This window comes from Dendrobates tinctorius, unplaced genomic scaffold (assembly GCF_039654945.1).
Source record: "Dendrobates tinctorius isolate UK_male_01 unplaced genomic scaffold, ASM3965494v1 ptg000250l, whole genome shotgun sequence".
In the NCBI taxonomy this organism is placed as follows: domain Eukaryota; kingdom Metazoa; phylum Chordata; class Amphibia; order Anura; family Dendrobatidae; genus Dendrobates; species Dendrobates tinctorius.
Genome location: NW_027361917.1, coordinates 26571902 through 27042988, shown reverse-complemented (window position 1 = coordinate 27042988; position 471087 = coordinate 26571902). Strand labels below are relative to the sequence as shown.

At 44.9% G+C, this 471087-nt stretch overlaps 3 protein-coding genes and 1 long non-coding RNA gene across 9 annotated transcripts; 2 read left to right on the top strand and 2 right to left on the bottom strand.

Annotated features, from left to right (window-relative positions):
- Positions 1-16776: 16776 nt before the first annotated feature.
- Positions 16777-269922, bottom strand: LOC141063508 (interferon-induced, double-stranded RNA-activated protein kinase-like). 3 transcript variants are annotated; one of them, XM_073557588.1, is made up of 22 exons: positions 269788-269921; positions 245740-245817; positions 244160-244283; positions 243934-244054; positions 239084-239139; positions 234594-234642; positions 209823-209926; positions 177664-177796; positions 160548-160612; positions 152605-152680; positions 150034-150077; positions 115726-115798; positions 106963-107018; positions 106805-106870; positions 90455-90577; positions 64283-64396; positions 56287-56458; positions 54572-54715; positions 52530-52625; positions 43800-43862; positions 34376-34453; positions 16777-17195 (listed from the first exon to the last, which is right to left on the bottom strand). In XM_073557588.1, exons 3-22 carry the CDS (start codon positions 244261-244263, stop codon positions 17094-17096), a joined length of 1839 nt encoding a protein of 612 aa, XP_073413689.1. In that variant the 5' UTR covers positions 244264-244283; positions 245740-245817; positions 269788-269921; the 3' UTR covers positions 16777-17093. The 3 variants fall into 3 exon arrangements, with proteins under 3 accessions (XP_073413689.1, XP_073413690.1, XP_073413691.1); XM_073557589.1 differs by lacking the exon at positions 245740-245817 and having other exon boundaries at positions 269788-269922; XM_073557590.1 differs by lacking the exon at positions 16777-17195 and having other exon boundaries at positions 34164-34453.
- On the top strand, positions 78808-86625 carry LOC141063509 (acrosin-like). The gene is made up of 4 exons (XM_073557591.1): positions 78808-79223; positions 82881-83146; positions 84071-84216; positions 86185-86625. The coding sequence occupies exons 1-4, from the start codon at positions 79042-79044 to the stop codon at positions 86539-86541; spliced, it is 951 nt and encodes a 316-aa protein (XP_073413692.1). The 5' UTR covers positions 78808-79041; the 3' UTR covers positions 86542-86625.
- LOC141063510 (uncharacterized) lies at positions 269859-370826 on the top strand. Of its 2 annotated transcripts, XR_012224891.1 has the most exons (4): positions 269859-269969; positions 289368-289474; positions 369462-370103; positions 370528-370826. It is a non-coding gene; the product is annotated as an uncharacterized lncRNA (long non-coding RNA). The 2 variants fall into 2 exon arrangements; XR_012224892.1 differs by lacking the exons at positions 269859-269969; positions 289368-289474 and adding an exon at positions 358413-358650.
- On the bottom strand, positions 319517-444876 carry LOC141063506 (interferon-induced, double-stranded RNA-activated protein kinase-like). Of its 3 annotated transcripts, XR_012224890.1 has the most exons (22): positions 444747-444876; positions 441817-441947; positions 437844-437958; positions 435433-435536; positions 429149-429284; positions 421665-421723; positions 397004-397079; positions 395177-395259; positions 392542-392677; positions 389474-389529; positions 382719-382791; positions 381233-381276; positions 376699-376747; positions 359952-360007; positions 350998-351120; positions 350371-350493; positions 346587-346782; positions 344010-344153; positions 342463-342561; positions 324329-324391; positions 322319-324094; positions 319517-322287 (listed from the first exon to the last, which is right to left on the bottom strand). XR_012224890.1 is itself a non-coding variant. In XM_073557586.1 (21 exons), the coding sequence occupies exons 2-21, from the start codon at positions 441927-441929 to the stop codon at positions 323984-323986; spliced, it is 1959 nt and encodes a 652-aa protein (XP_073413687.1). In that variant the 5' UTR covers positions 441930-441947; positions 444747-444876; the 3' UTR covers positions 319517-323983. The 3 variants fall into 3 exon arrangements, 2 of the variants coding, with proteins under 2 accessions (XP_073413687.1, XP_073413688.1); XM_073557586.1 differs by having other exon boundaries at positions 319517-324094; XM_073557587.1 differs by lacking the exons at positions 376699-376747; positions 381233-381276; positions 382719-382791; positions 389474-389529 and having other exon boundaries at positions 319517-324094.
- Positions 444877-471087: the final 26211 nt, after the last annotated feature.

Sequence of the window (471087 nt, the reverse complement as noted above, 5' to 3'; positions counted from 1 at the left end):
CTCATCTTCTTGCGACGCCGTCCTCCTGCTTGCTTCATCGCTCACCGGCATCACGCTGCTGAGAAGGTGTACTTGTTGAGGGCAGATTAAAGTACTGCAGTATGCAGGCGTCAGGCCACTCTGACCTTTCACGGTGCCTGCGCACTGTAGTACTTTGATCTGCCCTCAACAGGGCAGAGAAGTACGCCTGCGCAGAAGCGCGATACTGGGGAGCCATGAAGCAAGCAGGAAGGCAATATCGCAAGATGGGAGGCGCCGGACCGGCAACATTGGACAAGACCGCCCCCCCGGGTGAGTATCATAAAACTTATTTTTCTTATCTTTCAGGTCGGATCTGGGGCTTTTCTACAACATTATAGAATGCTGTATAACAGCCCTGAAAGGCAGTGGTCACATCTTATATCAGCCAAAAGTGCTCACAGGCTCCCTTTAAAAAGTACAAATAAAAGGTGTTTTCTTTTATTTCTATACATCGAGTTTAGAACGTAAAAATGCAGATCCCTATCAATGGAAAGTCTCACTGCCAGCTCGTCCACATAGGATATCATTCATCGGATAAAGATCTAAACACATAGAGGCCAATTCCTCAAATTTGACATCGCGTAAACACTACACCAGTCTTGTAGGAGTACAAGGCACCAAATTCATTAAGAGGTGCATGCCACTTAATGAATTTGGCGCATCTTATAAGTGTCGTATGCCTCACCAGAAATGCTGGTCCAGTTCTGTGCCACCCCAGCTCTACTTATATCTCCAGAGCGGATTCAAACTGATGTGAAAAGGACAAAAGTCGAAATACTCAGAGTGGTGCAAACATTCTACTACTTTTCTGGCGTAAAGCCTTTGATCAATCAGCCCCACTGGCTTCAAATTGTCAGTAGATTATCACCAGACGACTAGTTGTCTTGTCCCATGTAGTCCTACGTAGCATCATCAATAGGCAGAAAGCTACTAATCCGTGTTATAGGCTGGGTTATATAGAGATCATCATTCTAAGAACTGGTTGCTCTGCAGCATGGAAAACTGTGATTTTTATAAAAACTATAGCAAACAGCTCAGTTAGTGATACACAGCTGAAGTCTGCCAGTACACAATGCTGCTCTAAGATAAAGTGGCAAAAAACTGGTGCTAGATTACTTTAACCCCTTCACGACATGACCCGTACATGTACGGCGCATGTCAGGTCTCTCCATTTGATGTGGGCTCCGGCGGTGAGCCCTCGCGTTTTTCTGCGCATATCAGCTGATTTTATCAGCTAACGTGTCACTAACAGCCACGGATGGAATTGCAATCCACCCACTGCTGTTAACATGTTAAATGCTGCTGTCAGTCTCTTAAAAAAGAATCTATACATGTTTAGAATCTGTGAACTCGTAATGACCGGAAAAATCATAATGACAGGTCAGTTTTAGCATTTGGTGAACAAGGTAAAAAAAATTGTAGAATTGCTCTTTTTTTGCAATTTCACTTCATTTGAAATTTTTTTTCCCATTTTCCAGTACATGGTATGGTAATATCAATGGTGTTGTTCAAAAGTGCAACTCGTCCCGCCAAAAAAAATGCAAACACGGCCATACTGATGGATATATAAAAAAGTTCTGGCTCTGGGAAAGGGAGCAAACAACAGAAACGGAAAATGGCCTTGGGGTGAAAGGGTTAAATCAATGAATTCAGGTTTCTCCCTAATCAGTGATATTATTGAAAAGTGGAGGCATTTTGGACCTACAGGAAGTATGCCACAAAATGAAGGACCACGTACAGTTACGGTTGAGATCTCCAAGTGCTGAGGTGCATAGTGAAGTAAAGTTGTCAATCGTCTGCTGACCAATAACATCAGCACATACTGTACACTGAGCTTTATGTGATGGGTTTTAATGGCCGAGCAGCTGGATATATTCTGAATGTATAATTCAGCATTGGATGGTGTGGTATAAATCAAGCACACACTGGACTCTAGAGTAGTGAAAATGTGTTTTGTGTGGTGACAAATTACGCTTTTCTGACAGTATGATGAACGAGTCTGAGTTCTGTAAATGCCAGATGAACGTCGCTTGACTAACTGCATTATGCCAACTGTAATGTTTTGTGTAGGAGAAGATTATGTTATGGGATTGATTTTCAGGGGGTTGGTCTAGGGCACCTTAACCTTTAAGGTTTTGGACAGTTGTATGCTCCCACCTTTATAGGAACAGTTTTTTGTGAAGGATTTTTTCTGTTCCAACACGAGAAGCAAGCTCTGCACACAACCCAACTAACACCTTTGGGTGAACTGGAACTGAGGTTCTCTTGTCCAGCATCAGTGTCTAACCTTACAAATGCTCCTCAGGATCAAAAAATTCCATGGACACCCTACAAAATCTTGTAGAAAGACTTTTCAGAATAGTGGCTGCTGTTACTGCTACAAAGGAGGGACCAAATCCACATTGGAGGGAATCCAGTCAGCAGGTTTTTGCTATTTAATCTGAAAGCACCATGATGTAGGGGAAGAGAGACAGTTTACAGCAAAGTGTGACTTACTGGACTGTATTGTAGTTTCTATACAATAAGTGTTTTATCAGAGGGGGTATGCCTCCCACAGAGGACAGCGATTCAGACTAAAGCGCCCACCAGATAGGCGCAGAAGTGAATGTTGGACGTGTGGAAGAATGAGACACCTGTCAAGAAGTTGCCCTACATGAAACAGCCGACGGCGAAGATTCGCTCACCCTTCTGAAGGTCCTGCCTACTGGAGAGAGCGCTGCCCCTGGAAGAAGTGGTACGGTGAAAGGAGTGGAATCTCAACCAGAGCAAGGCAGAGCCATCGCGGCAGACACCAAGAAGATAGGGAGATGCTGACTGTCTACAGTGAGATGTCTGCGCTACTCCGTCGCATGGAGGCAAATCAGGCGGAACACCAAATTGGAACCAATGTGTCCTGTCTGTGAGATTCAACCCGAAGGGGAAGAAGAGGGACGTCTACCCGAGTAGTCCACCGAAGTACATCGCGACCTTGCCTGTCACAAGATCCAGAAGGAGGCGAGAAAATGTCAAGTGTCCCTCAAACGCTCACTCCCACGGTTCCCGATTGTGATGAGGAAGAACCACTTGCCTCGTTCTCTGAAATGGATAATTCGCCATCCGCCAGTCTAAGGTAAGTACGTAGGCCTGAAACCCCAGAGATAGCTGCTCCATTGAACTCTGAAGTACTCCTGTCCTCTACGACCCAACCTGACTACCACGCAACCTGAAGTTCTGAGTACCACTAACAAGCAAATTCAAGAGGAGCCTCAAAGTACTCAGTGTGTCCACACTGTTGTTTTCACCCCTGCGGTATGCACAGAACAACTTCCTTTGGCAGAATGTAGTGCAAGAGAGGCAGAGATTGATGCGAAAATTGTGGACATCTGACCCACCTCCAAAGAAAATAAAGGAGCACGAAGAACTCTTGGCCATAGAATGGCGAGTTAAAGGAGAGGAAGAGCATAAGGGGAGGACCGCACCGCGGGTACCTGCTTTCCGGGGTCATAATGGTTGATGCTGGATTCCCTGTTGCCTGGAGGAAGCAATAGCAGGACCATCCTGCTGACCGAGGGGGCGGGGGGATATAAAGGAGAATGCGCGCTGCCCCGGATTGACGCCAAACTCTCCACTGCTGTGCGCTGTTGGGTGAGCGGCGTGCCCCGTTCCCCTCACAGTACCGGCGTCGCGACAGGCCGAATTGAGAGGGTCCCCTGCCGTTTGCAAAGGGACCGCTGCGCTGAGGGGAGCCATGCGCTCAGCAGCAACCAGAGAGAGGTGTGCACCGTCCTGTGAGCACGGTCATTGTGCTGGCCAGCACCCGTTGATTATCCCCTGCCAACAGCGGGGACCAGAGATACAGAGAGAGGTGCAATGTGCCAGAGACTACAGAGAGCAAGGTGCCAAACGCCTCGGGCCCGTGAGTACAGCGCACGTGTCACATTAGAGGGACCAGGTACGGGACAGAAACTTGCGCCCTGATTTTGCAATCCTTTTTTGAGCCACGTTGGGCTCGTAAAGTGCTGTGGCCAGCACCTCGTCAGCCACTGCAGCATATGGACTAGGGGCTCAGCAGAAGGTATTGGACACCAACCGCTGCCGCCAGAAGACGGACCATCGTTACTACAGGGCCCCACCGGAACAACCCCGCGCCAGCCGCTGTTGGCGTCCCCCCAGCTCCGTAATTGCCACCGCCTGGAAGACGATGGACAGGCTAAGTTGATCTAACACAAACTATTTTTTTCCCGTTTTCATTGACTCTGCACATCTTTTTTGCATCTGAACTGTTTATGTCCTCCCTTAAACAGCTTGCCTCCCTGCGTGGAGTATCCCGCTGTTAAGTAAGTAAAACTGTTAACCCTTGCTCTGCCACCTGTCCGTCACTGCAACCCGCAACCTGCTTACAGTGCCGTCACGGGTTACGAAAAAACATATTACATGTAAGTAATATACGTGTATTTGGGGGATTTCCTGAGATCACAGCAAAAACCCTAAGATTTGAGCACAACCTCAAAACAAAGACATCAGAAGACTTTCATAGGCAAACCACTGTTAGAATTCCTATACGCAAAAGTCTGCTTCTCACCCAAAACAACTTCCTCACAATGGTAAATAAATCAAGAATAGAGAAAAACACCACTTCTTTCTTTCAGTTGAATCATGTTCACTACTCATGGGTTACCAATCCCCGAATTATCTATTCGTGATGAGTGCAAGTGTTGGTTACTTGAGTTTGGCTAGGGTGCTTGGGTGACATGTTTGAGCCCCCGCATGTTTCGCAGGTGTTAGACAGCCACAAAACATGCGGGCATTGCCAGTGTTTGTCAGGCAATCCCTGCAGGTTTTGTATCTAACAGCCGCAAAACATGGGCCACGGGGACTCTGACAAGTCACTTGAGCACCCGTGATACTCTGTGCATACCCAAGCACCCTAGGCAAACTCAAGTAACTAGCACTATTGTCTGTGTAAAAGTGGTCTGTCTGTAAAAACTGGTGCGCTGGAGAACTTGTAGAGAAACAAACACATAAAATCTTGTTACACTCATGGATATTGTCATGGATTTACCGCTACATAGAGGAGCCAGAAGACTGCACTGTATTATTTCTCGTACTCCTGCAATGATTAGAAACGCCTACCCATCATATTAAACAGTGCAGGTTTCTGCTAGCAGTACAGCAATTAATCTGTTCTGCTTTAAGCTCCTGGAGGCTTTTCTGCTTTGATGGTCTCATCTGTTCATTGTTGGCCTCTCCCCTCTGCTTTACCAGAGAGAGTTCTTTACTGCCTGGTTTGGGAGCTGGAGGTGTTGCTTCTTTGAGGAGGTGTTTGAGTGTTTTTGAGAAGACTGTTGCATTGTGATTTCTCTGTGTACATGTCCTCATCTTGTCCTATTTGGTTTTTCCGCTCTTTATTTCCTAATGTTCCACTCTGTTGTTTGTGATTGAATATTTGTATTATTGGTATTTTCATTTATCCCTGTACGTCTTCCCTTGTTAGTCTGGTTTTGTGTATTCATATACACAACTACTCCTCACTTCCCTGGGTGGGGGAGGGGATAGATAAGGGCTGATTCAGGAGCTCAGTAAAGCACGTGGCCACGGCGTCTTCACCATCAATAGTAATCTGGGAGGTAGAGATAGGGAAGGAGCCCCTAGCCCCGGGATATCTTGCTACTGTGCCGTCACAGATGTTTTCAGTGGACACAAGTAGGGTTTTTATGTGTGTTTGGCTGTTACCGATTGCGAGTAGGAGTCTTAAGGCTCCGTTAAACGCATCAATGTCCCAGCGATCCCACCAACGATCCGACGTGGATGGGATTAGCTGGGACATAGTTAGCTGATCGCTGGTGAGCTGTCACATAGACAGACCCACCAGCGAGCAAGCTGGTATCCAAGGTAAACAGCGGGTATCTAAGAGCCGCGCAACATGTCACACACAGCGAGATCGCTGGCGAAATCGCTGTAGCGTCACAAAATCAGCGATTGCGCTGTGTGTGACGGGGCCCTTAGGCCAGATGCAGCATTTGTTTGTGCCTTCTCTCAGGTGGCTCAAGAGGTATGTGCCAGACGTTGGCCACAGTCCAGATAGATGCCTAGACATGTCTGTCATAGAGGTCCACTGTGAGCAAAAAAAAGTTAGCTCATATACAGTAAATCACGTACCATGGGGGAGAGGCAGGACGTAGGCACAGCTGTATGACCTCGGGATAATGAAGCTGCACACACACCAGGAATTACGGGTGCCACTTCCAAAGAAAAAGATCCTGTATGTCCATAGAGAAGAGGATAGGCACATACCCTCCCGTGCAATAAAAAATCCTTTATTTTGGCATCATCATACCAACAGCAGGCAGATAAAACAGTGGAGCAAATACAGACAACGATCGTTTCGCACTTACATTACGCTTCTACAGGAGAAGCGCAATGTAAGCTTGAAACGATCATATGCAGTAAAACAAATGGTATGGAGATGGAGGTCCAAAAAAACTCACTTTTCATGATTTGGAATAATTAAACATGCGTGCCCTTTGATATATGGGATTAATTATTATCAGAAGGTCGTAGACCAGTGGTCCCCAACCTTTTTTGCACCAGGGACTGGCTTCAAGCAAGACCATTCTTCCATGGCCTGGCAGGGCGGGGATAGAGGTGGGGCAGAGCTTTGTTCATATGGGGGTGGGGCTATGGACTGAGTTGTAGTATGTATAGCAAGATGGTCCCTCACATATAATCCCCCCATGTATAGTATGATGTTCCCACACATATAATCCCCGCATGTATAGGCCCAACAAAGTACTGATTGATGTATATATACACTGTATATACTCGAGTATAAGCCGACCCGAGTATAAGCCGAGGCACCTAATTTTGCCACGGAAAACTGGGTAAGCTTATTGACTCGAGTATAACAAAAGTGCAACGGCCCGGTGGTTGGGGACCCGTCGTAGACAACTACATTTTGCTTGCTTAAATATCATTATTTATATGGCCACTTTGGACACAAAACTAACTTTCCTTTACTTAATCATGATACATGGAACAAAACAAAAATTTAAAGCCCTAAACAGAGACCTGTACAATCAAGAAACAAGCATTGCTAATGGAAGCTACTTTGGAACATATGGGTTCAATTATTTTTCACTGGGGGCATGTACTTCTCTCTTGTATGTTGTTACCAAATCAAAAGCAGGCAGCAACAAACGGTAGAAAAAAAACATAGCCCCCACCATAGCTTTGAGTAGATATCTCAGTTTGTGAAATGTAATCACAATTCTTCAGTCTGCAGTGAGATCAGTCTGTTCTAGGCTATTTCTGTGAGAGATATAATGACAGCCTGCTCTACTCTCACTGTAGAGTGATTAAAAGTTGCCCTGAGCACAACAGATATAAAGGTGATAACTGACATCACCAGACAGTCAGTGTGGGGGGTAGGTGTAGTACAGCAGAGGTGACCATGCTAGGAGAGGAAACTTATTAAAGGGTTTGTAAGGCACACCTAAACTCAGTTGTGCTGCCTCTCCCCACACCAACACTTACCAGAGGTTAGACGAGATCAGGGCTGTCAATCATGCTTCTCACACACTGGGAAACGTGCTCTAAGTTATGGTGAGGGATTGTTCTTTTTCTGCTGTGTTGCTGCCTTCTTATGATTGGTCAGCATAATACAGGCAGAAGTGCCTACCTCCAGTGAAAGTAGAAAACACCGTGTGCACTACTGTAGTGGTGCCAAGTTAGGTTCCCAAACCATATATGATAAAATGAAAACCTGGCACTCAACTTAATGCTTGGTGAGGCAGTTTATTGTAGTTCCAGAAAACGTTTCGGTCAATATAGACCTTCATCAGTTACTACAGCGTGAAAAAAATAAATAACCAAAAATAAATAAAGTATGTACAAAAATGACAAAACGCAATTCGGTCGTGGATATAAACAATATTATACAAGAAATACTACAACAGAGACCAAAATTATATCTTGGGTGCTCAGATTGAAGGAGAAAAGGATAAGACATACCGTGCTTGTATGTTTGAAAGTAGCTTGAAGGAGGGCGCTTTTTATGTTATTCACTGATAACGCCTAAAAAGAAGTGATTGGTGCTGTTAAAGTGTATACATAAGGTCAATTAGGTGGTGTTACAGAATGGTACATACCAGTAATCAAATGGTCAGAATGCTGCTGTAACGCAGGATAATCTGTAAGGTGAACGTCATGTAGGATGACATAAGACAGCGGTAAAGTATGCTGTATATCAAAGTTGTGAGTGTCGCTATAAATGGCGAGGTAGTTACCTTAGTAGTTGAAAATATCAGCGCAGCCTGGTCCTCCTGGACGTGTGTAAACACCACTTGTCAGTGGAGACAGAGGCGAGCTGAGCTTAAGTGGAGGAAGGGCGGGTCTATGGCCTTGATGGACAGGAGGGTAGGGCCAATGGGAGAGAGCTGGGCGGTGACGTCAGCTGAACTAAGATGACTGCGTGCTCATAAGCAAAATAGGATGCATTGTAGTGTAATAAAGGGTTATAGAGTCAGGATGCACTGTTTTTCTGTGTGAAATTCATAGCGGTATAGGGGGGGAAACTATGAAGAATGTGTATACATCAGGATGTATTAATTATGTGACACTGTTTTTATCCATATGATGGGTGATTATGTATCACTATGTGGGGGAAGAAAATAAGAAAATATATGTACATGAACATGAGAGACATTATTGCATATGGAAACAAGTGGGAAAGAGGATGAATAAACAAATACACCAAACAAGGATACTGAGGATGGATCCAAGAATAGAGATGAAATTTTCCATGGAAAGCATATAGTATAAGATGGGTGCAGTCCAACAGAGCCATAGGTGCAGATCACATCAATATAAGTGACTCTATAAAAACAGATAAAAGTTAGTCATGTTTGAAACGTAATCATAATCAACATTCTTATGAAACAATGGTACAAAATTGTTATATAAAAGATAATAAATCATAATATCGGTTTAAACCTTTAGGTTCAAGTGTCTCAAGGGTGTGTATCCAAAAGGCCTCACGGCGTTTTAGAGTGGTGATCCTATTGCCACCTCGTCTGGGTTGAGGGACGTGTTCAGTGACCTGGAACTGTAACTGGGAGATATTTTGGCCAAAGGTGATGAAATGAGAAGGAATGGGAAGCAGAAGGTTCTTGCACCAAATGGTGGATTTATGTTTTGAGATCCTATCCCGAATGGCCTGGGTATTCTCGCCAACATATTCACACAGACACTTTATAAGGTACACGACAAATGAGGTGTCGCATGTCAAAAATCCATTTATAGGAAAGCTTTTTCCTGTTAGGGGATGATGGAATTTATTGCCTTTAAGTACGTTGCTGCACTGCATACAATGCAGACAGGGGAAATACCCGTCTTTGGTCTCTGTAGAAAACGTTGTGTTTTGTGAATGGAAGTGCCTATGTCAGCTTTGACTAGGCTGTCTCTGATGTTTGGTGCTCTCCGAAAACAGGGTAGAAAAGGATGCTGGAATTCTGGTATGTCAGGGTGGGTGGTAGAGAGAAGATGCCAATTTTTCCTGATAGACTTGTGGATGATATAGGAGAAAGGATGAAAGGAATGGACAAACGGGATCCGGTTGGTGGGTCTATTTTGGGAGGAGGTTCTTTCAGACCTTGCTTCATCTAGTACTGAAGGGGGATAACCCCTTTCTGAAAATCGTGCAGACATCTCATTAAGCCATACTGAACGGATAGTATTATCAGAGACAATCCTGGACACCCTATGAAATTGTGATCTTGGAATCGCATTCTTTATGGATGAAGGGTGTAGACTGATAATGTAACAAACTGTTACGGTCTGTAGATTTAGTATATAGGTCAGAGGACAGTATGCCGTTAGGATCCTTGATGATCATGGTGTCCAAAAAATTCATCTTGTGTGAATCGTGACTAATTGTAAAAGAAATACCTGGCCAGGAGGAATTGAGTATATTAAAGAAGGAGAGAAGGGGCTCCAACGTGCCCCCATATGCAAAAGACATCATCGATATAGCGTTTCCACAGAAGAGCGTTGGATTTGAATAAGTCATTTTTGTAGATGATGTTTTCTTCGAAATCTGCCATGTAACAATTTGCATACGGGGGTGCTATGTTCGAGCCCATCGTGGTGCCACGGATCTGTAAGTAAAAGGTGTCATGGAATAAAAAATTGTTAGTAGTTAGAACAAGTGTTAAAAGTTCTATACAGAGGTTCACTTGGTCTGGGTCCATGTCAGAATTGGATAGTAGACGGTGGATGGAGTTGATGCCTTCAATATGTGGAATAGAAGTATATAGGTCCTTCACATCTAGTGAAACCAAAATGGCATCTGTAGGGATGGTGCCCAATTCCTTTAAAGTATATAGGAAAGCTCCTGTATCTAGTATGAAAGATTTGGCTTTGCGGATTAATGGAGTCAGAATTTTTTCTAGAAAGATGGCAATAGGTGACAGGATAGTCGCTTAAAGCTACAATCGGTCTCCCGGGTGGATGTTGTAAATTTTGATGAACTTTTGGTAATGTATAGAAAACTGGTGTGACTGGGTTGATAATGGTGAGATAGTCACAAGTTTTAGTATCAAGGACACCTAGAAGTGAGTATTTATGGAGTATATCAGAAATCTTGTTTCTTATGGAACTAGTGGGGTCCCTGGTCAGTGACTGATGGATAGTATTGTCGTTAAGTTGGCATAGAATCTCAGAAAGGTAGTCGGATTTATCCATAACTACAATAGCACCACCTTTTTCTGCTGGTTTTATAATTATTCTTATCATCCTGAAGGGACTGTACGGCTTGGCGTTCAGTAGAAGACAGGTTCGGTGGATAATGTAATCTACCTTTATCAATGTCAGTCCTTAGTGTCTGGAAAGTCTTGCACAAAATCTATGAACGTCTCCACTGCTTGTGATGCATGAGGCTGTCGAAAGTGGCTTTTAGTGTGTAGGCCTAAACTCTTGAGATGACAACAATTTTAGACTGGTCACAAGTAGAGGGATTAGACACTATGGGGGGAGGAATCTTAGAGAAATGAACTTTCAATCTTAAGGAGCGAAAAAAACGTTGCAAATCCATTTCAAGATCAAAGGTGCGGCACCCGTATGTAGGACAAAAGGAGAGTCCTTTTTGAAGTACGTATTATTCAGAAATACCCAATGGTCTAGAAGAAATGTTGATCACCAATGGGTAGGTACCTGTGATCTCGTTACTCGTCCTGGATCTCGGTTCTTTTGTTGTTCGCCCCTGCCCCCATCTGGTCCTCTTCTTCGAGGGAAGCGACGTCTGTCCTAAAAAATTTATAGAACTGGAATGGAAAAGTCGTTGATCATGGTCGGACTCCGCAGTGGAGTAGTCTGTGGAGGTGCATGTGTTTGGGCGACCGGTGGTTCAGCCGGAGAAGGAATCTTGCCATTTGTAAACTCTGTTGGATTGGTAGTCCTCAGTGTCTCTGGTGAATTTGATGCGTTTTCTATTCTCTGTTTCTTTGCGATGTTGGTCCACGTGAGTTTTGATGTGGGCTTTCAGGGAACTCAGTTCGTCGGGAGTGCCAAGAGTAGATAGCTGTGATTCAATGTTCTTGATTTTTTTCTGTGCTGGTTTCAATGGCCTTCTGTAGATGTTCTATGGTGAGGGTCACAATCAAACGAACATTTATTACGAATTTGCTCATATCTGGTGCAATATTCAGGGGTGTCCCGAAATAGTGTTGGCTGGAGAGAAACTCGTAGGCCCCGTGGGATTCTTTGTACCCGAAGGTACTCAGAGAGAGTAGTGCAGTGCAGTTCTAAGTTGGTGTGGTGACTTAGCTCTCGCTCAAGGTCTCTACCCCGTGTTTCACGAGGTGGTACCTTAAGAAATTCACTAGAAAATTTGGATTGAGCCAAGATATTCGAGGTCTCGGCTCAATCCAAATTTTCTAGTGAATTTCTAGTGAATCGAAGATATTCGAGGTCTCATCAACGTTTTAAGAGAAGGTAGAGGAAGTGGTCATGACCAGGCAGTGTGCTAACACGTAAAGGAGATAAGTTTAGTAGAAACCACTCTGTGCACTACTGTAGTGGCGCCAAGATTGTTTGTTACATTATCAGAGTCTACACCCTTCATCCATAAAGAATGCGATTCCAAGATCACAATTTCATAGGGTGTCCAGGATTGTCTCTGATAATACTATCCGTTCAGTACAGCTTAATGAGATGTCTGCACGATTTTCAGAAAGGGGTTATCCCCCTTCAGTACTAGATGAAGCAAGGTCTGAAAGAACAACCTCAAAATAGACCCACCAACCGGATCCTGTTTGTCCATTCCTTTCATCCTTTCTCCTATATCATCCACAAGTCTATCAGGAAAAATTGGCATCTTCTCTCTACCGCCCACCCTGACATACCAGAATTCCAGCATCCTTTTCTACCCTGTTTTCGGAGAGCACCAAACATCAGAGACAGCCTAGTCAAAGCTGACATAGGCACTTCCATTCACAAAACACAACGTTTTCTACAGATACCAAAGACAGGTATTTCCCCTGTCTGCATTGTATGCAGTGCAGCAACGTACTTAAAGGCAATAAATTCCATCATCCCCTTACAGGAAAAAGCTTTACTATAAATGGATTTTTCACATGCGACACCTCATTTGTTGTGTACCTTATAAAGTGTCCGTGTGGACGACTATATGTTGGCAAGACTACCCAGGCCATTCGGGATAGGATCTCAAAACATAAATCCACCATTTGGTGCAAGAACCTTCTGCTTCCCATTCCTTCTCATTTCATCACCTTTTGCCATAATATCTCCCAGTTACAGTTCCAGGTCACTGAACACATCCCTCAACCCAGACGAGGTGGCAATAGGATTACCACTCTAAAATGCCGTGAGGCCTTTTGGATACACACCCTTGAGACACTTGAACCTAAAGATTTAAACCGAGATTATGATTTATCTTTTATATAACAATTTTGTACCATTGTCTCATAAGAATGTTGATAATGATTACGTTTCAAACATGACTAACTTTTATCTCTTTTTTATAGAGTCACTTATATTGATGTGATCTGCACCTATGGCTCTGTTGGACTGCACTCATCTTATACTATGTGCTTTCCAGGGCTGTGGAGTCGGTAAGCCAAACCTGCGACTCCGACTCCTCAATTTCCCTTACACCGACTCCAACTCCGACTCCACGACTCCGACTCCCACACATATTGCTTATATTTAAGTGATAAATTTATTGTAGTACAATGTGAACCTCAGACATTTAATCATTTTTATGATCCAATAATCAAGATATTTAGATAGAACAGAATATATATTGGTGTACTACCCGGTTTTCATTCTTTTTAGTACAGATACGATATGGATAGACAGATATGGATAAATGGATAGATAGAGCAGATTTCTAATCTGCTTTTGCTATTGAAAACATTATCTATGAGCTCAAAAACCTTTCAGGTGATGCGGTTTTTTCAAAAGATGATCAACTTTTGCAGCTGAAAAACGTATCCTCAAAAAACACAGGAAAAACGCTGTGTGGGAATGTAGCCTTAGATCAGGAATATAACAGCCATTTATAGGACATTTCATAACTTTCCCAAACTCCTATGAAAAAATATTCAGCACATCCTGCATTGAATTACTGTACCCAATTTATTATATATTTTAGGAGTCGGTCCATTTTATACCGACTCCGACTCCACCAAAATGAGCACCGACTCCGACTCCACGACTCCGACTCCACAGCCCTGATGCTTTCCATGGAAAATTTCATCTCTATTCTTGGATCCATCCTCAGTATCCTTGTTTGATTTATTTATTCATCCTCTTTCCCACTTGTTTCCATATGTAATAATGTCTCTCGTGTTCATGTACATATATTTTCTTCCCCCACATAGTGATACATAATCACCCATCATATGGATAAAAACAGTGTCACATAATTAATACATTCTGATGTATACACATTCCTCATAGTCCCCCCCCCCTTAACCGCTATGAATTTCACAGAAAAACAGTGCATCCTGACTCTATAACCCTTTATTACACTACAATGCATCCTATTTTGCTTCTGAGCGCGCAGCCATCTTAGTTCAGCTGACGTCACTACCCATCTCTCTCCCATTGGCCCTACCCTCCTGTCCGTCAAGGCCATAGACCCGCCCTTCCTCCACTTAAAGGGAAGGTGCCGTGTTTTTTCATAATTTAATGTAAAAAAGAAAATAGTATAAAAAGATAGTCCCCTAAGCTTGACTCAGTGGTGTGTATGGATTTTTTTTTATGTAGTAATGCAGCCACTGGGGGCTGCCATCTTACCTCTCTGGCTGCTGAACGACACTTTCCATGCTTATTTACGGCAGTCCCTGGGCATAAGAGACAATAGTCGGCTGCCGACCCTATCTCTTTCATTGCAGCTGCATCAGGAGTGAACTGGCCACGCCTCTGTGGGCAGCTCAATTCACAGCTGTAGGTGTGGCCAGGCGCCATCTTATTAGAGCCCAGTGCTTTTCTTTTAGCTTCATTTACAATCTATTGCAAGCCCTGGATGCTGTTCCTTTCCAGCATAACAGGGCTTGTATGTTCACTCTGCACATACCAGCTGCAGGAGAGGAACCAGGACGAGCTCCTGGACACCAAGCTGCTCTTTCCAAAACACACAGCCAGCTGCAGCCCCTGCTCTTGCAAAACATAGGAGGAGCTGCTCCCTGCTGTTTCAAAACACTTGGCAATCTGCTGGACATCTAATCCTCTCCTGTGTGATACTGACTGCTGAGCCCTGTATCTAATCCTCTCCTGTGTGATACTGTGTATCTAATCCTATCCTGTGTGATACTGCCTGCTGAGCCGTGTATCTAATCCTCTGCTGTGTGATACTGTGTGCTGAGCCATGCATTTAATCCTATCCTGTGTGATACTGACTGCTGAGCCGTGTATCTAATCCTATCCCGTGTGATACTGCTCTCCTGAAATACTCTGTGCTGCTGTCACCCTGCTCCTCCACCATATATCTCCCTCTGTGCCCCCATAGACCAGCACACTGCTCTCCTGAAATACTCTGTGCTGCTGTCACCCTGCTCCTCCACCATATATCTCCCTCTGTGCCCCCCATAGACCAGTACACTGCTCTCCTGAAATACTCTGTGCTGCTGTCACCCTGCTCCTCCGCCATGTATCTCCCTCTGTGACCTCCCCCATAGACCAGCACACAGCTCTCCTGAAATACTCTGCGCTGCTGTCACCCTACTCCCAGAATCCTTGCTGCCTGCCATCCTCGGTGACCGAAGACCCCATTCCTCTCCTCAGATCCCGTCCTGGCGATGTGTGAAAGCGAGGTGACAGGGGCCTGATATATGGTGGAAGGAGCAGGGCGACAGCAGCACAGAGTATTTCAGGAGAGCAGTGTGCTGGTCTATGGGGGGCGCCCTGTTCGGTGCCAGGGATTGTACATAGAGCGCTGTGTTTTATACACATGGATGGACCGTCTGCTTGTCTGCTCCACAGAAATCCAGGAAATATTTCTGCTGATTGATGACCTGTCCTGATCCAGACTTTGCATGCAAAGACAGTCAGTAACTTTGCAGGCCCCATCAAAATGGCTGCTCACTGTGTTCCTAGATGTCATCCTCTCTTTTCTCTTAGCAAAGACCCAGAAGGGGAGGAGAGGAGACATCACACCCATGTCAGCAGATTCCGCCCATAATTACTGCAGTGCAGTAATGTGAGCTAGTTGTACACTAGGTTTTTGTGCCAAATTTCAGTAGCTGCTCCCCCTAGTGTTAACAAGTGGAAATGACAAACTTTTTAAAATTATTTTTCATATTTTACAAAATTAAAAACATGATATTTTTTAAGAAAATGTTAACATTAATTCTTCACATTTTTTCCAATCGCTGAGAAAAATTTTTTTGGATGGCACCTTCCCTTTAAGCTCAGCTCGCCTCTGTCTCCACTGACAAGTGGTGTTTACCCACGTCCAAAAGGACCAGGCTGCGCTATTTTCAACTATTAAGGTAACTACCTCGCCATTTATAGCGACACTCACAACTTTGATATACAGCATACTTTACCGCTGTGTTATGTCATTCTACATAACGTTTACCTTACAGATTATCCTGCGTTAACAGCAGCATTCTGACCATTTGATTACTGGTATGTGCCATTCTGTAACACCACCTAATTGACCTTATGTATACACTTTAACAGCACCAATCACTTCTTTTTAGGCGTTATCAGTGAATAACATAAAAAGCGCCCTCCTTCAAGCTACTTTCAAACATACTAGCACGGTATGTCTTATCCTTTTCTCCTTCAATCTGAGCACCCAAGATATATTTTTTGGTCTCTGTTGTAGTATTTCTTGTATAATATTGTTTATATCCACGACCGAATTGCATTTTATGTGATTTTTGTACATACTTTATTTATTTTTGTTTATTTTTTTCACACTGTAGTAACTGATGAAGGTCTATATTGACTGAAACGTTTTCTGGTACTACAATAAACTGCCTCACCAAGCATTAAGTTGAGTGCCAGGTTTTCATTTTACCTCCAGTGAAAAACTATCTTTTATTAAATCCAAGTGGGTGTTATCTCTTTAGATGGCAAATACTTTGGATTGCTAATATCTCTGCAACAGAGAAACAAAATTAAAAAAAAAATGTTTTATTCAGCTCTTCTGCTCTTCTTACATCATGTGTCCATTTCAACATGAAAAATTTGGTGACCGCTCTTTTCAGCATCGCTTTACTTTTTATGTATGCTAAAATGACAGACACATTATATGGGATGCTTTTATTAACAATTTGTGATCACATCATGATTAGGCATTTATTACATCACACTTGTCATCAAATACTGCAATCATTCATGTTAATTTTATATTCTAAAATATATTGTTGGCATGATAAACCACAGTGAAACATACTGTAGACATTCTGCTGCTTTAGAAAAATATTTCTAGTCCTTAAAGTCAGAATAGTGGTTCCAAAGATTGAAGATGTATCTTGTGGATAGGTGATAATTTATTCCAACCACTTTTAAGCTTCATTCTCAGGAGCGAGAGCCTTTACTAGCTCAAACACTGACATATGCAATCATATAGGCTTACATTGCACATAGGGTTCCATTGTAAAAAAATAACAGTACACGTTTGAGGTGGTTTTTGTATAGACAAGTTCAGTATTCTGCACTTTCAGCTGGAAGAGAAAAATTATGGCAATGAATAATGTATTGAAAAGACCAAGAGGATAATCTTTTGGCCTCCATTTGGTACAAGGTGCCCTATTGATGAATGTAGGACTCAAAAGTGGATTTTCATAGGAAGATAAGTGACCACTATTTTACTTTCAACTTACAAACTAGAACTAAAGCAGCTCTCAATACTTTATCTAAACCTCAATAATCCTGAAACAAAACAAAGTGTATGATCACTGGGGTCCACACGGATCACAAGAACTGAAGTCTCAACCCTGTTTCTCTTCACCTCAGCTTGGATGGTGCCACACTGGTGGCTGCTGCGCTATATTCAGACTATAGGACTGACTGATGGCTGAGTACAGCTCTATCGCAATCCCACTGCCATGAATGTAAGGCTACTTTCACATTAGCGTTTTTTAGCACAGCGCTTCGTGCGCAATAGAAACGCATGCAAAAAAACGCATCATGCGTTTTGCATGCATTTGCTGTTTTTTAGGCGCATGCGTTTTAACCAGTTTCTAGCCATGTTAACTCTTAAAACGCCTGCGTTCCCATAGACTGTAATGCGTTATTTTGTCGCATTCCGTGCCCAAGTGTGCGCATGCGTTTTTTTTTACGCCGTTGGACGGACCCAAAAATGCAACAGGTTGCATCTGGCGTGCCTAGGCGCACACCTTAAAAAAAAAAACCGCATGCTGCGCGTGCAAACGCTAGACCATGTTAAACATAGGTGCGCATGACGCATACGATGCATTGCGCAAAAAACGCTAATGTGAAACCAGCCTAACAGTCATGCACATCTATACCACCACATTCAATTTCAATCGAAGTGAGAGAGAACAAGGTCAGGACCCCTGTTCTTGTGATCGGTGGGCATCCCTGCAATCACACGTTATGAGTGTCTGTAATGTGAAACCTTGTAAAGTGTAATTGTAGTTTAAACAGGGGAAGCTGCTCCAGTTAGTAATATAAAGCTGTATACGGCACTCTAAGGTAATGGGTAGGTCTACCTACCGTCACCTATGATAGATATAAGACGCATCACTGTCCATCAAAGCAGTTTAGTTTATATGTTATTCATGGCTTGACTAAAAATGATAGAAGCGCAACAAATGCATGTCAAGGAGAGGACCAAGATGACTGCAAGTGAACAAGATTATTGTTGTTCCCCTTATGAAACAATTGGGCACAACATTGAGGTGGGCATATTTTAATGCGTCCACAACGACCACTTCATGCGTTTTCGGAGTAGAATAGTAATCCTGCTCCGTATGCTAAGTGGACAGGATATAAAAAAAAAACGGATGATGCTTGGTTGGTTTATCGGATTCTCTTTGAGAAACACATGTAGTGTTGTCTCTATTGAGCAGATTACCTGTTTCAAGAGCTGATCACTCTCTTCATTAGGTCCTACCTTATCATCTGAGGCACAGAGTGGCATGCTCCCAAAAGGCGTAATCGATCCAATAGGGATAGCACTATATGTGGTTTTCTACAAGAATCCAATAGTCCACTTTATTTTGATTAACTGGGTTTCCAGGCGACATCCAATTTTTCTTGTACTAATCCACTCAAAACATGATTGAACATGAATAAAAGTGTGGTGCTGCCACCAGATCCTGGTACTCCTAAGGCTGAGTTCACACGTGGCGTTTTTTTTGCGTTTCCGCGGCGGTTTTAACCGCGCGATTTTGCCGCGAAAATGCGAAAAATAAGCATCCCATGCATTCCTATGGGATTCCGCAATGCTGTGCTAATGCTACGGTTTTTACCGCGGCGGAATCGCTTCGCGGTAAAAACCGCAGCATGCTCATTAATTTGCGGAATTGCTGCGATCCCGCACCCATAGGAATGCATTGTTCCGCTTACTTCCCGCATGTGGCTGTGCACACCATGCGGAAAGTAAGCAGAACATTTGCGGATGGTACCCACGGTCCGGAGGAGAGGAGACTGTCCTCCGGGCTTTGGGTACCATATCCCTGTAAAAAATAGAATTTAAAATAAAAAATATTGTTATTCTCACCCTCCGACATCCCGCGCAGTCTTCCCGCTTCTCTTCACGCTCTCGTTCCCAGTAAGCCTTTGCGAAAATGCCCGCGATGGCGTCCGTTCTCGCGGGATCGCGAAGTCTCGCGGTCATCGCGAATTCCCGCGAGACGTCGCGATCCCGCGAGAAAGGACATCATCGCGGGCATTTTCGCAAAGGATTACTGGGAACGGCTGCGCGGGATGTCGGAGGGTAAGAATAACACCATTTTTTATTTTTTTTTTACATTCTATCTTTTACTACTGATGCTGCATAGGCGGCCTCAGTAGTAAAAAGTTGGTCACACTCGTCAAACACTGTGTTTGACGAGTGTGACCATCCTGTCAATCAGTTCTCCAAGCGATGCTACAGATTGCTTGGAAAACGCTAGCATTTTGCAAGCTAATTACGCTTGCAAAATGCTAGTTTTTCCGCGGGAAAATCGCGGGAATTTAAAATGCAATTTTCCCGCTGACTGGAATTCCGGAATTCTCGCGGTAATTTACGCAAGAGTTCCGGTACGTGTAGTGTACGACAAGTGTGACCAACTTTTTACTACTGAGGCCGCCTATGCTGCATCAGTAGTAAAAGATAGAATAATAAAAAAAAAATTAAAAATACTGTTCTTACCTTCCGACGTCCCGCGCATCCGTTCCCAGTAATCCTTTGCGAAAATGCCCGCGATGACGTCCGTTCTCGCGGGATCGCGACGTCTCGCGGTAATTCGCGATGACGTCGCGCGAATGACCGCGAGACTTCGCGATCCCGCGAGATCGGACGCCATCGCAGGCATTTTCACAAAGGATTACTGGGAACGAGAGCATGGAGAGAGGCGGGAAGGCTGCGGGGGACGCCGGAGGGTGAGAATAACAATATTTTTTATTTTATAATTCTATTTTTTACAGGGATATGGTACCCAAAGCCCGGAGGACAGTCTCCTCTCCTCCGGACCGTGGGTACCATCCGCAATTGTTCTGCTTACTTTCCGCATGTTGTGCACAGCCACATGCGGGAAGGAAGCGGAACAATGCATTCCTATGGGTGCGGGATCGCCGCGATTCCGCAAAATAATGAGCATGCTGCGTTTTTTACCGCGAAGCGATTCCGCCGCGGTAAAAACCGCAGCATTAGCACAGCATTGCGGAATCCCATAGGAATGCATGGGATGCTTATTTTTCGTGTTTTTGCGGCAAAATCGCGCGGTTAAAACCGCCGCGGAAACGCGAAAAAAAACGCCACGTGTGAACTCAGCCTTAGAAATTAGGCGGTGAACGGCCAGCTGCACTGACATTGCTTTGTGCAAAAGTCTTATGAATTAGAATTATGCCAATGCCAAAGCAAAATTCTCAGTGGTCAGGACTACCATATAAGCACCCCAACTGTGCAACTTATAGTCAGGGCCGCCATCAGGGCATGACAGCCCTTACAGCTGTATGGGGCCCGATGAACATCAGTACAGAAGGGGGCCCGCAGATCAGGGGCCCCGCTCCTGTGCTGCCAGTCATCGGGCCCCAAGTGCTGTGCGTCATAGGGGCGCCGGGCAGGCCCCAAGTGCGCGCTGCGATCGGGCCTGCAGCGCACACATCAGCAGAGCCGCCACAGCGCCCGACATCCGAAAGATAGAGAAGAGCTGAAGGACCTGTGGTGACGTCATCATTATCACAGGCCTTCAGCATTGATCAGATCCGCCCCCTGATCACATGACGATGACTTCACCACAGGTCCTTTCAGCTCACACAGCAGCAGCTCCATCTTCAGCGCAGGAGCGAGGTCAGGTAAGAAGAAAGTTTTTATTTTTGAAAGGGGCAATATGTATCCCTGGCAGAATGGAGACACGGGGGCAGGATTGGAGACACACAGGGGCAAATATGGAGACGGGGCAGGATTGGAGTCACACAGGGGCAAATATGGAGACAGGGGGCAGGATTGGAGACACACAGGGGCAAATATGGAGACGGGGCAGGATTGGAGTCACACAGGGGCAAATATGGAGACAGGGGGCAGGATTGGAGACACACAGGGGCAAATGTGGAGACGGGGCAGGATTGGAGTCACACAGGGGCAAATATGGAGACAGGGGGCAGGATTGGAGTCACACAGGGGCAAATATGGAGACGGGGCAGGATTGGAGACACAGGGGTAAATATGGAGACGGGGCAGGATTGGAGACACGGGCAAATATGGAGACGGGGCAGGATTGGAGATAAACAGGGGCAAATATGGAGACAGCGGGCAGGATTGGAGTCACACAGGGGCAAATATGGAGACGGGGCAGGATTGGAGACATACAGGGGCAAATATGGAGACAGCGGGCAGGATTGTAGTCACACAGGGGCAAATATGGAGACAGGGGGCAGGATTGGAGACACAGGGGCAAATATGGAGACAGGTGGCAGGATTGGAGTCACACAGGGGCAAATATGGAGACAGCGGGCAGGATTGTAGTCACACAGGGGCAAATATGGAGACAGGGGGCAGGATTGGAGTCACACAGGGGCAAATGTGGAGACGGGGCAGGATTGAAGTCACACAGGGGCAAATGTGGAGACAGGGGGCAGGATTGGAGACACACAGGGGCAAATATGGAGACAGCGGGCAGGATTGTAGTCACACAGGGGCAAATATGGAGACAGGGGGCAGGATTGGAGACACAGGGGCAAATATGGAGACAGGGGGCAGGATTGGAGTCACACAGGGGCAAATATGGAGACGGGGCAGGATTGGAGACACAGGGGTAAATATGGAGACGGGGCAGGATTGGAGACACGGGCAAATATGGAGACGGGGCAGGATTGGAGACATACAGGGGCAGGAGCAAGGTCAGGTAAGAAGAAAGTTTTTATTTTTGAAAGGGGCAATATGTATCCCTGGCAGAATGGAGACACGGGGGCAGGATTGGAGACACACAGGGGCAAATATGGAGACGGGGCAGGATTGGAGTCACACAGGGGCAAATATGGAGACAGGAGGCAGGATTGGAGTCACACAGGGGCAAATATGGAGACGGGGCAGGATTGGAGACACACGGGCAAATATGGAGACATCGGGCAGTATTGTAGTCACACAGGGGCAAATGTGGAGACGGGGCAGGATTGGAGTCACACAGGGGCAAATGTGGAGATGGGGCAGGATTGAAGTCACACAGGGGCAAATGTGGAGATGGGGCAGGATTGAAGTCACACAGGGGCAAATGTGGAGACAGGGGGCAGGATTGGAGTCACACAGGGGCAAATGTGGAGACAGGGGGCAGGATTGAAGTCACACAGGGGCAAATGTGGAGACAGGGGGCAGGATTGGAGTCACACAGGGGCAAATGTGGAGACAGGGGGCAGGATTGGAGTCACACAGGGGCAAATATGAAGACGGGGCAGGATTGGAGTCACACAGGGGCAAATATGGAGACAGGGGGCAGGATTGGATACACACAGGGGCAAATGTGGAGACGGGGCAGGATTGGAGTCACACAGGGGCAAATGTGGAGACGGGGCAGGATTGGAGACACACAGGGGCAAATATGGAGACAGGGCGCAGGATTGGAGACACACAGGGGCAAATATGGAGACAGGGGGCAGGATTAGAGACACACAGGGCCAAATATGTAGACACGGGGCAAAATGCAAGACATGGGGGTAGAATGCAAGACATGGGGGTAGAATGCAAGACATGGAGGCAAAATGCAAGACATGGGGGCAGAATGCAGACATGGGGACAGAATGCAAGACATGGGGGCAGAATGCAGACATGGGGCAGAATGCAGACATGGGGACAGAATGCAAGACATGGCAGAATGCAGACATGGGTGCAGAATGCACACATGATGGCAGAATGCAGACATGGGGGCAGAATGCAAGACATTGGGGCAGGCAGAATATGACAGTGAGACACAGGAGGGGGCTGAATGTGACAGTGAGACATGGGGCAGAAAGGACATGGGGCAGAATGTGAGACATGAGGGCAGAATGTGAGACATGAGGGCAGAATGCAGAACGTGAGGGCAGAATGCAAGATATGGGGGCAGAATGCAGACATGGGGCAGAATATGACAGTAAGACACAGGGGGGGCAGAATGGGACATTGAGACACAGGAGGGGGCAGAATGTGAGACATGGGGGCAGAATGTGACAGTGAGACACAGGAGGGGGCAGAATGTGACAGTGAGACACGGGAGGGGGCAGAATGTGAGACATGGGGCAGAATGTTACAGTGAGACACAGGAGGGGACAGAATGTGACAGTGAGACACAGAAGGGGGCAGAATGCCCATGGGGGCAGAATGTGAGACACGGGGTCAGAATGGACATGGGGGCATAATGTGACAGTAAGACACAAGAGGGGGCAGAATGTGACAGTGAGACACAGGAGTGGACAGAATGTGAGGCACGGGGGCAGAATGTGACAGAGAGACACGGGAGGGGGCAGAATGTGACAGTGAGACACAGGAGGGGGCAGAATATGAGACACGGTACAGGATGGGAGACACATGGTGCAGGATCATGGGGCAGGATGGATACGATGTAGACAGATGGGGCAGGATCTGGAGATCATGTGGGGGCAGAATGGATACTCATGAGGGCAGGATGAGAGAAAATATGGCTGGAGCCAGGATGGGGGATATTATTACTATAGGGGCTAATTAAGGGATATTATTACTGCAGTGATGTATTTATTTTATTTTTTTGAGGATACTGTTTTAAATGGGGGGAGGTTCTGTTACTGTGCAGAGCGACACTATGTCGCCTTTTTTTCTTCTTCATCTGGTGTAGTGTAGAAGTTGGGAAAAAAATTAGGTAATGTGTTCTGCAAGTGGAGCTCTAGATAACTGTGTTATTTCCTCCAGAGACAAGCCCTGGCTGGAAGACGTGACGGCGATCTGTGCTGGATGAAAGATGAAAAGCAAAGATGAAGGACTTCACCTAGAGACATCACTGGTGAGTTTGTGTTACCTGTACAATGACACTATACACTATATACAGAGTGCCTTTGTACAATGTCACCAGTGATCACTGTATTACCTGTACACTGACACTATATACAGAGGTCCTGGGCATAATGTCACCAGTGATCACTGTATTACCTGTACACTGACACTATATACAGAGTTGCTGTGTATAATGTCACTGGTGATCACTGTATTACCTGTACACACACTACATACTAAGTACAGATCTCCTGTGTATAATGGCACTTATGGTGATAGTAATGTTTTTTTATTAATGATCAGTATTGTAGTATTCAGTCACCATGTGCTGGTAATATGTGGTCTGGTCATGGTGCAGTGGTATTTGTCCCTTGTATGTGCTATTATTCTGTCACTGGTGGTAATATGTGGCCTGGACATGGTATGGCTGTATTTGTTCCCTGTATGTGGTATTATTGGTCACCATGTGGTGGTAATATGGTGTCTGGGCATGGTGTGGTGGTATTTGTCCCTTTGGATGTGATATTATTGGTCATTTTAAAAATTGAAAAATAAATAAAAAAATATACCTAAATTGTATTGGATATTTTAGCAAATGTTTAATAGGTTAGAGTAGAATAGGGCTCAGCCAAAAGAGTCTACCTAGTGGTGGCAGATTTAAAAAATATTTTGGTCATAACAAGAGCTGCTGGCTATGTGTGTGATCAGGAGATGGGAACTGTTAATGTGTGATTGGTGAGAAGTGGAATTTTTCTAAGAGAGAGCGGTGGGGCTGTGGACAGTTTGAGGGGTGGAGGGCGGGGCTGGGGTGGAGCCGGGGTGGAGTCTCAAGGGGGCCCAAAAAATTTTGCCAGTATGGGGCCCCAAAATTGCTAGTGGCAGCCCTGCTTATAGTACCCATGTGCACACACATATACATACAGCATGTCACCAAGAAGAGGAACCTAATATCCTAATTTCATGAGGGTATTTCTCCTGTGGTCTGAAGCCCATCTGGTAAAGGGAAATGGCTGGTATTTAGTGTTACATCTTCTTTTAAGAAGTTCTCCCAGCTTCATATTACTGAACTACACAATCATACAGGTGTATGCCACACATATGCAAAAAAAAAAGCACCCCCTGTACATAGCAGACACTAAAACACACAAAATCCTTAAACTACAAATGGAGGATTTATTGTAGGGCTCATACACAAGCAGCTCAGTGTAGATGCAATGTGGATAGAACCAAGGATACTATCAAGTCCACAAAGATCAAGAATGATTTTCTTGAAGACTTCTTTGGAAAACGCATCCTGGTTTCATAAGAAAGGATACAGTCACATCCTTTAATATATACTTTCTACACACTGAACAATGAGATACTTATGTACATGTGTCCTAATATGGTGGCCATAAACCTATGAATGCTGTTCTGCAGATGACTGGCCCACAACTTTCCTCCCCAAACAACCAAATACACGTGCACTCTCACCCCAGCCCAGTCTGTATGTGCTCTCCATAGGGAGAGGGAAATAAGCCACCAGCAGACACCTCTGGCCTGGCAGCAACTTTTCTCCCATGAGAACAAAAATACATTTATTTAATATACATTCTTCAACATTGAAATTGCAACACCAAGAAGGAAAAGTCGTGAAGCTATAGAAATCACAAGCTCATATAGTTACTTAAGTTGAAAAAAAACCCAAAACATACATCCACCAAGTCCAAACTTTCTCCACAAGTTAGACATGCTGTATTGCAGGATTATTTATAAGCCTCAGTGCCATTTGTTATGAGAAACGAAGCTCGTTATTTTATTTTAACGCTAATATAGTATCCGCCATTACTACCATTAATAGACAAGTTAATGATACGCAAATGATGAAAAAGTTAAAACTAACATTTCAAAAACATCTCAATTTATTCAGTATCTAGTATGAGCACCATATGCAGAAAGATACACACTTGCACGCATTGGTACTCTATCAATGAGATTATTAATAGTTAATAGGGATGAGCGAGTATACTCGTTGCTCGGGTTTTCCCGATCATGCTCGGTGTACTCCGAGTATTTTGGCGTGATCTGGGATTTCGTTTTCGTCCTCTAAGCTTCATGATTTGCGACTGCTAGACAGCTTGAATACATGTGTGGAATGCCTGTTTGTTAGGGAATTCCCACATGTACTCAGCCTGTCTGTAAGTCACAAATGATACAGGAAATATTCCGCCAACGCACACACTTATTGCATTTCATAGTGATCTAAACATGACACAAACAGTGTACTGGATCATAGTACAGGACACACCAAGAACTATATAGAGGTCAAAAAGGAGATGTACTAGTCCAAAAATATCTTGCAAATAATATAGAAAATTTTATTATTAAAAATTTCTTTTACACAATATACTCAAAATTTTATTATTAAAAATGTAATTTACACAATATACTCAGAAAAACACAGGGAAGTACATGAGGGAATGATGGAAAATAGTGCACAATATGTAGCTGTAAAAAAGGCACTACACACATGCGCTAATGATAGTTAGCTGGCAAAAAATAAATAATTGTATCCAAATGGGCGCCCACCCCAACGCGCGTTTTGGCCTTTGCCTTCGCCTCCTGACGAAGGCAAAGGCCAAAACGTGCATTGGGGTGGGCGCGCGCACACACCTTGGAGCACCACTGCAAGCTGAGCCTCTCTCTGCATATAGGTAACACAGCCCATTTGGGTACAATTATTTATTTTTTGCCAGCTAACCATCATTAGCGCATGTGTTATGGACACTTGTCTTTTATATTTCTAGTTAGAACACCTGCCTCTTCTATATTAAGATTATTGAATAATCTATAGCATTTTTGTAACTTCATGTGGTTTTTCATTGGGGTGTAGCGCCTTTTTTACAGCTACATATTGTGCACTGTTTTCCATCATTCCCACATGTACTTCCCTGTGTTTTTCTGAGTATATTGTGTGAATTACATTTTTAATAACATTTTCTATATTATTTGCAAATATTTTTGGACTAGTACATCTCCTTTTTGCCCTCTATGAGCCGCAAATCATGCAGATGAGACGGTGAATACTAAATCTCCGAGCACGCCAAAATACTCGGAGGACACCTAAGCAGGCTTGAGAAAACCTGAGCAACAAGTATACTCGCTCATCACTAATGGTTAACTGACAAATGGTCTGCCAAGCTAAATGCACTTGGACAAGAAAATCATTAAGATCCCGTTGCCGACAGCTCCGTTAGCAATTGCAGATCAATGACGTCCCAGATGTGTTCAATGGGAGACAAGTCCTAGGACACTGCAGGCCATGGTAGCAGAGTTAAGCCACATCGGCTGCTCATGGCAGTACCAGCAACATGTGGGCCTGGTGATGTGGAGTTGAAAAATGACTCCTGGGACATTTTCAAATTCCCTCTTATAGGCTTCTTCATAGTGCTGCACATGCAGTCTCCAAGTCTATCTCTGGTTACCCCTGCATCCAAGACAAAAGTGGGATGCCTCACTGAAGAGAACAGACCTCTATTGCCATCTTGCTCCGCACCATGAGTAGCATTAGGTAAATGGAACATCTGTAGCTGATGTCTGGCTCGTAGTTCAGTGTCATGAAAATCTCTTCTAATGGTTTGTGAAGACACTGTTATAAATCACATGCCAAGTATCAAATTTCAGTTGCGGACAGAATGGAACACTACATGCCATTCTTTGAAACCACGTGATCAACGCTATGAAGGGGCCTTCATGAGGGAACGTAACACCAGTCCTATTCCTGGAATTATGGTGTGGGGTTGCATAAATGTAGGATAGCTAAACTTCCCTCAACTTCATTTCAGGTACGCTAACAGCTCAGAAATACCTTGATTTGGTAATGGAATCAGTGGTACGGCCTTTTATCCAAAGTGTCCCAATTGCCGGTTTTCAACACGACAATCTTAGATGTGCTACCACAGCATGTAGCGTCTTTGATCTTGTCTACCACTGAGCACATCTGAGATATCATTGGTCAGCAATTTCAAAGGGAGCTACCTCCAGCAGATCTTGATGATTTTCCTGACAAAGTGCATTCAGTGTGGCAGAACTGTCTTGTGACAACCATCAATAACCTCACTGATAGCAGCCACGGTGTGTAAGTGTGGGGATTTCTACTCAATAGTGAATAAATCAAGATGGTTTCAAAATTTAGTTTCTTTTTTTTTTTTCATAATTTAAATATTAATATGTATCCATTCCATGATTTTCATAATTTCAAGGCTTTTCCTTCTTGGTGTTGCAATTTCAATGCTTAGGAGTGTATATAGCCATCTTTGCCCTTAAAGGGCTATTACCAGTTTCGCAAGTTATTCCTTATCCACAGAATGAATGATAATTTTCTGAATGTTAGGGGTGAAACTGATAAAACTCCATGCCAAAGAATGGGCATCTGAAATTCACCATTAAAATGGAGCGGTGGCCATGCATGCTTGCTACCACTTCATACATTGCCTGCAGGTTAGCTGGGATAGTAATGTACATGGCTATCTCTGGCAGTGCCATAGAACATTATTCAAGCGATGGTGGCCATACACAGCCACCAGTCCATTCTAACAGAGAATTTCAGAGCCATGTTCTTGGGAATGGTTGGATCACAGCAGTCATATCCCCTGTGATCAGTAACTTACCATTAGTGATGAGCGAACGTGCTCGGGTACTAACAGAGTGTCCTTGGAGTGCTTGAATAACATGTTCGAACGCCCGCAGCTGCATGTCTCGTGGCTGTTCGACAGCTGCAACACATGCAGGGATTGCCTGTGTGTTAGGTAATCCCCGCATGTGTTGCAGCTGTCGAACAGCCATGAGACATGCAACCGCAGGGACTTAAACATTTTATTCGAGCATGACGAAAACACTGTTAGCACCTGAGCATAGATATCATCCCCTTATCCGAGCACATTCGCTCATCACTAGTTACCACCTACTCTGTGAATAGGTCTGTGGCAGCTGCCTATTCCCCTGGCTTCCTAAGGGCTCATACTCACTTGTGAGAGTCGCACGATTCTTGTGCGAGTCTCTCGCATGAAAACCCTGGCACTGGGACCGGAGCGTGCGGCTACATAGAAATGCAAGTAGCCGCACGCTCCGGTCCGAGTGCCTGTGGCAGTGCCAGGTGTCTCTTGCAAGTGAGTATGAGCCCTAATAATACATGCATGCTTGGCTGAGAGTGCATGTGAATAGGGAGGGTTGGTAGAAATAGCTGTAGCTCAAAAGAGTGCTCAACAGCTGTGTAGGTCGTAAGGCCACGTTTACTGGTCTAGCTTGCCGATATGTGATGACTCCACACACCTTAAGCAGTATTTCCTCCATATTTAGCAAAGATTTGCTCTGTCTTCACACTTTACCCCTCATTGTCTCTATACACAGTTGGGCTTAATATGGACCATCTAAAGAATGGTCGTCTCCACTGCATGCAGTTATTCCCGCAAGTCACTTCTTAGGCGCTAATATCTCAGGCTTAAGAATATTAAGCTTGATATTTTAAGTACATACAATTTGTAAGCAAAGAAATGAGAATGCGGAAAGCAAAGATAATAAAAGGAACTATCCTTTAAAGCTTCTTTCCTGCATCAGTGCTGGTTCTCACCTCTTCTTGGAGTACAGTGCTGTATCGTGACAACTGAATTTCTTATAACTCAGAATGATCATCAGCGATTTCCAGAATGGAAAAGTTATGTGGAGCACGGTTTCATCATTTTACAGAAAAGCCTGGGTTCACATCATGTGTGAGATGTATGTTTAGCAAGTAGAGAAGGAATGCTCCTCATATACCCACTAAACGTGTCCACAGGGCTGTATTAGCCATACAGAAGAGTATCCTTTTAGCCTTGGTCTTGTCAAAATAAAGTACCACAAAAAAAGCATGGAACGGGGTGTGGACTACAATATGCTATACAATAGTATCCAGTAATTTAAAAAAAGAATGTTACATATATGGATTTTTTTTACATGGAACCTTGAGTGACAGGTATTTGGCAAACCCTGAAGCATAACCATAAACCCTATACACATAACATTATTCAACGTAATAAGAAAAGCAACTTATGCCAGGGTTTCTTCTACTGATCTCGAGTTGCAGCCTCTACTATAAGCCTGGTATATTCCCAATTATACAGTCTCCAAAGCCAAAATATTCCGCTATTCCTTGTTTGCTCATGGTCTGCACAGATAATGTACAGTAGTACGCAGTGGTGACAACTCTCGTTCTGCATTGCAAAGACTCGGACAGTCGGGCTTCTGTCCGTCCACAATCTCATTATTGACAGCAGAACTGTGAATCAGGCTGTAATTAAGCTTCTGTAAAAGATAGCACTTTATAGAAATCCATCCTAATTACATTCAGTTCTACTGATAAACTGGATACAGAACAAATAATAGCATTATATTTACTTTCATGTAAATGGTGAAGGAAAAGCCAAAGGAATAAAACCAGTACATAAGTAAAAAATTTCCATGCTGAAACCTAGGCCTTCCAAGCATTTACCTGTCTAGGATTGTTGGGAACAGCTTCTAATGGACTAAAGCCTCTCTGCTACTATAAGTATCATACAGCTGTTTAATGGAACCTGTCACCTCGTTTTGCCGCTATAAGATGCGGCCTTGCCTTTTACGGCTTATCTACAGCATTCTATAATGCTGTAGATAAACCCCCGGTGTGACCTGAAAGAGAAGAAAAACACGTTTTATTATATTCACCTGAGGGCGGTCTGATCCGATGGGTGTCGAAGGTCCTGGGTGCGGCGCCTCCCATCTTCATGTGATGTTGTTATCCCGCTTGCTTCATGCCGCGCTCCTGCGCAGGCGTACTTATCAGCCCTGTTGAGCGCTGAGCAAAGTACTGCAGTGTGCAGGCACCGGGAAAGGTCAGAAGCCCAGCGCCTGCGCACTGCAGTACTCTGCCCTCAACAAGGCAGATCAGTACACCTGCGCAGGAACGCGGCACGAAGCAAGCAGGATGACGACATCGCATGAAGATGGGAGGCGCTGAACCCGGGACCTGCGACACCCATCGGAACGGACCGCCCCAGGGTGAGTATAATAAAACTTGTTTTTTTTCTCTTTCAGGTCGGATCCGGGGCTTATCTACAGCATTACAAAATGCTGTAGATAAGCCCTAAAAGGCATGGCCGCATCTTATAGTGGCAAAACGAGGTGACAGGTTCCCTTTAAGTAAAAATCAGGAAAATTGCAGCATAAAAATCATTTCACTGAAACAAGAAGTTCTTTACTAAACCTGTAACTCTGCTCTAAAGTTTGAAATGGAAACCTATTGTTACTTGATAAGGACTACTTATACAAAACTTTGCATATATCACATTTTTTCATGTTTCAACAAGCTCTATGGATTAATTCAAGCACAAACAAACTTTTTTCACTCCAAAGCAATGTTAGTGGTGTCACAAGGCTGGTTTCACATATTTTTCTAAAAAAAAAACCCAAAAAACGCCATATTGTGTTTTTTGGGGGATAAAAACACTGCAGTCAGATTTTACACTAAAGTCTGTAGTGTAATATAAAGCATATTATCTATATAAAAAAACTCTCTAAAGGTCTTGGAAAAAATGCATGCTGCAAATACAAAAAAAACACACAACCTCAATTCCAAAAAAGATGGGGAACCAAATAAAATGTAAAAACAAGAAAGCAAGGATTTTGAAATCTCAGTCATATTTTATTCGCAACAGAACATAGATCAGAGTTCGAAAGTCAGTCATTTTACTATTTCATTTGAAAAAATTAACTGAGTTAGGGTGGAACGGTGGCTCAGTGGTTAGCACTGTCCAGGTTCAAATCCCACCAAGGACATCTGCAAGGAGTTTGTATGTTCTCCCCGTGTTTGTGTGGGTTTCCTCCGGAGTCCCACATTCTAAAGACATACTGATAGGGAAATTTAGATTGTGAGCCCCATCGGGGACAGTGCCAATAATGTCTGTAAAATGCTGTGGAATTAATGGCGCTTTATAAATTAGTTAAATAAATAAATAAATTTAGAAGTTGATAGCTGCAACAAATCTCAAAAAGGATGGTATACAGTTATCAAAAGTTGGAAAAATAAGTGGTTCTAATGAAAAACAGACTGTCAATTTTCATGTAAATATTGTGGAAATAATTTAGAAAAATGTTCCTCAACATAAAATTGAAAAGACTTTGAATATGCCACTGTCTACCATGCACACCAAGAGATTCTGGATAAATCCATGTGCACAAGGGACAAAGCTGATCAGTATTGGATGCTTGTGATCTACAGGCTCTAACTGCAATAAAACTAGGCATGATTCAGTCATGCAAATCCCTGTATGGGCTCAGGAATACTTCAAGAAATCATTGTTTGTGAAGTTTTCCGTACAATCCACAAATGCAAGTTAAAACTTTATCATGCGAAGAATAAGCCTTATATCAACACAATCCAGAAACGCTGCAGTCTTCTCTGGGTCAAAGCTCATTTAAAATGACTGAAGCAAAATGGAAAACTGTTCTGTGGTCAGATGAATCAAAATGTGAAATTCTTTATGAAAATGACAGACACCATGTATTGCGAACTCAAGAGGAGAGTGAACACCCAGCTTGTGCACAGTTCTGCATCTCTGATGGTATGAGGTTGCATTAGTGCCTTTGACATGGGCAGCACATCTAGAAAGGCACTATTAATGGTATATAATGCAGTGTTTATCAACTCCAGGCCTCAAGACCCACCAACAGGTCATGTTTTCAGGATTTCCGTAGTATTGCACAGGTGATGGGATTAATGCTTGAGCAAGTGAGGAAATTATCACCCGTGCAACACTAAGGAAATCCTGAAAATTCAACCTGTTGGTGGGTCTTGAGGACTGGAGTTGAGAAACACTGCTATAGAGGATTTAGAATAACATATGCTCCCATCCAGACATGTGTATTTCAAGGAAAAGCTTGCAAGACAATGTTATATTGCATACTGAATCACAAAAGCATGGGCTTGAAGAAGAGATCGAGTAATAAACTGGCCTACACTCTAGACCTTTCACCAACAGAAAACATTTGGAGCATTTTGAAACTAAAAATGCAGTAAAAAGAACCAGGACTGTTGAGCAGCTAGAATCCTATATCAGACAAGAATGAAACAACATTCCTGCCCCAAAACTCCAGCAATCGGTCTCATCACTTCTCAGACGAATACTGACTGTTGTAAACAGAAGAGGAGATGCTACACAATGGAAGACATGGCCCTGTCCCAATTTTTTTGAGATGCGTTGCTACCATCAATTTCTAAATCAGTACATTTTTTATAATGAAATGGAAAAATAGTCTAATGTTCAACTTCTGATTTGTTGTCTATATTCTGTTGTGAAGATAATATGGTTATAAGAGATTGGAAAATCATTGCATTCTTGTTTTCTTTAAATTTTACACAGCAGCACTACTTTTTTGGTACCCGGATTGTAAAACGTCAATGAAAACGCTATTAAAAAAGCTTTGAGAAATGCTTGAAACTTACAGTGTTCTAAAAAAAAGTTTGAAAGTTAAAAAAAAATAAAAAAATTAAAAGTGTGTGTGTGGGTGAAAGATTTACATTATTGGCCTATACTTTTAAAGAGGCTACCAGAAGTAGTGATGTCATTGTTCAACAATTAAAATAATACCTATATCGTCCCAATTCACTGCAGATATATCCTTATTTTTATCCATTTACACCCTCCTGCAATTGTAGCTGTGCCACTGATACTGGGAATGTTTTTTTATTTCTTCTGTGCCCTATGTTCCAAACTGGATAAATAACACAAACGTTCTCTGTGGGCATTTGCTTTTTTTCTGACTCTGGCCAATCAAAACACAGCCGAGCCCACAGAGAACTTCTATGATATATGCCCATTGTTAAAAGGGAAAATTTGCATAACTTTGGATCACAAAGGCAAAGAAAAAAAAGAAAAACTGTTCTAGAATCAATGCAGCAGCAGCAATTGAACTGGTTTGTCTATAATTGCAGTTCATGGTCAAGATTTTCTATTAATCAATGTGTATATAAAAATTACGCATATTCTTTTTTATTTTGGAGTATAGAACATGCTGGGATAAGAAAGAACTCAGGAAAAGGCTTCAGTAGAGAAAGATATGCTGCACATTAGGCACAATGAAGATTTCAGATATTGACTCCTCAGTGCAACCTTTTGCTTTCCTATAATTGGTCGTGTCACTAATTGAGGTCTATTATCGAGTTTTAGAATAGGAGATTGACTTTACTTCAAAATAATCCTTCAGATAAGAGGCTTTTGGTCTTTTCTTGGGGTCTTTTGACAGCATCAACTTGATCATTGATTCCTTGAAATAGGAGAAAAAAAAATAGGAAAAAACATGATAGTCTGATGAGAAATTATATATATTAAAACAAAAGGCTCCACTTCACACATGGTCACACTAGAGGTCAGTTATAAATGTGAGTGTACATTAAAAATGTGAGAATTTTATTTGCATCTTGGATATACTGTACCTAGATATGATTGCAAAAGGCCCAGAAGCGTGAGTCCACACTGAGACAATAGGATTTTTGGTTGCTTACCGTAAAATCTGTTTCTCGCAGCCTTCATTAGAGGACACAAGAACCATGGGTGTATGCTGCTGCCACTAGGAGGCTGACACTATGCACAAAAAAGTTAGCTCCTCCTCTGCAGTATACACCCCACCGACTGGCAGTAGGTTAATCAGTTAGTGAGAAAGCAGTAGGAGAATCAACAATACAAAGAGAAAAAAACAAAACAGACAACTCAACTGTAACAATAGAATACAGAAAGAATGAAGGTTTCGAGAAACAGGTTTTACGGTAAGCAACCAAAAATCCTGTTTTCTCTATCGCTTCATTGGGGGATACAGGAACCATGGGACGTCCCAAAGCAGAACAGAAAACTCCGTTCAGGTCGGAGAACTCACCACTGACGCCTGCAAGATCGTTCTGCCTAAGCTGGCGTCCGCCGAAGCGTAGGTATGGACCCTATAAAATTTTGCAAACGTGTGGACGGAAGACCAAGTTGCTGCCTTGCAAAGTTGGTGCACCACCCAGGAGATGCCCACTGCCAGGGTAGATTGAGCCTTAATCCCAGGGGGAGGCACTCTGTTTTTGACCTGGTAAGCCTTCAAAATTGCCATTCTGATCCAGCGAGCAATCGTAGCTTTTGAGACTGGCAGTACTCTTCGTGCACCATCTGGAATGGCAAAAAGAGAGTCCGTCTTCCTAAAGGGGGCGGTGAGGGTCTATCTGTCTAGGAACGCCCACTTTAGGAAGAGGAGTTCTAGCTTGCTCAACGAACGCTCCAGAGAGTGAGTCGGAGCAGGAAAAAAGGAAGGCAGGACAATGTCCTCATTTAGAAGAAAAGCGGACACCACTTTGGGAAGGAAGGAAGATGGGGGCCGCAAAACCACCTTATCCTGGTGAAGAACCAAGAAAGGGGGCGACAAGAAAGAGCCGCCAATTCTGAGAGGCGCCTGAAGGAGGTGAAGGCCACCTTCCAGGACAGTAAGGACAGAGAAACCTCTTGGAGAGGTTCAAAAGGAGAACTCAGGGCCTCCAGGACTAGATTGAGGTCCCAGGAATCCACGGAACTCCGCTACGGAGGCGCCGCATGCGCTACCCCTTGAAGAAAGGTTCTGACCTGAGAGCAGGAGGATAAACTCCTCTGTAAAAGAATGGAAAGCGCTGACACCTGACCCTTTAGCGAACTAAGGGCCAGACCAGCGTCCAGTCCCGCCTGGAGAAACGCCAAAATAGGAGGGAGAGAAAAGGACATAGGCGGAATGTGATTGAAATCACATCAGCTGAAATAGGTTTTCCAGGTTCGATAATAGACCCTGGAAGACAATGGTTTTCTAGCCTGGATCATGGTGTGAATCACCCGATCTGAAAAACCGGCCGTTAAATTGAGCTACCGAGAATTCCAGTAGCAGATCGGTCCTTGGGACAGCAGATCTGGTCTGTCTGGAAGCCTCCAGGGGGCGCCCGCGAGAAGATTGACGATCTCTGCGAACCAAGACCTTCTGGGCCAATCCGGAGCGATCAGTATGACCGGCACCCCTTCCGCCTTGATCTTCTTCAATAGCCTGGGAAGAAAGGGAAGGGGAGGAAACAGATCGGGAAGCATGAACTGCGACTAGGAAATGGCTAGAGTGTTGGCGCCCTCTATGAGAGGATCGCGGGACCTGGAGACGAACCATGGAACCTTCCTGTTCAGCTGGGACTTCATGAGGTCCACATCTGGAGTTCCACATCGAAGGCAAATCTGATGGTAGACCTCCTGATGCAGAGACCACTCTCCTGCCGCGAGGCCCTCGCAGATGAAAAAAACCGCCGCCCAGTTGTCCATTCTGGGGATATGCACTGCGGATATCGCTGGAACAGACGCCTCTGCCCAGAGAAGAATCTTGGCTACCTCGGCCATTGCCAAGGAACTCCGAATCCCTCCCTGGTGATTGACGTATGCCACCGCCGTGGCATTGTCCATCTGAACCTGGATTGACAGGCCCCTGAGAAGCTTTTCCCAGTGAAGGAGGGACAGAAGAAATGCCCTTATCTCAACAATGTTGATCGGCAAAGAGGATTCCTGAGCTGACCAACATCCTTGGACAGTCAGGTGACAAAATACCGCCCCCCAGCCTAGAAGACTGGCGTCCATCTTCACTACCTGCCAGTGAACAGGAAGGAAGGACCGGCCCTGGAAGATGAGGTGGGATGACAGCCACCAATTGAGAGACCGTCTGACTTGGAAAGAGAGCCAAATCGGACAATCCAGAGAGAGAACAGACCTGTCCCACTGTAAAAGGATGGCCTGAAGTGGTCTTGAGTGGAATTGGGCGAAAGGGATCGCCTACGACGCTGCCATCATATTCTCTAGGACCTTCATGGCTAAGTGGAAGGAAGGAAGCCGAGGGCCCTGTAGTGAGCGAACTCCCTGCTGGAGGATTGCTCTCTTCTCTTTGGGAAGAAAAACCCTTGTCTGACGGGTGTTGAACAGCATGCCTAGAAAAATCAGGTGCTGAGTCGGAACAAGGCAGGACTTTTTCCTGTTGACAAACCACCCGAAACGAGACAGAGTGTCAAGAACAATGGCCAGGCTTTCCTGGGCCTGAGAAAAAGATGGAGCCTTGATGATGATATCATTGAGGTACTGCATGAGCACTAGACCTCTGATCCTCAAAATGGCCATCAACGCTGCCATGATTTTTGTGAAAATCCTGGGAGCGGTTGAGAGTCCGAACGGCAGTGCGACAAACTGGAAATGGTCATTTTGTACTGCAAAACGCAAATATCGCTGATGCACTGGGAAAATAGGGACATGGAGATAGGTGTCTTGAATGTCTATGGAGCACAGGAATTCCTGCGCCTCAATGGAAGCAATTACTGAATGAAGGGATTCCATTCTGAAATGCCACAGGCGGACCCTTTTGTTCAGTAATTTGAGATCCAGGATGGGCCTAACCGATCCGTCTTTTTTCAGCACCACAAAAAGGTTTGAATAGAAACCTGTGAATGTTCCCAGTCTGGGACGGGAACAATTACCCCCGAACTGAGAAGGGAGGCGATGGATGCAAAGAAACCCAGAACCATAGAAGGATCTCTTGGGAGACGGGATTCGAAGAATCGATCTCGGGGTCGCGAAGCGAACTCTATTTTGTATCCTGAGGATACACCCTCCCTGACCCTTGCGTGCTCCACTGAGGCGAGCCAAACGTCTCTAGAAAAAAAGGAGACTGCCCAGCATGGGAGATACGCTGGGGTCTCGATACGAGTCATGCTGAGGAAGATCTGCCATGTCCAGGCCTGGCGGATCTACCTTGAGTGTCCTCGGAAAGCCAGGAAGGGGTGGGTTTAAAGGAAACCTTCTTCCTAACCTGGCAAGCCTGCGGCCTCTGCTAGTGGGAAACATCCTCTGTCGCCACGAAACGGAGAAAGGGATGAAAGGACCGAAATTACCGCTTCAGGGGAGGCTGACAAGGTTTGGACTGGGGGAAAATGGAACTCGTGCCCTTGGTGGCGTCCTTAATAATTTGATCCAACATGGAGCCGAACAGACGTGACCCCTGGGAAGGCAGGCTGGTAAGGGACTTTTTTGATGACAAGTCCACCTGCCAAGCCTTAAGCCAAAGAGTCCGTCAGATAGCCACAATATTGCTGGACGCCTGAGCTGCGCAAGACGCGCCATCCAGGGAGGCAGATGCCAAGTACTTCCCTGCATGAGAAATCTGGTCGGCGAGATCCGCCAGATCTTCCGTTCGAGCTCCAGCAAGAAAGCCCTGAAGGAGTTGTTTGGCCCATCTGGCTATGGATTTCAAGACCCAAGTAGAGGCAAAAGCCGGACATATAGAAGCGGCCGCTTCGAAGGCTGACATTGCAAAGGATTCTATAATTCTGTCATTGGAATCCTTGAGGAATGCTCCATTAGTAAGCGGGAGGACCGTGTTGGTGGACAGTCTGGAAACTGGTGTGTCCACGGCCGGAGAAGCTGTCCAGTTGGTGGTGAGCTTGGTAGAAAGGGATATAGGACGCCGAGGCCCTTCCCTCTTTGATAGCGTCAGGTCGGGTTCTCCCTTTCCTTGGCAAGTACCTCCTCAAATTCTGTATGAGGAGCGAAGACCTTGGAAGGTGGTTTAGACAGTCTAAACTAAACCACCTGATCTGCGGGTTCCGTAGAGGTGTCCTTGATACTAAAGGTCTGGTTGACCGCAACAAAGAGGCTATGGACCATATCCCTCATGGTACACGTTTGGTCCAAATCATCCTCTGATGGTGTATCCGAAAACGCCTCGCCTGACTTGGGAGAGGAGGTTCGGGAAGAGGCAGACTGCCGGGAAAGACCGGGGGGCGAGATGGAGCGGGAGGAGTACCTAAAACGGTGCTCCTGTCTGGATCTCTTGTGGCCTATGTTGGAAGGCCTAGACAGTGATTCCTGTGACCCACTAGCAACTACGGAAATCAGAAGGGGCAACCTGTCAAGTATGGACACCATGGTCTGGGACACCTGGCTGAGATCCGCCACGGACTATGACAGAGAGGAAGCCCACCCTGGAATAGGGGCCTCGCTCTCACCTGGGGCAGAAGGAGACTCCTGGGCGGTGGGCACAGTGGGGATGCTGCAGTCCTGACAGAGGGGAGAGGACTGACCTGAAGGAAGCTTGCATTTACACGAAGGGCACACAAAGTGTCTGACAAGAGTAGAGGAGGAAGAAGAATAAGAGGTGGGAGGACGAGAACGCTCTAGTTTAGAATTAAGTATGATGAGCAGACCCACTAACTAATGCCAGAAGGTTCGGGGACAGAGATATGCAGAGGAGAGTGTCAATCTGCAGAGCAGCTACTCACAGTAAGTGCAGTTGTCCTGTATTCAGCTGCCAGGCTGTAGGGCTGCTGTGCTAGGAAGAGGAGACTTCGCAGGAAGAAGGCAGTATCCAGATAAACAATCTAGAAAAATAGCGGCCGCAAGAGGATGCCCAGTTCCAGGAGGGAAAAAGCGCACGCTTCAGGGACACACACTGAAAAGCCCGCTCTAAAACTGGAAGAGGGAGGAGGAGCCAAGCACCAGGTTCAGGAGCAGCAAGATGGCACCAGCTCCAGACAGAGAGATGAAGCCGACGGATGCGGAGCTAAGCACAGGCAGGAAGGAGCTGACTAGGAGATGGGTGGGAGAAAAGCCCGCCCGAAGAGCAGGAAGGAGGGGGCGGAGCCAACGCTGCAGCTAGGCCCGAGTGAAGTCGGGACCTATATTACAGTTGGTGACCGCTGGAGCATGGGGGAGTGGCATGGAGGGCCCTAAAACTCTGTAAAGGAATGTCTGGTGCCCCCAATACCCTCGGAATTAAAGGGGAAAGAACCCTAATGCCGAATTCTGCAACTAGGCCCGAGTGAAGCCGGGAACTAGACTACAGCTGGTGACCACCGGAGCATGGGGGAACGGCGTGGAGGGCCCTAAAACGCTGCAAAGGTATGCCTGAAATAAAGGGGAAAGACCCCTAATGCCCACCATTAAAATAAAGGAATTTTTTTTCTTCCTTCTTCTTTGATCTTCTTATCTTCTTTCTGTACTCCTTCGCCGGCACCTGGGGGAGAGAGAGAGAGAGAGAGAGAGAAAAGTACCTCCCCATCCAGGAAAGATCGCACGTCCAATAATCCTGTGTTGTGGGACATCCACATCTCCTCAAGCCGACAGGCTCTGGTGGGCGAGTGGATGGGAGACAGAGGCAGGACCGATGATCGGATCACCTAAAAACGCTTCTGTGTTAGGGGCTGGGGTCCTGTCGAGTAGACATATGAGGAGACGGGGTGACGGTACACGCCGTACTCATAGTCTCTTCATGGGAATACAGCATTGACTGTTCACGTTGTATCCCTTCGGGTACCTGATAAGAAACGGTGCACACTGAGGTAGATATAGGTCTAATGAAAGACCCATGTCCACCTCCTACTGACACTAAGCTAAAATTAACCTAGTGCCAGTCGGTGGGGTGTATACTGCAGAGAAGGAGCTAATTATTTTTGTGCATAGCGTCAGCAGCATACACCCATGGTTCCTGTGTCCCCTAATGAAGCGATAGAGAAATTCTGATTTTCTTTTCTCTGTTGGATGAAGATTTTTCACTAAAACCTTGTGTGAATGTAAAAGGAACCTGTGACGATTCATGCTGCCAAAACCCCGGAGAGAAAGAGTCAGGGATAGGTTCCTGCATTACAAACATTCAATTTATACACTGAGACACTGTGGTGTTTCAGTGTAAGCATAGTTGAAGGTAAGGCCAGGAATGAGATGACTAATCCAAGAGGTGTGTCCCCACCAATTTCTCCATACCCTATCAGCTAGACTGTCAGATCTTTCCTTATACACAAACATGTCAGTCTGGTTGAGCTGATGGGAAGATGCCTATTGGACTAGTCACCTCTTCCCCAGTCACACTCTCAACTAGGTTTTTTCGCTGAAACAGAGCATCATTTCAAAGTAAAACATTCATGTTTGTAATGAATGGAGCAGATCTCTGATTCTGTCTGTGGTTCAAGCAGCAGGAATCACGAGGCAGATTCCCTTTAAGTCATCTTGGACATCTTAACAGAGTACTGTCATAAATGTATGCAAGATTGAAAAGGCACATGTAGCTTTGTGCCCTTGAGACTTGCAAAGTTTCCTTAATAGCAATGCACCTGACAGAAAAATGAAATTAAATTTTACAGTATTGTACTTCATGTAAATAGTTCTTTGTAACCATTTTCATACAATTTAGGGGGGTACAAAAACTATATATTGTGGTGTAGTGACCACTGTTTCCACTAGGGGGCGCTGTGTGGGTGTCCCAGGACAGGCGGCATAAGCATTTCCAGTGTCCTGATAGGAGTAGGATGCTGAATGATCGTAATGTATCTCAAGGTGGGTGGCCTTCGGATGAAGGCTTGATTATGTGCTGATCAGCAGAGCTGGTCTTTCGTGCCAATGTGTTAGGGAAAGCTACCTACAAATCCACCCAGGGGTGTGTCTGAAAACGCTGGTAGTAAAAGACTATCTGAGTGTGAAGGACCTGTGATGAGGTCATAGGCATGTGACCCGGTGGGCGTGGCTACGGACCATATAAGGTGGCCAGGGTAGGTCACATGGGAGAATGCTTGGACCCGGTTGGTCCGTTGTGGAAAGTCCCGCTGGGAGATGGGGCTTCCTGCCTGACAGCACGTGAAGTGGCTGTGTGTAATGGCTGCCAGTACCTGAGAGTTCCCAGGGGAGGGAATGAACGTCTGGAGTCTGAAGCAACCATGAGGTAACCCTGACGGGGTGAGATAACTGTAAGGCTGAAGAGCCTGAGTACTGGACATTGCGTAACCTGTGTGACCACAGGGATAACAGAGGGAAGCTCTGTCATGAACGTTATGCTATGGACTTTATGTTGCTGCTGTGGGTTTATGATGCCTGAATAAACCACATGAACTGTTATGGTTTTATGGAAAATCCGTGCCGGATCTGATTATTTGGCTGCCAAGCGAGTGTGCCCAACCTTGAATGACAACGCTACCTTACAATATATATATAACTCCAAGTAAATCAAACTTCTGTGAAATCAAAATGTCCACTTTTGCTACTTTCACACATCAGTTTTTTGCCGTCAGGCATGATCCGGCTTTTTTTAGAAAAAACGGATCCGGCATAAATTTTGGAGAACTGTAGAAACGGATCCGTTTTTTTGCTGGATCCGTCTCTGTTCCTGGAGGCTGGCCAATTGGATCTGAGCATGCGCAGACTTAAAAAAACCGGATCCGGTTGCTGGATCCGTCTTTTTCTGGATCCGGCGCATTCCGGCGCCCATAGACTTTCATTGTAGCAAAAAGCTGGAAGCGCCGGATCCGGCGCTTCCGGCTTTTTCGCCGGAGACAAAAAACGTTACAGTAGACGTTTTTTCAAGACGCCGGAATGAGACAAGTTGCCGGATCCGGCAAAAAACGGATGAAACGCAATGCCATCCGGCACGATCCGGCGCTAATGCAAGTCAATGGGGAAAAAACGGATCCGCCATTGCATTTTGCCGGATCCGTTTTTTCCAAAAAAAGCCGGATCGCGCCTGAAGGCAAAAAACTGATGTGTGAAAGAGGCCTTAGGAAGCAACACTGATTGACAACCAATTTCATATGCTGTTGTGCAAATGGAATAGACAACAGATGGAAATTATTGCCAATTATCAAGCCACACTTAATAAAGGAGTGGTTCTGCAGTTGGGAATCACAGACCACATCTCAGTACCAATGCTTTCTGGCCAATGTTTTGGTCACTTTTGAATGTTGGTTGTGCTTTCACACTCGTGGTAGCATGAGACAGACTCTACAACCCACACAAGTGGCTCAGGTAGTGCAGCTCATCCATGCCATTGATGGCACATCAATGGGGCCTGTGGAAAGAAGGTTTGCTGTGTCTGTCAGCGAAGTGTCCAGAGGCGCTACCAGGAGACAGGTCAGTACACCAGGAGACGTGGAGGGGGCCGTAGGAAGGCAACAACCCAGCAGGAGGACCGCTACCTCTGCCTTTGTGCAAGGAGGAACAGGAGGAGCACTGCCAGAGCCTTGCAAAATGACCTCCAGCAGGCCACAAATGTGCATGTGTCTACACAAACGGTTAGAAACCGACTCCATGAGGATGGTCTGAGTGCCCGACGTCCACAGATGGGGGTTGTGCTCACAGCCCAACACCGTGCAGGACGCTTGGCATTTGCCACAGAACACCAGGATTGGCAAATTCGCCATTGGCACCCTGTGCTCTTCACAGGCGAAAGCAGGTTCACAGCTCTGCTGTACTGTGTCAGCTCTGATGTCACTGCAGAGCTGTGTGATTATGACAACAAAGTGTCTGTCATTACTTGCATCACACTGTTAACTATCATTTTCATTTATCATAATCTCTGGAGGCAGATTCTCATGCAGATCATTGTACGGCCCACAGATCTTACCAGCTCACTTAGATCTAAAAACATGGTATTCTCTGGAATAATGCATTGGATCGCAGATTCCAAGATATCGTATTGTTCAGCTTTTTGTGACCTATATTGTCCATATAGATGGCTTAGGACGGTTAAGCCTGAAGACCAGTTCCTCTACAATTCCCAGGTGGCATTTCTCACAATTCTATTAAAAATTGACATTAAGACAACCATCATACTATACCTCAGAGGGATACTGTTGTACAAATTTTGGGGGCAACTCAGCATTTCTCAATTTGGCCCATTCCTAAAACATAAACATATGTTTTATTAATACCAGAAACTTCACTACCTGCAATACACAAGAAACCACTAATGTTTAATTCATGACAACGATTGTTTCTAGATCTCTACAGTCGCTCAGCAAAATCCGTTATGAATTTACTTAGCAATTTAAAGGCGTTGTCTCATGAAGAAAATCTCTCTCCCTATGGACATGTTAGGGTATGGTCACAGGTTACTTACTTGGTGCAGAAATTTCTCCATTTCTGCATCTTTTGGCAGGAAAAACTGGAAAAAACACGTGTTTTTTGCTGCATTTTTTATGTGCATTTTTGGTTCAGATTTTTCCTCATTCATTAGTAGGAGTGAAATCTGCAGCAAAAATGCTGAAAGTATTGATATGCATATCTGCAGGTCATAAATAAGTATCATGTGCATGAGACTTCAGGATTCTCATTCACTCTGTTGACATCAGGAAACCCCTTCAGGTTTTGTGACAAATCTGCACTGAAAAAATGCAGCAAAAACGCAGCGTGTGAACACAGCCGCAGTGGAGAACTATCTGCTCTTTAGCTTAACACAGAAAGAAAGGGCATATTCCTAGTATACAGTATGTCACAAAAGTGAGTACACCGCTCATATTTTTGTAAATATTTTATAACTAGCTGCAGAGCCTGGCATTGCCCGGGCATAGTAACTAACTACCAGGACTGTGGAGTCGGTAAGCCAAACCTGCGACTCCGACTCCTCAATTTGCCTTACACCGACTCTGACCCCAACTCCGACTCCCACACATATTGCTTATATTTAAGTGAAAAATTTATTGTATTACAATGTGAACATCAGATATTTAATCATTTTTATGATCCAATAATCAATATATTTAGGTAGAACAGAATATATATTTATTGGAGTACAACTTTGGAACACTAAAAACTGTAATAAATTGTAAATATGTAATACACTATGTAATATCGATTACATATGTACAGTACAGACCAAAAGTTTGGACACACCTTCTCATTCAAAGAGTTTTCTTTTATTTCATGACTATGAAAATTGTAGATTCATTCTGAAGGCATCAAAACTATGAATGAACACATGTGGAATTATATAATTAACAAAAAAGTGTGAAACAACTGAAAATATGTCTTATATTCTAGGTTCTTCAAAGAAGCCACCTTTTGCTTTGATTACTGCTTTGCACACTCTTGGCATTCTCTTGATGAGCTTCAGGAGGTAATCACCGGAAATGGTCTTCCAACAGTCTTGAAGGAGATCCCAGAGATGCTTAGCACTTGTTGGCCCTTTTGCCTTCACTCTGCGGTCCAGCTCACCCCAAACCATCTCGATAGGGTTCAGGTCTGGTGACTGTGGAGGCCAGGTCATCAGGCGTAGCACCCCATCACTCTCCTTCTTGGTCAAATAGCCCTTACACAGCCTGGAGGTGTGTTTGGGGTCATTGTCCTGTTGAAAATTAAATGATGGTCCAACTAAACGCAAACCGGATGGAGTAGCATGCCGCTGCAAGATGCTGTGGTAGCCATGCTGGTTCAGTATGCCTTCAATTTTGAATAAATCCCCAACAGTGTCACCAGCAAAGCACCCCCACACCATCACACCTCCTCCAACATGCTTCACGGTGGGAACCAAGCATGTAGAGTCCATCCGTTCACCTTTTCTGCGTCGCACAAAGACACGGTGGTTGGAACCAAAGATCTCAAATTTGGACTCATCAGACCAAAGCACAGATTTCCACTGGTCTAATGTCCATTCCTTGTGTTCTTTAGCCCAAACAAGTCTCTTCTGCTTGTTGCCTGTCCTTAGCAGTGGTTTAATAGCAGCTATTATACCATGAAGGCCTGCTGCACAAAGTCTCCTCTTAACAATTGTTGTAGAGATGTGTCTGCTGCTAGAACTCTGTGTGGCATTGACCTAGTCTCTAATCTGAGCTGCTGTTAACCTGTGATTTCTGAGGCTGGTGACTCGGATGAACTTATCCTCCACAGCAGAAGTGACTCTTGGTCCTTTCCTGGGGCGGTCCTCATGTGAGCCAGTTTCTTTGTAGCGCTTGATGTTTTTTGCCACTGCACTTCGGGACACTTTCAAAGTTTTCCCAATTTTTCGGACTGACCTTCATTTCTTAAAGTAATGATGGCCACTCATTTTTCTTTACTTAGCTGCTTTTTTCTTGCCATAATACAAATTCTAACAGTCTATTCAGTAGGACTATCAGCTGTATATCCACTAGACTTCTGCACAACCCAACTGATGGTCCCAACCCCATTTATAAGGCAAGAAATCCCACTTATTAAACCTGACAGGGTACACCTGTGAAGTGAAAACCATTTCCGGTGACTACCTCTTGAAGCTCATCAAGAGAATGCCAAGAGTGTGCAAAGCAGTAATCAAGCAAAAGGTGGCTACTTTGAAGAACCTAGAATATAAGACATACAGTATTTTCAGTTGTTTCACACTTTTTTGTTAATTTTATAATTCCACATGTTAATTCATAGTTTTGATGACTTCAGAGTGAACCTACAATTTTCATAGTAATGAAAATAAAGAAAACTCTTTGAATGAGGTGTGTCCAAACTTTTGGTCTGTACTGTGTATATACAGTGGGGAAAAAAAGTATTTAGTCAGTCAGCAATAGAGCAAGTTCCACCACTTAAAAAGATGAGAGGCGTCTGTAATTTACATCATAGGTAGACCTCAACTATGGGAGACAAACTGAGAAAAAAAAATCCAGAAAATCACATTGTCTGGTTTTTTTTTTCATTTTATTTGCATATTATGGTGGAAAATAAGTATTTGGTCAGAAACAAAATTTCATCTCAATACTTTGTGATATATCCTTTGTTGGCAATGACAGAGGTCAAACGTTTTCTGTAAGTCTTCACAAGGTTGCCACACACTGTTGTTGGTATGTTGGCCCATTCCTCCATGCAGATCTCCTCTAGAGCAGTGATGTTTTTGGCTTTTCGCTTGGCAACACGGACTTTCAACTCCCTCCAAAGGTTTTCTATAGGGTTGAGATCTGGAGACTGGCTAGGCCACTCCAGGACCTTGAAATGCTTCTTACGAAGCCACTCCTTCGTTGCCCTGGCAGTGTGCTTTGGATCATTGTCATGTTGAAAGACCCAGCCACGTTTCATCTTCAATGCCCTTGCTGATGGAAGGAGGTTTGCACTCAAAATCTCACGATACATGGCCCCATTCATTCTTTCATGTACCCGGATCAGTCGTCCTGGCCCCTTTGCAGAGAAACAGCCCCAAAGCATGATGTTTCCACCACCATGCTTTACAGTAGGTATGGTGTTTGATGGATGCAACTCAGTATTCTTTTTCCTCCAAACACGACAAGTTGTGTTTCTACCAAACAGTTCCAGTTTGGTTTCATCAGACCATAGGACATTCTCCCAAAACTCCTCTGGATCATCCAAATGCTCTCTAGCAAACTTCAGACGGGCCCGGACATGTACAGGCTTAAGCAGTGGGACACGTCTGGCACTGCAGGATCTGAGTCCATGGTGGCGTAGTGTGTTACTTATGGTAGGCCTTGTTACATTGGTCCCAGCTCTCTGCAGTTCATTCACTAGGTCCCCCCGCGTGGTTCTGGGATTTTTGCTCACCGTTCTTGTGATCATTCTGACTCCACGGGGTGGGATTTTGCGTGGAGCACCAGATCGAGGGAGATTATCAGTGGTCTTGTATGTCTTCCATTTTCTAATTATTGCTCCCACAGTTGATTTCTTCACTCCAAGCTGGTTGGCTATTGCAGATTCAGTCTTCCCAGCCTGGTGCAGGGCTACAATTTTGTTTCTGGTGTCCTTTGACAGCTCTTTGGTCTTCACCATAGTGGAGTTTGGAGTCAGACTGTTTGAGGGTGTGCACAGGTGTCTTTTTATACTGATAACAAGTTTAAACAGGTGCCATTACTACAGGTAATGAGTGGAGGAAAGAGGAGACTCTTAAAGAAGAAGTTACAGGTCTGTGAGAGCCAGAAATCTTGATTGCTTGTATCTGACCAAATACTTATTTTCCACCATAATATGCAAATAAAATGAAAAAAAAACAGACAATGTGATTTTCTGGATTTTTTTTTCTCAGTTTGTCTCCCATAGTTGAGGTCTACCTATGATGTAAATTACAGACGCCTCTCATCTTTTTAAGTGGTGGAACTTGCACTATTGCTGACTGACTAAATACTTTTTTTCCCCCACTGTATATATATATATATATATATATATATATATATATATATATATTATACACTATGACTTATCTCAGCTAAGACAAAGCCTAGATCCTCAGGCTACATTCACACCATGGGCGTAGCCAGGATCAAACCTGGGGGGGGGCAGAACCTCATACTGTTCCGCAGAACCTCATACTGCACACCCCCTACACTTGAAAATAAAGCCTGCACCTTAAGAAGATGCGGTGGTGATGAATGCAGTCTATTTATTCCAACTATCAATTGATGTTGATGTGTTACTGAAGACGAGCAATGCCTGTCCTGGGCGTCCTTTTGAGCAGCTATGAGGTGTACCTGACTGGTGCTAAAAAAAAGGAGTGTTAGTCTGTGTACTACCCGGTTTTCATTCTTTTTGGTACAGATACGATATGGATAGACAGATATGGATAAATGGATAGATAGAGCAGATTTCTAATCTGCTTTTGCTATTGAAAACATTATCTATGAGCTCAAAAACCTTTCAGGTGATGCAGTTTTTTAAAAAGCTGATCGGCTTTTGCAGCTGAAAAACGTATCCTCAAAAAACGCAGGAAAAACACTGTGTGAATGTAGCCTTAGATCAGGAATATAACAGCCATTTATAGGACATTTCATAACCCGCTCCCTAAATAGTTTTATAAAGTGCCAAATACCTGAAATAATCACAGGGGGCAGGAGCCGGATCAAGGAGCGTCACCCCAAACTATTTGGGGTGCGGGTTGCTGTACTGCATACTGAGTTAAGCTCTGAGGTCGGGCACGGATAATAGATATGGTATTATCTGTTCACATGGTCCTTTGGCCTGATATTTAATGATTGTTATGTAGCTGGCATTTTATTCATCATGTGACTCTTTTTTACATTTATGATACAATACCCTATTTGAGACCACCTTATCTATTTGCCTCTACTTCTCTTCACATATAGTATGTATGTTTTGATCCATTGAGCGTCTTTTGCCAACTTGTGCCTTTTGGGGCAATTTCCCCCCTTCATGTATCTGTATATCCTAAATAAATATTGTTCCATTTTTGCATATTTGGATTTTGGTCGCGTATTTTTTCCTTAGTTTTTGATATATAAAGCTGAGTGTAGAGCCCCGCCCACTCCGCATAGCCACATTCACTATAATATCCCATATCATCCCGTCAGCCAGAGCTACCGGACTACTAATATCCCACATCATCCCGTCAAAGCCTCCGGACTACTACCCCTAATAGCCCACATCATCCCATAAGCCATAGCCACCGGACAACTACCACTATTATCCCACATCATCCCGTCACAGCCGCCGGACTACTACACCTAATATCTTACATCATCCCGTCAGCAAGAGCCACCGGACATCTACCACTAATATCCCACATCATCCCGTCACAGCCGCCGGACTACTACCCCTAATATCCCACATCATCTCATCAGCCAGAGCCACCGGACTACTACCACTAATATCCCACATCATCCCGTCAGCCAGAGCCACCGGATTACTACCCCTAATATCCCGCATCATCTCGTCAGCCAGAGTCACCGGACTACTACCCCTAATATCCCACATCATCCCGTCAGCCTGGGGTCAGAACCAGAGCGCAGAGTGGAACGGTCCTAACTTCCATACCGGGGATCCCATTAAGAGATGCCTGGCGTCAGAACCACAGCGCTGAGTGGATTTGCCCTGACTTCCGTACGAATGATCCCTTTAATAGAAGCCTGGGGTGAGAATAAGAGTGCTGAGGGATTTACCCTAACTTCCATACTGGAGATCCCTTTAAGAGAGGCCTGCGGTCAGTACCAAAGCGCAGAGTGGATTTGTCCTCACTTCCATACCAGGGATCCCTTTAAGAGGGGCCTTGGGTCAGAACCAGAGTGCTGAGTGGATTTGCCCTAACTTCCATACCGGGGATTCCTTTAAGAGAGGCCTGGGGTCAAAACCAGAGCGCTGAGTGGATTTGCCCTGACTTGCATACCTGTGATCCCTTTAATAGAACCCTGGGGTCAGAATCACAGCGCTGAGGGATTTGCCCTAACTTCCATACAGGAGATTCCTTTAAGAGAGCCTGGGGTCAGTACCAGAGCATTTGAAGGCAATTGCCCTGACTTCCATACCGGGGATCCCTTTAAAAGAGGCCTGGGGTCAAAACCAAAGCGCTGGATGGATTTGCCCTGATTTCCATACCAATGATCCCTTGAAGGCTAATTTCACATTAGCGTTTTTTTGAGCAGCGCATCGTGCGCAATAGAAACGCATGCAAAAACGCATCATGCATTTTTGAATGCATTTGCGTTTTGTATGTGCATGTGTTTTAACCAGTTTCTAGCCATATTTACTCTTAAAACGCACGCGTACGCAAATGCAGGCGAACGAATGTCCATGTGCATGCCTGCGTTCACATAGACTGTAATGCGGTTTTTTTTGCTGCATTCCGTGCGCAAGCGAACGCATGCGTTTTTTTTACGCCGTTGGACAGAACCAAAAATGCAACAGGTTGCGTCTGGCGCGTCTAGACGCACACCTGAAAAAACGCATGCGCACGATAACGCATCTGAACGCATGCAAACGCAAGACCATGTGCACACCATGTTAAACATAGGTGTGCATGACGGATGCGCACGATGCGCTGCGCAAAAAACCGCTAATGTGAAACCAGCCTAAGAGGGAAGATGTGCCTATGGGATGGAGGATGTGTGATGGGTATATAGGCACGGGAGGGGGGGATTAATTTCTGTCGTGCTCTCTGCTCCTTTCTGGGGGGCAGACAATTGCTGGGAGCTTATGTTCCCAGGGATGCTAGATTTCTCCCATCATGCCAGTGTCTGCTGAGGTGTTGTCAAGTGGGAAAACTTGCTCATAGCAACCAATCTCAGCTCAGCTTCTTTTAACCAGCTCTGGTGAAATGAGAGATGCTTAGTGATTGGTTGCAAGGAAAACTGTTGCTCATAGCAACCAATCACAGCTCAGCTTCTTTTGAACAGCTCTGGTGAAATGAAAGATCCTTCGTGATTGGCTGGTGATACACACACACACATACACACACACACACACACACACACACACATTCAGTTTTATATATAGAGATTTTTCATGGGACAACACTGAAAATATGACACTTTGATACATTGTAAAGTAGTCAGTGTACAGTTTGTATAACAGTGTACATTTAGCATTCCCTCTAAATAACTCACACAGCCATTAATGTCTAAACTGTTGGCAAAAAAAGTGAGTACACCCCTAAGTGAAAATGGCCATATAGTGTCAAATTAGCTATTTTCCCTCCCCGGCATCATATGACTCGTTAGCGTTACAAGGTCTCAGGTGTGGATGGGGAGCGGTATATAAAATTTTGTTTGATGTTCTCACACTCTCTCATATAGATCACGGGAAATTAAACATGGCGCATCATGGCAAAGAACTCTGAGAAGCTGAAAAAAAATATTTGTTGCTCTACATAAAGATGGCCGAGGCTATAAGATGATTGCCAACACCCTGAATCTATGCTGCGATACGGTGGCCAAGGCCATACAGCGGTTTAACAAGACAGGTTCCACTAAGAACAGGCCTCGTCATGGTCGACCAAAGATGTTGAGTACACGTTCTCAGCGACATAGCCAAAGGCTGTCATGTCAAAATAGACATATGAGTGCTGCCAGCATTTCTGCAAAGGTTACAGGGATTGGGGGTCAGCCTGTCAGTGCTCAGGCCATATGCCATATCGTCAGTGTCATCCCATGAAAAGGTGTTATAAAATATTTACAAAAATGTGAGGGGTGTACTCACTTTTGTGATATACTTTATGGAATCAATATCAGGAAGGTGGGGCTCCAACATCCGGCACCACCACCGATCCGCTGTTGGAAGTGTAGTGGCAGATCTCCAGTATTGCAGCTCAGCTCCCATTCACTTCAATAGGACCAGAGCTGCAGTACCTGACAACGGCCACCACACAAAGCCCTGTGGTGTTCTAGCCTTGTACAATGTATAGTTCTGGTGGTCACAGGACCTACCAATAGCTGATTTAGGGGTGCCGAGTGTCAGATTCCCACCAAACCGATATGACGACCTATCCTTGGTACATGTCATAAATGTAGTAAAGGACTACCCATTAATAAAAAAAAAACTACAATTTGGATAGGAAATCCTACTGAGTGGGATACAAATAAGGAAAGGGGAACTATGTAGGAGACAGTCAGAATGGATAACCGTTCACATAGTGAGACTCTTTAGTGATCTGGGTAATAAAAGAATGGCCAGCATTATTCACTCAATTAATAAATTTGTACATCATTTAATCAGTCTTTACATTGCATATTAGAAGTGTAAAGTATAGTCATGTGAAGATCCCAGCTAAGCCCTTATATTATCCTACATGTTCAGAACATGTAATAAATATAAGACCACAAAATAAGGACGCAAAAAAAGCCGCAGCCGCATACTAATTATAAATATTCAGAACGTACGTCATATTTAGATTTCTTCTCGAACTTCCAGAAGAGTTCAATTAGTATCAGTCCTAGTGGGAAGATATCGACTTCATTTTCGTAAGTATTATTCTCCTGCAAAGTGAACAATATAGTTGCAGTTGTCAATACTAATACACATCGATCAGACACAATGTAGGGATGCAGATCATTAATGTCCTCTCTGCCGTGCAATGACAGCGTTCATGCCAACACAGCACGGGCCCCATTTTATATGTGCAGAACGTATGGTTTAGTGGTGTTGAATAGGTAACGTGTAATACAATTATTAGAGGATGTGTCTAAATGTGTCTTCACTTTTGAGCATTGAACGTTTGCATAAAAAAAAAAAAAAAGACTAAAAATAAAATATTTAAAAAAAAATACAATTTACAGCAATTCCTTCCCTAATGTCCTATCGTCATACTATCTTTTGTGTGTGCAATCAAAATTAAAAAAAAAAATAAAATTAATTCAGCTGTATGTGTCCCGAAAATCAGTGATTTGTTCTGTCCCCATTTCACAATCCTTGAGGCAACTGGCTGCAAATTAAGCCTCCCCAAACTACCCTGTCTGAAGCAGGAAACAATAATCATTATGTCCACCCTCTAATAAACTTCTACCCCCTCAACTGGCTGAAAGACATGCAAAATGGAAGAGATCATAAGAAAAAACATTTCAGAAAGAGTTTAGGTTCTGTATTCAGATGTCAGTGCCGGAACAGAAAGTACGGTGGCCAACCAATAAGGTGGGTGTAATTTGGGTAATTTTTTTTCATGTTAGGACAACCTCGGTAAAATTGCTAGACTTTTTGTCTGCAGATGCAGGATTTTGGCATGTCAATAAAATACCATGGTCAAGTCTATGCTTTATTCACTTTATCCTCACTTTCCGCAGCTAGTTTTGGCATCCTGATTAGAAATGGGCGGACACCTGGATGTTCGAGTTCAGCTGAACATACTGATAGGGAATTTAGATTGTGACAGCGATGATAATGTGTGCAAACTGTAAAGCGCTGCGGAAAATGTTGGCACTATGTAAATAAGGAGATGAATATTATTAAGGGTGTTGCTTCCTCCATGGGCTAATGAAAAACGTGCGTTGGAAGTTTTTCTTTCATGTGGTGACCTTGAAATATGCACTATTGCTATGGGTGGGAGCCTTTTTGTGCCATATACCTAGTCTATGTATTTGTCTGTCTGCATATATATTTATGACCACTGTGTTATATTACACTGAAAGACGTTTATGCATTCATACCTTTATATTGCTGCCCTTGTGCTCATTCTGCTGGTCCCTTAAAAGGGCTGACCACTACTAGGACAACCCCTACTTAAACGAAATGTTCGGCCCTGATAAAATAATAAAACCTATACTCGCCTCTTGTGCCAGTGCCGTTCCCGCAGTGTCCACACTCACTCTCCCCGAGGCTGTGATGCGGTGCTGTGACACCTGACCCCAGCATCCATTCAGGGCTGGCATCACTGTCTCCGCCTTCGGACAAACTGAACATCAGGCTTCAGTTCGTCCCGGACTTCCTCTTCATGTTCTGATTGTCCGAAGGTGGAGACAGTGACTGCAGCGCTGATTAGGTGCCGGGTATCACGTGTCATTCCACCGCATCACTGCCCCGGGACCGCGAATGCAGACATTGCTGGAACGGCGCTGGCACGGGAGGTGATTATAGGCTTTATTATTTTACCGGGGCCAAACATTTAGTTTAAGAAGGGGCTGTCCTAGTAGTGGACAACCCCTTTAAGGAGCAAGAACCCCAAAACAACCTAGAAATGTTCACTTGAATGAGCCGGACCTTCTCATAAAGGATTACCTTGGATGTGGTAACTATTTATACTGTAGATGGCGAAACAATTTCAAATTATTATGGCTTCTTGCTTAGGATCCAGTCCTTTGTAATGCCTATACATCATGCGATAGGATCTGAAATTCTCTTGGAAACAAACCCCATTGACATCAGCAATTAATATGTAACCTGCTACTTGGTCATTAGTATAAAATATTGGAGCCATTCATGTATAAGTCACCTGTTCTGGTGCCATGTAACACTCAGTTCCTTGCCCGGCAGTTCGCAAACGGGTTTCATTTTTGTGTTTTTCACTCATTGGTGTCACAAGACCAAAATCCGCAATTTTTACAGTCATATCTTCCGCAAACAATATATTTGCTGGCTGGAGGAAAGAAGAAGAAACCATAATTTTATTATATAGAATGTATAAAATTCTTGAATGCAACAAACAAGTTGATAAGATGCTTTGTTTGGGGTATTATGATACAATTCACAGGAGTGCTGGATATGAGAATTGAACTTTTTTGGGGGAAAATACACTGCGTCCAAAATGCTATTATTCCTGATCGTGGGCACGCAGCCTTATATGTATTACAAAATGGAGTTTAAAAACAATATCCTTAGAAAAAAATATCATAAAGCTATGCAGACTGGAGAGTGACGATACAAGTGTTAGACCAGATCTCCAGTCCTCACAGCCCCCAAGAGATCATGTTTTTAGGATTCCCTTAGTATTGCTATGGTGTTTAGTGTGAGTGTGTTATTATTCTCACCTACTGCCGTTGTCTCCAGGATCCGGCACCCCTCTGCTCCTCTTCTCAGTGATGTCACCGCTCTTCACACTCTCCAGGTCACTCCACACTATGAATGAGCTGAAAGTCTCTTTTACAATAAAAGTCTATAGAGCTTTGCCCTGACTCTCCATAGATTTACATTGTGAAAGCTTCTTCTTGGTCACGGAGAGTACAGTGTGACCCGGAGAGTCTGCAGAGCGGTGACATCACTGAGAAGAGGAGCAGAACAGCGCTGGAAGACCGCAGTAGGTGAAATTTTTAACACATACACTACACTACATATACAGACATTTCCTTAAAAGAAAGTAATAAGAGTGCTTCATTAGAGAAATACTGAAAACATGATATCTTGGGGGTCTTGAGGACTGGGGTTTGGGAAACACTGTTACCATATGCGAAACTGAAAAATAATGCGCTTGTGCTAAAACTCCTAATTTACCTAGTCCTAAACAGGTATTCCTATTTAGATCGTTTATGGCATATGTAATAAATATATGCTAGGTAGTGGTACCATCCCCTGGACCCTAACCTAACAGAAAAATAGGATCCTGTGGTTCTTGTTCACCGGCTCAAAGCAGAGGTTACTTCTATTACTGAAATGAATAAAGAAGTGGCGATGCTATGCAATCTACGAGTTACAGAAACGCCGTTCTCAACATTTATAGCATAATATGTGACTATGCCACTAATGCCAACAATGGGAATAAACCTCTAAGGCTATGTGCCCACGTAGCGATTCTCATGCAGAATAAACCTGAGCAGAATCGCACTCCCTGCTCCCGGGAAAACGCATGCGTTTTTTGACGCGCGTTTGTCAAGCGTTTTTCCATGCGTTTTCCTAAGCATTTTTGCCCATATAATTGATGGTATGCGGAATCGCGTGCGATTCAGCAAAATTAATGAACATGCTGCGTTTTTAAACGATAAGCGTTTCCGCAGCGGTTAAAAACGCACCATTAGCACGACATGTGCGTTTTTCATTGCAAATCCATTGGATGTTTTTCTTAAGCGTTTCTGCAGCAGAAATGCTTGTCTAAAAGGGCTGCAGAAACGCTTAAAAAACGCTACGTGGGCACACAGCCTAAAGGTGTACAGATGATAGGAATGCATGACTGATGATGAAATCAAGGTTGGGTAACTAAAGTGGTAAATAACTTACTTTCAAATCTCTGTGGATTAGGTTATTACTGTGAATATAATCCACTCCATCGATGATTTGCCGGAAAATATTAAGACTTTTACATTTTTCGACGGTGGTCATCACTTTGATCCAGCTTTCCAATGTGCCCTTTGCACACCATTCCATCTGAATGAACAGGTCAACTTTATCTCTAGGGGTTAATAAGAAACACTTACGAGTAATAACTATAGAATATAACACAATTATGTTTCCGTCTTCATGTTATGTAATAAAAATAGAAAGGCCGAACTCCTGACAGAAACAGCTTTGTTTTATGAGGGACACAAACCAGATGGTGTCCCATTAACTAGAATGGGGTCTGTTAGGTTTCCTTTCAGGTGGCTGTCAATTTATTTAAAAAAAAACAAACAAAAAAAAACACAGCATGCTGCACCTTTTTTCGGGTGAAATGGGAAAACTTGCAATGCAGCCTTTTAATAGAGGCTCCGATGTAAGTGTGAACAGAGCTCCAACTGCTGTAAAGATATATTAAGATATTTATGAGTGTAAAAGTATGCGCTTCTTTCAATCTAAAAACAAAATGGTATATAAGGGTTGACAATCACATGCCCAATGATGTGTGTGGAGGGGGCTGGCTAATTGCTCATTTGAATAGCTAGTCCATTCCCATTTTTGTCTCTGTATTAGCTATTAAAGGGAATCAGTCAGCAGATTTTTGCTATGGTTTCTGAGAGCATCATGATGGGGCAGGGAAGCTGCTTACAGTGATATGTCACTTACTGGTCTGTTTGGTGCAGTTTTGATAAAATCAGTTTTCTCTACTGTAGATGTAGCAGTGCTATTATTGCAGAGCCCTGTATAATCCCGCCCACACTCCTGATTGGCAGTTTCCTGCCTACACTGTGCATTGCTCTCAAGCTGCCAATCAGTGGTGAGGGTGGAATTATACAAATTAGCTGGACTGGTTTGCATGCGATAGCTAGTCCTTTAATGATAATCTCATGCTGATAAAACACTGATTGTATTGAAACTACAGTAAGCTGCTGAGCAAGCAACACAACGCTGAAATCGGGCTCTCTGACCCTACATGATGCCACTCTCAGATTAAAAAAAAACTGAATAGACATAGCACAAGTCATTTGTCCCAGTCAGGAACATAACTTATTTATACAATTCCCCCATCAATGTATGTCAAAATTGACTATTAAATGCTCTCATAACACTATAAATATCTACAAAGAACTAAGTGTAGTAACTAAGTCTACCGTCCGATTAAAACACTAATATAAATTTTATTGGAATATAATTAATAAGAAAATCAATAAAATGATGATAGGATAATAAAGAAGATAGCAAAACAAAGAGCAGGGAGATAAGTTCTAGCTGTGAGAATTTATCAGTTAAGGAACATATGCCTACAATTAATACAAAATGTGCATTTATGATAAATTACATAAATAAATAAATCATGCTTCAATCATGCACATATATTCAGCACCATGGGTCTGCTCCAGACGTAGAAGGCTCCATCAATTTAAAAATCCTATTTCAAAGTACTATTTCTAAGTACTGTTGAATTAGACTAGAATTGGACTGGAATTGACTGGAAGGTAACGGACTATAACACCACAACAATGTTTCGCCTTCTTTTTACTATCACCCCCATACTACTCTATTTCTCCCTAACTCCTGCAATCCCCCCTCCTAGTAAGGAACTATTCACCTCCCCCTCCATTCTCCCCAGCCACCTAGCCTTCTCCTCACAACTGTTACTCCCCATACAATCCTTTTTCTCCAGACATGCACAGCCACATCATGTCCTATCCTCCTCCCACCTACTAATGCTCTGTCTACTACTCCTCATTGCTGGCGACATATCCCCAAATCCTGGCCCCCCTCATCACATCCCTACACTCACTTCTACCACCCTGCCACGATCCTCTACACGTCTTCGCAACCATGATAACCTCATACCTATTCATCCAGCCCCCACTCCCCCAACCCCCTTACCTGGAGCCCTATGGAACGCACGCTCTGTCTGCAACAAGCTGTCACTTATCCATGACCTCTTTATCACCAACAAACTCTCCTTCCTCGCCATCACTGAAACCTGGCTCACTCCCTCTGACACAGCCTCTCCAGCTGCGCTCTCCTATGGCGGACTCCATCTCTCTCACACCCCTCGCCCCAGCAATAAACGTGGTGGAGGAGTTGGCTTGCTCCTGTCTGATACTTGCTCCTTTACCTCAATTCCTCTGCCACCCTCCGCTACTCTTCCCTCGTTCGAGATGCACTCCGTCCGCATCCATTCCCCCTCCAACTGGCTGTCATCTACCGCCCACCCAGAACTAGCCATCTCCACCTTTCTCGACCACTTCACCACCTGGCTACTCCATTTCCTTTCTGCTGACATCCCCACCATCATCATGGGCGACTTCAACATCCCTATTGACACTTCCACCCCGACTGCCTCTAAACTTCTATCGCTCACGGCTTTCCTCGGCCTCACTCAATGGTCCTCTGCGGCCACTCACAAAGATGGTCACACGCTGGACCTTATCTTCACCCGTCTCTGTTCCCTCACTAATCTCAATAACTCACCCTTCCCCCTGTCTGACCACAACCTACTGATATTCTCTTCCCTCTCCTCTCCTACTGCGCAACCCCCGCTCCATAATCTCGCTCACCCTCGCAGGAATCTCAAACACCTCAATTTACAATCACTCTCTGAATCCCTTCTCCCTCTTACAGACATAGCTTCCCTTCATGACACAGATGCTGCTGCCACTTTTTATAACACCACAATAACAGCAACACTTGATTCGGCCGCCCCCCTCATGCAGAGCAAAACTCGAACAATCAACAGGCAGCCCTGGCTGACCAGCCTCACCAAAGAACTGCGACGGGTTTCTAGGGCCGCTGAGCGGAGATGGAAGAGAACCCATTCTAATGAGCACTTCAATGCATACAAGCAGTCCCTTGCCAGCTTTAAGTCCACGCTCTCTGCCGCAAAACAAACTTACTTCGCATCTCTCATATCCTCCCTGTCTCATAACCCTAAACAGCTCTTCAACACTTTCAATTCTCTACTCCGTCCCACAGCACCTCCTCCCCCTCCTCTCATCTCTGCTGAAGACTTTGCCTCCTTCTTTAAGCAGAAGATCAACACGATCAGACAAAACTTTGGCCCGCAGCCCCCAATGCCCCTCTTAGCCGCTCAGCCATGTTCTGCAAAAGCCAGCTTCTCCACCATGACAGAAGATCAGCTCTCCACCCTTCTTTCAAGATCACACCTCACCACTTGTGCCCTCGACCCACTCCCATCCCACCTCATCCCTAACTTGGCCACAGTCCTCATCCCATCTCTAACACACCTTTTCAACCTTTCACTTACAAACGGTGTCTTTCCCTCATCCTTCAAACATGCCTCAATCACGCCCATCCTCAAAAAGCCCTCCCTTGACCCATCCTCTGTGCCTAACTATCGCCCAATATCTCTTCTCCCTTATGCCTCAAAACTACTGGAACAGCATGTATATCTTGAACTGTCCTCCCACCTCTCCTCCTGTTCCCTCTTTGACCGGTTACAATCTGGCTTCCGACCGCATCACTCAACTAAAACTGCCCCAACTAAAGTCACTAACGACTTACTAACCACCAAGAGCAAGCGACACTACTCTGTCCTCCTTCTCCTGGACCTGTCCTCTGCCTTAGACACTGTAGACCATTCCCTCCTGCTACAGATTCTCTCATCTCTTGGCATCACAGACTTGGCCCTATCCTGGATCTCATCATACCTAACGGACCGAACATTCACTGTCTCCCTCTCACACATCACCTCCTCACCTCGCCCCCTGTCTGTCGGTGTTCCCCAAGGCTCTGTCCTAGGACCCCTACTATTCTCCATCTATACCTTCGGCTTGGGACAGCTCATAGAATCCCACGGTTTGCAGTATCACCTCTACGCCGATGATACGCAGATCTACCTATCTGGACCCGACCTCGCCTCCTTACTGACTGAAATCCCACAATGTCTGTCTGCTATCTCAGCCTTCTTCTCTGCTCGCTTTCTCAAACTGAACATGGACAAAACAGAATTTAACATCTTTCCCCCATCTCACTCTACCTCTCCACGAGACCTATCCATCAATGTCAACGGCTGCTCTCTTTCCCCAGTCCCGCACGCTCGGTGCCTTGGGGTGATCCTCGACTCTGTGCTCTCTTTCAAACCACATATCCAAGCCCTCACCTCCTCCTGCCGCCTCAAACTCAAAAATATTTCCCGGATCCGCTCATTCCTCAACCACGAAACGACAAAAACACTAGTGCACGCTCTTATCATCTCCCGCCTCGACTACTGCAACCTCCTACTCTCTGGCCTCCCCTCTAGCACTCTGGCACTGCTCCAATCCAGCCTACACTCTGCTGCCCGACTAATCCACCTGTCTCCCCGCTACTCCCCAGCCTCCTCCCTATGCCAGGTCCTTCACTGGCTTCCTATCGCCCAGAGGATCCAATTCAAAACCCTAACCATGACATACAAAGCCATCCACAACCTGTCTCCTCCATACATCTGTGACATGGTCTCTAGGTACCTACCCGCACGCAAACTTCGATCATCTCAAGATCTCCTTCTCTACTCCCCCTTATCTCCTCTTCCCACAACCGCATACAAGACTTCTCCCGTGCTTCCCCATAGTCTGGAACTCCCTGCCGCAACACATCAGACTCTCACCATCAACGGAAACCTTCAAGGAGAACCTGAAGACCCACCTGTTCCGACAAGCCTACAGCCTGCAATGATCCTCGGTCTACTGAACCACCGCACGACCTGCTCTACCCCCTCCTACTGTATCCTCACCCATCCCTGTAGACTGTGAGCCCTCGCGGGCAGGGTCCCCTCTCCTTTTTACTTGTGTGTCCCTTGTCTTACACTTGTTTATTATTCTTGTATATATTACACTTGTCTATAATTCCCCTTTTGACATGTAAAGCGCCATGGAATAAATGGCGCTATATAAATGCATAATAATAATAATAATAATAATAATAATGTAAATGCAGTAAGAATTTTGATAAAAAAAGCATGATTGAAATAAAACCAAAGTTAATCCATATACAGTATGATCTTTTGTCCCAAATTAGTTATAATGTAAACGGGCCATAATAATTGTTAAAAAGAGGACCTGTCACCAAAAATCTAGTTTTAATAAAAAATTACTGCTTTAAAAGTCAGTATTTTTCAATGGACTCTTGTGGATAGCACAGCTTCTCACTGATCCTTCTGCTCCACGCACGCTTCTAATGCGCAGGCAGAGGGATCGGAAGTGGGCTGCTCCCGGAGACACAGTGCTGCTTTACTAGTAGATTATTCCCTGCCTGTCTGCAGCTTCACTACCTATCATTGTCATACTGCTCTGTGCTCTGATTAGAGATAATACCCTCCCCAGATCATAACAAAGATCAGTGTGATGGTGATAGATAAGGATGCCGCTCACAGGCAGGTACAAGTGTGAGGATACTCAGCACTGGTGGTGCGGCGGTGACCCGTCTACTCAGAAGGTGCAGAGATGTCCATTGTCCACAGGTATGAAAACACTTCCATGTGTCTCCTCACTACACAGTGAGATCTCCGGAGATAAGGAGCCCCCAGGGACACCTCTGCACTTGCTTAGAGTACCCATCACCACTGCTTCAACAGCAGTAAGTTTATTATCACATCTGTCCGCGCCCGTCAGAAGCTTCTTTAGCTATCACATTGGTCTTTACTCTGATTGGAATTAAAGTCACAATGGTAGGTAGTGAAGCTGTAGACAGACGGGACAGTCTTACAAGAAATCCTCCATTAATCATCTAATTACCGTACTGCATAAGGGCCCCAGTTCCACCACTACATCTCTGTATCTGCTTCCGGAATTCCCAGACGGCAATAACCCTCTAAACCAAATTAGAAAAATAACTGCAGCACAGGTCATCCATTTACAGTTTTTGGCAAAATAGACTCATGACTAGAAAACACCCTAACAAATTTGACACCTGCAGTCTGCGGCTATTATGGCATTTCATTCATAACTTACATATGTAGACAGTAACATGTATTTTCAATATTGTATATGGGAAAAAAGTAACCACACACATTTTCTATACTAAATTATACTACTTTATAAGATTACAAGCGCACAACCAACTCTTTATTTCAGAAGTAAAAGCACATATAATAAGTACCGTATATACTTGCGTATAAGCCGAGATTTTCAGACCATTCTTTTGGGCTGAAAGTCCCCCCCCCCCTCTCTCTCGGCTTATACGTGAGTCATATATGCCAGGGGTTCGGCAGGGGTGTCAGATCATACTTACCCCCTCCTGGCGCAGTCTCTGCAGCCCCCCTGTTTGTCCCACAGTCTCAGGCACCTTCCTTCAGCGGTCACGTGGTACCGCTCATTAAAATCATGAATATGCGCCTATTTATGACTTTAATGAGCGGTACCACGTGACTGCTGAAGGAAGGAAGGGAGACGGTGGGGAAGCGGGGCTGTACAGACGCGCCAGGAGGGGCTAAGGGGCTGTCAGCCGCGTCCTCTGTCAGTGACATCCAGGCAGCAGAAGGCGCAATCACGTTGCTAGTGAGGACTCGGCAGACAGCGGCGAGCAGCGATGGACCCGGGACAGGTGAATATCTCAGGTGCCGGGTCCTGAGCCACGAGTGACATCGGTACCTGTCCCCCAGCGACGGAGAGGTGAGTATGTCTTTTTTATTTGCAGCAGCGGCAGCATATGGGGCATAATCTATGGAGCAAGCAGCATATGGGGATATAATCTATGGAGCATCTTATGGGGGCAGCATATGGGGGCATAATCTATGGAGCATCTTATGGGGGAAGCATATGGGGCAAAATCTATCGAGCATCTTATGGAGGCAGCATATGGGTAATATTCTAGGAAGCATCTTATGGGGGCAGCATATGGGGGCATAATCTATGGAGCATCTTATGGGGGCAGCATATGGGGGCACAATCTATGGAGCATCTTATGGGCCAGCATATGGGGGCATAATCAATGGAGCAGCATATGGGGCAGCATATGGGGGCATAATCTAATGATTATCTTATGGAGGCAGCATATGGGTAATATTCTAGGAAGCATCTTATGGGGGCAGCATATGGGGGCATAATCTATGGAGCATCTTATGGGGGCAGCATATGGGGGCATAATCTATGGAGCATCTTATGGGGCCAGCGTATAGGGGCATATTCTATGGAGCATTTTATGGGGCAGCATATGGGGGCATAATATATGGAGCATCTCATGGGGGCATAATCTATGGAGCATCTTATGGGGCAGCATATGGGGGCATAATCTATGAAGCATCTTTTGGGGGCAGCATATGGAGGCATAATGTAAGGATCATCTTATGGGGCAGCATATGGGGGCATAATCTATGGAGCAGCATATGGGGCATCTTATGGGGCAGCATATGGGGGCATAATGTAAGGATCATCTTATGGGGGCAGCATATGTGGGCATAATCTATGGAGCATCTTATGGGGCCTATTCTATGGAGCATCTTATGGGGAAGCATATGGGTCCATCAACCTTTATGGAGCAGCATATGGGGCATATTATCCTATGGAGCATCTTATGGGGCCATTATTAACCTTTGTGCAGCATTATATGGGGCATATTTTGTATGGAGCATCTTATGGGGCCCATCATGAACTGTATGGATCATTATATGGGGTTCCTGATTCAGTATGGATATTCAAAAACATTTAACCTACTGATGTCTCAATTAATTTTGCTTTTATTGGTATCTATTTTTATTTTTGAAATTTACCAGTATCTGTTGCATTTTCCACCCTAGGCTTATATGCGAGTCAATAAGTTTTCCCAGTTTTTTGTGGCAAAATTAGGGGGGTAGGTTTATACTTGGGTTGGCTTATACATGAGTATATACGGTAAATGTAAACATAAATACACATCCCTAAGCCCAAAGATCGAGCAAGGACAATATTACCTGTTGCTGCTGCTCTGATCTGTACAGAAATCTTCTCCAGCCCAGGAGTGGTAGTACCGGACAATGTTCTTGTGTTCTAACCGGGCTAATGTTTGGATCTCATTCTCATCTTTTCTATTTAAAACACAACAGAATATAAGCTCACAAACAACAAACACATACAGTGTGTACGGAAAGTATTCAGACCCCTTTAAATTTTTCACTCTTTGTTTCATTGCAGCCTTTTGATAAATTCATTTTTTTCTCATTAGTGTACACTCTGCACCCCATCTTGACTGAAAAAAAAATGTAGAAATTTTTCCAAATTTATTAAAAAAGAAAAACTGAAATATCACATGGTCATAAGTATTCAGACCCTTTGCTCAGACACTCATATTTAAGTCCCATGCTGTCCATTTCCTTGTGATCCTCCTTGAGATGGTTCTACTCCTTCATTGGAGTCCAGCTGTGTTTAATTAAACTGATAGAACTTGATTTGTAAAGGCACACACCTGTCTATATAAGACCTCACAGTGCATGTCAGACCGAATGAGAATCATGAGGTCAAAGGAACTAAAAAGTTTGCAAAAAATTCTACATTACTGTTTTTTCCAGTCAAGATGGGGTGCAGAGTGTACATTAATGAGAAAAAAATGAATTTATCAAAAGGCTGCAATGAAACAAAGAGTGAAAAATTTAAAGCAGTCTGAATACTTTCCGTACCCACTGTACATACTTAGGGCAGTACACAGAAAGACTTTAGATACTACTGTAAAGGCAAATTGACCAGACTTCTACGTCACTGGATTAGTAACAGTATATAAAAGATGAGATCCGAAGAACCAACGTTCAGAAGTGTGATTGTCAACAGAACTACAAATATTAGAATCCTTACCAACTATCGGCCATGGCCAATGCCTTCAGAAATTGTTACTTGCTGTAATTTAAATTTGATAGATGTTTGTATAATAAATGAAAATAAAAATGTCTATGAGTAATAAATGCATCCACGATGTATTAATACAATGTAAATATGTGTCATATGGGGCTATGGCGAGTAGTTAAGCAAGAGAAAGAAGTATTCTTCTCATCCTTCCATATCCTGTATATGTTCTATAACAAATGTAGTGCACGCTGCCGATTCCTGAAGAAAATTTGAGAACCACTACAATCCACCACTTCTGAATGTACTTTGTTATGATTAAGAATAAAATCCTTTGAACCCTGTAAGGATTTTACACTACTGTACCAAGCAATTGTAGGCTGCTTGTCTTTGGACATGTTTTTAAATAAGCTCAACATATTCCACAATGATATATATCATGTGGAAAGAAAGTGAAGATAACAGGAAATGCTATATTTTTTTTTAAAATATTCTTTATTAAATATAGTTAAATGATGAAAAAATTTAAAAAGACAGGGCAAAAGGCCTCCAAAAGAAAGGGGGATAAGCTGCGGCAGAAGGGATAACCAGTAACAGGAAAAAAATCAATAAATAACCCTATAGGTTAGATGAGAATACAAAAAGGTTCTTACATGCAAATTAGTCCCTACAAGAGTAAACATGCCTTAGTAGATGACAATAATCAACCATTGTTTGTTACTACTAAGTTTTTGCAAAAGGAGCAATATAGCACGTCGCCCATATGACTATTAAAGACCTGGGTATAACATAAGGGTTAATAAATTAGAGTACACCTGGGAGCTGCACACAGTAACAAGTTGTAAATAAAGTGCTTATGTATAGAATGAAGGAATGATTTTTAGTACCTGATATTAAAGAGTGTACCAGAACAGGTGCCAAGTCCACCGGTGAAAGCAGGTTAAATGCCGCATGATGTGTCCCCCCGCCCGACGAGCGCCGTTTCGCTAAGTAGCTTCTTATCGTCTACTAAGGCATGTTTGACTCCTGTAGTGACTGATTTGCATGTAAGAACCTCTTTGTATTTACATCTAATCCATATACCCAGGTCTTTAACAGTCATATGGGCGACGTGCAATATTGCTCCTTTTGCAAAAACTTAGTAGTAACAAACAGTGGTTGATTATTGTCATCTACTAAGGCATGTTTACTCTTGTAGGGACTAATTTGCATGTAAAAGCCTTTTTGTATTCACATCTAACCTATAGGGTTATTTATTGATTTTTTCATGTTACCGGTTATCCCTTCTGCCGCAGCTTATCCCCGGGTTATTTATTTTTTCATGTTACCGGTTATCCCTTCTGCCGCAGCTTATCCCTGGGTTATTTATTGATTTTTTCATGTTACCGGTTATCCCTTCTGCCGCAGCTTATCCCTGGGTTATTTATTGATTTTTTCATGTTACCGGTTATCCCTTCTGCCGCAGCTTATCCCTGGGTTATTTATTGATTTTTTCATGTTACCGGTTGTCCCTTCTGCCGCAGCTTATCCCCGGGTTATTTATTGATTTTTTTCATGTTACCGGTTATCCCTTCTGCCGCAGCTTATCCCTGGGTTTATTGATTTTTTCATGTTACCGGTTATCCCTTCTGCCGCAGCTTATCCCTGGGTTATTTATTGATTTTTTCATGTTACCGGTTATCCCTTCTGCCGCAGCTTATCCCTGGGTTATTTATTGATTTTTTCATGTTACCGGTTGTCCCTTCTGCCGCAGCTTATCCCCGGGTTATTTATTGATTTTTTTCATGTTACCGGTTATCCCTTCTGCCGCAGCTTATCCCTGGGTTTATTGATTTTTTCATGTTACCGGTTATCCCTTCTGCTGCAGCTTATCCCCGGGTTATTTATTGATTTTTTCATGTTACCGGTTATCCCTTCTGCCGCAGCTTATCCCTGGGTTTATTGATTTTTTCATGTTACCGGTTATCCCTTCTGCCGCAGCTTATCCCTGGGTTTATTGATTTTTTCATGTTACCGGTTATCCCTTCTGCCGCAGCTTATCCCTGGGTTATTTATTGATTTTTTCATGTTACCGGTTATCCCTTCTGCCGCAGCTTATCCCTGGGTTATTTATTGATTTTTTCATGTTACCGGTTGTCCCTTCTGCCGCAGCTTATCCCCGGGTTATTTATTGATTTTTTTCATGTTACCGGTTATCCCTTCTGCCGCAGCTTATCCCTGGGTTTATTGATTTTTTCATGTTACCGGTTATCCCTTCTGCTGCAGCTTATCCCCGGGTTATTTATTGATTTTTTCATGTTACCGGTTATCCCTTCTGCCGCAGCTTATCCCTGGGTTATTTATTGATTTTTTCATGTTACCGGTTATCCCTTCTGCCGCAGCTTATCCCTGGGTTATTTATTGATTTTTTCATGTTACCGGTTGTCCCTTCTGCCGCAGCTTATCCCCGGGTTATTTATTGATTTTTTTCATGTTACCGGTTATCCCTTCTGCCGCAGCTTATCCCTGGGTTTATTGATTTTTTCATGTTACCGGTTATCCCTTCTGCCGCAGCTTATCCCCGGGTTATTTATTGATTTTTTCATGTTACCGGTTATCCCTTCTGCCGCAGCTTATCCCTGGGTTATTTATTGATTTTTTCATGTTACCGGTTATCCCTTCTGCCGCAGCTTATCCCCGGGTTATTTATTGATTTTTTCATGTTACCGGTTATCCCTTCTGCCGCAGCTTATCCCTGGGTTATTTATTGATTTTTTCATGTTACCGGTTATCCCTTCTGCCGCAGCTTATCCCCGGGTTATTTATTGATTTTTTCATGTTACCAGTTATCCCTTCTGCCGCAGCTTATCCCTGGGTTATTTATTGATTTTTTTCATGTTACCGGTTATCCCTTCTGCCGCAGCTTATCCCCCTTTTTTGGAGGCCTTTTGCCCTGTCTTTTTAAATTTTTTCAACTTTTAACTATATTTAATAAAGAATAATTTTGAAAAAAATAACATTTCCTGTTATCTTCACTTTCTTTCCACATGACATATATCATTGTGGAATATGTTGAGCTCAGTATTGAAGGGACCTTGCCTTAAAGAAAGGACTATGAGATTAATGTTTTTAAATAAGTTTGCAATAAAGAAGACTTTTACATCAGGTGCTAGACTGCGAGCTTAAAGGAGTTGTCCCACCAAGAAAGAACTTTTTAATAAATAAATCCTGAATAATAATAATTTGCAGAATTGGATGTGTTAAAAAAAAAATCTTCCCATGCTGAGATAATGTTATAGATGTGCCCCTGCTATGTACTGTGTAATGGCTGAGTCTGACCATGTAGAGCTGCTACAGTTCATGGTCGGCACATAACACAGCTCCAGGCCAAAGGAGATAGAATAAGTCACTTATGATAAATGAGTATAAGGATGAAACAGGTGCTCACAGCTGCTGCCTTCTGAGGTATCACATATCCCTGACTGAGGTAACTAGAGTTGAGCGAAACGGGTCGAAAAAATTCAAAAGTCGCCGACTTTTGGCAAAGTCGGGTTTCATGAAACGAAACCCGACCCTAGGATGAGGTCGGCCACGAGGTCGGCGACTTACGCGCCAAAGTCGCGTTTCAAAAGTTTGTTTTGCGCTCTTTTTCAGCCAATCAGGATCCACGGACACTGTGGGCAACGTGATGACATAGGCACGGGTCACCACCATCTTTCAGAAGGGCATGCAAGTGATTGGCTTGCTTTGGTGGGCGTCACAGGGGGTATAAAAGGGCGTGCACGCCGACCGCCATCTTACTTCTGCCGATCTTAGCATAGGGAGAGGTTGCTGCTGATTCTGTAGGGAGAGCGTTAGGCAGGGAAGAAAACAAAAAAACTGCTTCTGCTGCTAGCGATTTGACCTGCACAACACACCAGTCACTGTGTGTGCAGTGCAAGGGGAGGCTATATAGTGGTGTATCAGTGGTGTTGGTTGTTGGGCTGCCTTCTAAGGCTTCCTGACAGGCTGGCATTGCTGTTTACCCACTGCTCCGCAAACTGCTTTTTTAAAAGCAATCCAATCTCCCTTATCCTCTAGTCACTTTGGTCACAGCTGTGCCATCGAGCCTGTCACATAGCGCTCAGATATTCATTGGGCCTCAAACTGCTTTTTTAAAAGCAATCCCAATTTTTTTTTTTTGTCCTGCTGAGAAGAAAAAAAAAACTGCTTCTGCTGCTGATAGCAATTTGGCCTGCACAACACACCAGTCACTGTGTGTGCAGTGCAAGGGGAGGCTATATTGTGGTGTATCAGTAGTGTTGATTGTTGGGCTGCCTTTTAAGGCTTCCTGACAGGCTGGCATTGCTGTTTACCCACTGCTCCGCAAACTGCTTTTTTAAAAGCAATCCAATCTCCCTTATCCTCTAGTCACTTTGGTCACAGCTGTGCCATCGAGCCTGTCACATAGCGCTCAGATATTCATTGGGCCTCACACAATCCAAAAGTGTCCAGTGTCCAAAAGTGTGTGCAGAGATTCAAAATCTCCCTTATCCTCTAGTCACTTAGGTCACAGCTGTGCCATCGAGCCTGTCACATAGCGCTCAGATATTCATTGGGCCTCACACAATCCAAAAGTGTCCAGTGTCCAAAAGTGTGTGCAGAGATTCAAAATCTCACTTATCCTCTAGTCACTTAGGTCACAGCTGTGCCATCGAGCCTGTCACATAGCGCTCAGATATCAGTGGGCCTCACACAATCCAAAAGTGTCCAGTGTCCAAAAGTGTGTGCAGAGATTCAAAATCTCACTTATCCTCTAGTCACTTAGGTCACAGCTGTGCCATCAAGCCTGTCTCATAGTGCTCAGATATTCATTGGGCCTCACACAATCCAAAAGTGTCCAGTGTCCAAAAGTGTGTGCAGAGATTCAAAATCTCACTTATCCTCTAGTCACTTAGGTCACATCTGTGCCATCGAGCCTGTCACATAGCGCTCAGATATCAGTGGGCCTCACACAATCCAAAAGTGTCCAGTGTCCAAAAGTGTGTGCAGAAATTCAAAATCTCCCCTGTCCTATAGACACCTTGTACCTTGTTTTACATACTATATAGTTTGTTGGATTTTGTCTACATTTCTACCAAAAATGAGGAAGGCTGGTGGAAGAGGCCGTGGAATTGGGCGGGGGTTGGCAGCTGGTAATGATGGTGTTGGTGGTGGATCTGATGGTAGTGGCAAGAGCAAAATAGGACCGAATGCAGGAGGTGTTGAGCCTGCGTCATCGTCTGGCTACATAAGGCCTCGAACGCTTAGTTTTCTAGGAGTTGGCAAACCGCTTTTAAAGCCAGAGCATCAGGAAAAAGTTTTGTCTTACATTGCTGACTCAGCCTCCAGCTCTATCCCCTCCTCTTCTGAAGTTGTAAAAAGTAAAAGCACTGAGTCGTCATTGGAGCCTCATGTTCATGAACCACACCTTTCCTTGTGTCCTTCACCCCAACCAAGATTGAAGGATGACGCAGGCCATACTACTGATTATTCCATGGAGCTGTTTTCACATACCATGCCTGGATTATCAAGTGAAATGGTGAATTACCCAGGCCAAGATGAATCTGACATGGAGTGCACTGATGCACAGCCGCTGATGGATGATTCTGCTGGTACATTCACTCAGAGCACTACATTGTCCTCGCAGTGTACAGAGCCAGATTCTGACCCTGATGAGACTCAGGTGCCCCTTCCCGCACACTATACCACCATACACGGTGACACAGAGGAAGGTGCACATGACATAGAAGAGGAGGTGATGGATGACCCAGTTGTTGACCCAGATTGGCATCCATTGGGGGAAGAGGGTGCTGCTTCCAATAGCTCAGATGAGGAGCATCCACAGCAGACATCGACATCGCAACAGCTGTTATCTGGCAGGCCCGGAGCACTCCAAAGACAGGTTCCAAACATCAAAAGAGTTGCTGGACAGCTTGTCCAGAGGGTCAAAAGATCACAGCGTGCTAGGCCGCAAAATGTCTGCCAAAGTAGGAAGAGTGCAGTGTGGCACTTTTTTGAACAAAATCCTCATGATCAGGCCAAGGTTATCTGTAAGAAGTGCGCAAAGACCTTTAGCCGAGGGAAAAATCTGAAAAATTTGAATACCAGTTGCATGCTTAGACATTTAACCAGCATGCACTTGCAAGCGTGGACACAACACCAAACCTCAAGTGCCACATGTGCAACTGATCACAACGAAGGTAGTCAGCAACGCTACATTGTTTCCCCCACTGTAAGCCCACCAGTTAGCACAGCAGCAAATGTTGAGGTGTCGTTGCAAGGCCACAGCAGTCAGGGAATCCCACTGTTATATCAACGAAAGTCTGATTCTAGGCCATCAGAAAGAACACCAACTCCATCACCATCATCAACCCTCTCTCAGTCCGCCCTGTCCACCGCTACGTCCACCATATGCAGCTCTCAAGTCCAGCTCACCCTCCCAGACACTATGAGTAGGTCAAGAAAGTACTCAGTCTCTCATCCGCGTACACTGGGTTTGAACGCCCACATTGCCAAACTAATCTCGTTTGAGATGATGCCCTTTCGGTTGGTGGAAAGCACAGCTTTCCGCGAACTCATGGCCTATGCAGTACCATGCTATGACCTACCCAGTCACCACTTCTTCTCTCGCAAAGCCATCCCAGCCCTCCACCATCATGTGAAAGACCGCATTGTCCATGCACTCAAGCAGTCAGTGAGCGGAAAGGTGCACCTCACTACTGATGCATGGTCCAGTCGGCATGGCCAGGGCCGTTACGTGTCCATCACTGCGCACTGGGTTAATGTGGTGGATGCAGGGTCCACAGGGGACAGCGGTGGTGGCACAGTGCTGCCTAGTCCACGGTATAGGAAACAGTTGGCTGTAGGCGTTCCACCCTCCTCCTCCTCCTCCTCCTCCAGAAGCGAAAGCTCGTCCACAGAGCGCAGTCGTACGAGCACTCCATCTGCAGCTGCCACTGTTGCACACGATGTGTCCCCCTATCGAGCAGCTAGTGGAAAGCGTCAGCAGGCTGTGTTGCAGATGATGTGTTTGGGCGACAGACATACCGCCGAGGTGCTGGCCGAGTACTTGAAGCGACAAACTGAGTCATGGCTGGGCAGTGTACATCTTGAGGCAGGCAAGGTAGTTAGTGATAACGGCCGTAATTTTGTGGCAGCCATAGCCCTTTCAAAACTCAGCCACATACCTTGCTTGGCTCACACCTTGAACCTGGTGGTGCAGTGCTTCCTCAAAAATTATCCGGAGTTAACAGCCCTGCTCCAGAAGGTGCGAAGACTGTGCGCGCACATCCGCCGGTTGCCTGTACACTCCGTTCGTATGCAGAAGCTGCAGCGATTGCTCCACCTTCCCAACCACCGCCTCATTATCGACATTGCAACGAGGTGGAACTCCACCCTGCACATGGTGGAGCGGCTGTGCGAGCAGAGGCAGGCCATAATGCATTTGTGGGAGGATACACAGCCAGGCACTTTAAGAGCAGACATGGAGTTGACAGGTGTGCAGTGGTCGAAGCTGAAAGACCTCTGTAAAGTCCTTCAGTGTTTTGAGGAATGCACACGGCTGGTAAGCGCAGACGACGCCATCCTAAGCATGAGCATCCCACTTATGCGTCTGCTCATGCAAACTTTGACGCACCTTAAGGAGCAGGCGTCTGCAGCCAATGTTGATGAGGAGGAAGAGGAGGAGGGAATCCTTGATGACATTCAGCCATTGTCTGCTCAGGGACCTCTCCTGGACGAGGTGGAGGAGGAGGATGATGATGGGGATGATTACTTAGGGGAGGAGGATGCATCTCGTGGGGCAAGTGAAAATGTTGGCGTGGCAAGGTCTGGTACAGGGTTTGTGCGTGACTGGAGGGATGTGGATTTGCCAGAAAGTGCTCCACCAACCAGCACTCGCAGTGCATCATTGACACCGGGAACATTGGCCCACATGTCAGATTATGCCTTGCGGATCCTAAAAAGGGACCCCCGCATTGCCAAAATGATGAACGATGACGACTACTGGTTGGCCAGCATCCTGGATCCACGCTATAAAGGCAAATTACAAAACATCATGCCACAGGAGAACCTTGACCTAATATTGGCTAATAAACAAGCAACTCTGGTAAATCGGTTGCTTGAGGCATTCCCAGCACAAAGCAGCGGTGATGGTTCTCACACGAGCCGTACGGGCCGGGGGCAGCTTGGCAGAGGTGTTCGTGGTGCACACAGCAGAAGTGGCGTTGGAGACAGGGGTTTCATGACAATGTTGTGGACTGATTTTTCAAATACCGCTCACACAACTGGTAATACTGCATCGATGGAAAGTGACAGGAGACAGCAGTTGTCAACCATGGTTACAAACTACTTTTCCTCCCATATCGATGTTCTCCCACACAGGTCATTCCCCTTTGACTATTGGGCCGCTAAACTGGACACCTGGCCTGAATTGGCCCAATATGCCTTACAGGAGCTCGCTTGCCCAGCTGCAAGTGTGCTATCGGAAAGAGTCTTCAGTACAGCTGGATCAATCCTGACAGAAAAAAGGACCCGTCTGTCAACCCAAAATGTGGATGATCTAACCTTCATTAAAATGAACCATGCATGGGTTTCCAAGGATTTTGTCCCACCTTCCCCTGATGACACATAGGGTGACAGAAAAATGGCTTGCTTTGGTCCACCTCTTCCTGGGACTTGACCTATTTCGCCTTTTGCATCAGCTGAATGTCCAACATCAACATATGCCACTTTCTAAAACTCCCTAACTGTGCTGCCTCCCCCCCCATGGCCGGGGTCACCACCTAGCGCACGACACCGTGCGAGTGCCGTTGCCTTGGACAGGTGGGTAGGCCGACTCTTGGGCGCGGGCACTGGCACAGGGTCCCTCATAGTGCAATCAAGTGTCTCTGACGGTGGTGGTGCACACCCGCCGTCAGACACACCGCTGTACTATGAGGGGCCCAGTGCCAGTACCGACGCCCACGAGTGGGCCCCCCTTGCTTGGGCAGGGCCCCAGCATTTGCAATCTTTACCTCTCCCTGCTCCTCCGCTGTGTAATCTGGGCCGTCAAATCCATACTGTGCCTGACACCGTCTGAGCCTGCCTCCTGAGACATATATTTTGAATGTGTACGCTATCCATACATGTTATCCGGGGATACGGTACCCTTTCTAACCTTTGTGCAATCACGTGCAATCCATACTGGGCCTAACACCGTCTGAGCCTGCCTCCTGAGACATATATTTTGAATGTGTACGCTATCCATACATGTTATCCGGGGATACGGTACCCTTTCTAACCTTTGTGCAATCACGTGCAATCCATACTGGGCCTAACACCGTCTGAGCCTGCCTCCTGAGACATATATTTTGAATGTGTACGCTATCCATACATGTTATCCGGGGATACGGTACCCTTTCTAACCTTTGTGCAATCACGTGCAATCCATACTGGGCCTAACACCGTCTGAGCCTGCCTCCTGAGACATATATTTTGAATGTGTACGCTATCCATACATGTTATCTGGGGATACGGTACCCTTTCTAACCTTTGTGCAATCACGTGCAATTCATACTGGGCCTAACACCGTCTGAGCCTGCCTCCTGAGACATATATTTTGAATGTGTACGCTATCCATACATGTTATCTGGGGATACGGTACCCTTTCTAACCTTTGTGCAATCACGTGTAATCCATACTGGGCGTGAGAACGGCTGGCGAGCTGTTAAGCAAGCTACAGCACCTGTGGTTTGCACACGTAAGTTTTTCATTTTTCCAGGAATGACGTTTAGGCCTAATTCCGGAACTGCAGTTGACCTGCACTTACTGGGAAATCATTGTTCGCGGGTAATAATTGTAATCAGTGATCCCCATCACTAACGTTGTTCAGCGGGTTATCTGCACCTGTAAGCGACAAACGCTGGCCTTTTCAGTGTAGCGCACATGCAGCCACGGACATGTAAGGGCATGACACACCAGTTATTGGCCAATCTCATGTTCCAGAGCCTCACGTGTCCCTCTAGTAAGCCGGACTCGGACCGCGGGGCATGACGGAGTCTCGTTCGTTAACGGAATTAAGCTTGCAATGTGTGCATCTGTTCTGTAGCTGGCATGGTTGAGGTTTCCCAGGTGGAGTCGAATTTAACCGTAGGCTCCACTCCTGGTGGTGCCCTTCTGGACATTCCTTTAAGGTTCAGCTTTGCAACCATACTGCCCACGTAAAACAAACAATTTGCCTTCATGAACGCTGTTTGGAGGGTCATGACTCGTGGGAATAACGCCGCCCAATCAGTTAACCTGCTAGAGAGATCCTTCGTTGCTCCCAAGCATGACATCACATTCCCTAGGAGGAAGGTAATGTCACTGTGGCGACCGTACTCCTGGGGGCGACACAAGTGCACTGATGCCCAGCCACTGCTCGATGAATCTGCTGGTACATTGACCCAGACTACTACATTGCCCTCGCACGCTACACGGCCTGAATCTGACCCTGATGAAACTCAGGTTACCCTTCCCATATACAGTTCCATCTTACACGGTGACAAAGAGGAAGCTGCAGATGAAAGACACACCACCGTACTATCAGGGGCCCTGTGCCAGTGCCGTCGCCAACGAGTGGGCCCCCCCTGCTTGCTCAGGATCACAGCACTTGCAAGGTTGAAATACTGTGCAGTGAGATGGAAGATGGGGACGACGAGGAGTCCAGACTAGTACAGGGATTCCCTAGCGAGGAGACTTATTTGATTGTTTTCAATGTTGGGACAGCAATTTTTGGGGAGCACGTTACTCTGGAGAATGATAGATGGGGCCCACCATACACTGGAACATTCCAAAGGTGGACATCAGACACTGGAGCAGCATTTACAGGGCCCATTATACACTAGAGCATTACAAATGGGGCCCATTATGTTTGGAGCATTATTTGGGCCCATAAGACAGTGGAGCTTCATCCATGGGGACCAACATATACTGTAGCATTATGTGGAGCTCATCATATACTGTTTCAAACATTATATGGGACCAATGATTCTGTATGGAGAAATAGATGGGTCTCGTCATGAGATTTAAAAAGTGAAGTATTTTTCATTGTACTATACCGCTATTTCTCTGCCGTATCGGAGCATGATGAGTTTTGGTATGTGTTAAAGGGGCGCTCTTTCGCCCAGGGCACATGAAAACCTGGAGCCAGCCCCCCCCCCCACAACTTTAGCCAAATAACCCCCATTTTTCAGTGCGTAACTTGTATTATGAAGTTAATTAAGGTTGACAAGCTTAAGTAAGAAGAATTGATGCTTTTGGCATTCAAATGGGCACTGTAGGTGTGTTTCCTGTCCTCCTCTCACTGTCGACTTTTATTCCCCATTGACTTACATTGGGTTTCGTGTTTCGGGACGACCCCGACTTTTCCCTATAATCGGACGATCTTGCTCGACCCGACTTTTGGAAAAGTCGGGTTTCACGAAACGAAACGCGACCCTAAAAAAACAAAAGTCGCTCAACTCTAGAGGTAACACATTTCCTTGTTTTAGCACAGTAGTGAGTGTTTCTGACATGTCACCAGTCCTGTGGGCTCATGAAAAAGCAAGTCAATGACATGCAAACTCAGTTCCTACATCACTGACTTTACTTATGATGAGCACAGAGCCCTGGACACGTGGCAGAAACACTCACTTTTGTGCTACCTCAGGGAGAGAAATGTGTTACCTCAGAAAGAAGCAGCTGCGAGATCCTGTTGTCCTGTCTGTATACTCACTTATTATAAGTGACTTGCGACATTCTCCCCCTGGTCAGAAGCTGTGCTATGTGCCAACAATAACTAGAATGTATCTGCATAATAGGACACAGTCATTACACAGTTCACAGCAGGGGCACATTTAGAAGATTATCTCAGAACAGGAACATTATTTTTTAACACATCCCATTTTGAAACTTATTATTCCAAGATCTATTGATCAAAATGTACTTTGTTTGAGAGACAACCCCTTGAAATGGTGGAGTCCCTGGGCAATTGTCAGTTGCATCATGCAGTTGTACCTAACGGTTTTCTGCTCTATGATGTCACAAAGGTGTTCGAAACAGAAATAGAACTAACAGGGAGAACTTGGCAGAGGAAGAATACACTTGTTATGTCCAAGCAATGTAATATGGTCAGATCTTGCTGAAATGAATTAACAATGGCCTTGTATGCCTACTCCTCAGTCATCATATGCATTGTCACTGCGCTTATAACAGTTATCAATGGATACAATCGTGAAAGTAAGTCCACTTCTACAAATATTTAGCTAAACATATATGCAAAGGTGAAATCACGCAGGTGTAACAAGTAGCATGCCAAAACAAGAAATGTTTTATACAAGGCCAGAATGTTGAATAAACTGAGAACAAATGGTGAAAGCAGTTATCTGTTTATGACACATAGGTCAAACTCAGGCCTGCAGGGTGAGCATAGTTGGCCCATGAAGCCAGTCTGGTCCCCAGAGCATATTTGGCCCGTGACACAGGGAGGTTCCCCTGCCCGGCATCACACCTTCAACTTTATCGCCATCCTCACTGCCAATACAGTCAAAAGCAATGATTGAGGAAGGAGCATCAGTAGATGCTCCTTCTCCTATTATTCCCCCTCTTGTCTGACGGACGTCTCAGTGCAGTGGTATTATACTGTATGGCGCACTATGTGGGGCCATTATACTGTATGGAGCATTATGTTTATTTTTAATTTATTTTACTTACTTATATAGCGCTATTAATTCCACTGCGCTTTACAGAAATTATCGCCACTGTCCCCATTAGGGTTTACAATCTACATTCCCGGTTTGTCTTTGGAGTGTGGGAGGAAACCAAAGAAATTGTAGGAAACTCACACAAACACGGGAAAAACATACAAACTCCTTACAGATGTTGTCCTTGGTGGGATTTGAACCCAGGACCCCAGCGCTGCAAAGCTGCATTATACTGTAGGGAGAACTATGTGCTACTCTTTATACTGTATGGAGCACTATGTGAGGCCATTATACTGTATGGAGCACTATGTGGTGCTCTTTATACTGTATGGAGCACTAGGTGGGTCATTGTACTGTGTGGAAGATAATTCAAGGCCCCGCTATACTGTATGGAAGACTGTGGGGCACATTATACTGTATGGAGCACTTTTTGTGGCCATTTTACGGAATGGAGCATTATGTGGGGCAATTATACTGTATAGAAAGGAATGCAGGGCCCGGTTATACTGTATGGAGGACTATATAGGGCCCATTATAATGTATAGGGCACTTTTTGTGGCCATTATACTGTATGGCTGTGTGAAAATTACAGTTGGAGAATCAAACTGTGATGGGGTCACCATTCTTTGTCGCGGTAGTTGAGGGAGGGGGAGGTACAGGAGGGTCATCATACTGTGCATACGAAGGGTATTGTGGAGGCATTCACTGTGGGGGTATCATACTGTGCTTGAGGGCACATTTGTTTGCATCATACTTTATTATCTGTATTGTTCAAGGTTTTTTATCGCTTGTTATTACATATTCCAATTAGGCCATTGGGCCATATGCTTTTTACATAACATATTATTCAAATATTTTATTCTAAGTTCTATTCATTAAAATTTACTTTGTTTGTAGGACAACCTCTAAGTTCATCGTTATATTTGATGATCATGTAAAACTTTCTCAATTGTAGGCATTTTTATAAATAAATGTCAAGGTTTGCCTGCCACTTTGTCCAAGCTTTTAATTTTTTCACCCTCTGTATATTTGAGTTTGACATCCCTGGTGCATGGAAACACAGTGCCCTAGCTACCACTGACTTTTATTGACAAGCTTGAGAATATGTATGTGTATGTAAATCATGAAAAAATTGCATCTTTCACCACTTTCTAATATGAAAGTAATTCTTTCTTCAAGACTGTGGCGTACGACCCATGGTTGCAGCATATGGAGGCATGAGGATTGTGGGTGGAGTAGATGCTCAACCAGGAGCATGGCCATGGCTTGTGAGCATTCAGGTCCCAAGTCGAAGTGGTCATCCACACACTTGTGGAGGAACACTACTTAATCATTTGTGGGTGTTAACAGCAGCACATTGCTTCAAAGCAAACAAAAGGTAAGGAAGACTTTAAAGGAATTAAAATCTGAGGAACAGGGTCGCCACTGAAGGCGTGTACAGACTGTTTTTTTCATACAGTGGAATGTAAAAGTTTGGGCACCCCTGGTCAAAATTACTGTTATTGTGAACAATTAAGCAAGTTGAAGATGAAATGATCTCTAAAAGGCCTACAGTGAAGGATAACACATTTCCTTTGTATTTCAGGCAAAAAAAATTGTCATTTTTACATTTTAAAAATTACAAAATGGAAAAATGAGTGGATGGAAAAGTTTGGGCACCCTTGGAGATTTGAGTGCTCAGATTTCTTTGACAATAGGTTTCAGATGTTAATTAGTCTGTTGGGGCTATGGCTTGTTCACCATCATAGGAAAGGCTAGGTGATGCAAATCATGAAGCTGCTTAGACATAAACTTAATCTCCGACCACGCCAAAATACTCGGAGGACACCCGAGCATGCTCAGGAACACCCGAGCAACGAGTATACTCTCTCATCACTAATAATGATCCAAAACACGTCAAAAGCCACAATAAACTACCTCAAAAGGTGAAAGCTGAAGGTTTTACAATGGCCCTCATAGTCCCCTAATCTGAACCTGATTGAAAATCTGTGACCTCAAAATAGCAGTGCATGCAAGACGACTCAGAAATCTCACAGAACTGGAAGAATTTTCAAAAAAGAATGAAGGCAAATCCTTTAAACAAAAATTGAAAGACTCCTGTCTGGCTACAAAAAGCATTTACAAGCTGTAATACTTTCAAAACGGGGTGCTACTAGGTATTAGGTACATGCACGGTGCGGGAGGAAAATAGGAAAAAAAAACATTTTTAAATAAAATTGCTGTCCGCCTTATAATCTGCTTTTACGGTAGCTTACCTAGCTGGCGGCAGTAGTGGAGTGGGGTCCCAGGTGGCAGAGTCGCTGCTACAGGAGGTTGGCAGCGGCATGAGTAGGATGATGCTGTGGGCCTCGTCCTCTCAGAAGGGTTGCTGATTCAGGAGGTGGTCAATGGCGGCAGGAGGAGTGAGGCAATGCAGTGGGCCCCGTCCTCTCGGAAGAAGTCTGTGCCGATGAGTGGAGGTCCTCTCTCCCGTACATATCTCTGTAGTGGTCCTCGGTAAAATGTCCATCAGAGGCAGAGCAAGCGCAGATGGTGATCTCGTCTTCCAAGATGTCAATCGGCGGCTATATTCTCGAAGCCCACAACAGGTATACGTACGGGAAAGAGGACCTCTGCTCACCGGCACCGGCGTCTTCTGAGATGACGGGGTTCACAGCATTGCCCCACTCCTTTTGCCACCGCCGACCTTCTGAATCAGCGACCATGGCACCTGTGATCTTAATCCCTAGGTAAGATACATTCCTTTTATCCTCTCAAATTTGGGGGGGGGGGGATATGTCTTATCTAAAAAATAAAAAAAATGGTATATTTTGTTGCCTAAAATACAACGGAAACGTGACTTTATTAACTTTAGGTCTTTTAGAGATAGTTTCATCTTCAACTTACTTAACTGTTCACAATGTCACTAATTTTGATCAGGGGTGCCCAAACTTTTACATGCCATTGTATAGCAGAATATCGTAGTTGAGAAGGTGTATGATGTAGGGGCAGAGAGCCCGATTTCACTGATGAGTCACTAGACTGCTTGCTGTAGTTTCAAAAAGGTCAGTATTTTATCAGCAGAAAATTATCATTAGAGGACTGGTTGTCTCGTGCCATGTAGTCCTCCTGTTCTGTGTAACCCTGCCCCTCAGCTGATTAGCAGCTTTCTTTCTCTGCACAGTGTACACATAAAGCTGCCAATCAATAGTGCGGGAATAGTGGTGTTCTAACTGTACTTTGTAAAGATCCAATGTGCCAGACATGAGAAATCTAGCACAGTCATATGCAAATCAGGCTGAAAGTACATTGTGGGTGTGTCAATGCACTTGGAAAAAGCAGTCCGAGAGCAATGACACACCCCTATGCACTATTAGTCTGATTTGCACATGGCTTCTATACTATATTTCTCATGACTTGCACATCAGATATACATTAAAAAAAAATCATGTTTATTGGGGAACAAGTGCCACTACGTAATGTAACAAATACCGACAGGTTTCTTTTCATACTCCTTGCTTGCTGATATCCTGTACAAAATATATCTGGGTAATGGCATAATCATTCAGGCCCATTCAGACTTCCATTTTTTTCACATACATAAATGTTTTGAAACAGACTTTAATCAATATTTGGTCCGTGTGTCATTTTTACCATTAGAGTTTTAGCATATTTTCTTGTATGCAAAGAAAAAAATAAGTCATGGAGGCTTCTCAAGCTTCTCCTACTAGTCACTGAAAAACTGACAGCAGATTTTCACTGACGCATACACGTAAATGTGTCATTTTGATTTTTCCACTTTGGATCAGCTCCACCGAAATGGGCGTAACTTGGGAGGAGTCGGGCAGAGGTAGGGCTACGCCCTCTGTCAAATTTATTACTTTTGCTGGCATTTTGTTACACCAGAACTGCTACTCCAATCCCTAACATGATCTGCTTGTCTGCTATTTACATGCACTCGTCTTGGTCCATAAATTGGACCATAGTAGCACAGGATGCAATTGTTTTCAAATGGACATAAGGTCCGTGTACTAAACAGCCCATGTGAACTGACACATGGGATAACATTGGGTCCGTGTGCTGTCCGTTTTTTACAAGAACAAAAAATACATTGTTCGGAATATATCCCTTACCTTAAGAACTTTTCGTTCGAAACGCGTAGTGTCTCCTCAACCTTCCCTCCGGTTTTCCGGTCGGGTTCATGCATTTTTGTATTCTGCATACCTATTTTATGGATATCTAAATAAAATTATTTGGATTTTACCCTTTTGAGCTGGACTGTCCTTTCCGTATTTTGACTACTGCCTAACAGAGCTGTGGCCTGTGCTTGAAAGCAACATGGAAGTATAAAGGGTGAGCTGAACACTTTTTTTTCTTGCGCTCCTTCCTATCCCTAACACTAGGGGTGCCTTAGCTATCCCTGCTCCATGGATTAGTTCTGATGATGAAGGTGCCAGGGCCACGTACGTTGCTGAACTCTTAAATCAGCCTTATATCTAACCCCCTCCTCCACCCAGTAAAGTGGGGAGTAATAGTGTATGTATATACACAAACCAGACTAACAAGGGTGACGTAATAGGATAAAGGAAAATACCAAACATACAAATATGCACTCACAGACAACAGAGAGGAACACCAGAGAGAAAAGGAAGGAAAACCAAATAAGAGAGAATGAGGATTTGCACAAAGCTGAAACACCAAGCCAGTCATAGCACGATACTCCAAACACCTCTATCAACAATTGTGATCTCCACCACACCAGGCAGTAAAAAACTAAACACAGGCAATCCAGTTTGCCAGAGGCCAGCATATATAGGAGAGGGGAGTGGTCAATACTGAACAGCTGAGATCATTCAAGCAGGAAAGCTTCAAAGACTAAGCTGAACATTTTAACCCCTGCATTGCTAACTGAAACCTGCACCGTATAATATGAAGTAGAAGTGCTTCTAATCAGTGCAGGAGTACGTGAAATCAGATGATGTGTATGTGTGTGTGCGCGCATGCGTGCACGTACGTGTGTGTGTGCAACTAAAAAAATATTTTTTAAACTTTAAAGGTCTGTGTTCAATTGGAAAATAATCATAGGTGGTCACCAACTGTCAGAACCTTCTGAAGATGTGCAGATACGTTCCATCAAATCATATATTGAACATGAGAATTACAACCCACGCATAGAGGCCTCGGATATTGCCCTTATAGAGCTAAATTCAACAGTGCAATATAACGACTATGTGCAGCCAGCCTGCTTACCTACTGCTGCCATGGACATCACAACATTCCAGCCGTGCTACGTAGGTGGCTGGGGAGTTATGGCTGAGAATTGTAAGTAATAACCATCACATATAATTCCTCTGTAGTGTTACTATGGCTCCTAGTTAACCAAATATGGGACAATTAACATCATTTAGTAGTAGACTTCTTAAAGGGTCTGGCTAGCTTAGAGAACCCATTTTCACATACCCTATTAGGAATTCTGAATTAATAAAGGGGGATCCTCGGTTCAAGATCCTTATGGCTTGAGTGGTTGTAAAGAACTTTTCTCTGGAGGGTGTTTCCTGTCCTGCATTGTTCTCACAACCTATTGATTTAAATGTTAATTGTGTAACACTCAATTCCCTTTGGTCGCACTACAGGACAATTGGTTTTCTCCTAGATGACATCTCATGGTTGGGTATCACAGCATAACATTTTGTGATCAGTCTAATAGAAATAGACCCTTCCAAAAAATAATGACTCTCCAAGGTGGAGAACCCCTTTTATAATTTGTTTGGTACAATTTCACAAGTTTCTATAACTTACATATTCCATATGCCCTCCAAGGGCAATATATTTTGAAGTACACTCATTTAGCAACATGAATTCCCTGCTTTACACAGTATTTCCTCTGTAAAAGCAGCAGCTTGATCCATTCCCAGTCTTCTTAGATGACTGGAGCATGTACTGAATCAAACATTTTTTTAGCATGAAAATCTGTCTATTGCACGCACCCATCACAGGTCTTGACGTGAGCAAGACATAAGTTGTAGAAAGGGACTGCCCATTGCATTTTCAGTTGGCATTTTGGTAATGATACTCTATGCCGTGAGTGAACAGAGCCATTATGAAGAATAATATTGCCTCTAAGAAAAGGGCCATGCACTACGTTGGGAAGGAGATGCTGAACATGTGTGGACTGTTTTATATAATTTATTGATGTTAACCATAATACAGCCCAATTATGATGCAGACTATTATACCATTATACAGCTGCAGAAACGGCAGATATTCTGCAGGAGGCTAAAGTGAACCAGGTTAATCCCCAAAGATGCAACAGCTCTCGCTGGTATAACGGTGTGATTTGGAAGTACAACCTATGTGCTGGATATGAAGAAGGTGGAATTGACAGTTGCCAGGTGGGACTTAAAATAATCAGAATGTGTACCAATATTTCTTCCTTTAAATCACATTATTACTATTAAGGACAATTTAACACGTTTTAATAAAGGTAGGGAGTTAAATTCCAGTATCTAAATCTCTGCAAAAGCACGCTTTATTAAACTAATATAAAAAAGGTCACAAGTCCAGTGTAATACTGGTGGATGTGGACCAACTGCACCAGATACCACTCTAGAGAATTCCCTGGGATTGCAACCGAAGAGTCACAGTCAGGGGTAGGAGGTGCAGAGGGTCGAGAAAGAGGCATAGTCAGGCGATCCGAGGTTGGGGCAAGCAGAACAAGGTCAGAAAACGAAACCGAGGTCAAGATCAGAGAGGTCAGGCAGGACAGGAAACAGGCCGGGACGTTAACAAGAAGCGGAACACAGGAGAATGCATACACGTTTGTTGCCAGAGCAGTAACCAACATTCTGGGGGGGAGTGGTAGGCGGAGCTGCCTAATAAAAGGCCCTGTTAGATGGGATAGGCCGGGGAACTTAATCTCTTCAGGACACGGCAGGGTTAAATTCCTGCAGAGACCTACCATGCCCTCTGAGGCTAGATGGATATCACCTGCAAGTACAGCAGTGCTGAGGAGTGAAGGAGGAAACAAATTTAGCGGAACGGCCTGCCGCAAGGAGAAATTGTGCGGTGAGTGGAGTGGCGCTGAGAAGCCATGCAAGTTGCCGCCATTATATCCAGTAAATAGTAGAGATGGGCGATATTGCCCAATATCGTATCGGAATTCCGATTTCAGATATTGGAAAATATCGGAATTTCCGATATCAATGCAAGCCAATGGGAGAAAAAAATCATAATTACAAAATGACCACTACAGTGCTATATAATGGATAAAATGGAGGGGAAACACCTCAGGATAATGGGGAAGGAGCTTGCAGAGGAGCAAAAAAATTGCTAGAAAAATGCACAGAGCGAAAGCTGTAGCAGGAAAACTGGTCGCCATCATCTTAACAGCAGTGTTTTTTCTTTGTGTTAGGATTAGTTGGGGTAGGGTTAGTGTTTATGGTTAGTATGGTAAGGGTTAGGGTAAAGGTTAGGGTTTAGTTAGTGTTATGGTTAGGGTTGGTAGGGTTAGGGTAAGGGTTATGCTTATGGTTAGTAGGGTTAGGGTTATTAGTGTTAGGGTGAGGGGTTATGGTTAGTAGGGTTAGGGGTTAGGATTAGTAGGGTTATGGTTAGGGGTTAGGGTTTGTTAGGGTTATGGTTAGTAGGGTTAGGGTTGTGGTTAGGGTTAGTTAGGGTTATGGTTAGGGTTAGTAGGGTTAGGGGTAAGGGTTAGTTAGGGTTATGGTTAGGGTAAGGGTTAGTTAGGGTTATGGTTAGGGTTAGTAGGGTTAGGGTTAGTTAGGGTTAGGGTTATGCTTATGGTTAGTAGGGTTAGGGGTTATTGTTAGTAGGGTTAGGGGTTAGGGTTAGTAGGGTTAGGATTAGTAGGGTTATGGTTAGGGGTTAGGGTTAGTAGGGTTAGGGTAAGGGTTAGATAGGGTTAGGTTTAGTGGTAAGGGTTAAGGGGTTAGGGATAGTTAGAGTTAGGGTTAGTGATTTTACATTATTAAATTAAAACTGCCGGTGGTGGTGTCAATATGCCCTTTGACTGACATGGCTCCACGGAGCGCTCAGAGGCTGAAGGATTATGGGATTTCCGATGTGAAAAAAATCGGGAATCGGAATTCTGATATCGCAAATATGGGGCCGAGTTCCGATATTTCAATATCGGAAAGCTCATCCCTAGTAACCAGCTGTTACAAGCAAACGCATTTCACACTACTGTCTTTAATCATTGCTAGATTTGTTTGCTGGAATTTATCTCCTTACCTTTTTCCTGTGGCACCACAACTTTCCTCTGCAGGGATCTTCCTTATGTGGGTGAGCGGACCTGTTTTTCATATTTTTTCGACATTTTAATAATGTTTTGCTACTTACAGGGTGACAGCGGAGGACCCTTAATGTGCCTGGATGAAGCGACTTCTAAATATTATGTGATTGGTATCACAAGTTGGGGCAGTGGCTGTGCCCAGTCAAGGAAGCCAGGCGTGTACACCAACACACAGTACTTTTTAGAATGGATCCATGTAAAGTTGTCAATATCAACTATAACTACACCAATATTAACTACACCAAGAGTGGACACTATGACATTTACTGCTGTTATTAAAGGAAAAAAACTGCTCAATAAAACTCGAGTTCAGGTATTGAAGCACAATTACACTGGGCCACCTCCACGCCACATACACGTTAAGAAAAGGATAGACGTATCCAGTAAAGTAAGAGGAAAGCCATAAGCCTATGGTCACCCGCCATCACATCCAAAGAGAGAATAGTTTCGGAAAACAAATTATCTAATAAATACAAGTTTATGCATTCTATGTCTATGGGTCGTGATTACCTGGCTGCTCTAGAGACTGAATTCTCTTGCTCTAGATCCCTGGCCTCTAGGCTTAGATATAGGGAAAGCATATTCTTCTGTTGTCTTTTACACATGACAGGGAGCCATGCAGTGCGTAAAGGGGTTGTGTACCAATAGGACAACCCCTTCTTGAACTAAATGTTTGGCCAAGATATAATAATAGAGCCTATACTCACCTCCCATGCCGGCGTCCTTCCTGCGGTGTTGGCACTCGCTCTCCCCGGGGCTGTGATGTGGTGTAGTGACACATGATGCCCGGTGCCCAATCTGCGCTGGCATCACTCTCTCCGCCTTTGTACAAACTGAACATAAAGAGGAAGCCAGAAAGCAGCTGTAGCCCGGACTTCCTCTTCATGTTCAGGTTATCGAGGGCGGAGACAGTGACGCCAACGATGATTGGGTGCCATGCATCACATGACACAGCACCGTATCACAGCCGCGGGGCAGAGCGAGTGCTGACACCGCTGCAACAGCTAGAACCGGAGGTGAGTATAGGCTTTAGTATATTATTGGGGCCAAACATTTAGTTTAAGAAGGGGTTGTCCTAGTAGTTGACAACTCCTTTAATAAAAATGCTTTAAAAGGGAATCTGTCACAAGGTGTTTGCCATCTAATCCGTGAGCAGCGTAATGTAGAGACAGAGACCCTGATTCTAGCTATATGTCACTTACTCGACTACTTGCTGTAGTTTTAATAATGTCACTGTTTTATCAGCAGATTATCACTAGAGAACTAGTAAACCTGCTGCCATGTATTCTTCCATATTTATGAGTTCTTTATGATCCAGCCCCCACCACTGATTGGCAGCTTCCTGCCTATGCACAGTGTATACAGAAAGCTGCCAATCAGTGGTGTGGGGAAGGTTATACAGAGCTCAGCATTCAGAAAAATTGTAGAACTGAATCAGATAAACCAGTGATTTTTTTCAAAACTGCATCAATGAATCCAGTAGTTGACACATCACTGGAGTCAGGGTCTCTGTTCCTGCTCTCAGATGAGATGGCAAAAACCTTGGAACAGTCTGTTCACTAAGTGGATTTAATCTGTTGGGATATTTGATCATACGACTTACAAGCAAAAGGAGTCATTCTGAGATAATATGTTAACAGAAAAGGTGTCATCGAAACTGTACAGTCCCTGTAATTAAATGTCAAATATGAAGTCTATGTATCAGCTGTATACATGCCATGTTTCACATACCAGAGTGTATCCTGCACAAGTTTAAAGTCTAATTTACGCCAGAGTAATGTCAAAAGAGGAACATTTACAGTTGTGGCCAAAAGTATTGACACCCCTGCAATTTTGTCAGATAATACTCAGTTTCTTCCTGAAAATGATTGCAAACACAAATTCTTTGGTATTATTATCTTCATTTAATTTGTCTTAAATGAAAAAACACAAAAGAGAATGAAGCAAAAAGCAAAACATTGATCATTTCACACAAAACTCCAAAAATGGGCCAGACAAAAGTATTGGCACCCTCAGCCTAATACTTGGTTGCACAACCTTTAGCCAAAATAACTGCGACCAACCGCTTCCGGTAACCATCAATGAGTTTCTTACAATGCTCTGCTGGAATTTTAGACCATTCTTCTTTGGCAAACTGCTCCAGGTCCCTGATATTAGAAGGGTGCCTTCTCCAAACTGCCATTTTTAGATCTCTCCACAGGTGTTCTATGGGATTCAGGTCTGGACTCATTGCTGGCCACCTTAGAAGTCTCCAGTGCTTTCTCTCAAACCATTTTCTAGTGCTTTTTGAAGTGTGTTTTGGGTCATTGTCCTGCTGGAAGACCCATGACCTCTGAGGGAGACCCAGCTTTCTCACACTGGGCCCTACATTATGCTGCAAAATTTGTTGGTAGTCTTAAGACTTCATAATGCCATGCACACGGTCAAGCAGTCCAGTGCCAGAGGCAGCAAAGCAACCCCAAAACATCAGGGAACCTCCGCCATGTTTGACTGTAGGGACCGTGTTTTTTTCTTTGAATGCCTCTTTTTTTCTCCTGTAAACTCTATGTTGATGCCTTTGCCCAAAAAGCTCTACTTTTGTCTCATCTGACCAGAGAACATTCTTCCAAAACGTTTTAGGCTTTTTGGCATCTTGGAGGATGACGGACAGGAGGGACAGTCCTTCCAGTGTCCAGATTCCCCACAATAGAAGCACAACTGCTTTTCCCGGCGGCGTCTTCTTTCCTTTTCCTCACAGGTGACAGCGCTCACTCCCATAGCCACAGGAAGAGTCCGGGTCTCATCTCCACTGAAGAATAATGGTGTTTCCAGTTGCATAACGCCTCTAGCCCGCAGTCTGGGATCCATGCGAACCGCTTGGGTCATGGCATCCTCCAGGGAGTCAGGTGGAGGATGGAGTGCCAGGGCATCCTTCAGACGTTCACACAGGCCTCTACGGAACAGCCCCCGAAGGGCGGCATCACTCCAAGAAATGTCGGCTGCCCAACGTCTGAATTCAGTACAGAACCACTCGGCCGAGAGCTCCCCCTGGTAACACTCATCACCTTGTCCTCAGCCAAACGCACTCTATCAGGCTCATCATAAATAAGCCCTAAGGCTTCAAAAAACGCATCCACAGACATTCTCTCAGGGGCAGAAGAGGAAAGCGAAAATGCCCAGGCTTGTGGGGACCCCCTGAGCAGGGCCATAACCACCCCCACCCTCTGTTTCTCATCACCCAGAGGAGCGGGGTCTCAAAGAGAAAAGGAGCTTACAGCCCTCCTTAAATGCTCTGAATTCATCTTTGTTAACAGAAAATGTATCTGGCAATTTAACCGGGGATTCGGTTGGGACTAAAATGACATCTCTATTCCCCACCTGCTGAAAGCCTGCGGAAAGCACCCCCTGAACCGAGTCCGCAAACTGCCGCTGGGACTGGGCCAGATCTTGGTGTTCCAAACTTAGCTTCTGCAGCGACTGAGTCAAGCATTTCACCTGCTCAGATAAGGCATGCATTGGGTCCATGCTGCAGAAGTGAGGAGAGAAAAAAAAAAAAAAAGTTCATGGTCAGTTATAATGTCAAGAACACTGCACTGCACTTGCTCACTGAGCCATTGTGCGTGTCCTGAGTAAAGCGAACTGTGCTCAAAGATACCTGTGGAGCGGGCAGCAACCGAGTAGGTGCGTACTTCAGAACAGCAGGACCTGAAGCACGTGACTGCTGGGGGCGTGGCCTAAACTCCAGAGTGCTAGGAGCTGCACGAGAACTCCTAGCAGGGTAACTGCGAGACAAAGTTCCCAAGGGGCATAGACAGGGAGGATAGTCAGGACGTAGCCAATGAGTCATACACAGAGATAGCTGCAAGGTACAAGAGGGGCGAGCAGAGAGTAGTCAGATCACATGCAATGAGTCATACACAGGGAGAGTAGGGAAGTACAGAATCAACTGGCAAACTCACAACAGGGAACAGAACCGGGTCAGAACCATATAAGCAAGCTATAACAACGAACAGGCACACAGAGGTCACCACACTCGGCCAAAGGCAAAAGTATAACTGACAGGGATTGGAGCTTCCCAGGGGTTTAAGATGCTCTCCCAGAACCATAGAGATGCCACAATCATTAACCCCAGGTGTGCAGGTCCAAAACCTGCACTGAGCTCCAGACATTAACCCCTGACGTGTAGCACAAAAACCTGCACTGGGATCATGACATGTAGGGTGCTGATCGTAACTGTAGTGTTTGAAGCAAGCAATACATTTATACATAAGTAGACAAATTAAAATATGTATTGTGTGATATCATGTTCGGAACAATGTGTATCTATTGAAAATACTTACTCTGAACGCCTCTTTACTTTTTTGACGACATAATATTTTTCATCAAGAATTTTTCTTGCTTTGTATACTGTCCCATATCCTCCAGAATCAAGCTTTGTAATATTGTCAAAAGCCTGTAAAAAGCTGGAAAATAGAATAATGGTATCAAAACAAGGTATTAAAATGAATCAGGGGTAAGACCTGCGCCTCCTCATTCTTATGCAGTGACAAGCTGTCTATTGCATCCTGCAGCCTGGCGTACCTTATACACAGAACTATACACAGCTCCTGGATGTATGTAAATGAGCACTGGGAATTACAGAGACACCCGACGAGAGTCTGTCAATGCTGCCCCTCTGGCTTCGATTGATGTGCACTACATCCCTTACATTATGCATGGGACTTTGGAAATTTAGCAGTAGTGCTATTAATCAGATCATTGTATGCACAGGAGAGAATGGAGTCCACTGCACTGAATAGGAGAGTGAATTGCGCAAGCGCCGGTCTCATCAGAACACCATGACGTTTGTAAGGCTGCGAGAGTGATGTAAGGAACATCATAAGCTCTCACTCTTTGGCTAGAATAATACTTATATATACTCATAATAATACTCATGGTTAATATCAGGATTATACAATAACTCTGAAATTAATATCAGATCTAATAACATATTTGGCCTGTATTGTGAGATCTTGGATAGCTCAAATTTCAAAAAAGCACCTTTCACTAAATTCTTAATGTTGAGCTGGACACAGGATGTAATAGTGGGTGCAGAGTGAACTACAGGTTTTTGTTTGTTTGATTTCACCTCTCTGTTGCAGAGATAGTAGCATTCAAAGTATTTGGCATCTAAAATGTTATTTCTTATTAACTGGGTGTTATCAGATAGTTTTCACTAGGGGCGTGTAATTCTTCCCCACCCCCCATATTAAGTTGGCCAATCACAAGCATGCAGCAAGGCAAATAATAACTCACCCCTACCATAGCATAGAGCAAGTTCCTCACTGAATAAACAATATAATAATATACATATATACGCAAACACACACAGTGTATATAAATATATATACACACATACTGTATGTGTATATATATATATATATATATATATATATATATACACTCACTGGCCACTTTATTAGGTACACCTGTCCAACTGTGTGTTAAGACTTAATTTCTAATCAGCCAATCACATGGCGGCAACTCAGTGCATTTAGGCATGTAGACATGGTCAAGACAATCTCCTGCAGTTCAAACCGAGCATCAGTATGGGGAAGAAAGGTGATTTGAGTGCCTTTGAACGTGGCATGATTGTTGGTGCCAGAAGGGCTGGTCTGAGTATTACAGAAACTGCTGATCTACTGGGATTTTCACGCACAACCATCTCTAGGGTTTACAGAGAATGGTCCGAAAAAGAAAAAAAATCCAGTGAGCGGCAGTTCTGTGGCCGGAAATGCCTTGTTGATGCCAGAGGTCAGAGGAGAATGGGCATACTGGTTCGAGCTGATAGAAAGGCAACAGTGACTCAAATTGCCACCCGTTACAACCAAGGTAGGCAGAAGAGCATCTCTGAACGCACAGTGCGTCGAACTTTGAGGCAGATGGGCTACAGCAGCAGAAGACCACACCGGGTACCACTCCTCTCAGCTAAGAACAGGAAACTGAGGCTACAATTTGCACAAGCTCATCGAAATTGGACAGTAGAAGATTGGAAAAACGTTGCCTGGTCTGATGAGTCTCGATTTCTGCTGCGACATTCGGATGGTAGGGTCAGAATTTGGCGTAAACAACATGAAAGCATGGATCCATCCTGCCTTGTATCAACGGTTCAGGCTGGTGGTGGTGGTGTCATGGTGTGGGGAATTTTTTCTTGGCACTCTTTGGGCCCCTTGGTACCAATTGAGCATCGTTGCAACGAAACAGCCTACCTGAGTATTGTTGCTGACCATGTCCATCCCTTTATGACCACAATGTACCCAACATCTGATGGCTACTTTCAGCAGGATAATGCGCCATGTCATAAAGCTCGAATCATCTCAGATTGGTTTCTTGAACATGACAATGAGTTCACTGTACTCAAATGGCCTCCTCAGTCACCAGATCTCAATCCAATAGAGCATCTTTGGGATGTGGTGGAACGGGAGATTCGCATCAGGGATGTGCAGCCGACAAATCTGCGCCAACTGTGTGATGCCATCATGTCAATATGGTCCAAAATCTCTGAGGAATGCTTCCAGCACCTTGTTGAATCTCTGCCACGAAGAATTGAGGCAGTTCTGAAGGCAAAAGGGGGTCCAACCCGTTACTAGCATGGTGTACCTAATAAAGTGGCCAGTGAGTGTATATACACATACATACATACACACACACACACACACACACACACACACACACATATATAAATACACACACACGGTATATAAAATTTCAAAAAAAGAGAAATGGTCAAAATAACAAAAAAATGCAGTGCTTGCAGACCTCAAATAATGCTAAGAAAACAAGTTCATAATCATATAGAAACATCAATACTAATGTTTTAACTCAGGAAGAGTTCAGAAATCAATATTTTGTGGAATAACCATGATTTTTAATCACAGCTTTCATGCGTCTTGGCATGCTTTCCACCAGTCTTTCACACTGCTTTTGGGTGACCTTATGCCACTCCTGGTACAAAAATGTAAACAGTTCTTCTTTGTTTGATGGCTTGTGACTATCCATTTTCCTCTTGATTTACATTCCAGAGGTTTTCAATGGAGTTCAGGTCTGGAGATTGGGCTGGCCATGACAGGGATTTGATGTAGTGGTCCTTCATCCACACATTGATTGACCTAGCTGTGTGGCATGGCATATTGTCCTGCTAGAAAAAAAACAGTCCTCAGAGTTGGGGAACACTGTCTGAGCAGAAGGAATCTGTTAGTCGTCAGGTTCCTGCAACTGCACAGCAGGGATCCAGAGCCTCACATTCAGTGGTCTCCCATTCTCCATCCAGAGGAGCCTGCTCAGCAGTACCGTCACTCCCGACACTCTGCAGTTCTGGTTGTTGCTGCCACCTCTGGGCCAGCAATAGCAACACAGGCTGCTTAGCAGCAAGCCACTCCAGAGGCTAAGTTCTTCCGTTGCTCCACTGAGCATGCTCACGAGACGATCTCCCACTGGAGATCGGGAGTCACATGCACAGGTCCTTCTCCAGATCTGATTGGTCCAGCTCAGGGATCTGGAGAAGGACCTGCGCTCGGCCATGCGCTAGTATAGACTCTAGTTGCTACCTGTGTGAATGATGACGGATGCATAGACAGAGAAGCTGATTTTTATAAAACTGTGCAGCAGTGGTCTCTTAGTTTTTGCCAGGGCTGTATGTGTGTGTGTATGAATATACACTCACTGGCCACTTTATTAGGTACACCATGCTAGTAACGGGTTGGACCCCCTTTTGCCTTCAGAACTGCCTCAATTCTTCGTGGCAGAGATTCAACAAGGTGCTGGAAGCATTCCTCAGAGATTTTGGACCATATTGACATGATGGCATCACACAGTTGGCGCAGATTTGTCGGCTGCACATCCCTGATGCGAATCTCCCGTTCCACCACATCCCAAAGATGCTCTATTGGATTGAGATCTGGTGACTGAGGAGGCCATTTGAGTACAGTGAACTCATTGTCATGTTCAAGAAACCAATCTGAGATGATTCGAGCTTTATGACATGGCGCATTATCCTGCTGAAAGTAGCCATCAGATGCCTGTTCTTAGCTGAGAGGAGTGGTACCCAGTGTGGTCTTCTGCTGCTGTAGCCCATCTGCCTCAAAGTTCGACGCACTGTGCGTTCAGAGATGCTCTTCTGCCTACCTTGGTTGTAACGGGTGGCAATTTGAGTCACTGTTGCCTTTCTATCAGCTCGAACCAGTCTGCCCATTCTCCTCTGACCTCTGGCATCAACATGGCATTTCCGGCCACAGAACTGCCGCTCACTGGATTTTTTTTCTTTTTCGGACCATTCTCTGTAAACCCTAGAGATGGTTGTGCGTGAAAATCCCAGTAGATCAGCAGTTTCTGAAATACTCAGACCAGCCCTTCTGGCACCAACAATCATGCCACGTTCAAAGGCACTCAAATCACCTTTCTTCCCCATACTGATGCTCGGTTTGAACTGCAGGAGATTGTCTTGACCATGTCTACATGCCTAAATGCACTGAGTTGCCGCCATGTGATTGGCTGATTAGAAATTAAGTCTTAACACACAGTTGGACAGGTGTACCTAATAAAGTGGCCAGTGAGTGTATATATATATATATATATATATATATATATTTATTTATTTATTAGGGGGAGAGTGAGAGGACCCTGCTCATAAGCTTACAATAGAGACAAATATTCAAGGCATAAAAGAGTAGTAAGGCTATGTGCGCACGTTGCATATTTGTTTGCATACATTTCTGTAAGGTTTCTACATCTCTTGGCAGAAAAACGCAGTGGAAAATACGCACGCTTTTTATGCGTGTTTGAATGCGTTTTTCATGCATTTTTGTATATCCATAGAGCTAAATAAAGATACAGTATTAAAAAAAAAAAAGAGACTTGTGATGTCATTCCCTTGTTCAACCTTTTTTTTTTTTTTCATTCTCCATTGAAGACCATATGTTCAAATTTATAATGTTTACACACACAAAACAAATATAAGTAAATATATATAGACCTCCTGATGCAGAGACCACTCTCCTGCCGCGAGACCCTCGTGGCTGAGAAAATCTGCGGCCCAGTTGTCCACGCCGGGAATATGCACTGCGAATATTGCTGGAACCGTTGCCTCCACCCAGAGGAGGATCCTGGATACCTCGGCCATCGCCAGAGGACTCCAGGTCCCTCCCTGGTGATTGACGTATGCCACTGCTGTGGCATTATCCGTCTGAATTCTGACTGGTAGACCCCTGAGAAGCCTCTCCCAGTGATGGAGGGACAGAAGGATGGCCCTTATCTCGAGGATGTTGATCGGTAGAGAGGACTCCTGTGCCGACCAACGCCCTTGAACCATCAGATGGCAGAAAACCGCCCCCCCAGCCTAGAAGGCTGCCATCCGTTGTTACCACCTGCTAATGGAAGGGAAAGGAAGCACCGGCCCTGGAGGATGAGAGGGGATGACAACCACCAGTCGAGAGACCACTTGACTCAGAAAGAGAGATGAAGCGGACGATCCAGTGACAGGAGAGACCTTTCCCACTGTGAAAGGATGGCCTGCTGAAGTGGTCTCGAGTGGAATTGCGCAAAGGGGATTGCTTCCGACGCTGCTACCATTCTACCCAGGACCTTCATTGCTGAACGGAAGGAAGGAAGCCGATGGGTCTTGTAGAGAGCGAACTCCTTGCTGGAGGATTGCTGTCTTCTCGTCGAGGAAAAAAAGTCTCCTGTCGGGTGTCGAATAGCATGGCTAGGAAGACAAGGTGCTGAGTCGGGACAAAGCAGGACTTTTTCCTGTTGACTAACCACCCGAAGCGGGCCAGGGAGTCGAGGACGATGGACAGACTTTCCTGGGCCTGAGAGAGAGATGGAGCCTTAATGAGGATGTCGTCAAGGTATGGGATAAGTACTAGGCCCTGACCCTCAAAATGGCCATGAAAGCTGCCATAATCTTTGTGAAGACCCTGGGAGCAGTCGCGAGTCCGAACGTCAGGGCGACAAACTGGAAATGGTTCTGCTGTAACCGAAACACAGGAACCTCTGATGAGCTGGAAAAATCAGGAGGTAGGCGTCTTGGATGTCTATGGAGCACAGGAATTCCTGCGCCTCCATGGAAGCAATTACTGAGCAGAGGGACTCCATCCTGAAATAGCGCAGGCGGACTCTTCTGTTCAGTAACTTCAAATCCAGAATGGGCCGAACAACGACGCCCTTCTTTGGCACTACAAACAGGTTTAAATAGAAACCCGTGAAGTGGTCTTTTTTTGGGATGGGGACGATAACCCCCGAACTGAGAAGGGAGGCAATGGAAGCAAAGAAACCCGGAACCAGAGCAGGATGTTTTGGAGGACGGGATTCGAAGAATCGATCTTGGGGACACGAAGCGAACTCTATTTTGTATCCTAAGGATACTACCTCCCTGACCCATGCGTCTCCCACCGAGGCAAGCCAAACGTCCCTAAAAAAAAAAGCAGAAGACGACCGCCTAGCCTGGGAGATACGCTGGAATCTGAACACGAGTCATGCCAAGGAAGATATGCCAGGTCTGGGCCTGGCGGATAAACCATGGGAGCTTTGAGGACGCCATGAAGGAGTGGGCTTGAATGAAGCCTTTTTCCTGACCCGGCGGGTCTGTGCCCTGCGCTGACCGGAAGAATCCTCCGTCGCTGCGAAATGGCGTAAGCACCGAAAGGGGTGGAATTGCGCCAGGTCCTGGAGCAGTAAAATGGCACTGGCTCCGGCGCGCAGGCCGGAAGAGAACAGCCGACGCAACGGGCGGGAGAAATGCCCACGTGAAGAAAAAGGAGAAGGGGGCGGAGCCAACGCCGCAGCTACGCCCGTCCGAAGCCGGGACCTAGATTAGCGCTGGTTACCGCTGGAGCATGGGGGAGCAGTGCAAAGTCCAGAAAAACATCGCCAAGCTGCGCAGCTGCGGGAAGAACCCTGAGACACATATGTGTGCAATCCAATGGCTGCTGCTCCACCTGCTGTATCTCGTTCAGAGATCCAGAATTATGGCTGGAAAAGGGGGATTAAAGGGAAAATACCCCTATTGAAATAAAGGCAAGGGCTTCTTCCTTTTTTTTTTTGCTTTGATACTCTTCCCTGATCTTCTAACTTCTTCCTTACTCGTCCTGGAGGGGATGGGGGAAAGAGAGAAAGAAAATACCTCCACACCGTGAGGATCGGACGTCCGAAATTCCAGCGATACGGAGCATCCACGTCTCCTCAAACCGACAGGCTCTTGTGGGCGAATGGGAAGGGGAGACGGAGGCAGGACCGGGTCCGGATCACCTGAACACACTTCTGTGTTAGGGGCTGTGGTCCTGCCGGCCAGACATATGAGGATACGGGGTGGCAGTACACGCCGTACTCAGTTTCTTCGTGGGAGTACAGTAGTGACTGTTCACACTGTATCCCTCCGGGTACCTGAAAAGAAATGACGCATGCTGAGGTAGATATGGGTCTAATGAAAGACCTGTGTCCAACTCCTACTGACACTAAGCTAAAACTGATTAACTTAGTGCCAGTCGGTGTGGTTTATACCGCAGAGAAGGAGCTAACTTTTTTATGTGCATAGTGTCAGCCTCCTAGTGGCAGCAGCATACAACCACATGGATCTTGTGTCCCCCAATGAAGCGATAGAGAAAAAAATTAATGCGTCAAATGGGGTCCATCTTACAGTCCTGGATTCATCTTACCGGGGGGGGGGGGGGGGGGGGGGCGAATCAGCAGCGCTGGTGGCAGCAGGAGTTGGGCGATTCTTCTGGTGGTCCAAAGCTCTGCAGGGCGAAGATCCCAGCCTGGTGCGGCAGTTTCGGCGGTGCACAATGCTGCTGGGGGCTCCGGCGACATGTTGCGGCAGTTTCGGGGGTGCAGGATGCTGCAGGGGTTCCGGTGACATTAGGTGAAAGCCCAAATCCCCCGTAGTTCTATTGCCTTGATGCTGTGGCCTCCGGAAAAATGGCTGCCGGACAAGATCTCGGAGCTGAGATCTCAATCTGCGCATACGCCGCCTCCAGAGCCCATTTTCCCGGAGTCCAGATTGATTCCCCAGGCGCAGATTGAGATCTTGGGAGCCGAGATCTCAGAGCCAAGATCTCAATTTGCACATGCGCCGCCTCTGGTGGCCATTTTCCCAGAGGCCACAGCATCGAGGCAATAGAAGTGCAGGGGGCTTCGGGCTTTCACATAATGTCACCGGAGCCCCCCGCAGCACCGAAACTGCTGCACCATGTCGCCGGAGGCCGCAGCAGCACTGAGCACCATCGAAACTGCCGCACCATGTCGCCGGAGCCCCCCGCACCACTGAGCACCGCTGAAACTGCTGCACCAGGGGGGCGTGGCCTGGACCTCATGTAGGGAGGACGTGGAGTGAGAGAGCTCCTGCCCGGATCCGACAATAAATCCTGATTACCGGCACTGCTGACGAGTCCCACTGACCTGGAGGGCTGCAATATCTCCCTGGGCGTTTAGACAGCGGAGGATCCTTGGGCCATGTCGAACCGCAGCAGTAAAAAAGATAAGGAGACGCCGGGGCGCGCCTCTGCTACATCCAGGATGGCACCAGCAAACAACAAGTCGGCTGGTAGTGGAGCGATGGGAGCTGCTGGCAGGCTGGAACGATATGCAAGGGTGCCTCCTGCTGCTGCTCGATCGCCCAGTGCACAGACTGAGGCAGACGCTGGATGCAGCGTGGAGCTGGAGGATCATCTCTCCAGGGAGGGAACAGTGAGTAAACTGGGCCCCCCTTCAGCCCAACATGTGCAGACACAGGGGCCTGTGCTGGAGGAGGAAGGAGTGGGGGATGGGGAGCAGCCGGAGTCTGTGACTGCTGAGCCCACACTGGGAGAAATCCTCGCAGCAATTAACTCCTGCAATACCACACTGGCCACTCTAAGTAATCAAATGGAGATTGTCACCAAGGACATGGCCTGTATTAAACAAGAGCTGCGAGGGGTGACTGCCAGGGTGGGGGAACTGGAGGAGCGTCTTGGTGCGACGGAGGATAAATTGCCACCAATAACACGGGAGCTGGGAAAAGCCACGCAAAATATTACAATACTGCTGAACAAGGTGGATGATTTAGAGAACCGCTCCCGTAGAAGTAATCTGCGACTGGTGGGGGTTCCGGAGAGGACGGAGGGGACTGACTCACTTGGCTTTTTTGAAAAATGGCTAATGGACACCTTTGGTAAAGATGTTTTGTCCCCATTCTTTACTATTGAGAGAGCACACAGGGTCCCTACGCGTGCCCCCCCGCCGGGAGCACCCCCGCGTCCCATCTTGCTTAAGCTCCTACACTTTAAAGATAGAGATGCTATCCTGCGCAGATCCAGAGACATTAAGGAACTTGCTATTAATGGGAGGAAAGTCTCCATTTTCCCTGATTTTTCCCTGGAGGTGCAGCGTAAAAGGGCGCAATTTATTGAGACTAAAAAACGCCTACGTGACTTACAGGTGACATATTCCATGATGTACCCTGCTAGACTGCGGATTGATGTGAATGGAGAAACGCACTTTTTTGATACGGCGGGAATGGCGCTGTCCTGGCTGGATATTAATGAGAGGTCCATGAGGAGGAAGAATACTTGAAGTTCTCCCTTTTTTTTCGCCACCAGGTGTTACTCCTTTTTGTCTAGGACGCTATGCTGGTATAATTACTACTGTTCATTCCATTTCGGATTCAGGGCGGGAGCTGACCGGATTGCTGTGGACACTCGTTACAGTGACAAGCTGTGGACCCTTCTCCCTGCATGGACTCTGGGCGAGTTTTCTAGCCCTGATTCTCTCTATTTGAGAGAAATGTGCAAGTTACACTTGTGTTTGGGGGTAGGGGCGCTGTGCACTGGTGTGCAGTGCTCCCTCTCCCTCCTTTGTTTTTTTCGTTTGTTGTTGTATTCCCTAATTGTTCTGTGGGATGTGATGTGCGTCAGCCGTGTCGCCCAATTCATTGTACTGAGGGATGGTGGAGATTGCCTCTCTCCCTCGGGAGTGGAGTATGTTCCGATTTCTCATTTTTTAGTCTGCTCTTATGGCGATATCACTTAATATTGTAGCGTGGAATGTTAGGGGGCTCGGGGATGCAAATAAGAGATGTGCTATATTTACTAATATGCAGAAATTTCTCCCGGCTATCCTGTGTATGTCTGAGACCCACATGGTGAAAGATAATATTCATTGGCTAAGAAAGGGATGGGTTTCACATGAATATCATTCCACGTACTCGACCCATGCGCGGGGTGTCAGTGTGCTGGTGCACAGGTCCATCCCCTTCTCATGTACTAAATCAGTGGTTGACCCTGGGGGCAGATTTGTATGTTTGCTTTGCACGTTATACGGTATACAATTTATTTTGGTTGCCATATACATCCCCCCGCCCTATTCAGTCGAACCAGTAAAAAGAATCTTGTCTATTTTGGGTTCCTTTCCCCCTGCGCCGACTCTTCTAATAGGAGATTTTAATACATATTTGCATCCCTATTTGGATAAGTTGCATTCGGGAAACATATCAGAGGATGCAGCCTCAACCTCATTTGCTAGAACGTTAGTGGAGCTGGGTATGGTAGATCTTTGGCGTGTCCAAAACCCCACAGCCAGACAGTTTTCCTGCTACTCTAGCTCCCACCACGCTATGTCACGGATAGACCTGGCCATTGGGAATACACTCATGACCCCATATGTACGAGGGGTGGCCTACCTGCCTAGAAGTGTATCTGATCACTCGCCGCTACATGTCACACTTTCATGGGGACACCCCCTCACCAATTCTAGACCTATCTGGAAGCTTAATCCCTTCTGGATCCAGCTTATAGGGGGATCTTTGCATGATGCCATTCTAGAATATTTTCAACTTAATGAGTACTCTGCATCATCACACATAGTCTGGGATTCCATGAAAGCCTATGTCAGGGGCTTATATATTAGAGAAATATGCACACGGAAAAGCCAAAATAGACGCTACACCCAGAGTCTGATCCAGGAGGTGTCTGTTGCGGAGGCTGCGGTGATACTCAACCCGAAAGAGGAAACTAAAAAAGCTTTGGAGAAGGCACAGGGGTCGCTCAGGGAAAACCTCATGTCGGCGGCAGCAAATAAACGTTATTTCCTCAAACAAAAATATTTTATAGAGGGGGAGGGAGTAGGACATTTATTGGCCACGGTCATTAGAGCACAGGACGGATCTTCATATATCAATAGGCTAAAAACGGACTCGGGTGGTCCTGTGACAGACAGTGCGGACATAGTGAGTGAGATAAGGAGGTATTATATGCGACTATACACATCAGATTGCAGTCTCACGGAGACTGAGATTGAGCAGTACCTGGATGCTCTCTCTCTCCCTGCTTTGGCTGATAGCGATAGGGATTCATTGGATCGGGACATCCTGTTGGAGGAGTTGGAGGAGGCGCTTGGTCAGATGCAAAATGAAAAGGCTCCAGGAATGGATGGCCTGCCAGGCGAGTTTTACAAAACCTATGCACCCTTACTGCTACCTAAGCTACTTAAGGTATTTGAAGAGGCTGAAAGGCAGAGGGTCCTCCCGCCATCTATTAGGGAAGCTTTGATAGTTTTAATATTAAAGCCCGGAAAGGATCCAGAGGTTCCGGATTCATATCGCCCGATTTCCCTATTATCAACAGATGTTAAATTATTGGCCAAGGTACTCGCCAATAGGATGTCCCGAGTTATCTCATCTGTTATACAGAAGGATCAGACGGGATTTATCCCAGGCAGAGCCACATCTATGAACCTTAGGAAACTATACTTGGGGATTCAACATAGTTCTGGGGAGTTGGGGGGAAGAGCAATTTTGTCCTTAGACGCCGCTAAGGCGTTCGATAGTTTGGAGTGGGGTTTTTTGTGGGCGGTACTTCGGAAAATGGGCTTTGGACACAGATTTATAAATTGGGTGAGGCTGTTGTATGGCTCGCCGGTGGCGAAGGTTGGGGCTAATGGCAGGGTCTCTGAGTCTTTTCCTCTTGGGAGAGGTACTAGACAGGGGTGCCCGCTCTCGCCCTTGCTATTTGCTACTGCGGTGGAGCCATTGGCAGTTGCAATTCGGAAGTCCAGAGAAATAATGGGATTCAGATGTGGAACTGTGGAGTTGAGGATATCATTGTACGCGGATGATTTACTTCTATATTTAGATAAGGTACATTCCTCGATTTTGCCGGCAATGAAGGTCATTCGAGAATTTGGGCTGAGGTCTGGTCTTCGGATTAATTGGTCCAAATCAGCTTTAATGCCGATAGACCCTCTCCCGGCGGATTTCTCAGATTTGCAGATACCGGTCCCTGTAGTTCGGAGGTTTAAGTATCTGGGTATAATTGTTAGTCCTGCCCCGAAGGATTTTCGGGCTCTGAATCTGGAGCCCCTGTTGCAGCGATTTAGAGCAAAAGTACATATTTGGTGTCGCCTGCCGTTGTCGAATATTGGTAGATCTAACTTAATCAAAATGGTAATGATGCCACAATTATTATATTTGATACATAATTCTCCGGTGTGGATCTGTAGGGACTTTTTTGCAAAAATAAATACATTATTCCGGGAATTAATTTGGAAGAAAAAACAGGCTAGGATTCGCTTGGAGATACTGCAGCGAGGGAAGGAGGAGGGAGGATTGGCGGTGCCAAACCCATTCATATACTTTATAGCCTCCCAGATGCAACATCTTAAGGGTTGGGGTAGAGACGGGGCGTGTGACAATGGTGGTGATATTGTGAGGGAAGGATCGGTATGGAAATATCCAGGGTGCCGGTTGGAGGTGGGAAGACGGCAGATAAATGGGGCACGATACCCCACGTTGGCTATGATTTTCAAGGTGTGGGATAGGGGTAAGTCTCTTTTGAAGATAAATGGGCCTACGGAATTGTGGCCATTGTGGCGAAATCCGGATTTGCAAGAGATCAAAAAGCTGGTGGGGTTCGGAAGATGGGAAGATAAAGGGATTTATCTGGTGTCACAAATTTTGCAAAATAATACTCTTAAGAGTTTTGAACAATTGAGAACAGAATTTCACCTCCCGCACGTCTTCTTTTATCAGTACTTACAGCTAAGACATGCATTGGAAAAACAGAGAAGGACAAATCCGGTGATAGTGACACATAATCAAACACTACATATGCTACTTACATCTGAGTCTTCTAGGGGACTTATCTCTGAATTATATAAAAGATTATTACCTGCCCATCTGGAGACATATCCACTGACTGCTGCTAAGAATAAGTGGGAACGGGACGTTGGCCCCCTGACGGAGGACCAGTGGTCCGATATTCTAGAACAGGTCCCTAAAATGGCGGTTTCTGAGTGCCAGCGGCTTTCGCAAATATATCTCATTCACAGGGTATATAAAACACCCAGCTTATTATTTAAAATGGGACTTAGGCCCAATACACAATGTGTTAGGTGTGGGCAGGATGATGCCCACTTGATGCATGTTATGTGGGAGTGCGGGCACATTGGGGATTTCTGGAGGCAGACCCTGGGACTCATAGCCCAAGTATACCATATCACAATACGACCGTCACCTCGTCTATGTTTGTTGAATTTGTGGGAGGAGGGGGTTGACCCGGACTCTGCAGTGGCCCTGGGAATAGCACGCATCCTGTATCAGGCAAGAAAGATACTTGCATATCATTGGTTGGATCCTATGCCACCAACATTGTCAGAGCTTAAAAATAAACTAAATAATGTCATCAGATTGGAAAGGGGGGCTTATTTAAAAAGAAATGCATTAATAAAGTTTTACAAAATTTGGCAGCCATGGATGGAGTCACCGGGTCTCCCCTCGGGCGCACTGGTACGGGATGCGATGTTGGACCAGTTGCTGTTGTGCTTGCGATGAGGGGATGCTTGGGGGGTGAAAATAAAGTCTAGTGCCCTTTGTGGCGAAGTAGATTTTGAGTGGCGCGGTGGGAGGGAGCTGGGGTGGATTGGACCTGATATCCGTGGGGGGCGGGGGGGGCGAAATATGATGCGGAGTGGCGCGGCTGGCGGGGATGGTTTTCCCGCTGAAATGAGGCACTGATGTATAATTTTGATTTTTGTTTATTTGTGGAGCCATGTTGTTTATAGGCTCAATTTTATGCAAATATCTGTGTTTTGAGATTTCTTCTTTTTATTTATTCTTACACAGGAAGAGTTTTACCCTTTAAATAATATTTGCTCTCAATGTAAATTTTACTAGCTATATAAGATGTCATATTCTTTCTGTATTGATTCCTGAATGTTTAATAAAAAAGATCTGATTCAAAAAAGAAACTGCTGCACCAGGCTGGAATGGGAGCGAGATCATCACCCTGCAGCCTCGGGCCACTGGAAGAATCGCCCGACTACTGCTGCCACCACGCTAACTGTAAGCAAATTCCGACTATAAGACGCACCCCCATTTTCCCCCAAAAATTTTTGGGGAAAAAATGCGTTTTATAGTCTGAAAGATACAGTACATTTTTGAAATGTCTGTTTGCAACTATAGGATTAGATTATTAGATGATCTATAATTGGGTCCGATGTGGTACTATTGCCTTATAATACATTTTTTTTACTCACCACCACTGCATTTTTTCTATATTTGGCATATCCTCCTGGTTAAAAACCTCATGCATATGTCCTTTATTTTTTGTGATATATGGTTTTTAAATTTATGTTCAATAAAATTTATTTTTATTTTCTGGTGTAAGTGGTTTATGGATACTTTGTATTCATCTTTAGGTTATATATCATAAGCTTACAATCTATAAGGATATAGAGGGGCACAATAGGTAAAAAGGTCATGTATTGTCCAGCCATCGGTATAATAAATAATGACATTCAAATAAAGCAGCATGATTCGGTCACCAGCCAGTGTCTGTAGAAGTACAGATACAAGGTACTAATGAGTGCATGGAGGATGTGGAGTGAAATAGGAAATTAATATGTGGGACCAGATTCTGAGGAAAATTTAGAAAGAGGGAACAGCGAAGAGTTAGATTAGTGAAGTGAGGTGATAGGCCTTTCTAAAAAGATGTGCTTTTAAAGCATGCTTAAATAGGTAGCAGCTAGGAATTAATTGGATTGTCTGGAATAGTGCATTCCAGAAAACTGGCGCAACATAAGAGAAGTCTTGGAGATGGAAATGGGAGGTTTGGATTATGGAGGATGTTTGTCTTAGATCAGTTGTAGAACGGAGAATAGGGTGACAGCTGCTTTATGACAACAGCGTTCAGCTTTCATGTCATCATAAATCAGCTGAGAGGAGCTTAGAATAAGAAAGATAAAGACTTATAAACTCTCTGGCCAGAACCAGTGCACAGCACAACTCAGAGGCTATAGAAGACAACTGGGGAAGTCTTTTTTTTGTGAAATCCAATTGCACAAATATTTAACCCCTTAACGATCAGGGGTATTTTTGATTTTGCATTTTCATTTTTCCCTCCCCTTCTTTCCAGAGCCATAACATTTTTACTTTTCCGTCTATATGGCCATGTGAGGGCTTATTTTTTGCGGGACAAGTTGTGCTTTTAAATGACACCATTGGTTTTACCATGTCGTGTACTCGAAAACAGGAAAAAAATTCCAAGTGCGGTGAAATTGCAAAAAAAGTGCAATCCCACACTTGTTTTTTGCTTGGCTTTTTTGCTAGGTTCACTAGATGCTAAATCTGACCTGCCATTATGATTAGCCAGGTCATTACGAGTTCATAGACACCAAACATGTCTATGTCCTCTTATCTAAGTGGTGAAAAAAAATTTCAAAGTTTGCTAAAAAAAAAAAAAAAAAAAAAAAATTGCACAATTTTCCGAGACCCGTAGCATCTCCATTTTTCATGATCTGGGGTCGGGTGAGGGCTTATTTTTTCCGTGCCGGGCTGGCGGATTTAATGATACCACTTTTGTTCAGATACGTTCTTTTGATCGCCCGTTATTGCATTTTAATGCAATGTCTTGGCGAACAAAAAAACCTAATTCTGGCGTTTTGAATTTTTTTCTCTCGACGCCGTTTAGAGATCGGGTTAATGCTTTTTTTATTGATAGATCGGGCGATTCTGAACGCGGTGATACCTAATATGTGTATGTGGGATTTGTTTTTTACTGTTTTATTTTGATTGGGGCGAAAGGGGGTTGATTTAAACTTTTAGGTTTTTTTAAATTTTTTTTATTTTTAAACTTTTTTTTTTTTTTTTACTTTTGGCATGCTTCAATAGCCTCCATAGGAGGCTAGAAGTATGCGCAACCCAATCAGCTCTGCTACATATGGGCGATGATGATCACCCATATGTAGCAGATTTACTGCTGTGCTTTCAGCGCCGACCACCGGGTGGCACTGAAAGCCATATGCCTGGAACAACCATAGAGGTCTCAGAGACCTCTGGTTGTCCAGGCAACATGACGCCAACCCCCGATCACGTGACGGGGTCAGCGATGAAGTCATTTCCGGCCCGGCGGCCGGAAATGCTATTTAAATGCCCGCTGTAAGCTTTGACAGCGGGATTTAACTAGTTAATAGGCGCGGGCGGACGGCGATTCCGCTCGCGCCTATTGCGGGCACATGTCAGTTGTTCATAACAGCTGACATGTCCCGGCTTTGATGCGGGCTCAGCGCCGGAGCCCTCATCAAAGCAGGGGAGATGTCTGATGACGGACTGTGTCCGTCATTGGACATTAAGGGGTTAACCAAAAAAAGTACACAAAAGTTTTTAACAAAGATATCATTTAACTTACATTTTGTCAGTGGTCACATCATGTGCAGGCTCAGGGTTTGTGAACTTGGCTGCTAACTCAATACGTCTATAAGAAAAGAAAACATTTCTATATTATTATATGGAAAATTTGTTTTACTACTTAGTTAATTTAAATAAAAAGTGAGGAGGTGGGCTTACCTTGAAGTTCTGACTGGTCCTGATGGTGTCCCACCGGCTGATGAGCGAAATGTGATCTAAATAAAATAGCATCTATATATGTATACGTATATAACAGGTAGCACAGAGTTACTGTAAATCTTAGCACTGGAGGTCCATTACGTACACCTGTCTAGCTAGGTCTAGAGCCGGGCCTTGTGATAACTTATTGGACAGCCAGCTGAGCATCATGAATTGGTGTTCCAGCTACAATGGGACAAAAGTCAGACTCTCTCCAAGAGGAGATTGTTCAGGCTCCAACCATCACGGGTAGCTATAGACAATAGCCATTTTAGGCAACGTGTGGAAGATACAGCTTCCTCATTGTAGCTGAGCCGCCTTAGCTGGAGGCAGTGCATGGACTGCTAATTTGTGAGAGACAGTGTTATATCTTGCCTACCCAGAAAATAGGTATTTTTGGTACTTCTTGTAAAATCTCTTTCTTGGAGCCTTCATTGGGGGACACAGATAACCATGGGTGTATGCTGCCGTCGCTAGGAGGCGCTGACACTAGGCAAAAAGGAAAAAATAGCTCCTCCCCAGCAGTATACACACACTAACAGGCACTAGGCTGCTCAGTTGGTGTTAAAGCAGTAGAAGCAACCATATGTGTAACAACTCAAAACAACAGCATGTAGGCCAACAACTGTACAAACATATGTAACAACTCCAAACAACAGAATGTAGGCCAACCACTATACAAACAATCAGAGAGGGTGCTATGTCCCCCAATGAAGGCTCCAAGAAAGATATTTTACGAAGTACCAAAAATCCCTCTTTCTTTATCGCTTCATTGGGGGACACAGATAACCATGGGACATCCAAAAGAAGTCCCAAGGGTGGAGAAAAGGAAAATATAAGCAAGGAGAAAGGAACCTAGGTTGGCTGGTGAGAAACCGCTACCTGCAGAACCTTCCTACCCAGGCCTGCATCAGCCAAGACATGGGTATTAACCTTGTAGAACCTTGTGAAGGTGTGTAGAGACGACCAGGTTGCGGCCTTGCAGAACGGCCCAGGAAGCACCCACAGCCCGGGTGGAGGAGGTCGTTTGCCCCGAACACGGTATGCCTCCAGTATTGCCGAGTGAATCCAACGGCCAATCGTGGACTTAGAGGCCTGGAGCCCCTTTCGCTGACCTTCAGAGATGACAAGCAGGAAATCGGACTGACGAAAAGAAGTCCTAGAAAAGTAGACTTGAATGGATCTGACTAAATCCAGTTTGTGGAGGGACTTTTCCAGTGGATGAACAGGAGAAGGATATAGAGAGGGAAGGATGATGTCTTCATTGATGTGAAAGGAAGAAACCACCTTGGGCAAGAAGGAAGGAACAGGACGAAGGACTACCTTGTCCTGGTGCAGAATCAGGAAAGGAGAACGACACGACAGTGCCGCTAGCTCGGATACTCTCCTGACAGATGTAATGGCGATTAGAAAGGCCACCTTCCAAGACAGGAGAGAGAGCGAGATTTCTTGCATGGGCTCAAAGGGACCCCGTTGAAGAACATCGAGAACAAGATTGAGATCCCATGGATCTACGGGAGGATGGTAAGGAGGCGCCAGATGGGCGACCCCCTGAATGAAGGTATTTAACTGAGGAAGGGAAACAAAATCTCTCTGGAAGAGGACTGACAGAGCGGATACCTGAACTTTGAGGGTACTGGACGATAGGTGTGAATCGAGACCCGCTTGAAGAAAACCGAGGATGGACGTGAGGGAAAAAGACATCGGAAACAAGCCGTTATCTTCGCACCACCGAAAAAAGGCCTTCCAACATCTGTGGTAGATACGTGAGGATGCTGGTTTCCTCACCTTAATCATGGTCTGGATGAGCCTGAAAGAGAAACCGGCCTCTTTTAGGACTGTGGCCTCAATGGCCATGCCATTATACTCAGAGACAGAGAACTCGGGTGGAAGAGGGGGCCTTGCGAGAGATGGTCTGGACGGTCTGGAAGCCTCCAGGGAACGTCCGCGAGCATATTCACGAGCTCCGCATATCAGGCCCGTCTCGGCCAGTCTGGAGTGATGAGAAGAACTGGAAGAGGCAGAAAAAAATAGGGGAGGTGAAACTGGGACCATGGAATCACCAGGGCGTCGCAGCCTAAGGCCCTTGGGTCCCGGGACCTGGCTACGAACAGAGGGACTTTGAGGTTCTCCCGGGAAGCCATGAGGTCAACGTCCAGGGTGCCCCATTTCTGACGTATTTGGGTCAAAGACGGCGGGGTTGAGCAACCACTCGCCTGACGTGATGCCATGATGGCTCAGAAAATCGGCTTCCCAATTTTCCCACCCAGGATGTGACCAGCCGAAATGGTTGGGACATGACATTCCACCCATCGCAGGATCTTCGTCACTTCTGACATGGCCTGTTTACTGCGAGTTCTGCCTTGGTGGTTTATGTACGCCACGGCCGTGGCGTTGTCTGACTGAATGCGGACCGGCTTACCTGTGAGCAGAGGTTGCCAGCGGAGAAGAGCAAGCAAGATTGCCCTGATCTCCAGGAGATTGATGGGGAGAAGAGTTTCTTAAGCGTTCCAGCGACCCTGCACTGTGTGATGAAGGAAGACAGCTCCTCAACCGAGGAGACTGGCGTCGGTGGTGATGACCTGCCACCGGACAGGGAGAAAGGACGGAGGTGGATAGTGTCTACCAAGTCAGTGATTGTCTGACTTTGAGGGGCAGAAGGACCGGTCGGTCCAAGGGGACAGGAGACTTGTTCCAAGCCGACAAGAGAGCCTGCTGAAGAGGAACGGAGTGAAACTGGGCTTAAGGGACGGCTTCCATGGCAACAACCATCTTCCCCAGTACCCATATGAAAGATCATAAGGGGAGAGGGAATGGATGCCTTAGAGAGTGAATTCCCTGACGTAGAGACACAAACTTCTGCTTCGGAAGGAAGACGCGTGCCTGAGCCATATCGAACTCCATATCCAGAAACACCAGGCGCTTAGATGGAAGGAGGGAAGATTTCTCCTTGTTGACTATCCAGCCGAGATGGGCCAGAGTGTCCAGGGTGATCTGAAGACTCTGGTCCTTTGATCAGGAGATCGTCCAGGTAAGGGATTATCAAAATCCCCCTGGAGCAGAGGATGGCCATGACCGCTGCCATGACCCTCGTGAAGACCCTTGCGGCAGACGCCAGGCCGAAAGGTGTGGCGTGAATTGATAGTGATGCTCCTGGATCATGAACCAAAGGAATCTCTGATGCTGCACACAAACAGGAATGTGCAGATAAGCATCCTGAATGTCTACAGAGTATAGAAACTCCCCCGGCTCCATAGAGGTGAACACCGAATGTAGGGACTCCATCCTGAAATGCCGGGTCCGAATGTGACAGTTCAACCACTTGAGGTCCAGGATTGGATGGACAGACCCGTCTTTTTTTGGGACTATGAACAGATTAGAGTAGAACCCTGAAAATCGCTTGTTTGGAGGCACTGGCACGATTACACTTGAGTGTAGGAGAGAAGAAACCGCCTGAAGGACCCCTGAGGCCTGACCAGGACTCTTTGACTGGTGAGAGAGAATGAATCGTCTTCCTGATATGGAAGAAAAGTCGATCTTGTAACCAGACGTGATTATCTCCCTGGACCAGGTGTCACTGACCGCTGACAGCCATGCGTCTCTGAAAAGAAGAAGGCATCCTCCCACCCCGTCATTTGGAGGAAAACCTATGGGAGCGGGATCCAGAGGGCTTTGAGGAACGTCCCTTTGGTCTCCAGTGAGGTGCCGGTTTGAAGGATGGTTTCCTTCTTTCCCTTGGGATGGACGAGGGGTCCTGCTGGGAGGAAGTCCCTGAAGAAGAGAAAGGTCGAAAGGAGCGGAAGGGCTGGGGCCCTTTCCTACTGAAGGGACCTTTGGGTTTAGACTGGGGAAGAGACGTGCTCATTCCCCCGGTGGCGTCTAAAAATATTTGGTCTAGTTTGGACACGAAGAGCGTGGATCCCTGGAAAGCCAGGCTGGGGAGAGATTTTTTTAGAGTTAGGATCAGCAAACCATGCTTTTAACTATAGGATGCGGCGTATAGCAATAATATTGCTGCTTGCCCTGGTGGAACAGCCTGCCGCATCCAAGGAAGCTGCCAGAAGATATTTGCCAGCGCGAGCTATTTGATCTGCCAAGTCTGTGAGTTCTTCCAATGGAGCTGCAGCTACAATGCCCTTGCGGAGGATTTTAGCTTAGGCAGAAATAGACTTCGCCACCCAGGTGGAAGCGATACTGGGATAGAGAGAAGCACCAGTCGCTTCAAGGGCAGATTTGGCCAAGGACTCAATTTGCCTATCCGTGGTGTCTTTGAGAGATGCACTATCCGGAAGGGACAGAACTGTCTTTGAGGCCAGGCGAGAGACAGGCGGGTCCACTTTTGGAGATTCTGCCCATTTACCTGTAAGGTCTGGGCTAAAGGGATACAATATATCTAACTGTCTCCTTCCTGGGAAATGCTTTTCAGGGTGCTCCCAGTGTTTGGACATGGTCGCCTCAAACTCTTTATGTTTGGGAAAGGCCCGAGGAGGGTGTTTTACCCGTTTAAAGGCGACAGTGTTCTGGAGTGGGAACCTTGCCCTCTTTTAGTTTGAGGGTTTGAGTGATAGCTAAGATAAGGTTATCGACCATGTCTTGTATTTTGGAAGTCTGGTCTGAATCAGATAAATCAAGAGCCGCGGAGACACCATCACATGTTTCTCAACGCAAGCAATGACTAGCCAGGTCTTTCACCAGGAAGGAACAACTACGGGAAGGGCAGTCTCCAATGAAGGAAACCACCTATGCCAAAACATGGTATACATCCACAGACAGTTGTTTCGGGGTATTGCCCCTCATCAGTGTGGAGTAGGAAACTGGCTAGTAGGAGCAATGCCTAGTAAAAGACTGTGAAAAATGAGGATGAATGAACTCATAGAGATCAACATCCAACACTGCGGAGACACCATCACATGTTTCTCAACGCAGTGATGCTAGAGCATTGCCCCCATCCCTTATGGGAAATATGCAAAAACATGTAAATCAAGAGCCGCGGAGACACCATCACATGTTTCTCAACGCAAGCAATGACTAGCCAGGTCTTTCACCGGGAAGGAACAACCACGGGAAGGGCAGTCTCCAATGAAGGAAACCACCTATGCCAAAACATGGTATCCATCCACAGACAGCTGTTTCGGGGTATTGCCCCTCATCAGTGTGGATGAGTTCATTCATCCTCAATTTTCACAGTCTTTTACTAGGCATTGCTCCTACTAGCCAGTTTCCTACTCCACACTGATGAGGGGCAATACCCCAAAACAGCTGTCTGTGGATGGATACCATGTTTTGGCATAGGTGGTTTCCTTCATTGGAGACTGCCCTTCCCGTGGTTGTTCCTTCCCGGTGAAAGACCTGGCTAGTCATTGCTTGCGTTGAGAAACATGTGATGGTGTCTCCGCGGCTCTTGATTTACATGTTTTTGCATATTTCCCATAAGGGATGGGGGCAATGCTCTGGCATCACTGCGTTGAGAAACATGTGATGGTGTCTCCGCAGTGTTGGATATTGATCTCTGAGTTCATTCATCCTCATTTTTCACTGTCTTTTACTAGGCATTGCTCCTACTAGCCAGTTTCCTACTCCACACTGATGAGGGGCAATACCCCGAGACAGCTGTGTGTGGATGGATACCATGTTTTGGCATAGGTGGTTTCCTTCATTGGAGTCTGCCCTTCCCGTGGTTGTTCCATCCCAGTGAAAGACCTGGCTAATCATTACTTGCGTTGAGAAACATGTGATGGTGTCTCCGCGGCTCTTGATTTACAGTACATGTTTTTGCATATTTCCCATAAGGGATGGGGGCAATGCTCTAGCATCAATGCGTTGAGAAACATGTGATGGTGTCTCCGCAGTGTTGGATGTTGTTCTCTATGAGTTAATTCATCCTCATTTTTCATGGTCTGAATCAGAGTCAGACCCAGACTGGGAGTCCAGTTCTGACCCAAACGCTTCCTCCGAAGAGGGGGAATGGGGAGAGATAGGAGCCCTGGGAAGAGTAGAGGGGCCAGGGGAACTGGATGATTAGCTAGGGAGAGTCCATTTCCTTGACTCCTTTCCCGACCTGTCCCTGCGAAGGTCATGATCATGATCATGTGCGTGCAAATCACCCTGTGAGGCGTTCGGAGCACTGGCGGCGGCAGATATGTTCGGAAAACGTTCCAGAGGGACTGGGATATTTTAACCAGGTCCGAGACCGACAGACATGGCAACAGTCCACTCTGGAGGGAGTGGTGTGCTCTCATCCCGGGCATTAGAGTGATCCTGTGGGGCAGACATGGTGGAAGGACTGCAGGATGGGCAGGGGGGACGACTGACCTGAGGACCACTTTCTCTTGCAGCGGGTGCAGGTGTAATGTATCACAGTGGGTTTAGAGGGAAGACCAGAAGCCCCTGCAGAGTTGGGCATAAGTTGGGTCTGTTGATGCTGCTAATGAGAGGTATACTGGTGAAGAGTGCTAGAGCTATGCTGCTGAGGAGTGCAATAGCGTAAAAAGGGACAGGGAAGGGGCTGCCAGCGATGCAGCCAAAGACCGATGGTTCCAGTGTCCCCCTTCAGAAGTCCGCAGTATATGAACAGCGTGGTGCATACAGGGTTTAAGATGGCCGCGGGTCGACCTGAGCTGCCTATGGTGGGTGCGGTCAATTTACATGGAGAAGTAAAAGCCTGAATGAGGTTGGCTGGAGCACCGGGTGAGAAGAACATTTGGCTGGCAGTAGGGGAATAGGCCACAGCAAAATGGTGCTGGAAGGCGTGTCCCTGCCTCTGATAGGCTGGCGAGTAACGCTGCAGAGTGCGGGGTGTGGCCGGGGAAAGAAACCGGCCGTCAAAGAAGAAAGTAGGAATGTAATTGGCTAGACGCGTCAGGGGAGTGTCAAGCCAGAAGAATGGGCTGGGCAGGCAGGAAAGGGTGCCTCGCTGATTGGAGGACCTCCCGGGGGGCGTGCCAACGCAGGAGTCTCTGTGACAGGAGGAAGAGAAACAAGATGGCGCATGATATAAGAGGAAAGAGTGCTAAATGTGAATGGTGGGCTGCGCTGTGAAGCCGGCATCTTAATTGAGGGAGAAGCCAGCTGCTGCAGTATGTGGTCTGCGGTTTGCATTCTGCCCGGTAGCGGGAAGGGAGGGAAAGGTATACATATCAGCCGCAGGGGGATGCAGGTCCACTTGCCAGCTGAAGATGTCATCAGGGTGCCCTCGGATACTGGAGGATCGCTGTAAAAACAGGGATCCTCCTTCTCGCACCAACTTCGGATGGTGCAGAAGACGGCGTCAACCCCTTACTAGAAGGGGGGAGGCCACCGCTGGTGACCACCGTCTTCCTCTCAGCCCTCTCCGAGGAGAGGGGTGAGGAGGGGAAAAGGCAAAGGATCAGCCACCATAAATCTCCCTGAGACACCCATAGAGGTGACAGGGGATTATGTCCTGCCTGCGGGTCTGAGACTGGACGATGTGTGTGACACCACACTGCTCTCTCAGTCGCATAATGCAGGAAAACAGGGTGAGAAATTACGCCCTGTTACCCTGAAGATGAAGAACCTGAAAAACAAGGGAGAGAGATTAATAAAACACAACAGGGTACCTGAAAAGAAAAAAACTGCGGATCTGGGGTCAGATCCAGGTCCGCCTCCTACAGACAATAAGCTTAAACTGAGTAGCCTAGTGCCTGCTGGTGGGCGTATACTGCTGGGGAGGAGCTATTTTTTCGTTTTTGCCTAGTGTCAGCGACTCCTAGCGACAGGAGCATACACCCATGGTTATCTGTGTCACCCAATGAAGCGATAAAGAAAGGGACAGTTTCACCTTCCTTTGACATTCGTTTGGAGTCGGGATACGGCTATTTTGTTTTCATGTGAACGTTGCTAATGTTTAGGGTATGTTCACACTGGGCGTTTTTGCTGCTTTTTTTATGCTAATTTTCAGCTGCTTTTTACAGTACCAGCAAAGCCTATGAGATTTCAGAAATCTCATGCACACACATTGGTTTTTTGCGTCATCAGGATTTTGTGCTTTGCTGCTTTTTTTGGACGAAGAGCATGTCACTTCTTTCAGCATTTTTGCAGCGGTTTTCACCCATTGGCTTGAATGGGTGTTGCAAAAATGCAGCAAAACCGCAGGTATCATTATTGACAGCGTTTTTGTCTGCAGGAAAGTCATGGGGCAATCAGCTTTTCCCATGGACAAAGACACAAAATAGCCCAAAAAACGCACCAAACAACGCACCTAAACCTACGTTTTTGCTGCAGCTTCTTTCCTGCCAAGAAATCAGGTTTTGCTGCAGAAAAAAGCAGCAAAAATGCCCAGTGTGAACTTACCCTGATACTGGAAAATAAACGTAATGTTTTGCACTAAAACCAAATATCTGTGTGAACCCTTACTGATGCCAGGAAGCGCGAATCCCTACAATAAATATATAATTCATCATTTACAGTATAAAGCATTAGGCTGTGTGAAAATCAGCTTATGGGGAGCATCTTCTGTGTTTTTGTAAAAATGCTGCATATATTTGCTCTTTGGCTAACTGATTTTTTGCTGTAAAAATCATGAAACTCAGTATAAATATTGCATTTTTGTTACTTTGTCAAAGTGTGTGCAATTTTAGCTTTTCTCTTTCACCGACTGCAGCATGCTATAAGTAGTGTGTTCTTCCATACTTCTGCACTGTATGTATAAAAAGAAGCCTTGGGGGGGGGGGGGGATTAAAAAGTGCACGGCCAAAAAGACTGTACCTGAGAATCACTGCTTTCTGACTGGAAAGGTTCTGTCGTCTTTTGCTCGCGAGAAGAAGAGTCATCATCAGAACTACAAGATAAGAAAGGCAGATTTGTACATTTCTGCTTATAAAGAGCAGCAAGCACAGGTTTGCTGAGCAGGGGTTGGCTAAATCCTTTCCCTCCTCCCGCAAAAAAAATCACACAAAAGAGATTAACCCCTTCATCCCTGAGTCTGTTTTCACCTTCCTGACCAGGCCAAATTTTACAATTCTGACCACTATCACCTTATGAGGTAATAACTCTGGAACGCTTTAACAGATTCCGGTGATTCCGAGAATGTTTTTTCGTGACACATTGTACTTTCTATAGAAAAAACCTCGGCACACAGTATTGCATGAATCCAATATTTATTCTTCCAGAAAAACACGTATCGTTGGACCAAGATAATACAGACAAAAAAAAAAAATATCGACGTTTCGGCTATTCAGCCTTTCTCAAGATTTTATCTGCATAAACAGAGGTCCACATATATCACGATTAAGAATCCCTTCACAACTCACACTGGCGTCTGCCGTTATGCCTCAAGGACGGACACTTTGGTGAAGGATTTTTTCACTGATCACCCATATGAATTGAATGTGAAGGGATTCTTAATCGTGATATATGTGGACCTCTGTTTATGCAGATAAAATCTTGAGAAAGGCTGAATAGCCGAAACGTCGATATATTTTTTTTTTTGTCTGTATTATCTTGGTCCAACGATACGTGTTTTTCTGGAAGAATAAATATTGGATTCATGCAATACTGTGTGCCGAGGTTTTTTCTATAATATGTTCTAATTTTTCCTCTGAGCACCAGACTGGAGCAGTGAGCACCCCGTCACCTTCTAATATACATTGTACTTTCTGTTAGTGGTAAATTTAGGACAATATTTGTTGTGTTTATTTTTGAAAATATTAGAATTTTGCCAAAATGTTTTCACAATTTTATGCCATTAACGCCTTAACGACCAGGGCAATTTCAGTTTTTGAATTTGTTTTTTTGCTCCCCCTTCTTCCCAGAGCCATAACTTTTTTATTTTTTGGTCAATATGGCCATGTGAGGATTTGTTTTTTGCGGGTCAAGTTGTACTTTTGAATAACACCATTGGTTTTAACTTATCGTGTACTGGAAAACGGGAAAAAAATTCCAAGTGTGGTGAAATTGCAATAAAAGTACAATTCCACAGTTTTGTTTTATTTTTGTTTTTTTCCACCATGTTCATTAAATACTAAAAATGACCTGCCATAATGATTCTCCAGGTCATTACGAGTTCACAGACACCAAACATGTATATGTTCTTTTTTAAGTGGTGAAAAAAAATTCAAAACTGTACACCCCCCAAAAAAGGTGCCATTTTCCAAGACCTGTAGCTTCTCCATTTTTCGTGATCTGGGGCTGGGTGAGGGATTTTTGTGCGCTGAGTTGATACCATCTTGGTGTAGATACAATCTTTTGATCGATTGTTATTGCATTTTATTGCAATGTAGCAGCGACCAAAAAACGTAATTCCGGCAGTTTTAATTTTTTTCTTGTTACAACATTTAGCGATTGGGTTAATTTTTTTTATATTGATAGATCGGGCGATTCTGAACATGGCGACACCAAGAATGTGTATATTTGATTTTTTTTTTTTAATGGGGCAAAACGGGGGTGATTTGAACTATTATATTTTAAAAAAAAAAAAAAAAAATTTTTTTTTTGCATGCTTCAATAGTCTCCGCGGGAGTCTAGAAGCTGCAGTACTTTGCTCCTCTTCTGCTACACACAGGCGAAGATCAGATCTCCTGTGTGTAGCAGAAAAGCTCACTTGCTATAGCAATTTGGCAAAGTCAACCATAGAGGTCTGCTACAGACCTCTGATTGTCATGCCAACCCACCGGTAGGTAACCCACAAGCAAGTGATGGAGTCACCGATTGGCAGGATTAGCGACGCGCTTTCAGTAAGCGCGAGTTAAATGCCGTGGTCAGAGATTTACAGCAGCATTTAACTAGTTAACAGCCATGGGTGGATCGCGATTCCATCCGCGGCTGTTGCGGGCACATGTCAGCTGTTTAGAATAGCTGTCATGTGCCCGGAAAGGTGCCGGTGGAGGCCGACGTGGGCGTACTATTACACCCAACATCGGAAAGGGGCTAAACCAGTTATGTCACACAAAACAGTTAATAATTAACATTCCTCACATGTCTACTATATCAGCATCATTGTTTAAGCAATTTTTTTTTGCTAGAAAGTTAGAAGGGTTAAAAGTTTATCAGCAATTTCTTATTTTTCTAGCAATATTTACAAAACCACAGTCAATAAGTTTATTAACCCTTCAGATGCTTCAGAGAAATTAAAGCAATGTCGAAGGAAAAAATGAAACTTTTACTTTTTCCCACAAAAATTTTGCTTCAGCTCCAATTTTTTATTTTCACAAGGGTAACAAGAAAAAAAAATCAACCTCAAAAATTGTGCATTTTCTCCTGAGTACACCAATACCCCATATGTGGTAGAAAACTTTTTGTTTGGGCACACGACACGACTCGGGAACGAACGCCAATTGAATTCTGGAGCACAATTTTCGCTAGAATACTTTGCGGATGCCATCTCACATTTGAAGAGTCTCTAGAGATGGGCGGACAACTCAATGTTTAGGTCAGGTGGGTTCAGCCGAACATTTACAAAAGTTCAGGTACTAGAACAGTACCCGGGCCAGGACCCCATTCACTTGAATGAGGGGGGGGGCACGAAAATTCAGTGCATGACAGCCCAACAAACACCGCTTCTGAACGGTGGTGAAATCGTCACCCCTTGTCAGACACCGCGGTTCTCACGCTGTAAAAAAAACAGCATGAGCACGCAGCTGTGATCGGAGGTATAAAGTTTATCTCCAGTCACTGGTGTCAGCTGATGGGACTACTGCTCCCATCAGCCAACGCCTGCTGCGGCTAATAACAGTGAGAGCAGGAGCGGCTGATGGGAGGATTCATCAACACATACCTGTGCTGCAAATAATTTATAAAAAAAAAAAAAAAACACAATGTGGGTTCCTCTGTATTTTTGATAACCAGCCAGGCAAAACTCACAGCTGGGGGCTGCAACCCTCAGCTGTCAGAAAAGCTGGTTTTCAAAAAAGGTGTTCTCATGCCATACTTTTTAACTATTTAAATAAATAATTAAAAAAAAACAGCACTGGATCCCCCCCATTTTTTTTACAACCAGCCAAGCTAAAGCAGAGAGCTGGGGGCTGGTATTCTCAGGCTGGTAAGGGGCCATGGATATGAGCCCCCCAACCTAAAAATAGCAGCCTGTAACAGCCCATAAATGGCGTATCTATTAGATGCGCCAATTCTGGCGCTTTGTCCGGCTCTTTCCACTTTTCCTGCAGCGGTGGCAAGTGGGGAAATATTTGTGGGGTTGATGAAACATTTGTATTGTTCGGTGACATTAAGTCCACCGATTAGTAATGGAGATGCGTCTATAAGAAGTATAAAGTCTTTTACTTGAAATAAAACAAAACACACTTTTCCTTTTTTATTTAAAAATAACAAAAACAATTATACTCATCTAATGCCTAATTCCACTGAATCCATCCTCTTCTGTAAAAAAAATTTTTTAAAAAACAATATCCCTCACCTGTCCGTCATTCTGTCCCATGCCGTAATCCATGTCTGGGGAATAAACAGTGTTCTTAATGGACGGTGCCAAGACGCAACCATCCAGGCTGAGAACCACTGATGAATTAGCTGCTACGAGCGCAGTATCAGTGACCATCGGTGACGTCATTGAGGTTACTGCTGGTCAGTAAGGCTGCGTTCTCAGCCAGGCTGAACTGCGGTGACCCTGGTGAGATCCCAGCTAGCACTAGGAGAAAGTCTCACAGTGCGAAGGCGAGTTCACTGCAGTTCAAAGGGACAATTTCACTGTGGTGAATTTGAACTGCAGGTTACATATCAATTATCCTGTGCTCTACACTGAGCACTTACATCGTTCATTCCATCTCAATCTCCCATTGATGTGATTCAGATGAAACCCTCGATGAATCCATTCACTATGAGGCACGCCTCCTGAAGAAGTTCTTTACGAGAAGTGCGGTGGGGACATCTATTACCGGCATCTATTTCAGCAAGTTCATGTCAGATAATATGTTACCTTTTTTGTCAGGCTTATTTAGCCCAGTTGTGGTTCAGCATTTCATTTGAATCACGCGATACTATCTTTGGCTTGCACTGTGCACTTTTTATTCCTTTTTGCTGCTAGTTTTTTGTACCTGTTTCAATTGATAGGTGTTTTTGCCATCTGTTTCAGGACTATATGCTAGATCAGCAATTTTCATAGCACTTTGCACTTTTTAGATGTGTTTTCCTTTATTCCTTCTTTGCCTGCACAGTATATTTTTCATGTATTTTGTTACTAGTGTTTAAATTGACCAGCTCTATTTGCCATCTGCTATATTTAGGACTATATGCTGAGTCAGCATCATTATATAGCACTTTTGCACGTTGTGGTTGGCTGCTTTATTTATTTTTATCTGATTAAGGTTTAAATTTATTTACACATAGCACTTTCTAATTTTACATTTTATGCTGATGGTGAGATATTAAGCTATTAATTTATCTGATTATTGGATATTATATGTATTAAGTCCAGTATTGGTAACACTTGTCCCTGTGGGTTGGTGTCCAGTAGTTTTGTACTCCTAGGTCTAAAGTTTTAATGCTTTATTCAATAAACTAATTTTTTAAAGGATTATACTCATTTGGTGGTGGTTTATTGACTTCTCCTTCTGTGTGTTTAAATATATTTAAGAGTTTTTTTTCTTTTTTAGATTAAACTGGGACGGTTGTGTTAAAAACTATAATGAGGCAGCAGTTACTTTGGACTTCGTCTGGCCTCTGTCCTTGTCCTTCTTTGCAGCAGTGAACAAAACTGTCAGCAACCGCGCTTTTATGCACACTTAAAAGACGGACACCGCTGTATCACAGGTTCTATGGCGTCCACAGTCCTCCATCTGCCTCATTATAGGGAATTTTCCGTTGAGGGTTCTGTCTGAATCATGTATTTCACAGATTTACATGGAAACCCCGATGTAAGTGCTCAGCGTAAAGCGCAGGATACATGTTAGCAAGGGCTTACTGCGATTTTTGGGAGGCAGAATGAAAACATGAACAGCAAGTCAAGAATTTGTCTTATTTAGTTTTTATGCCTTTTTTGTGCAGCATAAGTGATTAGACGACTATTCTTCAGGTCGATGAGATTACCAAATTACCAGATTTATATAGCTTTTTTAAGTTTGGCTACGATCGCTCACTAAATGTGTTTTTGTAAAAAAAAAAAAAAAAAAAAGGTTTTGCCATATTTTGAGCTATCTAACCTATTAATACGGACATAGAAGTAATAGACTGCTGAATAAAGAACCTCATCCACAACTACCGTAAAAGACTTCAAGCAGTCTAAGCAGTCATTGATGTTAGAGGGGACATACATGGTATTAAGAAATGGGGATTATGAACTTTTGATCAGGGTCATTTGGATGTTTTGGGTTGTCAAAAAGAGAAAACATAGTAGTTTGACAATAATTGGTTTCACCCAAAATCGGAGGAGGAGGAGGGGTTTGTCTTTATGTAAAGTCTTGTCTAAAGTCCACTTTAAGGGAAGATATTAGCGAAGGGAATGAGGATGTCGAGTCCATATGGGTCAAAATACATGGAGGGAAAAATAATAACTAAATTCTCTTTGGGGTCTGTTACAAACCCCCAAATATAACAGAAATCATGGAAAGTTTACTACTAAGGCAGATAGATGAAGATGCAACCCATAATGAGGTCCTTGTTATGGGGGACTTTAACTACCCGGATATTAACTGGGAAACTGAGACCTGCGAAACCCATAAAGGCAACAGGTTTCTGCTAATAGCCAAGAATAATTATCTTTTGCAATTGGTGCAGAATCCAACCAGAGGAGCAGCACTTTTAGACCTAATACTATCTAACAGACCTGACAGAACAACAAATCTGCAGGTTGTTGGGCATCTAGGAAATAGCGACCACAATATTGTACAGTTTCACTTGTCTTTCGCTAGAGGGACATGTCAGGGTGTCACAAAAACACTGAACTTTAGGAAGGCAAAGTTTGACCAGCTTAGAGATGCCCTTAATCTGGTTGACTGGGACAATGTCCTCAGAAATATGAATACAGAAAATAAATGGGAAATGTTTAAGAACATCCTTAATAGGCACTGTAAGCAGTTTATACCTTGTGGGAATAAAAGGACAAGAAACAGGAAAAACCCAATGTGGCTAAACAAAAAAGTAAGAGGGGCAATTAACAGTAAAAAGAAAGCATTTAAACTACTAAAGCAGGATGGCACCGTTGAAGCTCTAAAAAACTATAAGGAGAAAAATTCTTTATCTAAAAAAATACATTTGTGGCCAAAAGTATTGACACCCCTGCAATTCTGTCAGATAATACCGTTTCTTCCATGAAAATGATTGCAAACACAAATTCTTTGATATTATTATCTTCATTTAATTTGTCTTAAACGAAAAAACACAAAAGAGAATGAAGCAAAAAGAAAACATTGATCATTTCACAAAAAAACTCCAAAAATGGGCCAGACAAAAGTATTGGCACCCTCAGCCTAATACTTGGTTGCACAACCTTTAGCCAAAATAACTGCGACCAACCGCTTCCGGTAACCATCAATGAGTTTCTTACAATGCTCTGCTGGAATTTTAGACCATTCTTCTTTGGCAAACTGCTCCAGGTCCCTGATATTAGAAGGGTGCCTTCTCCAAACTGCCATTTTTAGATCTCTCCACAGGTGTTCTATGGGATTCAGGTCTGGACTCATTGCTGGCCACCTTAGAAGTCTCCAGTGCTTTCTCTCAAACCATTTTCTAGTGCTTTTTGAAGTGTGTTTTGGGTCATTTTCCTGCTGGAAGACTCATGACCTCTGAGGGAGACCCAGCTTTCTCACACTGGGCCCTACATTATGCTGCAAAATTTGTTGATAGTCTTCAGACTTCATAATGCCATGCACACGGTCAAGCAGTCCAGTGTCAGAGGCAACAAAGCAACCCCAAAACATCAGGGAACCTCCACCATGTTTGACTGTAGGGACCATGTTTTTTTCTCCTGTAAACTCTATGTTGATGCCTTTGCCCAAAAGCTCTACTTTTGTCTCATCTGACCAGAGAACATTCTTCCAAAACGTTTTAGGCTTTTTCAGGTAAGTTTTGGCAAACTCCAGCCTGGCTTTTTTATGTCTCGGGGTATGAAGTGGGGTCTTCCTGGGTCTCCTACCATACAGTCCCTTTTCATTCAGATGCCGACGGATAGTACGGGTTGACACTGTTGTACCCTCGGACTGCAGGGCAGCTTTAACTTGTTTGGATATTAGTCGCTGTTCTTTATCCAACATCCGCACAATCTTGCGTTGAAATCTCATGTCAATTTTTCTTTTCCGTCCACATCTAGGGAGGTTAGCCACAGTGCCATGGGCTTTAAACTCCTTGATGACACTGCGCACGGTAGACACAGGAACATACAGGTCTTTGGAGATGGACTTGTAGCCTTGAGATTGCTCATGCTTCCTCACAATTTGGTTTCTCAAGTCCTCAGACAGTTCTTTGGTCTTCTTTCTTTTCTCCATGCTCAATGTGGTACACACAAGGACACAGGACAGAGGTTGAGTCAACTTTAATCCATGTCAACTGGCTGCAAGTGTGATTTAGTTATTGCCAACACCTGTTAGGTGCCACAGGTAAGTTACAGGTGCTGTTAATTACACAAAAAGAATCAAAAGTGAAAGTGTAGGCCCATTAAAAAATTGTGAGGAAAGTATGGTGGTAGATGATGAGGAAAAAGCTAATTATTATTATTAATTATTTATTATTAAACACCTTCTTCTCCACGGTATTCACGGTGGAAAATGAAATGCTAGGTGAAATGCAGAAAGACAAAGAAAACCCTATATTAAGGGTCACCAATCTAAAGGGCATGTCACACTAAGAGAAATCGCTAGCAATATCGCTATAACTAGTGACGTTATAGCGATATTGCTAGCGATATCTCTGTGTCTGATACTTACCTACGACCCGCACCCCGGCTGGTTATCGCTGATCGCGCGAGAACGTTCAGGACTGTTTCTCGTCGTCAGCTTCCTGTGGCGCTTCCTGCTGTGAGGACGAGCGACGAGCGTGGAGCCGGGCGGGAGGATGCAGGATCACCTGGTGTGACAGGTAAGTAGCGATCCCCGTCCCCAGCGATGTCGCTAGTGAGATCTGCCTGTGTGGCAGCTCACTAGCGACCACTTAGCGATGTACCAGCGATCCTGACCGCGTCATATCGCTGGTCGGGATCGCTGGTACATCGCTAAGTGTGACAGTACCTTAACCCAGGAATAGGTGCAAAACCGGCTAAATAAGATTAAAATAGATACATCTCCGGGTCCGGATGGCATACACCCACGAGTTCCAAGAGAACTAAGTAATGTAATAGACAAACCATTATTTCTTATATTTAGAGACTCTATAGCGACGGGGTCTGTTCCACAGGACTGGCGCATAGCAAATGTGGTACCAATATTCAAAAAGGGCTCTAAAAGTGAACCTGGAAATTATAGGCTAGTAAGTCTAACCTCTAATGTTGGTAAAATATTTGAAGGGTTTCTGAGGCATGTTATTCTGGATTATCTTAATGAGAATAACTGTTTAACGCCATATCAGCATGGGTTTATGAGGAATCGCTTCTGTCAAAGCAATCTAATCAGTTTTTATGAAGAGGTAAGCTATAGACTGGACCAAGGTGAGTCATTGGATGTGGTATATCTTGATTTTTCCAAAGCGTTTGATACCGTGCCACACAAGAGGTTGGTACACAAAATGAGAATGCTGGGTCTGGGGGAAAATGTGTGTAAATGGGTAAGTAACTGGCTTAGTGATAGAAAGCAGAGGGTGGTTATAAATGGTATATTTTCTAACTGGGTCGCTGTGACCAGTGGGGTACCGCAGGGGTCGGTGTTGGGACCTATTCTCTTCAACATATTTATTAACAATCTGGTAGAAGGTTTGCACAGTAAAATATCGATATTTGCAGATGAAACAAAACTATGTAAAGCAGTCAATACAAGAGAAGATAGTATTCTGCTACAGATGGATCTGGATAAGTTGGGAACTTGGGCCGAAAGGTGGCACATGCAGTTTAACAATGATAAATGTAAGGTTATACACATGGGAAGAAGGAATCAATATCACCATTACACACTGAACGGTAAACCACTGGATAAATCTGACATGGAGAAGGACTTGGGGATCCTAGTTAATGATAAACTTACTTGGAGCAGCCAGTGCCAGGCAGCGGCTGCCAAGGCAAACAGGATTATGGGGTGCATTAAAAAAGGTCTGGATACACATGATGAGAGCATTATACTGCCTCTGTACAAATCTCTGGTTAGACCGCACATGGAGTACTGTGTACAGTTTTGGGCACCGGTGCTCAGGAAGGATATAATGGAACTAGAGCGGGTACAAAGGAGGGCAACAAAATTAATAAAGGGGATGGGGGAACTACAATACCCAGAGAGATTAGCAAAACTAGGATTATTTAGTCTAGAAAAAAGACGACTGAGGGGCGATCTAATAACCATGTATAAATATATAAGGGGACAATACAAATATCTCTCCGAGGATCTGTTTATACCAAGGAAGGGGACGGTCACAAGGGGGCATTCTCTGCGTCTGGAGGAGAAAAGGTTTTTCCACCAACATAGAAGAGGATTCTTTACTGTTAGGGCAGTGAGAATCTGGAATTCCCTGCCTGAGGAGGTGGTGATGGCGAACTCAGTCGAAGGGTTCAAGAGAGGCCTGGATGTCTTCCTGGAGCGTAACGATATTGTATCTTACAGTTATTGTTAGGTTCTTTAGAAGGATGTACATCTGGGGATTTATTCTGACAGAATTTTACAGGCTGAACTGGATGGACTAATGTCTTTTTTCGGCCTTACTAACTATGCTACTATGTTACCCAACCACTAACCATGAGTGGAGAAAAAGTTTTGGTGTTATCATTCATATTCTCTGAAAAAAGGCCAAGAAAGCAAAAATTCTGCTGGGGTAAGTAAATTTTTCAGCACAACTGTAAATGGATAAAAGAAGATTTCTCAACAACAAGTTATCATCCATGAGACGAACAGGTAGGACTGTTATGCACATATTAAGAGGTGACATAGTCCAAATGTGGTGACAGATTTCCTATCATGAAACAGGAATTTATAAAAGTTACTGTACATATTTTTTGTTAGCACACAGGGCAAACTAATTAGCTGATTTAACCGCTTCCCGATCGCCTACTGTATAAAAACGTCGATGCTTGCTGGGCTTTATGCCACGCCGCCATTTCTCTACGGTCGGTGGTCTCGCAGAGCCCATGATCCCCAAGGTCAAAGCAGCCATACATAACAACCAGACATAAATCTCGCATCGCAAATCACACCGACCCAGAGAATAAAGTCACCTAATCTCTTATTTAACGCATGAGAAACGGTGTAAAAAAATAAAACCAATTCCTCATCAGCTGTTGATTTGTCCATTCCGCCACCCAAAGATCATAGTAAGGCTCGATGCACATTTATCCTGCATTCAGCGCTGAGGTCTTACACTGAGGTTTCCGTGTAAATCTCTGAAATACATGATTCGAATAGAACACCCGGCGGAAGATTCCCTATAATGGAGGTAGCTGGTGGCACTGTGGACGCTGTCTGACCTGTGATCCAGCGGTATCCTTCCTTTTAGGTGTGCATAAAAACGTGGTCTGCAACAATTTTGTGCACCTCTGAAAAGAAGGACAACACTGAACGGAGGCCAGACGGAATCCAGATTAACTCTGCTGCCTCATTACAGTGAATGGATCCCTCAGGGTTTTCATCTGAATCACGTCTCTCTGAGATTTAGATGGAAAACTTTAAGTAAGTGCTCAGTGTAGGGCACAGGATAAATGTGATCCAAAATGTTATGTAACATGTTCACAACAATAGATTCAACTCAATTAACAAATAAGAAGCAAGTCCCTACTCTGTTAAAGGAAATAAAGGGGGCTTCCACTTTACTGATACTACAATGGCTCTGTAAAAGCGTTATAGATCCTAGCTCCCAAATAAAATCCAACTAATTATACGCTTCCAATCGCCCTCAACCCTTCTGAGCCCTCCTAATTTACAGGCGTATGTCTCTAGTAGCATGAGCTGGGCTTATGTACTGGTCACTACAACTTACAGGTCATTGCAACATACTCGTCACTACAACAGCAGTTTGCAAATTTCACTCAGGAACAACCACTGCTGTTTTTTTTCTGTAAAAAAATGCTTTTTGTGTCAAAATCGTCAGTACACCTGTAGTTAAATTTGCAGAGGGGAGTAATTTCCCCTCTTAGGGATGATTCTGCTCTTCTGGCACTTAGGGGCTCTGTATATGGAGTCAACAAACTCTTCTACTCCCGATGTGGCTAACGCCAGGTTCACATATCGTTAATGCAATCCGTTCAACGCATGCGTTAAACGGACTGCGTTAATGCTACTCTCATATTCTGATCACGTTTAGCAATCGTGCTAGTACAGATGCTCCATCTGTGCTAGCATTGATGAACCCTCGAACGCTGCACACTGCGTCCGAGGGTCCGTCACAGAATGACAGAACATCGCAAGCGCATGCCGCTTATGATATGCGTTAGCGATGCGCTCGGTAATGGCAGTGTATGGCAGCATTAACGGATGCGCTACATCGCATTAATGCTGCGGTGTAACGCAATCCGTTAAACGGACTGCCAAACGCTATGTGAACCTGGCCTAAGCAGCATTGTACAGCCCCATATGGGGTATTGCCACGTTCAGCAGAAATTATGTAACACATTTTGGCACCATTTTAACCCATTTCCACAAGGGAAAATGTAAAATCTGGGGCTAAATTTTTTTTGTGGTAAAAAAATGTATTTTTTTCTTCATTGCCCAATGGTATAAAATTCTGTGACACACCTGTGGTGTCAATATGATCTCTGCACCCCTAAATGAATTAATTCATTGAGAGCTGTAGTTTGTAAAATGGGGTCACTTATGGGGGTTTTTGCTGTTCTGGAACCCCAGGCAGAAGCCAATGTGACATGGCATCCTCAAACCAGTGCAGCAAAATCTGTACTGTAATATGACACTCCTCTCCTGAGCTTTGCACTGTGCCTCCAAAGTAGTTTTCGACCACTTATGAGTAGAGATGAGCGACTTTGCCTTTTTAGGGTCGAGTCAGGTTTCATGAAACCCGACTTTCTCAAAAGTCGAGTCGAACGAAATCGGCCGACTATAGGGAAAAGTCGGAGTTCCGACTGAAACACGAAACCCAGTGCAAGTCAATGGGGAAGCAAAGTCGACAGGGAGTGGAGGACAGTAAACACACCTACAGTGCCCATTTCAATGCCAACATCAATTCTTATTACTTAAGCTGGTCAATCTTAATTTACTTTATAATAATAGTTACGCATTGAAAACTGGGGGTTATTTGGCTACATTTGTGAATGGGGTAGGGCTGGCTCCAGGTTTTCGTGTGCCCCGGGCCAAAGAGTGTCAGTGCGCCCCTTTAACACATACCACAATTCATGATGCTCCGATACGGCACAGAAATATAGGTATAGTACAATGAAAAATACTTCACTTCTTACATGACTGATATCTATTTTAAATTCTACAATAGCTCAAAAAACGGACAGTATATTACTCCATACAGTATTATGGCCACCACATAGTGTGCCATACAGAATAATGAGCCCCATATATTTCTCGATACAGAATTGGTCCCATATAATGTTCAATACAGTATATGATGAGCTCCACATAATGCTACAGTATATGATAGTCTCCATGGATGATTCTCCGGTGTGTTATGGGCCCAAATAATGCTCCATATATAATGGGCCCCATTTCTAATGCTCCAGTGTATAATGGGCCCGATAGATGCTGCTCCAGTGTCTGATCTGCCCCATTTAGAATGCTCCAGTATATGATGGGCCCCATGGATGATGCTCCAGTGTCTTATGGGCCCAAATAATGCTCCATATATAATCTGCCCCATTTAGAATGCTCCAGTATATGATGGGCCCCATGGATGATGCTCCAGTGTCTTATGGGCCCAAATAATACTCCATATATAATCTGCCCCATTTAGAATGCTCCAGTATATGATGGGCCCCATAGATGATGGTCCAGTGTCTTATGGGCCCAAATAATGCTCCATATATAATGGGCCCCATTTCTAATGCTCCAGTGTATAATGGGCCCCATAGATGCTGCTCCAGTGTCTGATCTGCCCCATTTAGAATGCTCCAGTATATGATGGGCCCCATGGATGATGCTCCAGTGTGTTATGGGCCCAAATAATGCTCCATATATAATGGGCCCCATTTCTAATGCTCCAGTGTATAATGGGCCCCATAGATGCTGCTCCAGTGTCTGATCTGCCCCATTTAGAATGCTCCAGTATATGATGGGCCCCATGGATGATGCTCCAGTGTCTTATGGGCCGAAATAATTCTCCATATATAATGAGCCCCATTTCTAATGCTCCAGTATATGATGGGCCCCATGGATGATGCTCCAGTGTGTTATGGGCCCAAATAATGCTCCATATATAATGGGCCCCATTTCTAATGCTCCAGTGTATAATGGGCCCCATAGATGCTGCTCCAGTGTCTGATCTGCCCCATTTAGAATGCTCCAGTATATGATGGGCCCCATGGATGATGCTCCAGTGTCTTATGGGCCCAAATAATGCTGCATATATAATCTGCCCCATTTAGAATGCTCCAGTATATGATGGGCCCCATGGATGATGCTCCAGTGTCTTATGGGCCCAAATAATACTCCATATATAATCTGCCCCATTTAGAATGCTCCAGTATATCATGGGCCCCATAGATGATGGTCCAGTGTCTTATGGGCCCAAATAATGCTCCATATATAATGGGCCCCATTTCTAATGCTCCAGTGTATAATGGGCCCCATAGATGCTGTTCCAGTGTCTGATCTGCCCCATTTAGAATGCTCCAGTATATGATGGGCCCAAGGGATGATGCTCCAGTGTGTTATGGGCCCAAATAATGCTCCATATATAATGGGCCCCATTTCTAATGCTCCAGTGTATAATGGGCCCCATAGATGCTGCTCCAGTGTCTGATCTGCCCCATTTAGAATGCTCCAGTATATGATGGGCCCCATGGATGATGCTCCAGTGTCTTATGGGCCCAAATAATACTCCATATATAATGAGCCCCATTTCTAATGCTCCAGTGTATAATGGGCCCCGTAAATGCTGCTCCAGTGTCTGATGTCCCCCATTTGGAATGCTTCAGTATATGATGGGCCTCATGGATGATGCTCCAGTGTCTTATGGGCCCAAATAATGCTCCATATATAATCTTCCCCATTTAGAATGCTCCAGTATATGATGGGCCCCATGGATGATGCTCCAGTGTTTTATGGGCCCAAATAATGCTCCATATATAATGTGCCCTATTTAGAATGATCCCAGGCATGGTATGTGAAAAGAGCTCCATGGAGTAATCTGAAGTGTGGGCTGTCTATTAGAATCACTGCACACATACACTTAAGGAGTATTTGCTTATTAGTGAAATTTATTGAAAACAAGTGCTCTTATAGTGATTGCGACAGAATGACGTTTCGGTCATTCAAGACCTTGATCACATAAGTCGCCTTGAACAATGTAGTGGTTCATGAAGGATGTGGTCCTTATGATCAAAATAGGGACAGCGAGTATGCCCGTAGTAGTTCTGAACTAAGGGCTGTCCTGAATTAGGTAATGGTCACTTATGCCTTTAGGTTAGCCAGGGTCAGAGCGGTCGCTCTATGTGGGGTGGTGGCGAGACGGTGGCTATAACTGAGTGTTAACACACTCCACCGTCTCGCCACCACCCCACATAGAGCGACTGCTCTGACCCTGGCTAACTTAAAGGCATAAGTGACCATTACCTAATTCAGGACAGCCCTTAGTTCAGAACTACTACGGGCATACTCGCTGTCCCTATTTTGATCATAAGGACCACATTCTTCATGAACCACTACATTGTTCAAGGCGACTTATGTGATCAAGGTCTTGAATGACCGAAACGTCATTCTGTCGCAATCACTATAAGAGCACTTGTTTTCAATAAATTTCACTAATAAGCAAATACTCCTTAAGTGTATGTGTGCAGTGATTCTAATAGACATTTATGTGGGACTCATGAGCCTCCTTCACTAGCACCATACCCCCGTACCTATCGTGTGCTAGCCATTGAATCTCATACTGAAGTGTGGGCTGCCGCATCCTTCAATTTTGGTGTGGGTGAAGGACCCAAGGAAAGGGGTTGTTCCTGACCAGAAGCCTGCACTGACGACTCAGTGCTTGCATTTTTTGAAACTTCAGAAGAGGAGGCGATAGAGGTGGAGACTGTTTCAGCAATGTAAGCCAAAACCAGTTCCTGATGCTCCGGCTTTAAAAGCAGTTTACCTACTCCCAGAAAAGGGAGCCTTACAGGCCTTCCGGAGCCAGACCATGACGCAGGCTCAACACCTCCTGCCTTAGCTGCTACTGTGCTTTTGGCACTACCAGCAGATGCACCACCACCACCATCAGTACCAGCTGGCCCCCCACGCCCACGTCCGTGGCCTCTGCCACCATACTTAATTTTTGTGAAAATGGACCCAAAATAAAAGCATTTACTGTATCAGAAGAGTACAGCTCTATACAGTCTAGGGATAATTGTAAATCTCCGTATATATTTCATGAGTCATACACAGACGCTCACAGGCTCAGTATGGATTACACAATAATATGAAAACTTGAAAAAGGGTACAGTATCACCAGAAACAAGGTATATATAGTATAGTTTAAACATTCTGAATCTCCGTATATATTTCAGGAGTCAAACACAGACGCTCTGAGGCCCAGTATGGATTCGACAAGAAAATAGAAATTTGGGAAAGGGTACTGTGGCGCCCCTGAGGATCCGGTCACCACAGAGGTACTGCACCTCATCCAGAGGTGTGGTGTCCCACCCCCAGGTAAGTAGGGATCACCTCACCACTCAGGACTCCTAGCCCTGCACTCAACGCACACACTAGTAGTTAGTCAGGGCATCTGGGTGTACCCTGCGGGAGGATGGCCTCATCCCAGACTGGCTAGGAAAGGGTGTTGGGGGTTAGTGTGGAGGGTAGGTAGAGTGGGAGGAGCTTAGGTAGTGGAGTGATTGTGGGCATACAGAGAGAGCAAGGTGACAGTTGGTGGGTGGAGCTAGTCTGAGGTAAATGAATCTTCTAGAGAGTTGTCAGTCGGTGACAGGACACAGTAAAAAGGAGATTTTTGTGTACTCACCGTAAAATCTCTTTCTCTTAGCCTTTAATTGGGGGACACAGAACCGTGGGTGTTATGCTGCTGTCCACTAGGAGGCGACACTATGCATAATCTGAAAAAGATTAACTTTGGCTCCTCCTCTGCAGTATACACCCCTGGACGGCGTCAGCCTTCTCCAGTTTTGTGCAAAAGCATTAGGAGGAATATACCAGAAACATAACCATGCCTGTAAGAAGGCTACCATAAATGAGCTCAAACAATATGAGAACCCAGCTCAAACAATATGAGAACCCAAACATAACAACGGCCCGCAAGGGCAACAGGGTGGGAGCTGTGTCCCCCAATTAAAGGCTAAGAGAAAGAGATTTTACGGTGAGTACACAAAAATCTTTTTTACTCTGTCGCCTTATTGGGGGACACAGAACCGTGGGACGTCCCAAAGCAGTCCCTGGGTGGGAAGCAGTGGACGAATATTGTACTGACAGTTCCCTAAATTTGGGGTACTGCCGCCTGCAGGACCCGTCTACCCAGGCTCGCATACCCTGAGGACTGGGTATGCACGCTGTAGTGTTTTGTAAATGTGTGCAGGCTAGTCCAAGTGGCTGTCTTACACACTTGATGTGCCGAGGCTTGATGCTGAATGGCCCAAGAGGCCCCTACCGCCCGCGTAGAGTGAGCTGTGATACCGGCCGGAAGAGCAGAATTGTTAAGGCGGTAAGCTTCTTGAATGGTGGACTTGATCCACCTAGCAAGGGTGGCGTTGAAAGCCGGTAGGCCCTTGCGAACGCCTTCTGGAAGAAGGAAAAGTGAATTAGACTTCCGGAAGGGAGCAGTCCTAGACACGTAAATACGCAATGCCCTGACAAAGTCTAGCGTATGCAGAGCCTTCTCCACTCTATGAACGGGAACCGGGCAAAGAGATGGTAATGAGATTTTCTCATTGAGGTGGAAGGTGGACACAACCTTCGGAAGGAAGGATGGCACTGTACGGAGAACCACCTTGTCCTGATGAAAAACCAGGAAGGGTTGTCTGCAGGAAAGAGCTGAAAGTTCGGACACCCTGCGTAGCGAGGTGATGGCCACCAGGAAAAACCACTTCCTGTGACAGAAAGCGGAGTGAGACCTCCTTTAGGGGTTCAAAAGGAGGTGACTGTAGTGCTGTCAAGACCAGGTTGAGGTCCCACGTCTCCGACGGATGTTTGTAGGGGGGAACCAATCGAGAAACCCCTTGGAGAAAAGTCTTCACTTGCGGATTGTTAGCAAAATGCCTCTGAAAGAGCACTGAAAGCGCTGACACCTGGCTCTTAAGCGAGTCCAGGGATAGCCCGGCGTCCAGGCCTGACTGAAGGAAACCGAGGACCTTTGGAAGAGAATAGGGGAGTGGGATGTGCCCACGAAATTCGCACCATGTGAAGAAAGCCTTCCAGGTACGATAGTAAGTTTTGGCTGAAGTTGGCTTTCGAGCCCTGATCATGGTTTTAACAACGTCCGATGAAAAAACCTGCTTGGGTCAAAAACCAGGTCTCAATGGCCACGCCGTCAGATTGAGAGCCCCTGATTTCTGGTGGAAGAACAGGCCTTGTGACAGAAGTTCGGGACGTGTGGGGAGACGCCAGGGAGCGTCTGCTGTGAGTTGCACTACGTCGGCGTACCATGTACGCCTGGGCCAGTCTGGAGTGAATAGGATGGTGGAGAACACCCTTCTTGTTTGATCTTCCTCAGGACTCTGGAAATCAGGGGAAGGGGTGGAAAAATGTACAGAAGCTGGAACTGGGTCCAGTCCTGAACCAGGGCATCTGCTCCGAGCGACTGCGGATCGCTCGTCCTGGCCATGAAATTGGGAACTTTGGCATTGAGATGGGATGCCATTAGAACCACGTCCGGGGTCCCCCAACGATGGCAGATCTGATGGAAAACTTCGGGATGGAGAGACCACTCCCCCGAGTCCATTCCTTGACGGCTGAGATAGTCGGCTTCCCAGTTGTCCACACCCAGAATGTGGACCGCAGAGAGTACCGACCTCGCATCCTCCGCCCAGTGTAGGATACGTGTTACTTCGTTCATCGCCTGGATGCTGCGGGTGCCGCCTTGATGGTTCACGTATGCCACCGCCGTGGCATTGTCCGACTGCACTCTGATATGAGAGTCTGCTAGCAAGTGATGGAAGGCTTTCAATGCCAGGAAGATGGCCCGAATTTCCAAGATGTTGATGGGCATGGTCACTTCCATTGGTGACCACTTGCCTTGCGCTCTGTGATGTAGGTGTACCGCGCTCCAACCTGAAAGGCTTGCGCCGGTGGTCAAAACCTTTCAGTGACCGGAGAGAAAAGGATTTTCCCATTGCAAGCGAGGTTGGCTGGAGCCACCAGTGCAGGAACCTCCTGGTTTTCGCTGATAACCGGAACTCTCTCTTGAGGGAGAACAGATTCCTGTCCCAGGACTTGAGGATGGGGTCTGAGGTGAATCTGGGCAAATGGTACCGCCTCCATTGCCGCTGCCATCCTGCCCAGTCCGCTCATGGCATACCGGAGAGATCGGGGGAAACCGCAGAGGAGAGTGTGAACTCCCAAACGGAGGGCCAGTGCCTTGTCCCTGGGGAGGATCACCAGACCCCTGGAGATGTCAAATAGCATCCCCAGGAAGGTCAGAGACTGACTTGGGGTAGTCGAGGACTTCTGTAAATTGACTAACCATCCCAGGCGACTCAGAGTGTCGATCGTGATTGAGACTTTGACCTCGCAGTCCTTGAAGGTGGGGGCCTTGATGAGGAGGTCGTCCAGGTATGGAACGACTACTATGCCTCTGGAGTGCAAAACGTCCATGGTAGCTGCCATGTCCTTTGTAAATGTTCTGGGAGCCGTGGCGAGACCAAACGGGAGGGCCACAAACTGGTAATGGTCTTGGTTGATTGCGAGTTTGAGAAATCTCTGATGTTATAGACTGCGACATCTGAGTCGCCCATTCTGGCGCAGTAGCGGCCGCAGAAGCGTTGCTGTTCTTTGGGTACAGTCCCAGCAGTGCGGGTACGTGCTGCCGCTGGGGAGAGTGGCCTTGCAGGCTGTGCAGACTGCGCAAAAGCAGTCTTGCCTGGTCCTTTTTTGAGCCCGACATAGTAACTATTCGCAGAGGCCCTACAGGTGTATCTACGCAGAGGAAAGGAGGGGTAGGGGAGCGTTATAGGTTACAGGAACTCACAGCTGAGTACAAAAGACCCAGCTGTGATCTTACCCCACCGGTGCTCCCCCTAGGTCCAGCGCTGGTAAATCCTCTTGTGCCCCCCAGAGACTGCTGTGCTGCCTTCAGTTTCTTCAGGTGCAGCAAGATGGCCACCGGATTCTGAGGTGGAGGGGGAAGGGGGCGGAGAGCTGAAAAGGGCGCGCGGAGCTATGTAAAAGCGTGCCCTTCCTGTCTCGATCCGCCCCTTCTATGACACTGTAGTGTCATTTTTCGTCATCCGTGGGCGGGCCGGGGGGCAGGCCGGGGGGCGGGAATAAGGCGGCGACTTCGGCTAGGCCGAAGCCGCGGCCTAAATTTGATAGCTCATGCCCAGAAGGGGTCCAGGACGGCGCGGTTGTCCGGGGGAGGGTCGGATTCCAACCAGACCCCCCCGGATTGAACGGTAGGCTAGCGGTGGGGACATGAGCGCCACCTGGGCCCTGTGGGGGGTCCCTTTGAGGCGCTATGCAGCTGGTGCTGCCGCAGAGACAGGGGTGCTGGGAGCCCTGTCTCTGACAAGTGCCATGCCTGCCTGCACCTCCCCCGGTCCAAACAGGAGCCCGCAGCTGGGCTGGGGTCCCTGGACATGTAAGTGGCCGAATGGTGCCTGGTACAGGCCCTACCTGCGATGTCTCGACCTAATGCCCCCAGAGGGGGATTAGGGAGGGTGCTGCTGTCACCGTCAGGGGGCTTCGTCCTACCCTCGACCTCAACCAAGAGCCCAAGGAAACTGGGGAAGGAGGGGGGGTTCTCGACTTCGAACCAGTACCCGAGGGACTGGGGAAGGAGCGACATGGGGAAGAACCATCTCGACCTCAACCGGGTACCCCTTAATAGGGGACCGAGGAGGGAGCCATGCCGGGGGTCTCACTGGAGACCCGCTTTTCTTCATCTGTAATCCGTTGAAAAAAATTAAGGAAAAAAACGGAAGAGAGAAAAAAATCTTAGGTGTGCCTCCTTGCGACACTAAGCAAAAACTGGAGAAGGCTGACGCCGTCCAGGGGTGTATACTGCAGAGGAGGAGCCAAAGTTCATCTTTTTCAGATTATGCATAGTGTCACCTCCTAGTGGACAGCAGCATAACACCCACGGTTCTGTGTCCCCCAATAAAGCGACAGAGTAAGTAGGATTGCCGTGAGAGGGCTGAGGGTCAGAGAAGAGAGAAACATCTTGACCACGCTCCTAGACTGGAAGGAAAGGGTCCATTGGGCACGGGAAGTGCAATAAGTCACCTGTGAAGCCCGTTTCTGGAGAAGGAAGGACCAGGCCACGTTGGGGAAGCCGGTTCCTGAAGCTAGTTGCGAACTACAGGGCTCAGCTAGAAAGCCGGAGGCTGAGGTAACTTTAAGTGCCTCAGTCACAGCTGCATTCAATCCTCAAAAAGGCAGCAGTTGGAATAAAGGACCCCGGGGCCTGACCCACGTCGCCCGGTGTGATCCGTGGCTGCCGGCTTGGGACACTGTTTGTGAGGGAGCAGAGCAGGAAGGCAGGGAGAGATCAGCGCAGAGACACGGCCTAGAAAGGAGACACAAGGAGGAGTCGTGAACAGGTGTTCCTGATCTACCTGTGAGTTTGCTGGACCCCTCCCTCAGAGGACACAGTACCAAGAGGGTCATATTGTGCACAAGACTTGTGAGTAAAAACTCAGAAACTGTACCCAACTGTGTCCTTTGTGTGTTTTACAACTCGCCTTCTACACATGCTACATTCACCATCACCGTCACCGTCTCACAAGCAACATCTCAACTGCCCTGGGATACAGCTGTGCCCGTGCAGAGCTTCATCATCTTGGCTGCTTTAACTCCGTCCCAGAGGATCTGCATCGCAACGTCGGCTACCCTAGCCAACTACCACGGGTGGCGTCACGATTCCCCTTTTCCTAATTAATTATCCTACCATCTTCCCCCTCATCTGAACTGTCATCTTCTTTATTGGACACCCAGGGCCACGGACCGGGTCACCATCACCACCGTGACATACTTCCCCCTTAAAAGAGCCTGAAAGGCCCGGTACCGAATAACCCCAGACCTGTGGGGCGTTTCATTTTAACACCAGATACCAGGTATATATAGTATAGTTTATACATTCTAAATCTCCGTATATATTTCAGGAGGCCGACACAAACACTCTCAGGCCCAGTATGGATTAGACAAGAAAATAAAAAGCTGTAAATGGGTAATGTATCACAAGCGTACAGCTGTATACAGTGTTGGTGTAATTTTTAAATCTACATATATATTTCATGAGTAACACAAAGACTCTCACAGGCTCAGTATGGATCACACCATAATATAAAAAGAAGATCCGCAAGAAATAATCACACATGTGGGCCAATGTTCCAGGTGTTAATGATGCACTTAGAGTGGTGGGTGGAGGAGGACTTTCTGGCTCAAAGGGTACTGTATCAGATACAAGGTATATATAGTTTAGTGAAAATAGAAAAAATATCCGTATGTATTTCAGGAGGCAGACACAGACACTCTCAGGCCCAGTATGGATTAAACAAGAATATAGAAACTTGAAAAAGGGTACAGTATCACCAGATACCAGGTATATATAGCAAAGTTTCAACATTCTCAATCTCCGTATATATTTCAGGAGGCAGTCACAGACGCTCTCAGGCCCAGTATGGATTTGACAAGAATATAGAAATTTGAGAAGGGGTACAGTATCAGCAGATAATAGGTATACATAGTATAGTTTAAACATTCTAAATCTCAGTATATATTTGAGGAGGCAGACACAGCTGCTCTCAGGCTCAGTATGGAATACACAATATAAAAAGCAGTAAAAGGGTAATGGATCAGAAGCGTACAGCTGTATACAGTATAGGGGGCATTGTAAATCTCCGTATATATTACCATAGTCAGAAACAGACTCTCACTGGCTCAGTATGGATTATACCAGAATATAAAAAGCAGTAAATGGGTAATGTATCACAAGCGTACAGCTATATGCAGTGTTGGTGTAATCTTAAAACTCCAAATATATTTCCGGAGTAACAGACAGACGTTCACAGGCTCATTATGGATTACACCAGAAACTAAAAAGCAAAAAAAGGGTATTGTATCAGAAATGTACAGCTGTATACAGTGTTGGGCAAATCTGAAATCTCGGTATATATTTCCGGAGTCACCCTCAGACGCTCACTCAGTCTGGATTTCACCATAAGACAAAATGTTGAAAAAAAGGTACTGGATAACAAGATAGCAAGTATATATATTATAGGGTACAATTTAAATCTCCGTATAGATATTCCCGTAGTCACCCTCAGACGCTCACTCAGTATGGATTTGACCGTAATACTAAATGTCGAACAAAGGTACTGTATAACAAGATAGAAGCCATATATAGTATAGGGTAAAATTTTTATCTCCGTATATATAGAAGGAGTAAACCACACACGCTCACTCAGTATGGATTATACCGTAATAAAAAATTTTAGAACAAAGGTATTGTATCAGCAGATACCAGGTGTATCCAGTCTAGGGGTTATTGTTAATTTCCGTCTATATTTCCGGAGTCAGACACAGACTCACAGGCTCAGTAAGGATTACACCAGAATATAAAAAGTAGAAAAAGGGAAATGTATTCGAAGCGTACACCAGTATACAGTGTTGTGGTACTTTTAAATCTTCGTATATATTTCAGTCTCAGTAAGCCAGTCCAGACTCTCCGCTACTGGAAACTAGATGGATACAAGTACAGACGGAAAGTCGAGTGTTTGCAGAAATTTGGGAATTACTCCTCACGGGAAAACCTCCCGGTAGATTTCGCAGAGGCGATGCTGACCCTCAAATACTTTGTCTGTGGAGACAGCGAAAACGGTTCTTTGTGAAGAAAGGATTGCTGTATCGCAGTAGCATGGATCCCATCACCGTTACTCGTCTCCATCAAATTGTGATCACAGGGAGAGATGTAGACATGGTCCTCACTGCCTATTATGATGTGTCTGGTCACTTTGGAGTCCAAAGACAGTAGCCACAGGCCGTAGGCGATTCTATTGGATTGGCATGAGAGGAGACATTGTAAAATGGTGGCAGGAATGTCACATGTCTGTGACTAGGAAAACTGTGAAAGCTGATCATAAAGCACCACTGCATCCGATTATGAGTTGACGTCCATTAAAAATGGCAGCCATTGATCATCTGAAGGTAGAGGCCAGCAGGACGGGCCATAGCTAAATCTTAACCATCATCGAACAGTTCACCAAATTTGTCGTGGCCGTCCCTGTGAAGGATTTAACTGCCCAGACTACACAGCGGTGGAGCAGTGAGTGGTAAGTATTGCAACTTGCAAGTGCTGTGGCCATGAGCAAGCAGGAGGGGCCCACTCGTAGACGACGGTACTGGCACAGGGTCCCTCATAGTACGCCGGTGTGTCTGACGGCGAGTGGGCCCCCCACCGTCAGAGACATTATTGTACTATGAGGAGCCCTGTGCCAGTGCCGTCAGCCAAGAGTGGGCCCACCCACCTGTTAAGGGCAACGGAACTTGCCCAGGTGCGCCAGGTGGTGACCCCAGCCCTTGGGGGGGGGCAGCCCAGTTAGGGAGGTTTAAAAAATGGCATATGTTGATGTGTAGGCTGTACATTCAGCAGCTGCAAATGGAGGAACTGGACAAGTCCGAGGAAGAGGAGTACAAAAGCAAGCCATTTTTCTGGCAACCCATGTGTCATCAGGGGAAGATGGGACGAAATCCTTTGAAACCCATGAATGGTTCATTTTTTTTTTTTTTTTTAAATCCAAAGATTTTTATTGAATTTTGAAACAACAAGAAAGGCAATGCACAAGACAAGACAAGACATAACATCATACATTGCAAGAAAAGGGGGAAGGGGGGGGGGCGGGGAGGTAACTTACAACAATACAGTAAGTACATTTATTGCACAGAAAAAGAGAGTTGTTCATTTTAATGAAGGTTAGATCATCAACATTTTGGGTCGACAGACGGGGGTCCTTTTTTCTGTCAGGAGTGATCCAGCAGCACTGAAGACTCTTTCAGATAGCACACTACCAGCAAGGCAAGCGAGCTCCTGTAAGGCATATTGTGCCAATTCAGGCCAGGTGTCCAGTTTACAGGCCCAATAGTCAAAGGGGAATGACCTGTGAGGGAGAATATCGATATGGGAGGAGAAGTAGTTTGTAACCATAGTTGACAACTGCTTTCTCCTGTCACCTGCAATCGATGCAGTATTACCAGTCGTGTGAGCGGTACTAGAGAAATCAGTCCACAACATGGTCATGAAACCCCTGTCTCCAATGCCACTTCGGCTGTGTGCACCACGAACACCTCTTCCATTTTGCCCACTACGGCTAGTAGGAGAACCAGCACCGCTGCTGTGTGCTGGGAATGCCTCAAACAAACGGTTTACCAGAGTTGCTTGTTTGTTAGCCAATATTAGCTCTAGGTTCTCCTGTGGCATGATGTTTTGTAATTTGCCTTTATAGCGTGGATCTAGGATGCTGGCCAACCAGTAGTCGTCATCCTTCATCATTTTGGCAATGCGGGGGTCCCTTTTTAGGATCCGCAAGGCATAATCACACATGTGGGCCAATGTTCCAGGTGTCAATGATGCACTGGCAATGGTGGGTGGAGGAGCACTTTCTGGCAAATCCACATCCCTCCAGTCACGCAAAAACCCTGTACCTGACCTTGCCACGTCAACATTTTCTCTTGCCCCCTGAGAAGCATCCTCTTCCCCAAAATAATCATCCCCCCATCCTCCTCCTCCTCTTCTTCCTCCACCTCGTCCAGGATAGTTTCCTGACCAGACAATGGCTGACTGTCATCAAGGCTTCCCTCCTCCTCCTGTTCCTCCTCCGCTGCAGACGCCTGATCCTTAATGTGCGTCAAAGTTTGCATGAGCAGACGCATAAGTGGGATGCTCATGCTTATGATGGCGTTGTCTGCGCTTACCAGCCGTGTGCATTCCTCAAAACACTGAAGGACTTTACAGGTCTTTCAGCTTTGACCACTGCACACCCGACAACTCCATGTCTGCCCTCAAACTGCCTGCCCGTGTATCCTCCCACAAATGCATTACAGCCTGCCTCTGTTCGCACAGCCTCTCAACCATGTGCAGGGTGGAGTTCCACCTTGTTGCAACGTGTTATGCGTCGAGTCCCTGTTGCTGCACAGCGGGAATCCCGAGCCCTGCTCCCGGCAGTCTCGAATTCCTCCCCAGCCGCAGAGGTTGCCCAGCAAACTCGTAGGTCCTGGTATTCTGCCCAGACCACCTCCGTGGGTTTGCTTGCTGCTGCCACCTCTGGCACAGCTATGGCAATGCAGGCTGCTCAGCAGCAAGATTCTCCAGGGACTAAGTCTTCATGGCGGGCCACTGAGCATGCCCATGGAGTAATCTTCCATTGGAGATCAAAGGTCACGTGCTCAGGTCCTGCTCCTGTTCGGATTGGCCCATCCGAGAAGCCAGGAAGGTCCCGGACGCTTGCGGCTATAAAAGGTTTGCATGGCCGCTCGGCCATGCGCTAGGATACTCTGTATTTTCAGACCATGAGGAGTGAGTGATGTATGCACGTATGAATGTCTCTGGTGACTCATTATGAAACCCCTACCCTTGGTACGCATGTGTTGTGCAGCCTAGCCTGCTAGCGCCCAGGCGTAGGTGTAGGTAGGGCAGAGTCGGAGTCAGGCATTAGTCCCCATCAGTGACTCGGCAAGCCACAGTGCACGTGCTCCACACTCCGTAGCCAGCGTCTATAGCGGCGTTCGCGGCAGCGATGCCGTGCGCTCAGAGGGCCTAGAGGAACTCTAACCCCGTGTCCTTGGGGTAGAGTTCTGTGGCCGCTTTCTGTGTGATTTTTGGCCGGGCTCTGTGAGCTAAACAGGCTCCAGTATTTGTGTTCAGCAGCTGTGCGGCTCTGTGAGTCAACAGAGTTCGCTCCTGTTCACACTGGGTGACGTAACCCACGTGTGACTGTTTTCACGCTGCTCTATTCTTCCGCCATTACCTAGCAGCAGTGTACCACCTCTGCACGGTGGACCCCGGGCTGCGAACGCACCTACTATTATTTATAATTTGGTGCGTTCCGCCAGCCCTAACACAACGTCTAAGATTAGGCAGTGCTTGGGGAGGTGGAGCAATCGCTGCAGCTTCTGCATATGACTGGAGTGTACGGGCGAGCGACGGATGTGCGAGCACAGTCTTCGCACCTTATGGAGCAGTGCTGTTAACTCCGGATAATTATTTAGGAAGCACTGCACCACCAGGTTCAAAGTGTGAGCCAGGCAAGGTATGTGTGTGAGTTTTGCAAGGGCTAAGGCTGCCACAAAATTCTGGCCGTTATCACTGACTACCTTGCCTGGCTCAAGATGTAGACTGCCCAGCCATCACTCAGTTTGTCGCTGCAAGTAGTCGGCCAGTACCTCCGCGGTGTGTCTGTTGTCGCCAAAAAAAGACATAATCTTTAAAACAGCCTGCTGCAGCTTACCACTAGCTGTTCGATAGTGGGACACCTCGTGTGCAACACTGGCAGGTGCGGATGGAGTGCTTGTGCGACTGCGCTCTGTCGACGAGCTTTCGCTTCTGGAGGAGGAGGGTTGAACGCCTTCAGCCAACTGTTTCCTATACCGTGGGCTAGGCAGCACTGTTCCACCGCCGCTGTCCCCTGTAGAGCCTGCATCCACCACATTAACCCAGTGCGCAGTGATGGACACGTTAAACGTCCCTGACCATGCTTAATGGACCATGCATCTGTTGTGAGGTGCACCTTTCCACTCACTGATTGTTTGAGTGCATGGACAATGCGGTCTTTCACATGCAGGTGGATAGCAGGGATGGCTTTTTGAGAAAAGAAGTGCCGACTGGGTAGGTCATAGCGTGGGACAGCATAGGCCATGAGCTCTCAGAAAGCTTTGTTTTCAACCAAACGGAAAGGCAACATCTCTAGTGAGATCAGTTTGGCAATGTAGGCATTCAAAGCCAGTGTACGCGGATGAGAGAATGAGTACTTTCTTGTCCTACTCAGAGTGTCTGCTAGGGTGAGCTGGACTTGAGAGCTGCATATGGGGGAACTAGCGGTGGACCGGACGGACTGAGAGGGGGTTGGTGATGGTGATGGTGTTGGTGGTGATGGCCTAGATTCAGTGTTTCATTGCAAAACCATTGTGATTCCCTGACTGCTTTGGGCTTGCGACGACACCTCAACATTTATTGCTGGTGTGCTTACCGGTGGCGGTGGGCTTACAGTGGGGGAAGCGATGGAGCATTGCTGGCTACCTTCAATCGGAGCAGGTGCACATGTGGTACCTGAGGTTTTCTAGTCCGTCCACGCTTGCAAGTGCATGGTGGTTAAATGTCTAAGCACGGAACTGGTATTCAAATTTCTGAGATTTTTCCCTCGGCTAAAGGTCCTTCCGCACTTCTTACAGATAACCTTTGCCTCATCAATAGGATTTTGGACAAAGAAGTGCCACACTGCACTCTTCCTACTATGGTATAAATTTTCAGAGCTTGCACGCTGTGCTAATTTGACAGTCTGGCCAAGCTGTCCTGCAACTCTTTTGGTTTTTGTACCACGTTTTTGGACAGCTACGGGCCTGCCAGATAACCGCTGCTACGATGTCGGATCCTTCTCCTTATCTGAGCTATTGCTAGCAGCACCCTCTTCCCCCAATGGATGCCAATCCGGGTCAACAACTGGGTCATCCATCACCTCCTCTTCAATTTCATCTGCACCTTCCTCTGTGTCACCATGCAAGGTGGTATAGTATGCAGGAAGGGGCACCTGAGTTTCATCAGGGTCAGATTCTGGCTCAGTAGACTACGAGGGCAATGTAGTGCTGTGGGTCAATTTACCAGCAGAATCATCTAGCAGTGGCTGTGCATCAGTGCACTCAATGTCAGATTCATCTTGGACTGGGGAATTCAGGATTTGACTGGATAACTCAGGCATGGTATGTGAAAAGAGCTCCATGGAGTAATCTGAAGTGTGGGCTGCCGCATCCTTCACTTTTGGTGGGGGTGAAGGACACAAGGAAAGGTGTTGTTCCTGACCAGAACCCTGCACTGATGACTCAGTGCTTGCAGTTTTTGAAGGTTCAGAAGAGGAGGCAATAGAGCTGGTGGCTGTTACGGCAATGTAAACCAAAACCTGTTCCTGATGCTCCGGCTTTAAAAGCGGTTTTCTTACTCCCAGAAAAGGGAACCTTACAGGCCTTCTTGTGCCAGACGATGCCTCAGGTTCAACACCTCCTGCCTTAGCTGCTATTGTGCTTTTGGCATAACCAGCAGATGCACCACCACCATCATCAGTACCAGCTGCCTCCCCCGCCCACGACCGCGGCCTCTTCCACCATACTTCCTCATGTTTGTGAAAATGTAACAAAAATACCAGCAGATATATGGTACTGTATGAGGAGCGTACAGCTGTATAAGGTGTAGGTAAAAATTTAAATCTCCGTATATATTTCCTTAGTCACAGATGCTCTCCCAGTATGTATTTGACCGTAATCCAACCAGCAGATACATGGTACTGTATCAGAAGCGGACAGCTCTATACGGTGTATGTATGGAAAAATGAAAATCTCCGTCTATTTTTTTATGGATTCACACACATATAGCATGTATTTGTCCGTGATACCAGCCGGTACACGGTAGTGTGTGAGGAGCGTACAGCTCTATACGGTGTATGTATGGAAAATTTTAAATCTCCGTCTATTTTTTTACAAAGTCACACACACGCTGTCTCTGTATGGATTTGACCGTAAGACAAACGGCAGATATACGATACTGTTTGAGAAGCGGACAGCTCTATACGATGTATGTATGGAAAATTTGAAATCCCCGTCTATTTTTTTGACGGAGTCAACAGCAGATATACGATACTGATAGAGAAGCGGACAGCTCTATACGGTGTATGGAAAAATGGAAATGTTCGTCTATGTATTTATGGACTCACACACACGCGCTGTCTCTGTATAGATTGGACCGTAATCCAAACAGCAGATATACGATACTGTTTGAGAAGCGGACAGCTGTATACGGTGTATGTATGGAAAATTTTAAATCTCCGTCTATTTTTTTACGGAGTCAAACACAGATAGCATGTATTTGTCCGTGATACCAGCCGGTACACGGTAGTGTGTGAGGAGCATACAGCTCTATACGGTGTATGTATGGAAAAATGAAAATCTACGTCTATTTTTTTCCGTAGTCACACACAAACGTTGTCTCAGTATGGATTTTACCGTATTCTAAACAGCATATATACGGTACTGTATTAGAAGCGGACAGCTCTATACGTGTATGTATGGAAAAATGAAAATTTCCGTCTATCTTTTTACGGAGTCACACACAGATAGCATGCATTTGTCCGTGATACCAGCCGGTACACGGTAGTGTGTGAGGAGAGTACAGCTCTATACAGTGTATGTATGGAAACTTTTAAATCTCCGTCTAATTTTTTCCGGAGTCACACACACACGCTGTCTCTGTAGAGATTTGACCGTTTTCAAACAGCAGATATTCAATACTGTTTGCGAAGTGGACAGCTCTATACGGTGTATGGAAAAATGGAAATGTTCGTCTATGTATTTACGGAGTCTCACACACACACACGCTGTCTCTGTATAGATTTGACCGCTATCCAAACAGCAGATATACAATACTGTTTGAGAAGCGGACAGCTGTATACGGTGCATGTATGGAAAATTTTAAATCTCCGTCTATTTTTTTTACAGAGTCGCACACACACGCTGTCTCTGTATAGATTTGACCGTGATCAAACAGCAGATATACGATACTGTTTGAGAAGCGGACAGCTCTATATGGTGTATGTATGGAGAATTTTAAATCTCTGTCTATTATCGCTGTCTATTATTTTCCTGAGTCACACACACACTGTCTCTGTATAGATTTGACCGTTATCAAACAGCAGATATACGATACTGTTTGAGAAGCGTATAGCTCTATACGGTGTATGGAAAAATTGAAATGTCTGTATATGTATTTACGGAGTCTCACACACACACACTGTCTCTGTATAGATTTGACCGCAATACAAACAGCATATATGATACTGTTTGAGAAGTGGACAGCTCTATATGGTGTATGTATGGAAAATTTAAAATCTGTCTATTTTTTTAAGGAGTAACACACAGATAGCATGTATATGTCCGTGATACCAGCCGGTACATGGTAGTGTGTCAGGAGCGTACACCTCTATACAGTGTGTGAAAAAATGAACGCTCTGTAACTGTGCAGAAAAACAGAATAAAAGTATTTTTGCTTTGAAAAAAGCAGTCTGCACAGCAGTGAGCACACAGCAATGCAGCTATCAGGTAGCCTTATAAGGCAGCCTAATAACCACTAGCGCTGCTGCACACACAAAAATCCTCCCCTGTCACTGCACACTAACTGCACATTTGAAATCGCTATCAGCAGAAGCACAGATTTTTTTTCTTTGCTGCCTAACACTCTCCCTATTGAGAATCAGCGGCAGCAACCTCTCCCTATGCTAAGATCGGCAGAATAAAATGACGGTCGGCGGTCAGGGCTTTTATAGCCACTGTGACGCCACACAAAGCAAACCAATCACACGAATGCCCTTCTCTAAGATGGTGGTGGCGGCTGCCCATGTCATAGCGTTGCCCACAGTGTGCGTCCTTGATGACTGGCTGAGAAAAGGCGCTGGAAGCATTATGGGAAACGCGACTTTGGCACACGGGTCGGCGACCTCATGGCCGACCTCACGCTATGATCGGGTTTCGATCGGTGAAACCCGACTTTAACGAAAGTCGGCGACTTATGAATTTGACCAACCCGTTTCGCTCAACTCTACTTATGAGGCATTAAAGTACTCAGGAGAAATTGCGGAACAAATTGTACTGTTCACTTTCTCATATTACCCATTTCCAAAATTGCAAACTTGGGGTCAAGGCACCATTTTACTGGAAAAATAGTAATATTTTATTTACTCAACCTGATGTTATACTAATTTGTGAATCATCTGACAGTTAAAAATACTTACTACTCCCCTAGATGAATTCCTTGAGGGGCGTAATTTACAAAGTAGGATCACTTGTGGAGGTTTCTCCTGTTCTGACATGTCAGAGACTCTTCAAATGTGACATGGTATCAGCAACCTATTTCAGCCAAAATGGCGCTCATTCCCTTTCCAGCCCTGCTGTGCGTCCAAGCAGTTATTTTCCAACAAATACAGTGGGGCAAAAAAGTATTTAGTCAGTCAGCAATAGTGCAAGTTCCACCACTTAAAAAGATGAGAGGCGTCTGTAATTTACATCATAGGTAGACCTCAACTATGGGAGACAAACTGAGAAAAAAAAATCCAGAAAATCACATTGTCTGTTTTTTTTTCATTTTATTTGCATATTATGGTGGAAAATAAGTATTTGGTCAGAAACAAGCAAACAAGATTTCTGGCTCCCACAGACCTGTAACTTCTTCTTTAAGAGTCTCCTCTTTCCTCCACTCATTACCTGTAGTAATGGCACCTGTTTAAACTTATCAGTATAAAAAGACACCTGTGCACACCCTCAGTCTGACTCCAAACTCCACTATGGTGAAGACCAAAGAGCTGTCAAAGGACACCAGAAACAAAATTGTAGCCCTGCACCAGGCTGGGAAGACTGAATCTGCAATAGCCAACCAGCTTGGAGTGAAGAAATCAACTGTGGGAGCAATAATTAGAAAATGGAAGACATACAAGACCACTGATAATCTCCCTCGATCTGGTGCTCCACGCAAAATCCCACCCCGTGGGGTCAGAATGATCACAAGAACGGTGAGCAAAAATCCCAGAACCACGCGGGGGGACCTAGTGAATGAACTGCAGAGAGCTGGGACCAATGTAACAAGGCCTACCATAAGTAACACACTACGCCACCATGGACTCAGATCCTGCAGTGCCAGACGTGTCCCACTGCTTAAGCCTGTACATGTCCGGGCCCGTCTGAAGTTTGCTAGAGAGCATTTGGATGATCCAGAGGAGTTTTGGGAGAATGTCCTATGGTCTGATGAAACCAAACTGGAACTGTTTGGTAGAAACCCAACTTGTCGTGTTTGGAGGAAAAAGAATACTGAGTTGTATCCATCAAACACCATACCTACTGTAAAGCATGGTGGTGGAAACATCATGCTTTGGGGCTGTTTCTCTGCAAAGGGGCCAGGACGACTGATCCGGGTACATGAAAGAATGAATGGGGCCATGTATCGTGAGATTTTGAGTGCAAACCTCCTTCCATCAGCAAGGGCATTGAAGATGAAACGTGGCTGGGTCTTTCAACATGACAATGATCCAAAGCACACCGCCAGGGCAACGAAGGAGTGGCTTCGTAAGAAGCATTTCAAGGTCCTGGAGTGGCCTAGCCAGTCTCCAGATCTCAACCCTATAGAAAACCTTTGGAGGGAGTTGAAAGTCCGTGTTGCCAAGCGAAAAGCCAAAAACATCACTGCTCTAGAGGAGATCTGCATGGAGGAATGGGCCAACATACCAACAACAGTGTGTGGCAACCTTGTGAAGACTTACAGAAAACGTTTGACCTCTGTCATTGCCAACAAAGGATAGATCACAAAGTATTGAGATGAAATTTTGTTTCTGACCAAATACTTATTTTCCACCATAATATGCAAATAAAATGAAAAAAAAAACAGACAATGTGATTTTCTGGATTTTTTTTTCTCAGTTTGTCTCCCATAGTTGAGGTCTACCTATGATGTAAATTACAGACGCCTCTCATCTTTTTAAGTGGTGGAACTTGCACTATTGCTGACTGACTAAATACTTTTTTGCCCCACTGTATGGGGGTATCAGCGTACTCTGGAAATATTGCACAACAGATTTTGGCATCTATTATCTCCAGTTATCCTTCTGAAAATATATAAAATTGGGGCTAAAACAACATTTTTGTGGGAAAAATGTTTTTTTTTTTATTTTAACCGCTCAACATTATAAAATTCTGGGAAGCCTCTGCGGGTTCAAGTTGCTCACCACACATCTAGATAAAGTCCTTGAGGTGTGTATTTTCCAAAATGGGGTCATTTGTGGGGGGGTTCCACTGTTTAGGCACCTCAAGCTCTCCAAGTAAAAAATAAGGGGGCTAGGGTCTTCCATCCCTGTGCACAGTAAGTTTGTCATTTCATAGTTTTTAGCAAAAAGTGGCCAAACCTGTTAAAGCATATCTGTCATTACAGGTACATTTCAAAATAAGTTGTCATGTTTGTGTAAAAGTAACACTATTTCTGGTCATAATGTGACTTATTTCCTGAATTTTTCATCAGTCTTCCCTCTGCAGGCTCTATCTCCATATTTCAGGTGTCTCTAATCCAGAGGATGGTGACTTGCTTCTCTAATGTCTCCCATATACTGTAGACACAGAGAGATTGATTCCGGTAACACACTTACAGAAGCAGCAAGTGGAATATTTTACAGCAGTAAAAAGTTGTGTGGTTGTGAGTTCATAATTGAAGTAAAATAAGTTTGCTTGAAGCTGTACTACAAACTGACATTGTCTGCCTGGTCTCTTACTGTGCCGAGTGCTCGTCACTCCTTCTTGCTCTTTTACTCTCCACAGAGTATAATAGGCGGTATAGCCTGACACCTCACTTTGAACTAGATGGTATAAGTATCTTATTTTCGCCTGTACTATTGATTTATGCAAAGTTTGTTAACATGTCAGTGACCATTCAATTAATTTCAGAAAGATGAAATGAGCTCACCTCTGTGGTTTGCTTGGTCCAGATGAGGTTTCATTGGATAAAGACTGAAAGAAGAAGATACATAGGTAACACATTATTCACAAAGCATCAAAATATGGGAAAGTCAGCTTCTGGTGAGAATTACTTAAAAGGATATTGACATCTTTGGGGGGGGAAATAATTTCCCTTCTACCCAGCTAATTCTTTTTTTTTTTCAAATAGGTTTATGACACCACATCATTAAAAATTGACTAGCTGAATCCTTCTAAGCTTTATGTAGAAACAGGAGGTCAATTCTCCCTGTCATAAGTCATAAGTCACTGCCAAAGTCCCTGGCAGGGAGGAGAGAGCAGCTGGGTCAGGAGGTGAAGAGGGGAATGATATATGCAGGCAAAAGAGACTTTCTGTTGCTATATAGCACAGAGAAAATGGAATAATTATCTGGGTAAAAAGGCAAAATGAGCAATTGTGGTTTTGAGATGTCTATATCACAGAAAATACCCAAAAGTGACACCATTCAGAAAACAGCACCCATCAAAGTCCTCAAAACCACATTCAAGAAGTATACTAACACTTCAGGTGCTTGACATGAACTAAAGCAATGAGAAAGGAAAAATACGAACATTTTACTTTTTCCACAAAATTTTACCTTAGCCCCAATTTTTTTATTTTCACATGGGTAACAGGATGAAATAGACCCCAAAATCTGTTGTCCAATTTCTCCCGAGTACGCCAATACCCCATAGGTGGGGGAAAAATATTGTTTTGGCGCACGGCAAAGCTCGGAAGGGAAGGAACACTTTGACTTTTTGAAAGCAAAATGGCTGTAATCGATAGTGGAAGCCATGTTGCATTTGGATAGCACCTAATGTGCCTAAATAGTGGAAATCCCCCACAAGTAACCCAATTTTGGAACCTAGACCTCTGAAGGAATGTATCTAGATGTGTGGCAAGCACCTTAAACCCCTAGGTTCTTCACAGAAATTTAGAACATAGTGCCATGAAAAAAAAATCTAGTTTTTTTCCCACAAAAATGTATTTTTAGCCTCATTTTTTTGTTTTCACAAAAGGTAACAGGATAAAATGGACCCCAAAATTTATTGTGCAATTTCTCCTGAGTACGCCGATACCCCATATGTTGGGGAAAACTACTGTTTGGGCACACGGCAGGGCTCGAAAAGAAAGGAGCGACTTTTGGAACGCAGACTTTGATAGAATGGTCTGCAGGCGTCATGTCTCATTTAGAGAGCTCCTGATGTGTCTAAACAATGGAAACCTCCCACAAGGGATCTCATTTTGGAAACTACACCCCTCAAGGATTTATGCAGTTGTATAGCAAGCATTTTGAACCAACAAGTACTACCCAAAGCACATATGATAACATTAGGTCATCATATGGACATATTTCATTTTTTTCATGAAAATGTTGTTTTAGCCCCAAATTTGTAATTTTCACAATGGGTAATAGGTGAAAACGGACCCCATAATTTGTTACATAATTACTCCTGAATGCGTTGATACCCCATATGTGGTCAAAAACTTCTCTTTGGGCACATGTTAGGGCTAGGAAAGAAAGGAGCATTATTTGTCTGGAATAGATTGTGAACGCAATGTTGCATTTGGAAAACCTCTAACATGAAAAAAACAGCATAAATCCCCCACAAGTGACCCCATTTTTGATAAATATACCCCTCAAGGAATAAACCTAGGGGTACACTGAGCATTTTTAAGCAACAGGTGATTCACAAAACTTTATAACAATTAGATGTGAGGACAAAAAAATTTTTTTCTTCTGAAGTACTGTTTTAGGACCAAATTTATCATTTAGACTTGAGGTAATGGGAGAAATTGGACTCCACATTTTTTATGCAATTTCTCCCGAATGTGGCAGTAAACTACTGTTTAAGCACATGTCAGGGATCGGATGGAAAAATACTTGGCTTTTAGAATGCAGAGTCCATTTGAATAGATTGTGGGCTCCATTAGCTAACCCTTAAGGTGCCAAAAGAGCAGAACCCCCCCCAAGTGATCCCATATTGGAAAGTTAACTGCCTAAGGACGTCTTCTAGGTGCGTAGCCAGTATTTTGAACCCATGAGTGTCTCACAGAATTTTATAAAATTGAGACGTAGAAATAAGATATTTTAGTAGTAAAAATGTAATTTGTCAGGTACACAAGAGTTATTAGGTGAAACTGGACCTCATAATTTATTGTGCAATTTCTCCTGATCGCGGCACTAACCCATATGTAGTTAGAAATTACTGTTAGGCCACACGTCAGGGTTGAGAAGGAAGGAGCGCCATTTAGCTTTTGGAGCACAGACTTTACTAGAATAGTTTCGGGCTCCGCAAATATTGCCCGCAAGGTGCCAGAATAGCAGAAAAACCCCAAACTGACCCCATTGTAGATGAAGAATAAAAGTCACTAATTCACACTCAAATGGGGTGAATATTTATGCATTCATTATGACATTAGTTATTCTAATAAATGTCACTTATAGAGTAGTCTCTTAAGTTTAAGTTTTGAGTCTTTTCGATCAGTGTCAAAGTTGAAAACCTTCTATTGGTACGGAGCATGCGTATTTTACAATACCTGGGAATTGCTGCTCTCTGGCTGTACAGGTTCACTTTCTGGCTTTTGCTCACTTGAAGAAAAGTGGTCTTCAGAACTACAATAATAAATGCAGATTTATATATTTCGGGTTTGTTCAGCAGTAGTTGATAAAACCTCTCTTCCCCAACAATTAAACAATGAAATGGTAAATGGGATTGTTCAACGAAAGCAAGTGATGACCTATCCATAGGTACTGATCACTGTGATCCGCCTGAATGGCAGAACAGGGCACTTTTATCCTTGTCACAATGGAGTAGCAGGTCAGAAACTCAATCATCGCTCCATTCACTACCTAAGGGGCTGCCAAGCGCTGTACTGGGCTTTTCCCAGCAGCCCCATAGCAAATGAATGGCAGGACGATTGGGCATCTAACCTGCTACTCCAGTCTAACTGGAATAAAGGTGCCCTGCCGGGGATAAAAATGTCATGTTCTGCCCATCAGTGAGGCCAATCCCACTGATCAATAACTTATTCTTGCATAGTGGAAACCCTCAAAATATCCCTTTTTGGAAACTGAACTTGTCAGGAGGTGTTGAGTAGCCACCAAGAACTGACCCATATTTTAAAATGACATCTTTCAAGGACTTCATCTAGGAAATATGGGGGGTTTAACTCTTACTTTAAAGGGAAGGTGCCATCCAAAAAAAAATTTTCAGCAATTAAAAAAATGTAAAGAATTAATGTTTACATTTTCTTAAAAAATATTATCATTTGTTTTTAATTTTGTAAAATTTGAAAAATAATTTTAAAAAGTTTGGCATTTCCACTTGTTAACATTAGGGGGAGCAGCTACTGAAACTTGGCACAAAAACCTAGTGTACACCTAGCTCACATTACTGCCCTGCAGTAATTATGGGCGGAATCTGCTGACATGGGTGTGGTGTCACTCCTCTCCTCCCCTTCTGGGTGTTTGCTAAGGGAAAAGAGAGGATGACATTTAGGAACACAGTGAGCAGCCATTTTGATGGGACCTGCAAAGTTACTGAGTGTCTTTGCATGCAAAGTCTGGATCAGAACAGGCCATCAATCAGCAGACATGTTTCCTGGATTTCTGTGGAGCAGACAAGAAGACGGTCCATCCATGTGTATAAAACACAGCGCTCTATGTACAATCCCTGGCACCGAACAGGGTGCCCCCATAGACCAGCGCACTGCTCTCCTGAAATACTCTGTGCTGCTGTCACCCTGTTCCTTCCACCATATATAAGGCCCATCGCCTCGCTTTCACACATCGCCAGGACAGGATCTGAGGAGAGGAATGGGGTCTTCGGTCACCGAGGATGGCAGGCAGCAAGGATTCTGGGACCAGGGTACAGCAGCACAGAGTATTTCAGGAGGGCAGTGTGCTGGTCTATGGGGGGCACAGAGGGAGATATATGGGGGAGAAGCAGGGTGACAGCACCACAGAAATCCAGGAAACATTTCTGCTGACTGATGGCCTGTTCTGACCCAGACTTTGCATGCAAAGACCCCATTCCCCTCCTCAGATCCTGTCCTGGCGATGTGTGAAAGCGAGGCGACAGGCGCAGTCCGGCGTGACCCTGGGAAGCAGGATGGGGGGAAATGGAGCCATTCAGTAACGATAAAAATGAGACCTCTCTCTTCAGCTGCCTCACCAGCCCTCCCCTGTCTGCACCTAACTATTTCCCCTGACCTGTGTGCAGGTGCTCAGCCAGAACCACCCTAGAATGGATCCCCTTTTAGCAGATAATACTGCCATAGTGTTCTCACATAATACCACCATATACTTCACACATAATGCCGCCATATAGATCATACACAACACCACCATGTAGAGCAGACAGAAAACCAGCAGGGTGACAGCAGCACAGAGTATTTCAGGAGAGCAATAACACACGGGATAGGATTAGATATACGGCTCAGAAGACAGTATCACACAGGATAGGATTAGATACACAGGTCAGCAGACAGTATCACACAGGAGAGGATTAGATACACAGCTCAGCCGTCAGTATCACATAGGATAGGATTATATACACGGCTCAGCAGTCAGTATCACACAGGAGAGGATTAGATACACGGCTCAGCAGTCAGTATCACACAGGAGAGGATTAGATACACTGCTCCACAGTCGGTATCACACAGGATAGGATTAGATACACGGATCAGCAGACAGTATCACAAAGGATAGGATTAGATACACGGCTCAGCAGTCAGTATCACACAGGATAGGATTAGGTACACGGATCAGCAATCAGTATCACACAGGAGAGGATTAGATACACAGCTCAGCACACAGTATCACACAGGATAGGATTAGATACAGGGATCAGCAGTCGGTATCACACAGAATAGGATTAGGTACACTGCTCAGCAGTCAGCATCACACAGGATAGGATTAGATACACGGCTCAGCAGTCAGTATCACATAGGATTAGATACACAGATCAGAAGACAGTATCACACAGGAGAGGATTAGATACACAACTCAGCAGTCAGTGTCACACAGGATAGGCTTAGATACACAGGTTAGTAGACAGTATCACACAGGAGAGGATTAGATACACAGCTCAGTCATCAGTATCACACAGGATAGGATTAGATACACGGATCAGCAGACAGTATCACACAGGAGAGGATTAGATACACAGCTCAGCAGTCAGAATCACACAGGATAGGATTAGATACATGGATCAGCCGTCAGTATCACACAGGAGAGGATTAGATACACGGATCAGCAGACAGTATCACACAGGAGAGGATTAGATACACGGCTCAGCAGTCAGTATCACATAGGAGAGCATTACATGTCTAGCAGATGGCCAAGTGTTTTGAAAGAGCAGGGGCAGCAGCTGGTCGGGTGTTTTGGAAAGAGCAGATCGGTCTCCAGGAGCTCGTCCTGCATCCTCTCCTGCAGCTGGTATGTGAAGAGTTAACATCCAAGCCCTGTTATGCTGGAACAGTACAGCATCCAGGGCTTGCAATAGAGTGTAAATGGAGCTAAAAGGAAAGCACTGGGTTCTAATAAGATGGCGCCTGGCTACACCTACAGCTGTGAATTGAGCTGCCCACAGAGGCGTGCCCAGTTCACAGCTAATGCTGCTGCAATTATACAAATAGGGTCGGAAGCCGACTGTTCTCTCTTACGCCCAGGGACTGCCGTAAATGAGCACGGAAAGGGTAAGATAGCAGCCCCCAGTGGCTGCATTAATACAGTAAAAAAAAAAAACCATACACACCACTGAGTCAAGCTTAGGGATCAATATCTTTTTATACTATTTTCTTTTTTACATTAAATTATGAAAAAACACGGCACCTTCCCTTTAAATTATAATGTGGAGGTATATGTAATCCATGTGAAGTATGTCAGGGCATGGAGGTGGCACAATGATGGTGAAAATAAGTAAGAAATAAGTCTGTATCTGAATGTTTTATCGTCTGTGCAGAGGAGGACACAGCCAGGCAGAAGATCGTTTGGATGAATTATGTGACCACCCCCACCTTGAGGTCTTTGAATGCAGTGACCACTGGTATAAACTCTTTACACACAAATACTATGGTGAGCAAGGGGTTCTGTACCTGGGGTGCTGTAGTAAGAAATGAGGGAGGTAGGGTCTTCCATACTGTTCACCACATTTTATATCATTTCAGAGTTTGTAGCAGAAAGTGACCAACCCTTTTAACCCCTTCATGACCCAGCCTATTTTGACCTTAATGACTTGGCCATTTTTTGCAATTCTGACCAGTGTCCCTTTATGAGGTAATAACTCTGGAACGCTTCAACGCATCCTAGCGATTCTGAGATTGTTTTTTCGTGACATATTGGGCTTCATGTTAGTGGTAAATTTAGATCGATAATTTTTGCGTTTATTAGTGAAAAAATCAGAAATTTGGCGAAAATTTTGAAAATTTCGCAATTTTCAAAGTTTGAATTTTTATTCTGTTAAACTAGAGAGTTATGTGACACAAAATAGTTACTAAATAACATTTCCCACATGTCTACTTTACATCAGCACAATTTTGGAAGCAAAATATTTTTTGTTAGGAAGTTATAAGGGTTAAAAGTTGACCAGTGATTTCTCATTTTTACAACAAAATTTACAAAACCATTTTTTTTAGGGACCACCTCACATTTGAAGTCACTTTGAGGGGTCTATATGGCAGAAAATACCCAAAAGTGACACCATTCTAAAAACTGCACCCCTCAAGCTACTCAAAACTACATTCAAGAAGATTATTAACCCTTTAGGTGTTTCACAGGAACTAAAGCAACATGGAAGGAAAAAATGGACATTTTAATTTTTCCAACAAAAATTTTCTTTCAGCATCAATTTTTTCATTTTCACATGGGCAACAGGATAAAATGGATCCTAAAATTTGTTGGGCAATTTCCCCTGAGTACACCGATACCTCATATGTGGTCATAAACCACTGTTTGGGCACACGGCAGGGCTCAGAAGGGAAGGAGCGCCATTTGACTTTTTGAATGGAAAATATGCTGGAATATTTAGCGCTTGCCATGTCGCGTTTGGAGAGTCGCTGTGTGCCTAAACACTGGAGCTCCCCCACAAGTGACCCCATTTTGGAAACTAGACCCCCCAAGGAACTTATCTAGATGCATAGTGATCACTTTGAACCCCCAGGTGCTTCTCAAATTGATCCGTAAAAAAAAAAGTACTTTTTTTTCACAAAAATTATCTTTTATCCTCAGTTTTTTCATTTTCACATGGGCAACAGGATAAAATGGATCCTAAAATTTGTTGGGCAATTTCTCCTGAGCACACCGATACCTCATATGTGGTCATAAACCACTGTTTGGGTGCACGGCAGGGCCCGGAAGGGAAGGAGCGCCATTTGACTTTTTGAATGGAAAATTAGCTCCAATCGTTATCGGACACCATGTCGCGTTTGGAGAGCCCCTGTGTGCCTAAACATTGGAGCTCCCCCACAAGTGACACCATTTTGGAAACTAGACCCCTTAAGGAACTTATCTAGATGTGTAGTGAGCACTTTGAACCCCCAAGTGCTTCACAAAAGTTTATAACATAGAGCAGTGAATATAAAAAATCATTTTTTTCCTCAAAAATGATTTTTTTAGCACGCTATTTTTTATTTTCACAAGGGTAACAGGAGAAATTGGACCAAAAAAGTTGTCCAGATTGTCCTGAGTATGCTGGTACCCCATATGTGGGGGGGGGGGCACTGTTTGGGTGCACGGCAGGGCGCAGAAGGGAATGAGCGCCATTTGACTTTTTGAAATGAAAATTAGCTCCAATCGTTAGCGGACACCATGTCGTGTTTGGAGAGCCCCTGTGTGCCTAAACTTAGGAGCTCCCCCACAAATGACCCCATTTTGGAAACTAGACCCCCTAAGGAACCTATCTAGATGCATAGTGAGCACTTTGAGCCCCGAGGTGATTCACAGAAGTTTATAATGCAGAGCAGTGAAAATAAAAAATCTTTTTTTTTCCTAAAAAAAATTTTTTTTAGTTGCCAATTTTTTATTTTCACAAGGGTACTAGGATAAATTGGACCACAAAAGTTGTTGTCCAGTTTGTCCTGAGTACGCTGGTACCCCATATGTGGGGGGAACCACTGTTTGGGCACACGTTGGGGCTCACCAGGGAAGTAGTGACATTTTGAAATGCTGACTTTGATGGAATGGTCTGCGGGCATCATGTTACATTTGCAGAGCCCTTGATGTACCTAAACTGTGGAAACCCCCCACAAGTGACCCCATTTTGGAAACTAGACCCCCCCAAGGAACTTATCTAGATGTGTGGTGAGCACCTTGAACCCCGAAGTGCTTCACAGAAGATTGTAACGCAGAGCCATGAAAATAAAAAATCTTTTTTTTCCTCAAAAAGTGAATTTTTAGCTCGCAATTTTTTATTTTCACAAGGGTAACAGGAGAAATTGGACCCCAAAAGTTGTTGTCCAGTTTGTCCTGAGTTCGCTGATACCCCATATGTGGGGAGGGACCATTGTTTGGGCACACGTCGGGGCTCGGAAGGGAAGTAGTGACGTTTTGAAATACCGACTTGATCGAATGGTCTGCGGGCATCATGTTACGTTTGCAGAGCCTCTGATGTGCCTAAACAGTGGAAACCCCCCACAAGTGACCTCATTTTGGAAACTAGACCACCAAGGAACTTATCTAGATGTGTGGTGAGCAGCACTTTGAACCCCCAAGTGCTTCACAGAATTTTATAACGCAGAACCGTGAAAATAAAAAATCTTTTTTTTCCTCAAAAAATGATCTTTTAGCCCGCAATTTTTTATTTTCACAAGGGTAACAGGAGAAATTGGACCCCAAAAGTTGTTGTCCAGTTTGTCCTGAGTATGCTGGTACCCCATATGTGGGGGGGAACCATTGTTTGGGCACACGTCAAGGCTCGGAATGGAAGTAGTGACGTTTTGAAATGCAGACTTTGATGGAATAGTCTGCGGTCGTCATTACGTTTGCAGAGCCCCTGATGTGCCTAAACAGTGGAAACCCCCCACAAGTGACCCCATTTTGGAAACTAGACCTTCCAAGGAACGTATGTAAGATGTGTTGTGAGCACTTTGAACCCCCAAGTGCTTCACAGAAGTTTATAATGCAGAGACGTGAAAATGAAAAAATCATTTTTTTCCACAAAAATAATTTTTTAGCCCCCAATTTTTTATTTTCCCAAGGGTAACACGAGAAATTAGTCCCCAAAAGTTGTTGTGCAATTTTTCCTGAGTACGCTGATACCTCATATGTTGGGGTAAACCACTGTTTGGGCACACGTCAGGGCTTGGAAGGGAGGGAGCACCGTTTGACTTTTTGAACGCAAAATTGGCTGGAATCAATGGTTGCACCATGTCACGTTTGGCGACCCCCTGATATGCCTAAACAGTGGAAACCCCTCAATTCTAACTCCAACCCTAACCCCAACACATCCCTAACCACAAGCCTAACCCTAATTCCAACGCTAACCCTAATTCTAACGCTAATTCCAACCCTAACCCTAATTCCAACCCTAACCCTAATTCCAACCCTAACCCTAATTCAACCCTAACCCTCTTTCCAACCCTAACCCTCTTTCCAACCCTAACCCTCTTTCCAATCCTAACCCTAACCCTCTTTCCAACCCTAACCCTAACCCTCTTTCCAACCCTAACCCTCTTTCCAACCCTAACCCTAACCCTCTTTTCAACCCTAACCCTCTTTTCAACCCTAACCCTATCCCTAATGGAAAAATAAAAATAAAAATATTTTCTTTATTTTATTAGTTGTGCCTACCTATGGGGGTGATAATCGGGGGGTTTATTTACTTTTTCTTTCATTTTGATCACTGTGAGAGTGATCAAAATGAAAGAATGGAATCTGCAGCCGGCCATTTTCTAAGATGGCGGCGCCCAAGAACCGGACCCGCCGGACACCGGGAGCGACAGGGGGACTTAGAAGGTGCCGGGGGAGGTGAGGGGGTTATCGGAATCTGGTGGGGAGCAGAGGGAATGGGAGGGGGCAGATGATGACAGCGGCGGCAGATCGCCGCTGTCATTCAGTTGCGGGGGGGGGCGATCGCCGGTGGGGGGGGTGGAATCGGTGTCTCCAGCCATGTCCGATGCTACAGCAGCATCGGCCATGGCTGGATTGTAATATTTCATCAATTTTCATTGATGAAATATTACTATCGCTCTGATTGGCTGTTTCACTTTTAACAGCCAATCAGAGCGATCGTAGCCACGTGGGGGCGAAGCCACGCCCCCTGTGGCGAAGAACAAAGCCCCCTGTATCTGCGGGTCGGGTGACCTTTCAGTGACCTAGGTCACCTGACCCGCAGGGGGGCTTTAAAGTCATGACGCCACATAGGCGTCATGGGTCGTTCTGGCACGACTTTTCATGACGCCTACGTGGCGTCAAAGGTCGTGAAGGGGTTAAGTTCAGAGAACTAGGGGAAGCATATGTCCTATAATGGAAAATTAATTACCTTTCAGAATTGGAACTATTTTCCTCGGCTTCTTCTATACCATCGAGCCCTGGTATCTGTTGCAACTGGAATAATTGAAAAGTTATTATGCTGGATCATTCTGAGATTGAGCTTTTTATTAGCATACTTCTATGGAAAACCGCTATGTGACATACTGCAGGGTAATCCCAAACATTGCCCTGTGCAAACTTACCATTCTGTGTCTATATGGACGCAACAGAGAAAAAATGCTAATAAAATTAGCAATGCTTTCTTTTTAATATGAGTCTACATGGCCTGTGGATTTGTGCAGGTAAAATACACTGAACATTAATTTATCAGTATAAAGGAAGAGAAAGAAATAGGGATTTTTGTGTACTCACCGTAAAATCCTTTTCTCCGAGCCACTCATTGGGGGAAACAGGACCGTGGGTGTATGCTGCTGCTACTAGGAGGCTGACACTGAGTGAATACAAAAAGGATTAGCTCCTCCTCTGCAGTATACACAACCCACTGGCTCTGGATCGAACCAGTTCAGTGACCAAGCAGTAGGAGGATAACAACATTAACAATAGGTACTACATGTCAACAAGAAACCAACATGGGCAACAGGCCAAAAAGGGTGGATGCTGTGTACCCCAATGAGTAGCTCGGAGAAAAGGATTTAACGGTGAGTACACAAAAATCCCTATTTATCCTTTGCCACATTGGGGGACACAGGACCGTGGGATGTCCCAGAGCAGTCCCTGGGTGGGAAATAACATCATAACAGAGTAAACTCCCGACACCAGCTGTCTAAAGGTATGCTACTGCTGCCTGCAAGATTCGTCTACCTAGGCCCGCATTTGCTGATGCCTGAGTATGGACATTATAATGCTTTGAGAAAGTGTGCAGGCTAGACCAGGTTGCCGCTTTGCAAACCTGCTCCGCAGACGCTTGATGTTGATTGGCCCACGAGGCACCTACTGACCGAGTGGAGTGTGCCTTGATCCCTGCTGGAATAGGCTTTCCCCTGATGCGGTAAGCTTCTTTAATAGCCGACAGAATCTATCTGGCTATTGTCGACTTAGAAGCGGCCAATCCCTTCCGATGCCCCTCCGGGAGCACAAACAGCGTGTCCGTCTGACGAAAAAACGCCGTCCTTGACGTGTACCTTCTGAGACCCCTCACAAGCGTCTAGGGGTGCTCTATAGGGAGGAACCACAAAGGAGACTCGCTGATAAAAACGTTCTCACCTGTGGTTTGGAAGCAATCTTACACTGGAACAGGACGGACAAGGCCGAGACCTGCCCTTTGAGTCCAGACCAGACTTAAGGAATTCCAAAATGGAGGGAATGTTGAAAACCAGCGGAGGCCGACCTCTATTTCTGCACCATTCGAAAAAGATTTTCCAAGTCCAATGATAGATGCGCACCGACACCTGCTTTCGAGCATTGATCATGGTGGAATCTACCTCATGGGAAAAACCCGCTTTGGTCAGAACACAGGATTCAACGGCCAAGCCGTCAAACACAGGGCCCTGGAGTTCTGGTGGTAAATTGAACCCTGGGAAAGCTGGTCCGGTCAATCTGGTAGTCACCAACGTACATCTGTGACCAGTTGGACCAGTTCTGCATACCACGCTCGGTGTGGCCAGTCTGGAGCCACTAGGATCACCGGTACCCCTCCGTTCTGATCTTCCTGATGACCTTCGGAATCAAGGGCAAATGTGGGAACAGGTAGGGAAGACGAAAGCGACTCCTTGGAAGGACCAGGGTGTTCAATCCGATGGCTCTCGGGTCCCGGACCAGGCCACACACTCGGGCACCTTGGCATTGAACCAGGACGCCATCAGGTCCACGTCCGGAGTTCCTCGGCGAAGACAGATCTGCTGGAAAATCTCCGAATGGAGAGACCACTCTCCCGAGGCTAGGCCTTGATGGCTGAGGAAATACGCGGCCCAGTTTTCCACTCCTGGAATGTGAACGGCCGAGATAATCGAGTGGTTCTGTTCTGCCCAGCAAAGGATGTGTTCCACCTCGTGCATTGCAGCTTTGCTGCGAGTGCCCCCTTGATAATTGATGTAAGCCACAGACGTGGCATTGTTCGACTGGGTATGGATGGGGCGGCCGACTGGAAAACGTGCCGAGCCTGATGCCTCGAAACATGGATTTTTGTGAGTACTCACCGTAAAATTCTTTTTCTCTGAGACGCTCATTGGGGGACACAGGTACTGTGGGTGCATGCTACCGCCATCTGGAGGCTGACACTAAGTAAACAACACAAGGTTAGCTCCTCTTCGGCCGCATACACCCTCGCCCCGATTACGGGCGGAAACCAGTTTAGTGCAAAAGCAGTCGGAGAACAACGAGAAACAACAGCCTTAACGCAAATAACAATATGTCTGGAAAAGATCCACCCTGACATCAACAAGAAAAATGCGTATTAATTAAATAAACTAGAGCCAACCTTGGCTAACAGGGTGGGTGCTGTGTCCCCCAATGAGCGTCTCGGAGAAAAGGATTTTACGGTGAGTACTCACAAAAATCCATGTTTCTCCTTTGTCTCATTGGGGGACACAGGTACTGTGGGACGTCCTAAAGCAGTCCCTGGGTGGGAGAATGACTCACCGATCCAAGCTACATGCACCTCCTGTTCAAAGGTGCGCCACCGCCGCTTGGAGAATTCTTCTACCCAGGCTCGCATCTGATGAAGCCTGAGTATGGAAATTATAATGTTTGGTAAATGTGTGCAGGCTGGACCAGGTTGCTGCCTTGCACACTTGTTCCGTTGAAGCCTGGTGCCTAAGCGCCCAAGAGGCGCCCACCGCTCGAGTAGAGTGTGCTCTGATCCCTGCTGGGACCGGCGCCCCCCTGATGCGGTAGGCTTCCTGAATCGTTAGACGGATCCATCTGGCTATGGTCGACTTTGAGGCTGCGAGTCCCTTCCTGCACCCCTCAGGGAGCATGAACAGTGTGTCCGTCTGACGGAAGGATGCCGTCCACGCCACGTAACTTCTGAGTGCTCTCACCAGGTCTAACGTGTGAAGAGCTTTTTCCATGCGATGTACTGGCGCCGGACAGAATGAGGGCAAGACAATATCCTCATTAACGTGGAATGAGGACACGACCTTCGGCAGAAAGGGGGGAGCTGGTCTGAGCACCACCTTATCCTTGTGGAAGGTGAGAAATGGTGCACGGCAGGACAAGGCCGCCAACTCAGAGACTCGCCTAATGGAAGTTACAGCTACCAAGAACACTACTTTCTGGGAAAGGTACGACAACGGAACCTCTTGGAGCGGTTCAAAAGGCGCCTCCTGCAGAACATTCAGAACCAGATTAAGGTCCCAGGCGTCCAGGGGCACCCTATAGGGCGGCACCAAGTGGGAGACTCCCTGGATGAAAGTCCTCACCTGCATAGTGGTAGCAATCTTTCGCTGAAATAGGATGGACAACGCCAATATCTGTCTCCTAAGGGAGCTCAGGGCCAAACCTGAATCTAGGCCAGACTGGAGAAACGCCAAGATGTTGGGAATCGAAAAAGTTAGTGGAGAAAAACCATGATCCCGACACCAAGCAAAGAAGACTTTCCAGGTGTGATGGTAAATTTTCGCTGAGGTCGCCTTCCGGGCGCTAATCATTGTGGCTACCACATTGCGGCTAAACCCCGCATGAGTCAGGATCCAAGATTCAACGGCCATGCCATCAAACACAGGGCCCCTGAGTTCGGGTGGAAGATCGGACCCTGGGTCAGAAGATCTGGGCGCTCTGGTAGTCGCCATGGGACGTCGGCGAGCAGCTGCACCAGATCTGCGTACCAAGCCCGACGAGGCCAGTCTGGGGCCAGCAGAATTGCTGGAACTCTTTCTGCTTTGATCTTCTTGATGACCCTCGGGGGCAGCGGGGGAAACAAGTATGGAAGGCGAAACTTGTTCCATGGCAGAACCAACGCATCCACCGCGATCGCTCGTGGGTCCCGAGACCGAGCGACGAACACGGGCACCTTGACGTTCACTCTGGATGCCATCAGATCCACATCCGAAGTCCCCCAACGTTGGCAAATCTGCTGGAAGACCTCGGGATGCAACGACCATTCCCCCGCCGTGACACCCTGACGGCTGAGGAAGTCCGCCGCCCAATTTTCTACGCCCGGAATGTGGACTGCCGATGTCACGGAATGGTTCCTTTCGGCCCAGCGGCGCACGTGTCCTACCTTGCGCATGGTTGCTCTGCTGCGTGTGCCCCCCTGGCGATTTACGTAAGCCACCGCCGTGGCGTTGTCCGATTGAATCCGGACCGGACACCCTGCTTAAAGGTGCTGAAAATGCTGCAGTTCCAGCCGAACTGCTCGCATTTCCAACAAGTTGATCGGGAGACGTGCCTCCCGCGGTGACCATCGTCCCTGTGTGGTGTGGGGACGAAAAACCGCTCCCCAGCCGATGAGGCTGGCGTCGGTCGTGACCACTAGCCAGTGATCTGAGGAAAGGGTTTCCCCTGCAGAAGGGAGGACATCCTCGTCCACCACTCCAGAGACAGTCTGACCTGCGAGGATAGCCGGCATCGATGATCGTTCGTGAAGGGGTTCCTGTCCCAAGATAAGAGCGCGTGCTGTAGGGGGCGAATATGAAATTGGGCAAACGGAATCGCTTCTATTGCCGCCACCATCTTCCCTAGCACTCTCATCCCAGACCGAATGGTGAATGGGACTGGCCGCAGAAGCTTCTGGACTCCTTGCCGGAGCGCTAGCGCCTTGTCCTGAGGGAGAATTACCAACCCTCGGGAGGTGTCGAAAATCATTCCTAAAAAAAGAAATCCTCTGAGCTGGGACAAGGGATGATTTTTTCCTGTTGACCCACCATCCTAAGCGGGAGAGGGTATCCAGTGTGATAATGACATTCTCCTCGCATGCCCGAAATGAAGGGGCCTTGACCAAGAGGTCGTCTAGGTACGGCAAGACGACTATGCCCCGCGAGTGTAAGACGGCAATCACGACTGCCATTACCTTTGTAAATACTCTGGGAGCGGTTGCTAGCACGAAAGGCAGCGCTGCAAACTGGAAATGTCGGCCATTGATGGCGAACCGCAGAAACCTCTGATGCGATGGAAAAATGGGGATGTGCAGGTAGACATCTTGGATGTTGATCGAGGCCAAGTATTCCCCTTGTCCCATGGCCGATATAACTGAACGGAGAGATTCCATTCTGAAATGTTTGATCCTGATGAATCTGTTCAGGAGCTTCAGGTCCAGAATCGGCCTGACTGTCCCGTCCTTTTTGGGGACCGCAAACAGATTGGAATAAAAACCCTGCCCCTTCTCGTGCTCTGGTATGGGAATAATGACTCCGTTGAGCTGTAGTGAGTTGATGGCCCCTAGCAACGCCCTTGCCCGGGGCTCCACTTTGGGAAGTCGGGACAGAAAAAATCGTTTCGGGGGAAAACTGAAAAACTCTATCTTGTAACCTGCGAACACAAGTTCCGTCACCCATGAGTTGTGCGCTATCGTGACCCAGACCTGGCAAAAGCAGAGCAGGCGGCCGCCTACTCTGCTGATGTCACCTAAAAAGTGCTCTGTCATTTGGCTGAGGGTCTCTGGGCCCTGGATCCCCTCGCCCTCGGCTGGCAAGCACACATTCTCCCCAATGGGTTGGCTCTATATGAGTACTGTCGCTCCCTATCCTGGTTGGAACACCCTGGAGTGGCAGAGCTGGCCGTTGCCGTCCACCCGGGGTTGCGAAACGCCCGAAACCGAGCCTGAGGCTGGCGAAGCGATTGCTTGACCTTTTGTTGCGGGAGGAAGCTGCTTTTTCCCCCGGTAGCGTCGGTGATGAGCCGGTCTAACTTTTCTCCGAACAAACGGCCACCCTGATAAGGCAGGGAAGTCAAAGACTTCTTGGAAATTGAATCGACCCGCCAAGTTCTTAACTATAGGGCCCTCCTAATGGCTACCGCATTTGCGGCCGCTAGAGCCGCACAATTGGCTGCATCCAAGGAAGCGTTAATTAAGTAGTCACCGGCCATCGTGATTTGACTCGCAATCTCTGCTACCTCTGCCGGCAGGTCTCTATCCTGCAAGACCTTGCCCAATGCGTCTGACCATGACATCATGGCCTTGGCTACCCACGTTGCCGCGAACAAGGGAACGAGTGCTGAACCTGATGCCTCAAAAACTGAACGAACCAATCCTTCTATAAGCCGATCCGTGGGGTCCTTGATAGAAGCACCACTAGGTACCGATAACAAGGATCTCTGTTGTGAGTTCATTTTCCCCTTCACCATTGAGGTCTGATGAACTCCCTCTTCTGGTGAAGGAAGGTAGTGAGACTGATTACCAAGCACCTGAGCAGGATGATGATGACTGGGTGACTGGAATTGCTGACTGGATAGAAGGCAGCCGACGCCCTTCTGCCTTGCTGGTGACTTCCCTGAGGGATTCTAGGAGACCAGTCTGATTCCTGCTCCTCAAAAGCTAAAGTTTTCTGCTCTGCTTCTTGCATTTGTGTTTTGGTTTTGTTTTGCCTTGTTTTTCTGGATTTCTGCCATTCCCTGCTGGGGTGAGCTGAATTCCTTTTTGCTCTGTCTTCAGAAAATACCTGAGTACTGATATAGTCTTTTTGAAGCCTAGCGTCTTCAGGGCTTTTTTCCCTATCAGTCTGTTGGCTCTTGTTTTGGCGGATTGCAGACAGCAGCTTTTCTATCCTGTCCTATTTAGTTAGCTTTGGCCCCATCATTTGCTCAGCCTATCTTTCTATCTGTGTGAGTGTTTTTTTCATCTTGCTTCACCGTCATTATATGTTGGGGGCTGCCTATTGCTTTAGGGTCTGCTCTGGGGCAGTTTAGATTTCCCTTTCTGTCTTTAGGCTATTTAGATCTCCGGCTGTGATCGAGGGGTCTAGGGCACCGTAGGAACCCCCCAAGGCTACTGCTAGTTGTTGTTGATAGGTTCAGGGGTCTGCAATCCGATAGCTGCCAACTTCTCTGGTTTTCTGGACTTAGCTAGTATTTCTGTTTTTGCCTCCTACGGTGACTCATTCATAACAAGTCTCGAGGCCAAGCGTGACACCGGTGGATCCACCACTGGGGATTCTGCCCATTTCTTACGGAGCTCCGGGGCAAACGGATATCTTGCCTCTATCGTTTTCTGCCCCGAGAAACGCCTATCCAGCCGTTCCCTGTGACGCTGCACTATGTCCTCAAATTCTGAGTGAGTGCCAAACACTCTCTGCGGTCGCTTAGCCCGCTTAAAGGATACCTTATGGCCTGAGGCCAAAGCGACGTCATCCTCAACTCCCAGTGTCTGATTAACGGCATCAATGAGGCTGTTAACTGTTTCCCGGCACTCCGGGGTATCCAGGTCCAGTGGCTCATTCGAGTCATAGTCTGAACTCTGCCCGCTCCCAACACCTGGTGAAGGTGAGCGTGATGCCGAACTTCCTGATGCTCAGGCACCTAATGGGCCGGGCGACACCATGAGGATTCGTTTCCTTTGCGTCTACCTGGAGTGAGAGCGGCCCCTGCAGGCCGGAGGGTCCTGTGAGGTGGAGGACCCCTCCCAGATCAGCGAGCCACTATCCTTGCTCCTGTCTGGGGCATGAAGAGACTCAATTGCCTTTGTTAGCGAAGCCATAGATTGCGATAGGGACAAGGCCCATTCTGGAGGATTTGAATTCCCGGGTTCGATCACGGGGGAGGGCTCCTGGGCACGTTCGGAGTCACAGGCTTCACATAATTTATTGCCCTGTGCCAGCGGAAATGACGCCCTACAGGTGATGCATGCAGCGTAAAGGAACGTGTGTGCCTTCCCTTTCCCAGCCATATTGTGTCCACCAGGCATTAATGTTGCCCTACTAGGGGCTGTGGAGGGGGAGGAGGGGGAGTAGCCTTGGCTGTCACCCGCGGGCAGGACCGCGCTTACCCGGTCCTGTGTCCCCCCGCTGCTTCTCCTGCTGCAAACGCTGGCATCGGTCACTGCTGAGGGCTGCCCGACCGCTGCTTTCTGGCCGCGGCCTATGCTGCCACGAAGCCGGGGCCTCAATTTTATCCGACACCTGCCCGGGCCGGAGGGAGGGCCGCTGGAAGTGACATCGCGCCCGGAGAGCGGGACTACCGGCCGCAGCCGCGGTCTGGATTTTTAGTATCCGCCCGGGACGGGGTGGCAGCGGGAGTTTAGGGTGCCGCACCCTAAGGCCGAAGCCGCGCCAGGCGCGGCATCTGTTCCGCCGCCACCGCAGCAATCCATCATGAGGAGAGGCGAGGAGGGGGGGAAAGGGCGGCCGGGAAAGGGAAGGACGCGCAGCACTGAACCTCCTGCACCTGGCCACCAGAACCGGCCTGACTGTCTGCACAGCCATCCATCACTTCTGCTGACCAGCGCCGGCCCTGGATGCCGCAGGGCCCTCCCCGACCATCACCTCCACACCATCTGGACCCCAGGTAGAAGGGGGGTGCGATATCCTTGACGGTGCAGGCACCCTAGCTCCATCTAACCCCTTCAGGGGGTGAGAAGAGGGACCGTCCGCCGCCTTGCAGCACCGCCGTCTAGCATTGGTGGAGCAGAGGGGGCCGCACAGACTAGTCTTGTGCCTCTGTGCAGCCCATGGTTTCCATACCTAGGGGTGATCAGGGCTAAGTCCGGCATAATGTCCCACGTCGCGGGAGAGGATACGTGGAGGGACACTCGCACGTGGTCGCCCGTTGATGGTTTGGGGAAATCGGACCCTTTCAATAGGATCCGTTGCCCCTGTCTAATCTTCATAGCACAACAAAAATAGATGTCTGGGGAAAATGGCCCAGATATGTCCCTCGGTGCGGGAAAGGATACGTGGAGACGATACTCAACACGTGCTCGTTCGTTGTTGGTTTGGGGAGATTGGCCCCTTTCAATAGGGGCCGTCGCCCCTGTCTTATCTTCATGGAAAGGGAAAAAAAAAAGTCTGGAGAAACCAGACACGTGTGCCTCCAAAGACACTAAGCAAAAAACTGGTTTCCGCCCGTAATCGGGGCGAGGGTGTATGCGGCGGAGGAGGAGCTAACCTTGTGTTGTTTACTTAGTGTCAGCCTCCAGATGGCGGTGAAATACACCCACAGTACCTGTGTCCCCACAGTCCCTGTGTCCCCCAATGAGACGAAGGAGAAAACCGAACGGGCGAGGCTGTCAATCAGGCGATCTGTGGGATCCTTAATGGAGGATCCGTCCGGCAAAGAGAAGAGTCTTGGAGGTTAAATGCGATACCGGAGGATCCACTGGAGGGGATTCAGTCCATTGTTTGCGGAGGTCAGATGAGTAGGGATATCTGGTCTCAAAAGATCTCTGACCTGCAAAACATTTGTCTGGCCACTCCCTATGTCACCAAACTATGGCCTTGAACTCAGGGTGATTGGCAAACACCCTATGAGGACGTTTGGTCCTTTTGAAGGACACCACGTTTTCCACGTCGGAAGTAGTAGGCTCTTCGTCAACCTGCAATGACTGGCTGACGGCCTCAATGAGACTATCCACTGTTGCCTGATAACCTGGTGACTCTAGGTCAAGGGGCCCATCAGACTCGGGATCGGAGTCGTGTTCACTATAAGTCCCTGAAAAGGGAGAGCGAGAAACGGAGCTAACGGACGCCGAGGCACCAGTGGGCCTGGGGGACGAGCTATGAACCCGTTTCCTAGATGCCTGTCTGTGTGATAATCGGGAAAGGCCATTCGCTTCTAAACTCCTGGAACAGCATGTCCACGATGACCTTGCCTCCCACCTCTTATCTAACTTGCTCTTTGACAATCTACAATCTGGTTTCCGTCCCCATCATTCCACTGAGACAGCCCTGACCAAAATTACTAACGACCTACTTACAGCCAAAGCTAACGGACAATACTCTATACTCCTCCTTCTAGACCTGTCCTCTGTTTTCGACCCAGTTGACCACTGCCTCCTACTACAGATCCTCTTCTCCTTTGGCAACAAAGACCTCGCCCTATCGTGGATCTCCTCATACGTTTCCAACCGCACATTCAGCGTCTCCCACTCCCACACTACCTCCTTATCCCACCCTCTCTATGTTGGAGTCCCCCAAGGCTCTGTTCTAGGACCCCTACTCTTCTCAATCTATACACTTGGCCTGGGGCAACTCAAAGTCCCATGGATTCCAGTACCACCTTTATGCCGATGATACTCAGATCTACCTCTCTGGCCCAGACGTCAACTCTCTGCTGTCCAGATTCCCAGAGGGTCTATCAGCCATAGCCTCCTTCTCCTCTCGCTTCCTCAAACTCAATGTAGACAAATCTGAACTGATCATCTTTCCCCCATCTCACAGATCTTCCTTACCCGACTTATCTATAACAATTGACATCACACTTTCCCCCGTACCAGAGGTCCGCTGCCTCAGAGTAACCCTTGACTCTGCCCTGTCCTTCAAACCGCACATCCAAGCTTTCTCCACCTCCTGTCGCCTCCAGCTCAAAAATATTTCCAGAATCCGTCCCTTCCTCAACCCTCATTCTACTAAATGTTTGTACATGCCCTCGACTACTGCAACATCCTTTTCTGTGGCCTCCCTGCTAACACCCTCGCACCTCTCCAGTCCATCCTTACCTCTGCCGCCCAACTAATTCATCTCTCTCCTCGCTACTCCTCCGCTTCTCCCCTCTGCAAATCTCTTCACTGGCTCCCATTCCCTCAGCGTATCCAATTCCAATTACGAATGCTGACCTACAAGGCCATCTATAACCAGTCTCCCCCATAAGTCTCTGAACTAATCTCCCAATACCTTACCTCACGTAATCTCCGGTCCTCTCAAGACCTCCTTCTCTCCTCCACTCTTGTTCGCTCCTCACCCAACTGCCTCCAAGACTTCTCCCGAATAGCCCCCATCTTCTGGAATTCTTTGCCCCAACACGTCCGACTATCAACCACAATCGGATCCTTCAGACGGAACCTGAAAACCCATCTCTTTAGGAAAGCTTACAGCCTGCAATGACCCCGTTGCCTCCTCACCAATACTGGAGCTACCGCATCACCATCACTGGAACTGCTGCAACCCCACAACCTACTGTATACTTCCCCACCATCCTGTAGCATGTAAGCCCGAAAGGGCAGGGTCCTCTCTCCCCTCTATATCAGTCTGTGATTGTTAGTTTGTTTACTGTAAGTGATATCTGTACTTTGTATGTAACCCCCTTCTCATGTACAGCACCATGGAATCAATGGTGCTATAGAAATAAATAATAATAATATTAATAATAAAAAAGGCCCCTGCAGGCCGATGGTTCCCCTGATATAGGGGAATTCTCTGAGAGGGGCGGATTAGTGGTCCTGCTCCTGGAGGGATCCTGAAGGGACTCAATCGCCTTGGTTAGGGAAGCCATAGATTGCAATAATGACAAAACCCACTCTGGGGGACTAGTCACTGTTGGATCGGATGAGATGGGTGGTGTATTTAGGGTCTCAAGCATCACAGAGTGGAGTACTCTGTCCTCTTGGTAATGCAGCCTGACAGGAGGTGCATGGAGCAAAAAACACTGTGTTTTGCTAGACTTTTTTGAAGGATTTAGGTAGGGACATGCTAAACCTGTTATCTCCCAATATACTGCAGGGAAGGCTATGTGTGTGCAGCTGTAGATAAGGAGAGCATTTGAGTGGAAAAGGGAGGGGGCCTGAGGGCAATGTAGCAGAGCACTTACCCAGGACCTGTGCCCCTAAGAAGCCTTGTCCCCAGCGGTGCAGCAACGGTCCTAGATGCGAACACAGGGTCCCTGTGTGCCTGTCTCAATCTGAATATGGCCGCCGAAATCAGGAAGGCGCTTCTCGCACTGTGTGAGAAGCGCTAGGCAGGTGGGCGGTACCCACCTGCCTGGCGTGACATGCGGTTGTGGGTGGGGTTATCGGCTTGCGGTCTAGCAAGGGTCAAAGCCAGAGTCTAAATTAGCGGTGCATGGCCGGAAAAAACGACTGGGCCTGCGACGCACTCAGGAGCCCCCCCAATCAAAAACTTACAGCCGGAAGCCTGGAGGGAGTGAAGAGCAGAGCTGCCACTCTGCGTGCAGGTCAGAGCTACGACAGGGATGGTGCAGGAACCCTCAATCTACCGTCCTCTTTGAGTGGGAGGTGGAGAGGAACGGTCCATCTCCCTGCAGCACCGCTGTTCATTCAGTGGGGGTGCCGTAGGAGCAGCACGGACCCCATGGGGGCCTCTGTGTATCCTAAGGGTTCACTCCCCTAGGATTTCACAGGGCTATGTCCGGCTGTAGCCTGGCTCAGAAGGGGGTACATGGAGGTGACACTCCATGTTCCCATCTGGTGCAGGGAGATCGCGCCCTGAAGGGAACTGCCGCCTCTAGTATAGCTCAGGCATGGCATCCCACATCGCAGGAGAGGATACGGGGAAGCGACACTCCCCGTGCTTGCCTGTTGTTGGTTGGGGGAGATCGGCCCCTTGAAGGGGTCAGCCGTCCCAGTTATCCTCGTGAAAAAGGGTTAAAAATTTGGAAAAATAAAGTATGGTCTGAATAGCAGACCCCGTGTGCCTCCTATGGACACTAAGCCTGAACTGGTTCGATCCGGAGCCAGTTGGTGGTGTATACTGCAGAGGAGGAGCTAACCCTTTTTGTATTCACTTAGTGTCAGCCTCATAGTGGCAGCAGCATACACCCACGGTCCTGTGTCCACCAATGTGGCGAAGGAGAAAATAAAAATCTCATCTACATGCTGCATGGTGTCTATGGTGTAACGAACGTGCTCATTCGTTACTCTGATCTCATTTGATGACATTGCAACATAAGTCAAAAGACTGTGGGAATGAAGAGAAAAGCAATATGCCCAGAAAATGGGAATACCACAAAATGTAAGATAAATAACAATGTTTATTGATTCCAAAAGGCACAAACAAAGAAACTACCACACAAATTCCATAAAAATATTTAAAAACATGAAACATGATCTAGTCATATTGTGTGATACGGCAATGACTCACCCACACTGAATCCCACACAGCCAAAATGCAAAAACAGGTTTCAAGTAGATAGCCATAACAAATAATATGTATTCAAAAATGTGAAAATCTATGATATTGGTGGAGCCAATCAGTTGCTATCAGAGTGTCAAAAGTGGGAGAAGAGGGTTGCATTGACAATCCAACACAATGGGCAGCACTTTGAACACATTTTATAAGTGGTCATAAATTGTAAATAACTCATGAAAGAATAAAGGAATATTTAAACCAAGCACACCATTGTTTTTCTTGTGAAATTCTCAATAAGTTTGATGTGTCACATGACCCTCTTCCCATTGGAAAAAATAAAGTTGGATCCAAAATGGCCGACTTCAAAATGGATGTCAGGGTCACCACCCATCTTGAAAAAGTTTCTCCCCTCCCATACACTAATGTGCCACAAACAGGAAGCTGATATCACCAACCATTCCGATTTTATTTAGGTGAATCCATAGAAATGGCCCACCCTGTAGATCAAGGGTTTTGGGCTTACTGCCTAATGTTTTACAATTCACAAACTACAGTAGAGCGAGCCATAGGTATAAAAGGCCACCTAATTCACATACTGCTTTCTGGAGTTCTCATCAGGTGAGGAGACCCTATTCTCCTGATGTATGAGGCTTCCAGAGATGTCTGCACTGGGCACCATTAGTACTTGCCAGTCCTGCTCCTCAGCTGCTGCCACTAGTCTTTTGTGTGCAGCTACTCAATTACAGCTCGCCTACCAGACAAGCATTTTTTTATCTATATGGTTGGGAGACACAGAGAATGGCATCATCAGCTGCATGTGGACCCCGAATCGAAAGTAGTGCACCCCTGGTATGCACCCAACGCTCCAAAACCCATCTCCTCACTTGTCCATTACTTACTTCGGTTAATAACAGTCTCATCCTTTGGCATCAAAGACTGCATAGCCTTATACCTTACGGTCTGCACATTTAGTGTCTCCAATTCTCATGATACCTCCTCACATCACCCCCTCATTTTCAAAATACTAAGAATGACTTACAAGGCCTTCCTTAAATTGTCCCCATCATAAATCTCCATCCTAATCTACCTTGGCTAACACCCCACATCATCTCCAGTTGTCACAAGACCTCCTTTTGACTCCTCTTGTCTGTTCCTCATACATCAGTCTTAAAGATTTCTCCTGTGCTTCCCCAGAACTCTGGAATTCACTACCAGAAACAAATCACTTTCTCCCACATTTGAAACATTCAAATACAACCTAAAACCCCACATATCCGAAAAAGCCTACCACCTGCAATAACCATGTTGTCACCACAATACCAAATCAGCAGCATGCACTCTCACCTGCTGTTCCCATTCTCCTTTTTGTCACTTATTTAGCCATGTTTAGTTATTCTTTTTGTACTTTGTTGCGTTTAGCTTCAAGTCAAAAAGTAGATGCATTATAAAACTACCTATAAAGCTCTTGTTGCACACCTGTCATGGTTCCAGGCTTTGCTCCATCCCTCAACTCGAGCCGCTAGCCTCTGTTGCAAGTTGCCCGGCATGTGACATCATCTCTCTAGGCCTTTTAATGCCCACTGTCACGTCGCCATTGGACTCGGTGGCTGGTGCTCCTGCCTCGGCCTCTGGGACGCGCTGACTCCTTCGACTGGTGGTGCCGGTGATAGGAGGGCTATATCCTCATATGGTCCCGCTCATTTGACGCATGCCTCTGTCATTGGGCATCGCAGTGTGTCTCCTGTGGGTGATGGCGGTGACAGAAGAGGTCCCTGCGCAGGCGTCTGGTGGGCGCAGGCTTCGCTCTTCTATCAGAGGTGAAGTGGTTGGTGCCAGTCGTGCATCGCTATCTGGCCTGGTTCTGGGGGCGGTCCAGATTAGGTTATCAGGCTGTGAGCCTGTGAGAGGTAGCCGTGTCCTTCAAATACTTTGGAGCCTGTCTTGCAGGCCGCCAAATATAGTCTTGGCTTCCCCAGTGATCTAGTGTTTAATTACTATTTTGACTCTGACCTTAGCCTGGATTTTTGACCCTCCTCCAGCCTGCCCATTTTGTACCTCTGCTGCTAGCCCGGTTTTGACTTTGACTCCTGACTACGCTTTCGGTCCCGTTTTTTAGTCTCCTCTTGGCGACTGTCCTGCTCCGGTCAGCTGCTCTCATAGGCAGCTACCTCTTGGGCTCCGCTGTAATTCCAGATCCCTGTATGGGGGTAAAGGCTCTCGGGGTGCTCTCTTACTTGCAGCTCAGACTTGCACCAGACGGATATTACACCCATCAGTATATTTGGATTGTTATTCTCCAACTCCTGTGCACACCATGCCATCCTACTTTAATCCCTGCGACCCTGAATTCTCTTTGACCTTACTGCTGTTCTCGTGACATCTGTGCTTGCCATGTCCACACTCCCCATGTGCCATTGTCAGCAGCACAGACGTCCAGGGTCCATGTACATACCCTGACCTTAGGTTTAACGGGTCTACGTCACAAGGTGAGCATTACAGCGCTACATATGAGCTCAGATATAGTGAGGACAGAGGCAAAAGCGGGCCCCTATGCAAGAATAGTACATGGGGCTGTTGCTGTTCGATAGCACATCATAATACACAATTCCACTTGCTTTGGAGGTGGATGCAGCCCCCATACCTCTTGGGCCCCTGGGCGTCTGAACAGGTTGCACCAATGGTATGTTGCTCCTGCTCTGACAGTACCATGTGAAATACAGTTTTACCTTGAACAGACATTGACTTTAGATGACCCATACATGTGAAATATTGAAGCCAGTATTGAGCAACATTTCCAATATTAAATATGCTGGAAAAGAGAATGGACCGCACCTCCAAAAATCATACATTGATCTAGTGCCGCTAGGAAAAAATTTATATAACTGAACATGAGGTTCTAAGTTTAACATTCTGATTGGACTGTATGAAGCCCACTGCCACGTCACGGCAAACCTCTCAGTGGGTCACTACTGCCTTAATGGAGCAGAGTTGTGCACCAAACACCGCCGCAGCAACAATGCACCGGCAGGGCGGAAGGTGTGGAGCCCATGCTGCGAGACTGAGTCCCCATAACTTCGGACCCCACCATCCCACAACCTCAGCAACAATGGCCATCCTCTAACCTTGTGCCAGAAAACAGCAGCATGGGCTCTTGTAAGCAGCTGCCTAGCACTCTGAAAATTAAAATGGTGGAGCCCTACAAAGCCGAAGAAAGCAATAAGAAGATAGCAAAGCATTTTCAATTGTCCCTTTCCTCAATTCAAAATCTAATTTAGAAATAGTAGTTAACAGGAACAGTGGAGGTCAAGATGAGGTCTGGAAGACAAGATAAAATTTCAGTGAGAGCAGCTCGTAAGATTGCTAGAGAGGCAAATCAGAACCCCAGCTTGACTGCAAAAGACCTTCAGAAAGAGTTAGCAGAATCTGGAGTTGTGGACATTGTTGAACTGTTCAGAGACCTTTGCACAAATATGGCCTTCATGATACAGTCATCAGAAGAAAACCTGTCCTGCGTCCTCACCATAAAATTCAGCTTCAGAAGTATGCAAAAGAACATCAGAACAAGCCTGATGCATTTTGGAAATACGTCCTGTGGACCGATGAGGTTAAAATAGACTTGATAATGATACTGTATTTACTTTGAAAATACAAGTCAGAATGTCTATATAATCTGTTATGAAAGTTTAACACAATCTCGGCCCAACAACTCCTCAGTCACCTCCTCCTACACTGCTCAGTACAAGCCACAGTTGTCAGTCAGGCTGAATGGACCGAATCATTTTCTATATCACTCTGGACTCATTAAAAAAAAACCTAAATTTTAAAAAGGTAATCTGTCACCAAGTATTTGCCATGTAATCTGAGAGCATCATGATGTAAGAGCGGAAACCCTGATTCCAGCGATGTGTCACTTAATAGGCTGCTTGCTGCAGTTTCAATATAATCAGTGTTTTATCAGCAGGAGATTATCACTAGACGACTAGTTGTCTTATGCTCCCTAGTCAATTGCTCTGTGTAACCACTGATTAGCAGGTTTTTGCTTATGCAGAGTTCATGCTTATGCAAAGGCCTGTTCATTTCTTATCATAATTCATTATTCTACGATCAATGTACAATTATGTTGGAGGTGCTTACTTTAGACACTTGATAAACATGTACTTGCTTATTGTATTTTATGATAAAGATAATATACTTTTATTATAAACGAGGATATACCTGAAGATCCCCAGGATACTCCGGCTTAAGCACTTTTAATGCCAAATATGCAGCATTCTTTTTTGCTTCTTTCTTACTTTTTCCTTCAGCTGTAGGAAATTTTCTTCTGCCAATTTCTACGCTGCAGAAAAAACTACAAAACAAAAAGGTATTTTAGAGTTGAGAAAATTGTATCCAATTAGGGCAAAATATACACCAGGATATTTATCATTACTTTCCAACAATTTTTTGTACAATTTGAGTCAAATTGTGGTAAATGCCCATATCAAATTTTTCAATTTTTTCCACAATTCATTATTACACCAAAACTTAAAATACCTAGAAAGGGTGCATTTCGACATAAAGGTTGCATATGCTATACCTGTCATAGCGGTCTTTCAAACGAGAATTAAAAAATACAGTACATTTACAGTGGCATGTAAAAGTTTGGGCACCACTGCTATTGTGAATAGTTAAGCAAGTTGAAAATTAAACGTTCTCTAAAAGGTCTGAAGTTAAAGATGACACATCTCCTTCGTATTTTCGGCAAAAGACGTATATTTTCATATTTTTCATTTTAAAAATTACAAAAAAGAAAATGGGCCAATACAAAAGTTTGGGCACCCTGCATGGTTAGTACATAGTAGCACTCCCTTTTTGAAAATATCACAGAATGAGAATGCTTTTTGTAGCCAGACAAGAGTCTTTCAATTCTTGTTTGAGGGATTTTCATCCATTCTTCCTTGGAAAATTCTTCCAGTTCTGTGAGATTCCTGGGTCGTCTTGCATGCAATGCTATTTTTAGGTCTAGCCACAGATTTTCAATAATGTCCAGATCAGAGAACTGTGAGGGCCATTGTAAAACCTTCAGCTTGTGCCTTTTGAGGTATTCATTTTTTTTAAATTCGTTTATTGAATCTCAGGGCACAAAGAGTGTACAACATACATATTGGCATATGATAACAAGCATTATACATAGCACACATGTTTCCGTCCAATGTAAAATACAATACAGTACAAAGAGATTGCACACTCTTATAGACAAACAAGACCATATGTACATATCCTTCCAAACATACATAAAGGACAATTGGTTATACATTTTCCAGGATGTATATCAATCCAATTTCACAAGCCTTGTCGTATCTTCTAACTAAAATTCCTAAACTACCACTACTACTACACCAACTAGTATCTACTATTTCCGCAGCCTGGTCTCCTACATCGTGTTATGTCACATGTGATGTCTCAGCCTTGCAAAGTAAGATGAGAGGAGTTCTCCCAAATCTTTCAAATTTACCCGGGCAACCCCTATTTTGGTATAACGTGCGCTCATATGGAACAATCGAATTTACCAACTCGAACCGGAATCTCAGGGAAGGACATGAACCCCCCATCCACCGTAATACCAGCACCTTCCGTGCCATAAACACAGTCTCGCGCAGGAAGACCCCAGTCTAGCGATCCCAGATCTCCTCCTCCCATACCCCAAATAAGCAGACCAATGGCTCTAGAGGGACAGGGGTTTGTACCAGGGATGTCAGTAGTGTAGTCACCTCTTTCCAGTAATGTAGGATAGTGGGGCATTGCCACACCATACGAATAAAATTTGCATCTGGCAAGTGACATCGCAAACATTATGATGATTGAAGCCGACCCATCCTAAAAAGTCGCATCGGAGTCGAATATGATTGATTTATTATATATAATTGTATCATTCTGTTATTAATAGATGGAGATACTACAATCGGAGATTCAAGAATCTCCTCCCACTCCTCTCTTTGCGCATTAGGGCTGAGTCGTTCCCACTTCCCCTTAATAGAGCTTATGGTCGATTCTGCCCCTACTGACAGCATGTATGTATACAAAGAGGATATGAGACAATGGGGACCCTGCGAATTAAGAATTCCTATCAGAGGTAAAGATGAAATAGTACGGCCCACACCCCCACCCCTCATATGTGATTGAAGAGCCGATCTCAGCTGCAGATAACGAAAAAATTGAGATCTCGGAATATCATGTGCGACCTGTAATTGTTCAAAAGACTTTACGATCCCCTGGTCATACAAGTCTCCCAATGAAGAGACGCCACACTGAATCCAAAAAACGGTGTTTGGGTGATCCAACCACCCCGGAAAATAGTTATTATTCCACAGGGGCATTTCAGCTATAAAATCTTTAAACCCAATTACGTCCTTGATTTGTCTCCATATTAATCGTGCCAACCGGAGCAGGGGTAGCAGACGTGGGACATTAGTTTTCTCCAACTCAAGGAACCCCAATGGGCAATCCGCTTGTGCAGAATGAAGCAAGTGACATTCAGAATTGGGAAGGCAATTACCCGGCATCCATCCACTCAAGGCTTTAGGCTGCTGCCCGGCCAAGTAATATAGGAAAAAATCTGGCAACGCCGCCCACCTCCCTTCTTTGGTCTTTGTAAGGTGGACAATTTAAGTTTGGGCCTAGTTTTCCCCCATATAAAGGACGTGACCAGGGAATTGAGATGTACAAAAAAGGACATGGGAACCGCTACCGCACTGTGCTGAAGGGAGTAGCTAAATTTAGGGAGCAGTATCATTTTAATCAGGTTAATACGTCCAGCCACAGATAATGGGAGTCTACTCCAGGATGCAAATTTAACTTTAACCAGTTCCAGCAGTGGGTGGACATTAAGTTGTAGATCAAGCGCACTATTGTGAGATATGTAAATGCCCAAATATTTAAAACTAGATACAGCAGACAGCGACGAGAGAGCCTCCAGCTGGGGCATCGGGGCATGGGAAAGGGGTAACAGGGCAGACTTTCCCCAATTTATATGTAAACCTGAATATTTACTAAATCTATCTATAAGGGATATCACGTGTGGCAAAGTTTCTTCCACATCATTCATCACCATGTCATCGGCATATAGACCTATGGTATCCACCAGACCTGCTATATCTATACCTTGGATATTAGGGGAGGACCTTATACGTATTGCTAGTGCCTCAATCGCAAGGGTGAAGAGGGCCGGGGAAAGAGGGCAACCCTGACAGGTTCCTCTATGTAATGAGAAAGACTCAGATATAGAGTTATTTACTATAATACGGGCCTTAGGTTTCATATACAATATTTTGATCCACGTTATAAATTTATTGCCAAAGCCATACCTTTGCAAACATGCAGAGAGGAAAGGCCATTCAAGAGAGTCAAAAGCCTTGGCAGCATCTAACGATGCCAGTGCCCATTTGTTGTCTGGCATTAGGGAGCTATATTGGACTATTGACTGGACTCTTCTGATATTAATGGAAGTACTTTTACCAGGCATAAAACCTGTTTGATCAGGATGTATAAGGTTCAATATTATTGAATTCAGTCTGGTAGCTAGGATCTTGGTGAAAATTTTATAGTCCACATTTACTAACGAAATGGGGTGATAGGATCCACATTCCAAAGGGTCCTTCCCCTCCTTCCGAAGCACTATGATATTAGCCTCATAAAAGGACTCAGGCATAGAATTCCCCTCCCAAATTCCCCGAAATACCTTCACCAAAAGTGGCGTCAATATATCCCGGTACTTCCTATATAATTCAATAGGAAACCCATCAGGTCCAGGGGCCTTCCCAGAAGCCATGTCTGTCATAGCATTTTCTATCTCCTCTGTGGTGAACACAGCGTTCATAAGGGCCCGCTGCTCAGGATCTAATGTGGGGAATGATACATCTGACAAATAGTCTAAACACCCCAAAGTGTCAAAGTCACTTTTAGATTCATATAGTGACCTGTAGTAATCCTGAAAACAGCCAAGAATCTCCTCAGTCGAAGACACCAATGTACCATCCGCCCTACGAATCTGCAAAAATGTGTTATGTTGGCGCACCAGATAGGCCAATAATTTGCCCGTCTGGTTCCCCAATTCGAAATAGGACTGATGGGTAAAGAATAGTTTACGCTTAGATTTAGTGTCCAGGGGCCTTCCCAGAAGCCATGTCTGTCATAGCATTTTCTATCTCCTCTGCCTCTGTGGTGAACACAGTGTCCATAAGGGCCCACTGCTCAGGATCTAATGTGGGGAATGACACATCTGACAAATAGTCTAAACACCCCAAAGTGTCAAAGTCACTTTTAGATTCATATAGTGACCTGTAGTATTCCTGAAAACATCCAAGAATCTCCTCAGTCAAAGACACCAATGTACCATCCGCCCTACGAATCTGTAATATTGTGTTGGAGGTGTTATGTTGGCGCACCAGATAGGCCAAAAATTTGCCCGTCTGGTTCCCCAATTCGAAATAGGACTGACGGGTAAAGAATAGTTTACGCTTAGATTTAGTGTCCACATGTTGAGTATGTAACCTCTGGGCAGCCAACCACTCAATCCTGTTCCCACTGGTTTGGTTGGATATATATGTAGCCTCTGAATCTTTCAGTCGTTGCTCCACCTCATCATCTTTTCCTGAGGTTACCCGCTTAATATACGAGAGGACAAACAGCCCCTCAGGTATGCCTTAAGGGCATCCCAAAATAAATTAATATCCTGAGGTTCCGGGTGGGACGCGATGAAGCAATGCAACTGATCAATCGTTCTATCAGGAGGACCCATCAATTTTAACCAGAAAGGATTCAACTTCCAAGCTATCCTATTGTTTACTTGCCCATATTTGAGTTTAAGGATGACCGGACTATGGTCTGAAATCCCCCTATTTCCATGTTCTATATCAGCCACCCACATTGCTAGACCGCTAGAACCAAATATGTAGTCTATGCGTGATAGAGAGTGTCTAGTGGACGAGTGGCAGGTATATTCCCTTAACTCAGGATGACGCACCCTCCACCCCCAATAAATAATGACAACGGGGTTGTAGTCGGTGGAGAGGACCCCCCAGTCACTACATCATCCAACCTCAATTTATCAAGGCAGTTGTTCATGACCATGTTAAAGTCTCCCATACAAATAACATCAGCGTCTGGGTAATTAAGGGCAAATCCCATTGCCTTCTGCAGAATGGATATACGAGCCGGGGGGGGGGGGATTATAGATACATAAGATCACATATTTCCTGGTGTTTATCAATGCATGGACAAAAATAAAACGACCCTCAGGGTCCCTCCGAGTGTCCCTAGCTACCCATCTGATGTATTTATGTACCAACAGTGAGACCCCTCTCGAGTAGCTGGTGTGGAACGTATGGGCAGACCATTGTACCCAAAGCTTCTGTACGCACCGCGCTGTATCCCTTAGTCAGGTGCATCTCCACCAAGGCCACAATGTGAGGGCGATAATGCCTGACCTGTGAGAAAACCTTGATCTTTTTTCGAGGAGTTTTTAAACCCCTCACATTCCATGTCATGCATATCAACTCAGACCCCATGTTTTACTCCACTGAATATGGTGCATAATATTCCTGGGCAAAATTTAGAGACATCACTTAGAGACTGAAGCTGTTGTCGGCTGCGGTTACTACTTAAAAAATACAAAAAAGCCACTACGGAAAAAAAACAAAGTAAATAAACAATAAACAACGCGGGAGCAGAGTCCTGTACTCCCATCACGAAGCAAACTAGGGGATACCATCAGTGACCGGTATTGTTGGTAACTTGGAAGCTTTCGAGTAGAGCTCCAATCAGCCGATCAATAGAAAAAATACCAACTAGCCATAGATACATTAGGATTCCTTTGCAGCAGACCCTTTGTGAGACCATAGCCACTCCGCCACCTCCGCTGGATCTGTAAAAAATAAAGTAGAACCCTCGTGGACCACCCGGAGCCGGGTCGGGTAAATCATCGAGTACATAGCATTCCTCTCCCGTAGATGTCTTTTGACCTCCGTAAACTGCGCCCGTTGTTTCTGGAGTTCCATAGAGAAGTCTGGGAAAATCGAGATAGTGGCATTGTTGAATTTGATAGGACTCTTTTGCCGCGCCAGACGCAAAGCCACGTCTCTATCCCTGCAGTTAAGGAGACGTGCCAGAAAAGGTCTAGGTGGGGCTCCAGGAGGAAGAGGCCTAGTGGGGACCCTGTGAGCCCTTTCCACCGCAAAGATTGGGGAGAATTCGTCTCACAAAATGGTTTTAAGACAATCTTCTAGGAATTGCTCTGGGTGTTGTCCTTCCGAGCGCTCCGGTAGACCAATAATTCGGATATTATTCCAACGCATTCGATTCTCCAGGTCATCTGCTTTTTGCCTCCACGCGTTCATAGAGCCTGCCACTTTCGTTAGTTTAGCTTCCATGGATGTGATGGTGTCCTCCACTTGGGATACCCACGTCTCCACCTTCGTAATGCGGCCCTTCATGGCTTGCTTGTCTTGTCGAAGGCGTCCCACCTCAGTGTGCACGTCCTCTATCTTCCAAGACAGAGACGTCCTGGTTAAGGAAATGGCCTGCATGAGTTGTTCAGACGCCCGCTTAAGGGTTAATTCCTCCTGCTCACTGTCCTCCCCACCCTCAGAAGGGCGGTTCTTACGCTGAGCCTGTGAGGGATTATTTTTAAGAGATCTTGAGCCTTCAGCATGTTCTATTCTTGCATATTCCTTCAGCCTTACAGCCGCCCCAGACCCCTTGGAACTACTCATTTTAATAGCAATAGGGCACAACCGGATATCAGAGACAGTGCACCCCGGGGTCCCCTGAATCAAGGTTATAGACAGAGTAAAATTATCAAGTGGTTACTGCATGGTCCCAGGAGCAGCACAGACCCGCAGAGTCACACAGGGAGGTAATGTCCAGCTCCAAGCAGCAGACAAGGGCCCTTATAGCCCGGGGAGAAACCCTCAGCAGCCTACAGGACAGCAGTCAGAGGGATCCAAGCCTCTACAGTAATGGCGCCGGCAGTCCAGGTGATATAGCACAGAGGGGACGCGGGGCCCAATCTTTCAGGGCACACACTGCTTGTCTATCACAATAATTCAGGGTATCCGCTCACCGTCTGTCAGCGCTGCAGCAAGGGAGTCCGGCGCCGCGTCTCTCTCAGGCAGAGCGCGCGCCTCCAAGATGGCTGCCGCCCCAGTCTTCACAGTCGCAGGCTCCCAGGAGTCCAACCCCGCTCTCCCGCGGGGGTCCATGAGCACCACAGAATCCAGAGGGGCCCGAGGACCCGCAAATGTGCCGCAGAGGTAAGGGTCCACTGGCCAAATATTGTCAGGATGGCAGGAGCTCTAGCCAGGCTAGTCCTCACTCCGTCGCTACATAGCTACACACCCCCCTTTTGAGGTATTCTATTGTGGATTTTGATGTGTGTAGGATCATTATCCATTTGTATAAGCCATCCTCTTTTCAACTTCAGCTATATTTTTATAGATGGTGTTATGTATGCATCAAGAATTTGTTGAAATTTCATGAATCCATTCTTCCCTCTATCCGTGAAATGTTCCCCCGTGCCATTGGCTGCAACAACCACAAAGCCAGATTGATCCACCCCCTTGCTTAATGGTTGGCAAGAGGTTCTTTTCCTGATATTCTGTGCCCTTTTTCCTCCACACATACAGTAAGAGAAATAAGTATTTGATCCCTTGCAGATTTTGTAAGTTTGCCCACTGACAAAGTCATGAAAAGTCTATAATTTTAAGGGTAGGTTAATTTTAATATTGAGAGATAGAATATCAAAAATGAAATCCAAAAATATCACATTGTATATATTTGCTCCTAACCTAATCGCCTCCAAGACTTCTCCCGAATATCCACCATCCTCTAGAATACTGTGCCCCAGCACGTCCAACTATCAACCACATTCGGATCATTCAGACGGAACCTGAAAACCCACCTCTTCAAGAAAGCTTACAGCCTGCAATGAACCGGCTGCCTCCTCACCACTACCAAAGCTACCGCCTCACCAACAGCGGAGCTGCTGCAACCCCCCAAACTACTGTCACCTTCCCCACCATCCTGTAGAATGTAAGTCCGCAAAGGCAGGGTCCTCTCCCCTCTGTATCTGTTATTGTTAGTTTCTTTACTGTAAGTGATATCTGTAATTTGTATGTAACCCCTTCTGTGCAGCACCATGGAATCAATGGTGCTATATAAATAAACAATAATAATTGTATAAATTATATAAATGCATTTGCATTTTGCAGTGAGAAATAAGTATTTGATCCCTCTGGCAAAAAAGACTTAATACTTGGTGGCAAAACCCTTGTTGGCAAGCATAGCAGTCAGACGTTTTCTGTAGTTGATGATGAGGTTTGCGCACGTCAGGAGGAATTTTGGTCCACTCATCTTTTCAGATCATCTCTAAATCATTAAGATTTTGAGGCTGTCGCTTGGTAACTCGGAGCTTTAATTCCCTCCCTAAGTTTACTACGGCATTAAAATCTGGATACTGGCTAGGCAACTCCATGACCTTAATGTGCTTCTTTTTGAGCCACTCCTTTGTTGCCTTGGCTGTATGTTTTGGGTCATTGTCTTGCTGGAAGACCCAGCCTCAACCCATTTTTAATGTAATGGCGGAGGGAAGGAGATTGTCACTCAGGATTTTACGGTACATGGCTCCATCCATTCTTCCATTGATGCGGTGAAGTAGTCCTATGCCCTTAGCAGAGAAACACCCCCAATACATAATGTTTCCACCTCCATGCTTGACAGTAGGGACGGTGTTCTTTGGGTCATAGGCTGCATTTTTCTTCCTCCAAAAACGGCGAGTTGAGTTAATGCCAAACAGCTCAATTTTAGTCTCATCTGACCACAGCACCTTCTCCCAATTACTCACAGAATCATCCAGGTGCTCACTGGCAAACATTAGATGTGCCTTCTTGAGCAGGGGAACTTTGCAGGCACTGCAGGATTTTAAACCTTTACGTCGTAATGTGTTAGAAATGGTTTTCTTGGTGAGTGTGGTCACAGCTGCCTTGAGATCATTCACAAGTTCCCCCGTGTAGTTTTAGGCTGATATTTCACCTTCCTCATGATCAAGAATACCCCACGAGGTGAGATTTTGCATGGTGCCCAAGATCGCTCTTGATTGACAGTCATTTTGTATTTCTTCCATTTTCTAACTATTGCAACAGTTGTCTCCTTCTCACCCAGTGTCTTACTTATGGTTTTGTAGCCCATTCCAGCTTTGTGCAGGTCTATGATCTTTTCCCTGACATCCTTATAAAGATCTTTGGTCTTGCCCATGTTGTAGAGGTTAGAGTCTGACTGATTAATTGAGTCTGTCGACAGGAGTCTTTTACAAAAGGAGACTAAGTAAAACAGATGTCTTTAACGCAGGTAACGAGTTGATTAGGAGTGTCTAACTGGTCTGTAGGAGCCAGAACTCTTAATGGTTGGTAGGGGAACAAACACTTATTTCTCACTTCAAAATGCACATAAATTTATATAATTTATACAATGTGATTTTCTGGATTTTATTTTTAATATTCTATCTCTCAAAGTTAAAATTAACCTAACCTTAAAATTATAGACTGTTCATGTCTTTGTCAGTGGGCAAACTTACAAAATCAGCAAGGGATCAAATACATATTTCCCCCACTGTCCTTTGATCATTGTGGCCAAAGAGTTCTAATTTAATCTCATTGGTCCATGGGATTTGTTTCCAAAATGCATCAGGCTTGTTTAGATGTTTTTTTCTATACTTAGGAGGCTGAATTTTATGAGAGGATGCAGGAGAGGTTTTCTTTTGATGATTCTTCCATGAAGGCCCTTTTTGTGCAAGTGTCTCTGAACAGTAGAACAATGTCCACAACTCCAGAGTCCGCTAAATCTGTCTGAAAGTCTTTTGCAGTCAAGAAGGGGTTCTGATTTGCCTTTCTAGAAATCCTACGAGCAGCTCTCACTGAATTTCGATTTAGATTTTGAATAGAGGAAAGGGCAACTTGAAAACACTTTGCTATCTTCTTATAGTCTTTTCCTGCTTTGTGGGTCTCCACCATTTTCATTTTCAGAGTGTTAGGCAGCTGCTTAGAAGTACCCATGGCGGATGATTTTTTTTTGGCACAAGGTTAGAGGATGGATATTTCTAAAACTGGATATTTGGAATCACCTGGCCTCTCCTAATGATGACAGGGAACAAGCCAGAATCCTCACAGGCTAGTTAACCCCTTTCAGACATCAGGAATAATAGTACGCCGATGTCGGACTCCCCCTGTACCTTTCCGGGAACATGACAGCTGATCTATACAGCTGACATGTGCCCGCCACAGCCGTGGGTTGGAATCGTAATTTCTCACAGCGGCACTTAACTCGCGCTTACCGGAATTGCGTCACTAAACCCGCCCATTGGTGACCCCGTCACATGATTGTGGGTCGCCAATGGTCGGCATGACAACCAGAGGTCTCCAGCAGACCTCTATCGATATCATAGCGAGATTGCTATGAGTGCTGCCCTGTGGTCGACGCTCATAACAAGTGAGCATTTCTGCTAAACACAGGCAATCTGATCATCATCTGTGCGTAGCAGAGGCAATTGAAGTACTGCAGCTTCTAGTCTCCCATGGAGAATATTGAAGCATGCAAAATATTAAACAAATACCCTTTCGCCCCTTTCACAATAAAAGAATTAAAAAAAAATATATATATATACACTTAGATGGTATCGCCGCGTTCAGAATCACCCAATCTATATAAAAAAAAAAAATTAACCCGATCGCTAAATGGCGCAACGAGAAAAAATTCAAAAGGTCAGAATTACGTTTTTTGAGTTGCTGCTACATTGCAATAAAATGCAATAACGGGCAATCAAAAAATTGCATATGCACAAAAATGTTATCAATAAAAACATCAGTTCGGTGTGCAAAAAATAAGACTCCCCGCAGCCTCAGTGACCTCAGCGGAAGTCCCTGGCTGGCCTGAGGTGAACTGATGAGCGTGGGAAAAAAGTCACAAACTTTCCCACGGTAATTAGTTCATCTCCAGGCTGCGCAGAGCTGAATTGATTCATTCTGAAGTAGTTTACAGTGGGGCTGGTAGCATTAGCACCAGTCCTCATTGTAAACTATTTAACCCCTTGTGAAGGATTACAGCGTGGGACATGACTGAACAGCGGAGAGGTAAGGATATTGTTGATTTTTAATGGGTTTTTTTTGCAGATCATGGTTTAATTTTGGAATAGCAGAGTAATAAAAGTTTTGTCAAAAACTTGTCTTTATTTCATTAAAAGACTTTTTAAATAATTAATGTCTGTGTGTGGTTTTTAACCCTTTCATAGTCTAGGGTTAATAATGGATCGGTGTCTTATTGACACCTCTCCATTATTAATCGGCTTAATGTCACCTTCCAATCGCAAGGTAACATTAACCCTTTTTATATTAACCCATTCGCCACCGCTACAGGGCAATGGGAATAGAGAGGATAAGTGCCAGAAAAGGCGCATCTTATGGATGCCTTTTCTGGGGTGTCTGGGGGCAGATTTCTGTAGCCGGGGGGGGGGCAAAAACAATGGTCTCTCTCATGGCTATTAAAATCTGCCCTCACTCACCTGCTTTAACTCTCTGGTTGACAAAATACTGCAATAGCCTACACAATTTTTTACAACGAATTAACCCCTTAAATTAACACCTACAACTCCCAAATTTTACACACCCTCAATTAATTACTAGTGAAAGACATAAAAAAAAAAACCATGAAATTACATGGTTTACTGTATGTAAACCATGTGTCATTTCATGTCAGCTTTTGGAATGATTTTAATGAAGCTGGCAAATGTTTCAGCGGCTATTCTGCTATGTATGAAAAAAAAATAAATATATATATATATATATATATATATATATATATATATATATATATTGTAAGGTAGCACTGTCATTCAAGGTTGGAGACACTCGCTTGGCAGCCAAATAATCAGATCCAGCACGAGTTTTCCATAAAACAATAACAGTCCACGCGGTTTATTCAGGCATCATAAACCATGACCAGCAACATCAAGTTCATATCAACAGCACAGCGTCAATGACAGAGCTTCACTCTGTTTATCCTGTAGTCATACAAGTTGTGCAATGTCCAGCACACAGACTCTCGAGCCTCACAGTTATATCCCGTCAGGGTTTTACCTCATGGCTGCTTCTCCATGCTGCAGACGTCCATTCCCTCCTCTGGGAACTCTCAGACACGTCCAGCCATTACACAGCCACTTCACGTGCTGTTAGGAAGGTAGACACATCTCCCAGCGGGACCTTCCAAAATGAACCAAACGGGTCCAGGCATTCCCTCATGTGACCTACCCTGGCCACCTTATATGGTCTGTAGCCACGCCAACCGGGTCACATGGCTATGACCTCATCACAGGTCCTTTACCCACTCACATAGTCTTTTACTACCAGCATTTTCAGACACACCCCTGGGGGATTTGTAGGTAGCTCTCCCTAACACAATGGCACGAAAGATCAGCTCTGTTGATCAGCACATAATCAAGCCTTCATCCAGAGGCCACCCACCTTGAGATACATTACGATCATTCAGCATCCTACTCCTATCAGGACACTGGAAATGCTTATACGCCTGTCCTGGGACACCCACACAGCGCCCCCTAGTGGACACAGTGGTCACTACACCACATACCTCCCCCCTCTGTTCAAACTTGTGGGGTTGAACACACAACAATACCCCGGGATCTCGAGACCGGGCACTCATTACACCTTGCCCCACAGGTCGAGAGAACAGTCTCCGTCTGTCATCCGGCCTCATCTCTACGTTAAGCCTCCCCGCCCCCAGCGGTCAGAATATCGGCCCTGATCTTTGGCCCTCCAGTCACAGTCTGTCTGCGTCATCAGACACTCTTTAGTCTCCACCAGTCTGCAGTGCGCTTCGTCACCTGACCTTTCTCTCACTGACCGGCTCTCCCGGTTGGTGCGGTCATAAGTCTTAGTCGAGCCTACTGTCTGGCCTGAGTCTGACCCATTCAGCGTCTCACAGGAACTAAGGTCTCTCTGCCTCTTACGGCCCATCGAGCTGCCACTTGCTGACATTCTTCGGCCACCTGCCATGTCACTACTTGGAGCAACCCTTCGGGTCCTTACATCTTGGGTTGAAGGAGGCCGCCACCTGGTGTTCCGTAACTCTATATTGATCCGCCGACAGTCCAGCCTCAGCTGCTCAATCTCTTGCAGGTACCCCACTCGATACTCCAAGAGCATCCGAAAGTTTCTCAGGCTTTCTACAGAGCCAACCACCATGATGGGCACCATGGCCTCTTTACTGAATACCTGGTCTTCATCATCAGGAGGGATCCTCACCCTCACCACACCGGAGATATTTACAAGGTCTTGCATTACCTTCCCGAGTCTTCCGATGATTCTCCCAATCAGACCTTTGGGTACCGGAACTACATCTTTCCGCAAACCCAGCCGATCCATAGCCTCCCTTGCTAACTCTAGGCGTCGAGCAGCTTTCATATTACTCCGCCTGACCAACTGTTTGGCGTGGAGACATTGCAAATGCATCTCTTTCAGGGCAACTACCCGGTTCGCTGTATCTTTCCCGGCTGATATTATCACCAACTGCCGAGTCTCAGGTGCCCAGTGCACCTTACACGCCTTGACCGCCTCTTTAAAAGCCTCATGCACACTTTCCTCAGCGCAGGCTTCTTGCATGTCTTTGGGTACCTCGATCACAGATTTGAAGGTCGTGGTTTTGCTCTCTTCCTGGACAGAAGGCTCTGGCTTTACCACGGACACTTCCCTCACTACAGTTGACCCGACCGGACGACTGTCCTCTTCAGCTCTTAGCTCACCAACTTCACAAAATTTAATCTCTTCACGACCCTTTGCCAAGACGGGTGCTGGCAGTTCCGTCTTGTTATCACTCGGGCCTGGCCGCTGTACACCTTCGTCCAAGCTCTTCTCCCGCAGAAGACCTTTTACTACTCCTCTGAGTTCGTCCATCTCTTCCCTAAGGGTCTTGTTCACACTTTGCCCAGTGGACAGGTGACCTCTGAGCTCCAAGACCTCTTTCTCGAGTCCCTCCACCCTGTGCTTGGCCATTTGTCTCATGACTCTTTCTCGTTCGAAATGTTACTCCACTGTCTCTTTTAATAACTGTATCTCATGATCTTGTTCTCTTTTGGCCAGCACGTGTCGCACCACTACTTTTTTAATTACATCGTCAAAGGGTACCACTGGGTCAGCCCCGTCAGTCGAGTGAACCCTCCAGTTACCGTCCACCCGTAGGTCTAGTCCAGTCGTCTCATCTCCCAGCCCACCATCTGTCATATCACGAGATGTCAGGTCCGTAAGTTGGGCAGATCTACCCCTTCCTCCGGTCACTTCTACATCTGACCTGTCCACTTTATTAGGCGTCAGCGTCTCAGTGTCTGCTAGTCCCACAGTAGAAACGTCTCCATCCTCCTGCCACACATCATCAAACATGACAAAGTCCAAGCCCCTCTCAAAGGGATGCACTAAGTTTGGTGGCATACTACCACCTTGGCACTCAACCCCCTTTGTCATCTCAATCTTGACTCTGACCACTGTATAGTTCACAATGACCCCATGGTCGCAGCGAACCCTGATGTTTTTCTCAGCCAGAGATACAACGAGAGGAGTTCCTGTCAGAGTCACCTGACTCTTTGAGTCCAGCCTACCAGAGACTCCTTCCCGATGCAGCATCACGGTACACACCTGTGGCCCGTCGTTATCTGGAAAATACATGCCGCACTCCGAAAAAGTCATACACACACACTACAGTTCCCCAGACATGTCCACTGAGGTACCCAGTGCTGCCCCTTTTGAAAACTCGGCCCCTTTCTGGACCACCATCCCAATTTGGGCCACCGCCCCCCTCTGGGACTCCATCCTTTTTGGGTTACAACCCCAATTTGGGTCACCGCCTCCCTCTGGGACTCCACCCCTTTTTGAGCTACCACCCCGATTTGGGTCACCGCCCCCTTCTGGGACTCCACCTCTTTTTGGGTTACCACCCCAGTTTGGGTCACCGCCCCCTTTCAGGATTTCCACATGTCCTCTCTACAGGTCTCCTTAGACCACAGTTCACACAACACAGTTTATGTCTCTTTTACGATACCACACAAGTCCTTGCTGGCACAACCACGGCTCCTGCTGTCACCAATCTCCGACACCTCCGGCTGCCGTTCACAAACAGCTGCTGGTGTCACCTTCGTAACCCCGCCGAGTTACAGGAAGCTGCTTGTCCCCTTCGTAACCCCGCCGAGTTACAGCAAGCCGCTTGTCCGCTTCGTAACCATGCCGAATTACAGCATTCCGCTTGTCACCTTCTTGACTCCCCTGAGCCACCGCAAGCTGAGATGAAACAAGAGAAAAAAAAACACACCACACAAAACTCACGTGTCCTGTCTGTGTGCTATTCAGGATGCCCGTCTCCTCCTGAGACCGTCCAACATACAGGGCGCACCGGGTGCTATTCAGGGAGCTGACCCTCCTCCCAGGGTTTCCCAACACACCGGCCTCACCAGGTCCAGGGGCTCAGCGGGTGCTCTTCAGGACGTCTGTCTCCTCCTGAGACTGCCCAACACTCACGCCTTACCAGGTCCAAGGTAATACCATGTGCTCCAGGGATCCGATTCTTCTCCCAGAACCTCCCAACACTGACCCTCCAGGACCTTGCTCACTGAACCCTCCAGATACACACTTTTTCTCACTGACCCAGGTCAGTACAACACAGACACCTGTCTGTTACCTGTGTCGGCCACACAGGTTCTCGGGTACCTCTTATCCACAGAGGCACCCTATAGCAATCACCAGTCTCTTTCTCTGACCCCGGTCAGCATACCACATGGCTTTCATGACCGTTACCTGCCGGCTGCGCAGGTTCTCGGACCTCTCTACTGCAGGGTCCTATAAGTCTCTTCCACTGACCCCAGCAGATCACACGGCTTTCAAGACTGTGAGCCCTCCTGGCTTAGCGTTGCCAGCATTGCAACATGTGCTGTTGGAAACCGTTGCCCTTAGCAACCGAATTTTGCAGTCCTCCTCCGTTGCTCCTAGCAACAAGGCTACAACACTGCCCATAGCATTCTCCACCAATTGTAAGGTAGCGCTGTCATTCAAGGTTGCGAACATTCGCTTGGCAGCCAAATAATCAGATCCGGCATGAGTTTTCCATAAAACAATAACAGTCCATGAGGTTTATTCAGGCATCATATACCATGACCAGCAACATAAAGTTCATATCAACAGCATAGCGTCCATGACAGAGCTTCACTCTTTATCCTGTAGTCATACAGGTTGTGCAATGTCCAGCACACAGGCTCTCGAGCCTCACAGTTATATCCCCTGTCAGGGTTTTACCTCATGGCTGCTTCTCCATGCTGCAGACGTCCATTCCCTCCTCTGGGAACTCTCAGACACGTCCAGCCATTACACAGCCACTTCACATGCTGTTAGGAAGGTAAACATCTCCCAGCGGAACGTTCCAAAACGGACCAACCGGGTCCAGGCATTCCCTCATGTGACCTACCCTGGCCACCTTATATGGTCCATAGCCACGCCCACCGAGTCACATGGCTATGACCTCATCACAGGTCCTTCACACACTCACATAGTCTTTTACTACCAGAGTTTTCAGACACAGCCCTGGGTGGATTTGTAGGTAGCTCTCCCTAACACATTGGCACGAAAGATCAGCTCTGTTGATCAGCATATAATCAAGCCTTCATCCCGAAGCCACCCACCTTGAGATACATTAGGATCATTCAGCATCCTACTCCTATCAGGACACTGGAAATGCTTATACGCCTGTCCTGGGACACCCACACAGCGCCCCCTAGCGGACACAGTGCTCACTACACCACGATATATATATATATATATATATACACACACATATATATTATATATACACACACACACACACACAGTTAGGTCCATATATATTTGGACAGAGACAACATTTTTCTAATTTTGGTTCTAGACATTACCACAATGAATTTTAAACAAAACAATTCAGATGCACTTGAAGTTCAGACTTTCAGCTTTCATTTGAGAGTATCCACATTACAATTGGATGAAGGGTTTAGGAGTTTCACCTCCTTAACATGTGCCACCCTGTTTTTAAAGGAACCAAAAGTAATTGGACAATTGACTCCAAGGCTATTTCATGGACAGGTGTGAGCAATCCCTTCGTTATGTCATTCTCAATAAAGCAGATAAAAGGCCTGGAGTTGATTTGAGGTGTGGTGCTTACATTTGGAAGGTTTTGCTGTGAAGGAAACATACGGTCAAAGGAGCTCTCCATGCAGGTGAAACAAGCCATCCTTAAGCTGCAAAAACAGAAAAAACCCATCCAAGAAATTGCTACAACATTAGGAGTGGCAAAATCTACAGTTTGGTACATCCTGAGAAAGAAAGCAAGCACTGGTGAACTCATCAATGCAAAAAGACCTGGGCGCTCACGGAAGACAACAGTGGTGGATGATCGCAGAATAGTCTCCATGGTGAAAAGAAACCCCTTCACAACAGCCAATCAAGTGAACAACACTCTCCAGGAGGTAGGCGTATCAATATCCAAATCTACCATAAAGAGAAGACTGCATGAAAGTAAATACAGAGGGTTCACTGCACGGTGCAAGCCACTCATAAGCATCAAGAACAAAAAGGCTAGACTGGACTTTGCTAAAAAAACATCTAAAAAAGCCAGCACAGTACTGGAAGAACATTCTTTGGACAGATGAAACCAAGATCAACCTCTACCAGAATGATGGAAAGAGAAAAGTATGGCGAAGTCGTGGTACAGCTCATGATCCAAAGCATACCACATTATCTGTAAAACACGGCGGAGGCAGTGTGATAGCTTGGGCATGCATGGCTGCCAGTGGCACTGGGTCACTAGTGTTTATTGATGATGTGACACAGGACAGAAGCAGCCAAATGAATTCTGAGGTATTCAGAGCCATACTGTGTGCTCAGATCCAGCCAAATGCAGCCAAACTGGTCGTCGTTCCATTCCATACTACAGATGGACAATGACCCAAAACATAAAGTCAAAGCAACCCAGGAGGTTATTAAAGCAAAGAAGTGGAATATTCTTGAATGGCCAAGTCAGTCACCTGATCTCAACCCAATTGAGCATGCATTTCACTTGTTAAAGACTAAACTTCAGACAGAAAGGCCCACAAACAAACAGCAACTGAAAACCACCGCAGTGAAGGCCTGGCAGAGATTCAAAAAGGAGGAAACACAGCGTCTGGTGATATCCATGAGTTCAAGACTTCAGGCAGTCATTGCCAACAAAGGGTTTTCAACCAAGTACTAGAAATGAATATTTTATTTACAATTATTTAATCTGTCCAATTACTTTTGGTCCCTTTAAAAACAGGGTGGCACATGTTAAGGAGCTGAAACTGCTAAACCCTTCATCCAATTTTAATGTGGATACCCTCAAATGAAAGCTGAAAGTCTGAACTTCAACTGCATCTGAATTGTTTTGTTTAAAATTCATTGTGGTAATGTCTAGAACCAAAATTAGAAAAATGTTGTCTCTGTCCAAATATATGGACCTATATATATATATATATATATACTGTATATATATATATATAAATATATACACACACACATTATATATAAACATATGTGTATGTCTCTATGACATGTATGTATGTATATTCTATGTGTCTATATCTATTCTGCCTTTTGCGTTTTAAAACCTGTCATTGGGCTCCATTATATGTCCATTTTGCAAGACTGCGAGAAAATCTCAGCAGACGGATGTCACACGGATGTCAAACGGATGCTTAGATGCGACAAAATCGCATCATTGCCTTTAAATCGGATGACATACGGATCACTGTTCATGAAACATTTGTGCGATTTTGGTCCGTCAAAAACGGTCCGATTTTTTTCGCCGTTGTGTGGGACTCCGGCCTTACTGTGTTTCTCTATTATGTGAGCACATTTGGGGCCGTTATTTATCAGATATTGGTTCTACATGAGTTTGACCGGTTTGGGTTCAGGGGGATTATAACATCGTATGGAGGCTTTTTTGTCCTGCATTTAATTGTTTTTAACTAATTGTTGGTGTGTTGTGGTTTTCTATGACTTTCTGAATAAAGAATTTTTTGATACCATTTTGTATTTTTTGGTGATCCCTGGTGTATAGCATGCCTCTCTTTCTTTTTCACACGTTAACTATTTCTGACATACTCCAGGTTGATATCCCATTTCTTTATGGATATATGATGGTGTCCTCCATCCCCCTTTCTTTCACAAATCTCCAAGGGTGCGCAAACTTTTGAATTGACCAATTTTCTTTTTTGTAATTTTTAAAATGTAAAAAATTACAATATATAACATATATAACGCCATAAAAAGAAAGTCAAAATTCCATTTCTGTTTCAGTACATTATGTGGTAAAATGTATGGTGCCATTCATTCAAAGCTACAACAAGTCCAGCAACAAAACAAGCCTCTACACCTCTATGTTGACAGAAAAATAAAAAAGTTATGGCTACTGAAAGATGAGAAAAAAAAGAAAGCCAAACAAAAAAATACCTTTGTCTTTAACCCCTTAATGACAGAGCCAATTTTGTACTTAATGACCAAGCCAATTTTTACAATTCTGACCACTATCACTTTATGAGGTTATAGCTCTGGAATGCTTCAACATATCGCACTGATTCTGAGAATGTTATTTTGTGACATATTGTACTTCATGTTAGTGTTAAAATTTCTTTGATACGACTTGCATTTATTTTTTAAATAAACGGAAATTTGACAAAAATTTAGAAAATTTTGCAATTTTCAAAAATGTATTTTTTGTGCACTTAGAATCAGAGAATCATATCGCACAAAATAGTTGATAAATAACATTTCCCACATGTCTACTTTACATCACCACAACTTTGGGAACATAGTTTTTATTGTTAGGACGTTATAAGGGTTGAAAGTTGACCAGCGATTTCTCATTTTTCCAACAAAATTGACAAAACCATTTTTTGAGGGGACCACCTCACATTTGAAGTGAGTTTGCGGAGTCAATATAACAGAAAATACCCAAAATTGACACCATTCTAAAAACTGCACCCCTCAAGGTGCGCAAAACCACATTAAATAAGTTTATTAACCCTTCAGTTACTTCACCAGAACTAAAGCAATGAGGAAGAAGAAAAAAATGAACACTTTACTTTTTTCACAAAAAAATTATTTTCAAACCAAACTTTATGTTCACAAGGTTATCAGGAGAAAATGGACCATTGTGCAATTTCTCACAAGTACGCCAATACCCCGTATGTGGGGGAAAACCACGGTTTGGGCGCATGGCAGGGTTTAGAAGGGAGGGAGCACCGTTTGACTTTTGAACGCAAAATTGGCTGGAATCAATGGCGGGTGTCATGTCGCGTTTGGAGACCCCTTATGTACATAAACAGTGGAATACCCCCAATTCTAACTCCAACCCTAAAACAGCCCTAATCCAAACCCTAACCACAATTCTAACCCCAACACCATAACCCTAAGCCCAACATAACCCTAACCCCAACCCCAGGCCCAACCCTAACCCCAGCCCAACCCTAATTCTTAAGGCCCCGTCTCACTAAGCGACTTACCAGCGATCCCGACACCGATATCAAGGTGTCAGGATCGCTAGTAAGTCGCTATGTGATCGCTGGTGAGCTGTCACACAGACAGCTTCACCAGCGATCAGCACAGCGATGCCGAGCGCCCGGCATCGCTGGCCATCCTGTAAAAAATAGAATCAAAATAAAAAATATAGTTATTCTCACCATCCGATGTCCCGCGCAGTCTTCCGGCCTCTCTCTACGCTCCGGTCCCAGTGATCCTTTGCGAGAATGACCGCGAGAATGTCACGGTCTCGCGGGATAACAAAGTCTCGCGGTCATTCGTGCAAAGGATCACTGGGACCGGAGCGTGGAGAGAGGCGGGATGGCTGAACGGGACATCGGAAGGTGAGAATAACTATATTTTTTTTATTATTTTTTACACCTGATCGCTGGTCTCCCGCTGTCACACACAGCGATGTGTGCTGGCCAGCGGGAGACCAGCGACCAAAGAAATGTCCAGAGATTTCTTGCAGCGATCAGCGATACCGGCAGGGGGGCCGCTCGCTGATCGCTGTCACACACAGCAATCTCGCTGGTGAGATCGCTGTTACGTCACAAAAGTTGTGACTCAGCAGCGATCTCGCTACCGAGATTGCTTAGTGAGACGGGGCCTTAACTCTAGCCCTAAAATCAGCTATGGTGTAAAGTCCTTATCACCATTCGAATGACCCTCAGGGGTTAAGTACTGAGTATCGCCTAGAGAGTTTCCCAATTAGAGATAAAACATAATCTTTAATTCACTATTAAAAAGACAGAATACACAAAAAAGTTCTCGTGCAAACCAGTGCTCAATAAAAAATTGTTTGGTCTCACCATCAATGACGGACATGTTCTCCCAGCATCATGACGTTCCTGCTGGGAAGAGGATCCAATCATGGGGAATATAGCACATAAAGGGAGAGGGATGTTAGTGTATAGCAGCTCCCTAAGCTCCCGGTGGTGCCCCAGTATTGCTCCTGTCCTAACAAGGACAGGCCCCAAGTGGATCCTATAGTGGACACTCCCAGTGGTAAGAGGTTAGATACTCCCTACGCATTTCTTCCCCAATAGTGGGGATTCATCAGGGGAGTTTTGTACATACAGTACTAGAGAGGTATAAAACAACTATTGTCCGTTGAGTCAAGCTGCAAATAATGTGGTTTCCTTTGTAAACATTGCGCTTTCTATATTGCGATTATACCTGTTTAACCCCTTCATCTATATATTAGGGTTTCACATTCTTAGTTTATACCTGTCCCTCATTAGTAAGTTTCATGTTATGTTAACTCATTCATTCCCTGAGCAATAGATAGGAGGTCATGTTTTACATAAAATATTGTGGGTCTCATCAAGAACTCTTATTGGCTATCAATCCCGTGACCACATGTGATGTCAGACGCTGTGGGCGGGGCTAACTCATAATGAAGCCTTTATAAGGAAACCATTTTCCCTTCTCCATGGGACGCAACTTGGCGGTGACATGGACGGTCACTCCTTTGATTAGGCACCTAGCCACTGCAGGGCCTCTTGATTCAACGGACAATACAGTAGTTGTTTTATACCTCTCTAGTACTGTATTTACAAAATTCCCCTGATGAATCCCTACCATTGGGGGAAGAAACGCGTAGGGAGTATCTAACCTCTTACCACTGGGGGTGTCCACTATAGGATCCACTTGGGGCCTGTCCTTGTTAGGACAGGAGCAATACTGGGGCACAACAGGGAGCTGCTACACACTAACATCCCTCTCCCTTTATGAGCTATATTCCCCATGATTCGATTCTCTTCCCAGCAGGAACGTCATGATGCTGGGAGAACATGTCTATCATTGATGGTGAGACCAAACCATTTTTTATTGAGCACTGGTTTGCACAAGCACTTTTTTGCTATTTTGTGTATTCTGTCTAGTGAATTAAAGGTTATGTTTTATCTCTAATTGGGGAACTCTCTAGGCCAGTGATGGCGAACCTATGGCACGCGTGCCAGACAGGGCACGCAGAGCCCACTCAGCTGGCATACAACCAAGGCCTCGTCTCACTGTTCAGAGCTGCAGCTTCCTGACACTCCATGAGCGGCGCGGTCTCGGAGCTGAATAATGATGTCATCCGGCCGCGCCTCTCAATGTGTGTGACAGGAAGGAGGACGCTGCCGGCCCACGGAGAGGTGAGTGTGGCCACTGGGTGTCTGTGTGTGTACGTGTGTGTGTGGCTGCTGGTGTTTGTGTGTATTTGTGTGTGGCCACTGGTGGGTGTGTGTGTGTGTGTGGCCGCTGGTGTGTATGTGGCCCGCCGTGTGTGGCCACTGGTGTGTGTGTGTGTCCGCTGGTGTGTGTGTGCTGCTGATGTGTGTGTGTGGCCGCTGGTGTGTGTGTGGCCGCTGGTGTGTGTGTGTGTATTTGTGTGTGGCCGCTGGTGTGTGGAGGACGCTGCCGGCGTGCGGAGGCCGCGGAGAGGTGAGTGTAGCCACTGGTGTGTCTGTGGCCACTGGTGTGTGTGTGTATTTGTGTGTGGCCGCTGGTGTGTGTGTGTGGCCACTGGTGTGTGTGCCGCTGATGTGTGTGGCCGCTGGTGTGTGTGGCCGCTGTGTGGCCACTGGTGTGTGTGTCGCCGCTGGTGTGTGTGTGTGTGTAGCCTGTGTGTGTGTGTGTGGCCGCTGGTGTGTGTGTGGCCGCTGGTGTGTGTGTGTGTGCCGCTGGTGTGTGGCTGCTGGTGTGTCTGGGTGTGTGGCCGCTGGTGTGTGTGTGTGGCCGCTGGTTGGTGTGTGTGCGTGTGGCCGCTGGTGTGTGTGTGTGTGTGTGTAGGTGCCGGTGTGTGTGTGTGGCCGCTGGTGTGTGTGTGTGGCCGCTCATTGGTGTGTGTGTGTGTGTGTGTGTGTGTGTGGCTGCTGGTGTGTGTGTGGCCGCTGGTGTGTGTGTGTGTGGCCGCTGGTGTGTGTGTGTGTGGCCGCTGGTGTGTGTGTGTGTGCCGTGAATGTGGCCCTGTGTGTGGAGAGGGCCAGTGATGGCGATGATGGAGAGAGGGACAATGATGGGAGTGATGAGGAGAGGGTCGGTGATGGGGAGAGGAACAATGTTGAATGTTGGCAGTGATGGGGAGAGGGACAATGATGGGAGTGATGGGGAGAGGGACAATGATGGGAGTGATGGGGAGAGGGACAATGATGGGAGTGATGAGGAGAGGGCTGGTGATGGGGAGAGGGACAATGATGGGAGTGATGGGGAGAGGGACAATGATGGGAGTGATGGGGAGAGGGACAATGATGGGAGTGATGAGGAGAGGGCCGGTGATGGGGAGAGGGACAATGTTGGCAGTCATGGGGAGAGGGACAATGATGGGAGTGATGGGGAGAGGGACAATGATGGGAGTGATGGGGAGAGGGACAATGATGGGAGTGATGGGGAGAGGGACAATGATGGGGAGAGGGACAAAGTTGGCAGTGGTGGGCAGAGGGACAATAATGGGAGTGATGGGGAGAGGGACAATGATGAGAGTGATGGGAAGAGGGACAATGATGGGAGTGATGGGGAGAGGGCCAGTGATGGCGATGATGGGGAGAGGGACAATGATGGGAGTGATGGGGAGAGAGACAATGATGGGAGTGATGGGGAGAGGGCTAATGATGAGAGTGATGGGGAGAGGGTTGATGATGGGAGTGATGGGGAGAGGGCCAGTGATGGCGGTGATGGGGAGAGGGACGATGATGGGAGTGATAGGGAGAGGGCCAGTGATGGAGAGAGGGACAATGATGACAATGATGGGAGTGATGGGGAGAGGGTAATGATGGGGAGGAGGAAATGATGGAGGTGGTGGAATGGGCAATTTCTACAAGAACGGAATCATGATGGGGCATACTTCTGCATGAAGAAGAACATGATGGGGCATACTTCTGCATGAAGGGGATCATGAGGGTGCATATTTCTGCATGAAGGGGATCATGATGGGGCATATTTCTGCATGAAGGGGATCATGATGGGGCATATTTCTACATGAAGGGGATCATGATGGGGCATTTCTACATGAAGGGGATCACAATGGGGCATATTTCTGCGTAAGGGGATTATGATGGGGCATTTCTGCATGAAGGGGATGATGATGGGGCATATTCCTACATGAAGGGGATCATGATGGGGCATATTACTAAAAGAAGGGGACAATGATGGGGCATATTACTACAAGAAGGAGATCATGATGGGGCATATTACTAAAAGAAGGGGACAATGATGGGGCATATTACTACAAGAAGGAGATCAAGATGGGAACATAACTACTGGCTGTGGGACCATTCTAATTGGGTAGGTTGTGAGCACAGTAATTAAAAGATAAAGTTTGTACCTGTTACTAGTTTGGCGCCTGTTAGCAATCTCAGCACCTGGACCGCCAGCGATTTTTTTTTTCTTTTTATACATATATTTTTTTGTCAAATGTGGAGCCGCAGCAAATATTTATACTTTTTAAGATCACAATGAAGCCTCCTAACCTGCCATTCTTGCCAGGTGCTATCCACAAGCCAGCCAGCTTCCCAAGCCAGCCATCTCCATGCCAGGATTCAGAAGTCAGCAGCAGCTATAGAGATATCGCTAGCAATATCACTAAAGCGTCACCGATTTTGTGATGCAGCAGCAATATCGCTACATGTGATACTTACCTCCGACCGGCTCCCCCACTGGCTATCACTGATCGCGCGAGAACGTCCTGGGCCGTTTCTCGTCGGCGGCTTCCTGCTGGCTCTGACGAGCGACGCGTGAACGCGGGCGGAGGACGTCATCATCGCCGTGTCTGACAGGTAAGTAACGACCGCTGCTGCGTCGCTGCATCGCTGGTGAGATCTGCCTGTTTGGCAGCTCACTAGCGACCATTTAGCGATGCACCAGCGATCCTGACCGGGTCATATCGTGGTCGGGATCCCTGGTGCATCGCTAAATGTAACGGGGCCTTAAGTGTTATCACATTTGTGTGACTGTGGCTAAAGATTTCACACTGTGAAATTTAGCAGTGGATTTCAGCATGGAATCTGCTTGCATTCCATGCTAAAATCTATCTAATATTCTGCCTTTTTTTTCCCCATAAAGATCAATCCAACTGCTGTGTCTGGAAAGGGCAGTGTGAGTGGCTCAGTTTCAGTGTGTGATAAGCACACATGAGCTTGACGCCCCTCTGCTGAACAGAAGAGAAGACTGCAAAGGTAAGTTTAAAATCAATGAATTATTGACATATTAGAATTGATCATCAGGGTTTAGGGACGGCAAGCGCTGTACAGGGAAAAGAGTTGGCAGCTGCGGACTCTCCTGTGCAGCACTTATGATGGTCACTGCTGAGTATTTCTCATTCACTTTGAATGAGGGAAGCGCTGCAGTACCTTGAGACGGCCACTACACATTTTTCATCATACAAAATTGCCCTGGTGGCATTTCGTCATAAATAATTGGGTTTTAGGTTGCAGATTGGGCACTCAGTCTCAGAAATGTTCACCATCACTGCTCTAGGCTATACTCCGTAACTCTAGCCCTAACCCTAGCTCTAACCCAATCCTAACCCTAGCCTAATCTCAACCCTAACCCTAGCTCTAACCCGAACCATAATTGTAACCACAACCTAACCCTAGGCCCAACCCTAATGGAAAAAAATATTTTTTTTATTTTATTATTTTTACCTAACTAAAGGGGTGATAAAGGGGGGGTTTGATTTACTACTTTTTTTTTATTTTGTTCACTGTGATAAGGTCTATCACAGTGATCAATATGAATCAATTGGAAAAATCTCCTATTGTTGCCGGGTGCTGGCCGATCTCGGCGAGCGCACTGTGCATGCGCCCACCATTTTCTTCCCGGAAGAAGACGCCGGGGACAGAGCCGGAGAGCCCGGGGAATCTCTCCTCTGATGTGCTAGATCATATCAAAGGAGAGAGAAATTAATGGGAAGTCGGGCTCGATCGAAACACTGAGGACAGTAAAAAGCGACCCAGATCATGTTCTCCGGGGTCTCAGCTACCCCCGGTAGCAGACACTGGAGATTTTTCAACCCTGGGCGGTGCTATACCTTTACTTCTCAGTGCTGCTAGAAAGCAGCGCTGAGGAATAAGTACCTTTAACTGGTGCTGTTAAAAGGCGTATCGGCGGTCGTTAAGGGGTTAAAAATAGAATTAGACTTACCGGTAATTCGGTTTCTAGAAACCTTCCACGACAGCATAGGAGGTTGTCTCCACGCCCTAATGGGGGACAGGAAGCACAAGAGGTTAAAAGGTCCCTCCCACCTCCCTCTCACCAGTGACATAACTGACCACCGTAGCACCGGTTACCTTAAGATTCTCAGAATTTTTTCCAAGAATACAGGGAGGGAAATAGTGCTGTCATGGAAGGTTTCTAGAAACCGAATTACCGGTAAGTCTAATTCTATTTTCTCTAGCAACCTTCCACGACAGCATAGGAGGCATAACAACCTATACTGCACTAGGGGGAGACACCGGCCTGAAGAACTTTTCGGCCAAAGACTAAATCCTTGTTGGACACAAGGTCCAACCTGTAGTGTTTAGTGAAGGTGTGTAACGAAGACCAAGTTGCTGCCCTACAGATCTGCTCTGAGGATGCGCCTGCGCTCTCAGCCCATGAAGTAGAGGTTTATCATGTTGAATGCGCCTTGATCCCCGTAGGGGGTGTGATGTTCTGCGCTAGATATGCTTCAGAGATGGCTTTTTTAATCCAATTGGCAATAGTGTTCTTTGCCACCTTCTTTCCTTTGTTTGGACCCGACACATGGATGAACAGGTTGTGGTCGATTCTGTAGGGTTTAGTATACTCTAAGTAGTGAAGAATTATGCGCCTCACATCTAGCGTATGAAACACCTCCTCTTTAGGGTTCGCTGGGTTTTGACAAAACGAGGGAAGAATAATATTCTGCGACCTATGGAAGTCAGACACAACCTTCGGTAGAAAGGATGGATCAAGGGAGAGAACTATGGAATCGTCTCTAATGGTTAGGTAGGGCTCTCTAATTGAAAGAGCCTGTAGCTCTCCTACACGTCTTGCTGAGATTATCGCTTTAAGGAAGGCCGCTTTACAGGAGAGGAGCTGAGAAGTACAAGATGCTAAGGGCTCAAAGGGTGATTGAGTGAGCCCCTTAAGCACCACATTCAAGTCCCATGGTGGAATGACCACTTGTTGTTTTGGATGTAGCCTAGTGGCTGATGTCATGAATCTTCTTATCCACCTGTTGCTGGCCAAGTCGCAGTCGAACATAGAGCTTAAGGCCGAGACCTGTATCTTCAGTGTGCTAGGCTTTAGGCCTAACTCAAGCCCCTTCTGTAAGAAATCCAGGATACGGGAGATGTTAGGACTTTCTGGGTCAGGCAAATTTGGCAGACACCATTAGGAAAATTTTTTCCATATTTTGTTGTATATGGCATTGGTGCCCAGTTTTCGAGATTTCTGAAGGGTTTCTACTACTGCCTCTGATAGACCCTTGGCCCTCAAGATCTGGGTCTCAGTAACCAGGCCGCTAACTTCATTCCCCGAAGGTTTGGGTGATGTAGGGGGCCCTGCAGGAGGAGGTCGTCCACCAGGGGTAGGAGCGGCCCGTCTACCTGGAGTTCTGTAATTAGAGAATACCAGCTCCTCTTCGGCCATAGCGGAGCTACCAGGATGGTTTGGGTTCGATCTTCTCGGATCTTCCTCAGGGTTGCGGCAAGGACTGGAACTGGCGGGAAGGCGTATGCCAGACGAAATCCCCACTTGTGGGCAAAGGCATCTACCCCCATGGATCTGTCCCTGGGGTTCAGGGACAAGTAGTTTCTCACTTGAGCATTTCTGCTTGATGCTAGCAGATCCACCTCCGGAAGGCCCCACCTGTTGACCAGCCTCTGAAAGATTCTTCCGTTCAGACTCCACTCGCCAGGCTGGATACATCATCTGCTTAGGAAGTATGCCTGAAGATTGGAGGTACCCTTTAGGTGGACTGCTGTTAGTGAAAGAAGGTGTCTTTCAGCCCAGGAAAATATTCGGCCTGAAAGGCCCTCTAGGCTGCTGGATCTTGTGCCACCCTGGTGCCTGAGGTGAGCCACTGTTGTTACGTTGTCGGCGTAGACCTTGATATGATGGCCCTGGACTAGGTGTCTCGCAGCCAGCGGAGCTTCTTCCACTGCTTTCAGCTCTCTGAAGTTTGAAGATTTTGGACTCACTTCCCGGTTCCACAACCCCTGGAATGGCTGCCGGGACACTACAGCTCCCCAGCCTTTCTTGCTGGCATCTGATGTTACCTGTTATGATTGGGTCACTGAGGAGGAAAACAAGACCAAGCTAAGCCACAGAAAACCAGAGAGGTTGGTAACTCAGCAGATTGCAGACCCCTGATCCTATCCACACAACTAGCAGTAGCCGTGGAGCGTACTTACGATGATTCTAGACGCCTCGACACAGCCGGAGGACTAAATAAGCCTAAAGCAAGAGAATGGGAAATCTAAACTGCCCCAGAGCAGACCCCAAAGGAATAGACAGCCCCCAAACATATATTGTCGGTGAGACAAGATGAAAACACAAACACAGGTAGGAAAATAGGCTGAGCAAACGATGGGGCCCACACTAACTAGAAAGGACAGGAAAGGAAAGATGCTGTCTGCAATCACGCCAAAAAAACCTGCAAAAATGTCCAACACTTCTGATTGAAAAAAGACCCTGAAGTCACTAGACTTCACTCACTATATCAGCACTCTGGCATATTCTGAAAACAGAGCAAAAAGAGGCCAATCTAATAAGGGACAAAAAGCAATCTGGCACAAACAGTAACATAAGGATGGAAATTCAGCACAGCCCCAGCTGGGGCTGGCTGAGCACACAAAACTGAATAGACAAAACCCAATCAAATGTGAACAATAGCAAAGAACACTTAGTCTGAGAATGCAGGGACCGAACTGGAAACTAAGACCTCAGGAGGCAGAAAAAATCACCAGCATGGATAGAGGTAGTCGGCTGTGTTAAATCCAGTCAGAGACTCCAGATGTCCAATCGTCGTCCTCATTAATCAGGTGGCAGGTCTCTGTTAATTAGGTCAGCTTCATTACCTCCTGCAACCACCAGAGGGAGCCTGGAAAGAGAACTCACGACTTCTCTGTCAATACAACCAGCTCCACCACCCTCACCAGCAACCAGAGGTAGACCAGAAAGTGAATTCACAACAGTTACCGTGACCAAGGGGATCTGGGACCAGCTGATTCCTTTGCGCAGATTTTCTTTGGTCCAACCACCATGCTAGTGAAGCTTTCACTTTCCCTGGGGTCTGGACTCTTGTTCAGGCAGGTGTGGTCTCTGCTCCAATTTCCTAAGATATGGGACTGGAGAATTCTGGAATGGGCCTGTGCCCAAGGTACCGACTGGATGCAGGAGGTCATTGACCCTAGTATGGACATAGCTGACCTGAGGGTCGGGGCCCTCTGCTTCCTGAAAATCGAGATCTTTGATATTATAGACCTCTGATGTTCCTCCGGAAGAAAGGACATCTGTTCTCTTGAGTCTAAGAGGACTCCTAAGAATTTTATTCTCTGAGAGGGTTGGATCTGTGATTTTTTTTACATTCGGGATCCACCCCAGAGATCGGAGAATGCCCAGAATTTGAGTCACCTGGCTTTCCAGGGTCTGGTAGGAGGTTCCTATTATCAATAGGTCATCCAGGTAGGGTACAATGTATATACCCTGGCTTCTGATGTGGGACACAGCTTCCGCCATAATTTTGGAAAATACTCGAGGGGTAGAGGATATCCCAAAGGGAAGTACGTTGTACTGAGAGTGCCTGATCTCTGGACCCTGACGGATGGCAAACCTTAGATACTTCCTGTGAGAAGGATGTATTGGAACGTGGAAATAGGCATCCTTTAGGTCTATGGTTGCCATGAAGTAAGACGGCCCTATCAAGGGAATGGCGGTCTTTACCGATTCCATTTTGAATCTGCAGTATGCGATGTGTTGAGGCCTTTCAGGTTTATTATTATTCTCGCTTCTCCTGTGGCCTTCTTTACTAGAAACAGCCTGGAATAATGCCGCTTTCCCTGCTCTCCCACAGGGACCTGAGAAATGGCGCATGATTGGAGAAGGAGCTGAATGCCTGATTCCAGTACTAAAGCCTCACAAGGTGGTAGGGAGGTGACTCTTATACCCCGCGGGGGGGAGGATTCGAATTCTAGAAGAAGGCTCTCCTTGATCACATTGAGGACCCAGGGGCTGTTGGAAATCAACTGCCAAGAGAGAAGAAAATTCGAAAGCCTTTCCCCCCCACCGGGGCCAAGTCATTGTTTTTCCTGCTGCTGTTGCTGCTGCTGGGGGACCAGGATGTTCTTGCCTCTCCCCTTAGCATAACTCCATCTTCCCGTCTTTCCCTTCTTTCTCGGCTGGGATGAATGGTTCTAGGGGGATCGAAAAAAAACGCTTCTTTGGGACTTTCTGCTCAGGAAGCACTTTTTTGTCTGTGGCCTTTTCAAGGATTTCATCCAAGGCTGGGCCGAAGACATGTTCATCTTTGAAGGGTAAAGAGCAGAGCTTAACCTTGGAGGTAACATCCTCACTCCATGTTTTAAGCCAGAGGGCTCATCTGGCAGAATTAGACTGTACCATAGACCTGGCAGAAGTACGGATTATCTCCATTGATGCATCCGCCAAGGAGCCTGTAGCTCTCTGTAGTATGGGAAGGGAGTTAACGAGGTCGCCCCTTGAGGTCTCTCGAGAAATATGATTCTCTAGCTCCTCTATCCATTGGAAGAGAGATTTAGAAACGCATGTGGAAGCAATTCCTGATTTTAAGGCAGAGGCAGGTTTCCAAGGCTTTTCTTAGGAGGCTCTCGGCCTTACGGTCCATCGGGTCCCTAAGCTGGGATACATCATCAAATAGAAGGACTGTTTTTTTTCACTACCCTTGCCACCTGGACATATTGGTGCTTTTGTGGGCAGACTTTTCCCCTATAAAAGAGGAGAGAAGTATTTTGAGGACCTCTATACCCGGATCGCACCACTAGGACCCACCCCAGGTAACACTTACTGTGGCTGGGGCAGCGCTGGACTCTGCAGACGCAGGGCAGGAATAACCGTCCATGCTGACAGGGGATTTTGTCTTTCCTGTCGGCTTCTTCCGGCGGGTTAATAAAGGGTTAACTCCGCCCTCAGCGCTTGTTATTTTGTTTTTCCCCCTCCTCCTCCTGGGGTCCGGGGCAGGCACAGCACCGCTGGCGAGCTCCACGAGCTGTCAGCTGAGCGGGGGCCGCCGTGGCCGGAAGTCGTCATAGACATACCCCGGATGTGACCCGCACGTGGCGTCACTTCCGGGTCGCCGACAGCGCGCAGCAGGAGGAGGAGAGACCGGAGAGCTGTGGGAGGCCTCCGGTTGGGGATCACTGGCCCGCTTTACTTCCCCTAGCGCAAGTGGGTTAGGAAGGTCCCGAGTTCAAAAGAAGATGGGAGCAGTAGGGAGGAGGGGAGGCAACGCCGCCGACCACCACTGCCTGGCTATAAGGATCATCCAGGTACACTGCAGCAGCCAGCCACACAGCATACCGCTAACCTCTCCATGCCCCATGGGGGATAGGAAAGACACTGGTGAGAGGGAGGTGGGAGGGACCTTTTAACCTCTTGTGCTTCCTGTCCCCCATTAGGGCGTGGAGACAACCTCCTATGCTGTCGTGGAAGGTTGCTAGAGAAATGTTAAATAAAATTGAGCATTCATTAAAATTGACAGACATCAACAAAATTGTGACCCCGGAAAACCCATTTAAAATATTCACGTACTCTGGTAAATGAGGAAGCCCTGTGCGCACATCCACAAATCTAGAATCCAAGCAGTTATTTCTTTGGCAAAATTCATTGAAGAATCCAACGTAGTTTAGGTCTACCTACATAGAAAATGGATGCAATTATAAGAGCGTTCTAGAGAGAACATGTGGTTTTAAAATACATGAGTCGTTTCTCCTTGCGGAGAATGACGAGATGAGGAGACTTAAAGCCGCAATACTCCTCTGGGAAATATGCAAATTGTCTCTTCAGAGAGGAAGAGGACTACAACTGTAGTGCCACCTACTGGAAGTAGCAATCCTAAAAGTCAATGTCGACCCTTTAACGAGCCTTGTTACAAGACTTAGGATAAAAGCTTCTTCCCGTCATGCTTAGCATGTCATTCTCCACAAGGAGAAACGATACTTCTTGGATAACGGTCAGACGCCTCTCTCACAGCCAAACCATATTCACACTTTGCACTGACGAGGGTCAGTACCCCGAAACACAGTGTCTGCAAATTGAGATTCTGCTTTTGGCTTTTATCCTAAGTCATGTAACAAGGCTCGTTAAAGGTCGACATTGACTTTTAGGATCGCTACATCCAATAGGTGGCACTAGAGTTCTAGTCCTCTTCCTCTCTGAAGAGACAATTTGCATAAAATACATGAGTATATAAATTTGACTAAATGTATAACAATCTATGATTTTGTAAACTTATGCTGGGAAAAAATTGTTGGTCCTCCTTTTTGGAACTTTAATTACAGAGGGAAGAATTCATGAAGACAGGTGTTTCATACTCAAGTTTTGATAAAAAAGCCACTAAACTACGCTGTGCATTGCATCATTACAGAGCTGGCTGTCAGTCAGTGCCGGGTCGTTCTTACAGATAGAAATAAATTTCATGCTCTCCCGAGGTGCCAAGTTTCAGTACAGCAGCCGGGCACATCCATAACGCTAATAGCTAGCTCTACATTTGCAAGTCAATAGCGTCATTGGACATGAAAAGTTCCCTTTAAAGCAGATAACTTAAAAAAAAAAAATCCCTTATTATATGTTTTATTGTTCGCTTGTACTCCTATTACATCATACTGATCAGGAGACATTGTGGTACGAATTAAAAGGCCAATCTGACAGTATATGCCTCTACTTCATAGGCGCTGCTGCCGCATCACTGCAATCATAGTCTCTACAGTCTCAAATCTCCATTGCTGTTCAATTAGTCCCTTACTACTCTCCAGCACTCTTGTGTTCTCTGTGAGAGCCATTTCCAGACGCGTCCGTTTGCTGCACGTTAGACCGAACATACCCGAAAACGCGGTAGACCGTTTAGTAACGAATGCGTTAAACGGATGCCACCTAACACGATGTGAACCCAGCCTTAGTCTAATGTGTATGGAGGCCTCAATCCTTTCATTAACCTAAAGGTATTCATAATCCCAAGCCCTAACCCTAGTGTTAATCCTATCAATTTCCCTTGCTGTAAAAGAGAAGCTCCTGCCCCAATCAATGATATGCTGGGCCTCTATATGCATGCACTTAAATGGGAGGTCTGAAGCTAACATTTACTTGAGCATAAATGTCGATTTAATGTCATAATTTAATCTCTTATAAGCCGACCCCCCTAATTTTGCCACAAAAAAATGGGAAAACTTATTGACTCGCTTATAAGCCTAGGGTTAAATGGTGGCCCAAGAAGATGCTCCATAGATAACCCCCCCCCTCCATATGCTGCTGCACAAGGGTTAATGCTGGCCCAAGAAGATGCTCCATGAATACCCCCCTTAATATGCTGCTGCACAAGGGTTAATGCTGCCCCATAAGATGCTCCATAAATACCCCCCATAATATGCTGCTGCACAAGGGTTAATGCTGCCCCATAAATACCCCCATATGCTGCTGCACAAGGGTTAATGCTGCAAAATGCTGCACCATAAGATGCTCCATAAATACCCCTTATTTGCTGCTGCTGCAATAATAAAAAAAAAATGATATACTCACCTCTCCTCTCGCTGGGGGCCAGATACCGGTGTCCTGAGCCCCCGGCAGTGGCGATATTTACCTGTCCCTGTTCCATCGCTGAGTCTCCCAAGTCTCTGCAGTGACAGCAGAGGGCGCACACTGACTACGTCATCGCGCTCTCTGCCGTCACAGCAGGAGGACCCGGAGACACAGCGATGCACGGCTTGGAACGGAGACAGGTGAATATCATTCTGCCCCCGTCATACTCACCCCTCCTGGCGCATGGTAATCTCTGCAGCGGCAGCCCCTGCTTCTCCCTCTGCCGTCTGCTTCCTGTATTCAGCTGGTCATGTGGTACTGCTCATTAAACTCATAAATATGCGCATATTCATGAGTTTAATGAGCGGTACTACTTGACCGCTGAATGCAAGAAGCAGACACCAGAGGGAGAAGCAGGGGCTGCAGAGAAGTGCCAGGAGAGGCGAGTATGGTCTCTGACACCCCTGCTCCCCCCGGTATATGACTCGCGTATAAGCCGAGAGGGGGACTTTCAGCCCAAAAAAAGGGGCTGAAAATCTTGGCTTATACACAAGTATATACGGTACTTTAATTAAAAAGTTCCCAAGCTATCGGCTTTATTTATTTTTTTTACCCACTTCCTGCTCGGATACTAAAACTGGACTACATAAGGGGGTAGAGGCTGTGGTCACTGCCACAGCCTCTGCCACATCCTAAAGCAAAGCATCATCAGTAATGTCTGTTTAATGGGCTGGGCTAGTCCAGCTGTACTCAGCATGCATCAGTTGCCAATTCAGACGTATGCTAGGCATAGGACCCAATGTATAGGATCTTGTCACTGTGCAATATGCTTTTTAATGCACAGTGACATTGCGTTCCATCGTCGACTCTGAAGAGAAGTGATGATCTGGCAACAGAGCTCACTGTCAGCACATTGTACAGAGCTTACCCAGCATCACTTGCGGTGTAGGGGCTGATCTCTGCTTGCCAGGTATTCTCCTTACAACATGCACAGACAGTGCACTCTCTTGCTAGCTCGTCACTTCTCATCAGAACCAGTGAGGGAGCGCACCATCACTGTGTATTTAAAAGAATATTGCACAGTCACAAGATCCTACTGAGAATACACCGGAATTGACAACTGACGCATGCTCTGTACAGCAGGGACTAGCCCAGCTGCTGAAACACAGAAATCACTGATGACGCTTCATTTCATGGTGGGGGCAGAGGCTGCGTCTGTGTCCACAGCCTCTGCCCCCTAATGATGTCTCATTTAAATATTGCAGCATGCACTGGGGACTCTCAAACAAATTATCAACAAAATGGAAGTAGGTTAAAATTAAATAATATATATATATATATGTATATATATTATTTAATTTTATATATGTGTATATATATATATATATATATATATATATATATATATATATATAGTAGTGAGGGCTCAATGCAGACTTTTTAATTAAAAGTATATCAAAAAAGAGATTAGATTATGACATTAAAAAGACATTTAGGATTAAAATAAACGTTAGTTTTTGACAACCCCTTTAGAAAGCCTTCCCGCACAAACCTGTTCTATGTCACCTGGATGAGACTGAAATGGAGGGATCCTACTGATTGGCCAAGCGGGCTCAGCCAACAGTCTAAGGCTATGTGCACACGTTGCGGATTCTGCTGCGGATCCGCAGCGTTTCAGGCTCTGTGGGTCAGTAGATGATTTTAGACCTGGGTGTATGGGTGGACGACAAACTCACATTTAGTGGCCAGTGTCAGGCTGCTGCTGCTGCAAAGGCAAATAAAATAATGGGATGCATTAAAAGAGGCATAGATGCTCAAGAGGAGAACATAATTTTACCTCTATATAAGTCACTAGTGCGACCACACTTAGAATACTGTGTACAGTTCTTTTCTCCGGTGTATAAGAAAGACATAGCTGAACTGGAGAAAGTGCAGAGAAGAGCGACCAAGGTTATTAGGGAACTAGGGGGTCTGCAATACCAAGACAGGTTATTACACTTGGGGTTATTTAGTTTGGAGAATCAAAGGCTTAGGGGTGATCTTATTACAATGTATAAATATATGCGGGGACAATACCAAGACCTTTCTAATGATCTTTTTCCTCTTAGACCTGTGACGGGGACAAGGGGGCATCCTCTACGTCTAGAGGAAAGAAGGTTTAAGCATAATCACAGACGCGGATTCTTTACTGTTAGAGCAGTGAGACTATGGAACTCTCTGCCATATGATGTTGTAATGAGTGACTCTCTATTAAAATTTAAGAAGGGACTGGATGCCTTTCTTGAAAAGTATAATATTACAGGGTATATATAGTTTCCTTAATATTGCGTTGATCCAGGGCGCTAGTCTGATTGCCGTATGTGGAGTGGGGAAGGAATTTTTTTCCCCAATGTGAAGCTTACTGTTGCCACATGGGTTTTTTTTTGCCTTCCTCTGGATCAACATGTTAGGGCAAGTTAGGATAGAATATGGGTTGAACTAGATGGACTTAAAGTCTCCCTTCAACCTTAATAACTATGTTACTATATTACAGTACCATTTGTCACGGTCACGTGTGTCTGGACGCAGCGAGTACCGCAAGGCGAACCCATATGACACACGTGACCCTGGATACACCGCTTCCAGTTGGGCGAATTTAAATAATAAGACGTGCAGCTGGATACACCGCCTCCAACTGGCGAATTTAGGTATTACACGTATTTATACAATAGTCTGGAAACGCCGCCTCCAGTAAGGCGAATTTAAATAATAAAGGGGAACCTGGGTAACATTAACAATGGTGGGCCCTGCGATAGGGAATAGGGACGTGGAGACCTCCTGCACTCCCCTGAGCCAAAGTCCCTGCACTCCTAACGTTCCCTATGACGGTTCCGCACCGGGTGACGCACGCGTACCTCAAACCCTGCACCTAAACCCTCACTAGGGATTAGGTAGGTGCGGAAACTAATCCCACCACTGCACTAAACACACATGAGGAAAGATGACAAAACAGGGGAAACACCACTTAGCTTTCCTCTGTTGTGTACGCTCCTAACAACAGAGCCCACCACCTGCGTGCATCTTCTCTTCCACCCGGATCCATCACCATAGCCGGATCCATCACCATAGTGCAGCCTTGGAGCAGAGTCCACCACCAGTTGCAGCTGCCCAGTAAACAGAGTCCCAAAGATGAGTCCAGCTTCTGCCAATAAGTCCAGCATGCTTGAGTCCAGTTTTCAGCAACCAAGTCCAGCATGCTGAGTGCAACTCACCAAAGTCACCACTCCACCAAGCCATGCAAGCACTTCCTGCTGACACCATAAACTGTGACTCCACCACGCCATGCCAGCCTGTTATGAATGGGAAACCGAGGAAAAACAAGACAACAAGCTAAGTCTCAGAAAACCAGAGAAGTTGGTAACTATGAAGATTGCAGATCCCTGATCTTAACCGCACAACTAGCAGCAGTCGTGGAGCGTTCCTACATTGGTCCTAGATGCCTCGTCACAACCGGAGAACTACATAAGCCTGAAGCAGGAAAAGAGGAAAACTAACTGTCCCAGAGCAGACCCCAAAGGAAAGACAGCCCCCCACATGTATTGACGGTGAAACAAGATGTAACTACAAACAAAGGCAGGAAAATAGGCTGAGCAAACGATGGGGCCCGGCTAACTAAAAAGGACAGAAAAGGACAGACACTGTCTGCAATCTGCCAAAAACAACCTACAAAAATATTGTCCAAAACTTCTGATAGCAAAATTAACCCTGAAGTCACTAGACTTCTAAAGCTATATCAGCACTCTGAAATATTCTGAGACAGAGGAAAAAAGAGACCAATCTAATAAGGGACAAAAAGCAGATTGGCAAATACTGATTAATAGGAGTGGAATTTCAGCATAGCCCCAGCAGGGGCAGGCTGATTACACAACAAACTGAATTGACCAACAAGAGCAAGTGTGAACATTAGCAAAAAACAAACTTAACTTGAGAAGACTGAAAGAGAGCTGAAGTCCAGGACCTGAGAAGCAGACTGAATCACCAGCACCCGGATAGGGCGTCGGCTGTCTTATATCCAGTCTGATACTCCAGAGATCCAATCGTTATCTTCTTCATCAGGTGGCAGATCACTACCACTTAAACCAACCGCACTACCTCCTGTCACCTCCAGAGGGAGAACGGAAGGGGAACTCTCAACTGGTGGAGCAGAAAATGAGTTCATGACACCAGCCCTTCTTGCAGACCCCATAGCTGACCCAACCCCTCTGGCTGGGCTGCCCAGGACTCTCATTCAGCTCCTTCTTTCACCCAGGCTTCCTTGAGAATGACTAACTCATAATATCATCCACAGTGATTAAACACACCTGACTCTTTTATAGAGCCTCACACCTGATTTATAATTACGTGCACATTAAACCAAAGAAACTAAAGTGCACTACCGCTCACCACCACCGGGGCAACTTAGAATGAACGACACCACGTGTAATAATTCTAATGGCCACCGAGGGCAATCACACCACTTTGGCACCAAGCCAAAGGAAAAAAAGTTCACTTTGTCCATTTACTTGTCAGATCCACCTTGGATCATGACACCATTGTTTTCAATGGTAAACTGAAAAGCGCAGTGCACATGCTGTGGATTTTTCCGCACGGATTTGCTGCGGGTTACAATCCGCAGCATGTCAATTTTGTGCGGAATCCGCTGCGGTTTCACACCTTCTCTATTGTAGAGGTGTGAAACCGCAGGGCTAAACCACAGGTCTTTTGACCTGTGGATTTACCAGCGGATTTTTCCAAATCCGCAGCACCTAAAACTACGTGTGCACATAGCCTAATAAACATCGGGGCCTCCTGACTCTCCACAGACCGGTAATATCTGAAAAAACAAGGATCGGACAGATCTGATTTTGGATTATCAATCCTTCTGTTCTTGGTAAGATAGGCCACCATCAGAGCACTCTGTCAGTAACAGGCTGGTAGGACACAAAAGCGCTCAGCTCAGGCTAGTTTCACACTAGATTTTTTCTGCGCTGCGTTAGGAGCGCACACGAAACACATGTGAAAAGCGCATACAAAGGCTTGGAAACGCTGCTTTTTTTGTAGCATTATTGTGTGCATAACGACCAAAAATCGCAGCGTTTTTATGCGTTTGTAAGCGTTTTTCATGCGTTTGCATTTTTTATGCGCAATAAACTAGAGAAAGAATCCTTGGAAAATTCTTGCAACACACTCAAGCAATGGGAAAGCAGTGGGCGTGTCTTATGGAAATTCTTTATATAGCCCCTTTTTACAGCTGAATTCTTCACATTTGCTTGCATTTGACTTGAGAAACATGGATCTGCGCTGGAAGAGCTTTTACTTTGACTTGGATCTGGACATGACGATGGCTCAGGCTTATGCAGTTGCTTGCCATGAACAGAGGTAAAGAGAGAGGCAGCGAAGATGGCAGCAGCGGGGTATGTGGATACATCCAATTATTGGGAGAGCCTTGGAGCGTACCACACCCTCTACAGCGAGCTCCAGGCAAACCCGGAGAAATTTACGGATTATACCCGGATGACCAAAGAAACCTTTCACTATTTGCTTGGCTGGGTAAAAGAAGTCATCCGGAGACAGGACACACAGCTCCGGCGTGCGATTACTCCTGAGGAACGGCTCCTGGTCACATTAAGGTGCGTAGTTTTCATAAACCAAAGGCTGCAGATTTTTTATTTTTTTTGTTTTTTTAATTAAGTGTGTAAAAAAATTACGTATACACAAATATTAATTATTGTTTTCTTTGTGTTACAGATTCCTGGATACTGGAGAGACCCTCTCGTCACTGCACTTCCAGTACCAGATTGGAATCTCCACGTTGTCTGGAAATGTAGCGGACACCTGCCGGGCTCTCTGGAACGTTCTTTGTCCCGAATTCATGCCCATTGCAGCAAAGTGGTTGGAAATCGCCGAAAGATTCTGGACTGTATGCAATTTCCCAAACTGTTTAGGAGCAGTGGATGGGAAACACATCCCGATTATCAAGCCAAAAAGAACTGGTTCTGAGTTCTATAACTACAAAAAGTACTTTTCTACTGTACTGATGGCCATTGCGGATGCAGACTGTAAGTTTATTGCAGTGGACATTGGTGCATTTGCCTGTGGGAATGACTCCCAGGCTTTTAAGACATCGGACATGGGCAGGAGGTTGTATGGCAACAAGTTCGATTTCCCCATGCCACGTCCTCTTCCCAACACCGAAGGTCCGCCACAGCCATTTGTAATGGTTGGTGATGAAGCGTTCCAGATGTGCCAAAACCTCCTCAAACCCTACTCCAGCCGGGACTTGGACCTACAAAAAAGAATTTTTAATTACAGGCTGACCAGGGCCAGGAGAACAGTAGAGTGTGCTTTTGGTATACTTGTATCGAGATGGCGCATTCTTGGCACAGCTATTAATCTTAAACTGGAAACAGTGGATGAGGTGGTCAAGGCCTGTGTTGTTCTACATAATTTTATAATTTCTCGAGGGCACCTGAACATTGATCTTGATTATGTTGCTCCTAATCCTTTGCCAGAATTTACACAGCACCCTCTCAGGTTATCCGTTGAAGTTGGCCAAATGAGGGAACAATTTGCGGCCTACTTCAACTCAGATGTAGGACGGGTGGAATGGCAAGAGCAAATGTTGTAAAAAAAATGTTATTGCATGTTGTTGGTATGTTAATAAAAAAAAAACGTTTCGATACCTGTACTGAGTGCATTCTCAGTTTATACACTCCCAATACCATTAGCAAGTAGCCAGGTGTATCAGTGAATTTATGATGCTGTGTTTTGGGCATCATGAATTCACTAATACTCCTGAGTAGGTAACTCTCTACATTCGTGTAATATTGCACAGACTGGATACAGCAAGGTTCCCCAATTTCAGTCCTCAAGTCCACCAACAGATCATGTTGTAATGAAATAAAAATAGGATTCCATACAACATGATCTGTTGGTGGCCCATGAGGACTGGAGTTGGGGAACCGTGCAATATTACAAGAATGTAGAGATTGCTGTGGAAAAGACAAGTCATGTAGATTGGTTTCAAAAAAACCAAACCAATCTATATGATTTGTCTTTTCCACAGCAGTCTCTACATTCTTGTATATTGCACAGACTGGATCCACCAGGGTTCCCCAACTCAACTCCTCAAGGTCCACCAACAGATCATGTTGTAATGAAGTAAAAATAGGATTCCATACAACATGATCTGTTGGTGGCCCATGAGGACTGGAGTTGGGGAACCGTGCAATATTACAAGAATGTAGAGATTGCTGTGGAAAAGACAAGTCATGTAGATTTGTTGTGTTGACAACACATATCTCCAAGACTGACACAAGAAACATGTCAGTAATGGAGATATCTGGTGGCAAAAACGCTAAGTGTACGGCGCAGTGTGTGTAGTTGGCGATAGACACAGTAACCAATCCATATTTTGTGAAAGCACAACTGCACATTTATTTTGTAACAAAAATAAATAAATATTTTATTAGGAATGACGTTTGGGGGAAGTTTGGGATACTTTGGGTGTGTGGAGAGACGAGGAACGACTGGAGGTTGAGGAAGGGGTTCTAGGAGAAGGGCCGACGAAAGTACTGGGAGAAGGGAGCTCTGGAATGGACAAGGAGGCATATTGAGAGACATTAGGAGGAGAGGGTGGATGGACGAACAAAGTTTTTTTTTTTCTTTTTCTTTGGCGCACTGCCGACTGGCAGCCTGTGAACGCCTTACTTTTGTTGACCACCTGGTGACGGTGGACTGTGGTGTTGCCCTGTAAAAAAGGGAATGCGGATCCCCACTTTGCTGCTCTGTGGTGGCGGTGTTGGTGCTGCTGCAAGTGGCAGTGGCGGTGCTCCTAGAAGGGGATAAAGTTGGGTCGGTGCTCCGAGCAGGAGGCTGCCTGTCTGGGATCTCTGTTGCTGAGGAGTGCTGGCAGTGCTCTGTTGCTGAGGAGTGCTGGCGGTGCTCCTTTGGTGTTGACTGGTGGTGTCAGTGGCCCAAGCAGGTTCTGTGGTGGTTTGGCTCCAAGCTGGTGGTGCTTTGGCGGTGGTAGTGCTCCATACAGGAGCAGCGCTTGACATAGTGGTGGTGGCGGAGGAGTGTCCAGCAGCACTCAGACTTGGGGTGGTGTAGTGGTGTCCGGCTTCGCTGGGAATGCAGGTGGCAGTGCAGTGGTATGCAGCAGAAGTCGGTATTGCGGTAAAGCGAGTCAGCGGTGGAACTGTTGGAAATGACATCACTGACTGCTGAACATACCGATTTTGCTGCATAGCCTGCAAGTAAGCAGTGTTGCAGGCCTGTAACACACTCAGCTGTTGCTCAGGACTAAGGTTTTCCGCCATGCCCTTGCTCTGCTGGCAAGGACCGGTCTCAGGAAAGCCAACTCTCGATAGTAGCGGTACTTTCTTCTGCGCCTTGCCAATGAACCACTCCGAACCTGTCCCTCAGCACGAACATCAGTGTTGAAGCGGTCCTTCATCGAGCGCCAACGTGTGCGCATTTTGTTCACTGTTGGGAAAAAAAAAATAAAATAAAATTATAAAATGCACTTAAGGCAACTTAATTATCAACACACACAACAGATTGAACTTTTCACTACAATATATCTTGCCACAAAAACACCAGCACCATCAGGACCATAAATCAATGCAGCAGTTGAAGACCAAAATCAATCCCAGTGTGCCACATGGCATTGGTGTTTTTAATGAAAGAATATATCTTGCTAAAAAAACACCAGCACCATCAGGACAAAAAATCAATGCAGTATCACAGAGCATCTTTATACTTACTGAACGCCCTTTTGGAAGCTGCAGAGGCGCTGTCCCAGCCATCCATCATCGCTGCGGCCACCTCATTCCAGAGCTGCCGGGTCACCACTGTGTCTTTGTACTGCTGGTCCCGGCTGTCCCACAACGGGATATGCTCCTCAACGAGGCGGATCAGGTGCTCGTTATCGATGTAGACTTCTTCCTCATCCCGTTGTGGAACCTAGAAAAAAGAAATATATTAAAATGTTTGTAATTTTGGAGAATGAAAAAGATAGAAAAAGAAACAGAGAAGAAGCAAAATAAAAGATGAAAATAAAGACAGAAAAAAAAAAAAAAAAGGCACATTATATACTCACATTGCATCTCCTCGCCACGACTTGACTACGCTGCTCCCGCTCAGAACCCTCCCGCTCAGAACGCTCCCGCTCAGAACGCTCCCGCACTCCATCTTCACTGCCCGTGTCCGATGTCTGTAAAGAAATCAAAAAATAAAACACATTTCTAGAGGCAGCTAAACTTACCAAAAGGCAGCAAGATTGTCACCTCACGATCAGCTTGGGCCAGTTCTTGCCGAGATGGCGAATAGACCGATCCAGAAGAAGACATGCTGAAAAGAAAACAAAATAGACATTAGTACATTATAAAATTGTACAGGACACACAGACATTATGTTGAAGAATACTCACATTTTGGCTCCTGAAGCTTGAATCCACACTTGGAAGGCTCTTCTGGGCTTTTGTCTGCTCTCTGCAAGGCTGTCTGTAGAGTAATTGTCTGACCCTGAAGACACCTTCTTTTTTCTACACTCCTCCCAAACAATGTTGCTTGTTTAGGGGAAGTTTTAGACAAGTGTCTAGACATTGTTTACTCTAAGCACGTGCGCGCACAAGGCGCTGACGTGCGCGGTGCCAAGAGCTCGTCAGCGATCACATAGATTGTAATGCTATTTTTGGGCGCACATCGAGCGCACGCGATTTTTTTAAGTATGTAGGCGGAACAAAAAATGCAACGTGTAGCGTTAGGCGCGTCAGGGCGCACACCTGTAAAATGTGCAGCGTATGCTAAACGCTGATGAGCACGTACATTCGCAAGACCCTGCGATCACCATGTTAAAGATAGGGGAACATTGCGCGTGCGCCCGATAGCGCACGATGCGCTGCGCGATCAAACGCTAGTGTGAAAGCAGCCTAAGCAAGAGCTCCTGTAAATAGAGGAGTCAGGCGACATAGCTGCTGGCCAAATGATCAACCGAAACATCTTTGGCCAAAGCTAACTGTGTGAGTTAGGGGCAGAGGGATAATTAGAAAAGCAATCGCACTAGAATGCTTCCAAGAAAATTACTGACTGAGCAGCGGAAGAAAATCTGAAGTGGGAATAAGTAGCATTTGTTGGGACAATCCCTTTAACCCCTTAAGCCCCAAGGGTGGTTTGCACGTTCATGACCGGGCCAATTTTTACAATTCTGACCACTGTCCCTTTATGAGGTAATAACTCTGAAACGCTTCCATGGATCCCGGTGATTCTGACACTGTTTTCTCATGACATATTGTACTTCATGTTAGTGGTAAAATTTAATTCAAATAACTTGCGTTTATTTGTGAAAAAAATGGAAATTTGGCAAAAATATTGAAAATTTCGCAATTTTCCAACTTTGAATTTTTATGCCCTTAAATCACAGAGATACGGCACACAAAAAACTTGATAACTAACATTTCCCACATGTTTACTTTACATCAGCACAATTTTGGAACCAAAATTTTTTTTGTTAGGAAGTTATAAGGGTTAAAAATTGACCAGGGATTTCTCGTTTTTGCAACACCATTTTATTTTTACGGACCACATCACATTTGAAGCCACTTTGAGGGGTCTACATGATAGAAAATACCCAAAAGTGACACCATTCTAAAAACTGCACCCCTTAAGGTGCTCAAAACCACATTCAAGAAGTTTATTAACCCTTTAGGTGCGTCACAGGAATTTTTTGAATATTTTAAAAAAAAAAATGAACATTTAACTTTTTTTCACAAAAAAAATACTTCAGATTCAATTTTTTTTATTTTACCAAGGGTAACAGGAGAAATTGGACTGCAAAATTTATTCTGCAATTTGTCCTGAGTACGCTGATACCTGATATGTGGGGGGAAACCACTGTTTCGGCGCATAGCTGAGCTCAGAAGGGAAGGAGCGCCGTTTGACTTTTTCAATGCAAAATTGGCTGGAGTTCAGATCGGACGCCATGTCACGTTTGGAGAGCCCCTGATGTACCTAAACAGTGGAAACCCCCCACAAGTGACCCCATTTTGGAAACTAGACCCCCCAAGGAACTTATCTAGATATGTGGTGAGAACTTTGAACCCACAAGGGTTTCACAGAAGTTTAAAACGTACAGCGGTACAATTAAAAAGTCATATTTTTTCCACAAAAATGATCTTTTCACCCCCAATTTTTATTTTCCCAAGGGTAACAGGACCCTCAAAGTTATTGTGCAATTTGTCCTGAGTACGCTGATACCCGACATGTGGGGGTAAACCACTATTTGGGCGCATGGCAGAGCTCGGAAGGGAAGCAGCGCCATTTGACATTTTTGGCTGGAATTGAGATCGGACACCATGTCGCATTTGGAGAGCCCCTGATGTACCAAAACAGTGGAAACCCCCCCACAAATAACACCATTTTGGAAACTAGACCCCCCCAAGGAACTTATCTAGATGTGTGGTGAGCACTTTCACCCCTCCAGTGCTTCACAGAAGTTTATAACGCCCGGGCGTGAAAATAAAAAAATCGTATTTTTTCCACAAACAAGATCTTTTAGTCCCCATTTTTTTATTTTCCCAAGGGTAACAGGAGAAACTGGACCCCAAAAGTTGTTGTCTAATTTGTCCTGAGTATGCTGACACCCCATATATGGGAGAAAACTACTGTATGGGCACACATCGGGGCTCGGAAGGGAAGCTGTTGTGAGTTCATTTTCCCCTTCACCATTGAGGTCTGATGAACTCCCTTTTCTGGTGAAGGAAGGTAGTGAGGCTGATTACCAAGCACCTGGGCAGGATGATGATGACTGGGTGACGGGAATTACTGACTGGATATAAGGCAGCCGACGCCCTTCTGCCTTGCTGGTGATCTCTCTGAGGGATTCTAGGAGACCAGTCTGATTCCTGCTCCTCAAAAGCTAAAGTTTTCTGCTCTACTTTTTGCATTTGTGTTTTGGTTTTGTTTTGCATTGTTTTCCTTGATTTCTGCCATTCCCTGCTGGGGTGAGCTGAATTCCTTTTTGCTCTGTCTTCAGAAAATACCTGAGTACTGATATAGTCTTTTTGAAGCCTAGCGTCTTCAGGGCTTTTTTCCCTATCAGCTTTTGAGGAGCAGGAATCAGACTGGTCTCCTAGAATCCCTCAGAGAGATCAACAGCAAGGCAGAAGGGCGTCGGCTGCCTTATATCCAGTCAGTAATTCCCGTCACCCAGTCATCATCATCCTGCCCAGGTGCTTGGTAATCAGCCTCACTACCTTCCTTCACCAGAAGAGGGAGTTCATCAGACCTCAATGGTGAAGGGGAAAATGAACTCACAACAGGAAGTAGTGACATTTTGGAATGCAGACTTTGATGGTCTGCGGGTGTCATGTTGCCTTTGGAGAGCCCCTAATGTACCTAAACAGTGGAAACCCTCCACAAATGACCCTATTTTGGAAACTAGACCCCCTAAGGAACTTATCCAGATGTGTGGTGAGCACTTTGAACCCCCAAGGGCTTCACAGAAGTTTATAACGACCGGGTGTGAAATTAAAAAAATCGTATTTTTTCCACAAACATGATCAATTAGTCCCCAATTTTTTTATTTTCCCAAGGGCAAACAGGAGAAATTGGACCCCAAAAGTTGTTGTCCAATTTGTCCTGAGTACGCTGATACCCCATATGTGGGAGAAAACTACTGTATGGACACACGTCGGGTCTCGGAAGGGAAGTAGTGACGTTTTGGAATGCAGACTTTGATGGAATGGTCTGCGGGTGTCATGTGCGTTTGGAGAGCCCCTGATGTACCTAAACTATTGAAACTCCCCACAAGTGACCCCATTTTGGAAACTAGACCCCCCACGGAACTTATCTAGATGTGTGGTGAGCACTTTGAACCCCCAAGTGCTTCACAGAAGTTTATAACGCCCGGGCGTGAAAATAAAAAAATCATTTTTTTTCCAAAAATGATATTTTTGCCCCCAATTTTTTATTTTCCTAAGGGTAACAGGAGAAATTGGACCCCAAAAGTCGTTTTGCAATTTGTCCTGAGTAGGCTGAAACCCTATATGTGGGGGTAAAACACTGTTTGGGTGCATGGCAGAGCTTGGAAGGGAAGGAGCACCATTTGACTTTTTCAACTCAGAATTGGCTGGAATTGAGATCAGACGCCATGTTGAATTTGGAGAGCACCTGATGTGCCCAAACAGTGGAAACCCCCAATTCTAACTCCAACCCTAACCCCAACACACCCCTAACCCTAATCTCAGCCCTAACCCTAGCCCTAACCCTAATGGGAAAATGGAAATAAATACATTTTTTTTATTTTATTATTTTTCCCTAACTAAGGGGGTGATAACGGGGGGGTTTGATTTATGGCGGTTTTTATGTTTGGCAGCTGTCGCACGCTAAAAGACGCTTTTTATTGTAAAAATAGTTTTTGCATCACCACATATTGAGAGCTATAATTTTTCCGTATTTTGATCCACCGAGTCATGTGAGGTCTTATTTTTTGCGGGACGAGTTAACGTTTTTATTGGTACCATTTTCGGGCACGTGACATTTTTTGATCGTTTTTTATTCCGATTTTTGGGACGCAGAATGAACAAAAACTAGCGTTTCATGAATTTCTTTTGGGGGGTGCGTTTACACCGTTCCGCGTGCGATAAAACTGATAAAGCGGTTATATTCTTCGGGTTGGTACGGTTACAGCGATACCTCATTTAGGTCTTTTTTATGTTTTTTCGGTTTTATGCAATGAAAACTATTTTATATAAAAAATAATTATTTTTGCATCGCTTTATTCTGCAAGCTATAACTTTTTTATTTTTTCGCTGATGATGCTGTATGGCGGCTCGTTTTTTTGCGGGACAAGATAACGTTTTCAGCGGTACCATGGATATTTATATGCGTCTTTTTGATCGCGCGTTATTGCACTTTTTGTTCGGCAGTATGATAATAACTATCTATACCAGCAAGCTAGAAAAATACCAAAAATAAAACTAATCTACTTTATTCAAAATTGAATTAAAAAGGACTTAGTCCATTCATAAAAATGTACATGTACAAAAAGACAAACACTTACAAAAACCGCTCAATCTGACGCGGTAAGACCAAATTTTCAAGCACCCTATCGGTATACCCTTGGTGTCTTTATCCAACTCTCCATAGACACCCCCTCGGAGTATCCGCTTCGTGTGAATTTGTTTCAAAAAAACACTCTCATGGTGCTAGAAAAATGTCTTTCACAGATCTATTGTACTTTATGTGCCACTTCTGTGTAGCATACATAATCATCACTAACAATGATCTTGAACAAATATCAAAATAACAGCCTTATATCAAATAACCACCTAAAAATAAGAAATGGCATGATAGACAATCTGTAATTAATATATAACCAAGGTGTGAATCAAGGCATTTCCCTTTTTTGATCATACAATTCACCACCTTTACAGATTTTTTATGTCATTTGGTATATCATGGAAAGATCTCACCCGAATCTATACATTCATGGGTTCCTCCATGTGACGCTCCCTTCTCCCTACGCGTTTCACCACACAGATCATCAGGGGAGTACTAAGTACAGCGTTATGCCTACATAAGAAAAATGCCATCACTGGGCTGTTCATTTATCTGCTTTTTATAGCATGCACTCTTCAGTGTGTTCCCGCCTCATAAAGATGGGCGGGTGTATGCCCATGACCATTTCCTGTTTCTATGTCACCGTAGTGACAAGTCTGTCACTTCTATATTCATTAACATCATTCACTCGCTCACTCTCATAGCATATTAATACTATGCGATTGCTTAGGCCTCCGTTTAAAACATATGATTGTGCGCATTCTTTTCTTTATCGGGTTGCATAGCAACGCATTGACATCAGCTTATTCTAGCGCATGCGCATTCTTCTTTACAACGTCCAGCCCTCTTTTTTACGTCTCGGCGTCTATTTACTTCCTTATAACAGCATCAGGGGAATTATCGCGCCTGCGCACTCACAACCATAGCCGCTTCTTTGCAGGCTTTAAATTCTTAGTGCACGCTAATCCCCTTATCATGCCTGCACTCTCCACAAACACCCGCTTCTTTGCAAACTATGATTTATACATGCATAAAAGTTCCTCTTATCGCAGGAACATATAATCGTGCGCACTTTTCTTTATCGGGTTGCATAGTAACGCATTGACGTCATCTTACTTTAGCGCATGCGCATTCTTCTTTGTAACGTTAAACCTACTTTTTCACGTCACGGCGCCTATTTACTTCCTTATATCAACATCAGGGGAATTATCGCGCCTGCGCATTCCCAACCATAGCCGCTACTTTGCAGGCTTTAACTTCTTAGTGCATGCTAGTCCCCTTACGGCGCCTGCGCACTCCACAATCAACCGCATCTTTGCAAACTATGATTTATAGATGCATAAAAATTCCTCCTATCACAGGATTATTTCATGAGAGCACTTATACCGCCCTCAGGGTGAATGGAATATCAATGCTTTACATTGTGGTCACAAATTATACCTAAAATGCTCACTATCTAATCCTCAACTAGACCTATAAGCATAAATCTTACCCTTGTAAAGAAATAGGTTTCACAGTCATTTTGGGCATATTTCAATATTTACTATCCAGTTTTAGGACTTTCAGGATATTGAGGATATTAAACTTTATTAAATATCCCCTTAAAAAATCCTCTCAACTATCCCGAGCGATCACTCAAGACAATGTACAGTATTTTGCTCAGATCTTAGACATCCAAAAGAGACTTCTTATCTTCTCTTGATCCCATTCCATTTTTATTCCTAAGGTATTGACTCCGTGTTTAGACAAACAAAAAAAGGAAAATAACCCAATAGAGAAGTATAGCTCCTTTAGGATTCCCTCCTGAGTAACCACACTACCCTTTAACCCCTATACAGGGATCTGGTTTTACGTGGGGCACAATGGAGCTTGTCCTCCGGGGCTCCATCTCATTGCATATGGGTTAATTAGTTTACAAGAAAGCCATGAAAGATAGTTGGTCATTCAGGCCTGTTGGTTGGAGTGTTCTCAGCCAGAAAATCCACCTACATTCCCTTTGAAGGATCACTTTGTCCCAATCACCTCCTCTATGGGGGTAAGGAACTTTCTTGATCCCAACAAATTGAATTTTGCTATGATCACCCTGATGTATCCTATTGATGTGGTTAGCTATAGCTGTATCTCTTTTATTCACCACATCACCAACATGTTCACGTATTCTCTTCCTGAATTCCCTTCTTGTTTTCCCTATATATTCAATCCCACATATACACGTTGCCTTATAAATTACTCCAGTGGTTCGACAATTAATAAACTGTCTAATGGTATAAACTTTCTTGTTGTTCGTACTCCTAAAGGTTTTCCCTTGTGTTACTGACTGACATGCAACACAGTTACCACACCTATAGCACCCTTTAACCTCTCCTTCTAACCAGGTACGTGTTTGAATCTCTCTGAAGTGACTATGCATTAGTCTATCTTTTATAGATTTGTTCTTTCTGTATGTTACTTGTGGTTTAGAACCTAAGGTTTTCTCTATATCCATATCCATTTTAAGAATTGGCCAATGTCTTTCTAAAATTGCTTTAAATTTTTCTGATCCATTCGAAAACCTAGTAATGAAACGTGTGACCTCTTTATCTTCTTTTTTATCAACTTTCCTCAATAGTTCTTTACGATCTCTTGCTATAGATTCCTCATAAGCGGCCCTTAGAACATGATCTGGGTATCCTCTCTCCTGAAATCTTTCCCTCATATCATCAGCTTGTTCTTTAAATTTCTGAGGGTTCGAGCAATTACGGCGTAACCTCAAGTATTGTCCTTTGGGTATTCCTTTTTTTTGTGGAAGGGGGTGACTACTCTCCCATCTTAAAAGTGAGTTAGTAGCTGTTGGTTTCCTATAATTGCTCGTTTCTACAGTTCCATCAATTCCCTTTTTAATGAGCACATCTAGAAATCTCATTTCTGATTCATGTACCTCATACGTAAATCTAAGGCCTAAATCATTACAATTGAGGTCATTGACAAAGGAAATAAACTCAGATTCTGTGTTTTTCCATATCACGAAAATATCATCAATATAGCGCAGCCATAGGGCTACGCTATCATATCGAGAATTCGTGTCATTAAACACAATTTTTTCTTCCCACCAGCCCAGGAGCAAATTTGCATAAGTGGGCGCACATGGGCAACCCATTGCAGTGCCCCTGAGCTGGTGGAAATACTTATTTCCAAAGAGAAAGACATTATTTGTAAGGCAAAATTCCAAAGCCTTCAAAACAAAATTATTGTGTTTCACAAAGAAACGTCCTCGAGACTTAAGGTAATATTCTACGGCCATAAGGCCTTTATTGTGGGGTATCGAGGAGTATAAAGCCTCCACATCTATACTCCCAAAAATCATGTCTTTCTCTAGGTATATGCCATCTAGTTTACATAAAAGATCGCCAGTGTCTCTAATATACGAGCTCAAATTCATTACAAATGGTCTTAGGATCCGATCTATGTACATTCCCAAATTCTGAGTCACACTATTGATACCTGCCACTATAGGTCGACCCTTCAAAGGGGTCATACCCTTATGGATTTTCGGGAGACAATAAAAAGTCGCCATAGTAGGATGCAATGGAATCAAGAAATCTTTTTCTTTCTTGTCAATCACCCCGGAGTCCAGGGCTTCATTGACTAGTATCTTAAGAGCATCAGATAGGCTCACTATAGGGTTTGATGATAGCTTCTCATAACTCAACTTATCCTCCAATATAGAAAGGCACATTTTCTTATATTTAGATGTATCCATGACAACTATATTCCCTCCTTTATCCGAACTTTTAATAATGATACTGCTGTCATTTTCAAGTCTCTTAAGGCTTTCCATCTCTTCTTTCCCTAAGTTATATGATCTTGAATTTAAAAGATCTCCTGATTTCATCAAATCATTTGTAACAAGATTAACAAAAATATCAATTGAATTGACATCACCTGTGGGAGGGGGCATAACCGTGCTCTTTTTCTTTAGATCTGTAAATGGACCCTCACCTTTCAGGTTAGGATCAATATCCCCCAGGTGAAACAGAAACCGTACATCTTGTAATAGCTCTTCAGAAATACCCAGCTCTTGCGAAAACCTCTGATCTTGTTTAGAGAAATACTTTTTCCATTTTAGCTTGCGGGCAAACAGATGTAGATCTTTTACAGTTTCAAAAATGTCTATGTCTGATGTTGGTACAAACGACAGGCCTTTACTAAGTACACACATCTCAGTTTCAGTTAGGGGGCGTTGGGATAAGTTGATTACCTCTGGCCCTCTGGTCCGCTGTGGGGGTTTAGGCGGTTCCTTAATGGATAGCTTAGATCTAAAAAATCCCTCTTCGGTGACCTCTTATAGGAGCCTCTATTGAATTTACCTCTTTGTCCTCCTCTTCCTCTGCCTCTGAAATGCCTAGATCTACTCTCAGTGTCAGAAAATTCTGCCTCAGATGAGGATATATCAGTTTCAACTGATCTGTTATTTCTGACCACTTGTACTGAGTAGGCTTTGTTATCTCTGAATTCTTGGAGATCCCTATTAAACAACTTATGTTTCTTTTCTTTCAGATGATACTGAAATTTTTCTAGAGTATTCTGTAAATTGACCTCTTTTACCGAAAAATCAGACTCACCCGAATACTTTTTCGTGATCTCAATCTGATCTCTCAGGGATTCTGTAAGTTTATTTAAATTACTTTTTTCTTCCTCTAGGAGGAGTCTCATAAATCTGATCGAACTCTCTGTTGCTTCCTTTTCCCACTTAGTGAGTAAGGACGTGCTCCTATATCTAAACCCTGGGGTGAGGGTAATCCTCAGATGACGAGGTACAATACCTGATCGTATGTAATTTTCTAGACTCTGAACCTCCCACCATGAGGCTATCTGATCTCTATAAATTTTATCAAGTTCCTTGAAAGCTGCACTATATGTCGGAGTATATCTTTTTTGTGTAAACACCTTATCAGAGAATACCTCTTTGGCCTCTGTAATCCATATGTTTGTATCAATGCCTGTAGTCAAAAAACCTGCCATTGCCTGTATCAAGACGATTAACAGCAAGTGATCTTCTAGCTAGAAGACTCTATCTATACCAGCAAGCTAGAAAAATACCAAAAATAAAACTAATCTACTTTATTCAAAATTGAATTAAAAAGGACTTAGTCCATTCATAAAAATGTACATGTACAAAAAGACAAACACTTACAAAAACCGCTCAATCTGACGCGGTAAGACCAAATTTTCAAGCACCCTATCGGTATACCCTTGGTGTCTTTATCCAACTCTCCATAGACACCCCCTCGGAGTATCCGCTTCGTGTGAATTTGTTTCAAAAAAACACTCTCATGGTGCTAGAAAAATGTCTTTCACAGATCTATTGTACTTTATGTGCCACTTCTGTGTAGCATACATAATCATCACTAACAATGATCTTGAACAAATATCAAAATAACAGCCTTATAACAAATAACCACCTAAAAATAAGAAATGGCATGATAGACAATCTGTAATTAATATATAACCAAGGTGTGAATCAAGGGAATTCAGGAAGAGAATACGTGAACATGTTGGTGATGTGGTGAATAAAAGAGATACAGCTATAGCTAACCACATCAATAGGATACATCAGGGTGATCATAGCAAAATTCAATTTGTTGGGATCAAGAAAGTTCCTTACCCCCATAGAGGAGGTGATTGGGACAAAGTGATCCTTCAAAGGGAATGTAGGTGGATTTTCTGGCTGAGAACACTCCAACCAACAGGCCTGAATGACCAACTATCTTTCATGGCTTTCTTGTAAACTAATTAACCCATATGCAATGAGATGGAGCCCCGGAGGACAAGCTCCATTGTGCCCCACGTAAAACCAGATCCCTGTATAGGGGTTAAAGGGTAGTGTGGTTACTCAGGAGGGAATCCTAAAGGAGCTATACTTCTCTATTGGGTTATTTTCCTTTTTTTGTTTGTCTAAACACGGAGTCAATACCTTAGGAATAAAAATGGAATGGGATCAAGAGAAGATAAGAAGTCTCTTTTGGATGTCTAAGATCTGAGCAAAATACTGTACATTGTCTTGAGTGATCGCTCGGGATAGTTGAGAGGATTTTTTAAGGGGATATTTAATAAAGTTTAATATCCTCAATATCCTGAAAGTCCTAAAACTGGATAGTAAATATTGAAATATGCCCAAAATGACTGTGAAACCTATTTCTTTACAAGGGTAAGATTTATGCTTATAGGTCTAGTTGAGGATTAGATAGTGAGCATTTTAGGTATAATTTGTGACCACAATGTAAAGCATTGATATTCCATTCACCCTGAGGGCGGTATAAGTGCTCTCATGAAATAATCCTGTGATAGGAGGAATTTTTATGCATCTATAAATCATAGTTTGCAAAGATGCGGTTGATTGTGGAGTGCGCAGGCGCCGTAAGGGGACTAGCATGCACTAAGAAGTTAAAGCCTGCAAAGTAGCGGCTATGGTTGGGAATGCGCAGGCGCGATAATTCCCCTGATGTTGATATAAGGAAGTAAATAGGCGCCGTGACGTGAAAAAGTAGGTTTAACGTTACAAAGAAGAATGCGCATGCGCTAAAGTAAGATGACGTCAATGCGTTACTATGCAACCCGATAAAGAAAAGTGCGCACGATTATATGTTCCTGCGATAAGAGGAACTTTTATGCATGTATAAATCATAGTTTGCAAAGAAGCGGGTGTTTGTGGAGAGTGCAGGCATGATAAGGGGATTAGCGTGCACTAAGAATTTAAAGCCTGCAAAGAAGCGGCTATGGTTGTGAGTGCGCAGGCGCGATAATTCCCCTGATGCTGTTATAAGGAAGTAAATAGACGCCGAGACGTAAAAAAGAGGGCTGGACGTTGTAAAGAAGAATGCGCATGCGCTAGAATAAGCTGATGTCAATGCGTTGCTATGCAAACCGATAAAGAAAAGAATGCGCACAATCATATGTTTTAAACGGAGGCCTAAGCAATCGCATAGTATTAATATGCTATGAGAGTGAGCGAGTGAATGATGTTAATGAATATAGAAGTGACAGACTTGTCACTACGGTGACATAGAAACAGGAAATGGTCATGGGCATACACCCGCCCATCTTTATGAGGCGGGAACACACTAAAGAGTGCATGCTATAAAAAGCAGATAAATGAACAGCCCAGTGATGGCATTTTTCTTATGTAGGCATAACGCTGTACTTAGTACTCCCCTGATGATCTGTGTGGTGAAACGCGTAGGGAGAAGGGAGCGTCACATGGAGGAACCCATGAATGTATAGATTCGGGTGAGATCTTTCCATGATATACCAAATGACATAAAAAATCTGTAAAGGTGGTGAATTGTATGATCAAAAAAGGGAAATGCCTTGATTCACACCTTGGTTATATATTAATTACAGATTGTCTATCATGCCATTTCTTATTTTTAGGTGGTTATTTGATATAAGGCTGTTATTTTGATATTTGTTCAAGATCATTGTTAGTGATGATTATGTATGCTACACAGAAGTGGCACATAAAGTACAATAGATCTGTGAAAGACATTTTTCTAGCACCATGAGAGTGTTTTTTTGAAACAAATTCACACGAAGCGGATACTCCGAGGGGGTGTCTATGGAGAGTTGGATAAAGACACCAAGGGTATACCGATAGGGTGCTTGAAAATTTGGTCTTACCGCGTCAGATTGAGCGGTTTTTGTAAGTGTTTGTCTTTTTGTACATGTACATTTTTATGAATGGACTAAGTCCTTTTTAATTCAATTTTGAATAAAGTAGATTAGTTTTATTTTTGGTATTTTTCTAGCTTGCTGGTATAGATAGAGTCTTCTAGCTAGAAGATCACTTGCTGTTAATCATCAGTATGATAATAAATCATTATTTTTTGCTTCGTTTTTTATTTTTTAAGGGGTAGCTAAAGGGGTTAACTAATGGGACAGTTTTATAGGGCAGGTCGTTACGGACGCGGCAATACCAAATATGTGTACTTTTATTGTTTTGGGGGTTTTTATTTCCAAAAAATTAATTTATTGGGGGAATATTTTTTTTTCTAATTTATTTGGCGATTTTTTTTAATTATTTTAACACTTTTTTTTTTTTTTTTAACTTTATTACATTGTCCCAGGTGGGACACCACTGTCCTGTGACAGATCGCTGATCTGTCACATCACAGATAACTGTGACAGATCAGCGATCTGTCACAGGCAGTGCAGCAGGCTTCCTAATGCCTGCGCTTTGCGGGCACTGAGGAAGCCAGCTCCCTGCAGGCCCCCGAAGGTCCCCGTCGCCATATTGGATTCGGGGGCCTGCAGGGAAGGAGCCCCCCGCAGCAGCGCTGCACACTGCGCTGCCGTGGGGGGGGCTCAGGGAAGCACGGAGGGAGCCCCCTCCCTGCCGATGCTTCACTTTAACCCCCGGTACACCACAATTGTGTTTGATCATTATCAAGGCTGACACCCGGCACAATCAAATGACACCTGGCCGCGATCAGCGGCGCTCACCACGTGGGCGCCGCTGATCGCTATGACGTATTATCCCGTCCCTGGGAATTAAGTCCCAGGGCACATGGACGGGATAGTACGTCATATGGGATTAAGGGGTTAAGTGTTAAATAAAATGTAATTTTATTATGAAAAAAAAATTACCGTATATACATACAAACACACACACAATAAATATAGCTTTTAAGCATATATATTATGATGTACAGTTAAAAACGGGGTGTCATACCACAATGTTGCTGGCAGCTCCATTAGCAAGTGATGGACTAGGTTCAGGTCTGTGAAAATAAAAACACAACAGAAAAACTGCTTACTACCGTCCAATAGTGAAAATATAAATTAATAGAACGTAACATGCGGCATGTACCGCAATTTACAGGAAAGGAAAACTTGTCAGATCCCCTGAGGACCCACTGATACTACAGTGCACATTTCTTTAATCTTAATAGTTGTTTTACGTGCCATACTAATAATGAAGAATAACATTATATTGTGAAGAGTCGCATATGAAAATTATGCAGGCCTAGCCCAGTGTGGCATCTGTTCCCCCAAATTAGTCCTGGATCTTTTGATTATGCCACACAGGGCGTGATTCAGTTTGTATTAGGATCTCACCATTATCGAGGTTGGCAATCAAGCAATGGAGGTAACCCAAAAAGAGAAATGAGTGCAAAGACGCTCTACTGAAGTAAAATGCAATTATTAATTTAGTTATATTTAAAAACATAGGAGAAAACAATAAAAGGCAAGGTTACCTCAAAAAGGACCCCAGTTAGACACAAAATGAATATACTATTGATACAAAGTAGTGGTTGATAGCCAAACATAGATACAGTGGGGAAAAAAAGGATTTAGTCAGTCACCAATTGTGCAAGTTCTCCCACTTAAAAAGATGAGAGAGGCCTGTAATTGACATCATAGGTAGACCACAACTATGAGAGTCAAAATGAGAAAACAAATCCAGAAAATCACCTTGTCTGATTTGGCAAAATTTATTTTTCAAATTATGGTAGAAAATAAGTATTTGGTTACTTAAAAACATTAGATTCAGAACACATGAAACACGCACAAAAATGAACAGGTCAGTAAGACCCTGTTCACACCACCCAAAGACTAAGACAAAGAAAGAACACACAGTATGACAAACGTTAATGAATACTCTGTTGTAAAATATATGTAACAGTAAACAGCAAGTGCTAGTAAAAGATGTTAACAAAACCAGGGTATTTAGTTGATACATTTTTTACAAAAAATGTACGCTAAGCCACTCCACCACGTCACAGTAACCCTTCTCGGAGCAGTCCTATCTAATATATTTAAAACCTGATCATGTGAACAATACCTTCATGAGCAGGGTTCAGAAAGGTGCTGCTCGGTATGGGCACACTGGGCAAAATGGCTTTTTATGTGTGTGTCCCAAAAGAGAGAAGCAGGGAGCTCCGAAAGCTTGCATAAGCAAGAAATCAATAGATTCAGAACACATGAGACACGCACAAAAATGAACAGTTCAGTAAGAACCTGTTCACACCACTCGAAGACTAATACACAGAAAGAACACAGTATGACAAACGTGCATGAATACTCTGTTGTAAAATATATGTAACAGTAAGCAGCAAAGTGCTAGTAAAAGATGTTAACAAAACCAGGGTATTTAGTTGCTACGTTTTTTGCAAAAAATGTACGCTAAGCCACTTCACCACGTCACGGTAACCCTTCTCGGAGCAGTCCTATCTAATATGTTTAAAACCTGATCATGTGAACAATACCTTCATGAGCAGGGTTCAGAAAGGTGCTGCCCGGTATGGGCACACTGGGCAAAATGGCTTTTTATGTGCGTGTCCTAAAAGAGAGAGGCGGGGATCTCCCAAAGCCTTCTGTGTCTTAGTCTTTGGGTGGTGTGCACAGGGTCTCACTGATAGGACTGCTTCGAGAAGGGTTACCGTGACGTGGTAGAGTGGCTTAGCGTACATTTTTTGCAAAAAAACGTATCAACTAAATACCCTGGTTTTGATAACATCTTTTACTAGCACTTGCTGCTTACTGTTACATATATTTTACAACAGAGTATTCATGCACGTTTGTCATACTGTGTGTTCTGTGTCTTACTTAACCCCTTCATGACCAAGCCTATTTTGACCTTAATGACAGGCCATTTTTTGCAATTCTGACCAGTGTCCCTTTATGAGGTAATAAGTCTAGAACGCTTCAACGCATCCTAGCGATTCTGAGATTGTTTTTTCGTGACATATTTTGCTTAATGTTAGTGTTAAATTTAGGTCGATATTTTTTGCGTTTATTTGTGAAAAAATCAGAAATTTGGAAAGAATTTCGCAATTTTGAATTTTTATTCTGTTAAACCAGAGAGTTATGTGACACAAAATAGTTACTAAATAACATTTCCCACATGTCTACTTTACATCAGCACAATTTTGAAAACCAAAATTTTTTTTGTTAGGAAGTTATAAGGGTTAAAAGTTGACCAGTGATTTCTCATTTTTACAACAAAATTTACAAAACCATTTTTTTTAGGGACCACCTCACATTTGAAGTCACTTTGAGGGGTCTATATGGCAGAAATTACCCAAAAGTGATACCATTCTAAAAACTGCACCCATCAAGGTGCTCAAAACTACATTCAAGAAGATTATTAACCCTTCAGGTGCTTCACAGGGACTAAAGAAACGTGGAAGGAAAAAAATGGACATTTTTCCAAGAAAAATTTTCTTTTATCATTAATTTTTTTCATTTTCACATGGGCAACACGATAAAATGGATCCTGAAATTTGTTGGGCAATTTCTCCTGAGTACATTGATACCTCATATGTGCTCATAAACCACTGTTTGGGCGCACGGCAGGGCTCGGAAGTGAAGGAGCACCAATTGACTTTTTGAATGGAAAATATGCTGGAATATTTAGCGGTTGCCATGTCGCGTTTGGAGAGTCCCTGTGTGCCTAAACATTAGAGCTCCCCCACAAGTGACCCCATTTTGGAAACTAGACCCCCCAAGGAACTTATCTAGATGCATAGTGATCACTTTGAAGCACCAGGTGCTTCACAAATTGATCCGTAAAAAAAAAAAAAAAAAGTACTTTTTTTTTTTCCACAAAAATTTTCTTTTAGCCTCAGTTTTTTCATTTTCACATGGGCAACAGGATAAAATGGATCCTAAAATTTGTGGGGCAATTTTTCCTGAGTACACTGATACCTCGTATGTCATCATGAACCACTGTTTGGGCGCACGGCAGGGTCCGGAAGAGGAGGATCGCCATTAGACTTTTTGAATGGAAAATTAGCTCCAATCGTTATCAGGCACCATGTCGCGTTTGGAGAGCCGCTGTGTGCCTTTCTCATCTTTTTAAGAGGGGAGAACTTGCACAATTGGTGGCTGACTAAATACTTTTTTCCCCACTGTATGTACGTTTGTACAGTTAGTGTTATCCAATTACAAAGCCAGGGGAATTTTGGTAGATGGACTGTAACAATATCAAATGTATAATATTTTATATTTACAATATAGAAATAATGGTAGGTAATATACGAGTAGTCAGAATTTGTACAAAAACCCAAGAAGGAATGGTTATGTGATAACAAATACTGACATTCAATACTCCAGGAACAGTAAGGAGTTATCCAAATTGCTGTAATAAAGTCCATTACTTAAATATCTTCACCCTGCTTCCTCACACCCCCTGAGGAAGCAGGGTAAAACGCGCATCGGGGCTTAGGACACCATAATCCGACCACACTTTTACAGATATGTAAATAGTGGACATTATTATAGCAATTTGTTGTTGGTAGGCTGGCAATGAAGCCCAAAGAGGTAGGATTAGAAGATCTGAGGCTCAACTAGTCAGGGGGGAAAAAGATGAAGCACTGACTAGTCCTGCCCTAGTTTCACATGTAAAGCTGCAGGATAAAATTACGTTCTTCAAACGCTGCAGCATTAGTAAGTTACATAAAATCCATTAAAGAACTCTGCACCCATACCACTATAGCAGCTTGTGGGGACAATCTGGGAGATCTGAAAAGGTTCCCTTTCATTGAGAAGATAATGAAAAGAAATATCACACAAACCCTGAATAAAAAGGTAATGCAAATCATAAGCGGTAATAATTCAGATTGTGCTAAAATACATACAGTATAGATTACCAGATATTGAAAAATAAAAAAGGTGCTGGAAATTGTCTGCTTTACAGCCTATATTTATTTTTTAATAATTCCACATTTCTTAAAGACAAGATATTCTGATCCTGCCGAACGCAAGCAGCTAGGCGCAGGAGCGCCACTTAGCAACCACAGACTGCAAGGTCCTCAGACTCTTTGGCCATATACCAATATGATAGCCTTTGTGGATTCTCCACTGATTCATATATACTTTTATATGATGTCTCTACTCTCGGCACTACGGATAAAGTGATATTATGATTAAGACCCTTTTTGTGCCTTATGCTCCCATTTTGTTTATATTAAAATCAACAAATTTTCTAAATGCATTACGAGAGTGTGCGGTGAATTTCTGAATTCTCTTTACTACTCTATGTGACAGCAGGTAAAAACTGAATGCTTTACTCAGCTATCTCCTGCAGTCCTATAAAGACAGGGCTCTGCAGAGGTCCATTCTCAGGATAGGTAAAAATCCAAGGTTAGTTCCCCACCAATCTGTAAGTTATCACGTATCCTATGGATAGAGGTGAACTTTAAACAATGTCTGAATTACCTTATATTTGATACTGCAGGACTCGCTGGGGAGTCGGAGTTACCTACTGGTTGAGACTGCAAAATAAACAGAAAACAAATATAGATTTTAAAACGCAATTCCAGCATTGTGACATTACAGCAGAGCTGAGCCTTGTCTCCTTACAAACACCTTTGCAGCTGCAGTAATTTACTCATAGTGCTGTAAGCTCAGCTTGCAGAGTTGTACCTGATTACAACTTACACAATGCAGCAGAGTTTAACTTTCTCTCAGTGCAAATAAATTTTCAGCTTCAACGCTCTTGTCAAAGTGCAATCAGATCTCATGTACTACTGTAACGTTGGTGGGTGTGGACCCACTGTGCCACAAGCTGGGCTTACTCAGGATTGGGCGTGACTAAGTGTACACCAGATCTTTATCAGTGCTTCTGATGGGGAGGATAGGCTGTGCTGCCAGACACCAAGTACCACGCCAGAGAAGTCCCTGGGACTGCAGCAGCCGACTTGAGGGTCAGAGGCACAGGTATGAGGTGCAAGAGGGCGAGTCAAAAGCGTAGTCAGATGGTCCGGAGTCAGCGCAAGCAGCATGGGTTCACAAAGCAAAGCCGAAGTGACGGATGGCGTAGTCAATCTGAGCGGGTAAACAGGCCCGATCAATAACGGGAGACAGAATACTGAGAAATACATAAACGGGTGCTAGCAGGCTAGGAATCAATGTTCAGTCGAGGAATGGAGGGTGGAGTTGCCTGATATGTCACTTGTTAGCAGGTGATAGGCTGGGAAAGCAAATCTTTGCAGGACAGAGTGGGTACTAATTCCTGCAGAGTTCAGCTGCACCCCCCTATGACTCACAACCAGCACAAGGCAACAGAGACCGATGGTCAGGTACTGGATGGAGCAAAGTGAAACACAGAGTGAGTAGGGCTGCATTTAGAAGGTGTGAGACTGGCCGGCATAACAACTACCCTTCACCCCACATTGGCTGCCTATGAGATGGAAGCTGAAGAACTAAGCAGATGTGTTTGTAATGCTGTACTGGATTAGTTGTAATCACACACAGCTCTGCCATGTGAACATGAGAGCAGACTGTCAGCTATTACATAACACTGGTAACGCCCCTTTCATTTAAAATAAGCTCTGGAATCAGATTCTCATGGGAATCTGTATTTTGCCCATTGATCTTAAAGGTGTTGTTCAGGCTCGGGATTCAAGTCTGCAGAGCATGCTGTCAGGATTCTCCAGTGTCTTCACCGAGTGTGGGTAGGCGTATGACTGCAAGTATATAAAATTGCATACATGTCATACATGCAAAAATGTCCAGGAAGGATGGGAAATCTTGAAAAATGAAATTCTCAAAGCACAGTTGTTAACAATTCCGAAAAGAGGGAAGAATAGGAAGCATTTAAGGAAACCAGGATGGATGAACACAGAACTTAAGCACATGCTAAAAAGGAAGAAAAAAATGTTTATAAAATGGAAAGAGGGAGGCATATCTAAAGAAGAATATAATGCTGTCTGCAGAACCTGCAGGGCACAAATCAGATTATCTAAAGCTGAAAATGAACTGAGGCTTGCAAGAGATGTCAAAAGCAATAATAAAGGATTTTGGGGATATGTCAAAAGTAAAAGAAAAGTCAAAGATGCTATAGGATTTTTACAGGATGAAAATGATGAAATGGTAAGACAGGATGTTGAGAAGGCTGAACTTTTAAATTCCTATTTTGCATCTGTTTTCTCTCAGAAAGGAAATGCAACATCAACTGTTATTCACTGTCCTATTAAGGGAATAGAAGAATCCAGGATATCTATAAACAGAAAGATAGTGAGGAAACACTTAGCTAACCTAAATGAATTCAAGTCTCCAGGTCCAGATGAATTACACCCCAGAGTACTGAAGGAGATAGCAGAAGAAATTTTTGAACCCCTCTCCATAATCTTTGAAAATTCTTGGAGAACAGGAGAAGTGCCAGAAGAATGGAGAAGAGCAAATGTTGTTCCTATCTTCAAAAAGGGGAAGAAGGTGGACCCAGGCAACTATAGGCCGGTGAGTCTGACTTCTATACCAGGAAAGATCTTTGAACAAATTATTAAACAACATGTATGTCAATACCTGGATAAGAATGAAGTGATTAAACAGAGTCAGCATGGGTTTGTAACTAATAAGTCATGTCAGACTAACTTAATTTCCTTCTATGACGGTATCACTGATTGGGTGGATCAAGGAAATGCTGTAGATATAGTATATCTTGACTTCAGCAAAGCATTTGACAAAGTCTCTCATACAATCCTTATTGAAAAAATGACTAAGTATGGAATGGACAAGGCAACTGTTAGGTGGATTCATAACTGGCTTAGTGATCGGACCCAAAGAGTGGTCGTAAATGGCTGCACATCCAGTTGGAAGAATGTCTCAAGTGGGGTACCACAGGGCTCTGTCCTGGGCCCTGTATTGTTCAACATCTTTATCAACGATTTAGATGAAGGAATTGAGGGTAAACTGATTAAATTTGCTGATGACACAAAGCTAGGAGGGATAGCTAATACTAGAGAAGAGAGAGAGAGGATTCAAAAAGATTTAAATAAACTGGAGAAGTGGGCAGCAACTAACAGAATGGTTTTTAACAGGGAGAAATGCAAAGTACTACATCTGGGCAATAAAAATGAAAAAAGCATATATAGAATGGGAGGAATAGGGCTAAGTGACAGCACATGTGAAAAAGACTTGGGTATACTAATAGATCACAGACTGAATATGAGTCAACAGTGTGATGCAGCAGCAAAAAAGGCAAATGCAATTCTAGGATGTATTAACAGAAGCATACAGTCTAGATCACGTGAAGTCATTATTTGCCTCTACTCCTCTTTGGTCAGACCTCATCTGGAATATTGTGTCCAGTTTTGGGCACCACATTTTAAAAAAGACATCAACAAACTGGAGCAAGTTCAGAAAAGAGCGACCAGAATGGTGACCGGTCTGCAAACCCTGTCTTATGAGGAAAGGTTGCAGGATTTGGGAATGTTTAGTTTGCAAAAGAGAAGACTGAGAGGAGACTTAATAGCTGTCTACAAATATCTAAAGGGCTGTCACATTGTAGAAGGATCAACTTTATTCTCATTTGCACAAGGAAAGACTAGAAGCAATGGGATGAAACTGAATGGGAAGAGACACAGATTAGATATTAGAAAAAACTTTTTGACAGTTAGAGTGATCAATGAGTGGAACAGGCTGCCACGAGAAGTGGTGAGTTCTCCTTCAATGGAAGTCTTCAAACAGAGGCTGGACAGACATCTGACTGGGATGATTTAGCGAATCCTGCTTTGAGCAGGGGGTTGGACCAGATGGCCCAGGAGGTCCCTTCCAACTCTACGATTCTATGATTCTATGATTCTACATGCGGTCATGTGCCAACTAGATGTGTGTGGCCTCGCTCAATAAAAGCAAATTGAGCAGGGCCAGACACGTTTAGTCGGAATATGGCCAGAAGTATGCAAATCAACCACCCGATCCTGGCGTCAGCACCAAAGAATCGTCACAGGGAACGCTTTTGGATTCACAATTCTGAAGTCACATAGAGTGACTGCAGCCTTGAACCCCAAGCCTGGATAACCCATTTAACAGTTCAGTTACATATTATGAAAAATGGGTGTTTCTCTAAAATAAGGCATGAGACAACAAATATCAAGGTACTATTTTATTAAATTTTCTATGTCCTGAATGCCCCTATAGATGGCTTAGAAGTGTCGATCCTACTAAGAGATTCCCTTTAAAGAGGTTATCCACTAAGAATAATACAGATAAAGAACCTTTTTCTACCAATGCTCATGTGGTTTTATGCCTTTCTGCTTTACTTCATGCCCCAAGAAGCACCTCTGTTTTTACAGCCATTATTCCCTCTTTAGATCCTCTTCTCCCTTCTGAATACATTTCGCGTCAGCCCTTGTGTTGGCCTGCAAGCCAGCAGTGAGCACATCCCTTGCCTTTGCCCTCCCACCCTACCCCCAACTTCACCTTGATCCTTGATACAAATACTGTATATATTATAATGGTGTAGAATAGGGTGTGTGGAGCACCGCTCTCCTCAGCATGGAAAAGTCACATGATCGTGATGTCTCATCAGATTCCAGAGCCAGGAAGTCAGGCACGATCTGAGGTGACATCACAGAAAGTCAGGAGATTCTCAGCCAGAGGTCATGTAACAAGGAGAACAGCTCAGGTTCCAGAAAGATTTTGGAAATCAAGGTATTGAGAAAAGAGCCCTACTGTGGCAGTTAGTTCACATGAAAGGGACTTAGAAAGAAGTGGCTAACTCTTTAAGGCCGGTTTCACATTAGCGCATTTTCAGCGCGCGCACGGCCGGGGGTAGCTCCGCCCCCGAGCCGGCTCTCTGCCCGGCGTGCCCGCCCCTTCCTTGTAGCGCCGCCTCCTAGCGGACAGCGGCGCCTGCGATCGGCGCACCCTATCTTTAGCATAGGGTGCGCCGATCGTGCGCAGGCCGTGCGCTAGTTGCGCTTTGACCTGCGCTGCGCACTTTTGACGGTGCGCCGTGCGCGCCAAAATCCGAAAAGTTTGATTTTGGCGCGCACGGCGCACCGTCAAAAGTGCGCAGCGCAGGTCAAAGCGCAACTAGCGCACGGCCTGCGCACGATCGGCGCACCCTATGCTAAAGATAGGGTGCGCCGATCGCAGGCGCCGCTGTCCGCTAGGAGGCGGCGCTACAAGGAAGGGGCGGGCACGCCGGGCAGAGAGCCGGATCGGGGGCGGAGCTACCCCCGGCCGTGCGCGCGCTGAAAATGCGCTAATGTGAAACCGGCCTAACAGAAAAAGACTGTCAAAAGCAGGTTGCCCCTTTAAAAAATTGATCCACTGTTTACCTGGTCTTGGTTTTGTAGAGAGAGGAAAGCCATTTTGCATGCAAGGTTCACAGCTGCCTTTTTAGTTTTGTCTTCAGCTTCTCCACGTTGTTCTTCATTTACAAACACAACAGCAGTAAATCTAAAAAGAAAAAGAGAAACAAAATCCACAATTCCAACATTATAAAATGAAGAATAAATAAAGATATCCTCCGTTCCCTACAGCCAGTGAAAGAACTCTCTGTACCTGGGATTGTGAGCTGGTCCTTTTGTGAAGATTTGAAAACTAAAGTGCAGTCCGGATGTGTTACAGTGACTTATCAGCATGCCTTTATAGTTCTGTTCTGCCATAATAGATTTCAATTAGGAACCTTAAAGAAAAGGAAATATATTAATAGTGTAAATACCTGTTACTAAAATTGGGCATTAATTTTGGCATGTTCCAAATACATCATTGAATCAAAACTAAGAAAGAAATAAAATGAACACATAGCCTGCTGTAAGTAAAAAACAATAGTACATATAAATAACATTAGGCACTGTTTTTGATCAAAAAAGCATAAAAGACATCCTTCCAGCACCAAGGTGTACCCAGGCAGAATGGCCCTAACAGTGTTCACGAAGTACCCTATGTTATTTATATGTGTTAAACCTGGCCCCCGTCCTGGCGCTGCGTCCAGGCCTGCCGCTGCTCTCCGTTCTGGGCACTCACCTCGAGCCTCACATGCTGCCCTTAGACAGCAGCCGGTCTCCTCTGGATCTCATGCTGCTGCTCAGCATTCTGGCCTCCCTCCTGCCTCCTCCTCCTGGCGTCCTGTGAGGAGATCTATAGCTAAGGCTATTAGGGCACGCCCGCCCGCTCTCTTGCCTTCTTAAAGGGGCGGCGTGCATTATTCAAAAAGTGCAATTAACCAATGGCAGCGCACTGGCTGCTATTTCTGGCCTCTCCTCCATAGGGAGAGCGCCGGAGCAACGAGTATATATCATGCTACATCCGGTTCTCATGCTAACCTGTCTGCACTGCGTCTGCAGTCTCTGTGCATTGTCTAATGCTCTCTGTCTCCACAGCATATCAGTATCCTGTGCTTCCTGGTTATATCTACAACCATCTGGGCCTAAGCCATCCCGTTCCGCTAACAGCTATCCGTATCTGAGGACTGTGTGAAGGTCACTGGAACCGACTCCTTACCACCTACCCGGATCCAGGACCCAGCTCATTACGGACTCTGCTGTAACTACTGTTATCCCTTTTGGTCCCGCAGGGACAGCTGCCACGTGTTCGGGGTCTAACTGGAGGTACCACCTGTGTCCTCCGGGTATTCCATTCTGGCCCAGTTTGAGGGGCTCACTAGTCACGCCCACTTCGGAGCCCACCGGACCGTGGTGCCAAGGTTCCACTTAAAAAATAAAAACGAATGTGAACTTCACCATCTCTGCCTCCGCTTCCATTCGTTACAATATGCACTATTGCTTTTTACTTACATATAGCAGGGTATATGTTCATTTTAACTCTATCCCAAGTTTTGTCCGTTTAACGGCCAATGCTCCTTGCACATTGCATGTAAGGCCTCTTTCACACTTCAGTTTTTTGCAATCCGTCACAATCCGCCAGGTTTTGAAAAAAACGGATCCTCAATTTTCTTTTGAGGATCGTTTTTTTTTCCCCATTGACTGCCATTAATGGCGGATTGTGACGGATTGCCGTCCGTTGCATCCGTTTTGTTTGAGGAACCGCCAAAAGTTGCTGTCCGTCACCATCCTCAAAGATTTGAAAACGGAGCTTGCAAGGTTTTTTTTCCTCTAGCGGTTCCTCCAGAACATATTTACCCCGACAAATCAATCTCTATCTCTCTCTCTCCCTCTCCATGTGCTATTCAGGAAGTGTGTTGAAAATGTCATCTTGTCCTGCAACAGCGAAAAAATAAAAAAAAGTTATAGCTCTCAGAATAAAGCAATGCAAAAATAGTTTTGTCTATAAACTAGTTTTTATTGTGTAAAAGTGCTAAAACATAACAAAATGATATGAGGTATCGCTGTAATCGTACTGACCCGAAGATTAAAACTGCCTTATCAATTTTACCACACACGGAACGGCATAAAACACCCCTACAAAAAAAATCCTGAACTGCTGGTTTTTGTTCATTCTGCTTCCCTAAAATCAGAATAGAAAGCAATCAAAAAATGTCATGTGCCCGAAAATGGTGCCAATAAAAATGTCACCTCGTCCCGCAAAAAACAAGACCTCACATGACTCTGTGGGACAAAATACGGAAAAATTATAGCTCTCAAAATATGGTGATGCAAAAATAAGGATTTTTGTGTACTCCCCGTAAAATCCTTTTCTCCAAGTTTTTTGAAGGACGCCTTATTGGGGGACACAGAGACAGTGGGACGTCCTAAAGCAGTCCCTGGGTGGGGAGCACACATCTGCTAATACCCCATGTACCACTGAGTCAACATTGAGGTACTGCCGATTGCAGGCTGCATCCGCAGAGGCCTGAGAATAAATTAGGCAATGTTTGTAAAGGTATGCAGGCTGGATCAAGTCGCAGCCTTGCAGTCAGGCCTGAGAATGAAATTGATAATGTTTTGTAAAAAGTATGCAGACTGGACCAAGTCGCAGCCTTGCAGACCTGTTCTGCCGAGGCCTGGTGCCGAATGGCCCAAGAGGCGCCCACTGACCAGGTAGAGTGCGCCTTAATCCCCACTGGGACAGGCGCGTTCCTGATACAGTAGTACTGAATCGCCAGGGGAATCCACCTGGCTAGCGTTGCTTTGACACGGCTAGACCCTTCCTATGCCCCTCTGGAAGCATGAACAGGGCATCTGACTTGTGGAAGGGAGCCGTCCGCGAGATGTACCGTCTCAGCACCCTAACCACATCCAGGGTGTGGAGGGCCTTCTCAATGCGATGGACTGGCGCCGAACAAAAGGAAAGGCAAAACAATTTCCTCATTGAGATGGAAAGAGGAGACGACCTTGGGCAGGAAGGACGGGGACATTCTGAGAACTACCTTTTCCTGATGAAAAAAGAAAAAACGAAAAAAAAAAATTGAGAACGGCAGGACAGAGCTGCCAATTCCAAAACTCGTCTGATTGACGTAATTTCCACTAGAAAGACCACCATCCAAGAGAGGACGGACAGTGACACGTCCTGCGGCGGTTCGAAAGGAGCCTCCTGTAAGGCCATGAGAACCAGGTTAAGGTTCCATGATTCCAATGGCCTTCTATAAGGAGGCACCACATGGGAAACTCTCTGAGTGAACATCTTGACCTGAAGTTTGGTGGCAATTTTGCGTTGGAAAAGCACTGACAAGGCTGAAATTTGGCCCTTGAGCGAGCTAGGCGCGAGGCCTGATTTTAAACCAGATTGAAGGAATTCCAATATGGCCGGAATGGAAAAACACCAGAGGTGATCGACCATGATCCTTGCACCACGAAAAGAAGGTTTTCCTGGTGCGGTGATAGATGCACATGGACACAGGCTTCTTAGCACTAATCATGGTGGAAATCACGTCGTGAGAGAACCCAGCCTGTGCAAAAATCCAGGATTCAACGGCCATGCCGTCAAAGACAGGGCCCCGGAATTCTGGTGGTTAATCGGGCCCTGCGAGTGTAGATCCATGTAATCTAATCTGGAAGTCGCCAGGGGACGTCGGCAACTAGCTATATTAGTTCTGCATACCATGCTCGGCGCGGCCAATCTGGCGCGACAAGGATCACTGGTACTCCCTCCGCTCTGACCTTCTTGATGACTCTCGGAAGCAAGGGAAGAGGAAGGAACTAGGGCGTCCGCTCCAATGGCGCATGGATCACGCGATCGGTCAATAAACCGAGGAACCTTGTTGTTTAGTCTTGACGCCATGAGATCCACATTCGGTGTCCTCCAACGATGACAAATCTGTTGAAAGACTTCCGGATGAAGAGACCACTTCACAGAGGCAATGTCTTGGCGACTGAGAAAATCTGCCGTCCAATTTTCTACGCTCGGCCCAATGGAGGATGTGACTCGCATCGTGCACGGCCATCCTGCTCCAGGTACCTCCCTGGCGGTTGATATACGCTACAGCCGTGGCATTGTCGGATTGGATCCTGATGTGACGCGCGAGGAGACGGTGGAAACTCCGTAGAGCTAATCTGATCACTTGCATCTCCAAAATGTTGATGGGGAGACTGACTCTCGGGTTGACCAATGACCCTGTGCCGTAAGGCGACGAAAAACCGCTCCCCAGCCGAGAAGACTTGCGTCGGTGGATAGTACCAACCATCTTACTGGGAGAAAAGACTTCCCTTGATTCAGGGAGGACCTCAGTGTCCACCACCTGAGGGACTGCCTGACCCGCAGGGACAGAGGGATCCGACGGTCCAGGGAGAACGGGATCTTGTCCTAAGCTAACAGCAACGCGTGTTGTAAGGGACAGAGGTAGAACTGTGCAAATGGAACTGCTTCCATCGCTGACACCAACTTTCCTAGAATTCTCATGCTGAAACGAATGGAGTGAGAAAACAGTCGGGAAAGAGTCGGCACTGCTGTAAGGCTTGGGTCTCTCCTGGAAGGAGAATGACCAACCCGCGGGAAGTGTCTAAGATCATCCCTAAAAGGGAAATCTGCTGAGCCGGTTTTGGGAAAGACTTTTCAAAGTTTATCTTCTACCCCAGGCGAGAAAGTGTATCCACTGTTATCCATGGAATCCTCGCAGGCTGGAAGGGACGGACCCTTGATGAGCAGGTCATCCAGATACGGTAACACCACCACTCCCCGAGAGTGGAGAATGGCCATGCCAGCCGCAATGACCTTGGTAAAGACCCTGGGGGCGATGGTGAGTCCGAAGGGCAAGGCAACGAACTGGAAGTGTTTTTCGTGAATTGCAAAACACAGGAACTGTTGGTGGGACGGGCAGATCGGAATGTGAAGGTAAGCGTCCTTGATGTCGCTGCTCGGACCTCTCCTTTTTCCATGGAAGAGTCAACTGATCGGAGAGATTCCATTCGGAATCGCCGTACCTTGACAAACTGATTTAACAGTTTGAGATCCAGAATGAGGAGAGAAGTCAAAGATCTTTTAGGTGTGGCATACGCCAGCCAGCCGCGGAGTCATAGGGCTCTTCTAATGGAGATCGCATTAGCAGCAGTTTGAGCCGCGCAATTGGCGGCATCAAAAGAAGCATCTACTACAAAGTCAGCTGCGTGAATTATCTGCCTGGCGACAGTGGTTGCCTTAGTGAACCAAATTGCCACGAAAGATGGAAACAAACGCTGCTCCTGAAGCTTCAAAAAACTGAACGGGCAAGGTAGTCAATTTGACAATCGGAGGGGTTTCTGACTGAGGAACCCCCAGAAACATATAGAAGCGTTTTAGAAGCAAGACGCGATACAGGAGGGTCCACCGGAGGGGACTGTAACCAATCCTACATTAGGTCTGGATGAAAAGGATATTTAGCCTGAGTAGACTTTTGCCCTGTGAACCGCTCATGTGGCTGATCCCTATGCTTCTGGACAACTGGTAAATAACGTGCGCACACACTAGGTTTTCTTAAATGTGCTAGGGTGTGCTGGAGCGGGAATATTTTCCTCATCCGACCTCAGAATCCTGTTGACTGATTCTATAAGAGAATCAAGCGACTCTTGATCAGTTGGGGGATACTGAGGGGCTGACGTGTCAGATTCGAATTCAGAGTCGTGCTGCTGTGAACCTCAGGAGAGGGCGAGCGAGAGACAGGAGTCGCTGATGCTGAGGCGCTGACCGTCCCTTGAACGAGTATGGCCCCTGATGGTGGACGGTTCCCGGTCAACGCCAGAGCCCTCCTCGGGAGGTAAGGACGCTCTCTGGGGGGTCAGATACTCCACCGACCGTGACAGGGACGCAGCCCACTGAGGGTTACTAAACGCAGGAGGCCCGTCAGCAGCGGCGGCCAGGGACATTGGAGCGCAGGTCAGGGCGCAGTCCGGGGGTCGCAGTCCGTGCATAACGGATTAGTCTGTGCACTGGGTAAGGCAGACTTGCAAGTGGTACACACGGTAAAAAACGCAGTGTGCTTTTTAACAGCCCGTTTAGCCTCCTTAGATTGAGGCATAGCGCTCCTGAAAGGGTTAATGGCAGAGTCTGTCTGCAGCTGCAGGGAATGTGCCGTGAAGGGGTTAAGCTTTAATCTGAGGGCAGATGCAGCTTACCCGGTCCTGAGCTGGGTCCCCCGGGAGGAAAAGACGGTGGCCCTGTGGTGTCACCTGTTATCCGGCTGTCAAGAGCAGTCATAGCGCTCATGAAAGGGTTAACGGCAGCTGAAGACATGGCCCCCGAGAATAGAATTGCGCGTCTCGTAAGTAATGAGAGGCGCCAAGAAGAGGAGGCGGCGACGTTAGCGCGGGCGGCGCTAATCAAATTGCGGCCTAGTAGGCCGGAAAAGCCAGGGACTAAATTTTTGGCCTACCCTCGGTAGGCGCCGGGGGTGGGGAGAGGGCGGCGCTAGTGGGAGGCGCCATTCAAATTGCGGCCTAGCAGGCCGGAAAAGCCGGGGACTAAATTTTTGGCCTACCCGAGCGCTGAGAGCTGGGGGGGCCCACGTTAAGTCAGCGCTTCTCCCGGGGGGCAGGACCCGACCCCATACCTCCACTCTTGTGCTCAGACAGGTCGTCGCTGTCCAGGGTCTTCCGGTCTCATCCTCCGGGCGATGCAGCAGAGCTGGAGGTGGTCTTAAAGGGGTATGCTCAATCGATCCACCCTGTGGTAGGGGGATGGAGAACTCTGAGGCTGATTCAGGGCATCCGAAAAAGCGCTGCTCAAGTCCTTCTCCAAGCACTCCTGTGCTACGTCCTGTTGCGCTTGCCCTCGTATCCGTGGAGTACCGACCGTAAGCGAACCATCGTCAGAGGAATCAGCCCCATTCGTCGCAGGAAAGTGTACGGGGAGGTATACTCCGCGTGCTTGCCTGTTGTTGGTTTGGGGGAGAGCGGGCCGTAAAAAGGAACCGTTGCCCCCTTCACTCCGTTAATTAAAAAATAAAAATTTACAGAAAATTCAAGAATAAAAACGGTGGGGTCTGAAACCAGACCCAAGTGCCTCCTACAGACACTAAGCAAAGAACTGGAGAAATCTCAGCCAGCGAGAGGGTGTATACTGCAGGGGAGGAGCTAACGTTTTTTCTGGTTTAGTGTCCTCCTAGTGGCCAGCAGCATAACACCCACTGTCTCTGTGTCCCCCGATGAGGCGTAGGAGAAATTATTTTTTGCAATAAAAAGCGTCTTTTAGTGAGTGACAGCAGCCAAACATAAAAACCCACTATAAATCTGGTATCGCTGTAATCGCAACGACACAAAGTATAAAGTCGCCTAATCACTTATAACGTACGAGGAACGGTGTAAGAAATAAATAAAACCAATTCTTCACCGGCTGTTGATTTTTTCATTCTGCCTCCCAAAGATCGCAGTACGGCTCGGCGTACATTTTATCCTGCGCTCTGAGCTGAGCGCTTGCATCAGGGTTTCCAAGTAAATCTCTGAAATACGTGATTCAGACGGAACTTCTGGCAGAAGATTCCCTATATTGAGGCAGATGGAGGCACTGTGGATGCCATAGGACCTGTGATCCGGCAATGTCCATCTTTTTAGGATTGCATAAAAGTGCAGTCGGCCACAGTTTTGTTCACTTCTGAAAAAGAAGGACACCGCTGAACAGAGGACAGGTGGAGTCCAGAGTAACTCTGCTGCCTCATTATAGTGAATGGATCCCTCAGGAATTTCAACTGAATCACGTCTCTCTGAGATATAGATGGAAACCCCCAAGTAAGTGCTCAGCATAGAGCGCCGGATAACTGTGATCCCAAACGTTATGTAAAATGTTCGCAATAAAAGCTTCAACTCAATCCACAAAAATAGCAAGTCCCGACTCAGGTCCTTCATCTGATAAATTGAAAAATAGGGGGCTTCCACGTTACTGGTAGCACAAAGGCTCTGAAATAGCTAAATGACTCCTCACCCGCCAAAAGAAATTCAGCAAATTCTTTCGCTCTCAAATCCAAATGTCCCCGATCTCTTCTGATTCCCACAGTGTACCTAAACCACATATTGCGACCATGTTTGGCATTTCTGAAGCAATGAGAGCCAGCCTAACTTATGGGTGCATGCCTCCAGAAGCACGGGCTGGGCATAACGTATTGGTGACTGCAACGTTCTGGGCACTACAGTATACTGGTCACTACAACGGCATTTGCAATTTTCAATCGGAAACATTTATTGCTGCTTGTTTCTGGAAAATATCCATGGAGTCAAAATCATCACTACACCTGGAGATAAATTCTCCAAGGGGTATATTTTCCAAAATGGGGTCACTTGAGGGGGGATTCTACTCTTGTAGCAATTAGCCTATCTATATATTGTTAGGGCTGGCGGAACGCACCAAATAATAAAATGATAGTAAGGTTCGTTCGCAGCCCGGGGTCCACCGTGCAGAAGTGGTAAACTGCTGCTTAGTAATGGCGGATGTATATAGCGGTGTACAAAAGGTCACACGCGGGTTAACGTGAGGCGGTGTGAACAGGAGCGGACTGTTACGTCACAGAGCCGCAGTACCGTGGAACATAAATGCCGGAGCCTGTTAAAACACACAGCATTCGGCAAGATAGCCACCATAGTCTATGGTCACAGAACTCAGCCCCAAGGACACGAGATCTGAGTCCCTCTAGACCTACTGAGCGTGTGTCGTCGCACCTGCGGATGCCACTAATGAACGCTGACCACCGAGGCGTGCAGACTATGTGCGCCGTGGCATACAGACAAAGCCACCGGTGGATGCTGATGCCAGTCTCTGACTCTGCCTCTACCTGGACCTCAGCCTGGGCGCTAGCAGGCTAGGCTACACAACACATGCGTACCAAGGGTAGGGGTTTCATAATGAGTCATTCACCAGAGACATTCATACATGCATGCATGCAACACTCACTCCACATGGTCTAATCTTTTTCTATATTAGCGCATGGCTGTGCGATCCTTTTATAGACGGAGCCTTCCGGGACCTTCCAGATGGCCCAATCCAAGCTCCAATAGGACCTGAGCATGTGACCTCCGACGTCCAATGAGAGGTCGTCCCATGGGAATGCTCAGTAGGAGAAAATCAGGACTTAGTCCCAGGAGCATCTGCTCGCCGCAGACTCATGCATGGTACAATAGCTGAGCCTGGAGTAGCAACCAGACGCCTAAGGGTATGTGCACACATAGTGAAATCTGCTGCGTTTCCACAGCGGTTTTGGCTCTGCAGAAACGCAGCAGATTCTGCTGCGTTGTACAGTACCTTTATTTTCAATGGAAAAAAAAACGCTGTGCACATGCTGCGGATTTTTCCGCGCGGTTTTGCTGCGGTTTAGAATCCGCAGCAAGTCAATTGTTTGGTGTAGAAACGCTGCAGTTTTACACCTCATCCATTATGAGGTGTAAAACCGCAGGGCAAAACCGCAGATAAACCGCAGGACTTTTGTCCTGCGGATTTACCTGCGGGTTTCTCTCCAAAATCCGCACACCCAAAAAACTACGTGTGCACATAGCCTAAGATTAGCCTGGGCAAGATGCTGTGACCGACGTCTCTGCTGAGCAGGAACCTCTGCGGCTGTAGAGGAATGGGAGAACGCAGAGGACATGGCTTGAGATTCCCCCTGTGCAGTGGGAGAACCTCGGCGCCTAACATATATGGAGTCCACAAACTGTTCTAGGAAAATCTGTGCTAGAGGAGGCAAATAGCGCTCCATTCCTCCCAAGTCTCTCTGTATGGCTAAGTAGTACTGTACAGCCACATATGGGGTATTGCCACGTTCAGTAGAAATTGTGGGACAAGTTTTGTTGCCATTTTTACCCACGTCTTGTGTGAAATGTAAAATCTGGGGTTAAAACGACAATTTGGTGGTAAAAAGCCGGATTACTTACCGGTAATGCTCTTTTAATGAGTCCACGACAGCACCCACTTGGAGAGAGGGATCCGCCCATAGGAACAGGAAACCTACAGAGATGAAAGAGGGCGGTCTGCCTCTCCTCCTCAGTTGGATTTCAGAGTACCTGGAGGACCGCCTATTATTAGGCCATTATATTATTCAATATTCTAAATTTATTAATTTTACAACTAAGAAGGTATACATACATTATGTTAACTTCTAGGGAGGGTTAGTGAACGGGTGCTGTCGTGGACTCATTAAAAGAGCATTACCGGTAAGTAATCCGGCTTTTTACTCTTCGCCACGACAGCACCCACTTGGAGAGACCTTCACCTGGGAGGGACCACCGTGCCGAGGACCGCTCTACCAAAGGCTAGGTCAGATGAGCATGATAAATCAAGCCTATAGTGGTTATAAAAGGTAGAGGGTGTAGACCAAGTTGCAGCCTTACATATAGACTCGATTGCGACGTCTCCCCTCTCTGCCCAAGAGAAAGCCATAGCTCTGGCGGAATGTGCCCTGATACCCTCCGGAGGATCTTCATTGCTCTCGGAGTATGCTAGACCAATCGCGTCTCTGATCCACCGAGACAGAGTACCCCTTGTGACCTCATATCCCTTCTTTTGGCCCTGGAAGGAAACAAATAGAGCCCTACTCTTCCTCCAGCTGCTAGACCTCTCAATGTATTGTAATACTGCTCTTCTAACATCTACATTGTGTTCCAAATTACTAAGCAAATGATATTTTTCTCTGATTTTCCTAAATAGTCGGTACAAATGACAGTCAGTCTAATAAAGGTCATCACCGGTTAGAGTATACATCAAATTTTATTGAAGAAACCTCCCATTGATAACAGTATAATCTCCAAAATGAATAAAAACTCAAATTGCACTGTTCCAAATTATTAGGCACATTAGAATTTCTAAACATTTCAGTTCTTTAAAACATATCAAAATGCTCATTTGTGGAATTTGCAGCATTAGGAGGTCACATTCACTGAACAAAAAAGCTATTTAACTTCAAAACATCCTTAACAGGCCCAATTACATGTTAACATAGGAACCCTTCTTTGATATCACCTTCATAATTCTTGCATCCATTGAACTTGGGAGTTTTTGGGGAGTTTCTGCTTGTATGTCTTTGCATGAAGTCAGAATCGCCTCCCAGAGCTGCTGTTCTGATGTGAACGGCCTCCCACCCTCATAGATCTTTTGCTTGATGATACTCCAAAGGTTCTCTATAGGGTTGAAGTCAGGGGAAGATGGTGGCCACACCATGAGTTTATATCCTTTTATGCACATAGCAGTCATTGACTTGGAGGTATTCTTTGCAGCATGAGATGGTGCATTGTCATGCATGAAAATGATTTTGTTCCTGAAGGCATGTTTCTGCTTTTTATACCATGGAAGAAATGTGTCAGTCAGAAACTCTATATACTTTGCAGAGGTCATTTTCACACCTTCAGGAACCTTAAAGAGCCCTACCAGTTGTTTCCCCATGATTCCGGCCCAAAACATGACTCCTCCACTTCCTTGCTGACGTCGCAGCCTTGTTGTGACATAGTGGCCATCCACCAACCATCCATCTGGACCATCCAGGGTTACTCGACACTCATCAGTAAACAAGACTGTTTGAAAATTAGTCTTCATGTATGTCTGGGCCCACTGCAACCATTTCTGCTTGTGAACACTATTTAGGGGTGGCCGAATAGTAGATTTATGCACCACAGCAAGCCTTTGAAGGATCCTACACCTTGAGGCTCGAGGGACTCCAGAGGCACCAGCAGCTTTAAATATCTATATGATAATGCCCAGTATCAGAGAACGAGACAAGGCGGTGACCATGGTCCAAAAACGCCTTGTGCATGGATTACCACTCCATATGCTAATCTTAAAAAGGAGAAAACGGAGTAACGGATACAAAATATATGCAAAAGTATAAATTTTATTAGTACTCACATCAAGTGCTGACAAGTATACAAGTTGACTAAAATAGGGGGGATAAGCCCCAATGATACAACAATCAGGACAGACAAGGACAGGGTAAATAAAGTGATACCAGTGCTCGAAATCTACATGGCACAACGTTCAGTCAGCCCATGGGCATTGCACATAACAGACATGTGTCTAATGGTAAAAGATAGTCAAATATGGCATACTCAATTAAATGTGTATTGTACATAGTTGTACATGTCTAGAGCGCCAAAAAAAAAAAAAAAAAAACATCCAGAGGGGTCAATGTGCAAGTCCAATGGACACTGAACATAAATGAATCAATGACATGTGGAAGGATTCTTAAATAGTAAATAACATATGTATCAGCATATCAAAACTGCGCAATTGTGCCAGAGAGAACCCGGGAGACGACCCGCCCAGCGGTCCAAATGACCGAAGTGTGGAAACAAGTAAAGGCAGGCTGCTTACCGGGGAGCAGAGGAGGTGAAGGCCCATGCAACGACACCCGACGTACGTTTCGCGCCCGCCACAGGCGCTTTATCAAGGGATAAAGCGCCTGTGGCGGGCGCAAAACGTACGTCGGGTGTCGTTGCATGGGCCTTCACCTCCTCTGCTCCCCGGTAAGCAGCCTGCCTTTACTTGTTTCCACACTTCGGTCATTTGGACCGCTGGGAGGGTCGTCTCCCGGGTTCTCTCTGGCACAATTGCGCAGTTTTGATATGCTGATACATATGTTATTTACTATTTAAGAATCCTTCCACATGTCATTGATTCATTTATGTTCAGTGTCCATTGGACTTGCACATTGACCCCTCTGGATGGTTTTTTTTTTTTTGTTTTTTTTTTGGCGCTCTAGACATGTACAACTATGTACAATACACATTTAATTGAGTATGCCATATTTGACTATCTTTTACCATTAGACACATGTCTGTTATGTGCAATGCCCATGGGCTGACTGAACGTTGTGCCATGTAGATTTCGAGCACTGGTATCACTTTATTTACCCTGTCCTTGTCTGTCCTGATTGTTGTATCATTGGGGCTTATCCCCCCTATTTTAGTCAACTTGTATACTTGTCAGCACTTGATGTGAGTACTAATAAAATTTATACTTTTGCATATATTTTGTATCCGTTACTCCGTTTTCTCCTTTTTAAGATAAGCTTTAAATATCTGTTTGCTGGTTTATAATGACTTTTTAGCAGCCACTCTCTTAATCCGATGAACTTGCCTGGCAGAAACCTTCCTCATTCTGCCTTTATCAGCACAACATGTCTGTGCTCAGAATCAACCACAAATCTCTTAACAGTATGATGATCACGTTTAAGTTTTTGGGAAATATCTAATGTTTTCATCTCTTGACCAAGCCATTGCACTATTTGATGCTTTTCAGCAGCAGAGAGATCCTTTTTCTTTCCTAAATTCCTTGAAACCTGTGCCCTGCTTAATAATGTGGAACATCATTCTTAAGTAGTATTTTTTACTTTAATTGAGCTCATCTTGTAAACTAATTATCACAGGCATTTGAGATTGATTTCAGTGATCCAAAGAGCCCTGATACACAATACCATCTATGAGTTTATTTGAAAAACAAAAAATTACATCTTTAGGACACTTAAATCCAATTTGCATAATAATTTGGAACACAGTGTAGTGTATGGAACTTTTCTTCCTCTGGAGTAGAAGGGTTACTAAAAAAAGAAGGGAGGTGGATCTCTTGTGATCTATGAAACTTCCCTGCTACCTTTGGTAAGTATGAGGGGACTGGTTTTAATATTAGCTCATCCTGGAATGTCAACAGAAAAGGGGGTTCTATTGAAAGTGCTTGTATGTCGCTAACTCTTCTGGCTGAGGTTAGTGCAACTAGCAGTACTGTTTTAAGAGATAGGTTCTTAAGGGATATTGAGTAACGGTTCAAAAGGTGGACGTGTTAGGGCCTCCAGCACCAGATTCAAGTCCCAAGGAGGAACTCTGGGTATGTGTACCGGTTCGCTCCGCTCACAGGCCAAGATGAATCTAGCTATCCATCTATTGCCTGCCACGTTATAACTATAGAGGGCCCCTAGAGCCGACACCTGGACTTTTAGTGTGTTAACAGATAGTCCTAAATCTTTCCCTTTCTGTAGAAACTCTAGGATTGCTGTTATAGGAATTTCTCTGGAATCAGCAGCTGTGTGAAACTCCAGGAATTTTCTCCATACCCAGGTGTAAATTTTTGTCGTAGCCAATTTTCTACTTTGCAAGAGAGTATTGACTAACCCCTCCGAGAATCCTCTTGCTCTCAAAATTTCCCTTTCAAGTTCCAAGCCGTCAAGTGGAGATTGTCCACTTGAGGATGGAAGAATGGCCCCTGTGAGTGGAGCTTGGGGTTGAAGGAAGCACCCAAGGCTCTGTCACTGACAATTGCTGGCAGGCACGAAAACCATGGCCTCCTGGGCCAGAATGGCGCTATTAAGATTATTTGTGCTTCCTCTGTCCTGATCTTCCTGATCACCTGTGGTAGTAGTATGATTGGGGGAAATGCATATGCCAGTATGAACCGCCATGGGACTTGGAGGGCATCCAGAATTTCCGGATTGTCTGCCATTTTAAAAGAGGCGAATCTTCGCACCTGCCTGTTCTCCCTGGTGGCGAAGAGATCTATCTGGGGAAGACCCCATAATGACACAATGCGTGTGAATATTTGTCGGCTCAGGCACCACTCTCCTTGCCGAAGTGTATGGCGGCTTAGAAAGTCTGCTTCCGAATTGTCTCTCCCTCTTATGTGGAGGGCTGAGAGAGACAAAAAATGTTTTTCGGCTAAAGACAAGATCTTTCTTGCGGAAGACATTAATGCGACTGATCGAGTCCCGCCTTGCTTGTTCAGATATGCGACCACTGTGGTGTTGTCTGACAGGATCCTCACGTTTTCTCCTTGTAACTGCGGAAGAAAATGATATAATGCATGACTAACTGCCTTTAGCTCTTTTAAGTTTGATGAATCCTGATCCTCACTTATATCCCATAGGCCTTGGGCGAAGGTACTTCCCATATGAGCTCCCCATCCTGTGGGGCTGGCGTCAGTAGTAATTATACGGGAGGGTGTTATCACCCATGGTACTCCTCCTGATAGGTTATCCTCCTCTAGCCACCATGCTAGGGAGGTTAGGACCGTCTGAGAGAAAGTGATTTTCTTTCTCAAATTTCCACGGTCCTGGGTCTCCTCTAAGAGAATTTGATGCTGTAATTCTCTCGTGTGGAATTGGGCCCACCGAACTGCCGGGATGCAGGAAGTAAGGGACCCCAGGAGGGACATTGCCTCCCTTAAGGATATGTGTGGCTTGTCTATTGCTGACCTGACCTTCGTTTTAATTGCTGTATTCTTTACCTGTGGTAGCAGACATTTTTGGCTTATGGAGTCTAGTTGGAGACCCAGGAAGGACTGAACTGACTGTGGCTCGATTCTGGACTTCTTGAAGTTTATTATCCAACCCAGAGCCTGTAGGGATAAGATTGCATCAGCAACTCGTTTATTACATTGTCTAGCTGAGTTCCCTATTATCAAAAAATCATCCAATTAGGGAACTATCAGTGTGTCCTTCTGTCGTAAGAAAGCCATTACTTCCAGCATCACCTTTGTAAAGACTCTTGGTGCGATGGAAAGGCCGAATGGCATGGCTGTGAACTGGAGGTGTTGTATGGTGCCCTCGAGGAAGACCGCCACTCTGAGGTATTTCTGGAATCTGTAATGGATGGGAAGATGATAATAGGCATCTTTCAGATCCAGGCCTGCCATCATACAATTGGGAAAAAGGAGCTTAATTGCCGATCTAATGGACTCCATTTTAAATTTATGATTTATTACAAATGAATTTAGTTTCCTCAGGTTAATTATCGTCCTGAATGAGCCATCTGGTTTAGGTATCAGAAAAAGAGGGGAGTAAAATCCTCTCCCTTCCTGTCCTTTAGGCACCTGGACCAAAACTTTTTTGTCCAGCAGACTGACAATTTCAGTCTCTAAGGCCCGCTGTTGGACTGGTGAGCTGAGGGATGTTACAATGACTGAATTACGGGATACGTGATGGAACTCTAATTTTAATCCTTCCCTAATAATGCCTAGGATCCAAGGGCTGGCCGTGATTTTCTCCCATTCCTGAAGAAAAAATTTAGTCTCCCTCCTACTGGAGGGACTGGCTCCTTAGTTCCGATCTCTGCGGAAGGAGGATCCTCTAAACATAGCACCTTTGCCTTTTTCTTCCTTCGTGGCCCAGCGATTTTGATTCTCTGCTGGTCTTCCCCTGCCAAATGGTCGTCTCCTAAACGCCCTCCTATAAAATGGGAGAGAGGGGTTAGGGAACCCTTTTTGCCTTTCTTTTGCTTTTGTAAGGATTTCGTCTAAGGTTTTCCCAAACAAAAACTCACCCTCACAAGGTATGGCACATAGCTTTGCCTTGGATTGGGTGTCACTTTTCCTGCTCTTAGGCCACAGGCTACGTCTGGCGTTATTAAGCAAGCCTGCTGCTCTGGCTGCCATGCGCAGTGAATCGGCCGAAGCATCCGCTATATATGCCGCTGCCCCACGAATCAGTGGTATAGCAGCTCGTAGCTTGTCTCTGGAGACTTTTTGTTCTATTTGCTGGTCTAGTTGATCAATCCAGACCAGCATAGAGCGAGCTGTGCACGTACTGGTTATTGCCGGTTTAAATGTGCCCGTGGCTGCCTCCCATGCTCTCTTTAGTGAGGCATCTGCTTTCCGGTCCAGTGGGTCTTTTAGAATCCCTGCGTCTTCCACTGGTAAGGCCGACTGTTTTGAGGCTGAGGCGACTGCCGCGTCGACCTTCGGGACCTTAGACCACGTTGACAACTCCTCGTCGCTGAAGGGGTACCTTCTTTTTGACGCCGAGGGAAGATAACCTCTCTGGTCCTGCTTCTCCCATTCCTTTTTCACTAAGGCTTTTACAGCTGGTATAACGGGAAAAGCTCTCCTCCTCCTATCTGTTAATCCCGCAAACATAATCTCTTGCGGTTCTTTAGTCTCTGTGCATCCCATGGTGTTTCTCACAGATTTCACCAAGTTGTCCATGTTATCCAACGGAAAACATGAACGCCCCTCAATACCAGAGGAAGATGATGATATGGATGTATTGGAACTGTCAGAGACTATTGCTTTGTCCTCATCCGTATCTAAGCTAACTGTAGCTGGCTTTTTAGTCTTAGTTTTCTTAGGTAAGCCGCTAGACTGGGTTAGGGCCTGTAATTCCTCCCTTATTATAGCCCTTATATCTGTGGCTGGTGTTGAAGCCTGTTTTGCGGTTTCATTAATACATTTTTTGCACAGCCTCTTTGTATAAGAGTCCGGTAAAGGACTTGTACAGAGGACACATTCCTTATTTTTCCTTCCTCTTAGCCAGCAGTGGACATAGAGGAGGAGAGAGAGAGAGACAAGATATTTAACAGCTTGATAGGCAGAGAGTTATCCACTCACCCAGAGAAGCTGTAGGTACCGGCTCAGGCTGAGAAGGGGTTCTGTTGGCATGGCTTCTATCAGAGGAGCCTCGACGTGAGTGATCTTTGGCTGCCGCTGTATCACCTGCCTGGGGATGCGTGTCCTGTCTTGGGGAAGACATGCTTGCACGCTCAGTCTGGAGTCCTCCACCGGCTCAGTCTGGAACTATCCTCAGTCTGGAGTCCTCCACCAGCTCAGTCTGGAGTCCTCCACCGGCTCAGTCTGGAGTCCTCCACCGGCTCAGTCTGGAACTATCCTCAGTCTGGAGTACTCCACCGCGCGATTTTGCTGCGAAAAATAAGCATCCTATGCATTCCTATGGGATTCCGCAATGCTGTGCTAATGGTGCCGTTTTTACCACGGCGGAATCGCTTCGCGGTAAATAACGCAGCATACTCATTAATTTTGCGGAATCGCGGCGATCCCGCACCCATAGGAATGCATTGTTCTGCTTACTTTCTGCATGTGGCTGTGCACACCATGCAAAAAGTAAGCAGAACATTTGCGGATGGTACCCACGGCCCGGAGGAGAGGAGACTGTCCTCCGGGCTTTGGGTACCATATCCCTGTAAAAAATAGAATTTTAAATAAAAAATATTGTTATTCTCACCTTCCGACGTCCTGCGCAGCCTTCCCGCCTTTCTCCATGCTCCCGGTCCCAGTCAGCCTTTCCGAGCGATGACGTCCGTTCTCGCGGGATCGCAAAGTCTCGCGGTCATCGCGAATGACCGCGAGACGTCGCGATCCCGCGAGAACGGACGTCATCGCGGTAATTCGCGCAAAGGATTACTGGGACCGGGAGAATAACAATATATTTTTTTTTTATATTATTTTTTACATGCTATCTTTTACTATTGATGCCGCATAGGCGGCCTCAATAGTAAAAAGTTGGTCACACTCGTCAAACACTATGCTTGACGAGTGTGACCAACCTGTCAATCAGTTCTCCAAGCGATGCTCCAGATTGCTTGGAAAACGCTAGCAAAATGCTAGTTTTTCCGCAGGAATTTAAAATGCGATTTTCCCACGGAATGGAATTCCGGAATTCTCGCGGTAATTTCCGCGAGAGTTCCGGTACGTGTGAACCCGGCCTAACAGTAAAATCTGGCGTTCCTTGCCTTCTGAGCTTTGCACTGTGCCTGAAAAATATTTCCAGATCACATGTAGGGTACTGGCACACTCAGGAAAAAAATGTTTGTTGTAAAAAAAAAAAAAAAAAAAAATCCTATTTTTAGTGGTAAAATTTAATTTATTCTTTATTCTAATTTATTCTTTTTTCACTTGTGGGGGATTTTCATTGTTTAGGCACATCAGGGGCTCTCCAAACGTGACATGGCATCCGCCAATTGCTCCAGCAAATTTTGCATTCAAAAAGTTAAATGATGCTCCTTCCCTTCCAAGCACTGCTGTGTGCCCAAATAGTGTAGTGGTTTTCTCCCTCATGCATTCTCAGGAGAAATTACATAACAAATTTTGGGGTCCATTTTTCCTAATTACCCTTGTCAAAATAAAAAAAAATTGGATCTGAAGTCAACTTTTTGTGAAAAAAGTTAAATGTTTACTTTTTTTTCTAAAAAAATCCTGTGAAGCACCTAAAGGGTTAATAAACTGCTTGATTGTGGTTTTTAGCACCTTGAGGGGTGCACTTTTTAGGCTGGGTTCACATTGCGTTAGGGGGCAATGCGCTGATGGATCCGTTACATAGCGGCACTAACGCTACGTAACGGATCCGTTAACGCCGCCATTGCCCGCAATGAATGTAGCGCATCCTAACGCATGCCAAAATCGGCATGCGTTACCAAGTATGCGTTAATTCATGACGCACCCTCGAACGCTGCATGCAGCGTTTTTTGGTGCGCTGGCAGTAACGCACAGGGAACGGACTCGTTGGCTGGGCATAGAACCGTATGGGTTAGCGCATGGTAGCGCATGGTACCTTAGCGCTACCATGCGTTAACGCATACCGTTAGCGCTAGGTCACTAAAGATGTCAAAAATGACATCAGCGTTAGCACATCCATTTAACGGATGCCATAGCGCAATGTGAACCTAGCCTTAGAATGGTGTCACATTTGGGTTTTTTCTATCATATAGACCCTTCAAAGTGACTTCAAATGTGAGATGGTCCCTAAAAATAGGGCTTTGTAAATTATGCTGCAAAAAGGAAAAAATCACTGGTCAAATTTTAACCCTAACAGAAAAAAATTTTGGTTCCCAAATTGTGCTGATGTAAAGTAGACATGTGGAAATGTTATTTATTAAGTATATTGTGTGACATATAGCTGCGATTTAAGGGTATGAAAATTCAAAGTTAGAAAATTTCAAAATTTTCGTCAAATATCCATTATTTTTTTTAACAAATAAACGCAAGTCGTGCCGAATAAGGCCTCTTTCACACATCAGGTTTTCGGCTTCAGGCGCGATCAGGCGCTTTTGACTAAAACCGGATCCGTCGAAATGCAATGCCGGATCCGGTTTCCCCCCCATTGACTTGCATTAGAGCCGGATCGAGCCGGATGGCCATGCGTTTCATCCGATTTTCGCCGGATCCGGCAATATGACGCGATCCGGCGTCTGGAAAAAACGGAGACTGTAACGTTTTTTGTATCCGTCGAAAAAGCCGGACACGCCGCATCCGGCGTGTCCGGCTTTTTCATACAATGAAAGCCTATGAGCGCCGCAATGCGCCGGATCCGGTTTCTTTGGTCTGAGCATGCTCAGTAGCTCTGCCCACAGGACATATATAAAAGCAAGACAATGGGACCCTCAGCCACACCCAACATGCCACCCAAGCCAAGAACCAGGAGCAGGAGAAGGCAGCAGACATCTGCAGCAGCAGCACCATCAGCACCACCCCAAATGGAGCAGCATGCTGAACAACGGGAGGGGAGTCCAGCAGCAGATGAGAGACGGTAATTATCAAATCCCCCATTCCTCCAAACTAGGGCTATGGAATATCAAGATATTCATTGGCCCTTTGTTTCTCTTTATTCAACAGCCGCCCAATAGATGCAGCAGCAGCAGCAGCAATGGCAGCAGCAGAAACACCACCCACAGCCATGGAGTCTGGCCATGAGGAAGACAGCACATCTTCTGGGAGCCCTCCCTCGCATCGTCAGCGTTTGACGGTAAGTTTTTATTTCCAAAATCCATCATCTCTGTAATATATGTGTATTCATTGCCTTTTATTTCAAAACAGGAATCACAAGATGAAGAGGAGCTCCCAGAAGAAGAAGGAAGGGGTGGACAGACACTTGGAGTGGGCTCACAATTGGTAAGTTTTTTGCATCAAACGCAGAAACACAACATCACACTACACACAACACATAGAAAACAATGTTCTGCAGACCACACACAGCAAACAAATGCCTACATCCAAAGACATAACATTTTTTGTTTTCTTCTCTAGTCTTCCCAATCTGGTGCTCGGCCAAGAGGTCCTCGCAGTGCCTCCCAGGGTCGTCGGCGACAGCAACGCGGCGGTCACCAGCGTGTAAGTATAAATATTTTTGCTTTGTTTTTTTTGCACTTTTTATTTCATTTCTTTTGTGGAGGCTAATTATGTTATTTTTGTCTTTTTCTTTAACAGCCTTCACAGCGTGCTCCCGACTCTGACGGTGAGGATGGAGGGATTGATGTGGACCGCCTCATCAATCTCGTCAGAGAAAGGGAGCCGCTCTGGAATATGGATGACCGCCGCCACGCTGACCTGATCGTTACCCGACGACTCTGGGAGGAAATCTGTTCGCTCCTTGTGGACCGCTGGGAGGACCTCGAAGCTCGGGCCCAGATTAAAGAGCGTAAGTATATACAGTACTGGTTGCTTGATTTAAACCAGTGTTTCCCGAACTCCAGTCCTCGTGGTCCCCACGGATCATGTGTTCAGGATTTCTATTTACTTTGGAAATCCTGAAAACATGACCCCTGGGGACCATGAGGACTGGAGTTTGGGAAACACTGATGTTGTATACTAACCACTTTGTCCTTTCTCGTTTCAGGGGAGAGAATTGTGAAGCGGTGGCGGTCTGTGAGGGATCGTTTCAAGAAGGAGTTCAATAAAGAGATGCGGGCCCCGAGTGGATCTGGAGGACGCAGGAGCAAGTACAAGTACGCACGAGCCCTGTCGTTCCTCCGGGAGACAATGCTCACCAGAAGGTAAATATTACACACCACATGTGACAAAAAAATGTTTAGATGTAACATTTTTTTTTCAACCAGGGCCGTACCATGTCACTATTTTAATTGGTTTTTTTTCTCTTTATTCCACAGCACGGTGAGCAGCACTCGGGAGCCTGCACGATTGGACCCTTCTGAGGCGATCCCTGAGGAGACCGGCACCGAGGGACACTTCGACCGCCCCGGTACATCTGCACCTTCCCAGCCTTCCCACACATTCGACCCATCTGTCCCATCCACCAGCACAGGAGCATCGTGGCCGCCTACATTACATGAAGCTGCTGGTGAGGAGATCGCTTTCCCTTTACCCCACCCTTCTGCCCCTGCCACCTCTAGTACACCTGCGGGTACTGGGCGGCAGCGGCAGAGGGGTCAGGAAAAGACTTATGCGCCAGAGTTCTTGCATCTGAATGCATCTTTCCAGAACTGTCTAAAAGTCTTGTCAGAGCAAATCTCCGCAGGCTATCAGCAGATCAACTCCAGCATTCTGGAGGTGAAGACACTTCTGCAAACCATGCATTCAGAAGCAAGATCTTCGCCAAACCACACCTTTTTCAGGTCTGTTGTGGAGCGCATGGAAACGCTCTCTCCTGCCCAGCAGATGCATGTAATGCATTCATGCCACGCTGCTCTCCAGCAAGTTACCTCCCAACCTCCTCCTCCCACCACAGTAGTTCCTCCACCTGCACCCCCTCCAGCCACTTTCCATCCTCCCCCTCCTATTACATCTACACCCCCTCCAGCCACTTTCCATCCTCCCCCTCCTATTACATCTACACCCCCTCCAGCCACTTTCCATCCTCCCCCTCCTATTACATACCATCCACCTCCCCATCACCATCCACCTCCCCAGCACCAGCAACCTCCCCAGCACCAGCAACCTCCCCAGCACCAGCAACCTCCCCAGCACCAGCAACCTCCCCAGTACCAGCAACCTCCCCAGTACCAGCAACCTCCCCAGTACCAGACATCTCCCCACTTCCAGCAACCTGCCCCGTACCAGACATCTCCCCACTTCCAGCAACCTGCCCCGTACCAGACATCTCCCCACTTCCCGCAACCTGCCCCGTACCAGACATCTCCCCACTTCCAGCAACCTGCCCCGTACCAGACATCTCCCCACTTCCAGCAACCTGGCCCGTACCAGACATCTCCCCACTTCCAGCAACCTGCCCCGTACCAAACTCCTTCCCCATACAACTTGCCATCAACATCATCTGCTCCTACAGTCCCTGCCCAACCCTCCACTCCACCACCCACCACCTCTTCTGCTTCCCACATGTCCACCCATTCTGTAGTTTTTTCCACACCTTCACCTCTAACTGTTCCTTCCCCACCACGATCCCAGTCCTCTCTCCACACTCCCAGTGTCGAAGTGTCCCGCAGCCCCTCCAGCAGTATTTCCACCACACACTACAGATTTATAATGTGTGTATTTAAATAAAAATGACCAGTTTTATGGTTTCAAAGCTTTATTAAACAAGTTTATTAAAATTTTAAAAAAGTTTACTAAAAAAAACATTTTTCAATAAAAGTTAAATTATTTTACACTGGTTGTCTGTCATTTCTTTCTGCGGCGAAAAAGGTTAAATACAGGGTATTTAAAAGGTGAAATGGTATTCAAAACTAGGTATATAACTGTGGGTAAATTTTTGCTTTTTGCCACAGTTGTGTTCCTGGTTGTGTTTGAAGCAAAGTATTTCACCTAAAAAGTTGTGTTTATTGTTGGTGATTTCCTAACAATGTACACAACTTTTGTTAAAAGGTGAAATACTTTGCATAAAACACAACCAGGTACACACCTGTGGCCTAAAGCTAAAAATAGAGACCATGACAAGATAGCCAACTTTGGTTGGCAAAGGTATATACTGTTGGTACAGAAGGTACACAAGTTTGGTTGGGCACAAATCTTTCACACTCTGTCATCCTGCCAGTGTACTCTGCCTTGAGGTGACATAAAGTATAGTGCAAAATTGTCCCTCATTACTGAAACCGTCACAGAACTTCTGGTGGTAATGTCATGGTAATCTTGCAAGGTGGTTTCTTCAGAGGTGTCCTCAATGGAAATGGGTTCCTTGCAGATAACAAAATTGTGGAGTACCACGCACGCTTTGATCACCTCGTCCACAGTTTCTGTCTTGAGGTTGATCGCAGTCAATAGGACCCGCCATTTGGCTGTCAGAATACCAAAGGTACATTCAACCATTCTTCTTGCTCTTGTGAGGCGGTAATTAAAAATGCGTTTTGGTCTTGTCAATCCTCTGCTAGAGTACGGTTTCAAAAGGTGTTCTGACAGCTGGAAGGCTTCATCCCCTACACAGACAAATGGCATAGGTGGACCAGATGTTTGCGGCAGCGGTCTAGGTGGTGGGAACTGGAAGGTGTTTCCATACAGTTTACGCCCCATGGCAGACAGTTTGAAAACTTGAGAGTCATTGGAGCGGCCATAGGCCCCAATATCAACCGCAATAAATTTGTATTCCGCGTCAGCGATGGCCATGAGGACAATTGAAAAATATTTCTTTTAATTGAAATATTCCGATCCCGATCCAGCTGGCTTTACAATGCGGATATGTTTCCCGTCCACAGCGCCCAAGCAGTTGGGAAACTGACATATCTGTTGAAACTTGTCAGCAATTTCAATCCACCTCTCTGTTGTGGGCTCTGGTAAAAACTCTTCAGCTAAGGAGTCCCACAGTGCACGGCATGTGTACTTCACTATTCCAGATATGGTGGAAATCCCGAGTCTGTACTGGAAATGCAGTGACGAAAGGGATTCTCCAGTTGCAAGAAATCTGTGGGGAATTAAAAAACAATAAATTAGTTTTAAATCACAGCATTACATACCAAAACTGAGCTATAACACTTGGAGATACAAACTACCACCAACAAGATTGCAGTGAAAGTGTGCTCTGATGCGATCACATCCAATAAATGTGGCTTACCTTAAAGTCACCATCAGACGCTCTGCGGGTGAAACAGAGAAGCGGCAATAGGTGTCCGCTTTTCTTATGAGGTGTGCAATGCGCTCCACCAAGTAATCAAAATTCTCCATTTTCATCTGCACATATCCAAAAAATGTATCCGGGTTTCGTCGAAGGTCCATGCAGAGTGTAGAATAGACCCCACGCGTCATTCTCTTGGCTGTGATGGGGTGGATCCACAAACGTCGTCTACGATGCCTGATGCGCTGCTGTCTCGCTCTCTCCTTCTCCAGAACAATCACCCTCAAACAATTCGCCTCCGCTATAAAATCCGCCAAATTCTTCAGAATATTTCCAATGACAACATCCATCTTCGCCAATAACTTGCTCTTCTCTCCAACCTGCACTTTCTCCTCTACAACCTGTCAAAGAAGGGCTGTAGGAACATGCTATATATAGTTTTCCAGTAGCCAATCCCGTTCGGAAGGCCACATGGGTCAATTTTAAAAACCGGATCCGGCGTAATCCGTCGAAAAACGGATAGAAAAACGGATGTACCGGATGAGACGGATCTGGTTTTGTCAGTCAAGAAAAAGACGGATCCGGCAGAAAACCAGATCCGTCACATATGGTTTTACTAAACATTTGCCGGATGCGGCGTTCCGGCACGACGCCGGATCGCGCCTGACGCCGAAAACCTGATGTGTGAAAGTAGCCTAAATGTTACCGCTATCATAAAGTACAATATGTCATGAGAAAACAGTCTCAGAATCAGTGGGAACCAGAGACTGCTTTCCAGAGTTATGACCTCATAAAGGGACAGTGGTCAGAATTGTAAAAATTGGCCCGGTCATTAACGTGCAAACCACCTTCGGGAGTAAAGGGGTTAATCGCTTCAGGTTAAAAAGCAATTCTTGTATGAACAGCAATGCAGATTTCCCATAGAAATGAACAGGAAGAGTTTTCCAAGTTTTGGAAGAGATTTTTGATTTTCTCAAATAAATTCCCTGTGAACATTGCATGATGGTATCTGTACACTAAGAGGAGGGGGGTTCAGTTTTTGGAGCAGAATCTGAACAGAAACTTTTTTAAAAACTTGGGGCGATGTTGCTCAATTTCTGCTCCAAGAACTCAGCAAAAAGACTGAGTGTGAACACACCCCGAGAATCTAGCTGGGCTAATTCTGCTACAATACAATAGTAATTGTCCCCCATACTTGTTACAATTCACAGCACACCAATCTACACTATCAGGAATCCTGGCTTGCACCAAGTAAAATCCTGGAGTGAGGTTGGTAGCGGGTTGAGGAACTACAACTCCCAGCATGCCGCGTAGGTTCCCAGAGCTGTGTGCTCTCCCCAGCGGCGGCAGCTACACAGCACGTCCGCCTCCGGTCAGCTCAGGGCCGCGTCCTCCTCACCTGCGACGTCCACGGACTGCACCGCAGGGGGCTCCGGGCACTGGCCGCCGTCTCCCGGGAAGGTTTATGTACGGACACCGATGGCTTCTGCTCCGGGAGCTGAAACCCAAGAGAAGTCTGGCGGCAGTGGCGGGAGGGCGGCGGAGGCGGGAGAGCCCGCGGTTTCAGTTTCGTTTCTCCTGGTAATGATCAGAAAGCCGAAACCTGTCAGTGACGCCGGCCTATACCGGACACAGGGCCGGCATCCCCATAGAGACAAGCAGTTGGGCCCACTGATACCACATGCAAAGAGTCCCATAACTGCAGAATATGTCACCGTACATACCGAAGGCAGATGTTGGTTACGCAGTTGCTAACTTCTGTTATTTCGTTATTTTTTTAACTTTTTTATTAAGTAGCAAGACTGATCCCCATAATAACATACAATGCAGAGGTGCCCAGTGGTGCAGGCTGGTCACAAAGTGGGCACCGAAGGGTGTCAGCAACTCTCACACTACCCATAACAGCTGGTGGAGGACTCCAGACTGAGGATAGTTATGGACTGAGCCGGTGGAGGACTCCAGACTGAGGATAGTTCCAGATTAGGCTGGTGGAGGACTCCAGGCTGAGGATAGTTCCAGACTAGGCCGGTGGAGGACTCCAGGCTGAGGATAGTTCCAGACTGAGCCGGTGGAGGACTCCAGACTGAGGATAGTTCCAGACTGAGCCGGTGGAGGACTCCAGGCTGAGGATAGTTCCAGACTGAGCCGGTGGAGGACTCCAGACTGAGGATAGTTCCAGACTGAGCCGGTGGAGGACTCCAGACTGGGCTGGTGGAGGACTCCAGGCTGAGGATAGTTTCAGACTGAGTCGGTGGAGGACTCCAGACTGAGGATAGTTCCAGACTGAGCCGGTGGAGGACTCCAGACTGAGGATAGTTCCAGACTGAGCCAGTGGAGGACTCCAAACTGGGCTGGTGGAGGACTCCAGGCTGAGGATAGTTCCAGACTGAGCCGGTGGAGGACTCCAGACTGGGCTGGTGGAGGACTCTAGGCTGAGGATAGTTCCAGACTAAGCTGGTGGAGGACTCCAGGCTGAGGATAGTTCCAGACTGAGCCAGAGGAGGACTCCAGACTGGGCTGGTGGAGGACTCCAGGCTGAGGATAGTTCCAGACTGAGCCGGTGGAGGACTCCAGGCTGAGGATAGTTCCAGACTGGGCTGGTGGAGGACTCCAGGTTGAGGATAGTTCCAGACTGGGCTGGTGGAGGACTCCAGACTGAGGATAGTTTCAGACTGAGCTGGTGGAGGACTCCAGGTTGAGGATAGTTCCAGACTGAGCCAGTGGAGGACTCCAGACTGGGCTGGTGGAGGACTCCAGGCTGAGGATAGTTCCAGACTGAGCCGGTGGAGGACTCCAGGCTGAGGATAGTTCCAGACTGGGCTGGTGGAGGACTCCAGGTTGAGGATAGTTCCAGACTGGGCTGGTGGAGGACTCCAGACTGAGGATAGTTCCAGACTGAGCTGGTGGAGGACTCCAGGTTGAGGATAGTTCCAGACTGGGCTGGTGGAGGACTCCAGACTGAGGATAGTTCCAGACTGAGCTGGTGGAGGACTCCAGGCTGAGGATAGTTCCAGACTGGGCTGGTGGAGGACTCCAGGCTGAGGATAGTTCCAGACTGGTCTGGTAGAGGACTCCAGGCTGAGGATAGTTCCAGACTGGGCTGGTGGAGGACTCCAGCCTGAGGATAGTTCCAGACTGGGCTGGTGGAGGACTCCAGCCTGAGGATAGTTCCAGACTGGGCTGGTGGAGGACTCCAGCCTGAGGATAGTTCCAGACTGGGCTGGTGGAGGACTCCAGGCTGAGGATAGTTCCAGACTGGGCTGGTGGAGGACTCCAGGCTGAGGATAGTTCCAGACTGGGCTGGTGGAGGACTCCAGGCTGAGGATAGTTCCAGACTGGGCTGGTGGAGGACTCCAGGCTGAGGATAGTTCCAGACTGGGCTGGTGGAGGACTCCAGGCTGAGGATAGTTCCAGACTGGGCTGGTGGAGGACTCCAGACTGAGGATAGTTCCAGACTGAGCTGGTGGAGGACTCCAGGTTGAGGATAGTTCCAGACTGGGCTGGTGGAGGACTCCAGACTGAGGATAGTTCCAGACTGAGCTGGTGGAGGACTCCAGGCTGAGGATAGTTCCAGACTGGGCTGGTGGAGGACTCCAGGCTGAGGATAGTTCCAGACTGGTCTGGTAGAGGACTCCAGGCTGAGGATAGTTCCAGACTGGGCTGGTGGAGGACTCCAGCCTGAGGATAGTTCCAGACTGGGCTGGTGGAGGACTCCAGCCTGAGGATAGTTCCAGACTGGGCTGGTGGAGGACTCCAGGCTGAGGATAGTTCCAGACTGGGCTGGTGGAGGACTCCAGGCTGAGGATAGTTCCAGACTGGGCTGGTGGAGGACTCCAGGCTGAGGATAGTTCCAGACTGGGCTGGTGGAGGACTCCAGGCTGAGGATAGTTCCAGACTGGGCTGGTGGAGGACTCCAGGCTGAGGATAGTTCCAGACTGGGCTGGTGGAGGACTCCAGGCTGAGGATAGTTCCAGACTGGGCTGGTGGAGGACTCCAGGCTGAGGATAGTTCCAGACTGGGCTGGTGGAGGACTCCAGGCTGAGGATAGTTCCAGACTGAGCCGGTGGAGGACTCCAGACTGAGCCGGTGGAGGACTCCAGACTGAGGATCGTTCCAGACTGAGGAAAGTTCCAGACTGGTCTGGTGGAGGACTCCAGGCTGAGGATAGTTCCAGACTGAGGTGGTGGAGGACTCCAGGCTGAGGATAGTTCCAGACTGGGCTGGTGGAGGACTCCAGGCTGAGGATAGTTCCAGACTGAGCCGGTGGAGGACTCCAGGCTGAGGATAGTTCCAGACTGGGCTGGTGGAGGACTCCAGGCTGAGGATAGTTCCAGACTGGGCTGGTGGAGGACTCCAGGCTGAGGATAGTTCCAGACTGGGCTGGTGGAGGACTCCAGGCTGAGGATAGTTCCAGACCGAGGCGGTGGAGGACTCCAGGCTGAGGATCGTTCCAGACAGAGCCGGTGGAGGACTCCAGGCTGAGGATCGTTCCAGACCGAGCCGGTGGATGACTCCAGGCTGAGGATCGTTCCAGACCGAGCCGGTGGAGGACTCCAGGCTGAGGATCGTTCCAGACCAAGCCGGTGGAGGACTCCAGGCTGAGGATCGCTCCAGACTGAGCCGGTGGAGGACTCCAGGCTGAGGATCGTTCCAGACCGAGCCGGTGGAGGACTCCAGGCTGAGGATCGTTCCAGACCGAGCCGGTGGAGGACTCCAGGCTGAGGATCGTTCCAGACCGAGCCGGTGGAGGACTCCAGGCTGAGGATCGTTCCAGACCGAGCCGGTGGAGGACTCCAGGCTGAGGATCGTTCCAGACCGAGCCGGTGGAGGACTCCAGGCTGAGGATCGTTCCAGACCGAGCCGGTGGAGGACTGCAGGCTGAGGATCGTTCCAAACCGAGCCGGTGGAGGACTCCAGGCTGAGGATAGTTCCAGACCGAGCCGGTGGAGGATTCCAGACTGAGCCAGTGGAGGACTCCATACTGAGCCAGTGGAGGACTCCAGACTGAGGATAGTTCCAGAGTGAGCCGGTGGAGGACTCCAGACTGAGGATACTTCCAGACTGAGCCGGTGGAGGACTCCAGACTGAGGATTGTTCCAGACTGAGACGGTGGAGGACTCCAGACTGAGGATCGTTCCAGACTGAGCCGGTGGAGGACTCCAGACTGAGGATCGTTCCAGACTGAGCCGGTGGAGGACTCCAGACTGAGGATAGTTCCAGGCTGAGCTGGTGGAGGACTCCAGGCTGAGGATAGTTCCAGACTGAGCCGGTGGAGGACTCCAGACTGGGCTGGTGGAGGACTCCAGGCTGAGGATAGTTCCAGACTGAGCCGGTGGAGGACTCCAGCCTGAGGATAGTTCCAGACTGGGCTGGTGGAGGACTCCAGGTTGAGGGTAGTTCCAGACTGGGCTGGTGGAGGACTCCAGACTGAGGATAGTTCCAGACTGAGCTGGTGGAGGACTCCAGGCTGAGGATAGTTCCAGACTGAGCTGGTGGAGGACTCCAGGCTGAGCTGGTGGAGGACTCCAGGCTGAGGATAGTTCCAGACTGAGCCGGTGGAGGACTCCAGACTGGGCTGGTGGAGGACTCCAGGCTGAGGATAGTTCCAGACTGGGCTGGTGGAGGACTCCAGGCTGAGGATAGTTCCAGACTGGGCCGGTGGAGGACTCCAGGCTGAGGATAGTTCCAGACTGGGCCGGTGGAGGACTCCAGGCTGAGCTGGTGGAGGACTCCAGGCTGAGGATAGTTCCAGACTGGGCTGGTGGAGGACTCCAGGCTGAGGATAGTTCCAGACTGGGCTGGTGGAGGACTCCAGGCTGAGGATAGTTCCAGACTGGGCTGGTGGAGGACTCCAGGCTGAGGATAGTTCCAGACTGGGCTGGTGGAGGACTCCAGGCTGAGGATAGTTCCAGACTGGGCTGGTGGAGGACTCCAGGCTGAGGATAGTTCCAGACTGGGCTGGTGGAGGACTCCATGCTGAGGATAGTTCCAGACTGAGCTGGTGGAGGACTCCAGACAGGATAGTTCCAGACTGAGCTGGTGGAAGACTCCTGACTGGGCTGGTGGAGGACTCCAGGCTGAGGATAGTTCCAGACTGGGCTGGTGGAGGACTCCAGGCTGAGGATAGTTCCAGACTGGGCCCGTGGAGGACTCCAGACAGGATAGTTCCAGACTGAGTCGGTGGAGGACTCCAGGCTGAGGATAGTTCCAGACTGGGCTGGTGGAGAACTCCAAGCTGAGGATAGTTCCAGACTGGGCTGGTGGAGAACTCCAAGCTGATGATAGTTCCAGACTGGGCTGGTGGAGGACTCCAGACAGGATAGTTCCAGACTGAGCCAGTGGAGGACTCCAGACTGGGCTGGTGGAGGACTCCAGACTGAGCTGGTGGAGGACTCCAGACTAAGGATAGTTCCAGACTGAGCCGGTGGAGAACTCCAGGCTGAGGATAGTTCCAGACTGAGTCGGTGGAGGACTCCAGACTGAACTGGTGGAGGACTCCAGACTGAGGATAGTTCCAGACTGAGCCGGTGGAGGACTCCAGACTGAGCTGGTGGAGGACTCCAGACTGAGGATAGTTCCAGACTGAGCCAGTGGAGGATTCCAGTTGTTGGAGGACTCCAGACTGAGAATCGTTCCAGACTGAGCCGGTGGAGGACTCCAGACTGAGGATAGTTCCATACTGAGGCGGTGGAGGACTCCAGACTAAGCTGTGGTGGAGGACTCCAGACTGAGGATATTTCCAAATTGAGTCGGTGGAGGATTTCAGACTGAGGATAGTTCCAGACTGAGCCAGTGGAGGACTCCAGACTGAGGATAGTTCCAGACTGGGCCGGTGGAGGACTCCAGACTGAGGATAGTTCCAGACCGAGCCGGTGGAGGACTCCAGGCTGAGGATCGTTCCAGACCGAGCCGGTGGAGGACTCCAGGCTGAGGATAGTTCCAGACCGAGCCGGTGGAGGATTCCAGACTGAGCCAGTGGAGGACTCCATACTGAGCCAGTGGAGGACTCCAGACTGATAGTTCCAGAGTGAGCCGGTGGAGGACTCCAGGCTGAGGATACTTCCAGACTGAGCCGGTGGAGGACTCCAGACTGAGGATAGTTCCAGACTGGGCTGGTGGAGGACTCCAGACTGAGGATAGTTCCAGACTGGGCTGGTGGAGGACTCCAGGCTGAGGATAGTTCCAGACTGAGTTGGTGGAGGACTCCAGACTGAGGATAGTTCCAGACTGAGGCGGTGGAGGACTCCAGGCTGAGGATAGTTCCAGACTGAGCCGGTGGAGGACTCCAGCCTGAGGGTAGTTCCAGACTGGGCTGGTGGAGGACTCCAGGTTGAGGGTAGTTCCAGACTGGGCTGGTGGAGGACTCCAGACTGAGGATAGTTCCAGACTGAGCTGGTGGAGGACTCCAGGCTGAGGATAGTTCCAGACTGAGCTGGTGGAGGACTCCAGGCTGAGGATAGTTCCAGACTGAGCTGGTGGAGGACTCCAGGCTGAGGATAGTTCCAGACTGAGCTGGTGGAGGACTCCAGGCTGAGCTGGTGGAGGACTCCAGGCTGAGGATAGTTCCAGACTGAGCCGGTGGAGGACTCCAGACTGGGCTGGTGGAGGATTCCAGGCTGAGGATAGTTCCTGACTGGGCTGGTGGAGGACTCCAGGCTGAGGATAGTTCCAGACTGGGCCGGTGGAGGACTCCAGGCTGAGGATAGTTCCAGACTGGGCCGGTGGAGGACTTCAGGCTGAGCCGGTGGAGGACTCCAGGCTGAGGATAGTTCCAGACTGGGCCGGTGGAGGACTCCAGGCTGAGGATAGTTCCAGACTGGGCCGGTGGAGGACTCCAGGCTGAGGATAGTTCCAGACTGAGCCTGTGGAGGACTCCAGCCTGAGGATAGTTCCAGACTGAGCCGGTGGAGGACTCCAGACTGGGCTGGTGGAGGACTCCAGGCTGAGGATAGTTCCAGACTGAGCCGGTGGAGGACTCCAGACTGGGCTGGTGGAGGACTCCAGGCTGAGGATAGTTCCAGACTGGGCTGGTGGAGGACTCCAGGCTGAGGATAGTTCCAGACTGGGCTGGTGGAGGACTCCAGGCTGAGGATAGTTCCAGACTGGGCTGGTGGAGGACTCCAGGCTGAGGATAGTTCCAGACTGGGCTGGTGGAGGACTCCATGCTGAGGATAGTTCCAGACTGAGCTGGTGGAGGACTCCAGACAGGATAGTTCCAGACTGAGCTGGTGGAAGACTCCTGACTGGGCTGGTGGAGGACTCCAGGCTGAGGATAGTTCCAGACTGGGCTGGTGGAGGACTCCAGGCTGAGGATAGTTCCAGACTGGGCCCGTGGAGGACTCCAGACAGGATAGTTCCAGACTGAGTCGGTGGAGGACTCCAGGCTGAGGATAGTTCCAGACTGGGCTGGTGGAGAACTCCAAGCTGAGGATAGTTCCAGACTGGGCTGGTGGAGAACTCCAAGCTGAGGATAGTTCCAGACTGGGCTGGTGGAGGACTCCAGACAGGATAGTTCCAGACTGAGCCAGTGGAGGACTCCAGACTGGGCTGGTGGAGGACTCCAGACTGAGCTGGTGGAGGACTCCAGACTAAGGATAGTTCCAGACTGAGCCGGTGGAGAACTCCAGGCTGAGGATAGTTCCAGACTGAACTGGTGGAGGACTCCAGACTGAGGATAGTTCCAGACTGAGCCGGTGGAGGACTCCAGACTGAGCTGGTGGAGGACTCCAGACTGAGGATAGTTCCAGACTGAGCCAGTGGAGGACTCCAGTCGTTGGAGGACTCCAGACTGAGAATCGTTCCAGACTGAGCCGGTGGAGGACTCCAGACTGAGGATAGTTCCATACTGAGGCGGTGGAGGACTCCAGACTAAGCTGTGGTGGAGGACTCCAGACTGAGGATATTTCCAAATTGAGTCGGTGGAGGATTTCAGACTGAGGATAGTTCCAGACTGGGCTGGTGGAGGACTCCAGACTGAGGATAGTTCCAGACTGGGCTGGTGGAGGACTCCAGGCTGAGGATAGTTCCAGACTGAGTTGGTGGAGGACTCCAGACTGAGGATAGTTCCAGACTGAGTTGGTGGAGGACTCCAGACTGAGGATAGTTCCAGACTGAGGCGGTGGAGGACTCCAGGCTGAGGATAGTTCCAGACTGAGCCGGTGGAGGACTCCAGCCTGAGGATAGTTCCAGACTGAGCCGGTGGAGGACTCCAGGTTGAGGGTAGTTCCAGACTGGGCTGGTGGAGGACTCCAGACTGAGGATAGTTCCAGACTGAGCTGGTGGAGGACTCCAGGCTGAGGATAGTTCCAGACTGAGCTGGTGGAGGACTCCAGGCTGAGGATAGTTCCAGACTGAGCTGGTGGAGGACTCCAGGCTGAGCTGGTGGAGGACTCCAGGCTGAGGATAGTTCCAGATTGAGCCGGTGGACGACTCCAGGCTGGGCTGGTGGAGGACTCCAGGCTGAGGATAGTTCCAGACTGGGCTGGTGGAGGACTCCAGGCTGAGGATAGTTCCAGACTGGGCCGGTGGAGGACTCCAGGCTGAGGATAGTTCCAGACTGGGCCGGTGGAGGACTCCAGGCTGAGGATAGTTCCAGACTGGGTCGGTGGAGGACTCCAGGCTGAGCCGGTGGAGGACTCCAGGCTGAGGATAGTTCCAGACTGGGCCGGTGGAGGACTCCAGGCTGAGGATAGTTCCAGACTGGGCCGGTGGAGGACTCCAGGCTGAGGATAGTTCCAGACTGGGCCGGTGGAGGACTCCAGCCTGAGGATAGTTCCAGACTGAGCCGGTGGAGGACTCCAGACTGGGCTGGTGGAGGACTCCAGGCTGAGGATAGTTCCAGACTGAGGCGGTGGAGGACTCCAGACTGGGCTGGTGGAGGACTCCAGGCTGAGGATAGTTCCAGACTGGGCTGGTGGAGGACTCCAGGCTGAGGATAGTTCCAGACTGGGCTGGTGGAGGACTCCAGGCTGAGGATAGTTCCAGACTGGGCTGGTGGAGGACTCCAGGCTGAGGATAGTTCCAGACTGGGCCCGTGGAGGACTCCAGGCTGAGGATAGTTCCAGACTGGGCCCGTGGAGGACTCCAGACAGGATAGTTCCAGACTGAGTCGGTGGAGGACTCCAGGCTGAGGATAGTTCCAGACTGGGCTGGTGGAGAACTCCAAGCTGAGGATAGTTCCAGACTGGGCTGGTGGAGAACTCCAAGCTGAGGATAGTTCCAGACTGGGCTGGTGGAGGACTCCAGACAGGATAGTTCCAGACTGAGCCAGTGGAGGACTCCAGACTGGGCTGTTGGAGGACTCCAGACTGAGCTGGTGGAGGACTCCAGACTAAGGATAGTTCCAGACTGAGCCGGTGGAGAACTCCAGGCTGAGGATAGTTCCAGACTGAGCCGGTGGAGGACTCCAGCCTGAGGATAGTTCCAGACTGGGCTGGTGGAGGACTCCAGGTTGAGGGTAGTTCCAGACTGGGCTGGTGGAGGACTCCAGACTGAGGATAGTTCCAGACTGAGCTGGTGGAGGACTCCAGGCTGAGGATAGTTCCAGACTGAGCTGGTGGAGGACTCCAGGCTGAGGATAGTTCCAGACTGAGCTGGTGGAGGACTCCAGGCTGAGCTGGTGGAGGACTCCAGGCTGAGGATAGTTCCAGATTGAGCCGGTGGACGACTCCAGGCTGGGCTGGTGGAGGACTCCAGGCTGAGGATAGTTCCAGACTGGGCTGGTGGAGGACTCCAGGCTGAGGATAGTTCCAGACTGGGCCGGTGGAGGACTCCAGGCTGAGGATAGTTCCAGACTGGGTCGGTGGAGGACTCCAGGCTGAGCCGGTGGAGGACTCCAGGCTGAGGATAGTTCCAGACTGGGCCGGTGGAGGACTCCAGGCTGAGGATAGTTCCAGACTGGGCCGGTGGAGGACTCCAGGCTGAGGATAGTTCCAGACTGAGCCGGTGGAGGACTCCAGCCTGAGGATAGTTCCAGACTGAGCCGGTGGAGGACTCCAGACTGGGCTGGTGGAGGACTCCAGGCTGAGGATAGTTCCAGACTGAGGCGGTGGAGGACTCCAGACTGGGCTGGTGGAGGACTCCAGGCTGAGGATAGTTCCAGACTGGGCTGGTGGAGGACTCCAGGCTGAGGATAGTTCCAGACTGGGCTGGTGGAGGACTCCAGGCTGAGGATAGTTCCAGACTGGGCTGGTGGAGGACTCCAGGCTGAGGATAGTTCCAGACTGGGCTGGTGGAGGACTCCAGGCTGAGGATAGTTCCAGACTGGGCCCGTGGAGGACTCCAGACAGGATAGTTCCAGACTGAGTCGGTGGAGGACTCCAGGCTGAGGATATTTCCAGACTGGGCTGGTGGAGAACTCCAAGCTGAGGATAGTTCCAGACTGGGCTGGTGGAGAACTCCAAGCTGAGGATAGTTCCAGACTGGGCTGGTGGAGGACTCCAGACAGGATAGTTCCAGACTGAGCCAGTGGAGGACTCCAGACTGGGCTGTTGGAGGACTCCAGACTGAGCTGGTGGAGGACTCCAGACTAAGGATAGTTCCAGACTGAGCCGGTGGAGAACTCCAGGCTGAGGATAGTTCCAGACTGAGCCGGTGGAGGACTCCAGCCTGAGGATAGTTCCAGACTGAGCCGGTGGAGGACTCCAGACTGGGCTGGTGGAGGACTCCAGGCTGAGGATAGTTCCAGACTGAGCCGGTGGAGGACTCCAGACTGGGCTGGTGGAGGACTCCAGGCTGAGGATAGTTCCAGACTGGACTGGTGGAGGACTCTAGGCTGAGGATAGTTCCAGACTGGGCTGGTGGAGGACTCCAGGCTGAGGATAGTTCCAGACTGGGCTGGTGGAGGACTCCAGGCTGAGGATAGTTCCAGACTGGGCTGGTGGAGGACTCCATGCTGAGGATAGTTCCAGACTGAGCTGGTGGAGGACTCCAGACAGGATAGTTCCAGACTGAGCTGGTGGAAGACTCCTGACTGGGCTGGTGGAGGACTCCAGGCTGAGGATAGTTCCAGACTGGGCTGGTGGAGGACTCCAGGCTGAGGATAGTTCCAGACTGGGCCCGTGGAGGACTCCAGACAGGATAGTTCCAGACTGAGTCGGTGGAGGACTCCAGGCTGAGGATAGTTCCAGACTGGGCTGGTGGAGAACTCCAAGCTGAGGATAGTTCCAGACTGGGCTGGTGGAGAACTCCAAGCTGAGGATAGTTCCAGACTGGGCTGGTGGAGGACTCCAGACAGGATAGTTCCAGACTGAGCCAGTGGAGGACTCCAGACTGGGCTGGTGGAGGACTCCAGACTGAGCTGGTGGAGGACTCCAGACTAAGGATAGTTCCAGACTGAGCCGGTGGAGAACTCCAGGCTGAGGATAGTTCCAGACTGAGTCGGTGGAGGACTCCAGACTGAACTGGTGGAGGACTCCAGACTGAGGATAGTTCCAGACTGAGCCGGTGGAGGACTCCAGACTGAGCTGGTGGAGGACTCCAGACTGAGGATAGTTCCAGACTGAGCCAGTGGAGGACTCCAGTCGTTGGAGGACTCCAGACTGAGAATCGTTCCAGACTGAGCCGGTGGAGGACTCCAGACTGAGGATAGTTCCATACTGAGGCGGTGGAGGACTCCAGACTAAGCTGTGGTGGAGGACTCCAGACTGAGGATATTTCCAAATTGAGTCGGTGGAGGATTTCAGACTGAGGATAGTTCCAGACTGAGCCAGTGGAGGACTCCAGACTGAGGATAGTTCCAGACTGGGCCGGTGGAGGACTCCAGACTGAGGATAGTTCCAGACTGAGCCGGTGGAGGACTCCAGACTGAGGATAGTTCCAGACTGGGCCGGTGGAGGACTCCAGACTGAGGATAGTTCCAGACTGAGCCGGTGGAGGACTCCAGACTGAGGATAGTTCCAGACTGAGCCGGTGGAGGACTCCAGACTGAGGATAGTTCCAGACTGAGCCGGTGGATGACTCCAGACTGAGCCAGTGGAGGACTCCAGACTGAGCTGTGGTGGCGGACTCAAGACTGAGGATAGTTCCAGACTGAGCTGCTGGTGGACTCCAGACTGAGCTAGTGGAGGACTCCAGACTGAGGATGGTTCGAAACGGTGGAGAACTCCAGACTGAGCCGATGGAGGACTCCAGACTCAGCTGATGAATGGTTCTTGACTGAAATACTGGTAGACTCCAGACCCAGCTGGTGGAGGACTCCAGTCCACGCTGATGGAGGACTACAGCTTAATGTGGAGACCCCTGGACTAAGCTAGCAGAGCCCTCCGGCCTGAACTGATGGAGGGCTAGACTAGACTTTTTTGTAGGCCGACTACTCCTGGGAAAGTTCACCACTGTTCTATGTTTTCACCATTTGTGGATTTTGGCTCTCATTGTGGTGTGCTGGAGTCCCAAAGCTTGAGAAATGGCTTTATAACCTTTTCCAGACTAATAGATCTCAATTACTTTGTTTCTCATTTGTTCCTGAATTTCTTTGGAACACAGCCTGATGTCTTTTGCAGATCTTTTGGTCTACTTCACTTTGTCAGGCAGTTCCTATGAAAGTAATTTCTTGATTGAGAACAGGTGTGGCAGTTATCAGGCCTGCGTATGTCTAGTGAAATTGAACTCAACTTCCCAAAGATGTGATAAACCACAGTTAATTTATGTCTTAATTTAAAAGTTAAGTGTTAACATTTAATTGTGATATACATGCAAAAGAATAGGAAATCAGGAAGGGGGCAACCACTTTTTCATAGCAAGGCAAACGTGCACCTTTCTGGCAGTGTCCATTATTTTAATTTTTTTTCTAGCTGTTTCATGAAGAACATGTATTATTCGCACATAAGACATGACTGTGCTGCAAAAGGTTTTTTTTTTTTTAGTTATGTGCAGATATTCATTATATAAACTAGTGTTGGCTGCAGTAAGCAGCAAATATGTAAGCATTAAAGGGAAATCTAACAGCAGGGTTTGGTATGTAATCTGAGGACACCATGAGGGGGGGGGTTAAAACACTGAACTCAAAGATGTGTCACATATCCGGCTGTGTGCTGTTGTTTACAGACTGAAGGTTTAATCATCTTGTGATTAACATTGTTGTGTCCAGGTGGTCTTTGAGCCCTGGTCTCACGTGACGTCACCCCCTTCTGTTATAAGCACCTCACTGTCTACAGCTTTGTGCATGAGATCCTGGTGTGGGTGGGATTAGCTTTATCAGCTCTGCTGCATTGCTAAATCTAAAATCTCTAATTGTGTGAGAACGGCTGCACCCAGTAAATTAATTGATACATCGTTGGATTCAGGGCCTCTTTTCCTACATTATGATGCTCTCAGATGAAATAGCAAAAAACTGCTGACAGATTCCCTTTAAGTAAACATTATTTTAACTCTACAGCTTGTTCTGAATCTAAAAGTAAAGGATCAAGGCAATAAATAGAGAGTGATCCAGCTCACCCACGTTTAACTAGCTAGCGATTCCTCAGTTCGCTTGAAAAACCACTCCTACTTGGTGGTGTAGATATTTTTTTCAGTAGAATTCTATAAAAACAGAACATTCCCAGTACTGTAGAAAAAATGTGAGATCTTTTTCAAAATGTTTTTATTCAATTCTAATAAAAAATGTTTACTATTTTTTTTTATCCAAAAAACAGCTGGATATCACTACCTTTTCCAATGGATCAGTGCCCTGTCATGATACGGCTGTCGGGTGACCCAGGACCAGGGGCTCCTTCCCTGTCCCTAACACGAGGGGGCTCCCTAGCTCACTCTGCTCCCCTGGATACTCTAGAGATGGCAAAGATGCCGGGGCCTCCGCCCTTGCCTTATCTCCTGAGTTAGCCCTCCGTCTGTTCTCTTTCCCCACCAAGGGAACCGTAGTACACCAACACACCAACCTGAAAAACAAGGCAACACGGACAAGGGTTAACAGAAAACTCCAGGCATACAAAATATTCACTCACATGTAACAGAGGAATGCATCGGGGTGTGAAGGTAGAGGAATAAACCAAAACAGAGAAGGATAAGGAATTACCGCACATACAAACCAAGCAACAGTCACTAATGACTCCTTAACTCTCCTCATATGTGCTCCTCTCCCACCGTTAGCCATGCAGCAAATGCTAGCTCTGACAAGGATTTAAGTAACAGAACCCAGATTATAAAGGGGAAAGGAGTGGGTAACCGACCTCAGCTGTGAGCACAGGGATTTCCAACATGGCTGATTAACCCCTGTTCTGCTAGACGAAATAAAGATTTAAAATGAAGGAGAAGTGCTTCTTCTCTGTGCCGGAGTAGGAGCAATCAGACACTGCAGTCTGCTGGCTTTACACTGTCGCGGTAACCCTGTGACAGGCACCCTCCAAACTGCATATGTTGATTATTAACCTGTGACATTATAATATTACAAAATTATCTGGAAAATATTCCTGCATGGGCAAACACATGGCAGATGAAGTTTAATGTTAATAAATGTAGAGTAATACAATGCAATGGGAGTAATCGTACTGCTGCATATACAGTGGGGCAAAAAAGTATTTAGTCAGTCAGCAATAGTGCAAGTTCCACCACTTAAAAAGATGAGAGGCGTCTGTAATTTACATCATAGGTAGACCTCAACTATGGGAGACAAACGGAGAAGCAAAAATCCAGAAAATCACATTGTCTGTTTTTTTTTTCATTTTATTTGCATATTGTGGAAAATAAGTATTTGGTCAGAAACAAGCAATCAAGATTTCTGGCTCTCACAGACCTGTAACTTCTTCTTTAAGAGTCTCCTCTTTCCTCCACTCATTACCTGTAGTAATGGCACCTGTTTAAACTTGTTATCAGTATAAAAAGACACCTGTGCACACCCTCAAACAGTCTGACTCCAAACTCCACTATGGTGAAGACCAAAGAGCTGTCAAAGGACACCAGAAACAAAATTGTAGCCCTGCACCAGGCTGGGAAGTCTGAATCTGCAATAGCCAACCAGCTTGGAGTGAAGAAATCAACTGTGGGAGCAATAATTAGAAAATGGAAGACATACAAGACCACTGATAATCTCCCTCGATCTGGTGCTCCACGCAAAATCCCACCCCGTGGGGTCAGAATGATCACAAGAACGGTGAGCAAAAATCCCAGAACCACGCGGGGGGACCTAGTGAATGAACTGCAGAGAGCTGGGACCAATGTAACAAGGCCTACCATAAGTAACACTACGCCACCATGGACTCAGATCCTGCAGTGCCAGACGTGTCCCACTGCTTAAGCCTGTACATGTCCGGGCCCGTCTGAAGTTTGCTAGAGAGCATTTGGATGATCCAGAGGAGTTTTGGGAGAATGTCCTATGGTCTGATGAAACCAAACTGGAACTGTTTGGTAGAAACACAACTTGTCGTGTTTGGAGGAAAAAGAATACTGAGTTGCATCCATCAAACACCATACCTACTGTAAAGCATGGTGGTGGAAACATCATGCTTTGGGGCTCTTTCTCTGCAAAGGGGCCAGGACGACTGATCCGGGTACATGAAAGAATGAATGGGGCCATGTATCGTGAGATTTTGAGTGCAAACCTCCTTCCATCAGCAAGGGCATTGAAGATGAAACGTGGCTGGGTCTTTCAACATGACAATGATCCAAAGCACACCGCCAGGGCAACGAAGGAGTGGCTTCGTAAGAAGCATTTCAAGGTCCTGGAGTGGCCTAGCCAGTCTCCAGATCTCAACCCTATAGAAAACCTTTGGAGGGAGTTGAAAGTCCGTGTTGCCAAGCGAAAAGCCAAAAACATCACTGCTCTAGAGGAGATCTGCATGGAGGAATGGGCCAACATACCAACAACAGTGTGTGGCAACCTTGTGAAGACTTACAGAAAACGTTTGACCTCTGTCATTGCCAACAAAGGATATATCACAAAGTATTGAGATGAAATTTTGTTTCTGACCAAATACTTATTTTCCACCATAATATGCAAATAAAATGAAAAAAAAACAGAATGTGATTTTCTGGATTTTTTTTTCTCAGTTTGTCTCCCATAGTTGAGGTCTACCTATGATGTAAATTACAGACGCCTCTCATCTTTTTAAGTGGTGGAACTTGCACTATTGCTGACTGACTAAATACTTTTTTGCCCCACTGTAGATTACCGCACATGTAAATATATTAGAGATTAAAGGACAGAAGTCTTTGGGTATTCTGGTTACAAGTAAGCCTAATAGCAATACTCAATGTCAGGAAGCAGCTGTAAAAGCAAACAAGATTTTATGGTGTATACAAAGAGAGCTCAAATCCTGTGATCCAAATGAATAATTACTCCTCTATAAAAAGTCAGTTCAAAGGTGGAAACTAGATTACTTTATTACAAAATCTCATTTATATGTATAAATACATATGTGGTCAACGCATAGTACTGGCACGTGACATAACTTTCCAGGACTTTACAAAGAGTAGTTGAACATTTGTTACACGTGGAGGAAAGTCAGTTCTGGCAGCTAAACAGGAAAGGGTTCTTTACAGTTAGAGCAGTCAGACTGGCATGCTCTACCACAACAGGTAGTAATGGCAGACACTATAGCAGCATTTAAAAAAGGGCTGGATATTTTTTTAGCAAAACATGACAGTAATTTAGCAATAGAAAATGTATAACTTTGAAAACAGTTTAAATTTTATGGTCCTAGTTCTTTTATTCAACCTATATAACTGTGTAGAATGTACATTAGGAAAATTATTGAAATACAATTTCCTAGAATATTATTTTACAAGTAGTTTCCTCTTAATTTTTTTCTTTGTAAAGTGCTAGTGATAAATCCAATCTCTGGATCTAAAAAGCGCAAAACCCTCCTGAAACACTCGCACGTTTAATCTGTAATGTGTATTTCTTATGGTGCCTAATGGAAGCCATAATGATAGACGCCTGCTGGTAACAAGTGCAGTTATTTGCTTTTATAAGGAAAGCGAATTACCAATGATGAAAGGGTGTCAGGAACACCGCACTGCTCTTGCTCACTGAGCCAGTGCATGTGTCCTGAGTAAGACAATCTGTGCTCTAAGATACCTGTGGAGCAGAGCAGCAGCTGAGAAGATGCGTGCTAGACCAACAAGACCTAAAGCATGTGACTGCTGGGGGCGTGGCCAAAACTCCAGAGTGATAGGAGCTGAAGGAAAACGCCTAGAAGGGTAACTACAGGACAAAGTTACCAAGGGGCATGGACAGGGACGTAAACCAGATCAGGCCGGGGTCAAAGCACGAGATAGCACAACAGTACTAAAGGATTAGACAGAATGGATAATCAGGACGTAGCAGCAGTCAGAAACCAGAGAAGCAGATACACAGTACAGAATCAAAAGGCAAACTCACAACGGGGGACAGAACCGGGTCAGAACCATAGAAGCAAGCTAGAAGACAGGCACACAGGGGTCATCACACTCGGCCATGGGCAAAAGTATAACTGACGGGGATTGGCGCTTCCCAGGGCTATAAGAAGCTCTCCCCAAACCAAAGAGCGGCCACAATAATTAACCCCAGGTGTGCAGGTCAGGGCCTGCACTGGGATCAAGATATTAACCCCTGGCGTGCAGGTCAAAACCTGCACTGGGATCATGACAAAGAGTTAATACTTGTCAGTATCAGTAATAGCCCCTGTAGTAACCATGACAACTATTATGAGGTCATAAATAGAGATGAGCGAATTTGTTCGGATTTTGACCCCAAATCTGATTTTGACATATTCGAGCCATATTTGAAGGCTATTCGGCCTGAATGTATGTTTAATGATCGGTTCCAAACATATTAAGTAATTTCTACTCATATTGACTCTAATTTGTTTCTGTAGTGTTTGGCTTATATTGCAAAAACAAATATTCGAATCCGATTGTGTTCGGAACCGAATCCGAACAAATTCGCTCATCTATAGTCATGAACATGTGTGATAAAGAAGATTCCATAACAGAAGAGCGCGCTGCCACAATTAACGCCATTACTGATGTGCCTGAGGACGTTGAGCTTGACCACCTCACGTAATGTGCCGACCTGGTGTGATTTGGCGGTTCTAGCAGGAAAGGGGGTTGTCTGCTTTAGACACCCCCAGGGCATGTGAAGGTAACAGAGGGGCGTCCCCAGCACATGATCCCCTCTGTTACCCTCTACAAAGCGCTGCTCTTCTTTGGGTGTTCAACTACGGATCTATGACATTATGGGGATAAATTGGGAGAGGGGAGGGGATATTTATCGAATTAGGGGTCATCCATAACCAACAATCCTTTAAACTAAGTGTCCAACTTCTTGAGACTTGGGCCTGGATCTGTAAGGGAGAAATGATCCTGTACATCCACCTGGGAATCAGATCAGCCACATTGGTTGTAGCCTTCAATGTGGTTGCAGATATCACAGCCAGAACTCTCCCACATCCGGTTGTCACATTTATAGTCAGTCTATATTTGTTATGTTGTTCTCTGTAAATCTGGTAAAATGGACACAGGGCCGGACTGGGACGAAAAAGCAGCCCTGCCACACAAACCCCAACAACCCACAAACTAAAACACTCCTCACCCCACTCAGTGAATTTTGTTTTACTTTGTCGTGCGCCTCACTCTCCTAAAAGGAGATATTTAAAAAACCACATGTGAATGGCGCCACAGTGCGTATGGTCATCCACTGCTGCATTTACATGGTGCTCTACAGATCTCCGATTTTCAGGATCATGGGGTTCCCAGCAGTCGGATCTCCAGAAATTGAAAAGTTATCCCCTCTCCAGAGGTGAGAGGATTACTTGGGATAATCCATTTAAACAGCTTTTCCAATATTTTATTTTTTATTTGGCCACAGTAATATTGAAAATACTAAACCAACATTGACCCTCTCAAAGTCCAATCTCACCTTTTTCACAAGACAGGAGAAGTGGTACTGTGCAGTGTGTGATGGTGTGATATGTTATGTGGATATCATTTTGTGTATATTTATATTTTACGTATTTCCATAGTGTTCTCTTGTTGCCCTGTATCATTCTGTGTATTCCCCATATTGTCTAGAGTCTCAATTACCTTCCAAAAGTCTGATAATTGAATTAGCTCACTTACTGTCTGCAGCCTGACTGTATCTATGCCTCTTGATGACCCCCTGTAGTACGTTAATCCCTAAGGCACCTCTGTCAGGTCTGGAAGGCCTGAAAACTACCCCAACCTGTCTGACTACCCCTAGATGTAAGTAGGGGGCTGGGGAGGACAGGAGCTGTTCAAGTCAGACCCTGTGTGGTGATGATCGTGTTAACACGGCACTTCAGAGAGAAGGGGAAGCATATGGACCCATTTTATCCTCTGCTGGATTTTTGGACTCTCATCTCCTTGGACATTCATCCTGTTACTGAACTGTATTCATGTTCTGGACTATTGTATCCTCAGTATGGTGGATTGTTTATGGACCTTTTAGTTTTGCCTATAATAAAGGTCTTGGGATTGTCCACACTTCCCTCGCTCTGTTGATTGTGTGATATCGGAGAAGGACCCCGTGATACAGTGCATACAGGGCCGGCTCCAGGTTTTTGTGGGCTCATTTGCTGAGTCTTGGCAGAGTTTAATAGTCCAGGCGAGATCTGTATCCAGTCCAGGGACAGGAGAGAGGAAACACACATCCTTACCCCTCCATATTCAGGCCATGTCCCCCATAGATTAATTTTATATAGGAAAAACCTGGTGACAGGTTCCCTTTAAGGTCACGTAATGTTTCTAGTCTCTTGGGCAGAGTTCCTCTACTTCAGTGTCCTCAAGACCCACCAACAGATTGTTTTCAGTATTTCCTTAGTATTGAAATCACCTGTACAATACTACCGAAATCCTGAAAACATGACCTGTTGGTGGGTCTAGAAAGATGTGCGGTTTATTAAAATAAGTTCATAAACCGTTAAGGATACAAACTAAAACAGCCTCTTTCGAGTAAACAAAGGTATCGCAGAACAAAGTAGAAAATAAAAAGTCCATATAACACACAGGCTCAGCTGTTTAAATGTGTCTTTTCCTTTCATACTCCAGCAGGATCTGAGCAGCACAAGCAGGGCTTCCTCACCTTGCAAAACTCACAGAACAAGTAAGACAGCCCCAGCTGCCTTGAATCAGACCATTCAAGACCTGGACTGAAGGTAAGTGAGCGGCTGCTCATAAAACCCAGACTCATAAGCCGGGCTTTCAAAAACACCTCTCAGCACTATATGTGCTGGAGCCTGCTTCTACGGGTCCTATATCACCGAGGTTTGGTACCTGGGGGACACATGCGTTGGGGTGTATGGACCAGGACACATGTACACTACCCCCTTCTTTTAACATACCATCTAGATGTAAGTATTTACTTATCTTTCTCAAATTATTTAGTAATAGTCATAGCATTAAGTTCCCTGACTTGGGGTATCTTGGGTAGGGTTTTTACCTAAGTTGTTTCTAATAAATTTAACACTGTATACTTTTGGAAGTGCATTGAGCAGCAGGGTGGTGTGCTGGTAAAAGGAAAAAAAAATCTCTTAAATCTTCTGCCTGAGCGAGTGTGAAGCTGAGTGTGACCTGAGCATAAGTGCGAACTGTGGTAAGTGTGTGACTTGTGATTCAGTGACTTTGGATTCAGAGAGTTTCCAAGGGAAATATTACTGAATTGCTGTTATATTTTATAATACTTTTTATTTATTTTTGCTTATCTTTTCTGTCTGGTGCAATCCCCATTAGGATGTGCTCCACTATTGCCAATGCCATCCAGTGCATGTTTTGCCGCATGTATGAAATCCTTGAACAGCGAGGGTGCATACTGCTGTGCGAGATGTGAGCACATTGTGCATTTGGAAGCCCAAATCTCTTGAACAATAACAATATGGAAGAGGAGCCATTTGGTGAGCTGCATTTCTGCTACATGTTCACAGACTTACCAGTGGAAAAGTCAAACTTCACATGCCACAAATGCAAGCTTGTGTCCCTGTTGGAGGAAAAGTTGCAAAATCTCGGAGAGGTTAGCTACGTTGAAGATCATTAAGGAAGGTGAAGAGTTCTTAGACAGAGCAGAATTATGCACTTATGCAGAAAATGCACTTCCCAGGTCAATACGATTAGTCCCCAAAATTTTAAGCGTGTCCTGAAAACGCATTTATTCAGACTGGCCTACCGCCTCAACACATTAACCTAATCTATCCCTGTGTGGCAGAGCCAAAAGTTTTACCATAACCAGGTTCCCCGCATCATTCTCCCACATGCTTTATGCATCCATTAGCCCTCTGTGTCCGTACTGTCACACACCTAACATTATGGCTGGTCCATACAATCAGGGCAACTGTTACCACCTACCTCTTTCCTCATAGACTGTAAGCTTGCGAGCAGGGCCCTCATTCCTCTTGGTATTTGTTATAATCTACTGTATGTGATTATTGTTATGCTGTAATGTCTATTGTCTGTACAAATCCCCTCTGAAATGTGCTGCGGAATATGTCGGCGCTATAAAAATAAAATTTATTATTATTATTATTATTATTATTAATTATCTCTTCATGTTACAGAAAGAGAAGAAATTCGAAGTGCACCTGAAGAAATAGAGGAATGGAAACGTGACCCAGAGAAGCAGGAGGATCGGGAGGCAGTCAGCACCCATACTGCTCAGGAACCAGTACCAGGCTCTTACACAGGAGAACGATGAAGAAATAAATACATCAGGATAAGACTTTGCCCACAAACAGCAACCTTGTATAAGCCCTCAGAGTAATCCTGGATGGAGAAAGAAAAATGTTGTGAAGAAGAAACGGAGAGTGGTGGTCATGGGGGATTCCCTGTTGAGAGGAACAGAGGCCGCTATCTGCAGACCGGATATAACCTCAAGAGAAATATGCTGTATTCCAGGTGCATAAATTAAAGATGTGTCTGACAGGATATCAGGACTCTTCAGACCTACAGCTGACTACCCATTCCTGCTAATACATGTGGGGACAAATGACACAGCAAGAAACGACCTGGAAACCATCTGCAGGGACTTTGAAAACTTAGGTAAAAAAGTGGAAGAACTGGGAGCGCAGGTGGTCTTCTCTTCTATCCTCCCAGTGGATGGCCATGGAACAAGGAGGTTGAATAAGATTCTGCAGGTGAACAACTGGCTACGTTGATGGTGCCGCCAGCAAGGATTTGGATTTCTGGATCATGGAGTAAATTACCTATACGATGGACTACTTGCTAGAGATGGGGTGCACCTTACGAAGACTGGAAAACATGTATTTGGAAGTCGCCTTGCTACACTTATAAGGAGAGCTTTAAACTAGAACAATGCAGGAAGGGAAGCAAAGGGCCAGAAAAAGCCATACACCTGACAAATGCTATTGAGAACTCTGCTATTAGAAATGGGAGGAAAGAACAAAGACAAAAAAAATCTAAATAATAAAAATATTGGAGAAAGAGAAATCAATTACAAACTAAAATGTTTCTATACTAATGCACAAAGTATAGGCAACAAACAAGGAGAATTGGAACTACAAACGCAGGAAAAGAAATATGTCATTGGAATCACCGAAACTTGGTGGGACAATACACATGATTGGAATACAAGGCTAGAAGGATACAACGTATTTGCAAGAAACAGACTTGATAAACGAGGAGGAGGTGTCGCATTGTATGTTAGAAATACGTATATCTGCACAGAGATTGAAGCTTCAGAGATTGGGAGTTCTGTGGAAACTGTTTGGGTAAGAATACAAGGACAGAACAATGGAAAGGACACCATTGTAGGCATTTACTACAGACCGCCTGTGCAAGCTGAAGATATGGATGAACTCTTTATGCATCAAATGGCCAAGTTCTCCAAAAAATATGTCATAGTTGTCATGGGAGATTTCAACTATCCAGACATTTGTTGGGAATCTCTCTCAGGCAAAACTAACAGGTCAAGGAAATTCTTATACTCTCTTGCTGACAACTTTATCTTCCAAAAGGTAGGGGGAGAAAACAAGGGGATCTGCTACCTTGGATCTAATCCTTACAAACAGGGAGGAAATGGTTGAGGAGGTAAAAGTGGCTGGGACCCTAGGAGGTAGCGACCATGCTATTTTAGAATTTTGGATAACTAGAGGAGGAAGACCTGTGGAGACTCAGACGTCAAGGTTAGATTTCAGAAAGGGAGATTTTAAGGGATTCAGAAAGAGAATTGGAGGGATCCAATGGCTGGATATCCTTAAGGACAAAAATGTCCAGGAAGGATGGGAAATCTTGAAAAATGAAATTCTCAAAGCACAATTGTTAACAATTCCGAAAAGAGGGAAGAATAGGAAGCGTTTAAGGAAACCAGCATGGATGAACACAGAACTTAAGCACATGCTGAAAAGGAAGAAAGAAAGGTTTATAAAATGGAAAGAGGGAGGCATATCTAAATAAGAATATAATGCTGTCTGCAGAACCTGCAGGGCACGAATCAGATTATCTAAAGCTGACAATGAATTGAGGCTTGCAAGAGATGTCAAAAGCAATAATAAAAGGATTTTGGGGATATGTCAAAAGTAAAAGAAAAGTCAAAGATGCTATAGGATTTTTACAGGATGAAAATGATGAAATGGTAAGACAGGATGTTGAGAAGGCAGAACATTTAAATTCCTATTTTGCATCTGTTTTCTCTCAGAAAGGAAATGTAACATCAACTATTCTTCACTGTCCTATTAAGGGAATAGAAGAATCCAGGATATCTATAAACAGAAATATAGTGAGGAAACACTTAGCTAACCTAAATGAATTCAAGTCTCCAGGTCCAGATGAATTACACCCCAGAGTACTGAAGGAGATAGCAGAAGAAATTTTTGAAGCCCTCTCCATAATCTTTGAAAATTCGTGGAGAACAGGAGAAGTCCCAGAAGACTGGAGAAGAGCAAATGTTGTTCCTATCTTCAAAAAGGGGAAGAAGGTGGACCCAGGCAACTATAGGCCGGTGAGTCTAACTTGTATACCAGGAAAGATCTTTGAACAAATTATTAAACAACATGTATGTCAGTACCTCGATAAGAATGAAGTGATTAAACAGAGTCAGCATGGGTTTGTAACTAATAAGTCATGTCAGACTAACTTAATTTCCTTCTATGACAGAATCACTGATTGTGTGGATCAGGGAAATTCTGTAGATATAGTATATCTTGACTTCAGCAAAGCATTTGACAAAGTATCTCATACAATCCTTATTGAAAAAATGGCTAAGTATGGAATGGGCAAGGTACCTGTTAGGTGGATTCATAACTGGCTTAGTGATCGGACCCAAAGAGTGGTCGTAAATGGCTGCACATCCAGTTGGAAGAATGTCTCAAGTGGGGTACCACAGGGCTGTGTCCTGGGCCCTGTATTTTTCAACATCTTTATCAACGATTTAGATGAAGGAATTGAGATTAAACTGATTAAATTTGCTGATGACACAAAGCTAGGAGGGATAGCTAATACTAGAGAAGAGAGAGAGAAGATTCAAAAAGATATAAATAAACTGGAGCAGTGGGCAGCAACTAACAATGGTTTTTAACAGGAAAAATGCAAAGTACTACATCTGGGCAATAAAAATGAAAAAAGCATATACAGAATGGGAGGAATAGGGCTAAGCAACAGCACATGTGAAAAAGACTTGGGTATACTAATAGATCACAGACTGAATATGAGTCAACAGTGTGATGCAACAGCAAAAAAGGCAAATGCAATTCTAGGATGTATTAACAGAAGCATACAGTCTAGATCACGTGAAGTCATTATTGCCCTCTACTCCTCTTTGGTCAGACCTCATCTGGAATACTGTGTCCAGTTCTGGGCGCCACATTTTAAAAAAGACATCAACAAACTAGAGCAAGTTCAGAAAAGAGCGACCAGAATGGTGACCGGTCTGCAAACCCTGTCTTATGGGGGCGTGGCTATGTAGCGACGAAGTGAGGACGTGCTTTTCGCGAGCTCCTGCCATCCTGTGAAAATCCGGCTAGCAGACCCTCATACCTGCGGCATATTTACCCGTCCTCTGACCCCTCTGGACTTGGGGGCGCTCCTGGACCCCCGCGTGAGAGCGGGGCTAGATTCCTGAAGTGCCCGCGGCTGTGAAGATTCGGGCCGCCGGCGGGGCCTGCACGGGGCGGCGGCCATCTTGGAGGCGCGCGCTCTGCCTGTGAGAGACATGGCGTTGGGCTCCCTCGCTGCAGCGCTGGAGGAGCAGCAGGACGGTGAGTTGACATCCTGCCTAATTAAGGGGAACTGGCGGTGTGTGCCCTGGAAGATTGGGCCCCGCATTCCCCTCTTTATTATATCGCCTGCCCTGCCAGCACCATCATTATAGGGACTTGGATCCCTTTCTGGCTGTTGTCCCTGTGGGGTCCTGGAGGTCTTTCCCTGGGCTATAAGAGCTCTTGTCTGCCGCCTGGAGCTGGACACTGCCTCCCTGTGTGACGTTGCGGGTCTGTGCTGCTCCTGAGACCCTGCAGCCACCATTTGATCGTTATACAATCCCTCACAGACTCAGCGTAAGAGCCGCCTCTCTGAGCGTGGGGAGGAGAGCGAGCAGGAGGAATTAACCCTTAAGCAGGCTTCTGCACAACTCATGCAGGCCATCTCCTTAACGTCTCTGTCTGGGAAGATAGAGGACGTGTACACCGAGGAGGGACGCCTCCGACAAGATATGCAAGCCATGAAGGGCCGCATTACGGAGGTGGAGACGCGGGTATCCCCAGTAGAAGACACCATCACACCCATGGAAGCTAAACTAACGAAAGTGGCTGGCTCCATGAACGCGTGGAGACAAAAAGCAGATGACCTGGAGAACAGGATGCGTCAGAGTAACATCTGAATTATTGGCCTGCCGGAGCGATAGGAAGGACAGCACCCGGAGCAATTCTTATTAGATTGGCTTAAAACCACTTTGGGCAAAGAATTCTCCCCAATCTTTGCGTTGGAAAGGGCTCACAGAGTCCCTACTAGGCCTCTGCCTCCTGGAGCCCCACCTAGACCCTTTCTGGCGCGCCTCCTCAACTGCAGGGATAGAGACGTGGCTCTATGTCTGGCGTGGCAAAAGAGTCCTATCAAGTTCAACAATGCCACGGTCTCGATTTTTCCAGATTTCTCAATGGAACTCCAGAAGCAACGGGCGCAGTTTACGGAGGTCAAAAGACATCTACCGGAGAGGAATGTTGTGTACTCGATGATTTACCCGGCCCGGCTCCGGTTGGTCCACGTGGGTTCTACTTTGCTTTTTACGGACCCAGCGGAGGTGGCGGAGTGGCTGCGATCCCATGGAGGGTCTGCTGACAAAGAATCCTAACGCATCTATTGTTAGTTGGTACTTTTCTATTAATCGGCTGATTGGAGCTCTACTCGAAGGCGTCCAGGTTACCAACAATACCGGACACTGGGCTCAGTGATGGTATCCCCTTGTATGTTTTATGATGGGAGTACAGGACTCTGCTCCCACGTGGTTTGCTGTTTATTCGCTTTGGGTTTTTTCCGTAGTGGTTTTTGGTATTTTTTAGGTAATAATCGCAGTCGACAACAATTTCAGTGTCTAGGTGATGTCTCTAAATTTTGCCCGGGTAATACTGTGCACCATGTTCAGCGGAGTAAAATATGGGGTCGGAGTTAATATGTATGACATGGAATGTAAGAGGAATAAAAACTCCTCGAAAAAAGATCAAGGTCTTCTCACAGGTCAGACATTATCGCCCTCACATTGTGGCCTTGGTGGAGACGCACCTGACTAGGGATACAGTGTGGTGCATGCAGAAGCCCTGGGTACAATGGTCTGCCCATACATTCCACACCAGCTACTCGAGAGGGGTCTCGCTGTTGGTACATAAAGACATCAGATGGGAAGCGAGGGATACTCGGAGGGATCCTGAGGGTCGTTTTATTTTTGTCCATGCATTGATAAACACCAGGAAAGATGTGGTCTTATGTATTTATAACCCCCCCAGCTCGTATATCCATTCTGCAGAAGGCAATGAGTTTTGCCCTTAACTACCCGGACGCAGATGTTATTTGTATGGGAGACTTTAATATGGTCATGAACAACTGCCTTGATAAATTGAGGTTGGATGGTGAAGTGACTGGGGGGTCCTCTCCACCGACTACAACCCCGTTGTCATTATTTATGGAGGGTGGCGGGTGGTTGGATTTGTGGAGGGAGCGTCGCCCTGAGTTAAGGGGGTACACTTGCCACTCATCCACTAAACGCTCTCTGTCACGCATAGACTATATATTTGGTTCTAGCGGTCTGGCAATGTGGGTGGCTGATATAGAGCATGGAAGTAAGGGGATCTCAGACCACAGTCCGGTCATCCCTCCTGACAGAACGATTGATCAGTTGAATTGCTTCATCTCGTTCCACCCGGAACCTCAAGATATTAATTTATTTTGGGATGCCCTTAAGGTATACCTGAGGGGCTGTTTGTCCTCCACGATCTCTTATATTAAGCGGGTAACCGCAAGAAAGGATGATGAGGTGGAGCAACGACTGAAAGACGCAGAGGCAGCATTCATATCTAACCAAACTAGCGGGAACAGGATTGAGTGGCTGACTGCCCAGAGGTTATTTATTCAACTCAACGTGTGGTTACTAAATCTAAGCGCAAACTATTCTTCACCCGTCAATCCTATTTCGAATTGGGGAACCAGACGGGCAAATTCTTGGCCTATCTGGTGCGCCAGCATAGCACCTCTAATACGATATTACAGATTTGCAGGGTGGACGGTACATTGGTGTCTTGGACTGAGGAGATTCTTGGCTGTTTTCAGGAATACTACAGGTCACTACAGTCATGGCCAAAAGTTTTGAGAATGACACAAATATTATATTTTCACATGATCTGCTGGCCTCTGGTTTTTATGTGTGTTTGTCAAATGTTTTTATCACATACAGAAATTTAATTGCAATCATATTATGAGTAACAAAAGGTTATATTGACAGAATGAGTTAATGCAGCAAGTCAATATTTGCAGTGTTGACCCTTCTTCTTCAGGACCTCAGCAATTCTCCCTGGCATGCTCTCAATCAACTTCTCGATCAAATCCTGACTGATAGCAGTCCATTCTTGCAAAATCAATGCTTTTATTTTGTCTGAATTTGAAGGTTTTTGTTTGTCCACCCGTCTCTTGATGATTGACCACAAGTTCTCAATGGGATTAAGATCTGGGTAGTTTCCAGGCCATGGTCCCAAAATCTCTATGTTTTGCTCCCTGAGCCATTTAGTTATCACCTTTGCTTTATGGCAAGGTGCTCCATCATGTTGAAAAAGGCATTGTTGATCGCCAAACTGCTCTTGGACGGTTGGGAGAAGTTGCTCTTGGAGGACATTCTGGTACCAATCTTTATTCATGGCTGTGTTTTTAGGCAAGACTGAGAGAGACACCATTCCCTTGGCTGAGAAGCCACCCCACACATGAATGGTTTCAGGATGCTTGACAGTTGGCATGAGACAAGACTGGTGGTAGCGCTCACCTGGTCTTCTCCGAATAAGCCGTTTTCCTGATGTCCCAAACAATCGAAAAGGGGATTCATCAGAGAAAATGACTTTACCCCAGTCCTCAGCAGTCCACTCCCTGTACCTCTTGCAGAATATCAGTCTGTCCATGATGTTTTTTCTGGAGAGAAGTGGCTTCTTTGCTGCCCTCCTTGAGACCAGGCCTTGCTCCAAGAGTCTCCGCCTTACAGTGCGTACAGATGCACTCACACCTGCCTGCTGCCATTCCTGGGCAAGCTCTGCACTGCTGGTAGCCCGATCCCGCAGCTGAAACACTTTTAAGAGACGGTCCTGGCGCTTGCTGGTCTTTCTTGGGCACCCTGGAGCCTTTTTGGCAACAAGGGAACCTCTCTCCTTGAAGTTCTTGATGATGCGATAGATTGTTGACTGAAGTGCAATCTTTCTAGCTGCGATACTCTTCCCTGTTAGGCCATTTTTGTGCAGTGCAATGATGACTGCACGTGTTTCTTTAGAGATAACCATGGTTAACAGAAGAGAAACAATGATGCCATGCACCAGCCTCCTTTTAAAGTGTCCAGTGGTGTCATTCTTACTTAATCATGACAGATTGATCTCCAGCCCTGTCCTCATCAACACCCACACCTGTGTTAGTGGAGCAATCACTGAAACGATGTTAGCTGGTCCTTTTAAGGCAGGGCTGCAATGATGTTGAAATGTGTTTTGGGGGATAAAGTTCATTTTCTAGGCAAATATTGACTTTGCAAGCAATTGCTGTTAAGCTGATCACTCTTTATAACATTCTGGAGTATATGCAAATTGCCATTAGAAAAAATGAAGCAGTAGACTTTGTAAAAATTAATATTTGTGTCATTCTCAAAACTTTTGGCCATGACTGTACATGATCTAAAAGTGACTGACACTTTGGGGTGTTTAGACTATTTGTCAGATGTGTCATTCCCCACATTAGATAGATAGTGCTATAACAGACATGGTCACTGGGAAGGCCCCTGGACCTGATGGGCTCCCCATTGAACTATATAGGAAGTATCAGGATATATTGACACCACTTTTGGTGAAGGTATTTCGGGGAATATCGGAAGGGAATTCTATGCCTTAGTCCTTTTATGGGGCTACTTATAGTGCTTCGGAAGGAGGGGAAGGACCCTTTAGAATGTGGATCCTATCGTCCCATTTAGTTAGTAAATGTGCACTATAAAATTTTCAAGATCCCCGGCCCTCTTCGCCCTTGCGATTGAGGCACTAGCAATACGCATAAGGTCCTTCCCTAATATCCGAGGTATAGATATAGCAGGTCGAGTAGATACCATAGGCCTATATGCCGATGACATGGTGATATTCTTGAATGATGTGGAAGAAACTTTGCCACAGGTGATATCCCTTATAGATAGATTCAGTAAATATTCAGGTTTACATATAAATTGGGAAAAGTCTGCCGTTACCCCTATCCCATGCCCCGATGCCCCAGTTGGAGGCTCTCTCCTCGCTGTCTATTGTATCTAGTTTTAAATATTCGGGCATTCACGTTTCTAACAATAGTACGTTTGATCTACAGCTTAATGTCCACCCGTTGCTGGAACTAGTTAAAGCTAAATTTGCGTCTTGGAGTAGGCTCCCATTATCTGTGGCTGGATTCATTAACCTGATTAAAATGATATTACTCCCTAAATTTAGCTACTTCCTTCAGCACAGTGCGGTAGTGGTGCCCAGTTCCTTTCTTGTCAATCTCAATTCTCTGGTCACGTCCTTTATTTGGGGGAAAACTAGGCCCAAACTTAAATTGTCCACTTTACAAAAACCAAAGAAGGGAGGTGGGGTGGCGCTGCCAGATTTTTTCCTATACTATTTAACTGGGCAGGCTAAAACGTTAAATAATTGGATGCCGGGTAATTGCCTCCCTAATTCTGAAAGCCATCTGCTTCATGCTGCACAAGCGGATTGCCCATTAGGTTTCCTTGAGTTGGGGAAAACTGGTGTCCCACGTCTGCTACCCCTGCTCCGGCTGGCACGATTAATATGGAGACAAATCAAGAACGTAATAGGGTTTAAGGATGTTATAGCTGAAATGCCCCTGTGGAGTAATAACTATTTTCCGGAGCTACTGAATCACCCATCTGCCATTTTTTGGACTCAGTGTGGCGTTTCTTCAGTGGGAGACTTGTATGACCAGGGGACCTTAAAGTCTTTTGAACAATTACAGATCACATGATATTCCGAGATCTCAATTTTTTTGCTATCTGCAACTGAGATCGGCTCTTCAAATCACATATGAGGGATAGGGGTGTGGACTGTACTATTTCATCTTTACCTCTGATAGGAATACTTAATTCGCAGGGCTCCCAGGGTCTCATATCCTCTTTGTATACATACATGCTGTCAGTAGGGGCAGAATCTGCCATAAGCTCTATTAAGAGGAAGTGGGAACGACTCATCCCTAATACGCAAAGAGAGGAGTGGGAGGAGATTCTGGAGTCTCCAATTGGAGTATCACCATCTATTAATAACAGAATTATACAATTGTATATAATAAATCAATCATACTTGACTCTGCTGCGACTTTTTAGGACGGGTCGGCTTCAATCATCAGAATGTATGCGATGTCACTCGCCAGATGCTGATTTTATTCATATGGTGTGGCAATGTCCCAATATCCTACATTACTGGAAAGAGGTAACTACACTACTGACATTCTTGGTGCCGGTTCCTGTCCCTCTAGAGCCATTAGTCTGCTTGTTTGGGGTTTGGGAGGAGGAGATTTGGGATCGCTATGCTGGAGTCTTCTTGCGTGAGACGCTGTTAATGGCGCGGAAGGTGCTGGTGTTGCGGTGGATGGGGGGTTCATGTCCTTCCCTTAGATTTTGGATCAAATTGGTAAATTCAATTGTTCCATATGAGTGCACGTTGTGCCAAAATAGGGAATGCCCGGGTAAATTTGAAAAGATTTGGGAGAGGTGGAACTCCTCTCACCTCACATTGCAAGGCTGAGGCATCACATGCGACACAATACGACATAGGAAATCAGGCTGCGGATATAGTAGTTACTAGTTGATATAGTGGTAGTTGTAGTTTAGGAATATTAGTTAGATTTTACTGCTGCCCGATATGACAAGGTTTGTTAAAGTGGATTGATATACAAGCTGGAATATGCATAAGCAATTATCCTTTACATATGCTTGGAAGGAAATGTACATATTACCTTGTCTATATATGAGTGTGCAATTTTTTTTTTGTATTACATTTTGCAATGGACGGAAACGTGTGCTATGTATAATGCTTATCATAAGCCATTATGTATGTTGTACATTCTTTGTGTCTTGATGTTTAATAAACGAATTTAAAAAAAAGCAAACCCTGTCTTATGAGGAAAGGATGCAGGATTTGGGAATGTTTAGCTTGCAAAAGAGAAGACTAAGAGGAGACTTAATAGCTGTCTACAAATATCTCAAGAGCTGTCACATTGCAGAAGGATCATATTTATTCTCATTTGCACAAGGAAAGACTAGAAGCAATGGGATGAAACAATGGGAGGAGACACAGATTAGATATTAGAAAAAACTTTTTGACAGTTAGAGTGATCAATGAGTGGAACAGGCTGCCACGAGAGGTGGTGAGTTCTCCTTCAATAGAAGTCTTCTAACAGAGGCTGGACAGATATCTGTCTGGGATGATTTAGCGAATCCTGCTTTGAGCAGGGGGTTGGACCAGATGGCCCAGGAGGTCCCTTCCAACTCTACGATTCTATGATCTAAATGTGCAGCTGGCAACACTGAGATCCATAGACAAAATGGAAAGGAGTCTTCTGCTCACTGAGCAGACGCTCAGTGGGATAGATGAGGGGTGGATGCTAGGTTGGAGCTGCAGGACAATGAAGCAGCTAGCTGGGTGACAGAAGGCGGGGTAGAGGGAAGAGCACCAGGGAGGCTAGTCCTGATCCTGCACACACCAATAAGTTTGCTAAGTTGGCAGATGATGGGAGTGTTAGTGCAGGAGAAGCACTGCTGCAGCAAGGCATGTCCTCTGAAAGCCGGAGGAGTGTCTGCTCCAGTAAGGGGTGAAATATGAGAGCAGGGCAGGCCAGACAGGTTCTGGTAGTGGGAGACTCAATTATTAGGGGAACAGATAGGGCAATCTGTCACAAAGACAGGGATCGTCGAACGGTGTGCTGCCTACCTGGCGCTCGAGTCAGACACATCGCTGATCAGGTTGACAGATTACTGGGAGGGGCTGGTGAGGATCCAGCGGTCATTTTGCACATTGGCACAAATGACAAAGTTAGAGGTAGGTGGAAGGTCCTTAAAGATGATTTCAGGGAATTAGGCTGCAAGCTTAAAGCAAGGACCTCCAAGGTGGTATTTTCGGAAATACTTCCTGTGCCACGCCAGAGAGGCAATGGGAGATTAGGGAGGTTAATAAGTGGCTCAGGAATTGGTGTAGGAAGGAGGGGTTTGGGTTCCTGGAGAACTGGACTGACTTCTCAGTTGGCTACAGGTTCTACGCTAGGGACGGGCTGCACCTCAATGGGGAGGGTGCAGCTGTGCTGGGGGAGAAAATGGCTAGAAGGTTGGAGGAGTGTTTAAACTAGGGATGGGGGAGGGTATTCCTATTATAGGAAGGGAAGATAGTGCAGATAGAGACCTGGGCACAAATAATGAAATTGGGGGTGGGGGTGGTATGGGGGGTGGGGTTAGAATAGGTAATAATTTCAGAAAGAATAGAGGTACAGAGAGATACATAAAGTGCATGTATACTAATGCCAGAAGCCTCGCCAACAAAATGGAGGAATTGAAGTTAATGTTGTTGGAACATAATTATGACATGGTGGGGATATCTGAGACATGGCTGGACGAGAGCCATGACTGGGCGGTTAATTTACAGGGCTATAGTCTGTTCAGAAATGACCGTACAAATAAGTGAGGGGGAGGCGTGTGTTTATATGTAAAATCATCCTTAACCCCTTCCTGACATCCGACGTACTATCCCGTACACAGTACCCGGGCCCGTATGACCGTGGACGGGATAGTACGTCGGGCCCTTTAATGCGATACCGCGACTAAAGTCGCGGTGATCGCATTAAAATTCCGACGCCATCTCACCTTAGAAAAGATGGCGTCGGCATCACGGGCTGCGATCCCCCCCCCCCGGCATCCAGAGCGCTGTGATTGGCTGTTCAATTCTGCTTGGCTGAAACAATGATGTCCTAGGCGGGGATCGAGTACCGATGTACTCGATCCTAGAGCCGGTGCCTGGCAACGCCAGGCACCAGCAAAAAGCACCCGGATTGGCGCGATCGCCGCTGTGCCCTGCCAGTACCGGCCAGGATCGGTGCTATATTAGCACCGATCGTGCTGGAGCCTGATGCAGGCCCAGCAGGGCCTGCAGGAGTTGGCTGGCGCGATCTATTAGATCGGCGATCGCGCCAACCACAGGGCACAGCTGCGGTCACCATGTGACCGCTCTGTGCCCTGCTGGTGACCTGGGCAGGACCTGCCTAGTAATCGGAGCTGTGAGCTCCGATTCTAGGCAGTTGCCATGGTCACCAGGCAGATCAGGGATTGGTGGGATCGATGTAATCATTCGATCCCACCAATGACAGGTCACAGCAGCGATGTGACCGCTCTGTGACCTACCCCCTGACCTGCCTCTGACCTGTCTGACCTGTCTGCAGGGGTCCTCACTCTAGCTGAGGATTCCTGCAGAGAGGTCGGACGCAGCAAGAGCTCCTGTGCTGGGTATTGTGGTGCCACAGCTTGTAGCATCACAATCCCTGCAGAAGAAAGAAGAAGAAAGAAAACTACAATTGTAAGTGTTAATTGATCCCTGATCCCCTGCCCAATCTATCTTCATCCCCCCATCCCCCCTCCACCCCCCCTCTTACCCCCCTTCACCCCCCTTTTACCCCCCTCCACCCCACTTTTGCGCCACCTCCGTGCGCAGCCGGCGAGCGTTGATCGGTGACGCAGTTCACCGATCAACACTCGCGCTCGCTTTTTTTCCTTAGCCCCCTTTGCGCCACTTCCGTTCACACATTCCGCAGCCGCAAAAGTTGGATAAGTGACACACGTCACTTATCCAAGCTTGTGCCTGCCGTTTTTCATTTTTTTCACCCCCCTTTGTGCCACCTAACTACAACCCTAACTGTTGATCCCTGCCCAATCTATCTTCATCCACCCCAATCCCCCCATCCCCCTTCCCCCTATTTTTACCCCCCTCCACCCCACTTTTGCGCCACCTCCGTGCGCAGCCGCCGAGCGTTGATTGGTGACGCAGTTCACCGATCAACACTTGAGCTCGCTTTTTTTCCTTAGCCCCTCCGTACACACATCCCGCAGCTGCGAAACTTGGATAAGTGACACAGTTCACTTATCAGAGTTTGCCGTTTTCCTTTTTTTTTTTTTTTTCCCACCCCCCCCTTTGCGCCACCCCGTGCGCACATCCAGCAGCCTAGTTTTGATAAGTGACACTTATCAGCTAGGGCCTGCTGTTTTAGACACTTTTCCACAGCTTTTTCTTTACAGAAAGTTTACACCAATCACTCCCCCCCCCCCCTCACGTACACATACAGTTTTCAATAAAGTGTACACCCAAGCACCATATTTACACAAAAATGTCATCAAATTCATCCCAACAGCGCTATTCAGTGGAGGCAGCATATGCTTTACTTGCCTCCGAAACTGATAGCGATTTGGATGACGATCCGACTTTTCTTTATTTTTCGGATTCTTCATCCTCTTCTTCTTCCTCTTCCCCCTCCTCATCTTCCTCCTCGGGTCCTGTGGAACCGCCACGCAGACGCTCCAGGACAGATGAGGCAGCGCCCACCATGCCCGCAGCTGACCCAGTGCTCCCCGTATGGACCTCGCCCCCCGAAAATTACGAGCCACTGATTCCTGATTTTGTGGCAGAATCAGGAATCAAGTTTGACACCACCGGCCTCACAGAAATTGACTTTTTCAAAGTCTTTTTCTCTGAGGATTTTGTTAACCTCATGGTGGAGCAAACTAATTTGTACGCTCGTCAATTTTTGGAGCAAAACCCGCATTCAACATTTTCAAACTGGTCTCCTGTAGACGCAGTTGAAATGACGCAGTTTTGGGGCCTGGTCCTCCATATGGGGATACTGAAGAAGCCGGAAATTCGGCAATATTGGAGTGTTGATATTTTATACAACACTCCAGTGTTCCGAATGGTCATGGCCCGGACGCGTTTTGAGGCCATCCACAAGTTTCTGCATTATACTGATAATGCAGCGTGTCCCGCACAAGATGACCCCAACTTTGACCGTCTGTTCAAAGTTCGGCCGGTCATCGAACACTTCAACAAAAAGTTTGCTGAAGTGTACGTGCCCCAAAGGGACATCTGCGTGGATGAGTCCTTGGTTCACTTCAAGGGAAGGCTGCGATTCCGTCAATACCTGCCCAGTAAGAGGGCCAGGTACGGAATCAAACTCTATAAGTTGTGTGAGAGTACCTCAGGGTACACCCACAAGTTTAGAGTTTACGAAGGGAAGGACACCCGGATTGAACCCCCTGAGTGTCCTCCTTTCCTGGGAGTGAGTGGGATTTGGTGCACCCACTGCTGGATAAAGGTTATCACCTCTACACTGATAACTTTTATACCAGCATCCCACTCTACAAATCCCTCTCTGAGCGACGTACCGCAGCCTGCGGTACTGTCCGCAAAAATCAGAGAGGCCTCCCGAAGACGCTACTTGGGCAGATGCTCCGTAAAGGTGAGAGCAGAGCCCAATGTAGCGACCACCTGCTGGTGGTCAAGTACAAGGACAAGAGAGATGTCCATCTCTTGACCACCATACACAGTGATGGCAGTACCCTCTGCACTGTACGGGGTACCTCTACACAGGTCCTCAAACCGACATGTGTAGTGGGGTACAACAAAAAAATGGGGGGAGTTGATCTCTCCGATCAACTCCTCCAACCGTACAATGCATTGAGGAAGGCCAAGGTGTGGTACAAAAAGCTGGCCGTGCACATCGTCCAAATGGCAATGCTCAACGCATTCCTGCTGTCACAATGTGCATGCCCCAGCGATACGGCGTACCTTCATTTCCAGGAGGTAGTGGTTAAGGCCATGATGTTTGGCGCTCAGGAAGGAGCGGGCCCCAGTACTTCAGGAACTGAAGGTGCTCGTATTGTCCCAGGTCAGCATTTTCCGGGGGTGGTCCCGCCAACCCCAAGAAAAGGTAAGCCGCAAAAAAGGTGTCGAGTGTGTTACAAAAAAGGAATACGCAGGGACACCACTTACCAGTGCGACACCTGCCCCGAAAAACCTGGCCTGTGCATGAAGGATTGCTTCAAATTGTACCACACCTCCATGCACTACTAATTTACATTAGATTAGTTGGGGGCACATCTAGATTTGTTCATTGGGGGTCTAGTATCCAAAATGATGTCATATGTGGGGTTTTTTCCTGTTTAGGCACATCAGGGACTCTGCAAATGGAACATGACGCCAGCAGACCATCAAAGTCTGCATTCCAAAACAACACTACTTCCCTTTCGAGCCCCAACGTGTGCCTAAACCGTTTTTTCCCACATGTGGGGTACCAGAGTACCCAGGACAAATTGGACAACGACTTTTGGGGTCCAATTTCTCCTGTTACTCTTGGGAAAATTAAAAATTGGGGACTAAATGATCATTTATGTGGGAACAAAACAGGATTTTATATTTTCACGCCTGGGCATTATAATCTTTAGTGAAACACTTGGGGGTTCAAAGTGCTCACCACACATCTAGATAAGTTCCTTAGGGGGTCTAGTTTCCAAAATGGGGTCACTTATGGGGGGTTTCTACTGTTTAGGAACATCAAGGGCTCTGCAAATGGAACATATAAGAAAAAAATCCGGCACTCCCAAATGCAAAAAGAAGTTCCTTTTTATTTTTCACAGCTTAATAATCCACATGCAGGAAAACATGCGCTGTCAGTTGTATGCTGCCATAAGAAAAAGTGCGCTCTGGCAGCATACAACTGACAGCGCATGTTTTCCTGCACGTGACGATTCTCACAGCTCCACATGTCTGAAGAAGGTCCATTATAGAGACCGAAACGTTATTGAATGTACATCATGTGGATTATTAAGCTGTGAAAAATAAAAAGGAACTTCTTTTTGCATTTGGGAGTGCCGGATTTTTTTCTTATATGATTTATTGGGACTGGTATCCTGTTCTGAGCACCCCTTATCGAATTATCGGAGTGACTTTTTGTTATACTGCAAATGGAAACATGACGCCCGCAGACCATTCCATCAAAGTCTGCTTTCCAAAACGTCATTACTTCCCTTTCGAGCCCTGACGTGTGCCCAAACAGTAGTTTTCTCCCACATGTGGGGTATCAGGGTACTCAGGACAAATTGGACAACAACTTTTGGGGTCCAATTTCTCCTGTTACTCTTGGGAAAATTAAGAATTGGGGACTAAATGATCATTTATGTGGGAACAAAACAGGATTTTATATTTTCACGCCTGGGCATTATAATCTTTAGTGAAACACTTGGGGGTTCAAAGTGCTCACCACACATCTAGATAAGTTCCTTAGGGGGTCTAGTTTCCAAAATGGGGTCACTTGTGGGGGGTTTCCACTGTTTAGGCACATCAGACGCTCGTCAAACGTGACATGGCGTCCGATCTCAATTCCAGCCAATTTTAGGTTGAAAAAGTCAAACGGGGCTCCTTCCCTTCTGAGCCCTGCCATGTGCCTAAACAGTAGTTCCCCCCCACATATTGGGTATCAGCGTACTCAGGACAAATTTGACAACAACCTTTGGGGTCCAATTTCTCCTGTTACCCTTGAGAAAACAAAATATTGGGGACTAAATGATCATGTTTGTGGAAAAAATATGATTTTTTATTTTCACGCCCGGGTGTTATAAACTTCTGTGAAGCCCTTGGGGGTTCAAAGTGGTCACCACACATCTAGATAAGTTCCTTAGGGGGTCTAGTTTCCAAAATGGGGTCACTTGTGGGGGGTTTCCACTGTTTAGGCACATCAGACACTCGTCAAACGCGACATGGCGTCCGATCTCAATTCCAGCCAATTTTAGGTTGAAAAAGTCAAACGGGGCTCCTTCCCTTCTGAGCCCTGCCTTGTGCCCAAACAGTGGTTCCCCCCCAAATATTGGGTATCAGCGTACTCAGGACAAATTTGACAACAACTTTTGGGGTCCAATTTCTCCTGTTACCCTTGGGAAAATAAAAAAATTATTGCTAAAATATTATTTTTGTGACTAAAAAGTTAAATGTTCATTTTTTCCTTCCACGTTGCTTCTGCTCCTGTGAAGCACCTGAAGGGTTAATAATCTTCTTGAATGTAGTTTTGAGTAGCTTCAGGGGTGCAGTTTTTAGAATGGTGTCACTTTTGGGTATTTTCTGCCATATAGACCCCTCAAAGTGACTTCAAATGTGAGGTGGTCCCTAAAAAAAATGGTTTTGTAAGTTTTGTTGTAAAAATTAGAAATCGCTTGTCAAATTTTAACCCTTATAACTTCCTAACAAAAAAAAATGTTGTTTCCCAAATTGTGCTGATGTAAAGTAGACATGTGGGAAATGTTATTTAGTAACTATTTTGTGTCACATATTTCTCTGTTTTAAGGGCATACAAATTCAAAGTTTGAAAATTGCAAAATTTTCAAAATTTTTGCCATATTTCTGTTTTTTTCATAAATAAACGCAAGTTATAGCGAAAATTTTTTACCACTAAAGTGAAGTACAATATGTCACGAGAAAACAATCTCAGATTCGCCTAGATCCGTTGAAGCGTTCCAGAGTTATAACCTCATAAAGGGACAGTGGTCAGAATTGTAAAAATTGGCCCGGTCATAAACGTGCAAACCACCCTTGGGGGTGAAGGGGTTAAAACCCATCCTTCGTGATAATATATATGAATCTAATGAAAATGTAGAGTCCCTGTGGGTAGAGATAAGGGGAGTGGGGAAAAATAATAAATTACTGATAGGGGTTTGTTATAAGTCTCCAAAAATAATGGAAGCAACACAGAATATCCTCATAAAGCAAATAGATGAAGCGGCGACTCAAGGAGAAGTCATTATTATAGGGGACTTCAACTACCCTGAAATACATTGGGGAACCGAAACCTGCAGTTTCAGCAAAGGTAATAGGTTTTTGACAACTATGAGAGACAATTACCTTTCACAACTGGTTCAGGACCCAACAAGAGGGGGGGCACTGCTAGACCTAATATTAACCAACAGGCCAGACTGCATATCAAATATAAGGGTTGAGGGTCACTTGGGTAATAGTGATCACAAAATAATAAGTTTTCATGTATCCTTTAATAAGATGTGTAGTAGAGGGGTTACAAGGACAATAAACTTCAGGAAGGCAAATTTCCAACGGATGAGAGATGATCTTGGTGCAATTAACTGGGACGATATCCTGAGATATAAAAATACACAAAATGGGAGACGTTTATTAGCATCCTGAATAGGACCTGTGCACAATATATACCGTATGGGAATAAACATGCTAGAAATAGGAGGAAACCACTATGGCTAAATAGAGCTGTAAGGGGAGCAATAAGTGACAAAAATAAAGCATTTAGAGAATTAAAGCAAGTAGGTAGTAGTGAGGCATTAAATAAATACAGAAAATTAAATAAATTCTGTAAAAAGCAAATCAAAATAGCAAAGATTGAGACAGACTCATTGCCAGAGAAAGTAAAAATAATCCCAAAATATTCTTTAACTACATAAATAGTAAGAAGCTAAAAAAAATGATAGTGTTGGTCCCCTTAAAAATAGTCTGGGTGAAATGGTGGATGAGGATGAGGAAAAATCCAATATGCTAAATGACTTTTTTTTCAACAGTATTTACACAAGAAAATCCCATGACGGATAACATAATCAGGGATAAAAATTCTCCAATAAATGTCACCTGCTTAACTCAGCAGGAAGTATGGCGGCGTCTAAAAATGACTAAAATTGATAAATCCCCAGGCCCGGATAGGATACACCCCAGAGTACTGCAGGAATTAAGCACAATTATTTTTAATCTTTAAAGATTCCATAATAACAGGGTCTGTACCACAGGACTGGCGTATAGCAAATGTAGTGTGTTATGATTGAGTCACCGTAGGAGGCAAAAATAGAAATGCTAGCTAAGTCCAGAAAACCAGAGAAGTTGGCAGCTATCGGATTGCAGACCCCTGAACCTATCAACAACTAGCAGTAGTCGTGGGGGGCTCCTACGATGCCCTAGGCCCCTCGATCACAGCCGGAGGACTACATAGCCTAAAGACAGAAAGGGAAATCTAAACTGCCCCAGAGCAGACCCCAAAGCAAAAGGCAGCCCCCCACATATAATAACGGTGAAGCAAGAAGAAAGAAGAAAACACAGACAGAAAGATAGACTGAGCAAAGATGGGGCCCACGCTAGCTTAGATAGGAAAGGACAGGAAGGCTGCTGTCTGCAATCCGTGAAAAAACCCTATGAAAATCAGAGCCAACAAACTGACAGTAAAAAAGGCCCTGAAGACGCTAGGCTTCAAAAAGCTATGTCAGTACTCAGGAATATTCTGAAGACAGAGCAACAGGCAAAAGAGATTCAGCTCACCCCAGCAGGGAATGGCAGAATCCAGAAAAGCAAGGAAAACAAAACACTAATGCAAAAAGGCAAAGCAGAAATCTTAGCTTTAGATGAGCAGGAATCAGACTGGTTTCCTAGAAGTCCACAGAGAAATCACCCGCAGGCCAGAAGGGCGTTGGCAGCCTTATATCCAGTCATTAACGCCACTCAGCCAGTCATCATAATCAGCCCCAGGTGTTTGACAATCAGGCTCACTATCTTTCTTCACCAGAAGAGGGAGTTCCTCGGGCCTCAGTAGTGAAGGGGAAAATGAACTCACAACAGTGGTGCCAATATTCAAAAAGGGGACAAAACTGAACTTGGAAATTATAGGCCAGTAAGTTTAACCTCAACTGTGGGTAAAATCCTTTAGGGTTTTCTAAGAGATACTATACTGGAGTATCTGAAGAAGAATAACCTCATGACCCAATATCAACATGGGTTTACAAGGGACCGTTCCTGTCAGACTAATCTGATAAGCTTTTATGAAGCGGTAAGTTCCAGACTGGACCAAGGGAATGCAGTGGATGTGGTGTACATAGACTTTTCAAAAGCTTTTGATACAGTGCCACACAAAAGGTTGATACATAAAATGAGAACAATGGGGATAGGGGAAAATATGTTTAAGTGGGTTAAGGGCTGGCTCAGGGATAGGAAACAAAGGGTGGTTATTAATGGAGCACACTCGGACTGGGTCACGGTTAGCAGTGGGGTACCACAGGGGTCAGTTTTGGGCCCGCTTCTTAACATATTTATTAATCACCTTGTGGGGGGCATAGAGAGTAGAATTTCAATATTTGCAGATGACACTAAACTCTGCAGGGTAATCAATACAGAGGAGGACAATTTTATATTACAGGAGGATTTATGTAAACTAGAAGCTTGGGCTGATAAATGGCAAATGAGCTTTAATGGGGATAAATGTAAGGTCATGCACTTGGATAGAATGAACAAGATGTATAATTATGTGCTTGGTTGTTGTAAAACACAGGGCAAAACTGTCACTGAAAAAGACCTGGGTGTATGGGTGGACGACAAACTCACATTTAGTGGCCAGTGTCAGGCAGCTGCTGCAAAGGCAAATAAAATAATGGGATGCATTAAAAGAGGCATAGATGCTCATGAGGAGAACATAATTTTACCTCTATACAAGTCACTAGTGCGATCACAGTTAGAATACTGTGTACAGTTCTGGTCTCCGGTGTATAAGAAAGACATAGCTGAACTGGAGCGGGTGCAGAGAAGAGCGACCAAGGTTATTAGGGAACTGGGGGGTCTGCAATACCAAGATAGGTTAGTTCACTTGGGGTTATTTAGTTTGGAAAATCGAAGGCTTCGGGGTGATCTTATTACAATGTATAAATACCGTATATGCAGGGACAATACAAAGACTTTTGTAATGATCTTTTTACTCTTAGACCTGTGATGGGGACAAGGGGGCATCCTCTACGTCTGAAGGAAAGAAGGTTTAAGCATACTCACAGACGCGGATTCTTTACTGTTATAGCAGTGAGACTATGGAACTCTCTGCCATATGATGTTGTAATGAGTGATTCCCTGCTAATATTTAAGAAGGGACTGGATGCCTTTCTTGAAAAGTATATTATTACAGGGTATTTACACTAGTTTCCTTAATATTACGTTGATCCAGGGAGCTAGTCTGATTGCCGTATGTGGAGTCGGGAAGGAATTATTTTCCCCAATGTGAAGCTTACTGTTTGCCACATGGGTTTTTTTTGCCTTCCTCTGGATCAATATGTTTGGGCAAGTTAGGATAGGATATAGGTTGAACTAGATGGACTTAAAGTCTTCCTTCAACCTCAATAACTATGTTACCTTGTACTTGTAGTCTCACTGGTCTCTATAGGCTCTGCAGTCTCTATTAACCCACAACAGGGTTCCAGGGGTTAATGCTGAAGGCAGGGGGACGCGAGGCAGACTGGGTCTCCCCTGCTCTGAGTCTTTGCTTTAGCACTAGCAGTCTCTCCGCAGGTACGGTGTTCAGTCTCTTTATAAGTCTCACAGCAGGAATCCGGGGCTCTGTGCTACCACAGCGGGTACCGGGGCTACGCGTGCGGGTCACCGTCTCTGCACTGGTCAATGTCTCTACACAATCAGTAGGGCACACTTCTCTAGTCACTGAGGGCTCCGCTTCCACGTACTCACAGACAGCAATACTTCTGACACGTCCTCCTTTCTGTGCCCTCTGACCGGGAGTTCTCTCTTCTCCTGCGCATGGCTGCGACCTGCTCTGTCTGCTGCACACGCTGCTCTGAGTCTCGCGCGCCCTGCTTTGCAGCCCTCAGCCTTTCTTCCTTCCTGTCCCGGTCCAAAAGTCTTCCACCCCCTGGTAAACCTGCAGCACAGCACACTGGTTCTGGCCACGGAGCAGAGAAGGTAACCCCCCTCCGACTCTTCCAGTGCTTCACCCCCTTACTTTCCTCACTTTCAGGAACATTGTTTTGCTGTGTTTAAGTTTTTCATATTTAAATTTTTTAACCCCTTAGTGACGGGGCCAATTTTTTAAATTCTGACCATTGTCAGTTTATATGGTGTGAGGCAGCGCTATCATTCAAGGTTGGGGGATACTCGCTTGGCAGCCACACAATCAGATCCAGCTCGGGTTTTCATAAGCCATAACATAGTCCATGAGGTTTATTTGTCATTATAAACCACAGCCATATAAACAGCATTACAGGATAGCGTCCATTATACAGGCTATTCAGCCTCATCCTTATCTCACCCACGTCAGGGTTCCCACATGGCTGTTTCTCCAGGCTGCAGAAATCCACTCAATTTTCAGGAACTCTCAGACGCTGGCCGCCATTACACACACAGCCGCTCCACAGGCTGTTAGTGAGGAGATCCTTTTCCTCACAGGACCTTCCAAACTGGACCAATCAGGTCCCAGCATTCACCCATGTGACCTACCCTGGCCACCATATATGGTCCGTAGCCACGCCAACTGGGTCACATGGCTATGACCTCATCACAGGTCCGTCACCTACTCACATAGCCTTTTACTATAGGTGTTATCAGACACTCCCCTGGGTGGATTTGTAGGCAGCTAGAACCCGCCCATCTCTCCAGCTGCCTGAAGGCTTCTCCCTAACACATACGGTAGGTACGAAAGATCAGCTCTGCTGATCAGCACATAAACAAGCCTTCATCTCAAAGCCACCCACTTTGAGATACACAACGGCCACTCAGTATTCTGCCACTCATCCTCTCTCTTGGGACATCCACACAGCGCCCCCTAGCGGACACAGTAGTCATTACACCACATACCCCGCCCCTCTGTTCAAACTTGTGGGGTTGAACACACAATCTTACAACAGGATCTCGAGACCGGGCACTCATTACACCTTGCCCCCCAGGTCGAGAGAACAGTCTCCATCTGTCATACGGCCTCATCTCTGTGTTAGGCCTCCCCCGCCCCCAGCGGTCAAAATATCGGTCATTGTCTTTGACCCTCCAGTTGCAGTCTGTCTGCGTCATCAGACACGGTTTAGTCACCACCCTCCTAGAGTGCGCTTCGTCACCTGACCATTCTCCCACTGACTGGCTCTCCCGGTTGGTACGGTCATCAGTCTTAAACGGTCCTAATGTCTGGCGTGAGTCTGACTCATTCAGCGTCTCACAGGAACTAATGTCTCTCAGCTTTGCACGGCCCATCGAACTGCCACTTGCTGACATTCTTCGGCCATCTGCCCTGTCACTTCTTGGTGGAACTCTTTGGGTCCTTACATCTTGTTGGGTTGCAGGCGGCCGCCACCTGGTATTCCGTACTTCTTTATTAATTCGCTGACGGTCCAGCCTCAATTGCTCAATTTCTCGCAGGTACCCCACTCGATACTCCACGAGCATCCGAAAGTCTCTCAGGCTCTCCATGGAGCCAACCACGATGATGGGAATTCTGCCCACTTCATTGGATACCTGGTCTTCATCATCAGGAGGGATCCTCGCCCTCTCCACACCGGAGATATTCACAAGGTCTTGCTTTACCTTCCCGCATCTTCCAATGATTCTCCCAATCAGAGCTTTGGGTACCGGAACCACGTCTTTCCGCAAACCCAGCCGATCCATAGCCTCCCTGGCTAACTCCAGGCGTCGAGCAGCTTTCACATTACTCTGCCTGACCAACTGTTTGACGTGGAGACACTGCAAATGCATCTCTTTCAGGAAAGCTACCCGGTTTGCTGTATCTTCTCCGGCGAATATTATCACTAACTGCCGCGTCTCAGGTGCCCAGTGCACCTCACACGCCTTGACCGCCTCATGTACACCTTCCTCCGCACAGGCATCTTGCATGTCTTCTGGAACGGCAATCACAGTCTTGAAGGACGTGGTCGTGCTCTCTTCCAGGCCAGGAGGCTCTGGCCTTACCACGGACACTTCCCTCACTACAGTTGACCCGACCGGGTGACTTCTTCAGTTCTTAACTCATCAACTTCACACGATTGGATCACTTCATGACCCTTGGCCACTATGGCTACTGGCAGTTCTGTCTTATCACTCACGCTCACCCACGGTAAGTCTTCGTCCAATTTCTCCCGCCGAAGACTGTTAACTACTCCTCTGAGTTCCTCCATCTCTTCCTTGAAGTTCTTGTTCACACTTTGCCAGGTGGACAGGTGACCTCTGAGCTCCAAGATCTCTTTCTTGAGCTCCTCGACCCTGTGCTCAGCCGTTTGTCTCAGGACTCTCTTTCTCGTTTGACACATTCATCCACCTCCTCTCTGAGGGCCTTATTCAGTCCTTGCCACATTACCATGTGGCCTTTGAGCTTAGAGACTTCTTTCGCTAGCCCTTCTATTCTGTGCTCCCTTTCTTTCCCAGAGCCACAGTCACCCCCAGAGATTAAGTCATCCCTCCAGTTATTCACTAACTGGGTGACTACTTCCGCTGTCTTACCCACCAGGTCAGCGTCAGTTTTGTCATGAGTTTCAGTCAGCACAGCACTAGATTCTGTCCTAGTGGTGACTACTGGCAACAACACGTCACAGTCACACCCCATCGTACGGTGAACCCCCAAGCCACTCTCTATCCGTGTGTCAGCTCCGCTCTTTTTGTTTACCACAACATTCTCATTCACACAGTGGTACCCTTCAGGTGACGTCAGGTCAGTAAATTTATCTAACGCAATTCTTTCTCTGGTCGCCCCTAGGTCTGGCCTGTCCACGTTAGGAGGCGTCAGCGTCTTCGTATTGGTTAGTCCTACAGTAGCAACGTCTCCATCCTCGTACCATAGGTCATCCAACGTGACAAAATCCCGGCCCCCCTCCAAGGTATACACTAAGTCTGGTGGTATCCCACCACCTTGGCACTCACTGCCTCCGGGCCCCTCAAACACCACTCTGTCTAGCACATAGTTCACCGTGACCCCATGTTTACAGTGAACCTGGGACATTTTCTCAGTCAGACAGAAAGTGAGAGGCGTTCCTACCAGAGTCACCTGACTCATGGAGTCCCACCGACCCGAGATTCCTTCCCGGTGCAGCATCACAGTACACACTTGCGGTCCGTCATGCTTCGGAAAGTATAACCCACATTCTGGAAATGACATACACGCACACTGCGGTTTCCCAGACATACCCACTGAGCCAAACAGTGCTGCCATTTCTTCACACTCGGCCCCTTTCTGGACCACCACCTCAATTTGGGTCACCGGCCCCCTCTGGGACTCCACCACCTTTTGGGCTACCATCCCGATTTGGGTCACCGCCCCCTTTTGGGACTCCACCCCCTTTCGGGATCTCCCCATGTCTGTTATACCGGTCTTCTCAGACCACAGTTCACACCACACAGTTTGTCTCTTACGATACCACACAAGTCTTTGTTGGCATCACCACAGCTCCTGCTGTCACCGATCACCGGCTGCTGTTCACACACACAGCGGCTGGAGTCACTGCAGCTCCTGCTGCGCCGTCTTCATGGACCCGCCGATCCACCGGAAGCCACTTGTCACCTTCGTGACCCCACTGAGTCACATCAAGCCGCTTGTCACCTTCTTGACTCCCACTGAGCCACCGCAGGCTGAGTCGAGAAAAAAGAAGAAACAACACACATGTCCTGACTGTGTGCTATTCAGGATGCTCCTGTCTCCACCTGAGACCGTCCAACACACAGGGCGCACCGGGTGCGATTCAGGGAGCGACCCTCCTCCCAGGGTCTTCCCACACACCGACCTCACCAGGTCCAGGGCATCTGTCTCCGCCTGAGACTGCCCAACACTCGCTCCTCACCAGGTCCAAGGTCACACCATGTGCTCCTGGGATCCGACTCTGCTCCCTGGCCTGACCCTCCAGGACCTTTCCTCACTGAACCCTCCAGGTGCACTGTCTTCCTCACTGACCCAGGTCAGTACCACACGAACACCTGTCCGATACCTGTGTCGGCCACACGGGTCACCGTTTTACTCATTGACCCAGGTCAGTACCACACGTACACCAGTCCGTTACTCCTGTGTTGCCCACACAGGTCCTTGGGTACCTCTTCTCCGCAGAGGCACCCCAGCAATCACCAGTCTCTTTCTCCTGGGGAAGCGGCCGCACTGGGTTCACCGATCTGGACAGTGCCTTACTCACTAGGCCGCCTCACGGTTTTCCAGAACCACAGCCGGACAGTGGCTTCCCCACTTGCAGGCCGTCACAGGCTCTGCTCACACGTGGCCGGTCAGCAGCACATCACACGGCTTCCACAATCGTCAGCCCTCCTGGCTCAGCGTTGCTCTTTGCCACCGAATTTTGCAGTCCTTATCCGTTGCTCCCAGCAACAAGGCTACACCACTGCCCATAGCCTTCTCCACCAATTGTGAGGCAGCACTGTCATTCAATTTTGGGGGATACTCGCTTGGCAGCCACACAGTCAGATCCAGCTCAGGTTTTCATAAGCCATAACATAGTCCATGAGGTTTATTTGTCATTATAAACCACAGCCATATAAACAGCATTACAGGATAGCGTCCATTATACAGGCTATTCAGCCTCATCCTTATCTCACCCACGTCAGGGTTCCCACATGGCTGTTTCTCCAGGCTGCAGAAATCCATTCAATTCTCAGGGACTCTCAGACGCTGGCCGCCATTACACACACAGCCGCTCCACAGGCTGTTAGTGAGGAGATCCTTCTCACAGGACCTTCCAAACTGGACCAATCAGGTCCCAGCATTCACCCATGTGACCTACCCTGGCCACCATATATGGTCAGTAGCCACGCCCACCGGGTCACATGGCTATGACCTCATCACAGGTCCTTCACCTACTCACATAGCCTTTTACTATAGGTGTTATCAGACACACCCCTGGGTGGATTTGTAGGCAGCTAGAACCTGCCCATTTCTCCAGCTGCCTGAAGGCTTCTCCCTAACACATAGGCACGAAAGATCAGCTCTGCTGATCAGCACATAACCAAGCCTTCATCTCAAAGCCACCCACTTTGAGATACACAACGGCCACTCAGTATTCTGCCACTCATCCTCTCTTGAGACATCCACACAGCGCCCCTAGCGGACACAGTAGTCATTACACCACAATGGTGATAACGCTTCAACAAATCCCATTGATTTTGAGATTGTTTTTTCGTGGCACATTATAATTTATGGTAATGGTAAATTTAGGTTGATGTTTTGTGTTTATTTATAAAAAAATATCAGAAATTTGACAAAAATGTAAAAAAAATTGCAATTTTCAAACTTTGAATGATTATCCCTTTAATCCAGATAGTCATACCACACAAAAACATTAATAAATAACATTTCCCACATCTCTGCTTTACATCAGCACCATTTTTAAAACGCTAATTTATTTTGTTAGCCTTTTAGGAGGTTTAAAAATGCAGCAGTAATTTTTAATTTTTTCAAGTAAATTTACAAAATTTATTTTTTTGAGGGACCTATCAATGTTTGAAGTGACTTTAGGGGTGCTATATATTGGAAAACCCCAAACATGATAGCATTTTAAAAACAGCACCCCCTGACACATTGAAAACTGCTGTCAGGTAGTTTATTAACCCTTGAGGTGACTTTCAGGAATTAATGCATCATGGTATAGCAGGAATGAAAATGTGTTTGTTTACCACCTAAATGTCTATAACTTCTGAACTGACTGCTAGAGCCGGGAGACTCTAAAGGGGGTTTTGTGATGCAGCAGCGATATTGCTAGCGATATCGCTACATGTGATACTTACCTCTGACCAGCTCCCCCACTGGCTATCGCTGATTGCGCGAGATCGGCCTGGTCCATTTCTCGTCGTCGGCTTCCTGCTGGCACTGACGAGCGAGCCATGGACGCAGGCGGAAGACGGACACCCTCGCCGCGTCTGAAAGGTAAGAGCGACTGCCGACCGCTGCTGCATCGACAGTGAGATCTGCCTGTTTGGCAGCTCACTAGTGACCATTTAGCGATGCACCAGCGATCCTGAAAGGGTCGTATCGTGGTCGGGATCGCTGGTGCATCGCTCCATGTAAGGGGGCCCTAAGGCCGATATTTGGCTATGAACTGCTATGGCAAACATCAGGACCACACAATCATGATCTCTGTGTGTCAATTAGATTAAAGCGGAAGCCCTCACAATCTATTAACCATTTATTTGATGTAGTCACTTTTGACAGCAGCAACTAAGGGGTTAAACAGATATGGACAGTGGCAACACTGATCGTTTGTGATACAGCAAGTTGTCAGCTATAGTGTACAGCTGACAGCTGCTGGATTGTCACTTGTATGGGGATGATATTCTCTTATATCTCAGGTCAGTTAAAAGACGTATTGGCTGTCATTAAGGGGTTAAACGATATCTAAATCGTTATATTTCATGAGACTCAATTTTGCACTCTTTTTGCTCATGTTGGCTTAAAGATTTATTATAAAAATGCACTGTGAGGTCTCATCAAAATATAGACCTGCCTCCTGTTAAAACAACTATAAATTTCCTAGAGGGCAACTCCGATTCTTCCTGGTGTGATGTATTTTGTGTCATGTAATGTACATCATCATCAGCCACAAGCTCACAAACATACATTTAACAATCGCCGCATCACTAGTTGTCCTGGGAGTTTAACATCCAGCCCATCTCTGCCCTAACGTCCATGTTCACATGTAATAGAACTGCTGCAGCAAATAAAAACAAGACATAAAGCATAGTTACACCATTTATTGAACATATTACAGATTTGATTCTTTAAAATCAGATTTTCAGAAGATTTAAATTAGATCAAAATAACTTGCTGTAATACATTTTTGTTTACTGGGCATTCATAATTGTTTATTTCACTCACTTATATGGCACCATTAATTTCACAGCGCTTTACAGACATTATCATCACTGTACCCAATGGGGCTCACAATCTAGATCTTTTGGAGGAAACCCAGGCAAACACAGTGAGAACATACAAACTCCTTGCAGATGTTGTCCTTGGTGGGATTTGAACCCAGGACCCCAGCTCTGCAGTGCCAACCATTGAGCCACCGTGCTGCCCAAGTACAAGATTTGTAGAATTCTGGCTACTTAAAGTATTAAAATTACACAGGTGAAAGGTTTTAAGGCTAAATCCTCATTTTTAAGTCTGTGTATTATTCGGTCACATCACTTTTACAGATAAATGTTGAAAAAGTCTTCATTTACATAAGATATTAATCATCATGGGGTGTGGCTGGAAAAGCCCTCATTTTTTTTCTTTTACCTTTACTATTATTGGTTTCTGTTATTTATTCTGTTGAGAAGACTATTACATTGTCCAGAGTATAAAAATAAACACGAACTCTGACAAACCCCATTAGGCGATGTGCAGGCGTTAAGTATTTGGTGTAAACATTTCTGCACCATTTCTGCATCGCTTGGCAGGAAAAACACTGTAAATTGTGCCACGGTTTTCATGCAGATTTTTCCCCACTCATTAGTTTGGGTGAAATCTTCAGCAAAAACGCTAAAAGAATTGATATGCTGCAGATATAAATCTGCAAGTCACAAAGAAGCATCTTGTGCAAGAGTCTTCAGGATTCTCACTCACTTTGCTGGCATCAGGAAATCATTCAAAGGTTTTGTGACAAATCTGTACTTAAAAAAACGCAGCAAAAAACACAATGTGTGAACACAGTCTTATTAAAGTCAAGTGGTTCCTTTGCACCAGTTAGGTTTTTGACAAATATAAAAAATGGTTCATTATGGACTCCACAAAAAAGAAGCATTGATACAAATGAACACAACTTTACAGAGAAGAATTGATAATACCTAATGTATGACACATGCAATGATGACATCATATGTAATGTGGCACAGGAGAGAGCCGTAGGTGAGTTACTAGTCTTTCACGCCCCTGCACAATACATGAAGGTGGGGGTCTTGGCTGGGTGGACTTGAGCTATGGGGGCACTACACCCATGCAGGCCGAATGTTACCGATGACTTTGGTTGGCCAGCACCAGATGGACTTCAATGAGGGAGAACACCAATCCCTTGGCATTCCAGTCCGACACTGCCAACATTGATTAAAATACAAAAGAAATGGTGACAGGTTCTCTTACTAGTGCTTTTTATTAGAGATGAGTGGATCAATCTTTGGAGAATTGAGTCAAATTTCCTGAAATCTGCAGTTCCGCGCTAATTCAAACTCTTTACAATTTGATTTAAAAAAAAAAAAAAATTCCTAGCTGCAATTTATGAGAACCATTTAGGGCTATCAAATGGTAAAAAATAAAAAAAAATGCTCACCACTCTTTTTTCCTCTATTGCCTGCCTGATCTTAGGCCACTACTCAACCGTTCAAAAAACATCGTCAAGAATTGACTTACTTCTTACAGACATCTTTTCTCTCCCCAAGGCCTCTTTACTATAGGCCAGGGGGGCCTTTGAGGTCACTGCGCATCAAAAGGTCGTGACATCCTGAGATCATGATGTGCGCCGCAACCCTGGAATAAGCTGTGACCAGGCCAGAAGTCTTGGCCGATGGTGAAGAGGATGGAGATGGTTTGCTGGCAGCAAGCATTGATGTGTCTAGAGAGGGAGGGGCGATCATTGAGGTTAGTTTTATTTTTAATAAATTTTACATTTATTATGCTTTGGGGTCTGCAAGACCCCAGATCATAACAAGAAACATTTATTTTGCTGCAAAAATTATTTTCTACAAATTGAATTTTTGGGGGGGAAGATTTGGCAAATTTGAATTCCAAACAATCTGTACATTACTAAATTCTATGTTTTTTTTTTTTTTTTGCCAAGAATCTGTCCCTCAATAAGTTAAATTACAGTACTTACAGGTAAATTTTAAAGTTGATCTGTCAACTTAATAAGCTGCCTATGCATGAATAGCATTTTACAGCTACAGGCCCGGACTCCTCCCAGTAGTCAAGATAGCATCAAAAAAAGGCCTTTGGCTAAGTGGAGCTCTGCAAATAGTAAGGCCGACTCACACTTCTGAATTGTGTGAATTTATTTAGGAAGCACTCCAGGTACTAATCGACAGGCTGGCTGCTGCATATGCACATATAGATATGTGCCTGTGCCCTGGACTCATAGCCTTGTGTCAGTAGCGTAGCTACAGGAGGGGGCAGAGGGGGCGGTCGCCCCGGGCCCTGCGCTCTGAGGGGGCCCACCCGGAGCTACGCAACTGTATCTGTATCAGCGTGCGCAGCCTATGGGGGTGCATTATAATACAGAGGCTGCCTATGGGGGTGCATTATAATATAGAGGCTGCCTATGGGTATGCATTATAATATAGAGGCTGCCTATGGGGGTGCATTATAATATAGATGCTGCCTATGGGGGTGCATTATAATACAGAGGCTGCCTATGGGGGTGCATTATAATATAGACTCTGCCTATGGGGGTGCATTATAATACAGAGGCTGCCTATGGGGGTGCATTATAATATAGACTCTGCCTATGGGGAGTGCATTATACTATAGACTCTGCCTATGGGGGTGCATTATACTATAGACTCTGCCTATGGGGGTGCATTATATTATAGACTCTGCCTATGGGGGTGCATTATACTATATTGAGGACTAACTGGTGTATTATGCTATACAGGGGTCCCCAACCTGTAGCTCGGGAGCCACATGTGGCTCGCTGTCCCATGAATTGTGGCTCGCGACTGTCTGCCAACTTGGTGCATTAGGTCCAGGTCTAGCAAACAGGTATGAAGAGTACATCTCAAAATGGTGAATTGTGTGAGTAGCCCTGCACAGAAGAGCAGATCTGGATGCACATTTACTGGTCTTAGGGGTTTAGAGATGTTTTAGGTATGATACGCTGGAGGATGGTACTACCTGTTAGAGGAGGTGCTCAAAGCTGGATGTGACAGTGTGTTGGGAGTCCTTGATGGGAGAATACTGAATGGAGGTATTGTGGGAACCCCTGGATCTCAGTGTACTGCTTTGGAGTGATTTCTGTGGAAAAGCTTTGGTTATCATTATACCTGCAATGGGGGCTTTGGTTGACACTACTTTGAAGGAGATGGGAGCTGGATGTGGCTCGCGCCCCTCTCTCAGTGCTGAATGTGCCTCACAACTCTCTGTCCAAGCTGAATGTGGCTCTCAAGGTCAGAAAGGTTGGAGGCCACTGTGCTTTATGGATGCTATCTAGGGGGCCATCATACAGTGTGGGGATTATTGTGACGGGGCCATAATACAGTGTTGGAGCCATTAAATAGTTTGGGGATATTAAGAGGTCAGTATATATACAGTGAGGGGGCATTATACTGTGTATAGGGGAGCTGTACAGTGGGGAGACTTAGGACATTATTAAATGTAACGTGGGCACTTATTGTTATAGGGGAACTCAGGTTACTGTGACTGTCAAAGGGGCACACAGGGCAATATTACATTCTAGGGGACAAAATGTGGGCACTGTTTTCTAGGGCACTTGCACCTGACATTACTATATTCTAGAGAGTTGCTTTTGAATTTAGAGGTCACACAGAACCACACAATAGGTGCAGTAATAGGGACACATACGGCAGCAGCAGCTCAGCATTGGGGTATCAGGTGCAGTAATGGGGACACATACGGCAGCAGCGGCTCAGTATTGGGGTATCAGCAGGATGAGCAGTTTGTGCAGGTTGAGAATAGTCCCAATTGGTGACAGTGCTGAAAATGTGAGAAGTGAAACATGTCTTTGTTATATTCTCTGTAGCCGAGTCCTGGCTGAAGGAGTAGTCATGTCAGTCTGGGCCAGATGGAAAAGACGTGAAAAATGAACGATTCCATCAGAAAGAACGTCAGCGGGAAGTCATTATCTGTAACTCTGCTGTAATCTATTATATGTTCTGTAGGACTGGTATTATTTACCACTGACCATATGGCGGTAATATCAATATTGGTCTTTTTATATATAGATTATTTTTGGTAACAGCGCGGTCATCTGCTGAGGTTCTCTGGTTAGGGGCCCACTCAGAAGTTTCGCCTCCCCTGAACCAAAACCCTAGCTATGCCTCTGCCTTGTGTTCTTGGTATTCTAGGAGCCATAACTTGGGTAACTAGAGTGCTGAATGGACTTATGGACCTGTAGCTGTAATAGTTCCTTTACACAGGACTGACTATTTCGCTGACACATCCACTTTAGGTAAATAGACAATACAGTTCTGATTCAAGCTTCACAACAAATATGTCTAGAGGGTTTGAGAATCAAATGTCTTCAGCCTTTGAAAAGATTTGGATAGGTCTTCAGCCGACGGACGCTTCTTAGGATCTTGTGACAACATTTTGACGATCTCGTGCTTCTGCAGAAACACAGATTAAAGAAATGAGAATAGAAAATACCCATGAAAGGCATTAAAGTGAATCCCATTGCAGGGTGAATATTGGGCAAATGCAAAAGGAACCTGCACCAAATGGGAAAGTATGTAAATGGGCTTTGCCAATAACACAATACCAAGCATCATACTGTATTATACTGTTGATTTTTGATGCACAGAAAAGATGCCATGTGTGAACATATTCTAATGACTAAATACCTCCACAGGGTTCTGCTCTTCAAACTTGCTAGGAAATCCACAATTCTTAATATTTTCCCATAGCTTAAGAAAAGAAAAAAAGGAAAACATTGTTAGAATATCATATGTGAATTAACCTACATATAAAACAAATGTCATCATTTGAGGCTGCGTTCTCGTGTTGCAGCCGTTGCATCCTTTAAGGTAAAAAAGAACTTGACTGCAACAAGTGACCGAAGCTTAAAATGATAATTCCTGGAAGGGTCTCTTGTTGAAAAAGATAGACTTTGCTGTGTATTTATATACTAAAATGACAAAATACCTAGTTGGAGAATGAATCAATGTTCACACGTCCTGCGGCACGTGTGGGAACAGTGTGCCGCATCAGTACCACATGCATGGGCGCCAGGGAAGCAGCAGTAACAGTAAGCTCTGTTCCCCGGTGCCAGGTGCTGAAGACGCTCTCATCATTCTCCCCTGCTCTGCCGACGATCAGCGTGAGCAGGGGAGAATGATGAGAGTTATATTCAAGTGATAGCGATGAGAGCAGGCAGCGGCTGATGGGATTATTACTCCCATCAGTCTAACCCTGCTGCCGTTAATAACAATGAGAGCAGGAGAGGCTGATGGGGGTATTCATCAGCCTCCACCTGCACTATAAATAAATAAAAAATCCGACGTGGGTTCCCCTGTATTTTCTATAACCAGCCAGGCAAAACTCACAGCTGGGGGCTGCAACCCTCAGCTGTCAGCTTCAGCATGGCTGGTTATCAAGAATAGAGGGGTCCCCACGTTGTTTTTTTTTTTTTTTTTAATTATTAAATGATTAAAAATAACATCACAGGGTCCCCCCATTTTTTATAACCAACAAGAATTGCTTAAGCTTACAGCTGCGGACTGGTATTCTCAGGCTGGTAAGGGGCCATGGATATTGACCCCCCCCAGTCTAAAAATAGCAGCCCACAGCTGCCCAGAAAATGCTCATCAATTAGATTTGCAAATTCTGGCACTTTGCCAGGCTCTTCCCACTTGCCCTGTAGCAGTGGCAAGTGGGGTTCATATTTGTGGGGTTGATGCCACCGCTGTATTGTCCGGTTACATCAATCCCACAAGTTAGTAATGAAGAGGTGTCTCTAAGACACCTATCCATTACTAATCCTATAGTTATATGGTAAATAAAAACACAGCCAGAATAAAGTCCTTTATTTGAAATAAAACAAAACGCAGTTTTCAATTTTTTTTTAAAATGACAAACACAGTTATACTCATCGAACGCCTAGTACACTGACGTGCGTTTTGCATGTTGATTTTTCGAGGGGAGCAACACGCGAAATGTGTGTCGGGTACTGCCACTTCTTAAGGTAATCTAAAAATATACCTCCTTTGTATAATTCCATTAATTGAGCCACTTTGACCTGCTATATTATATATTTGCTTTATGCTCAGTATAAGTTATTTTGCTCACTGCTGTTTTGAGCCATACCTTCTCTTTGAAACCAGGGCAGTTTTCAAGCCATTATCACCATATCTATATTGCATTGCATTTCATTGTGGGATACTAAAAGTATGACTTCTTCCAGGAGGGTTTTCTTGCATTTAAAATCTAAACTCAATGTATCCAGACTCTTTTTTAACCCATGATATTCATTTAGTGAGGTTTTGTTAAATAAACTTCTATATGTTTAAATTTTATATCTGGGTTTATATTATTTGTATGAAAATAGTCTATTCTTTCTTTACCAATATTTCATTACCTTGAATGATTGGCTTATATTTGCATATTTTGTCCCTATCTCACTATGTTTTTTTTTTTTTTTTAAATGTAATATTGTCTCAATAAAATTTCTCAATTTTTTTATGGCATTTATCTTCATTTTCCTTTTTGATTTATAATATTCCAGAGTAGTTGGGTGTATTCACCGTGTATTACACTGATGTAATAACCTTTACTGCTGAAAATAGGTCCCTCGTTGAACAGGCGGCAGGGAAAACTGGGTATTCTGGTTGTTTGAGGATGCTGAGTAATGACAGCTGCAGGGCAAGATGGATCCGGAAGTGATGGTCTAGCTCAGCTGCCGGCTCAGATCCGACAGATCACGTGGCAGCGCGTGCACCAGCGCGCAACCCTGTGTCATGTGATGTTAATAAGTGGGCATGCGTACAAGGAACGCCAAGCATGGGGAAGGCGAGACCTGCAGATCTTAGTGAATCCACGTGTAGTAAGTGGATAGTGAATAAAGTTAGTTAACCCCTTCACCCCCAAGGGTGGTTTGCACGTTCATGACCAGGCCAATTTTTACAATTCTGACCACTGTCCCTTTATGAGGTCATAACTCTGTAACGCTTCTATGGATCCCGGTGATTCTGACACTGTTTTCTGGTGACATATTGTACTTCATGATAGTGGTAAAATTTCATTCAAATAACTTGCGTTTATTTGTGAAAAAAATGGAAATTTGGTGAAAATTTCGCAATTTTCCAACTTTGAATTTTTATGCCCTTAAATCACAGAGACACGGCACACAAAAAACTTGATAAGTAACATTTCCCACATGTTTACTTTACATCAGCACAATTTTGGAACCAAAATTTTTTTTGTTAGGAAGTTATAAGGGTTAAAAATTGACCAGCGATTTCTCATTTTTGCAACACCATTTTATTTTTATGGACCAAATCACATTTGAAGCCACTTTGAGGGGTCTATATGATAGAAAATACCCAAAAGTGACACCATTCTAAAAACTGCACCCCTTAAGGTGCTCAAAACCACATTCAAGAAGTTTATTAACCCTTTAGGTGTGTCACAGGAATTTTTTGAATATTTAAAAAAAAAATGAATAACTTTTTTTCACAAAAAAAATACTTCAGGTTCAATTTTTTTTATTTTACCAAGGGTAACAGGACAAATTGGACTGCAAAAGTTATTGTGCAATTTGTCCTGAGTACGCTGATAGCTGATATGTTTGGGGGAACCACTGTTTCGGCGCATGGCAGAGCTCAGAAGGGAAGGAGCGCCGTTTGACTTTTTCAATGCAAAATTGGCTGGAATTCAGATCGGACGCCTTGTCACGTTTGAAGAGCCCCGGATGTACCTAAACAGTGGAAACCCCCCACAAGTGACCCCATTTTGGAAACTAGACCCCCCAAGGAACTTATCTAGATATGCGGTGAGAACTTGGAACCCACAAGGGCTTCACAGAAGTTTATAACGTACAGCGGTACAATTAAAAAATCATATTTTTTCCACAAAAATGATCTTTTCACCCCCAATTTTTATTTTCCCAAGGGTAACCGGACCCTTAAAGTTATTGTGCCATTTGTCCTGAGTACGCTGAAACCCCACATGTGGGGGTAAACCACTATTTGGGCGCATGGCAGAGCTCGGAAGGGAAGCCGCGCCATTTGACGTTTTTGGCTGGAATTGAGATCTGACACCATGTCGCGTTTGGAAAGCCCCTGATGTACCAAAACAGTGGAAACCCCCCACAAATGACACCATTTTGGAAACTAGACCCCCAAAGAACTTATCTAGATGTGTGGTGAGCACTTTGACCCCTCCAGTGCTTCACAGAAGTTTATAACGCCCGGGCGTGAAAATAAAAAATTCATATTTTTTCCACAAACATGATCTTTTAGTCACCAATTTTTTTATTTTCCCAAGGGTACCAGGAGAAATTGGACCCCAAAAGTTGTTGTCCAATTTGTCCTGAGTACGCTGACACCCCATTTGTGGGAGAAAACTACTGTATGGGCACACGTCGGGGCTCGGAAGGGAAGTAGTGACGTTTTGGAATGCAGACTTTGATGGAATGGTCTGCGGGTGTCATGTGCGTTTGGAGAGCCCCTGATCTACCTAAACTATTGAAACTCCCCACAAGTGACCCCATTTTGGACACTAGACCCCCCACGGAACTTATCTAGATGTGTGGTGAGCACTTTGAACCCCCAAGTGCTTCACAGAAGTTTATAATGCCCGGGCATGAAAATAAAAAAATCATATTTTTTCCACAAACATGATCAATTAGTCCCCAATTTTTTTATTTTCCCAAGGGTAACAGGAGAAATTGAACCCCAATAGTTGTTGTCCAATTTGTCGTGAGTACGCTGACACCCCATTTGTGGGAGAAACCACCATGGTTACTTACCGGTAGCCGGTTTTTCCGGAACCCATGACAGCACCACCTGAGAGAGGGATCCACCCCGCCAGGACAGGAACCTACTGAGACACAAAGGGCGGCACCTCTCCCCCGCTTCAGTTGGGTTACAGAGCACTGAGAGGACTTCCCGGTTAGTTACATGTTTAATCCAACACCACAACACTCAAAACACACCCTACTAATTGTGCACACCCATATGGTGAAAAGGGGGGGGAATATACGGGTGCTGTCATGGGTTCCGGAAAAACCGGCTACCGGTAAGTAACCATGGTGGTTTTCCCTTCACCCATGACAGCACCACCTGAGAGATTTTTGGAGATTCGAAACACCTTAGGGAGGGATCACCGCTTGCAGCACCCTTCTACCGAAGGTTAAGTCAGCAGAGGAGGATAGATTCAACCTATAGTGCTTAAAGAAGGTTGAAGGTGAGGCCCAGGTAGCGGCCTTACAAATCTGTTCAATCGATACCTCTGCTTTTTCGGCCCAGGAGGTCGCCACGGCGCTGGTGGAATGAGCCTTGATGCCGTCAGGAATCGGGATACCACTAGCTGTGTAGGCTACACTAATGGCCTCCCTAATCCATCTAGCAATAGTACCTTTTGAAACCCCATAGCCTTTCCTGGCACCCTGAAAAGCTACGAATAGGGACTGGGACCTCCTCCACTGGCTAGTCATAGATATGTATTCTACGAGTGCTCTCTTAACATCCAGATTATGGAATTTTTCCTCCCCCAGATTTTTTGGGTTCTCGCAGAAAGATGGAAGGACAATTTCCTGGCCCCGATGGAAATCTGATGCTACTTTGGGCAGATAAGCGGGGTCTGTTCTTAACACTACCCTATCCTGAAAGACTTGCGTATAAGGTGGATTTACTGAGAGAGCCTGTAAATCGCTTATCCTGCGGGCTGACGTGAGGGCCACTAACAGGATTGTTTTTAGGGTCAGAAACTTTAGGGGTAGCTGATGTAATGGCTCATACGGATCTTTTGTAAGGGCTTCTAGCACCAGGTTTAAATCCCAGGGGGCTATCCGGGGTATTGGGATAGGCCTAGCTCTATGGCAGGATTTAATAAATCTGGCTACCCACCTATTTGATGCCAATTTGCAGTTGTAGAGCGCCCCTAGTGCAGACACCTGAACTTTAAGTGTGTTCACTGCTAACCCCATCTGCAACCCCGATTGTAAGAACTCCAGGATGTCATTAATCGGGGGTTCTTTTCCTAACGGCCTACCTAAGAACTGCAGGAACTTATTCCATGTTCTGCCGTAGATGTTAGTCGTCACTGGTTTCCTACTCTTTAGCAGGGTGGCCACCAACCCGGGGGAGAGCCCTCTATCCGTTAAAAGCGACCTTTCAAATTCCACGCCGTCAGATGGAATCCTTTGACCTGAGCGTGGAATATTGGACCTTGAGCTAGTAGGTCCGGGATTTCTGGCAGAACCCATGGATCGGAGAGGGACATCCTTCGTAGCAGAGCAAACCAGGGCCTTTTTGGCCAAAATGGAGCTATTAGAATCACCCTGGCTTGATCGTTTCTGATTTTTCTGACAACTGTTGGGATCAGAGCCACTGGGGGGAACGCATAAGCTAGCCTGAAGTTCCACTGGATGTGCAACGAGTCCACTGCCCATGGATTTCCTTTCGGGTTTAGAGAGCAGAACCTTTCTGTTTGCCTGTTGTGTTTGTTGGCAAAGAGGTCTATTACCGGTTTCCCCCAAAGCTGAGTTATTTTTTGAAAAATGGACCGGTTTAGCGCCCATTCCCCCTGCTTCAGGGTATTGCGACTCAAGAAGTCTGCCTCTATGTTTTCTGCCCCTTTTATATGTAAGGCTGTCAAGGAGTGTAAGTGTTCCTCTGCTCTGCTCAGAATGTCTCTCGCCGCTTCCATTAAGGAGTGAGGATCTTGTCCCTCCTTGGTGGTTGATGTATGCCACCGCTACCTTGTTGTCTGACATGATGCGTACATTTCGACCCTGGAGTAGCGGAATAAAGTGACTTAGGGCCTTGCTCACTGCCCATAGTTCTCTCAGGTTGGAGGATGCTTCCTTTTCTTGAAGCGTCTAGGAACCTTGACCTATGATGCCCCTTAGGTGTGCCCCCCACCCCGAGGAGCTTGCATCTGTTAAGATTATATCTGACGTCTGTCTGTCCCACGGTATTCCCAAGGTCAGATTTGTCTCGTCCAGCCACCAATTGAAAGAGTCTCTGGTTTTTAAGGAAAGCTCCAGCTTTCCTTATAAACGCCCTCTTAGCGATCTTTGTGCTGTTAGTATCTCCCACTGGAGTTGCCGGGTGTGAAACTGAGCCCACCTGACCGCCGGAATACAGGTTGTTAGGGTACCTAGCAGGGATATTGCTCTTCTTAATGTCATACGTGGTTGGTTTTGGCCTGCCAAGGCCACATTTTGCACCTTTTCTATTTTGGACTCTGGGAGAAGACACTCTTGCCTTTCTGAGTCTAGTATAAATCCTAGGAAGGTCTGTTTTTTTAGGGGTTGCAATTTTGATTTTTTGAAATTGACTATCCACCCTAATTCCTGCAAGGTGTTGATCACCCGGGTCAACTGCGCTGTACAGTGGTCCTCTGAGCTGCCTACTATGAGAAAATCGTCCAGGTATGGTATTATGACCGTGTCGTGAATCCGGAGAAAGGCTGTCACTTCCGCTATGACTTTGGTGAAAACTCTCGGGGCTATAGATATGCCAAACGGAAGAGCCCTGAACTGAAAGTGCCTTAGTGTGCCTTGAATATAAAGTGCTACCCTCAAGTATTTCTGGTAATCTGGGTGGATAGGGATGTGATAATACGCATCCTTTAAATCGACTACGGCCATGAAGCAATCTTGGTGTAGCAGCTTCACCGCCGTAGTTACTGATTGCATCTTGAAGGTCGAGTTCCTTATCCATAGATTGAGCCGTTTGAGATTTATGATTGTCCTGAATGTTTGATCGGGTTTTTTTATCAGAAAAAGGGGTGAATAGAACCCCTTCCCTTCCTGTATGCGTGTTACCTCGGAGAGTACCCGCTTGTCTATCAGGCTCAGGATCTCTGTTTCTAAGGCTACCTGCTCTTCGGTCACCTTCCTGATGGGTGTGATGACGACCACGGGTTTTGGCTGACTAATAAAGGGAATTTTCAGGCCTTCTGTTAGGATGGTTAGGATCCAGGCGTTGGAGGAGATCTTCTCCCAAGCTTGGAAAAAGAGTGCCAATCTCCCCCCCCCCCCCCCCCCCACTGGAATACTGGCGGCACTGTGGCGACTTCTTTGAGGTGGAGGTGCCTCCACCAAACATAAACCACGATTCTTTTTTTCTTTTATCCTCCCATCTTCTCCTGTCAGCGGGAGGACGCCCCCTATTGAATCTCCCCCTCCGAAAGGGCTGTCTCCTCTGATCCATAGGGAATCTGGGGAAGACTTTTTTCTTATCGCCTGCTTTCTCCAGTATATCGTCCAAGTTCTTGCCGAACAAGAATCGACCATCGCAGGGGAGAGAGCATAATTTGGCCTTGGACTGAAGGTCACCTGGACAGCCCTTAAGCCATAACGCGCGTCTAGCAGCATTTGATAGTGACGCTGCCCTGGCTGTCATCCGCATAGAGTCCGCCGAGGTATCGGCCAAAAAAGCTGCTGCCCCGTGCAAGAGATACATCTCCGATAAGATTTTCTCTCTTGGGACCATTGAAGCCAGCTTTTCTTCTAACTGCTGCAGCCAGATCATGAGGGAGCGTGCCGTGCAAGTGCCCGCTATCGCCGGTTTTAGTCTTCCTGCTGTCACCTCCCATGCGTGCCTCAAATATGAGTCCGCCTTCTTGTCTAGCGGGTCTCTAAGAACCCCTGCATCTTCCAGGGGCAGGGCCGACCTTTTGGAGGACCTGGACACTGCTGCATCTATTTTGGGGATTTTGTCCCATATCTCCGCATCCTTATGATCAAAGGGATATCGTCTCTTAGAAGTGGATGGAAGGGCCCCCGATTTTCCGGGCTTTTTCCACTCTTTCTCAATAAGTGCCTGGATTTTCTCGTTTACTGGAAAGGTTCGTTTTTTTCCTCTCCTGAAGCCCCCCAAACATAACGTCCTCTAGGGTTTTAGCCGCCTTTTCTCCCTGTAGGCCCATTGTAGCTCTAATGGCCTTTAGGAGGGTGTCTGTGTCTTCTACAGGGAAACATGGTTTACCCCCCATGTCGCTGTCTGAGGAGGATGATTTTTTCGCCTGAGATGACATTGACGCGGAATCCGAGGGGGAACTAGGGGGATCCTTCCTGGTTTTTTTTCCCTTTTTTCAATAGGGACTTAATTGAGCCTTCCATTTCTGACCTTAGGGCAGATATCAGATTGGCTGCGAAACTAGGCGCTTCCTCCGCCATAGTCCGCTGATTGCACGCAGCACAGAGATCTTTTTGCCAATCTCTTGCTAGGGGAGATTTACATATAGCACAATCTCTATTGTTCTTCTTGCTTCCCGCTTTTCTGGGCCTTTCCTACAGGGTGAAGCATACAGCAGAAGCCCTATTAACATAATGCTAACATTCACGAAGATCACTCACCACCCGAAATCAAGGGTACCGGACTCGAAGGCTGCGTCGGGGCACGTCCTCCGCTCAGGTGAGCGTGTCTCTCCCCTCCCCCATGCGACCGCCGGCCGACCGCTTCCTGGCCGGCGTCGCATCCGGCGCCATTATACCGTCGCCCTTCTCTGACGTCAGCCGGCGCACCCAGCATGCAACGCGCCTCTGACGTCAGCGGCCGGAAGAAGCCAGCGTCTCTCCCCTGCTATGGGGATCGAGATGCGGGGGGGCTTCTCGCAGACCCCGGGGATCCCACCGACGCCCGCACGAACTCGGAACCCCAGAGGGCCCGAGGACTGTGCATCCAGCACCTGACGGCCGACGCTGCAGGTGAGACACCTGTTCTTCCTGCGCCGGGACGGGGCTGGGTCCATCTTCTTTTCTTCGCCCATGACAGGTACCGCTGACAGTGGGGTTCCTTCCAGGACAGGAACCCAAACTGAAGCGGGGGAGGGTGCCGCCCCTTATGTCTCAGTAGGTTCTTGTCCTGGCGGGGCGGATCCCTCTCTCAGGTGGTGCTGTCATGGGTGAAGGGAAAAACTACTGTATGGGCACACGTCGGGGTTCGGAAGGGAAGTAGTGACGTTTTGGAATGCAGACTTTGATGGAATGGTCTGCGGGTGTCATGTTGCCTTTGGAGAGCCCCTAATGTACCTAAACAGTGGAAACCCCCCACAAATGACCCCATTTTGGAAACTAGACCCCCTAAGGAACTTATCTAGATGTGTGGTGAGCACTTGGAACCCCCAAGGGCTTCACAGAAGTTTATAATGCCCGGGCATGAAAATAAAAAAAATCATTTTTTTCCACAAAAATGATATTTTTGCCCCCAATTTTTTATTTTCCTAACGGTAACAGGAGAAATTGGACCCCAAAAGTTGTTTTGCAATTTGTCCTGAGTAGGCTGATACCCTACATGTGGGGGTAAAACACTGTTTGGGCGCATGGCAGAGCTTGGAAGGGAAGGAGCACCATTTGACGTTTTCAACTCAGAATTGGCTGGAATTGAGATCAGACGCCATGTTGCATTTGGAGAGCACCTGATGTGCCCAAACAGTGGAAACCCCCAATTCTAACTCCAACCCTAACCCCAACACACCCCTAACCCTAATCTCACCCCTAACCCTAACCCTAGCCCTAACGGGAAAATGGAAATAAATACATTTTCTTTAAATTTTATTATTTTTCCCTTACTAAGGGGGTGATAACGGGGGGTTTGATTTACTATTTATGGCGGTATTTATTTTTGGAGGCTGTCGCATGCTAAAAGACGCTTTTTATTGTAAAAATAGTTTTTGCATCACCACATATTGAGAGCTATAATTTTTCCGTATTTTGACTCACTGAGTCATATGAGGTCTTATTTTTTGCGGGACGAGTTGACGTTTTTATTGGTACCATTTTCGGGCACGTGACATTTTTTGATCGCTTTTTATTCCGATTTTTGGGATGCAGAATGAACAAAAACCAGCGTTTCATGAATATCTTTTGGGGGGGGTGCGTTTACACCGTTCCGCGAGCGGTAAAATTGATAAAGCGGTTTTATTCTTCGGGTCAGTACGGTTACAGCGATACCTCATTTAGGTCGTTTTTTATGTTTTGTCGGTTTTATGAAATGAAAACTATTTTATATAAAAAATAATTATTTTTGTATCGCTTTATTCTGCAAGCTATAACTTTTTTATTTTTTCGCTGACGATGCTGTATGGCGGCTCGTTTTTTGCGGGACAAGATGACGTTTTCAGCGGTACCATGGCTATTTATGTGCGTCTTTCTGATCGCGCGTTATTGCACTTTTTGTTTGGCGGTATGATAAATCATTTTTTGCTTCGTTTTTTATTTTTAATTTTTAAGGGGTTCGCTAAAGGGGTTAACTAATGGGATAGTTTTATAGGGCAGGTCGTTACGGACGCGGCGATACCTAATATGTGAACTTTTATTGTTTTTTTTTTATTTAAAAAAAATGGATTTATTGGGGGAATATATATATTTTTTTTTCTAATTTATTTGGCGATTTTTTAAAAATTATTTTAACACTTTTTTTTTTTTTTTTTAACTTTATTACATAGTCCCAGGTGGGACATCACTGTCCTGTGACAGATCGCTGATCTGTCACATCACAGATCACTGATCTGTCACATCACAGATCACTGTGACAGATCAGCAATCTGTCACAGGCAGTTCTGCAGACTTCCTCATGCCTGCGCTTTGCAGGCACTGAGGAAGTCAGCTCCCTACAGGCCCCCGTCGCCATCTTGGATTCGGGGGCCTGTAGGGAAAGAGACCCCAGCAGCAGCGCTGCACATTGCGCTGCCGTGGGGGGCTCAGGGAAGCACGGAGGGAGCCCCTTCCCTGCCGATGCTTCCCTTTAACCCCCGGTACACCGCGATCATGTTTGATCGCGGTGTGCAAGGGGTTAACGTGGCGGGGGCGGTCCGTGACCGCCCCTGACACATCGTGGCCGGGTGTCAGCTGATTATCACAGCTGAGACCCGGCCGCGATCAGCGGCGCTCACCACGTGGGCGCCGCTGATCGCGGTAGACGTACTATCTCGTCCATGGATATAGGGGCCCGGGTCCCATGGACGGGATAGTACGTCTGATGTCAGGAAGGGGTTAAAGAGCGTGTCTGAACCGTGATGGATCGAAAGGAAGGAGTGAAAAGGAGATAATAGCAACTAGCCTGCTTGTAATACTGGCCACAGTATAGGATGGTTCAGAGAAACTGGTGGAGGTTATGATATTGTCATGATCTGCTGAGTTTGTGTGATCAGGTAGTTCAGAAGTTAATCTGGACAGCCTCACTCTGAGATTCTGGGAGGCTTTTAATAGCCTCATTGTGGGCTCACTCCTTGTCGCTTATACTCAGACCCTTGGCCGAGTGTGTGACCCTGGTGTGCTTTGTGACTGTGATACTTTATGCTTGCTTGGTTTTGATCCGATTCTGTCCCTGTTACGAGTTCTGCTTGTTCCTTTTGTACTGCTCTGCTATTCCCGTGTATGACTCTTTTGCCTTGGACCTGACTACTCTGACTGCCTCCCTTGTACTGCGTAGCTATCTCTATGTATGATTCATTGCTTACGTTTTGACTATTCTCTGCTTGTCCCCCTGGTACCGCGCTGCCCTCCCCGTGTATGACCCCCACTTGTCTGACCTGAGTTTCCCTAGCCTTTACTCCAGGATTCCTGTAATAGAACCCTACAGTCTTCTCCTGCAGCAGGACGCTAAGCCACGCCCCCTGTGGTCACATGATCGTAGGTCCTTGTACTGCTAAACTACTTTCAGTGTCGCAGGTCCTGTTGTCTGAACTTTCCCTGCAGTATCGGACCCCGGGTCCTCCCATAGTCTGGGTGAATTACCCTGTTCAGCCGCGGCAGTCCGCCGGCGCTGACAGGATCCTGATAGATATACTGGGTGAGTGAGAGTGCTGCCCCGGCCGGTGGCACGCTCCAAACCACACCACTGAAAGGACCTAAGCGGTGATTACCGCTTCTGGTTACGGTAGTGACGTCAATCCCGCACCTATGGTCGGGTTTATAGTGGTAGCAAATTATTAATCCTACGCGTTTCGGGAGCTACGGCTTCCTTCATCAGGGTTAATGATAGCCCTCCTCTGATAAGCTGTATAAATACTGTGACCCCATAAAGAGAGCTGTGACATGATTCACACTAATTAAACATCCTCAATTAGGAGATTGATGAGCACAGCAATGAAGACAAGTGATCAGTATTTAGATTCCTCCACTATCCATAAAGTGAACTATATAGATTATGTATGGTGCAAGAAGATATTTAGTAGGATAAAATGAAGATATTTAATGGGATAAAACAAAAAAGGGACACACAATGTTCATCTTCACTGGCTGTCCAATAAAGAGTGTGTAATAAAGCAGGTTTGCAAAGAAGTATGTGTTACATATACATCCTCACATTGTACTCACAGTATTCGTTGGGTGATTAATTCCTCTAATAAAATTCAAATTGATAATGGAATAATGAATATAGACAAAATGAAAATGAAATAATGTTATGTTCAATTAAATCTATAGCTAAAACCGACTGTATGTGTGTATGTGTATCAATCCATGCCAACTTCACATAGCCACACGCACTCCACATGCAAAGTACCGTATAACAAATATCTAATATATATATTTCATAGGCACATCTTGACCACAACAGGTACACTGCCTGTGTTGCCCATAGCAACCAATCACTAAGCATCTTTCATTTCACCAGAGCTGTTTAAAAGATGAAAGCTGAGTTGTGATTGGTTGCTATGAGCAACAGTTTTCCCGCTCCACAACACCTCAGCAGACACTGACCGGGTGGGAGAAATCTAGCATCCCCGGGAACATAAGCTTCCAGCCAATGTCTGCCCCCCCAGAAAGGAGCAGAAAGTACATGACAGAAATGAATCACCCCCTCCTCTATTACTAACCAGGCTCTATTGTTACCGGTGTAGAAAATCGCATCAGTGGCCGCACAAAGTGCCACACTGCCAGGTTACATAACAGTACATCTCTATGAACTTCCTGCTCAGCGCCACCCTGCTCGGGACTATGGGATGGAGGATGTGTGAATGGGCAAGAGACTATGGGATGGAGGATATGTATGATGGGTATAGGGGCATGGGAATATTGGATGGAGGATATGTATGATAGGTATATGGGCACGGGACTATGGAATAGAGGATGTGTGATGGGTATATGGGCATGGGACTATGGGATGGAGGATATGTATGATGGGTTTATGGTCACAGAACTATGGGATGGGGGATATGTATGATGGGTATATGGGCTTGAGACTATGGGATGGAGGATATGTATGATGGGTATATAGGCACGGGATTATGGGATGGAGGATATGTGTGATGGGTATATAGGCACTGGAATATGGGATAGAGGATGTGTAATTGGTATATGGGCACTGGACTATGGGATGGAGGATATGTATGATGGGGATATGGGCATGGGACTATGAGATGTATTTATTTATTTTACTCACTTATATAGCGCCATAAATTCCACAGCGCTTTACATACATTATTGTATGATGGGTATAAGGGCACAGAACTATAGGCTGGAGGATTTGTATGATGGGTATATGGGCACTAGACTATGGAATAGAGGATGTGTGATGGTTATATGGGCACTGGACTATAGGATGGAGGATGTGTGATGGGTATATGAGCACTGGACTATGGGATGGAGGATATGTATGATGGATATATGGGTACAGGACTATGGGATGGAGGATATGTATGATGGGTATATGGCACTGGACTATGGGATGGCGGATAACCATTATACATTAATTTGTTATAATTAACCACAGTTAGTTATTATGCCAGGGCAATGCTGGGCTCTTCAGCTAGTAAATATATATACAGTATCTACGTGTAACGAAAAAGCCAGTCAGCACTGCCAAAACTACTGCCGATATAAAGCTGTCGTATCCATACTGCTAATAGAGGCTGAACCCCGTGATCTCGGGTGCTGGTACAGAAAACACAATGTATGAATCCACATGGAAGGAAAGAAGACCATAGCACTCACCGACCCAGGTGAAAAAGTCCGCTTTATTTAGCAATCCACATTAAAACTTCATGGCCGGGAGGCTGGAGGGAGGAGTGAGCAAAGTCTGACGACGGCCGTTTCGTGCCTACTAGAACTTCAACGGGTCAGTCACTGACTTTGCTCACTCCACCCTCCCGGCCATGAAGTTTTAATGTGGATTGCTAAATAAAGCGGACTTTTTCACCTGGATCGGTGAGTGCTATGGTCTTTTTCACTTCCATGTGGAAAAAAAAAAAAAAAAAAAAAGAAAAAATATATATATATACACAGTGGGGAAAAAAAGTATTTAGTCAGTCAGCAATAGTGCAAGTTCCACCACTTAAAAAGATGAGAGGCGTCTGTAATTTACATCATAGGTAGACCTCAACTATGGGAGACAAACTGAGAAAAAAAAATCCAGAAAATCACATTGTCTGTTTTTTTTTCATTTTATTTGCATATTATGGTGGAAAATAAGTATTTGGTCAGAAACAAAATTTCATCTCAATACTTTGTGATATATCCTTTGTTGGCAATGACAGAGGTCAAACGTTTTCTGTAAGTCTTCACAAGGTTGCCACACACTGTTGTTGGTATGTTGGCCCATTCCTCCATGCAGATCTCCTCTAGAGCAGTGATGTTTTTGGCTTTTCGCTTGGCAACACGAACTTTCAACTCCCTCCAAAGGTTTTCTATAGGGTTGAGATCTGGAGACTGGCTAGGCCACTCCAGGACCTTGAAATGCTTCTTACGAAGCCACTCCTTCGTTGCCCTGGCGGTGTGCTTTGGATCATTGTCATGTTGAAAGACCCAGCCACGTTTCATCTTCAATGCCCTTGCTGATGGAAGGTGGTTTGCACTCAAAATCTCACGATACATGGCCCCATTCATTCTTTCATGTACCCGGATCAGTCGTCCTGGCCCCTTTGCAGAGAAACAGCCCCAAAGCATGATGTTTCCACCACCATGCTTTACAGTAGGTATGGTGTTTGATGGATGCAACTCAGTATTCTTTTTCCTCCAAACACGACAAGTTGTGTTTCTACAAAACAGTTCCAGTTTGGTTTCATCAGACCATAGGACATTCTCCCAAAACTCCTCTGGATCATCCAAATGCTCTCTAGCAAACTTCAGACAGGCCCGGACATGTACAGGCTTAAGCAGTGGGACACGTCTGGCACTGCAGGATCTGAGTCCATGGTGGCGTAGTGTGTTACTTATGGTAGGCCTTGTTACATTGGTCCCAGCTCTCTGCAGTTCATTCACTAGGTCCCCCCGCGTGGTTCTGGGATTTTTGCTCACCGTTCTTGTGATCATTCTGACCCCACGGGGTGGGATTTTGCGTGGAGCACCAGATCGAGGGAGATTATCAGTGGTCTTGTATGTCTTCCATTTTCTAATTATTGATCCCACAGTTGATTTCTTCACTCCAAGCTGGTTGGCTATTGCAGATTCAGTCTTCCCAGCCTGGTGCAGGGCTACAATTTTGTTTCTAGTGTCCTTTGACAGCTCTTTGGTCTTCACCATAGTGGAGTTTGGAGTCAGACTGTTTGAGGGTGTGCACAGGTGTCTTTTTATACTGATAACAAGTTTAAACAGGTGCCATTACTACAGGTAATGAGTGGAGGAAAGAGGAGACTCTTAAAGAAGAAGTTACAGGTCTGTGAGAGCCAGAAATCTTGATTGCTTGTTTCTGACCAAATACTTATTTTCCACCATAATATGCAAATAAAATGAAAAAAAAAAAACAGACAATGTGATTTTCTGGATTTTTTTTTCTCAGTTTGTCTCCCATAGTTGAGGTCTACCTATGATGTAAATTACAGACGCCTCTCATCTTTTTAAGTGGTGGAACTTGCACTATTGCTGACTGACTAAATACTTTTTTTCCCCACTGTATATATATAAGCATGGTATGTATCTAATAAATGTATTATCAATCCAATTGTATTCAAAATGCATTGATAAGTATATACTAGTATCCTGATGGCCCTTCAAGTTAGGAGAGGCTAGATATTTATATACTAGCATATTTGGAACATGGCGAGAATTCAAAAGGAGAAACGGTATTTCTTAAAGTTTGATTAAATAAACGTATCTTCCTTCTCCTTCATATGTTTACTATATTGGTAGACTTAATGATGTCTAATAATAATGCTGAGTATATCGATTTGAGATTGTCACCTAGAGGAGTAGGAGGGGACCTTTCAGTGGTGTCGTTTGGAGCGTGCCACCGACCGGGGCAGGGCTCTAACTCACCCTATATATCATAACCTCCACCGGTTCCTCTGAACTGTCCTATACTGTGGCCAGTATTACAAGCAGGCTAGTTGCTATTATCTTCTTTTCACTCCTTTCTTTCGATCCATCATGGTTCAGACACGCTCCTTACCTAACTTTATTCACTATCCACTTACTACAAGTGGACTCACTAAGATCTGCAGGTCTCCCCGTCCCCGGCGTTCCTTGTACGTACGCTCACTCATTAACATCACACGCACAGGGTCGAGCGCTGGTGCACGCGCCACCGCACGGCCTAGCCGTTGGATCTGAGCCAGCAGCTGAGCGAGACCATCACCTCCTTATCCATCTTGCCCTGCAGCTGCCATTACTCGGCATCCTCGAACAACCGGAATACCCAGCTTTCCCTGCCGCCTGTTCAACGAGGGACCTATTTTCAGCAGTAAAGGCAATTACATCAGTGTAATACACGGTGAATACACCCAACTACTCTGGAATATTGCTGACACTTATGGTAGCCTCTGTAATTGGAATTTGCTAATTTCATTCTATAGCCTTGCTTGTTTTTCTTTTTATGTTTCCCTGTTTTCATATAATGAACCAGGTTATGTGCCATATATGTAAAGAAATTATATAATACTGGACTCCTGACACTTCAGTATGAATTCGGTAGGAGGTACATTTCATTAATTACCCTGTGTCTCCGGTGATAATAACAGCTACCTCTCACATTGTGGTTCAAAGAGCAACATTAGTTTGTATGTCTGCTTCTGAACCAACCTTTTATGTGAGGACAGATTTTACATTAGATTAAACATATACTCTTTGTTTATTTAAGCGCTGTTTGGAATTTTTTAGCATCTATACCTCCTTTATTATTGGCAGCAGGTGGTTGCTGTTATCCAAAGAGGCAGCTTGAAACTACAATATTTTTGTGTCAAGCGCCAGTGGATTATTTCTTATTAATAATTTACACATTTAACCTACATATGAAAATGATGCTTATTATCACCTGTTTGGTGTAACTGGTTAGTCACACCGTTAACTATAATCCAACAAAATCCCTGACTTTGTGCAAGTGTACCTAGAAAAATTGAAGGTAAAAAATAGTCACGCCAAATGTTTATTTGATTTAGATTTCCCTTTTGCCATCTAAATTAATAAAAATAAATTACAATTTTTATTTTTTAAATCAGTCTTACTTTTCAGCATTTTTCCACACTTGTCTAAAACATTTGCACAGTACTATATGTGTGTATTTTTTTGTTTTCTTTGACTGGTTTTGCATTAACCACTTTTTTAGTAACCAAATGTTTTTCTTTTTCACTAATATTATTTCAGTTTAAAAATGTTTAACCTTTATTTTTTTTACGTTCCAATTTTTTATTATTGTCCATCATTGTAAAACTGGCAAAATCTATTAGGACTAGACATCAATCTGGCATGGAAACCATCTACACTCCATGATCACGTTTCAGGGTGCTGTTGTGGTGGCAGGGGGAGAACCCCACTTGGCTACTGCACCGTTCATGGTCAAAGCCATTGGTTCTGAGCATTTAATCTACTGTATATATCTTGAACATCATGATTATTTATGCTTTTCTTTGAAAAACAAACAATAACACTTACTTTTGCTTTCTCATGGTCAGAGTAAAATATCCACAAAAGTTCAAATAATATTAAGCCTAATGGAAATATGTCGACTTCATTTTCATACTTGTTAGACTTCTGTTAAATAATTAAAAAAGTATAAATGAGGATTAACAAAGGCTCTATATGTAGAAACATATTATTTATCTTACTCACATAATTAGGAAAATCTACGGTATATGTTTTATGATCTATTTTTTCTGTGACACTTTTAGCCCCTAGAAAATGTATATACAGTACTAATATACTTCTTCCTTTATTGTGCCAACTCCCCCTTATGCTAAGGCAACCAACCAGATACCAGTGATATTCTGAGAATCTTATCGTTAATAGTTTTTTTTTACTTTTTAGCTAATTGCCAATTGACATGTTACTATGTCAGTGCAATATGTTACAATGCAATATGCATCGAATGTTTTACCATATACCTGATGTTAGTGTTTAAAGGGACATCACACCTAGACATGAATGAGAAATAAACATGAGAGAAAAAATCTTCCCGAAAATGTCTCAGTCTGCAGGTTTTTTGGCATGTTCCTAATACAGTCATGAAGACTGAGAGGACTAAGTGGAGAGGTTTACACTAGCAGTGCACTGTGTCTGTGCACTTAGCCTACAGTATACAACAGCAGCTTTTCGTGACATATAATGTAACTGTCATAGGACCTCATTCACCAGAAAGAGACCAAAAGGGAGTTCTTCCTACCTCCTTCGAGCTGGTATGTGACTGCATAACATTTAACGGTTTTGAAAAGCACAGCAAACTGTGCTTTCCTATGCAGAGGACCAATGCAAGGTACCATGTATCATGTGCTATGCATTACTTTACAATAGGTCCTTGTGGTGGACGGACGCCTCATCATCCATCCTGATATAGGCTACCTTCAGGTGTGTGCCGCATAAGTGTATGCGCCTGACAATGGCCACAAATATAATGTGTTCCCAGTCGTAATGATTGCTGTATTCTGGCAGATTAGTTAGGACACAATGAGAAAAAATATAGCGGTCACTGTTACACTGACTGAATGCCTTTTAGACCAGGCCCCGGGCATGGTTTAACAGGCCACCATAGCAGGCAGACCAGGAGGTGGGCATGTGTCTTCCTGCTGCAATGGCTTGTGCCTTCTACATTGGCAAAACCTCTGAGCTCAGTGATTGGCTTCAGTGCAGTTGATGAGATGTCACCTCTGCAGCCTATCTTTAAAGATGGGAGTTGTGGGGTGAAAGGCATCACTAGACCAAGAAAGAGGGGGAGTAAAAACTCAGTATGTTAGTTCATACATCTCTGAGCCAATGGGCTTATAATATTTGAACCAGGACAATCCTTTATTTTATCAACATTGGTTCCCAAACACAAACGGGAATATCACAGTATTTATAAGACTTCTTGACTTGCACATTTGTCTTAAAAATGGCTTTTCAAGGAGTCAGAAAACAAAGCCTATTTAGCATATCACTGGCAATGCTACATCTCCAGCTTGGTCTTTTTTTTTCCTACTGCCATATAGAAGCCTGAATGTATTTACCTGTTCTGGAGCCATATAAGTTGGAGTACCAGTTCTGCGAGTTCGCTCAAGTGCTTTCGTCTCTTCTTCACCAGTCATTCGAGTCACCAGGCCGAAATCTCCTATTTTCACTATCATGTCTTTAGTGAATAATATATTTGCAGGCTGCAAGATAAGCATGATCATTAGTTTATGTTTGTGAAGGGATCCAAGTGTGTCATTAGTCTGTACCACTGTTTACCCTTGTAAGAAAATGACAAGCTTCTTTTAAACAAAGAGTGAAAGTATATTTTTTTCACCATTGCCATCTTTTGCACCAGTTATGTTATATAACAATAACAGCAACTTGCTTGAAATTATTTTGCTGTGCTGTGCCAATGATTTCAAATATTCTCTTTGGAAAAAAAATTATTTGAAGTGTTGCTAACCACGACTGGCAACATCAGTAATAGCTCTCCTGATCTGTCTGATTAGCAGATAAAGGGAAAAATGGTTTCATCGGCCACTGGGTACTTTAAGTGTTTCTGTTATTACCAGTTACTGTATATCTATACTGCCCTAGTGTGAACTCTGTTATTCTAATCAAGCTTTGGTCCAAATTTAGCTCCTGTTCAACCTTTATATACCCTATAGCAGACCTGGATAAACTGTGGTCCAGGGGCTACATCTGGCCCTTTGGCTGTTCGATTCCAGCCCGTGTCCAGGACCGAGACAATCGGAGGGCTGAAACAGTGACCCATTGGCCCTCACCCGCCGTCTTTTTGCCACCACCCACTGTCACCACTATCTGCATTCCCAGGATGCAGACAGCGGTGAATACATTGCTAGAGGACAGAGACGTCAGTTCCTTCTTCTACCAATCTGAGCAAGCAGACGTGATGATGTCACTTCATCACGTCTGCTGTGCAGAGACTTGGTGCACCGGAGATAAGAGCAGAGCGCTGGGGGAACGGGCGCAAGGTAAGTATCTGCTGTTGTTTTTTCATATGTGTTTGGGATATTTGCATATATATAGGGGGCTATGTGTGAGCTCATACTGTATATAGGGGCTATGTGGGTATAAAGGAGGCTATATTGGGACTCATACTGTACTTAGGAGGTTATGTGGGGGCTAATACTGTACATAGGGGCTATGTGGAGCTCATACTGTATATAGGAGACTATGTGGGGGCTCATAGTGTATATAGGAGGCTATATTGGGACTAATACTGTATATAGGAGGTTATGTGGGGGCTCATACTGTGTATAGGAGACTGATGTCTCATACTGTATATTGGAGGCTATATTGGGACTCATACTGTATTTAGTAGGTTATGTGGGGGCTCATACTGTATATAGGAGGCTATGTCAATTTGGCAACTCTGGTTGGTGCACTCTTTTTAGAAGGAACCAGTCATGTTTTTCTAATCATGGAAAACTCCCTGTAAAGAGTTTGTCTCATCTTAATGTTCAGGAGTAGACCTGTCACAGTTCCACCCCTCAGGGTGTCTGGGATACAGTTACTGACAGCTCGTCCGTCCAATCTGGTACAGGGGCGTGCTGAAGCTGTCAGTACTTTGACAGCAAGACCATCCAGTCTGGTTCAGGGGCGTGCTGAGTTGTTAGTGTATTTATTGACAACTCGACCAGCCAACCTGTGACTGGGAGGTGTCGGCTGTCTCAGGTGTTCACTATCTAGCTGAATGGCCATGCTTACTTAGCTGAGCAGCTACTCCCAGACCACTGCCAGATGTACATTCAGCTTGTGAGGTTTGTGCTTTGTGCTCCCTGTGCCTTGAGTTCTATATCCTTGATCTGTTGCCCGACCTTGGACTTCATTCTGACCATCCTCCTGTTTAACCCCTCCAGCTCTGATCCATTATCCTCCCGATACTCTGACCTCGGAACATTATCTAACTACTTTTTTGTCTCTACCTTCTGTTTATGATGTGCCTTCCTGGCTTCTGACCTTGGACTCCTTGACCACTCTGACTCACGGCTTAGCCATGAGAAGTGGCTAGCGTCACAAGACCACTCCCCTGCCTCCAAACTTCCTGCTTGCCAGGGGAGGTGTGGCCCTGAATGATTGACAGTTCATGTCATTGCATGATTGTTCTACATATCTGAATTATGAACTGTCCAATGCAGCAAGGCCTCTGCAGCATATGAGGAACTCAGGGACACTAAAGTTGGCAGGACCTTCCCTAGGAGATCGGCCACTTCTGACTGACTGCAGTGGTGGTCAGTAACCTAGATAACAAGTAGTCAACAATAAATTTAAAAATACTTCCGTTCTTGAGAATAGAGAGGATTTTTAATAAAAAGTTGCAAAGTTGCTTATATTTACAATCACTTTGGAATTTTACCAATTAAAGAACTTGAGAATAATCTGTTAATGTATATTTTGTAATTTACTAAAAGTAGGTTATAGAAAGAGTATGACTGCAGAAGCAGACTACATAAGTTTGTTTGTTGCCCACGATGAAAACATTGTATATGTTGTAATATAAAATATTTTAAGGTAAAAGAAACTTTTTACAGCCTTAGCAAAATAGATATGAAAATGCCCATTTTAATTTTCCAATCATCAATAATATTTGTTGTATATACCATATTCACCTTCAAGTCTCTGTGGATAAGTTTTTGGAGATGAATGTATCTTACGCCTTCGATGATCTGATGGAAGATAGCTAAGCTCTCTGTTTTGTTAACTACTTTTAGTTCGTTCCTGTTCTTGATCCAGCTTTTTAAGCTCCCTTTTTCACACAGTTCCATTTGAATATAAAGGCAAAGCCATTCTTTTCTACTACAGTCACTGTAACACACCAAAGACAAAAGATTTGTGCAGATAAATGTAGGACTTTTGTTTTCGATATACTTCACTTGTTCTAAATGCTGCAGTTGAAAGGAAATGAATGTTATTAATACTTAGAAATTTGCTGGACTAGTATAACTGCTATGTTTCTCCTAAGGTAAGTGGATAATTGCATGCAATTTTTTTTTCTCTACTTAACGGGATATGACCATCTCATACAATTATGGCATATCTATACAGGTATGAAATGGTAATACCCTATAGGTGGAAAAGAGAATATGCCATAAATGTATAGTACATGCACAAGCATCTAACTCAAGAATGGGGCCTTGACACTTGCCACTGTTAGTGGAGAGTTGGTTGGCATTTCCATTCATTTTTATGTGAATTTCAACCATTTTTCCACTTGCAGCTGCATGTGTCAGGGCCTAATATTCTAGATAAATCTGTGTCCTATTGGTGGAAGCTGCATGTACTATATATTTATAGCTTATGTGCAGGTGAAAATATAGCTCATGGGCATTGATCAGAGACAGGAAAATATCACCAACTACCTGGGAGATGGCTGAATTGAAATAGTTTGTAGCTCTTTGGCCTTAATACAAAATCGGCTAACAGCATCCCTTCCTCTCCCCATGCCAACTATTAGGCATGAGAAACAGAATCGGTTTCCTCTGTCATAGATTGGTTCACATGGCTGCTCATAGAGGTAGACACAGGAAGGCTGTATCTTTAAATATTCCACTGGTTTATTTAGGTACAGCATAAACCAGGGCAGGATTAGCAACATAAACATGGCCTTTATGGCCTAACGGAAACTAAACAAACAAATGGCACAGTATTTGATGCTACAGGGATCTTCCCGCTCAGGAGACAAACACAGAAAAAAAAGTGTCCAACTATCCATTATCTTCACACACAGCTCTAGAGTTCACAACTTCAGACACACCCAACAACTAATGAGCGCAAAGGCTGTGTATTTATGCCCTGGACTTCACCCTTGGGTGGAGATATGTTAAACAGCCTCCCACCTGCTCTACAGATGTTCAGTCAACCTATAACAAAACATGGCCAATTAACCCCTCTCAGCACTTAATGTGCTGAAGATTTTTATAGGTTCATATCACTGAAACAACCGCAGTGATACATATCTCCCCTCCAGTACTTTGCCAGTGACTTTGTCACACCTCATATTGGTTTAAAGGGACATTTTGGGCTCTCTTCTAGAAAAGCCTAGCTACTACTCCAACCACTGTTCCCCATACAGTTATGATTCATCTAGGAAGGTAGTGTCACAGTCCAATGCTTGTATCTGTGTCAGATTCTGGATTTCCTAATTTAAACCTTTTTTTTCCTTTCAGGCCATTGGGAGCTTAATATGTTTTTTTGCCCCCTGCTGATGTGACCACTCCCTTTTCCTATATAAGGTCACATGGTGTATCAGCAGGGGTTGGTAATAGCAGTTCTTTAGTGGATTCCAACCACGGTGAAGTTAGCAGCTGGCTCTGAGGTGTCGAGCCACTGCTGAAACTGGTGCTGAACTCTGCCTGCCCGGTGTCTGCAACAGAGAAAGATGGTGAAGGTGGCAGCTGGCTCTGAGGTGTCGAGCCACTGCTGAAAGTTAATCTGGTGCTGAACTCTGCTGTCTAGTGACTGCAGCAAAGAAAGATGGTGAAGGTGGCAGCTGGCTCTGAGGTGTCGAGCCACTGCTGAAAGTTAATCCGGTAATGAACTCTGCTGCCTACTGACTGCAGCAGAGAAAGATAAGTGTTTTGGTGTTTCCCCCTTTTTCCTTGGTGTGTAATAGTGCAGCGGTGGGACCAGTGTCTGCACTATCCAGTTCCCTAGTAAGGGACAGGTGCAGGGATAGTGAGGGATTCAGGTATCCTGCTCGGCGACAGGTGAAGAGCCTGTATAGGGAACGTTAGGAGTGTTCAGGGACAATGCCTCAGGGGAGTGCAGGAGGTCTCCACGTCCTCGTTCCCTATTGCAGGGCCCACCGGTGTAACTGTTTCCCCGGTGTTCCCCTTTTGTCTTGTTGTTTTAGTTACCGACCTGCGGGTCGTGTCACACAGGACAGGTACATACAAAAGTAATTCACCGCACTCAGCAAATAAGTACTTTGCAATCAAATTGTGAATTTATTCGAATTGTCCAATCCAATAAAGAGTGTGCCAACACCAGAATTTGTACAAAAATACCCGACGTTTCGATCCTCCCAGATCTTATTCATGGGGTACACTCAATACATAGAATAATGAACTTTGGGCACACTGGAAAGAATGACATCCCCCTATGGTGGTCCCCGGTACTGGTATGCGTGTTTATTCCTGTATTGGTTCTGCTGAATAGGAATGATTGGTCCTTATAAGTGGAGCATTTTGATCTCAGGTTGTAATGGCTGTCGCATAATGTAGCCCGCCTGTGGGATCCTCCGAGTAGGGTATAGGAGGTAAAACTATGGCGGCATTCAGATACCATTATCCACCTGAAGGGTTAAGGAAGCCTGGTAATGTAAGTAAAGGCGGCGCTCCCGCGCCCTGTCCCGGCTTGAGTGAGAGGCTGTCACAGGCGGGCTACATTATGCGACAGCCATTACTGCCTGAGATCAAAATGCTCCACTTATAAGGACCAATCATTCCTATTCAGCAGAACCAATACAGGAATAAACAAGCATACCAGTACCAGGGACCACCATAGGGGGATCTGTCATTCTTTCCAGTGTGCCCAAAGTTCATTATTCTATGTATTGAGTGTACCCCATGAATAAGATCTGGGAGGATCGAAACGTCGGGTATTTTTGTACAAATTCTGGTGTTGGCACACTCTTTATTGGATTGGACAATTTGAATAAATTCACAATTTGATTGCAAAGTACTTATTTGTTGAGTGCGGTGAACTACTTTTGTATGTGCATATTTAGGGCCCTCGTTGGTCCAATTCACCAGCACCTATTTTGCATAGACCCTGAGTGCGCACCATACTAGCTCTAGCTCACACAGGACAGGTACACGTGACAGGTAGGCCCTATGCACTGAAGACTTATTCAGCATGTATAAATTATAACTTGGGAGTATTGTACTAAATGCTTGTATTGCTGATGCAGCAGCAATGATGGAGCCCCCTTCTTAAAATTATGCGTTTCTTTATGCTTTTTAATGTTATTCATCTTTGGCAATACCATTCGATTTGTCAATAGGATGTCTCATAGACTTTAAGGGCCTTACTCTATGGACAAGGTGGAAACAGCTAGTAGTCAACTACTTCATATACTTCTAATAAGTAAAACAGAGTAAAAAGTTCTAAGGCAAGATGGTCCTGTAGTACTGTTTTATGGGGAACACACGTAAGGACATACATGTCAGAAGAACTGACAGGTCCTTTATAGATGTGGACAACCCCTTTAAATTCAATGAATTGAAAATGAAGATGTTTCATTTGTGCAAACAAGATTCTGTGTGGCCCTAATCTAATTCAATAATGGTTATTGTGTTTAAGCCCCAAAAGTAGTGAATAATTTATAATTAAAGCAAAAATAGACTTTTCATTGCATAAAACCCCCACACATATTCTTAAAGAAATAATTACCTTGAACTACTACTGCTCTCACTGCTGTCAAGGAAGTCATCTTGTCCCAACCAGGCATTGAAGTAGCGGACAATGTGTTGATGTTCAAGTTGGGCTAAAACTTTCACTTCTTGCTGAACTTTGCTATACAAAAATAAATTAATTGTGTATTATAGCAGTGCTATCTTTGTTGTATGACCTGTAGTAATAAGCATTGGAAATGACGTTTAATAAATAATAAATTCCGTTTAAGATGAGGATGAAGATGAAGCGTTCCAAGAGAACACGGAGAGTCTACCACTCTGTACTACACATATGCATCTATGGCGTCTAATTGAACATGCCTTTTATTTTAGCTTTATATTCACAGTAAATCAGAGACACCTGTGAGCATGAGCCGCTTATATTTCTATCACCAGTAAATATGTTACCAAGAAATTATTACAATTTGAACATAAAGTGAATCCTCTTTGAGAGACCCCCAAAATTATCTAGAGGAGTGGTTCTCTTATAGACTTTGGAACTGGAATTTGGTCTGGATAGATGGGTTATGTTTAGGACAAGTTTTCCTGTATTACTTATTAGACTACTCATATTTTTATTACAATAAACTACAACTTTATTTTTATCATTTTGCTTGATACTTACTCGTCCCGCACTTGCACTATTTTTATAGCATAAAACTTGTCAGCAATTATTTTTCTGGCTTTTACCACTTGACCGTATGCTCCTTTATCAAGCTTGGTGATGTTGTCAAACTCTGCCAGAGCGCTAAAAAATATTAGTTACAAATGGTTACAATGCACCAGTATTCTTAAAACAGTTAAAGGGAACCTGTCACCAGGATCTCCCACCACCTTTAACACCTTTTTACAGCATTCTAGTAAGCTGTATGTAAGTCCACAACCCCCTTTGCATAATACAAAAAAGATCTTTTATTTTCCCCTCCAAACAGTGCACTCTGGTCTAATGGTCGTCACTTGTCTTGATCTGGTTCCTCCTCTCTTGTCACAATCTCCGTCCTCCTGCCCTGCTTTATGTGGACAGGGCTGCCACTAGGAATTTCGGGGCCCCATACTGGCAACATTTTCGGGGCCCCTTGAAACTCCACCCAGGCTCTACCCAGCCCCGTCTCCACCCCTCGAACCTTCCAAAGTCCCACCACTCTCTCTTGGAACAACTCCACTTCTGCACCATGTCCTCACAAATCACACATTAACAGTTCCCATCACCACATACATAGCCAGCAGCTTTTGTTTTGGCCAAAAGACTTTTTAATCCGCCACCACGACAAAGTAGACTCTTTTGGTCGGGCCCTACTCTACTGTAACTTACTAAACATTTGCTAAAATATCCAATACAATTTCGGAATATTTTTATTTATTTTTCCATTTTTAAAAATTACCAATAATGCCACATACAAGGGACAAATACCACCGGACCATGACCAGCCACCATATTACCACCACATGGTGAACTAAAATCCCATATACAAGGAACAAATACCATCACGCCATGACCAGACCACATTTTACCACCACATAGTGACCGGGGCCCCACTCCGGGCCCACTCTGCTCATCAGGCCCCATCCAGTAAGGGCAGTAATGCCCTGATAGCGGCCCTGCTTAGGTCAGTGGGTTTGGGAAGGATACTTATATTATAAAGTTTTTGGTAATATTAGGAATTATTAAGGTATATAAAAGAATTGTCCAGCTGAAAAAAGTGTATGGCCGGGGTCACACGAGTGATGATTCTCTCATGTGAGAGAATCAGCTTAATTATGCTACTGACACTCAGCTCAAACTCTCATCCAAGTGTCATCTGATTCTCTTGCATGAAATAATCGGAGCACATTGAGAAGACAGGGAACTTAATTTCTCCATCTTCTCCATTGTCTGAGGTCGTGGATTCAGACTGCACTCAGCTGACAGCTGAGTGCAGCCTGATGGTTCACACGCATCCATAGATTTCAATGGGTCCGTGTGATCCGAATTCCAAAGCCACTCACGGCATGCTGCAGATTATTTTTCCACAGACGAATTCGGTCTGTAGAAAAAATCACAGATCTGCGATGCCCCATAGTATAACACTGTGCTGAGTGTTATGCAATAAAACATCACATAGCGCTCAGCCATGTTATACGCTTGTGTGAGCGAGGACTAAGAGCCTTCATTCCCCCTGCAGATCTTCTCTCATTAGCCTCTCATGCTGGAGTCCGGCCTCAGTTACTTTTCTGTAATACTGTGGAATTTTTGCATACTTTTAGGGTGTGTGCACATGTTGCGGATTCTGCTGCGGATTTTTCCACACAAATTTCACTGAATCCGCCAGTAAAATGACCTGTGTTTTACCTGAGGATTTTCTGCAGATTTTGTGCAGATTTCCACAGCGTTTTTACACTTGTGGATTCCTATAATAAAAGAGGTGTAAAAATGCTGCGAATCAGCCAAAGAATTGACATGCTGCAGATTTAGAGCCGCAGCATGTGCACAACAGTTTTGGTTTTAGATAGACTTTTGGGCTATGTGCACACGTAGTGAAACGTACTGCGGATTTTTCTGTGCGGATTTGGAAAAATCCGCAGGTCAAAAGTCCTGCGGTATACCTGTGGATTAGCCCTGCGGTTTCACACCTCACAATGGAGAAGGTGTGAAACCACTGCGGATTCCGCAAAAAGAATTGACATGCTGCGGATTTGAACCCGCGGAAAAATCCACAGCATGCACACAGCGTTTTTCATTTTCCATTGAAAACAATGGTACTGTACGACGCAGATTAGCTGCGGTTCCAGAGCCAAAACCCCTGCGGATCCGCAGCAGAATCCGCAACCTGTGCACATGGCCTAAGGGTACAACGCAGCAGAATCTGCCATGTGTGCATATACCATAACATATGCTGTGTTTGTGATTATAGTGTGTGGTTAGCAGCGTCGGACTGGCCCACCGGAGAACCGGAGGATTCTCCGGTGGGCCCTAGCATCTGGTGGGCCCTGGCACCTGCTGGCATACAGGGCCAGCAGTTGCCTAGGGCCCCCGCTGCTCCAGGGGCCCCCAGCCAGTGGTGTGTCGCACACCATGCAGCTGCTATGGGGGCCCCTGCCAGCGGAGCAGCAGCGGGTGTCAGGAGGCAGGAGCCCCTGTCCCCGCTGCTAAAGAGAAATGAATATTCACTGCGGAGCAGTGCATATCATTTCAGGTCTCCACCCCCAGAGGCCCCGCCCCCAGCCCAGTAAGCCGCTCTGCATCAGGGCCGGCGCCGCCCTCAGTCCTCTCTGCTCCTGGCTCACAGCCAGTGCGCGATGACGTCACTACATCGCGCACCCGCTGTGTGTCTGGCAGAGGGGGCAGCTCCTGACACTGAAGCCGGGATCAGCGTGGGAGCGAGGAGGAGAGGTGAGTATTGTGTTTTGTTTTGTTTTTTTATATCTCTCTCGCTCTCTCTATCTATCTATCTATCTATCTATCTCTATTTCTCTATATATCTCTCTCTCTATCTCTCTTATATCTATCTTTCTATCTCTATCTATTATCTATATCTATCTATCTCTATATCTATCTCTATCTATTATCTATATCTATATCTATCTCTATCGCTCTATCTTTATATCTATCTTTCTATCTCTACATCTATCTCTATATCTATCTATCTATCTCTATATCTTTCTATATATATCTCTATATCTATCTATTATGTCTATCTATCTCTATATCTATCTATCTTACTCTATCTATCTCTATATCTATTATCTCTATATTTATTATCTATCTAGCTACCATCTATATCTATCTATCTATCTATCTTTATCTATATATATATCTCTATCTAATATCTATATCTATCTATCTCTATACCTATCTATCTATCTATCCGTTATCTATCTCTATATCTTTTCTCTGTATCTATCTATCTCTATATCTCTCGCTATCTATCGCTCTATCTCTATATCTATCTCTATATCTATCTTTATATCTATATCTATATATCTATCTCTATATCTATATCTATTTCTCTCTATATCTATCTCTATATCTATCTCTATATCTATATCTCTCTATATCTATCTCTATATCTCTCTCTATAACTATCTATCTATATATCTCTATCTATCTCTATATCTATCTCTCTGTATATCTATCTATCGCTCTATCTCTATATCTATCTTTCTATCTCTATATCTATATATCTATCTATCTTTCTCTATCTATTTATCTCTATATCTTTTCTCTGTATCTATCTCTCTCTATCTATATCTATCTATCTCTATATATATCTATTATCTCTATATCTATATCTATTTCTCTCTATATCTCTCTCTATATCTATCTATCTATTTATCTCTATCTCTATATCTATCTCTCTGTATATCTATCTATTTTTCTATCTCTATATCTATCTATCTATCTTTCTCTATCTATCTATCTATTTATCTCTATCTATTATCTATATCTATCTCTATCTATCTATCGCTCTATCTCTATATCTATCTTTCTATCTCTACATCTATCTCTATATCTATCTTTCTATCCATCTCTATATCTATCTATATCTATCTATTATGTCTATCTATCTAGCTATCTCTATTATCTATATCTACCTATCTCTATATCTTTCTATTCTATCTTACTCTATCTCTATATCTGTTATCTCTATATTTATTATCTATCTTTATCTATCTATCTCTATCTATTATCTATATCTATATCTATCTCTCTATCTATTTATCGATCTCTGTATCTATCTCTCTCTATATCTATCTCTCTATCTACCGCTCTCTCTATCTCTATCTATCTTTATATCTATATATATCTATCTCTATATCTAGCTATTATCTCTATATCTATCTACCTATCTATCTCTATATCTATCTCTATCTCTATATCTGTTTCTCTCTATATCTCTATATATCTCTCTCTATAGCTATCTATATATTATCTCTATATCTATCTCTATATCTATCTATCTCTATATCTATCTGTTATCTCTATATCCATATCTATCTCTATATCTATCTATCTCTATATCTATCTTTCTATCTAACACTATATCTCTATATCTATCTCTATATCTCATTATCTATCTATCTCTATCTCTTTATCTATCTATCTATTGATCTATCCATCTATCTCTATATCTATCTCTATATCTATCTATTATATCTATCTATTATCTCTATTATCTATATCTATCTATCCATCTATCTATCTCTATCTATCTCTATATCTCTCTCTATATCTATCTATCTTTCTAACTCTATATCTATCTATCTCTATACATATCTCTATATCTAGCTATTATCTCTATATCTATCTCTATATCTATCTTTCTATATCTATCTGTCTCTATATCTATCTATTTATCTCTATATCTATTAGTTCTATATCTATCTATCTCTATATATATCTCTATATCTATTTTTATTTATAGCCATCTATCTATATATATTTATCTCTATATCTATCTATATATGTCTATATTATTATTATTATATCTGTATATCTCTATCTATTATCTATCTCTATCTATATATCTATCTATCTCTATATCTTTCTATCTATAGCTATCTATCTCTATATCTATCTATCTATCCATTATCTATTTTCTATCTATCTCTATCTATCTCTATGAATCTTTCTATCTATATCTATCCATTATCTACTTTCTATCCATTATCTACTATCTATCTCTATATCTATCTATCTATATATTATCTCTATATCTATCTATCTCTATATCTATCTATCTATCTCTATATCTATCTGTTATCTCTATATCCATATCTATCTCTATATCTATCTATCTCTATATCTATCTTTCTATCTAACACTATATCTCTATATCTATCTCTATATCTCATTATCTATCTATCTCTATCTCTCTCTCTTTATCTATCTATCTATCTATTGATCTATCCATCTATCTCTATATCTATCTATTATATCTATCTATTATCTCTATTATCTATATCTATCTATCCATCTATCTCTATATCTCTCTCTATATCTATCTATCTTTCTAACTCTATATCTATCTATCTCTATACATATCTCTATATCTAGCTATTATCTCTATATCTATCTCTATATCTATCTTTCTATATCTATCTGTCTCTATATCTATCTATTTATCTCTATATCTATTATCTCTATATCTATCTATCTCTATATATATCTCTATATATCTATTTTTATTTATAGCCATCTATCTATATGTATTTATCTCTATATCTATCTATATATGTCTATATTATTATTATTATTATATCTGTATATCTCTATATATTATCTATCTCTATCTATATATCTATCTATCTCTATATCTTTCTATCTATAGCTATCTATCTCTATATCTATCTATCTATCCATTATCTATTTTCTATCTATCTCTATATCTATCTCTATCTATCTCTATGAATCTTTCTATCTATACATTATCTACTTTCTATCCATTATCTACTATCTATCTCTATATCTATCTATTTCTACATCTATCTTTCTATCTATATCTATCTAACTCTATATCTATATATCTATATAGCATTATTCCCTATGAGGGGGGCAGTATTATACCCTATGAGGAGGCAGCATTATACCCTATGAGGAGGGCAGCATTATTCCCTATGACGGGGTGCATTATTCCCTATGAGGGGGGCAGTATTATACCCTATGAGGGGGGCAGTATTATACCCTATGAGGGGGGCAGTATTATACCCTATGAGGGGGCAGCATTATACCCTATGAGGGGGTGCATTATACCCTATGAGGGGGTGCATTATACCCTATGAGGGGGTGCATTATTCCCTATGAGGGGGGCAGTATTCCCTATGAGGGGGGCAGTATTATACCCTATGAGGGGGGCAGTATTATACCCTATGAGGGGGCAGTATTATACCCTATGAGGGGGTGCATTATACCCTATGAGGGGGTGCATTATTCCCTATGAGGGGGGCAGTATTCCCTATGAGGGGGGCAGTATTATACCCTATGAGGGGGGCAGTATTATACCCTATGAGGGGGGCAGTATTGTACCCTATGAGGGGGCAGCATTATACCCTATGAGGGGGTGCATTATACCCTATGAGGGGGTGCATTATTCCCTATGAGGGGGGCAGTATTATACCCTATGAGGGGGTGCATTATACCCTATGAGGGGGGCAGTATTATATTCTATGAGGGGTCTACATTATATTCTATGAGGGGGCTGCTTTATATTCTATGAGGGGGCTACCCCAACTCCTGCTACATAATTAAGACATGTACAACCTTATATTATACCCAGATATTAGCGCGTTTTACCACACAATTGGTGGTCTGGTATTTAACTCTATGCAGCTACATAGTGGGCCCCAAGAATGATTTTCTCTGGTGGGCCCAAGGTGTTCCAGTCCGACGCTGGTGGTTAGGGTTACATAACATCTCTGGGAGATGCTATAAATCCTGATGAGCAGTGTCCTGGCCCCGTCCCCTCCAGAGAAGGATAAGGCTGCTGTGCCCCCTCTGCCCCTGACAGGACACCACAGCTCGATTCTGAAGACTGAAGTTTTTTTACATAAGATTAGAGAGTAAATGCAGGGAATCCTAAGAGGGGGCTGCTGTCCTGTCAGGGGGCAGGCTGTGCTCAGCGGTCTTATGCTTCTCTGTAGGAGGTGAGGGGGCACTCAGCTCTGCTGTTATCTTGGTCTATAGCTGATACAGACAGGGGTCAGACTCAGGACATAGCAGCGTCCTTCCTTGGTGAGTGGCTGCTGTGCTGATAGTGTGACTGACGCTGTCACTGAGCACACAGCCCACTCACTGAGGATCCATCTGCTACAGGGGCTGGACTAGATCCTGGCAAGACACTGGCCATACACTTAAACAACACAGGCTCAGACACTCACCGGGGGACTGAGGGCTGCACTGCTGCTCAGTGACTCGCTCCAGACTGTGTGATGGGAGAATACTATAACTGCACTGCACTAAGCCCGCGCTCAGCCAGGATTGGTTGCTGGAAAGTCCCGCCCTCCTGTTGCTCAGCACTGGCTGCCTCTCCCAGCTGTCTGTCACAATGACTCCTGCTCCCTCCACACACACAGAACGCCTGAAAATTCTGAGCGTGGGGCCCCTCCAGCTCCCGGGGCCCCTTACACCAGTAAGGCTAGTAATGCCCTGATGGCGGCCCTGTGGATGATGTGCCCTATGTCATCCACATGGTGCCCCCCAGTCACGCTCCAAGGAACATAACAAACAGTCACAGTCACCAGAGACCTGGACTCATACAGAAGTAACAACTGTGCTGTGATGCTGTAGAATTCCTTTCAAGAGGTGAGAGCAAAGTGAACATAGAGGATTGGTGATCTTATGCCAAAAGTTTGTCTCAAATTTCTGCCACAAAGTAAGCAAATTGATATAAACTTAGACTATAGGAAAGATGTATATCTTTATACCGTGTTAGCCAGTAGATAGAAAAATATTCAGAATTGAGAGTCCAAAAAGGTATCAACCACTGAGGACTCTCAATTCTGAATATTTTTTTAAACTTAGACTGGGCAGTCTAAAGGTGCACCAGATTTCTCAAAATAACATGAGTCATGAAAAATCTGCTTAGCATTGTCTATGCTCAATTGATACATATTATAAGGGGTTGTTCACTGCTGCACAACCCCAGCTGAGCCAATTTATGATCCCAATTAAAATAAGAGCAATGGATACTCCTGCAGCGGCACGATCCAGCAGTGTTATTGTTGCTGTTCCCAGTGGGTGACATGACATTGTTGTGTCACATGCCCTGGGCAGAAATGGGGGCAAAAGGATTGTATGAGGAACAAAGGGGACATAATAACTGTATGGCGTACAAAGTGGGGCATCGTGATTGTATGGGCAGAAAGGGGGCATAATAATTGTATGGAGTACAAAAGGGGGCATTATTACTGTATTGTGCACAAAGGGGGCATAATATTTGTATGGGGCACAAAAGGGAACAGAATTATTGTATGGCGCCCAAAGAAGAACACTGCAAAGAGAACATGGAGGCTCTGCTGCAAGAGGGCACTAGATAGGCACTATAACTGTGTGAAGTTAGAAGGGTTGAACTGTTAGTTTTGGGAGCACAAAAATGATGAATGGCAATGTGGGGTGGAATCAGTACTGTGCAGGACACTAGTTTAGATGTGGGCAAAAATGATGAACGTAGAATTTTTGCGACTTATGCAGAAACAAGATGTAGATGGAAAAAAGTTGCAATAGTGGTCTGGGCTGGATATGGGAGTACAGAGGACATGAAGGACTGCAATCACAGAACTGGTGAATAATTTGATTTAGCTGGTCTTTGTACAGTGGTTTTTATTAACAATCAGTATGGTGGTATTATTTGGTGTCCATGTGATTGTAATATGTGATCATTGTAAGAAGGTGTTATGTGCTCCGTAAATATGTCTATATATGTTTTTTTCTTGAGGAAGGAGGAATATTTTTATAGACCTTAGTAGGACCACATAGGCCCATGCATCCAAGCAACAAGCTGGTGGTTGTAGGGGGAACTCATGTCCAAAAATTGCCCTAGGACTGTAGTTACACCCCTGGATATATCCTTAATTATATTACATATAAATCAATAATAATGATACCTTTGTGTTCTGTTTATATGACCATTTATTGGACTTGAAGGCTGAAGAGATCCTTCCTGGGAAAAAACAGATAAGTTAAATTAGGGTTGCATTTAATTTCTTAAGAACCATGCATACAGGTATGTAAAAGTATGTATATATGTACATGATTCTGCATATTTTCCTACTGTGGGTTACCAAAGCTTCAGTTTTACTCAAATTAGTTGAAACAAATGAATACACCTCACATTAAAAACTACCAAATCTAGTATTTTGTATGACCTCCATGACTTTTAAAGGGAATCTGTCACCTCATTTTTGGCATATGAGATGCGGCCACCGCCATCAGGGGCTTATCTACAACACTCTGTAATGCTGTAGATAAGCCCCCGATGTAACCTGAAAGATAAGAAAAACGAGTTAGATTATACTCACCCGGGGTCTGGTCCGGTCCGATGGGTGTCGCGGTCTGGTCCGGAACTTCCCATCTTCTAGCGATGACGTCCTCCTCCTTACTTATGCCGTGGCTCCTGCGCAGTGGTACTTTATCTGCCCTGTTGAGGGCAGATTAAAGCACTGCATTGCGCAGGCACTGGACCTCTCCCGGCGCCTGTGCACTGCAGTACTCTGCTCTGCCCTCAGCAGGGCAGATAAAGTACGAATGCGCAGGAGCCGCGGCAGAAGTAAGGAGGAGGATGTCATCGCTAGAAGATGGGATGCGCCGGACCGGACCGCGACACCCATCGGACCGGACCAGACCCCAGGTGAGTATAATCTAACTTGTTTTTCTTATCTTTCAGGTTACATCGGGAGCCTTTCTACAGCATTACAGAATGCTGTAGATAAGCCCCTGATGGCAGTGGTCGCATCTCATATGCCAAAAATGAGGTGACAGATTTCCTTTAAGGGCATCACCAAGTCTACTAAGCATGGAATAAACAAGTTAATAACATACCGCAACAACTTTTTTCATTCTTCAAGAATGAGTTCTTTTAGAGCCTGGATCTGGATGGACAATGATGCTCAACTTGTCTTTACAGAATATATGCAAATTCCCCTTCAGAGAGGAAGAGGACTTGAACTATAGTTTCACCTATTGGAAGTAGCAATCCTAAAACTCAATATCTACCCTTTAACGAGCCTTGCCATATGACTTAAGATAAAATGCCAAACCAGAATTTCAATTTGCAGTCATATGGCAAATATCATTAATGTCGATATTGACTTTAAGGATTGCTACTTCCAATAGGTGGCCCTAAAGTTCAAGTCCTCTTCCTCTCTGAAGAGGCAATTTGTATATTTCATTTTCCAAAGAAGCAATGCATGGACTATAAGTCTCCTTACCCTGGCATGTCCACAATGTGACTCACCACAAGGAGTTACCCCTTATACCCAAGTCAGAGCCCTCTCATGCAGCCAAAACAGAACTCATGTTTTGCACTGAAGAAGGGCAACATCCCGAAACAGATGTCTGCAACTAGAGATTCAATCCCATAGGTAAATACACATTTAACCCCTTCACCCCCAAGGGTGGTTTGCACGTTCATGACCGGGCGAATTTTTACAATTCTGACCACTGTACCTTTATGAGGTCATAACTCTGGAACGCTTCCATGGATCCCGGTGATTCTGACATTGTTTTCTTGTGACATATTGTACTTCATGTTAGTGGTAAAATTTCATTCAAATAACTTGCGTTTATTTGTGAGAAAAACGGAAATTTGGCGAAAATTTCGCAATTTTCCAACTTTGAATTTTTATGCCCTTAAATCACAGAGATACGGCACACAAAAAACTTGATAACTAACATTTCCCACATGTTTACTTTACATCAGCACAATTTTGGAACCAAAATTTTTTTTTGTTAGGAAGTTATAAGGGTTAAAAGTTGTCCATTTCTCATTTTTACAACACCATTTTATTTTTAGGACCACATCACATTTGAAGCCACTTTCAGGGGTCTATATGATAGAAAATACCCAAAAGTGACACCATTCTAAAAACTGCACCCCTTGAGGTGCTCAAAACCACATTCAATAAGTTTATTAACCCTTTAGGTGCGTCACAGGAATTTTTTTGAATATTTAAAAAAAAATGAACATCTAACTTTTTTTCATAAAAAAATACTTCAGGTTCAATTTTTTTTATTTTACCAAGGGTAACAGGAGAAATTGGACTGCAAAAGTTATTGTGCAATTTGTCCTGAGTACGCTGATACCTGATATGTGGGGGGGAACGACTGTTTCGGCGCATGGCAGAGCTCAGAAGGGAAGGAGCGCCGTTTGACTTTTTCAATGCAAAATTGGCTGGAATTCAGATTGGACGCCATGTCACGTTTGGAGAGTCCCTGATGTACCTAAACAGTGGAAACCCCCTACAAGTGACCCCATTTTGGAAACTAGACCCCCCAAGGAACTTATCTAGATATGTGGTGAGAACTTTGAACCCACAAGGGCTTTACAGAATTTTATAACGTTCAGCGGTACAATTAAAAAATCATATTTTTTCCACAAAAATGATCTTTTCACCCCAATTTTTATTTTCCCAAGGGTAACAGGACCCTAAAAGTTATTGTGCAATTTGTCCTGAGTACGCTGATACCCCACATGTGGGGGTAAACCACTATTTGGGCGCATGGCAGAGCTCGGAAGGGAAGCAGCGCCATTTGACGTTTTTGGCTGGAATTGAGATCGGACACCATGTCGCGATTGGAAAACCCCTGATGTACCAAAACAGTGGAAACCCCCACAAATGACACCATTTTGGAAACTAGACCCCCTAAGGAACTTATCTAGATGTGTGGTGAGAACTTTGAACCCCCATGGGCTTCACAGAAGTTTATAACATAAAGCCATACAATTAAAAAATCATATTTTTTCCACAAAAATGATCTTTTCACCCTCAATTCTTATTTTTCCAAGGGTAACAGGACCCTAAAAGTTATTGTTCAATTTGTCCTGAGTACGCTGATACCCCACATGTGGGGGTAAACCACTATTTGGGCGCATGGCAGAGCTCGGAAGGGAAGCAGCGCCATTTGACGTTTTTGGCTGGAATTGAGATCGGACACCATGTCGCGTTTGGAAAACTCCTGATGTACCAAAACAGTGGAAACCCCCCACAAATGACACCATTTTGGAAACTAGACCCCCTAAGGAACTTATCTAGATGTGTGGTGAGCACTTTGACCCCCCCAGTGCTTCACAGAAGTTTATAACGCCCGGGCGTGAAAATAAAAAATTCGTATTTTTTCCACAAACATGATCTTTTAGTCACCATTTTTTTATTTTCCCAAGGGTACCAGGAGAAATTGGACCCCAAAAGTTGTTGTCCAATTTGTCCTGAGTATGCTGATACCCCATATGTGGGAGAAAACTACTGTATGGGCACACGTCGGGGCTCGGAAGGGAAGTAGTGACGTTTTGGAATGCAGACTGATGGAATGGTCTGCGGGTGTCATGTTGCCTTTGGAGAGCCCCTAATGTACCTAAACAGTGGAAACCCCCCACAAATGACACCATTTTGTAAACTAGACCCCCCAAGGAACTTATCTAGATGTGTGGTGAGCACTTTGAACCCCCCAGTGCTTCACAGAAGTTTATAACGCCCGGGCGTGAAAATAAAAAATTCGTATTTTTTCGACAAACATGATCTTTTAGTCACCATTTTTTTATTTTCCCAGGGGTACCAGGAGAAATTGGACCCCAAAAGTTGTTGTCCAATTTGTCCTGAGTATGCTGATACCCCATATGTGGGAGAAAACTACTGTATGGGCACACGTCGGGGCTCGGAAGGGAAGTAGTGACGTTTTGGAATGCAGACTTTGATGGAATGGTCTGCGGGTGTCATGTTGCCTTTGGAGAGCCCCTAATGTACCTAAACAGTGGAAACCCCCACAAATGACCCCATTTTGGAAACGAGACCTCCTAAGGAACTTATCTAGATGTGTGGTGAGCACTTTGAACCCCCAAGGGCTTCACAGAAGTTTATAATGCCCGGGCATGAAAATAAAAAAATTGTATTTTTTCCACAAACATGATCAATTAGTCCCCAATTTTTTCATTTTCCCAAGGGTAACAGGAGAAATTGGACCCCAAAAGTTGTTGTCCAATTTGTCCCGAGTACGCTGACACCCCATATGTGGGAGAAAACTACTGTATGGACACACGTCGGGGCTCGGAAGGGAAGCAGTGACGTTTTGGAATGCAGACTTTGATGGAATGGTCTGCGGGTGTCATGTGCGTTTGGAGAGCCCCTGATGTACCTAAACTATTGAAACTCCCCACAAGTGACCCCATTTTGGACACTAGACCCCCCACGGAACTTATCTAGATGTGTGGTGAGCACTTTGAACCCCCAAGTGCTTCACAGAAGTTTATAACACTCGGACGTGAAAATAAAAAAATCATTTTTTTCCACAAAAATGATATTTTTGCCAACAATTTTTTATTTTCCTAAGGGCAACAGGTGAAATTGGACCCCAAAAATTGTTTTGCAATTTGTCCTGAGTAGGCTGATACCCTACATGTGGGTGTAAAACACTGTTTGGGCGCATGGCAGAGCTTGGAAGGGAAGGAGCACCATTTGACTTTTTCAACTCAGAATTGGCTGGAATTGAGATCAGACGCCATGTTGCATTTGGAGAGCCCCTGATGTGCCCAAACAGTGGAAACCCCCAATTCTAACTCCAACCCGAACCCCAACACACCCCTAACCCTAATCTCAGCCCTAACCCTAACCCTAGCCCTAACCCTAGCTCTAATGGAAAAAATGGAAATATATACATTTTTTTATTTTATTATTTTTCCCTAACTAAGGGGGTGATAACGGGGGGTTTGATTTACTATTTATGGCGGTTTTTATATTTGGCAGCTGTCGCACGGTAAGACGCTTTTTATTGTAAAAATAGTTTTTGCATCACCACATATTGAGAGCTATAATTTTTCCGTATTTTGACACACCGAGTCATGTGAGGTTTTCTTTTTTGCGGGACGAGTTGACGTTTTTATTGGTACCATTTTCGGGCACGTGACATTTTTGATCGCTTTTTATTCCGATTTTTGGGACGCAGAATGAACAAAAACCAGCGTTTCATGAATTTCTTTTGGGGGGATGCGTTTACACCGTTCCGCGTGTGGTAAAATTGATAAAGCGGTTTTATTCTTCGGGTCAGTACGGTTACAGCGATACCTCATTTAGGTCGTTTTTTTATGTTTTGTCGGTTTTATGCAATGAAGACTATTTTATATAAAAAATAATTATTTTTGCATCGCTTTATTCTGCGAGCTATAACTTTTTTATTTTTTCGCTGATGATGCTGTGTGGTGGTTCGTTTTTTGCGGGACAAGATGACGTTTTCAGCGGTACCATGGATATTTATATGCGTCTTTTTGATCGCGCGTTATTACACTTTTTGTTTGGCGGTATGATAATAAATCATTATTTTTTGCTTCGTTTTTTATTTTTATTTTTTAAGGGGTTCGCTAAAGGGGTTAACTAATGGGACAGTTTTATAGGGCGGGTCGTTACGGACGCGGCGATAACTAATATGTGTACTTTTATTGTTTTTGGTTTTTTTTATTTCCAAAAAATGGATTTATTGGGGGAATATTTTTTTTTTTTCTAATTTATTTGGCGATTTTTTTAAATTATTTTAACACTTTTTTTTTATTTTTTTTTTAACTTTATTAAATAGTCCCAGGTGGGACATCACTGTCCTGTGACAGATCGCTGATCTGTCACATCACAGATCACTGTGACAGATCAGCGATCTGTCACAGGCAGTGCAGAAGGCTTCCTCATGCCTGCGCTTTGCAGGCACTGCGGAAGCCAGCTTCCTCAGGCCCCCGAAGGCCCCCGTCGCCATCTTGGATTCAGGGGCTAGCAGGAAAGGAGCCCCCCGCAGCAGCGCTGCACATTGCGCTGCCGTGGGCGGCTCAGGGAAGCACGGAGGGAGCCCCCTCCCTGCCGATGCTTCCCTTTAACCCCCGGTACACCGCGATCATGTTTGATCGCGGTGTGCAAGGGGTTAACGTGTCGGGGGCGGTCCGTGACCGCCCCTGACACATTGTGCCGGGTGTCAGCTGTGATAATCAGCTGACACCCGGCCGCGATCAGCGGCGCTCACCACGTGGGCGCCGCTGATCGTGGTAGACGTACTATCCCGTCCATGGGCATAGGGGCCCAGGTCCCATGGACGGGATAGTACGTCGGATGTCAGGAAGGGGTTAAAAGGAGTCTGTCTTCCTGTTTTTGCTACTTCTTTTGAGAGCAGCATAATGTAGGAAATGACCTTGACTTCAATGATATTTCACTTCGTTTACTGGGTGCAGCAGTTGTGACAAAATCAAAGTTTTCAGATGTAACAAGTAGCAGAGCTCAGAAAGGTAACACCGCCTACACCCAGTGGCGTAGCAACTGTTTGTGGCGCCTGGGGCGGTCGAAAAATTTGCCGCCCCTTTGGTCGTTGATAATCCGGAAGCATCCGAAGAGCCCACACTACACTCAAAGATCTAATTTTTAGTCTGCTACTAACTCTGCTGTTATTATGTCTACATTTCTAGACTTTCATCTTCTTGCAGTTCTCTATATATATGTATGTATTAGCTTGATGATGCTGGATGCAGACCTAATGACTTTTTTAATAATAACTTTTAATAATGTGACAGAAAAAAAAACAAAGTACAAATTATTTTCGAAACTTGGGTAAAACAGGCCAAAACAGGTGACAGGTGCACTTTAAAGCAGATCCGCTTGAAAATGCATGTACAAAAAACCCTGTGAAGTTACCCTTAGGATAAGTCTACACGACCGTTTGATCTCCATCCAAGAAAAACGGTCCAATTATGCCAATCAGCCTATGATCAGAGTTTGATCAGAGTGGGATCCGATTTTCTCAGATGTGGAGAGAAAAAAAAAAAGAAAAGACTATCCACCTCCTCCATCTAGTCAGTCCATGAAAATCAAACCGTACTCGGATGCCATTTAAATGTGGTCCAATGTTTTCCATGGGCCCATAGATTTGAATGGACGATTTTGATCAGACACACAGATCAAAATTGGATATGTGCACAGTCTCATAGAATAACATGTTACCAGTGCTATCCGTCAAAACGAAGGACAGCACTCGTCCGTTTTAAACGGTTGTGTGCACGAAACCTAAAAGTGATTTTTGATATGGATATTGGAGTGGAATCCTTAAATAATAATCTATGAGTTATTCCCATATCAATCTTTCATGGCTGGGTTATGAATAAGGCTCGGTCCACACTATGTCTTTGCTCACTGTCGGCGGTATACACTACAGAAAATATGTGTCCGACAGTGCGCACTGTCAAGATGGATGCCGAGGCATCCCTCCACCATTGTAAACAAATGTATATCACATAGCATGTTTCTTTGCAGTAGTCCTCTGTATAGAAAAACACACTCTGATGCTCTTTCCCATAGAGTTAAAAATGGTATCCAGCCGCATACTGGCCAGACAGAGGCTGAAAGAACACACTTTCAGCCATCGCCTGGTGAACAGACGCCTGTGGCAATGTTACAGTATACGTCGGGAAAAGCTTGTGATGTATACTGTGGGATAGACGTACGGGCAGAATGTGCACTACCTAGCCTAACTCCATCTGGGCGCCAGCCACAGGGCAAGGAGCTACAGACACAGCCAAGAGGTATACTTTTTTCCCCATAACATCCATAAAAATGAATGGGAATGAAGGAAACAGCACAGTGACAAGCCCCTCTGGATGTTTCCATAGTCCCACTCCCATCTCCACAGGTTAGCAACTGGATGAGCTATTTCCGTTTCAGCCATGAAAGGCAGAGATGAGAATGGAAATAACTCCAAAGGGATTGAAGTTCACACAGGACAGAAATGCTGCCATTTGCAAAAGCTCATCATGTGTTGCGGAAATTGATATGTGTTGAGGATTTTGAGATTGGCAGCATGTCAAGTTCTGTGGTGGATTTTTCACCTTTCCGTGTAGCAGGATTGAATTCTGGGGTAAATCTGAATCAAAATCCACATGAAAGTAAGGCCATATGTATTTTGGTCAGTATTTTACCTCATTAATAATTGTAAGCCCAAACCAGGAGTGGACAGTCAGCAGAAAAATATAATAGAAACACGTCACCAATTCTGTATTTATCACCCACTCCTGGTTTTGGCTTAAAAATACTGAGGTAAAATATGACCAAATACTCAATGTGTGAACGTAGTCTAACACATGCAGATTTTGATATGGATTTCCAACCTCGCCTTAGGCCGCGTTCACATGTTCAGTATTTGGTCAGTATTTTACCTCAGTATCTGTAAGCCAAATCCAGGAGTGGGTGCTAAATCCAGAAGTGGTGACGGGTTTCTATTATACCTTTCCTCTGATTGTTCCACTCCTGGTTTTGGCTTATAATTTATTGTGGTAAAAAACTGACCAAATACTGATGGTGTGAACGTGGCCTTACTGCAACTCACTTATGCCCTAGAGAGATCCAGGTAACATTCAGGCGCCTTTAGTTTATGGCAAAATATTACAAATACTCTAACATTGATGCTCCCTGCTATTAAGACCTGGAAAACCCTAATACACCAATATAATCCTGAATGTTGAGCTGAAAACACCAAACATTGCTAAATATAAGTCGCTTTAAGACAAATGTAACCTTTTCCTAGCTGTCTGACACGATTCCTGAAAGGAATCTGTAACTTTTTTCCTCACAAAGTCCTCTGCATGGACTTGGACTAGAAGATGGTCCAGCAGTGAGTGAGTTAACAGCAGCACTGAGTGTGTCCATTGAAGAAAAAAAAAAAACCTAAGCGTTGTTGGTGGGGAGGAGGGAGCCGACTGAGGGGACAGGCCTGTGGGAGAGATAAAAGCCACCCGACCGGGGTGGGAATTGCGCCTGCGTCACGTGACGGACGGGCCCCCTAAGCAAGGCGTGCTCCTCGGTCACCACTATGGCGTAGTGCAGGCATGTGCACAGTGCAGCTCTGCCACAGAGGCACCCACGTCAGAGGGCACAGCGGCGTGTATATGTACACGTTCACGCCATACTGCAGCGGTTCTGCAGGACACATGCTTGTGCTGCCGAGTAAAGAAATACCTCACAAGCCATAGTACATTCCTGAGAGGACATCGTTCCAGTTTAGGTTGATTGCACTGGCTGTGACAGCCGCGCTGCTGGGACAGATGCTGCAAGTTGCCTCCGCCCCAGTCCCGCCCCCACCAGGACAGCGCCGGCAGCAGCAGTGTGTGCAGTGCGGTGAGAGCGCAGCCGAGGACAGCAGCATGTCCCGCCCAGTAGGGTCACCCGCCCCGGGGAGCAAGAACACGGCACCAGCTTACCATGCTCCGTACAACGCGGTGTCTGTGCCTCCGCGCTTCTCCCACAGAGGAGAGGAATTGCTGCTGCTGCCGCGCCGCCCCCACACATGTGCCGCCTGGGGCGGACCGCCCCCCCCGCCACTTCTTACACCACAGCTTTCAATTTACATTGTCTACAGCACCTCAACTAATTCTTTTTTGGTTGCAGATTCAGCACATCCAGGTTCCACTATTCGGGGGCATTCCAATAGGTCAATTTTTACGTGCGAGAAGAATTTGTTCAAGGGAGGAGAATTTTGAGCGACAAGCTGTGGACTTAACAAGAAGATTTTTGGATAGGGGATATAGTAAAAAGATGATAAAGAGAGGCTATTTGAGAGCAACTAAAACCACAAGAAATAATCTTTTATATGGAACCCCTTCTAGAAATAAAGGAGAACAGAGTAATCAAATTCGGTTTATTAGCAACTTCAGCAATAAATGGGACGATCTGAAGGGTATTGTGCGAAATCATTGGGGTGTCTTAATGGTGGATCCAGTGCTACGTAAAATTCTTCCGGTCCAACCTTCCTTTGTAGCCAAGAGATCGGCAAATTTGAGAGACACTTTAGTCCACAGTCACTTCGAACCGAGAAAAGAAAAATCAAAGTCTGGGACGCCTGGCTTCTTTCCCTGCGGCTTGTGTAAGGGATGTCGGAATCATGTAAAATCAGTCTCCTTTTCCAATCATGATGGATCACGTACTTTCGATATAAGAAAACACCTGAGTTGTAATTCTTCTGGAGTCATCTACCATGCTAAATGCCCTTGTGGAAAAATCTACATAGGAATGACCACAAGGGAGCTTAAGGTAAGAACTAGGGAACATGTTAGAGACATTGAAAAAGCTAGAAATAATGAGGACTTCACCTCTCTTAAACCCCTTCAAAGACATTTTAAAATGTCACATGAATGTAATGCAAAAGGCCTGAAGATACAGGCCATAGATCAAGTAGTTCTGGGGGTTAGGGGGGGTGATCTTACTAAAACTTTATTGCAAATTGAAAGTAGATGGATCTACCGTCTGGGCAGTTTGAGCCCGGATGGACTTAATGAATCCTTTGGTTTCGGGGCATTTCTTTAAATTTAATATGTCCATCGAGTGTTCTTTTTCAATATGCTTCGGGGTACTTTCTTTTGGTTAGCATGTCTATTGAGGGGTTTTCCTTTTTAGGGGTCGGGGTACTTTTTTAATTTTATTTTATTATTAAAATTGTTTATTCTCATTGTTCCAGCATCTGAATATCGGGCCATCTTTTGCTGCTCTCTGATGTGGTTATTTGGAGTTGTCCTTGTTTTCAGAAGTCCATATCAAGAATGAATTAAAGATCAAGAATTGAAGAATAAAGAATAAGCGTTTTAACATTGATAATAAAGCTATTGAAGTTATATGTATTGTAGTATAGAATGATAGATGCATATTTGGATTATATGTATTATATTATGCATTCATAGCATGGCTAGTATGGACTGTAATTTATTGACTTGCATTTTTATAATATATAGGTTGTCTTGTTATTGGCCATATTTTTATGGGCACTACTAAATTTATCACTTATTTTTATTAATTTTCTTTTCTTTCATTATCTTTATGAATTTTTTTATTAATACTTTCGATTAGTATTAATTATTATGTATTAATAGGTATTCCATTAATAATAAAATTATTTGTCACTTTGGGCACGTGCACTTATTATTCTAGAGTAATTGTTTAATATAAGCACTTCTACTTTAATATAAAAACAGCAACTTTTATTATTAGTATGTGGTATATAAAATAATATAAATTATTATAATAATTTATGCCCCTTTTTTGGTTAGTTACTTCTAGAAGATAGTGCGCATGCATGGTCGGCACTCCGTGTACTTCTTGCAGCGCTGCCACAATGATCCACATGGATGCACGTGTGGGTCATTCAGCGCATGCTCAAGAAGTAGGTTTATCGTGCCGGAGTGTGCCGGACTGGTGCATGCGCCGTAATATCTTCTGTGCACTTTGATTATTTTATCACGCCGGACACTGCACTGCGCACTCCCGGAAGTATGGGGTCACATGATGGGGGATTCAGTTTATTGATTGGCCGTTTGTGGATATAAAAAGAGGTCCCTAATTAGATTTGGGTACGCTCCCGGAAGAAGCTAGAGGGCGAAACGCGCGTCGGGGCGCGGGGATCTCTGCACAGGATTATCTACACCTGTATAATTTGGTCTAAGGTAATTATCAGTTTGATAGCTTTTCTACCTTGTCATTTAATGTGTTACAAGTTTATTTTAGCCTATGTTGTATTGGCGCTTTATGACAGCGGGGTTAGATTATTTCTCCCCGACTATGTCGATATGACGGCTTTATATGGTACCGGCACTATGTCGCATCTCTACAAGTATATAAGGTTTTTTTTACCCTGAATTTTTATATATAGAGTGAGACCTATGATTGTACACTATATGCCTTAGTGGCGCCTTATAACGGCAAGGTTAGATTGCTTCCTTTTTAGGATTGTTATAATATTGTTTTTTTGTCTTATTCCATTAATTGTACAGGAATATTATGATTATTTATAGAAGGATTATTTGTCCGTGTTTATGGTCTGTGCATTTTTCCCCGTTGGGGTATGTTATGAGTAAGGTACTATGTAGTCTGCAATTTTTATAAAAATTGGAATATTTTTGATATTCAATAAAATAATATTTTTTATATATATGGTTTGCTGGTTCGGTTCTTTTGGGGATAATTAGTGAATTCTTTTTACCCCTATGTGTATCATTGTCTATAGACAGCAAGCTGATAATCAGAGAAGGGGCACGATGGGACCACTTGGCATGAGGGAGCTAGACTTGGCAGCAGAGGCGTAGCTAGGGTTTTGGATCGGGGGGGCAAAACTTCTGAGTGGGCCCCTAACCAGAGAACCTAAGCAGATGACCGCGCTGTTGCCAAAAATAATCTATATATAAAAAGACCCATACTGATATTATTATTCCCTGCTGTGTGCCGGTCTGACTGCAGCGCAGCTCCTGATATCGGAGCAGAGTCACCGCCGAAATCAGCGTGGGAGCAAGGAGGAGAGGTGAGTATAGTGCTTTTTTGGTTTTTTTTCAATTTATATAGTGAGTACTGGTTGCATGATTATGATACCCCGTAGCAAGGGAAGGGGGCGGCAGCATGATACTCGTATGAGGGGGCAACATGATATACCCCGTATGAGCAGGGGGCAGCATGATACCCAGTATGATGGGGGAAGCATGATACCCCGTATGAGGGGTATGATACCCCGCATGAGGGGGGGCAGCATGATACCCCGTATAAGGGGGCAGCAGGATACCCCATGAGGGTGGGTGGCATTATATTCTGAAGGGGCTACATTATATTCTTTGGGGGGGGCTGTATTATACCATATGACGGGTGCTACATTATAAAGAAAGAAAGAAAGAAAGAACAGAGAAAGAGTGGAAAGAAAGAAAGAAAGGGGTAAGAAAGAGAACAGAGAGTGAGAAAGGAAGAACAGAGAGAAAGAAAGAACAGAGAAAGAAAGAAAGATTAGAGAGAGAAAGATTAGAGAGAGAAAGATTAGAGAGAGAAAGGAAAAGGGGAAAGAAAGAACAGAGCGGAAAAAAAGAACAGAGAGAGAAAGGAAGAAGGGAAAGAAAGGAGAGAAAGAAAAAGATTAGAGCGAAAGAAAGAACAGAGAAAGAAAGAACAGAGAGAGAGAGAAAGAAACAGAAAGAAAGAATGATTCTATAAAGATACTATAGCAGCCCGGTTCCCATTGTAATGCCCACCTGAGCCTCCCGATGCAGGACATATCATGATCCACTCACGTGGCCGACATCCCTGAGTCAGGAGGAGGACACTGATGGATCTGAAGCATTCCTTGAAGTGCCTCCATGGTTCCGTCACAATCTCCTACTGAAATTACCTCCTTTCCGGTCAGCTTCTAGCACATCTCTTCCAGTGGAATGTCACGTGTGAATTTTAAAGTGCTACTCGGGGCTCCGCCATGTACTCCTGTGTCCGCGGGAAAAGTAAAGCTCTTGGCCGAGGCAGTGGGGCAGACTCTCTCAAAATCGGGACTGTCCCGCTGGATCCGGGATGGTTGGGGGACGTATGAATGCTCCCCACCATAAACCTTGTACACGCATGGCTCCGCACACCTCATACACACACGGTTCCACTTTCTATGCCTCGTACACACACGGCTCTGCTCCGTACACCTAGCACACACGGCTCCACTCAGTACACACATGGCTTCACTCTGTAAACCTTGTACACATGTGGCTCTGCTCCATAAACCTTGTACACACGCTGCCACGCTCTGTACACTTTGTACCCACATGGCTCCACTCCGTAAACCTTGTAAACATATGGCTTTGCTCCATACACACGTGGATCCGCTCTGTACACCTCGTACACACGTGGCTCCATTCCGTACACCCCGTACACACATGGCTCTGCTCAGCTCCGTACACTTCATACACACAGGGCTCCTTTTCGTGCGCCCCGTACACACACGGCTCCGCTCCATACACATGTGGCTCCACTTCGTACACACATGGCTCAGCTACGTACACTTTGTACACACAGGGCTCCGTTCTGTACACCTCGTACACACACGGCTCCGCTCCGTACACCTCGTAAACACATCGCTCCGCTACGTACACCTCGTACACATCTCCGCTCCGTACACCTCGTACACACGCGGCTCCGCTCCGTACACCTCGCACACGCGCGGCTCTGCTTCGTACACCTCGCACACACGTGGCTCCGCTCCGTACACCTCGCACACACGTGGCTCCGCTCCGTACACCTCGCACACACGTGGCTCCGCTCCGTACACCTCGCACACACGTGGCTCCGCTCCGTACACCTCGCACACACGTGGCTCCGCTACGTACAAACACCGCTCCGTACACCTCATACACACACGGCTCCGCTCCGTACACCTCGTACACACACGGCTCTGCTCCGTACACCTCGTACACACACGGCTCTGCTCCGTACACCTCGTACACACACGGCTCCGCTCCATACACACATGGTTCCGCTCCGTACACCTCGTACACATACGGCTCTGCTCTGTGCACATCGTACAAACACGACTCCGCTCCGTACACTTCGCACACACACGGCTCCGCTCTGTACACCTCGCTCGTACACACACGGCTCTGCTCCGTACACCTCGTAACAGCTCTGCTCCGTACACCTTGTAAACACACAGCTCTGCTACATCCACACTGAAAACTCCTCCTGACCCCACACATACACTTCCCCTCATCCAGCACTATGACAACCAGCACACTGAGGCCCCTGATCATGTGACCCCTGACTCCTCCCCACCTGTGACCTCATCACAGGTCCTGTGCACTGCACACAGAAGAGAGAAAATAAGCAGAGCAGGGAGGGAGATGATCAATTCTCCCTGCTCTGCCATACAGTTACAGTGGGTGGGCCCTCTCAAAGCGCGGGGCCACCGTCCCCTCTGCCCCCCCTGGTAGCTACGCTACTGCCTGGCAGTCAATCTGGTGGTAAAACATTAATTTTATGGAAATACCAGTACACAACGTAATAAGTGACACATCCCTGAAATTAATATCTCAGCCCCTACCTCATGCTGTCCTCAGATTACATAGCAAAATACTGCTGACAGATTTCCTTCATGATGTAATTAATGAATCTGAAATGCTGCCCACCTGCCACCGAAATCCCACCTATTTGCAGACAGCCAATGATGGCTCAGGTAGATGGGGTTCTGGCCTGTGCCATTAACCATAGAACACTACAGTCTGCTCCACCTGTGCCATTAACCACAGAACACTACAGTCGGCTCCACCTGTGCCATTAACCATAGAACACTACAGTCTGCTCCACCTGTATCATTAGGTGCTATTAACCATTGAACACTACAGTCTGCTCCACCTGTGCCATTAACCACAGAACACTACAGTCTGCTCCACCTGTGCCATTAACCATAGAACACTACAGTCTGCTCCACCTGTATTTTGAACTGAGCAAAGAACACTAAAACCTGCTCTACTCGTGTTGTTATAAATGGGATACATAAGTCTGCTCCACCTGTGCTGTCACTGCAAGCAGCTGTGATAGATTGTGAGCCTTCGCGGGCAGGGTCCTCTCTCCTCCTGTACTAGTTATGACTTGTATTGTTTAACATTATTGTACTTGTTTTTATTATGTATACCCCTCCTTACATGTAAAGCGCCATGGAATAAATGGCGCTATAACAATAAATAATAATAATAATAGCATATACATAGGGGACATAAGTCTGTGAAAAGCGTGCTCCTGAATGCGCGCCTTCCACCTTCCCAGCCTGCCCCAGGATCTGGATGTGAGCGCGCTCATAAATTCACTGCTCTCACTGCCTTGGTGAACCAATCACGAACACTGTCACCACCCCTGACACGCCCACTAGAGATCTACGCTACAAAGTGCAAACTCGCGTTCTGGCCACTGAACATTGTCACTTTACACCCAGTGAGAGCCATTCAAAACTTAGTGTCTCTCACTGGGGAGCCGGCTCCCGTCCTTCCCACTAGGGAGTCAGCTCTTTATCTCGGATTGGTCATGAATAACCCCATCATTATAATTCAAGTCCTCATCGTCTCTGAAAGACAATTTGCATAAGGAAAGCACATACAAGTAAATGGTCTGAAAGTGCCAATAACCCCTACAAGAGGGTTTGATAACTTCTCCAGAGAGGTCCTTGAGAGTAGAGATCCCCAGAGCAGTCACCAGTTGGCGGCAGGATGCATCGGCAATGACAGTGCAAGAGAAGGACCAGATGTGGAGGCTGAAACTGCATTATGGTTACAGCCTACAAACAGGGCCAGGAGTTGTCACTCGCAGAGTTGTTAAAGTACCCCAGAGCAAGAGAGGAGACATAAACCTTGTTAAGACCCACCCAGAATGGAGGACCAGTTGCATCATTAGCGGTTCCCAGACATACTGTAGTATTCAATGGTTAAGGGAAGAAACACTCAGCAGCATCCAGGAAGTTTCAGGAGTAGGTCTACAAGTTCTATGTGTCAAGGAACTAGGAACAAGACCAGAAATATGGTGTCTTGAGGTAGCCCTCCATAGAAGCAACTGGCAGATAGAACCTGTAATGTGCTGCATGTAGATTACACTCAGATACCAGCGACATGAGGGTCAGCAGACAGTCCAATCAGTCGGGGACTGTTCTATGACCTCTATGCTGGAACTTGGCGCATGAATGTGAGAGAATTAATTAACCTAGGTAAAATAGCAGCACAGGAGATGGATCTTGGCACTAGCTAATAGAATGGGGCCCCTCTACCAGATAAGCAAATGTTTTTAAAAAATGTATCTTATAGATTATGTATATATTACCTTATCTGCATATTTATTTACCATTCTAAATATTTTATCTTACCCCAGAATCTGTAGTTGTTGGTTGCTTTGGTCCATTATTTACGTTTTGGCTGGAAGGACATAGAAGCCAGAAAACAGATATTTATTATGACAGGAAAATCAGATATTTATCAAAGCTCATGTTCTTGAATGTAATGATACACATACACCGCACCGACGCTCTTCTGAGCAGTCTCTTATGCCTTTAAAGACAAAACGTGAAGTTAAAATGCAGCTCCTCTACAAGAAGTCGCCAACATTCTTCCCGAGACTGTGGAAAATATTCTATATAACCTCACATTGATCAGATACCCATAATGGCAGCCATACTGATAGCACCCATAATTACCACCAACCAGGGTGCCCCAAAGGATAGTGCCTGTCAGGAAGTTTCAATAACCAACAAGACATACCATACTTACCATATTGCTCAAGCATCGATGCTTTCATCTAACATGTGGCATGTGAACAGCCGACAATAATAAAAAGTGTTTTCTGAGGTGTCTGGTTCCCCTTTAAAGCATCACTTCAGCAGGTTGTTTTTTTCAGCGCTGGAGGGGCGCTTTAAATGTAATCCCCCTCTCCCAGGTCATATACTCTCCCTCCGGCATCTTCCCTTTTTTTCAGCACCGCTCCAGTCCAACAGCGCCATCTCTAAGAGACAGAATGAGGGTCTCATAGACTTTTATTGAAAAGTGACCTTGCATCACTCCATGAAACGCTGGAGCTGCAGGCAGGTCAAAGTTTGACAGGAGACTGACAGGAGTGATGCTGGAAAACGATGGAGGCGGCAGCAGGTAAGTATCAGACAGGAGCGGTTGAATTATATTGAATGCACCACTCCAGCGGTGCAATAAAGAAAAACGCTGAAGTGGTGCTGACAAGCTGTCGCTCACTTGTCATTTATTGGCTGGAAGCAAAGATGACGGGTTCCCTTTAGGTCTGCAGGAGCAGTCATTGATTGTCTTCTGTTGGAGACGATTCTGCTTTCTGCACGTTGCTGGAATTCTAGGAAACCTACTCTAAAGTCTCATTCAGACATCTTGTATGCAAAAAACTAACTAGCTTTGTGCACGCAAAGTTTTTTTCAGGTGGATTCTGCCACGGAAATAGCATAACAAACCTATAAAAAGAGTTCAAAAGAATGAACTAATGCATTTCTTTCATATGTTCAAGCTTTTGAACGTCTTTTAGTCGCTTCAGGTTTCTAAAAACACCAAATGGTTCAAAGAAGTGACCTGTCCATTCAATTGGTATTTTCCTCTTTGAGGATGCTCTGTACTGTGCAAGTCAAGGAGAAAGCTCAAATGAGGCCCGGAAGATGCCAGTACTTTTTTTAATCAGTTTGTCATCGTAAATGAGCTGAAAAGATCTCTGTTCCAGTGGAGGATATTCCCTAAAGTCTGCCTCCATTTAATTTCATTTCATTCCATTTAATTTCATTTCCACTCACTCACTTACATATAAGAAAAAAATAGATTTCTCAGGAACCATTTATCTGATTAGATATCAAGGTATCATTTGATTAAACTTTCTATGACCTAATTGCCCACATAGATGGCTTAGGAGGGTTAATTCTACTGACAAATGCTCTTTAAAGTGACTGTCACTTCCAAACAGGAAACTTGTGTGAACAGGTGCATACTAAGAGTAGCACTCTCCATATATAACTAACAACTAAAGTTGCACTCTGTAGCCTATAGCATGTAAACAGAAAAATATGAAATTAGAAATAGAAAAAGCTAAGATACTTAGCACATAAACTGGCCAATTCATGTATGCCCAGCAGCCACGGCAAGGGGATCTTGTTTGCTGAGAACCTATTCTAAAGGCTAATTGGCCTAATTTTATGTTTGAAAGTGACGGTCAGTATTTTGATATTTGTATACATTGGCCCTCTGACTGAGAACTCCACCCCTCAGCCTACAGTGGTTTTAATCACAGCAGGATCGCATCTACCCATATAAATGCAGGCTATTAGCCCATGAGAGGAGTTTCATTAGATTAGGTTCCCAGCAAAGAAGATGGCCTTGCCGCAGCTGCTGGGTGTACATGAATTGTCTAAAGGAATTTTATATTTGTCAATTAGAAAAATTCTTAAGTAGTAGAGAGGGTTAACTAGAAACTATTGAACATATGAAGCAACCTTTTTAAACGGGAACTGCATGACTTGCAGTAAAGGAGAACACAGAGTGGAAAAGCAGTTTGGTTATACTGTAATAGAAAACATTAGCAAAGTTAAGAATATTTATTGAAACAAAGTCAGTGAACATTGATCTGAAAATAAATCATTATCCGATGCCGATAGAAGACGTTCTATCGAATTTATCAAAAGCCAAAATATTTTCTGTAGATGATGAATAAAAAGGGATTCTACCTTGTGGATGATTTTGAATGAATTGAATTATGAATCAAGTTTATTGACATAATTTTCTTCATTTATTCATCTGAATTAAAGAGTACCCAACACCTGTCCGTTGCAATTTTTTTAATTTAAGAAATCAGTGCACAGCTACAGATTGATAATTTTTCTAAATATATTTTAATATCTAAAGCAGCCAGAAATATCTCTAATGTTCCTCTAATATACCTGACTTTCTAGTAAATGTTGACTCTGATCCTTGGGGTTGTGAGATCCTATTATTCAGAGTGGAATCTTGCCACCGTCCATGGCCAATGTCGCTGTGAACGTAAGATCCTGCACTTTGCACTAACCCAGCGATGCCGTATTCTTTACTAAGCAGTTACTGAACGGTAAGGCTGGGTGTGGATTTTCCAAGTTCAATACATTTTATTGAATGTATTCTATACTCTAAGGGTATGCGCCCACTATCCGGAGTTGCTGCAGGTTTGACGCTGCGTATTTATGAAGCGTGAAACCCACAGCGGCCAGATATTACAGCATAGTGGATGGGATTTCAAGAAATCCCATGTCCACTATGCGTCCAGAGACGCCCGCAAAGACTGACATATGGCGCGTCTTAGGCTACTTTCACACTTGCGTTTTTTTTGTCTGCGCACCGTGCGCTGTGCAAACGCACATAAAAAACGCATCATGCGTTTTTGTGCGTTTTTTGCGGTTTTGTGCGCTTTTTTTGCGCTGACGTGCGCATTGCCATGCGCACATCAGCGCACCCATAGACTTTAATGGGTGGTTGGGTGAAAAAAAAACGCATTGCGTGCGCATGCGTTTTTTGGGGGCAAGTAGGACGCTCAAAAAATGCAACAGAGGGTATTTTGTGCGCCCGAGCGCACACTACAAAAAAACGCATGCGCATACAAACACGTACAAACGCATGTGTATGCGCACCCATGTGAAGAATGGGAAAAAACCGCATGCGTGTTTTTTTTGAGCAAAAAAACAGCTCAAAAAAACCGCAAGTGTGAAACCAGCCTTACTCTTTTGGATTTGCTCCAGAAGTGCAAAATTATTTTTAAGCTTGCATTCGTGGCAACACATCGTCCTGTGTGAAAGGGACATGTACTGAGAACAACCATATTCTATGCATGTAAAACAATTGCATTGACGTGCATTCTGTGTGCATGAAAGCGCGCTCGGTCTGTCTAAACAGGCATGTCTCTGAAAAGACTCCTGAATGACTAAGGCCTGTTTCACACATCAGTTTTTTCCCGTCAGTCAAAATCCGCCAATATTTTTAAAAAACAGATCCGCCAAAAAAGAGGCGGATCCGTTTTTTCCCCCCATAGACTTACATTATTGGCGGATTTTGACTGACGGTCATCCGTCCCACCCGTTGTTGTACGGATCCGCCAAGATTTTAGCGGCTCCCGGGCGGATGAGAAGGGCCCTGCAACGTTTTTTTACTTTGACGGACCGCTATTTTCAGCTGCGCATGCCCAGAATGTAAACTCCGGAAAGCATTTTAACCATGCCGTCCGGGAGCCGCTAAAATAATCTCTCTCTCCTCACAGTTCGCCCCGACCCTCTCTTCTCGTGATCGTCACGCCGCTCTCTTCTCACGATCATCCTGCCTCTTCTCCCGCCACTCTCTTCTCGCGATCATCCCCCCTCTTCTCGTGGCTCCTCCCACCGCTCTCTTCTCGCGATCATCCCCCCTCTTCTCGCGGCTCCTCCCGCCGCTCTGTTATCGCGATCGTACCCCCGCTTCTCGCGGCTCCTCCCGCCGCTCTCTTATCGCGATCGTCCCGCCGCTCTCTTATCGCGGATCCTCTCGCGGCTCGTCCCCCGGCCCGGCTACATCGCCGGTACTTTTTTCAACCCTGCGGTTCCTTTAAGTTTCCTAGATGGGCGGATCCTGTCGGAGCAACGGCCCGGTGCCACCCGTTGGTGTCTCGCCGGACACGAATCCGTTCTCCGCCTTTTTGGCGGCTGCCAACTGAAGGGAAAAACGTATGTGTGAAACAGGCCTAATTGGTCTTTTGACCAACCAGGTTGGTTAGTATATAGGGGCCCTAATTTTCTGGCTACCTCCTTAGCAAATACTATCGGTGCTGTCTAAACCATTGATTTATTATTAGACACATGCATCACATTGATAAAGTTCATAGAAATTCTTAAATAATGAAGTCCTTACCTTGGAACATTGGAAGGTGTCAGGCCTGAAGAGTTAGGTGTAGACTAAAAATAAAAAAAATTATGTTTTTTTTAAAGGCTGTCTATAGAATTGGTGCTGGTTTATGGTGACTTAGGGCTTAATGCATTTTTAAAAATAGCCGTTTAGGGTAACACAATGGTTTATGACAACATTTTTGGTAAAATAAGGTAGTTAAATTGTTAAAGGGGTTTATAATGAGTACGTTTTCTGTCTCCAAATACTTCTATGCCTCTAAAACAACAAACAGAGATTGTACTCCCTTTTCTGAGGTGCTCACTATCCACCGCTGCTTTAGCCTGCATTGACTGGCTCTGCAATGGTGACGTCCCAATTAGATTGCACATGACATCTGCTGCTCAATGGCTTGTGACTTCTACCCTTGCAGAACTGCTAAGCTCACTGATTGGCTGCAGTGGTGATAACCATTGTAGCTGTGATGTCAGCGCTACAGTATGTAAACAGAGACTGAAGAAGCAGAGGAGAGCCTGGACCTCGGGAAGGTCAGCACCAGGCTTGGACTGGCCCACAGGAGAATAGGAGAATCCTCCGGAGGGCCCCAGTGCCAGAGTTGGCCACCACCCTCTCATATAAGAAGTACGGTACTTGGCACAATATACCTGAATCACTATGTACAGACAAAGGCAGCGTCTTACTCATTTACCAATCTATCTAGTTCATTGTTATGTAAATTTGTGATTGAGGATAATGTCACATTTGCATGTAACTGAAAAGTGGGGCCCTGGAGTTGGTTTCTGGTGGGCCCTTGGCTCCCTAGTCCGACACTGGTCAGCACCATCTGTATTTATTGTTTTGGAGGTATAGGAGCTTTGAGGACATACAATTTAACAGTGAAAAACCTATTAAAAGAAATTGTTGGTGGGATATGGTCGTAAAGTGGCAAGTGACAATTTTCCTGGTGCTCTATGGTAGTAAAGGAATTTACGTCAAAACCTCTGGTGGTCTGCTTTCGTAAAGAGAATAATATGTTTGGTGAATAGGGTATGAAAAAAAAGACTGTCAGTGTCCCCAGTGATCTAGAGCAGTGAAGAGCTTAAAACATGCCTGGTGGTCCATGATTGCTCTCCATTGTTGTCCTGCTGTGACATGAAGATGAATATAGTCAATCTCTCTGAGGCTGAAATCATTCAGCTAGATCTTCCTGCCCTAATCACAGAAATCAATGCAGGCAGAAGATGCTAAGGGCTGTGTCATGTGGCCATGATTTGTCTGTTACTTTAATGATCAGGCAGAGTGATCCATACAATCTGCACAATAATTAAAGAAATTATCTGGAGAGTCTATGGTCAGCTTCTCTTGTCTCCAGTGCAAGTCTGCGCCAGTCTCCCTTTACCAATGTAAAGCCATATATTTATTTTTGTGTAATATTCTCTTTTGGTTATTTTTCATTATCATTAATATTGATGAGTTATTCATAGGGTTATAAGTAACCAGTAAAGTGTATTACCTCTGAATTTGGGGTGGCGCTGCTATGCAGTCCACTTTCTGACGATGGCTGAATGCAAAATTTGCTGATAAGACTGTAAGAAAATGCACATAAATAGCATTAGCTTTGAAAAAATTGACATGTAAATTTCAGCTTAAAGCAAGTCTGTTGGAGAGGGGATAACTTCCTGATAGCTAGGGCCTCCGTCAATTCCCATAACCTGGGCTCTGATGAGCCATGGCTGACTAAAGCGGTGGTCGATCAGGTACACTGTTACTGATTCATTCTAATGGAATGGGAGGGATTTTATGCTTGAGAATACTCCTTTAACCCCTTCACGCTGCGGCAAGTGTTATTATGCAAACCGTCGTACATTTACAGTGCCGCTATTTCTGGTCACAGCACTGCATCGCCCGGTGACCGAGTTAAGATGGCTGTTGTCTCTGACAGCAGGCCTCCCTGCATGCGATCGCTGTGATTGGCCAATAAATTCTGACCAGCCAATCACAGTGATGTGACAATAAAGTTGAAAAGAAAAAAATTCAATGAGACACGCTGTGATTGGTGCTGCTGAGACAAACACCATCACAGCAGTCATAATGGAAGGGGTGATCGTGATGTCACCTCAGCTGATTAACAATTTAGGCTCAGATTGGTGGAACAAGTTACTGACCAATAGGTGCCAAAAGGGTGGATATAATATAGTGATCACCACACTGAATACTTTCTTTTCGTCAGCGCACATGGGAAGGCTGTGTGTGGCTCATTCCGCATATGGGGAGGCTGTGTGGGGCTCACGCAGTGTATATAGGGAGGCTGTGTGGGGCTCATGCAGGGTATATAGGGAGGCTGTGTGGGGCTCATGCAGTGTATATAGGGAGGCTGTGTGGGGCTCATGCAGTGTATATAGGGAGGCTGTGTGGGGCTCATGCAGTGTATATAGGGAGGCTGTGTGGGGCTCATGCAGTGGATATAGGGAGGCTGTGTGGGGCTCATGCAGTGTATATAGGGAAGGCTATGTGGGACTGATGCTACAAATGGGGGAAGCTGTGTGAGGCTCATGCTGCATATGGAGGAGTCAGTGTGGGGCTCATGCCGCATATGGGGGAGACTGTATGGGCTCATGCCGCATATGGGAGAGGCTATGTGGGGCTCATGCAGTGTATATAGGGAGGCTGTGTGGGGCTCATGCTGTATATGGGGAGGCTCTAGGGCTCATGCTGTATATAGGAAAGGCTGTGTGGGGTTGAAGCTGCATAAGGGGGAGGCTGTTTAGAGCTCATGCCGCATATGGGGGAGGCTGTGTGGGGCTCAAGCCGCATATGGAGGAGGCTGTGTGGGGCTCATGCCGCATATGGGGGAAGCTATGTGGGGCTCATACCGCATATGGGGGAAGCTGTGTGGGGCTAATGCTGCATATGGGGAAGGCTGTGTGGGACTCTTACAGTATATAAGGGTCTGTGGGGGGACTCATACGATACACAGAAGGGGCTGTACGCGGGTTCAAACGATATAAAGGGGTGTCAGCATACTTAATTCTGCTCAATATAAGTGATTCAATTAATATTAATATAATTATCAATAATCATTATAATATATCGATATTAATAGTGAGTAGAAGAAAATTCAGCCTATTGGTTCAGCCCTCCACAAGTGACGGTCTCATGTGGCCCCTCGGGAAAATTAATTGCCCATCCCTCTGGGTCGCCCTCCCAGGTGTTAGGGCTGGCGGAACGCACCAGATTATAAAATAGCAGAGAGTGCGTTCGCAGCCCGGGGTCCACCGTGCAGAGGTGGTACACTGGTGCTAGGTAATGGCGGAAGGGAAGAGCGGCGTGAAAACAGTCACACGTGGGTTACGTCACCCAGTGTGGACAGGAGCGGATTCTGTTACTTCACTGAACCGCACAGCCGCTTGAAAGTGAATGCCGGAGCCTGTTTAGCTCACAGAGCCCGGCCACAGAGCGCGCAGCAAACAGCCACAGAACTCCACCCCAAGGCACGGGGTTAGAGTCCTTCTAGGCCACTGAGCGTGCGGCATCGCTGCCACGAACGCCGCTATAGACGCTGGCTAAGGAGTGCGGAGCACTTGCTCTGAGGAGTGCCGAGTCACTGATAGTGACTAATATCTGACTCAACTCTGTCCTACCTATGCCTAAGCCTGGGCGCTAGCAGGCTAGGCTGCACAACACATGCGTACCAAGGGTAGGGGTTTCATAATGAGTCAGTCACCAGAGACATTCCTACGTGCATCCATCACTCACTCCTTATAGTCAGAAAATACTGGCTATCCTAGCGTATGGCCGAGCGGCCATGCAAACCTTTTATAGCCGCGAGCGTCCGGGACCTTCCTGGCTTCTCGGATGGGCCAATCCGAACACGAGCAGGACCTGAGCACGTGACCTTCGATCTCCAATGGGAGATCACACCACGGGCATGCTCAGTGGCCCGACATGAGGACTTAGTCCCTAGAGAATCTCGCTGCTGAGCAGCATGCATTGCCATAGCTGTGCCAGAGGTGGCAGCAGCAAGCAAACCCACGGAGCTGGTCTGGGCAGAGCGCCGGGACTGACGAGTTTGCTGAGCAAGCTCCTCTGCGGCTGGAGAGGAATGGGAGACCACCTGAAGTAAGGCTCGGGATTCTCGCTGTGCAGCGACAGAAATCCGACACCTAACACCAGGGCTGTGGGGTACTCGGTACCGGGCCGGTGTCAGTGGGATTTGTCACAGCAGCAGTGACCCGGTCCGTGGCCCTGGGTGCCCCATGAATTGGGGAATGGAAATGGTGGAATGTGGTTAATTGAATGAATAGTTCGTGACGCCACCTGTGGTGTTCGGCAAGTGAGATGTTAAGCCGGCGCTGCATGCAGATCCTCTGGGGCTGGTGGTGTGTTGCAGCCAAGATGGTGAAGCTCCCCACAGGTGGAGCTGTAACCCAGGGCAGTGTAGGGGTAGAGGAGAGGCACAGGCGGTGTAGAAGCTGGTACCCAGAAGTAGTGGTACTGAGGGTGTTGATGCAGGAATGAATGGAGGACACCAGGCCTTGTAGTTCCAAAGCTTTACTCACAGTCTGTAGTACACACAGGTGCCTGCCTCCGTGCTGTGTCCTCCGGGTCCGGGACTCAATCAACCTCCAGGCCAGATGGAATGCTCCCTTCCAACACTCCTCCAACATGTGCCTTTCTGAACGTCTCCTCTTATAGCGCCTTTAAGTGAAGTACTCCTAGTACTGAGTTACACTGGAGTTCCGCTTGACAGATGTTCCCAAGAACTATACTTGTACGGCAGACAGCTGTAGCCTGCTTCGGGGACTCCTTGCTCCTGAGTCCCGGCTCACTATCCAAGTTGCTGTTGTGCCCCCAAGTCTGTGATGGGAGTAGTGCATTTACAGCCCACTACTCCACCGATGTCTGCTGTAGGACCCTTAGTATCCATACAACCTCGGGGACCGGGCCCCGGCCTTGTGCTTAGAACTTCTAGGCAGGGTTCTCTTCTAACCCACATCCTCTGTTCCCTTTTACTCCTACGTTCCGTACTAGTCTTTCCTTCTTATGGAAGATCAGGTTTCTGTTCAATGTCTTTCTCTTTCTTTCCTTTCCTGTGCCAGCAGACCCAGGTCACTGAGATCTGCTGCAGCACCTCCTTCCTCCATCCCTCTCCCAGGGATCTTCTCTCCTCACTCCTCTCTGACTGACTGCCCTGAAATCCTAAACCTTCCCACTCTTTTATGTATTCTAACTCCACCCGCCTCGTGTTCCAAGCAGGGAGCCACCAAAGGTGCTCTGCTACACTCCAAGCAGGGAGCCGCAATGTGGCTTTGCTGAACTACTGTGTTGTGTGGGATGCAGGTGTTGGAGCGTGGTCAGGAGCCTCCAACTTACCTGGATGGTGGGGTACCACACCTCAGGAGGAGGTGCAGTACCTCTGTGGCGAACTGAGCCTCAGGGGCGCCACACCTCCAATAGATCAATCTCTGGTTAATGTCAAAGGGAGGCTAAAATTCTGAAAATACCTGCCCAGTAAGAGGGCCAGGTATGGAATTAAGCTCTACACACTGTGCGAGAGTACCTCAGGTTACAGCCACAAATTTAGAGTCTACAAAGGGAAGGACACCCAGATTACCCCCCCTGAATATCCCACTGTCCTGGGGGAGAGTTGGAAAATTGTGTGGGAATTGCTGCACCCACTGTTGAATAAAGGTTATCATCTCTACATAGATAACTTTTACACCAGCATCCCACTCTTCAAGACGCTCTCTGTCAGAGGTACTGCTGCATGCAGCAATGTGCAAAGAAATCAGAGAGACCTGGCAAGTGCTGAGAAAGAGTGACAGCAAAGCCCAATGGAGTGACAACATGCTGGTGGTCAAGTGTAAGGACAAGAGGGATGTCCTTATCTTGACGACTATATACGGTCACAACAGCTCCCTTGTCACTGTTCGAAGTACCACAACACAAGTCCCAAAGCCAGATTGTATCCTGGATTATAATAAGTTCATGGGGGGTGGCGATCTCTCACAGTTGAGGTCCTCAAACGAACAGTGCCATGCGAAAAGCCAAAGTATGGAACAGAAAGTTGTCCGTGCACATTGTACAGATGGCACTGTACAATGCTTTTGTGCTGTTTCGATATGCAGGCAATACGGGAACCTTCCTTAAGTTTCAAGAGGTAGTCATCAAGATCCTAACGTTTGGCATTCAGGAAGGTGAGGGTCTCAGTACTTCTGAAATTGATGGTGCCTTTATTGTACCAGGTAAACATTTTCCCATTGATGTTCCCCAAACAGAGAAAAAGGGAAGAACACAAAAAAAGTGCAGAGTATGCTCCAAGAGGGGTCTACGAAAGGACACAATTTACCATTGTGAAACCTGCCCTGAGACAACTGGCCTTTGCATTTAGGATTGCTTCAAAGCATATCACACATCCATATATTGATAAAACTTGGTTTAACCATGGTAACACAACACATTTTTAATAATCTGATATACTCCGCACAACTTATACATACCACCACATCGTAAATTCATATACCAGTAAAACCAAAAGCAACATTATCATTACTATAATGATGCCTCTAGATAAATTCCTTGAGGGGTGTATTTTCCAAAAATGGGGACACTTGTGAGGGGTTTCCACTGTTTATGTACATCGGGGGCTCTCTAAACACAATGTGGCACAGCAGACCATTCCTTCAAAGTCTGCTCTCCAAAACAGTAGTTTTCTACCACATTGTCACGATGCCTCTGCTCAGAGTGTTTGGGACTCTGTGATGGACAGCTCTGTCATCCTATCCTGTGCTGGGGCATGGTGAACTGTCAGTGCTTTGATTGACAGATCGGTTGACCTATCTGACTGGAAGGTGCAGAGATTTCCACAGGTGCTCCATGTTCTTGGTAATTGCCCTGCTATTTAGGTGAGCTGTCTGGCCCAGATCGTTGCCAGTCAAAAGCTTGTTCTAAGCTTGTGCTCCAAGGTGTTTGTTTGCCTGTACCCTGTGTTGTAAGTTCTGATCTTCTCCTGCTGCTGACCTTTGGACCGTGTTCAGACTACCCGTTTGTTATTGCCCCTTTGCTTATCTGCTATTTCTCTGGCATTCTGACCCTGGCATGTGACCTGACTTGCGACTTCATATTTTCTCTTGGTTTACTTTGTGATCTTTTGGTATTGACCCCGGAACCTCTGACTGCGCTGATTCACAGCCTAGCCGTGGGTTGTGACTAGCGTCACAAATATATGGGGAACTGGCGTACTCAGGAGAGGTTGCACATTAATTTTGGATTCTGTTTTCTCTTGCTACCCTTGTGAATTTTGAAAAAAATTGGGGCTAAAGCAAAATTTTTGTGGGAAAAATCAATTTTTTTCATTTTCACAGTTGAACGTTGCAAAATTCTGTGAAAAACCTGTGGGTTCAAGGTGCTTACCACACGTCTAGATAAATTTCTTGAAAGATCTAGTTTCCAAAATAGGGTCACTTTTGGGGGGGGGGTTTCCACTGTTTAGGCACATCAAGGGTTTTCCAAGCGCAACATCGTGCCCGCAGACCATTGCATCAAAGTCTGCACTCCAAAACTTCATTATTTCCCTTTCAAGCCCTGTTGGGCCCCCAAATAGTAGTTTTTCCCACAAATCAAAAAATTGCACAACAAATTTAGGGGTCCAATTGTTACCCTTGTGAAAATTTGGGGCTAAAACAACATTTTTGTTTGAAAAATGTAATTTCTTATTTTCACAGTTCAACATTATAAAATTCTGTGACTTTCAAGGTGATCACCATGCACCTAGATTAATTCTTTGAGTAAAATTTTTGTGAAAAAATTAAAATGTTCACTTTTGTCTTTCCACATTGTTTTAATTCCTGTGAAGTACCCGAAGCCCTAAAAAACTTCTTGAATGTAGTTTTGAGTACTATGAGGGGTGCAGTTTTTAGAATGCTGTCACTTTTGGGTAACTTCTGTCATATAGGTCCCTCAAAGTCAATTCAAATATGCTGTGGTCCCTAAAAAAATGGATTCGTAAATTTAGTTCTCATTTAGAAATAGCTGGTCAACTTTTTTTTTCTATTTTTGTGTGACATAACTCTCTCGCTTAAAGCGCATAAAAACTGAAAAAGTGAAAATTTAATGAAAAAAAAAAAAATTGCAAAATTTTGGCCAAATTTCTGATATTTTCACAAATAAACTCAATTCATATCGAACAAGTTTTACCACTATCATGAAGTACAATATGTCACGAAAAAACTTGGTGAACTTGGAACTTAGACGTCACAAAATTCTTACCTTGAGACAGGAGGCTGTCCTGTTACTGAATTATCTGTGAAAATGTCTGGCAAGTCCTAAAAGTGAATTTAACAAGTTCCTGCCATTAAACTATTTCATAAAAGTGATTACAAATGTACTGTATCAATATTTATTTAGAAAAAAAATGTCCTTGCTCTGCTTTGCTCTTATTCGCCAACGATCACCCACAAATTGATAGTTGTCCCATAACATATAATTAGAATGTAAAGTACTGATCTAATATTCGCTAGTACATACATAAGCCCCACAACCCAAATATACATCTAAAAGTGAATAACTACAGAGTGGACTAAAATTGGTAGACTAAAATGTGAAGAAATTTTACTATATGTAGACATAAAGGTGAAGTCATCTGAAATAAGTGATTACCAATTCGGTCTTTTTTTTTTTTACCAATGAGCCCCTTTTCGAGTTTGTTAGTACATTTTTGCACTTGGGCCAATCATTGGTGGGGGTAGGATTACACAGATTAGTTGGACTGCCTAGCACATAATACCTAATCCTGTAGAATAATCTTCTGCTGATAAAATACTGATTGTACTGAAACTACAACAGTCTAAAAGTGAAATTCTTGTAATCCAGGCGCTCTGCCCCTATATTATGCTGTTCTCAGATGAAATAGCAAAAACCTTTTGACAGATTCCCTTTAATTACCCACTCTATCACAAATGATTGTAAAGGCAGACTGCATGAACAGGGGCTGGATTTTCTACAGCTGCAACAATGGTGCTAAATGAAATAATCATTAAATTTAAGTTAAGAGGTGTATCCCAACATTTTTGTCCATACAGTGAATATTATGTGTGATTCAGATGGAAAATACAGTGGGGAAAAAGCATTTAGTCAGCCACCAATTGTGCAAGTTCTCCCACTTAAAAAGATGAGAGAGGCCTGTAATTGACATCATAGGTAGACCACAACTGAGAGTCAAAATGAGAAAAAAAATCCAGAAAAATCACCTTGTCTGATTTGGCAACAATTATTTTTCAAATTATGGTGGAAAATAAGTATTTGGTCACCTAAAAACATGCAAGATTTCTGGCTCTCACAGACCTGTAACTTCTTCTTTAAGAGGCTCCTCTGTCCTCCACTCATTACCTGTAGTAATGGCACCTGTTTGAACTTGTTATCAGTATAAAAGACATCTGTCCACAACCTCAAACAGTCACACTCTAAACTCCACTATGGTGAAGACCAAAGAGCTGTCAAAGGACACCACAAACAAAATTTTAGCCTTGCACTAGGCTGGGAAGACTGAATCTGCAATAGGCAAGCAGCTTGATGTGATGAAATCAACTGTGGGAGCAATAATAAGAAAATGGAAGACATACAAGACCACTGATAATCTGCCTTGATCTGGGGCTCCACGCAACATCTCACCCCGTAGGGTCAAAATGATCACGAGAACAGTAAGCAAACATCCCAGAACCACATGGGGGAACCTAGTGAATGAGCTGGGACCATCGTAACAAAAGGCTAGCATCACTAATACACTACGCTGCCAGGGACTCAGATCCTGCAGTGCCAGACGTGTCCCCCTGCTTAAGTCAGTACATGTCCAGGCCCGTCTGAAGCTTGCTAGAGAGCATTAGGATTATCCCAAAGAGTATTGGGAGAATGTCATATGGTCTGACGAAACCAAAGTAGAACTGTTTGGTAGAAACAAAACTCATTGTGTTTCGAGGAGACAGAATGCTGAGTTGCATCCAAAGAACACCATACCTACTGTGAATCATGGGGGTGGCAACATCATGCTTTGGGGCTGTTTCTCTGCAAAGGGATCAGGATGACTGATCCATGTACATTAAAGAATGGAAGCCCTCCCCTTTAGAGAATACAAGGGGGGTTTCATGAGAACACAGACCCCATAATGGAAAAGTTTATTTATTATGGGTTTCTCAGTTTTTAACAGTTATGCTGAAAGGGTTAACAAATTTTGAGTAAGCTATGCTATTGCATGAGCAGGTTCAAACCGGTTTTCTCTGGATGGCTTGCCGCCTTTTTTCCTGGGTTCTGTTTGGCAGTTGAAGAAAAGTGTGGGAAAAAAATTGTATATAAATATCAGCAGTTTCTAATGGTCAGGATTATCTGTGACAAAAAAGAAGATCTCTCTCACCCTCCCTATTTTCTGATCTTACTTTCTCCGTTGAGTCTTTTATTTTTTGGGAAAATCTCCAGGTTTTGCCGGATGGACTGGATATGTTGATCATGATTAATTTAGTTTATGGACTTTATATTAATTATCATTTATGAGTGAATAAATTATTTTCTAGGTAACCCAAAAATAAACGCCACAGCCGTGTTGTGTATTCATTTAGTATAAGTGGGTCTTGTGTTACCATGAATGGGGCCATGTATCGTGAGATTTTAAGTGCAAACCTCCTTCCATCAGCAAGGGCACTCAAGAAGAAACGTGGATGGGTCTTTCAGCATGATAATGATCCCAAGCACACCGTCAGGGCAATGAAGGCGTGGCTTCGTAAGAAGCATATAAAGGTCCTGGAGTGGCCTACCAGTCTCCAGATCTCAACCCCATAGAAAACCTTTGGAGGGATTTGAAAGTTCGTGTTGCCCAGTGACATGCCCAAAACATCACTGCTCTAGAGGAAATCTGCTTGGAGGAATGGGCCAACATACCACCAACAATAGTGTGTGCCAACCTTGTGAAGGCTTACAGAAAACATTTGACCTCTGTCATTGCCAACAAATGATAACAAAATATTGAGATGAACTTTTGCTAATGACCAAATACTTATTTTCCTCGATAATTGGAAAATTAAATCTTGCCAAATCAGACAAGGTGATTTTCTGGATTTGTTTTCTCATTTTGACTCTCATAGTTGTGGTCTACTTATGATGTCAGTTACAGGCCTCTCTCATCTTTTTAAGTGGAAGAACTTGCACGACTGGTGGCTGACTTAATACTTTTTTTCCCCACTGTATATTAACAGATGAAATCAACATTGATGCAGAGTCTTATGGAAATACTTCAGCTTTATAAGTACTGCAAGAAAAATGCTCAACATACATGAAGAAGCAAATCATACCGGAATATCAAGTGGATACTCATTCTTAAGTTCTTTTAGTGCAAGAAACGCAGCCTCCTTCTTTGCCAACTTCTTTGTAGTTTTCATACTACTTTGTGGATAGATTTTGTTCCCAATCTGTGCACTGCAGGAAAATCTGCATATAACATTGACAAAAAGTGAAAGATAAAGTTAGGCCGGGTTCAGACGAGTGCAGGAAGAATATCGTCCGTATCATAATCCATGTTCCATCTGTGTGTCCATTTTTTTACATCCTTGTGGCATCAGTTTTTATATATCAACATTTTAAAAAATGTACAAAACCAAATACATTTTCCTAGGCTAAAATTTACAATGTAACTGGAAAAATCAGATGATGTACGGATGATCCGAATGGGATTTATTTATTTTTTTGCACACCCATAGACTTGATAAGGGAAGTCTCATCTGAAATGCAAAAAAAAAAAATGAATACAAGCTTCGTTTTAGCGGCCTTTCTAAACAGCACAACAAAAACCCTATAAGGCCTCAGTCACACGTCAGTATTTTTTGATCAGCATTTCATCAGTATTTGCATGCCAAAACCAGGAGTGTCCCAGAACCTGTGTCAATATTTCAATTAAAGTTTTTCTCTGTAAGGCTACTTTCACACTAGCGTTCCCTGGAGCTGCAGAGGGATGCGCACGGCCGCCGTGAAGCTCCGCCCACAGCCGCACCTCCTCCAGTCAGCTCCGCCTATGGGTGTATGACTCTGCATGCGACCTGCGTACCCTATCTTTTGCATTGGGTACGCAGGCCGTGCGCATGTGTCCTTTTGACGGTGCGCCGAGCGCACCAAAATGCGCACGGCCTGCATACCCAATGCTAGAAATAGGGTACGCAGGTCGCATGCAGCGTCATGCACCCATAAGCGGAGCTGACCGGAGGAGGGGCAGCCGTGGGCGGAGCTTTATGGCGGGGGCCGTGCGCATCCTTCCACAGTTCCAGGAAACGCTAGTGTGAAAGTAGCTTAAGTTCCACTAATAGTTTTGGCATACAAACACTGATGCAAAATACTGACCAAATACTGACATGTGAATGAGGTCTTAGAAGGAAAATACTTGTTTGTCAAGTGCAATGATTTCTAAGCAGGCTTAAAACTTGATGTCTTATGTGCACAGACTGATTGTACTGCCAATCATTTTGCGCGCATACAAGTGTGGGCAACCTGCCGAAAGAGACCATTATACGACCGCAGACTGGCTTGCATGTAGTTGACTGGCTCTGTTTTGACAGCCACAGACTAAACACAGTATTAGTTGCTGGGATTATCTTTACTTGCAGACTTCATATAAAACAAGCCTGCTGATGACATTGCAGAAAATGTAATTTTGATAAGTAGCCAGGATTTCTGCAGTTTGCAAAGTTTTACAATTGCTGTAATAGAAACATTTATTACATTCAATTACTTCCTCATAAGCAAGGCCTGCGCTTTTACATACACATATATATTCTTACTGCTCCCACACTGGAAGTCTATCTGAAATCAACTCGGAATTTAAATATTAGCCTCCTATTGACCAGGTCTTCAAGGGAATCTGTCAGAGACCCTGATACCAGTGATGTATCACTTAGCTACTGGGTGCAGTAGTTAAGATAGAGACACAGTTCTTTCTGCTGCAGATCTAGCAGAGCGTAGTTGTTAAGCTGTGTATAACCCACTCACACCACAGCTTCCTGTGCACATTGTATAGTGACTGAGAGCAACTAATTAGAGCTGGGGGAGTGGTTGGACTAGGATGTGTGCCGCCCCAGCCAGGCCACTGCGGTAACGGTACTGGGTCATGATGATTCAGAGTGCTGGTCGAGTCCGACTGGGAGCGCACGCCAATCTTTATCAATTGTGAGGGTTACTTATAATATTAATTAAAAGGTTTGCGACACAAGTTGGGATGTTTGGCCTGGTATGGCCGGGCACTGATGAGGGTCCCTGGGAGTTAGACGGTGATGGACAGTGTGAGATGATTAACCCCTTCCCAACTAGGGATGGCTCCCAGGGGAGTTGGAGCAGGAATGGTGCAGCAGAGAATAATCAGCATAGACAGGGTAATGATCAGTTTGTATATTTTACTGAAGTTCTGCTAACAGTTCCAGAAGCGTCCATACAGGGTTTAGGTCAGGCCTGCATGGTGAGAGTTCAGATTCTCTGGGGTGATGTAGTGTAGCCTTCCTGCTACTTATACCTCTGGTAAACGATTCCTTGGATCCCCAGGGGTCCAAGGTAAACAGTTACTGGATCCGTGATCCCTTCCAGCAAGCAGGCAGCTCGAATCCTGTGAAAAACACTTTCTCTTGCAGCAAAGTGTCCCTGATTCTAAGCAAAACACAGCTCAGTAAGAGGCACACCACTGTAATCAGGGTCTGTTCCTTTACATGACTCCATCATGGTGCTCTCATAGCAAAAACCTGCTGACAGATTCCCTACTAACCTACAACACTTTCATTTTTAAAGCATTCTTACTGTGCATAATTTTTTTTACACACCTCCCTAAAACTTTTGCACAGAACTGTGTATATACAGTAGAAAGAGAGAGAGAGAGAGAGAGAGACAGAGAGAGAGGTATTGGCTTCGGTAGCTTCTAAAAAAAAAAATTACCATAATTCATGCTTAACTTACTGTGAACTTTGACCAGTATTCAAGAATCCAAATATCCAGTTGCGCTTCTGGCAGAAGTGATTGAGTATTGCAAAATACGTATTCTGGCAATATAAAATTCACAATTAAAATCAGTTGTCAGTATTACCGTAATATGTGTCAGATGACCAATTTCATATATTTCCTACATGCAGTGGATGTATTTTATCACTGGTTTCATTTCCTGATCAGACATGCACTTCTAGTAACCAACCAACCAGTAAGGCTATCTGCGCACGCTGCGGATTCTGCTGCGGATCCGCAGCAGATTTGGCCCTGCGGATCCGCAGCAGTTTCTGCTGCAGTATACAGTACCATTAAAATCAATGAAAAACAAAAAACGCAGTGCACATGCTGCGGATTTTTCCGAGCGCATTTCCTGCGGTTTCAAATCCACAGCATGTCAATTCTTTGTGCGGAATCCGCAGCGGTTTCACACTCTCTATTGTACAGGTGCCAAACCGCAGGCTAATCCGCAGGTCTTTTGACCTGCGGATTTTGCCAAATCCGCAGACCAATCCACAGCGTGTGCACTCACCCTAAGGCTTGACAAAGGACCATGCAGGTCTGAAACATGTTGCCTGGCAGCGAAGCAGATATTTCTTTTCTGCCTTTTTAATTTTTGTGCTGTTGTGTGTGTGCAACCATTTTTTTGTGCCTTTTACACTACTGGATCAATAAAGCATTATTTTTGTAAGAAGATGTAAGTGCTGGTTATTGTTTGGACTGTTGCTATTACTGGAGTATCTTGCCGTGTACCTGGACAGGTGAGCCAATTGCTCTTTTTTACATTTTCTAATATAATGGTCACCTGCCAATAAATAAAGGGGTCCATTTTACAAATGATCTGAGAAATAAAGGTGACCAACATAGGATTCAGCAACTAAAACCACCACGGATTCTTCAAATTTTGGGAATGTGGTGCACTATACAGCACCGGAATTCGCGCCAGTCAGAGATTTTTATATGTTGAAAATACATTTTATTGAATGGAACCTGTCAGGCAATTCACAATGCCCAAATTACAGGCAGCATAAATCAGAGCCTGACTGCACAATTGCAGACAGGTATATTATACTCAGAATCTCTCCAGCACTTCAGAGATAATATACTATGAAAATATGGCTGGAGACCATAGCCGCAGATCAGACAAGACCGGCTCCACCCGGCATTTAAAACAGAGCTTAAAGGGAATCTGTCCGTGGGTTTTTGCTATGTAATCTGAGAGCAGCATGATTCCAGGAATGTGTCACTTGATAGGCTTTGTGCTGCTTTTTCAATAAAATCAGTGTTTTATCAGCAGGAGATTATCACTATAAGACAAAGTGTCTCGTGCCTCCTAGTCAACTGTTCTGTGTAACCACGACCCACTCTCCATGAGTTGCAGCTTTCCGTCAATGTACTGTGTACACAGAAAGCTGCCAATCAGTGGTGTGAGCTCAGCATTCTTAGCACTGCTGATAGATCTGTAGCTGAAAAAACAGTCATTCTATCAAAATGACTGCATGCAGACCAGTAAGTGACATATGACTAGACAAAGGGTCTCTGACCCTACTTCACGCTGCTCTTCATGCTTGCATTCCAAAAATCCGGTGACAGACTTCCTTTAATAATGTAATATGAATTAGTGAGACGACACCATTAAAATCAGCACTGCAAGTAATTTACTATCTGGCCAACAAAACTAAGGAAATAATAATCACCTACAAGCTTCATAAAACAATACACGTTTATTAATATATGCTGTTCAAGGGAGAACACAGCTCCGTAGATGATAATCATTCTACTTGTTCATTTGCTTGGGAATACCTCAGAAGATGTAGATGTTGAATCAGAGAATCCATTTTCAGAAAGGCTTTTGTTACCATTTATGTCACCACCGGCACTAAAAATAAATATTAATTGATATTATTAATCTTTACAAACACTGTTATGATTTACTTTTGTTATTTGTGATGGATGGGTGGACTGACTCCGTGCCTTATGATTTTGTATAATCCATGACTGGTAGGTCTGAAAATGTATTGGGCTGTTAGAAGCTGTAAGAGAATGGTCAGCTATAATATACTGAGCCGCCATGATGAATCAGGCAGCCATCTTGTGAAAGTTAGGATACAAACTTAACTTTTATAATAGAACTAATAAAATGTACTTTGGGAAAGTAAATGGAAGAAGCAAAATGAGATCATGTCTGCTAGCAGACGAGCACAAAGGAAAATTGGATCAATGGGGAATAGGGTTAACAAATACATGGACAATGTATCTATACATGATAGTGTTGGTAGAGAACAGAATCATTAAAATGTCAAATGCATGAATTTATGGGTTTAGTCTGAAAGTATTGATAAGATTAATAACATAAGCTAGAGAGAATATTGAATTCTATGAGTTTTAGTGTTTGGGGAAACGTTAATTAATGTCTTTGTATTATGTCATTATATTCTTTGTTCTAAAACACGTTTCTCTCTGCAATATGATGTAACCGTATACACCCATTGCCGCAAGATGCAGCTTTCTTTGTTCAGATCATGTATAAGAAGCCCCTGTTACTGTTGCTCTGGGCCATTCCACCGCCATTATGCCGCTGTGCCACACCATGGCCAGGGCAAGGAGCCTTTTCATCGCCAGACTTCACAGCGAATCTCTGCCCGTCTGAATTCCTGTTTTTGTGCCCACATGCTTCAACTTCACTGACTATCTGTCCTATTCTGCCGTGTATCTCTTAATAAACTTCGACCTCAGCTTGATAAGAAGATCATCTGCATTTTTGTCCGGCTCTTCCAGCTCTCAGTAAGAACTTTCTCTTACAAGAAGCCCTGTCCCCTTTCAATAATTTGACCTAGAGCTGCGGAAGGCATTGATAAGTCATAAAAATTATTGTGCAAAGATGGCAACCGCTAATTTCTAACTTTTTACACCAGAACACTGGTGTACTACTGTAAAAAGGACAATTTGCCCACGTTTCCTCTTGAAAGTATGTGTATTAATGTGATGTGATATGCAACATGTTAAATAATGTGTTATTATTGATAGGTTGTGTTCTGCTCAACAGTGGAGAGAACTAGGGTTAATGATTTGAACTAGACAAGCGTTGGAGGGGCTCAAGTCAAGGGACAGAGGGAGTTTCCTGTCAGTAGTCAGATGGGGCCCAACGTGCATCAGAAGCAGACCTATGGTCTGACTAGCGAGCAGGTGTCCCTGAAGGAACGGGAGATCGAGGCAACAGATAGTGAGATCCAGAGAGGAGACGAAGAAAAGTGATAGACGAAGTGAGTACCGTAATTTTTGGACTATAAGATGCACTTTTTTCCTCCCAAAATGTGGAGGAAAATGAGGGGTTCATCTTATAGTCCGGATGTACCATCTCTCGCTGTGGTGGGGAGGTGGAGGAGCGGTTTCGGCGGAGCAGCGGGTCACAGAGGCAGGAGCCAGCGGCTCCGGCTAACTCCTGTGCCCGCTGCTACACTGTGTTCCAAATTATTATGCAAATGATATTTTTCTATGATTTTCCTAAATAGTCGGTACAAATGACAGTCAGTCTAATAAAGGTCATCACCGGTTAGAGTATACATCAAATTTTATTGAAGAAACCTCCCAATGATAACAGTATAATCTCCAAAATGAAAAAAAACTCAAATTGCACTGTTCCAAATTATTATGCACAGTAGAATTTCTAAACATTTGATCTGTTTTAAAGAACTGAAAATGTTCATTTGTGGAATTTGCAGCATTAGGAGGTCACATTCACTGAACAAAAAAGCTATTTAACTCCAAAACATCCTAACAGGCCAAGTTACATGCTATCATAGGAACCCTTCTGTGACATCACCTTCACAATTCTTGCATCCATTGAACTTGGGAGTTTTTGGAGAGTTTCTGCTTGGATTTCATTGCATGAAGTCGGAATAGCCTCCCAGAGTTGCTGTTTTGATGTGAACTGCCTCCCTCATAGATCTTTTGCTTGATGATACTCCAAAGGTTCTCTACAGGGTTGAGGTCAGGGGAAGATGGTGGCCACACCATGAGTTTATCTCCTTTTATGCCTATAGCAGTCAATGACTCAGAGGTATTCTTTGCAGCATGAGATGGTGCATTGTCATGCATGAAAAGGATTTTGCTCCTGAAGGCACATTTCTACTTTTTATACCATGGAAGACAGCTGTCAGTCAGAAACTCTATATACAGTACTTTGCAGAGGTCATTTTCACACCTTCAGGAACCTTAACCCCTTCACCCCCAAGGGTGGTTTGCACGTTCATGACCGGGCCAATTTTTACAATTCTGACCACTGTACCTTTATGAGGTCATAACTCTCGAACGCTTCCATGGATCCCGTTGATTCTGACATTGTTTTCTCGTGACATATTGTACTTCATGTTAGTGGTAAAATTTCATTCAAATAACTTGCGTTTATTTGTGAGAAAAACGGAAATTTGGCGAAAATTTTGAAAATTTCGCAATTTTCCAACTTTGAATTTTTATGCCCTTAAATCACAGAGATACGGCACACAAAAAACTTGATAACTAACATTTCCCACATGTTTACTTTACATCAGCACAATTTTGGAACCAAAATTTTTTTTTGTTAGGAAGTTATAAGGGTTAAAAGTTGACCAGCGATTTCTCATTTTTACAACACCATTTTATTTTTAGGACCACATCACATTTGAAGCCACTTTGAGGGGTCTATATGATAGAAAATACACAAAAGTGACACCATTCTAAAAACTGCACCCCTTAAGGTGCTCAAAACCACATTCAAGAAGTTTATTAACCCTTTAGGTGCGTCACAGGAATTTTTTTGAATATTTAAAAAAAAATGAACATCTAACTTTTTTTCATAAAAAAAATACTTCAGGTTCAATTTTTTTTATTTTACCAAGGGTAACAGGAGAAATTGAACTGCAAAAGTTATTGTGCAATTTGTCCTGAGTACGCAGATACCTGATATGTGGGGGGGAACGACTGTTTCGGCGCATGGCAGAGCTCAGAATGGAAGGAGCGCCGTTTGACTTTTTCAATGCAAAATTGGCTGGAATTCAGATTGGACGCCATGTCACGTTTGGAGAGTCCCTGATGTACCTAAACAGTGGAAACCCCCTACAAGTGACCCCATTTTGGAAACTAGACCCCCCAAGGAACTTATCTAGATATGTGGTGAGAACTTTGAACCCACAAGGGCTTTACAGAAGTTTATAACGTACAGCGGTACAATTAAAAAATCATATTTTTTTCACAAAAATGATCTTTTCACCCCAATTTTTATTTTCCCAAGGGTAACAGGACCCTAAAAGTTATTGTGCAATTTGTCCTGAGTACGCTGATACCCCACATGTGGGGGTAAACCACTATTTGGGCGCATGGCAGAGCGCGGAAGGGAAGCAGCGCCATTTGACGTTTTTGGCTGGAATTGAGATCGGACACCATGTCGCGTTTGGAAAACCCCTGATGTACCAAAACAGTGGAAACCCCCCACAAATGACACCATTTTGGAAACTAGACCCCCTAAGGAACTTATCTAGATGTGTGGTGAGAACTTTGAACCCCCATGGGCTTCACAGAAGTTTATAACATAAAGCCATACAATTAAAAAATCATATTTTTTCAACAAAAATGATCTTTTCACCCTCAATTCTTATTTTTCCAAGGGTAACAGGACCCTAAAAGTTATTGTGCAATTTGTCCTGAGTACGCTGATACCCCACATGTGGGGGTAAACCACTATTTGGGCGCATGGCAGAGCTCGGAAGGGAAGCAGCGCCATTTGACGTTTTTGGCTGGAATTGAGATCGGACACCATGTCGCGTTTGGAAAACCCCTGATGTACCAAAACAGTGGAAACCCCCCACAAATGACACCATTTTGGAAACTAGACACCCTAAGGAACTTATCTAGATGTGTGGTGAGAACTTTGAACCCCCATGGGCTTCACAGAAGTTTATAACATAAAGCCATACAATTAAAAAATCATATTTTTTCCACAAAAATGATCTTTTCACCCTCAATTCTTATTTTTCCAAGGGTAACAGGACCCTAAAAGTTATTGTGCAATTTGTCCTGAGTACGCTGATACCCCACATGTGGGGGTAAACCACTATTTGGGGGCATGGCAGAGCTCGGAAGGGAAGCAGCGCCATTTGACGTTTTTGGCTGGAATTGAGATCGGACACCATGTCGCGTTTGGAAAACTCCTGATGTACCAAAACAGTGGAACCCCCCACAAATGACACCATTTTGGAAACTAGACCCCCTAAGGAACTTATCTAGATGTGTGGTGAGCACTTTGACCCCCCCGTGCTTCACAGAAGTTTACAACGTCCGGGCGTGAAAATAAAAAATTCGTATTTTTTCCACAAACATGATCTTTTAGTCACCATTTTTTTATTTTTCCAAGGGTACCAGGAGAAATTGGACCCCAAAAGTTGTTGTCCAATTTGTCCTGAGTATGCTGATACCCCATATGTGGGAGAAAACTACTGTATGGGCACACGTCGGGGCTCGGAAGGGAAGTAGTGACGTTTTGGAATGCAGACTTTGATGGAATGGTCTGCGGGTGTCATATTGCCTTTGGAGAGCCCCTAATGTACCTAAACAGTGGAAACCCCCCACAAATGACACCATTTTGTAAACTAGACCCCCCAAGGAACTTATCTAGATGTGTGGTGAGCACTTTGACCCCCCCAGTGCTTCACAGAAGTTTACAACGCCCGGGCGTGAAAATAAAAAATTCGTATTTTTTCCACAAACATGATCTTTTAGTCACCATTTTTTTATTTTCCCAAGGGTACCAGGATAAATTGGACCCCAAAAGTTGTTTTCCAATTTGTCCTGAGTACGCTGCTACCCCATATGTGGGAGAAAACTACTGTATGGGCACACGTCAGGGCTCGGAAGGGAAGTAGTGACGTTTTGGAATGCAGACTTTGATGGAATGGTCTGCGGGTGTCATGTTGCCTTTGGAGAGCCCCTAATGTACCTAAACAGTGGAAACCCCCCACAAATGACACCATTTTGTAAACTAGACCCCCCAAGGAACTTATCTAGATGTGTGGTGAGCACTTTGACCCCCCCAGTGCTTCACAGAAGTTTACAACGCCCGGGCGTGAAAATAAAAAATTCGTATTTTTTCCACAAACATGATCTTTTAGTCACCATTTTTTTATTTTCCCAAGGGTACCAGGATAAATTGGACCCCAAAAGTTGTTTTCCAATTTGTCCTGAGTACGCTGCTACCCCATATGTGGGAGAAAACTACTGTATGGACACACGTCGGGGCTCGGAAGGGAAGCAGTGACGTTTTGGAATGCAGACTTTGATGGAATGGTCTGCGGGTGTCATGTGCGTTTGGAGAGCCCCTGATGTACCTAAACTATTGAAACTCCCCACAAGTGACCCCATTTTGGACACTAGACCCCCCACGGAACTTATCTAGATGTGTGGTGAGCACTTTGAACCCCCAAGTGCTTCACAGAAGTTTATAACACTCGGACGTGAAAATAAAAAAATCATTTTTTTTCCACAAAAATGATATTTTTGCCCCCAATTTTTTATTTTCCTAAGGGTAACAGGAGAAATTGGACCCCAAAAATTGTTTTGCAATTTGTCCTGAGTAGGCTGATACCCTACATGTGGGGGTAAAACACTGTTTGGGCGCATAGCAGAGCTTGGAAGGGAAGGAGCACCATTTGACTTTTTCAACTCAGAATTGGCTGGAATTGAGATCAGACGCCATGTTGCATTTGGAGAGCCCCTGATGTGCCCAAACAGTGGAAACCCCCAATTCTAACTCCAACCCGAACCCCAACACGCCCCTAACCCTAGCCCTAACCCTAGCCCTAACCCTAGCCCTAACCCTAGCCCTAGCCCTAACCCTAGCCCTAACCCTAACCCTAGCCCTAACCCTAACCCTAACCCTAACCTAACCCTACCCCAACACACCCCTAGCCCTAACCCTAGCCCTAACCCTAATGGAAAAATGGAAATAAATACATTTTTTTAATTTTATTATTTTTCCCTAACTAAAGGGGTGATAACGGGGGGTTTGATTTACTATTTATGGCGGTTTTTATGTTTGGCGGCTGTCGCACGCTAAAAGACGCTTTTTATTGTAAAAATAGTTTTTGCATCACCACATATTGAGAGCTATAATTTTTCCGGATTTTGACCCACAGAGTCATGTGAGGTCTTATTTTTTGCGGGACGAGTTGACGTTTTTATTGGTACCATTTTCGGGCACGTGAAATTTTTTGATCGCTTTTTATTCCGATTTTTGGGACGCAGAATGAACAAAAACCAGCGTTTCATGAATTTCTTTTGGGGGGGGTGCGTTTACACCGTTCCGCGTGCGGTAAAATTGATAAAGCGGTTTTATTCTTCGGGTCAGTACGGTTACAGCGATACCTCATTTAGGTCGTTTTTTTATGTTTTTGTCGGTTTTATGCAATGAAAACTATTTTATATAAAAAATAATTATTTTTGCATCGCTTTATTCTGCGAGTTATAACTTTTTTATTTTTTTGCTGATGATGCTGTGTGGCGGCTTGTTTTTTGCGGGATAAGATGACGTTTTCAGCGGTACCATGGATATTTATATGCGTCTTTTTGATCGCGCGTTATTGCACTTTTTGTTTGGCGGTATGATAATAAATCATTATTTTTTGCTTCGCTTTTTTATTTTTATTTTTTAAGGGGTTTGCTAAAGGGGTTAACTAATGGGACAGTTTTATAGGGCAGGTCGTTACGGACGCGGCGATACCTAATATGTGTACATTTATTGTTTTTTTTTTTTATTATTTTAAAAAAATGAATTTATTGGGGAATATTTTTTTTTTTTTTTACTAATTTATTTGGCGATTTTTTTAAATTTATTTTTACACTTTTTTTTAATTTTTTTTTACTTTATTACATAGTCCCAGGTGGGACATCACTGTCCTGTGACAGATCGCTGATCTGTCACATCACAGATCACTGTGACAGATCAGCAATCTGTCACAGGCAGTGCACAAGGCTTCCTCATGCCTGCGCTTTGCAGGCACTGAGGAAGCCAGCTTCCCCAGGCCCCCGAAGGCCCCCGTCGCCATCTTGGATTCGGGGGCCTGGAGGATAGGAGCCCCCCGCAGCAGCGCTGCACATTGCGCTGCCGTGGGGGGCTCAGGGAAGCACGGAGGGAGCCCCCTCCCTGCCGATGCTTCCCTTTAACTCCCGGTACACCGCGATCGCGTTTGATCGCGGTGTGCAAGGGGTTAACGTGTCGGGGGCGGTCCGTGACCGCCCCTGACACATTGTGCCGGGTGTCAGCTGTGATAATCAGCTGACACCCGGCCGCGATCAGCGGCGCTCACCACGTGGGCGCCGCTGATCGCGGTAGACGTACTATCCCGTCCCCGGTCATACGGGCCCGGGTACCGTGGACGGGATAGTACGTCTCAAGTCAGGAAGGGGTTAAAGGGCCCCATCAGCTGTTTCCCCATGATTCCGGCCATAAAAACATGACTCCTCCTCCTCCTTGCTGAAGTCGCAGCCTTGTTGGGACATAGTGGCCATCCACCAGCCATCCATCTTGACCATCCAGGGTTGCTCGACACTCATCAGTAAAGAAGACTGTATGAAAAATAGTCTTCATGTATGTCTGGACCCACTGCTACAAATTCTGCTTGTGAACACTTTTTAGGGGTGGCCGAATAGTAGGTTTATGCACCACAGCAAGCCTTTGAAGGATCCTACACCATGTGGTTCGAGGGACTCCAGAGGCACCAGCAGCTTTAAATATCTGTTTGCTGGTTTGTAATGGCTTTTTAGCAGCTGCTCTCTTAATCCGATGAACTTGCCTGGCAGAAACCTTCCTCATTCTGCCTTTATCAGCACAAACATGTCTGTGCTCAGAATCAACCACAAATCTCTTAACAGTACGATGGTCACGTTTACATTTTTGGGAAATATCTAATGTTTTCATCTCTTGACCAAGGCATTGCACTATTTGATGCTTTTCAGCAGCAGAGAGGTCCTTTTTCTTTCCTAAATTCCTTGAAACCTGTGCCCTGTTTAATAATGTCCAGGTCCAGATGAATTACACCCCAGAGTACTGAAGGAGATAGCAGACGAAATTTTTGAACCCCTCTCTATAATCTTTGAAAATTCTTGGAGAACAGGAGAAGTCTCAGAAGACTGGAGAAGAGCAAATGTTGTTCCTATCTTCAAAAAGGGGAAGAAGGTGGACCCAGGCAACTATAGGCCGGTGAGTCTGACTTCTATACCAGGAAAGATCTTTGAACAAATTATTAAACAACATGTATGTAAGGACCTGGATAAGAATGAAGTGATTAAACAGAGTCAGCATGGGTTTGTAACTAATAAGTCATGTCAGACTAACTTAATTTCCTTCTATGACAGAATCACTGATTGGGTGGATCAGGGAAATGCTGTAGATATAGTATATCTTGACTTCAGCAAAGCATTTGACAAATTATCTCACACAATCCTTATTGACAAAATGGCTAAGTATGGAATGGAAAAGGCAACTGTTAGGTGGATTCATAACTGGCTTAGTGATCGGACCCAAAGAGTGGTCGTAAATGGCTGCACATCCAGTTGGAGGAATGTCTCAAGTGGGGTACCACAGGGCTCTGTTCTGGGTCCTGTATTGTTCAACATCTTTATCAACGATTTAGATGAATGAATTGAGGGTGAACTGATTAAATTTGCTGATGACACAAAGCTATGAGGGATAGCTAATACTAGATAAGAGAGAGAGAGGATTCAAAAAGATATAAACTGGAGCAGTGGGCAGCAACTAACAATGTTTTTTTACAGGGAAAAATGCAAAGTACTACATCTGGGCAATAAAAATGAAAAAAGCATATACAGAATGGGAGGAATAGGGCTAAGCAACAGCACATGTGAAAAAGACTTGGGTATACTAATAGATTACAGCCTGAATATGAGTCAGTGTGATGCAGCAGCAAAAAAGGCAAGTGCAATTCTAGGATGTATTAACCCCTTCATGACCAAGCCTATTTTGACCTTAATGACCAGGCAATTTTTCAATTCTGACCAGTGTCCCTTTATGAGGTAATAACTCTGGTACGCTTCAATGCATCCTAGCGATTCTGAGATTGTTTTTTGTGACATATTGGGCTTCATGATAGTGGTAAATTTAGGTCGATAATTTTTGTGTTTATTTGTGAAAAAAATGGAAATTTGGCAAAAATGTTGAATATTTCGCAATTTTCAAATTTTGAATTTTTATTCTGTTAAACCAGAGAGTTATGTGACACAAAATAGTTAATAAATAACATTTCCCACATGTCTACTTTACATCAGCACAATTTTGGAAGCAACATTTTTTTTGTTAGGAAATTATAAGGGTTAAAAGTTGACCAGCGATTTCTCATTTTTACAACAAAATTTACAAAACCATTTTTTTTAGGGACCACCTCACATTTGAAGTAAATTTGAGGGGTCTATATGGCAGAAAATACCCAAAAGTGACACCATTCTAAAAACTGCACCCCTCAAGTTACTCAAAACTACATTCAAGAAGATTATTAACCCTTCAGGTGCTTCACAGGGACAAAAGCAATGTGGAAGGAAAAAATGGACATTTTAATTTTTCCAACAAAAATTTTTTTTTAGCATCAATTTTTTCATTTTGACATGGGCAACAGGATAAAATGGATCCTAAAATTTGTTGGGCAATTTCTCCTGAGTACACCGATACCTCATATGTGGTCATAAACCACTGTTTGGGCGCACGGCAGGGAGTGGAAGAGAAGGAGCACCATTTGACTTTTGAATGGAAAATTAGCTCCAATAGTTAGAGGTTGCCATGTCGTGTTTGGAGAGCCCCTGTGTGCCTAAACAATGGAGTACCCCCACAAGTGACCCCATTTTGGAAACTAGACCACCCAAGGAACTTATCCTGATATGTGTTGAGCACTTTGAACCCCCAAGAGCTTCACAGAAGTTTAACGCCGAGCCGTGAAAATTAAAAAAAAAATTTTTCCTCAAAAAATGATTTTTTAGCCGGCAATTTTTTATTTCACAAGGGTAACAGGAAAAATTGGATCCTAAAAATTCTTGTCCAGTTTGTCCTGAGTACGCTGGTACCACATATGTGGGGAGGAATCACTGTATGGGCACACGTCGGGGCTCGTAAGGGAAGTAGTGACGTTTTGAAATGTCGAATTGATGAATGGTCTGCGGGCGTCATGTTACGTTTGCAGAGCCCCTGATGTGTCTAAACAGTAGAAACCCCCCACAAGTGACCCCATTTTGGAAACTAGACCCCCCAAGGAACTTATCTAGATATGTGGTGAGCACTTTGAACCCCGAAGTGCTTCACAGAAGTTTATAACACCGAGCCGTGAAAATAAAAAAAAACATTTTTATCCTCAAAAATGACCTTTTTGCCCCATTTTTTTATTTTACCAAGGGTAGCAAGAGGAAATGCACCCCAAAAGTTGTTCAAATTGTCCTGAGTATGCTGATACCCCATATGTGGGGATAAAACTTTGTTTGGGTGCATGGTAGAGCTCGGAAGGGAAAGAGCACCGTTTGACTTTTTCAACGCAGAATTGGCTGGAATTGAGATCAGACACCATGTTACGTTTGGAGAGCTCCTGATGTGCCTAAATAGTGGAAACCTCCCACAAGTGACACCATTTTGGAAACTAGACCCCCTAAGGAACTTATCTAGATGTGTGGTGAGCACTTTGAACCCCAAAGTGCTTCACAGAAGTTTATAACACCGAGCCGTGAAAATAAAAAAAAACATTTTTATCCTCAAAAAATGATTTTTTAGCCCGCAATTGTTTATTTTTACAAAGGTAACAGGAGAAATTGGACCCCAAAATTGTTGTCCAGTTTGTCCTGAGTATGCTGGTACCTCATATGTGGGGGAGAACCACTGTTTGGGCACACGTCGGGGCTCGGAAGGAAGTAGTGACATTTTGAAATGCCGACTTGATGGAATGGTCTGCGGGCGTCAAGTTATCTTTGCAGAGCCTCTGATGTGCCTAAACAGTGAAAACCCCCCACAAGTGATATCATTTTGAAAACTAAACCCCCTAAGGAACTTATCTACATAGGTGGTGAGCTCTTTGAACCCCAAAGTGCTTCACAGAAGTTTATGACGCAGAGCCATGAAAATAAAAATCATTTTTTTTTCCACAAATATCATTTTTTAGCCCCCAATTTTTTATTTTCCTAAGGGTATCAGGAGAAATTAGACCCCCAAAGTTGTTGTGCAATTTTTCCTGAGTACCCTGATACCCCATATGTTGGGGTAAACCACTGTTTGAATACATGTCGGGGCCCGGAAGGGAGGGAGCACTGTTTGACTTTTTGGATGCAAAATTGGCTGGAATCAATGGTGGCGCCATGTCGCGTTTGGAGACCCCCGGTGTGCCTAAATAGTGGAAACCCTCTCAATTCTAACTCAACCCTAACCCCAACAAACCCCTAACCCTAATCCCAACCCTAACCCCAACACACCCCAATCCTAATCCCAACCATAACCTTACCCACAAGCCTAACCCTAATCCCAACCCCAACACACCCCTAACCCTAATCTTAACCCTAATTCTAACCCTAACCCTAATTGCAACCCTAACCCTAATTGCAACCCTAACCCTAACCCTGATTGCAACCCTAATTCTAACCCTAACCCTAATTCTAATCCTAACCCTAAAGGAAAAATAAATGTATTTTCTTTATTTTATTATGTGTCCCTAGCTAAGGGGGTGATAAAGGGGGGCTTTATTTACTTTTTTTTTATATTTTGATCGCTGTGATAGTTTATCACAGTGATCAAAGTATACCTGTAAAAATAATGAATGAATCTGCCGACCGGCATATTCGCAGGCACACTGCGCATGCTCCCGCCATTTTGTAAGATGGCGGCGCCCATGGAGAGAAGACGGCGGGACACTGGGAGGTATCGGGACTCATGAGGTACCGGGGGGCTATAGGGGGAGATCGGAAGGCAGGGGGAAGCGGAGGGGGAGCAGATTATTGCAACGGTTGCCGATCACTGCCGTCAGAAGGTGGCGGCGGCACATCGCCGCTGCCAGCCGGGTGGGGGGGGTCGGATCACGATCTCCAGCCATGTCCGATGCTATTGCAGCATCGGCCATGGCTGGATAGTAATATTTCATCAAATTTCACTGCTGAAATATTACTATTGCTCTGATTGGCTGTTCAACTTTTAAAAATTAACTTGACAGGCTCCTCCTAGAAAAATTAAATAAACGCATAGGTGTAGTGTAAAGGCCTGCCTCCATATTTTGCTGAGCACGCTTCCTACTTGTGCACGGCTTTTTTTTTGTTTATAAATAAACCAAGATACTACCTACCTTTAAATTTGTAGACCTAGGCCCAGGAGATTTGGGTTAGGGTCACATCTAAGAAGAGGTTGAGCTAAGAACATCAATTCAGCCTACTCTAGTCTACACAGCAGTTATGTATTTCAAAATGTGTATATTCACTCTTCAACTTCATATGTACCTTAGCAAAGTCAATATGCTGTAGTATTTTTCTACTATACGTACAGAGCTCAGCATATGAGTATACCATCTTTGAAAAGTAAGATTTTAATCAAAACCAATTTCCAACATTTTCAGAAGTTAGGCCGTGACCAATCAGTGACAGTTGCTTAGTTGTCGCGGAAACACGGCTGCATTGCAGGCACATTACAGCCGTTAAAGGCATCACTGCTGCGTCGCTCATTACATAGGCAGAGTCCTGTACATATTCTGGAGTACAATACATTAGGTAACAGCAGAAAAGTGACTGCAGCTCTGGGTGTAACTGGAGTACAATACATTAGGTAAGATCTGAACAGTGACTGCAGCTCTGGGTGTAACTGGACTACAATACATTAGGTAAAAGCAGAACAGTGACTGCAGATCTGGGTGTAACTGGAGTACAATACATTAGGTAACAGCAGAAAAGTGACTGCAGCTCTGGCAGTAGCAGGAGAATAATACATTAGGTAAGAGCAGAATGGTGACTGCAGCTCTGGGTGTAACTGGACTGCAATACATTAGGTAAAAGCAGAACAGTGACTGCAGCTCTGGGAGTAACTGGAGTACAATACATTAGGTAACAGCAGAACAGTGACTGCAGCTCTGGCTGTAACTTGAGTACAATACATTAGGTAAGATCTGAACAGTGACTGCAGCTCTGGCTGTAACAGGAGTATAATACATTAGGTAAGAGCAGAACGGTGACTGCAGCTCTGGGTGTAACTGGACTACAATACATTAGGTAAAAGTAGAATAGTGACTGCAGCTCTGGGAGTAACTGGAGTACAATACATTAGATAACAGCAGATCAGTGACAGCAGCTCTGGGTGTAACTGGAGTACACTACATTAGGTAACAGCAGAACAGTGACTGCAGCTCTGGGTGTAACAGGAGGACATTAGGTAAGAGTAGAACGGTGACTGCAGCTCTGGGTGTAACTTGCATACAATACATTAGGTAAAAGCAGAACAGAGACAGCAGCTCTGGGTGTAACTGGAGTACACTACATTAGGTAACAGCAGAACAGTGACTGCAGCTCTGGGTGTAACTGGAGTACAATACATTAGGTAAGATCTGAACAGTGACTGCAGCTCTGGCTGTAACAGGAGTATAATACATTAGGTAAGAGCAGAACGGTGACTGCAGCTCTGGGTGTAACTGGACTACAATACATTAGATAAAAGCAGAACAGTGACTGCAGCTCTGGGTGTAACTGGAGTACAATACATTAGGTAACAGCAGAAAAGTGACAGCAGATCTGTGTGTAACTGGAGTACAATACATTAGGTAACAGCAGAAAAGTGACTGCAGATCTGGGTGTAACTGGAGTACAAAACATTAGGTAAGATCTGAACAGTGACTGCAGCTCTGGCTGTAACAGGAGTATAATACATTAGGTAAGATGTTGTGAGATCATTTTCCCCTTCGTCACTGAGGTCTGGTGAACTCCCTATTCTGGTGAGGGAAGGTAGTGAGCCTGATTATCAGGCATCTGAGCCTAATGATGATGACTGGCTGAGTGGAGTCACTGACTGGATTTAAGGCTGCCGACGCCCTTCTGCCCTGCGGGTGATTTCTCTGTGGACTTCTAGGACACCAGTCTGATTCCTGCTCCGCTAAAGCTAAGTTTGCTGCCTTGCCTTTTTGCATTTGTGTTTTGCTTTTTGCCTTGCTTTTCTGGATTCTGCCATTCCCTGCTGGGGTGAGCTGAATCTCCTTTTGCCTGTTGCTCTGTCTTCAGAATATTCCTGAGTACTGACATAGTCTTTTTGAAGCCTAGCGTCTTCAGGGCCTTTTTCACTGTCAGTCTGTTGGCTCTTATTTTCATAGGGTTTTTCACAGATTGCAGACAGCAGCCTTCCTGTCCTTTCCTATCTAGTTAGCTTGGGCCCCGTCTTTGCTCAGTCTATCTTTCTGTCTGTGTTGTGTTCTTTCTTCTTGCTTCACCGTCATTATATGTGGGGGGCTGCCTTTTGCTTTGGGGTCTGCTCTGGGGCAGTTTAGATTTCCCTTTCTGTCTTTAGGCTATCTAGTTCTCCGGCTGTGATTGAGGGGTCTAGGACATCGTAGGAACCCCCCACGGCTACTGCTAGTTGTGTTGATAGGTTCAGGGGTCTGCAATCCGATAGCTGCCAACCTCTCTGGTTTTCTGGACTTAGCTTGCATTTCTGTTTTTGCATCCTGCGATGACTCAATCATAACAGAATCACCCGCCATACCGCAGATCCTAGGGTACTCAATAGCAGGAAAGAATTGTGTTTAATAAAAAAAAAAAAAAAAAAAAAAAAAAAAGTGTGTATATTCTTTCCTCTATATCTCTGAGGCCGCAGGGGGAATTTTTTTTCTCTCAATGGAGATAAAGCAATTATCTGATCATGTGGAGCAGCTCGCTGCGGAAGTGTGGGGAATTTCCGCCTATCTTGCTCGTTCGCATGCTGTTGAACCAAAGATCCCTATACCTGATGTATTTTTTGGGGATCGATCTAAATTTTTGAGTTTCAAAAATAATTGTAAATTATTCTTTGCCTTGAAGCCTAACTCGTCAGGGAGCTCCGCGCAGCAGGTTAAAATTGTCATCTCTTTGCTGCGTGGCAATCCCCAGGATTGGGCATTTTCTTTGAAACCAGATGATCACATTAGTCAGAATAGGAACGCATTCTTTCAAGCCTTGGGGTTGTTGTATGACAAACCTAATGCTATTGATCAGGCTGAAAAGACCCTGTTGGCATTGAACCAGGGTCGAGATTCTGCAGAGTTGTACTGTCAAAAGTTCCGAAAGTGGGCGGTCCTTACTACCTGGAATGATAATGCCTTGGCTGCTCTCTTTCGGAAGGGTTTGTCAGAAGCTGTAAAAGATACTATGGTGGGATTTCCTGTTCCCTCTGGTCTGGACGATTCTATGGCATTAGCCATTCAGGTTGATCTGCGTTTACGTGAACGCAGGATTGCACGAGAGGTGTTGCCACCGGTTGAACAGACGTCTGAACCTATGCAATGTGATAGAGTTTTGTCTAAGGCGCAACGTCAGGAGTTCAGAAGGCGTAATAAGCTGTGTTTGTTCTGTGGAGATGCCTCGAATATTATTTCTGTTTGTCCTAAACGAGAGAAACGCTTTGCACACACGTTTTCTGTTGGTGGTGTTCAACCTAAGTTTCATCTGGCAATTACTCTGATCTGCTCCCTGTCCACATTTTCCGCCAAGGCTTTTGTGGATTCGGGAGCAGCGCTAAACCTAATGGACTTGGATTTTGCTAAACGTTGTGGATTTCCGATGACACCTCTGCAGACGCCTATCCCTTTGAGGGGGATTGATGCTACTCCTTTGGCGAAAAATAAACCTCAGTTTTGGACCCAGGTGGTAATGCGGGTCGCCCCAGACCATCAAGAAAATTGCAGATTTTTGGTGTTGCATAATTTGCATGATACCATTGTTCTGGGGTTTCCCTGGTTGCAAATTCATAATCCAGTTTTGGATTGGAAATCTGTGTCTGTGGTGAGTTGGGGTTGTCGGTGTGCCTTTAGTGAGGCTCCGGTTTTTTCCACCTCTCCTCAGTCGCATGATGTTCCTGACTATTTGGCGGACTTTTATGATGTATTTAGTGAGAATGAGTCTGTGTCCTTGCCTCCTCATAGGAGTTATGACTGTGCAATTGAACTGAGCCCGGGGTGTAAATTTCCCAAGGGTCGGCTCTTCAATTTATCTGTACCCGAGCACGAGGCTATGCGATCCTATATAGGAGGCGTTGGAGAAGGGTCATATTAGACCATCCTCTTCACCCTTAGGTGCCGGGGTTTTTTTTGTGGCCAAAAAGGATGGTTCTTTAAGGCCTTATATTGATTATCGTGCCCTCAACAAAATTACTATTAAATATCAGTATCCGTTACCCCTGATTTCGGATCTATTCTCTAGAGTTAGAGGTGCTTGCTGGTTTACCAAGCTTGACCTCAGGGGGGCGTATAATCTTATCCGCATTAAGCAGGGGGATGAATGGAAGACGGCGTTTAATACCCCGGAGGGACATTTTGAGTACCTGGTGATGCCTTTTGGGCTCACTAATGCCCCTTCTGTCTTCCAGTGCTTCATGAACGATATTTTCCGAGACTTTGTAGATAAATTTTTGATTATCTATCTGGATGATATTTTGATCTTCTCCAAGGATTGGGATTCTCATGTGGAACATATTCGGACTGTGTTCCGGATCTTGAGGGAGAATTCCCTGTATGTCAAAGGATCGAAATGCCTTTTTGGAGTACAGAGGATTTCATTTTTGGGATTTATTTTGTCTCCGTCAACTATTAAAATGGACCCAGCCAAGGTACAGGCCATTTATGATTGGGTTCAGCCCACTTCTTTGAAGGCCCTCCAGAAGTTTTTGGGTTTTGCTAATTTTTATCGGAAATTTATAGCAAAATTTTCTAGTATTGCCAAGCCATTGACTGATCTGACTAAGAAGGGTGCTGATGTGTTGAATTGGTCTCCGGAGGCTCTTGCTTCCGTTCAGGAGCTGAAGCGGAGATTTACCTCCGCCCCGGTTTTGCGGCAACCTGATGTCTCACTCCCGTTCCAGGTAGAGGTGGATGCTTCTGAGATTGGTGCAGGAGCTGTTTTGTCCCAAAAGGATCCTGTAACATCTAAAATGAATCCCTGTGCTTTCTTTTCCCGAAACTTCTCTCCATCTGAACGTAACTATGATGTGGGGAATGGGGAACTGTTGGCCATGAAATGGGCATTTGAGGAGTGGAAACATTGGTTGGAGGGAGCTAAACATCATGTTGTGGTCCTCACTGACCACAAGAATTTGATTTACCTAGAGTCGGCCAAACGCTTGAACCCTAGACAGGCTAGGTGGGCCTTGTTTTTTACACGTTTTGATTTTGTGGTCTCTTTTCTTCCTGGAACTAAGAATGTCAAGGCAGATGCCCTCTCTAGGAGCTTCTTTGCTGATTCTCCTGTGGTGACCAAGCCTGCTACCATCTTAGGCGAAGGGGTAGTTCTTTCTGCCATCTCGCCCGATTTGAGACTTGCTCTGCAAGAGTTCCAGGAGGACAAACCTGAGCGTTGTCCCAGTGGAAAGTTGTATGTTCCTGACCAGTGGAAGAAGAGAGTGATGTCTGAAGTTCATTGCTCTGCATTGGCTGGTCATCCAGGTATTTTTGGTACTAGATATCTGGTGAGTCGCTCTTTTTGGTGGCCCACCTTGTCTCATGATGTCAGGAATTTTGTGCAGTCCTGTGGGACTTGCTCCCGGTCTAAATCTTGTTCTCGCTCTAGTGGGTTGTTGATGCCTTTGCCGGTCCCCAGGAGGCCATGGACCCATATTTCAATGGATTTCATCTCTGATATGCCAGTCTCTCAAAGAATGACTGTTATTTGGGTGATTTGTGATAGGTTCTCTAAGATGGTTCATCTTGTACCACTCCCTAAATTGCCGTCTTCCTCTGAGTTGGTGCCCCTGTTTTTGCAACAGGTGGTTCGCTTGCATGGGATTCCTGAGAACATTGTATCTGACAGAGGAGTTCAGTTTGTGTCTAGATTTTGGAGGACTTTCTGTTCCAAGCTGGGAATTCAGTTGTCCTTCTCCTCTGCTTTTCACCCTCAGACCAATGGGCAGACAGAGAGAACAAACCAGACCTTGGAGTCGTATTTGAGATGTTATATTTCCGCTGATCAGGATGATTGGGTTTCATTTTTGCCCTTGGCCGAATTTGCTTTAAATAATAGAGCTAGTTCTGCCACTTTGATGTCACCTTTTTTTGTAACTTTGGGTTTCATCCTCGATTTTCTTCAGGGAAGGTGGAGCCTTCTGCCTGCCCAGGTGTTGACACTGTGGTGGAGAGAATGCACCAGATCTGGGACCAAGTGGTGGATAAGTTATCTCTCTCCCAGGAAAAGGCCCAGCGGTTTTCCAATCGACATAGGACCATTGGTCCCCAGTTTAAGATTGGTGATATGGTGTGGTTATCATCAAAAAATATTGCTATGAAGGTGGCTTCTCCTAAGTTTAAGCCTAGATTTATTGGACCTTACAAGATTTTGGAGATTATTAATCCGGTCTCTTTTCGCTTGGCTCTTCCTGTCACATTTAAAATCCATAATGTGTTCCATAAGTCCTTGTTGAAGAGGTTTGTTGAACCAGTTGTTCCTGGGGTGGCACCTCCGGACCCTGTATTGGTTGAAGGTAACATGGAATATGAGGTAGAGAAAATACTGGATTCCCGTCTGGCTAGACGGAGACTCCAGTATTTGGTTAAGTGGAAGGGTTATGGTCAGGAGGACAATTCCTGGGTCTCTGCCTCTGATATTTATGCCAAAAGATTGGTGCGTGCCTTTCATCGGGCTCACCCTGATCGCCCTGGTGGCGTGGTTGAGGGTTCGATGACCCCTCCTCAAGGGGGAGGTACTGTTGTGAGTTCATTTTCCCCTTCGTCACTGAGGTCTGGTGAACTCCCTATTCTGGTGAGGGAAGGTAGTGAGCCTGATTATCAGGCACCTGAGCCTAATGATGATGACTGGCTGAGTGGAGTCACTGACTGGATATAAGGCTGCCGACGCTCTTCTGCCCTGCGGGTGATTTCTCTGTGGACTTCTAGGACACCAGTCTGATTCCTGCTCCTCTAAAGCTAAGTTTGCTGCCTTGCCTTTTTGCATTTGTGTTTTGTTTTTTGCCTTGCTTTTCTGGATTCTGCCATTCCCTGCTGGGGTGAGCTGAATCTCCTTTTGCCTGTTGCTCTGTCTTCAGAATATTCCTGAGTACTGACATAGTCTTTTTGAAGCCTAGCGTCTTCAGGGCCTTTTTCACTGTCAGTCTGTTGGCTCTTATTTTCATAGGGTTTTTCACGGATTGCAGACAGCAGCCTTCCTGTCCTTTCCTATCTAGTTAGCTTGGGCCCCGTCTTTGCTCAGTCTATCTTTCTGTCTGTGTTGTGTTCTTTCTTCTTGCTTCACCGTCATTATATGTGGGGGGCTGCCTTTTGCTTTGGGGTCTGCTCTGGGGCAGTTTAGATTTCCCTTTCTGTCTTTAGGCTATCTAGTTCTCCGGCTGTGATCGAGGGGTCTAGGGCATCGTAGGAACCCCCCACGGCTACTGCTAGTTGTGTTGATAGGTTCAGGGGTCTGCAATCCGATAGCTGCCAACCTCTCTGGTTTTCTGGACTTAGCTTGCATTTCTGTTTTTGCCTCCTGCGGTGACTCAATCATAACAGTAAGAGCAGAACGGTGACTGCAGCTCTGGGTGTAACTGGACTACAATACATTAGATAAAAGCAGAACAGTGACTGCAGCTCTGGGTGTAACTGGAGTACAATACATTAGGTAACAGCAGAAAAGTGACAGCAGATCTGGGTGTAACTGGAGTACAATACATTAGGTAACAGCAGAAAAGTGACAGCAGATCTGTGTGTAACTGGAGTATAATACATTAGGTAAAAGCAGAACAGTGACTGCAGCTCTGGGAGTAACTGGACTACAATAAATTAGGTAAAAGCAGAACAGTGACTGCAGTTCTGGGAGTAACTGGAGTATAATACATTAGGTAACAGCAGAGAAGTGACTGCAGCTCTGGGTGTAACTGGAGTACAATACATTAGGTAACAGCAAAAAAGTGACTGCAGCTCTGGCTGTAGCAGAAGTATAATACATTAGGTAAGAGCAGAATGGTGACTGCAGCTCTGGGTGTAACTGGACTACAATACATTAGGTAAAAGCAGAACAGTGACTGCAGCTCTGAGTGTAACTGGAGTACAATACATTAGGTAACAGCAGAAAAGTGACTGCAACTCTGGCTGTAACAGGAGTATAATACATTAGGTAAGAGCAGAAGGGTAACTGCAGCTCTGGGTGTAACTGGACTACAATACATTAGGTAAAAGTAGAACAGTGACTGCAGTTCTGGGTGTAACTGGAGTACAATACATTAGGTAACAGCAGAACAGTGACTGCAGCTCTGGGTGTAACAGGAGGACATTAGGTAAGAGCAGAACGGTGACTGCAGCTCTGGGTGTAACTTGCATACAATACATTAGGTAAGAGCAGAACAGTGCAGCTCTGGGTGTAACTTGCATACAATACATTAGGTAAGTGCAGAACGGTGACTGCAGCTCTGGGTGTAACTGGACTACAATACATTAGGTAAAAGCAGAACAGTGACTGCAGCTCTGGGAGTAACTGGAGTACAATACATTAGGTGGAAGCAGAACAGTGACTGCAGCTCTGGGTGTAACTGGAGTACATTACATTAGGTAAGATCTGAACAGTGACTGCAGCTCTGGGTGTAACTGGAGTATAATACATTAGGTAAGAGCAGAAAGGTGACTGTAGCTCTTGGAGTAACTGGAGTACAATACATTAGATAACAGCAGATCAGTGACAGCAGCTCTGGGTGTAACTGGAATACACTACATTAGGTAACAGCAGAACAGTGACTGCAGCTCTGGCTGTAACTGGAGTACAATACATTAGGTAACAGCAGAACAGTGACAGCAGCTCCGGGTGTAACATGAGTATAATACAGAATTTGAGAATTTGAGAATTTTTTTCAGACGCCAGAACGGAGTTTAGGGTTAAATTTCCGACACAGGCATTTCTCCCGGCCATGCGCAATAGAAAATACGGATCAGGCCGGGGAAAAAAACGTTTCATTGTCCGTCCTGTCCGCTCAGCGGACGGCAAAATCTTGGCGGATCCGTAAAAAAATGGATCGAACGGATGACCATCCGTCAAGATCCGCCGTTAATACAAGTCAATGGGGAAAAACGGATGTGTGAAACAGGCCAAAAATAAACTTATCAAATATAAAATTATCAAACCCCCTTACGTCCACATTTTCATAGATCACATTGACTGAAATCAGACACCTTATCTCCAGGTCCACCTTATCCTCCATATAGCTCATATAACAGCTCATATAACACATTTCAGTTTACCCAGATTACCACTCAGATCCTCTAATAGATACCAATCCGAATTCACAAAGGCGTGCATTAAGTTTTGAATTTCTCTGGTGGTCAGTGACGTTTCTATAAACACTCTCCATTTTTAAAAAAAAATTTTCGTCATTTTATCTTTATTTCTTTCTGTTTCTCTTTTTTCCAAAAATAAGACCGATGTTAAACCATCCTTGATCTATTTTATCCCTGGGAGTGTTTTAGCTAGCCAGTGTTGCAGAATTAGACATTTTATCACCTTTGCAATGGTGTGAAGCAAGTCATGTAGCCGTCCCCCTCTTGTTTTACCCGTCGTAAAGTGAAACAGCCAACACAATGGATCTACTTCTACCCATATACCACAGATCTTCAGATACATATCCTGGACTTTTAACCAGAGTTCTTGTGTCCTGGGACATGACCACAATCCATGTTCTGTGTCTGTTTTGGGCATTGTACATTTTGGGCAACTTTGTGCCTATTAGGATTCTGCGAAGTCGGAGGTATATTGAAGCCACATATTGTTTTATGCATTATTCTGAACTGACTCTCCATTGTTCATTGATGATATGCTTTCTTACCAATTCCCAGCCCCGCAGAATCTTGTGCTCAAGTTCTTCATCATGTATGTTTTTCCCATTTGTGAAATATTTTGCCCTTCCCTGAAGGGCGCAATATGTCCCTCAGCATCCCATATATTGAGGTGATAAGATATTTCCTAACCCATTTCTTCAACCTATCACTAACTTCTGGTACCTTCCCTTCTGCTTTCAAACATGCCACAATCACGCCTACTCCTGGAGCAGCACGTCCACGCTGAACTTTCCTCCCATCTCTCATCTAACCTGCTCTTTGACAATCTACAGTCTGGTTTCCGCCCCCACCACTCCACTGAGACAGCACTGACCAAAATTAGTAGCGACCTACTTACAGCCAAAGCAAACGGACAATACTCTATACTCCTCCTTCTAGCCCTGTCCACTGCCTTCGACACAGTTGACTACTGCCTCCTACTACAAATCCTCTCTTCCTTTGGCATCAAAGACCTCGCCCTATCCTGTATCTCCTCATACCTCTCCAACCGCACATTCCGCGTCTCCCACTCCCACACTACCTCCTCATCCCACCCTCTCTCTGTTGGAGTCCCCCAAGACTCTGTTCTAGGACCCCTACTCTTCTCAATCTATACACTGGGCCTGGGGCAATTCATAAAGTCCCACGGATACCAGTACCACCTTTATGCCGGAGATACTCAGATTTACCTTTCTGGCCCTGACGGCACCTCTCTGCTCTCCAGAATCCCGGAGTGTCTATCAGCCATATCCTACTTCTTTTCCTCTCGCTTCCTCAAGCTGAATGTGGACAAATCTGAACTGATCATCTTTCGCCCATCTCACAGATCTTCCTTACGTGACCTATCTATAAAAATTGATGACATCACGCTTTCCCCCGTACCGGAGGTCCGCTGCCTCGGAGTAACCCTTGACTCTGCCCTGTCCTTCAAACCACACATCCAAGCTCTCTCCACCTCCTGCTGCCTCCAGCTCAAAAAATATTTCCAGAATCCGTCCCTTCCTCAACCCTCACTCTACTAAAATGCTTGTGCATGCCCTCATCATCTCTCGTCTCGACTACTGCAACATCCTTTTCTGTGGCCTCCCTGCTAACACCCTCGCACCTCTCCAGTCCATCCTTAACTCTGCTGCCCGACTAATTCATCTTCTCCTCGCTACTCCTCCGCTTCTCGCCTCTGCAAATCTCTTCACTTGCTCCCATTTCCTCAGCGTATCCAATTCAAATTATTAATACTGACCTACAAGGCTATCTATAACCTGTCTCCTCCGTATATCTCTGAACTAATCTCCCGATATCTTCCCTCACGTAATCTCCGATCCTCCCAAGACCTCCTTCTCTCCTCCACACTTTTTCGCTCCTCACCCAACTGCCTCCAAGACTTCTCTCGAATAGCCCCCATCCTCTGGAATTCCTTGCCCCAACACGTCCGGCTATCAACCACACTCGAATCCTTCAGACGTAACCTGAAAACCCACCTCTTCTGGAAAGCCTACAGCCTGCAATGATCCCCGCTGCCTCCTCACCACTACTGGAGCTACCGCCTCACCATCACTGGAGCTGCTGCAACCCTCCAACCTACTGTCTCCTTCCCCACCATCCTGTAGAATGTAAGTCCGAAAGGGCAGGGTCCTCTCCCCTCTGTATCAGTGTGTGATTGTTAGCTTGTTTACAGTAAGTGACATCTGTAATTTGTATGTAGCCCCTTCTCACGTACAGCACCATGGAACCAATGGTTCTTTATAAATAAATATTAATAATAATGGTATGGTTTTCTCTGTTGCCCTAAGTCACTCCAGGTGTTGGCTTGATTCATTACTGGGTTTACAAAGTAGTTTTAGGAAAACTATCTGAAGTAGAAGTGTCTTTTCAAGAAACTGTTAATAAGATCACCTAGTCTCCAGTTTGTGCTATTAGTTTGAGATAATACATTGTTTACGTTTCTTTTGCAGATGGTTGGTAGTGTAGCAATATATTATATGATGATTTGGCCTCTAGGGGTCTCATTATGTTTGTGTGTATACTTTTGTGTTGTTGTAACTTGTTGGTCAGTTGTGGGAGAGACTCATGTAATGGAAGATGACTCTGCATGTAATAAACAGCCTGTAAATACCAGCAGAGTGTGATCCATGACAGGAAGCAACTAACAGGACAGGTAGTAGGCCACCTATATTGTCAGGGAAGCTTATGGCTACATAGTATTAAGCCGAGCAGGGGTACATTTATGTTTTGCCAGAAGAATGCACTGACCAGGAAACAACAATACAGGTCAAATAACGAAAAGAACACTTGACGAGTATTAAAGTCTCCTCATCCTAAGTCTGTAAGGTGGACCCTCACATTCCAGTAAGCGAAGGCACATCCTATCAAGAGAGCGAAAACCTCTTTTAAATACTGTATGTTCACTAGCCTTTTATAAGTAAAATAATTACATGAACCATAAAACTATGTACCTTCCAGAGAAAGAAGAATTTTCGGAACCAGAGCAATCTACGAAAACTTCAGATAAGTCCTAGAAGAAAAGAAATACGGTAAATTAATGTGTTCATCAAAAATGGAAATATCCAAATATACTGCATTATTATTTCCAGTGAGCTGTAATGTGTATATATACAGTGGCATTTTAAAGGTTTGAACACCCCTGGTGAAAATTACTGTTATTATGAACAGGTAAGCAAGATAATAATAATAAATTTTATTTCTATAGCGCCGACATATTCCGCAGCACTTTACATTTCAGAGGGGACTTGTACAGTCAATAGACATTACAGCATAACAATAATCACATAGATCATAACAGATACCAAGAGGGCCCTGCTCGCAAGCTTACAATCTATGAGGAAAAAAAGGTAGACACGAAAGGTGGGTGGTAACAGTTGCCCTGGTTGTATGGACCAGCCATAATGTTAAGTGTGTAACAGTACAGACACAGAGGGCTGATAGATGCATAAAGCATATGGGAACATGATACGGGGAACCTGGTTATGGTAAAAACTTTTGGCTGAGCCACACAGGGAACATGAACATGAAATTATCTCTAAAAGGACTAAGGTTAAAGATGACACATTTCCTTTGTGTTTTAGGCAACAAAAAATATATATGTATATATATTCATCTTTAGCATTTTAAAAATTACAAAAACAAAAATGGTCTGATGCAAAAGGTTGGACACCCTGCATGGTTAGTACTTAGTAGCAACCCATTTTCTAAGTATCACAGCTTGTAAACGCTTTTTGCAGCCAGACAAAAGTCTTTCAGTTTTTGTTTGAGGGATTTTTATCCATTCTTCCTTGAAAAATTCTACCAGTTCTGAGAGATTCCTGGGTTGTCTTGCATGCACTGCTATTCTGAGGCCAACCACAGATTTTCAATGATGTTCAGATCAGGTATATGTGTGTGAGGGGCTTTGCAAAACCTTCTGCTTGCGCTTTTTGAGGTAATCTATTGTGAATTTTGTTGTGTGTGTTAGGATCATTATCCATTTGAAGAAGCCATCTGCCTTTCAACTTCAGCTTTTTTACAGACGGTGTTATGTTTGCATCAAGAAATTGTTGAAATTTCATTGAATTCATTCTTCCCTCTACCCGTGAAATGTTCCCCGTGCATTGGCTGTAACAGAACCCTAAAGCATGATTGATGGTGATATGTTCTTTTACTGAAATTCTGTGCCTTTTTTACTCCACACATACCTTTTCATCATTGTGGCCAAAGAGTTCTATTTTAACTCATCGGTCTTGTTTTCAAAATGCATCAAGCTTGTTTAGATGTTCCTTTTCATACTTCTGACTCCGAATTTTAAGGTGAGGACACAGGAGAGGTTCTCTTCTGATGACTCTTCCATGAAGGTGTCACGGTGTGATTGTGGGATAATAGATGTGCACCTATACTCCACCACAGGCTAGGGGTCCCTGGCTATCCCTGTCCCAGAATTACCCCTAAAGGTGGAGATGCCTGAGCCTCATTTCTTCCTATGATCCTAAGTAGCACTAGTCTATACAGTTTATGGGGAAATACATAACAAGGCAGACATGTCAGAAACATAAGCGCAATCACACAAAACTCTCAGGGAAATACACAGAGGATTATAAAGTGTACAGCCCAACAGTCTACAAAGTAATATAAAGACATCTAGGTGCAAAGGAAAGGGTCAACCAAACATCCCTCACAACAACCCTCACAACAACTTTAGAAATAACTATTGATAACCAGGACGTATTCAACTCTCCAGACCAGGATAGACAACCATTGCTGGCATTACCTAAATAGTGGAATCAGGTTAAATAAGGAAAGAGCAGACACGACTGGTTCTCCCACAGCATGTGACCACATTCAAACAATAACCTGAGTCAAATCAAAAATTTAACGCCTTCTATCCTGCATAGCATCTGCAGCTCTAGAAGGCGACGCTTGTGTTATTCTGCTCAGACCATAGCTAGCTATGGAGTCACAAAGAGAAATGTCTGAATCTGTGGAATCCACAGACCCTGATGTCGCCATGACAGTTGGAGATGTTTGAGAAAACCTCCTTGTGACAGTACCCATCCCTCAAAGAGGGACCCTTGGACTCTCAGGATCCAGTTTACCCATATGAAGGAGATGAAAGGACCTAGCCAGGTGTTCGGCATGAATATTCAGATGCTGGTAACCAAGTCCTCTCCTCAGGACCATATCCCTGCCAATTAACTAAATATTAGAATGAGAGGCGGATGAGAAGGGAATCAATCATTTTGGATACCTGAAACTCTAATGACCCATTGACTTGGACCAGAGATAGTGGTAAGGGAGGAGCAGTTTCAGAAACCACATATTTCTTTGAAAGAGACTTGTGAAAAACATTATGAATTTTGAATGATTCAGTTAATGCCAGACAGAAGGTAACAGGATTAATAATCGCTGTAATTTTAAACGGATCAATAGCCTGTGGTTCTAACTTCAACGAAGGTACTTTAAGGTGAATGCTCTTGGAAGACAACCACATCAGATCCCCCACACACAGGTCTGGACCGGGCACACGTTTACAATCAGCCGAACATCTATATTTGGAACTCCCGTCATGCAAATGTCGCTGAAAGCACTCCCATGTAGAGGATAATGAAGAAACAAAGTAACAAACTGATCCTCCCCAGGTAACCCTGATGAATCACCTTCCTGCAATGTACAGAACTGAGGATGCAGATCATAAACACAGAAAACAGGTAGATTCCTGACGATGATTATTAATGGCGAATTCAGCAAGAGAAAGAAAAGTGAACCATTCTTCCTAATTTTCAGATGCAAAAAAACGTAAACACTGCTCAAGATTCTGATTAATACATTGTTAGCCCATTAGACTGAGGGTGAAAAGCCAACAAATGGGACAGCTTAATCCCAAACCGAGATCAAAAAGCCCTCCAAAATGTAGCACTAAACTGCGTACCTCTGAGACAATATTAGAGGGAACACTGTGGAGTTCAACAATCTCCGAACAAACACCTGAGCCAACGTCTTGGCATTTGGTAAGGACGGCAAGATGATGCAATGTTTAATTTTAGAAAACCTATCAACAATCACCAAAATTACCTTACCATTTTACCAGCAGAAAAGGCCAAATCAGTTATAAAGTCCATAGAAATGCCTGTCCTTGGTTGAGTGGGAATACTCAAAGGCTACAAACACCCTGAAAGATGAGAATGAGACGCCTTAGAAAACGCACAGGGGGCACAGGTGGGCATAAGCAACCACATCTGCCCAAATTTTAGGCCACTAAAAGTGACGCAATATGAGATCAAGAGTCCCTTTAACCCCAGGATGACCATCGAATACCAAATCATGATCTTCTTCCAGGATCTTAAGATGACGATTCAGGGGAACAAATGATTTGTCCCTCGGAACCCCAGACGGTGCACCATATTGAGCATTTGAGATCTCAGACCCCACATCAGTACAAAGTGCTGACACCACCACTCCCTTCTGAAGGACAGGCACAGTCTCGTCACAGCATCCCCCCCCCCCCAAGAAAATTCATAGACAGAGCATGGGTCTTTATGCTTTTAGAAGCAGAGCAAAAGGTAACGAAGAAATTAAATCTATTGAAAAACAATGACCAACGAGCTTGTCTCGGTGTAAGTCATTTTTCAGACTCAAGGTAGAAGAGATTCTTATGGTCTGTAATCGCTAATAGGGTGGATAGCTCCCTCCAAAAAGTCCCGCCACTCCTCAAACTGACCTTCAGACTAGAGGTCCCTGGCTATCCCTGTTCCAGGATTACCTCTGAAGGTGGAGATGCCTGAGCCTCATTCTTTCCAATGATCCTAAGTAGCACTAGTCTGTACAGTGCATGGGGAAATACATAACAAGACAAATAGGGCACAATCACACAACACTCTCAGGGAATTACACAGAGAAATATAAAGTGTACAGCCTGAGGGGCAACAAAGTAATATCTAACAAAGTAACATATAGGGGAAGGGAAAAGGAAAGGGTTAACCACATATTGCTTGCAACAACTTTAGAAATAAACTCTACTAACCAGGACGTGTCCAACTCTCCATACCTGGATAGTGAACTCTTGCTGACATTTCCTGAACAGTGAAGTTAGTTTACATAGTTAAAGAGCAGTCTTTCTAGCAATTCTACATGCAGCTCTATCTGAAATTTTGTTGGTCTTCCAGACCTTATCTTGACCTTCACTGTTCCTGGTTTCTGCCATTTGTTAATTACATTTTGAACTGAGGAAAGGGCAACTTGAAAACGCTTTCCTATCTTCTTTAAGCCTTCTTCTTCTTTGTGGACCTCCACCATTTTCATTTTCAGAGTGCTAGGCAGCTGCTTAGAAGATGCCATAGCTTGTTATGAATGAGTCACCGTAGGAGGCAAAAAACAGAAATACTAGCTAAGACCAGAAAACCAGAGAAGCTGGCAGCTATCGGATTGCAGACCCCTGAATCTATCAACAACTAGCAGTAGCCGTGGGGGGTTCCTACAGTGCCCTAGACCCCTCGATCACAGCCGGAGAACTAAATAGCCTAAAGACAGAAAGGGAAATCTAGACTGCCCCAGAGCAGACCCCAAAGCAAAAGGCAGCCCCCAACATATAATGACGGTGAAGCAAGATGAAAAACACTCACACAGATAGAAAGATAGGCTGAGCAAATGATGGGGCCCAAGCTAACTAAATAGGACAGGATAGAAAAGCTGCTGTCTGCAATCCGCCAAAACCCTATCAAAACAAGAGCCAACAGACTGATAGGGAAAAAAGCCCTGAAGACGCTAGGCTTCAAAAAGACTATATCAGTACTAAGGTATTTTCTGAAGACAGAGCAAAAAGGAATTCAGCTCACCCCAGCAGGGAATGGCAGAAATCCAGAAAAACAAGGCAAAACAAAACCAAAACACAAATGCAAAAAGCAGAGCAAAAAACTTAGCTTTTGAGGAGCAGGAATCAGACTGGTCTCCTAGAATCCCTCTGAGAAATCACCAGCAAGGCAGAAGGGCGTCGGCTGCCTTATATCCAGTCAGCAATTCCAGTCACCATAATCCTGCTCAGGTGCTTGGTAATCAGCCTCACTACCTTCCTTCACCAGAAGAGGGAGTTCATCATACCTCAATGGTGAAGGGGAAAATGAACTCACAACAATAGCTGTTTTTTGGCACAAAGTTAGAGGAGGCTGGGTTTTTATAAAGGTGGGAAATTTGCATCACCTGGCCTTTTCCAACGATGATACTAAACAAGTCATAACCCTAACAGGCTAAATAAGGGCTGAAACCTTGGTTAAAGTTACAGTATTTGAGCACACAAATCTCCAAGGGTGCCCAAAATCTGCATTAGCAATTTTCCTTTTTGCAATTTCTAAAATGTAAAAGATGAAAATATATTTGTTTTGCCTAAAATAAAAAGGAAATATGTCATCTTTAACTTTAGGCCTTATAGAGATCATTTCATCTTCAACTTACTTAACTGCTCACAATTACAGTAATTTTGACCAGGGGTGCGGAAACTTTTACATGCCACTATATACCGTATTTTTCGGACTATAAGACACACCGGACCATAAGACTCACCCCAAAGTTTCAGAAGGAAAATATGGAAAAAAGAGTAATGTGTCAAATGGGGGTCAGTCTTACAGTCCAAATTCAGCTTGCCGGAGGGGATCGGCACAGGTGGAGGAGTGGTCATGGGAGTGTGGTTACAAGGGTTGTTCGGTGGTCCAGGCTGGTGCGGTGGCCTCCAGTAAATCCCATGCCAGGCTGGTGCGGCAGTGGTGCTCTGGGGTTGTTGGTGGTTCTGCTGGTATTTTGCGACAGGTTCGGCTGTGGTGCGGAAGGGCTCCATTGGCATTTTGTGACAGGTGTGGTGGTGCTCTGCGGTTCGGCGGGGCTCCGCCAGCATTATGCGGCAGTGACGCTCTGTGGTGCGGCAGGGCTCCACCGGCATTTGGTAAAAGCCTGGAGGCCCCCGCAGATCCATTGCTGCGTTGCGGTGGCCTCCGGGAAAATGGCTGCAGGAGGCGGCGCATGCTCAGATTGAGATCTCATTGCCGAGATCTCAATCTACTGCGATGCGGTGGTCTCCGAGAAAATGGCCGCCGGGGGCGGCGCATGCTCAGATTGAGATCTCAGTGCAGAGATCTGAATTTGAACATGCGCCGCCCCGGCGGCCATTTTCCCGGAGGCCATCGCTTTGCAACAATGTATCTGTGGGGACCTCCGGGCTTTCATCAAATTCTGGCGGAGCCCCCCCCCCCCGCACCACAGAGAATCACTGCTGCACCACAGAGCATCACCACTGCACCACAGAGCACCATCAAGGCACCATCCTGGGAAGGGAGGCTGCATCACCCTGCAGCGTTGGACCGGGACCGTCGCCACAGTATTATGTAAGTATATTCTGACTATAAGACGCACCCCCATTTTCCCCAAAAAATTTTAGGGAAAAAAGTGCATCTTATAGTCCAAAAAATACAGTATAGTGCATGAGATTCAATAGGATAAGAAATATTCCCTTGTTTAGTGGCTTTCTTGACGTGTTTTCATAAGGTACTCCTCATGTAGACACACGATGGCTTTTATATGCATATACAGTATATATAATCCGTCATGTGTCTACATGAGGAGTACCTTATTCAAACACATCAGGAAAGCCACTAAGCAAGCGAATATTTCTTATCCTATGGAATCTCTTATGCATTATAACAACACGCATGTGATTTTGTTTCTTGGAATGCACAGCAGTATGTGATGTCCAAAATGTAGGTGAACCAATAAGAAACTGTAGGGTCTCAGAGTATGGCTTAGTACGCTATTAATAAAACATCAATGTCTCCAGTTTAACAGGAACTGATATAGAAATAGTTGATAGACCTCCATGAGGTGGGGATTGGAAATAAGTTATTTTGGCACATTAAGCACTCTGGATCCTGATCCTTGGCACTCTGGTCCCCAACAGTTGAAATTATAGAACTGCTCTCAATGTATCTAAATTAGTGTTTTAAAAACCGCTTTAAAGGGTACTCCCTGAATCGGAATTTATTGTCGGTGAGACAACAATTTCTGGCAGTTCTATGAATAATGAATGAAATGGAGATTGACCAAGAGCTCAGTTTCCATGATCCAGAGTCCAGTTCTTGGGACTGCTAGGCAATCAGTGACAATATCTGGAGATAACCCTTTAATTTTCCATTATTATGTAGGTTGAATCTATTGACTATAATATATTTTTTTAGAAAAAATGTGAGGCTTATGGGGGAGCTGCAGTGTCTCGAATATTTCCTTTGTCCATTTGCACCACTTTTATAGGTTAATATAAAAAAGAAGATAATGTTTTCATCCAGTGAGTGCCATCTATTTCTTCAATTGCTCGTCTTTAAGTTACTTCTTTGACACTTTCTGTCTTTCATAAAACCATACTGGCTGTTGCTTATAATATGTTATATACAGTACATAATATATTATGGCGTACCGGAAGGTCATCTGGAGCTTCTCTTTTGATCTCTTGTAGTGCAAGATAGGCTGCCTCATTTTCGGCTTGTTTTATACTACTTTTTGCACTTGATGGGGTAAATTGTCTATCTCCAAATATGACCCTGTAGATAAACCTAAAAGGCAATAAATATATAAATAGCAATAAATATATATATTTTTACTTAAAATATACAGTACATGTGTGTATGGTGTTGAAATTCCAACACCAAGAAGGAAAAGTTGTGGAATAATGAGGCACTGCAGGCCGTGGTAACATGATTAGGCCATGCAGGCTGCTCACAGTAGTGACAGTAACATGTACCTTCAGTTGTTGAAAAATGGCTCATGGGACACTTTCACATTCCCTGGTGAAGACCTCTTCACAGCAATGCAACTAAAGCAAAAGTGGGACTCATCGCTGAAGGGGATAAACCTCCATTCAAGCTGGGAACATTATGGTTTGATGTTTTTCAGCATACGGCACTGGCAATTGTCATATAAATAAAGGAAGAATGAATGGACAAATGTATAGAGACATTCTTGATAAAAATCTGCTTCAATCTAACAGGATGATGAAGATGAAACAAGGGTAGACCTTTCAGCAAGACAATGAAACACAGCCAAGGAAACTCAGTTGGTTTCAGAGAAGAAAATAAAGCTGCTAGAATGGCCCAGCCAATCACCAGACCTGAATCCATGAGAAAATTTATAGAAGGAACTAAAGCTCTGACTTCATAGAAGAAGCAACCAGAGCCTTCAGGATTTGAAGAGTGTTTATGTGGAAGAATGGGCCAAAATCACACCTGAGCATTTCTCTATACTGAAAGGCATCTTGAAGCAGTCATCACCAACAAAGGGCTTCTGTACAAAGTATTAATTAAATTTCAGTAAGCGTGATCAATTCTTTTTCACTGTGTCATTTCTTAGTATACATACCGTATTTTTCGGACTTTAAGACGCACTCCAAATTTTCAGAAGGAAAATAGGGAAAAGAAATAATGTGTCAAATGGAGGTCCGTCTTACAGTCTGAATTCAGCTTACCAGGGAAGTATCGGCACAGGTGGAGGAGTGGTCACAGGGGAGCGTATTCACAGGGGTTGATGGGTGGTCCAGTCTGGTGCGTTGGCCTCCAGGAAATCCCATCACAGGCTATTGCGGAGGTGGTGCTCTGGGGTTCCTGGGGATTCCGCCGGTATTTTGCGACAGGTTTGGCGATGCTGTGGCGGGGCTCCACCAGCATTTTGCGACAGGTGGGGTGGTGGTGCGGCGGGGCTCTGCCGGCATTTTGCGACAGGTGCGGTGGTAGTGCTCTGTGGTGTGGTGGGGCTCCGCTGGCATTTTGTGAAAGCCCTTAGGCCACCGCAGATCCATTGCGATCCAGATCCATTCCGATGCGGTGGCCACCGGGAACATGGCTGCAGGGGGCGGCGCATGCTCAGATTGAGATCTCGGCAACGAGATCTCGTCCTGAGATCTCAATCTTGGTGATGCGGTGGCCCCCGGGAAAATGGTTGCTGGGGCCGGTGCATGCTGAGATTCAGATCTCGGCAATGGTGCCGAGATCTCAATCTGAGCATGAGCCTCCCCCGGAGGCCATTTTCCCGCATCAGAATCGCAGCAATGGATCTGTGGGGGCCTCCGGGCTTTTACAAAATGCCGGTGGAGCCCCCCCCCCACACCACAGAGCACCACTGCCGCACCACAGAGCAAGACCATCGCACCAGTCTGGGAAGGGAGGCTGCAGCGTCGGACTGGGACCGCCACCACAGTATTTTGTAAGTATATTCCAACTATAAGATGCACCCCCATTTTCCCCCAAAATTTTATGGGAAAAAGTGCGTCTTATAGTCCGAAAAAATGCGGTAATTTATGGACCTCTATGGTTTGATTTCTTTGACTTGGGTGGGTTGTTACAGACATCTGATGAGAATTTCATGTCAATAACATCTTTACAAATACTGTATATTTACTTTGAAAATTGGTGACGTGTTCCATACTTATTTCTCCCTCTGTATATCTAGATATACTCCTCAGCATTGGAATCACAGCACAAAAAAAGGTAAAGTAGTCTATGGAACTCACAGAATGGATGGACATTTTAATAATATGTATGGAGAGAGGCTGTGTTCACTGGATGGGCCCTGGCCGGGATATGTATAACTCATACGTACCCGCCTGTCCCAGCAAATCCCAGCAGTGCACAGTGATGACAATTTAGACTGGACAACCCCTTTATAGGGTTTATCCAGGATGTTTATTTTTTAAGCCCATACTTAAAAAACAAACAAACAGGTAGTTACTAAATACGTGCCTGTTCTACTATGTATTTATCACGATTGGGCTGGCGAGTAAACTGGGACCAGGGGCACCTTTCCTGGCCCTGACCCTAGGGGGCACCCTAACTCGCCCTGTTCCCCGGGATACCTCCGATGGCGAGGATGCCGGGGCCTCCAACCTAGCCCTGTCTCCTAACTTTAGCCCTGCGTCTGTCCCCTTTCCCCTCCCGGGGAAGAGAGGCGCTACCGTGTACCAAAGCACACCAACCCGACAGACAGGGGAACGAGACAAGGGTAAAAGAAAATTCCACTCACAAATAATACTCTCACAAGCAACAGACGTATACACCAGGGTGTGAAGGACGGGGGAAGAAAACAAAGCAGGAATGGATGAGGAATCTCCAAGCGTACAAACCAAGCAACCGTCGCACAATAAACTCCTCCAGCACTCCAAACACCAGCTCCTCTCTCTCTCCAGATCCTTTTAGCAAATGCGCTTAGCCAATGATCTGGCCTGCAGACCTAGTTTTTATAGGAGAGAGGAGTGGTTAACCAAGCACAGCTGAAATCAGGGATTTCCACATGGCCAATTAACCCCTGTCCTGCTGAAAGAAAACAAACACCCTTAATACACCGGAGAAGTGCTTCTTCTCAGCGGCAAAGCTGGAGCCATCAGACGCTGCGGTCTTCTGGCTCTGTTCTGTCGTGATAACCCAGTGACAGTATTGGCATAAGCAGTCATTACGTGCTCCTGCCAGTGATTCAGCTTCTTTATATCAACAGAATAGCTCTTCTTCTTCTGGACTGCTCTGTTGATGTGGCTTGAATGCCGGAGTCATACTGATTGACAGCCAGCTCTCACAGTTAAGCATTAGCATGATGTCAGCAGTCACAACCCTTCAACAGAGCAGAGTGGAAAAGAAGTAACTGCCCTGTTGATGTGACAGCGGAAGGGGAAGCTGCTGAATCACCGGCAGAAGCAGTCTGTGACCGCTCTGTGCTGGTAGAAATCGGCACCAGGCACAACAGTTAGTTTTTAGGCCCATATTACAAAAATATTCTTGGATAAACCCTTTAAGGAAATCCGCCCAATGTATACCTTTCACACATTACCTTTCCATGAAGTCTAAATTGTTCAATTCAATTGTACACATTAAAAGGGTTGTCTGAAAAAAAGATCATTGGCCTTGGCCACATATGTCAAACTCTGGCCCGAGGGTGTGTATATTTGGCCTACGAAGTCGAGCGGGTCAAAACCAATGAATGAGGAAGGAGAGTCAGCAGAGGCTACCAAGATGTGAAGAGCATCTGAAGACACCATGAAGAGACCGAAACAGATAGGGGAATGAGCAAAGGTGAGTATTTATTTATTTTTGAAGTGGGGCCTATTATACTATATGGAGCCGCATGTGGGCCCATTATACTGTATGGAGTAATATGTGGAGCACATAATACTGTATGGAGCACTATGTGGATACATTATACTGTAGGGATTAATATGTGGGGCACAATATACTGTACGGAGCACTATGTGGATCCATTATACTGTATGGAGAAATTTGTGGGGTGAATAATACTGTATGGAGCATTATGTGGGTCCATTATACTGTAAGGATTAATATGTGGGGCACATACTGTATGGAGCACTATATGAAGCCATTATACTGTATAGAGCACTATGTTTATTTTTTATTTATTTTATTTAATTACTTATATGGCACTATTAATTCCACAGCGCTTTACAGAAATTATCGACACTATCTCTATTGGGTCTTTCAATCTAGATTCCCTATCAGAATGTCTTTGGACTGAGGGAAGAAACCAGAGAACCCGGAGGAAACTCACACAAATGCAGGGAGAACATACAAACTCCTTGCAGATGGCCCTTGCACATGTTCGTCTTGCAAGGACCGGTGACGTCACCACCCACAATACACGCCCCCCGCTAGTCACCACACTACTGTCCGGCGGCGCCATCGGCCGTGGCTGTCTGCCGCTCAGGGGGACGCGCTCCCTTGCGGGGAGCTGTTTCTTTTGCAAACGGGAGGACGCTCCCTGGATTTGCTTTAGTTTAGAGGCCTTTTTCTTTTTAACATTTATGATTTCAAGAGTATTATGATTACCAACAGCCAGTCTCTGTAACAGTGAGTAACGTCTTTCCTTTCAAGTTTCACTGTTACTTTCAGTTTGTTTGTAAATTTATTACACAGTGTTTAAGCGCGGCCACTTTTAGTTTAGTTTCAGTTGTGTTTTTTCAGTGGCAGACAGCACACTTAATCTGCCAGGTGTGCCAGCAGCTTTTCTATTGCCTGTGTATTTGTAGCGCCGGTGTGTGTTTGTTTCTTTTCCTTGCAGATGTTGTTTTTGGTGTGATTTGAACCCAGGACCCCAGCACTGCAAGGCAGCAATGCTAACTACTGAACCACTATATGAGGGAGCACTATATGGGACACATTTTACTGTATGGAGCATTATGTGGGTCCATTATATTGTAGGAAGCACTATGTTCTGCTCTTTATACTGTATAGAGCACTATGTGGGGCCATTATACTGTATGGAGCACTATGTGGGGCCATTATACTGTATGAAGCACTATGTGGGGCCATTATACTGTATGGAGCACTATGTGGGGCCTTTATACTGTATGAAGCACTATATGGGGCCTTTATACTGTATGAAGCACTATGTGGGGCCATTATACTGTATGAAGCACTATATGGGGCCATTATACTGTATGGAGCACTATGTGAGGCCATTACACTGTATGAAGCACTATATGGGACCCACTGTACTGTATGGAGCATTATGTGGATACATTATATTGTAAGGAGCACTATGTGGGGCTATTATACTGTATGGAACACTATGTGGGTCCATTATACTGTATGTAAGGCAATGCAGGGCCCTGTAATACTGTATGGAGGACTATGTAGGACTCACTATACAGTATGGAGCACTTTTCTGGCCATTATACTGTATGTAGGGCTGTGTGGGGATTACAGGTAGAGAATCATACTGTGATGGGGTTACCATTCTTTGTCGCTGTGGTTGAGGGAGGGGGGAGGTACAGTAGGGTCATCATACTGTGTGTGCGAAGGGTATTGTGGAGGAATTCACTGTGGGGGTATCATACTGTGTTTGGGGGCACATTTTTTGCATCATACTTTATTATCTGTATTTACGTGTTGTTATCCTTTGTTACTACACATTTAAATTAGGCTATTGGGCCATATGCTTTTTACATAACATATTATTCAAATATATTATTCTAAGATCTATTCATTAAAATTTTCTTTGTTTGTGGGACTACCTCTAAGTTCATCGTTATATTTGATAATAATGAAAAACTTAAATTGTAGACATTTTTTAAATAAATTTCAAGGTTGACCCGTGACTTTGTCTAAGCTTTTAATTTTGGCCCTCTGTGTATTTGAGTTTGACATCCCTGGACTAGGCTGCGCATGAGCCATCAAACTGTGAACAGTAAAGGGATCCCCAACTATCAGCAGAATGAAAGGAGACAGCACTGACTGACGCAGTATAATGGCTCATGCAGACATCCATGCAAATCTGTTTGAGCACAGACCGCTAATGCACAAACTTGCAGAGAGTAGAAATATATGCAGATGTGACGCTCGGGTCAGGAGCGCCGTGGCCAGTCTGTGCATTGCGGTGTAAGATCCACGGATGTCTCCATGGACCCTAAGGTCTCATGTAGATTTTTTTATTTTTTTTTTCTCTTTTCCCTTTTTTTTCTATTTCTGCAGCACACAGATGACATCAGTGTACCAACTGTGATTAATTTTGCAAAGGATATGCAAAGCTTTGTAGCTTGTTTTTTTCACCAATGAAAAATTGATGAACTACTGAAGGTGAAAACAGACACACTGACTAAACACTGATGAAAATCGGGTCCAAAATAATGATGAACAACGGTCCGTGTTTTAATGTATATGAAGAATCAACAATGTCAGAATGAAGCCTAAAGCTGGATACTCTACTTACTCAGGATTATGTGACGGTCCTGCATGAGACACTCGATCAAAATTAAAAGCTTGTTTTTTCTTCTGGGAGTATTTATGAAGCAGTGCAATGTAATTTTTAGGATTCTGCACAAAAAAAAGGCACATTGCTATTAAACTTACAGAGAAAATAGTTTCTAATATAATTATCTTATATTCTGCCATAGAACTGTACAACAGTTTTAGTACATCACTTGAAGAGCTTATTATCTAGGTGGGGGTGGTCCATGGGTGTAAACCTCAAGTATCCTTCACGTGACCAGTTACAGAATAAGGTTTTATGAATAGCTTTAAAAATGTTTTGTGTCAACAGTGTAGAACGCAGGTTTTTATATCCTGGGTACAGTTGTTTTATTCTTCTCCAACAGTTAAAGTTAAGGCAAATTGTACATTATCTGAATGCTTTAAAGAGTACAGAGGTACAAGGCAGGGGTGCCCTATGTCACTGCTATGGTTTGCCATTGCCATTGAACCTTTGGCAGCGGTGATAAGGAACTATATGTGGATGGTGTCTGACTTTTTCTTCGGGACTGTGATGGATCACTGTTTAAAGGGAATCTGTCACCTGATTTTCGGCTTATCAGATAAAAGTATCATTGTATTGAGTGTTTTCTATACATTTCCCACATAGTTTTGAATTCCCCTGACTCTCCATGTATCACCCAAAAAATACCTTTTTTCTTTCACCTGCGCTGGAAGTACTATGGAAGTAGTTCACATGCGCTGGAAGTACTATGTCCCGGAAGTATTTCGCTGCCATTTCTGTGTTCCGGGACATAGTTCACCGGCGCATGCGCAATAATGCTTTTCGGCTTTGCCCGCAGTTGGGCAAAGCATACTGCGCACGCGCGAGTAAAGATTGCAATGCGCACGCGCAAAATATGGACAAGAACTACGGAAATTACCTGAAATTTTGAACACCCATCGGACCGGACCCAACTTATTTACATACAGTGCGGGTGAAAGAAAAAAGGTATTTTTGGGTGATACATGGGGAGTCAGGGGAATTCAAAACTAGGTGGGAAATTTATAGTAAACACTCAATACAATTATATTTTTATCTAATAAGCCAAAAATGAGGTGACAGATTCCTGAGGTGACAGATTCCCTTTAATGTTATGGATATCCTTAAAATGTTGGGAGTTTATCCGGTCTTAATATCAATTGGGGAAAATCTAAAGTTGTGTGATTGGAAACAAGTGAAGGTGTGTGAGGTGAAACACCTGACTAGTAAAGAGAAATGTTTTGAGAGAATGCAGAAGTGTAAGACCAAGACAGCAGTGTCGCTTCAGCCATGAGGCTTGATGAATATCTCGCCTCAGGCAGCAACTTGACGTGTCACTCAGGATGCAGCATTTTTCCACCCCATAGGAATGAGATACAGTTGAGGTGGGACTGCATGTGGAGGGTGGATAGTGGACAGTGTGAGGGTACAGTATGGAGAGGGGGCACTGTGGTGGATACAATGTCAGGCACAATATGGAGATGGGGCATTGTAGGGGGGACAGTGTGGAGATAAAAACAGTGAACGGGGGCAGAGCATGGAAAGGCAACAGCGGTTTAACAGTATGGAGAGGGGGGATGTACAGTAGGAGAAGTACAGTGTGGAGAGATAGTATGAAGCACAGTGTGAAGAGGGGGCGGCGTGGAAGTGCAGTGTAGACATACGGACAGTGTGAGAGGAAAGAGGATAGGGGAAAACATAAAGTAAGGACATTGTAGATGACAATTCATAAGGGGTCAGTGAGATGATTTTAGTTAATAAGGGGCTTAGTCTGGTGGTTATAGTTCATAATGGAGTAAGATGTGGAGTTTATACAGTAGTTCAGAAGGGAGGACTGTGTCTGTGTGGCATTTATAATTCATAAGCAAGGATTGTGCTGCAGGTGTAGTTCATAAGGGAAGTGTGTGTCAGTTACAGTGCATAAAGGAAGACTGTGTGGAGGTTATAGCTCATAAGAGAAGACAGTGTGTCAGTTATAGTTCATAAGGGAGGACTTGTATGGGCTTTTAGTTCATGAAGGCAAAAAAAAAAAAATACAGGCAATATTTTACAGGAGAGGACCGTGTGTAAACAATGTATCAAAGGAGGGATAATGTGTATTATTCAACTTAAAAGTGGCTTTAAACATTAAGCTTTTTTTGCCTCTGAAGGGACAAAAAAAATGTGTTTTAATACAAAAGTATATTAAAAAAGATAGCATGCAGTAAAAAGACAAAGTGCAGTAATTAGGCTAATATAATTGGGACTGGTCAACAAAACAAAGCTCCAAGGCTTTCCACGAATATTCTTTTTTTGTGTATACATTCTGCATTTCAACCATGTATTGTCGATATGTGTACAATCATTAAATAGAATATTATGCAATGTGAATGACAGAAAGGAAAACTCACTTTATTTCCAACAGCTTGCAAAGCTTTTTTGGCTGCTTGGTTCTCTGCTAATTTCTTAGTTTTGCCTTCAGCTTCTCCAACCATTTGGCCATCAATTGAAACTTGACAAACAAAACTTGAAAAGAAAAAGAGATACGTTACAATCTGACATCACGACACATCTTTACACAGGCTGTGCAGTTATTTTCCAACATAAGCTACAGATGGATTTTTTTGATGTATGCAGTAGTATACAGTTGTAGCCAAAAGTATTGATACCCCTGCAATTTTGTCAGATAATACTCAGTTTCTTCCTGAAAATGATTGCAATCACAAATTCTTTGGTATTATTATCTTCATTTAATTTGTCTTAAATGAAAAAACACAAAAGAGAATGAAGCAAAAAGCAAAACATTGATCATTTCACACAAAACTCCAAAAATGGGCCAGACAAAAGTACTGGCACCCTCAGCCTAATACTTGGTTGCACAACCTTTAGCCAAAATAACTGCGACCCACCGCTTCCGGTAACCATCAATGAGTTTCTTACAATGCTCTGCTGGAATTTTAGACCATTCTTCTTTGGCAAACTGCTCCAGGTCCCTGATATTAGAAGGGTGCCTTCTCCAAACTGCCAATTTAGATCTCTCCACAGGTGTTCTATGGGATTCAGGTCTGGACTCATTGCTGGCCACCTTAGAAGTCTCCAGTGCTTTCTCTCAAACCATTTTCTAGTGCTTTTTGAAGTGTGTTTTGGGTCATTGTCCTGCTGGAAGACCCATGACCTCTGAGGGAGACCCAGCCTTCTCAGACTGGGCCCTACATTATGCTGCAAAATTTGTTGGTAGTCTTCAGACTTCATAATGCCATGCACACGGTGAAGCAGTCCAGTGCCAGAGGCAGCAAAGCAACCCCAAAACATCAGGGAACCTCCGCCATGTTTGACTGTAGGGACCGTGTTTTTTTCTTTGAATGCCTCTTTTTTTCTCCTGTAAACTCTATGTTGATGCCTTTGCCCAAAAAGCTCTACTTTTGTCTCATCTGACCAGAGAACATTCTTCCAAAACATTTTAGTTTTTTTCAGGTAAGTTTTGGCAAACTCCAGCCTGGCTTTTTTATGTCTCGGGGTAAGAAGTGGGGTCTTCCTGGGTCTCCTACCATACAGTCCCTTTTCATTCAAACGCCGACGGATAGTACGGGTTGACACTGTTGTACCCTCGGAGTGCAGAGCAGCTTGAACTTGTTTGGATGTTAGTCGAGGTTCTTTATCCAACCTCCGCACAATCTTGCGTTGAAATCTCTTGTCAATTTTTCTTTTCCGTCCACATCTAGGGAGGTTAGCCACAGTGCCATGGGCTTTAAACTTCTTGATGACACTGCGCACGGTAGACACAGGAACATTCAGGTCTTTGGAGATGGACTTGTAGCCTTGAGATTGCTCATGCTTCCTCACAATTTGGTTTCTCAAGTCCTCAGACAGTTCTTTGGTCTTCTTTCTTTTCTCCATGCTCAATGTGGTACACACAAGGACACAGGACAGAGGTTGAGTCAACTTTAATCCATGTCAACTGGCTGCAAGTGTGATTTAGTTATTGCCAACACCTGTTAGGTGCCACAGGTAAGTTACAGGTGCCGTTAATTACACAAATTAGAGAAGCATCACATGAGTTTTAGAACAGTGCCAATACTTTTGTCCACCCTCTTTTTTATGTTTGGTGTGGAATTATATCCAATTTGGCTTTAGGACAATTCTTTTTGTGTTTTTTCATTTAAGACAAATTAAATGAAGATAATAATAACAAAGAATTTGTGTTTGCAATAATTTTCAGGCCATTATTACTGGAAGGTGCACAGGATGGGGGACATTATTACTGGAATGGACCCAGTATGGAGGATATGAGATCAGGAAAGGGTAAAGGATGGGGGGCATTATTACATGATGGGGGGGCATCATATATGTCTTTATAGGATTTAGAATGCTACAATGGCTAATACATCTGACCAACATGTAGGTGGGAGCCCAAATTGTGCACTGGGACCATCGGAATCTAGTTACACCTTTGCTTGATAGGTATGCAATTGTGCAATATTCCTTCCTTTTTTGGATGATGGATTGAACAGTGCCCTGTGAGATCTTAGGAGCTCTATTTTTTTTTATAAATTTTTCTTTGTTTTGTTTTTTATGATGCTGTTTGTTCCCTAATCTTCTCAAACAAACCTCTGAGGCCTTCACAGAACATCAGTTGTTATACTGAGAATGATTTACTTACAGGTGGACTCAATTTACTAATTATGTGACTTCTGGAGGCAAGTTGTCACTCAGGATTTTATTTAGAGCTAACAGGTGGCTGAATATAAATGCATGTCATCATTTTCAGAGTTATATTTTTTAAATAATTAGAAAATCAGGCATAATTTCCTTTATACTTCATAAATACTTGCCACTTTGTGTTGGCATATCACATAAAATCCCAGTAAAATACAATTAAGTTTGTGGTCATATCATGAAAAAATGTGAAAAAGTTCATGGGGCATGAATCCTTTATTGAAGTGGACATTCCACCATGGGCGTAGCTAAAGAGGGTGCAGAAATTGCAGCTCTGCATTTCACTATGCTGGATACTTGTTACTATCTTTCCTGTCTGATATGACCTTTTGACTTTCTGCCCTATCCCCTTTTATTGGACCTAATTTCAACTTGGGTTGAATGATGCAGAGTTCACCCGTAATAACATTAAAACCACTCTCAGGTGGAGTGAACATTGGATGTTTCATCACAACGGTGTTTACAGCAAGTGAACAGGCAGTACCCAAATGTTTAAAGCAGGAAAACTAGGCAAGTGTAAGAATATGTGAAACTCTGATAAAGGAAAAGTTGATATGGCTAGTTGAATGGGTCAGAGTATCGCCAAATTGTCAGCTCTTGTGGGTGTTCACGATGTGCAGTGGTTAGTACTATTCAAAAGTAGTTCAAGGGATGACATACCAACAACAAGGTCATGTGTGCCCAAACCTCAGTGATGTAAGTGAGAAGCATACAAGACTATCTTGTCCAATCACGTAAAAGTGTTCCTGAAGCACAAATTGTTTTGTAATGGCTATAGAAGAAAGACGTCAGAACATGCATTGCATCACAGCTTGTGCATTAGGGCCTACAGGGCCAATATTAGAGGGGTTGTCCGGGACTATTTAATTTTTTTCTTTTGGGCCCAAGAACTTACAAGTAGGTAGTTGCTAGCTACCTGCCTTTTGTACTGATCTCTGCCTGTTCAGAGCAGTCACGGACTGCTCCTGCCAGCGATTATGCGGCCTTTGGTGACATGACATCACGTCGACAGAGCAGCTACTTCTCTTCTGCTCTGCTCTGTTGACGTGGCTTGACTGCCGATGTCATGTTGATCGAGAGTCAGTTCCTCGATGCATAACTGCAAAGACGTCGGCAATTACGCCCCGTCGACAGAGCAGCCCGGAAGAGGAATGTCACAATTCTTTCACAGTCTAGTGATTGGCAGCTCAGCCTGCCAATCTCAGGGATGGGATTGCTTAGCTGTCAATATTGTGACAGAAAGATCAGCCATACAAACTGAGTCTAGGGCATGCTGAGCTGTCAATGTTGGGAGTGACATTACAGTTGCACAATCAGGGCCAGGGAGTGCTAGGTTTCCTACAGGTACCTCCTATTCTGAGTGATTCCCTGGCTATTTAACTGGCTGTCTGCCTCGGATTACTGCCAGTTATAGCTTTAGCTCAGTGGCGCATGTTTATCTTGTTCTCCAGTGCTCTGTCTCTGATCTATAGCTGCCTGTCCTTGGACCTTGCCTCAGACCACCCGTTCGCCTAGTTCCTTTGTCTTGATCCACTCCTTTCCTTGAATTCTGACCTTGGAATGTAACCTGACTACTTTGCCTTACCCCTTTCGTGTATTATGAGCCCACAGACAACACAGATATACCATGAAATAATAACACTTGTAACTGAATTCTTACAAACTTACACACGATCATGTGGTGGTCCAGATTCTTCAATAATTTGAAACCTAGGTGTTGGCTTTTTATTTTTTGCACATAACTCCATTAGTGATCCTTTGTAGTTCTCCTCCATTGCCATGGTGGGAGTATGAGAAGGCTGTAAAAAGAAAACAATTGACAATCAGCATAAAATAAGAGCAGAATGAGCAGCAAAATTATTCAAACCACCATGTGTAACAATGCGCATAAGGGGGATCTCCCACTTCCAAACCTATCATCTATCCACGGGTCGCTTTTTTGAATGGATTAGTGCTGAAGCATACTCACTGCAGCTTCTTCCAAAGGAGATGGCAGAATACAACGTCTCATAGACTTTATGTGGTGATGAAGTGCGCATGCTTGACCTCAGCCCCATTCAAACAGGTGACACGATAATTCCGTCCTCTTGATTAGTGGGGGTAGTATGTATCAGAGGTAACCAGGGGCACCATGTATCAGGCGGCAATAGCTGTATGATTACAGCCAGGTATGGTGGACTGAGACACGCTGTGGCATTTTAGAGAAAAAAATAATTAAAAAGCCGCTGGGGACCAAGCTGCACTGCATACTAGTCAGACAGGCAGGTCCCCATTGGCTTCTCCTTGCTTGCTGTCCTGGATTGACAAGTATAACCCTACGTGCACATGGAGACAAATACCTGTCAATCAAGGGCAGCATGTGGGGAGAAGCCACTGGGGACCTGAATATCTGACTAGTCTCCTGCGTGGCTTTGTCCTGGGTTGCTCTTAGGGTGTGTGCACACGCTGCGGATTCTGCTGCGGATCCGCAGCGGATTTGGCCCTGCGGATTCGCAGCAGAATTAGCTGCGGTGTACAATACCATTATTCCCTATGGAAATTAAAAACCGCTGTGCAGACGCTGCGGAATTTTCCACGCGGATTTTGCTGCAGTTTCAAATCCGCAGAAAGAATTGCATGTCAATTCTTTCTGCGGATTCCACAGCGGTTTACCATCTCCTCCATTGTGGAGATGATAAACCGCAGGGCAAAACCGCAGGCTAATCCGCAGATAAACCGCAGGTCTTTTGACCTGCGGATTTATCTGCGGATTTTGCAAAATCCGCGCGGATGAATCCGCAGCACATTCCGCAGCGTGTGCACACACCCTTAAAGTATGTTCTTTGAAACGCAGTAGAGCTTCAGGGTCAAACATAGCTCACTTAGATCACACAACCACTGCCTGGTACATGCGGTCCATGGATCATCAGGTTCACTTCAGCTATTTGAATTTAGAGCCATTGGTGCCAGGCACATTGGTTTGGAATACGTGGAATGAAAGTCACTTTCTGCTTGGCCAGGATTTAGATTTATTTGTTGACATGACTTGTTTAAAAAGTCACATTTCTCACTTTAGTAGGTAGGAGGAGTAAAAATTATTAAAAGAAAAAAATAAAATTAAGAAATATGACTTAAAAAAACTGCAGATGATAAATATATTCAGCGGATGGTAAATTACTAGTAATGTGATTTGGTGACTTGAGGGGGAGGCAGTAGCTGGAGTGACCTGTGTCCAGTTGGTATGTAGTTACCTGTGATTTCCATCCAGTAATGGGCATGACTGATAAACTGGGACAGAATGAGGGTAAATAGGTAGCGATAGAGAAATACTCAATCTATCATTATTGGAATTATTAGCCAAGGAGGAATCACTTTTGCTAACATAGGCACATATGCTAGTGAGTGACCCTTATCACTAACATAAGAGCACGGTGCAGGGTGCGTATAGGACAGGGGCCGGGCTGAGGGTCTACATGGGGAGGTGTTTCTTCTTATCTTTTTATATTCCAATTCTCATAACCTCAAAACTACCAGAGCTGCTGCACCCCCGACCTTCTGTCTCTTCCCCACTATCCCGTAGAATGTAAGTCCGCAAGGACAGAGTGCTCTCCCCTCTGTACCAGTCTGTCATTGTAAATTTGTTTACTGTTAACGATATCTATAACTTTGTATGTAACCTCCCTTCTCATGTACAGCACCATGGAATTAATGGCGCTATATAAATAAATAATAATAATAATAATAATAATACTGTGCCAGTAGCTTGAGATCACTTGCGTGGGGGATCCATCAGTTTGACACTCACAAATCATACATTACAGTAATAAGTAAGGCCTCTTTCACACTTCAGTTGTTTGTCGTCAGTTGCAAACCGCGAAAGTGTGTAAAAACGGATCCGTTTCCCCTTTAGAATAAGTGTATGCGTTTTTTGGACGGATCGCTGCAGCTGCTAAGTGTGTGAAATTTAAAGGAACGGAGAGAGAGAGAGAGAGAGAGAACTTCGCCTCTGCCAGAGCGGCGTTTAGGGTTAAAATGCATCACAGGACAAATGTTCCAGGCATGCGCAGTTTAAAATAGCGGGACCGCCGCTGAGAAAAACGTTCCCTTGTCCGTCTACTCCAGACGGCGGACGCTACAATTCAAACGGATCCATCAAAAAACGGATGCAACGGACGACCATCAGTCATAATCCGCCGCTAATGCAAGTCTAAAGGAAAAAAAACGGATCCGCCAAAAAATAGGCGGATCCGTTTTCTTTTTATAAAACTGGCGGATTTTGACTGACGTCAAACAACTGAAGTGTGAAAGAGGCCTAATAGATTTGCATTCTTCCACCACGTTTTTCACCTTTGACATCTATGGTCTATCTACCTCTGGGCCCATCAGTGATTTAGAGACATGAGGGGAAGGCGGTAGCTAGAGGAGTAGGTAAGTGACCCGAGTCCATTTGGGGACCCTGTTTTCGAAGTTGTATGGCAGCCTCCTCTTTCAAAAATGCTTGTGTAATACGGCAATGGCTAACATTTGTACGTTGTATTACGGATGGGTTACACAATATCTGGTCATGATGGTTTAATATGGAAATAGTAAAAGCATTATAGGCCAAAGTCAGGTCTCACCTGTCTCCAATGCTCTCCGTAGACGCTCTACACAGGACAGTGTACAGGAGACAGGGATTTTATAGGGAGGGAGGCCACATCCCCTTGCACTCTTTCCTTGCCAGTTTTCTGAGCGTGAATCAGCATTCAGGGTATGGTGTTCAGTGCTCTAGGAGTTAATCCTCAGTATGACACCCATACATAGGGCGGTATTAGGACAACCCAGCCCCATAGTCATCTGTTCAGTGACGTCACTCTTTCTTACAAGCAGGATTCAGTTTCGTTTCTCCTATGCAGAATATAGAAAGAGCTAGAAGCAGATAATGAGTTTTAGTGAATAACATAGAAATGGGCAGGAATCAAAGAGGGAGACAACGACACCCTGATATATGGAAGAGCTATCCTAGCCTGACTGGTGGGAGCTTAGTCTTGTCACTGATGATTCCTTGATTCTTGAAGTGCAGATGCTGCAGCACCTCATGAATGGCTGGACTACTTCACTGCCTATCAGGGTTGTCCAGGAAGTTCCCGGACAGTCCAGAACAATAGAGGACTTTTTCCAGCGTCCTTTTCTGTAATTTGTTTTTTCTGGTGGTGCCATAGAACAGGTCACGGTGATTGTAATTATCATAAATCTACGGATCACAATAAATGATGGTATTGTGTTCATATCAGTACATTGAATTCTAGACCTAGATAACTTGGCATATGTTTCTGTCACTAAGGTTTTCAAATTCTTGGTTCTTCTTGATTTTAGGATTACTTGCGTAAAATAAAGGAAATTACAGGTTGGCAATGCTGTCATATCTGGAATGTGAAATCTCCAATCACAATGTAAAATATGATTAATTTCAGTGTCCTTATCAATAAAGCGTTGTAATAGTTTGGTTTCCAGTTTGGTGTCTAGCTCATTATAAAGTGTTCAGGGGCCCACAGAAATCATCGGTCCCATCTCACTCCCTGTCAAGAACCCAGCCAACTGTGCACTGCTCAAAAAAATAAAGGGAACACTTAAACAACAGAATATAACTCCAAGTAAATCAAACTTCTGTGAAATCAACCTTAGGAAGCAACACTGATTGACAATCAATTTCACATGCTGTTGTGCAAATGGAATAGACAGCAGATGGAAATTATTGCCAATTATCAAGACACCCTCAATAAAGGAGTGGTTCTGCAGGTGGGGACCACAGACCACATCTCAGTACCAATGCTTTCTGGCTGATGTTTTGGTCACTTTTGAATGTTGGTTGTGCTTTCACACTCGTGGTAGCATGAGATGGACTCTACAACCCACACAAGTTTCTCAGGTAGTGCAGCTCATCCAGGATGGCACATCAATGTGAGCTGTGGCAAGAAGACTTGCTGTGTCTGTCAGCATAGTGTCTAGAGGCTGGAGGGCGCTACCAGGAGACAGGCCAGTACACCAGGAGATGTGGAGGGGGCTGTAGGAGGGCATCAATCCAATAGCAGGACCGCTACCTCAGCCTTTGTGCAAGGATGAACAGGAGGAGCTCTGCCAGAGCCCTGCAAAATGACCTCCAGCAGGCCACAAATGTGCATATGTCTGTACAAACGGTTAGAAACCAACTCCATGAGGATGGTCTGAGTGCCCGACGTCCACGAGACCCCTTCATTCACTGCTTTCTGTAGAGAGCGGTTTTCAATCCCCATACAAATAAATGGGACCTCCTTCCGCCCCTCCATTGACAGCAGCAGGTAATGGAGCCCCATTCTGAAGACAGAAACAGGTCCCATTGCTAGGATCTGCATCTACTATACATTGATAGCATATCCTGTGAATATGCCATACAAGATAACTTGGGATCTCATCTACAATGTAACACAGAACACTGTGCTGGGACACATGCCAATAACTGGAAGATCTAAATGCTCATAATGAATTACATTTTAACTGGTAAATCAGTGCATCTACTTGTAGAAAAAGTCAAGTAGTGGGTCCTGGATTATAGATCATGCACTCATAATCTACTCTAAACATGCAAGTTCATCTACACTTTTCGTTTATTCACAGGGAGGAGGCATGCAAAGGTCCTGGACCTCACCACAGATATCTATTGGATTTGATTTGTATCAATAGATAGTGCAGGTTCTCCAAGGTCGTCACAAACTACCTGCAGGATGTAGAGCACTTGAGTGCAAAGTCCTATTTCTGGCAATTATGTGACTTGTATACTGTACTTTTAACCAGTTTCCCCCTCTTCAGACTCAATCTCTGTTTTCTTTAATCCAGTGGGTAGACACTAGCTGCTATTATGTCTTCCATACAGTGACATAGATTCCTACTCTTCTTTCTCTGTATCACTTGATACCATAGCAACAGCATGGAAGTCGTTATACAGCAGTACTGAGCTGTGTGGCTGTGACTGCACAACTGGAGTGAGCTAAAATAGTTTACTGCAGCCTCAGCTCCATCTGCCTAGTCTCTCAGTGCTCCTTACTACATCCTCCTAATAATTATAGGCACATGATTTGTTCACCTAACTGGTATTTAAGGAACAAAAATTGAAGTGACTAATAGCTCAATATTAAAACATAAGGTTTATTGATTTATAGATAAGAAAAACATTTAAAATTAAAGTATCAAAAAAAGAGGCAGAATTAAAGTCCACAATAAATAAATGTCAGTAAATTATGCAATGACTTCCCAAAATTTTTTTAAAAATAAATTTAAAGCAAATAATACCTAGAAAAGTGCTAATGCTTATATAAAAAAAGAACCAAAAATTGATTTAAAGTGCAAAAAGTGATATTACATAAATTCATAAAAAATAAATATGCAAAAAATAAATTAAGGGTATTGCTATTACATAGAGTGATCAGTAGATGGTGCTACTAAATAAAAATACAAAGATGTCTATGCATGAAAAAGGAAATCACTGTCAAACATTCATAGTGTAAGTCTAAGATCCTCTAGCTGCAAGGCTGTAACTATAGGATATCAATGTTTACATTAAATGCATTTCTATGTCCACCTAACAACCTAAACTGACAGGGATAAGTAAGCTTTATGCCATATATCAAAGTCACACAGCATATATATAAACATGGAAGACAATAATTTACCTCAGTGTCGCTGCTGTGTGTGTGTAGGTGCTTTTCAGACTCCAGCCTCCTAGCCCCGACGCATGCTTCTTCGGGGGGCGAAACGCGCACGTTGGGGGTAGGAGGCTAGAGTCTGAGAAGCACCTTCACACACACAGCAGCGACACTGAGGTAATTTATTGTCTTCCATGTTTATATATATGCTGTGTTGCTTTGTTGCTTCTTCAACACAAAGTGAAACTCATATATTATGTAGAGTCATTACACACAGAGTGATCTATTTCACGTGTTTATTTCTGTTATTGTTGATGATTATGGCTTAGGCTGGTTTCACACTTGCATTGAGGAGGGCTGCGGAGGGCAGCCTACTTCCTCCTTCCTTCCTCTGTGAAGCTCCGCCCACGCTCCGCCTACTTCCGCATGCGTACAGCGTTTCCCTGTGATTTGACGTGTGCGTCGACCGCACGGAAACGCAAAATTTTCAAGACAAGAGAGGAAGATCCAGAATTGATCATCTGGTGGACCCCCAGGGGAAACATATCAGAAACCCAATGGAGATTGTGAATGAGTTTGCTAGATATTATACTCAACTTTATAATTTAGGGGAAGATCCTGATATGCCCTAGCTCTCTCCAGTGGCGATTGATCAGTACTTGCAAAGCATTAACTTACCAAAGGTTTCCCAGGAACAATTGAATTTCCTTAATGCGCCCTTTACTAAAGAGGAAATTTGGACCACCATTAGGTCCACCAAAGGTCATAAGGCCCTGGGTCTGGATGGATTACCATATGAGTACTATGGTCAGTTCTAGAAGATTCTAACCCCCTTTCTTCTATGCTTGTATACATTATGGCGGGATAAGGAGTCTATATCTAAAACTAACTTAGGAGCTACGATCTCTACTCTGAGAAATCTCCGTGTCCTAGCAACTTTAGGCCTATTGTACTCCTAAATTGCGATGTAAAAATTTTCTCTAAAATATTAGCTTTAAGATTACATCACTGGCGCGTGGCGCACGACCTTCCCCGCTGGCGGCGGGAGGCACAGCACCGGAGGCAGGAGAGAAGTCCGGGGAGAAGGTACACGGGGGAGCCTCTCGGGGATCTGATGAGGCGACCGCGGGGGTATCACAGGAGATGAGGCACTCTCCCCTTGTTAAGACCGCTGAGCCCCTGGGGATCCATCTCTCACAGGGAGACCCCGCGGTCATACAGGCACAGCCAGGTGCCATTGAGACAGGAGAGGGCCCTGAAGTGGCTTCTGTGGAACTCCCCGCACTAGACATTACCAATCCCCCAGACATGGATATAGATGTTTCTATTAACCCCCCTAAGGATTCTGCAATACACAGGGAGATGGACCCCACACTAAGAGAACGAGCAGTTTACTCATCACCATCGCCCGTCTATCAGGTTGGACTGTTATCCAATACAACCTCACCGTCTGTCTGTCTAACAGGTGCATCTATGCTACAACATGGGATGCCAGCACCTATGTTTGCGGGGCACTCCTCAGTACCCATCGGAGTCGATTTCAATCTACTGTATAACAGGCTAAAGGACATTCCGACGAAACAAGATACGGAACAGTACATTGTCCGCTTGGAATCCTCCTATAAAGCTGAACTTTCCATACTCAGGGACGATATCCAGCAATGTGGTGAGAAAGTTGAATCTCACGACCAGCTCCTGACCTCCCTGAGTGATAGAATGGAGGCCCAGGAAAATATAACAGCAGCTCAAGCCAGACAAATACAGACCCTAGCGGAAATGCTGGATGATTCGGAGAATAGGGGGCGTAGGAACAACATAAGAATACGGGGATTGCCCGAGTCTGTACCTTCCCAGGACCTACATTCCACTTTGAGAGGCATCTTTAATTCAGTATTGGATAGGCCCCAAGACACCCCATTGGAGTTGGATCGCGCCCACAGAGCTCTGGGCCCGCGTCCTAGAGAGCAAGACCCACCAAGAGACGTGATATGCAGGGTGCATAAGTACCAACTTAAGGACGCGGTCATGGGAGCAGCTAAGAGGGCAAAATCCATAAGCCACTCGGACACTCGAATACAACTTCTACCGGATTTGTCCAGATGGACCTTGCAGAGGTGTAGAGCTCTCCGCCCCCTCCTAGAGGAGTTGCGGCGACACGATCTTTCCTACACATGGGGATTTCCGTTTTGTCTTCGAGTCCAGAGGAGCGGCAGAGTACACCGACTGAGCCACCCTGGGGGCATCCCGGCTTTTTCGGCCGCCTTGGATATACCTGAGGTGGATATTCCTGAATGGCCATCCCTACCATTGTTTTATAGGATGGAGGACCCTCGTGGAGATCCAGAGCCTCAACGTCAGCACAGACGAGGAAGAAGGCCCAATGGGCGTGGGTGCGCACATCTCAGAGAGGAAGAAGCAGTTTGATCATCCAGTATTGTTCGACTAAATTTTTCCTTTCTACCCGATCGGACATGGGTCTACATGGGTTTGGAGGGGAAGGGGAGATTCGGGGATCTTTGCTGAGAGTAATGCAGGTCTGAAATGTAAATATGTTTACAATACCGGATGATTCTCCTCCTCCAACCTTTCCCTATCCTTTGCCCCCCCCTCTCCTCTCTTCCCCTCCCTCCCCCCCCTTTTTTTTTTTTTTTTCTCTTCTTTTCTTCATAAAGTTCCTTTCTGTGGATTGAAGAGGGGTGCCCTAATTTAGAGGGTAGACCTATGCTCTAAAAGTTATGTTGTATTAGGATTACAAAGTCGAATGCCTGTATACATTAGTAGTTCGGTTGGGTTCTATTTTGCTTCTTTTTCTATTTGGATAACACAGATAGTAATTACAAAGTGGGATAGGTCATGGCTCATACACTCATAGTTACGAGGGGCTGTGTGGGGCCGGCTCTCCGCTTTAAAGGTTTGCAACTGATATAACATAATGGGATCGGACGCCGGAGGGGACGGCGTCTCCCACTCTTCTTTTGCCGTACTCTCACCCCCCGGAGGGCTGCTTGACCATTAAGGCACGCAGCATTTAGTAATAACCTCCACTAGGATCTAACGGTTTGTCGGAGTGGGTCTATCCACATCCGTATTGTTATAGTTTAATTTTTCTTACTACTGTTTCTTTAACCCTTACTCATTTTCTCTGCTTGTACTCACCTTTTCCTATTAGTTCCCTCTTCACCTCCTTATAGCGGGCACCGGACTCCGAGGCTGACCTACTTCTATTGGCGAAGTCTGCATTTTTGACTTCGGACTACAAACAGAATGACGGGTAAGAAGGCCATACAAAAGATTATATTAGGCTCATTGAATACCAGGGGTTTTAATATCCCGCAGAAACGGTCTCAAATATTATATGGTATGCACAAGAAAAGAGTAAATGTGCTGATTTTACAGGAGACACACTTTAAGAGTGGACATGTCCCTAATCTACATGATCGCCATTATACAACATGGTTCCATGGCACCAATCCTGACTCACGATCCCGAGGGGTGTCTATAGCACTTCATAAATCCCTCCAACATACAGTGTTGGATACGCTGGTCGACACGGAGGGCAGGTACGTGATCTTAAAAATTCAGATTTTTTCAACAACATACACTATAGCAGGATGGTATGCCCCCGGTCGGGACCAAATTCGAGCCACTAGATCCTTCTTAAAGACAATGGCTGACTTCGCTGAGGGGGTCGTCATAATAGGGGGAGACTTTAACATGACTCTTAACCCGACTTTAGATTCTTCAGCAGCGAGATCTCACATTTCTCTACGTCAGCTGTCCTCTTTGAAAAAAGACCTTCATAACTTACGTCTTACGGATGTCTGGAGACTTTTTAATCCCAACGGGAAAGACTATACGTACTTCTCCACACCACATAACTCATATAGCAGAATAGACTTTTTTCTCCTTAGTCATTGTGCATTGGCATGGGATCCGAAACCATCTATTGGAGGTTTCCTATGGTCGGATCATGCTCCGATCTTTCTAGATATTAGTCCTCCTGATTCAGTGACACGACAGTGGACGTGGAGACTGAACGATAACCTTTTAAAAGACCCTACCTGTGTGGCTGACATTAAGACCACCATAGCAGAATTCTTACAATTTCATAAACATGACACCACTGCCATGCCTATTAAATGGGAAACTCTTAAATGCATCCTTAGAGGGACTCTGATTAAACATGGCTCTCGCTTAAAACAAAGGAAAAGTAGGGAAATTATGGACCTTACAGAGAAAATTTCAACATTGGAGATGAAACACAAGAAGGATAGGGAGACAGAGACATTGTCTGAATTGATTAAGTGCAGAGACGATCTGAAATCCTTATTAAATGAGAAGTCCCGGCATCAAAGAAACCGATTTAGGAGTATATTATATGGGCAGGCTAATAAATGCGGACGCCTTCTAGCCAGATTTTTACACCCCCGTAATCAGACTACATATATTCCTTCTCTTCAGCGACGTCATGGCCAGACAACATCAAATCCAATGGAAATTCTAGATATAATGCGGCAATACTATCATACATTGTACAATATTAATAGTGATCGCTCCCCTCATTCGCCTCTAGACCCTCAACCACACATAGAATCATATATACATGACACTGCCCTTCCAGTGTTGACCACGGATTTGACGTCATCACTGGATACTGCTTTTACGACAGAGGAGATTGACGAGGTTATTCAAAATACCCCGGCAGGTAAAAGCCCAGGACCAGACGGCTTCTCCCCTTATTTTTATAAGATGTTTCGCGAACAAATTAAACCCATTATGACGCTAGTGTTTAATTCCATCGCGATCAGCTCCCCATTTGTTCCACAATCCTTAGAGGCCTTTATTACGGTGATACCGAAACCAGGGAAAGACCCAAAAATAGTGACCAACTACCGTCCAATATCTCTCATTAACGTAGACGTAAAGTTATATGCAAAAATTTTAGCTAATCGATTGGCCCCTCTTTTGCCTTCGGTGGTACACTCGGATCAGGTGGGGTTTATACGAGGAAGAGAGGCAAGGGATGGTATAGGTAAAACCCTTATTCTGACTGCTCATGCTAAAGCAAAACAGAAACCAATGGCTCTGCTGTCGATTGATGCAGAAAAGGCCTTTGACCGTGTACACTGGGGATTCATGTTTGCGGCCCTTCGACAAATGGGACTGGGTAATCGCTTCCTACAAAGGATTGCGGCTCTCTATTCCAACCCTTCGGCGAGGGTTAAATTCAAAGGGGCGATGTCGGATCCTATAACCGTTGGGAACGGAACCCGACAGGGGTGTCCTTTATCGCCCTTGTTATATGCAATAGTCATGGAACATCTTGCAGTGGCAATCAGGAAGAACCCCAGTGTGCACGGTTTATGGGTAGATCAGGTACATTATAAGGTCTCTCTTTATGCGGATGACCTCCTCCTATATATATCCCAGCCTCATATTACCCTCCCATCATTGATGGAGGAGTTCCAAAAATATGGAGCAGTCAGCAACTTTAAAATTAATTTCCAGAAAACCGAAGCCCTCAATATATCTCTGAGGCAGACAGAGCTTACAAGAATCATGGGAAACTTTCCCTTCAGATGGAGGTTTAAAGCTATTCAATACTTAGGAGTTCAAATCCCTACTGATATGAATGATCTGTACAAAATAAATTACCTGCCCCTCTTGGACTCTTAAAACGTTTAAGAGAGTACGGACGAAAAAAATATCTCGTGGTTTGGTAGGATGAACTCATTTAAGATGGATATTCTCCCCAGATTTTTATATTTGTTTCAGGCGGTTCCGATTACTCCACCGAAAACTTTCTTCCAGACCATCAGATCGGCATTGATCCGATTTATCTGGCAGACCTCCAAACCCCGACTAAAGTACTCTACCCTGACCGCCCCGAAGTTCAGGGGTGGCGCAGGCCTCCCTGACCTTGAGTTATACCATAGAGCATCTATACTGGCACGCTTATTTGATTGGCAATTTGGTCATCACTCCAAACAGTGGGTTCAACTAGAACAGACATCTTATAAGGTTCCATTGCGCCATCTCCCATGGATCCGACGCCATGACTTGGTCACAAATGATTCTGAGGGAAATACAGACGTTTTGACTCGTGAGGTTTTACAGTTATGGAATCGGGTTAAAACCAGAAAGAAACTGATCAGCACCCTAAACCCGCTGACTCCACTATTTGGTAACCCGGATTTTCCTCCAGGGTGTTGCAGAGACCAATTTCTGGGGTGGCATAGAAGGTCTGACTTGCGTTTGGGACATGTGTTGAAAGAAGGGAGGGCTCCATCTTGGGAAAGCCTAAGGGAAGGGTCCTCCTCGGGAGCAATCTCCTGGTTGGAATATAATCAGTTGAGATCTTTTATTCGGGGACATTTGGGCGACCGTTCTTCTCACCCACCCATGACACGATTTGAAAACTTATTATCACAACAAGATCCTCCTTCTCACCTGATCTCTCTTTTATATAAGATACTTCACTTAGACGATCCGGATGCGGCTCCAATTTACATCCGAGCATGGGAGGAGGAGATGGGACATAAATTTACATCTGAGGACCTTGATAAAGCTTACTTTTTCACACATAAAATGTCTCCGGCCGGGGGCGCACAGGAGAAAAATTTCAAGATACTGTCCAGATGGTACCTGTCCCCCGTCAGGCTAAAGTCAATTTATCCGTCAGTTGACGACACCTGTTGGCGATGTAAGACGGAAAGAGGCACGCTTTTCCATATCTGGTGGCAGTGTCCTGCTATACAACCCTTCTGGGTAGAGGTTTTTGGAGCGTATCAAAAGATTTCTGGAACACATGTTCCACCCTCCCCGCAAATTGCCCTCTTGTCAATCCTCCCAGGCCCCATATCCACTCAGAAAAGAAGCCTTCTCAGATTTTGCATTTCTGCGGCGCGCATGGTCATTCCACGCCATTGGCACACAACAACACCGACCATGGCAGAATGGGTGACAGAATTTGCAGATATATTCCGTATGGAGGAATTAATGGCCGAAATGGAGGGAGACAATACCCGCCTGATTCGTGTGTGGCAGCCTTGGATACTATTCAAGGAAACCCCCGAATTACCTCGCTTGGTCGAGGGAGCAAATTAAAGGTCGGCACGGAGGCCCGAGGCCCGCTTACTTCACTTCACCTCCCTTTCTCCCTTTTCTTTCCTCCCCCCTTCACGCTCTCTTTGAGTTTCTTATTTTCTTTTCTTAGATTCTTTTTATTGTTTATTGACGTACACCTCCACTGGTTACATGGAGACTTTGTTAAGCACGCCCGCAGTTACTACTCTCTTAATTAATGATGTTGATGTTCCGAAAGAAACACGGGGCGGCGTGACATCTTTTCCGTTGATGTCTGTATACGCAATAATATATGACAAATGTATGTATAGTTAAGAACAACAGCCACGGGATGGTATACGTGTGCCCTCTGGTATACAATTATTTTGATGACTCTGCGGCACCAGAAGATATTTCGTCATTACGAGTGTATAGCAATAATGTGGCTTCATGTGCCTTGGTGTACACTGTTTGTTGTCTTGTACTTTGTTGTTTATTTGTTTTCAATAAAATAGATTCAACATAAGATTACATCACATTATTTCTACATTAATTTCCTCGGATCAGGTCGGTTTTGTGGCGGGTCGAGAAACAAAAGATGATTAACTTAATCAAAATGGCTGAGCTCTGTGGACTCCCCAGTGCATTCCTATTTTTGGAAGCTGAAAAAGCCTTTGACAGGGTGCACTGGGGATATCTTAGGAGGGTTTAAACGAAGTTTGGCTTGGCGAGCCCCATATTGTCAGTGATCTGTGCCATGTATTCCAGCCCCAATGCTAGAGTATTGTCGTCGGGATTTTTGTCAAACTCATTTGCAATAACTAATGGAACACATCAGGATTGCCCCCTGTCTCCCATCATCTTCGCTTTATGCATGGAGCCATTAGCTGGAAAAGTACGAGCTTCTCCGAATATAGTGGGCATTAAAGTTGGGCTGGTGCTTCACAAGATTGGACTGTACGCGGATGATGTAATTATCCTGTGCACCGATATAGAATCATCCTTTCCTGCCATTGTCACCACATTAGAGGATTTCGGTAAAGTATCATACGATAAACTTAATGCCACTAAATAATTAGTTTTTCCTGCTTTGGATCCTCCCACGACTCGAGGATTATTGGAATGTAAATACCCTTTTAAATGGGTAGATGAAAGGATCCCATATTTAGGTATAGTTCTTACACACTCTAAACAGCTTATAGAGAGAAACTTCTCCAACCTCCTGAAAGAGATCAAGTTAGAATCAGATTAATTTCAATCTATTCCTTCGTCATGGATAGCCAGGATCAATATTTTTAAATTTTTAAATGATGGTGCTTCCTAAGATTTTATATTATTTTACGTGCATTCCAGTCAGAGTTCCTATTAGATTTATCTCGTCTCTTCAAAAAATTGTTAATCATTTTATTTGGGCTCATAAAAAAAGAAAGTTGATGTACAGTATTACTCGTATGATGCAGGAGTAATGGGAGTCCCTAACTTGCTTGCATACCATAGGGCAGCAGTCCTTGTTGGGGTAAGAGACTGGGGGCTAATGGATAATGCTCATAAGTGGCTACAGATTGAAGCATTTAATGCTTGTAGGGGCTCAACCCGTCTTATGCTAGTGTTGTGAATTCCCTTGCTCAGACTTCTGAGCTGGATCTCCCTCTGGTGGTTACTAGGAGTAGTGGAGCTGGCCAGTCTGATGGAAGTTTGCAACCTGACAATGATGGGCATTTTGAGCTCTTCAGTCTCCTGCCGGATCTGCATGGTTCAGTTAAGTGATTCTTTTGCTAATCCTTTGCATCCAATCTGGTTGTGCCTTGTTTTGCTTTCTGCTTTGTTGCGAGGGTTCAGCGTACTCCCTGCTGGGGGCAGCACTGGGCCCTGCTACAAATGTTACAGCTTGTGCCAGTTTGTTCAGTCCCCTGTTATATTAGTATCTTTTGCTTTGCTTCCAGTTCACTCCAGAGTGCTGATCTAGCGGGGGTGAGGTCGTGTGGCCTCAGGTTTTTTGTATATCAGATGTGTTAGATTTTTAGGGTTTTTGCGTGATTGCAGACAGTATCTTTTCTGTCCTGTCCTATCTAGACAATTTGGGCCCCATCATTTGCTCAGTCTATTTTCTGCCTATGTTTGTGTCTCATCTTGTCTCACCGACAATATATGTTTGGAGGCTGTCTATTCCTTTGGGGATCTGCTCCGGGGCTGTTTAGATTTCACCTTTCTGGCTTTAGGCTTAGTTAGTTCTCCGGCTGTGACGAGGCGTCTAGGGCATCGTAGGAATTCTCCACGGCTTCTGCTAGTGTGCTGTTAGGATCAGGGGTCTGCAATCAGCTGAGTTACCAACCTCTCTGGTTTCCTGGTGGCTTAGCCTGTTCCTGCCATCCTCCTTGGTGACCCATTCATAACACACTAGAAAGTGAGACGATTAAAAATCCCCCTCACCCATATGTCATTGAAAGCTCTTGAGCAGCATATACCTTAAATTGGTCTGTATAATTAGATCAATGCAGGGGTTGAAACTCTTCAGAACTTGATGAATGGTGCTCTGAGCCTCCTCCCCTTTGACCAACTGTCCTAATAACATCCAGGTACACGATGCCTATTTTATCAGTATTTGCAAATTAGGCATCTGATCCACACATCACTAGAGTTGTTGCCAGGTTAGCTCTGGCGGCTAGGTGGAAGGGGATGAGTTTGCCATCCATAAAAGAGGTGATTGAGAAAGTTAATATACATTATCAATATGAATTGGCTCATTCCATCTCGGCCAAAAAGAAAATTCAGGGTATATGAGATCCATGGCTGGATAGCCAGAGGTCAGCCCCTTTCCACTGAAGATGTAAAGCCTTATTTGGCCCTATGAAACTTACATTATTGGGATAATGTGATCATGCTTTAACCCAGGAGTTCCCGTGATGTCACTGTGGGATGGTGGTCATTTTTAATTAGTATGCGTAGAATGTGTACAGGTACGTATTGTATATTGTTATTGTGTGTGTTTATGGGTTTTGTTTGACCCCTTGTGTGTTCAAAAATTTTCTGAAAATGTAATAAAAAATTATTGGTTTAACAAAAAAATAAAAAACGGCGCTCACAAGTCTGAGCCACAGAACTGGAGCAGTGCCAAAAAATTGTGAATACACCGGAGGATGAGTATATGACCGGGGCAGGGGACTTGCGCTTAAAGCACCACTCCAGCGGTGAAAAAAATAAAACCCCGCTTGGAGTGGTGCTTTAATAATTTAAAAATAAGCAATGTATTATTGTAAAGTTAATAAAGGTTTGGAATAAATGTCTGCAGTCACTTTATGTGACTGCAGACTGCCAAATCATGAAAGGGAGCACCTGCTGCATGAGCCCCCAATATCACTAGCGTTATCAGATGGTCATGGATCATTGTGTTCTTGTGTTTTCATGTGCCAACGTGAATAAGGATGATCCCTCTACACTGTAACATCTTCTTTTTTTGCAAGCTAAACATTCCCAGATCCTTTACCCGTTCCTTGTAGGTCATACTTTGCAGTCTGCTTGCCATCTTGGTAGCTTTTTATACTGGATCCAGTTTTTCAATTTCTTTTTTTAAAATGTGGTGCCCAGAACTGGACATTGTATTCCATATGAGGATTAAAAAAAAGACAAAATGTGTGGAAACAAGCCTCCCCGTGTGATGTGTAGATGGTTGCTCCTTAATAATACAGCATGGATCTAGGTCTGTTGACCACCAGAAAAAATTCATGAGAAAAAGAGAAAAGATGCCTATGGGTGTGCGAATAAAAATGTTCAAATCTTTTTCACATGATTAAAAAAAAGGTTGTCCAGACAATTAAAAAAAACAGGCATCCATGAGGATCTTTTCTATTTTTCTCATGAATTTATTCCAGATAAGGTTTGACCAAGGAGTAGAGGGGGGGGGGGTCATTTGATTTTTCTCCAAGAAAGAATCAAGCAGTTTAGCTCCTGTAGAAAAATGAGCCTTACATGGCATCATATGTTCCATCATATTGTAAGATGGCCGCAGGACGAGTCCCTGAGGGGAAATATGTCACTGCAGCTATTAGCTGCGGTGATGTGAGATCGGAAGTATGCTCCAGCGCGTATAGTGCTGAGAGAGTTATTTGGCCATTCCAGGGCTGGGTTTTATGAGGGGTCATAAGAGATGGGTGGGAATGACCGCTCACATATCCCCACCGCAGGGGTGGGGTTTGGCTAATAAAATGGAGGCCAGATGTCTCATTCAGAGTCTGTGGCTGGGGGTGTGGAGACCTCCCGTGTGTGTGTGATAAAGACACTGACCTGAGTGGACGGACCCGCAGTTCTATATGGACTGTTTATTTTCTGTTTGTTTTCACTTTGTGCCGGAAAAGGCTGTTCATTTGTTTTGCTGTCCAGAGGAGTTTATGCAGTTTCAATAAACTTGCTTGGACATTTCAGCAATAACGTTTCCTGTGCCTACATCAACAGCAGCCGAGTACATCCCTACAATATATAATTTTGTACTCTTTTTAAGTGTAAAGAATGACAGTGTATTCTCAAGGGTGACAACATGGTTTTTACAACAGTAAAACCATGCTACAAGTGTTTCTGCATTTTCACCATGGCATGTTTGTATGCTTATTGATGGCACAGTGGTTTAATAGTGTTTACCTGCAATAACTGTGCAAATAAATGACAACTGCTGGCAATGCAGACATAATATTTTGATTACACAGCATGTTATCAGTATCATTCAGGCCAATTACTGTGCCACAATAAATGTTAATGGAGCAACAAATTTAATAAAATATGGCTGTGTTAGCTTTGGCTTGGACCTAGAATAAACAGGATGTGTTCTGCCCATTGATGTACAGCAAGATAATTCATAGTGTAGTACCAGTTATAACCATTAGAGGTCATTAGGTACCCATTTGTCCTGTTCCTGGATAAAGTGAGCATTGCTCTTTAACCCCTTCACCCCCAAGGGTGGTTTGCACGTTCATGACCGGGCCAATGTTTACAATTCTGACCACTGTACCTTTATGAGGTCATAACTCTGGAACGCTTCCATGGATCCAGGTGCAAAAATTAAAGATGTGTCTGACAGGATATCAGGACTCTTCAGACCTACAGATGACTACCCATTCCTGCTACTACATGTGGGGACAAATGACACCGCAAGAAACGACCTGGAAACCATCTGCAGAGACTTTGAAGACTTAGGCAAGAAAGTGAAAGAACTGGGAGCGCAGGTGGTCTTCTCTTCCATCCTCCCAGTGGATGGCCATGGAACAAGGCGGTGGAATAAGATTCTGCAGGTGAACAACTGGCTACGTCGATGGTGCCGTCAGCAACGATTTGGATTTCTGGATCACGGAGTGAACTACTTATACGATGGACTACTTGCTAGAGATGGGGTGCACCTTACGAAGACTGGAAAGCAGGTATTTGGAAGTCGCCTTGCTACACTTGTAAGGAGAGCTTTAAACTAGAACAACGTGGGAAGGGAAGCAAAAGACCAGAAAAAGCCATACACCTGACAAATGCTATTGAGAACTTTGCTATTAGAAGTGGAAAGGAAGAACAAAGACGAAAGAATCTAATTAATAAAAATATTGGAGAAAGAGAAACCAATCACAAACTAAAATGTTTCTATACTAATGCACAAAGCATGGGCAACAAACAAGGAGAGTTGGAACTACTAACACAGGAAAAGAAATATGATGTCATTGGAATCACTGAAACTTGGTGGGACAATACACATGATTGGAATACAAGACTAGAAGGATACAACTTATTTGCAAGAAACAGACTTGATAAACGAGGAGGGGGTGTCGCATTGTATGTTAGAAACGCGTATATCTGCACAGAGATTGAAGCTTCAGAGACTGGGAGTTCTGTGGAAACTGTTTGGGTAAGAATACAAGGACAGAACAATGGAAAGGACACCATTGTAGGCATTTACTACAGGCCACCTGTGCAAGCTGAAGATATGGATGAACTCTTTATGCATCAAATGGCCAAGTTCTCCAAAAAATATGACATAGTTGTCATGGGAGATTTCAACTATCCAGACATTTGTTGGGAATCTCTCTCAGGCAAAACTAACAGGTCAAGGAAATTCTTATCCTCTCTTGCTGACAACTTTATCTTCCAAAAGGTAAGGGTGAAAACAAGGGGAACTGCTACCTTGGATCTAATCCTTATAAACAGGGAGGAAATGGTTGAGGAGGTAAAAGTGGCTGGGACCCTAGGAGGTAGCGACCATGCTATTTTAGAATTTTGGATAACTAGAGGAGGAAGACCTGTGAAGACTCAGACGTCAAGGTTAGATTTCAGAAAGGCAGATTTTAAGGGATTCAGAAAGAGAATTGGAGGGATCCAATGGCTGGATATCCTTAAAGACAAAAATGTCCAGGAAGGATGGGAAATCTTGAAAAATGAAATTCTCAAAGCACAGTTGTTAACAATTCCGAAAAGAGGGAAGAATAGGAAGCATTTAAGGAAACCAGGATGGATGAACACAGAACTTAAGCACATGCTAAAAAGGAAGAAAAAAATGTTTATAAAATGGAAAGAGGGAGGCATATCTAAAGAAGAATATAATGCTGTCTGCAGAACCTGTAGGGCACAAATCAGATTAGCTAAAGCTGAAAATGAATTGAGGCTTGCAAGAGATGTCAAAAGCAATAATAAAGGATTTTGGGGATATGTCAAAAGTAAAAGAAAAGTCAAAGATGCTATAGGATTTTTACAGGATGAAAATGATGAAATGGTAAGACAGGATGTTGAGAAGGCTGAACTTTTAAATTCCTATTTTGCATCTGTTTTCTCTCAGAAAGGAAATGTAACATCAACTGTTATTCACTGTCCTATTAAGGGAATAGAAGAATCCAGGATATCTATAAACAGAAAGATAGTGAGGAAACACTTAGCTAACCTAAATGAATTCAAGTCTCCAGGTCCAGATGAATTACACCCCAGAGTACTGAAGGAGATAGCAGAAGAAATTTTTGAAGCCCTCTCCATAATCTTTGAAAATTCTTGGAGAACAGAAGTGCCAGAAGACTGGAGAAGAGCAAATGTTGTTCCTATCTTCAAAAAGGGGAAGAAGGTGGACCCAGGCAACTATAGGCCGGTGAGTCTGACTTCTATACCAGGAAAGATCTTTGAACAAATTATTAAACAACATGTATGTCAATACCTGGATAAGAATGAAGTGATTAAACAGAGTCAGCATGGGTTTGTAACTAATAAGTCATGTCAGACTAATTTAATTTCCTTCTATGACGGTATTACTGATTGGGTGGATCAAGGAAATGCTGTAGATATAGTATATCTTGACTTCAGCAAATCATTTGACAAAGTCTCTCATACAATCCTTATTGAAAAAATAACTAAGTATGGAATGGACAAGGCAACTGTTAGGTGGATTCATAACTGGCTTAGTGATCGGACCCAAAGAGTGGTCGTAAATGGCTGCACATCCAGTTGGAAGAATGTCTCAAGTGGGGTACCACAGGGCTCTGTCCTGGGCCCTGTATTGTTCAACATCTTTATCAACGATTTAGATGAAGGAATTGAGGGTAAACTGATTAAATTTGCTGATGACACAAAGCTAGGAGGGATAGCTAATACTAGAGAAGAGAGAGAGAGGATTCAAAAAGATTTAAATAAACTGGAGAAGTGGGCAGCAACTAACAGAATGGTGTTTAACAGGGAGAAATGCAAAGTACTACATCTGGGCAATAAAAATGAAAAAAGCATATATAGAATGGGAGGAATAGGGCTAAGTGACAGCACATGTGAAAAAGACTTGGGTATACTAATAGATCACAGACTGAATATGAGTCAACAGTGTGATGCAGCAGCAAAAAAGGCAAATGCAATTCTAGGATGTATTAACAGAAGCATACAGTCTAGATCACGTGAAGTCATTATTTCCCTCTACTCCTCTTTGGTCAGACCTCATCTGGAATATTGTGTCCAGTTTTGGGCACCACATTTTAAAAAAGACATCAACAAACTGGAGCAAGTTCAGAAAAGAGCGACCAGAATGGTGACCGGTCTGCAAACCCTGTCTTATGAGGAAAGGTTGCAGGATTTGGGAATGTTTAGTTTGCAAAAGAGAAGACTGAGAGGAGACTTAATAGCTGTCTACAAATATCTAAAGGGCTGTCACATTGTAGAAGGATCAACTTTATTCTCATTTGCACAAGGAAAGACTAGAAGCAATGGGATGAAACTGAATGGGAGGAGACACAGATTAGAATTAGATATTAGAAAAAACTTTTTGACAGAGTGATCAATGAGTGGAACAGGCTGCCACGAGAAGTGGTGAGTTCTCCTTCAATGGAAGTCTTCAAACAGAGGCTGGACAGACATCTGACTGGGATGATTTAGCGAATCCTGCTTTGAGCAGGGGGTTGGACCAGATGGCCCAGGAGGTCCCTTCCAACTCTACGATTCTATGATTCTATGATCCCGGTGATTCTGACATTGTTTTCTCGTGACATATTGTACTTCATGTTAGTGGTAAAATTTCATTCAAATAACTTGCGTTTATTTGTGAGAAAAACGGAAATTTGGCGAAAATTTTGAAAATTTCGCGATTTTCCAACTTTGAATTTTTATGCCCTTAAATTACAGAGATACGGCACACAAAAAACTTGATAACTAACATTTCCCACATGTTTACTTTACATCAGCACAATTTTGGAACCAAAATTTTTTTTTTGTTAGGAAGTTATAAGGGTTAAAAGTTGACCAGCGATTTCTCATTTTTACACCATTTTATTTTTAGGACCACATCACATTTGAAGCACTTTGAGGGGTCTATATGATAGAAAATACCCAAAAGTGACACCATTCTAAAAACTGCACCCCTTAAGGTGCTCAAAACCACATTCAAGAAGTTTATTAACCCTTTAGGTGCGTCACAGGAATTTTTTTGAATATTTAAAAAAAAATGAACATCTAACTTTTTTTCATAAAAAAAATACTTCAGGTTCAATTTTTTTTATTTTACCAAGGGTAACAGGAGAAATTGAACTGCAAAAGTTATTGTGCAATTTGTCCTGAGTACGCAGACACCTGATATGTGGGGGGGGAACGACTGTTTCGGCGCATGGCAGAGCTCAGAATGGAAGGAGCGCCGTTTGACTTTTTCAATGCAAAATTGGCTGGAATTCAGATTGGACGCCATGTCACGTTTGGAGAGTCCCTGATGTACCTAAACAGTGGAAACCCCCTACAAGTGACCCCATTTTGGAAACTATACCCCCCAAGGAACTTATCTAGATATGTGGTGAGAACTTTGAACCCACAAGGGCTTTACAGAAGATTATAACGTACAGCGGTACAATTAAAAAATCATATTTTTTCCACAAAAATGATCTTTTCACCCCAATTTTTATTTTCCCAAGGGTAACAGGACCCTAAAAGTTATTGTGCAATTTGTCCTGAGTACGCTGATACCCCACATGTGGGGGTAAACCACTATTTGGGCGCATGGCAGAGCTCGGAAGGGAAGCAGCGCCATTTGACGTTTTGGGCTGGAATTGAGATCGGACACGATGTCGCGTTTGGAAAACTCCTGATGTACCAAAACAGTGGAACCCCCCCACAAATGACACCATTTTGGAAACTAGACCCCCTAAGGAACTTATCTAGATGTGTGGTGAGCACTTTGACCCCCCCAGTGCTTCACAGAAGTTTATAACACCCGGGCGTGAAAATAAAAAATTCGTATTTTTTCCACAAACATGATCTTTTAATCACCATTTTTTTATTTTCCCAAGGGTACCAGGAGAAATTGGACCCCAAAAGTTGTTGTCCAATTTGTCCTGAGTATGCTGATACCCCATATGTGGGAGAAAACTACTGTATGGGCACACGTCGGGACTCGGAAGGGAAGTAGTGACGTTTTGGAATGCAGACTTTGATGGAATGGTCTGCGGGTGTCATGTTGTCTTTGGAGAGCCCCTAATGTACCTAAACAGTGGAAACCCCCCACAAATGACCCCATTTTGAAAACTAGACCCACTAAGGAACGTATCTAGATGTGAGGTGAGCACTTTGAACCCCCAAGGGCTTCACAGAAGTTTATAATGCCAGGGCATGAAACTAAAAAAATCGTATTTTTTCCACAAACATGATCAATTAGTCCCCAATTTTTTCATTTTCCCAAGGGTAACAGAAGAAATTGGACCCCAAAAGTTGTTGTCCAATTTGTCCTGAGTACGCTGACACCCCATATGTGGGAGAAAACTTCTGTATGGACACACGTCAGGGCTCGGAAGGGAAGCAGTGATGTTTTGGAATGCAGACTTTGATGGAATGGTCTGCGGGTGTCATGTGCGTTTGGAGAGCCCCTGATGTACCTAAACTATTGAAACTCCCCACAAGTAACCCCATTTTGGACACTAGACCCCCCACGGAACTTATCTAGATGTGTGGTGAGCACTTTGAACCCCCAAGTGCTTCACAGAAGTTTATAACACTCGGACGTGAAAATAAAAAAATCATTTTTTTCCACAAAAATGATATTTTTGCCCCCAATTTTTTATTTTCCTAAGGGTAACAGGAGAAATTGGACCCCAAAAATTATTTTGCAATTTGTCCTGAGTAGGCTGATACCCTACATGTGGGGGTAAAACACTGTTTGGGCGCATAGCAGAGCTTGGAAGGGAAGGAGCACCATTTGACTTTTTCAACTCAGAATTGGCTGGAATTGAGATCAGACGCCATGTTGCATTTGGAGAGCCCCTGATGTGCCCAAACAGTGGAAACCCCCAATTCTAACTCCAACCCTAGCCCTAACCCTAGCCCTAACCCTACCCCAACACAACCCTAGCCCTAACCCTAGCCCTAACCCTAATGGAAATAAATACATTTTTTTAATTTTATTATTTTTCCCTAACTAAGGGGGTGATAACGGGGGGTTTGATTTACTATTTATGGCGGTTTTTATGTTTGGCGGCTGTCGCACGCTAAAAGACGCTTTTTATTGTAAAAATAGTTTTTGCATCACCACATATTGAGAGCTATAATTTTTCCGTATTTTGACCCACCGAGTCATGTGAGGTCTTATTTTTTGCGGGACAAGTTGACGTTTTTATTGGTACCATTTTCGGGCACGTGAAATTTTTTGATCGCTTTTTATTCCGATTTTTGGGACGCAGAATGAACAAAAACCAGCGTTTCATGAATTTCTTTTGGGGGGGGGGTGCGTTTACACCGTTCCGCGTGCGGTAAAATTGATAAAGCGGTTTTATTCTTCGGGTCAGTACGGTTACAGCGATACCTCATTTAGGTCGTTTTTTATGTTTTTGTCGGTTTTATGCAATGAAAACTATTTTATATAAAAAATAATTATTTTTGTATCGCTTTATTCAGCGAGCTATAACTTTTTTATTTTTTCGCTGATGATGCTGTATGGCGGCTCGTTTTTTGCGGGACAAGATGACGTTTTCAGCGGTACCATGGCTATTTATATGCGTCTTTTTGATCGCGAGTTATTACACTTTTTGTTTGGCGGTATGATAATAAATCATTATTTTTTGCTTCGTTTTTTATTTTTTAAGGGGTTCGCTAAAGGGGTTAACTAATGGGACAGTTTTATAGGGCGGGTCGTTACGGACGCGGCGATACCTAATATGTGTACTTTTATTGTTTGTTTTTTTTATTATTTCCAAAAAATGGATTTATGGGGGGAATATTTTTTTTTTTTTTTCTAATTTATTTGGCGATTTTTTTTTAATTATTTTTACACTTTTTTTTTTTTTTTTTTTTTTACTTTATTAAATAGTCCCAAGTGGGACATCACTGTCCTGTGACAGATCGCTGATCTGTCACATCACAGATCACTGTGACAGATCAGCGATCTGACACAGGCACTGCAGAAGGCTTCCTCATGCCTGCGCTTTGCAGGCACTGAGGAAGCCAGCTTCCGCAGGCCCCCGAAGTCCCCCGTCGCCATCTTGGATTCGGGGGCCTGGAGGAAGGGAGTCCCCCGCAGCAGCGCTGCACATTGCGCTGCCGTGGGGGGCTCAGGGAAGCACGGATGGAGCCCCCTCCCTGCCGATGCTTCCCTTTAACCCCCGGTACACCGCGATCGTGTTTGATCGCGGTGTGCAAGGGGTTAACGTGTCGGGGGCGGTCCGTGACCGCCCCTGACACATTGTGCCGGGTGTCAGCTGTGATAATCAGCTGACACCCGGCCGCGATCAGCGGCGCTCACCACGTGGGCGCCGCTGATCGCACCGACGTACTATCCCGTCCCCGGTCATACGTGCCCGGGTACCGTGGACGGGATAGTACGTCGGATGGCAGGAAGGGGTTAAACAGTGTGTTCTGATTAGAACCGCCCCTTAGTTTCCCAGGCAAGAAGGCTTGCAGACTTTTTTCTTGGGACCTTTGAGTCTTAGACTGTGTGTGCACACGCTGCAGAATCTGCTGCGGATTCATCCGCACGGATTTTGTAAAATCCGCAGGTCAAAAGACCTGCAGATTAGCCTGCGGTTTTTCATCTCCACAATGGAGGAGATGGTAAACCGCTGCGGAATCCGCAGAAAGAATTGACATACAATTCTTACTGCGGATTTGAAACCGTTGCAAAAGCTGCACAAAAAATTCTGCAGCGTCTGCACAGCAGTTTTTAATTCCCATAGGGAATAATGGTACTGTACACCGCAGCAGAAATTGCTGCGGATTCACAGGGCCAAATCCGCTGCGGATCCGCAGCAGAATCCGCAGCGTGTGCACACAGCCTTACACACGTGTTCCTGGCACTCTCTCCCTACAAATCACTGCTCCCGACAAGCGGATGCCGGAGAGGGTCAAATGTACCTACATGTTTGTGTTACAACAGTTATGCCGCCACTGTGTAGCATACTGCATAGTTAGGCATGTTGTGCTTTGTATCATATTGTTGTTTTCTCTGTATGCAGATAGATGCATGTTTGTATAAGTAGTACAATGCTGGCAGCGTGAACTCGCTCTGGATAGCCATGATAACTATCTCTCTGTTAAGCTGTGTTATTTGCTATCTCTGTAATGTCCTTGTCATTCATGTTATTGCATCCTGTATCATGCCAAGTACTGACACTGTTATTTCCTCGTAGTTTTTACCTCTCACATTGTCCATTATTGTCCACCGTCATTGTTCACTGTTACCACGTTCACATCATCACTTCAATAAATATAGACTTAATCATCCATACAGTCTGTTTACTGAGGAAGTGGAGGAGGTTTAGCTGTATGCTGAAATCCACACAGCACCATACGTGGAGGAAGGCAGAACAGGATGTGTAGCCAATATGGCCCCTTTCACACATCTGTTTTTTGCCATCAGTCGCAATCCGTCGTTTTTAGAAAAAAATGGATCCAGCGACTGATGCAGCTGGATCGGTTTTCTCATAAACTTGTTTTAGCGACGGATGGCCGCACGTTTCATCCGTCGTTCGCTGGATCCGTCGGAAATTTTGTGTCCGTCGGCCAGAGACGATGGACAAAGTAACTTTTTTTGTCTCCGTCGAAAAATAGGACAACGACGGATCCAGCACCGTCCGTCGTAGGCTATAATGGAAGCCTATGGGCACAGGATCCCTTGCTGTCCGTCAAATGATGGAATCCAGCAACTGATTCCGTTTTTTTTTTAAACTGAGCATGCTCCAATTATTATTACCAGGTAGGGCAGTCGGATCCAGCGAGAAAACGGATCCGGTGCATCAGTTTTTCACAATCTGCGACGGATCAGTTTTTTTTTTTTTCAAAACTGCTGGATTGCGACTGACTCCAAAAAACTGATGTGTGAAAGAGGCCTAAGCAGAAAAGGGCATTTCCTAATTCTAGATTCTGAGATGATGATTATACAGTTATGATTTAACAAATTCCAAAAAGTGTTTAAAGCATATTTATATTTTTGTCCCCACACAAAAAAAAATGGAAATATGGTAAACAAAAGTACAAATTTAGATCAGATTTGTGTAATTGGAATTATTCCAGCAAACATAAGAGTTAAAATGTAACTTAAGCATTGGTAAGTACAAAATTATAAAAGGTTCATATATTAAACACAAGGAAATACATAAAAGATAAACTTGTTATACAAGGAATCAAAGAAACAGAGCACTTATGTACAATTACAGTGAAACTGTTACAATGAACTTGTCACTCTTGAATTGATTCATGTCAATTTATACAGTACAAGTATAAGAATAGATGTCATCCATTAACAATGTAGTAACTATATAGATTCTCATTAGCAGGGTTATATTACACTTGTCATGGATTGCAATATATTGTGGGAGTGTTATGCTTATGTGCGCATGTTGTGGATTTGCTTGCAGAAATTTCTGCGCGGTTTCTGCCGCTCTTCCGTTTTTTGTGCGAATTTCATGCAGATTTACTGTACATGCAGATTTGTAGGTGAATTTGTTAGCTAAAGATATATTATTTTAAAAAAAAATGTTATTTTCCAGTCCACCTTCCATAGTTGTGCTTCAACCAAGATGGCCACTGTGCTAGATTTTCTGCCCACACACTCTTCCTCCTCCTGATATAATTTCCTTTGACAAATCGGCTGCATTTTTATCACCAAATCTGCACAAAATCCGAAGTAAAACCACAGCAAGTCCTGCGTTTTTGCTGCAGATTTGACTGAATCAAATGGAAGTCAATGGGTGAAATACGCTGCAGATCCGCAAAAAGAATTGACATGCTGCGGAAAATAAAACGCTGCAAATCAGGATGGAATTTTCCGCATCATGTGCACAACAATTCAGGATTCTCATTGATTAACCTTGCTTTAGGAATCCTTTTAGTTTTTGGTGCATTTCCGAGCGGAAAAAACGCTGCCGAAACTCAACAAATCTGCATCGTGTGCACATAGCCTTAGAAGTTCCCAGTTCAAATTTGGACTTAGAACATGACAGCACAGATAGGGCAAATGTTGAAAATGCGGTCATCGGGTGATTTGGGCCACGTTCCCACAATGAGTTTTGGTGAGTTTTTGAAGATGTAGACTTTCTGCACCTATTATTTACATTAGGTTTTGTGTGCATTTTTTTAACGTGGTTTTTATCTCGTTTTTGACGCTGTGTATTTTGTCTGTTTGGTGTGTCATACTTTACAAAAGCTGCTTTTTTTTTATACTTACTTTTTTTTGCACTGACAAAACTTTATTTATATACCTAGGTGCAGATTACATGCATTTTTTTATGTGCTTCCACTGTGAAAACATTGTAAAAATGCATGTGCGTTTTTCTTGCTTTCCGCATTTAATGTAAGTCTATGGGGAAACTCAGTACAGAAAACTCAGCGTACCTGCAAGAGAAATGCTGTGGATTTGAGTAGACGCACCGCAACTCAGTTTAGGCAGCATTAAAAAGAAGCACGGTGGGCAGGAGCTTTCTATAAATCCCATCCGCTTTGCTGGAACTGTAAGACGTTGCATTTTTGATGTGGCAAATACATGCAATGTCAAAAACACACCAAAAGCTCATCATGGGAACACAGCCTTAAAAAAGGTTTTTTTTCTTACTTAATCGCATGTAATTGGCGCTCAAAATAATTTTCGCAACTGGATTTCCTTAAAAAAATTGCACTATTGTTCTTCTATAGCCGCTGTATTACTGTCTATTGCTGGCTGCAGAATGAGTTATCGGGGTCTGCAACATTATCTTTATTTTCAGAGAGGTGTTGGGGACATGATATGTGGCGCTATTATACAGGTATGATCGGTTCTAACTCCTGCTCTGACTGCACAGCTCTCCAGTCTATACAATGGCGGCTGGTGGAGGAGAAGACCAGACCTGTCCATTAGCCTCCTCCAACTGAAAAAGACCTCACATGAAAAAACAGCTTTTCTCTTGGAGGAGACTCAGGGACAACTAACCAGTGCAGGGGAACCTGTCATACCTATATAATAGTAAGTGCCACCAAATCATGTCCCCCAACACATCTGGTAAAATACAGATAGCGTAGATAACCCCAGTTACTCATTCTGCAGCCAGGAATAGACAGAATAATATAGCGGCTACAGGAGACAAAATCTGTTATGAAACCCAATCACAAAGAGCACTTTTAGCCCCAATAGCATGGAGGGAAAAAAAAATTGTCCCCAAAGTTGGACAACCCTTTTAAAGAAAAGCGGCCAGGTCCCAAGTCGCCATTAATGCATTATATAGGGTGACTATTGTATTCTATTAAAAAGTAACGATCCTTTTATTGTTTTATAATTTTGTCCATCCTGGCGAGTTATGACACTTTATTA

Coding starts and splice junctions, on each gene's coding strand:
- LOC141063509 (XM_073557591.1), top strand. CDS start 79,042: ATGGTTGCAGCATATGGAGGCATGAGGATTGTGGGTGGAGTAGATGCT. Junction 79,224..82,880: donor TGCTTCAAAGCAAACAAAAG/GTAAGGAAGACT, acceptor TAAACTTTAAAG/GTCTGTGTTCAATTGGAAAA. Junction 83,147..84,070: donor GGGAGTTATGGCTGAGAATT/GTAAGTAATAAC, acceptor ACCATTATACAG/CTGCAGAAACGGCAGATATT.
- LOC141063508 (XM_073557589.1), bottom strand. CDS start 244,263: ATGGCAGAACAGAACTATAAAGGCATGCTGATAAGTCACTGTAACACA. Junction 150,078..152,604: donor CAGAGAGCAGCAATTCCCAG/GTATTGTAAAAT, acceptor TTCTTCTTTCAG/TCTTTATCCAATGAAACCTC. Junction 52,626..54,571: donor GTTACATGGCACCAGAACAG/GTGACTTATACA, acceptor TTCACTTTGCAG/GAGAATAATACTTACGAAAA.
- LOC141063506 (XM_073557586.1), bottom strand. CDS start 441,929: ATGGCAATGGAGGAGAACTACAAAGGATCACTAATGGAGTTATGTGCA. Junction 397,080..421,664: donor AATTCTTCTTTCTCTGGAAG/GTACATAGTTTT, acceptor ATTTATTTTTAG/TGCCGGTGGTGACATAAATG. Junction 389,530..392,541: donor AGTATCCACTTGATATTCCG/GTATGATTTGCT, acceptor ATTCACTTTTAG/GACTTGCCAGACATTTTCAC.